The sequence below is a fragment of the Homo sapiens genome, chromosome 10 (genome assembly GCF_000001405.40).
Source record: "Homo sapiens chromosome 10, GRCh38.p14 Primary Assembly".
In the NCBI taxonomy this organism is placed as follows: domain Eukaryota; kingdom Metazoa; phylum Chordata; class Mammalia; order Primates; family Hominidae; genus Homo; species Homo sapiens.
The window spans coordinates 112,935,019-113,508,950 of NC_000010.11; the positions used below are offsets into that span (position 1 = coordinate 112,935,019).

Below are 573,932 nucleotides of genomic sequence, written 5' to 3' on the forward strand. Positions count from 1 at the left end.
TCCAGTGGATCTAAATGTGAAAGATAAAACAAAATTCTTCTAGAAGGCAACATATGGGAATATGTTTATGCCCTTGGGGTAGGTAATGATTTCTCACATAACACATATACTCACAAAAGCAATAACCATAAAGGTTACTAATATTAAAAACCTCTGGGCCAGGCGCAGTGGCTCATGCCTGTAATCCCAGAACTTTGTGAAGTTGAGGGGGGTGGATCACTTGAGGTCAGGAGTTCGAGACCAGCCTGGCCAACATGGTGAAACCCTGTCTCTACTAAAAATGCAAAAATTAGCTGGGCATGGTGGCCGTGCCTGTAGTCCCAGCTACTCGGGAGGCTAAGGATGGAGAATCACTTGAACCCGGGAGACAGAGGTTGCAGTGAGCTGAGATCGTGCCATTGCACTCTAGGCTAGGCGACAGAGTGAAACCCCGTCTCAAAAACAAACAAACAAAAAAACAAACCCAAAAAACTTCTGTTCATCAAAATGCACCATTATGAGAATGAGAAGGCAAGCAATAGAGAAGGTATTTATAAAACCTATGTCTGATAAAGGACTCATATGTAGACTATGTAAAGAATTCTTATAAATCAATAGGAAAGAGATGGACCACCTATTTTTTAAAATGGACGAAAGACTTGAACAGGCATTTCACTAAAGAGGATATCTAAATAGCCAATATGTGTGTGAAAAGATGCTCAACATCATTAGTTAACAAGGAAATGCAGATTAAAACCAATGATATACCACCGTACACTCACCATAAAAGGGGAAAAACTGACCATATCAAGTACAGCAATTGCATCTCTCTGTACATTCTTGTATAACTGGTTCAACAATTTTTGAAGAATTTTGGTACTATCTATTAAAGTGAGCTTATTGTCACATTCCAGATGTCACAATGCATTCGTATATGAACATGTGCAAGAATATTCATAGCAACCCTGTTTATCTTGGCTAAAACCAACCTAATGTTTAAGCTACAGAAGACAGGATAAGTACATTTATCTTCATTGTACATGCATTTGTGCATAAAAACACATATATGTACACACACGTATATTTACAATGTACAAGTAATAAATGTATATTCATTGTATGTTATAAATTTATATAAACATTGTACACAATGGAATACTATACAGTGAAGAAAAAGACTACTGCTACATTGTTGCATCTCACAGATAAAATGTTAAGTAAAAGAAGCTGGAATGTTTTGTGTTAGTAGAGATGGGGTTTCATCGTGTAGCACCACTGCACTCCAGACTGGGAGACAGAGCAAGGCTCTGAGGAAATTGACACTCTGAGACACACTTTGAGACTCTGTCTCAAAAAAAAAAAAAAAAAAAAAAGAAGCTGGAATCTGGAATCAAAAGAGCATGTACTGTATGATTCCATTTATACAATACACAAGAACAGGTCAAACTAATCTAGACTTATAAAAGTCAGAATAGGCCGGGTGCGGTGGCTCACGCCTGTAATCCCAGCACTTCGGGAGGCCAAGGCGAGCAGATTACCTGAGGTCAGGAGTTCAAGACCAGCCTGGCCAAGATGGTGAAACCCTATCTCTACTAAAAATACAAAACATTAGCTGGGCATGGTGGTGGGCACCTGTAATCCCAGCTACTCGGGAGGCTGAGGCAGGAGAATTGCTTGAACCCGGGAGGTGGAGGTTGCAGCGAGCTGAGATCGCACCATTGCGTTCCAGCCTGGGCAACAAGAGCGAAAGTCTGTCTCAAAAAAAAAAAAAAAAAAAAAAAAAGAGTCAAAATAATGGTTACTTTTTGGGTAGGACTGCCAGATATAAATACAGGCCACCCAGTTAAATTTGAATTTCAGAAAAACAGCAAATAATTTTTTAGTATAAATATGTTTCATGTAATATTTTTATTTGCTAAATCTGGCAACCTTATTTTGGGAGAATATCTATTTGGAGGGTATGCAAGGATTGTTTATGTGGTTCTGGTAATATTCTAGATGGTAAGTTGCATGGGCGTTTGCATTTGTAAACATTCATAAGGTGAATATTTTATTTATTTTTTTTTTTTGAGACGGAGTCTCGCTTTGTCACCCTGGCTGGAGTGCAGTGGCACGATCTCAGCCCACTGCAAGCTCCGCCTCCTGGGTCACGCCATTCTCCTGCCTCAGCCTCCGGAGTAGCTGGGACTACAGGCACTCACCACCATGCCCGGCTAATTTTTTTGTATTTTTAGTAGAGATGGGGTTTCACCGTGTTAGCCAGGATGGTCTCAATCTGCTGACCTCGTGATCTGCCCGTCTTGGCCTCCCAAAGTGCTGGCATTACAGGCATGAGCCACTGTGCCCTGCCGAATATTTAAAATTTTTGCAGTTTATGATATGAATGTTATACTCTAACAAAAATGTATTTTTATTATTATTATTATTATTATCATTATCATTATTATTTTGAGATGGAGTTTTGCTTTGTTGCCCAGGCTGGAGTGCAGTAGCGTGATCTCAGCTCACTGCAACGTCTGCCTCCTGGGTTCAAGTGATTCTCCTGTCTCAGCTTCCCGAGTAGCTGGGACCACAGGTGTGTGCCACCACGCCCAGCTAATTTTTGTATTTTTAGAAGAGACAAGGTTTCGTCATGTTGGCCAGGCTGGTCTCAAACTCCTGACCTCAAGTGATCCACTTGCCTCGGCCTCCCAAAGTGCTGAGATTACAGGCGTGAGCTCCCACACCTGGCCTAACAAAAATGTTTTTAAAATTAAAAGAGAGGTAGAGCAATATAGGAAGAGTCAAGAATCCTGGGTTCAAATCCCAGCTTTTACTGACTAGAGTGAGTTTGGTCAAGCTTTTCGAGGTCTCAGTTTTTTCATCTGTAAGATGGAAACAGTTTTAACAAGAGATACTTCTACTAACTCCATTTTATGTAAGAGAAAATGGAAGTGTGCCTTCTGCTTTGCTACTGGAAAGTGCTTCTTAAATTGTAAAAGATTCAACAAATCTAAGACGTTACGTATGATTATTTAGGACAGAAGATTTTAATACAAAGTCTAGGGATTATTTGCAAAAATTTAAATGTCAGTGCATTTTCCTGGTGAGACAGCCTAAATCTAGCTTTGGATTCTCAAAGGGGTTTCTGACAACCTTCCCTACAAGTTGAAAAGTTAGGGCCGGGCACGTTGGCTCACGCCTGTAATCCCAGCACTTTGGGAGGCCAAGGCGGGTGGATCACCTGATGTCAGGAGTTTGAAACCGGCCTGGCCAACACAGTGAAACCCAGTCTCTACTAAAAATACAAAAATTAGCTGGGTGTGGTAGCGTGCACCTGTAATCCCAGCTACTTGGGAGGCTGAGGTGAGAGAATCTCTTGAACCCGGGGTGGACGTTGCAGTGAGCTGAGATTGTGCCACTGCACTCCAACCTGGGCAACAAGAGCGAAACTCCATCCCTACATAAATACATAAATAAATAAAAGTTAGAAGACCCTTGGTCGGAAGAAGACCATCCATCCCAGAGTAAGCAGTAATAGCCTTGACTGGACTACTGTGACCTGGAGTTCCTTTCTTCCCCTTTGTCCTAGCCTTCCTTCTTTCCTTCCTTTTCATTGCAAAGCAGGCCGCATTGGGAAGCCACCATTCAGTTGCCTCCCTTTTGTAAGCAGGGTCTAGGGGTGGAGGATGGCAGGCCTTCCTCACCGGGAGCTATGCTCTTGCTTAATTAGTGTTTGCCAAGGGCTGCAGATTATTAAATTACTAGTCAATTGTGATGAAGCCTTGGGGGCTTTCGAAATCTATGTGCTGCCCTAACTGGATGGGAGGGACTTGCCTGAAGGGACAGGGAGAGGAGGGTGTTTGGAGTCGCTCTTTTGGTGGGGCTGCCCCTCCCAGTGGATAGCACCACAAAGAGATCCCAAAGGGTCTTTGCTGCTACTGTCCAGATTATCTTTGGGGCCTGAAAGCCACCATTAGGGATGTGTTTGATTTGAGTTTAGGCACCTTTCCTTTGTATAAAGCAGCTGTTCTTGAGAGGATTAACTGGGAGGGATAGGATAACAGTGATAAGAGCTAAGGTCTACTGGGCTCTCCCAAGGAGCCAGAACTATGCTAAATGCTGGTATTCCATCCCCATCTGGAGAGGGGAGGCAAGAAAGGGAAACTGCCCCATTGAAAGACGTAGAAATCAAGGCAACTCTACATGTTATTTCACTGAATCCTCGTAATAACACTCACATGTAGATATTCCAACCCTGTTTTACAGATAAGGGAAGAGAGTCAGAGTGATTTATGGAGGGGCCCAAGGTCACGCATCCACACAGGGCAAGATCCACACGATCCAAGATTTCAGTCCTGCTGCTGAGGCCAAGAGGCTCCCCCGAGCAGGGCATGGGTTCTCAACAGGACTGTGGGGGCTGGGGAGAGTCACAGTTGGAAAAAACTTCCCAGGCCATTCTAATACAGCCCCTGGTTGGCTGGGGGAGTTGGGATTGGGGAGAAGGGATTGTGGCATCCCCCTAACCAGTTAGAGAACTGATTTACTAAAGTGAATCTAAAGTATATCACATTTCTAAGGCGGGACACAGTGGCTCATGCCCATAATCCCAGCACTTTAGGAGGCTGAAGTGGGTGGATTACTTGAGGCCGGGAATTGGAGACCAGCCTGGCCAACATGGTGAAACTCTGTCTCTACTAAAAATACAAAAATTAGCCAGACATGGTGGTACACACCTGTCCCAGCTACTTGGGAGGCTGAGGCAGGAGAACTACTTGAACCCAGGAGGCAGAGGCTGCAGTGAACCAAGATCGCACCACTGCACTTCAGCTTGGGAGATGGAGCAAGACTCGGTGTCAAAAATAAATAAATAAATAAATAAATAAATAAATAAATAAATAAATAAATTGCGGTGGCTCACCCCTGTAATCCTAGCACTTTGGGAGGCCGAGGCGGGTGGATCACTTGGGGTCAGGAGTTCGTGACCAGCCTGGCCAACATGATGAAACCCCATCTCTACTAAAAATACAAAAATTAGGTGGGCATGGTGGCACGTGCCTGTAGTCCCAGCTACTCAGGAGGCTGAGGCAGGAGAATTGCTGGAATCCAGGAGGTAGAGGTTGCAGTGAGCTGAGACTGTGCCACTGCACTCCAGCCTGGGTGACAGAGGGAGACTTCGTCTTGAAAGAAAGGAAGGAAGGAAGGAAGGGGAAAGAAAGAAAGAGAAAGAGAATGAGAAAGAAAGAAAGAAAGAGGAAGGAAGGAAGGAGAAAGAAAGAAAGAGAAAGGAAGGAAGGAGAAAGAAAGAGAGAGAGAAAGAAAGAAAGAAAGAAAGAAAGAAAGAAAGAAAGAAAGAAAGAAAGAAAGAAAGAAAAAGAAAATAACATTTCTTCCAGAGAGGGGATTCCATGTAGAGCAGTGGTTCTCTAAGTGAGGATGATTTTATACTCTCCCTCCCCACCCACCATTCCTCCCCGCTCCCCTCCCCCCACAACCTGCTGGGGATGTGTGACAATTTCTGGAGACATCTGTTATGATCACAACCCCTGGGGGAGTGAGGAGGGTCTGGCAACTAGTGGGCAGAAACTAAGAGTGCTGTCCAATACCTAACACGCATAGGACAGCCCCTGACAACAAAAACTTATTCAGTCCAAAACATCAATAGCGCTAAGCTTGAGAAACCCTGGGGGAGAGTAAAGGGTGCTGTTTTGGGGTGGGGGGTGAGGAAGGGGCAAAGCTGGGGAGAGAGCTCTGGAGATCCCACAAAAAAGCCTAAGTAGGGGAGGAATGGATGGACAAATGTTAACTTCACAGCGTAGCCGGGTGTGAGTTTTGCTTTAAAGAAATCTATTTATATTTTGCCAAGATCCCCTTTATACTCCCAGGGTGTCACAGAAAATCGTGAGGATGAGTCTGTCATTGGGTTGACCAGAATCCAGGAGCAAAAAAAAGATCTGGACTGGGAGACAGGAAACCTGCATTCCAGTCCTGGTCTGGCCACTTACCAACTATGGGACACTGGGCCACCCTGGATCTCTTGGAGTCTCAGTTTCTTTTCCTGTAAAATGGGGGTAATTATATTTGTTCTCTCTACCTCACAAGGTGTTTTAAGCAGCAAGCAGGACAATCTATAAGAAACGGCTTTTGGAAGGACAATCCCTGTTAGGCTGTTCTTGTGCTGCGGTAAGGAGATACCTGAGACTGGGCAATTTATAAAGAAAAGGGGCTTACTTGGCTCAGAGTTCTTCAGGGTATACAGAAAGCGCAGCACTGACATTGCTGGGCTTCTGGAAAGGTTGCAGGGAGCTTTTGATGATCATGGCGGAAGGCAAAGGGGGAGCAGGGATGTCACATGGTGAAAGCAAGAGCAAGCGAAAGAGAGTGAATGGGAGGGGGGTGCCACACGCTTTTTAATGACCAGATCTCACTCACTATGATGAAGACAGCGCCAAGCCATTACAGCACCAAGCCATGAGGGATCAGCCCCCATGATCCAAACACCTCCCACCAGGCCCCATCTCCAGCACTGGGGATTACAATTCAACCTGAGACTTGGGAGGGGCAAATATCCAACTCTATCAATCTCCTTACAGGACAGAGGATGCTGCGGTTGTGAAATCTGTATGCAGGTCTCCAAGCACATTTGGATAAGTGGGATTAATCAGTTTTTTAAAGTTTTTTTACTTTTTTTTTTTTTTTTTTTTGAGACAGAGTCTTGCTCTGTCTCCCAGGCTAGAGTGCAGTGGTGCGATCTTGGCTCACCCCTACCTCTGCCTTCTATGCTTAAGTGATTCTCCTGCCTCACTCCTGAATAGCTGGGATTACAGGCACCTGTCACCATGCCCGGCTAATTTTTATAATTTTAGTAGAGAAAGGGTTTCACCATGTTGGCCAGGCTGGTCTCAAACTCCTGACCTCAAATGATCCACCTGCCTTGGCCTCCCAAAGTGCTCGGATTACAGGTGCGAAACACTGCACCTGGCCCATCATTTATTTTCAAACTGAAGGAGTGAAATTAAATATTTTGTCACTGGGTGCGATGGTTCACGCTTGGAATCCCGGTACTTTGGGAGGACAAGGCAGGTGAATCACGAGGTCAGCAGACCAAGACCATCCTGGCCAACGTGGTGAAACCCTGTCTCTACTAAAAATACAAAAATCAGCCTGGCGTGGTGTCGTGCGCCTGTAGTCCCAGCTTCTCAGGAGGCTGAGGCAGGAAAATCACTTGAACCCGGGAGGCGAAGGTTGCAATGAGCCAAGATCGTGCCATTGCACTCCAGCCTGGGCAACAGTGTGAGACTCTGTCTCAAAAATAAATAAATAAATAAAAATAAAAATAAATATTTTGTCATCCACATGCTTTGAAATTCAAGCATGACAGTAAAATTGACAGAGGTTTAAAATTATATATCAGGTGCAGTGTTAATGATGGCTACCTTAAAATTTCCCCAACTTGTGTGAGAGGTATGGATATAAGAGAAGAGGAAGAAAGTCAAAGCATTTATCTCTCAAAATAGAGCATTACTTTCATCCTGATGGCACAAATAATCCATGCCTAGTTGTGAAAAAATGATAATAATAAAAGACAACATAGGAAAGTATGAAAATGAAAGCAAAGGCTGGGTGCACTGGCTCACATCTGTAATCCCAGTGCTTTGGGAGGCTGAGGTGGGAGGATTGCTTGAGTCTAGGAGTTTGAGACCAGCTTAGGCAACATAGCGAGACTTTGTCTCTAAAAATAAAAAATATGGCCAGGAGCAGTGGCTCACGCCTGTAATCCCAGCACTTTGGGAGGCTGAGGCAGGCGGATCACCTGAGGTCAGGAGTTCGAGACCAGCCTGACCAACATGGTGAAACCCCGTCTCTAGTAAACATACAAAAAATTAGCCGGGCGTGATGGCGGGCGCCTGTAATCCCAGCTACTCATGAGGCTGAGGCAGGAGAATCGCTTGAACCCAGGAGGTGGAGGTTGTGATGAGCCTAGATAGCACCACCGCACTCCAGCCTTGTTGACAGAGTGAGACTCTGTCTCCAAAAATAAATAAATAAATAAATAAATAAACAAATAAATAAAAATTAAAAAGAAAAGTTAGTCGGTGTGGTGGTGCATGTCTGTAGACCTAACTACTTGGTAAGCTAAAATGGGAGGATTGCTTGGGTCCAGGAGTTCGAGGCTGTAGTGAGATAGAATTGTGCCACTGTACTGCAGCCTGGGTGACAGAGCAAGGACCTGTCTCAAAATAAGTAAATAAATAAACAAACAAACCAAACAGAAAATGAAAGTAAAAATTTTCCCAAATTCTATCATCTAGGGGGAAAAAGTGCTGTTGACATTTTGAAGCAAATGTCTCCAAATATTTTTACTTTTTAATATTTTTTTGAGACAGAGTCTTGCTCTGTTGCCCAGGCTGGAGTGCAGTGGCGCAATCTCAGCTCACTGCAACCTCTGCCTCCTGGGTTCAAGTGATTCTCTTGCCTCAGCCTCCCAGGGGGAGGCCACCATGCCCTGCTAATTTTTGTATTTTTTAGTAGAGACGGGGTTTCACCATGTTGGCCAGGCTGGTCTTGAACTCCTGACCTCAAGTGATCCGCCTACCTCGGCCTCCCAAAGTCAAATATTTTTAAAGAATAATTACATTAAAAAAAGAATTCTACAGTATATGCTTTTTTGTAACCAGCAATAATATAGCATGAACATCCAGAAGATAACGTTAGAAAGATGCTTCTTGTATAAAGGGGTGTGTGAGGTGCCTTCAAAGAAGAAAAGACAGAAAGACATTAACATCAGATCCTTCCCTAAGAAATGTTCTCTCTGGCTTCCAGATAGAGTTTGGGTGGGTGGCAGGGCCAGGAGGGTCTCACAGGCATATAGATGCCATCACTTATGGCCTTTAGCCCCTAATGCACATTGATTGGAAGGAGAATGGGAAGTGGTGGGGCCCAGGAGGCCTCTTCAGATTCTTCCTGGCCTAAGACTTGGGTTTCTTTAGAAGCATAGTCCTTTGCAGAATGAGAACAAGGAAACTGCATCCCTGTGCTGTCAACAGACCATCAGGAACCTTGGCCACCCTTAAAAAGCACAGGGAGGATTTCCAACAGTGTGTGAAGTCATTAGAAATTCAGTGTGTGGGGACACAGGCAAAGAGAAACACCACATCTCCATAGGTGGGGGTGCTGGGAGGGGCTCCCGTGTTTCTTATGGAGTTTGGGGGTTATTATAAGCCCTCACTCTCAGCATCCTGGAACCTTTAATAACGATTAATGCTCTCCTTCTTGCTCTAGGTATTTACAGCATGCCCTCAGGCTACCCAGAACCGGTGTTTGCTAAAGATGACAGTCCACTGGAAGACTCTCTTACTGTTGCTAAACCTTGTGCTGCATATTGTTGTCTATACTGAGACCCAAACTCACTCTGGATCCTGGAACTCATTCACTGAAACTTCTTCCCTTTCCTCATCCAAATGAGTGTTTTGTTAGGAAACGTAATCCATCCGTACTAATTTGGAATTTGCAGAAACATTTGGGATTTTGCAAGGGAGGAGAGTTGCTGATTCTAATCCAGTCTCAAGTGATTCCGTCAACATAGATTTAGTATTTTCTCAAGACAGTTTGGGGCTGATGCTGCTGTGGATTCCTAGTGAGGACCAAACCTGAAATCTTCACACTATGGACCTGAGAGTCTCCTTGGATATTTTACCTCCTCCCATCCCATATTGCTTCTGGCCAGATGCAGGTGTGTCAGCCCACACCTAGATGAATTTCAAGGGGGAACAATGGCATCATCCTCTCCTGAAGTTTCACCTGCTCTGTCGCTTGAACGCACGTAAGCCACCTTGTGAGACTGTTCAATACCGGGGGACATAGTATCTGCCTCATTTTAAGGTGCCCATGTTTTAGTGGAAGGTGCTTTGCTATCTGTGACATTTTTGAATACAGCAATGGATTTGAGTGGGCAAAGCTGCTCTGTAAGACAGGGTGGGGTCATTGAAGCCATTTTAAAAAGAGAAAACAAAAGAAAACCTCAGGCATTTTAATATGTTAAATACGCATCCAATTATTAATTCTAAAGACTTCTACAAATCAACCTAGATGAAACTTTTTTCACCTTTTTCCTGCCTCTTTTCCCCTTCTCAGAAACATTTAGACCTACCCTATGGCAATGACTATTGGGAAGTCTCTGCCCTGTATATCAGGGTAGCACAAATAATTCAGCACAAAGCAGCCCAGTTACTGTAGCTTGGCATTAGGATAAGTATATCTTAAGAAAGTTCTTATGCAGACTTGGCTTCAGGCAATAAAACGTCATAGACGTATAACTGTAGCGAGTGAAATTTCTAGGGAGCAAATTAGGCTGAAAACATCTTCTAGAGACAGCTAGAAAGGAATTGTACACCACCCCAAAATAAGGCAAGTTATGCAGTAAATGTTTCATTTATTGGCCTTCTTCCATTACTATTAGGGTTAAAAGACATCTTGTCAATAAGAAAAGTATATTTATGGAGGACTGATGTCTTTCAGAAAGCTGTTCCTGTCACAAATGCCTATAGCAGTGGTAATCGGCTTATGAAGGCAGGTGATGAAACCCTGTACAGATGCGTACATCTCCCCATTAACCCTTGGATCATCAGGTATTATTGTCACTTTATTACCTGGACCTGTTATTAGCTGAAGCAAGGTGATCAAGCCGGGCACTTCAGAAAAATGTCAGAACAGAAGAGTGTTCCTCAGGGTTTCAAGGGGAGAGAGTATGTGTCTCTCCAAGTCCCTTCACAGAGTCTTTGGGGGGATAGAGGATGCCTGTGAAGTGGGCGCTTTTGCCTAACCCTTCCTCTTGCTAAATTTGAAAACTCTTGGGTGTCCAATTTTTTAACGTTCCTATGTTGGCTAAGGGAGTAGCTTTCCTCAAGGTCCAAATAAGGAACCATCACCCACGCAGAACAAAAAGCAAACAGAAAATCTCACAGCGGAATCAGGACTTTGGCTTCTAAACATTTCCCCATTTTATAGCTTCCTTATGTTTTCAGAGTCTTTTTTTGGCTTCCTTTAGCACACTCCCGGCATAGATAAGTCCAACACAGTGGGGTAACAGATCATCCATCTTGGAGCCCAGATCTTTAAAGAAAAATCACACAGGAACACAAATACACACACCCACACATGTACATATCACTGTCAAGGGTAACTTAGCAGAATCTTGCCGAGTGACTGGGGGAGCTGAATATGGTTGTCAACATGTATTCCCCACTTCGGGTAAATCTGACAGACTAGCCTTGTTTTTCTCAAATTCCAGAGCCAAGCTTTCAATATGGTTTGTCTTCTTTGCTGGTGTGCGTGAATCTCTGAGCCATAACTGGGGCGTGTGGTGAAACGATGGAATCACGGACTTTTAAATATTAACAGGCAACTTAAAAAAGCCCATTCCAACCACCTCATCCACCAGGTGAGACAAGACGAAGGGGCCGTGGGTGACACAGCCTGTGGCAGGCCTATTTCTGCAGTCCCCTGTCAGGCACATTCCTGTATTTCAATGGGCACCTAACACTTCACCATATCTCCCACGTGGGGAACCAACACTTAAAAGGTGATTTGTGTAAACAGAAACCTCCTTTTCATGCTCATTGATAGGGATAAACAAGGAAGCACCTCTGGAAGAGGTAACACTACTCACTTAAGTTTTAAGGTATCAGCATGTATCCAAAGAGAAGGATTTAATCAAGGGAGGGCTGAAGGAGAGGAGAAAACAGAAGAGAAGCAGCAGAAGGGCAGTGGATGAAGAGGGCGAGGTCAAAGTCAGAGAGGCCTAGGGACAGCTACTTACAGTTCAGGACCTGGACTGGCGCCAGGAATGGACTCCAAGGGGTGAGGGCCCAGCTTCTCCCTGCCTTCCTCCCAAAATATGCAGAGACCTAACTGGATTCCAAGGGATGAGGGCACAGCTTCTCCCCCCTCCCACCCATTTCCCAACATGCAGAGCCCATGGTGGCAAAATCCCCTGGCTCAGGCTAAAGTCAGAACTGGTCTGGTTTCCTGTGTTTTTCAAATCTCTGCCATTTGGGCAGAACGCTTGGTCCTATAAACCAGGAGTCATCAGTATCCACAGAGAAGTTGCCTCAGCACTTGGACCCAAGTCAACTGTGTTTAAAATTTCACACCAAATCTATAAATTACACATTCACATTGTGGGCCAGCCTACCTTTTTTTTCAAATAGTATTCAAGGTATTTTTCTTTTTTTTTCTTTTCTTTTTTTTTTTTTTTTTGAGACGGAGTCTCGCTCTGTTGGCCAGGCTGGAGTGCAGTGGCGCCATCACGGCTCACTGCAAGCTCCGCCTCCCGGGTTCACGCCATTCTCCTGCCTCAGCCTTCCGAGTAGCTGGGACTACAGGCACCCGCCACCACGCCTGGTTAATTTTTTGTATTTTTAGTAGAGACGGTGTTTCACCGTGTTAGCCAGGATGGTCTCGATCTCCTGACCTCGTGATCCGCCCGCCTTGGCCTCCCAAAGTGCTGGGATTACAGGCATGAGCCACTGCGCCCGGCTATTCAAGGTATTTTTCAATACCTTGCTGCCTGGCTACTGCAGTGCCAATTCTGCCATTCCCCCCCGCTCCTCAATTCAGGCATCACCTGAGGGACTTGCAGAGCATCAGGGATCTGGCCCCTCTGAGATCTTGCTGGTCTACTCAAGCCTTTGTACAGCACCAGGCAACGAAATTAAATGTGGGACATGCACTATCACAGAATAACTTTTTAATTGCTTAATTAAATCAGAGATTTAAGGAAGGAGAGATTCAAAAGAGTTCCCTTTGAATGAGAAAAATAAGGATATGCCAAAATGGATAAAGTTACTAATCATGGGAACAAAGCCCTTAGTATTTACATATGATAAAAATGCAGGCCAGTATAGTAAAATCAGTAAGTACATTCTTTAAAATTTCAATTCAGTATATTCCTGAGATTTTATTATACAGGTAGTACTATAAAGAACATAGAAGACCTCATTATCCAACTTAATTCAGACCAGGGTTTGATTAAAAAAATAAAAAACAAAAAACTACCACACAGGACAAAGAAATTGCCATAAAATTGAGTTCCTATAAATGTGTTCCAGTTTAAGTAACTAAGTCCCTAAAATGAGCCTTAGTAAAGTCTACGCTGCATATAGACAGACTTAGGCACATCAAGTATACAGGTGACAATTAGCAAGTGTATAAAGCTATGGTCATTTCGCTAAATGTGTAAATCTAAAGGCAACCAAGTAAAAGACCTAAAAAAGGAAACTGTTAAGTCCATTTGTACATGGATTTAACAGTGAAGCATTTCATTCTTCATGTTTTCACTTGGTGTCTTGAAATAATCCCCTTTCTGTCTCCACTCTCCCTCTTAGACACTGCACCTGCCTTATTTATTTATGAAGTCTGAAGGTTAGTCCTACCTGCTGAGACTAATTAGCCCTGTGCTTTGTATCCTATGCAATCCTGTCTGATTAAATGTACACATTTGTTTTACTTCTTTTCAGGCTCCTTCTCACTCTACTTCTGATATTCTGATTAATATCAAAGTTGGGAGTTACAGTGATTCTCCTCTGCCTCCCCCCCAACCCATTTTTATTTTGCCTGCATCTTATTCTTTAGTGTGCAAATGTGGTTGTGATTTTTTTCCAGTGCAGGGGAATTCGTTGGCCTTGTCAATCTCGGTATCATTATTTTTAGTAGTCTTTCTGAGACTTTAGCCTATAAAACAGTTTTGCTGAAACCCCAAACTCTCTAAATATTACATGGCAAATTTGCTTTCTTTTGGAAACCTCGGTGCTGATGGGCCAGCTGAAGTGCAGGTGAGCTTTTTCAGGGAAGGGTGGGACAACAGTACATCCTGGACTCTAGACTAATACTACTCCTAAGAGGCAATTTGCTAAATCCTACTGATTTATTTTTTTCTTTTTTCTCTTTTTCATGTTGTAGTGTCCAGTCTACTTCTTACTGGGTATTTGCAAAAATGAATTTTCTTGCTCTATCACCCAGGAACATTGTGTTTTGGGAGCTGGGTCTTTCCTCTTTAACATAATTCCATTCCCCATTTTGTAGCAAATCAGTCTGCTCCTCCTCTAATACCTAAAAGTCAACAAATACCTGCCTCAAGCCCCAGGTTTCCCATCTTCTCCCGAAGGTCTTCTAGCATCGGTTTGGTTAGCAATTTCCTGCCAGAGCCACCTACATCTTGATTATTTTGGTCAGTCTTTCGGGGATTTCATTTCAGACCCCCTTCGAGAAACACTGTAGCCCAACTGATCCCAGGGGTTGGTGAACTTTCAGTTTTATTTTCCCTGACGGTGTTAACGCCCAAACTTTTCACCTCCTAAGTCAAAAAGGACTTTGACTCTAGCTCATTTCCTACTACCTCCAACGTCAGTTAAAAAAAAAAAAAAAAAAGCAAAACACCACTCTACATTTAAAAGAATCATATATTTTTCCTTAAGGATACTTTTAATGTTTCTGACATTTAGCATTTGTTTTTTGCATAAAAAGTCGTTTTGGCATATCCATCCTAGTGGGACTTAACATTTCATGAAATGATTCACTACTAATAAACAAAAAAGGGAGGAGGGAGGCCTCATGGGTTAATAGTTTCTTTCATTGTAGATGACCAGGAACTTTGACCAGCCCCTTCACTTCCCCAAGCTCTCTGAAAGTGGAGGGTTGATCTTTCCTTTTGACCACTTTTGTCGCATCCCGTCTAAGGGTGGCTGATTTCACTGCTGAATTAACCACCAAGCACCCCCCCACCCCCTCCCCCAGCCACCACTTTCTCAAATACTACCCTTCCTTTTCCCCCTCCCTTAAGACTTATTTCTAATATTTCTAAAGTGCACTGTTTTGGGCCTCTCCCCATCCCCGCCCCCCAAGTGGGCTTTCCTTCCGCCTTCCTCGGCTCGGATTCCTGACTTGGTCGCCACCCCCTTCTCCTCCTCTCCCACCCCGCATTGTCTTTCTGAAACCGCCCCCTCCCGGAGCAAGTCCCTGCACCCTCGCCCAGAATCCCGGGCTCGCACACACTCCGCGCAGGCCGCTCCCCCTGCACACTCCTCCCTCCGTCTCCCCCCGGCTTCCCCGCCCCTCTCTTCCTCCTTCTTTCCCTCCTCCCTCTCCCGGCGCCCGAAAGGATCATTGTTAGCCGCCCCCGCCCCGCCCACCCCGGCTGTTTATTTATGCACACGTCACTGGGCCGGCCCCGCCCTCCGGCATCTCATTAAGGCAGTGTGTTCCTCTCGCCCTGTCAATAATCTCCGCTCCCAGACTACTCCGTTCCTCCGGATTTCGATCCCCCTTTTTCTATCTGTCAATCAGCGCCGCCTTTGAACTGAAAAGCTCTCAGTCTAACTTCAACTCACTCAAATCCGAGCGGCACGAGCACCTCCTGTATCTTCGGCTTCCCCCCCCCTTTGCTCTTTATATCTGACTTCTTGTTGTTGTTGGTGTTTTTTTTTTTTTTACCCCCCTTTTTTATTTATTATTTTTTTGCACATTGATCGGATCCTTGGGAACGAGAGAAAAAAGAAACCCAAACTCACGCGTGCAGAAGATCTCCCCCCCCTTCCCCTCCCCTCCTCCCTCTTTTCCCCTCCCCAGGAGAAAAAGACCCCCAAGCAGAAAAAAGTTCACCTTGGACTCGTCTTTTTCTTGCAATATTTTTTGGGGGGGCAAAACTTTTTGGGGGTGATTTTTTTTGGCTTTTCTTCCTCCTTCATTTTTCTTCCAAAATTGCTGCTGGTGGGTGAAAAAAAAATGCCGCAGCTGAACGGCGGTGGAGGGGATGACCTAGGCGCCAACGACGAACTGATTTCCTTCAAAGACGAGGGCGAACAGGAGGAGAAGAGCTCCGAAAACTCCTCGGCAGAGAGGGATTTAGCTGATGTCAAATCGTCTCTAGTCAATGAATCAGAAACGAATCAAAACAGCTCCTCCGATTCCGAGGTAGGAAAAGCCCCTCGGGCTGGTGGGGTTTTTTATCTGTTTCCTGGGCTTGGCAAATGTTGCTGAAAGGGGAGAAATCGGGGCTGGGGGCGGCGGCGGGGCCCGGCGGGCGGCGTGTGCGTACGGTGCCACCATTGCAAAAACTTGTAACCCTGTTTTTTTCTACCCCCCCCTCGACCTCGCCGATTCTTTTTCTCCCCCTTCTCCCCCTTCTGCGTGGCGTTTGCCCCTCGCCCTCCCCACCTCCACCCCTCTGGGAAGGCGGAAAGACGGCCTCCGCCTCGCTCCGAAAGTTTCCGAGACAAATCCCGGGAAAGTTTGGAAGAAGGTGAGTACGCCCCGCGCGCCCCGCAGCCGCCCGGAGCCGCCCCCCGGGCCGGCCGCCCCGCGCGCCCCGGCCCCGCGCCCGGCTCGGCCTGGCCCTGCGCCGGCCCGGTCGGGGCGCCCGGCCCCTCGGGGCACTTTCTAAAAAGTTTCTCCTCACTCTCTCCCGCTCCGCGCGGCCGCCGCTGTCCCCTCGCCGCCCCGCCATGTTAGCGGCCAAGAGGCAAGATGGAGGGCTCTTTAAGGGGCCACCGTATCCCGGCTACCCCTTCATCATGATCCCCGACCTGACGAGCCCCTACCTCCCCAACGGATCGCTCTCGCCCACCGCCCGAACCGTAAGTGCCTCCGCGCCCGGCCCCCGCCCGCTGCCCGCCCGCCCGCGCCGCCCGCCGGGCCCCGCATGCGGCCCCTGCCCTGCCCCCTCCCCGCCTCCCCCTCCCCGCCTCCTCCCCTCCCTCCCTCCCCTCCCCCGCTCGTGGCCCAGGAGGCCCGAAACTCTCCAAACTTTTCTGCCTTTTGTGGACTGGATTTGTTTGCACTTCGCCACGTTCTTGCTTTCAGTTTGCTGCCTCGTGATGTTGGGGAGACCTCTCTGTCCAAGCAGGGCTTTGTTGGTGGGGAGGGGGGGGAATCCGAAGAACTTTCCTTTGCGTTCTGGTTCCCCCTCCCCCTTTGGTGGTGGTGTTTGTTTCTTCACCCTGGGAAGATGACTCTGTGGCTCTTCCTTTGCTCTCTCTCCCTCTCTCTCCTTCTCTTCCTTCCCTCTTCTGTGGCGTCTTGGGCTTTCCCCGGTTAACCCCTTGGCTGCCGCTGCGGGCCACGAGTGACTGACTGTGCTGCGCCCGATGCGCGGGGTAGAGAGTGGGTTTCCTCCAGGCATTGGACTTGAGAACTGGCTAGCGCGCAGAGCCCGGGGCCCTGGAGAGGCTCCTTGGCTTTCTCTTTTGGGCGACTATGTATTTAGCTTTCTAGTGGAGATTGCTGGCTCTCGGCCCTCCTTCCCCCTTCCCCTGGAAGGTCACACTTCCCAGATTGGTCCCACCGCAAACTTGGGGGCTCTGAGGCGTCCTTTTCTTTGGCAACCCGCAGGGCCGCGAGCGCCCTGGGCGCCGTGGCGGGCTCCGCTGCCCGGCGCACTGGCTGCGGGCTCTCCCGGGCCGCGCAGGGCAGCAGGGCTGAGTGGGGCGGGGAGGCCCCTGCGGCCCGGATTCTTGGTTTGTGTGCAGCCGGAATGGACTCCTCCAAGCGGACTTGTGTATTTCTAGGGAATTTTGGCGCCTTGGGATGTATGGCGGGGTCGGCGCTCGCCAGCTTCCGTGTAGGCCCGTCGTGGGCCCCAGGGGGGCCAGAGACCAGGGTGTGCGGGCTCAAGGAGGTGCGGGGGCCGAGGGAGGCTGGGGCGCCTCTCCTTCAAGGGAGTGGGCCGCCGATCGCCGGCCACCCAACTTTGGGGGCCCCAGGGCAGCGCGGGGTGCCGGGCTCGGGGGGCGCTTCCTGCAGGGTCGGTCCCGCGCCCAACCCTGACATTTGTTAATACGGCTCATCCCCTCCCCCACCGGCCTGTGCCCCCTGCCCTCACCCTGAACCCCCTCCTCCTCATCCCTCCCTCCCTCTTCTAAGAAGCCTGGATTACGAATCCCTGGACGCAAGACGCATTTGTGCCCGGCTTCCCGGTATTGTCATTTTACACCTTCTCCAGTTTGGTCCCCTACCCCTTATTTACACACACGACTTTTGTTTTTTCTTTTTCGGTAACTCTAGATAGCAATTTGAAATAATGCACCCACTGTTCAGCAGCCATGGATTCGGTGCTAATGGCCGAGGGCTTGCCGGACGGGAGTCGATCAGATCTACAAGTGTTTTTAAGCATTAAAATATTAACTATCAGGTTTGACTTGCTTTTTTGGGCCCTGGCAAAATGGCAAGGGCATGCTAGACCGGTCATTTTTTTTATGGCTAGGGAAGAGAAATAATTATTCCCCCCCTGCCCGGCGCCCAGACATGCTTGGGAAGCTGGGAGAGCGGTTCGGCTCAACCCCCTTCTCCAGGGCCAGTTCCACCAGGCTGCAGGGGCCGCGCTCTGGGCTTGCAGCTGTAGGGGAAGCACAGTTCGCTTACTTTGTATTTTTCTTGGGAGCTTGTGGGGCATCTTAAACGGGACCGTTCGGCTCAGAATCGCAGTGTTCGCCTACCAATAAACCGGACCAAGCAACATTCCAAAGAATCCCTGAGAATTTCTGCCTCTCCTCCCCTCCCCCTTCCGATGGAAACCTCCCTGGTATTATTTTAAAATCCACTTAACCATCTGAATATTGAGCTTTGATGGCGGGCTTGCTAGCTTTCTTGACTCTTTTTAAACTCGCTGTCTGATACTGGCAATCTTGCCATCCCTTCTCAAACTTGAGCAGTTGTGTTGTCTTGTAATTAGCAAACAGGGAAATTGCTAAAGGCAAATAAATGATTTCCCGGTGAGAAAAGGAAGGCTCCCAATGATCGGTCCCTTTTGTGGGCATTATAGGAATAGACGGCGTCTAGTTATTTTAATTGTGGACATAGCGGGTGGCCTGGTGCTGTGACATCAGATTGAGTCTCAGAACACATTTCTGAACTCAGTAGGCAGTTTTAGTACTTACATGTCAAACACCAGCAGACATCTTTGTGTACACTGCCCCTTCGTCCTTCCTCCCTGTTACCTGGGTTAGATTATGTGCTCCAAAATTAAAGTTATTTATTTAGGCTGGTCAGCAGAGCAGTGGAAATGAGGATGGTAGGCTGTTGTGTGTCATTCCTGACGTCTTCAATCAGAAGGCCAGCTTGCAATCCAGATTTGATACAGCTGCGGGAGGAATGGAGGAATGCATAGGCAAGATAGCGGGCTTCCCATACTCTTCTGAAATCCTTAGTGTTTTATAGGGTGTGTTTTTAATGGCAAGGTGTAAAGACAAATTTCGCTGTATGCTTTATTATTTTCCCTTTGCTCCTTGGTGGCGGTGATTTTTGCTACATTTTCTGTTACTTATGGTGTACCTGTAAGCAGCTGCATCCTTTAAAAAGCAAACTCTCTGGAACCCTGATTTCTGCTTTTTTATTTAAGAATGTAAAGAATTAGAGAGTATCATTAAATCGGCTTATGATGAATAATACATTATCTCAAGAATAATGCTTTAATTGCTGAAGACACCATAAAGCTTGATAGTAATAATTTTATTTTAAAATGACAAAGATTTCTGCATAATATTAATTTAGTCTTTGATTCAGTAATAGGAATGGCTTTTAAAAAGACAGATTCAGATACAAAACTGCATTAAGGAGAGGTCTAGTTAAGTAGATGGGAAGTGTTAGAACTGCAAATATTAGAACTGTGGTAACATTTGTATATTAAAGATAAGAATACTGTAACCTATTAAAGTTGATTGGAAAAAGTAGTTTTACATTTCTTTTTCCCTCCTGGCAAAGTGGAAATAGGAATATGGTGGTTGAAATTCCAGTTAGGTTTGAAATTTCTTTTTAAGGACTTGATTATTCGAGCCCTTGCATCTTCTCTTATCCAAAGTTATTTGCTTTTCAACCGAGCTCTTTGCTACTAGGTTGAACAGATAAATAAGCTGCATCTTGAATTCATTTTTGAACTTGGAATCCAGCATTTAAAGGAAACCGAGAGGGGCCTATTCATTGGGATTTTATTTAGCCGGGCAACTTCTCTTTCTGGCTTGTGAAAAATGGACGTTTTTTCCTCACTGAAACAACATAATCCTTTCTAATACAAAAGATTTAGACCTTGGAGTGTGAAGGGTTAATGGTGGTCCTTCCCAGTTGTCCTCCCACCCCCCCACCTCACCCCTGATTGTTTTGACAACACTTTTCAAAGTGTGACATTCCAAGCCCCTACATAACAATGTAATATTACTGTAATTACACAGGTCATTACATTTTAAATAGAGAACAATAAAATGCTTATCGCCCTGAAAAAGAACAGGTGTTCTTACCCTTCTTTGGTATTTATGCTAATTGTTTTTCATCTCCTTCAGAAATATTTATGGCGAACATGTTTAGATTTCAATCTCAATGCAACCGTATTAATTCCATGCTAATCTTTATAGGTTGGGGTTTAATGTCTGCAGTATGGATTATAGGCTCAACATTCACCCAATAAGTCATATTTTAATGATTATAAATTAAATATGCCAGCGCTTTCCACTTTGTTGATATTGAAACTTTCTGAAATCCCAGAAACAAACTCAGGCATTTGGGAGCCTAACGAGCTTATCTGGAAGACGTGTTTTTGGAAACTTTTGACTGTTTAAGGGAAGGAGCTTTGACTGATGCCCTCTGTGTCTGATTGAGAAAGAGTTTTTTGAGGAAAACAATCCTCGTTCTTGCTAGGAGTTCTTCACCTTGATTTTAATTTTACTGATAGGGATTTCATTTAGAGTCATTGCTGGAAGTTGGTCAGCTTTCTGTTTCTTAGCAAGCTGTGAAAAAGTTACCGGAAGGTTTCCAGGGGCTTGCAGATCAAGAATGCTGTTCTGTTTGCCGTGCTGGATCGCTGCAGTTCTGCACGCCATTGAAAAAAATATTTGCTTTAGAAAACTAGCATTTTAATAGTTGCACCAGAGGCTGTGCTTTTAAAGATTACAGTAGAAGTCTTTCCAGGTTTCGAATGCCTCCTTACATCCCACGAGGTGCCCCTGGCTGTGTGCAAAAAGTGCCTAGATTTCTCGGTGGAGAAATCCTGGTGCAACTTCTCTTACACACGTGCAGTGGGTAAACTAGAAGGTATCTAAGAGGATTTTACATTTTGTCAGATGTTTCACAACAGGCCCCCCTGAATCACATTAAAAATGCACTGTAGAGAAAGGACAGCTGCAAATTTTTGTGTGGACGCGTGTTTCTGGACCATGACTAAAACTCCGAGGACCTTTCCCCCAGCTGTCTGGAAGTTATGTGGAAGTTGGTTTATTGGCAGTTAAGTATGAGACAACCTGGATTTAGCAAATGCTCTCTCCTGCACAGGAAGTAGATGACATTATATTGGGGGAAGGGAGGAGATTTCAGGCAAGGAGTGATTTACCTTTTTTTTTTTTTTTTTTTTTTTAAATGCTGGAGTTGCCAAATAAATAAGCACTTTCCAGGGAAGTAAGTGTAAGCTTTTTAGTCTTGGTGAGTGGCATTAGATAATATCTTTGACTGCATTTATAATTCTTTTGAGGTGACACATTTTAAAGTTTGGAAAAGGAGGCTGAACCAAATTCTTGAGGGTCTTATTTTCAAAGGGGTGTGTGATGTGGGCATCTGAGTTTCTTCTGGGAGTGAATATTGGCAACTATGTAAGTAAATCTTCAACTCTGACTTATAATTGAGCACATTTGTGAAGGAAATGGTTAATTTTACAACCAAAGGCAAACTCGCACCTCGACAGGTCTGCTGAAAGAAATGTGCCCCAGTCTTTTTGCTGGCAAGCGCACCACCAGGTCATAAATCCACAGGCTTTATTTACAGCCCATAACACTTATGAATGTTAAGATATTTGACGCCACGTTGGCCTTATAATATTCAAGGTCCGCAGACATTGGCAGTAGCTCAGATTTCTCTCACTAATTATAAGCAATGAGATGGGGGGAGGTGGTGGTATCCTAATGCAAATGCTGCCCTCCCTTCTCCGCTGACCCCCACCTCTACAATCTTGAGTTTACTGAGACAGACGCCACCACTCCTTTGGCAGCTGACTTGTACGTTTCCTCTAGGCTATTGTTATACACATTTATAAAGAGCACTTTCAGGAATGGAAATTCAGTGGGGGCTCTGCACAGATGCCTTTTTCAAAAGCAAAGTTGCTCTAGGTGTTTGCATCTTTTCCCTTTTCTTTTCTCCCTTTTTCCTTTCTTTCTCTTTTCTTAATTCCCCCCAACACCCCCACCTTTTTTTTTTTTTTTTTTTTTTTTTTGAGATTACATTGCCTATATTGTGCATTTTCCCCAGGAATACTTAAAGAAACCTGGTATGGGAGACGGCTCTTTAATTTATATGATGTTCCCCTGAGTGGAAGGGAAAATGTACACATTACATAGTACACTAGTTAAACTAGTTAACGTGAGAGTTTTTAAAAAAGTGAGATGAGGTGAAGAGAGTTGACTAAAAGAATATAATAGGTGAGGGGAAAAAAAATCCAGGTTTACACTGGGGATGGGAGGGCTGCTTATTTGTGAAAAATGTACTGGTATCTGCGGGAGGAGGCACAGAAAAGTAGCCAGAGGAGACAGAATAAATGCCTAAGAAAGATAAGAAAAGTATAATACAAGAGAACAAAGATTTGGGTTTGGGGGAATTGAAATTGGAGATTGGAAGTTTCCTTATGGAGGGGCGTGGGAGTACCCTGGGCTGGGCTATTAAAAAGGGATATTGCTTTGCTCAGCAAAGATGGGCTGCGATCCCTTCATTACCCAGGGTGTTCTACCTAGCCACAGATGTGTTTCCTATCAGTTACTGTGTAAGCATCTGAGGGTGAGGCATTATCTGTGGTGGAGACTGGAGTGTGAGAGAGAAGGCCAGTTGTCCTGCTGATTTTAATTTATGTTGAAAAAGTGGGCTGTTCTGGTGTATTACAAACTGACTACGCGGTATAAGGAGGAAGTGAGATTCAAAGGTGTTTGCCAGGCCAGGAGAGATGATGGCTCTCATTTCTGACTGGATCCTTCCTTCCATCCAACCCAAACTTAAAGACCCAGGCCGAAAGGTTTTCTTTTCTAATCAATGGCATGCAGAAACTTACTAGCCCTCAGGGATAGATATGAATCCCTAAACAGCTCATTACAAAGAAGGGGCTGTGGGATCTTTGAACGGGTTATCAGCCGAGGTGTTCTTTGCTTTTCCCAAGATAGGTTTTTTCTCCTTAGGCACATCTGATTTCGGGCTAGTAATTCGACCTGTTATATTTTATTCTTTTTGTCATGCAGTAGCCCCAACCAGGTCGGTCTACGGAGGAAGGAATGGCCAGGAGTGGCATCAGCCCTGAAGGAGTTAAAATTGCTCCCTAAAGTTTGGCATCATGAAAATAAATTTGAGGCCTGGTAGGCATTAGCAGGGCACAGCACATTTACAGAGCTTAATTAGTACGCACTGTAATTGTTCATGGTCTGCCAGAAGAAGTAATGTTCAGGAAAAGTGGAGTCCCTCTCTTGCAGTCTTCAGCTTGAAACCGATAAATCACTTGCATATTTGTGTAGTGATTCAAATGGAGCTAAGACCTCTCCCATCCCAACATGTGGTAAATTGTAAAGTCAATGAATTGCAGATGTAGGCTACAGTGAGATTCTCTAAGAAAATGCAGAATGAATGGGAAAGAGTGACGCTATAAATATTTACTGAGAAGATAACTAGATTCCTTCGTGCTGGGCCAATTATGATGTACTAAAATATATTAGTAAAATGCTTAAAAAATTGAGAGGATTTGTGTGGGTCTTTGGGTGGGTTGGTTTGTTTTGGAAAGTGAAATAAAAGGCACTATGTTGTTGTCGTGTCAGTTTTATTAAGCCTGAATCACAATGGCATACCCAGGGAAGGACACATGAAACCCACATTAATGCAAATTAATTCGTTATGAGTTGCAGCACTGCGACTGCTAAGTGGAGTAATGATGGGGCATCATTTTAAGAGTTTTAGTGTAGCAACTTTTAATGAAAAATGCTGTGTTAGGAACATGTCTCAGCACTTCAGCCCACGTGTTTTTCTATATGCTAGAAATATGTTTTGTACAAGAGCAGGAAACTTGATTCACTTTATTTTTTCCCCCAGACAGTTTAAGAGCTTTAATTATGTTTTGACGTTGAAAGAAAATCATCTAGTTTTTCTCAAAAATCAACCCAGAAATGCCCATCACCATAAAGAAGTTCAAGCTCAACTTTTTTTTTTTGCGAGACTTTGCAGCACAAAGTGGAGAAACGATGAACATAGCATTTCCCCGCAGACCTACAGATAAAACTTTCTTGAAGCGACTTTTTCCCCTTTTTTTCTTCTTAGAGAATTTTGGTCTCAGGCAATGTTGCAAGTCAATACTTCTTTCCCCAAATGTGAGTAGGTGGATACGTATAGAAGCTGTAAAAGTTAATGATCGTTCTCTGACTCATAGCTGATGGTTTCAGGTTGAGGAAAAGAAAAATTAATGAGGGTAAATAGACATTTGATGGAACATTGAGACAGTAGGAGAGATTGTTCTTGTGTCTAAAGGCATGCATTTTGTTGCAGCAGAATTTCTGAGGCAGAATGCCAGGAAGTGAAAGGGGATGCTGTCGTTAAGTTATTGTTTAGGGATGGTACAAATGTTCAGTGTCTAGATCTCTGCAGGAATGTTTAAGCTCAAGTACCAGGCAATGCTGGTTTTGCCTTTTCTCTTGAAGTCAGAGGCCCCCCTTGGTACTTTTTATAAGGGCAGGCAGTCACCCAAAGTCTTGGTCAAAAGTTTATTTCCCATTAAATGTAAAAGGCTCTCAACACAGGACTGGGGGCAGTGGGGTAGGGGAAGCTGGGCTTATAATGGCCTGTGGTTGCTCAAATGACTAATGACCTAAGAAAAGGTCTTAGGTATACTAAAAAAAAGTATTTTGTTTCTTAAGGTAATTACATGGAAATTAGATTTCAAGTGGCTCATGGTAGCAGCTACAGGGTAGAGAGGAAAGTGGACCAAAAAAACTAACACCTCCTAGGAAATGATCTGTTTTTTTTTTTAATATAGATAAGAGAAAGCCAGGTGATTCATAAAACTGAAAATAAAGTAAATGTTCCACCTCTTCCCAATTTAGCAGGACGAATAGGCATCAAAAATTAATGTGCATCATGTTAGAAGTTAGCTTAGTGCTGGAAAAACCAACAGAGGATTTCAATTGTTTTAATTGTCTTTGAGGAGGAGATTCCTGTGGTTGAAAAAAGCTGTTTCCCATTCCATGTCTGGGTATCTCTGATGTTTTGCATATCAGAAACATCAAATTTAGAGCCCAGTAGTGATTAGAAATAAGATGAAGAATCTAGATATGATGATAATAAGGGAAGGGGTTAATCTTAAAATGTTGGTCTTTACATTGCTGAAGAATTTTGCAAGCCTGTGCTGAGAACTGCCGAGTCTTCACCGTTCTTCCTCTGGACAAGTGAGGGCTGAGGCATTTGTGGGTAGTAGAATGGGGGATGGGCTTGGTCACTGATTTTTGTTGAGAGCTTCATGGGAAGCAATGAAATGGAAAATACGCTGGAGTTCTCATCTGGTGACTCCCTGGGTACTCCAGGCAGGGAAGTGCCATTTTGAAGGTGTGAGGCACAGCCAGGTGAGAGCAGCCATGTTTGCCGGATGAGGAAATGATGTGGAGTGGTCTTGGAGCACTCCTGGTGACTGGTGCAGGACAGTCCCAAGAGATGAGGCAGATGGGAACCTGTTTTTTTTTTTTTGAGATGGAGTTTCGCTCTTGTTTTCCAGGCCGGAGTGCAGTGGTGCGATCTTGGCTCACTGTAGCCTCTGCCTTCCCGGCTCAAGCAATTCTCCTGCCTCAGCCTCCCGAGTAGCTGGGATTATAGGCGCACACCACCATGCTGGGCTAATTTTATTTTTGTATTTTTAGTGGAGATGGTGTTTCGCCATCTTGGCCAGGCTGGTCTGGAACTCCTGTCCTCAGATGATCCGGCCTCCTCGGCCTCCCAAAATGCTGGGATTACAGGCGCGAGCCATTGCGCCCAGCCTGGGAACCTGGTTTTTATTTTATTTTATTATTATTTTTTGAGACGGAGTTTTGCTCTTGTTGCCCAGGCTGGAGTGCAATGCCTAGATCTCGCTCACCGCAACCTCCCCCTCCCGGGTTCAAGCGATTCTCCTGCCTCAGCCTCCCTCATAGCTGGGATTACAGGAATGCGCCACCACGCCCGGCTAATTTTTGTATTTTTTAGTAGAGACGGGGTTTCACCATGTTGGTCAGGCTGGTCTCGAACTCCCGACCTCAGGTGACCCCCCCCCCCCCAACCTCGGCCTTCCAAAGCGCTGGGATTACAGGCGTGAGCCATCGTGCCCGGCCAGAACCTGGTTTTTAAACTCAGATGTGCCTTAGTCATCTTGTCCTGGACTTCGCAGTCTCACCTCATATTCCAAAGCACACAAATGGCCTACCATCTTTTATTCTTCCTTCTAGCTTCTGGAGAGAGAAATGATTGTTCCAGTTTAGAATGCCAGGAGTTTACTGGGTGTTTGTATTTTTTATCTGTGCCTTAAAAAAATTAGATTATAATGAACAAGACATCTTTATGTTTTACAGGGAAGGAAAAAGCAGTGAAAGTATGCATTTTCGAAAGAAAAGTGTGTTGGGAAAAGAGAGAGAGGGTGGAAACCCAAAGGAGAAATAAAAATTTTAAGTCCTTGTTGCAGTAGCTGGAGGAAGTGAGCTTGGAAATCTCTCCAGCGCAATGGTTGCTGGCTGGGAAGAAAGATCTGACTTAGACACAGAATAAGCTGCTTGTGCTGGGTGTGTTTGTGAGCTGGGTGAGGTTTTCTGTGTCGCTGGGCACGTGAGGGAAGTTACGTGGCTGGGGGGTGGGGTGGGGGGCATTAGAAGGGAGTATGGGTGTCTGTGGGCGCTCGCGTGTGCGTGTATGTGTGTGTGTGTGTGTGAGAGAGAGAGAGAGAAGGTAAAATTAACTTTGTCCTATATGTTGGTTTCTCTGCTAGAGTCTTAAGGAACTTGCAGCTGCATTTTTATTGTTTCAATTACAGCATTCTCTCTAGGATTGTTGGTGTTATTTGGGTGATGATGAAGGCAAGGATTAAGAACAGAACTGGACAAGTGAAAATTGAATTTGGATTAACCACAGTTTGATTAATTTATTCATAAGATTGTGACTATATGAATTTTTTTCAACAACATATCCTTAGTTATCAGGTGTCCACTCAATTTTAATTGACAATATAAGATTCCTATGGTAACCCTGTGTACAGATTGCCTAGGGGCTCTGCAGGGATTGTGGGAAGAGAAGCTTGGACAAGTTTCCATTAAGATCTGAATCAGGCGATTGGAAAAGAAGAGAATAAAACCAACTGAAAAGAGAGGGACAAGTTGTTAGTGTTGCCTACTCTGCTTTGAAGGAGAACCCTCCTCAGACAAGAGCTACTTTCTGGCCAAGAATTCCAGGCTCGCAGAGAAACCTGTCCCAGGCACAGAAGTTGTTTTAACATGATGCAGAATTGTCACAGTAATTAGTGCAATCTCCGTTTACTGACTGGCAGTTTTTACACAAAGGAGATAGGGACAAAGGGTGCAAAGTCATCTTTGTTTTTCAGCAGGTCACTTTACTTATTTATTTTTATTTTTTATTTTTGAGATGGAGTCTCACTCTTACCGCCTAGGCTGGAGTGCAGCGATAAGGTCTTGGCTCACTGCAACTTCTGCCTCCTGGGTCCAAGCAATTTTCCTGCCTCAGCCTCCTGAGTAGCTGGGACTATAGGCGCCCGCCACCACGCCTGGCTAATTTTTGTATTCTTGGTAGAGACGGGGTTTCACCATGTTGGCCAGGGTGGTCTCAAACCTCTGACCTCAGGTGATCTGCCCGCCTCAGCCCCCCAAAGTGCTGGGATTACAGGCGTGAGCCACTGCGCCCTGCCAGCGGTTCACTTCAGATACTGCTTCTGAGTATGTGTGGGGGGCTGTGTGTGGGGGACAGATCTTCTGTTGTTTTAGGGCAATGTGGTTCATTACTCTCCTTTGACAGGTATAGGGTTTTTTTCCCACCTACTTCATTGTGTCTCCTTTTAATTTTGATTAATATTCTGTTTGGGGCAAGCAGACTTACATTATATCTATATATAAATATATATGTAATGTTTTCTATTTGTTTATTTGGAACAGATAAAATGATCTCAGAGCCCACTGCATCCTAAAATGGATATTTATAGACTTAGCCCATGAACAACATGGATTTAGACTATTTTTTTTATGGGATTACTACCCTTGTGTTTATTTTGAGTTAGTTCAAAAGTTCTTATGTGATTTTTTCCACTTTTATTTATTTTTTAAAACTGTGTGGACTGAATTGTTTTTCTTCCAGGGAGCAAGATACAAATTATCTGGATCTGAAACTCGCAGCCTAAATTACACTTTGTGCTAGTAACACAGACGTGTTCTGGTAGTAGTAATAGCACAGGAGTAGTAACGGTAGTTTATTATAATACTACAGATCCATTTTTGGAAATGCAGTTGATTTGCCTGTTGCAAGGAGGGGAAATGGACATCAATTTCACAGGGTCATCTGATTCCTCATTAGTAGTTCCTATTTGGCAAATTAAAATGCATTTTCAGATAATTGTTGAGATCCTTCAGTGATTATTGTATTGTTTATAAAGTAAATCAGCAGATGGTGTTTGTTTTCCCAATTGATGGGATCCCAAGATTAGCAAGTATTACTTGGGAAGATGAGAATTGGGTGAACAATCTTGCTCTTCCTATTTCGGGATACCTGCTTCATTGATGGGTGGTCTCTAGGACTTCAGAGGGAAAGGCTGAGGATAGACTTAGACCTTGGGGAGGGTCTGAGCCAATCAGTGACTTACATTCACTCAGTTGCCATCTAATAGGTGGTCCTCCCTTAGAAAATTGGCGGCTTTCTGGCAGTGTTTGGCCCTCTCTTTGGGGAAGTGTGGATTACTAGAGTGCAGGCGACAGAGATGGCCTGGGATGGACAGCTTAGTCATCATGAAAGAATGTGTAAGGCATCGGGTGGCCCCTGAATTCTGTCTGACACATTTGTTTTCCCAGAAATAGAATTGCATTGGAGAGTTGGGGCCCAGTTATTAGAAATATGGGGATGGGGTGCTTGTACTTGTTGCAGTCTTGTGGCTTCTCATAATCTTTTCTCTCCTAATCCTTCCTCTTGCCTACATGTTGCAATTCTGATGACTTTTTGCAGCGCACAGTTCATTTTTCTTCAGCATCCCGCTCAGCACACTGGCTTCCTTTATGTCTTAATGGGCATCCGTCTTTCCTTTTCATGTCATTGATTCTCACTCGTGGCCCCCATCTTCCCTGTATGCTTATTGAATAGGTGCTTAAAAAACAAAAACAAAAACAAAAACAAAAAAACTTTACCTTAGATTGTTATGATCATCTTATCCATAGCAACAAATGAAAGTACACAGGTCTTGATTGAATGCCAAGGCTGCAGTTCAATCTAGGAAGGTTTGTCTGCTATTCATAAACTGCTTAAGATGTTTTCTTGTAGTTTGTGACATAAGCAGAACGCTTTGATTTGGTTTCTTTCTACAGCTCCATTTTCAGTCCGGCAGCACACATTACTCTGCGTACAAAACGATTGAACACCAGATTGCAGTTCAGGTAGGAAACGCAAGAGATTCTGAAGCTTGAATTGTCTATATGTAGGTCTCTTGTGTGTTTTATTCTCCGCCCCTTCCCCCAACTGAGATAATGATGATGATGATGATGATGATGATGGTGGTGGTGGTGGTGGTGATGGTGGTGGTGGTGGTGATGGTGGTGGTGGTGATGGTGGTGGTGGTGGTGGTGGGGGGGGGTTGAATCACTGGGGGAGAAGGGGAGCAAAGGAGAGAGAAGCAGGAGAAATGCTGCTGAAATGATTTAGAGATATGGAAAGAAAGAGAAGGCTGTGCTTATTGTTAAGAGTTTCTTGACCGGGCATAATGGGCACACAGACCCCAGCTTGACTACTGTTTTTCTTTGCTTAGGGAGGGATCTTGAATTGGGAGTAAAACGGGGTGGCACAATGTGAATGGGAAGGCTTAAGGGGAGAGGTGGGAGAGGAGGCCGTGCAACAGCCAGAGGGTTGTTTCTGGTGGATCAAAATCATGTTAAGTGGTGCTAAGAATATCTCTTTGGACCTGATCATCCTGAAATGTTGATTTCTCTTGGACCTGTCTATGTATGACACTAAATGTGCTGGAAGGGAAAGGCGACAGATCCCAGCTTCTGATGAGTGTCCTGTTTCCTGCTCACGTAGTACTTCCATTCTCTTAAATCCGAAGGCTAAACAAATCATGGACTAATATAGACTCGGAGCTGAACTGATGCCAGCAGAATGCAGTAGAGGAGGGAGAGCAGACTAATACGATTTTCGTCTGTCTGCCTGGCCTTGCTGGGATGGATGTACCTCATGGTGTAACTAATGGTACCAAAACTTCTTGAGTGTTCTGGCTTAACCCTTTGAAGGGATTCTCTTGAAACCGTTTGCTGTAGTGTTGAGGTCTAGCTGGAGAGCCTTCTTTTTTTGTGAGTTGATGTTGGTTTGTTAGATCATTTGTGTTATTCCATGACTTCTTTTCTGGGCAAGAGCCCTTGCAGATAACTTGTCTGTGTGTGTGTATATGTGTGTGTGTGTGTGTGTGTGTGTGTGTGTGTGTGTGTGTGTGTGTGGTCTTAGGTAGCTGCAGCCACAATGCATCTTTGTAGCTCTGTCATCTCAGTTCTGCATCTTCCTTGATAAGACTTCCAGATAGCTGTTTGCCCCAGGTAAACGGAATTATTCCGCCAGTGAAAAGCATGAGTCAGCAGACATTTTTATTTGGTGCATTCCTAGTGTTTCTGTACTCATTTTCAGGCCACAGCAACTTATTTTAAAAATATTTGAGGCTGGGTGAGGTGGCTCATGCCTGTAATCCCAGCACTTTGGGAGGCTGAGGCGGGCGGATCACTTGAGGTCAGGAGTTCGAGACCAGCCTGGCCAACATGGTGAAACCCCATCTCTACTAAAAAATGTAAAAGTTAGCTCAGTGTGGTGGTGGGTGCCTGTAATCCCAGTTAATCAGGAGGCTGAGGCAGGAGAATCACTTGAACCCGGGAGGCGGAGGTTGCGGTGAGCCGAGATCACGCCACTGCACTCCAGCCTGGGTGACAAGAGTGAGACTCTGTCTAAAATATATTTATATATATATATATATATATATATATTTTCTTTTCTTGATTACTTCTGCAGTTGTGCCGCCAACCTTCTTATGTGTGTCTTTTGGGGGAAAGTGTGACTCTTGATTTTACCCTTCTCCACTCCTAACTGTTTCCAAGACTGACATGTCTTTAACTTGAGGCTGCAATTGTTCTTTTTGGCATGCTGCCCATTTGTCCCTCCTTCTTCCTTTTGATGGACAGCATAGTAAGTCTTGCTCCCAGAAAGTGCTTTAGGTGCGGGACTTGGTTAGAGAACAAGCCCAAACCCTAACTCCTGGTGCCTGAGTGGATGTACAACTCTTGGTGAACGGGTGGATGTACCATGTCGAGGCCTCCTACATCTCGGGTAGTGCTGGAAAATCTTATTGCCTGGGGTGTGGGAATTGTTGAGGTTGAATAGGATAGTGATCCTTATCTTGGTGTGGAAAGGCTGGCTGGGGCCATGTCACTGGGAGACTAGCCCAGACCAGACCAGCTGTTGTATCTTTACACCCGTTGCTGAAGTGCCCCTTGTTAGGCCGAGCAGTTCGTCTTTCTCCAAACCACCTGGCACGGTGCAGGCCATGTGAAGCTCTTTCTCAGGAGGAAGATGGAGTAAATTACAGAGCTCATTGTTTTGGAGGACTGAAACCATTACTATTCCTCCATGAACAGGTAGTATTGTTCTCTGCTTCTATTTGCTAAGGCTTGATGCCCATGTGGGCAAACAGAGAGACATTTTATTAGAGACCCAGCACCATGCTTTTGCAGTGTTCATTCTCCCTCAGTCTCTGCTAGACCCGCACAAGGCCAAGCTAAATGGCATCTAGCTGTAATTTTAGTTTGATCCTCAAAGGATAAATGGAAAAAGCAAAACCAAAGAAGCAAAGGGAAAAGAAGGGGAAAGCTTAGACGAAATGAAATTGTTCCCAAAGTACATTGGGGAGCTCATAATCTTTTCGCTCTGGATGTGGCATAGAGCAGATATGTTCCTTTCGCTCCATTCTCCAACTTAAGACTAAATGCAGCGTGATTGTCGGGGCAGAATTATTGTCCCTGGAAACTTAAAACTGTTCAACCTTAATAAATACTAGATTTCAATAGAAGCTGAGCTTGTTGCTCTCCTAAGCTACATCCTAAAATAACCCAGAGTACTATGACCCTGTGCATCACATTAGACTCATACGACTCATACTCTTTTCCCTTCCCATCCCTCCTGTAATCTCAGGACTCAGCCAAGCTCACTGTTTATATGAATGGCCTTGGGTGATTCTATAGACACGTCACTTTCTTATAAAAGGTTTGGACACAATAGCAGTTGCTATGTTTAGATCTTTCCTACTTTTGACAGCCTCCTAGCTCCCCTTGGTTTTGAAAAGACAAGAGCAACTCAGATGGCCACGTTCTCCCAAAATGGATAACACAAATGAAACTAGAAAGAAAATTAAAAGTTTTTTTTTTTTTTTTGAGACGGAGTTTCGCTCTTTGTTGCCCAGGCTGGAGTGCAATGGCGCGATCTCGGCTCACCGCAACCTCCGCCTCCCAGGTTCAAGTGATTCTCCTGCCTCAGCCTCCCGAGTAGCTGGGATTACAGGCATGTGCCACCACGCCCGGCTATTTTTGTATTTTTAGTGGAGATGGGGTTTCTCCATGTTGGTCAGGCTGGTCTCGAACTCCCGACCTCAGGTGATCCTCCTGCCTCGGCCTCCCAAAGTGCTGGGATTACAGGCGTGAGCCACCGCTCCTGGCCAAAAATTAAAAGATCTTTTAGAAAAGACATTGTTTTAAAATTCTATTGACTTTTAAAATGTTTTATTGAAGTATAATATACATGTAACATAGTACACAGAACTTTAGTAGAGAGTAGAGAGGTGGATGAAGTTTTCCATATGTGAACGTCCATGAAACCATTACTCAGATCAATATATATAGAATGAGGTTGGGACACCTTTACTGTCAAGGGCCAGACACTAAATGTTTTGGGCTTTTTGAGCCGCTCAGTCTCTGTTGCAACTACATTTGATCCTTGAATGGCACAACATGAGTTTGAACCACATGGATCCACTTAGACATGGATTTTCTTCTGCCTCTGAGACAGCAAGACCAACCCCTTCTCTTCCTTCTCTTCCTCCTCTTCCTCCTCAGCCAACTCATCCCAAAGACGGCAAGGATGAAGACCTTTATGATGATCCACTTCCACTTAATGAATAGTAAATATGTTTTCTTTATGATTTTCCTAATAACATTTTCTTTAGCTTACACTATTGTAAGAATACAGCATATAATATATACATAAATTATATATTAATTGACTGTTTATGTTATCGGTCAGGCTTTCAGTCAACAGTAGGCTATTAGTTAAGTTTTTGGGGAGTCAAAAGGTATACTCGGGTTTTCTTTTTCATTTTTTTTGAAACGGATTCTCATTCTGTCGCCCAGGCTGGAGTGCAGTGGCGTGATCTCGGCTCACTGCAACCTCCGCCTCCCAGGATCAAGCAATTCTCCTACCTCAGCCTCGCTAGTAGCTGGGACTACGGGTACCTGCCACCACGTTCGGCTCATTTTTTTGTATTTTTAGTAGAGATGGGGTTTCACTGTGTTAGCCAGGATGGTCTCAATCTCCTGACCTCGTGATCCGGCCATTTGGCCTCCCAAAGTGCTGGGATTATAGGTGTGAGCCACTGGGCCTGACCTATACTCGGCTTTTCAGCTGTGTGGGGGTTCGGTGTCCCTGGCCTGGGGGTTCAGGGGTCAACTGTACTCAGCGCTTCTATTGTGGTTTGAAAGCAGTCAATGATAAACCCAAAGGAATATATATATATTCCTTGTTGTGTCTCAGTAAAACTTTATTTAGAAAAAAACAGGCAGTGGCTGTATTTGGTCCCAGAGGCTAACTTCTGATAAAGAGCTCCCCAGAAGTCTACCTTGTTTCCCCCTTTTTCCAGTTATTTGGCTTCTTCCTCTCTCCCCTGCCCCCACTGAAAAGTCTGTTAGTTTTATTTATCACTGTGGATTAGTTTTACCTGTTTTTTGACTTCATGTAAATGGAATCTTATAGAATGTACTGTTTCATGTCTGGCCACACTCAGCATATGTCTGTGAGTTTCATCCATGTTATTTTGGGTAGCAATGGTTTGCTCTTTTTCATGGCCAAGTAGTATTCCACTGATGAATATGCTTCAGTGCATGCATCCTTCCTACGTTGTTGGATATTTGGAGTGCTTCCAGTTTTTTTGCGATTATGAATAAAGTTCTAGTAACATTCTCCCACACATCTTTTGGGGAAACATATATTTCCATTTCTGTTTATACACCAAGAGTAGACTTGGAGGGGCATGGGGTAAATGTGTGTTTAGTCTTGCACTGACCTTCTGAGAGAGACTTGAGTGCTGGATTTGAGTATTGTCATTGCAACAGGGCCAGTAGTTGTTAGGTATGTGAGTGATACGTGTAGGGTGAGCAGTAAATTTATCTAGGTGTGATCAGAGGCCAATTGCCCAAGCTCCGGTGCAGGCCCCTTCATGCAGTGATTTGGCCTTTGGCCCCAGCTCCTAGGAACTCCTCCCACTGTCTCCATTAACCTGGGAGGAGGACTAGCAGGCTGAATTCCAGAGGTGGACCCACATTGCAGATGTGTGTAAACAGAGCTGTCTCCCAGGAATGCCCTGCAGGTGATTGTAGATAATGTTTAGGCATCTCTATTGCCTTCATGAAGAAAGCCCTTCCAACACTCCTACTCTCAGCATTATTCCAAACCTATGAGCACTGTTGTGATGAAGGTCGAGACCCACAGAAGATGTTTCCCTTGGTTTTTGGAAGGGCTACTTCTGAGCCAATTAAGCCTTTGTTTTAAGAGCGTTTTGGCCAAAGGTTAATGTTTTAACACCAAGTCAGATGTGATTTAGGAAAAACCTCCACATGCAGCAAAAACAAACTGTGTAAACCTTTCTTGGTTGTTATTCTTTTTAGATTTGAAGTGGTTTGTGTGTGTGTGTGTGTGTGCATGTGCGCGCTTGTGCGTCCACACAAAGACAACTAGGAGAGGATCCAGAAGAAATGGACCATTTTATTTGTTTACACAGCTGAGGAGTGGATACTGTGCAGTGGGGGTTACTTTCCCTCTTGTTCTTATGCTTGCAAGTTCCCATCTGAGCTTTACCAAAGCCTAACCTTCTGCTTGGTCTTAGAACTCCTCCACCATGAATCAGTAAGGCCACCAGGACCCTCCTCCAGGGCCTGGGTGCTTTTTGGAGCCAAGGAGAGAAGAATACTAACTGGAGAGTGTCCTTACCCCATGTTGGCCACTTATTCCTGGATGTGAACTGGATGTTCAGTCTTGTCCGTGTCTTAACATTGTTAAGATTCCTGGGGTGCGTTGACACAGAGTCTATGTCTGTGTCTGAGCAGACCCTTCATACTGTGATGAGCATGGCCAGAAATTAGTACCAGCGGACTGGCCCAGCATTGAAGAATGAGGTGGCAGTGTTTGCAGGGCGCTTGACTTTCTCCCACTTCAGGTTTTTGATGAGGGTCTCTTGTGTTCTGGGCCTTTCCTCTCACCCATCACAAGTTCCCTGGCCTTCTTGTTTTCATGAGGATTTGCTCTCTTGGCTGAGCAGCAGATCCAGGCTAAGTGAAGAACTCCTGGAAACAGGTTCAGCCCTTGGTGCAGTCACTTCCTCACGTTTCCTTTAGAGCTGTAGCAGACTTAGGCTGTGACATTTCATGTCCATTTTCCACAAAGGAATGAAGAATTAGAGAGAGATCATTTCACTAGAGTAGTTTGATAGAACCTGTGGATGGCAGGTAACTTGCTCAAGAGGTTCATTGACTTGCTATGGTGATGAGTTTTAACCTAATTAGCTAATTTAAGTCCATACCTCAGAAGAATGTTCATTCATGAAAAATATTTGCATCTAATGTGTGCCAGGCCACTGGAGAATTCATCAGTGAGCAAAACAGACAAAAATCCCTTGCTCTCACCAAGCTTAAATTCTAGTGATATTTTAATATTAATTTTTAATATTTAAATTCTAGTGATACTGACTTATAAACACCCCGTTCCCAAACTGAGTTAGGTTTCCAGTGTAGTCCAGGAGTTAGATTTTCCTTTTCTTTTATTTTTTTTGAGACAGAGCCTTACTCTGTTGTCCAGGCTGGAGTTTTTCCTCTGCCTTGCTCTGTTGTCCAGGCTGGAGGTTTTTCCTCCGCCTCCCAGGTTTCAAGCGATTCCCGTGCCTCAGCCTTTTGAGTAGCTGGGATTACAGGTGTGCACCACCACACCTGGCTAATTTTTGTATTTTTAGTAAAGACGGGGGTTTCACCATGTTGGCCAGGCTGGTCTTGAACTCCTGACCTCAGATGATCCTCCTGCCTTGGCCTCCCAAAGTGCTGGGATTACAGGTGTGAGCCACCACGCCCGGACAGGAGTTACTTTTTTTTTTTTGAGATGGAATCTTGCTCTGTCACCCAGTCTGGAATGCAGTGGCGTGATGTCGGCTCACTGCAACCTCCGCTTCCCGGGTTCAAGCAATTCTCCCGCCTCAGCCTCCTGAGTAGCTGGGACTACAGGTGTGTGCCACCACACCCAGCTAAGTTTTGTATTTTTAGTAGAGACGAGGTCTCACCATGTTGGCCAGGCTAGTCTCAAACTTCTGACCTCAGGTGATCCATCTGCTTTGGCCTCCCAAAGTGCTGGGATTACAGGTGTGAGCCACTGGGCCTGGCCGTCATTTTTTTCTTTCCTTTTTTTTTGAAGCGGAGTCTCGCTCTATTTCCCAGGCTGGTGTGCAGTGGTGCGATCTCGGCTCACTGCAACCTCTGCCTCCTGAGTTCAAGGGATTCTCCTGCTTTAGCCTCCCGCTGGCCGTCATTTTTAATCAGGGTTGTGATTTTCAACCTATTGAAGTTTGAGAATTGCTGCCTTAGAGTCTTCTGAAACCAATCAATTGATCATTTATTGGCTGTCCCAGTCATTTTCACTAGCCAAATAAAAAGTGAGGGCTGGCTAAGTACTACATTGGGATAATATTTTCTTATTTTGAATGAGAAATTGGACTGCCCTTATGTTCCAGTGAGTTTTTGAGGCCTTTATTTTCCCATTCTTATGTGAAGACAGCCAGATACTTTTGCAAAGCTTGAGAAAAAGCATTTGTTTATGGAAGAGTAGCTTGGACAATAAGGTGCTTAGACTTTGGGGTCAGAGGCAATAACAGTAGTTAGTAATAATAGCTGCTTATGCTTATTGAATTCTCTTGAGGGATCCAGTGTTAAATGCTTTTTGTGAATTATTATTACTATTTTGAGACAGGGTCTCACTCTGTCACCCAGGCTGGAGCACAGTGGTGTGATCATAGCTCACTGCAGCCTCGACCTCCCTGGACTAAGGTGATTCTCCCACCTCAGCCTCTTGAGTAGCTGGGACTACAGGTATGCATCACCACACCTGGCTAATTTTTGCATTTTTAGTGGAGATGGGGCTTCGCCATGTTGCCCAGGCTGGTCTCTAACTCCTGAGCTCAAGCTCTCCGCCTGCCTTAGCCTCCCAAAGTGCTGGGATTACAGGCGTGATCCACCGCGCCCAGCATATGTGAATTCTTTATTGATTCTTCATAACAACACAGAGGGAAATTTGAAAGGTGTAGTTACTGGTATTATCACCATTATCCTCATTTTGTAAATGAGGAAACAGATACCTGAGATATTTTGCCCAAGGCCAATTAGGATTCAAACCCAGACAGTGTGACTAGAGAGAGATTGTCCTACATAGGCTTATGGTAACTATTGCCTGCTCAAAGTAATGCTCACAGTGGTCTAGGGGTTCCCTTACAGCAGTGGCTACCAACCAGCCTTCTGGGCAACACACATAGAAATCACGTGGGACCTGGTAAAAAGTACAGAATCCTGGGTTCTACTCCTTGGAGATTCTCATTTAGGGATTAGGTCAGTGTTTCACAAGCTCAAGTATCACCTGGAGGGCACCCGGAGAGCAGACTGGGAATCCACCCCCAGGGTGTCAGGTTCTGTAAGCTTGGAACGGGTCCTGACATTTGCAAGCTTTTAATTAATGCTGTGTTCCTTCTCTGGGGATAGCTCTTGGAGAACCACCGGACTAGGGCAAGGGTTCCCAGCTTGGACTGTTAGGTTATACTCACTCAGGAAGCATTTCAAACAATATTCAGCCCAGGCCCTGCCCTAGACCAACCGAGTCAGCATCTCTGGGGGTTGTGGCCTGTGCATCCCTGGGTTGCAAAAGCTTCCCAGCTTTTAGTGAGCAGGCCAGGTTGAGGCATCTGGTCTAGGGGATCCTGGAATCTGCTACCACTTCCCCACACTGGATGATTCTAATGCACACAGTCACACTAGAGAACAACTATTGTAAGCCTTTTTTATTGTTTAATTTTAATTTTATTTATTTATTTTTGAGATGGAGTCTCACTCTGTTACCCAGGCTGGAGTACAGTGGTGCCATCTCGGCTCACTGCAACCTCTGCCTCCTGGGTTCAAGCTGTTCGCCTGCCTCAGCCTCCCAAGTATCTGAGATTACAGGTTCTTGCCACCACGCCCTGGCTAATTTTTGTATTTTTGGTAGATACGGCGTTTCACCATGTTGGCCAGGCTGGTCTTGAACCCTCACCTCAAGTAATCTGCCCGCCTTGGCCTCCCAAAGTACTGGGATTATAGGTGGGGGCCACTGCACCCTGCCAATTTTTAATTGTTTTGTAGAGACGGGTCTCACCTTGTTGCCCAGGCTGATACAGTCCATTTTAATAGGCAAGGAAACAGGTGCATGGAGGTGAATGGGTTGGTCCCAGTTCTTACCACTTGGTGGACACGGGACAAGACAAGAATCCAGGAGTCCAGTGCAGCTATCTTTCAACACGGCTTTCTTTCTATCTTTCCAGGAGAGGTTATCATCTTGTCTAAGCCAATAGCAATTGGATTACATTGGCCAGATAAAATAAAACAATCTAGTTTTACCGTTTTTACTTATATCATTTTAAAACTTATATCTGTTTTAATTATATCATTGTATTTGTACGAGTTGAGATATTTGTATCTGTTCATTCTCCACCATATTAGGGCACTTAGTTCGGAAGAGGGCTGGTGAGGATACCAAGACAATGTCTGGTAGTCTTTAACTGGAACTACCAGAAAGAAAAAAACAACTGTCGTATCAGCCATACGTGTGCCTCTTATGGGCCACGGCAGGTGGGCCTCGAGGTCTGACCTATGGCAGTCAGCTGCTGGTATTTTCTTTTTTTTTGTTTTTGTTTTTGAGATGAGTCTCGCTCTGTTGCCCAGGCTGGAGTGCAGTGGCGCGATCTCGGCTCACTGCCACTTCTGCCTCCTGAGTTCAAGCAATTCTCTGCCTCAGCCTCCCGAGTGGCTGGGATTACAGGTGCCTGCCACCATGCCTGGCTAATTTTTTTGTATTTTTAGTAGAGACGGGGTTTCACCATCTTGACCAGGCTGGTCTTGAACTCCTGACCTCATGATCCACCCACCTCGGCCTCCCAAAGTGCTGGGATTACAGGCATGAACCACCGCGCCCGGCTGTCTGCTGGTATTTTCTTAGCATAACTTCATTTTGTAAATTCTACTTTATAATATTATTTTATAAAGTCCCTGAAAATCATGGGATTGTTTAGCTGAGCACAGAAATTTCTAAATGGGTTGTGACCAACATTTACAGGCTTATCAGGCTTAGTAGTTAATTTGTTTCTTGAGTTTGATTTGGTTGCATGGTATCAAATCCTGATCAAACAGATAAGTGGTTGCTTCTTTTTTTTTCTTTTTCTTTTTTTTTTACTGGTTTGCCTTGAAATCTTAGCATCCACTTCAGTTAAACAGAAATGGCATTACCTGTTCCCGGGGGTTCCACCAAAACCACTGGTTGGATGGTAGTGTGTTTAATAGTTAATGAATACTACATTGAAATGTAAAAATAAAGTTTAAAAGTAGGTACGTGTACTATATTATCTCTATATTTATATGTTATAAAAAGAAACATTCACATCAAACATATGTGGAGTCTTTGAAGCATCTTCACAAAATCCTAGTGTTTTAAGGGGTGCAGCTAGGAAAATACTTGGTTATACCACATTCCACCCAGATTGAGGCTCGGTCTGGAAACTGGCATGTCTGTGTCTTTGGTTAGTAGTAGGGGCTGGATGAGATAGGATGACTTAATGCAGGACTTCTCAGCCTCAGCACTGTTGACATTTTGGGCTGGAGAATTCTTCGTTGCAGGGGACCATCCCGTGCATTGTAGGGTGTTTATTTTTAAATTTTATTTATTTTTATTTTTATTTGAGACAAGAGTCTCACTCTATTGCTTAGGCTGGAGTGCAGTGTTGCGATCTTGGATCACTGCAACTTCTGCCTCCTGGGTTCAAGGGATTCTCATACCTCAACCTCCCCAGTAGCTGGGATTATAGGCGTGCACCACCATGCTTGGCTAATTTTTGTATTTTCAGTAGAGATGAGGTTTCACCATGTTGGCCAGGCTGTTCTCAAACTCCTGACCTCAAGTGATCCGCCCGTCTCGGCCTCCCAAAGTGCTGGGATTACAGGCGTGAGCCGCCATGGTCGGCCTGTAGGGTGTTTATTTAGCACCATTCATTGACCTCTTCCCTCTTGATGCCACTGGCACCCAACAAAAATGTGACAACTGAAAATATCTCTAGACATTGCTGCATGTCCCCTGGGGATCAAAATCATCCCTTGGTTGAGAACCTCTGACTCAGTCTAATAGTTTAAAGCATGCATCCTACCATTGATATTATACTATATTACCTTTGCATTTTAAAGAAACAGGTACGAGTGGAGGTGAATAGTTCAGTTCCTGCTTCTGGAGTCAGGTATATCTATCTGGGTTTGAGTGTCGGCTCTGCTAAGCTTCAGTTTCCTAAATCTGTAAAATGGGGATAATGGCAGTACCTGTTTCTAGAGTTGGGAGATTAAACAAGGTAAGATATATAATGATCTGGGCAGTACGATGATACAGGGAAGCGTGCTTGATAAATGTAAGCTGCTATTTTTACCATTGAGGATTATGAAGTACTTGTTTGCACATTTAGAATATGCTTTATCCCAACATGCATTGTGTATTTTTTATTTCCTGTCAAGAGCATCACACATGATAAATTTGATAACTTGGACTATCTTTGCTGTGTAACAAAGATTTATGACTCCTATTCCTGTTGGTTGCTGTTTGCATTTCTCTTATGTCACTGAAAATTTTTTGCTGGGTCCTTGTTACATTTGACTAGAATATAAGCACTTCTGAAGGGCTAAGATTGTGTCTTACTCAGAGATTGTGTTTTACTCATATTTATATCCCTGTAGCACCATGCACTAATTTCCTGGGACATCGTAGGTGTACAACTAGGGGTGTGAATGTGTTTGAATATCTAATTGTGGGCAGAAAGGAAACAGTATATAAGTGAGATTGGGGTAGGTGTATATTAGAGGTAACAAAGTGTGCTTTTAGAATTTTTAAATAACAGCCCCTTTTATAATATGAAAGACCAAAAATAATTTGTTTTTGTGCTCAGCCAGGTAGTTTGAGATGAGTGTTCGACCACTTTGTCAACTTGGTGTTCTTTTCCACGTATCTTAGATTTTGATTCCAGCTCTCCATCAGTGCGTGAATTTGCACTGCTGTCTTAGAGACTATGGCATCATCCAAACAGTGGTAACTATGGTTGGACTGGTGTCTATTTCTATGACCATCTTCTGATTTTCAGAATGCTTAGAGGTTAGTTGGCTTTTAAAAGCAATATTACCTTTTTTTTTTTTTTTTAAATGTCAGGCAGCATTACCTGTCAGATCATAATATTTTCATACACTTTGACAATTGTCATTCATTCCTGCAGGGGACTTCAAAACAAATTTTAAACAAGATGTTTTCCTAATTGTGGATGGATGAGCCTGCACAGACAGATTCATTCTTTTCTCTTTCCAAACCTCGTGCCTCCCAGATTTTTGAGGTTGAGATGAAGCACCAGAATAAATAGCTTTGGTTGCAAACCAGAAATCTTCCAAGGCTTGAAAATGGATGTGTGTGATAGTAGCCCATTCTAGGGGTACTGGAAGATTCTTCTCACTAGGGCTTTGGTGAGGCTGCCCTGTAGGGAAGAAGTCTTGTGTCAACAGTTTTTAAGTTGATTCAGTAAGCATTGTTGATGATTGAAATTGAAGAATTGTGAAGACAATTCATCTTGAGGAACAGAGAGCATAGGGTGTGAGCCAGGCTGCTGGGAGCAGACATTGACATACGGGCCGTCATCAAACTAATTGTTGTTTGAATTACCTGTTATGATCCGATGACAAATCTGCCTTGCTCCTGCCACTGGAGCAGAAAATGTAGCTTGAACTGGCGTGATGTTAGCAAGTGTAAACTGTACTTCAACAAGATGGATAAACCCAATTATGGGGCAGACCTGTAGAGAGAAAATCCATTTAAATCTCATAATGTTAAGCAGAGCTGTGTTTAATTCATTTGGACCAATTTGGGAATGATGTATGAGTGTTGGTGAACATTAGTCAAAGAGGGGACCACTTGGGGGAAAGGGATGTGCCGATGCCGCAGGCCACTCGGGGGAGGCAGCTGGGGTGTCGTCTCAGCAGCCTGCACTAATGGCGGGGAAAGGCAGCAATGACCAAACGATGTACTGCCTGCTGTCGGGGAGCAGCGCTGTGTAAATAAACCAATAAGGAAAACATACGAAGCAGAAAGGAGAGGAGTTGTTTTTCCTAAATGCTATTGACAGCCCAAAACATAAAGGAAATTTGAGGTTCCCTTTCTCTATTTCTAAACCCTGAAACCCGTATGGGCTCTGCTAAGCCTTGTAACAGGAGGCCTAGAAAAAGCTCTTGCCAGAAAGCTTAATGATGATTTGAAAGAGAGAAAGAAAAAGGACAGCTAAATTTAAATTGATATCTTGGGGCATTTGATTCTCTATTGGAAAACAGTTAAGAGGGATTATTATTTTGAAATATATGTCTTATGCATATTTGAAATGGAGTCTAGAAGGTCTTGTCTATTTAAAAATCTCCCTCTCTATTTTTTAATAGCTACTAAGTGGTGACCCAGCTTTGCACATAGTGGGTGCTGAATGTATACTGATTAGGTGAATGAAAGCATTGAACTTGAGAGGCAGTTTTCAGAGCTAGATATTGGTGTTTTCTGTACCTCAAACTCATTAGGATGTATAAGGACCTCATATCCTAATTTCTCATAGTAGTCTTTTTTGGCTTTCATTCCCAGGAATTTTGTGATTTTTTTTTTTTTTGAGACGGAGTCTTGCTCTGTCACCCAGGCTAGAGTACAGTGGTGCGATCTCGGCTCAGTGCAAGCTCTGCCTCCTGGGTTCATGCGATTCTCCTGCCTCAGCCCTCCCGAGTAGCTGGGACTACAGGCACCTGCCACCACGCCTGGCTAATTTTTTTTTTTTTTTTTTTGTATTTTTAGTAGAGATGAGGTTTCACTGTGTTAGCCAGGATGGTCTCGATCTCCTGACCTTGTGATCCACCTGTCTTGGCCTCCCAAAGTGCTGGGATTATAGGTGTGAGCCACCGCGCCCGGCCAGATTTTGTGATTTTTATATAATAATATATGATTCCACTTCTTTTAAAATATACATATATATTTTTATTATACTTTAAGTTCTAGGGTACATGTGCACAACGTGCAGGTTTGTTACATATGTATACATGTGCCATGTTGGTGTGCTGCACCCATTAACTTGTCATTTACATTAGGTATATCTCCTAATGCTATGATTCCACTTTTTATCCCTACTCCTACATTGTTGGTTTTGCCAAGGATGTTCTTAGAAGACTCCAACCCTCTTTTATGTGGGGAGGAGGTGCTAAAGCCCCCTAGTGAGTTGGTATTGTTTTTTTTCTCTTTTGATTTGGGGGGTTTTCATCTTTCATGGAGTGGACTGGCCTTGGAGACTTCGCCTGTTGAAAGGAGAACTTAAAAGACTGGAGTGCATAAGGAGCTTGGCAATGGACCGCCAAGACATTCATGGTTGTGCACTCTTGCCTCAGTACCCATAAATCTAATGATTGGAAGTGCTGGGTGTAAGTGGAGGTTAAAGCCCTAGAATTTGTTTTCTGTAACTGGGGACAGTTCATTGTATGAGGTCATGGTGCACATTGAGTGCCCATTCCGGGCACATCTTTTATCCCAGAGTCAAATTCGTTAGGATTTTATACCACTTTCTGGCGTTCTCCAAGTTTCAGCTTAGTTGAAGAACCAGTAAAAGAATGACAATAGACTGGGTGCGGTGGCTCATGCCTGTAATTCCAGCACTTTGGGAAGCCGAGGCGGGCGGATCACTTGAGGTCAGGAGTTCGAGATCAGCCTGGCCAACCTGGTGAAATCCTGTCTCTACTAAAAATACAAAAAATTAGGTGGGTGTAGTGGCATGCACCTGTAATTCCGGCTACTGGGGAGCTGAGGCAGGAGAATTGCTTGAACTGGGAGGCGGAGGTTGCAGTGAGCAGAGATGGCGCCACTGTACTCCAGCCTAGGTGACGGAGCAAGACCCTGTCTCAAAAAAAAATAAAAAAAATAAAAAAAATAAACGAAGACCTCACAGTTATGTTTCAACACTATGAATTCTGAGAATCTGAATTTTCTGATCTAGTTACCAGTAGAATGTACGTAAAATACTTTGAGAAAATTTAAATTAGCATCTCCACCAAAAAGCCCCAGCACATTTAGCCCATGATTTGACCTGCCCAATGGGAGTCTTCCAAATCATTTAAGAACAAGTAAGTACTATTAATTAAATGAACTTGGAAGAAACATATCAGGATGTGCTTCCAAATCTGAAGGTATTTGTGCTGAAAGAATCATCTGTTGTGTTCCATGAGTTTTATGGGGGACTCTGTCTGGTTTGGCTCAAAAGCATTTGTCAGGTTTATACTCCTGAGGGTGGGGTATACACAGTGTGAACTGGGCAGGCAGTGAATAAGGGAATTTCTGGAGAACAGACCCTTAAGGAAAAGAAAGCCTCCGCTTTGCGGGTTAGAATGGCCAGTGTATGTTGGGGGCAAGTCTTTTCAGGGCCTTCTGTGGTTTTTGTCCTGGTGAGCTTACTGCTTTCTGATGTAATAGCAAAGCTGAAATCTTGCAGTAATGTGCAGAGAGGAATTTTTGTCCTTTGGATTAGCTTCTAAGATATAAATATATAGCAAAAGACCCAGGGCTACTTAATTTGATACAGAAATGAAATGGTGAGTTATCTAGATAAGGGCTTGATTGATTTATGAAATGTATCAGACTCAATTCAGGAGTGTTCCGGGAGTCACGAAGTTCGGAACTAGATTCTTACCCTTAAAATCAAAAACAAACCTCCCCTGCTTCCCTCCTCCTGGTCTTAAGTCACTAGTTTTTATTCTGGAATCCAGCGGCATTTGTTTCTTTTTTTTTTTTTTGAAACGGAGTCTCACTCTGTCGCCCAGCCTGGATGGAGTGCAGTGGCACGATCTTGGCTCACTGCAAGCTCCGCCTCCCGGGTTCATGCCGTTCTCCTACCTCAGCCTCCCAGTAGCTGGGACTACAGGCATCCACCACCACGCCCGGCTAATTTTTTGTATTTTTAGTAGAGACGGGGTTTCACAGTATTAGCCAGGATGGTCTCGATCTCTTGACCTCGTGATCCGCCCGCCTCAGCCTCCCAAAGTGCTGGGATTACAGGCGTGAGCCACCATTCCCGGCCAAAGCATTTGTTTCTTAATAATTGCTGAAGAAGCCAAGAGTTTCCTGTTAATTAAAAAGAGAAATCACTGAAGCAATGTATAAAGACACTTTTTTCTTGAAAGAGAACTTAAAGGAAGATTTGAAAGTGTCCCTAAGCTAAGAACATTCTTACCAAACCACCAGTATGTTTTAGGCAGCCTGCTTTGCTTTGTGTTTTCTTGTCACTTGTTGCTGTTGCTACATTTTCATAATGGTGAAAGCAGATGAGAAATGTCTCCTCACAGAAGATACGATTTGTGAAGCTGTTTCTCTCTGAAGAATTGGCACTCAGGGCTTGAATTTGAGCAAGTAAAGGGCATCAATAATGTGATGGGCCCCTTTCCTTGGAAGAGACCCGTCCTCAAAAAAAAAAAAATAAAGAAAGAAAAAAAGGGGAAAAGCTGTGTTTTGCTTGGGTGACTTTTCAGCTTGGTTAAATTTGCCAGTTTATCTCTATCAGAAAATAAATCCTAATACTCCTGACATGATTTTGTCATTTTAGGATCGTTTAGGAAAAGCATCAAGTTAGTTTTTGCTGATTGGGTTGGTACCTCCGCCATCCTTAACTGTTTATTTAATAGTCATAAATTGAGAGTTTGGTGTTTCCTACCACCACCCTCTTTGGAATTTTTGGTCAAGATCATCTCCAGCCACCAAGTTTGCATAGCAGTGAAAGGAGCCCGACAATGACTTAAATGTGACGGGAACCAATGATGTGACTTGTAAAAAGTACACAGAGAAAACCACATGCCACATGCAAAGCAGATATGGTTTTGATTTCGGCCTCAGTGGTTCTCTTATCGTTTCTTTCGCCCTGAGAGTGGATTTTTATCTTTCGATCTGACTTCTGTTTTGGTCATGGTTTGTGGTTTCCTTTTGCCATCACAGCTCTTACATTTGGCTGCATGGGAACCAAAGTGACCAGGACTCCTGGTCGGTGGAAGTCTCAGGCAAGGCAGCCCCAGCATGCCAGCCCCCAGGAATATTGAGACTGCTGTGGCTTCAGAATTATTGCTCCTGTCCTGCTAACTCACAGGCTCCCCACCTGGGGATTCTTATCCCTCTGTCTTTGCTTCTTATGTAATACGTCTGTGGACTATTTTGGAAACATCTAGATGAACTTGTGATCGATCTTCCCATTCTATGTATTTCTCCTGGTTCCCTGCTTTTCTATCATCTCCTTTGGGAGGGAATATTTTTCCTCATTAACTAGTTTCCAGGTCAAAATTTCTCCATGAAGTATGAACTTTTCTCTATCCCAGTATTTAATTTCCACCACTTTTTTTTTTAAAAAATAACATAAGGCTGAAACTTTTTAATTGGGCAGGTTACTTAATTGCTATGTGGCTCTATTTTCTCATCTGTGAAAAGCAGGTTTACTGAGAAGACTGGCCTATCACGGGGATTCATGTGAGGCTCTGTCACAGGGGCCTAGTCCAGTACCTGGCACATAAGAAAGGTTTATTGGGTTTATGACTATTCCCAGTGGGGTGTTTCTGGGCAAACTGGGATAGCTGATCACCCTAACACAGTTGTTATTAAAACTCTTGCCAAGCTTACAAGTGGTGATATATTGTGGCGCATATCTCTTTTTTTCCCCGCTTGCTTAGTACCTCATAGCGGAATCTGGACTTGAGTTATTTCTCCTGAATAAGAGTAGTCCAGAATACCCTTTATTTTTGTTTTCTTCTTTGAGATGGAGTCTCACTCTGTTGCCCAGACTGGAGTGCAGTGGTGCGATCTTGGCTCATTGCAGCCTCCATCCACCTCCCGGATTCAAACAATTCTCCTGCCTCAGCCTCCCGAGTAGCTGGGACTACAGGCACGCACTACCACGCCCGGCTAATTTTTGTATTTTTAGTAGAGACAGGGTTTTGCCATGTTGGCCTGGCTGCTCTTGAACTCCTGACCTCAAGTGATCTGCCCACCTTGGCCTCCCAAAGTGCTGGGATTACAGGTGTGAGCCACTGCCCCTGGCCCCAGAATACCCTTTGAAGAGAGTTAGGGTGAAAGAGTCCATGTTGTGATATCATTTGTCTCCCCATGGAGGGAAACCAAAAAGCCTGGGGGTGAGATGGGACTTATAATTATTATTTAGCTTCTGATGGGCATGAAATTAGTGACAGCAAGGCAGGAATTTGTGGCCTTTTGGTTGTAACGTCTGCTCTGTTTTTGTTTTTTGTTTTTTTGTTTTTTTTTTGTCAGATTTCTGTTGCTTAATACTTCATTAAAAAAATAAATTTAGGCCGGGCACGGTGGCTCATGCCTGTAATCCCAGCACTTTGGGAGGCCGAGGCGGGCAGATCATGAGGTCAGGAGATCGAAACCATCCTGGCTAACACGGTGAAACCCCGTCTCTACTAAAAATACAAAAAATTAGCAGGGCATGGTGGTGGGCGCCTGTAGTCCCAGCTACTCCGGAGGCTGAGGCAGGGGAATGGTGTAAGTAAACCTGGGAGGTGGAGCTTGCAGTGAGCCGAGATCGCGCCACTGCACTCCAGCCTGGGCGACAGAGCGAGACTCTGTCTCAAATAAATAAATAAATAAATTAATTAATTAAAAAGTCATCCTTTTCAGTTCTCAAATGGCAGAGGTCTGCATCCTGCCTTGCGAACCTATTAACACTCCTTTCTTTCTTTATGTGGGGTTTCCCTTGGGCCTCTGTGGTCAGGCTATTGTTTGTCTGAGTTTGTAATAAGCGTGTAACAGCCTCCAATTTGCCTCAAAGACAAGTGGTGTTAGTTGGTTACTAGGGACAGGAGACCTTTGGAAATTGTGATTGGAAGCTAACTGTTCCAGGGTCCCTGGGTGCCTGTGTCGTATGGGAGAAGGCACTGGTGTTTCACTGCAGGTGAGTCTGTGCACACAGCATAGGTCAGCTTGTTGGAACTTTCTTGTGTGTCTCTCCTGAGGAAGCAATCAGTTAGTGGCCACGAACCCAGGCCTGTTCACACATAAACTTAGATGACAGTGGTGCAGTAGGGAGCTTGTCCAGAATGATTTATTCTCAAGAGTGGTGAAGACATAACTTCGATTCTCCCAGTCGACTTGAAAACAACCGTTGTTTTCTTTACACCTTCTGATTCCAGAAGGTACAGTTTAAACCTCCCTCATTTGCAGCAGGCTGAATTAAAACACAGTGCTTTGGGATCTATTTATTGCTATCTGTCTTTAAGCTTTCAGAAGCCAAAATGAAAAGAGAAATCAGAAAGCAGTGTTGGTCAATAGACTTTCCCCCCGTACTTACCTCCTTTTGACTTGGGGAGCTGTAAAACAGTAGGTTATACCTTCCCACCCTTCCCCAGCCCCCTTCAGAAGACTTGTGTTTCAGCAGGCTTTGTGAATCAGAAAGCTATGTTTTTGTTTTTGTTTTTTTTTGGCATTTGCCAGAACTCTATAGCTGTTCAGTGGCCTTAGGCTGCGGAAGGCCTGTTTTCCTCCCCTCCTTTACTCTAATTTGTCCCGGGCATTCTGGCTGATGGCATGGCTTTTTAGCAAGAGCAGTGCCTTACCTCTTTAATTGGTTAGTTCCTCTAAGTGATGATTTATTCCCTACCTATCAGAAATGTCTTAATTTACTTAATTGCATAGCCCCCCACCCCTTTTAAGTCCCCTCCCTCTAAAAAAAAATTAATACCAACAATAAAACTATTTCCCCAGGCAGTGCATTGTGAGATGAGGCATTTTTCTCTGGGGAGAACCTTGTCTTTGTGTATGGCAGTGGGGAAGAATTAATTAAGGGAGAGGATGAAGCTTAGTAATTGAAGTTAGGGGCCCAGGAGCTCTGAACACTCCTAGGTCTGCTATTAAATTATCTGGCTGCAGATAGCTGGTTCTCTGGGTCTTGGTTTGCTCATCTGTGAAATGCCCCCACAGGATGGATGCAGTGGTAAGACCAATTAATTAGAAGCCATAAAAGTGTTGTTTTATCTGAAGTTAAGCATTTTTGTTGTGATAAGGAGGCGTTCTGGGATGATGGATAAAACGCTTTGGCACTGAAGTCAGACGTAGCTGGGGACTCAAGTCAGCAGTGTCCGTTTATTGCCTGTGGGACCGCCCTGAGCCTTAGTTTTATCTATAAAATGGGGATAAAACCTCTCTCCGAGGATTAAATGGGATAACATGTACAGCGCCACAGTGCTGACACAATGGCCCATGCTAAGGAAAGAGCAACGGTGATTACTTTATTGGAAAGGAAATGATACCTGTGATCCTGGCAGGCTCTAGCTGTTGCTGGGGTACTTTGGTTCCTTTCACTTCTAGGGAAGGCAAGTGGCTACTTTGTGGTTGGTTTTCTTGTCTTTTCAAACTTCCATCTCTTCTGGTTAAATTTCTTCTGCTTCTCAGAAGCTGTAAGAGATGAACCCTATTCTCCTTGTCAGATGGATATCAAAATAGGGCTTTCAAATGGACTTCAGGATCCTTCCATGGGAATTCATTTGCTACCCATTTTCACTCTTATTTTAGTGACCCCCTCCCCCAAGACATATAATATATAAACACATACATTGATTTTCTTTCTTTTTTCTTGTATTACTACAAGGATCAGTTTCTTCTGGCCTAAGTCCAGAAACAACATGCCTGTCTTTTTTCATTGTTGAGGAAAAACAGTCTGAAGGCACCATAATTCCTTAAATTGGATTTCAATTCTTGATCCCCTTATGTTCGGTAAACAGAGTGTTATATGAAACATCATTGTTTAGGAGCAAGAGGCTGGCAGCCTTGCTTTTTTTTGGGTGGAAGGGTCCTCGATTGGAGCCTCCTGGGGCGAGGCTGTGGGTGGGGTCCCCTAGAGGTGAATGCCCCCCCCTTCACTTGGGATGGAGGCATTAATCCCTTTCCAAAAAATGCTGGTAGAAGTTGGGAGGGCTGCCTGTTAGTGAGCAGAGTTTAGCTTGGAAAGAAGCCTGTAGTTTGTGTGTGTGTGTGTGTGTGTGTGTGTGTGTGCATTCTTGTTAACTCTATTAGTGCCATGGGCAGCCGCTACTTCACTTGAAAGCTTTGGAGTTTCTATATTCAAATCAAAGTCACCCAGAAGCAAAGATGAAGGGGACAGTGTGATCTTCAAAGACGAGGGAGTAAAGAAGTAGTGGGGAATATTTTCCTGGGTAATTCTGCACCCCCGCTCCCACCTTTACAGAAACACTAAGAGCCTTAGCCACTTCCTCTTTCTTGGTGGTTATGTGGGTACTCAGGCTCTGGTCAAGTCATTGGCTGTTTATGGAGCAGGAGACAGATGACTTGGGAAAGCAACATGAAAATGTCTTGGGTTGGTTTTGAGCTTGCATGGGGGGAGTGAGTCAGTAGATGTTTCTCGGGTTCTCTCTCTTCCTCTCTTGCCTTTCCTCCTTTCTTTGAGCTTGTTTCGCTCTGAGAGTACAGGCTTGGCACCCACTTACCCAAGAACTGATTAGTTCCTAAAAGAAGCAGTGAGTTGATTGCTTACAGAGATGATGTAAGCTTTGCTCTGGGGTACATCAACTTGGATTTCTCATGCTTTATCTTATAAAGCCTAAATTAACAGCTGGTTTGGTTTGAGTTCTCTGGGATCTGACTAAGGGATTAGAGTCCATTCTCAAGTGAGTCAATCTAGTTTAATTTATTTCAGGTCTATCAAAAAAGATCAATCAAAGCTCTTTTGAAAGTAAAGCTATAATCGGTCTGCACACTTATAAGTCACTGTTGTTGCACTTGGTGTTTCTCTCTGGTGGAAAAATGCTCAGGCTGTGGTTAAGAGGATGTATTAGAGCATTTTCTGTGTACCTCCCTTTCTTGCAGCCTCCACACCTCCCTGGGAAGATTTTGAGGAAGTGTCATGTTTGAGAACCCCACTTAAGTGGGAGCTGCACTCACCTCCGTCTCCTTTTTCTCTGGGCATACTGGATCCCTGTTTTGGAAGTTTCTAGTTCAGTATAATTTTAATACCTGGACCTGAACAAGTCCAGCCTGTTTTATGTCACTGTTTTTGCTCCTGGGCTTTTTCTTGCAGATATTGGTGGGTGAAGACATGCATTGAATTCTTTCCAGAATGTCTGCTGTGAAGAATTACTCATGTCATTTGCAAGGCTTAAGCTGAAGCATTCGCTGCTATGGTCGATCTAGGCTTTTGTGGGCACTGGAAACGACAACCCGAGTTGTTCATTTCTTTTGTTTCTATTTTAAAAATACTTACCGAGCATCTTCTGGTAGCTAAGAACTATTCGAGATACACTTGATGTGCCAAGAGAAACATCAAGATAAAGGAGGTAGTTAAGAGCTTGACTGTAGAGTTAGACCTGTCTTTGAATCCTAGCTTTGCTACTTTGTGACTTTATATGACCTGCAGCAAATAAATCTCAGTTTCCTTGTCTGTAAAATAGGCATAGTAAAACTGTCTCCCTCCAAGGATTGTTGTGATAATGAAATGAAATGATACTGTATCTTTTGCTTTTTAAATAAGCCACTTCTGGGGAGCTTCCAGGAAGCAGAAGTTTTTTTTTTTTTTTTTTCCCCCAAATGCATTCAAAATAAACAAATCTCCTTTTACTACCATAACGGTGTATGTGAATGTCCTGGCGGATGCTCTCAAGAGCGTCAACAATGTGGGAAAGAGAAGCAAACACCAGGTTCTTCTCAGGTGGAGCTCCAGAGTCGTCCAGTTTCTAAGTGTGATGATGAAGCATGGGTGCATTGACGAATTTGAAATTACCGATCATCACGAAGCAGGGAAGATTGTGATGAACCTCACAGGCAGGTTATCAAGTGTGAAGTGGTCAGCTGGAGATTTGATGTGCAGCTCAAAGATCTAAAAAGATGGCAGAATCATCTGCTCCTGTCCCAGCAGCTGGCCTGCATTGTGCTGACCTCAGCTGGCATCATGGACCACAAAGAGATGAGATGAAAACACACAGGAGGAAAAAGCCTGGGATTCTTTTTCTAGGGGTGTAATACACCCATGAAAAAATAAATAAATAAATAAATAAAAATAAAATAAAAATGCCTCAATGGGGGAAAAAAAACGCACCAGAGACAAATACTTATTTAGGATCTGTAATGTACCCATTGCCATACCTAGGCATCCTAGATACAGCAACATATCCCTGCCCTTTAGGAATGTACAGTTTACTGGGAAAAAGATAACACTTATCAGAGGAGGGTGTTTGGGACTGTGAATCCCGTGTGTGTGTGTGTTTTGAGACAGAGTCTTGCTCTTGTTGCCCAGGCTGGAGTACAGTGGCTCTCAGCTCACGGCAACCTCTGTCTCCTGGGTTCAAGCAATTCTCTTGCCTCAGCCTCCCGAGTAGCTGGGATTACAGGTGCCTGCCACCAGGCTGGGCTGATTTTTAGTATTTTTAGTAGTGATGGGGTTTTGCCATGTTGGCCAGGCTGGTCTCGAACTCCTGACCTCAGGTGATCCACCCGCCTTAGCCTCCCAAAGTGCTGGGATTACAGGCGTGAGCCACTGCACCTGGCCCGTGTGTTGTTTTGAGCTTCTGTCTTATGTACCACTTCCCTTGGCTCAAGGCGTCCTTTTTATCTTTCTTCCACTTGACTAAATGAGAATAGTGTGGGTCACTCTCTACCTGCCTCCCATCTGTGGTTCCTTTTGGAGATAGGCCGAGTGGGCCACTCACCCTTTAATTTTCTCTTAGTTTCCTTTCTGTACACCAGTTTGAACCTTAGTATTATCACTAATGCAAATATGAGCCTAGGCTCAATTTTTCCAGTTATGAAATGGGGCTGGCATTATTCCGTGATGTGCATGTTAAGAGAGGGGAAAGCTCACATTTTTGAGGTCCTCTTGTGGTTCTATCTTGTGTAGGAACTCACGCTTTGTTTATTCAGCAATCATTCCTCCAGAAATAACCTTAATAGCAACAAGAAAAAAGAATAGGTGTTTTTTGAGCTCTATCTGCCAGTTTCTCTATATATGGACATTATATATTGCAACATAACACTCACAATGCCTTTAAACATCATCCCCGTTATACAGATAAGAAAACAGAATTTCAAAGAAGGTAGGGGACTTGCCCAGGGATACATAGCTAGCAAGTGGCAGCGCTGGATTGAGTCTGGGCCTTGTCTGAGGCTCGGGTCCTGTCATGCTCTGCGGTTGCTATGTTGACATGCAAAGGGAGAGGCAGCTGCTGGGAGTCTAGGTGGGTTTCTCTTTGAGAATGCTAACGTGAACCCTCAAGGTGAATCAGAATCCTTTTGCAAGTGAATAATCAGATGTAGGTTCCTGTGTCTCCCTGTAAAATGAAAGCCTCTTTTTTCCAAGGTCCAGTATAGACCTGAAGCTGGGTTACTCTGGAATTTCCCTCTCTGGCTGGAGTGACTGAGGCCTTGCACGTGACATTGGTGAGGACTCGCAGCCTCAGGTCTGGCTTCCCTTAGCAACCCCCCTTTCCTGTCTCTGCCTCTGGAGTTCACCATTAAAAAAAAAAAAAGAAAAAAAGCCAAAACACTTTATAAAGTTACATGCTGGGTTTCTTCTATGTCCTAGAAACTGTCTTAATTCATCTTCCCCTTTACTCTTATATGAGCAGGAAGAAAAAAAAATTGCTAGTCAATGCTAATAATTATGGCATGTAATGTAATTGGAAGTGTTTCACTGACATGCTCATGAGAGTTTGCGGCTTCATCTTCAGGCTGGGATGTAGCACTAGACTTGCCTTGAGTGTCTGCACAAGCCTTTGATGCAGGTAGACCATATTATAAATAGGCGCGTTGCTATGGTGAGGATGGCAGTCCTTGCTTGCTGTGGGTAACCTTTTCTACCTTCTCGGACACTGTTTTAAAACACAGCAGCGTGATAGCATTTCATTTAATTTGGACCAAGGTGGGGTAGATGAAATGTTGAGATTTAGATCTAAAATGTTGTTGTGGTGTTTCAGGGGGTTCTGGCTCACCTAGTACTATGGAAGATTTTGCAGATTGGGCTTCCTCATGATTTATTTAGAAATAGATTTTCTAATAGATGGGGTGAGGGGAGGGTGGTGGGCAGAAGGCTGGGCTTTCTTCTCTTCCCCCTCCTCCTTTCATTGAGCGCTTCTGCGAATGTGTTGGCTTTGATGCCCCAGGAGCTCATACAGTGAAATGGAAGTTCAGGTTGGCACGTTGCAGAAATGATTATTCCTGGTAGTACGTTTCCCATTACTGTTAATAATATAAAGACAATTGCCTGCCTCTCAGGACTCCTGCACGTGGCTACAGTCATTTCTTCATGGAATTAGACACATAGCAGTGGGGACCAGGAGTGTTTTATTAGTGATTGTCCTCCTGCAAGTTTCCAGGGTATCTCAGCTTAGACACATGAATTATTTTTTCCTGTTGCTTGGAGGGTATACTTTTAATTATATTCATTCAATAACAGAGCAGTTCAGGTTTGTAAAATATTTTTTCTCCCCCAACCTTTTCCCCAGCATACATCCCCGTCCCGTAAGTTTCTGGGCAGAGACAATCTCAGGAACCTAAAGGTTGCTAAAAAATTAGCTAGTTGGCCAGGCGCATGACTCATGCCAGTAATCCCAGCACTTTGGGAGGCTGAGGTGGGTGGATCGCTTGAGCCCAGAAATTCGAGACCAGCCTAGACAACATGGCAAAACCCTGTCTCTACAAACAAAACAAAATCTAGCTGGGCATGGTGGTGCATGCCTGTAGTCCCAGCTACTGGGGAGGCTGAGGTGGGCGGGCGATTGAGCTCAGGAGGTCCAGGCTGCAGTGAGCCGTGATTGTGCCACTGCACTGCAGCCTGGATGACTGAGTGGGACCCTGTCTCAATAATAAATAAATAAATAAATAAAAAATAAAAAAAATTAGCTAGCCAAGCTGCTTATAGGTCTTTTACATGGCCAAGCCACTTTCTCACCTTTAAAATGGTAATAACGTTTCCGTACTCATCTCAATGGGTTTTGAGTGCCAAGACAGACCGTTTGATGGAAGCCCTCTGGGGAGAAAAATGCTACCCAAGACAGGCTTTTCAATTGGAGACTGATCCATTGGTGTTTTGGTCAGTTGGTGTTGAAATCCCTATTTTTCCAGCTCAGGACTGCCTCTCTCCCTGGAACTCTTCCCGAGGTGAGTTCTGCAGCCTTCCTTGGGAACTCTCAGCCTCTGGATCCCTTCTTGCCAGGTGGAGTGGACATGCCAAAGTTGTGGGCCAGACTCGGACTGCCTGGCTTGTCTCAGCACCTTTGGGGACCCACTTCCCCTCTCTGGGAACTGGGGAAGCTAACAGAGATCTTGCTAGGGGGGTGGAATCCTGTATCCATGTGAGGTTGTACCCCCAGGCTCCTGAGTGGTTTGAAAGTGGGGAACCCTGGCCGGGCGCGGTGGCTCATGCCTATAATCCCAGCACTTTGGGAGGCTGAGGCGGGCGGATCACAAGGTCAGGAGATCGAAACCATCCTGGCTAACACGATGAAACCCCGTCTCTATGTGCGTGGTGGCTGGCACCTGTAGTCCCAGCTGCTCGGGAGTCTGAGGCAGGAGAATGGCGTGAACCCGGGAGGCGGAGCTTGCAGTGAGCCGAGATCGCCCCACTGCACTCCAGCCTGGGCGACAGAGCGAGACTCCATCTCAAAAAAAAAAAGAAAGAAAAAAAAAGAAAGTGGGGAACCCCTCCCCCAGGATGAGAAGAGCCATGGGGTGAGTCTCTGCCACCGCCAAGGGGAGTCAGGCTCAGAGGCTGCTACAGGGACAGCCAGCTCTCTTTAGATGGTCCCCACCATCTAGTCAGGGCTTGTTACATATGGAGCAGAGACAGCGCAGGCTGCTGCTGTTTTCCTGGAGAAGGCCCCTGTCGGTCTGTTCAGCTGTAGCTGACCTTTCCTCCTTGTGCTTTTTGGGGAGGGAGCCTTGGAAGGAGTAGGGCACGTGGGGCACTCTGCTTCCCGGCCCCACACTGGCGAACCTATGGATTCTGCCTCTGATTCCTGAGGAAACATCACTGTGAAGGTGGAATGAGCCACATACAGAGGTGGCTGTTGGGGCCGGGGAGGGGTGAAACGCCCCCAGGGTGTACATTGCACCAAAAGCCAGGCTGCATATAGACCTCAGGATGGGCTGGCTTTTCTATTTATTTAGAAGTATTTCCAGAGGGTAACCTCATTGGCTACAAAGCATGTCTGAACAAGAGCTCCGTTGTTCATTCCCAGCCCTGTTACCCTGGCAGGATGCAGACTCCAGGCGGCCTGTTGGTCAGGCCTTGGACTCAGAGAGCAGTGAAGCCTGAGGAGGGGTGGGGGGCAGAGGCGTGAGTGGTCTAGGGCCTCAGTCCCTCCAGGACACCCCTTGCCAAGCGCAGAGAAAGCTCTGCCCATCCGTCCCCTCAGGCAGTGGGATTGGGCAACCTGGGAAGCAGTGAATGTGCGTCGGTAGCATAGATTCCATTCCGCACGCCACCCTCGCCTCCGCCCCCCAGCCCTGGGAGGGATGCATGCCCTCCGGGAGACACCCAGACCCGACAGAGAGGCCTTTGTTGGAGCTGGAGGTGAGAATCTGTGGGCGTTGGGATTCCTGGGTTCGAGTTCCAGCTCACTGCCAATTGCCCGAGTGCTGGGCGAACATTTCTGGAATCAAAAGGAGTGCAGCCTGCCCAGCAGGGCCTACGGGAGCCGGAGGCTGCAGGGTGCTAAGATTGCGTTATCTTTACCAAGTGCCCGGAGCTCCTGGGAGGGAAGAGAGAGTCCTAGGACTCAGGATAGGAGGTGGTTGGAGTTTCTCGAGGAAGACTCCATGCTTTGGTTCTGGCCCCTGGAAACCCCTCCTGAGGACTGGACCTCCAAGCAGACCCCCTCTGTGACTCCGGAATGCAGTGTTACTCTCTTATATTTTTCTTTCTTTTTTTTTTTTTGAGACGGAGTCTCACTCTGTCACCCAGGCTGGAGTGCAGTGGCACGATCTCGGCTCACTGCAACCTCCGCCCTCCGAGTTCAAGCGATTCTCCTGCCTCAGCCTCCCAAGTAGCTGGGATTACAGGTGCCTGACACCGCGCCTGGCTAATTTTTTGTATTTTTAGTAGAGATGGGGTTTTACCATCTTGGCCAGGCTGGTCTTGAACTCCTGACCTCATAATCCACCCGCCTCGGCCTCCGAAAGTGCTGGGATCACAGGCGTGAGCCACCGCACCCGGCCACTGTCTTGTATTTCTAACGTCCCCCTGACTTTTCTGATCATGTAATTCTTAACTTTCTCAAAACTGAGATTTGTCACGTGTCCTCTCCCCACTCCATTTTGTGAATCAGAGTCTTCCAGGGGCAGGACCTGGAGAATGGGTCTTTATTAACACACATGTGAAAATGCTTTTGCCAGCAAGGCGCGGTGGCTCATGCATGTAATCCCGGCACTTTGGGAGGCCGAGGCAGGCGGATCACTTGAGGTCAGCCTGGCCAACATGGTAAAACCCTGTCTCTACTAAAAATACAAAAATTAGCTGGGTGTGGTCGTGGGCACCTGTAGTCCCACCTACTCGAGAGGCTGAGGCATGAGAATCACTGGAACCCAGGAGGTAGAAGTTGCAGTGAGCCGAGATCACACCACTGGACTCCAGCTTGGGTGATAGAGTGAGACTCTGTCTCAAAAAAAGAAAAAAAAAAGAAAATGCTTTTGCCATGGGCTGTCTCCTGCTTCTGCTTTGCATTGGGCCTCTGTACCTAGGTTGCAAGATTCCTCAGGGTGCACCTGGGCTTATCGTTATCTGTAAGTTATCCCAGCAAGCACTTAAAACACAGTGTTGGACGATGAATCCCCTCTACAAGAGAGGGACAGGGCAAAAACGACACCTCTTGCCTCGCAAGCTGTCTTGGGCCAAACCTCAGGTCTATTCTTTCTTTTTTTTGAAAGTAGTGGCTGGGCACGGTGGCTTACGCCTGTAATCCTAGCACTTTGGGAGGCCAAGGCGGGCGGATCTTGAGGTCAGGAGTTCGAGACCAGCTTGGCCAACATGGTAAAACTCCATCTCTACTAAAAATACAAAAATTAGCTGGGCGTGGTGGCGCATGCCTGTAGACCCAGCTACTCAGGAGGCTGAGGCAGGAGAATCACTTGAACCTGAGAGGCAGAGGTTGCAGTTAGCTGAGACCATGCCATTGCACTCCAGCCTGGGCGGCAGAGCGAGACTCTGTCTCAAAAAAAAAAAAAAAGAAAGTAGCAGCTCTACTGAGATATTTAGAAACCATAAAATCCACCTATTTGAGGTGTACAATTGAGTGATTTTCTGTATAGTCACAGATCTGTGCAGTCATCCACACCCTCTAACTCCAGGACATTTTCCTCACCCCCGAGGAGAAACCTCCCTTACCCATTAGCAGTCACTCCTCATTTCCTCTCCCCCCAGCCCCTGGCAATCACTGTGGATTTGCCTGTTCTTGACATTTCATATAAATGGTATCATAAAATCTATGGGCTTTTGTGTCTGTCTGCTTTCACTTAGCATACGGTTCTCAAGGTTCATCCAGTATTGTAGCATCTATCAGTATGTCATTCCTTTTTATGGCCAAATAATATTTTATTGTATGGATAGACATTTTGTTTATTCATTTATCTGTTTTTGGTTATTATGAGTAACACTACTATGAACATTTTGCACAAATTTTTGTATTGACATGTTTTCATTTCTCCTGGGTATAGTCCTATGAGTGGAATTGCTGGGTCATATAATAAATAACTGTTTAACATTTTGGGGAGCTGCCAAACTTTTAAAACCTTGGGTTCTGTGATGTACCAGTTGTGTTAGGCAGCACAGCAAAATGTGACTTTTGATTGCCAGAAACAATATTTAAAAAGTGGTTATAAAAAGTGGTTTGGGAGGCTGAGGCAGGAGGATCACTTGAGCCCAGGAGTTTGAGACCAGCCTGGGCAACATAGTGAGACCCTGTTAAAAAAAAAGAAGGCCAGGCACAGTGGCTCATGCCTGTAATCCCAGCACTTTGGGAGACTGAGGCGAGCAGATCACCTAAGGTCAGGAGTTCCAGACCAGCCTGGCCAACATGGCGAAACCCCATCTCTACTAAAAATACAAAAATTAGCCAGGCCTGGTGGTGGGCGCCTGTAATCCCAGCTACTCAGGAGGCTTGAGGCAGGAGAATCGCTTGAACCTGGGAGACTGAGGTTGCAGTGAGCGGAGATCATGCCATTGCACTCCAGCCTGGGCAACAAGAGCGAAACTGTGTCTCAAAACAAATGAAAAGAAAAGGCTGTCATGTTAGATCCACCCTCCTCCTCAGGGGAACCCCTGGGCTGCTCTCTGGGTAGAGATGGGAACCCAGGCCTCGGGCCAGTGAGTGGAAGGAAACTTTGGGATGATTGACTTGGGACTGGGCTAGAGGTGAAGAATCTCCCAGTAGGCAAAGTTCGGCCTTACGTTTTTTTGTTTCAAGCAAACCACATCATTACCCACAGAGGCCATTGGTGAGATATTTGTAAGTCTCCTGACAGTGGCTGGAGTTCGTTGCTTGGTTGTTGTTTCTCTGTCTCAGCCCTGGAGATGGGAGTGACCACCTGCTCTCTCTGGACAGAGGCTGTCCACGTTCATGCAATTCCTTGGACACCGGTGGTGCAGCGGGAGGCGTAACTGGGAGTGGGAGACCCTGAACTGTGCCGGTTCTTGCAGAGTATCACTGTGACTTCAGGCGAGTCACCCCACATCAGGCAGCTCAGAACAAGGGATTGATCTAGAAGGACCTTTCACCTGGGCTATTCTGTGACTCAAATTATCTTCTCCTAAGCCCACTACTGCCTGGTGTGTTGGTTAAATTAGCCTAAAGGTCATTCCCTCGGAGAGGCCCTCTGGGAAACCTCCCTTTCCTGAGAGTCACTGCTTGCTGGCGCCTGCCCCTGGGGTTCCTTCAGAGTCGTGATCATGCCCTGGCCTCTTCCTTTATTTGGCAGTCCCTTCCCTTCCCCATCCCTGATGAGGGTAGGGAGCATCTGTCTGCAGCTTCATCTTCATTGTCTAGGGGCTCCAGAAATATCTGTGAGTAAATAAGTTATTTAATCTTTGCCTCAAATTTCCAGTGACTGTAGGGATATAGCTGTGAGCCTCTAGGAGCTGAGATTTTTTAAATTTCCCACTTAAACATTTATTTAAAAATTTTGTGCTCAGCATGGACTAAGGACTTTACATTCATTAACTCATTTACAGCTTGATCCTATGCGGTGGGCATTCATTTACAGAGGATCCCATTTTACAGGTGAGGAAGAGGCCAGCTAGGGGTGCAGCCTAGGTTAGTATTCTAGAGCTCATCAGGCTGTGTTGTCCCCAGTGAAAGAATAAGCAAAGAAGTGAATGTTGTGCATTGAGAAAAATGACTCTCGGAGGAGGATGAGCCTCTCGGATATGGCGACCGAAGTGATATGGGGCCCTTGTCAAGGGTCTCTATTATGGCATCAAGAAAAGATGCTGCTTTCGGTGATGCCCGAGGAGAGCCTCAATATTTTACATGGGAAACCTAAAAAAGGGGCCATGTTGTGGTCTCTGCACCTAAGATACTAAAGGAAATATTTTATGGAGAGATGCAACATGTCAGGCCTTGGAGGGAAACCCCAGGATCCAGATGGTTGCACTCTCAAACCAGGGCCCCCCTCACCTTGGCCTTCAGCATTTAGTGTTGGAACCAATAGCATAAGCTTTGGTCAGGACCTTTGATGGAAGCCACAGTGCTCATTAGTGACCACGGTTGACTACCTTCTCTCTCCTAAGCTGACTTCTGGAGGGCACCTGGGATTTCCGGCCAGTGATCAGTGCTGGTGAAGCCTGAAGGCCAATGTGTAGGTTTAGCTGTTCAGTCAGAACCCAAAAGGGGCCAAAGAGATGGTTTCCTTCAACCTCCACTGAGGGAAGTGAAAGTCATGGTTCGTTAAAAGGCTGAGCTGGGACCAGAGTCTAGGGTTCTAGAGGTGGGAATTTCTACAGCTTTGGGGGACCTTGCAAGGGCATTTGCTCTTCTGGGACTGCAGGGAGACTGTGCTTCTCAGAGATGTTAGCATTTGGCTTGGGGAGAGAGAGGAAAGGAGAGGTTCATGCTCCGCCATGATGGTGGAAAGTGATGTTGGTGTGGTGAGGAGCTGAGCTGAATTCTAAGTGGTTCCAGGGAATTAACAATGTTCCTGCCCAAGTGTCCTGTTCCCCCACAAACTAATGAGGCAGCAGGTGTCTGAAGAGAAACATTGCAGAATGTCTGCCAGGGGTTTTATGGTTAATTTTCCTCCATTATGAGGGTTGACTCAGCCTTGGGTATTAGATGTCTTTGAGAATCCAGGGTTCAAATACCACAGCTGGTAGAATGTTTCTCAACTTGGAGCCAATCTCCATCTACTGAAGGTACGCTGGTTTAGACAGACAACAGGGACATCAGCATTTTAAAAAGCGGTGGAAAAAGTTTGCTTGTCTTGATTGGAGCCATGACATTTTATTTTGAAATTTCAAATAACATGAAGGGAGGTTTGGAGCGGTTTTTGGTTTATCCAAAGGGCAGTGGATTGAAGGCTGAGAAACACCAGGCTGAATGGGAGAGGGGTTGGGGTCCCCCTGTGAGATAGTGAAACAATGGTAGTGCCATCCAATGATAGGCACTTTTCTGTCATTCAGAAGCAGAAAGGGGGCCAGAGGCCCATTGGCCTTACTGGGCAGTAAGCTGTAGAGCTGCTGCCTTTTCGTGAAAGGGTTGACACCAACCTTCTCCCCCAGGAAGAGTGACCAGGGACCTGAGGGGCATGGTCGAGCAGATGACAGCCTTTGTAAAACATCTCCCTGGTCTCATCAGCGATATTCGTCCTGCCTTCCTTCTGAGTAATTTCCATCTTAGGACTGGAGTCAGGTGGAGCAAGATTCCATGTTGGTTTCTGTTGGGCCTAGAGTGTCACACTGAGACCTAATTTCATACTTTATGAATTCTAGTACTGCTCTCGAAGGTAAGAGCCGTCCTCTTTGGCTGAAGGTTTTTGCCTGCAACCTTGCATTGTAATCCAGTGACACCTGACGTATCTGTAAATTTCTTCAAATTTCTAAGTGTATTACAACCCCGTGTGCAAAAGATGATTAATTAATTGCCTTGACAGTAAAACAAAAAACAAAAAAAAGGTGTGGGGGTATATGGTATCCCTGATTTACTATAGAAGATGCAGAGAGTGAAGGGAGATGAGGTGGGGAGGAGGGGCCCAGGTTCTGGTCCTACTTTTTTTTTTTTTTTTCTAAAGAGATGGAGTCTTACCATGTTGGCCAGTCTAGGCTTGAACTCCTGGCCTCAAGAGGTGCTCTCACCTCAGCCTCCCAAAGTGCTGGGATTATAGGCGTGAGCCACCGAGTTTAGCCCAGGTTCTGTTTCTTGCTTAGTCACTTTCTGTTTGAACAAAATTGGAATTTCCTTTTTGGATCTGTTTCTTTAATTGTAAATTGAATCGGACTAAAACCTTTCCAATTTTTTCACATGTGAAGACATACACAAAAGTTTTATTGGAGGGTTGCACATGTGAAAGAAAAAGGGAGAAAGCAGGATTGAGCAGGGGGAGCCGTCAGATGGTAATGCAGATGTGATGAGATCTCTGCCGGACCAAAGAGAAGATTCCTTTTTAAATGGTGACAAATTCATGGGCTTTCTCTGCCTCAAAACCTAGCACAGCTGTTATTTACTGAACAATTAGAGAGCTAAGCACTTTTTAGATACTATATAATTTAATTGCCGTATGAGGCACCCTTAGTTTTCAGACGAGAAACCACAGTTACAGGGAAGGCAAGTAACTTAGTCAATGTCAGATAACTAGGAAAAGGTTAGAGGGGCCCTGGACACAGGCCTGTGTGACTGAGAAGCTTGGGCACTTCACTGCTACATTTCATCTCTTCGCTATAAACATTTTAGCTTTTTGTGTTTGCTGACTGGCAACAATACATAGTGAAAGTTCTAATAATTTGTAATGCTTTTGCATGTCTTTGTATTTTTCTTGGTTATCACATCACATCAAATTAAGATACTGATCAGCAGTGTGAGAGGTTATTTTTCCATGTCCTCTTCATTAGTGTTAGCTTGTGGATGGATTTGAGGCTCTCTGTGCTTTCCCCCCAGCAAAGTGAATACCAGACTTTCCTATTAAAAAAAGTATTTTATTTTTCAGAGACAGGGTCTCATTCTGTCTCCCAGGCTGGAGTGCAGTGGCACAATCATAGCCCACTGCAGCCTCCAACTCTTGGGTTCAAATGATCCTCCTGCCTCAGCCTCTCTTAAGCAGTGCCTTTCCCCATTCTCATGGGACTTTCCAATCCATGAGATACTTTGCTGCAGGGAAGCCCTGTCTGTCCAGGCCTGTGTAATAGACGACTTCACATGGTCCTGTGTTGTTGTTTGCCTTCTGTGTGGCTAAGTTTCCATGACCTGGTGGCTTGGAAGCCCCATCCCTGATTTGTGGGAGAGGCAGGGAGGCACCTTGTAGCGCACTAGGCGTTGGGCCTGAACAAGTCTGTGTGCTTCCAATGTCTTTGTGGGGAGGTTTACGAGTCCTTCTTATTATATAATAGTATCTTGTCTTAGCTTGGTGCCTTTCTTCTCAGAAGCTTGAGGCACTCTGCAGATACCATCTCAATTTGCTTTCTGGGAGGAGGAGAGGAAGCTACCCAAAAGATGAAGTTCTCTGTGAGGGGCTTGAACACAGGTTGATAGCGTTGCTGGTTAGTTATTCTCATGGTGTGGATGAAAAATGGAATACGCTGAAATTTCAGTTACTCGTCACAAAAATAAGGCGTATGTAGAAAACATCCTGGGCTAAGGGTTTGCATGCTTCTAGAACTTCCTGTTACTTAATGGCTGTTGAGTATAAACCTCGGGAACAGTGGGGATCCTTGGAGACCCCAAATAACTTGTATTTGTGGTTACTCCTGTCTTGTCTATCAATACCCCTGTCTATATCGTGTTAGAACTAGGACACACAGACTGGATTCAGAAGCTGGCCTGGGGTTTAGGAGAACATGGGACCTAATCCTGGCCATCTCGATTTACCTCCTGGATCTTGTTTTCTCATCTGTAAAATGAATTGGGGTGTGGACTGTTTATGGCCTGTAGGATGCTAGCCCTGAGAATTTTCTCCAGATATTCTACGGTTAAGTAATTTTAGGGGACACTGTCTAAGCAGTTGCCTCTTGGAGAATGAAGATGTTCATTAGGATATTGAAGGCTCTGAGAAGTCCTAAAGTTAAAGAAAATCTGCAATGTTCTTTGTGGGACCGAATAATGCAACCTGGGAAATGAGGGATTAGATGACACTTGAGTAGCCTTCCAGATCTGAGACGAGTCTCACTCTGTTTGTTTACTCCATCTGTGATGGGTGTAGGCACCATCTTGGGGAGCAAGCTGTGATAGAGAGGGAACAATACCTTGTTAATGTTTGTCTAATTCACTACCCAGGTGCATGGTAGTGAATTAGACACTACTTTGTAGGTTCTGGAGGGAAGAAGAAAAGACGAGACCTGCCTGGACTGGGGCTTGAGACCACTGTCAAATACAAGTACAGTTGTACAACTGGTAGGGAGTGGGTCATAGTATGGCCGGTCTTTTTAAAGGTGAGGAATTCTTAGGCCCAGAAAGGCAAAGTGACAGATCCTGGATTTAACCAGCAGCCCAGATTTGAGGCCTAGCACATAGCAAAGCACCATAGCTATTCAATAGCTGCCAAGTGGGAGTTTGGATGATGGCTTTCCTGGACAGCGAAAGCAGTGATGTTTGCTTAGGATGGCCTTTGGCAGTGCTGCTGTTATCCTTACCACTGGCAAGCCATCTCACGGGCCCGGAGGGGAGGGCAAGGAATCCTAATTCTGTGAGAAGGCTCTGGGTACATGAGTGTGAGATATGGATACCCTAGGCTCTGCCCCTGAAGACAGTGGCATCGGATTTACTGCACTATTCCAGTCGGACAGGCACCTTAATTTTTCTCTTTCTGGGTGTTTGATATGGTTGGGTCCTATTTCTTCTCCTCCAAACCCCGCTAGGGCCATTCCCCCACCCTTCACTTCCCGGCCTTCCACTGCAGTCTCTAAGGATTCTGCTTCATCTTTATGTGTGAACAGGGTTTTGACAAACATGATTAACTGGGTATTTTTGGAAGGCTCAGGAGGAACGCAGAGTGCTCCGGAGGGCAGGCCTGGAGTCAGGAATGCTTCCTGCAACCTGTTCGTGCAGTGAGCGTGTCTTCCTCGCCCTGCCCTTGGCTGGGGAATGTGCTGGCTTGGAGGGCAGGAGAGTGACAGGCGGTTTGAGAACTCCGGGCTCTCCCGTCTTCGGATGGCTCCTGTGAAAGCAGGGCCTGAAACTTTTATCGTCACTGCTGCAGGTGAAAGACTTTCATTTGGCTGTAGTGGTCCAACAAAGAGTATTTTATTTATGTGTTTCCAAGCCCTTAAAAATTCTTTTAGGGCACATCAGTGGGGAGTTAATAGAAACTTTGAAATAAGAAAAATGCCTGCAGGGTAAGTAGAACCCCAGCCAGCCAGCTCCGAGTTCTGTGCTGTTAGCTGGTAGGTTGGTTCTCAGAGAAGTGGCTGGCTGGCTGGGTTACGGAGCCCACATCTCTAATGCCTTAGTGTTCAATCATTAAGTGGATTTTTTTTTTTCCCTTCTCTTCTTTTGGTTTGGAGGGAGGACTACTCTAAACTTTACTCAGGGCAGGGTAGCTCCTGAAAGGGCTCCCTAACCTTTCTGGTTTATGACACAAAGAAAGTTTGGAGGTACTGGGATAAGAGATGGCTTGGGTGACCCCCCTATCATGCCCCCTAACACATACACAGCAAACCAAACCAACTCACCCTTGATCATACTCGTTGTTTACACGAAGGGAATTTTTATTGTCTTGTGAGTGTTGAGTGATGATTAAACAGAAGAGATGTGACTCCAAGCCTGGCTTCACTAAGATAGTCTTGTTTGTTTCTTTTCCTCCAAAGTAATTTCCTAAAGAATTAAAAGCCCCTTTGAAACCCAGCACTACCTTGTCTCTGATTATCAGCATAGGCAGGAAGGGCTTTTAAGGTCTGAGCCCAGCTGTTTAGAGGCTACGAGACGTGAGGCAAATCCTGGTATCTCTCTTTGGGCCTCAGTTTCTTCATCTGTGAAATGGCACAGTACTACCCTCCACCAAGGATGATGATGAGAATTAAATGGGATGACAGGTTTCATCCCCAGCTCCTGTTCTTAGGAAGGAAAAACTGTGACTTATGAAGCCTGTAGGTTGTGTTCAGGTTTGTATGAGGCCTCGGACTTCATACAAAGGTATCAAAGTGGCAAACCCTGATCCAGATGTTTTCAGTTCAGTCAGCTGGTCCTTGAGCCTGTTGTGTGCCAGATATCCTGACCAAAGAAGCTAGATGGGAGCTGCTGTGTTGTTCCTTGGGGCTGCTGGATGCAAGTTGTTTAGGTCGGCGGTTTTCAAATGCTGGTGATTTTGCTCACCAGAGGACATTTGGCAATGTCTAGAGACATTTAGCATGGCCAGTCATTGGGAGGTACTCCTGGCATCTCGTGGGCAGAGGCTAAGGATGCTATTGAACATCCTGCAATGCCCAGGACAGCCCCCTGTGACAGGAGTCATCCAGCCCAACATGTCACTAGTGCTGCAGTGGAGAAGCCCTGGCTGTGTGTGGGGGTGTGTGTGTGTCCTCTTCTACATTTGATAAGGTAACTCACACTTGCTGCCCCCATGATCGCTGTGGGGGATGCTTATCTATGCCCCAGTCCTGGTGTTGGTTGATGGGAACATCAAGATTCAGGCAAGATGGAAAATAGCCCTTAGAACTAGCAGGAAAAGAATCTCCTTTCATTTGTCTAGAGGTTCTGTTAAAGTGCCTTTGCTTCTATTTTGAGACTTGTTCTTAAAAAAAATGCGGATATGAAAGAAAATAAAAACCACATTATCCCTCCACTTTTTCTTGGAGGAGGATGTGTTGAAGAAGTCAAAGTTCACCATCCCTTTAGATAGAATCATTTTGAACAATTTCATATGTCAATACATTTTGCTCATCTCTAAATTTCATTTTAGAGCCTGTGGTGTTCTGTGCATGGATATGTGTGCGTGTATGCACACAAAAATAAAAGGAAATATTTATTCTTATGAATAAGTATAGAAATAAATTAATTTTTGGAATCTCAAACTATCAGAGACTTATGTAATAACCAGAGGCAGGCCTGATTATGTATGGGCAAAGCATTTGTGAACAATGTCTCCATTGTATAACATACAAAACAAGCTTTTCTTCCACATTGGATATGCAAGTCGGCCTTCTCCAATAAGGGCCTGTCTCTTTCCAACTCCCCCCACCTCCCACCTTTGAGCAAACATTATTTATTGTGGCTGATGTGTGATCAGGTCTTGATTTGGGGCCTCTTTTTGATGCCTTCTCTTTGTGGGATCTCACCCACGTGCCCCTGGAGACCCTTTGGCTGCCAGGGCCTTTGTTTCCCAGCCACCCATGTGGTGCCAGTAGTGTCTGCTTTGTAGCGAGCTGTCCCCAGAGCCTCAGCATGGCTTGGGGATGGTCTCTGAGGTTGGGCTTGGATCCCTCCCACTTTTGGGCTCAGAAAGAATGACTGCCCTCTATTTCCCTGTCCCTGCCCTCTCTTATCCTGTTTCCCAGCCCGCATCATGTTATCTTTGCTTCTTGTAACTTACCAAACGATTTATGGGCAAGTAGGGGAGGTGAAGAGGGAACTCATCTATCAAGATAACCTACTTTGTGCCAACCACTGAGCATAGCAATTGTCCCTTCTCCAGCCCTCTGAGGACCGTGGATGGGATTCTCATGAAATGAAACAGGTGAGGAACTTTTCTTTTAGGGAACTTGCTTGAGGTCCCACAGGCAGCGAGTATCAATCAACGTCAGGATCTGAGCCCTGTTCTGTTCGGCTGAAAATATACTCCCTGAGATGGTGTAGGCCACCATGGCTTTCAGCAGGCTCTGTGCTTGGTGGAAGGAAGCTGGAAGCTGTGTACACACCCACGGGGAACAGGGACCATAGAGGAGCACCTTTTGAGTGCAGAACCTGGCGAAACATACACCTTTAGAGGGATTTTAGGTACCCTTGAGGCTGGGAGAATCAAGCAGAGCTAAGTTTCCCATTGGGGTGTCACAGACTGAAGAAACAGAGCCCTAGGTAGCACAGGGAAGTTGATTGCCCAGTATCAGTTAGTTTGGCTTTAATGACTGAGAAGAGATTCCACCAGTTCATTGAAGAGAGGGCGGACTTTTTATTGGAGGAAAGAAGAGTGCCTGTAAGTAGAGAAGTCTCCGGGGTGTAGTGCTGTTTGGGGCAGGAAGAACAGTGTGAGCCACTGTGGAGAGAAAGCCCAAAGAGTCTTGGCAGGGCAGGGAGTAGGATGGATTTGAAGCCAGAGGAAGTATGGGGTCTCTGTAGACTCCAGGCAAGCCATGTTAATATTTTAGGAAGCCGTGATGGAGCTGCAGATGGGTGTGGAAGTTAAAGTTTAACTGTTCATTCACCAGTCCTTCCCCTGGAGAATGTGCAGCACGTGGACAGTGGAACTTTAAGGTCCTTGGCTTGTATTTCACACCCAAGAGATGAATAGGTCCAGGTATGTCATAGACCAGACTAATGAAATAACAAATTTCTTTTCAAAAATTTTACTTTTTGTAGGAAAGCTTCTCTGTCTGGCATTTTTCTTCTCCCAGTTGTGACTCAATCTTAAACGTCTTCAGACAATTAGCATAAAATTTCCCACAGTGAATTGACGTATACTTTTGAGGGTTCCATTTCTTTTTTATTTTTTTTTTCTTTTGAGATGGAGTTTCTCGTCACCCAGGTTGGAGTGCAATGGTGCCATCTTGGCTCGCTGCAACCTCCGCCTCCCGGGTTCAAGCGATTCTCCTGCCTCAGCCTCCTGAGTAGCTGGGATGTCAGGCACCCGCCACCATGCCCGGCTAATTTTCGTGTGTTTTAGTAGAGATGGGGTTCCACCGTGTTGGCCAGGCTGGTCACAAACTCCCGACCTCAGGCAATCCGCCCGCCTCGGCCTCCCAAAGGCTGTGATTACAGGTGTGAGCCACTGTGCCCAGCCTAGGGTTCCATTTCTTAACCCCTCCTTCTGATGCCTCAGAAAGTCTTGCTCTGTAAGCCTCTTGTAGCTGCCTCGGTTCAGGGGAAGGGGGAGGCTTTTGTTTTAGGACCGTCCAGACCATAGACACATTTCCTGGCACCTAGCACGTGTTGGGTCAAACAGGAATGATGAATGCATGCATGAATGAGGTTCTTAGCGCTGAAGACGGTGTCATAGGTGGTCTACCACGCCGCCTGATCATTCCAATGGCCCATTATGAATGTGTGTGCTGCAGGGCCCTCCCACGATCCCGTCAGCACTGTGCATGTTGTGGGGAGGTGCTGGGAGAAAGACTGGGTCTCAGAAGATGGGTTAGAGGTGGGTCCTTCTCTGCTGCTGGCTAGCAGGGTAGCTGTGGAGGGGTGCCCCATCTTGCTGGTCTTAAATTTTCTCACTGTAGGCAGGGAGCATGACCTGGCTGAATTCTAAGTCCTTTTCTACTCTGAGGTTCATTGTGGGTGTGACCTGCTGGGCTCAGCTCTGGCTTTGGGAGACACCCTCTCCCCTTGATCTCGACAACCCCTTAGCAGAGCCCAGTGGCTCCTACAGTGCCCTGAGCTGCTTGCCCGAAGGATGCGGTTGTGGTTATCTCACCCCCTGCCACCCTGTTTGCGCAAGGGTTTGAGATTGTGTGGCCCCTCCTTGTACTTCGGGGTGAGGCTTGCTCCAGAAAGGTGGTCTGCAAAGGGGTTGGCTGGGGGGGAGGAGGAAGTCATTCTCCAAGTGTTTGTCCTCATCGTTATCCCAAATTGCTTGCCTGGAATAAGGAAGGAAAGAAAAAAAAATACTCTTGAGTGGTTTGGGCCAGGATTTTAGCTGATGGATCTGGTAGTTCCCTCTGTCAGATTTGTTTTCTTTGAACTGTCTGGGCCGGTCACAGTGTCATTGTTTAAATGTGGAATGTAGGTGTTCTGTGTTCTGGGAAATAAAAACCAAAACTGGTCCAGGGGATCCACAGAGGTAAGAAAAGAACATTCCAATAGGAATGTTTCAGAACCAGGAGGGGAGGAGAGAAAAACGGCTCTGTTGGTCTCCTAGAGGAAGAACTTGTTAGATTTGGGGAGAGTCAGGATAAATTTGACCCTAAGAGTCTCTGATTCCTTTTAGAGACTTTTCTTATAAGAAATAAAATGGAACTTGGGAGAGGCGGCAACTTGGGAAACAGCACATTCTGCCGTAATGAAAGTCGTCCCATAAGAATTTCTCTATCCCTTTAGCCAAATTTCTGTTTCTAAAAGGGGAAAAGGGGCTAGAGATAGGCTTGTTTGTTTTCTTAGTTGAATCTTACTTTTTGTATTTCCAGCCCATTCTGCAGGGTAAGAACAAGCACAGCCCGAGGGCTCACTCAGTGTGATGTTCTAGAGCCTGGCTCTGCCTCAATCCCTCACGCTGGAGGATCAGGCAGCAGGGGCCAGTGATGGATTTTTTTTTCTTCCTTTCCTCCCCTATTAATATTTACTGAGGTATAAATTACAGCAAAGTGCGCAGACCTAGGTATCTAGGACTGTGAGGTTTTCCTGTGTTACCTGTGTAACCACGACCCAGATCAAGATAAGGAACTTTTCTGGCATCTCAGAGGCTCTTCCTGCTCCCTTTCAGACTCCGTCTCCCAGAAGGAACTACTTCTGATTCCTATAGCCATAGACTGAATTTTCTTTTCCAACTTCATATGCATAGGATCATCATGGGTGTTTTAATTTTAATTTCATGTCTGCTTGCCACTCCCAAATGGAAATGTGTTGGCATCTCTGGATGTTTCTTCATAAGAAACATGCCCTGTGGGGCAAAGCCCAGGACAGGGCTGTGCTGCTGCTGGAAGTCCTGTGCAGCTGGCCAGCCTCTGCTCACCCCTCCGGCCACGCTGGCACTTTCAGCTTCTCCAGCCTCCTGCCCTTCCCACTTCCAGTCCTGCACCTGCTGTCCTCACTGATGCACCTGCCCTTTTCCTTCCGTCCTTTATGTGGCACACCCTTAAGGGAGACATCTTCCTGTCTGTGTTTTGCACCCTCTTAAAACTACATTCCTTTCCCTTCAGCATTGGCATCTCTGTCCTTGTGTATTACCTGGGATGACTATTCAGTTAACAAATGCTTTCTTCCTAGGCTGTGAGCCCAAGTTTGTTGGATGATTGGATGGGGGCACGTTGTGTGAGAGAAGGATCATGGGGTAGCATCTGGCTCTCTTAGAGGTGTGTGGGGGCGTGTGATGCCTGCCAAGGCGCTTTCGTTCTGGGGGGTTCTGTGTGTTTGAAGCACTTGGGTTGTGTGTCCCTGAGGCCTCCGTCACGGGCAACCTCATTCCTTCTCTAGCCTCCATCCCCTGCCCCCTGCCCACCCCAGGCCTCTGGAGCTGGCTCCCTTTCCTGCTCACTCTCTTTTGGCCAGGATTTTAACATATATCACAGGCTGGTAGGCTAAGAGCTTGGGACTTCCCCTCACCACACTCAAAGCCTTTGATCTTTTGCTTTGGAGGTAACATCAAAAGGAAGGCTGAGGAAGACAGCCAGGCTGTGAAGTTCAACGTTCAAGTTAATAGCTTGACTGAAGGTTGTGCTGCGTTGTGGCAGCATCACCGAGGCTGGAGTAAACAGAGTGATTCTGCCACATTTTCCTGGAAATGCACCCCAATATTGGAAGAGGGCTTCTTTTACATTCGGAATGAATTCAGGCTGTAGTCAGAGCTGCTTTTCCCTTTCCCCATTTTCCTTGGAAGTGTGAAAACTTGGGGGAGAAGATGTTTGTAGGAGGGCATGATGAGGGGTAGAGGAAGCCCAAAGAGAGGATCTGGGGAGGGGAAGCCCCATGGGATGAGACTCTGAAGTTATCCTTGCCCCGATTCCGGGACTTGCTATCTGCCTGCCTTTTGGCGTGGTGTCTCTGTGCCCCTGACTGTTCCTGATTTAGCGAGGTGTTTCTGAATTCTGATGGAATTCAAAGAAGCCTGGGCAGGCAGGCAGCTTGACTTGGGGCTTGGGGAAGCGTGCAGCCCAGACATAGCAGCGATGAGAGGGCCTCAGGGCTGAGGGCTGAGATGAGAATTTCATCACATGCAAAAGTGAAAGCGACCCATCGTCTTCTCCACTTGATCTCTTGCTGAGCTTTGCAGACACTTTGGTTGTTGTTTAATTTAACATTTTCTGCAATGCTCCTTTTTTCAGATTTTCATCCAAAGCTCTGTATGAGAGGTTTTCAAACCCATTTTGGCCCTGATTCTATTTGGCATACGATTCAACTCTGGGGATGGTCATCTTCCCCACACCTGCGTTGGGTACCTTTTTGGTGTATGCTCAGAGCATCCTTGGACATCTTCCTGGTCAGTGTCCAGCATCGTGAAGCTGCCCTTTAGCCTCTCAGTGCCCCCAGATACACCTGTCTCTCTGCGTAGCGGCACTCAGCGTCACCTTTCTGTGGGGTCTTGAGACCCTGATGATATCAGCACTATGCTGCCAGAATTCCCCTTGGATTCTTTAGTGTGGCTTCTCAAGCATCCCTTATCGCTATAACGCCTTCATGGTTTTTGGCATAACTGTATACTACCTGTGCTATTATTTATTTGATGCATTCAAACATTTGATTCATTTATTTAAACTCAGTCTCACTGTAATCCTTAATTAACACCTGTGAAATTATAGGTTTGATGTGCTACTTATTTATTTATTTTTTAATACACATTAGTATAATCCCGTAACGGCTAAAGTAACACTTTGTACTGCCTAAAACCATGCTTGGGAGCGCCACAGTTTGAGAAAGTGCTTAGCCTTCCTTTCCCTCCTTTAGTGACTTGTGGTTTGGGGCATCTGTTGACTCCTAGGGCTCCCTTGTTCATCTTTCTGTTCCTAAGCTCAGGGATTAGTTGCTCAACCCAGGTGTGGCCTCAAAATTCTGCTCATGGAATAGCCTCAGGCTTCTATAAATCTCATCTTTTTTGTTTTGTTTTGTTTTTGTTTTTGAGACTGAGTCTTGCTCTGTTGCCCAGGCTGGAGCACAGTGGCGCAATCCACTGTAACCATTGCGTTCTGGGTTCAAGCGATCCTCCCATCTCAGACTCCCAAGTAGCTGGGACTGTAGGCTGGTACCACCAGGCCCGACTAATTTTTAAATTTTTTGAAGAGATGGGGTCTCACTATATTGCCCATGCCGGAAGTCTAGTTTTATAGTGATGAGAATTCATCTGGGGTCCAAGGGGCCCTCCTGTGTTGCTTCCTGTGCTCCCCTCTAAATAAAGATACTCCTTCCAAGTTGTCCTGATTTTCAGGTCATCACCATTTTTTGAGCTGGATGGGGAAGTTGGCCTGGAGCAGCCTTCCCTGTCTCCGAGTTGCATTACCTCCTGAGAGGTCTCAGCAAATCACTGCCATCTCTTGATCAGAGTTGCTGGCAAGAGTCCTCTGTGGTTCTAGGTTTTCAGCCCTGGAGACTCTCGCCTGCATTCATTATACATGTCCTTTTGGTGCCTTGTTGAAAGGCATCTCCTGCCACCGAAGGGTGTGGGCTTCTGGAAATTCTCAGAAAACACAATATGCCAGCCTCCAGGGATGGGTCTCCAAAGCTTCAGGAACATATCCTGGGGTGTTGAGGAAACACCCACCTTAAAATGTTCCTCAAGGGGGAATGTTACTGCTTGCCCTAACCCTCTTGAGCTGATGCTCACATGACGTCCCTGAGATGGGCTTCTTTTTTGCCCGTACTTAAAGCTGTAAAGGGCCATTGTCAAATTTGTTTAGCTTCTCAATTCATGTTCCTTAGAGGATGGTAAATTAAAGTTAGCATTCCTGGACAGAGCCTTTCATACATTGAAGACAACCCGGTGAGTCTCAAGGGGAGAGGTAAGGGAGAGATGAAAGGTTTTCTCCAGGCCTGTTCGGCAGCATGGACTGTTCTTTTAGGTAATTAAGGGAGACCATAAAAGACAATTGTGTGAGTCCATTTACCTTTCACTTGGGGGTCTTAAGTCTTTGGTTGGGCTTCTTTAACCCTGTGTGTCACCCACGGGCTCCTATGGGTGCTGTTTTCATTGTTCCGTTATCTAGTTGGCTGGAACACACCTTTGGGGATTGGAGAATGGAGTTCTGGGGGCTTTGGGAACTTTGAGTTTTCCTGCAATGTCCTATAGAAGCTTGAGTCTGTGATTCCTGGGCAGGGCCTTCTCCTAGTTGAGTGAGATTGGTGGGGCAGGGCAGCCAGTTAGGGGGTCATGGGAGCAGGTGTGGAAAAGGTTATATGTCTTAGTAATTCTTTGTGACAATCACCCTCATTCATTGATATCTTCTTCCTATCATGTATTAGGGCAGTGGTTCCCCCAATGTGCTGCACATTAGGTTCACCTGGAGAGCTTTTATAAAAATGCCAATGCCCGGGGCCCACTTTGGGAGGAGCCAGGCATCAGTAATTTCAAAGGTCTCTAAATGATTTACAGTTTGGGAATCACCGTATGAGGATAGTAAGCTCTGAGTCCTATGCGTTCTGTGCCGAACACCCATGAAGCAGTCTTCCAAGCATTTTACCTGCATCATCTCAATTCTCACACTGTTAAGGAGATAGACAGTATCATCTCCATTTTGTAGACAAGACAACTGAATCTCAGAGAGGTTTAAGTCTCAGGACACCAAGGTCATTATTAATCAGGGGGACTGTGATTGCTCCCTTTATAAAATGTAGGAGATATTGTGGAGTACGGTTGAGAAACCATTGCAATAGTTTTCTTACTTTGTTAAGAAATTAGGCTGGGCGTGGTGGCTCAGGCCTATAATCCCAGCACATTGGGAATCCGAGGTGGACAGATCTCTTGAGCTCGGGAGTTCCAGACCAGCTTGGGCAACAGGGTGAAACCCCATCTCGACTAAAAATACAAAAATATTAGCCGGGCCTGGTGGTGTGCACCTGTAGTCTCAGCTACTTGAGAGGCTGAGGTGGGAGGATCACCTGAGTCCGGCTGCAGTGAGCTGGCATTGTGCCACTGTACTCCAGCCTGGGCAATGAGAGTGAGATCCTGTCTCAAAAAAAAGAAAAAAAAGGAAATTAGTGGTGGAAGGTGACTTTGCATCTGGGCGTATCTGCCTGCAGAGTTGGTGTCCTTACCTTGAAGAAACCCTGCTTTAGTTGGAGTATCCTTAATGGTTAGTGGCAGGAGGGGAGGAGTGGTTCCTGGGAGACTGGAACAAAATATGGTACCTGAATGCTTAAGGCTTGGCAGATGAGCAGTCATTTTCTTACACAGAGCTTAGGAAAGGGCATCCAGGTAGAGGAATCAGCATGAACAAAAGCACAGGGCCATAGAGTTCTCAGAAGGAAAGATGGGGTTAACCGGAGCCAAGCCAGAGATCTGGTGGTAGTGGGGGGTTTCCAAGCTAGAATGGTTGTGTGGTATTCTGTCCTCAGGGGCTTTGAACTCTGTGTGCTAATGAGGCCTCAAATTCTCTGGGGCTCTGGTTAAAATGTAGATTCTGATATCAGTTGGCTTGGGTGGGGCCTTGCATTTCTGTAAGCCCTTAGCAGTTGCACTGCTGCTACTACCGTGAGTATTGCTGTTGAGCATTACTACCTTGAGTATTGCTGTCAAGTGTTACTACCTTGAGTATTGCTGTTGAGTATTACTGTCGAATTTTACTACCTTGAGTGTTGCTGTTGAGTATTACTACCTTGAGTGTTGCTGTTGAATATTACTACTTTGAGTATTACTGTTGAGCATAACCACTTTGAGTATTGCTCTTGAGTATTACCACCTTGAGTATTGCTTTTGAGTGCTACTGCCTTGAGTATCGCTGTTGAGTATTGCTACCTTGAATATTACTGTTGAGTATTACCACCTTGAGTATTGCTCTTGAGTATTACCACCTTGAGTTTTGTTCTTGAGTATTGCTACCTTGAGTATTGCTGTTGAGCATTACTACCTTGAGTATTGCTGTTGAGCATTACTACCTTGAGTATTGCTGTTGAGCATTACTACCTCAAGGATTGCTCTTGAGCTTTACCGCCTCAAGTATTGCTCTTGAGCGTTACTGCCTCGAGTATTGCCGTTGAGTATTACTCCCTTGAGTATTGCCATTGAGTTTAGTCCTGTGAGTATTGCTGCTACTGCGCCTTGGCAATGGTTTTCAAACTTTGCAACACATCAGAATCACTTGGGAAACCTTTAAAATTCTAACGCCCAGGTCACATCCCATTCCAACTAGATCAGAACATCTGGGGAATGCGAGCCATGCACCAGTAGTTATAAAACCTGCCCAGGTGATTCCAAAGTGTGGGAACCTTTGAGAAGCACTGCTTTAGGGGTTGGAATAGTCCTGGCTGAATTTTAATCAGGGAAGACTGACTGCTCCGTTTATGAAACGTAGGAGAGTGGAGCAGGGTTGAGAAACCATCGGGATAGTGTTCTTACTTTGTTACGTGAGCAATATTTGTTGAGTCTCTGTGGTGGGTTCTAGGGGTTCAGAGGACAGCAGTGTGCTGCTAGGATGGTGGTCTGAACTAGTGGAAAGGCACTCAAAGGAAGAAAGACAGAATTCTAAGAGGAGAGGAATTTTAGGAAGGAGATACCCAGGACTTTTGAATTACAGGTAATTTGATCAGAACCCAAAACTGAAATGTCTCTGCTCTGTGATGAAAGGGTTTGCTGGCATTGAGTAAGGAGCTGCAGGAAGGCCTTTAACTTGTCTCCAGGTCTCTTAACAGCTTTGTCATTTACATACAAGCACCTGCCTGGCTAAACCATTCATTTCTGTAGCTTCCTTCTGGATCTGTCTAGGGAATATTTGCTTTGCATATTTTGGGGTTATCTTAAGTGTTTGAAGGAACCAAAATATTTTTCTTAAAAATAACACTCAAATGTAGTTCACATGATTAATTTTGACTGATTTGTGAGAATCAGTAAGTGCTGACTGACTGAGGCGCCCCACACATCCGGCTTCCTTCTGTTACTCTACGCGTGTTGCTGAAACTTAACGAACCCATGTGGGGTCTTCTCGCCTGGTGCAGTCCGGCCCAGTATTCATACTGAGGTTTGCAGTGGGAGAAAGGAAGGTATTTATTTGTAGGTCACCAAGCAGGGCAAATCCAGCAGCTCACGCTTAAGACCTGACCTCTCCCATGGTTTATAAGCAAGTGGTTTTTTTTTTTTTTTTTTTTTTCAGACTGAGTCTTGCTCTGTCACCCAGGCTGGAGTGCAGTGGCGTGATCTCAGCTCACTGCAACCTCCGCCTCCCAGGTTCAAGCGATTCTCCTGCCTCAGCCTCCTGAATAGCTGGGACTACAGGCGTGCGCCCCCACACCTGGCTAAGTTTTGTCTTTTTAGTAGAGATGGGGTTTCACCATGTTGCCCAGGCTAGTTTCCAGCTCCTGACCTCAAGTGATCCTCCTGCCTTGACCTCCCAGAGTGCTGGGATTACGGGCATGAGCCACAGTGCCTGGCCTGTAAGCAAGTGTTTTTAAAGAAAGGGGTAAATTTTAGGGAAACAGAAGTTCTAGGCAAAATGGTAAATTAATACAGGGAGGTAAGACATTGGTTTGGCCTAAAAAGATGGGATATTTTGAAGTGGGGGCTCATAGGTCATAAGTGGATTTAAAGATTTTTTTGGTTTGTAATTGGTTAAGGAAGATAAGCTTTGATTAAAGATTTGGGGTCAGCAGAAAGAAATGTTAGGTCTGGCTCGTGGGCATGTCTTTTTCTAGGCCCCTCCTTGGAAAGAACTTTAGAGCAAAGAAAGGCAGTTGGAGCTTAGTCCCCACTTTCTCCTGATCTGAGGTCTACGGACCACTGGATCCATTTGGTGGGGTCCATCTTTCTGAAAAACAAGTCAGGGACATGTATTGAGATGATATTATTGGTATTTATAGGGAACCAAACAACGCCCCATGACTCTTTTTTGGCTATTGTTTTAAGCCACTGTTTTTTTTTGTTTATTGAGTTGTTAACTTATTTTTTAAAGCTAGCTAGCTGCCTGGAATTTCTTTAGAAGGAACTGAAGTTTTTAAAAATTTTTATGTTGGGGGGTATTGCCCTGCAGGCCCCTAAAAGGGGTCCCTGCGCTGTCTCAAAACTTGGATGCAAAAAGAAGTTGAGTTAACACAGGAGGACAGGGGTAGACGCACCAAGGGCATGTGCCTCGAGTGCGTGGTCCTTATTAAGAAGGGTGGTTAGACAGGGAATGGGTTAGTTCCCAGGTCGGCATTCAGCTGAAACAGTGATGGTTAAAATTCTGAAAAATGTCCACGCTCTGCATTCTCTTCCTAACACCCAGGACCCAGTAACTATAAAGCCCCCTACCCTGGGGCATAGCAGGGGGCTTCAGGGACCCATGAGAAGGTCATCTGCTGCTAGTTACACTCCTTCTGGGACCTGATTTAGACAGTTTGGTGGTAGTTTTGCGAGGGTTAATTTCAGGGCCAAGGATGCTTCTAGAATGGAAATACCTTCTTGACATTGGGAGCTTTATTGGTTGATTATGTCAATGTGAGAATTCAGGAAGCCCAGTGCTAATCCTCCATCCTAAAAGGAGTAGATTGGCTGGGCGTGGTGGCGCATGCCTGTAATCCCAGCACTTTGGGAGGCCGAGGGGGCGCGGATCACCTGAGGTCAGGAGTTCAAGACCAACATGGCGAAACCCCGTCTCTACTAAAAATACATAAATTAGCCAGGTGTGGTGGTGGGCGCCTGTAATGCCACCTACTCGGGAGGCTGAGGCAGGGAGAATTGCTTGATCCCAGGAGGCGGAGGCTGCAGTGAGCCAAGATTGTGCCACTGCCCTCCAGCCTGGGCGACAGAGCGAGACTTCATCTCACAAAAACAAACAAACAAACAAACAAAAACTAAAAGGAGATTTCCTCCTTCTGTCCTTTATGGGAGACTTCAACCTTGGGAAAGTCTGGAATCCTTGGACATTAGAAATTCTGAAGTTTTGGCTGGCTGTAGTGGCTCATGCCTATAATCCCAGCACGCTGGGAGGCCGAGGCAGGTGGTCACTTAGGCCAGGAGTTTGAGACCAGCCTGGCCAACATGGTGAAACCCCATCTCTACTAAAAATACAAAAATTAGCTGGGCGTGGTAGCGGACGCCTGTAAGCCCAGCTACTTGGGAGGCTGAGGCAGGAGAATCTCCAGAACCTATGAGGTGGAGGTTGCAGTGAGCTGAGATCACACCATTGCACTCCAGCCTGGGCAACAGAACAAGATTCCGTTTCAAGAAAGCAGAAACTCTGAAATTTTTGCCTGTCCAGGCCACATCAATCCCATTCCTCTGCTGTCTCTGCAGGATTCTGTGAGGAATAATTAGTTAATGTTTGCAGAGCACTTTGAAATCCTCAGATGAAAGGCACCGGAGAAGCACAAAGTATTATTATTTATTATTAGCTTGCCCCAGAATGGAGGCGCATGAGGCCCTGGCAGCTCCCTGCCTCGTGCCAGGTGTGATCCTCCTGCTGGGCTTTTCCTGCCTGATGAGCTTTTTTTTTTTTTTTTTTTTTGAGATCAGGTTCAGCTCTGTCGCCCAGGCTGGAGTGCAGTGGCATGAAAACAGTTCACTGCACACAGCTCACTGCACTGCAGCCTCAAACACCTGGGCTCAAGCAATCCCCCTGCCTCAGCCTCCCAGGTAACTGGGACTATATACTACAGGCATGCGCCACCACTCCTGGCTAATTAAAAAAAATTTTTTTTTGTAGAGATGGGGGTCTCACTATGTTGCCCAGGCTGGTCTCAAACTCCTGGGCCTCAAAGATGCCAAAGGTTCACACCTTGGCCTCTCAAAGTGCTGAGATGACAGGCGTGAGCCACTGTGCCTGTGCTCAATTGATTTTCTTTATTAAAGAAACATGGAAGAAAGTGAAGGATGAGAATCAGTAACGTAACGTGTGCTTCAGATTGTGGACAAGTGATGTGAAGGAAACACATTGGTCCCACTGTGGTGACAGAGCAGGGGTTTCCTTACCTGGCAAGGTTGCGGCTGCCATTCCTTGGGGTCTGGGGTTAAGACCATCTGCCTGAGGGTAACGCAGTAATAAATCAGTACTAAAGGGCGTACTAAAGTACTGTATTGCTAGGCTAGGCCATGCTTGGTGTATTTTTTTTTTTTTTTAATTGAGACGGAGTCTTGCTTTGTTGCCCAGGCTGGAGTGCAGTGGTGTGATCTCGGCTCACTACAACCTCTGCTGCCCAGTTTCAAGTGATTCTCCTGCCTTAGCCTCCTGAGTAGCTGGGATTACAGGCACGTGCTACCATGCTTGGCTAGTTTTAAAATATTTTTAGTAGAGATTGGGTTTTGCCGTGTTGTCCAAGCTGGTCTCAAACTCCTGACCTCAAGGGATCAGCCCACCTCGGCCTCCCGAAGTGCTGGGATTACAGGCATGAGCCTGGCTGGTGTATTTGTTTTAAATTTAAAGTTTACTAAATTTAATGATATCTGGGGAATCAGCTTGCTTCCTGGGGATCTGGATGTACTTGAGGTGAGAGGGTGGGGATTCAGAATTATCCTTTCTATCGCAGCATGTTCTGGATTGATTCATGTAGGTCTCAAGTGTGTGTAATATTTCATTTCTTTGTGCAATTTTGGCATGCCGAGGCGGGCACCCTGAAGCTCCGGCAGAGCCTGGAGACAGAGTGGGGAGCTCTCCGCTCTTTCCCTTCCTTCATCCCAGCTGACTTCGACTGGAATTGAATTCATCAGCTGCTGGAGAGTTGTTTTATTTGCCCTGCTGGTGGAGAGGGAGGAAAGGAACATCATGGGGCCAGGCTTTTTTTTTTTAAAGGAAAGATTTGATTTACTTTCCCCCTTAGTAGCATGATGGGCACCTGCACCCGCCAGCTAATCAGAAGCCACTGTCCCCTGAATGCCTCCGCTGCCCACCAGATCCTGACAGCATCCCACGCGGGAGCACTCTCGTGTGCCCCTGGCAGCTTCTGCTGCCTGGCAGTTCTCTAAACTTGCTGGTGTCTCTCTGCCCGGAGGCTCAGAAACCCAGAGGACTGACCACTTCTTGAGGCTCATGTCCAGTTTGCAAAGAGCCCCCAGCAAGCAGAGAAGGGGATTTTTGTACCAGCGATATCTCTTCTCCACTCCTCAACACACTCCTTTCCACTCTGTCTCCTATAAACATGGAACAGCCAGGAATACTCAAATCCTAGCCTGTCATGAAGCCAAAAATTGATAGAGATCTACTGTCCAGAATGATTTCTTATAGTGACCCTGTGTTTAGTTGGTAAGACTTTCTTAAACCATGAGGGATTCTGGTCCCACAGGGCAGTAATATCTGGGGCAGAGCCTGAGACTTTTCTCATTGATTTCCTCTGTGAGCCAGGAGTGACTGCTCTGATGCAGGGTGCTGTGTGGTTGGTAGAAGCTGGCGTTATCCCATTTTACCCACGAGGAAACAAATGACCAGTGGTGGAGCGGGAGCTCAGCATCCCATGTGCCCACTTCCTCCTCGGGTGGACTTTTCACCTGCCCATGCCGTCTTCTTTGCAAACTTTACTGCAGTGACGGAGACATCTTTAAATACAAATTCTTGGGGGAACCCTGTGTTCCTTGGCTGGAGCCTGGCTGGGAAGGAGGAGGGAGCAGAGGGCTCTCTTGGGTGTGGCCTATTGCAGTTGAGCCAGGGAAAGGCTGGTCCACTGGAGACACCCTCTCTGGTCACCGCAGACTTCCTGCCCTCCATCCAGTGTCCTTCTACTTGCAGGATGTGTGCCCAGCAGAGAGAATCTCTGAAGCCATGTCATTATTGGGATAACATTCCTGTCCCAGTCACCTTATTTCTCAGAAAAAGGACAATGGGAAACAAGTTTTTATTGAATCCTATGCTGGGCCTATTAATGGGGTCTCTTACTTTTCATAGCAGCACTGCAAACAGAGTTACGTTTCTATTCATTTTATGGATTAGAAAGCTGAGATCCAGAGCGGGCAGATGTAAACCTGGGGTCTTTAAAATGCATCCTTTTTGCAAACAAATAAACTTAGTGTATTAAAAGGGCTGGAGAGAGCAGAGTAAGGTAACATTTGGGTGGTCAGCATGTAGTTCTGGGTCCCCACAGTGGAGATGGCACAGTGCTGGGTGCTGGGGGAACTATGGTCACTAAGAGACACTGAATAATTTAATGCATGCCCCTGATTCCATCACTGACTGTTGAGGTAACACATACATTTATATTGTCAGTGGTGGTGATGATTACATGAGCTGCGTAAAGCGTTTGACCAGTGCCTGCACATAACATAGTAGGTGCTCAATAAAGATCACCCACTCTTAAGAGGTGGGAGGAGGTGAAGTCATCTTTCTGGGGAGTGTTGCCCTGTTGTTCTCTGCTGCATTCTTTCTGTCCTTTGGGCTCCGAGAATGCTGGGTTGGGCAGTGTGAGTGGTCTTCTCAGGCCTCTGTGACATGTTGCTTTCATGAAAGGTTCCCCTCTAGCCAAAGACTGAGTGGTCCTTGCAGGCTTTCTCCTGAGTCCTTTTTTTTTTTTTTTTTTTTTTTTTAAAGACAGAGACTCTGTTGCCAGATTGGAGTGCAGTGACGCGGTCTCGGCTCACTGCAACCGCTGCCTCCCAGGTTCAAGCAATCTACAAAATGCATCTATAAAATGATGCATCAGCCTCCTGAGTATTTGGGATCACAGGTGCCCACTACCATGCCTGGGTATTTTTTTGTATTTTTAGTAGAGACAGGGTTTCACCCTGTTGACCAGTTTGGTCTCAAACTCCTGACCTCGAGTGATCCGCCTGTCTTGACCTCCCAAAGTGCTGGGATTACAGGCGTGAGCCACTGCACCTGGCCTCTCTCCTGAGTCCTTTTGTTTGTGCCTGCTTTGGGGATTCCCTCTGGCTGGGGTGGACTGCCGGGATCTGTTTGTCCAGTGTACATTTCCTGGTCACCTAGCACCGGCCAGCTGCGGTGCTGGGAGGAACAGGGCCTGGCTCTGGGAGGCAGCTGGGAGAGTCAGGAAGTGAAGAAAGTTCTTGTGGGTGTGATGGTGGAAACCCAAGCAGCGTCCAGAGGGAGCACAAGAGGGAGGGACAAATCTTGGGAGGGTCCCGGGCCAATGGGACCCAGTGTAAGAAATTGCACCTGTCCTGGCAGATAGAGAAGGTGGAAGCAGTGAATGGTAGAGCATCCTCACTCTTCTCTCTGCCAGCAAGCACCTTTGGGGAAGTCCTCACGGACAGGAATGTCGTGTGTCTTGGCTTGAGATGTCAAAGAAACATGTTGGACACACCATGGTGACAGAGCAGGAGTCTCTTAACCCCGGCGTGGTTGAGGCTGCCGTTCTGGTGGGATCTGGGGTCAGTCAGGGGTTAACAGTCGCTCCTGCTTGCCTGATTGACACAGTAATAAAGGCAGTGACACCAAACTAGGTCTCAGGAATGTGTCCTCGTTAGAAAGACTCACTAATGGTTGTGGGGGGGTGGCCCATGAGTCCTTCTGGGTGGTGGCGAGAAGTAGGGGACCCTTTGGGCTTTGCCCTTTTTGGTCATAGGACTTCACTCCACAGACATAATTGAACCGTTGGGTTTCTGCAGCCAAATTCAAATGTCACCAATCTTGGTCACCCCTTTCATCTCTTGGGTCCTCTGTAAGTTATAGCTATCTGATAGTTTACTGAAAAATAAACTGAAAATATGTTTTAAATTGTACTTTCGATTTAAAATAATGTTTAGAGACAAAAAAAAAGGGTCCAATCCACTTGGAGAAAAGCATTGTCAAAGGTGGTTGATTTTTTTCTTTTGCTGTTTTAAAGTGGTAAGTGGATGAGTGTTTTGGATATATTGATTTTTCAGGTGTGCAGGCGGTCACATGAACAGCTGACATTTTTTTTTTTTTCATGTGGACTTCAGCCAGTCTTGACACCTGCCCCTTAACGAAAAGTAAACCATCGCCTTGTTTGACAGTTTAAGTGCAGTGATACGGATGGAGGCAGGTTTACGTTATGTTAAAGGCTTGACAACCCAGAACCCCCCTGTTGGTTTCTTTGTTGTAACCTTTGAGCCGGTGGCCTGCTGAAATGTCACCTTTGCCCTTCTTTAAAAGCAGGAATAATAGGTGGTGAGTGGGTGGATGCCTCTTAAAATACTGGAAAGTGCTGTGGCCCGAGGGTAAGCTTTTTAGAAGTGAGTGTGTGTGTTGTGTTGTTTTAATTAATGAATCTTCTGGGCCTGAAGATAATGAGGTCAGTGAGGGCAGCCATGCTGCCTCACAGCTCACCTTAGGGTCCTTGTTGTCCAGAACGTGCCTGACCTACTGGAGGGGCCTGGGAATGCTTCTTTGATTGACGTGGGTAGGAAGACAGATGTGGCGGCCTCCATGCTGATGGGAGGCAGCTGGGAAGAAGGTCATGGGCACCATCTCAGGAGTGGCAGAGCCACCTCCCCCTCTCCTCACCCCGTGTGTCTGGATTCTTCCAGCTGTGTGGTCCTTCTTCCTGCCTGGAAATGAGCATCCTGCAGAGCTCGGCTCCTGTTCACACCCTCCTCCTAACCCCCTACTCTCCCTCTCCCTTTCATCCAGGGCTGGAGGACCAGATGGGCTTTACCTGATGGAGTGTGCTTTGCTGACATGGTGCAAAGAGCCAATTCCTGGTTGCAAAGAGGCAGCTGGGTGCAGAGGCGGGGTGCATTCCTGTAATAATAATAACTTGTGTTTTTATAATACTTTACAGTCTAAGTACTTTTCAAATACTTGACCTCATTTAGTTCTCACCACAGCCCTCTGAAGGGATATTACTATTACCTTCATTTTATAGATGCGTTAACCAGGGCTTGTTTTGGGAGGTAGAGGGGGTGTGAGGGGGACAGAGGGGAGGGAACCAGTGTTGAATGAATTCTGAGGCCCTGCCAAAGCAGCCAGCTAGCTAGGTGTTGTTTAATGGACTCTTTGCATCTACAGAATGAGGGAGGTGGGATGAGGGGAAATTATTTCACAATAACTGAAGGTCGGAGAGACTAACTCTCTGCTCATTGTCACACAGCAGTTGAGTGCCAGCTGGGATTTGTCACCCAGGTCACCTGACTCCTAAGCCCTGTGATCGTTCTCTTCTGTCTCTAGTATACCCAGCATAATGCCCGGCAAAGTGCTGGCATCAATAAATATTTGTCGAATGTTAAATGAGGCTTAAAGAGAACCATTCATGCTTGGCACAGGGGCACAGTGAGACAAACATGTTTCCTGCCCTCGTAACCTTCGCTTCCAAATTCTGTGACCTTGGGCGGGTTGCCTGAGCTCTTTTCCAGCTCAGTTTCCTGAAAACTCATCCGGAAAATGGGTAAAATATCAGAGTGCATTCTGTATGGTAAGACTGCAAATGTTAGATGATTCTGCTACTTATTATTGTTTTCTTTTTCTCACCACACACCTTCCCTTTTTATGTACACCTCCTAGGAAGTAAGTTTCTGATAACATACTGCATTGTTGGATAACAGCAACAAAAAGCACTTCCTGACATTATTGCCCAAATCACCAAATGAGGCAATTACCAACTTTGGAATAAGAATAGCAACGGTGGTAAGAGCTGACATTTCTTGAGCGCTTGCCATATGCTGGGTGTACTACTATAAGCTGCTGCCTGCAATTATGATTTGGGAACAACTCTGAAAGTAGTTACCTCCCATTTTATAGAAGAGTAAACTGAGGTTCAGAGAGGTTAAGTAACCCCCCCAGGGTCTCTCAGGAAGTAGTTGGTGGCCTGGGATTCAAACACCAGAATTGGTCTGACTTCCCACTCTTTAAACCACACTCAAAACTGAACTCTCCACGTGTGTGTGTTCTGGGCATTTTCGCATCTCCCTTGGCTTGTTGACAGCGTGGACTTTTGCTTTCCCATTCTCATAGAACATGGCCAGTGCAGGAGGAGGAAATCCACACTGGTCTTTGGACTGAACCAGAGGCTGGCGATGGTCCCGAAACAGGGTGCCAAGTGGCTGACCCTTGTTTTTATGCCTTGCGCTGGTAAGCTTGGGGCACCAGGAGTTCTTTGAATTTCTCTTTCTTGACTGTCCACGCCTTCTTTAGGCAATCTTTTAACAGGCTATGTTTTAAATCTTATTGACATCTCTGAAGAAAGAGGAGGAAAAAAAAATCAAGACATGGCCTTAGAGAAGTGACAGGTTTTCTTTGAGATTTTGTTTTCTGTTTTCCTTTTTATTTTGTGCACATTGCAAAACCTCTTTGGGATGATGATTTCGTGTGGTTTCTTGGTAGCCCTTGGGCAGCTGCTGCCAGGTTTCACCCAAATGCATTGTGACCCCCTGTTTCGTGGGACGGCTTTGCCTCCACATGGCTGATTGTGCTCTGTGTGTCCGCTGTGGGCAGAGTGTGATTGTAAGAATCAGAATTCTGCTGGGCTTGCAAGCATTTAAAAAATCTCTATAAGTTTGAGAACTGGTTGGAAGGGAGAGATGCAGCGACTTAGAACACCCGGCCTGCAGCTGAGCTTCCGTGTGCCTGGGAGGAGCCCATATGGAGAAACAGGAAAATTCCACTTCACCAGAAAGCTGGGGAAATGAGTGGGAGTAGGGGCCAGGCTGGTTAACTAGGAAGACTTTTGGTCACTCTGCTTTACTTAGCCTAAAGTGTTCATTTCCCCCTTAAGCGGTGGTTAATACGCGTATCTGCAGATTTACTTTTTGGATGATTTAAAATCTTGCAACATCTCAAGGGATTGTATCCTGATGATACTGATTATATTAATAACAAGATAATAGCTTATAATATAATAGCTAGCAATTACCAAGCACTTACCTTACACCAGGTACAATGCCAGGCATTTGATCCTTACACGAACTCTGAGAGATGGCTGTTTGTATTCCCATTTTACAGATGAGGGAAGCTGTGCTGAGAGAGGTGAGTTCATTTGCCCAAGCTCACCCACTTTGAGATGGTCTGCTTTTATATCCTCTTAGCCCAATTCTTTTGGATGTCAGCACTTGGCATGTATTAGGCACTGGATAAGTGTTTTGTTGAATGAACAAAATGATGGAACTTGGATTTGAACCCAGGTCTGAGCTGGCTTTGAGTCTTCAGAATAGTAGGTCCAATTAGTGGAGTGGGGGCTCAGTAGTCCAAAGGGAAAGGAGCAAGGAGACATTGTGGGGGCCGAGAAGAGGGCTTCTGGGGTGTTTCCTGGGCACATTGGCATTAAAGGCATAGTGTGAAGTGCCATTCAAGACCATGTGCTGGATTAGTGTTTTTCCTCTCCACTTGAGGTGCTTGCGATTGGCTTTGTGCCCCGGTGTCTGCAAAGTGAGTTGGGCTGAACTCAGGAAGACCTTTTGGTTGGGATGACTGTGTATTCACCTGCACCTGAGTAGGGACTGAGTTTCACTTGCCAGTTTTACCGCAGCAAGACCTCGTTAAGTTGGCTTCCTCTCATTTAGGCATTTGGGAAACTTTAGGCGGCTGGAGTTTAATTCTCAAGGCAAAGCCCCTTTTCAAGGGACATGAAGAAAGGCAGAGGGATATATTTAAAATACCTGAATGAACTGTTTCTTTTTCTTTTTATTTTTTGAGATGGAGTCTCCCTCTGTCACCCAAGCTGGAGTGCAGTGGCACGATCTCAGCTCACTGCAACCTTCACCTCCCAGGTTCAAGCGATTCTCCTGCCTCAGCCTCCCCAGTAGCTGGGACTGCAGGTGTGCACCACCACACCCAGCTAATTTTTCTATTGTTTTATTTTATTTTATTTATTTTTTAATTTTTTTTTTGAGACGGAGTCTCGCTCTGTTGCCCAGGCTGGAGTGCAATGGCGTGATCTCGGCTCACTGCAAGCTCCACCTCCCGGGTTCATGCCATTCTCCTGAATCAGCCTCCCAAGTAGCTGGGACTACAGGCACCTGCCACCACACCCGGCTCATTTTTTGTATTTTTAGTAGAGATGGGGTTTCACCATGTTGGCCAGGTCTCTTGACCTTGTGATCCGCCCGCCTCGGCCTCCCAAAGTGCTGGGATTACAGGCGTGAGCCACTGCGACTTGCATGTAGACAGTAATGGCAGGTCACTATCAGTGGGTCTGTTAATCAGGTGTCCAACCTGGTGCTGGGCTTGGTGGCTCATGCCTGTAATCCTAGCACTCTGGGAGGCCAAGGCGAGTGGATCATCTGAGGTCAGGAGTACAAGACCAGCCTGGCCAACATAGTAAAACCCCATCTCTACTAAAAATACAAAAATTAGCTAGGCATGGTGGGATGCATCTGTAGTCCCAGCTACTCAAGAAGATGAGGCAGGAGAATGGCTTGAACCTGGGAGGCGGAGATTGCAGTGAGCCAAGATCATGCCACTGCACTCCATCCAGCCTGGACAACAAAGCGAGACTCTCACAACAAAACAAAACAAACAAACAAACAAACAAAAAGTCACTTGCTTCTTTTTTTGCTTGCTTATGGACATAAACCCTGTAAACTATCTCATACATCATGGGAGTGAGTTTGCAGTGGGTAGACTGCTATTCACAAACTCATATACATCCTATGAAGGAGTACAGGTTAAATAACCATTATCCAAAATGCTTGGGGCTGAAAGTGTTTTGGATTTTTAATTTTTTTCAGATTTTGGAATATTCGCATATACATAATGAGATATCCTGGGGATGGGACCCAAATCTGAACAGGAAATTCATTTATGTTTTATATAAACCCTTTTTTTTTTTTTTTTTTTTGAGACAGAGTTTCACGCTTGTTCCCCAGGCTGGAATGCAGTGGTGTGATCTCGGCTCACTGCAACCTCTACCTCCCAGGTCGAAACGATTCTCCTGCCTCAGCCTCCTGAGTAGCTGAGATTACAGGGGCTTCCCACCACGCACAGCTAATTTTTGTATTTTTAGTAGAGATGAGGTTTCACCCTGTTAGCCAGGCTGGTCTCGAACTCCTGACCTCAAGTGATCCACCCGCTTTGGCCTCCCAAAGTGCTGGGATTACAATGTGAGCCACTGTGCATGGCCTTATATAAACCTTAGGTAATTTTATACAATATTTTAAATAATTTTTGTGCATGAAACAGAGTTTTGACTGCATTTTGACTGTGACTCCTCACTTGAGGTCAGGTGTAGACTTTTCCACTTGTGGTGTCAAATTTCAGATTTTGAAGCTTTATATAATGAGATAGGGTCTTGCTCTGTTGCCCAGGCTGAAGTACGGTGGCACAATCACAGCTCACTGCAACCATGACCTCCTGGGCTCAAGTGATCCTCCCATCTCAGCCACCTGAGTAGCTGGGACTACAGGCATGCACTGTGACTGGATTTTTTTTTTTTTTTTTTTTTTTGAGACGGAGTCTGGAATCTCAAGTCTCGCTCTGGTGCCCAGGCTGGAGTGCAAGTGGCGCGTTCTTGGCTCACTGCAATCTCCGCCTCCTGGGTTCAAGTGATTCTCCTGTCTCAGCCTCCTGAGTAGCTGGGATTATAGGCGTGTGCCACCACTTCTGGCTAATTTTTGTAGTTTTAGTAGGGTCGGAGTTTCACTGTGTTGGCCAGGTTGGTCTTGAACTCCTGAACTGAAGTGATCTGCCCACCTTGGCCTCCCAGAGTGATGGGATTATAGGCATGAGCCACCGTGCCCAGCCTTGGCTAATTTTTTATATTTTTTGTAGAGACAGGGTTTCGCTATGTTGCCCAGGTTGGTCTTGAATTCCTGGACTCAAGCAATCTGCCCACCTTGGCCTCGCAAAGTGCTGGGATTACAGGTGTGAGTCACCGCTCCTGGCCTGAAGCATTTTGGATTTTTGGGTTAGAGTTGCACAGCCTTTACTGTTATTATCCTGATGTTATTATCCACATTTTACAGGCAAGGATCTGGAGGCGTAGAGAGGTAAAATCATTTTTTCAAAGCCCCAGAAGTACTAAGCCGCAGATTCTGAATTTGAACTCAGGCATTCTGGGTCAGAATTAGTGAGGTTTTAAGTTAATTTTTTTTTTTTTTTTAGATAGAGTCTTGCTCTGTTACCCAGGGTGGAGTGACAGTGGTGCTATCTCGGCTCACTGCAACCTCTGCCTCCCGGGTTCAAGTGATTCTCCTGCCTCAGCTTCTAGAGTAGCTGGGACTACAGACATGTGCCACCACGCCTGGCTAATTTTTGTATTTTTATTAGAGATGGTGTTTCGCCACGTTGGCCAGGCTGGTCTTGAACTCCTGACCTCAGGTGATCTAACCACCTCGGCCTCCAGAAGTGCTGGGATTACAGGCGTGAGCCACTGCGCCTGGCCTACCCCCTGTCGCCCAGGCTGGAGTGCAAGTGGCACAGTCTCGGCTCACTGCAACCTCTGCCTCCCAGGTTCAAGCGATTCTCCTGCCTCAGCCTCCTGAGTAGCTGGGATTACAGATACCCACCACCATGCCTGGCTAATTTTTTTTTTTTAAGTATTTTTAGTAGAGACAGAGTTTCAACAAGTTGGTCAGGCTCCTCTTGAACTTCTGACCTCATGATCTGCCTGCCTCGGCCTCCCAAAGTGCTGGGATTACAGGCATGAGCCACCATGCCTGGCCTAAGTTTGGTTTTTAACCATGCTGCTTTTTCTAGACCCTTCTGTCAGCCAGCTCCACAATGGTGAATCAGGGAGTTAGGTCCGTCTGTAAGAGAGGGCCCAGGAGCTGGGTCAGATAGGTAAAGAGACATTCCTTAGTTCTTATCCTCTGCTACCAAGCCATTTCTTGGGATCAAGCCCTCTTTGGCCTGTGTCATTCCACCTCCATTAAGTTCAGCCTTCTTTCCTTCTTTCCACATCTTTCCACTGCTGTTGAAAACTTGAGACCTGAAATCCCATCTCCTGAATTCCTGGGAGCTCTAGAAGTGGAGATGGCCAGGTTCTGTGGTCAGAGCTGGTTGGGATTACAAATAAACCAAAGCCTGGGAAACTTTCTTGCTATTAATAGCGCAGACCTTTTGGGGAGGGAATACCCAAACTCGATGCTGTTGGAATTGATTTTGCCTGTCTAGATGACATACTAATGAGCTAAGTGGTTAGCTTCGGATCATTATTGCTCTTTCCCAAGCCAAGTTCTTTTAAAGACTAAAACCACAAAAGCAGAGAACGAGTTGGGTTAGAGAGGCATAGTGGCTGGGTCCAGAGAAGGGAGAGTGGTCAGCCCTGGCCTTAAACATGAGAAAATAAAGGTGGTCCTTGCTTTGGAATGAGTTAGTGGTGCTGACTAATTCAACTGGTTTTTCTTTTTCTTTTTGGAAGTGGAATTTGATTTGGTGTCTGGATTTTGATAGGGCCATTTATATTTCTTCAGCACTTTTTGGTTCTTGCAGAAAGTTACATTCCTAGTTCCTCAACTGCTTATTTCTTTTTGGTTTTTGAAGCAGGAATTTGATTTGGTGTCTGGGTTTTGATAGGGGTGTTTATGTTTCATCAATGTCTTTTGGTTCTTTCAGCGTTTCTCTCCTTGTCTGTCATGTGTCAGAGAGGGTGCCTGTCAACGATTCTCTCTCTCCAGGGAGAAAGTCTTTCTTAAAACAGCCCTAAGATCCTTATCTCCTCAAATCACCCACTTTGATGATAATATCCATTGTTCTCTTCTCTGCTTCTTGGCATATTCTAGTCAGTCTATGTATACAATTAAAAAAACAAAACAGCCCTCTGTGTCCAAAGTGCTTGGAATATCCCAGTGTTTCACAGGAGACTTTGGAAGTGGACAAAACTGTATTTCCTTCCCCAAATGAGGTTATTGTGCTCGAAATATCTCCTGGTAGTTTATTAAAGGAAACCGCAGGCAGGGGTAAGAGAGGCAGTTTCTACAGCCTGCAACCCTATTATCTTGCCTCTTCTTTTCGACCCTCCTTCCTCCCTCTCCTCTTCTCTCCCCCCCTCACCCTATTCAACCCAGCCCCACATGTCATGCCGTCCCCAGGAGGTAGCCCTGCAGCCCTGCTTCTCTGGGATGGTCTGTTCTTGCCACCCGTCCCATGGAACGTGAAGAAGGAATTTGGGGTGTGGACTTCCTTGAGTGACTAGGATTAGACCCGTCGGGTCTGCAGTCAGACGAGAAGCGTGTGGGCAAAGGGAACTATTGTGTGAGGCTTCTCTGGACAGAAAGCCTGCCTTCATCTTTTACTGTGCCTAATGGACAATTGAGACATTCAGCTTATGTCTGAAAGGAAAGTGGGCCGGGATGGTCTAGCAGACCTCCCAGATGAAGGCTTGTAGGAGGAGCAAATAGAGACAAGGATTACCAACAGGGGGAACAACTGGGGCAGAGTCCTGGGAGAGAATGTTTATTTCCTTGCTCTCTAGGAGGGATTTGGAAAGAGCCATAATCCTGGGTTAGGAGTAATTTGTTACAGCAAGATGATACTTGAGTGACAGGCTGCTTCTGGCTGAGGCAGCAAGACTTGCATGCAGGGGGGTCGTGGGGCCTCCAGAAGGTCAGCCTCCCGTAAATCTTCACCCTGGCTTTGGGGTTTGTTCCTCCCCAAGCAAAATTAACCAGAGGCACTGCTGACCTTTGGGCTTCCTGGGTGTAGCGTTACGAAGCATCTCCACATGTTTGTCACAGCTAGAATTTGACAATAAAAATTTGGACAGGGAGACCCTGCCAGAGCCACTGACCTCTTTCCAATGTGACAAGGGGAAAAAAAACAAAAGGAAAACGCAGCACGGGGTGCGGTTTCAGTTGAAGTTGGAGGACACGGAGCCCAGCCTGTCTCGCATTTGCTGTCTATGTAGACTCACTAAAGCAAGTTAATTCATTGCTCTTTGACCGCCAAGTCTTTCGTTGTCTTTTGTTGTTGTGGAATGGGGGAAAGAAATACAGAATGGGGAGGAGAACCTAATTAGAAAAATCAAGCCTTGAGAGCTCCCAGCCATGGAGAAAGAAAGGGATTTTTTAGAAGTTGTGATTTTAATATCTGCTGCAATCTGATGATTCATGGATTTAAAATAACCCTTCCAGGTCACCAGGACCCTGTTACTTGCTGGCTTTGTACCTCTCAAAGGTCATTTGTTGGCTTCGTCTCTTAACAATTTCCATGGTAGACCTAAAATTTCTGGCTGTGAAATCCCCTGTGTAGTGGGAAGAAGAAATAGCAAATCTTAGCTGCCTTGGACCTGATATAATTATTTGTCTTCATTTACATGGTTTATCCTTCAAGGTTGAATAAATGATGTGGGAGCTAGTCAAGGGGCTTTAGGTATGTGATTTCATGCCTACTTTTTTTTAGGTAGAGAAACTGAGGTCACAGGGTACTAGAGAATGGACTCTAAGATTCAGGTTTCTGAATTGCCTGTGGTTTTGTTGACTCAACTGCTCTTCTGTTGTTTTTTAGCCACATGCCTTGAAACAGTCCTCTTTCCCATGTTTCTTCATCAGCACCATTAACCCAAGGTATACTGTCCTCTCTTATCTTTCACAAGGTCTTGGAGTTCCCATGCCTTTGTAAGCATCCCTCCCCGAGATTCAGCACCAACCAAAATCACATTTGGAAAAATTGCTTGTTTCCCAAGAAGCTTTGGAGGATATGATTTTGTATAGAACGGGTTCACAGGTTTTCTGTTCATTCTTCTATGGTGGAGTGTGTGTGTATGTGACTCTGTCTTCTCTCCATTCCTCTTTTTTTTTTTTTTTTTTTGAGATGGAATTTCGCTTTTGTGGCCCAGGCTTGAGTGCAATGGCGTGATCTCGGCTCACTGCAACCTCCACCTCCTGGGTTCAAGCGATTCTCCTGTCTCAGCCTCGCAAGTAGCTAGGATTACAGGCATGCGCCACCACGTCCAGCTAATTTTTGTATTTTTAGTAGAGATGGAGTTTCATCACTTTGGTCAGTCTGGTCACACAAACTCCTGACCTCAGGTGATCCAACCGCCTCGGCCTCCCAAAGTGCTGGGATTACAGGTGTGAGCCACCGCGCCAAGCCTCCCCATCCCCTTTTATCTCTTAAATGAATGTGGTCACCATCAAAGATGGTGCCTGACTCTTTTTTGTTTTCAGTTCATCTTAAATTCACATATAATTCACACGTCATAAAATGTACCCATTTAAGGTGTACAGTTCAGTGGTTTTTTAGTCTATTTAGTATATTTACAAGATTGTACAAACATACCAGTATCTTAATATTTTTATCATCCCCAAAAGAAACACTGTAACCCTAGCAGCCAGTCTCTACCCGCCTTCCCCATAGCTCCTGGCAATCACTAATTTACTTCCTGTCTCTATGAATTTGCCTATTTTGGTTATTTCATATAAAAAGAATCATACACCATGAAACTTTCTTCATCTGCCTTGAAGTTAGCATATTTTCAAGGGCTACCATGTTGTGGCATGTGTCAGTACTCCATTTGTTTTTATTACTGAATAGTATTCCATTTTATGGCTGTACCGCATTTTAGTTATCCAGCTATCGGTTGAGACTTGGTGCATTCTTATCCCAGAACATACCATATTCAGCTCCCAGTGACACCCACATTCATTCCTGGGCTGCTCCTTGTCTTCCAGCTATTTTCCTGGTCTCCTGTTGCCTCTGCCTACTTCAGCATGCTGTAGAGACATGGGTAGTAACTAAAACATTCCAATTAACTGCATTGTACTTGGCCTTTTTATAAGAAGCAGTAATTAGAAAATATGGTGGCCACAAGATTGATATTAAAGTGAAAGATTGTAAATACTTTTCTGCCTGAAGGTAGATGGCCTCTGGCCTGCCTCTTAGTGGGAGGTTCTTCCAGGAGCTTGCAAGCATCCATTATTTGTTAGTCATCAGCTTAGCGGCCAAGGAGCATTAGCCTGTCTTGCTCTGTCTGCTGAAGACTCTGAGAGACATGGGAGGGCAAGGGCTGCTCCTTTTGAATTCTTCCAATGTCTTCATGTCCTTTAACCTCCTGGCTTAGGGACTTGTGTGCTGGTGGTGGAGCTGACATTTGTTTGGAATCCACAGCCCTTTGGGTGGGACTCAATCTTGGGGTTGCCTGAAGACTTTGAGATGGCTAGGTCTGGGCCTCTTTTGGTCACTATGGAACAAGACTGTCTCAGAGGCCAGAGTCTGTCTCACCAGCTCCCTGTCTTGGGACTGCACCATTGCAGGGTCTTTGCCCTCCCCTGGAGATTTCTCTTCCTGCCTGGGCACCCATTGGCCATTCTGCCCGTAAGCTCAGTAGGGTGTAGGCAAAAGAGTTCTGGCCTGGAAGTACCAAAGTCCTGCGTTCTGGTTTCAGTCCCTCATAACTGTGTATAACTAAGTCACTTAGTTTTCTGTGCCTCACTTTCTTCTGTTTTAAGATGGATTTGGAGATTATTGGCTTTGACCACCTAAAAAGGATGTAGTGACAATCAATTTAGAGGTCTAAAAGAGCCTTTGAGGAAGTAAAATGGAATCTTCAAATGGACTACATGCTGATTATTGACACTGCCCTAGCACTGATAGTTGATGTTGACTGATGGTCAGAATTGCTTGGCAAGTTGGAAAAAAGTACGTACAGATCCTGGGCCACTACCAAGTTTCATTTAACAGATCTGGAGTGCATCAGGAAAAAAGTCCCTCTAAACAAGCCAGCAAGGTTTGGATACTGTGCAACCTTTTTTTTTTTTTTTTTTTCCTTTTGAGATGGAGTCTGGCTCTGTTGCCCAAGCTGGAGTGCAGTTGCACAATCTTGGCTCACTATAACCTCTGCCTCCCAGGTTCAAGCAATTCTCCTGCTTTAGCCTCCCGAGTAGCTGGCATAACAGGCGCCTGCCACCACACCCAGCTAATTTTTATATTTTTTGGAGAGATGGGGTCTCACCATGTTGGCCAGGCTGGTCTCGAACTACTGACCTCAAAGTGATCCGCCCACCTCTGCCTCTTAAAGTGCTGGGATTACAGGCATGAGCCACTGTGTCTGGCCCTACTTACCTTCTTTGTGTTAATTCCTGCACCATTGATTAGCTTATTGTCCCATTGACTGTGTCTTTAGATGACTTCTCTGGGCCTCAGAATATCTAGTCCATAGCTGACACAGAGCATCTGTTTAATGGTAAATGCTGCAGGAATCCATGCATTGGAGTAGAAAGAGTTTTAGATCATGTTCCTCATTTCTTGCTACAGACTTAGGCAAAGCGTGGAGAAGAGGTTGTCCAATGAAGAAATGAAGTGACATGCCAGGTCAGTGGCAGAGCTAGGCCTGGAAAATAGGTTTCCAGACTCTTCCCTTTCTACCATACTTTTCCTGGGAGTACGCACTCGTAATTTGAAGAGCGACTTTTGGGAGAGGGTGGAAGGAAGGCCTGGGCCTCAGCCTAAGGGGCCCATTGGTTGTGAGAGGAGGGTCTGGTGAAATTCCATACCGATTGTCCGTGTGTGAGCTGCTGTACCATAGCCTCCCTGCAGAACCACTAACCTGTCAAATGCAGAAATAGTTCAGGGACAGAGCTGTTAAAGGATTGGCGGGTTAAAGAAAACAGTGAATCCCAAGTTTTGTTAATTGGATTTTTTTGTTTGTTAGTTATTTGTTTTGCTTCATTGTCTTCATCACACCAGGGGCCTCCTTAAATCTGGTGGAAAAATTTCCTTGGAAAACAATTCAGTGTTTGTCCATAGACTTGGGAGGGAGAGATGCTAGATGCTGGAAAGTCTTGCTTATTACTTTGGGGACACTGAGATGTTCCCTTCACCATGTACTTTGAGACACACATCCTGGTTGAGTTCAGGCAAGGATGCCTAACAGTTGATAAGAAAACTGGGAAAGATAGAAGGGATTTGTAAGGTAAGTCAGGGTGAGTGAAAACACATCCGGTATGCTGGAGACCTAGATGCTTGACTGCCACTCGCTCCTGTCACCTCAGTCAATCTGGGTCTTGCTCTGTTGGCCTTAGTTTCCTCCTTGCTAACAGGTTAGTTCCACCTTTCTGCCCATTTATTTTGTAGGGTTATTGTGGATGTCATTCTGAACTCTAAAATACCCTCTAAATATGAAGTGATATTAGTGCTCTTTACATTGTTATGATTAAAAATATTTATGAGAAAAAGGTTAACTGTAAGGATTTCATTGAAAATCTTATAACAACCAACTGATAGAGATAGAAGATAAGGCTATTAAATTGTTCACACAGATGCCTTGATATCCTACCTTTTTCCCCCTATATTCCTTTTATGTGAGAAATGAGATAGTGATTTAAGGGAAAAACTTAAAAGAGTTCCGACTATGTTGGTTTTTTTTCCCCCAAGTCAACCTTAATATCTTACTTAAATCTTTTTCTTTTTTATCTTTTCTTTTCTTTTTTTCTTTTCCCTCCCTCCCTCCTTTCCTCCTCCTCCTTCCCTTCCTCCTCCTCCTTCTGCTGCTTCTCTCTCTCTCTCTCGTTTCCTTTTCTTTTCTATTCTTCCTTTTTCTTTTGAGACCAGGTCTTGCTCTGTTGCTCAGGCTGGAGTGCAGTGGCACCTTCTTGGCTTATTGCAACCTCTGCCTCCTGGGCTCAAGTGATCCTCCCACCTCAGCCTCCCAAGTAGCTGGGACCACAGGCACGCGCCACCACACTCAGCTAATTTTTTTTTTTTGGTAGAGATGGGGTCTCCTAGGCTGGTCTTGAACTCCTGGACTCAAGCAATCTTCCTGCCTCAGCCTTCCAAAGTACTGGGATTACTGGCGTGGGCCACCATGCCTGGCTTGAAATTTTTCTATGGCTTTATTCTTTCTCCAAGTACAGAGTCTACCCAACCTTCTGAGATCTTTGGTTTTCTTTTCCTAGGTAACTATAGTACATACTTATTTATGTTAAACAACAGCAATCACACATTTCTTTTTCTATACAGTCATGCTTTATAGGCAAATAAAGCCTCCGTCTTAGGCTTTCTGGATTTTTTCAAAAGATGCAATTCCTGGAGTATGTTTTTACTTAGAGCAAAGCAGCCTAGTCTCCTATACCTTCTGCATCTGCAGAAAAGTTGGTTAAACAGACTTTGTAATGATGCCCCTTACAATTCTGAAGGGACTTGTGAAATAGTTTCACAGAGTTTCAGTGTTAGGTATATTTGATCAATGCTAACTTTTGGAAAACTTTGGTGCCTGTATGATTCAGAGGGTAGGGCAGAATATTAAATTAATCACAACTTCTTGTATTTTAACCATTCTGGGTAAATTGGGATTCCGTGACGCCCAGGCAAAATTATTTGTTTATAGAAGATGGGCTGAATTTTCCATCGTCCATTTCTGAGAAATGAGGTAGGTTTAGAAAGAGACAATCAGGCCTCTTCTTTAACAGAAATGTTTGTGTCTACTAGGTGTGTGTCACAATATGAGTTCCTGAAGAAATAAGTGTCCGCTATTGGGTTGTATACTTGTACTTCCTATTTTCTTATTTTGCACATTTTTCTGGTATTTCCCTTTCTATGGTGAGTGGCTTCTGATCGTCTTTCCTTTTGTAAAGTGTAATGATATGAGAATCATAATCGTGGTGCGGTCTTTTGTGTTGCATATTTGTAGGGGGTCAGTATGAATGGCCCGTGGTGAGGCTGCACTGAAAGATTAGGAGCAGCCACCTTGATGCGGAGGAGGCTTAGTGACTTTGGACATGATGGGCTATGGCTGGCTATACTCTCAGCTTTGGGCGCATAAGCAGAGTATTGATTTTGTATTTGGTTAAAACCAGAAGTACAACTTTCTGGCACCAGAGGATTAGGAAAATTTAACAGCGGAAAGCCATCATGAGGATAGTAACCAATTAATTCGATTTTTTTGGTCAGACATGGCTCCCACCTGTAATCCCAGCACTTTGGGAGGCTGAGGTGGGAGGGTCATCTGAGGTCAGGAGTTTGAGACCAGCCTGACCAACATGGTAAAACCCGATCTCTACTAAAAATACAAAAATTAGCCTGGCGTGGTGATACGCGCCTGTAATCCCAGCTACTCGGGAGGCTGAGGCAGGAGAATCACTTGAAGCTGGAAGGTAGAGGTTGCAGTGAGTCGAGCTTGCGTCACTGCACTCCAGCCTAGGCAACAGAGTAAGACTGTATCTCAAAAATACCATAATTCGTTTTGTCTTTTCTTTACTTTTTTCTTTCCTTTTCCTTCCCCTCTCCCCTCCCCTCCTTCCCTTTCCTCCCCTTTCCTTCCCTTTCCATCTCTTTCCTTCCTTTCTTTTCTCTCTTTCTCTCTTTCTTTCAACAGGGTCTCGCTCTGAACCTTTTCCAGTCAGAATTGCTCAGGGATTTTTAGACTTCCATTCTGGAAAAGAGGGGGTAGTTATTTTGGTGAGATTGTGGTCTTGTGGTTAGACCTTGTGATGGGGGCCTCAGCCAAAGGGTTCAGGATTTTTTTCCAAGCTTTTCCCTCACAACTTGAGTTAATCCGAAACGTTGCTATTAGGCCACCGGACATGCTTTTCTGCATGCCTGTGTTGGGCTGTTTGGATTGAAGGCCCAGCAAGGGAAGGCACCCTCGCCCATCTGACACAGGCAGGCCTCTACAATTTTATTCCCTAACCAGGGCATGACAAACTATGGCCCATAGACCAAAATTGGCTTGCCACGTGCTTTTTTCTGGCCAGTGAGTTAAGAATGACTTTTTATTATCATTATTATTAATATTTTTTGAGCCAGGTTCTCATTTTGTCACCCAGGCTGGAGTGCAGTGGTGCAATCACGGCTCCTGCAGCGTGAAACTCCTGGGCTCTAGCAATCCTCCTGCTAACTTTTTTTATTTTTGTACAGTCTTGCTGTTGTTGCCCAGGCTGGTCTGGAACTCCTGGCCTTAAGCAATCTTCCGGCCTTGGCCTTCCAAAATGTTGGGACTACAGGCCTGAGCCGCTGCATCCAGCACTTTTATTATTTTTAAATGGTTGAAACACATCAAGAGAGGAATAATATTTTCTGACACAGGAAAATGATATGAAATTCACATTTCAGTATCTGTAAATAAGCTTTTATTGGAGCACAGCCATGATACAAGACATATACTGACTGCCTGTGGCTGCTTTCGAGTTACAATGGCTGAGTCGAGTAGTTATGACAGAGATTGTGTGGGCCGCAAAGCCTAAGATATTTGCTGTCTGGCACTTTGCAGAAAAAGTTTGCCAACCCTGCCCTGAACAAATAAAGGGACAAATTCCACTTGCCCCGTCCATCTGTGGAGCAGAGTCACTGAAAGGAAATACTGGAAATACTGGAAGCCACTTGGTGTTTTATCAAGGATGTGAGGTTTCCTGGCAACTTTGTCGCCATATCATCATCATCATCACCATCATCATCATCATCATCATCATCATCATCATCATCATCATCATCATCTGCCCTTTAAGTTTTCTGCTTGTTTAGAAAAGAAATTTATACAGAGCCCCCAGTAGCAGCTGTAAGGGGGCAGGTTCTTGGAGCAGCCCATCCTCAACATTCTTGCTGCTGATGGAAGATTCTCAAGGATGAAGGCCCCTCTATGGGAGCAGGATCAGTCTGGCTTTAGTAGATGCCAATTTCTGCTAAGACTATTTCCTAAAGGAGCCTCTCCTCATTTGCCTTTTCTCCCTGTTTTCATTGGGGGAGGTGGAAGAGGAGAAAAATAATTAGAGATGCTCACCTTTTTCTTTTTGCTGGCAATTTAACAGTCTTTTCAGCTGCTTTGATTCCTTTCAGGCCATTGGTGTTGTATATATTTCAAGATTTGCTCACAGGTCCAAAGCTTAACTTAAGCTCCCTGAGACATATCATAAAATATGATTTGGGGAAAAACCCTAATGGGCCATGATCAGAACATTATTATTCAACAAAGGATGAAATGCTTAAGCCAAGATGGCCTTCTTTCTTTCTTTCTTTCTTTCTTTTTTTTTAATGAAAGTTGAGCAGACTCCCGTCCAACAGTTTTCAATGTAGGAATTCCCACAGCCCCATTTGATTGCAGTTTGTTGAAAAGTTTAATGTTTTTGTAGGCAATTCATAATTTCCACATTGAACAGCCTGAGAGGAAGAGAGCTGGAGCCCACTGTTGTTTTTGTAGTGGGATGGTGGGAACTTTTTTTTTCCCTCCCCCAAAAGGATATAAAACTAAGTCAGATGGTTGGGAAAACGTGGCACAGGGTTCCAGCCCTTTTGTAAATCTGAGATGCCCCCTCCTTTAGGTCTTCCTTTAGGACCCAACAGAATAGAAATTCCTGCTGCTTAATGTCTCCAGGAAGGAAAAAAATTTTCCTCTAGGCTGTAATAGTACCTAATTTCCTTTTTCTTCTCTTTATTTATTTATTTTCCCTATTAATAAGCACCAATTGTAGAAGATGAAGGAAGCTGGGAAACCCATCACTTTTGGAGAAGGTTAATAGCTTCCTTTAGAAAATCCTGACATAATACTTATTTCCCCAAAAGGCACTTCATCAGCCTGAATGCCAGTTAAGATTCAAGGAATGGGCTTGGATTTGTGTGTACCCAGCGGTTCTGTGGCATCAAGTTGCACTGGGAAGGAGAGTTTGGGGCTGTCACTGTGGAGTCCCTGCAAGTCAGCAGGACCAGGGCTGTCTTCCTGCACCATCTGGATTTGGTTAGCTCTCTCTGGGCAGTGGGGCCGAGTCTCATTTCCTCCAACAATAATGTTATATAGGCAATGATCCTGGGCTGCCCTAACATAATTGAAAATTATGTGTATTGTAGGCTTGGAGTGCTGAAATGTGGGCTCATAAAAATATGTGGTGCAGGTAGCCTATGGAGATTGGATGTGGCACACAATGAAGCTTTTATGTAAAGTAAGAATTATAAGTCTCCATGTTAATATTGTATTATGAGTATGACAGTTCTTGGGTGGGTCCTCAGGGCAGGTCTGTCACCTTCAACAAAGCCCGAGTTTCCTAATTCTACAGAGCTGGTATTTGGATGTAATCAAATCGGTTTTGCAGGTGGCCAAAGATGAAAACTTGTCCACCAATCCAGCTCTCCCCACTGAGGGATAGCATGGGATGTAGATGGGTTTGACTCCATTTGGCATTTTTGTTCACGGGTTTTTATGAGATGGAGAGGTGAGTGTTGGTGGGTGTCCATTTTGGTTGGCCTCAAGGAAATGACTCTATTGAGTGGTTTTGACCAATGCAGCTCATATAGTTATGTGGTAAGTGAGAATGGGAAGAAGTTGGGATGAGATGGGGCAGTTTAGATTCCCAGAGCCCTCTGGCCTGGGTTACAGATGGAGACTGGAAATATTTACTTTAGTGGTTCTCAACTTGAGATGATACTGCTCCCAGAGAAGGTATTTGGAAGTGATGAGATGGTAAGGATAACCAAGGGGGTTCCTGTTGGTATTTACTGTCTGGGGGCTTGGAGTCCTACAAGTCCTTCAGTGTTTGGGGCAGACTCCCCACCTAATACCCTGTCGCAGATAGGACAACTCATTCAGTACACAGATGAAAAAAACAGAGATCACTGAAGCAAGGGGAGTCGATGCAGGGTCTTGTGGCAAGATGCAGACACAACCGGACTAATAACTAGGTTGCTCACCACGGGAGGCCTCTAGGTGAAAGCTCTGAATTTGTAGCAGACACACCCACCTCGTATAGATCCTAGACGTCATGGGAAAATCGACTGTGTACTTTGGCAAGTAGTTCTTGGGCAATGATCTTCCAGCTTTAGGTATAACCAAATTTGGTTTGAATTTGCCAAGCAGTCGTATCTTCGAGGAACTCCGTCGGCTGGCTTGTGGATGGCTTTGGCACTTCTGTCTCTCGTGGGATTTGTGCAAACCCTTCTTTCTGTATTATCCTTTCCTGTCTTTTTTCTTTCTATTGAAATTGTTCTGACCATCAAGACCTAACTCTGTGCAGCCTTCCCCAGTCTATTGTCCCAGAAATTCTGTCATCTTTCTTGGCATTTCCTGAGTCCCTGAGTCTCTGTCACAGTGTCACCATGTTCTGTCTTGATTTACCTGTGTCTGTAAGGCTCCTCATGCTGGCAAAACTCCCCGAGAGCGGACATCTTTGTCTCTCCTAGTGCTTGTCACAGCCTGTACACAAAGCAAGTAGTACTCAGTGTTCATTGAGTAAAGTTTTCTATAGAATTAATATTAAAACCAGCCATTTATTTTGCTTGAGGAGGTCTCCGAAATGACCAAGGTGTCTCCTTATATCTTATATCCCCTCCAAGCATTCATTAACTGATGGATTAGTGAGTTGGCCTTGAGAAGCATAAAGGCTCGTCTCCATGTGCTTCTAAGCATTGTGTCTAAGTTCTGTTTGGTTTCCTGAGTGAAACTGTCTTAATGTTACCAACAGAAGTTAAATGCCTAAGAGTTTCTTATACATGGGCTGAGTACCTCTGTGACTGGGCAAGCCACCTCACCTCATTTTACCTTGTCTGCAAAATGAGGAACTGGGTCAACTCATCGTTCAAATCTCACTGAAAGCTAATTGATCGCTTTTGACAGAAGTAGCTCCCTTGGGCCGTATATTTATTTCCTAGCTTGGAGGAAGGTGGGGACAGACAGAATTGATGTACACCTTTATTTTTATCTCTATGGTAAACCTGTGCATACTAAAGCATTCCTCTGGTCTTTTGAGATGAGTGTATACATTGTGTCTGGCCCTGTGCATTTTTTACCAAGAAGTAAGTTTTGTTGAGTAAACTTGGGTTGTATGAAGAACTGCATGCTCACCGTACTCAAGTAGCTTTTGCTACCTAAAGGACAGCTGCTCATATGTACTTGACTTCCTTTAAAGTGAAGGATGATGACATTTGAAAAACGGAGGTTGAAAAGGAGCAGATTTGGAATTGATGGTTTCCTAGGACACTTCTGGCTTGAGATTTGTGTTTTACTTTCTTCCTTTGGAATAGCTCTATATTCTTTCCTCTCCCTCCCCACCTCTCCCACTCCCCTCCAGCCCCCACCAAGTTAAGGTAGTAGTAATGAAATCATTTTTTCTGAAGCTACCCTGTACTTTGAATGCAAAGACAAAAAATACAGTTGCTAGTAACATTAATCTTCTATATGTGTACTTACTGAACTTGAGCTCTGAGGAAGACCCTATTGGAATTGCATGCTTTTTTATTTTTTTAATGATTATTTGCATGCTTGTATGTTTTTCAGTTTCTGACCCATGTCACAGTTATTTCTTGGGCTAGTTGTTCTGCATTTACTTTCTGAATTCATTGTTTTTCATTTCACTTTTGTTTCCTCTCGCCAGTATCTCCAGATGAAATGGCCACTGCTTGATGTCCAGGCAGGGAGCCTCCAGAGTAGACAAGCCCTCAAGGATGCCCGGTCCCCATCACCGGCACACATTGTCGTAAGTAACCTCCCAGAGATGATGGCTTCCTTTATTGAGGGGGTGAAAAAGAAAATGCTTTTTTGATGATAACAGGCCTTATTTGTCATTTTTTTCTTTCTTTAAACACATTTTCTTTGGAAATATTGTTGGGTATAGTTTATATCTATAAGGTATTCATTTTCTGCTATTGGACCTTAATGATTGTAACCTACCTGGAAATTTTACAAACCTTTCCTCCACTCTTTTCCATGTATTTGGTTAAAATCTAGCCTTGTGGGCTCTAGTTTATAGGACACAATCACCATGGTATGGAGGAGACTAGAGGTGGTATCAAAGCAGTTATAAAAATACATTCAGGGCAGGTGAAGTGAAGAAGAGGGAATTAGAAAACTCAAAAGGGGGTCCTGGATTTGAAACTTGCCTATTATCCTCTCCCCCAATTTATCTTAATATTTGTTGGCAACATTCTACACTAACATTAGAAAAATTTCATCTGGGCTGGCTGACTTGTAAACCTAGAGTAGAAATGAACTTTGAAAGGCTAAAATGGAATTTAATCTATACATCCATGGCTTTGAAAGTATGTAGGTTTGATAGAGAAAGCATTTGTTTTTAGTACTAAGAGACTACAAGTGTGTGTCTACATATATTTTTAATGTATTTTCTTAGGGTTTTGTAGGCTCTAAGAGTGGAATTTATAAATTAACCTCTTGAGAAGATAGCTCAGCCTTATTTGAAGATTCCCTTCTATGTATTTATATCATGAGCTGGACTTCATACTTTTGAAATAATTAATGGAAGGCATATTTTTATAATGAATCCATCCATGACAGGTAGAATTATGCAAAGCATGAATCAATCATGGGTTTTTCATTTGAGTATCACAAAATGTTAATCATAAATACATTTTGCCTCTATATTGTAATTTCTAAAAATTGCAAAATAAGTTTCTTAAGTAGAAAAATCTTAAGATGCATTCTGCCATTTTGGGCTAACTGCCTCCTTATTTTGGAGCTTGCTGTAATTGAGCATGTGTTATTTAATGAGTTATACCTCTGTCATATGTGTGTGTTTATATCACAAAATAACTTATTTTTATAAAACCATATTTTGAGTCATCATTTGTGACAATGTCTTCTTTTCTCTGGTATAAATGAGGCATGTAGAAAGAAGATTGACATTTGCTAGAAGCTTCCCCTTTCCTCTAACTCCACAATAAAATGGATGCTCATAATTACATCTGCTCCTATAAGGTCAAGATTTCAGGGCTGGAAGTGACCTTAGATCATTTAGGCCCAACTTGCCCTCAGGAAAGGAAACTGAGGCCCAGAGATGCCTTAAGTGAATTGCCCAATGTCACACGCTGAGTCAGTGGCCAGAGCAAGGCTTGGATCCAGTTCTCTGCTCCCTTTCCAGAGCCTTGTGATGTCTTCTCTCCTACAGGAGGTGAAAATAACTGCTGTGGCTGGTTCTGTTTTGCTGACTGTAAATTGGGTCATGGTCAGGGACAGTGCATAGGTGTAAAGAAGTTGCTGGTTGGGGGTTCTAATGCAGGTTTCTCCAAAAGTGAATGCCCTGTTAAAAAAAAATTCTTAACAAATATACAGAGATTTTTTTTTTAAAAAAGTGTGACAGTTCTAGACACCTAGAGAGTAAAGTGAAGAAGCCTGTTTTCAGGTTTCCCGCCTCCCTGAATTTCCCAGCATGGTCCAGGCTTTGAAATTTATTTATCTGCTTTTGGCAATGGTTGATGGGAATTTCCCACATTTATTTTTTAGCTACAGAGAAAGGACATTATCTTTAAAATCTCTTCGTTGTTCTCTCTCTTTGAGTGAGGAGAGAAGATGTGAATCCTGGCAGTGGTTCAGAGTGGACACAGCCCCTGTGTTTGTGGCATAGGCTCTGTGGGCCCCATGCCAGGGAGCAGTACCCCCGTGTAAAGGAGTGGGGGTTTGTCCATTTGGATAGAGCAAAGATCCTCCACCTCAAATCCCACAAGAACAGTTGCCACAACCTGGGCCCTAAGCATCTCATTTTCCTATGTAGAAATTAATGATCTGGAGGAGATGGCAAAACATTCCTTCCAGAGCCTGTGTGGATTTTGGCCAGGGGTGCAGCAAGGGGGCTTAGGCACCTTTTTCCTCTGCTGTGTCTTAGCAGGCGTGTTGACCATAGCAACTCCCCTGGGGCATACACACCCTCTTGTAGATGGAGACCTTTGTCCAAAGCAGCCACAGCTGGCAACTGTCTACAATCTTTTGGGCTTTCTGCTGTGCTCAAGGGGATCTGGGAATGGCCATTGCCTAGAGGGGATGGGCTGGTGGAGGAAGGTGGGCTCTGGGAGCCGGGGAGAAGGGAAAAGCCATGAATTTGGACAAAAGGACAAATGTGGTTTACATTTGTGAAATACTTGAATGCTTGTCATGAATGGTGACTTTGGTTCTATGAGTCAGCCCTGTGATGGGGTATTTCTGCAGTCTTCACCTGACACCAGGGGTGAGAAGGAGGATTTCTGGGGAGGAGGAAAGAGTTGAGGGAGATAGGAAAGTAGAGTGGAAGAAAGGCCTTGCGTTGTTGACCTCTATCCACCTGGTCACCTATAGTTTTTGGGATTGAGGATGCATACACCTTGAGACTACAAATTTATGATTATATTTTTGCTGAACATAAGGCAATGTGCCAACCAAAACCAGCTGTTCTTTGGCTGGTACAGTGTGTCTTTGTTTGTAAAGGGTGCATTCTGAATGGTGGCTGATACATCATTTGGGTCTTTGTACAGTTAAACATTGGCCAGAGGGTCTGGTTCGTGTTTAGAGTCGCCGATGAAGGGCTAACTTTTCTCCAGACACTTGGGGCTCTTGTTCACACTTTGCTTTTCACTCTTTTAAGTAAGACATAGTCACATCACAGTGTTTCATCAGACATGTTTCAAAATAATTGTCTAAGGATTGCTTCTTAATTTCCCCGAAATTTGGAATTGTTGTAACTTTTGGGCCAAGCTATTTCATAATTATTTCTAATGTCTCGCTTGAAGAATAGGGATGTATTCAGTGTTGATTATTAATCATTCGAAACTACAACTTTACAGATTGCTAAGAAGAATAACTTCTTCCAGTACCCATATGGGGCAGAATCTTCACGTGGGAATTCAGAGCATTTTGTTGGACTATTTTAATCTGATTGGATTATTTTCATGTGGTATGTGGGTTACCACATTAGAAACGATTGATGTGTAGAATAAATGTTCTTAACAAGTGGAGGTCAACTTATCAAATGATATTTACATTAAGAATAGACTCCACAAATTTTAGTTCCTGTAGCTGATATAGCATCTCATTTGTTATATAATCCAGTGATTCCTAATCTGTGTTCAGAGGAGAGAGGAAATCGATTGCAACAGGGACGATGCCTTCATTGGCTGGCCCAAAACTGGGAGTTTATACAAGGCGTCAGTCTTTGCCTTCCTCCTCCCTGCCTTCCCTCTTCCTTCTTCCTTCCCCATACTCCCCAACAAATTCATGGACTTCTTAACAACTCAGAGACATTAGCCACAAGTTCCAAGACACCCCCACCCCCCAGCCTCCCCAGTCCTATTTTCGCATTCATATAACTAAACTCTTTTTCTTTCTTGGTGGAGTTTTGAAATTTATATTTTTAATTCTTTGCTCCCTTTTTTCCTCTTACAAAATGAGTGCCAAGCAGCTAAGTTGTGCTGAGTGGTAGAGTTTGAGTCAGTCTTGGCTGGTAAGCTGTGGGGTTAGGAGCCGCTCCCTGGATACCACCTCTGGTGTCTTTGCTATACAAAGACTTTCATTTAGCCTCCTTTGTATCCAGCAAAAAAAGATTCAGTACCCAAAATGGTGGTATTTTGGTATAGTATGTATCTTACAAAACGGCAAAAGACTTCAAAAGTTCCTACAATTTTATCTTGGGGGTTTCCTTTTGAAGTCGATGTAGAATTTTACCTTGGGGTGGATTTTTTGTACTTCTTGGTCTGGTGTGTTTTGTTGTGTAATGAGCATGGAGGTGTGGGATAAGAAAGCAGACTGAATCCCGAGGAACAAAGCCTGCCAGACTGTGGTGGTGTACTTTTCTTGTTGTTATTGCTTAAATGCTGCAAGAGAGTGGAAAACTCTTACGAAATAATGCACGATGGGTAGAACTTCAGAGAAAATCTCTGCCGTCTACCCTGTGCATTTTCGAGGAAGCTCAGAGGGCATGCTGAACCTTTGCTTTTTGTTTCTGAAGAGTTCAGGGGAACCTACCCATAATTAATTTTTTAAAACACTACCTAGAGAGCACCCTCTTGGTTATTAAACACATGCGCTGTTTCGATGGGATGTTTGACCTGGATTGTGGATGCTTGCTGGGACGTGGCATGTGTTGGGAGGCTCTGTGCTGCCTGCTGAGCACCAGCAAAGCCACAGTGGCCCCTACCTCTGTGGGAGGCCCTGTGCCAGGTGCCCTCAAAGAGTAGGGGGCCCATGAGGGTATGACCAGGGGGACCTGATTTCGGCTGAGAAGTTGGCGGGGATTACAGGCCTGGGCGGCTCCCTGAGGAAATTGCATTAAAAATGAGATCTGAAGGCTTGATTGGGGTTGGCCCAATGAAGGGATAGGAGAAGGGATGGGGAGTGGGCAGAAGGAAACACATGTGTGAAGGTCCTCAAGGGAAAAGTGCTTGGCTTGGACAGAGGCAGGAAATCAGGTAGGAGGCTAGAGGTCGGGCAGGGCTCCGGGAGAGTGACTTGGGGTGCAGCATATGGTGAGGATCTGACACTGGGGAGTCATTTGAGCAGGTTGGCTGTTTCTGTAGGAGCGTGTGTTAAGCTGCTGGCAGTGGGGATGGTGAAAATAGAGATGTGGAGGAAACAGCAGCGGAACTTGCTGACAGGTTAGATATTGGCATTGAGGGAGAAAGGAGAGTCAAAGGTAGGTAGATGGAGATGCTTCACTGAGTGGGGAGTATTGGAGGAGGAGCAGGTTTGGGGTGGAAGCGTTGTCCTTTTAGAGAGATTGTATTTGCCATTGATTGATTCATTCATTGTTTCTGCAAATATTTAGTGTGGGAAAAAGCATGCTAGACACCAAGAGAGAGTGGAGTCAATGAAGAACGATAACAGCAACAAAGACTGTAGCGCTTCCTATGCGAGGCTTGTTCCAGTTGCTTCAGAGGCTGTGTTACCCCTGTTCTAGAGAGGAGGAACTAGGCCCAGGGAGGTGGGGATTTGCCCAGTCGTGGGAGTCAGGATGTGAAACAAGGCACCCTGGCTCCAGAGCACACCGTCCTCTCAACCACTGCAGAGAAGCTGGGAAAGAGACAAATAAGTGGGTGCTTAGAGCACAATGTGTGTGGTGTGCCAAGAGCAGCTGGGAGCCCTGGGACCCCCAGGGAACCCCAGCCCCACCTGGGCATGGTGGGCATGGCTGGAGGAGGCCTGCTGGCTTTGCTGGAGAGTGGGACATGCATCAAGGTGGCCAGAGACTGGGCTTCTGGGTGTCGTGCTGTGACTGCTGCAAAGGGCTCATTGACATATGGTGGGGAGGGCCAGCGTATTTTCTGCGGGCAGGACATTTGGGGGATATGGGGTGTGACCCTGTACTATCTAAAATCTTTTACTTCTGGATTATCTCCACTTTCTCTACTGCATATATACTTTGTTTTTATTTATTTTATTCATTTATCTATGACTCAGCCAGACTCTCTAAAAGAGTTGACTTGTGTTTCCTAGCAGCCACTGAGTCAGAACTTTCCCATTTCGCAGTCAGGGCTGTGGTCAGGGTGTCTGTGTTGTCTAAGGATATAAAGCAAGCCTTCGGGCACTACCAAAACATTATTTTATAAGGAGAACTATGAGTACCTAATAGGAAGAACCAGGCAATCAGGTTATCTTTTGGTGAGGAAGAAGTGGTAGATGGGATCATTGGTGCTTTGAAGGGAGTGGGTGGTGTAGACTCCAAAGTGTACATGGGGCCATGATAGAGTCTATGTCAGATGTCCAAAGCTTCCTTCTCTCCTCCCAGAAACTCTGTCCTCTGGTGAAGAGTTTTGAAGTTTCCTGAGGTTTGGGTTCATGGTGTGGCAGGTGATACCATGGCAATAGAAAATATCCCATCAAGAAGGATTGTGTGACCTCAGTTGTAGCCCCTGCATGTTGGAATCACAACAATTTGCAGGGCCTTAAAATCAAATGCCATTTCACCAACTGCCCTCCCCCGTTTTTTTCAGCACTGTTTGGTAGCTATCTGTTTCCCCTGATATTCTTGGACACTTCCAGAGATGGGGGCTCTATCTCCTGGTGGTAGACTGTTTCTTTTTGGTACAATATGAACTCTTAAGAGAGTTCTACCTTTAGGGAGCTGCAGTCTCTCTCCTGGAAATGCTCAACTCCTTAATTCATGTTTTGCTGTTAAATTCTGCTAATGCCTCACCTTACATGTCTTGACAATTTGAAGGTAGCTATTGTATTCCCCGCAACCCCAAGTCTTCTCTTCAAAATGATTATTAATTGTAATTCAAATCATCAGTGACTGGTATCTTAGACTACTTAAGGATGGGAATTGCTAATTTTGTATTTAAAAGTTGTACCTCTAAAGTAAGTGAAATTTATTTTTAAACGTAGCTTTCTTCATTCATAAAGTTTATGTTCATTGTAGGCAGTTTGGAAAACAGCCCATAATCTCACCACTCGGAGATTACATTGTGAATAATTTGGTATATTTCCTTTTAGAAATATACCAAATTATCCTTTTTTCCTCTGAGTGTATGAATATTTATATTTGTTTTTAACATACTTGAGCTCATAGTGCTCAGTATTTCCAACGTTCTGTTTATTTAAGATGAAAATTGCTGTAGTTAATAAGCACTTCCCCATGTCATTAAAATGCTTAAGGATTTTTAATGACCACATAACAGTCCATAATATGATTAAACCCCAATTTACTGAATCAATGCCATATTGTTGGGTCTTTAGATTGTCTCCTTTTGTTTCTGCTACTGTGAATGATCCTGTGATGATCATCTTTGTGTGTAAATCTTTGTCCCCTCGCCCCCTCCCCTTTTATTATTTTCTTGGGATAGACCCCAGGACAAAAGGTAGAAAAGAACAAAGTGTTAAAAAATTTCTTGATACATAGCCACAGATTATTTTCCTGAAAGTTCTCAACATTTATAACTACGAGCAGTATGTAAGAGAGTTATGGTTGGAATGATTTTAATGTCTCTGGGGAATTTAACAACAAAAAAACTTTAGGCTTCTTTGGAGAGAGACATGCCCTTAACTCCACCCCGCCCTAGAACAGAGACCCAGCCCATCCAAGTCAGCCTCCCCAGGTCCTCCACCTTCAAAACAGGCAAACGAAATCATTTCTTGAATAATTGGTAGGCTTCAAGGTCAGATGTTTATTTTAGATAATTCACAGCATAAATTTATATGTTTTAGGTACCTTAGCCCCTGAATATACTCAGTTCATTTAGGACTATTTTAGAGGTCTTGAGTTTACTCTTATAACCTCACATTTTTTTGTGAATTTTTAGTTCTATTATCTTTGTTTTCATGGCATATTATTGGGCAAAGATACTATTTATTCGATGCTATGTGTGAGCTGGGTCAGGATTATGACCCTGAGTTATGTTTCTGGGAAAATGTACCCACTTGTCAAAGATGCCGTTGGCTCCTGTGATTAAGGTCAGCCCACAATGAATGTGGGGAGGGCTGGCAGCCTCTCAAATCAGCTCTTGACCATTTCTCAAGCTGGGGCCTGTTGTGCTTGGGGGAAGAGTCTTTGGCAGCTCAGCTCGGGGCTAGCGTTTCCTGACATTTGTTTCGCTGAATGTTAACAAGGTTACTGGAAAAAAGGGTTCTCTCCTAAAATAGGTTTAGGGAAGCACTGGGATATGCGAAGTGAATGAGTTTCTTTAGGGCAGGATCTTGACTCTGCAGGGGGCTTGGAGGCCTTCCCTAGAGTGGGGCTTCCTAACACTGCAGAGCTCTTCCCAGGACGAGGGGCAAGATTGGGACCTACTTTGGAAGGTTGTTTTTGTTTCGGCACCTGCTCTGTTTACGAAGCGTGGGAGCCTGTTTTAAATTAATGTGCGCCTACTTAGAGCTACACTCATGGTTTTGACTATGTTTATCTTTCCAGTAAATAAAACAAAATTGTTCATTTGGCACCCAGCCTGTCCTGCTTGTCATTTCTTGTCTTGCTGATTAACTCTATGGATGGGGCATGTTTCTCCAACCAGATTGTAAGTTTCTTGAAGCCAAGGAGCCCTGTGGTTGATTTCTTCACATGTGGCTCTCTCTCCTCCCACAATGGTGCTTCGTTAATTAAGCAGAAAACCCATCTCTGGTTAGGGACTGGAGTTGATTTCGTTTGGAATGAGTGTGACTTCATCATGACCTGAAAGTGTTCAGAACCATCTTGGTTAGCACAAGGGCGTGGACGTGTGTCTACTTTCTACCTGATGGGATAGCATGTTTAATTTGGGGTTATGACACTGAATGGTTTGCCAGTAACTTGCTAATCCAACCTTATACATTCCAGCTCACAGTGGAGCGTGTCTAATTGCCACAGCAGCATTTATGTGGAACGTGGTTGCACAAAAGCTCCAGAAAGTCAGGCTGAGGGCTCCTATCTCTCCTCAATCTTGGTTTACGATGTCTGTTTCTGAGGAATCCTGGGATGGGGCCACTGGCTCTTTAAGAGAGAGCCCGATTTGGAAATCTAGGACTTGATTGTTGATTATGGGCAATAGATACATTTTAAGAATGATGTTGTAGGCTGTATGAAGTCATTTGATGATTGTTTTGTTAATGGCTTGCAGGTCAGATTTTCATCTTTTTAAATTAATTATCATAGAAGGAGAAAACAACTGGATTTCAGAATTGTCCCTTGAGGTGTACTGGAAACTAAGGCGTGAGGGACTCATAGGGGTCTGGCTTGGAAAGTGTATTGCTATGTCCAGTTTACACATAAGGATGTGCAAATCCAGCAGGTTAGCTGAGCTGCCCAGGAATATCCAGGCAAGAATGACCATATTCTGATAATTACTCAGGCCTCTGCCTCATCTCCGCTGCCCCCCCGCCCCCTGACTCTCTTCTGAGTGCCAGATTCAGCCTCCATTTGAATGCCAAATAGACAGGAAATTAGCATGCCCAGAATCCACGTCTTTAGTGCACTCTCTCCCCAGCTCCAAACCTGTTACTGCTTGTGTTCAACATCTCAGTAAAGCTCAACAACATCGACCCATTACTTAGGCCTCAAACCTTGGGTGGCATCGTCGATTGCTCTTTTCTTTCATACCCCACATTCAACCCATCAGCCCATCCCACAGGCCCAAGTGTGTCCTCTCTACCTTCAAAGCGTGTGTGGCATCCACCGCTTATCACCACCTCTGCCATTACCACTGGAGTCCAGTGCCATCATCTCTCACTTGGATGTGGCCAGAGTGTCTTTGCTGGTCTCCTTCTTGCTTCCTACCTTTGTAACAGCCTATCATCTATCTCTGGTCTCCATAGCTCACTCCCATACTTTGAGAGGGCCTTTGAAAGCCTTAGACAGATCATATCACAGACCTCTATACTGAAAGTCGGGATAAATTTTATCTCTGGAAAGAGTCCCAAAGCAGCGATGAACAGATATTTTGTCCTGTCACTTGATGAAGAGGTGGGGCTTTGAGACCCAAGAGCTTAGAATGGAGAGCCTAGATGCCACTAAGCCCAGGCACTGGCCATGCTTCGAGTGGAGCTTTTGTGCTGGTGGAGGAGAGATGGCTGGGGGACACCTGTAGGCTGAGCAAGTCCCCGTTCATCAGACCCTGGCTCATCCAGCAGGGCGTGGCTGATGTTTTCAATGTTGTATCCTGAGTGGGACCCAGATGCTTCCCAACTGTGCCACATCTGAGCCCTGCATGCCATCTGTCCAGTTGCAGCCTGACTGCAATGTGAGGCTGCTGAAGAGCTCTGGATGGTGTGAAGCAATCTGTTTTCTAGCCCGAGCCTGCATAGCTGGTGGATCCTGGACCGTGATTAAGTGCATCACCTAGGCTTCAATGAGATGGAGTCACTGTGTGTCCAAACAGTGGGATAAAGGCTTTACTCTTTGTCTTCCTGCTCTGAGGGCACAAGCTGCTTGTTTCTCTCACAAGGACACCGTCTGTGTTGCTCAGGTGCTGGGGTGAAAAAAACAGCAAGCATTTGAAAAGGCTGAAGAAGGAAAGAAAGCTGAGAGCGGTACAGCCTTGGGGACTGAGCCATCCCATTGTCCCAGAGGTGGGGGTGTTATCAAGACCTGTTTTTGAGCCATACCTCTGACTCTTCCTGGAAAGTTAGACCCAACTCAAGAACACACTAAGAGAAGTGTTTCCCCCTAGCCCTTTCAGATTGAAAGGAGACGCCAACCTTGATGGGTGGAGGTAGAAAATAAAGTCCCAAAACAGTGTCTTGTAAGCGAAGGGGAACATGGCTGGGCAGAGGGCTTCTGGTGAAACTTTTGGGAGTATTCAGTTGGAACTCAGGAAAAAAAAATTGTTTTTTTGGAAAGAGGTAGCAGCCCCCTTCAGCCAAAGCTCATAAATGAAGGAATGTCTGAGACTCAGAATTACAGTGACCAAGGCAAGACATTGTCAAAGGCTGAATAAGTGAGTTTGACTGACAGAGGCCATCTCCATTTTTAGTATATGGCCAAGCATCTTTCCCACAGTCTTCCTTGAGCCCCTTCCCATCCCACTTCTGAAAAGCACTGAGTTGGCCATTATTATGCTTTTTTCTTAAATTATGAAGTTGTTTTCAGGTATTGAGAATAACACCCAGGTGCTGAACTCCCAGCATAAGAAATCAAACATTCAAAATGGAGTAAGGTTCTGAAGCTGACATCTGTCTCTACACATTTTTTTTTTTCTGATAATGGCATTTCCTATCTCCACCCTCACTCTTTTTGTTGTGGTGAACTACACTTCCCTTGTTCCACTCGGTTCTGTTGCACATGTGATTAGGCAAGGGGCAGATATGTGATATTTATTATGAGTCTTTTCCACGCAGAGAGGATCTAAATCTGGCTCTTTGCAATTGCCTTCATACATGTGCATACACACCACACACACACACACACACACACACACACACACACACACAGACACATACATATGCACACACCCCGACTCAATGGAGGACCCTCATTTGTAGAAGGGTAAAATGGGTGAGGCGGAAATGCCTGTATGGCACCATGGAGTTCTGTGTAGCCAGTTCTAATCCTGGGCTATTTGGTAAGGAATGAAGTTGGAGATAGTCTTCTGTCCCTTACAACCAAAGGAATTCTAACTAATAGTTTGCCAAGTTTTATGTTTATAATAAAAAATGACATGCTTTTTCTTTTGGATTTTTAATGCTTTTGAATTAAAAATGCTAGAACATGAACTGATTCTTCTATCGCTATTTAGATAGAGCCTTGCAAGAGCAGAGCACGCATGCTTTCTTTAAGAACAGGTTGGTTTGTGGTCGTCTGAGGACTGTTTTAAGGAGACTTATTATACACAATCATCCCCCACAAATGATTTCTAAAGAGAGGCTGGTATGAAAGAAGGAGTTTCCATGATTCTGTCCTGTGGTTCTGGGGAATTCTGAAAATGAACTTTAGATATTTTTGTGAAATTCTTATTTTCATATTTTTGGTATCTCAGAGTTTTCTTTTCTGGCTTCTGTTTAACATACTCTTCTTTGCCCTAAATCTCTCTTATTTTTGCTCCTTGGGACAACTGAAGAATCCTTAGATAATTAATAGTATGAAATACTGCCCTTTTAGTTGAAAAATGTCACAATAATGTAATAAGATAAATAAGGAGGTGTCGCTTTAACCTGTATCGTGTAGTCTCCTCTACTTACTAACACTTACTTGTATTACTAGAAGCATTATTTTTTAAATCATGGAAAATTGGTGGCAAGCTGAGCATACAGTTGTTTATTTCTGTTTGACTGATTATTACAACTTCATTATTTGATGAAGGTTCTGTACGTTTTCCTTTAAGACACATAGAAATTGTGAGAAGATCCTGCAGCCCCGAAAGGCTACAGTGTTGATCCAAGGACTCTGAGCCGAGTGCAGGGTTTGTACTTGGACCTGCAGGCTGGGTGGCGTCTGTGGGAGCAGTGTGTTGAGAGAGATTCTGAGGCTGTATGTGTCAGGGCCTCCAGGGGAAGGATGCATTGATGGATTAATTTCTGCCAAGGCTGAAAGAGGAGAGAGTAAGAGGCTGTAGAGGTGTCACAGCTGTCATTGCTGTTTTAGGCAGTCAAGCTTTTGGGAAAGTGTCAGAAATTGAGCCCCCTACTGGATCTATCGGAGCCCTGTCAAATGTCCATTTAGATGTCCTGGTGAACAAAAGTTCTCTGACTCACCATTTAAAAACTTGTTCCAAATGAAATTATGGGAGAAAGGAACATTTTTCATCCGAACCCAGAATGAGGATGTACCCAAGGAAAAGGACGTAGGCTCAGGAGCTGGACTGTGGCTCAGCTGGCCTGATGTATCCCACTTTGTTCCTCCCATGGCTGGGATGTCTCTTTGCTCTCCATGACCCATGTATCTTGAGGACATGACACATGGACCAAGCTTGAACTGCGGATTCATTTTTATGCATTCTACCTGTGAATGATTGCAGCGGATCTAGTCGTATTTCTGAGAGTTACTCAAACTGGACTTCAGCAGTGAACTCTACAGTTCTCTTTTCCTCCCACCTTTCTATTAGACATTGCATGATACAAAAATCAAGATATTTCTAAGAGGGTGATAACTTCAATGTTATCTAAACTTTTAATTTGGAAGAAGAGGGGTTCTTTGTTCTTTTTAAAAAGATACAAACGAACTTCTTTATCTGATTCTTTTTTTGGTGCAAACCCATGATGCCTTCTTCCTGATTCATCTGCTACACTGTGAGTTCAAGCCTGGCGTGGGACACAGGCACAGCTCTCATGCCAACGATCTCATGGTTAAGTTTTGGAACATAATTTGAAAAATGTAACCCATTGAGAGGCAGTAAGGACATACGGTGAGCTAGTGCGTGTTTGGACGTCTGTGTGGAATAAGTGAGTGGGTAGAGAGGACATTTGTCAAGGAGCGGGAGGGCGGGCCATTGGCTTGGGGGAAATGGGCTGAGACTCTAGGGGTGGCCAGCACCGCATACGGAGGCCAGCAGGGTTGGGCTTGGCTAAGTGCTGTGGTGTCTGGATGCCTATGTGAGTTTCCTCCAGAAGTTTTCAGTTGGCAAAGTAGAACCTGCTGGATATGTAGCAAGGGTGTGGATTGTCGGGATCCTGCTGGGCGCAGGCGTGTGATACCAGAGGTCAGAACAGAAGCTGAGGGATGAGGCTTTGGGAGCTTTTTGTCATGCACTGTCCTGGAGCCTCAGTTACTACAAAGTCTGCAAATGATAGACCGGAGCTTTGGTTCTGCCTGATGCTAGCTCCCCTGTTCCTGATTTTTCTTTTCAATATTAGACTTAATCCCAGAATTCACATGTTGAAAGAAAACTTAGAGGTCTAGTGACATAAAAGCCTCATTTTGATCGTTACAGAACTGATGCCTTGAGAAATGGAGAGAGAAGTACACGATCATGGTAATACTGGATGTTCACTGAGCACTCACTAGCTCCAGGCCTTTTCTAAGTAATTTATGAAGTTGTCAGGTTTAATCCTCACAACGCCCTTATGAATGAGCTATTGTTATTATCCCGATTTGGCAGATGAGGAAACTGAGGCTTGAGGGGAGGATGACGTACTCAAGGTCACACAGCTGGGAGGCGGCAAGCTGGAAGTTGAACCCAAGGAGTCTCACATCGGAGCCAGGACTCTCACCCTTCAGTGTTATGCTGCCTTAATCAGGCACACATACAGGCGGGGAGAGGCAGGTTTCCGGACACCAGACTAGGCTGGTGCCGGTCAGGCTACACCAGGGAACCTGGAGGCCTGTCATTCTTTTGTGATGCTGTTAGTTCCTGTTGAGGAAGTGAGGCTTTGTGGGTTCCCAGGAGGAAAAGGTATGAACTCATGGCAAAAGAAAGGAACCAAAAAAGGGAGATTTGCATCACAATGAGCCTTCTATTCATCCTAAATTATACCTCCTTTTATACCATGTGTGTCTGCAAACTTGTGGGTAAATCACAAATCTTTCTGGTAAGTTACAATGGATGGAAGGTTTTTGCATTTCTCTCAAATCACCAACCATTTAATGCTATGTGTAGTCACTCCCTAATCTATCTTTTGTATAAATTTGGATCTTTGAGTATTGGGGTTTTCCATGATGTTTGGCAGTTCCCCTTAGGGTGTCTATCTCAAAGTTTGTCACACTGACAAGCTTTGGGGAGAGAAGTTAGAGGTGGGCTTCCCTGTTTTTAGTGGCTGTGTCTGATTGTTCTGTCTGTTCTCCAGGACAGGAGAGATTGATTGCTTTCTAGCTTTTTTTAAAATTAAAACAACAACAACAAAAAAATACAGAAAGGTACAAAGGATAACAAACACATTCATGTACCTGCCACCTAAAATAACAATTACTAATCTTTTCACCCTCCTAGCCCATGATCTTCCCTCCCAGGCTGTTATTAATATGAAAACCGAGTTCAGGTTTTTATACTTTTCGACATCTATTTATATTAACGTATGTATTATAAATAATCTTAGTAGTTTTTAACTTTGACATAAGTGGCTTCACATTCCACATAACATTCTGCAGCATGTTTTCTTTTATTTTTATTTTTTTCTTTATTTTTAAATTTTTATTTTGCAGCATGCTTTTCTTATTCAACATTACATTTGAATTTTTTCAACATTGTACATTGAAATTTAGCTCATTCTTTTTAACTGCTCTGTAGTATTTATTGTATGCATATACTACAGCTTTCTATTTCTGTATTGATGGTTAATTAGGTTGCTTACAGTTTTTTAAGATTACAGATTCTGCTGTAATAACCATCCTTTGGGCAAGTGTATGTAGGTACCTATATATGAGTTTCTCTAGGATTCATACCAAAGTAGAGGAATTGGTAGGGCATTGGTTTGCTGGTTTTAATTTTAATTCACATGCTATTGTCAAGCTCTCCAGAACAACTGGATGAGTTGATTGGATCAATGAGTATTTCCATCACCAGCATATAAACTCTTTCCTCATAATCACACCAATGCTTGATCCTGTTGGACTTAAAATTTTTGCCAATTTGCTGGGTATGCAACGGCATCTTACCTAATTTGCCTTTATTTGATGACTCCTGAGGTTGAACATCTGGTCATATGTTTATTTTCTCCTCTGTGGCTTGCCTGGTTTAATGCCTTCTTCATTTTAAAGAATCAGATAGTTTTCTGTTATTGATTTATAGGAACTCTTTATATAAGTTGAAAACTTGATTATATGTGTTGGAAATACTTTTTCTAGGCTGTGATGTTTTAAAATATTGCTTTAGATGGGTTTTCATTTTTACCTTTTATTTTAGAGATGGAGTCTCACTGCATTGCCCAGGCTGGATTGCAGTGGCTATTCACAGGAAAGAGCATAGTATGTTACAGCCTCCACCTCCTGGTACCAAGAGGTCCTCCTGCCCCAGCCTCCTGAATAGGTGGGACCACAGGTGCACATCACTGTGCCTAGCTTTGGATGGGTTTTGAAAGAAAGAAGTTTTAAATTTTAATGCCCTCAAATTCATCTGTATTTTCCTCTGTGCTTTTATTTTGTACCCACTCTAAGTAGCTCCGAATTCTGCAGATAGTTGGTGCAGGAATTCTGATTTTGAGTGGACATCTGCTCTCTAACAGTCACATTGAAGGAAATTAGGTTTTTTTGGTAGGAATCTAAGCAAGGGGTTGATTTGTAAACTAGGCTTTAAATATGATTTTAAGCAACTCACTTAGAACAAGATACAAAAATTGTGGACTGGACCTATATCTGGAAAACTTGAAAGTGCTAGGGCAATAAATAATTCTTGGTCACATACAGCCGAGATCCTGGGCTCCTGACTCTGGGACAGAAGCTTTCTATATTTTATCTCATCAGTCTTTGCAACAGGCTCCTTGAAGCAATTTTATCCCCATTTTAGAGATAAGAAAACCAGAGCTTAAAGCAGTTAGATAATTTATGAAGTAAGTGGCAGAGCCAAGATTCAAATCCAGACCTTTCTGACCACAAAGCTCGTTGCTGAATACCGCGCCTCATTGCCTTCTTGCGAATTACTTGGGATTTGTTTGAATCCCAAAATCTTTATATGTTATTTTAAATTTGAATCTAATTGGAAGTGGGGCAGTGAGGGTAGAGGACAGAAAGAAGGGGAAGAGCTTGAGACTCAATAATAGAAACAAAAAACCCGTCTCCAGGAGGGCGGTTCAAAAGGAAGAATTCCATATTTCATGTAACTGAAACGTTAAAAGCCCAAATAATTGCATCATGCAAGTCTGATGCTGAGTAATCACCCTCCCCCATATTATTGGGGAGAGGGGGCAAGAAGTCTGGGAAGCTGTTTTTGCCTAAGGAATTACATTCCAGGGGACTCTGAGGATTTAGGTAACCACAAAAGCCATTTATTTCGAGTACACTGAGATTTCTACCACTTTGATCCCTAATCCATAGCATAATTAATAAATGAAATGTGCTGTAGCATGGGTTTTTTACAAAGTGTACTTTTAAAATGGCTTTTGGTCTGACATGATTCATTTGCCACTTGGAAAAGCGTCATCGCCTCAGATGGGCAGGCTGGGAGAGGCTGCCTGGTGGGTAGCTGAGGGCGGTTTCCTGGGGCACAGTTCCTGCCTTGGGCCTCTACAGAGCGGTCTCATCCAAACATCTCCCAGACTCTGCGTTTTCCAGGAAGCGTGCAGAAATAGGAGGCCAGTACTGAAATGCTATCTGCTCTGTGTATGTCAGAAGACCACAAACCACTTATAACAAATGAAGATCTTTTTATTTGTTCTTATCCCTTTATGTCACTTGAGGAAAGTTGCTGTGAGTAGGTGATGATCATTACAGTGATCACTGGTTGCCCAAACTGAGAAGCCAGACATTTGGCTTGGTTTCTCTCCCTTCCTCTTGTCTCTCCTACCCTGTAAACACATACTTGGTGATTACCCATGGGGAGACAAGACAGGCTGGGAATATATACTTCTGCAACTTCAGCCTCCTGGGTTCCAGCGATTCTCCTGCCTCAGTCTCCAGAAGAGCTCGGATTACAGGTGTGCACCACCAGGCCCAGCTAACTTTTTGTATTTTTAGTAAAGATGGGGTTTCATCATGTTGGCCAGGCTGGTCTCGAACTCCTGACCTCAGGTGATCTGCCCTTCTCGGCCTCCCGAAGTGGTGGGATTATAGGCGTGAGTCACCGAGCCTGGCCCCAGGCAATAATATACCAGTGGGCAAGAAAATATTCTTGCTCTCATGGGACTTCTGTTGGGGGTCAGGGTATAGGGAGGAAGGCATAGAGATGAAAACCAGTAAATAAGTAACAGGGGAAAACATTTTAAATACATTAATAACTAATAAAATAGAAATAAATCTGTTGGCTACTTAACAGGATGTGCCACATTCCAGATACATTACGTTAATCCTTATGATCTTTGGGGGCTAAGTATTAGTATTCCATTTTACGGATGAAGAGACTGAGGCTCAGAGGGAAGGGAGGTGGCTTTTCTCAGGTGGAAAGCCAGACCTTTTCAGTGGTCATTCAGTTCATAGCTAAGGTCTTATTTTCTGTGCTCTCTGTCGGCTGAAAATGGGCAAGGTAATTTCACATAGTGACAGGAGCCATGTCAGAGAAAGAGCAGGACAGTGGGACAGAGAGGGACCAGGCTGGGGGCTGTTTGAGATGGAGGGTCAGGAAGAACCAAACTAAGATGTGAACAGTGGGAGGTGTTGGAGCTGTGGTGCTTGCCTAGAAGGACCCTCATCGAGCAAATAGAAGCTTCTGGCAGGAAGAAGTTAATGTCTTGCGTGTGCCCTATGTAGGTTCATTAGGGCCTTTAAAGGGGGAAGAAGGTGGTGGCTATAAATGTTACAATCTTACCTTTGGCCCCTAGGGATTCTGTCTTTCAACCTTGGTTCAGTAACAACTTGTGACTGCCCAACAGGGCTTCCTTTCGGGAGAGAATGGCTTGTTACATTCAAATATGCCATGAAAGTATCACCATTTATTTCAGTGTCTGATGCCCCAGCTTGGGCAGCCTGAGCAGGCTCTGAATGGGTCTGAAGAGGCCCTTTAGAGTAGAGATGAAGAGGGGGTGGGGAATCCTCAATTCTAAACAAAGAGTCTGCAATGGGAAGATGGCCAAATGCTGTTTTTGGAGTGGGTGAGAGGGAAAAGAAAGGTATAGATGGTTCGTTGGAAAATGTGGTTTTATACCGGGTTTTGGTGTCAGGTCCCCGAGGGCAACATGGACTCCACACTGTGATCCTCCGGGCAGCTCATAGCCCCAGCCCCTTCCTTTTGCTTCCTGGTCAGTTTGTGAGAAGGAGGGGTTGTGTCTCCAATCTGAGCAATAAGGGGTCTGAGGGGGGTTGGATCCATGTGGCTTTCCTGTGTCTTGTTCCTTGTAAAAGTTCCAGGTTTTGGGTCGTGAGCTGTGTGTGTGTGTGTGCGTGTGTGTGCGCTGTACGTTAATATGGAGAGATGGGCTTGGGCCAGTGGGAAATAGAGAGACCCGCAAGCACAGAGTGACAGGGTTTGATAGTAAGCAGCAGGCCAGCGTTGCTGCTTTTATTCCTCGGTAAATCCTTGCACAATGCCATATGCTCTTGCATTCCGTAGCTGCTGCATAGGGTGTGATTTAGTTAATGCCCGCTCTGCAAACAGGAAACGGTGCTCACTGCTGTGTATGCTTTTCATGGAGATAAAGTGTCAGGAGCAAGACCCCAAACCTGCGAAATCACTAATGCAACCGCCCCCCATGCCCCAAAAGGTGGGAGTGGGGGATAAAAAGAGTAGGAAAGTGGTGTGGGGAGGGGAAGCTTTAGGGCCATAACTCAGACAATTTGTCAGGCAGTGGCATCGGTTGGGAGGAAAATATTGATGTACACTTTTTGTTTTTGAACCTGAAGTTTGGGTTTTTTCGGATGCATTGGAGGACTTTTAAATGTTTTCGGAGTGCCAGAGTTTGGACTGTTAGGTCACCGTAGGTACCGGCTTGCATATCATTTCAGAGGAATATTTTCAAAACTCCATAAAAACATGCGGCTTTCAAGGCTGGACCACTTGTTCAGGTCCTCCTCCCACCCCCCACCCTTTTTGGCAAAACCATGCAAACATTGGTATTCAAAAATATTTTGTTACTTTTCTTGGCAAAGTGTTCCAAGAAGGAATTGCAACACAGTCTCAGAGTTAGGAGGCAACTTTCTGGGGAAAAGGCGGGGGTTGGGGAGGTTTGGAGTTTGAATCAAAAACAGACACCGAAGCTTTAATAAAATAAATGAAGCGGAGCCCTTTCAGCTCACGGTGGACTGTGTTGGTGCGCGGGTCAGGCTTTAACGTGCCTAGTGGAAATTGACAGTCTGAGAACTGGGACATAAACAAAAATGTCAGTCCCTGGGAGTCTTGTTCACTGGACAATGTCTCAATTGTTCCTTTGGTTTTCAAGGCAGCAGGGAGAGTGGAATATTAACTGTTTACTGCCCAAAGCTGGCTCGGAAATTGCTTGGAGAAGGGGAGAAAAAAGACAGAAAATCACATTTTTTATTTAGAAACTATTAAACATGTCAGTAAGAGATAGGAAAAGAGCAGATTGTTTTCTCCTTAATTATCTGCCATTCACTTCCATATTTCTGCATACCATTTTTGGGGTGTGTGTGTGTGAAGGAACAGCAGGGTGTTTCTTTTTAAATTTGAATGTTAGCCTTGCATATTGTCAGTTTTTAAAGCTTGCTGGCATGTAGATTATCCGCCCCCGGTGGATATGACAGTGGGCTTTAGGAAAGGAAGTGTGATTTCTGATAACATTTACATCTTAGCTGTTCAGCGGATACCCTGTTAGTGTTTGTTCTTCAGAATGCTCAGATAGAACAAAAATCAAGTGGTTGGAATTTTAAAAAACAAAATGTATTTGGCTCTCCATAAAAATGCATTTAGTGATAAAGGGGGGCAGCAAGTAACTATGTCTGAGAGAAGGAATTGCAGGCACAGAGGAGATCCAGAATTCTGTTCACACTTGAATTTACTTGATTCGAGAAACAAACAGCAAAGCCTGGTGTATTGGCCTTTATCTGGGCAAAGTTCAAAACTCAACTGGTAATTATGTCCTTAGAAGCCTTAAAAGGACTGTGTTGTTACAAAAGCAGTGACTGAGCTTACTTCTTCAGGACCGAATGCACTCGAGTTGTTTGTTAGATAAACTTGTTTTAATAAATGGGGGGGTCAGGGGAGAGGTTTCTGTTCTTGGAAGATTCCCTGATAAGTAGCTTTCTTCTCTTGGAGAACTTCAGGCTTTCTCTCCAAGCGAGGGGTTTGCAGGCAGCTAAAGTCAGCTTCGGCTTCTGCTTCCTGTCAGTCAGGAAGTCACTTCCTTAACCCAAATTACAAGCTAGAGCACAACTCCCCAGCCATACCGAAAAGAGCAGGTTTTTCCCAGAAGACTGTGTTTCTAGATGCGGAAGTGTAAATTGGTACGCTGTGTGATCATGGAATGCCCAAAATACATAGGGAACAGTGTTGTTGGAAAGAGGCGCTGTGTCCCCAAGGAGAAGACGCCGCCCAGAATGGCTGGATCGCCTGTTGTGGCTGAGTGCGAGGCAGCTGTGGCTGGCTGCTGTGTGACGATGACCTAGTAGCCACCCATGTGGAGTCCTGGCTGCCTCAGAACCCTATCACATCTAGGCAAAATCTTGCATTTTTTATCTGGGAGGCCTGAGGACTTCAGGGCTGGTGGATAGTAAGCTCCTTGGTTATCTCACAGATACAAGAGGTCTTGGGAATCCACGATCAAACTTGATGTGTGCGTTTACCCTCCTCCCTTTGAATCTGTTATTCAAATATTTAAGCCTCCAACCTTGTGGCCCCTACCTGCACCACCCCTCACCCCCCCGACAAAAATCAAGCTCTTGACCTCATGGCTTCTTTCAGTGACCCTTGGGGGACAGGGTTTCCCAAGGCTGGTTGCCAGCTGGCATGGTCCCCCGTTGGTGAAGTGGAGACCTGTGTTTTTTTGGTCATTTTGCAAAGAGCTTATGGATGACAGCAGTTCTCTGTGCCTCGCTGGGACAGAGTGTATTCTGAGGTCCAGCGTCTGCATGGAGATCTGCCTATCCTTCACTTGGGGTGCTCAGTAGATAACGCGGCCACTTTCCTATACATTTCCTTAATTTAAGGGAACAGCGTAAACTCAGCCCAGGTGGATTAATCTCTCCAGTGACTTTTGAAACTTCAATTTCCAATTTCCCTCTTATGTCTAGGTGTGAGTGAGGATACGTGTAGTAATTGTCGCAGGTATTAGTGAGAAAGGGTGCAGATCACACAAATATTTCACACGTTATTAGTTGGACCAGACTTTGGAGGCAAGGGAGGGCCGTGTCACCTAGGAAATTTGCTCTTCCGTGGAGATGAAAGGGCAGTGAATTAAGTGCCTGCTTTTTCTCCCTTTTTCCCTCTGACGGTTATTGATCCTCCCCTGGAACTGTACAGTTCACGTTCTGATCTTTTTCTTGACAAAGGGAATTCCCAGTTTGTTCGCTGGCGAACGCACTAGCAGGTGAGGAGTTAAAAGTTGGCAACGCCTGCCCTCTCGAGAGTGTCAGGATTTTTAGTCTCTTCCTTGAGAGCTAGAAGATGTTTCTAAAAGAATCTCTTTGGTGACTTAGAAGTGGAGAGAGCTTTAGAAGCATGGCACAAATAAAAGGAAAGAGGCAAACACCGTCATTCTACATCTGTTTATTTTGTTATTAACAAAAGGCAAGGCGATTTTCATTAAAGTTTTGCTGGGGTTGGGGTTGAGGGTGTAGAGAGCAAAAGTGTGAGTTGTACACCATGACTGGAATCGCTTGGACATACTCTTCAGCAGACATCGTGTGACTGTGGAAGAAATGAGTTTCATGAAGATGACTGATAGAAGGAAGCCACTGAACCAGTCCTCTATCACCTCTTCCAAGGCTAAAGTTTGGAGCCACTTGCAGAAGGCTCTCCTCAAACCCCTGTGTTCTTTGCCTACCCCTGCTGTTGCCACATCATCTTGGAGAGCTGGCTGCTTCCCTCCTCAACTAGAAGTTCCTAGTGCCTGCTTAGTTCTTGTCTCTTGCTTCCCAAGTGCTCACAAAATACATCCATGTTCGCTACGAGGAAATGGACCACATAAGGTTTCCGTGAAAACCTTAGCCCTTAGGTCTAACACAGTAGGAACAGAAGTTAATGTTTTCCTGACGTAGAAGTTTCTCTTGCTGCTTCTGGTCACATTTCTTTCTTGTGTGGTTCTTCTATGGCTACTGCACTTTTTTTTTTTTCTTACTGTCTCCCCCTTCCCCCACACACCACCTTTTGGGGATAGGGTGGCAGGTGAGAATATAAACAGATAATGGTTAAGAGATAGTTTAGTCTTTCTAGGCCAGATTATTTAGTTTTTGCCATCTAGGTAAAATTCGGTCCAATTAAGCGTCCATTAAGTGTTTTAATATAAGCTGGAGAAGGAGTTGAACCTGGAGGTCAGGGCTCTGTGGTCTATTACAGTCCCCCTGGGGTCTCTAGCCCAAGGGAGACTCCAGGGTCTTAATAAATGACTGGGGGTTTCATTTTGAGGCCTTTACTACCAAAGACTGAATAATACATTGGGCATGATGGTTTTGTCCTAAACATTAACAGCCACAAAAGGTAGAGAGTGTGTCTGTTTATAGATACACATGTATCATGAATAATTAGTTGGGGACTGTGCATCAGGTCTCTCATTTTACATTCGAGGAAGCAATGCACGGAATGAATTCTGGACCTGCGAACTCTGAATTTCAATTCTCTGTCTCCTACTTTTACTGGAGTGCTTGCAAACAGTACAGTGTTTTTGTTGTGAAGTTATACCGTGCCTGTAATCTCTCTGCGGGTGGCCCTCCTAAGCCCTACTTCAAGAAATAGCTCTAAGCTCATGACACCCGCCCCACCCGATGCCTACATATGTCTTATATCCTTGGAGTAGTGTTTGGGGTTGCAAATTTGACTTTAGGGAGACATACTCTCTGATGATAGGCTAATGCTTATATTTACTGATAAACTTCCTTTTTGACGGTCATGGGCTTCGGGGGCCACCCAACCAAACTGTGTGGCTGCTTTTATGTTGGGCCAAAAGACAGGCTCCTTGTGTCCTCCCAGTTTCTTAAACAATGAAGTCATGGCATTTTACAGTGCTGGTGAATGGATTGAGATTGTGGTGGCCCTGGAATGTGGCACTGCTCTGGCTGGAGGGAAGATGAGAGTGAGGGATGGAGAGGAGAGGAGAGCGGGAGATGGGAACCTGGTGGACACAGGAGGGAGTGTGAGTTCTGAGGGCCAAAGGAAACTTGACACCGGATGGGACATTAATCTGATTCTGTTATCTGAGGCTGTCACCAGTCCTCCCTGTCCTCCTGGCATGCTTCTGTTGAAACCCCCACACCCGGGTGATTCCTTGCCTCTCCCAAGGAGCCGGAGGGTGGAGAAAGCAACAAGAAAAAGGAGCCAAGAAAAGAGCAATGAAAGAGTTCTTTAGGAAAAGGGGAAGGTCCCGAGAGATCTGGTAAATGTTAAACTGAAGGGCCAGGCATGAGGAAGAGTAGGCAGTAGGAGAAGAGTGTATGTGTGTGTGCACATGGATGTGGCGTGTGTGTGTGTGTGTGTGTGTGTGTGTGTTTCGTTGGATGGATGGATGATGTGTCGTCATCCAAGCAGATTCAAGGAGGTTCCTAAAAGGCAGTGAGGTTCCTGAAATAGACAAGTCTAGGGAACTCCTGCGAGGAAGGGGAGGCGTTTATTGGTATTTGGAGAGATTGTTAAGAGCTTGCTGGAGTCAGGTGGAGTCCCTGCCATTTTGCCTCTCATCTCCTGAAGAAGGACTGTTTCTTTTGGGATATGTAACAGGCTTCCAATCAGGCATCACAATTTTCTTGCTTGAGGTGTTTATTCTTTCACTCAAGCTAGCCGGAAGGAGCCTAATACCTGTCAGGAACTGCCTCCTCTGGGAGAGGGAGGGGCCAGGCCCAAATGGTGGCTGCAGAGGTATTTACCAGCTGGTTCCGTGCTCTGCAGAAGGTTGGTGAACATGTAAATGCGGGTAGTAGGCTCACATCTGCTTCTGTTTTTCCTTTTTCTGTAGGCCAGGCTGAAAGCTTAATAAATTGTACGAAACCCAAGTAAGCATGGATGTTAAAGAACATTAAATAAATTATATAAGTATGCCTACCTGTAACACTTTTATAAGGCAAATGCACATGGGTTATTTTGCCATAAACGTGCACATGGACCAAGATTTATTCTAAAGCCCTCTTGTTTCAGCCTTGCTGCTGGTGAAGGTACTACTGTTCATCAGCTTTTCCCTTTTTTACCTGGCATGCACTGTAGCTGGTCTTGGAAAATGCGATAATGATGCCATAAGTACCCTTGTGCAAAAGTTGTTTTTTGTTCCAAAACATTGCCAGTTCACGGCATATAAAACTACCACGGATGCTTCAGCCGGGTTTCTTTTTCTCCAAATAAGGCAAGCATTAATGAAGCAGCTGAGGGCTTGGGAAAATATTTTGTCATTCCCAAAATGAAATTTCTTCCCCTCTCTAGGCCTGCCCATTGATTTTTCAGCTGAAGCACAAGTGTCTAGCCAGACTTGGTGAACAGTAGGCCTTGCACCTAAACTTGTCAATTGCCATTGTCACCTCTAATGACCATTGATATAAATAATGCTCAGCCTTCATATTTCCATGCATATTCACCCAGAGACCAGAAGGCTTTGTGTAGAGGATGGTGGGATCATCCCATTCCATAGGGAAAAAAGGGCCAGGTTCCCTGACTCCACCTGTCATTGAATTACAAGCTGGGAAGCTGGGCCAGGCAGAGCTCCAGTTGCCAGACACTGTGGCCGCTCTGGTACCAGCTACTCCTAGTACCCAGTGCAGGCAAGGTGTTTAGTGTGGCCTATGAGGATGTTGTTTACCAGGCAGCAACCTCATGAATAGGCAAAAGGCCTGTTTTGAATGCCTCCTGTTTAGAAGTCTGAAATGTCACATCCAGACAGTTTGGAAACATTTTAGGTGGAGTCAAGGGCAGAGACCAGAAGACATTCATAGATCTGCAGTTGCAGATGGAGACTTTGTTCCAGCTACCCATGGTGTGAGTATACCTTACGGGTGCTATTTGGAATAGGACCTTATTTTTGTTCAGTATATTGGACAAAGTAATTCCTGCTTCCAAACTCACACAGTATTTATGTGGCCCCGGCTGTCTGGCTTATCCACCTGCAGCTGTGGAATTACTTATGAAGCGCTTAATATGCAGCCTCGGTTTCTTTATCTGTTAAGAATCGGGATAACTGGGGCTTCTGAAGGGGTAGGGTCATGTAGCCTGGTGGTTAGGACCTCTGGCTTTAGAGATGGACAGGTTTTGGTTTGGGCTCTGGCTCAGCTGCCTCCTTGCTTTATCAGCTTGAGAAGTTAATAATCTCCAAGTTTCCTTATCTGTAAAGTAAGGAAAATAATAACTACCTCCCTCATAGGTTGTAGTTAGGAAAAAGATGTTGTGAGGCTCAGGTGGTCTGAGGGATATAGAATTGCTTCTCAAACATGATATGTTGCTTTGCCCAATGCTTAGGAGGGAGTTGCGGTTAATAGTTGAAGTGTTCTGCAAGTAAGTCTTTTGGATCAGTATAAGGCTGTGATAATTCTTATTATTTGGTTTGTGTCCGTGCATGAAAGCAGAAAGCAGCCAGAGGAGTCCATGATTCAAGGAGCATGAGAATTACTGTTTGCAACACCATGTTTTCTGAATTCCAGTATACCATCAGTTGTAAGATATGCTTAAGGTTGGACGCGGTGGCTCATGCCTGTAATCCCAGCACTTTGGGAGGCCGAGGAGGGCGGATCACTTGAGATCAGGAGTACGAGACCAGCCTGGCTAACATGGTGAAACCCTGTCTCTACTAAAAATAAAAAAAATTTAGCTGGGCTTGGTGGTGCATGCCTGTAATCCCAGCTACTGGGGAGGCTGAGGCAGGAGAATTGCTTGAACCTGGAAGGCAGAGGTTGCACTGAGCTGAGATTGCGCCATTGCACTCTAGCTTGGGCAACAAGAGCAAAAGTCCGTCTCAAAAAAAAAAAAAAGTTATGCTTTTAATCTAAAAGCAAATTTTCAGGGAGAAAAAGAGCACGGCTCTCTTAACTGTATCTACTTACCATATGCATCTGAATTTCAGATGCGTAAAAATGTAGAAACAATGCGAGTCTTCAAATGGAGGAAATAATGCCTGTGTGCTTATATAATTTGAATAAAAGCTGTGCTGTTTGGAGCCCTAAACTTCAAATGGATGACATGTTAAAAGCTTCCAAACCCACTTTTGATCAAAAATGGGTGGAACCTATGTGGACCAGATTTTTCAGCTGTGCTGAAAGAGTAACAGCAAACCAGAGTCATTGGGCGTGGTTGTGCCAACGATCAGCTCTTAGAAGACCATACCAATCACATTTTACAGGATTCTATTCATGAAGATTCTGCATATCTGTTTCCATGTTGTTTCTGACCATTAAGGAGAGTTGCCGGTATTGACAGATGAGGAGGCTGGGCTGCCCTGCAGCTTGCTTCTCCATAAGCACACCATCAAAAACATGTCCACATTCCAGTCTCACCTTAGCCCATCTCCTCATTGGGAGGAGTTAGGCTGCAGCATGAATGGGAACAATGAATATGGAGGTTTCTTCAGAAGGCGATATTAGAGCATTTAATATACTGCTGTTCTTGTGTATTCTATTGGAAAGAATGGGCAACTGCACATTAACCTTACTGTAAGTGTGATGCATTTGAACATACAGTTAAGAATAGCTCAAAGAATATGCATTTCTGCTGTGAGTGGTTTTGAATAAATCAACATAATAGCCCATGGTTATTAACATATTATGTGAATTGGACAATGATATATACTTTGAGGACCTTGAACTAAATCCACCAGCTAAGAGCAACCCGTAGGAGGGGCTCCAGAAGGACCGGAGTTCTGGGTGTTGAGGTTGTCATACAAAGAAATGAACAGCAGACAACTGGCAGAAGAATTTTCTGGTAATACTCAACCCAAAGTCAATTTTCAAATGCTTGGACTGCAGCACAGAATTGACTAATGTCAGATTAATTGAATTTGGACTTCTAAATGTGGGTCAGTTTGGGTTGGAAGTGATTTTATTATCCAGAAACTTCTGTGTACCCCTCTTCCCCCACAAGAAATATTCAGCCATAATTTTCCCCTGTTGCTGAGCTTCTCTTGCAAAGTTTCTGAGAAGCAGTGAATCTTTCTGTTAGATTTCATAAGAAGTAGTGCTAGGCTTTTGATATAATTACGTTTAGATTTCAAGGAAACTTTCAGTGTGTTGAAAAATAAATTCTAAGGCATAAAGGGGAAGGAGTCCTCGGCTGAGACCCAGACAGCCCGAGTCCTTAGCCCAGTTAGAAACTTGCCATGTGACCTTGAGCAAGTCTTGGCATGCTCTGCCTCATGGTTGAACATTTTTTTTTTTTAAGTGGGGAGGGTTATATATGACCTTCTTTTTGTCCCTTTAGCTCGGACACTTAGAGGTTTAGTGATCTGTGGGTTTTGTTTGTTTGTATTTTTGGTGGGAGGGGGCTAGAGTACAAAATGGAAAAGAAGATAAGTAGACAGGGGCTCATAATCTTTGAGAACCAGGATTTTCCTTAAATTGCTCTCTTTTGAATCTCCTGGTACCCTTTAAAAAACCTCTTTACCTGGGTGCGAGTCTTCTTCCGTGACACTTAATATAACTTTATGGACCTCAGTTAGACTCTGATGTCCTTTTCAAAACAGTGTTGTTTTTTAAAGTATGAAGTGCTTATTAAACCCGCTTAGGAGATGCAGTCCTAGGAGGCCATTGATCACACGTGAAAACACTCTAGATATAACTCTCCTTTCAAAAAAGTGGCTAATGAAGTATATACCACCTTCCTATTTTGAATAAAGTGCTATGACTGGACAAAATAGAACAACTTTTTGGACAAAAAGGCTGCTGGAGCCGCTGCCGTCTCTATTCTTGCACTGCTTGCTGTTGACAGCCCATGTGTGAGGACACTTTGTTAGTGACATTTAGCCAGTGATTGGCCCATCCAAAAGGCGGTTACCCAGAAGCCCTCGTGAGCAAGCCAGGATGCTGGGAGAGGGATGGGAGGTGGCCTTTTGGAAACAAGGGGACATGGCTGGGTTCTTGTAAGTCATGTGGAGAGTATGATACACCTCTACCCTGCCATGCCATGGCAGCTGGGCCTCGCAGAGATGGACACCAGAATTCACAGCACCAGAGTTCAAACACTAAACACGGGCAGCTGGACATTGGCCTTGGGAGGCCCAGACGTGGAGCACTGTCCTGGACCTCAGGCTGTTTCAGGGACCTCTGTGGCAGGAATTGACTACCCTTCTCTTTCAGGCTCAGCCATGATGTGCTTGGCTGTTCCCTTGGGCTCTCTCTTCTGGAAGCTCGTCCCGTCCGCAGGCCCCCTTGCTGTACTTGTACCTTCATTCTCCATCTCTCAGCTTCTGCGCACTCTGAACTTTGGCCATTCGCATGCTGCCAGACCCCTTCCAACTCTTGGACTCCTCCTTACATCCCTTTACCGTTGGCTCCCAATTCTTTTTTTTTTTTTAATTTCCCAATTAAAACAACAACCACCACCAAGAACAAGAGTTAGGCCCTGCCTACCCTTCTTTGGATGGGGTGTTTGTGCCAAGTAGCATCACCAACTGCTGTTCATCCTTGACATGGGTGTCCTGGGGTCAGGTGTTTCCTCTGGCCCAGTTAGCAGGGAGGAATGTCATATGGTTTAGAAAGGAGGGCCCAGGGCTGGCCGTCTCTTGGAGGGGCCCGGGATGGGGTACGCCCCCTTGGAAGGGGATGGTGGTTGCGGTGGGCGCTGTAAATGTTGTGTCCAGCTCAGAGGGTGCAACAGTGTCTGTAACTCATATTCTTTTTTTTTTTTTTTAGACAGAGTCTCGCTCCTACACCCAGGCTGGAGTGCCGTGGTGCAATCTCAGCTCACTGCAACCTAACCTCCTGGGTTCAAGCAATTCTCCTGCCTCAGCCTCCTGAGTAGCTGAGATTACAGGTGCTCAACCACCACGCCTGGCTAATTTTTGTATTTTTAGTAGAGACAGGGTTTCACCATGTTGGCCAGGCTGGTCTCGAACTCCTGACCTCAAGTGATCCGCCCACCTCTACCTCTCAAAGTGCTGGGATTACAGGCGTGAGCTGCCGTGCCCAGCCAGTATCTATAACTGAAGGCTGTTTATTTCTGCTTGCCTAACCCGTCCAGGAGGATGTGCTGGGGCCATCTGAACAACCATTGACATTCAGACATTATTTAGAAATGGAATTGGGAAGTGTTTAAAAGGCATAGACTAGTCTGGCCTTCTGCCCATTCAGAGACTGTGTATGTAGTCAGTGTACAGTGTATTCATTGAGGGCCCCTCGCTGGATGTTTCAGCCACTCCCTCACAGGTTCTCGTGTCTGCTTGGTACAGTTGAGATCTGCAAGAGCTGATTCATCGGCCTGATTGAGATTCCTTTGTAAAACCAGATATTCAAGAATACTAGTGGCAAGAATGCTTTGGTGAGCGTAAGATAGCGGCTCCCACTGGATCACATGGCTGGTCGGTGTCAGGGAGATCACTGTGGGAGGTAGCAGGAGTCAGTCTTTAAAAAAATTATTGGGCCGGGCATGGTGGCTCACACCTGTAATCTCAGCACTTTGGGAGGCCAAGGCGGGTGGATCATGAGGTCAGGAGATCAAGACCAGCCTGGCCAACATGGTGAAACCCCGTCTCTATTAAAAATACAAAAATCAGCTGAGTGTGGTGGCAAGTGCCTGTAATCCCAGCTACTCGGGAGGCTGAGGCAGGAGAATCCCTTGAACCAGTGAGTCGGAGGTTGCAGTGAGCCGAGATGGTGCCACTGCACTCCAGCCTGGCGACAGAGTGAGACTCCGTCTTAAAAAAAAAAAAATTTATATATATATATATATATATGAATTAATTAATTTAATGTTGCATTAACGAGTGGTATAAGGTTCTTAGCCCTTTGTCTGGTATCTGCTGGGTGTTCAGTATTCATTTCCTCGCTTTCCCTGCATATTTTGAGCTAATAAATGTTTGGGGACACCACTTTCCTGTAGAATCTCATGTAATCCCAAACAGATCCTAGCTGCTTGCTATGGCCCATCTGCGGGACCCGCGTCAAGGCTTTCCCATAAAGGAGAGCCCTGCGGGAATCATCATGTGCCAGGCACTGTGCTAGGCTCTTTAGGTGCATCTTGAAACTTAATCCTCGTGACATTTTGGAGTAGATACTATCATCCCCACAGAAGGTACTGAAGTCTCAAGCACATTAATAGCTTACCTAAATATTGCTAAGGGTCTTCCAGATGATCTTTAGGAAATTTTCAGCCAGGGGAGAGTGAAAGCTCTATTTGCTATAGTTAAAGCAAGGAACCCTCCTTCTTAAAAAATTATACAGTTATTGAGATATAATTCACATACCTTACAATTCATCCATTTAAAGCATGCAATTCAGTGGTTGTAGTAGATTCAGGAGTTGTGCGAGCATCGTCACAGTCAATTTTAGAACATTTTCATCACCTTCCACAAAACCCCCGTGTCTCCTAGTAGCCACTCCCCATTTTCCCTAAGTCCCACAGTCCTAGGCAACAACTAATATATTTTCTGCATCTATGGATTTGCCTATTCTGGACATTTCATATAGATGAAATCATAGGCCCGTGGTCTTTTGTAACTGACTTCTTTCACTTAGCAAATGGAAGGGTTTTTGATGGAATCTTAGCTCAGATGTCGCCCTAGGCTTGGCCTTCTGGAACTCACTGTTCTCTTGCTTCCTTCCACCCTGCCTCCCTACCCGCTTTGCTACAAGAAGACAGAATGTAGAAACCCCCAGTTGACTTTTTGAGTAGAAATGAGCCATGTTCTATTTAGTGGTAGAATGTTTGCTGGGTTAGCCCAGGACTTCAGATGGAGTGCTTCCTCCTTTTTAATACCTTGTGACTGCTGTGTTGGCAAGCAGAGGGTTAAATGCTGCAGGAGGACATGGGAGAGTTTTTGCTTTGAGGGTCCACTGGAGCAAGAGAAGCTTGAGAGTCTGTCTCTGAGATCCCAGAACAGACATGAAGATATGGTACCGATTCCCTTGGTGCTAAAAGGAACTCCAGGGGAATTTCAGGAAACCCCTCCTTTTCTCGTCTTTATTCTCACCCCGTCCCCCCGCCACCTCTCTCCCCAAGTTCACACTCAGGAGGGAGGAATCTTTTACCTTTTCCGTTCTGGGCAGCAGCTGTAGGGAATGTTATCAGTGTTGGGACTGGGCACGGGACCAAGCCTTCCTGGTGCCTGGACTGCAACCAAGCTGAGAGCTGACATGGCAGGGCGAGTTGTGTGTGAGTTGGCTGCCCCTAGGCTCATAGGCCTAGCACAATAGAGACCCTGTCAATGGAGGGACACTATCAGGCAGGTCACTATCAATGTGACAGACACTATCAGGCAGGTCACATTGGTGCAGATCCTTGGAGGACTCCCCCCCACCCCCCATGAGTGGATTCCTCCAGGTCAGGGGCTGGCTGGGACTGTGGATGCTGGAGTAAGTGGAATTGTGGGTGCACTCTGCTTCAGCAGTACTCTCCAAGGAGAATGATTGTTTTAATAAATTACTGTTTTAATAAGGGAGGTGGAAGAGCTTTTTAATCACTTGCTTTTTAAAAATTTTTAATTTTATTTTAATTAATTAATTAGTTTATTTATTTTTTGAGACGGAGTCTTGCTCTGTCGCCCAGGCTGGAGTGCAGTGGCACGATCTCGGCTCACTGCACCTCTGCCTCCTGGATTCACACCATTCTCCTGCCTCAGCCTCCAGAGTAGCTGGGACTACAGGCACCCGCCACCACGCCCGACTAATTTTTTGTATTTTTAGCAGAGACGGGGTTTCACCGTGTTAGCCAGGATGGTGTAGATCTCCTGACCTTGTGATCCTCCCGCCTCAGCCTTCCAAAGGGAGGGATTACTGGCGTGAGTCACCGCGCCTGGCCTTTATTTTTTATTTCTTTTGAGATGGAGTTTTGCTCTGTCACCCAGGCTGGAGTACGGTGGTGGGATCTCGCCTCACTGCAACTTGCGCCTCCCGGGTTCAAGCGATTCTCCAGCCTCAGCCTCCTGAGTAGCTGGGATTACAGGCGTGTGCCACCGCCTCCAGCTAATTTTTGTATTTTTAGTAGAGACCGGGCTTCACCATGTTGGCCAGGCTGGTCTCGAACTCCTGACCTCAGGTGAGCGTCCTGCCTTGGCCTCCCAAAGTGCTGGGATTACAGGCGTGAGCCACTACACCCAGCCAATCAGTTGCTTTTAAACTACTTAAATAAAAAGAGCCAACCCAAAATCTTGTGCATGCTTGGGAAACTGGCAGTGGAATATGAGAAGTTTTTATTTGTGGTGCACACAGGTGACTCGGGCTGTTGTGTATTGGTTCTTGCCTCGATCTGTAGCAAGCAATCTGTTGTTTCTTGCCTGCCTTTTGGGAAGAAATGAAAAAAGAAGCAGCACGAGTCTCCATACATCATGATTGTGATGGCACTGGGCCTGAGACCTTTTCTGCTGTCCAGGTAAAAATGTGAAGACCATGGTTTTGAGGTTTCTTAATAAATTCAGGTGTTAAGTGCCAAGTGATGCTCCCAGCCCCTGAGCTAGAGCAACTATGCTGTTCATGTCCCCAGGAATGGAAGTGGACCCTAGTTAGGTGCTGGTGGCCAGCCATGTGTACCTAGGGCAGGGCCAGGTCGTGTGTGTGTGTGTGTGTGTGTGTGTGTGTGAGAGAGAGAGAGAGAGAGAGACAGAGAGAGAGATAGAGAGAAACATAAAGGTGATCGGCACTCAGACATCCTGTGTGGTCCACCTCACTTCTCAAGCAGGTGTCTTTCCAGTCTACAACTCGTTGACCACAGGTGGAATTCATAAGCTCTGTTCCCTGTCCTGCTTGGGTCCTCCAGAGAAAGAAATGTTGAATTATCATCTTGGTGATGGTCAACTCTGAAAGCCTAAATTTTCATGATCACCAAAGTGTTTGGATTTAAAAGGGTGGCTCACTCCGTAATTCCGGCACTTTGGGAGGCTGAGGCAGAAGGATCACTTGAGCCCAGAAGTTTCAGACTAGGCTGGGCAACAAAGCAAGACCCGGTCTCTACCAAAAAAAAAAAAAAAAAAAAAAAAAAAAAATCAAAAAAATTAGCTGGGGGTGGTGGTGTGCTCCTATAGCTCCAGCTACTCAGGAGGCTGAGGCGGGAGGATCGCTTGAGCCCAGGGGTTTGCGGCTGCAGTGAGCTGTGATTGCACCACTGCACTCCAGCCTGGGCGACTGTGAGACCCCGTCTTTAAGAAAAAAAAAAAAACAAAGGTCACAAGACATTCTTGGCTCCGCCCTGCAGAGCTGCTTCCCGATCTCCTTTTTTATTTGCTTCCCAACCTGCGGGCCTCAGTGTGACTCACCACACCGGACTGCCTGGCCCTGCTGCCTGCCGCCCATCCTTGCGGCCTGGACGACTCCATGTGCGAGTTGCTGGCGCAGCGTCCAGAAAACAGACCACACCCCAGGAATGATGATACGTTATAGCATTTCTCTGCTCTGTAAGAGAGGCACCAGGGTCGTGTGCTGGGTCTGGGGTTTGTCCATTCCACATCCGGTGCTGCTGTTGACTCTGGTGTCGGCCGCTGGTGAGCTGGCTGTAGCTGGTCACCTCTGGGTGGTTTCTGGGGCGGTCGCAGGCTGACTAACACACCAAAGGTCAGCCAGGGTGTTGAAGCTGGCACCTTTCTTCCTGGAGCACAGACGTCATCTTGGATCTTTTAGATACTTGGACTTACTTTATGCAGAACATTCTGGATTTGTGAATTAGATGGACTCTTTATTATTTTGTATTTGGATTATTTCTTTAAAGAGATCAGAGATAAAAATATCATTGTTTTGCCAGTTTGCTACCACCAGCCCACACCCCTCTTCCCGTTGTCCAAAAAGGGGGTGGTTAGAGTTTTCTTGAGTGACTGGGCTATTATGATTAGCAGATTACTAAAGCTGTGTGATTTTAACAAGACGTAAACACATATGGGAACCCCTCCTTCCATATCTTGCTAATGTCAATTAGCAACATATTAATCTTGCTAATGTCAATCCTGTCACTTCATACATTTATAAATATTAGGGACATTTAAAAGAGTTGTCGGACTGTGCGGGACCTTGGCACACTGCTGACGGCTGCACACTCATCACTGCGGGGCTCATCACACATTGACACCAGCACCATATTTTGCTGGGTTTCCTGATCTCGGTTGAGTATTTGGATTTGAATGGGATGGTTTTAATGTTGCTACTGACTACTACAGTGATCCAAATAAACTTTAAAGCTGGGGCCTCCACGCCATAGGCAGATTTTCATACCAGTTGCCTTTACCTCAGTAGTTTTCAGCTGGGGCAATTTTGTTCCCCAGGAGACATCTGGATACAGTGTTGGTTGTAACAGCTGGGCAGGGGGTACTTCTGTCATCATCTCATGGGCACAGGGCAGGGATGCTGCTAGGGCAACCCCTCACCCTCCCAAAGAATTATCAAAAACATCAACAGTGCCAAAGCTGAGAAGCTCAGCTTTAATGTGTTCATTGAGCAACTAAAGAATAGACTCAGATATAGGAAAGTATTTATTTATTTATTTATTTAGAGACAGGGTCTGGCTCTGTTGTCCAGATCATAACTCACTGTAACCTTGATCTCCTGGGCTGAAGCAATCTTCTCACCTTAGTCTCCCAAAGCATGCTGGGATTACAGGTATAAGCCACAGTGCCCAGCCTGAAAAGAATACTTTAAATGGGCGGGGTAATGGTGGCTTATGCCTGTAATCCCAGCACTTTGGGAGGCAGAGGCGGGCAGATCACCTGAGGTCAGGAGTTCGAGACCAGCCTGGCCAACATGGTGAAACCCTATCTCTACTAAAAATACAAAAATTAGCCGGGAGTGGTGATGGGCACCTGTAATCCGAGCTCTCCTGGAGGCTGAGGCAGGAGAATCGCTTGAACCTGGGAGGTGGAGTTTACAGTGAGCTGAGATCGTGCCATTGCACTCCAGCCTGGGCGACAAGAGCGAAACTCTGTGTCCAAAAAAAAAAGAAAAAAGAAAAAAAGAGTATCTTTAAATGAATGGCAACCCAATTTGCAAATGTATTTTTTTTAATGTTGCCAATTACTTTATGTGTTTAAAAAATATCTTTCTGGTTTACTAGGGTATTCTTCAAAAAAAGAGAAAAGATTAAAGCTGCACAGACATGATGATGTAAAAGCTAGTAGCTTCTCAAGCTGTGAAAGGTCTGTGGTGCAGAGAATAGCTCCCTGTGAGCTGAATTTTGTTTGCTGTGGTGCAGCATGGGTTTAGATCCTACCTGGTTAGTGAAAGAGATAATGTGAAGTCATTGCATTTGCATTTGTCAAAATCCTAGTTTTCCACTTACCTAATAGTTTTTTGTTTGTTTGTTTGTTTCATTTTGTTTTTAAAGACAGGATCTTACAGCCGGGGCCTGTAATCCTAGCACTCTGGGAGGCTGAGGCGAGTTGATCACCTGAGGTCAGGAGTTCGAGACACACCTGGCCAACATGGTGAAACCCTGTCTCTACTAAAAATACAAAAATTAGCCAGGCGTGGTGGCACGTGCCTGTAATCCCAGCTACTGGGGAGGCTGAGGCAGGAGAATCACTTAAACCCAGGAGGCGAAGGTTGTAGTGAGCCGAAATCACGCCACTGCACTCCAGCGTAGGCAACAGAGCAAGACTCCATCTCAAAAAAAAAAAAAAAAAAAAAAGACAGGATCTTGCTCTGTCACCCAGGCTGGGATATACTGACTTGATCATAGCTCACTGCAACCTTTAGCTCCTGGACTCAAGCAATCCTCCAGCATCAGCCTCCTGAGCAGCTGGGACTATAGGTGTGAATTACCATGCCTGGCTAACTTTTTTATTTTTTGTAGAGACAGGGTCTTACCCTATTGCCTAGGCTGGTTTCGAACTCCTGGCCTCAAGTGATCCTTTTGCCTTTGCCTCCCAAAGTGCTGGGATTACATGCGTGAAACACCACACCTGAACTAGTCTTTTTGTTGTTGTTGTTAAAGTGAGAGACCCAGACCAAAATCATCTTTCTTCTCCCAAAATGCTAATTATTATTTGTTTTAAGTTATAGCTCCAGATTACCTTGTAGGATTATTCACATTTTCTTTCTAAATGCTGTTCTTGAAAGGAACCATCTATTGACAGTACATCAGAAATTCTATGGTTCCTTTATGACATTTCTGGGGAAGTAAATGAAAGGTGTAAATTAAGAAAAGCAAGTGTTTGCGGTTCCCACTTTAACCTTGTGTTATGTTAAGTGGCTTTGTTGAAGAGGGCTGTCACTGTTCTTGAAAACTTGGGAAAATCCATAGCAAGCTGTGCCATTAGTTGCCTTTGGGAGCACAGGATGTTTGATGTGAAAATTATATGGACACATCTAATTGGGTGTATTTTCACCCCACCAGATATCAAGTAAAGAGGTGACTCTTCCCCCTCCCCTGCATTTTTAGCTAAATTGTTTAACCTGAATTTCATGCTATTAAGAATTACATTTCAGTAATCCACCTGCCATTTTTCAATGCCTTTTGTTTAGTAGCATGTCTGTATGATCCACCTACAGAACATTTCTAGACATCTGGCAAGAGCTAGTTATCATCCCTTCCTGATTTGGGGTGCTAAGACCTGTGGTCCCCTTCTTCCACCGTAATTTACATTCTTCCCTGAGTCCTGCAGGAACTCAGCCAGGCAGTGGAAAGAAAACAGAAGCTCTGTGGACCTCTGCTTACTGTAAAATGGGAATAATAATTCTTATCCTGCCTGTTTCCCAGAGTTGTATATTCTTTTCCAATAAAATGTACTCAAAATTAAAATACAAAGCAGTTACACAGAGATAAGATAGTGGTAATTATGCCAATTTAAACTCCAGAATTAAAAAATAAGTTTAGTCACATACCATGCAGTTCACCCATTTAAAGTATATAATTCAGTGGTTTTTTGTATATTTGCAGAACTATGCAACCAATATCGCCATTGTAGAACATTTTCCTCACCCCCTAAAAGAAACTGTACCCATTAGCTCTCACTCCCCATTTCCCCCACTCTGCCTTCTCCCCCATGCCCAAGGCAACTGTCAATCTACTTTCTGTTTCTATGGATTTGCCTGTTCTGGCATTAGATATATACATGAAGTCATAAAATTTGTGGTCCTTTGTGACTGCTTCTTTCGCTTAACTTAAATGTTTTCAAGGTTCGTCCATGTTGCTGCATGTATCAGGACATAATTTCTTTCTTTTCTTTTCTTCTTTTTTTTTTTTTTTTGAGATAGAGTCTTGCTGTGTCGCCCAGGCTGGAGTGCAGTGGCATATCTCGGCTCACTGCAACCTCTGCCTCCCAGGTTCAGGCGATTCACCTGCCTTGGCCTCCTGTGTAGCAGGCCCATGCCACCACGCCTGGCTTGCTTATTTATTTATTTATTTATTTATTTATTTATTTATTTATTTATTTATTGTATTTTTAGTAGAGATGGGGTTTCACCATGTTGGCTAGGCTGGTGTAGAACTCCTGACCTCAAGTGATCTGCCCTCCTTGGCCTCCCAAAGTGCTGGGATTACAGGCATGAGCCACTGTGCCTGGCCAGGACTTTATTCCTTTTATGGCTGAATAATATTTCATTATATGGATATCCCATATTTTGTTGACCCATTCATCAGTTGATGGCAAGCTTCAGAATTAAAAAAAAAAATTAAGCTAGTTCATATTTGCTTTAATTTTCCAAATGATCCCTTTCCTTTTATTGCAAGTTAAGTGTTCCTATGGTAATGACTGTTATGGGGCAAAGATGATCAAGTCTATGAGCGGTCCACACAGTTCAACAAATATGTACCTCAGCACACTACCTGGAACCAGACATTGGGTAAAGATAACTTTAGAATTCATGGTCCCCCTGAGACACTAAAGACTTTTTAATGAATGCAATTAGTAACTTTCTACTTACTGTTACTCTTTTTATTTTATTTTTTGAGCAGGATCTCACTGTGTTGCCCAGGCTGAAGTGCAATGGCCCAATCACAGCTCACTGCGGCCTTGACCTCCTGGGATCAAGTGATGGCTGAGACTACAGTCATGTGCCACCACATCCAGCTCTTTAAAAAATTTTTTTTGCAGAGATGGGGTCTCACTATAGGCTGGTCTTGAATTCCTGGCCTCAAGGGATCTTCCTCCCTCAGCCTCTCAAAGTGCTGGGATTACAGGCATGAGCCACCACACACACCCAGTTTGTTGCTCTTTCTGTAGGTTGGCTAAGGATTAAGATGTTATCTCCGGTGGCTGAAACATGCCTCTGATAGGTGCTATCTCCCTTGTCTTCATTTTCACGCTGGTGGTAATCCTGGAAGCCGCAGGGATCAGTCAGATGGCAACAGCAGATTCTTTTTTTGTTTTTTTTTTTTCTGAGATGGAATTTTGCTCTGTCACCCAGGCTGGAGTGCAGTGGTGTGATTTCATCTCACTGCAACCTCCGCCTCCTGGGTTCAAGTGATTCTCCTGCCTCAGCCTCCCGAGTAGCTGGGATTACAGGTGCCTGCCACAATGCCTGGCTAATTTTTGTATTTTTAATAGAGACGGGGGTTTCACCATGTTGGCCAGGCTGGTCTCAAACTCCTGACCTTAAGTGATCCACCCATCCTGGCCTCCCAAAGTGCTGGGATTACAGGCGTGAGCCAGTGCGCTGGGCCAGCCACAGCAGATTCTGACAGGTGATGCCCTTGCCAGCCTGGGGAGCCTTTTGGTTTTGGGTTTGGTTTTTAAATTTGTTACTGTTTTGGTGGTTGTTTTTACCTGTTGTAAATATTAAGAAGCCTAGGCATGATGATGCTCTGAAGACAGGAAAATTTGTTTTGTCCCGATTTGCCACACGGACTCCTGCCTGCATCTGCGTTGATGTGGCCACACGGAGAGCTGCTCTGCTCAGGAGATCCAGCCCGGGCCAGCAGCTTTATAATCAGTTCTGATCGCCACCCTGCAGGGCTGTTTTTGGCATTTTAATGTCCCTTAAGTACTTTCAGAAGAAAGTTTTCAAGGAAAACCTGAATTTTTTCTTTATTGGCTGCACATGTTAGACATATGAAGATGTGTTTCACTTTACAAAGTGGGGGGAACCCTCAACAATCTTTAAGAGATCCCTAAAAACTGAGGGTTGTTTCAGAACCATCTAAATCCAAGAACGTTGGACCTGTTATACTTATTCTGGCAGATGGACCCATCCCTTTTTTTTTCTGAGACAGAGTCTCGCTCCATCGCCCAGGCTGGAGTGCAATGGTGTAATCTCGGCTCACTGCAACCTCTGCCTCTCGGGTACAAGCGATTTTCGTGCCTCAGTTACCCAAGTAGCTGGGATTACAGGTGTGTGCCACCATGCCCGGCTAATTTTTGTATTTTTAGTAGAGATGGAGTTTCACCATGTTGGCCAGGCTGGTCTTGAAATCCTGACCTCAGGTGAACCACCCCCCTCCGCCTCCCAAAGTGCTGGGATTACAAGTGTGAGCACTGTGCCTGATCGCCATCCTTTTATTGGTGAGAAGAAAAGGGAGCAAGATGAGGTTGACCCCTGCATCTTATGTGTGTACTGTCTCTGCCTCTGTACACACACACATGCACCACAGACACACCACACACACACAGCCCACATACACAGCCCACATACATGCACACACAATTTAGGGTTTTCCCCCTTCTCACAAAAATCCTCTTTAACGTGATTTTTACTAATAAAGTTATAAATGTCTGGGGTTAGAAGACAGCCAAAGTTTTGGGTGGCGCAAGAGATAATTCATCCCAGACTCCACACCCCTTATGCCATGAAAACTTCACCTCTCCGTTTCAAGCTGAGAAACCCCACATACACTGCAGATACATTACAAGGCAGCTACCACATCACCAAAGGCCAAGCAGAAGGCATTGTGGATGCCCTGGGTATATACTCTCTGACACAGAGGTGACTGCCTAAGCAGTCAGATTTGCGACAGTGTGATCCTTTTTGGAATTCATATACTGGGGCAAGTATTGGAACCAAGGTTGCCAGCGAATGGGGCTGGCAAGTCTTTTTTCAAGTTTCCTTGTGTGTTCCCATTCTGAACAAGGTGGTGTCAAGTTGATCCTGCCTGTGGGAATGCATTGTTCTTGAATATTTATATCTTTGTATGCTCCCATTGGGATTTCTCCTTTCATAATATCTGAAAAGAACTTGTTTTCATTAAAGCCATTTCAATTTCGTACATTTTTATGCAATAATTTAGTGTTTATGGTGTCTCTTAACCAACATGGCTTGTTTTCATAAGCACCCGAGAAGGTTTAAATAACATTTTCTCATAAATTAGCCCTCGTTTGCACACTTATTCAGTTATTGCATCATGAAGACCCTCTGGAGTTTGATGTTGTCAGGAAACATATTAGCAGAAAATAGTGTGTTATTATCTAATGCTGATAATTGGTTAGTGGAAATGAGAAAAGAGGATATGTAATTGGGGTTCCTGTGGCTAACAAGATGTGAATTATGAAAGCATTTCCAGGAGAAATTCCAGGGGTGTTCCAGGAACCTGTTATTTACATTTTAAAACATTTGATTCCCATTGAAAGGGGAGGAGGGCGCTGTTTACCAACACTGCTTTCTTTTTCAGAGCAAATCCATCTAAATTTCCTGAGTGGTAGCTAGATCTCCTAATACACCTAGCCCCTATGTTGTTTTGACTTTGCAGTCCCATTTTAGGCTGCTAACGTTCTTTTTGTAAGAGATATGTTGGCTTTTAAAGAGAGGATTACCTAGTACACATCACAAGTCCTGATCAGACCCTCTTCTCCCTCTTGGCCCCGTGATTCTGCCCAGTAATGTTTACAGCACACAACACGCACCAATACTACTTCCCAAAGGCTGCTTGGGAGAAGGAGCGTACCTTTAGCAAGAATCTCAGTATAAGCACAGTATAATGCTTTCTTCATTAGCTAGATTCACAAAGCTTTCTGCAGCCTGTGCTGCTTGAACCCGAGCTTCTGCTTAATGTTCTTCCATAGCCAGTCATTGCTGAGTAAGGTGGATGGGCTTCTGTGTTATGCTTAAACAAGTGAAATCAACTCCTGTTCTCTCAAAGTCATTGATGAGCATGGTTTTTCATGCTTGCTCGCTATTGACTTGTCTGGAAAGATTATACTGTTAAGGACAGAGACTCTGTCAGTTGCATATGGAAATAATGGATATAAAGATTGCAAGGAGAGTTCATTTTCCACCTGCTTGAGGTCACATTGAACCTCATCCCTGTTGCGGAAAACAAATGGGAGTGATAGCTGGTGCCAGTTAGTGTATGGATGTCCTCGAAATTAGATGTGCCTTCAAAAAGACTTGATTTAATGTTAGCCAGGTCTGTTTGAACTTCATTATTACTATTATTATTTTGAGATGGAGTGTCGCTCTGTTGCCCAGGCTGCGCCCAGGCTGGAGTGCAGTGGCATGATCTCGGCTCACTGCAACCTCTGCCTCCCAGGTTCAAGCAATTCTCCTGCCTCAGCCTCCTGAGTATGTGGGATTACAGGTGCCTGCCACCACGTCTGGCTAATTTTTGTATTTTTAGTAGACACAGGGTTTCACCATGTTGGCCAGGCTGGTCTCGAACTCTTGACCTCAAGTGGTCTGCCTGCCTTGACCTCCCAAAGTGCTGGGATTATAGGTGTGAGCCACTACCATTTTTTTTTTTTTTTTGCGTGCCTTGGTTAATATCTCAAGTTCAGATAATGTTAAGGTTAACCACTTCATCTTATTACCTTTCATCCCAGTAAAGCCTTGACCTTCACATATAAAACTAATTTAGTGTCAATACAGTTAAAAAGTGTCTCCTTTATTCAGAATTACCCATATAATGTCTTTTTTTAATAACTTTATTCCAAACTTGAAAAAAATTATCTTTACCCATTTTTCCCTGTACTGTTTATGATACAACAATTAAAAAAATCTTATTTCCAATTTCTCAATATTTGATAGGTACACTTTCCCCCCCACAGGAAAAAAGAAACAGTTGACAAAACTTTGTTTTAACCAGCAAACACCTTTTGAAATGGTGCTGCAAATTCCTATTCATGATGCCATATTTCTAAAACACTTTTTCTTGGTCATGTTGAACTTTTATTCAGTAAAAGAAATCTTCATTCTGCTTGTGTGTGTGTGTGTGTGTGTGCACGTGCACACGCACATGCATGTGGCCTTTTCTCCTTGAATGTGACTTATTTTAATAAATTTACCCTCTTATTATATAATGGCCATGTCCAGAAATCGGGGTGCATCGCTTCTGTACGTAGAGAGTCAAGGTCCTAACAAACCCGCCCCTCTGTGTTCTGCTAGCCATACAGAAGTGGAGTGTGTTGGAGGTGGACACAACCCTTAGAAGTCATCCAGCAGCCAGCATCCTCATATGCTGTGTCAAGCTGAGCCCCAGAAATTCAGAGAGTACAGCTAGTCAGTGGGAGGGTGGCAGTGGCAGTGACACTGAGGCCCCATGCTCTGTCTGTGCGAGGTTAAGGAGGGGTGAGCAGTGCTTTGTAAAGGTATGTGAAAAAGTGGTCTCTTTCTATGCTCATTCTGTTTTGCCTTCTGTTTGGAGCCTTGTCTTTTTCTCAGGTGAGGTCTTTGAGGGCTGAGGTAGACTTCATTTCTGCATGCCTTGAGTGCAGAGATGGTGATTACATTCCAACTCGTGCCAACTTTGAGCAGAGTGGCTGTGTGCTATGGAGGTAGTAAGGGAAGAGGGAGGTGCCATGTGTGACCTGGACACTTGCCATTCGTGACTCTAGGACACTGCCCTCCACATATACTGATAGACACACACACACACACACACACACACACACACACGTGCAAGTGTGGGCCCATACTCACACCTTGCCACTCACACCTTGCCACTCACACATGCTCACATTAAAAAAAAATAATAATGAGAAAAAAGGATTGCATACATCTGCCATGTGAGTGATGATATCCCGGTCTGGGGAGGAACTGGGCTTGTCTTTACGATAAAAATGGTAGCTTATCTGGAGCCCTGATGGCAGTTTCTTTGCCTTTGCAGTAAGTTGACAGTGTATTTCAGATGTAATTAGTTCCCATCAAAGTTACCTCATCTTCAGAGGTGAGAATTATCGATGGTGCATAAAGCTGGATCAGTGTGACCTGTAAAGACCTTACCTGTCTCCAAGGTTACGCGTGTGTACGTGGGGTTGGCTGGTTTGGATGGTTGCTCTTTGTTTTTTGGCATCCTTGTGTGTGAATACATGATAAGAAATATGAGGATGTTACCTTCTCACCAATTTTTAAAAATTGTCAGTTCAGTACTTTGCTTTTTTAGTGGAATGGCCCTTAGCAATATCCTTCTTTTAAATGGATTTCTTATTGTTCCAAAGATGTGGCATTTCCAAAAGAAAATTCTTCCATTTATGCATAGAACCTTGAACTCTAGTCTTTAAAAATCTAGGCTTTAGTTTCAGCTCTTTTTTAGCTGTGTGGTCCTGGACAGGCCCTTTTACATCTAGACTTGGAGATTTAAAGAAAATCATAAAGAATTAAATGAGATGATTTCTAAGACTCATTTCATTTTAAAACTCTGATCTTTCAGAGACGCACAAATCCATTCCCTCTTGCTGTGGAGGAGAAAATACATGAAAATCTGAATCCATATGCATTTGTCAGGGTTCTCCAGAGACATAAAACCAATAGGATGTATGTGTTTATATAGAGAGATTTGTAATAAGGAACTGGCTCACCCAGTCATGGAATTCCATAATCTGCATCATCAAGTGTCATGGTCTGTAGCTGGGAAGCTGGAGACCCAGGAGAGTCCATGGTGCAGCTCTAGTCTGAGTCTAAAGGCTGGAGGACTGGTAGAACTGATGGTGTAATTCCTTTTCAAAGGCCGGTGGGCTGGAGCCCAGAGATGCTGCTTTAGCTCAAGCCCGAAGGCAGTTACTCAGGAGGATGCCGGCTGGTTTGGAGGAAGATCAGCCTTGTATTCTGTTCAGGCCTTCAGCTGATGGGCTGAGGCCTGCTCACATCAAGGAGGACCATCCGCCTTACTCAGTGAATGTTAAACTTATCTAAAAATATCCTCAGAGAAACATCCAGAATAGTGTATAACCAAATATCCGGGCACCTTGTGACTTAGTCAAACTGACACATAAGGCCAGGCATGGTGGCTCACACCTGTAGTAATCCCAGCACTTTGGGAGGCCGAGGTGGGCGGATCACTTGAGACCAGGAGTTGGATACCAGCCTGGCCAACATGGTGAAACCCGGTCTCTACCAAAAAAAATACAAACATTAGCCGGGAGTGGTGTTGTGCACCTGTATTCCCAGCTACTCGGGAGGCTGTCACAAGAATCGCTTGAACCCGGGAGGCGGAGGTTGCAGTGAGCTGAGATTGCACCCCTGCACTCCAGCCTGGGTGACAAAGTGAGACTCTGTCTCAAGCCACCCCCCCCCAAAAAAAAAAAACAAAAAACCCTGACACATAAAATTAATCACCACCAGAGTTTTCTGAGGCAAAGAGGAGTAAAGCTGTTGCCTTTTTCTTCTTGCCTGTGAGGTTGGTTGAGATTCTTCTAACAGCCAACAGGTGTTGGCCAATGTTACTCTGATTGACACCTTTCTTTTTTTTTATTCAGGTTTCCCTCTGTCACCCAGGCTGGAGTGCGGGGGCACAATCATGGCTCACTGCAGCCTTGATCTTCCAGGCTTAACCAAACCTTTCACCTTGGCCTTCTGAGTAGCTACAGGCCTGCACCACCACATCTGGCTATTTTTTTTTTTTTTTTAATTTTTAGTAGAGACGAGGTCTTGCTATGTTGCCCAGTCTAGTCTTGAACTCTTGAGCTCAAGCAGTCCTCCAGCCTTGGCCTCTGACAGTGCTGGGATTATAGGTGTAAGCCACCACACCCAGCCCTGAGTGACATTATTTCATACAAAATTCTCATCTCTGGAGGCCTTTGTATTTTTAGGGGTTTTGTTTTTCAAATGCTTTTTACCTCTTTCTATACTTGTTCATTTTTAAATGTTTCCTGGCAGAGCAATTAGTATTTTCTGGCTTACTAGGTGCTATTCGATTGCATTAGCGTTTGAATATTACCCAGCTAGTTGTGGAGTGGGGCAGTAAGCTCATAAAGAAGCAAGATAATGGAATACACAAATATTACTACGACTTTATGGGTGGCATACCTTGATTCTTGATCCACGTGGCTGTGTTCAGATCTGGTTAGCACACATTGACATCAGGGGCTGAGCCACCAGTGAGAGTCAAACCCAGCAGCCCTGTCAGTCTACCTTCTCTCTTGACTTGATCCAGCCTCATAACTTCACTTTCCGCAGGAGAAACACACCTCTTGAGGTCCTCTGTCACAAATAGGCAGTGTTTCTGGAGAAAGCCAGGAGGCAGATTTTAGTGCTGTTCAGCATCTGTGGTCTCTACTTTCTGGATCTGGTGCATTATGGAGACCATGAAATGACATGAAATAGCTCAGTGCTGCCAGTGGCGGTGACAGGGACACTAGAGGTGAAGGAGGGCCCTTGGGGCAATTCCAGCAGGTGGGTGGTGGCTGAAGGTCCTTGTCTTCTTTCTGCAGAGACTGGCCACCTGCTTCATTCTTTCAAGAAGCACCAAATCCCTACTTCAGTACTTTGCCCACTCGTCATGTCAGGAGCATGAAACTCACGAGGCCTTCATTTACTTTTATCCTGTAACACCTTCAATTTTTCCCACATCCTCCCTTGATTCGTGGATGGACAACTATGGAGGCCAATCTGGCTGAGGTGAGGACTGCTTGAGTCTAAATTCCTCTCTCCTCAAACCCAATTCAAACTGGCCTGAGCAAAATGAATGTATTGATCCATAACTGAAAAGTCCAGAATGATCAGGCATCAGGCATGGTTGCATCCAGGGGCCCATGTATTAGAACCATCTCCTTCCAGTTCTGGGCTCTGCTTGCCTCCCAGTTGGTTTTACTGCACAGAGGCTTATTCAAGTCCAGAGAGATCTTATCTTTCCCTACAAGTCTGTGACCTTGATTCTGAACCTGCATCTATGGGAAGGGCTTGCAGTGTCTGAGTGAGCTTGGACTGTGTAAACTTTCCCACTTCTGAAGCTGGGGGTGGGGTTCACTCCACTAAGCTACATGGCTCTAGAGTCAGGGGGTTGCCCCCTAAGTAACTGGCAGTATTGTTACCAGAAAAATCATGAATGGACACTGAGCAGAAAACTCAGCAGATGTTTATTTCCTGGTCTTTAGGATTTGTTGAAGAGTTTTTTATTTGTTTGTTTTTTAAGAAAGACTCAAAAGGAAAAAAAAAAAAAAACTATAGTTATTTTCTCATGATATAAAAAGATTCTGTAGTTGTATATACATTTGAACTTTTTGTAAGACATCTCCTACCCCCCTAAAATTGGAAGTCATTTATTAAGACTTTGTATTCTGTAAGAGGATTGGAAATGAATAATTAAGAACATTAAAGAGGAAAGCAGGGGGTGGTGGGAAAGTGTGGTCTTGAGGGGGTAATAAACCTCCTACAGGCCACACACACACAAGAAAAAAAAAAGGGCAATAAGTGTAGCCCAGTAACATAAGGTGGGGAATAAGGTTAGGGGTAAGGTTAATTCTACAAGTTCAAAGCCAGTAGCCCCTGATGCGCTGTTGGACGTGAACTATAAATTTGGCTCTGAGGTTCCCAGGCATGGAAGAATATCTAGATCTGTACAGAGAGGTTGTGTGTGTGTTTAACATTTCCATAATGTACAATTTCCTCTAAGAGTAAAGGCCATGAGGAAATGCCCGTGGAAGATAAAGGAGACCATGTGGTCTGTGGCAACCATGGATACATTTCTTTCCCAACGCATTCTCTGAGGCACTTTGGTAACTCTGCCTCTTTGCTCTCAGCATTGTGTTAGAAAATAAAGCCAGCAGACAAGGATTAAACCCTCATGTTGCTGGGTTCCTTCTAGAAACAATTGGAGGGCTAACCAAGTCACCTTTGGTGGAAGGCAGTAAGGTGAGTCATTGCTGTGGCTGGACTGAATAGGATAGCCTTAGCTGTAAAATTGGGCTGATCTTTCAAATGGACTCATGCTTGCCGAATGACTCACGCTCCTGTTTACAAATCAGCTCTGTGAAGAAATGCAGAGTGGGAGGCTCTGCTTGCCAGACGGAGACCTTAGACCTCCAGGGGTGGAGAACGGAGTACTTCCTCTGGTGCTCGGCTTCCCTTCCTGGGGGCAGATCTCTCAGCTTCTGGTTGGTGGCTCTCAAAATCCAGACACAAGGTCAGCTGCAGCCAGCGTGGGCCCTGGAGTAGCTCCAGTTATGGGGCAGCAATGGCCCCCTCTCATTTTGAGAGCTCACTTTGCCTGTGGATGGTTTTAATCCATCTGGATAAACTTGAGGCCCATGGGAATACCATATACTATGGTAACCATGTACACTGCTCTAAAGATGTGGCTGCTGTTGTATAACTTTTTCCTTTATTTTTGTCAATTTCCTATTTTCCAGAGTCTTGCATACCCACTATGTCTACTGTGATAGTGAACGTAAAAACATACAAGATGTTGGTGTTATCCTCAATCTCTTATTCTTAATCCTGAACAAATTACATGAAAAAATCGTTCATGGAGTTTTTCTTCATATAAAACTTTTTACAATGAACATAAAGGGCATAGCTATTTCTTTTTTTTTAAAAAGAAACGTAGAATATTATTTCTTGGTTGTGAAATCGCCCTTCTTGGACCCCAAGTTGTTTTTTACAGCCCTAAATTCTCTTGTTTATAGAGCCTGTTTATAGAGCCATAGACAGGCCAATGGGTCTCTACAGCAGGCACCTGCATGAGTTGACTGGGACCTGAGCTATATTCCCCCTCTGCCATTTACTAGCAGTGTGACCTTGGGCATGCTCCTTACAGTCTCTGAGTCAGTTTCCTCCTCTGTGAAATGGGCATGATACTACCTACCTCATAAGGTAGGGGTGAGGATTAATGGAGTAAGAGGCACACTCCTGTCCAGGGCCCCAGACAGAGTAGGCCGTCAGTAAACTGTAGCAGCTATTGTGATAGGGTTTGAAATTCAAATTAACGCATATTTCTTGAGCACCCAAGGTGTGTGCTGCTGGATCTTTCAAGGGGTCCAGAATTGGTAGTATAGTTGCTTTTCTCAAAAGACTGTCGCCTGGCAGAGGAAAAGGTGTTAAGGTATGAGTGAAGACAGATCAGCCAGACATGGTGCCGCTTGCCTGAGATCTCAACACTTTGGGAGGCCGAGATAGGAGGATTGCCTGAGCCCAGGAGTTCAAGACCAGCCTGAGCAACATAGCAAGATTCTGCCTCCACAAAAAAATAAAATAAAAATAAAAAGATTAGCTGAGTGTGGTGGCGTGCACCTGTAGTCCTAACTGTTTGGGAGGCTGAGACAGGAGGATTGCTTGAGCCCAGGAGTTTAAGTCCAGTCCGGGCAACATAGCAAGACCCCATCTCTTAGAAAAAAAAAAAAAAGATCAGCTCCCCAAACAGCTGAAGTATTAAGTGGAACCATATGTAATTGTATTTTTGTAGGACAGAAATATCAGCAATTTCACATAACTAATAGATTCAGTAAGGTAAGTTGAGAGAGAAAATGCTAGCTAACTGGTTCTTGAGAGGCTCAGAGGAAGGGGAGGCCATGCCCATTAGGAGAATGGTGGGTAGGGGTGGGAATACACAACAGGAAGGCTGCCTGGAGGAGGTTGCATTTCAGATGTTCCTAGAAGGGACCCTGAGCTGGATGGCAGGGAAATAGGAGAGTTCTGATTTGTGCTGGGAACTGTAATCCCTCTATCATGGAGCTTCTATAGAAATGTGGGTTAGGGCAGAAAGGAAGGCTGGGGGCTGTGTGTGCCTTGGTGACGTGTCCCCCTCGCTCCCGAGCCTTACTCTGTTCCCCTTTCTTCCTGGCAGCAGAGCCCCCTCCCTTGCTGCACTCAGGGACATGACTGTCAGCACTTCTACCCCCCCTCAGACTTCACTGTCAGCACTCAAGTCTTCAGGGACATGAAAAGGAGCCACTCCTTACAAAAAGTTGGGGAGCCCTGGTGTATTGAGGTAGGTCTCGGAGCAGAATCACGGTATGAGATGAGCTAGCTCTAAAATGAAGCCGCCCACCCAAAGTTTACCTCTCTCTAGGGCAGGGCCCATCCACTGCGATCCCTGAATTCTTGTTGGGTCACTGTCATTTTGGGTGCCATGATGTCTGGGTGTGCTGACCGCTGATAGGGATATCATAGCCATAAAAACGCCTGTTTACAAGGAGAGGGTGGAGGGTGGTGCTCGCATGACTCCAGGATGCCTGGCTCCCAGTGAAGGCCCTCGTGATCCAGTGCCACACGTAACTTCTGTGAAAATGAGGAGCACAACATTATCCCATTAAACTTGGCCCCAGGAAGTGTCTCTTGGGACTCTTCACAGTTCACAATGGAGGAGAAGTTACCACCTCAACTTTGCCTTCGTTACTAGTAATTTAGAACTTAAAGATTTTCTTTTAAAATTCAGGGTGCTGGAAAATGCCCACTTTGCCTCGACAATACCTACCTGAGGCAGCCGTGAATGGCTTTACTCGCAGATGTTGCTCTCCAAGGACAGGAAGCATTGTTAATTTCCTTTAAATAATTCAATACAGTGTCAATACCCCACACTGCTCAGTGCTTGGGAGTAACAGTTCTCTTCAAATTAATAGTCCTGAAGAAAAAATAACACCTAGAACATGCTTTTATCTTCAGAAAAGCAAAAGTCAATGCAGATGAAAAATTTTCAAGGAACTCTTAGGTTTAAACAGCAAATGATTTAGTACTAGTGTTAGCTTTTAAAAAAAGAAAAGTGAATATTTATGAACCAAATAATAAAGCCTCTGTCTTTAAAAACATTTATTGTATACCTATTGGGTGCTGTGCTATGTGTTACAGCCACAGGGACAGAAAGCAGTGCCTCCAGCAGGCAGAGACCTGGAGTAATACATATGTACATAAGTCTTGCTGTTGGAGAGACAAAATGTGGAATAAGTCATCTTTAAAAGTTTGTTCTGGCGTAGGAAGTGATGAATAGCCACATAAGACAACTAGAAACTGTAAAAATACATAAAGAAAATGTAAATACCTATACTCTTATTACCTATTGATAATCTCTCTCTCTTTTTTGAGATAGAGTCTCGCTCTGTTGCCCAGGCCAGAGTGCAGTGGCGCAATCTCAGCTCACTGCAACTTCTGCCTCCGGTTTCAAGCGATTCGCCTGCCTCAGCCTCCCGAGTAGCTGGACTACAGGTGCGCGCCACCAAGCCCAGCTAATTTTTTGTATTTTTAGTAAAGACAGGGTTTCACCCTGTTAGCCAGGATGGTCTCGATCTCCTGACCTCGTGATCCGCCCGCCTCGGCCTCCCAAACTGCTGGGATTACAGGCATGAACAACCATGCCTGGTCTTTTTTATTTTTTATTTTGAGACGGAGTCTTGCTCTGTCTTCCAGGCTGGAGTGTGTGATCTTGGCTCACTGTGACCTCCGCCTGCCAGCTTCAAGAAATTCTCCTGCCTCAGCCTCCCGAGTAGCTGGGATTACAGGCACCTGTTACCATACCCGGCTAATTTTTGTATTTTTAATAGAGACAGGGTTTTGCCATGTTGGTCAGACTGTTCTTGAACTCCTGACCTCAGGTGATCTGCATGACTTGGCCTCCCAAAGTGCTAGGATTACAGGCGTGAGCCACCGTGTCTGGCCGATAATCTCTTAATATTTGGATACATTTCCACATTTCTAGTCATTCATATGCACAGACCTTAAAAGCGTTTCGCAAAATTGGTATTATACCTCATACGGTTTTGCAATTTCTTTCTACTTTTAATTCTAGGAACACTTTTTGACACTATAACATGTGCCTAATTCTCTTTAGTAACTTCATGTACTAAAGTGGAAATCCTCTGGTCCACCTATTCCCTGTTAGCCAGATGTGCATAAAACTGAAGATGTGGCTGGGTGCAGTGGCTCACGCCTGTAATCCCAGCACTTTGGAAGGCTGAGGCGGGCAGATCACGATATCAGGAGTTCAAGACCAGTGAAACCCCGTCTCTACTAAAAATACAAAAATTAGCCAGGCGTGGTGGCGCGTGCCCGTACTCCCAGCTACTCAGGAGGCTGAGGCAGGAGAATCGCTTGAACTCAGAAGGAAGACAGAGGTTTCAGTGAGCTGAGATCACACCACTGCACTCCAGCCTGGGCAACAGAGTGAGACTCCATCTCAAAATGTTTCTGGAGTCTTTCGGACTTTTCGCTGTCTTGCATGCTTGCCTCTGATCTTGCATGTTCTTGGGCCACGCCTATGTCTTGATTACCTGGAGCTGCTGTCTGTGTGTTTAAGGAGCATTCCCTTTAACTGGCCTGGGTCTGATAGAGCAGGGAGGCCCCCTTTTCTCTGCATTAGCCATGGCCTGGTAGAAGATCTTTTTCAGTAGCCTCTCACTGGTTCAGCTTTTAATAAGCATAGCTGTTCATTCTGGCTATTTATGATAAGATGATATGAATATAGCTATTCTCCCATCAGAGCCTGGCACATGGTAACTCATTAATCTTTGGTTGGCGGCAGGAGGTAGATAAAGGAACCAGGCACCCATTTTAAGTATGAGGAAAATGAAACAGAAAGACTGGGTTTCTTCCTTATAACTCAAGGTCTACAGGAGCTGATTAGATCCCTGGCGCCAGTGACTGAGCATTTCTCAGCCTTGTCCTCAGAACCCAGAAGCATCTCCCAGGGACGTGCCAAAATGCCACGTTTCCAGGATGTCATCTAAATCTGTAAACTGTGAATAGGTGAGGTACAAAGATGCCACTTATGGGCTGTGCCAACTTGGGCAAGTTACCCGACTGATCTGTGCTTCAATTTCTCCATCAGTGATAAAGGTTCACATACAGGCTGTATGTAAAGCGGGAGCTTGATGAGAGAGCTGGTGGGCTCAGACTGGTGCAGGCAATTGGCAAGATTCTTGAGGAATCACAACCTGATGGTGTGTCTGTGTGATGGGCCAGTCGCTGCTGGAGTAGCTCAGTTATGTGTTCCATGTAGGTTTCCATGGAAATTCACATGTAACATTCCTAGTACCTACTTCAAGAATTTTGGTGGTGGCTGGGTGTGGTGGGTCATGCCTGTAATCCCAGCACTTCAGAAGGCCGAGGTGGGCAGATCACGAAGTCAGGAGTTCGACATGGTGAAACCCCGTCTCTACTAAAAATACAAAAATTAACCAGGCGTGGTGGCACATGCCTGTAATCCCAGCTACTTGGGAGGCTGAGGCAGGAGAATTGCTTGAATCTGGGGGACGGAGGTTGCAGTGAGCCAAGATAGCACCACTGCTGTCCAGCCTGGGCAACAGAGCCAAGACTCCCTCGGCTGGGGGGGTTGGTGGGGGCAGGGTAAGAATTTTGGTGATCTCTGAAAATCCGGATCCCACAGCATGGGTGTGATAGAAATGGCTCTGCAGAGTGTGATGGGAACCTCTTGTGACTGGTCGTCAGAACTAAGTTTGAGTCCAACACTCACTTTTTTGGCAAGGTGCTTCCCCGCTCCGTGATGCAATTCTTGCATCTGCAAAACAGGCGGTGGTCATGGGATATTCCCGCAGTCTGCTCCACTGGGTACCTACAGAGATCCCTTGACATTTAACACAGGCTTCCTGTGATCCAGGAACTACTGTACGAACTACTGTAACTACCTCCTATATTAACTTTTCCAAACCTTGATAGCAACCTTATGAGGGAGGTGGTGTGATTATTCCCATTTTGCAATTAAGGTAACTGAGCCAGAGAGAGAGAAAGCAATATCCATAAGATCACACAGCTGAAGGGTGAGAGCTATAAAAATTGCTGGGAATGAAGGGCCATGGTTCTTGGCCATGGTTCTTGGCCATGGTTCAGAGCTGTGATACCAACCATCTTCCACTTGTTCAGGGAGAAGGTGTTTGATCCTTTTCTTCACTCAGCTGCCTTAGGAGTTGGGAGGAAATTTTGTTTCAGGATACCTAAGTTCTTACAAGTCTCAACAATTGTACTTTCTGTTCCATCTACATTTCAAATTCATTGTCCCTTCTCTTTCTTTCCATGTAATTCAGCCAGATTCGAACCCTTTAGATCCCTTCCTCTAGGGAATTAAGGTTGGTAGACCAGCTGAGTAAATGTGACTCAGAAAGTCAATATCCACCTGGGCAGGGATGAGTCATTTCTTTCTAGTTAGCTATTCATGTACATTTTAAAGCTCGCCACACAAAGTCATTACATTGAGGCTATTAACATGTTTAATAGTGACAATAATAGGGTGTGACCCATGGCATATAACCGCATTCAGATAAGAAGAAAGAGTTTTCTTTTTTCTTCTTCCTGTAATTGCTCAGTCAATACCATTTTCACGGAAATACTTGCAAACAAACTTTTAAAAAGTTCATTGTCCAAAGCCTTCCCTGATTCCTTGTTTCCTTCCTCTTCAGGGGTTCTATAAACTTTTCCTGATCAGTGGCCGGGGATTAGCGAGATGGTGCACTCTGTCCTGATTTTGTGGTTGACCTACCCTTTTGCTGGTGTTGAGCCTGTTTTTATTGCATTTTTTGGGGTGTGTGTGCGCGTGCACGCGCATGTGTGTTTTTTCAGGAGGGGGCACATTATTGCTGCTACTTGCTTATTAACCTCTCAATCTAGAAATTTCAGGGAAGAAGAGACTTCCGCTAAATTTGCCAAGCTAGACACATAAACAGGGAGTTAGCCATTTTGGTGAGAGGAAATGAAACTTTTCTTGGGTTTATTAGACCACATCCTATGTGGCTTATTTTATGTCTGATTTCTAAAAAGCATGTCATCACGGTCAAAGTTTTATTTTTGCTTGTTAGTCATTTGAAACAAATATAGATATTGCTTCATTTCCTGGGTACTGTATTTTTCAGTACGTGGTATGTATGGAAAATTTGGGTTTACACAATGAAGTGCACTAGAAGGGAAGTATTTGCTAATTTAGAACTCTCTACATTATAACTTTGGATTAGCAAGCATTCGGCTAACTAAACATTTTCATTTATCTCCTACCCCTGATTATATAAAGAAGCAGATGAGACAACCAAAGAAATACCCCTCCAAGACAAAGTGAATATTTTGAAATACTTCCTCTCAGTCTTTTAAAAAATGTGATTTAAAAATCGTAGGTGGGATCATACTATACATGCACTTGTTTTCTGTTTATTTTACATCTCTCTATACTAGAAACACTTTCCTATATATGCCACAAAAACTGTGAAAGTACTAATGATTATCCCTCCTGTCCCTTAATATGCTTAGCTATTGCCCCAATGAACTCAGACTGTTTCCAAAGTTCCGCTGTTGGCCGGGCACTGTGGCTCATGCCTGAAATCCCAACACTTTGAGAGGCTGAGGCAGGTGGATCACTTGAGGCCAGGAGTTTGAGACCAGCCTGGCCAACATGGCAAAACACTGTCTCTACTAAAAAATACAAAAATTAGCTGGGTACGTGGTCCCAGCTACTCGGGAGGCTGAGACAGGAGAATCGCTTGAACCTGGGAGGCAGAGATTGCAGTAAGCTGAGATTGCACCTTTGCATTCCAGCCTGGGTGACAGAGCAAGACTCCATCTCAAAAAATAAAAACAAAAAACAAAAAACCAAAAAACAAAGTTCCACTATAAATAGTGCAACTGCATCTCATGTGGCAGAGGGTGGAAGTTGCAAATAGTGAAGAGAGAGTGATTCTGGGACATTCCATAATGCCCCCTTGATGTATGTGACCCATCATTGCTTCGCATGTATAGCCCCGGATTGTTCTGTGTGAGTGGGCCGGCAAATTCAACTCCTCCTCACCCCCTCTCTACCCCAGTTCATGCTCACTGGGTAGGATGGGAGGTGGGACTGCCAGATTATTTTTATTTTTTCCTTTCCCACATTGTCTATCTGCCAATATTTTTTTGTTGAAGTCTTTTAGGCTAAATGAGCGGACAAATTTTCTCTGCTGATCAACCGCCGTGGTAGCATCAGTGGGCACTGCAGTGCCTCCCTGGGAATTTTTAATGCCTCAGTGAGGTCATATTCCCAGTGTAGAGGGAACATGACGTAGTCCCACTCTACTTATCAGATGCAGAGCTTGCTACCAGGAAAACAGACGCGGAGAAGCCGGGATCATTTCTGGCCCCATTTCCCTCATTGTTCACCATTCCTTGGACTGCAAAGAGATGTCATTGTAAACGCTATCCTTTTCATTTTGTATACTAAGCAGGAAGCCCAGGCACTCTCTGTGGAGGTCTTCCAAGGAGCTCATCCATGCAGAAGATAGGAGTGTTCCTGCACCCTGCATCCTAGCCTCAGTGAGCCCACTTGACACCCCCCAGGGTGCTGCAAGCTGTGCCCATGTCTCTCCACGTTAGTGGCTACCTCCCTTTTCCCCTTTCGTCGTGAGTCACGTATTTTCTTTGTGTCTCGTGTGACAAAGGTCACTCGTAGAGAAGATTTGGGCCTTTGGTGTGTGACATGTCATCCCCACAGTTGATTGTTTTGGCTCCTCCCCTTTTGTAATGCTGTGAGGTGACAGGTCAGTTTTTAATGGGCTAGTCTGCGTCAAGGGAGAGTATAAATTAGCCTTAAGACTTTGTATTCCATATAGGGTTTCCCATATGAGAATATGCAGTTAGCACTTAGGGAGAGGGGTAGACGCTGCAGGGGTGGTTTTGACTTATCTGCCTATCAGTCAGCGTCTCTGTTGACGTACCTGTTTCTCAGATAGCAATCCCTTTTATGACGTCAGCAAGGTAGATGTTTGGAATTTGGAAATGGAGAGGAACCATATTTCAGCCCAGACTCTGGAACTTAATTTACTCATTTTTATTAAGGGCAGTGATTATTAGGCAAGCAGCTAATAGCAGATCTGAGTTCTTATTCTTCCTTATAAGGCCTGTCCTATGGACCTTATTGGAAAGGTATTTATTGCATCAGCTGCTGCTGGTTTAGTCAGGAGCACCATCATCTTTCACCTTTTACTTCACACCCATCCAGTGTTCTCTGTCACGTCTCTGAAAGGCCATTTCAAACCGGTTTGCATTAAGAAAAATCAGTAGTTTCTTTTTTTTTTAGTTTGGTGGAAGCGCCATAGGAGGCCAGATTTGCTTTTCCTGGTCAATGTCTGGCCTCTTCTGTGGGGGCCAAAAATGAAAGAGGAGCAGCCACACCCTTTTAGATTCTGGCCATGTCACAGCACACTTACAGCCAGCTTCAGAGGCCAGTGCAGCAGGGAGAAAAGCTCTTGGCTGGGAAGATCTAAATTAGAGGCCTGTTTGTGCTCAGAGTGAAAGTTTCTGTTTTGGAAAAGCCAGCTCCCTCCAGAGGGGAGGGTGGGGATGGGAAAGCAACGAAGACACCAGAGAAAGAAGAAATAAGAGGGGGACGTGAGGAGGCATGTAGTGACTGACTGCAGGACATGGGACCCCCCTGCTCGGCTTCTGCTCCTACCCCACCGGTCACTGGGTCAGACAAGCTTAGCCTGAGCCCCGCGTCACCATCCCTGTCCTAGTGGTAGCCTCTTGCTGTTTAGAAAAACAGAGTTGGGGGAGATGACAGTAGCTTGCCTGTGATCTACACACAGGGCAGGTTGGGAGGGGTCCTGCACACTCTGTCACGTAGTGCTCATCCCAGCTCCTGCCTGCTAGGTTTGTGGCAATATTTGTGGTAAGCCTTGTGGTTCGCCAGGGGCCAGGGTGACAGATGAGAAGTCCACTTGTTCCTGAGAAATGAGCTCCACTAGAAAGTAGGAGCAGCTTGTAACCAACCAGGGGGAAGTCCTGTGTGTAGGTTGTCACAACTCTCTCTCAGGACAAATTTCTTTCCTCTTGCCAGTTGTAGAAGAACCCATGAGGAGGCCGGGCACGGTGGCTCACGCCTATAATCCCAGCACTTTGGGAAGCCAAGGCGGGTGAATCACCTGAGGTCAGGAGTTCGAGACCAGCCTGGCCAACATGGTAAAACCCCATCTCTACTGAAAATACAAAAATTAGCCAGACATGGTGGCAGGCACCTGTAATCCCAGCTCCTCGGGAGGCCGAGGCAGAAGAATCACCTGAACCTGGGAGGTGGAAGTTGCAGTGAGCCAAGACTGCACCACTGCAGGGTGACAGAGTAAGACTCTTGTCTCGGAAAAAAAAAAAAAAAAAAAAAAAAAAAACAACCATGAGAAAGATATATGGAGGTGAGAGGGAAAGGTGTACCCTGGAGGGATTTCTTATGGCATCTTTTACTGGCTTCAGAAACACAGGTCATGGCCAGACGCAGTGGCTCACACCTGTAATCCTAGCACTTTGGGAGGCTGAGGCAGGCGGATCGCCTGAGGTCAGGAGTCAGAGACCAGCCTGGCCAACATGGTGAAACCCTGTCTTTGCTAAAAACAGAAAAATTAGCCAGGCGTGGTAGTGCGCTTGTAATTCCAGCTACTCGGGAGGCTGAGGCAGGAGAATCGCTTGAACCTGGGAGGTGGAGGTTGCAGTGAGCCAAGATAATGCCACTACACTCCAGCCTGGGTGACAGAGTGAGACTCTGTCTCAAAAAAAAAAAAAAAAAAAAAAAAGAAGAAGAAGAAGAAACACATGTCGTACCTGAAGGGAAGGTAGGTCCTTTCCCTGCCCTTCTTCCCCATTTCCTTGGTAGGGGCAGCAGTGTCTGGCACAGGCTCCTGACCCTTGTGATGTAATGATATGTTGGGGATGTTTGTTTCTTCTTGGACCTTTCCTGTTTGGGACAGCAAAATCTACAAGATCCAGGTCTCCGTTGGGGCTTTCCGCACTGGGATCTTCCTTGGTCAGGTCACTTGCAGCTGTTTTTCAAATCTACACTCAATGGCATGCAATTCTGTGCCCTGATTTAACGTATGAGGGTCAAGTGTGAGACGTGGGATTTTTATTTAAAAAATTGTATTTTAGGCCGGGCTCGGTGGCTCACGCCTGTAATCCCAGCACTTTGGGAGGCCGAGGCAGATGGATCACAAGGTCAGGAGTTCGAGACCATCCTGGCCAATGTGGTGAAACCCCCGTCTCTACTAAAAATACAAAAATTAGCCAGGCATGGTGGCGGGAGCCTGTAGTCCCAGCTACTCAGGAGGCTGAGGCAGGAGAATCGCTTGAACCTGGGAGGCAGTGGTTGCAGTGAGCTGAGATCGCGCCACTGCACTCCAGCCTGGGCAACAAAGTGAGACTCTGTCTCAAAACAAAACAAAAAACAAAAAAAATGTATTTTAAAATATATTATGATCATTGACTTTTTCTTTTGGTCTCCTGTTCTACGAATTGTAATATAAATTCGTATTATTGCCACCACGTAGGACACAGAACAGCTCCATCGCCCTGTACATGTCCTGTTGCTGCCTTTGTGTAGTCACTGGAGATGTGGGTTTTATTTTTATTATTTTCTCCATTTGATAGATAGTGCCGACTTGATTCACTTCATCCATTCCAGGGCCAATTTTTCACTGTTGATTGTCAGGGGCTCTGCTCTGCTGTTTCTCCAGCCCTCTCCAGTGAAAGAGATGTAACTGCAGTGCCATAGTTGTCAGCTTGTTAGTTATTGGCAAGTCTTGGTTGGATTTTCTATTCTTCATTGTGGGCTGTCCTTGCCTGTACACCTAGCATGCTCTGGAACCCTTTGTGGATTTATGAGAATTCAAGCTAATTCCAACAGTGGCCAAAGAAAAAAATAGCCAGGGAAATATGTTATTGCTAACCATATAGGCCTCAGAGTGAAAACGGCTTTTGGAGTATTCTGCTTTGAATTATTTATTTTAGTCTTTCTCAGATGTCAGGACAGATTTTTAAGATTTGGGCATAATGTTTAAAATGAAGATGGTATGTCTGTAGATTTTATTGACCCAACTTGGTCCCCCCAGGCTGTCCTCACCTGCCCCACGACTTAGATGAAACCAGGAATGGCAAGAGGAGAGCATCCAAGCCGCCTGCACCAGCCCTCAGTGCATCCCCACCCAGGCTCTGGAACAAGCTGCTACATGCACGGGAAGACCAGAGCTGCCGTCTTCCTGGCTGTTGTTCAGAGCTTATGCTTTCTTAGGGAAAAGTACAATGTAGGGCTATGTGTGTGGTGGGGATCTTCTGTGTGTGCTTGTCCTCCCCCTGGGAAATGATGAGAGGTGACCCCCGAGCTCCCAGCTCAGTGTCACACTCGAGTGAACAGTAGATGATGCTTCTGCCGTGCGTTTTGCTGGGGAAGGTAACAGCCATCGCACACATGTAAATTCTTGTGTAATCCAATTCCTGTCTTTGTAATTACTTGGAGACTTGCCATCGCAGCCAATTGAGAAGTGGGAGCAGTGACCCTGGGCAGAAAGCAGAAATTGGAGAGGAGGGGAGGGGCGGGGAGGTGGCATCCAGAACACAGTTGTAGCTCTCCTGGCTTTACAGCATCTAAAATCACTTCAGGATCAGGAAAAAGCAAAAACATTATAACTGCCCTCCACGCAAGTACCCCAGCTTTTCTGTCCCAAGTTCCCACTCCCTCTACCTCTCTCTTAGCAGGCTGGAGGAATTCTCAGCAAGCGTGATAGAGTCAGGTCATCCGTGACTTAGCTGAGAGGAAGGACTTTTACTGATAAGAAACTCCCATTGTCTGGCAACAGGTTTCTGTAGAGGAATGTCTTCCAGGTGGGAGAAGAATGGCTTTCATTTTTAACAACCACACACTATAAACAAAGCATCCCGAGAGCACGGGTACCTAGCAGAAGAAGAACGAAGTAGCCAGGAAACAAGTTGCTTTTCAGCATCCCCACTGAAATGATAGGGTACTTTAGAAAGCGGGTGGTGGCATTCTTTCCACAAGTACAGCAAGTGTCACTGTGGGGTCTTAATTCTCTCGAATCTGCCTTTAGAAGGCAGAAGGCAGAATGATCAGCTCTGCTCTGAATGTGTTTGCCATTTGATTGACGTCGGAAACATGATGTCACTTCTGCAAACACCCACGTGAGAAGGTGTATTTTTTTTTTTTCTTATTTGGGTGACAGATTGCATGTTAGGGCACTAAAAGATGAAAGCACTAAATACTTGCTTTAGAAAAACACAGTGGAAGATTCTCTCATCCTCCCCGCTGAAAATTTATGGGCTTAGAATTCCATGAACCAAAATGACTGTCTTCAGTTAAACTTATTGCGACCCTCTGGGCATGATTAACAAATCAGGTGGAAAGGGAAGGTGGAGGAGTATACGGGATTCTTTTTTCATGTTGTGTGGAATAGGGCACTTTAGTTGAAATTGAGGTTCAAGTTAGCAAAAAGAAATTCCATCCTTCGGCTGGGCGTGGTGGCTCACGCCTGTAATCCCAGCATTTTGGGAGGCTGACGCAGGTGGATCACCTGAGGTCGGGAGTTCGAGACCAGCCTGACCAACATGGAGAAACCTCATTTCCACTAAAAATATAAAATTAGGCAGGCGTGGTGGCGTTTGCCTGTAATCCCAGCTACTCGGGAGGCTGAGGCAGGAGAATTGCTTGAACCAGGGAGGAGGAGGTTGTGGTGAGCTGAGATCGCGCCATTGCACTCCAGGCTGAGTGACAAGAGCGAAACTCCGTCTCAAGGGGGGAAAAAATCCATCCTTCTTCAATGTGTATCTTATCCTTCTCAGTGTTTAATAGGACGTTCTACTCAATGGATTGGTTTCCTCCCTATAAAAAGGAGCATTTTGTTATTCCCTCTTTCAGATTTAATGATAAAGTCATAATTCCTGCAAGCCTTTTGAGGAGGATATATCTTATCTCATAAGATAGCTGGGCACAGTTGTTCAGGCCTATATTGTCAGGGCTTTGGGAGGCCTCAAGGATCGCTTGAAGGCAGGAGTTTGAGACCAGCTTGGGCAACATAGCAAGACCCCATCTCTACAAAAAATTAAAAAGTTATCCAGGCATGGTGGTGCATACCTGTAGTCCCAGCTACTTGGGAGGCCGAGGCAAGAGAATTTCTTGAGTCTAGGAGTTCGAGGCTGCAGTGAGCTCTAATTGAGCCACTGCACTCCAGCTTGGGTGGCAGAACGAAACCTTGCCTCTTAAAAAAAGAAGAGAGGGGCTGGGCGCGGTGGCTCACGCCTGTAATCCCAGCACTTTGGGAGGTTGAGGTGGGCGGATCACAAGGTCAGGAGATCGAGATCATCCTGGCTAACACAGTGAAACTCTGTCTCTACTAAAAAATACAAAAAATTAGCTGGGCATGGTGGCGGCCGCCTGTAGTCCCAGCTACTTGGGAGGCTGAGGCAGGAGAATGGCGTGAACCCAGGACGGGGAGCTTGCAGTGAGCCGAGATTGTGCCACTGCACTCCAGCCTGGGCGACAGAGCGAGACTCCGTCTCAAAAAAAAAAAAAAAGAGAGGTGTGGTGGCTCATGCCTATAATCCCAGCACTTTGGGAGGCCAAGGCGGGTGGATTGCCTGAGCTCAGGAGTTTGAGACCAGCCTGGGCAACATAGTGAAACCCCATCTCTACTAAAATACAAAAAATTAGCCGGGCGTGGTGGTGTACGCCTGTAGTCCCAGCTACTCGGGAGGCAGGAGGCGGAGGTTGCAGTGAGCCAAGATTGCACCACTGCACTCCAGCCTGGGTGACAGAGCGTGACTCCATCAAAAAAAAAAAAAAAAAAAAAAAAAAAAAAAGTGAGAAAGAATGTGGTTTTGGTACTCAGTGTCTAGGACGTCTGTTTAATGGGATGGTTAGGAGCGTGTGCTCTGTACTCTGAGCTCAAACCTTGGCTTTGCCTCTGACCAGCTGAATGACCATGTGCAACTCACTGTTTATGCCTAAGTTTTCACATCATAAAACCAGGACATTATTTTGCCTATCTTTACTTATTAGTAGATTTGAATGAATTACAGTATATAAGGCAAGTGACATACATGGAAACTGGCAAACATCTGTTTTTTGTTGTTGTTGTTTGTTTGTTTTTTTTTTTTTTTGAGACAGAGTCTCGCTCTGTCGCCGAGGCTGGAGTGCATTGGTGCAATCTCTGCTCACTGCAACCTCCACCTCCTGGGTTCAAGTGATTCTCCTGCCTCAGCCTCCCGAGTAGCTAGGATTACACGTGCCCACCATCATGCCCAGCTAATTTTTTGTATTTTTAGTAGAGATGGGGTTTCACCGTGTTGGCCAGGGTGGTCTTGAACTCCCGACCTCAGGTGATCTGTCTTCCTCGGCCCCTCTAAGTACTGGGATTACAGGCATGAGCACCTGGCCATATCTGTATTTTTTAATTCACTTCTTTGATTTGGGAGGAAAGAAACCTGAACCCTCTTCTTAGTGGGAGTGGGATAGGCTTTAATGTTAATACTATGCATCATGTATTAAAAATCCACTATCCTTCTGGCACTGGATTAAGCTTTTCATAAGTATTATTGTTTCACCCTTACAGCTGCCACAGAAGAGAAAAACCAATATTATTTAAAGTTTATGTATAAATAAGCTAGTCGCTAACATGTACTCAGCACTTACTGTATACCAGGCTCTGCCTTAAGTGGTTTTCATATATTAACTCATTTAATCTGCTCAATTTGTGGGAACCATTTTTTCTCATTTTATAGAGAGGAAACTGGTGCAGACTTTTTTTTTCTTTTTAATAATTTGTCCTTGGTTCCACTGAAAGTAATTGTTAGGACTGGGATTTGAAGGCTGGGTCTTCAAATGTTGTCCAAACGAGGCTGCCCACCTCCCCATCAATGACAACCTTCTGTCCTGTAATGTGGAAGTGGGCCCAGCTGTATGAGAAGCTCAGAGCACACAGATGCTGTCCAGATATGCTGGCTTCTGATCCTTGCAGAGAAAAAATCTTTATTACCGGAAGTTGTGGCTTCTGAGCCTCTCTGCAATTGGCAACATAGATTTTTGTTTTGTTTTGTTTTGTGTGTGTGGTTTTGTTTTTTAAATAATTAGAAACAGTTCTACAATTGTTACCACCCACAGTAAAAAATTGCTTGGATCCCGCGAAGTAAGAAAGAAAAAAAAATAGGCCATTTGGTAGAATGATTAACAGGGGGCTTTAAAGAGGAAAGTCTGCTTTGGAGGGTGAGCTTTGGATGTACAGATGCTGGGACCCTCGTGTTTTTCAAGTCCCCCATTTGCCTGCATTGAGAATCAAATGTGAATGGTGGTTGCCAGTGATAGGAGGGGTTACAATGCGTGAGATGGCTCTGGGAGGAAACTCACATTTTTTCGTACTTATTAATGGTATGTCTTTTGTGCGAGTGGGTGTGAGTACTGAGAGCATCAAGTGTATATTTGCACAGTGTGTGGTCCTTGCTGCTGTGTTCCACTCCCCATGATGGTGGGCTACACTAGGAGGAGAAGCAAGCCTTAGCACAGCTTGACAGTTTCCATTATATGGACAGAGTCACTGAGGCAGGAGCAAGCCAGGCCTTTTTCCAGGTCAAGGGAGCTGGGTCAGTGTAGCTGGGACTCTTGGTTTCTTAGCACTGTGCTCTGACTATCAAAGCTACGCCCCCACTTTTGTGGGAATAAAATCGGTGCCCTTGCATATAAGTTGTTCGCTTCACTCCCAGCCCCCTCCTGAGAATTAGGATGGGCCAGGATCTGAGTTCAGTGCCTTTGGTCCAGTAAGATGTGCTATTCATTGGCGATCCTTCCCCCATAGTTTCAAGACTGTAAGTGGTCACATGGGCAAAGAGATGATTTCCTAATCCTCGTGGGAGCTTGAAGGATTTGCCTTTGTTAAAGGAGGAACATCACGCTGGAGGGGTGTCTGTCTATGTGTCCCACTTAAACCACACTGCTTTTGACTTCTCCTCTGTGATGATTCCCAGGCAGCCTCCTCTTGCCATCCTGACTTGTTTAAATTTATGGGTTGTTGGCAAGCAATTTTTTGATGCTATTCTTCTCATAGCCAGAGGCCAAGATCCCTTGTGGAGCAGTGCCTGAATTTAATAGATGTCATCTGGACACCAGGGAGGGGCATTGAGAAGCACTGGGGGAAAAGTCTTAGAAGTGAGATTTTACCCCTAACGCCGTCTCCCAGCCTCTTATTTATCCTTTTCAGGGCAATGCAGCCTGTGATTTTTTTGGTGGTACCATAGTGTCATATACCATACTCTACAATTCTAGGACAAAGGACACAGTGTCCTAATGGTCTTGCAGATGGCCTAAAATACATATGGTAAGCCACTTATTTAATTTGATCTCAAATATCTCAGCATTACTGAGCTCTACACCTGGATGTTTACAAAGCCTGAAGATCTGTACCCACTGCTGTAACATCAGGTGACACTCAAGGAACACAATTCTACTCTTCTGGCTGTCTGGGGTCTTGGGTCCCAGGCTAGGGTCTAAGGCAGACAAGACAGTACCATCCCATTAGCTTGGTACATGAGGCTTAAACAGTTCCTCGAAGTCATGGGGTGAAGGAGGGCACAGTTAACTCAGCCCCCGCTTATTCAAATATCAGATTGCTGGCTGATAGTCTCCCTCCCTGCAATGTTGGCAGGAAGCAGAAAAGAAGGGAAGATTGTGACAATAACTGTTGCAAAGGCCATTAACTTGACTTTGTGGGACAGACATGTAGGTCTCTCTTTACTGCTTCTGGACACAAATTATGGGAAAGCCTGCACAATAGGTCTCATTAACTTCCAGAGTGACATGACAGGGACTCCAGCTTTTGGGACAGCTTGAGTCCATTTAGTAAAATGTTATTGAGGACTTCTGTGCCAGGCAGGGTTCTGGTGTTGGGGACAAGGGTGTGAGTGAGAGGACTGAGTTGTTGCCTTTAGGAAGTGTACCGTCTAGCCAGGAGTAACGGCTTGAGTCGAAGTCGGCTCCCATTGGGCCTCTTAGGGAGTCCCAGTTTGCTCTGAGGCCTGCTCCTCTCTGGGAAGAAATCACCTTGAGAGCTTCTGGGATTTGGAACTCCCTGCATGGTTGGATCCCTTCCATCTTCATGTGAATTGTCTTGGTAATGAGGCTGCCCAGGAAAGCCATAACACAGGGACATTTGGTGGGCAGGTCCACTTTCGAAGTTCTGGGAGTTACCGTGGCTATTGTTCTGACTGCAGTCTAGATGCTCCCAGGCCCATTTCTCTCCTTTTTCACTCTTTAGTTCTGCCTGGTGACCAGGGAGGTGCCCCGCACCTCACCTGTCTAGTGGGGTTTCCCACCACACTTCCAATTCTTGCTCATTCAACATCAAGTCTTTGCTCTGCCTTTCTTCGAATCACGAAGATCCTGTCTGCCAGAAGCATCCCGTCCAGGTTCCAGGCAGACGACAGTCTCTGAGCATTCCAGGGTCTTACAGTTTAGAAAGAGGAGAGAGCAAGAGAATCTTAAAAGCACCATAAGCTGGAGCTGTTTAGAATAGAGCAAACGGCCCTTGGGGCTCTGGCAATTGATGTTTGTAATTAGTATCCTGATTTATTAAGAAGAGTTTGTTGTCTCCAGGATTAAAACAAAACAAAACAAAAAAATAGATTCTTTAGGGAGATTAATTGGGACTGTCCTGTGGGTAAGGAGATAGTAAGAAGATAGCAGTAAGTGGAATGTTACCTAACAGGTAAGGTGCAAATGGGCTCTGAGGTACTCCCTTGAACCTGGGCTTCTGACACAAGAAAAGTAAAATAACTCAGGTCAGGGAAATGGACCTGAGTGCACTGAGAATATTAATGCAAACAGACCCCAACCAGAGTAATGTGTTCACTGTGGTTGGGGTGGGTGGGTTTGTAGAATCTGTTACAGAATCTTGGAATTGTGAGAGCAGACTGATAACTCTAACCTGACCACTCTTCAAATCCTCTCTTGAACAGTGAGGAAGCAGAGGCTCAGAGAAAGAAGACTGCTGTAAGATCAAGCAATCGTGTGTAGCCAGACAGTGGGAGAATCAAGACTAGAATCCAGATCTCTTGGTTTTCCTCTTTCCCCTCGGCCACCTCCGATTCAAGGGAGAGTTTAATTTTGTGAACCATTCCTGTTAAGTGCCATTAATTTCAAGGTCTTTCTGGATTAGTGTGTGAAATTCAGTGTGTTCAGTATGAATTCACTTATTTTCCACTTGAAATCCTGATTTTTCTCGGATGCCCCGGGTGTTGATATGATGATCAGGAGGCTCGTGATGGTGATGAGGATGGATTAATATAATCATCTCTGCTAAAGGTTAACGAGAAAGCAGTGAGCTGGAATTGATACATAAAAAACACTGAAAACTTTTCAAGCAGTGAATGTGCTTTAGCGATACATAGACAATCAGATCTTACCATTTATGTGTGTATTTTGAATGATGAATGAATAACTAGTCTTTCCCAGAGGACTGGTATTTGGGAATCTTTTTATAAAGTGTTGCTTTCTGGGCTTTCATTAAAAGCTCAAACATAGAAATGTATGAAAATGATCCTTTGAAAACAAGTTTGGCACCAACACTATGTGAGAAAACTTGAAAAGTATATAGGTTGTGGATCACCAGTTCTCGAACTCAGGACCACCCTGACTGAGTTGACCATGATCAGAATGGATGCAAGAGTTCACTGGTTTTATAATTTTTGCGAAGAGCTGTCTTCTGCCCTTAGCACTCCCATGTCCTGTAACCAGGAAACAAGCCGGTGCCCTGGGTTGAGTTCAGCAAGTTTGTTTTGACTTGCAGCCCATCATGGGAGTGAAACTCTCATTATGTAATGTTAAACTGGGCCTGGAATGTCAGCAGAGCTTGGCCTGCCAAAGCTTGAAGGGTTGGTTGGGAATGGACTATGTTTAGTATGACTAATCCAGCTCGGCTGGGTACTGGGTGGGTGGGTGGCTCTCTGAGGAGGGAGGTATGACTTGGGCTATTTCAAATCTTAGCACTTTGTATAAACTCTGTAGTCCCTCCCCTCACCCCCTTCCCCTCCCACAAAAGAAGTTAAGCCTTACTGACCAACCAGTACAGTCAGGGGCTGTTGACTGATACCCAAGCCTTGATGTACACATTTGTGGTCAAGACATCAAGTTGCGGCCGGGCGTGGTGGCTCATGCCTATAATCTCAGCACTCTGGGAGGCCGAGGCGGGTGGATCACGAGGTCAGGAAATCGAGACCATCCTGGCTAACACAGTGAAACCCTGTCTCCACTAAAAATACAAAAAATTAGCCGGGCGTGGTGGCGAGTACCTGTAGTCCCAGCTACTTGGGAGGCTGAGGCAGGAGAATGGCGTGAACCCGGGAGGCGGAGCTTACAGCGAGCTTGCAGTGAGCCGAGATCGCACCAGTGCACTCCAGCCTGGGCGACCGAGCGAGACTCCGTCTAAAAAAAAAAAAAAAAAAAAAAAACAACAAAAAAATCAAGGTACATCACTTGCAATTAGGGAAATAATGCTTTTGGGTCCTGTGAAATAATGGTGTTTCTTAAAGCAGCCTATATTGGTCAAGCGTTGCTGGCAGGGGCACTTAGTAATTAAAGCAATTACACAAAGTAAACATTAGGTTCCTTAATAAAAATAGCAGTGAACCCTAGTAAAAACTGAATGTAAGGAAAGAGGTGGGCTATTTTCCTAATAAAGATTCCAAAGTATAATTTAGGGTCTGTCGGCTGACCTTCTTGGTCTTCCTTTGAGAGCCTCCAGCCCCCTTTGCCCCCATACTTCCCCACCAAGCTTCCTCTTGGCTCTTCTTAGGGGACAAAAGAATCCCGTTTTTATGCAAATGTTTTTAGCTGGAGGTAGAATAATCAGGAACCATGTTTGCACAGTGATCCTTAAACACAATGTGGACCCCCCCACCCCACCAGGCAAAGGTTGCATTTTGGTGAGGATGACAGAGCCCCCAGCCTCTGCTCCGCCTGAGGTGAAGTGGGGAATCGCTTTTGTCCCTTCCCTGATGAATGGGTGTAAAGTGTTCACTGAACCTGGAAACACCTCCTTTTGTGTCCGGTGCTCTCCTAACACAGGCCGTTAAACTTGGGGCAATCGCTCATGGTGGGGGATTGAATGGGGCCATTGTGGGGGGGAGGGGTGCACACTGAAGCCATTGTGGGCATAGAGATGCCATTGTTTTCTCAGTATTAAGAAAAGGAGTAGGACTCTAGGGACCTCCAGGCATCAGTGTGGCCGACCACTGCACTGACTGCTTTTCTAGGTTTGCATTATCCCTGAGGAACCCCCTAGCCTGAGAGGTTGGGCAAGGTCAGCCTAGGCTGGCAGCACCGCGGGGCGCCCCCTGCAGTATGGACGTGGTATTCCCTTTCCGGCCTCTGCAGGGCCAGGGCGCTCCATTTCTTCCCAGGACTGCCTGCCCTGGTCGTGGCCGTCATTTCTGCAGGGAGGTTGCTGTTTTCCTCCAGGCATCGGAGTTAAAAAGCATTTGTTCAAAAATCACTTCTTCCACTTTAGGAATAACATATTCTCCCATTCCCTGCCGGTGACTTTTTCATTTAATTTTCGTTTTGCCATATGGTCTTTCAGAGGCACTCTGATCTTAATTATAGTATTCAGCCTTTGTTTATTTAAAAATCAGAAGGCAGATAGGCTATTGAGGGTTTATCTGTACTAATTGTACCACCATACCTGCCAACTGTCCCCTTAACCACTACAATCCCTGCCGACAGTGTGTATACACAAACACACGCGCGTGCACACATGGGCCACATAACGTAATGTGTTGATCAGAAAGGAGCGTATTTCCAGCTTTAGAATTGCCGCACTGGCATTTTCCATCATGAACCCCTGCCATGTAGTGTTGACTTGAAGGGGATTTAGCCATGGGATTGGGAAGAGCAGGGAGTTAGGGTCAGAAGACCTGAGCTCAAATCCTGATTCTGCCACTTACGGTGTTATCTTGGGGAAACAATTTTATTCCTGGAGTCTCAGTTTTACCATCTATAAAATAGGGATAGTGCTATCAATGTCCCAGTAAGGGTGTGGGATTTATTTTTTAATTTTTATTTGTTTATTTATTTTTTTGAGACAGGACAGGCTCTGGCTCTGTCGCCCAGGCTGGAGTGCAGTGGTGCAATCAAGGCTCACAGCAACCTCCCCTCCTGGGTTCAAGTAATTCTTTTGCCTCAGCCTCCCAAGTAGCTGGGATTACAGGCTCCTGCCACCACGCCCAGCTAATTTTTGTGTTTTTAGTAGAAGCAGGGTTTCTCCACGTTGGCTAGGCTGGTCTCGAACTCCTGACCGCAGGTCAACCACCTGCCCCAGCCTCCCAAACTGCTGGGATTACAGGCATGAGCCACTGTGCTGGCTGGGTGTGGGATTTAAGTGAGATATTATGAAAGGCTGGTGGATGTGTTAAGCATCCTGACATCTGGTGTTCAAGAGTTAGAAAGTGAAGCCCCATACAGCTTTTATAATCAACAGGCTTAGATGCAATGGCCTCAGTTGTTTTTTGAAACATAATGTGCATATGGTTCATTTTGCTGTTTTACCTGCCTCTTTGATAACTTAAATATTCTAATTAAATCATGGCTTATATCAGAATGTATAATATTTTATAGATCTTTTAAAAAGTGACTTGTTTGAAGATTATAACATCATTTCATACAGAAAATAGCTTTGCTATGCTTACATTTTGAAAACACCTGTTGAAGCCTCTAAAGAAACATGTTTATAAAATGTTAAACACGTCAGTTATATTTTTGGTTTAAAACAAGCATGATAATTCTTGACTTCTTCCTCTGAATTTGGGAAGCTCTTCTGTTAGAGAAATCAATTTTTTTCCTCCCTGATGCCTGAATAAAGATGCATTTTAAAAAATATTATCTTTGTAGATAATAATGAACTTTTAGTTGTTATACTAGGTTCTAATAACTTTTTCATCAGGCCATCACAGTCTGAATAATTGTAAAAAAGTCAATTGTAGAAACTGTTTAAAGAATTTCCAATTCTAACATTTTCTTTGAAATGTTTGAGATTGTCTACTGGGGTTTTTTTTTTTTTTTTTTTTTACGAATTTTTTTCCTAAAAGATTTTTCAGAAGCAGTGTTTTCACATGTAAATATCTGCAACAAACAGCACTTAACCAGTCCTTAATTGGTTCTATATATTTATACGTGAGACACAGCAATAAACATGTAGTATACACATGTCTTTGGTAAAGGAAGCTCTTCTTCTCACAAGCCTGGCTGCCCCAAAATTATAGTGAAGGACAATGTCGATTCTAATTGCTGGCTTTTGACCCCTACATCTATATATTTTACCTAATTTATAGTTGGAAAAGGAGCTAAAAATGTTAAAAGGGTTCATGCCAGTAGTTTGAGTTGTTGTAGTTTATAAAGCCCTAAAATTAAGTATGGAAGTACAAGAAAGCCTATGCTATGTACTGGGTCAAAGAGAAGAAATCCAAATTAATATTAATTGGTATTCATGAGCAATCCCTGAGTGCCCGTAATGTTTCTGTCCCAATCATAGACTAATCTGGCCAATTGTATGGGTCAGACAAAATAGCCAACAGCTCTGAGTTTAGATTGGTATGAAAAAAGGGGATCTGACTGTTAACACCATATTCCCCAAGTCTGTAATGTTCTCTGACCTCCAGTGCAAATAGCTGTTCATCTTTAGATGATTTGACAGCATAATTTAGCATTTGGGATTCCTTTTTTTTTTTTTTTCTAAGTGGTGATTAAAAACTTGTGCTTCTTCTCTAGCATATAAATCAAGCTTTTCAGTTATATTTTCCGGGGCATAGAATAATTGAAGTGAATTGAACATTGGGCTGGATGGTCATAGAACTGGTTTCTGTTAGAGGTTAACTGACTTTGAGGAAATTATACCATCAAGGTACTCTGGGGTGTATCTGTCAGCTTTTTGACAGTTGTAAATAATTATCTCCCTCTCTAGATTATTAATTCCCTGAGGGCAGGACTTTGATTCACTGATATATCTATCTATCCCTAGTGCCTAGAACAGAGCCAGGCATGAAATAGGCACTGAATCAGTATTTATTGAATCAGTGAATGAATCTCCAAGTGCACCTAAGGGAAGGATACCAGGAAGAGTCTACTGTGTTTATGGAAACAGCAGCAATAATTCCTCCTCCTCATTTTCATTTGCTGAAATTACTAACCAACTGGGTGCGGTGGCTCACGGCTGTAATCTCAGTCCTTTCAGAGGCCAAAGCAGGAGGATCACTTGAGCCCAGGAGTTTGAGACCAGCCTGGGCAGCATGGTGAAACCTCATTTCTACAGAAAATGCAAAAATTAGCCAGGCGTGGTGGCATGTGCCCATCACCTCAGCCACTCGGGAGGCTGAGATGGGAGGATCACCTGAGTCCAGGAGGTGGAGGCTGTAATGAGCTGTGATCACGCCACTGCACTCCAGCCTGGGCAACTGAGTGACACCTTTTCTTTAAATAAATAAAATAAATAAATAAATAAAATTATTAACCAGCTAATCTCAAATCAATTCTTCTAAATCCTCTGAGCTTGTTTGTTTTTCTGTCTGTAAAATGGGGCTGTTTTCATGTGAGACTTAGATTATGAGAAATAGTCACGCCTAAACTTCCTTGAGGAGATGCTAGACAAAAACAAGATGGTTTTGAAAAAAATAACACCACCGTCCAGACTGTACTAAGATGCCTGGTTGCATTTGAAACCAGTTTCACAGTCTGCTTTGGGCAGGTGATTGCGACATGCTTTCCATCTGTGCCTAATGGGAGTATACTCCCAGCTCCACATGGCAGCAGGAACATTGGCAGGGCTCTTCTGGAGAGAGGAGAGAGCCAATAGGCGTTGCTATGGTGGAGGCATGACATAATTCAATTTTACTTTATTATTCACTGGATGTGCCCATTGTATGTTAGCCTCTGGGTATGTTTACAAGGAGCTTAGGAAAGAGGTAGAGGCTGTGTTGTCTGTAGAGGCTGTGCTGTCAGCAGAAGGGGCCAGGCATGTTCACACACACACACATGCACACATGCGTGCACACGCACACTTCTCTTCCCTGGCATGCAGCACCAATCTTGGGGCAGAGGTGAAATCACCACCCGGCTAGCGACTGGCAAGGCTCAGAAGGACTTGCTTTCCTAAAATCTCCTCCCCTGGTCTCATAATTCCCTGTAGCAGCTTGGGGCTTGGGTGTGTGCACACCTAATTTCTCTGAGAACACATACGTGTTGTAAAGGGCACAGCAATTTCCCGTGCTTACTTAATAGTGTTTAAATCAACTTACTGGATTTGGGTGCCTTTCCTTGCCAACATTCCTAAACTTCATGTGAACAGCAAAAGTTCAAAGTCCACCAAAACATCATTTATTTGTTAATGAAAACCAAGCAATTTCAGAATGGGATCGTACTGTCCTGTACTGTCACCTTCTCTCTGATGTTATGGAGGCATGTTGTCTTTCTCCAGAGGCAAGCAATATTGTGTTTTAAGCTTATGAGGCAATCATGGGAGGCGAGTTTGGCCAGTGTTTCTGTGTATTCAGATCCTCCTCCTTTTAAAAAGAATAAAATAAAAGGTAGAAGGCTTTTCCCTGATTATGCTTTTCTGGTGGGTTTCTATTTGTCATTGCGGTTTATAAAATGGCTTCTTCTCCTCTGCTTCCAATTCATTTGTTAATATTAACTCTTGGTTGTAGCAGAGAGTCACCGTTATCTGAAAAGCAAATTCCCTTATTTTTGTCATATTGATGTAGTAGCAGTAGTTAATTAGGGACCTCATGAGTGACAGGAGTTTTTGGGTTCTATAACCAAAAACCCAAACACTGGCCAACCCGGTCTGCCTTGTCAAGTCGGTGAAATCCTGACAGCTTGCAGTTTCTTCAGCCTCTCTCCCTGCACTTCAGTACAGGAGCAGCCCAGTAATAGTCCCGATCGCTAATAAGAGCACAAACACCCGTAAGCAGGTGAATTGGAAATATTGTCATTTTGACTACATCAACAACTTATAACTTACCAAAGCAACTTGATGTCCTTACTTAATTCTTCCCCCGCACCTCCCCACCAGTGCTTGATTAACAAACTGGTCAGTGGCTATTTAGACATGAATCACAGGGCATAGGACATCCTCATAGGATGAGCTGCCTGGGCTGGACACACTGGCCAGGTTGATGACTTCTCTTGAAAGGGGGGTTCTGTGTTGCTCGCACCTTCACCTAGAAGGAGATGTGAGGCATTTCTTAGAACAGTGTTCACCCCCTTTAGAATTTGTGACCCTTTGTCCTTGTTAGTCTTGATGGCTTCCAGTTCTCCAAGCCCCAAAGAACTGTGTGGTTTCTCTTATTTCTGCAGCATTTAAAGAAATTAAATTAGTTTTCCTGGGCTCCTCACCATCTAATTTGTTTCCCATTAGAGATAAATAATGACGTTTGGGGCATCATAAACCCAAGGATTTCCATGTTAGTTTTCCAAGGACCTTTTTTTAAGAGAGAGGGGAATAAGAATATTTGGGTCAGATGTTTTAAGATGTTAAATATAAAAATCAGCCTTTTAAGAATCAAATGCAAAGCCAGTCACTTAGCCTTGAATTTCCCACTGTGATTCCACTTTTCAAAACCCAGGATGACCATCATGATGGGTTTCGTTGGACTATCAGTTGTTACAGGTCAAATCATAGTCTCATGATTGTTAAAATCTTAATAAGGCCCCCTCTAATCCTGTGAGTTTTCAGAAGGAAATCCCTGTGAACAATCCTGGAATTGCTTTGCCTGGTAACATCTTATTTACTGACAATATCCCCAGCTGAGCTCTCTTGGTTAATATGTTTGCTCTGGCACTGTAGTTCCTTTTTAATCAGAAATGCTTATCAGTAGGTTGCATGGTTGGGGAAAATGGCATTTATTTTGTAGCATTTTCCCAAGGAATATTGGATGAATATTCCTTTAGTACTAAATATATAATGGTCTTTGTCTTAAGAACTTATTAGCACTGAGATTTCTGTGTTGGAATTTTCTTTATTGATACCGGTTTGTAGGTTCTGGAGAGTCCAACTGATATTTTTTTGCATCTCGATCAGAAGCTCTGACTTTTTGGTCCTTAGCAGAGAATACATCCCTTGATATCTTGGAGGCGCCCTTAGTGGAGTCAATGGTGTGTGGGCTTAAGGAGAAGTCAGGGCATTAGCAGGTCTGTATTTTCCTCCAGCGTGGAGTTTTGTCATTTCTAATGATGACAATCTATCAGTCCACATGGTTCAAAATGAAGATAAATTGAATTAATATATGTGAGTTAACTGACTCATTGATATAATTATACTGTGAGGATTTCTTTAGTGTAACCTAACACATTTAGTAGTGTTAATTGTAATGGCTTTGCACGGGAGCACTTAATTTCCTAAGCAAACAGAATAATTTATTAATTCTCAAAAAGCGATTTCAAGGCCTAGACTGAGAGAGAAAGAGTATGTGTTTTACTGTAGTCTCAGTTTGCTTTGGCTTATCAGATTGAAAATTGCTAAGAATTTTTTTCCAGATTCCAACTTGTTATTGCTACATTTCCATGTGTGCCCAATTCAATAGCGTATTGAAATGAAAGTAGGAAATAGGTACCGTCCAGTAAATCTTAATTAAGTTATTGAAAATTGAAGAGCACTGAATAATAAAGCAGTTCTAATTGCAGTTAAAACTGTATTGGCAGCAGATATGCTTGAACAGGGATGATAAAACAGCTGAGGAAGAGCGTTGGATGGCAGAATCGAAAAAGGGTAATACACAGATTAAATGCAAAACTCAAATGTTTTGTGAAATGTAGGCAAGCTGTGTAAACCTATTTTTTGCTGGAAAGCATGTTTTCTGTCATGTCAGAAATGATCACAGGAATCCTTTTAATATTCATTTAAATAGTTTTTAATTGGCTTCAGAGAGTTTAAAGTTCAGCATGAAGGTGAGATCTAAGCTTACTAATTAGATCGAATGCAGTTTGACTTAAAGAGCAGACTTGATAATTAAAGAATTTCATACCAAATATACATTTTGAAAACATTTCTTTTCACATCCTTGAGGTAAAATGAGTTTTCCTGAATTTTTTCCCTTCTTTTCAAATAGAAATTTCTCTTACAGAAAGATGATCAAATCTTGTATCGCTTGTTAGAAAATGACAAACCTCTCATTTGTTTGTCATTTAGCCAACATCCTGTGTTCAGGTTATTCTAATTTTTTTTCCCATCCAAGTAGAATTTTGAATTGCACGGAACGTTGTGATGAACACAAGTTGTTGTGTCTTGTGTTTTTCCCCCCACCAAGTTGTTTGATGCTGTTGAAATGGAAGGCTGAAGTAGAAGGGGCACTTAAGCAGTGAAGGGTTTTTCTTTGTAAATAATAGATCAAGAGCACTGGATCTGTATCTAATGGAGCTGTGTGCGGCCTCCATTTCAAGGACAGCGCGCGGTTTTAAAAACCACAACTACCGACCATCCCGTCCACAACCTGTGGTCAGTTTTGTGAATGTGTGTGCGTGTGTCTCTGCTTGCCTCCTCTAATTCCTTAGCACCCTTCCCCCTTAAACAGGCTGCTGTCACGTCATATTTGATTTCATAAAGTTAAAAATAGAAACCTCAAACAATATGAAGATGTGTATCGATATAGCTCCTTACCTGTCTTCTAATATTATGGAATGATTTGAGGAACTTCAATCCTATTTTACTCAATGTGTGAATGAGCCTATTTGACTATGGTAGGCTTTCTAAGAAAAGGTAGATGTATGTAGCTGACAACAATGCAGAAATGTTTGTCTTAGGAGCAGAAAAACTGGATTGGTTATGTATAGTTTATCATGATAATCTGATGAAAAATTAAATTTATCATTTTCTCCCTCTTTTCCCTTCCCCTTCCCCTTTTGTAGGTTATAAATATGTTCTTATATTTGCCAGTTTGAACTTGTGTTTGAAAATCATAGATTTGATACTCTCAAGTATTGTGGTGTTATTGCATACAATTCCTAAAAGCACAATAGGACTTTGTTCCCTCTGAATTTGAATTAGTTATATTTTATCACTTATAATCTAAATTAGACCTAATTAATATTTTCCCTTGTAGTGTAATAGTGCAAACATTGCCAGTATCTTAAAATATGTAGTCTCTGTTAAAAGCATATTTGAAAACAGAAAAATAAACATTATATGTTAAATATCAAGTAGGAGTCTATGTAAATAAAATAGAAATGAAAGTACAGATTAAGCCTGGGGATCCTTTGCTTATTTGTGAAATCGTTGTTTATAAGATTACAAGGTAGTTACTGTAAATTGAAACATTTCTTTTTTTGCTGCTTCCCCCCCGCCCGCCCCAAGTGCATCCTACACATTTGGGCCTATTTTTTAAAAAGGGTTAAATAGTCTTTCCTTATAAAATAGATCCATAGATAATCTAGGTAAATAGATTTTAAATCATACATTTTAATATTTTTTATTACATACAAAAATAAATGTTGAAAGCTAATGTTCCTAACACACTGCTTTCTTGAAAGAAAATCATTAATCTTCTCAAATGCAAGTGTAAAGTTGATCCATTTTAGCTTTCTTGTCCATAAATTGTTGATTATTGGTTTTGAAGGAAAACGCAGTATGAGTGTGGTTTGAATTTTAACACTGAAATCATAGATGTACAACATGTTCATTGCAGTCAAATCACAAGCAGAGAGAACCCATTTGAAACAATATTTAAAACATTCCTGTCGGGGCATTATTTAATGGGAATGATAAGTTTCAGATTTTAGGTTTTAGAAAGTTGAGGTTGGCTGTACATCAAATCTACGATTTAACTGCTTTGAAAGAACGCCTTTGCTTGTCTTCAGGGGGAAACAAATAACTTAGGGGACATCAGTTCATTCTCTAACAGTCTTTCATCCCTAAGTATAACAAATTGTTTCTTTTATTAATGTGGTACTCGCACTATGGAAGCAGTTCTTTGGGGAAAATAATCAGGAAGATATGCTTTGCTTCTCCTAGATGCTACAACCTGAAATATGTTGCTACCTTCCTTGAAGGGATTTTCTCTCTCTCTCTCTCTCTCTCTCTCTCTCTCTCTCTCTCTCTCTCTCTCTCTCTCTCTCTCTCTCTCCCTCTCTCTCTCTCTCTCTCTCTCTTCTCCCCCCAACAAATATAGCTAACGTAATAGAAATTACAGAACAGGATACAATGAGATTTCTTTCCCTTCTCTCACAGCACGTTTTGGTTGGCTAGGAGAAGGCAAGGTATTGGAATATGATTATCCCTATTTAAGGAAAAAAAGAATGATATAATTTGTCATCTTACCAGTTCTCGGCATTCTTTGTGGTGCGCGCTTAGTCAATGCCGGGAAACGGCGGTCTGACAGCTAATAGATATCTCTGCCCTCAATTGTTTAGACATTTTTTGTCTTTTGTGACATTGAAGAAAAGACAAGGAAGGGAATGGAAGCAACTAAAAAATGTCAAAAGATCAAAAAATCAATGGGCCGCAGGAATGCAATCTGTTTACCGGGGTGTAGCTGCTGTTTCTGCTCCGCCACAAGTCCGAGGCGGTTGTCTGGGGCAGGCACCGAAGTTGCGTCGCCTCCCTCCCTGGGAGCTGTGATACGGCACACAAAGCGGGCACATTAGCTTGCTCGCCCCCACCCCCCGCCCCCATAAATAAATAATAAAATAAATATAAGCTTTTCTCTTAAGACTGCAAAAACCAAGTTTTTTTTGGTGCTGTGTTTTTCGGTCCATTTCCAACCATTTCCAGGACTCGCTGGGCTCAGCCCAGCAGACGGGGTCGAGAATTTACTGGTGGTGTTTTAATTTTCTGGCCAGGGGAGAACCCTTGATGTTTTTTATTATTTATTTGTTTGATTTTGGAGAGAAAAAGTCAATTAAAAGCAAATGGGTGATAATTAGGTGAAGCACATTGGGCAGATGAATAATGGTTTTGTCTCTGGCTTGGACTATTTGGACGAGGCTTATATGTCTGTCTTGAGGTGATCAGTGGGAAGAGGGGAAATTTTACTGGAAACTTGTTTCTTAAAGAAGAGAAAGGGGTATGTGGATAGTAAGACTTATTTAGTTTTGTAGGGAGGGACAGAGTGTTGGTTTTTCTCCATAAAAACATTTGGGTTTTGAATGACAGACTTTGTTGCCTTTTCTTTTTCATTTTTTAAAGTTTTCAACCAACTGGTCATCTGGGGGGTGTGTGTGTGTGTGTGTGTGTGTGTGTGTGTGTTTGTTCACCTACACATTTGCCTGGAGTATAGTGAGAACCCAGGAAAATGGATAGGCCCTACCAGGAGAGGCTGCAATCTGTTGGGGAAGTTTTTTTTTTGTTTTTTTTTGTTTTTTTTTTTTTGTTTTTTTTATTTTATTTTATTCCCAAGCCTTGGTTGCTATTTGATAGTAAGTGTGGTCCAGGCTGCATATTTTATAAACTTTCTATTAAAGTTGTGGCATGTTATCATAAAACTCAATTGCGATACTTTGTATTACGCTCTGGGATTGAGAGATAGACATAGGATTAAAAAAACAATTTCTAGGCATTTCTAGATGATAAATTTAATTTTCTTTGCTATTTGGAGGTCTTCTTTGAAAATGCAATTGTAATGAACGCATTCAGAACTGGAGAATAGATTTACCCTTGGCTTCAAATAGTCGACGTTATCAGGCGCTGTCATTCGTTCCTTCCTATTTTCGGGCTGCTAATTGATGTTTTTGATGTCAGCAAGAAAATTGAAGAAAATGTCATGTGTGAACCAGTGCGGAAGTTAATAAGATTGACTTCGTTGACAGAATTTACAATGAGAGCAGAGACCGCATAATGGGACCGCTGCGAATTCGTGTGCTCTCTTTGGAGTCAAAATTGACACCTCACGCTAGGCCAGTGGTCGATAGGAGAGATGGAACATTTGGGAAAGTTCCTAATCTCATTTTTCCCCCCTTACCTTTTGGTCTCCGATGGTGATTTAGTTTCACCGGCAGCTGTTTATCCAGGGGGCTATTGCTGCGGACCACGCCAGGCCCTTAGTTCAGACTCCTGGTGCCACCAACAATGCTTATTTTTTATGCTGTTTTGAGTTTGAAAGCAAAAGAGTCTTAAAAAGGTTAGATTAAGATGTGTCTTAAGGAAAGATATACTAATATCGGTCAGGGTCATTGCAGATGCTTAGGTTATGTGCAATAAAGCCGAAACACAAATCCCTCCCTGAATAAAGAAACCATGTTGGCACTAAGATCAGTCCTTGAACATAACAGAAGGTTATAACTTGCAAGCAAAAAATAATAAAGTTCTTGGCCACATGTCTCCACCCCCAAAAGAAACATTTTAGCCATGGTGTCCCTTAAGGTGTTTTTTTTTTTAAAAAAACTTATCGAAGGTTTCAATATAATAGACTAATTTTCCAGTTATGTGGCAAAGTTTATTGGATTTGTGTGTATAATTATGGATTGGATTAGTTGAGTTTGGTTCAGTGCATCTGATTATCTTCTGGCCTTTAGGGAAATGCGCTAAAACCCTAATATGTCCACTACCCCCAAGCGGTCTCTTTTTGAAGGCGCCGCACAAAATGTGGTCTCTACCAGCGCTTGGCCTCCAAGGATCTTCAGTGAGAGACATTATTCTTGGAATATCCAATTAATTCCACGGGCAGTGATCAGTTAGCGCTTCTTCTTCCTTTCTCGCCATTTGAAATGCTAACACAATGAATATTTTCTCATTGGTCTGTGTCCCTCGGCTAAGCTGTTGCCGCGGGCTGAGAATTTCATCGACTGATGAGACCAGAGGCTCCGCCAATAAAAGGTTACAGTACGTGATTTGCATGCCAAGTGGGGTTTGGTTTCATGAACTTAAAAGTTCTTTAACTTTTATTTGACTCTTTTTCTTTTGTTCAAAGTAGATTGAGGGGTAGTATATTTGTGAGTGTTTAAAGTATGAAAATTACCAGGGACAGGAGGTCACAACTGTATTTTGGACCATCCTCACACAGACGGAGAAGATGGCCTTTGTGTTAGTGGCTTTTATGGAGAGCAACCACATCAACTTTCTAAGATCAGGTCAATGGGAAGCAGTTTTTCAGATGTTGCGATTTAGTGTTGGGTCCTTCAGTAGCTTGACATTTTGGGGATTGGTACTGGTAGAGTATCTTGTAGTACTAATAATCAAATACAGCATCATTTGAAATGACAAGGGAGCCATTGAGTAGGACATTAGGAGGAGGAAGGACTATTCTTTGGAGTGGTTGGTAATCAGAGTCTTGGGTACTGAGAAAATCATACCTTCTAGAGGAGTGTTCAGAGGCAGAATGTCTTCTGTTTTCAAGGGGACGTAGGAGGGTGTTATGAAATACTGAGTTGCACCGAGCACAAGAAAATTTACAACAAACTAACAGCACCAGTGTCACAGGAGGATACCGATAGCGGAGTAGATTGTGGTGGATTAGATTATGGCCTACAAACCCTGAGTTTCAGAACAGTTTCTCAACCAGACAAAGCCTCAGGAAGTATGAGGCCAAGAGCAGTTACACATGCATTAAATTGGCTAAATGCTTGGCTCAGAAAAATAATGTCTGATGGTGTCACCTGCATCTCTTTCATCTTCCAGACTCTTCCAAACTTGGATTTTATTAAATCAGGATGCTTCTTGTTGATTTAAAGGCATGATAGATGTCTTCTAATCTAAGGAGTATTGTAGACAAAAGCAAAGAGGGAGTATGGTCAAATGAAGGTACTTCTATCCCTTCGCAAAATGGGGGGAAAAGGGATTGAGGCAAAAGGAAGAGTCAGCCTTCAAACCACTGTAATCTTAGAGGAAGGGTAATATGATTGGAGACTTGACATGTTTCAACTGAATGAAAAATCATGATACCTTTACCAAAATTGTTAGCAAAAGGGAACTGGCAGGGATAGGAATGGAGAGAGCCTTGCCCCTCTTCTCGCTCTCCCGCCCTCTTCCTTCCTTCCTCTCCTAGCTGTCTGTGAGGAGCAAAGCAGGTGGCTCCCTGTGGCTGACTTTTCATGACAACATGCCATTAGAAATTGCCGTCCTGTTGATCAATCCTCTCGACATGACAGATTTGCCGCAAGGCCTGGCTCTTTGAGCGCCAGCACTGTGGCTTTTCCCTCCTTTTTTCCTGCACTAATTGGTGAAAGTTTTTTTACTGTGCTAGTGGCAGAGGAAATTCTTTTGAACGTTGTCACAATCAAGTGTTGACTTCTTTAGAATTGCAAGTAGGTTAAGTGAGTATCAACATTGGGGGGTGAATGGGAGGAGGGAAAACACTAACACAAAGTTACTACTACCTAAATTTTATGATTAGAGTAGTGTTGGAAAGCAAACTAATTGGATTTACCCCCCTTCTCTCAATATATATATTGTGGGGGGAAATGCACACGTACGCACTTGCACACGCACACATACACACAACACACACACACGTGCACGCACACATACACACAACACACACACACACACACACAAATGAAGGCAAGTATTTATTAAAATCACAGCCCTTTAAAACTTCCATTATGTTTTGTCATGGGGGTGCTGAGGCAGCCCTGACATTTGCAATGGGGAAAACACGTTGCCATATTGATTGAAGAAAATACGTCCATTAGTTTCTTCCTGTAATACACGGATTCGGAACAACAGTAACACAATCATTACATAACACACTGTAAATCAAAGGAATATATGAAGCTTCTATTAGTCGAGCACATTTTACTCTGAACTTAGTGACATTCTTCTGTCCAAAATCAGCATACAAAGAATCAAACCTCTTGGCAAAGGATATGTCCTTAGACATTGATTCTTCTCCTGAAGTATCAAGATACACTTCTGCTTAAATTCTGACATTCTAGTTTATACATAAGATTATTTTTTAACCTAGAACATAACAACCTTTCTTAAATGATTTAAATCCAAACTTCTCTATGAAACTGAGAGTTAATAGGGTTTATCTTTCTATTTAGACAGAATTTGAATTGGAAACCTATTTTTAATATTCTATGATTCAAAATGTTTACTGAAGGAATTTGTAAAATTAATCTTTGCTTAAACATATATTCCTTGATGATTAAAAAACTTGTTAGATTAAAAGCATTGTTTAGCCAGATTGAGACAGAATATGTGTATTTACATTTTTCATGTCACAGAATCTGTGTAGTACATTCTCATTCTTATCTATATACCATTTCAGATAATTCCAAGTTGGTAAGAAAGTAACAGAGAGTATGAAACCCTGCAACTTAACCGTGGGTTTGTGACTATCAGGAAGAAATTGTATGCAGGAATAAAGATTTTGTACTGGCCCATCATCTAAAAATAGCAACCACATGTAAAAAAGAGGCTACTTCTATTTAGCAGTAGGTATTTACTAGGAAAGGAGAATTATAGCAATAAAAGTTACTAAGATTATTAGCGGAATTTCTAGTAAATTGCTTTAGTTTTAGGTACAAAATGGAAAGAAGATGGGAAAGTGTGGTCCGGAATTACCTGGGCCCGGTATCCCTCCTTGGCCATCACAATTGCTGCAACCGTTATAGGGAAGAGAAGTGTAGAAACCAGAAACCCCTATTGAAAGAAGCATCAATTCATATAATTAATTTTGCCATTATAAAAATCATTTGTAAAATTTGCATTATTAACATTATCAAGTCACTAGTTGGTAAGACATCAGACATGACGAGAGTGAAGGGCAGCTTAGGGAGAACTGGGCTTTAAACCCTCAGTAGATCGGAGTTAGGATCAAAGGCGCTTGCTTTATGTGGCTGTGCTAGACTTTGAAGTCATGACTGCACCTACAGCACTCATTTCATCAAGTTCACTGGTGTCTTAATAGCAGATCAATAAGTTTCAAAGTCGGAGAGTTAATTTGATACTAGTGCTGATGCGGTCGTGCTGGGGAAGCCGAGAGAGAGGCAGAGAAAGCTGCCTATTAACAACTCCGGTTCAGAGCGCACAAAGATGCAGATTAAGGATATATCCATGGCCCTGAAAAGACAGGCTCTGGCCAGGAATGGGGAAGCTCTGGATTGATAAAGCAAAGGCTCTTTACTTTAGACATCTCAGGTTATTTGGAAGTCAGTCTATGCTTGAAAAATCTTTAGTCGGATACACATAAGTATGTGTGTTTACACATGTCTGAGTTTTGGTCTAGATAAACAGGTGATGGGGGAAACGTCTGCACATGCCTTTCTAAAATAAAGGAACATATCTGCATAAGGACTATTGTAGGTTATGGGATGATGTGGGGGAAAAGGTAGGAAAACTGTGATTTTTGAAGGGAGCATTGAATGTGTGCTTTCATCATAGGGATTACGTTGATTTTTTTTAAAGTGGCATTGGGAATATATCCTTAAGTGAATCATATCTAGGCAATAATAATTTGACACAAGTCCATTTTGATCCATTTTTTAAAAAAGGAGTGCTAGAGGAGAAGTCTTAGCCCCAAATTCCTTTCCTTCTTTGTAGCGTACCTTGACGTGCGTGTGAACAAATGGGATTCTTTATTGCTTTCTTGTATTCTTATCTCATCCTCTTAACCGATTTTGTCTCAAGTCTTCCCACTTAGAAAGTGATATATTTTTAGGACCTATTCCAAAAACTTGTTGGATATAAAGAGCACTGAAAGAGAGAAGAAGAAAAGTTGGGGCAAGATAGGATGTTTGTATGTATGTTTGAGATTTTTCTTTGTTTTCAGCGATTTTACTGGGGTCCTTCTGACGGGATAGGCATAAACATTATGGGGTGTGTGGCAGAGATGACATCAGTGGCTATGGCAGGAGGGGATTTGGAAAGGCTCTTTTTTTGGGCAAAAGGGGAGGGTGTAAAGATACAGAGTTCAAAGATGCAAATCACGAGAAAGTAGAAACCTTAAAAAAAATTTTTTTTATGAGAACTTTGCCATCTGTATATACAGCACAGGCTTCCCAGCATCGAAGGTCAGATTCACACCCTTTTCGAACAAAACTCTAATTTAGAATGTTCATCTAAGGGTTGATAATGGTATTAGAAGGCCAGTAGGGTGGTCAGTGGGTGTTGTAGATTAGCTCAGTGGCCATTACAGCTTTACCTAGACCCCCACGATTCATTGGGTAGATTAACCATCACATCTGTCATTTTATCCCTTTTACCACATTTAAAATACGAAAAGGGGGGTGGAAATATCATCTCGAAGACAACTTATATGGAGCAAGCCAATGAAGCCTGCTATTCCTAAAACATCTAAGAAATCGCCGTATATATCTATGTATGCATATATGTATAATATAGTTATAAGTGATATAACTCTGCAGGACATAGATATAGATGTTGAGATGATTTGGGTGAATTCAAATATGTTGGTTATGCCAGGTAAGCTGCAAATTTTTAAGCTTAATTCCTTTTAATTAGTCTTCTGCCTATGTTGTAGAGAAAGTTCTGTGTTTTAATGATCTCGTAAAACGTTTTCTGCTACTGGGCTGATTGCGCAGTTCGTTAAGCTTCTGTTAGTTTAATTTCTGATAAAACTTCCATTTCAACTTTGCGGCACCCTAAATGAGACCATCTTGGCTCCGAAGGAGTCTAGCGGGCACTCTTTCCGAATGGCGATTTGGGATCTGCTGCATGTATCAGAGGCTTTCGTTGAGTTGTGTTGTTTCCTGTGTGTTTATGACAGAAAGATGTCATCGTTAAAGGAAACTTAAGAGTTTCTGTAAATGTAATGGTTCATCCTGAATAAAGTGAGAGAGACAGTGCTTGGAATCTGGGGAATAAGGGTGGAAAGAGCTGAGCTGATGAAGGTGTTTCTTGTCAAATTTGTATAGGAATTATTTACTGTGCTGTCTTTCCTGAGCCGCTACAGTAAAAGTGAAGACATGGAAAATTATCCCAGATGGGACGAATCGCTCGTTCTCTGTTCTTTTTTTAAAAAGAAAAGATTTCAGAAAAAAAAAAAAGTCGTCTTTTTCTTTAGAACAGTATGAATAAAATCTGGACAGCTGTCGAAAAAGATATGCCGTCTGCATTTTTTTTTAATTTCTAGCCACCACCATAACTAAATAGCTTGAATAGTACCTCTTTTCTTTTTTTTCCCCTTCATACATAATGATCTCTACTTCATTAAAAGCGTATTAATCTGGTTCCCAGTCTCTTGGGAGACACCTTAAGATGATGATATTGTGGGTTTTTTCCCCCCGAATTGTTTAAAAAAAAATTCTAGCAGATTTGGTCCCTGTCAGTCAGAAATAATTGTGTTCTTAATCTTGTCCCTGATGGATGACTCGGAGTTCAGCAACGGGCCGGCTCCAATGACAAATACAATATTAATATTCATTAACTGCTTTGACAATGCTAATTTTGATGCAGTAGTAAAGGGCCTTCCAAAGTTACCGGCCAAAGCATCAGAGCTGCGCAAGGTGGCAAGATAATTTGTGCTGGTTTGCTGAGCTGAAGGCTTTTAAAGTCTATAGCAAAAAGCTAGGTACCACAAACAAAAAAGAGAAAGGGAAAAAAGTTCTGAAGCATTGGAAGGCAGGGCTGCGGAAATAATACGATCACAGTCCGCTAAAAAATTTGACACCTCTGATGCAGTTTCTTTGAGTGAAATTTCTACAAAGTTGCAACAAAAAAGCATAGCATGGTAAGTCAGCACATTCTTGATTTTGTTTAATCTTTTTGATCTTTTCAATTATCGCTATTTGAAGATCAATAGTCATTTTTTCCTACTATGCTTAGAAGACGCGCAGCGGTGGTTTAATATGTGTTAGGACCATTTGCTTTAAAGGAACACATCCACAAGTTTCGGTAGGTTTTGTTTTTTTTTTAAGTTAGTCATGAAAAATGTTATACAGTAAATTGTTCTGAATTCTTTTACATATGGGTGTTTTTAATGATCTATATTGGTTTTTGTATCCCCCCACCTCCAAAAAAAAGAATTCAGCAAGATAATTAAGCTCTGGATGTTGCCAAGAATTTTGAGAGTACTTTCAGTTGGCAGAAAACTTTGGAGTGAAGTGGTCCCTCCAAGTTTATCTAAATTCAGCGAGTTTCCTCCCCTGCCTTCTCTGAATGGCATCAGATAGCTATTAAAGCGTAATTTCACTGGAGAACTGCAAAGCATTACTTTCACCAACTTAGGTGAAGTTCTTTGGACTATTGAAATTGCCTTTATGTTTGCTAAGTCGGCAAACAAAATATCAGGCTTTGTTCTTTTGATTGAATGCCGGGGTTTGGGGGAAAAAAAGAAGAGTAAGAAAGCCCTGCCTTTTTTTTTTAAACGCCCCCTCCCTTTTGTGGGGGGGTGGGTTGTTGTGGAATCGGGGGAGATCCCAGTTATTGTGCTCTTCCCTATCAAGCGAGATAATTCTGTGAATGGAACTGTGCGTGAGCATCTTGTCTGGCGGCGCTGCTGGTGTGTGCTGCTCCCCTGTGCCGCGGGTGCGCGGCGGCGGCGCGGGCTGCAGGGCGGGTGCTGCCCTCCAGTGGAGCCCGCGGCCGGCGCGGGCCCTGGGCAGCATCTGGGCGCAGGCAGCATGCCCGCGAGCCGGCAGCGGGAAGGACAGCGCCGCAACCCTCTCTAGATGGTAAGCGCGGCCGGCGGCGGGCGGGCGGGCAGGGGTGCGCGGTGGCCGGCCCGCTGCATCCCGCGCGCCTGCCCTGCTGCGTCCACGGCTGTCCAGTCCGCATGCATGCTCTCAGCCTTTGCCATGTTCGCTGTCACTTTGCGGTAACTTTCAGGTTGATGTACCTTGACTGGTAAGCTGCCGGGGTGGATGCAGTAGATTTATTTTTTTTAGCCTCTCTTTAAAACAAAACAAAACAAAACAAAAAAAACGAAAAAGAGAAATTGACTATACCTCCCCCCACCCCGAATTTCAGCTTGTGACTATAAAAACATGCTTTTTTATTATTATTAACTTGGACGTGAATACGGAGGGGTTTCGGGTTTTTTTTTTTTTTCTGTCCACCAAGTTAAAGACACCAATGCTCCACCCTCCTCGCTCCCCTCCTCCCCATCCCCAAATATTTTCGTAAAGAATCAGCATTTTGCTACTTTTCGTCCATCCATTCCTCCAAGACCCATTTCCCCTTCCTCCCTTCTTGAACCTCTTTATTTAAAACAAAACAAAAGTTTGCTGATGCTGCAGATGCGGACCGTGGAATGTAAATGAGCAGTTCCTCCCACCTCCTTACTTCATTCCTCCTGCACATGATTGTAATTTCATGCTGAAAGGAAAGGAAGCTTTCGTTTTTGTTTTGTTGTTGTTGTTTTGTTTTGTTTTGGGGAAGTGTTTTTTTGTTGTTGCTGTCTTTTTTTTTAAACCCTACAGAACTTTGCAGCACTTGATCACCTTTTGATTTTTTTGTGGGAATGTTCTAAGCGTGGTGTACTTCTGACAAACTGGGGGCACCCTGGGGATGAATTTAGAGTAGTGCGATGGGATGGCAAATATCCGGAAAGAGTTTCTGAGGAGCAGTTTTTAGTTTGAAGAAATTCAAGAAATTTCCCTTTACTTTTTAAGGAAGAGGGGGTCTGTCTAGCATGAGTTAGCTTATGTTGCTGCGTCCTTTTTTTTTTTTTTTTTTTTTCCATTTTTCGGTCTTTTGAGAAAGCTAGAAAATAAATTCTTAGTCAAAGTTGCCCATCCTGTTTGCCGCACTTTATAAGTTATTGTTGCTGAATGATTGGGAGCTGTCCATCAGCGGCAGAGAACTTGCAGTTTACTTAAGAAATTGCGTGTGTGACAAAAGCAGCTGCCAGGAGTGTGGTGGTCCGCGTGAATAGAGGGAGAGAAGGCAATTAGGGGGCTGTGTGGTTGGGGCTTTTTACTTGTCAAAGTGGAGGCTCATTGCTTTTGTTACCACCATGTAAAGGGAATGGCAGGGTTTTGTTTTGGTATTAAGGGCCTTAAAGATTGCTGCCTGACACTTACACAGGAAGGCCAGATAAGTCCAGAAAGAGAGGCCACGGAGCAGTATTTTAAAAAAGAAGAAAAGAAGAAATGAAGAATTCCCACTTTTTTGTTATTTTTAAGCCTGCCCAGCCCTTGTTTTTGTTGATTTTTTTGGTGGGGAGCGGCGAGGGTGATTAACTTGTCCCGTGTCTTAACAGATTGTTTAAAGACCTACATCGTGAAAACAGTCTTGTGGGCTTGGAGATAAACAGATGGGCAATCAGTTCAGTAAATTAAAAACATCTCTACCTTAGGTGTCCTGCCGCCAGAAGAAACCAAATCTTTGCCACTGGTCTTGCTTCAAGCCACACAAGTCCAGGATCCCATGTGGCAGCAGGGGTGTTTTCTTACCTGCATGCAAATCGGAGTTGTGTGTTTGCTTTTGAAGAGGGTGAAATGGCTTAACACTTGGGGTGGGAAAAGACCGGAAAAGCGTTCTGGATGAGTTTTGTCCCCTGCAACTTTTTCTGTCTGTAATCCCTCCATGAGCAGCCACCCTCCCACACTCCCCTCCTTCATGTAAAAGAGGACGATTTCTGGCCTGTGATGTCTGAGTGTCTCAACTCAAGTTAAGTTAAAACCACACAAATGTACCCGGCCCTGGATCCCATAAGAGCCCCAGGAAAAGTAAGTCGGGTTTGTGGAATTCAGCTCTAGCCTTTGCATCCCTCTGCCGTTTCCCTTCCTTCTCTCTCTCTCTCTTTCTTTCTCTCTCTGTGTTCCTGGGGAAAGCTCACAAAACTCAACAGTCAAAAAAGCGAGTTAGCATTCTGACTATTGGAATACTAGCGAGCCCAGGAAGCTTCGTTTCTTCTGCTTCCAGGGAGGTCAGTTGAAAATCTTTCAGGCACATTCTGTTACTCTGGAAGGAAGAGAGGGTGTATACAGGGCAGGCAAGGCCCTGCAAAGTGTCACTTCCGTGTCACTGTGACAAGAAAATATCCTTTCCTCCTCCCTCCCCTCTCCCATCGCAGCCCTCTCCCTAAGAAATTTGTTTTGAGGGATTTGACAATCTTGCAGATAAAGTGCCTGCCTCCTGCACTCGGTTGATCATTTTCCCTCATGGCTGACCGTAATTTCTTTGCTACTCTTAGCGGCAGCTCTGTCCCTGCTGCCCAAGGTAACGGGTGAGGGAGGGGACTTTGCTGAGGTGCCCTGAGCTGGCTGGGGAACATGGACCTTCCCCCTTCCTTCACGGATTCTGTAGTGGCAAAGATTAGAAAGTAGAAGGAGTTTTTAAAATTTTTTTTAAAAAATTAAATCTGCAACCAGCTGAACTCTAGATTATTAGTGGACTTTTTTGTTTTTTATTTTTAAGATTTTTTTAGGGATGTGTGTACAGGGGGAAGGATTAACAAGATAATTCTAGGCAATATGAGCGACAACTTTGAGCATTTTGAGCCTACTCGGCCAGGAATCTGGAGCCATTTCGATCTTTTTAGATGCTTTTTTTCAGTTCTTTAAGTGAAAGGTTTAAAGGGAGGGGAAGCTGGGAGGAAAAAGAAAAGTGAGAAAAGCAGAAAGGGAGGAGGAAGAAAAACTGGCCCAGTCCCATCTCGAAGGTACAGAGAAAGTTTTTTTAGAGGTGGAGAGAGGGAAAACCAAGGCTGTTATGTACCCTAGGGACACAATTTTAGTGGGAATGGAAGATTTGAGTGGTAAGGGAGGCGCAGTGGCCTCCGGGGTCTCTCTGTTCCAGCAGTTGGGCGGTTGGCACCTCAATTTGAATTGCTGGGTGAGTAGTGGGGTGTGTGGTGTGTGTATGGGGGGATGTGTGTATGTTCGTGTCCATGCTTATGGTATTGACCATTAAACCTATGCTTTTTCCCCCCCCTTAATTTAGATCATGGGAAGGAAAAAACAAAACAAGAATAAATGGTCAACTCAAGCTATGCCCTTTCTTTGAGTCCTTTTCACAGCAGTTTTTTGGGGAGGGGGAGAAAGGGTTAAAAAAAGATGGGGAGGAGAGAAGTCTCACTTTCATCACAGTCCTTACACTTCTATGGTAAGGCAGACCCTGTTCCCAAAGTACGGGTGAGCTGGAATCTGGGAAGGGGTGGTACGGTTTGGAATTTCTTCTAACAAATAATTGTTTTCTTCACCCACCAGGGTGGGCTCCATCAGAAAAGAGAGAAGGAAAAATGACATTGCCTCATAGAGGAGCATACTTTAAAAGCTTGAAAGTTTTGAGTGATAAGGCTTTAACAGTAGCAGGGCTGTGTAAACTGTGTATTTTGGTTTCATATTTAATGCTAACTTTCTGTTGCTCCGTCTTTAGTTGTCAATCTCCAGATTTAGATGCTGGCTTTTTAGGGCTATGGTCTTGCTTGTGGTGTGTTTTGTAAACTTAATATAAAATGTGTTTTGGAAACCCGAGCAAGAGCCTGATGACAGCTCATTGTGCTGTTAATGATTAGGGAGAAGGCCCTTTTGCAATATGAATTTGGGATTTAGGATCCATTATACTCTCTTCAACTGTGTGGTGATATCTTTTTAAAAAATTATTATTATTATTATTATTATTATTTTTGAGACGGAGTTTCGCTCTTATTACCCAGGCTGGAGTGCAGTGGCGAGATCTCGGCTCACTGCAACCTCCACCTCCCGGGTTCAAGCAATTCCCCTGCCTCAGCTTCCTGAGTAGCTGGTATTACAGGCACCCGCCACCATGCCCAGATAATTTTTGTATTTTTAGTAGAGACGGGGTTTCATCACGTTGGCCAGGCTAGTCTTGAACTCCTGACCTCAGGTGATCCGCCCGTCTCGGTCTCCCAAAGTGCTGGGATTACAGGCGTGAGCCACCGTGCCCGGCCGGAGTGATTATCTTTTGCCACAAGCTGTAAGAGGATTCTCTTGAATTTGGAGGCAATTCCTTAATTACTTTTATTATTTGTGATGTTATTGTATGACCAAACAGAAATAATCTGCAGTGGTCGATAAGCTCTTCCATCCAATTTTGGGGTGAGAAGGAATGAAATATACCATAGACTTATGTTCATATTTTCAACATCATGAATTAAATTCTGTGTGTCAAATTAAAACACAAGATCATAGATAGTTCTCTCGTTGAGCGTAAAATAATGATGGGTGTAAATCTTGGTTTTCCTTTCTAGCTGTGTGCAACTCTTTGGTTCAATCTAGGATTGTGTAAACTGTCAGGAATGGTGGTGAAGAGAGTGGAGGCTGTGTTGCAAATGTGTATGTTGTGTTACTGCAAATATCACACCCAGTACAGTCTCCCATGTTGAGGTTCTAGACCCTAGTTTACTCAAATTACCTGCGTTACTTAATAGTGGTCCTGTTGGCTTTGATGAGAGTAAACCACTATTCTTGATGTCTTAGGAGAAGGGAGTTCCTTTGAAAACGTAAATTCCCGACTCCAGTGATACAGGTATTATGATCTCTGTATTGTCACAACAGGCTGCTGCATCGGCATTTTCTGGAAGCAGCAGAGCCTGAAACCTTGTATTCTTAGGGAAACCTCCCCTTTGTGGTTTGGGGTTGTTGGGGACCTGGCTGAGCTGTGTAATAGAATTCTTTCCTTCTGCAATATTTTGGAATGTGATGAAATCCTGACATGCCCTCCAGATTACGTAGTTCTGCACACATTTGAGGATTTTTGAAAAAATTCAACTTTGCCTGGGTCACTCCCTCGTTACCTTAAACTTGCAACACATCAGCTGGAGATCAGAGGGAGCAGCAATTGTGTTTGCCCTCCTTGTCCCATGGTGACTCTGTGTCATTTTCACGCGTGTTATTTATTCTGGCTGTAGATGCCCATTAAAGGATGCCCATGTTTGGGATACTAACAAGGCAGGATAGAACGGAACAATGCAGTTCTGCCTTTGTGTTCGTCTTCCTTTCTGTCGGTCTTTGCTGAATCACAGGGTTTGAGCATTTGTGTTTGTTGAGCCACATGAGTGGAAACATTTATTCTTCCTCTTGGCTTACCTCCTCTTTTTCTAGGGAGAAGATTTACCTGATCAGTGAAGGAAACAGCTGTTTCTTGAGCTTTTCTCAGACTCCATGGAGTAGGCATGATTTTCAAATGCAGGCTGAGATTCGAAAGTTAGGCACAGGGTATACAAGAAAAACAAAAGACCTTTTTATGCAGCTGTTCCTTGTAAATAAATTAGAAAGTTGGTGTCAGATTTTGTTCACTACTTCTTTCTTTAATTCCCCAGGATGTAATAACCATTATGCTCTTAAAATTTACTCTAAATCAAAATTGGTGATTTCCTTTCCATTATATTTAGGAATCCCTAGATTTGGGGTTGTTGTATTTGGTGGCGAGGGGGTGGTCTGGAAATCATTATTATTTGTTAAAAGTTGTTTTGAATTTGAGCTTTTGGATTTCTTCATTTGGGATAGGTTCGATTTATTTCTGGCTCGATTTTGAAGATCTGCTCTCCTAGAAACAGCTGTACTCTCTTACCCAATTCCCAAACATTCTCTGTGAACTCGGGCACTTAACAAGATTGATTATGTTAACGCTAATCATTTAATACCCAAGTAGTAGAGAAATATTTGGCAGGAGGGTGGAGGTTGCAAATTCCTGGGAAATTACTTAGGGGTGAAGTGGCTGGTTCTTCATCCCTGAGACCTGGCAGAGGATTAGGACAGAGGGCCCCGTTGTGCCTGTCGCACTCCCTCACTGACCTCCAGGTTGAGAATTTTGTGACGCTGCCGGAGGGAGGCAGAGGCAGGCAGGAAGAAAACCCTGGAAACTCGCTGATCAGGGGCGAGCCTGGACCGGGTGGGCTAAGATGTAAGCTTGCAAGTGTTTTAAAGGTTGGCTGGGGGAGGCACAATGGGATGTTTTCTTTTTAATTGCAAAATAAATGAGAATGAGGGGAAATAAATTATGTTTAATGAACTTAACTGGAAGTAATTGTTCAAGAGCCTGTGAATGCACAGCTTTACTGGGTCGGCCCTTGGCTGCGGTTTTCACAAAGCCAAGCAGCTGGTGCACATCTTTATTTTCCAGGTTCGAATGTTCCTTTATTCCTCCATCTCAACACCTTCTTTATTTTCCAGGTACGAATGTTCCTCTATTCCTCCATCTTAACACCTTCTTTATTTTCCAGGTTCGAATGTTCCTCTATTCCTCCATCCCAACACCTCCAGCCCACCCACCACCTCTCACCCCCCAGCCCTTCCATCCTCCTTTTGAGGATAGAGAAAAGGTCTTTAAGAAGAGCTGAGCTTGGTCCTCTAGACCCTTCATGTTTGGCAGTCTGTTTGGTGTGTTACCAGCTGGGTGGTTATAGTATAGAAAGGGCCACCCCAAGAAAGGCCAAGGACTTGAAGTGATCGAGTTAGTTCTAGGTATTTGCATGTGTGTGAGAGAATTTGGATGAAAACTGACTGCACGTTTCTCCTCTCCCTGCTTGCTCTGTTCAGTCATTTCCCAGCAAGAAGAATTTTAATGCCTGTGTGAATCCATGAGAAACTATGAGTCGGCAAAATTTCACAGACGGCAGGGAGAATCATCTCTCTTCCTCTTCTTGCTGTCTAAATGGATTTGATTCCAGAGAGGGAGAGGGAGAGAAATAAAAGCCAGCTATTGATAATTTACAATACAAATAAGCAGCACCCTTCCTAGGAGGCTCTCAGGGATTGGAGACGCTCTAACTCTGCAGCCTGCGGGGGTAGGTTCTGCAGCAGCCCGGCCAGAGGATGCAGGCTGTGTACTGCGGCTGGCAGGGTGGGCTTTGCTTTTCTGCATCTCACAGGCAGATCTCTTTTCTCTTACCACCTTGTTTCTCCAAGTAAAACTCGAACCCTGTGAAACCTTCTGTCTTTTATTTATTATTTCCAACAGGCAGTGCTGTAGCTATCGATAGAAGTCTTGTCCAGGGAAACAATCCACCATTAGCTGGGAGCAAGGCCTTAGACAGAAAGGAGCAACATTCAACTAAGGAAGACCCCGGCCACGGTGATGCATGGGTCCTGGCTAGCTGCGAGGGGAGAGGGGCACGGGCCAGGGTAAAATGCTCTGAGGAAGCCCACCCATTTGGGGCCACGGGAGGAAGTCATGACTGCTGTTTTTATTCTGTGTATATATAAGAGGTTTGCAGGATGCAAAAGCAAGTGTTGGCCTGCTGGGTTGGGATGGGACTGTCCATGCAGGCCTAGGCCTAGGTTGCACTGGCTGTGTCTCCTGTGGCCATCCCACCAGCAGAAATAGTTGCTAACTGCTGGGGTCATAGGCTGTTGGGGACAGGGGGGTTACCTTAACTGACTGTTCACCACCCTCACAGGCTGGAAAAACAGGACTAGTTGAGTTGCCAAAGGGTAGTTGATGGATAAGAAACAGCCCTTCCTTCATTGTGTTCCCAGCCTGTCCTCTTCCCCAACTTACCACATCTTCAGTGATGTGAAACTTTTATTAACGTTTTAGCGGTTGCCATTGGTCTTGCTGCAGCCATAGTAAACGGCATCTGGAAAAATGCATAGAGGTGGACTATAAACCAATTTTTAAATGTAAACCTGGAGTGAATGGTGTCCCTTCCTGATGCTGATTTCAGCCCCTGGGAGGGCTGGTAAGTGAAGACCCCCAAAGACCTTCCATGCCCACCCTGAGGAGGGGAAAAGGCTGACAAATGCTCCTCTGTTGCTTTAGTTTTATTGTGCAGAGCTCCTAAAGGCACTTTCTGGCCCCATTTTGCTTCTGCAGAAAGAGGCAGCAATAGGGGCGTATTGAAGAGGAGGGCCAAGGGAGACACCAGGGCCAGCAATGGCTCTATTTGTTTTCAGTGTCTGTTGATTAATAGGTTGCGGAGGTGAATGGCAAGCTTTCATTCCCTCTAGGTTGCCCACAGTTATAGAGCCTTGTGGGGTCGGGGTGAGAGGGGGACTAAGCAGAGGGATCTTAGAAGTGCCTTAATCAGTCTTTCACTTGCCAAGTTCCAAATGAGGAACAGCGTCTGGATGGGTGTGTGGGCGCTTGGCGATGAGGGTGGCATGGCCAAGTTGCAGAGCGCTATGCTTAAGGGTTCTTGAAAGGTCAAAGGTCAGCCACAGGGGCGCCTCCCCCTCCCCATTCCCCCCCACTGTAGTCGATGAATACGATGAATACTTTGGGTGGAAGGGCTTTGTGTGCCTTGAGGGCTGTTAAAGGACCTTTTCTTTATGATTTAACTATTCAATGCTCAAAACCCATGGAGCCTAAGGAACCAGACAGAGGAAAGCTTGGCTTTGCCAAAGAGCGTTTTCTCCAGGTAGAAAGCATAAAGCCCTGAATGATTTAAAGTCAGATGAGGATTTTGGTTCCTTTTAAATAGATATTGTTTACTTCATTTAATGGTTCGGCTTTTTAGTAGACTTTTTCTTTAGTTTCTTGTCAGCCCAGAACTGACGACATAAAGTGTTTTTATCATCTGAATCCTGCTGGGCCGAGATACTGCATGTTTGTATTTGAGAAGCAGAAACATCCTATTAAATGTCTTTACCCCTTCCATCCCCAGTCTTCCCATAATCAGCCAAATGTGTAAAAATCCCTGCTAAAAATATTCAATGCCCTGTGGCATTGTGGCTAAGGCAGGGAACACTGAGCTCCACCTAATTTGGGGTTTAGGGGCAATATTTGCTGAAAATGGTCTAGGATGCAGTGATTGGTAGGTGGGAGTTTGAGGACAGATCCCACCGAGAGTCCTGAAGCAGCTGTATCCAATAGGAAGGTTGGCCCAGGCTGATCTCATTGGGTGCATCTCCCTAGATGAACACAGCAATTAACCCCATCCCAGTAATGCCAGTTTCTGCAGACTGGGAGAGTGTAGAAGTGGGGTGGTGGAGGCAGGCAGGTGAGGCTGCAAAGCTTAGAAACACCACTCTCTCAAGGCATGTAACCTGGAAAAAAAATATCTTTACCTACCGCGTGGAACTGATAACAAATGCCGACTACTTCATAGGCTCGTTGTGAGGATTTCCTAGAATAAAGCATGTGATGCACTCAGCACAGAGGCACACAGACACAGAGCCCAAGGCACCATTAAACGGCGGCCACCCTGAGCTGTGCTGGTGTGGATGGTAGTGCTTCAGGGGTAGCAGCTGGTCAGTCCCCATCCTACCTTCATTTCGTCTAGAAAAGGTGTTCTAAGCTGATGGTGGTGGTGTGACTTCGGCAGCTGTGGTATAACCGTCTCGAAATTATGTGAGTTATTCATATATGAGTGTTTGCTGTTTTTGTGGCTCGGAGAATCCGTTGTCATCATGTTTTCAGAGTTCAGTACAGCAACGCAGGCTCTTCACACAGCTCTCCTTGACCATCACTACCATGAACTTGAACATTGGTTCGCTGTCACTGGCTGTAATGATTTTGTATCCCCATGTAGTTTTGAAGATGTATTTAGGTGAAATAGTTCCCGAAAGGAACCTGGCCTTACGTTGAGCTGTTTCCCTTGCACATTGGGCTCTGTTTATAAAGAGATAAAAGGGGGAGGGAATAAGTACTGCAGGCTAATGAGCCCACCAGCACTCCAACTACCCCATGGATAGTTGCTGCTAATTTAGTTGCCATGAATACATTTCTGGAAGGTTGTCTATGTTGCAACCAAGTTACTTTTCATATCTAAATTTTCTTAGGGTGGTGCAGTTTTGAACACAATTCTTAAAGACCTCGTTAGAGAAGTGGGAGGTGTTCAAAGAGAAGGAGAACCATCCAAGGGGCATCTTTCTGTTTGGATTCTTTTGTGTTTCATTTATGACAGCTCTTACTTAAAGGCCCTTGCCCTGATCTGGAAGGGACCATGATCATCTCCACCTGCCTTTTTTTTTTTCTTTAACTTTCAGCTCCTCTGTGGCAATCTCATTTATTGGCATAGTAAAGTGATGACTTTTCTCACAAGAGATATTAAAATATATGGATTAATTAAATACCGCATTTTGAAGAAGGGTATGTGCCTGAGGAGAGTGCCACTAATCATCTAGAATGATCTTGCCCCATAAACAAACATCCTTACCTTTGAAATCAGGAGTGGAATCATGGCTGTGTATCCCCCCTGCTCCGTGAATTAAATCAGAAGAGGCTAGAGGGATAGTGAACTGTGTCATCATTAGTATTTATCAGATTGCATTTTCAAAGCATCTTTGTATTGCACGTTTAGCTTGTGCCTGTCACTGTGCTAAATACTTTACGTGCAAGTTCTCATTCAGTTTTCACAACTCTGCGAGGTAGACACGATTCTCATCCAGAGTTGACAGAGACAGAAAGGAAGTCTTGAGGGAGGTCGAACAGCCAACCTGGTGAGGAAGAATGAAAACTCGGGTCTTCCTTGAATTCAGTTCTTGAATCACTGTGTGCAATGCCAGTTGCCCCTAAAACCCTTTTAAAGGCACAGTTGTAATTGAGATAGTGTCTGCAAGGGTATTGAACTGGATGGTCCAGAAGGACCACTAAGCTCTGTTCTGTGATTCTAAGGAGACTACATTTAAAGAGCGCCAACATTTACTTGAAGTTAATCTGTGATTGGCTTTGTCTTTCCCTTTGAATGCTTGCAGTTGCAATTTGGTGGTTCTTCTGCAGTTTAGGAGAATGTGCTCTCCATTCCGCAGACTGGGCACTTGGGAGGACATAAAGTTCTAGAAGACATAGTCCTTGTCCCTAAGGGACTTAGGTATAGTGGGACCAAGAAGGGTGCACACACACCCCCAGCAATGGGCATCGTGTGATGTAGGAAGAAAGGGTTCTGGGGTCTGAGGCCGGAGAGACATAGGCATTTGTAAGAAGAAAATCCCTCCATCATAGAGGATTCCAGGTAGAGGCAGGTTGGCTGGAGTGGCAATTAGTCCCTGGTTTTGGCAGGTATGACCACAGAGTTCTCCTCTCTTGCAAGGGAACCCATGAGCTTGGACAGAGAGGAAGTTCTGTTCTTTCACAGGGACCTGCCTGGCATGCAGTTGAGGTCAGAGGGAGTAAGGCTAGTCCTAGTACAGGTCCCATTTTTTCCCCCTAAAGCCAGGCAGTACCTAAAACTTCCAGTTCCCTGCCACCCCCTCCACCCCACCCCCACCCCCATGGTATAGTTTTGACTGAACAGGAAAAAACTAGTTGGCTAGGCTCAGGTGTGCAAAATAATACTGGGAGAGGTGTTAGTAGCCAGAACACAGGGCTCCACCTTTTGTTGGAATCGCCTTCATATGTATATCTAAGAAGATGGAGACTTAATTTTTAAATCTCACACTCAGTTAACTCCATTATTGCCCAAACGCTATCTTCCTCTTTTGTTGTAAAGTAGAGAAAGAGGGTTTTCCCCACATCTCCCCTTAGTCCTGCTTAGAAGATGGCTGTGGGATTTGTGCTTCTTTACTGTAGACAGATCATGTCATCTGGACAGCTTCTTCCTAACAATAAAAATAATATTAATAATAAACCACTGTAATAGATAATAAATAACAAACTTATCATGTGCTAGGTTCTGTGCTAAGCCTTTTCCTGGGTTCCTTAAGAACTAGGATTTGATTCATGATCAGAACCCATGGCTCTTTGCCTCTGTGCTTGCCTGTGTGCGTGTGGTCCTCATGGCGGAACACAAGAACCACCCACAACACCCAGCAAGCAGGCCCAGGATGCTTGGGTCCTGAGCCCAGACCCACTGTGAATGAATTAGGGCCTACTGAGAGATTTCCTAGGATTGGGGAATCTGAATGAGTGAAAAGCATCCCGGGAGATGCTTGACTAGGGGCTGACTGCTGCTGGTTCTGATGCCCACCACTAGCCCTTTCTCTTCCCATGTGATCCTTCTCCTGGCTGATGGTGGTCCTGCTCCCGTGGCACTTGATCAGTCCTTCCACCCCTTAGTAATCATCTTCCCTTCTCTGGGCTATGGGTGGTTCTCCCCACTGGCCCTGGTGTTTTTCCACACTCACTTTAAACTGTCTGGAGCTGGTCTGCTTTCTTTCATGTCAGCGGGTATGTATCTTTCCAACCAAAGAGAAAACTTCTGGAAGGCAGCAACAGTCATTTGCCCTGCCTCCTAACAGTCTCCACTTTGTCCGTGTCTGTCTCTTTCCCTCCCTTCCTCTCCTTTTCCCTTTTCCTTCTCCACCTCAGCACACAGTGGGAGCTTCCTTGTTCCTTATTTCTCAAGTTGTCCTGAGCAAATCTTCCTCTTAAGGAATCCTTAGTGCCTGTCCTTGAGGTGCCCAGCACTGGCTGTGGGCAGCAGCCCTTCACCCTGGCCATGGCCTGCCCCGCCCTTCATGGCTGCCCCTTTTATGGAAGTGTTGCTGGTTTCCAAAGCTCCATCTGCTTTGGTGGCTTTTAGCTTACTTGCTTTGATGCAAAATTGGTAGCACATAACACAAAGCTCCTGTAAGCAACCTGCTAGCCCCTTTCTCCAAGAGTCCAGTTATACATAGGAATTGGTAAACCAGGCTGTTGGAAACGTTGACTTCTTTTTCTGTAGTTTTTTTCTGGGGCATCTAGAGAGAATGCCTTATTTTTCTTTCCACACATAACCACAAAAAAGTTAAAAGCACTTTTTAAAAGACACTTTCCCCTCAATTACCTGTGGTAAGAAATGCTGTTCTTATATTACATTCCTTCCTCACCCATTTAAAAAAAAAAAAAAAAAAAGGACAAGAAGAGAAATAGTAAAGAGAACTAACTGCTTAGTGATCCCTCAGCTCAACAGGCACTAGTGGGCAGCACTAGGACCTTCCTTCTTTTCTTTTAATGCAATTCCTTTTCCTTGATGTTAATGCAAGTTGTGCCTTCCTAAAAGTAATAAAAGGAAATGAAGACACGTTCTGAAATGAAACTTGACTCTAATCCATTCATCATCTAATACTTGCCTCTTTATCTTCGCTGGTACCTAATCTGGTTAAATGTCCCTGTTGTAGGATTTTAGCGAAAATCCTCTATGGGGAATAGGGTTTTTTGCAATTGGATTACTCTCAGTAAATGGCCCAGTAGTTCGCTTGTTTCAGCTTAATTTTTTCTTTGTGATCTTCCTGGGCTAAGTTATAGCACAGAGTAGTGGAGTGGGGAGGGGTGGACTGAGCGGGAGGTGGGGGAAAGAGGAGGAGAATAATTTGGGAAAGCCTGGGCATGGCAACTAGAAACATTTTTAAAATGCTTTTCTTCCCCCCACCCTGCCCTCTGCTTCTCTCCACTGACCCACCCTTCCCAAACACAAAAATGCCTGTACTTTGTTTTTTAGAACTGCCCATTTCTAAAATGCATACCTTTTATTAGCCCAATTCGTCATCATCCAGTTAATGTATTAGCGTTCCCGGATGACTTTCTAATGAAATTCCTAATGAATCAGGGCTGCTGTAATCTGCATAAAATATGCAGGTGCTTGTCAGGCAGTTTAGAGCTTTCTGGTAAAGTTCACACTCCCACCCAAACCGTGAGTGGGGTTTTGCATCCATGCTGTCTGTGAAGGATTGTAGCATGCCCGCTGTTTCTAAGGGCAGGGAGGGGATAGGAGCTGTCGGGGGGTGGCTAAGGAGGCTGGCTGGGTGGGATTTGGGCCCTGCCAGTTTCTTGTAAGTGGTGGTTTTCCTAGATGGTCCCCTGTGCAGCCTGCGTGCCTCCTGGAGGTGGGGCCTTGGGGTAGGAGGTCCCCACAACATGTGGAAACGCAGTAGGCATGGGAGATTGAAGTCTCCACTTCTGACTCACCTGCTAATGGGAAAAGTGCAGACTCTTGGGCTCCATAATGGGGTAGGGGTTGAGAAGGTATTTTAAAAGCCAGGCTTAGTGGGGAAATAAAAACTAAAGCAGACCCACCCAGAGAGCTGTCTTACAACTATCTATTATTTTCACATGGACTGGGGGGAGTATGGGATGGGCAGAGTTGAGTGCATCTTAGAAAATCCAGGTGAGAGGCTGTGGCCAAGGGAACCCACGGGCCCGGTGCTCTGAAGCCCTGGGCTGCTGGAACCGGCTTGACGGTGTCTTTCTCTGTTCTCCTCCCCACAGTCTAACAAAGTGCCAGTGGTGCAGCACCCTCACCATGTCCACCCCCTCACGCCTCTTATCACGTACAGCAATGAACACTTCACGCCGGGAAACCCACCTCCACACTTACCAGCCGACGTAGACCCCAAAACAGGTAGGCTGTGGGCTACGGAGCCAAGGTAGAGTGCTGGTCCTGGGGTTCTGGGGGAACCTTTGAGGCCTCCACAGGAACCCCAGGGGTGGAGCAGTAGGGGACTTTGGGGGAACGGTGGTGGGGGGGCCCCTGTTGCTTTTCTGGGTGTTGAAAAGGAAGCTCTTTGGGGTGGTTGAGGCCTGGTGTGGCAGTGGTTTTCCACTCCCTTTGGAGAAGTTCATTTGCAGTGTTAAAGATCTCTTTATGGCTTCCAGTACCCCTGAAGGGGCTGTCTTGGGAACCTGGCTATGAGTCCTCAGTATGTTTCAGGAGTGGCTTTTAACTCTAAGAGCCTCAGGCAGACATGGATGCAGGAATCATATTGAAGGCATTTCTTGGGTTCCTCCTCAGCTTCCTGGGAAGATGAGACAGCATGGCTTTCCAAGCCTCGGCTCCCTCACTGGCTAAGAGGCTCCAGTCACTACTTGACAATGACTTGTTGGTATAGCCTCAAAAAGCCACATCACTGGATTCTGCATTTTCTTTGCTAATTTATTTAGGTTCTTTTTCCCCTACAATATTCTAGGTATTGTTGAACCCATTTTACAGATATGAATACTGAAGTCCAGGCAGGTTGCTTCATTTCTTCGTAGAACAACCAATGGGTGTCTGAGAAAAGTTGCCATGCTTTTCAACGTCTTTTTGTTGTTGTTGTTGTTGTTGTTTTTAAACAGAGTCTTGCTCTGTCATCCAGGCTGGAGTGCCGTGGCACAATTTTGGCTCCCTGCAACCTCTGCCTCCCAGTTTTAAACAATTCTCCTGCCTGAGCCTCCCAAGTAGCTGGGACTACAGGCATGTGCCACCATACCCGGCTAATTTTTGTATTTTTAGGAGAGACAGGTTTTCACCATGCTGGCCAGGCTGGTCTCGAACTCCTGACCACCTCGGCCTCCCAAAGTGCTGGGATTACAGGCATGAGCCACCACACCCAGCCCAGCATCCCCTTTTTATCCCAGTTGTTCATTGACTGCTTTTTTCCCAAAGGGGAGAGGGAGGGAAGGTGGGGTTACTTGTAGCTCTCCTCCAACAAGATCTAAATCAGGCAGGCAGCCCCAGCAGCCTGGTGGGGTGGTCTTGGGAGAACAGGTAAGGTTAGTGTGTGTCTTTCAGGCTACCCAGTGTGTTGGTAGGATTTCCCCTTCCTAGCTCAGTAATTGGAAGGATGGGTTTAAAGTGGTGATTGCACATCACTTTGTTAGAGGGGATTGGTAGTGTTGGGGTAGGTAGGCTGCCTGGTTAGGCGGCCTTCACTGCCCCTGAACGAAGCCACACATGAGCTGGGTTTTACTGGTCTCTGAGCCCCTTTGTGCTGGTGCAGGACTGAGCCTGGCGCTTGGATGCCTGGTGGCCTCCTCCAGCCGGCCCCAGGCTCCACCAGTGAATGGCAGCGTCAACGTCTCATTTAAATAATGGTAGTACAGGGAATAGCTTTTAAATGGTTATCGTAAAACATATGATTAACGTCTGTGGACTGTTTACTTTTCCTCTGCGAACATTCTTTCAAGTGTGCAAATGGCTCGATGTAGGGTCCAAGCCCAGCTAATCTGTTTGGTTTTTGTAATAGAGAGAAAGCAATGTCTGCATGAAAATGTCACCCAGGGAGACTTAATTTACAGATTAAAAGCTTCCTGAATGAATTTTTTAAAAAATGAAGTCGTTTTCGTCCACGAACATGCAGCCCGTTCCCTCCATTACTCTGTTTTAATTCTGTGGTATTGTGCCTTTTGCCTCCCACTTCAATGGCATACATCAATTCCTCTCTGTCAGAGTGGACTACAGGATGTGCTCCTGTGGAACTGGCAGATGTGCGGTGGCACGTACTTGCAGAATCCGCTCATGTGTGCCTTGTGAAGCTCTTAGCCCCTGCGACGCACGCGGTGCCCATTCAGCAGGTGGGCTTAATCCCCACAGACGACTCTGTCCTCTAGCGGATGAAGTTCCAGAATGGAGTACACAAGCCTCCAACACCTCCTTGTCTGTTCAGCTCTGACTCTGCCTTAGATAAGATGCCAGATGGCATTTGATCAGTTTCTCCAGCTCATCCAAATAGAGGCAGAGACATTTTAGAGGAGTCACCATTTTTGAAAAAAGGCAAGGGTAGTAACTTTTCAAATGCCACAGCTCAAAAAGTGTGTTAGAAATCAGAGGAGTAGCTCTTGTGCAGGTAAGGCATGAAACTCCGCAGGGTGAAGGGCCAGAGTTGTAAGAGCAACAGGGATTACCATTGCTTCATTCTCCACCAGGTGCTGAGCCTTTTTGATGTTGTTTCTTTTAAACTTGAAACAATCACACCAGTCACATGAGGCACAAATACCCAAGATGGCATATCTTGAGTCTACTCAGTATACCAGTCCATTTAGAAGGAGATAAACTAATTTTTCAAACTGAGGCTGAGGGAAAATGAGATGAAACCTACCAACAACTCAGGATTTATAATCATGAATGAACCTTGTGCTAGGATTCCAGAAGAGATGCGTCTCTTCCTCCTTTCCCTGTTCCCATCCCCTAATGGATTGCTCTTTCCTTCTCTCCCTCCTTTGTACCTAAAATGCTGCTTCTTCCCTCAGGAATCCCACGGCCTCCGCACCCTCCAGATATATCCCCGTATTACCCACTATCGCCTGGCACCGTAGGACAAATCCCCCATCCGCTAGGATGGTTAGTACCACAGTAAGGAGTTCCATTTTTTAATTTCCTTTTTGTTTCTTACATGGGCATGTTTATTATTTATTCTGTGTGTGTGTCTGTGTGTGTGTGTGTGTGTGTGTGTGTGTGTGTGTGTATGTGTGTGTGTTAGAAGCCAGGGTTGGGGAGGGGGCTGCGGGAGGGCACAGAAAAGGTGTTGCTGAGGTGTCCTGTGGGAATACAGGCAAATCCACAGCCATTCAGGTGGCTTATGTTACTGGCACTTAGCATTCCGCGACCATGGTCCCCAGAGGCTCTGTGGACAGAGGTGCCCTGCAGTTCCTTTGGGAATTGCAGAAGACTACTGGAACTTCCACCCAATGAAGCTGGTCATGACCCTTCTGCTGTTGGCTGCCCAAACTGCAGTCATGTCATTGGGTTGAGGCTGTCGAGTCCTCCATTTTAGGTGTTACATATTTTGGGGCACAGAAGCAGGAACAAGAACGGCCTTGTTTTGAAATCCAGGGTTGGGATTAGGGCATGTTCTTGTATGATTCCAGGACCCCCCACCTCATCCTGAACATTACTCCCAAGGTTGACAACAACAGTGGAAAGTTTTGTCTGTTGAGAAGCTCCATGGGACTGAATCAGCATCTCTCTGAGAGTCTTTGCACGTTGAATGTTTTACCTAACTGTGAACGGTGGGAATGGGGCATTTGGAACCGTCACTGCAGCATGTGGGGCCTTCGTAAGCATCAATCCTAGCTCCTGGCAGTGCCCAGATTATTTGACTAACTTTTGCAACTTAAAAAAACTGTGTTTTAAATTCAGAGTAGAAAGGCCTTTGATGCATTAGCATACTGTGGCAGGTTGTGTGTATGTATATTTTTGCATGAGCATGTGTGTAATATGTGTTTCGTGATTGTTTCTGTGGATGTATTTCTCCTTACCAGTGATCTGTACTCTGAACAACACAGGACAATACATTGAATGCTAAAAGGAATAAATCCTGGTAAAACTCAGGTTTGAGTCTTAGGGAAGATGGCCTTTCAAAGCCTTAAGGAAGATAAAATTTTGGAGTGGCTTACCCCACAATTCTACCCGTATTTCTCTAGTTAGATAGATTCTATGCTGTTTTTTTTTTTTTTAATAAAAAACAGATTGCATTATGTAGTAGCTGTACCAAATACCAACCCTGGGTATAGTTTCTGTTTCTCTGTCTCTTCTTATTTTTATTGGGACGGTAGACATGAACATGAGCTTGTGACCCATTTCTTCTAAATAGATGGGGCCAACCCTCGAATAGTTCTCAGTGATCATTTGCCCCATTCGGCTGATGGGGAGATATTTGAAGGCTAGATAAAAAGGAATAGCCAACTCAGACAACCCTCTGTCAGAAAAAGTTGTGTGTCTTTCATGAGGATGCTATTTTGCATGTTGCTGTATTTTTTAATTATTGTAATGAGGTGTGATTGTCTATTGGTTACCCACAATTCTTCTTGGGGACTCTCCCCCCGGTAACTCTTGTCAACACTTGTTAATTTGACAAAAGGCTACAAATTAAGCTCTGTTAATTTAATGTTTTCTCACCGAGATCTAAATACCGAAAGAGGCCCAAAGCGCAACTGAAGTCCTTTGATTCACTGTACTTTATTTTGGTATAAATTTACATTCATTATTGTTTTCCTTTGGATGTGTAGCCCTCAATTAGTGTGATGGCTCCATTAAAGCAAGCGAGACTTCGCCTTTAATTATTACAACAAAACACCTAGTTTCAGCTTGGGGAGAGGGTCTCTATTGACATAAGCAGAGGTTATAAAATTTAATTAGCCATTCCTATCAGATTTATGGCATTCAAATTGTTCTGTGTTTCTTCCCTTTGATCCTTCCTGTACAATCCCCAAGATTTTTGTTCTGATCAAATGAGAATAAAGCTTACTGTGCAGAGAGAACTTTTCCCTTTTCTTCTTTTTCTTGTCCCCACCCCCACCCTTGTTTCAAGTCTCTTACTTTGTACCCCTTCTTTGTAGGCAAGGTCAACCAGTGTACCCAATCACGACAGGAGGATTCAGACACCCCTACCCCACAGCTCTGACCGTCAATGCTTCCATGTCCAGGTGAGTTCCAAGAACCGGGGCCTTCATCCAAGGCCATGTGTGACTTCTCAAGAAGTTCTCTAGATGGCCACCAAGCCACCCAGGGACCACAGCTACATGTAGTTCTATTAGTGTAAAGCCAATGTGGCATTAGGCTGTACTCCCAGAAAATCCTGAAAAATTGCCCTGAAATTCCAAGGTAAATGATGTCTTTCTGGGTAAAATTTTTGAGTCACTCAGTTGAACAATGTATTTTAATGAATTAAGAAGGTAAGGGAGAAACAGGACAGAAGCTTTTAAAAATGCCATTTCTCTGTTGTCCTGTCCTCAGCAAGAAAGGTAGCGGTGAAGGTAGTTTTATTATTATACCAAGAAGAGTTCGAAAAAAGATTACTGGTGTTCTCAAAGCTCAGACTCTGATTGCAAGTCAACAAGAAAGCATCCGCCTCCTCCCCTCGAAGGTAGCACTGTCCAATAGAAATATAGTGTGAGCCACAGAGGGAATTTTAAATTTCGTAGTAGCCGTGTTTTTAAAAAAGTTTTTGTTTTTTTTTTTTTAAAAAAAAGATAAAGTTATTTTTAATGACATGTTTTTATTCAATGCAATATAGCCAAAATATTATCATTTTAACATGCTATTCCTGGACAACAACTATTAATAAGATGTTATGTTCTTTTTTGTGCTGAGCTTTGGTACAAAATCTGATGTGTATCTTATACGCACAGCACTTCTCAGTTTAGACTGGCCACATTTCAAATATTCAATAGCCACACGTGGCTGGTGCATATCATAGTGGTCTGTGCAGCTCTAAGTCTTTGAAAGTTAAAAAAAAACATGTGTGTGTGTGCTGTACATTCATATATATTTATATTTCAGCGTAGAAACATATTTACAAGATACATTCCTATCCCCATGTTCTTCTTTTCCTCCCTCTGATTAATTCTGGCTAATTTTTCAGTGACTGCTAGTTTATTTACAAACTGGTTGGCAGCAGTATGTTTTAGTCGCTAATTGTTTCTAATGATAGTTTTATTTTCTGTTCATCTGATTTTCAGTCAAGTTAATTAAATCGGTGGAGGTTTAGACTTTGCTGATGGTCTGAAATCACCAACCCATTCTGATGATGGCACATAATGAAATTAGCATGCGTTACATGGCAGGGGTGCTGTCCCCAGCTTCTTTCCCCAGTCCCTGTGGCCAACATGGGAAGCCAAGACCAGAGAAGGGCCTGGAAAGACAGGTCAAGATGCTGCTTTTCCTACTTACAAAACAGTAACTTTAGCAGTGATAGAGAGTTACATTCATTAAGAAAAACAAACCGTGGCATATCTAGCATCGGTAACTATGCCGTGGATATCATAGTTGAAGAGATCCATTTTCTACCTGCGATATATCATCAAAATTTCAAAATCCATGCCAGTATTAGTTAGGTAGGAAAACGCTCGTGTGTTCTCTGGCCTAGAGAGAAGAGGAGGCGTAACACTTATTAAATAGTGTCATCACAGCCTCGCAAAGCATGGGAATGAGTAGGGGGTCTCCCAGGTGGAGAGCACCCAGGGACCACGGCTACATGTCATTCTATTAGTGTAGCAGCTTATACTCCACAGCTCATCTTCCCACCTTCCCAGCATTTGTATATTACACCTGGTTATTTTTCATGTTTGTTTATTTGGTGCGTTCTGGAGGTTAACAGTGGTAAAGTAATTGTAGGATAGGGATTGGGGTTAAGCTGATCGATTGAATTATCATTAGGAGGTTAGTCGATGAATTATAGGTGGGCATGGGGGTGGAGGAAAGGCAGGGAACGTCAGGAAGAAAGGTTAGGGCCTCAAGGTGCGGGGAGAGGCGGCCGACTCCCCAGGTAGGCCAAATGAAAGATAGCTAGTTAAAAAGCATATACAGCAAATTAAATACATTATTGTGATAATGGGGCGACAGAAGTATAGGTCTATTATACTTATGGCAGTTATAGCAAATGTAGGCAGCTTGCCCTGTTCCAGAACACCCTTTGATATTCATTCTATTCAGCAGTGGGGCCAGGACTTCTCAGAATTAAGTGATGGGTCATTATACTTTAAACACCATGGAGAAGCCTAGATTGGCAATTAAACAGCTCTTGCTGACACTCACTTGTGCCACCCTGTGACCCCCTTTAGATTGAGATGTTGGAGCTCCGGGCCCTCAGCCTGCTAAATTGGTGCAAGGCTCTTCTCCTGACGAGAGCCGGCTCTGAAATCTGCCGGCTTCAAAGGGAGCGAGATCATGTATAAACCATAATGTGGGTGCACCGTGGCTCACAAAAAATAAGGCAGGAAGAGATGAAATGTTACAAGTGCAAGGGGGAAAATGAGAGAATAATGACAAACCTAATGCAACTCAAAGCAGGATTGTTGCACAGGAAAATGCATCCTACTGCTTGTGCATAAAATCAAGGCCGGCAGATGACATCCGGTTAACAGAAACGTGTCAACAGTGAAGTAAAGTGAGAGTGAGTAAGAGAGAAGCCCCTGAGACAGCCAGAAACAAAAATTAGTTGTTCTTAACAAGTTAAGGTTCATCATTATATTCTGGCTTGGAGCCATGAAAGCAGACGGGGGTATATAATGAGCTGCTTAGAATTTTTAGGGTGTTTATTGCATTTCATGAAATAGTAGTCTGCAGAAAGGAATTTCTTAAGCGAAGGTATGTGTATACAGCCCACATCCATGTTCACACATGGTCTCTTTCTTTGCTGAACATTTTTCAGATATGGGAATATACGCGTAGGTATGGGAACTTAGAAATGTGCCTTCTTCATGGCTGCATTAGAAGTTTGTCTGCACCCCAAAATGTACTCAGATTGTGGTGCCTTCCCGTGGTATTTGGTGTATGTACACACACGTACACACACACACTCACACATGCAGTGTTTTTCTCTCTCCCCCTCCCTCTCCCTCTCACGTCTGTACACATATTCTCATTCTGCAGGAAGGGAACATATGTATTTGAGGAATGTCAGGCCTTCAAAATTCACAGTAAAAGCTGCCACCCACCACTTCACCCAAGGGCTTCCAAGAACACATGTTCTTAACTTCTGTTTCCTCTGAGGCCTTCGAGCAGTGGGAAGGAACAGGGTGTCACTTGGAGCCCAAGTGTCTCCCAAGGGGTTTTGCTTTTTTTGTTTTTCACATTATTTTGAGAGGAAGGGGATGAAGATGAAGGTTGTTAGCATGTTTGTTTCCTTACATTTTCCTTCTCTCTCTCTTTTTTTGATACATTCGAAGGACTTGTATTGTTGTTATTTTTAAAATCATGTCATGCAGTCTTCACTACTGGCTTAAATTTGTAAAGGCAGTGGCAGGAAAGGCCACGTCAGCGTGGGATTTTTGAGTGAAATGTCTACTGTGGCTTGGGCCTTCTTCAAGAATCAGCATTAACTTTCCTTCCTCTGTTGATCTGTGTAGATTCAGTTAGTACTTTAATCATTTTATTATTTTTCAAATTAATGTTTGTTACCTTATTTTGGCTGAATGGAAACTATCTCTAGCCCGCTTCTGGAAAAAACTTTGTAAATACATACAGAATCATTTTGGAAGAATTGTCGTGATCGATCCTCATTAGGCCCTCTAGTTCCCACCAGAATTGGCTTTGTAAAGAGCAGATTGTTATTCCTTGGATGGTACATTGGACTGCTTTGGTTTGGACTTATTAAGAAAGCAACAGTTGCCATGATCTTCATCTGAACAGCTTCCCATCTGCTCACTTGAATCACCTTGCCAGGTTGGAGCAGGAGGCTGCCATATTGTTTACTTTTGGGATTCTGCCCTTTCTGTCCCTCACTATTTTTTCTATAGTAGGATATGTTGCTTGAAGAGGGGTGAGTCTTCCAACCCAGTACAAATCATGGTGACACCACGCAAAATTGAAAATGAGAAAGGTGTTTGATCCAGTTGTCAGTCTGCAGATGGGCCAAGAGTAGGTTGAGATTAGCTCTTTCTGTCCTGGCTAATGTACTTGGTTGGGAAATGCCAATTCAGGTCCTAAAATGTGCCTTAGAGAACTGTCCAAAAAATGAGCAGCATGAGAGGAGAAAACACAAACTGTATCTTTCATTTATAATTTTGATAATCATTTAGAAGACTTCTTAATGATGCCTAGACAACATATGAAGTAAAAGTGATATAGGAATCCTAAATTTTAGAGGAGAAAGGGCATACAAATCAGAATCAAAGGTTTATTGTGTGTGTGTGCACCTTTCCTTTCCTTTTTTTTTTTGCATCTTTCCATAAAGGGATAGAAACTTATTTAAAATGTCCATGACTTATGATATGAACCAAATAGGAACTATTTGAATTTTCCCTGTCTTCCTGCCTCACTCTCTCCCATTCCTGTCAAATGATGGGACACAGCACAAAAGAAAAATAAAAATTGTATTGCACTTCATCAACAGGATGAGGCCTAATGAGGCTTGCACAGCATTGTCAAAAATGTATGTATATTTCAACCACGTTAATATTTTATTTAGCTGTCAATATACAACAAAAGATTTCACCTTTCATTTTAGAGCTGATTAGGACTTAGGAAATTGTCTTCTTAGATGCCACTAATAATGCCTCAAAAAACAAGTGGACGTGCGATTTCTGGCAGGTAGTCCAAGCCCACTTTTCCGCCCAAGTACGTCAGTTGAATTTGTCTTTTGCTAAAGATGTTAAAAATCATAATGTCTTATGTCAGTAGCAATAATGAATTGGCTTTAATGACATTATGAGAATCATTATGTTTAATTTATCGCTAATTAATGCTGACAGGTTTCATATGCCTTGGGTTGCTTTCATGTGAGTGTTACGTGCTGTTTTTTTTTTTCTTTTTAATTGTGTGTACACATCCCTCCTCATTCATTCATTTTGATTCTGACGATTTACACAGCTTTCTGTCTTCTAGGTTCCCTCCCCATATGGTCCCACCACATCATACGCTACACACGACGGGCATTCCGCATCCGGCCATAGTCACACCAACAGTCAAACAGGAATCGTCCCAGAGTGATGTCGGCTCACTCCATAGTTCGTAAGTGTTGCTGTTTTTCTCACCTTCTTCGTAGCCGCAGTGTTCTGCAAGCCTGTTGCAGCTGCTGGGTGGTGGCTTTCTGCCTAAGGTTGGCCTCGTTTGGTTTGACTGCAGCCAATACCCAGCCTGTGTGGGCTCTTCACTCCCTTACAAAGAGAGAGAGAGTGCACAGTGGCAGAATCTCACTGTACCACCGTGGGTTAGAACAGAACTGTTTTTTGTGTGTGTACTTGGATACACTGGGATTTGCAACCACTTCCCTGCCCCCTAACCGCATCATTGAACATTTAGAGCTTTGTTCTGCAAGCAGGAGAAAACCCTGCCGAGGTGAAGACAGCAACCATGTGCTTTCCCCTCTGGCTTGGGAAAATTGTATATTTGTGAAACTTGAGGAAGTGATTGCAAAATCCCTCTCTTCCCCCAACCCCTCCCCAAGCTATTTTTGTTCCATTTTCCGGGGTGCAGAAGAACTAAAAGCATGCTTTTTAATCCAAAACTGCTAGGCTTGGGGGTTATGAGACAAGGAGATACGTTCCCTGCCATGGAGGAAGTTGGACCACGACCTTGTTTATTGGGTTGCGTCTGTTTTGTCTATCTCCAGAAAGCATCAGGACTCCAAAAAGGAAGAAGAAAAGAAGAAGCCCCACATAAAGAAACCTCTTAATGCATTCATGTTGTATATGAAGGAAATGAGAGCAAAGGTCGTAGCTGAGTGCACGTTGAAAGAAAGCGCGGCCATCAACCAGATCCTTGGGCGGAGGGTAGGTGACGCCCTTCTCAGGGAGAAGCGGGGGGCGGGTGGTGAGGGACCAGAGTGCAGCAGGTCAGGTGGCAGAATGTCTCTGTCCCCATTTCTTTGGAGAATTCTTGCCCTTCAGCCACATTCTGAATCCTTGAATGGCCTTCACTGAGTCAGGACTAGTTATTCTGCACTCAGCGTTCAGAACAGCCACAGCCATGCTCTTCCCCTACCCGAGCGAGTGAGCAAATGACAGAATGACATAGATAACAAATCAAGTTTTGTCTAAACATTCCTGTTAGTGCCAGGACCCAGCCGACGGTCAGTATGTACAGATTATACCATTTCTGGACGGACTCACCCAAAAAGGCAGCATTATTTATCCCCTGACCTTGGCGTAATGTGTGATGTTCTTTCATGCTTTTCTCTTTGTTCATGTCTTTCTCATCTGTACCCCACGTCCCCTCCAGTGGCATGCACTGTCCAGAGAAGAGCAAGCGAAATACTACGAGCTGGCCCGGAAGGAGCGACAGCTTCATATGCAACTGTACCCCGGCTGGTCCGCGCGGGATAACTATGTAGGTGGATCATTTTCGTTAGGATTGGAGTCTGTAGAGCTGTGTTGTGCGTCTATACGGACAAAGAGAACAGGACCTGCCACTTGACTAGGGTGGGCCTCAGGACCATCCAATCTGCCCGCTTTGGGGACTGGTAGCATCTTCCTGGATCGCTAAACTGCAGGGAGGGGCTTCCCGTGTGGATGGTTGGATCAGCTCACAGTCATTCTTCAGGGTGGAGAGAGGAGGCTGCAGTCCCAGTGTTCCAGCTCAGGACCAATGAGGTTGATTTGGTGCTTGTCTCCTTTCTAGAGGAGGCAAGGCTCTTAGGATACACCCAAAGGACCTTATGTTCCGGATTAGGTTCCGCAGGCTCCTCAGCAGTGATCAGTGGTGTGGCCTTCTAGGGAAGACCAGTGGGTAGGTGTGGAGGAACAGAATTTAATTCCTCCCAGGCCTTTCAGCAGGCCCTTTACCGTTAAGAAGGAAAAACAAAACTATTCCTTTGTGCCATGGTGCAGTAGAAGTTAGAAGCCTATTTCATCCTGAGAGGAGCATGATGGGAATATCCCTGAAAGCAGCCAGAGGAAGTCAGCCTTTGGCAGGATGCATGAACCGACTCTGGCCCCAGCAAGGGCAGGGAAAGTGTGCTATGCGGTGTGTGTGTTCCTGGGCTCTGTGTTGGCTACAGGATCTGCCTAGTCCTCTCTTGGGTTGTAGGAAACACCATGGGATGATTGTTTTTACTAATTGCAGTGGTTGTGACCCCACGATTCCTCTCCTCCCATGAGCACGCTGTCTTCCGGAGACTTCTGTCACTTCTCACCATTGCTGGTTATCCTCCATTTTGCCCAGTAACTCCGCTTTCCTCTCTCGAGGGATGAAATGCCTCTTGTTTTGCCTGATACTTTATTTCATGACATTTGGTTCCGTGAAGGGATTTCACCATCCACTCTTAGGGGAACACCAAAACTTGTCTTAAGGCCGGCACAGGCCTCTCATCCCCTTCCTGTCGATGTCTTGGAGCCATGGATGGTTACTTTTCCAGTTACTTTTGACTCTCCCACTGGCATCATCCGCGGTGAAGCAGCTTGACGTATAGGGGTCGAGGTCGTTAAATTATTACTGAATTGAGTGAAACATATCATGGCCTTTGAGGCTTCTGTGGCAGGGGCTGGGGACACACAGCTCTTAACTGCCTTGGCCTGGAAGTGTCATGGGTCACTTACTCCCATCACCCATTGGCCAGAGCTAGTCATGTGACCCAACCTAACTGCAGGAGATGCTGGGAAATGTGCAGTTACTGTGCACAAGTTATTACAGGGATTCAGAGTTAAGTCGGATATCTTTACTCCCTCAGAACTTAGCATCCGCCAGGAAATCGCAAACATCTGCCGGCCTATGTGATCCTGAGGAAGAGCTGCTTCTGCCTGCTCTGATGAGTAATTTCAGGCCTCCTTCCTCTTTCTTCTCATACTTTTAAACCCGTGCTTGCCATGTAGATGAGGGAACAGGGAGGTGCCCCTGGCCATCTTTCTCGAGGCCCTGCCCCCTTAGCTGGCAGCGCTAGACTGTGCTCCTCCTGGGAGTTGAATCAGGAAGGAGTGCTGGCACCTCTGGGATGGCGCGTGTGCTCTGCTGAGAGCCCTTGTCGCCGACAGATGGGCTTGCACGGGGTCTCCACTGCTTGGGACCTTTCTGTTTGTCCCCAGCATGTGTGCAGTGGGGAGGCCTTTCTTCTGGAGCTGAAAGGAAGAGGATGAGAAAGTGAATGCTCTCCCACAGGCTTGCTGTTCACCCCCACCTGACCCTGAGGTGGAGATTTCCAGTAGCAGGCAGGCTCCATAGCCTCCACGTACACAACCATATCATTTCAGGACAGCTGCTCTCCTGGTTTCGGGTCAGAAGTTCTTAGAGTTCATCTTGAGCTTCTACCTGCTACAGACCCAATTCTTTGAGTAATCTAGAATGATACCACAGAGCGGAATTCAGCTTCTCTATAGAGATCATATCCCCAATAGACATTTTGGGTCATAGTAGGGCCTTCATGTACAGCTGTGCAGGGCGTGCACTGCACAACTCTAGAGTATGTCATTTACACTGGGGTCTATGTGAATGGTGCCCCCTGGAGTTGTGCAGGGTGAAATCTCTACAAAGGTACAAGGCAGACTGTGATAGCTTCAAAAGAATACCGTGTTTGACTTGCCTGGGAGTCGTTTAGAGAAAGTATTGCTCGAGGCTTTTTGTGACATACTTTCTCGGTTTCAGAAGGGCTGTTAGGCACTCGAAATGACTTTAGCTCAGTTTTAAATTTGGAAGATGGTTTGGTATAATAAGGGAACTCCTGAGACGATTTGAGGTTTAGAGATCTGGATTTAGGGCTCTAGGAACTTTATCTCTTGTAAGAGGTACTTAGATTCCTATTACAATGGCTCATTACACATGGGTGTGAACACACACACTCACACTCACGCCTTCCTTTTATGCGCTAGGGAACACTGGGACTAAGAACCGCAGCACTGAAGCTTTTATGGATTTGAATGTGGTAGCAACTTAACTAGTATTTTTTTTTTTTTTTTTTAACTAACTTGACGTGGGAGTTTCCATATATTACTTTGGTCATTGTAAACTCCAAAAGCTTCTTCTGGAAAATATTTCCTGAGATCTTCTCATGGCTCTTTCACATTCCTGCTTTTCCAGCCAACTGGTAACGGAAGCCTTTATATCTTTACCTTAGGACAACAGAATTGAGTGAAACAGTCACGTTTGGATTGTCAGACTTGGTACCTTCTTTAGAGCCCAAGAGAAAACATCTTGAGTCCCATAGTAATATGTAACCCCTGGGATTATATTTGACATTATTTCCTTTTTAACCCTCTACACTGGGTAAAGGATAGAGGTCCCATGCCATTTGCTCACCTGAGTTTCTTTTCTTCTACCCATATCGTAGGCCCTTTCTTTCTTCTGTTACATTTAAAGGGGTAGTAGCGTGGCCACTTCCCTGGAGATGCATCTTCCTCTTCACTAAGTGTAGGGTTTATCCACTTTCTCATGTCTTCTTTTTATTAAAACACAATCCCTGTCCTCCAGAAGTCTCTAGTCTAAATGACAACTTCTTCAGTAGTCAACATCTCCGTGCTATATCCTAAAGGCACAGCTTCTTTGTGTGTAGAGGAATTTTCAGATGCCTTCACAGTATATTGCAAGGAATTGGAAACGGGGATGCTTTTTCACACATGGCTGAGAAGCCCTTGGGTATGTGGATGCTGATACTCCTTGAAGTTAAAACATTTCTGTGCCCAGTTTTTATGAATACTTCAGGCTCCTAAATGAACCGAAACTAGGCCCGCCTGCCTGTTCCAGGATAGCCAGGTGGCACTTTGCCCCTCACGTGGGAGAGGCGCGGGCATGGAGATGGTCCATTGCAGGCCCATGAGATGCCAGCTTCATGATAAAGCACATGAGGTCCTTTTAAAAGAAATTGTACATGAAGGAACATAGCGCGTTTCAACAAGATCCCCGAACAGAAGGCCAAAACAAAGCTCCCAAGTTGCACAGGCCCCTTCCCCTCACAGAAAAGATAGGCCATTTCTACAACAGATGGCCCTCAGCCCTGGGTGGAGCCTAAGCTTGGTGGCATCACCACCTTGAGGTTTTCCTGACAGAACCTAACGTGTTCTCGAGTTTCTTTCTTTCTTTTTTTTTTTTTTTTTTGAGACTGAGTCTTGTTCTGTCACCAGGGTGGAGTGCAGTAGCACGATCTCAGCTCACTGCAACCTCTGCCTCCCAGGTTCAAGTGATCCTCCTGTCTCAGCCTCCCCAGTAGCTGGGACTACAGATATGTGCCACCACGCCCAGCTAATTTTTTGTATTTTTAGTAGAGATGGGGTTTCACCATGTTGGCCAGGATGGTCTCGATCTCTTGACCTTGTGATCTGCCCGCCTTGGCCTCCCAAAGTGCTGGGATTACAGGCGTGAGCCACCGCACCTGGACCTCAAGTTTCTTTCTGCCTATCATTGTCTTTTTCTCTTCCGAGTTGACATCAACATACTGTGAGAAGCTTTAGGCAAAGGCAACTTTTAGCTGTTCTGAAACATATAGCAGTGTAAGACCATTTCATTTCAATGTATGCCAGGCAGCTACTTCATCTGGTAGGGCTATGAGGGGAGGGAGAACTAGTCCAATCCGGAATGAGGCAGTCGCCTCTCCTGAATTCCCCCCAGTCCCATTCCACATTTGCAACCTCGAGCAGATGGATCAGGTTGGAGAATATGAAAGACTCCATGCAGTTCATCCCCTAAAGCCCTCACTAAAAGAGCTTCCTTGGAGGGCTGGGCATTAAACTTGTAGGCAGCAGAGCCTTGTGGTTGAGGGCTTTGGAGCCAAGACCACCTGAGTTCTCTCCTGGCCCCACCACTTGCTAGATGTGTGACCCTGGCAAAGTTACCTAACTCGTCAGTTTTCTCCTCTGTGAAACTGGAATGGTGGTAATACCTGTTGAAGAGGATTGTTGTGATGATTAAAATGAGTCCATCTGCGTAGCACACCTAGAATCATGCCTGGCACCTGGCATATGCTCAACACATGTGACCCATTCATGGGAGGAGTGGTATCATCCTCATTATGTCAGCTAGAAGAGAATTGAGGGAACATCTTCTTTCTTACAGATGTCCACTCAGCAGGTTTTTTTTGTTTGTTTTTTGTTTTTTTGTTTTTAAACAGAGTTTTGCTCTTGTTGCCCAGGCTGGCATGCAGTAGCATGATCTCGGCTCACTGCAACCTCCGCCTTCTGGGTTCAGGCGATTCTCCTGCCTCGGCCTCCCGAGTAGCTGGGGCTACAGGCATGCACCACCATGCCCGGCTAATTTTGCATTTTTAGTAGAGACGGGGTTTCGCCACGTTGGCCAGGCTGGTCTTGAACTCCTGACTTCAGGTGATCCTCCCACCTCCGCCCCTCAGAGTGCCAGGATTATAGGCGTCAGCCACTGCTCCCAGCCCACTCAGCAGTTGTGAAAGGAGCCCAGATGATTCCTCGTTCTATTTCACCCTTTTCCCCTGCATCTTTAACAGCAAACTCTAAGAGAAGCCTCTGCTAAAGCTTTCATTCTCTTGATTCAGAGTGGGACCCTTTGGCCTTCATAAGTAAGAACTGTGAGCAGGTCAGGCAGGGCAGCCCTTGAAGCTGGTGCGGCCATGACCACCTTCATGTGCTCCTCAAAGATGGGCTCTCAGACTGCTTGCAACGCCATCATCCCACTCCTCTCTGAATCTTCCTCGTGCCGTCCCCCATTCCCTTTTATGGATCAAATGCTGTGGGTCAGGTTTGACAATGGACATAGGTACATGAGAAATGAGAGCTTCCCTTCACCACCCGCCAATCCCTTCTCTGCTCCCAAGAAGCGTGTGTCCCTCCAGCTGGGGTACAATGCAAGGGCATTTGGCTTGAAGCGGGGTTGGAGGTTGGACAAATACCGGGGGTTTGTGTGGATGGAGATGGCAGTATGGTCACTTCCTCCTGCCTTCTCCTTCCAGGTGCGCCCAGACACTCTTCTCACATCTGTTTCTTGCAGTAATTCCCTGTGTTTCATCTCTTCATCTAGGGAAAGAAGAAGAAGAGGAAAAGGGACAAGCAGCCGGGAGAGACCAATGGTAAGTGACAATCATCAGGTTAGAGGAAGGAGCTGTAGCCTGAGGACCACCCTTTTATGTTAGGTTTCCATCTGGGGGAGGCAGGAGAAATTCAAGGCCAGGACATTGTGGGGGAACCCTTCTTAGCTAGCCTTTTTGTTTATGCATTTTAATTAATTGCTTCATGACTGCCCTTTTAAAGCTAGTAACATCCATTGTTGCATGAAAAGCACATTGTAATTCTAGTGGAATGTGTTTTAAAATAACTGCAGAGCCTATAACTGGAGAGCAAGCGGTAGGCATGCCTATGCCGGGATTTATACAGTCTGCTTATTTTGTGTGTGCCTGAGAAGGGATGAGGAGGGGGCGGGGCTTAGGGGAGTAGGAGGGGGTGTGTGTGAGTGTTTGATATTAACTGGGCTGTTCCTGAATGTTCTGATGCATGCCTTTACAGTGGTAAATTACACCCATTTTAAATTAAGGAGGTTTGTCATTCTCTAGAAGAAATTAGAAATACTGCATAGGCAATCTCAGAGGTCCCTTGGAGAAGGCCAGGCTTTTACAAACAAACAAAACAAAAATTTTGAAGGCTTTGTATAATTTGTTCTTTTTTTTCAGAACACAGCGAATGTTTCCTAAATCCTTGCCTTTCACTTCCTCCGATTACAGGTGCTAATGTCATTTTGAGTCATTAAAATAGTTGATAAACTGTTTTTTAATTTTTCTTGCCATTATAGTTTTATTAACATTTAAACACGTATGACATTTGAACATTCTTTAAAATGACCATCAACACGGTTTCGTATGTTTCAGTAGATTTTTTTTTTCAGTTGCTTCTGTTTTTTTTTTTTAATTTAACCTTTGTTTTGTTTATTTATTTTTCCCATAACAGTTGTTTAAGCAGTGATGACAGTGATTTAGAGTTGAACTAACTGTGCAAATTGAATATGCAGTATTTCTTTAAAAGAGACTGGTTAAAAAAAAAAATGGAAGGAATTCAGTAATAAACCTCCTTAATCTAATGGCATTTTTTTCATTGCTCCCACTAAGTTTTCTCACGCAAGCATGCATCCGCAGTATGATTATTTTTTCCTTTGCTTTTTTTTATTTTAGTTTTTTCTTTCTTTTGCTTTTCTGCTCATAATTTGCAAGTCCACTAGCATTTTACTGACTGTGCCTGCTTAAATGCTGCTATGAGCTTCTAACTAACTCCTAACAGCTCATTCACACAGCCTGTTTACCTTTATCTTTTCCTCTCTTAATAATTAATGAAAATAGATTTAAAAAAAAGACGAACGTTCCAAAAGCTGCAATATCCCAGTACCACAACCCTTTTCTTTCTTTATTTCTTTCTATTTTGTTTCGTTTTGTTCTGTTTTTATTTGTAATTTTTTTCTTTTTTTAAACTATTGTATTCTGAGAAGAAAAAAGCATGTTACAAACTTAATTCCCTCCTTCGCTTTATTTTCTTCTTTAAGAAAAAAAATTGAGAGAAAAAAGGGAAAGCAGAACTAAAAGAGGAAAAATATTTAAGAGTTATTCCATGTCTAACTTCCCTTTGTCAGCTCGAACCAAATCTGAGAGACAGTCCTTAAAGAAGGGATACTGCAGCTTTATTTGCAACAGCTAATTTCAAAAGTTGAATAAGAATGTGACTTTTACTTTTTTTTTTTTAATTAAAGAAAGTTAAAAAACGAAAGTCAATATTTTGCAATTAGTAACCAGGTCATTGATTTATTCCCTTTTTTATTTTTATTTTTTTCTTATTTGTATCTTTCTCTTCCCCCCCCCCCCCCCTCTTTCTCTCTCTCTCTCTCTCCCTTTCTCCCACGTTCTCCTCCTCTGCTCGCTTCTCTCTTGAACTCATTCAGACCTGAGCGCTCCTAAGAAATGCCGAGCGCGCTTTGGCCTTGATCAACAGAATAACTGGTGCGGCCCTTGCAGGTGTGTATAGTTTTCCAGATTCGCTGTGCTGGTTTGCAGCTGGTCTATTCGATCCTCTCCCCCTTCTCTGGCCTGTTGCTTTGTAGCTCTGTGTGTGGATCTCAGGAGACACAGGGGAGTGGGACACTGCCAAGTGTATGGGTTCTATGAGGGATGTGCTTGTTCTCCTGCTGCTGCCAGCCAAAATGCCACTGTAAAACAGCATCACTCGTGCCTCCTCGGGTCAGCGACAGCAAACCTTAGCGCGCCCCCTCCCAGGGAATGTTACCTGCCAACCCCCATCCCTTCCTTGTGACAGCCCAGGATCGGAATCCTGGCCTAGGTAGAAGCAAATGACATCACCTTCTCCCCTCCTCTTCTCTCTCTCTTTTTATTTATTTATTTTTTCATTGTTGTTTTTTGGTTTCTGGTTGTTGTTTTGTGTGTGTGTGTTTTATTGTTTTATTTTATTATTTTTTTTCTTTTGGCTCATAGAAGTCCTTTCCTTTCATGTCCTTGGTGAGGGAAGATTATCAAATAGAACCAAGGTGATAGAGAAGAAAAGGAAGCTGTAGCTGAGATTTCACATCCAACTGAGCACGACCCACCATTGTGTTGTATTTTTTGTGTTTACCTTATGCTAACAGATGCAAATACTCCAAAGAAGTGTCGGGCACTGTTCGGGCTTGACCGACAGACTTTATGGTGCAAACCGTGCAGGTATATTACCACTGCGAGGCCTTTGGGAAAATCAAAGCATTCTGTCCTTCCGGTACCTTAGCGTGATAATTTATTTTGACCTCGTTCCCCATCTACTTCCCCTCTGGCATCAATGACTAATGATCCTCATTCTTCAAAATTTCCTTGCTAATTTTATGCCATTTCCTCTCCCCACTTTCTCTTTCTCTCTTTTCCCCCTGCTCTCATGAACAATATCCCTGGTGGCAGGACTGAGACCACAGCCTTAACAAACAAGGAGGGGCACTTATCTTTTTGCTTTGAAAGCCAGCATCCTGGAGCTGGTCCGGCCCTATGAATGCCTTGGTGGCCCGGGTACTGAGCACAGAGAGCCACCATTTCCAAAGGTTTGAATGAGTTAACACTTGGCAGCAATTGCATTCCCGTGCACTTAGAGTCGAGACACATGGAGAAGGGTTCTGGGGTAGGCTTCTTCTTTCCCTTTTTTCTTTTTCCTTTTTGGTTGTTTTATGTTTAAAAACCACATGTCTGTACGGAGGAGCTTGGTTAGCTGACATTGTTTTACAGTGCTGAAAAAGAAGCGTGGCATTGAACGGCATGCACCAGCTAAAGGGCTGCAAGCAGTGAGTCATGCAGTCTCAGACTGCAGCGTCCCTAGGCCTGCAGAATTAACAAAATATATGTGTGTATATATGTAGCATTGGTTCCAAAAGGAATCAGAACAGCCCAGAAGTGTCCAAATTAAGCACCCATGTTCCACCTGCAGGTCTCCATCCAGCCTGCATTCTCAGGGAAAGTGTAGGTACTTCCTTCTTGGTGGAGGGATACCGACTAGCTCCTGTCTCATTTCCTTTCTTTAATGACCACCTTTGGTTAAATGTGTTGTTTCTTTGTTCTGATACAAGCAGTCTTTGAATTTGGAATATTACAATGGTAGGTATTTCAACACCCTAAACACGCTTCCCTGTTTGTAGTGCCTCCCTCGTCACGTGTCCCTCCCCTTCATGACTTTGCCATGTGCTCCGTGTTTAGACGTTAGATCAGATGTGCATCCCATTACGTGCATGCCCACGAGTCTCCTGTGTCTCTTCCCCCCTTCTCTGATGCCAATACGAGAGATCGGTGAAGTGCCTCGTGTTGACCCCAGCACACATTAGAGGAGAGAGGGCCTGAGAGTATTCCCTGAGAGGGAGCCACACAGACAGCCCTCTGCCTGTGGAATGAGGGATTTGGGGGCGAGTTGAACACCCGGCAGGAGAGGAACTCCCCAGGCATTCTGTGAGATGGTAGTGTTCACAGCGCTGACAGATGTCCCTTTGACACAGTCCTGGGGTCTTCTCTGCACAACAGAAAGGAGTTTTGTGACAAAGTTGATGGAGGAGGTTAGGTATTTAATTAGGACTAGCCAGGGAGGGCAGGGACTCTGTTAAGCAGTGAATTTGTCAAAATTTTACTTGTACCAGGTGGGAAGATAACTAGCTGTGGAAGCCTGTTCTGAGATGCCCTGCCATGGCCAATGACTGGTTAACCACAAGGGTCACTAAAAGAGAGGGTTTCTCATGATCTGTAGAAATGTACAACTGACACTATTGTGTGCTCCTCACAATAAGGCCGGTTCAGGTACCTAGTTTGTTTATTTTATTAATGGGGTGGGTGGTGGTTTATGAATCCTTTTTTTGTTTTGGAAGCAGTTGCTGCAAGTCAGACTTTTTTTTTTCTTGAAGTTATTCCTAACATTGACCCAAACATGCATCCCCCATTTGGGCATAGCTTTAGCTTACACCTTGCTTACAGCCTGGGTGTATCTTCAGAGACCAGAATTTTATTGATATATAAAAAAAAAATCTGCCAACCGAAAACCTTTGTAGCTGCTTCCTGTTTGAGCAGCATGGTTTTCTAAAATGCATCTTGGAGGGGCTGTCAATAGGGCAGCATTTCTGCTGCAGACGCTGAGCCCCTGGTCCTAGGTGCCAGAGTTCCCCAGGTCCCTGTCTCCACCTGGTTTTCTTTCCAGTCTCAGCAGTGTTCAGACTTTCCCAGCAGATATTTTTCTTTGTTGGTGACTTTTCCATACCATGGAATGATTAGCAAATGCATTTCTGCTGTCTTTGAAGGATGCTATTCCAAAACAGGATCAGGAAGAACCCTTAGTTTCCTTTCAGAATAAACAAGAAGCTAGAAAGGGGTTTCTAAGAGGCCACTCCTCTGAATCGAGATGAAGCCTAGGTTGGGGGTGCTAAGAGTATGGGTTACCTTCCCCCTTTTACTCAACTTTTCCTTTTAACGTGGCTATGGCCACCCCTGGCTTAATGCTAAAACTCATAGGACAAAATGTACTTAAAAAAAAAAAAAAAGGAAAAAAAGAAAAGCAGTTGCCAACCGAGGCATTTTCTGACTCGTCAGAAATGTGTGTGCGTGCCAGCTGCCCTGTGCTCAGCCACCTTAGGAGACCCATTGCTCTGTCGCCATAGTCTTCATGTCCCGTGTTCCAGATACCCCTCTCATTCCTATGATCTGGAAACTTCCACGTCATGAGGGTGGGAGGGGTGAGGAAGGTACCAGAATGCTCCTAGCCAATCAGGGCTTCTAGCTTGCCACACAAGGTTTCTAGTTTCATTTGACATTTGTGGACATTTTAACAAGATTCTGTTTTGAGCCCACCAAGTTGCTTTTCCCATCTTTTCACTCTGCCCTAATATAGCATGGAATGCTGCTTGGTGCTGTTCCCTTGTCTTCCTGGTTGTTCTCCCTGCTTCTTTCTTTCTCCCTTTCCTTTCCTCTCTCTGTTTTTCTCTGTTGCTTTCTCAGTTTTGCTTATGCCCTCCCCCTCCCCACCTCCTTTCCTTCTCCCATTTTTAAAATGCATGGACATCTTAGTTTTTTGAGCATGTTTTGATCTGCAGGCTAAGGTGGTTTAAAACTCTGAGAGGCTTAATTATTTATCTTGGTTTCTGGGATGGAAGCAGAACCCATAGTCTATTTACTCTCTCCCAGGGAGAAAAAGGAACCTTGCCAAATTGAGGGTGAGAGGGGGTGGTGCTTGCTCCCCTAGAGTTCCTTCTGACCCAGAAGGAACAGACAGACCCTGAGGCCACTAGCCCCCATGAATCTCAGCCTCTGGGAGGCAGGGAGGACTGAGCATGCTCCCTTACACCCCTCCCCTCCTTCCCTGCCTTCCTGCCATCTTGCTGAGTCCAAACCCCAAGCACAGAGGGGCATGATCAGACAGCTCTGGGGCACAGACTGAGAGGAGGAACTCAGCACACCCTTCCTTTCCAAGGCCAGTGACATTGTCTGACAGTGGTTGCCTTCAAGCAGGCAGCATCTTGGTTGCTTCCAGCGGCAGAAAGCTGGCCAGTGCTTACACACGTGTTTCCAGTTGGAGTGTTATCAGCCATGGTTCTGACAATATTCTAGGGTCCTTAGATGAGCACACTTCCTGTATCTGCATTATTTTTATAGCATTAGTGGGGTTGATCCCCAGGCTCACCTTTCCTTACCAAATACCATCCCATCAGACTGGGATTAATGGGAGGAGAAGCTTTGAAGTCACATGCTCAATTTCTTGAGTTGATTTTCCCCGACCTCATCCTTTGATGCTAAGCAAGAAGGGCTCTGAAATTCTCATTCCTATTTCTTACATGAATGAGTAGTGAAGAGGGGAGATGCTGGTTTTGGTGCAGGGCAAAATTAGTCTTTCTGGTTTAAACACGAATCACGATAACCCAAACCCAGGAAGGTCCATGCTGCGATTCCCTGGCACTTCTTCTTTGTAGTCACTTCGGTGACCGGCTTGTGCTGCACCCTCCATTGACTAGCCTTGGCATATTGACAAGAGCAGGATGCCCCTCCATCCATCCCATCCTCACCATCTCTCCTTCCAACCTTCTCACTACGGGGTGGGGGAGGGGAAAGCCCCAAATCTTAAAAAAAAAAAAAAAATCAAGTTTGAATCTTAATTTAATCCACAACCTGCAGGCCATACAACCAGTTATTCTCGTTCCTTTGAATCATTTTCTGTTTTTCTTATTCTTCCCCCTCCCCCACCTTTGTTTATCCTCTTCTACCTGTTTTTGGTGGTTTCTTTTTTTTGTTTCGTTTTTTGTTTTTTGTTTTTGTTTTAAGTTTATTTTGTTTTATTTTTGTTTCCCTTCCTCCCTTCTCACCTGATTCTGACCTCTCTTGATTTGGTGTGGTTCTTAACAGACAAGCCCGAAAGCTCTCTGGGCGCCAGCAGCCTCATGGTGGTGGTGTGTTAAAACCTTTAAGCCTCTTGCTAGCGCTGCCTTCAGCTATGTGGGCTCAACAGTGAGCATTTTGAGAGTTTCATATTGATACGAGGCGGCTGGGGAAGGAGCTCTGTCTTTCTCTTTTAAACACACACACACTCACACTCACACACTCACACACACACATCACTGGGGGATGGGGGTGGTAGTGGTGGGAATGGGAGTGAAGGGCCGAGGAAACTTGATGGGAAAGTGAGGGACTGTCTAAGCCAAAAGAGCTTTTCAGTTCTTCTCAATTTGGACAAAGCCACTTTTTGGCAAATAGATGCCACCATCTGCAGGTGGCCGCCTCCATGCTGCTCTCGTATATAATTTGGGCATGGTGGGGCATGGGTGTTTAGTAGGGGTTGGGGGAAGCAAGTAGAGAGTTCAGACTCTTAAATAAGTTGTTTGCCAGAGCAGGCTTAGATCTGGGCACTGTGAAGTAAGCGACCCACCCTGGGGGGGCGCCACTGTAATTGTCCTCGGACCACTGGGCGTGCCACCTCTGTGGGACATCCCTTAGGTGACCTCAGCTTGGGTGTGAGCATTAGGTAACTCTCTCCCTTGGCATCTGTGCCCTCTATTCACAGATAACTCTCTCCCCTGTTTCTAGGAGAAAAAAAAAGTGCGTTCGCTACATACAAGGTGAAGGCAGCTGCCTCAGCCCACCCTCTTCAGATGGAAGCTTACTAGATTCGCCTCCCCCCTCCCCGAACCTGCTAGGCTCCCCTCCCCGAGACGCCAAGTCACAGACTGAGCAGACCCAGCCTCTGTCGCTGTCCCTGAAGCCCGACCCCCTGGCCCACCTGTCCATGATGCCTCCGCCACCCGCCCTCCTGCTCGCTGAGGCCACCCACAAGGCCTCCGCCCTCTGTCCCAACGGGGCCCTGGACCTGCCCCCAGCCGCTTTGCAGCCTGCCGCCCCCTCCTCATCAATTGCACAGCCGTCGACTTCTTCCTTACATTCCCACAGCTCCCTGGCCGGGACCCAGCCCCAGCCGCTGTCGCTCGTCACCAAGTCTTTAGAATAGCTTTAGCGTCGTGAACCCCGCTGCTTTGTTTATGGTTTTGTTTCACTTTTCTTAATTTGCCCCCCACCCCCACCTTGAAAGGTTTTGTTTTGTACTCTCTTAATTTTGTGCCATGTGGCTACATTAGTTGATGTTTATCGAGTTCATTGGTCAATATTTGACCCATTCTTATTTCAATTTCTCCTTTTAAATATGTAGATGAGAGAAGAACCTCATGATTCTACCAAAATTTTTATCAACAGCTGTTTAAAGTCTTTGTAGCGTTTAAAAAATATATATATATACATAACTGTTATGTAGTTCGGATAGCTTAGTTTTAAAAGACTGATTAAAAAACAAAAAGAAAAAAAAAGCAATTTTGAAGCAGCCCTCCAGAAGGAGTTGGTTCTGTATTATTTGTATTAAATACGAGCTTGCGAACCAATCATTTTACATCTGGTTTTTAAACCGTAAGGGCACCATGAATGCAGTGCCGTTACTTTTTTTTTTTTTTTCTGTGTGAAACAACTCTTATTGTGATGTTACTTGTTATTGTTTAAATGTACAGAAACAAAGGGTAAAAATGTGTTAATATACCTTGTTCCATGGTGTTGTTCTTTTGGGGGGAGGGGACGCTACTCAACACTTAATAGAATCACAACGCTGTTGGGCCAGTAGTATTTATTGCTTTAGAGATTGCTTGTCGTACCTGTATGTCGTCCCTTTTTAAATATGTTTTCCTTTTTCTTGAAACTGTATAAAGTTTTTTTCCCCCTTAGCATAAGCATCTTATATATAACAACTCATTTGTACAAGGTTTTTAAGTTTATATATAAAATGTGTATATATATTTTTGTTTCCCCTTTTTGACTTTTTTTTTTCTGTATGAAACCCAGATGTCACCAAATGGACATTAATAGTTGCATTAAGGATCAGTAGCATTAACAAAAGTTGCTTTAAAAGCCATTATGTAAAACAAGACTTGAAAATGAGTGAGGGAATTTTAGCGACACTGTCTGAGCAGCAGTGGGAACCATCTTCGTTTCCCCTTTGAACTCCCAGTGGGATGCCCTACCCTGCGCCCTTAGGACCCGGACTGACCGTGTACAAAACTTTACGTGCCAAAATTCTCAGTGAATTTAGCTTTCTCCCTCTTTTTGATGCTGTAATTTTTGTTCATCATGTTTTGCTGTGATGTTACATAGGTAGATTTGTATGTAGTTTTAATGTCACCTATAACAAAATGTGTTTGGTAGCAGATTGTCCAGAAAGCATTTTAAATGAAGAGGTATAAACCCTTAAGGGCCAAAATTCTGTATATTAGATTACTCTTAAACGAAAAACCAGCTGCCGCTTTTATGTACACATATTACATACGAGTAGGCAGCAGACTTTAAAAATAAAAAAAACCTAGGCATGTTGATGTTGCAAAATGCTGTATAAAGCTGAAACCTGTTCATTCAGTGCCATTGTAGTTGACATGAAGCGATTGTAAAACTGTCTCCGATTTTTCTCTGGTTTATTAAAATGCTAACTATAACATTTTTTGTGAATACTTTGAATGTTTCCTAACAGTTGTGATGTTACTGTTCCGTTTTATGCTCTTATTCCAAGTTCATTTTTAATGGTTTGGAAGCCATTTTTGTAATGAATAAATGTTCATGCTGTACAGTATCTGTAGCATGCCGTTCTGGATTAATAAAAGCAACTTAGTATGTGCAGATAAAGGCTGGTCACTTGTTTCTGTGATTTGGATTTTTATCTCTAGGGAAACTGGACCTACCGTAATCAAGAAAAACATATTCCCACGTTGGAACTTGACCATACAGTTAGTGTGTAGGTGATGACTTAGATACCAGAACGTGGTCTTGGACTCTTTTGAGGGGTTGATCCCCTCCCCTCCATCCTCGTGGCCCATTTGGTGTATCTGGTTTGCATAATGTGTCATTTGCAATGGAGATGATCAGTATCAAAGGGGATCCCTGGTGTGTGTCTTCTGTAGTATTTCACCGTGCCATTCCCAGTAGTTTGTTGCTGAAAGCAAAGCACAGTTACAGAGCAAATGTCACTTTTTTGGGGGCTATAAACCAGTTTCTCTGAAATATCCTACTCATCCTCTCACAGTAGCAAGCAGAAAGAATTTAATTCTGGTGAATGAGACTTAGTCCACCAAGAGTGCACTTAAGAAACCACATCCTTAGCAGTTAAGGATCATGGGTGTGAAAGCATCCTAACCTCCAAGAGTTGCATCCTGGGAGAGATGCAAGGGTATCAAACTGCCCTTTCTCTAGCAGTGAGCGATTATTGAGTAAGCAGCTTTTTAGAAAATTGGATTAAGGTGATGCACTGAAAGGTGTGTGTGGAAGGGCCTTGCTGTATGTGGGATCCAAGTGTTCTGGCTGTACCCTGGTAAGAGCCCAAGTTCATCACCATCACTGAGCAGGGGCCATGATACAGATCTTCCCTAAGGTTTCCCCTGGATTTCATTTCTCTTGCTGACTAGATGGATGGATGGACACATTGTTCCATTTATCTAGGACATTTATACCTTCAAAGGATGACGATTTCAATGGGCATGGAACTGTTCGTGTTGCCGTTGTGGTTTCTTAAGGTGACCACAGTATCGCATCAAGGACTTAAGAGCCCCTCGGAAACTGCTTTGCTCAAGCAAGTTTTTCTTCTGTAAAATCTCGGCATTTTGTTTTTGCTTTGCTTTGTATTCCCAGGGAGGAGTGTTTCTGGTTGTCCTTCCTCATTTTATTTTGCACACTGGGCCGAGTGACCTTTGAAAACACAAATAAGAACAGTATCTGTTATTCGTGGCAGTGTGCCAAGCTGTTTATGTGCATTTTCTCATTTAATCCTAACACTACCACCTAAGGCAGACATTCTTCTCCTCCGCCACCCTCTGCTTCATTTTCTGAAAATGGATTTAGAAACTGAGGGTTTTAGGTGCCTTGTCTAAGGCCACACAGGAGGTGGTGGGGCTGGGATTTAAATTCAGATCTGACTCCGGGCCCCTGCTCTTAAATAAAGACAGCCCTTCCCCTCCAAAACAGAAGTGAGGGAACAGTCCTTTCAGAGGATTTCCTTGATTCCCCCACCTCCTCTGCCTCACACACTCGCTCACTCCCTTTCCTCTCTGGCTGTACTACAGAGTTAAGCTTACCTAAAAGCATTTTTGCTCTTCCTGCCTGGAAAACAACCCCTCATGCTTCAGGTCTTGACGAAGACGTCCCTTTGTTGGGGGAATTGGTCCGGAGCCCCTGAGGGTTGCCTGTCTCCCTCCTGTGTGGTCTTTCAGGCCTCTGTCTTCTAGTCTCCTTTGAAAGTGGCTGTCGTCTGCTTAGGTCATTCCAGCCTCACCGTGTTTCTCAACCTCAGCACTCGTGACATTTTGGGCCAGATAATTGTTAGTTGTGGGGGTCTGACCTCTGCACTGTAGGATGTTATCAACACCCCTGGCCTCCACCCACTAGATAACCTGTCAGCGCTTGCCCCACCGCCAGTCATGACAGCCAGAAACGTCTCCAGACATCGCCAGATGTCCCCTGGGGGGCAAAATCACCCTCAGTTGAAAACCATTTCTCTAGAGAGCCCTCCAGGATGACAGGATTGTGGCTTTCGTGCCACTGCTGTATGCTAGGGTCTTGGTTTAGTGCGGGGCACACAGTGGGGTGCTTGATATACATTTTTTGAAGGAAAGAAGGAATGAGGTTGGCCAACTCAACACTCGTATTGTAGGAAGCAGCAAAATGGAAACTTTCCATGAGCCTTCCAAATTTTGTGTTCTCACAACTTTCAGGGTGGTGGTGACCTTAATCCTTTCGGCCATGCTGGGATGTAACCCACTGCCCTTGTTACAAAGGCCAGAAAAAGGGCAGGGGGGTCAGTCCCTCTGCTGTCAGCCAGCCCGAGTGCCGATCTCTATAAAAATCAAAATGGGGGTCACCAAGTCACACGCTTGCCTGCCTTACAACACCTGGTTGGTACTTGGAGGATCCTTCCACCCAAGATGGAACTTCCTTTCCCCCAGGCCTGTGTTCTCAGCAGCCCAAGCTCTAGTCTTCCAAATGCCCAGCCAAGTCTTTGCCCTTCGGCACTTCCTCTCTCTGTCTGATTTCTTCTTACCTCAAGAGTTTCTTTTCAAACTCAGCATCTTCTAATTTCATCTGTAAGAGTGGATCTGCGGGTTTTTTTGTTACTAAGAGACCCTGAAACAACGTCTGGGAAACGATAACTCTCACTTTCCCAGCCACATCACTTTCGGCCTCTTACGGGGCTTAGCCAAAGATGTTTGCATATTAGTAGGGCGTATGTTTCCTGTGGCTGCCGTAATGAATCGCCACAAATGTGGTGGTTTAAAACAACAGAAATTTGCTCTTGCACAGCCTTGCAAACCAGAAGTCTGAAATCAAAGTGGTGGCAGGGCCGAGCTTCCTCCAAGGCTCTGGAGGCTAATCTGTTCCGTGTCTGTTTCAGCTTCCAGTGGCTGCCTGTAATCCTTGGCACTCCGTGGATTGAAGCCACATCACTCCAATCTCTGCTTCCATCTTCACATCGCTTTCTCCTCTTGTCTGTCCCCAGACACCTTCTGCCTCTCTCTTACAAGGATACATGTTTTTGTATTTTGGGCCTACCTAGATACTCCTGGATAAATATCCCTTCTCTTCAGATCTTTCACTTAATCACATATTTTGCTATATAAAGCAATACATGTTTTAACAGGATTTGCATATGGACATATATTTTGGGGGGGCCACCATTCAGCCCACTACAGAATCATTCTCCAACTGCTGAGTCTCAGCACAGAACCCTTCAGAATGGGCAGTTGTTCGTTCCACTATTGGTGGTGGTCTTGGATAGGCCCATGTGGAAAGCAATTTTTACAGTACATGGCATTTCATTTCAGATATTAAAAGGTTCGTTGTTTTTTTTTTTTCCTGATGATGTGGATTCACATAGGGTCAGAGAGCCTTGGACCTGGATGCAGGATTTCGAGAAAGTAAGTAGCTTGGAGCAGTGGAGTGAATCTGAGCTTGGAGGATCCCACATCTGACTCTCTCGCCGTGTGTCCTTGGGTAATTCCTTCATCTCTCTGAGTCTTTGTTTCTTCACCTAACAAGTGATGATACTGGTGTTCATCTGGACAGATTTGTATGAGGGCTAAGATGCAAAGTTGCTAGACTAGTAGGTCATAGTGTTTATTATTAATATAAAAGCCAAAGGCCAGTCTTCTATTTGTTTTCATTATTTCTTTTTTTTTTTTTTTTTTTTTTTGAGACGGAGTCTCATTCTGTCACCCAGGCTGGAGAGTGCATGGAGTGCAGTGGCACAATCTTGGCTCACTGTAATCTTCTCCTTCCAAGTTCAAATGATTCTCCTGCCTCAGCCTCCTGAGTAGCTAGGACTACAGGCGTGTGCTACCACGCCCGGCCAATTTTTGTATTTTTAGTAGAGACGGGGTTTCACCACGTTGGCCGGGCTGGTCTTGAACTCCTGACCTCAGGTGATCTGCCCACCTCGGCCTCCCAAAGTGCTGGGATTATTGTTTTCATTATTTCTCTTTGGGATTCTGCTGGTTAGTCCAGCTCTTCACACCCAAGTAAGAGAATCACAAAGATCTAGATGCAGAAGACACATCTACATGACCCAGGGACAGACATTGTGACTCATCCACACTCATTCATTTTACCTGCAACTTAATGGCCTTAGGAAAATGACTTCTAGTCTCTGGGGAGCCACAGCCCTGTCTGGGTTGCTTTTTGTGATATAGAAATGCGGCATAGAAACGTGTTTTCAATTAAAGCCCTTTGCAAAGAAATTGAGGAGTAGCCTAAAAGCCTCTCGTGAACGGTGCCTGAGGCAAATGTTGCAAACCAGAGCTGGGAATCACGAATGAACAGGGCCACAGATTGGGTTTTCGAAAGGATTCCTATCTGAGGTTGGCTTCTTTGTCTCCCATTCCATATCTGGTTCCGCACTCCCAGGCACCTGGCCATCGGAGAGGCCTGCCGTGAACTCTGGCCTGTGTCCGATGGGCAACACTGGTGAGTTCTGGCTCTGAAGCTGGGTTTTTAAAAGCTAGTACCTCGTGGATACACTTGATGGGAGATGTAAGCACTTTCATTCATTCAGTGACTATTTCTTGGGCACCTGCTTACACCAGGGACTGTTCTAGGAACTGGCATGTAAGTCTGGGTGAAGCCAGCTTGGTCTCCAGTTTTCCTGGGTTTATTTCTGCACCATCTTATAGGCTGGAGTTTTTAAGGAAAGGGAACACCAACATTCCTGAGGCCTGGACAAGCCGCTCACCTAGAAAGACATTTTATGTAAGGATAATAACAATAGAAATTGCTAAAAACTCGACTTGCATTTCTCTTTTAATACTCATGGGGATGGAAATTGCTTTTATGTTCATTTTACAGATGTAGAAAGTGACACTAAGAGGAGTTAAGTTGCTTCCCCAAAAACACATATCTGGGAAGCAAAGAGCTTAAGATTTGAACCCAGGCAGCCTGACTTAGGAGCCTGCATAGCTAAATACCATGTTATATTTCTTATTATAAAGATGGCTCATCGGGGTAACTAGGGAGAGGTGGAGGGTAGAGCCAATTTGATCCACGGCCTTGTGAGAGGGTATTGCTATGGGACCACCAGGCATTCTTTCTCCCTGTCAGTGCACAGAAGTTTTCTTACTCTGGTATCTGTGCATGTAATAATAATAACAACAGTTGATAATTATATAAATCAAGCATTTTGGACCCAGCACTAAAAGCTATATGATCCTGGAACTGGAAGAAAATTAGAAGTATATATTCTAATTTGTATATACATATTATATAGTGTTTTTCAGATTGTGGCTTGCAATGTATCCATAGGTCAGGAGATAGATTTTGTGGAATAAGACCAATATTTTTAAAAAATAAGATTGAATGGGCCGGGTGCAGTGGCTCATGTCTATAATCCCAGCACTTTGGGAGGCCAAGCTGAGTGGATCACTTGAGGTCAGGAGTTGAAGACCAGCCTGGCCAACATGGTAAAACCCCATATCTACTAAAAATGTAAAAATTTAGCTGGGCATTGTGGCGAATGCCTGTAGTCCCAGCTACTTGGGAGCCTGAGGCACAAGAATCGCTTGAATCTGGAAGGTGGAGGTTGCAGTGAGCCGAGATCACAACACTGCACTCCAGCCTGGGCAACATCGCAAGACTCCATCTCCAAAAAAAAAAAAAAAAGAAAGATGGAATGAAATAGAAAATATGGAAGACAGAATATATTGCTGTATGTGTGTACTGTATTTTGTAAAATCTTTCTTACTGTGGTTAGGGTAAGAAAGTTTAGAAGCCAAGTCTGAACATTAATATTAGCTATCATATATTGAATATAATAGTTTCAATATATAAAATGCAGTATGCACGGTGTATAAAATTCAGTTAATGGACTAAAGTTTATTGATGGGCATTTATTAAGTGTTACACCAGTATTTCCCAAAACGGGCTCTATGGGGCACTTAAACCCCATGACGTCTTCTTGGGCAAATCTGTTTGGGTAACATCTCATACTTTGCCTCCTCTTAGAGTTTCAGAATGCTCATTCATTTATAAGCCTTTATGAAAGTCTGCCAAAAAGGACCCTCTTTCACTTTACCTATCATGTTTCCCAAATGTAATTGACCATAGAAAACTTTTTTGAGAGGGTAATACTTATTAATTTCCTTCTGAATTAATGTTCCTTGGAGTGCATCTTCAGAAATATAATGCTTTACATGTATATTAGATGTCTTAATTCTCTTAACAACAATATGTTGTAGTATTATTCCCAATTTTCAGGTTATAAAACTGGGGTGTAAGTTAAATAGCTGCCATTTATTAAATACTAATTATATGCCAAGTGTATTTGTCAGCTATTTCTGCAATAATGCTGTTAATACATGATCTCAAAACTCAGTTGCTTACAAGAGCAAGCATTTCTTCTCTTGCCATTTGGTCTGTGAATCGGCTGTGACTCTCATGCGATTAGCTGAGCTTGGTACCAGGCTAAGTTGGGTTCAGGTCTGTTGAACACGTGTCTTTTTCAGAGACTAGTGGCTACCCAGGGCATGTCCCTATAGTTACGGCAGAAACATATGCGTTTTCTTAAGGACTCAGTTTGAAACTGGCACATGGTCAATTCCAACCACATTCCATTGGCCAAAACATGGCCCAGCTGCACATCAATAGGTTGGAAAAATATACTCTGCCGATATTTAAAGGAACAATACAATCAAATGGCAAAGGACATGGTTGTATAATTCTAGTATAGGGAAGAATAACTGGGCACAAAAATAATACAATTTGCCAAGGATGGCATGAATCACTTATTAGCTCCTTTAATTTGTATAAGAATTGGTTGAGGTAGGTATAGTTATTGCCCCCCTTTTATACACAAGTAAACTGAGGCTGAGAGATTTCAACCTTCTTGCACTGGCAAGAGCCTCCAATGGAATGTTGAATAGGAGTGGTGATAACGGCTTCCTTGACTTTTTTCTGAACTCAGAGAAAAATCATTCATTGTTTTTCCATTAAGTATAGTGTTAGCTGTATGTTTTTGTAGATACATTTTACCAAGTTAGGAAAATTCCTTTTTCCAGGATCTTGGCTCACTATAACCTCTGCCTCCTGGGTTCAAGGAATTCTCCTGCCTCAGCCTCCCAAGTAGCTGGGCTTACAGGTGCCTGCCACCACACCCAGCTAATTTTTGTATTTTTAGTAGAGATGGAGTTTCACCATGTTGGCCAGGCTGGTCTCGAACTCCTGACCTCAAGTGATCTGCCTGCTTCAGCCTCCCAAAGTGCTGGGATTACAGGCGTGAGCCACTGCGTCCAGCCTGAAAAATTCTTTTCTAGCTTTAGTTTGCTGAAAGTATCTACCATCAGCTGATCTTAAAAGTGAAAAAGGCAAGCCACGGTCTAGAAGAAAATGTTTGTAATACATTCATCTGACAAAGGACTAATACCGAGAGATAAAAAGCATTCCTAAAAATCAAAAGAAAAGATCGCTCAACCAATTAAAAATGGGCAAAAAGCAAAGCAAAACTGAAAAACAGAACTAGGTAATTCACAAAAGGGAATTACCAAAACATATCCAAATGGGATATGTTTTACCTTAGTAGATGAACACAGCAGCTTCATTCATAATGGCCAAAAACTGGACATGAGCTGCCTGCCCATTAGTGGTAGAAAGGATGAATAAATTGTGGTTGTCGTACAATAGATGAGTAGTTCTCATCCAGTGCCCTCAGGATTCCTCTGGATTTTTCTCATAGATTATATATGCTCCATTCTGCTGAAATGATGAAGCTGATATTGGATGAATAAGGGAAACAAAAGGCCTCTAGGTTGTGTGTGTCACATAGAACCAGTAACTAAACACGGGAGCTATGACTGCCATGTGGTCTATCAAGTGGGGCCCAAGCAGGAAGGCACCATGGCTAAGTCATGAAACAAGCCTTTTGAAAAAAAAGATTTAATGCCCCGTATTCACTTGATTTATGGAATTATGAAGGATTCAGGTTAAGCAATGTTAACTTCCTCTGGATTCTAAAGGTAGTGCTGGTTGCTTCTTAAAATAAAACCAAACAAGCTATGTGGTGCCCACCCCTCACCCACATTCCTGTTAGCTTTATGAGACCAACTATGGCAAGAAATTCTCAGTGAAAAATGTAGATGCAATGGGGCTTCTGGAATGGCCTCTAAGAATAAATAATAATAAAACAGATTAAATTCCTATTAATAACTGTTTCAGATAACACTCTGCTAGAAATTGCCCTTGTGTCTATTTGCTTTACAGGGTGCAAGGGTTGACGGGAGGGTAGAAATAAAGAATCTTGGGCATGTTACTGAGATTCGAGCTTGTTTCTGGTGTCAGGATATGGAGGGAACTCACACAGGTTCTGGGGCTCCTTGTTTAGTCCCCCTCCCCCGGGGCCTCAGAATGCCCAAGGAGGAGGTGCGGATACATCTAAGTCTTATCTTGCTGAGTAGAAATTCCAGGAGGCCTTTGTAGAAAAAAGCATGTGCTCTCAATAGAATCTGACCGCCTAGTCCTTAAGAGCTGGAAAGAAGGACCAGAGGAAACTGAAGCCCAGAGAGGGGGTCCCGGGAGTGTCTTGCCTGAAGCCACACAGCTGGGTGCTGGCTGGATCTCGGCTAGATGCCATGATTCCTTGTAATCTAGATCAGGGATCTTTCTCATAACTACCTGTTGCTTCAAATTCTCTACTGGCTCGCTTTGATGTGGGGAATGCTAACCCTGCTGCCAGCTGTAAGACTTGTTCCCGATCCTGGGTGATTTTCAGGTTTGGAGATGCCAATGCAAAATGAAGGGCTTGAGTGTGAAGCTCCTGGAAATCCAGCCACCACCTGCTAGCGGTGCCTCCGATGTGCCAGGCACCATACGTGGCTCCCAGGCATCTGCGGCAGCATGCATTATTTTATTTGTTCTTCACCCAAATACTGTGATGTAAGTCTTCCTACTCCCGTTGTCAGGGGAAGCAGTGAAGTGACGTGTTCAGGATGGGTCAGCCAAAAAGTGGCAGATCTGGGATTAAAATTAGGCGTGTGACTACAGAGTTGTTTTTTTTCCCCACTTACCCTATGAATAAGAATCTTAAGAAGAAACTGAGTCCCCAACATTTCTCGGAATCTTGGGAAACTCCATAAGGGTTAGGCTAGACAGGGACATTTGTCTGCTTGGTAGAAACAGAGCTGTCCCACTGGGAACCTAATGTCCTGTGGCTTCCACATCCTGGGTTCCGGGGCTGTGTGGAGGAAGATGCAAGTGGCCAGCCACCAGGCTAAGGGGGCCTGGCTGCTTCTCCTTCCCCTGGTCCCAGGAACTGTGGCCTCACCCAGCAGCCCAGCTGTAGTGGGCAATGGGGCAAGATCACCACCCAGGCCAGCATTGGTGCAAACTGCGATGGCTGACCCCTAAGGCCAGGTGGGTGCAGGATGGACGTCCATAATTACCAGGGCCCCATATTTGGGGGTTCCTGTTGGCAGCCCCCTGAGGTAATGCTTAGAAGACTCTCTTGGTGCCTCAAGGCCAGTGTAGGGCATTGGAGGTGGAGGCTCGGCCTTTGGAGTGGACAGCCTGGCCCTCTGCAAGGCTGTCTCTGTTTTCCTCAGGAAGGGGCTCTGCCCACCACACGGCATCCTCCCACCCGGCCCTCCCCTCCGCCCCCTCCACCTTATATAATGGCACATTATACAACATCGCAAAGCAGGTGGTATTTTTAAAGACAGCAAGTGAGCATTTTTTTTGGCCTAAATTTGGGAATGAAACAGATGGATTTTTAAGACTCTAGGCTTTTCCTATGAATAGTAACCGTTGTTCTCCTCTGCTTTTAAACACCAGTTTCAAGACCACCTCCAGCAACCAATCAGCACTCTGTTATTTAATTATAACAAAATTCTTAGCCCTGTCTGCTGCTGCTCGGACAAGTGGGGGGCACTGGATCAATTTCTGGAGCCAGACAGACTTGCCAACAACAATTTTCCTTTTCCCAAGGGGCCTCGGAGGCCTGGAGTGGGTCCCAGGTTCCTCCTCTCCAGCCTGCTCAATGTGGGCTCCCTGACAGCGAGTTTGAAAGGGTTATAGAGAGGCAGATAAAGGCCGCGCTTGTTGCAGCCTTCCCTGACAGGGCCGACCCCCACGCCAGTGAGCTCATGCCTGCCTCATTATGGCTGGTGCCAGATTTTTTCCATTAACAGGTAATTGAGTAGAAACTAAAATAAGCGAAGTTTGTTTCATCCCTTGGATTTTCTTGCTGGGATTTGAAAGAAAAACACTTTAGCATCGTTAGTGGAGGAGTGTCCTTGAAAACGTATTTATGTTTTCCAAGTGATTTGTCGCTTGGTAGGTGTAATTAGCCTGTCCCCGGCCTCTCCCTTCTTGTTTTTATTCTTTAAGGGCCACAGTGTTCAGCGAATAGGAGCTGGTTTCCTGGGCCCTTCGCTGTCAGACACCCTGTTTTAAGAGTGGATAGGTTAGGTATGCTCGCCGTAGATAACTAGCTTTTCTCTGCTCGCTCTTTCGCTCAAGTGCACACGCACCTGGAGAATCAGCAGGGGCCTGTGGGTCCCGCAGCCTCAGGTGCTACCTTTGAGGCCCTGCTCGCCTCTCCTGGATGGTGCCTGCCTCCCTCCACCTTTGCACCAGGTAGATGGCTGAGGGGCAGAGGGGCTTTCTCTCACTGTATCTCTCTGCAGCTATCTTCCTGTGTGCCCAGTCCCAGGTTTTAATTTCACAGCTTCTTCTTCCAGGAGCAGATGCTGAGGACTGACGGCGCCTGTCTCAGCTCTGGCTTGTGTTCCATTTCATGGAGATTCCCCGTCACTGCCCAGCCTCAAATTCCCCATGAAGTCCGGAGCTTCAGATGAATTTGTGAGAAAGAGGGAGAGAAGGAGGGAGATGGGGCAGGCGTGGGGGCATGGTCTCCACACTTGGGAGTTTTCATTTCACCTGGAGCACCCGAGCATCTTGTTTCCATCGTGAACCCCACTGAGATTCTGGTAAGTGCTCATGACTGTCACCCCAAAGAAAATGTAGATTCTTGGACACAAACAGCATGCCGCATATGTTTTCCGTCATTTCATGAGCTCCAGGGTAAGAATTACTGCACTAGCCATGCAGGGCAAATGAATCAATGTCATTAAAGCAAGTTGTTTCCCCCCCGACCCCCCACCCTCAGAATGCTCCACTCTTTCACACACCTGATAGAGAGGTCTTTCTAAGGGAAAGAAGCCTCCAGAAATTTGCGACTTTCTGGTGAACAAAAACTTAGTTCATCTGACTGCATTCATTTAGTATGAAACCCATGATAATTATTGTTACTGAATATTCATATGTCCCTGCTTTGTGCCCCACAGGGTGCCTTTACAACGAGGATAAGATCCTTGCTGGCCTAAAGAGAACATTCCAGTAGTGGGGCTTACGGACAGACAATAAGGATCACACAAAAGGGCCTAGATTTCAGTAAATGCCTCAGGGAGGTAAACACCTGAGCAGTAACCTCCAGGGGTCAAGGAAGGCCTCTCAAGGAGATGCTATCTTACCTGAGGCCTGAAACATGAGTTTTCTCTCTCTGCTCAAAGTTAGGGTCCTGAAGCCATCCCCCTTAGACCCTCACATCACAGTGCTCAGGCCTTTAAACACGTCTCATTGGATCCTCATGGCCTCCAAAGCTTTGGTAGAGACCCCATTTCACAGATGTGGATACTGAGGCCTGGAGCCACCTGTCTGAGGCATGGGAGTAAGGAACCAGAACTGGAGCTGGGCCTCTCAGATCCCCAAGCCTCTGTTCTTCCTTTTTTAAAAAAATAGCTCTACGGAAGTATAATTTAGATACCAGAAAACTCATTTGTTTGAAGCGTACAATTCAATGACTTTTAGGAAATTTACAGAGTTGTGCAACCATCACCACAATTCAAGTTTAGAACATTTTCATCACCCCAAAACCTCCGTTTTGCTCAGCTGTAGTCACTCCCTGTTCCCACGCCCAGCCCCAGGCAGCTGCTAATCTACTTCCCTCCTCTGCGGATTTGGCTTTTTGCACATTGCATGTACATGGAATCATACGACACATGGTCTTTTGTGTCTGGCTTCTTTTACTCAGCACAGTGTCTCAAACATTTTTTCATTATCATCCACTCCTCCCCCAAGGAGAAAAATTAAATGTAATTTAAATTCTCCTTAAAGACAGAAATTAAATACCAAGAAACATGAGTTTGTCCGGTAGGCTTGAGCTTTGGAGGGCTACAAACCACTGTAGTATCTAAGGAGATATATATATATATATATATATATATACACACACATATATATATATATATATTTTTATATATATAAATATATTTTGGTCTCTAAGAACCAATTTTGTCCCCCTTAGGGGAAAAAACCATCTCCCTTGAGAATATTTTTGAGGTTCATTCACTTGTAGTGTGTATCATCAGTAGTGCTGTCCTTTTGGTGGTTGTAGAGTGTTTCATTGTGTGGATCTGCTGTGTTTTGTTTATGCATTCACCAGCTAACGGACCTTACTTTGGCTATTAAACACCTGGCCCTTTAAACACCATGCTGAAGCATGCAGCCCACTCCCCATTTTAGGAAGAGCTCTTGGGCACCTCAGCACCACTCCTGGGGAATGGGATCATCCTCAGTGCAGTGTCCTCATCTGTAAATGGGAGGTGATCATCCCTAGGCTGCAGGGCTGCAGGGACGATGATCTGAAATAGTATCTGCTTGGTGTCGCTTAGTAGATGACCACAGCTCAGTTCAAGTTCAAGGCCTTCTGTACCTCCTGCCCCTTTCCATGGGAGAAGGTGCCCCCTTTGAAATTTGCCCCACTCAGCTTCCATCCATGTCTCCATGGATTATGTAGTGTCTGACTTTATTATTTTCCCCTTTTTTTCTGGTGTTATTCAGATCAATCCCAACATGGCTTCTTAACAGGAATCTCAAATATTTCTCTCCTTTGGTGCTTGTCTTCTGGTCTTCGTGATTGGCACATTTCCAGGGACCAGTTGATTTTATCTGCTGCTAAAACACGGGACCTCTTGTGGGGTAGGGGTGCATGTTGATGCTGCAGTCAAAAGAGCACTGGACAGAGTCCAGAGACTGTGCTTCAGACCCAGCAGGGCTGAGTGGCCTGGGCCGAACCCCAGAGGTATTTTGAATTAACTTCTCCTTTCTGTAAAAGGCATCCTCTTTACATACTCTGGCCTCACAAAATTATAAACAGCAAATGAGAAATCAGCTTGGGAAGTGCCTTAACCTGGCAAGGCCCACGGGTAAAGAAAGAAGCTGCTGGAGTCCCATCGGGGGGTCCTGCCCAGTGATGCTTTCCTGTCTGCTACGGGGGACCGGGGGTGTTGGTGGGGTGTGCTTATGGCGCCCCTGCGCAGCTCCCTGGCCTGCCACAGTGCCCAGGGCTTTGGCTCCTGCTGCTTCCCTGTAAGATGTGAAATAACTCAAAGCAGATATTGAGCCCAGTGTGTCAGGGCAGGAGAGAAACTTCAGAGCTGGCCAGAGGGAGCCTTGCCCTGAAGGGAGTGTCCTCCTGGGAGGGCCTGGGGATGCCCAGTCGGGGGAGGGGCAGCAGGCAGTTCCCTTGCACACTGTAGTTTTCATCCCACTCCAGCCTCCCCCTCCTCACCCCCCTGCCATTTTTCTATTTCTTTATTTCTTTTCTTTAATTTTTTTTTTTTTTTTTTGATACAAGAGTCTCACTCTGTCACCCAGGCTGGAGTCCAGTGGCACAATTTCGGCTCACTGCAACCTCCATAACCTGGGTTCAAGCAATTCTCCTAACCCAGCCCCCCGAGTAGCTGGGACTACAGGCACGCACCATCACATCTGGCTAATTTTTGTATTTTTAGTAGAGACAGGGTTTCACCATGTTGGCCAGGCTGGTCTCGAACTCCTGACCTCAAGTGATCCACCTGCTTTGGTCTCCCAAACCATTTTTGTATTTCCATTGATCAGACCTGCATGGTAGGGAACCAGCTGGATTTGTGATCTGAGCATAGGGGTTAGGAGAGGGAACTCTGGATTCAGACTGCCTGAGTTTGAATTTCAGATGAGTAGCTTTTTGGCTTGGACCAAGTTAAGGAACTTCTCAAAGTCTTGGTGTTCTCTGCTGTAAGAGGGGACAAAGGCACCACCTACTTCTAGGAGGCTCAGATGAGGCCACAGTGCTTAGGCCCGAGGTTAACACTTCAGCCTGATGAGCTATTATTACTATTTCTGTTGCCTTGAGTTCTCTGGGGCAGGAGAGAAGAGGACCCTGATCAAGAGCAGCCTTCTGGGAGGGAGGAGGCAGTTGCCTGCATGATGTGTTTTGGAAAACCACCAGACTCAAATTTGCAGATCACTCCCCTGGCCTGAGATCCCCTGCAAGATTCATTCAGTGTGGCCCTGAAGGCCTTTCAGCCTCTCTGCACCCCTGTTCAAAGGCAGTTGTCCCATGGGAGGATAGCTGCAGCCTTTTCAGCCTTCACAGCTGAGTCCCAGAGACAGGGGCCCTAAGAGAATACAGGTGGGTGCAAAGGGAGATAGGGTCCCCACATCCAGGACCTCATCCCTCCTGGCCCCAATCCCTGAGCCCAGCATGGCCTTCAGGATCAACTATTTGGCCCTGAATTATTCTCATTAAAGGCAGATATTGGAGCAGATTGTTCATCAAGGGTCTTGGAGTTGAAAATGATATTTTTTCCTAATAAGATATTTTTGTTTAGAGAAAGAGAGGAAAAAATAGGTTGAATGAATGAACACAGTCACACATGCATGAATATCGGGTCAAGCAGCTCAGAGTCTGTCTAAGCTTCGTACTTGCATATAGTTTGTCTTCAGAGCAACATGCCATTCCATTTCTTCTTCCTTTGTCACCATGGTGACTTGTTGCAGAGGGAAAGTGGCTTGGTCCAGTGACCGAGGAGCTGGCCCAGATCACCCTCCAACTAGTGTACCAGTAAGTATTTAACAACTAGCACTTAGGGGAAAAAGTTCTGATTTGTGGCATTTGCCAGTTTCTGTGGTGTAAATACTCCACTGTGGCTCTCTGTGTGACATTACAGTACGTGCAGTTGGGAAGAGATGCTCAGAAACACACTATCCTCCAGTATCTCTGCCAGTATAGACACAGTAATCGTATAAAACCTCGGGCATAGAGAATAGTAAAGTTATTACGGAGAGATGAGTTTTGAATATTCCTTTTGCTGTATTTATTTGTTAAGTTTATATAAGTTAATTTTAATTTTTAAATTTTTATTTATTTATTTTTGAGACACAGTTTCATTCTGTTGCCCAGGTTGGAGTACAGTGGCACAACCTCCGCCTCCTGGGTTCAAGTGATTCTCCTGCCTCAGCCTCCCAGGTAGCTGGGATTACATGCGCGTGCCACCACGCCCAACTAATTTTTGCATTATTAGTAGAGATGGGGTTTCACCATGTTGGCCAGGCTGGTCTCGAACTCCTGACATCAAGTGATCACCCGCCTCAGCCTCCCAAAGTACTGGGATTATAGGTGTGAGGCACCACTGCACCCGGCCTCATAAGTTAACTTTTTTAAAGCTGGCTTGCAAAAAAATTACTGAAAAGTTAGCCATCAGCTCTCAAAAGCCAGTATGCGCTGGATCTGGCATGCTACTGCCCCCAACTCTTGGGCTTGTGGGAGCCCGTGGAGACTCTGCAGAGGAGCTCTAGAGCCTTCCCTTTGCCAGTCTCTGGAACGTTCCATTTAGAGGACAGCCCCTCTGCATGTCCCGCCAGGATGACTGCCCTTGTTGACAGTCCTGAGTCTGCAGGATAAATGGAGCTTAGCTCACCTACGAACGCAGCCTTTGCCATGAACTGCTTCCTCCAAAAATGTGGCGGCTTGTCCTATCTGAGTCTGGACTTCTTCAGAAAGAAGACTCAAAGATACTCACTTTTCAGCCTATTCACGACGTGAGGAAATTTTAGCAACCCTCACAAAGGGAGATTCATGTGAAAGGAAAAGTGCTCAGAGGTCCAAAGAAATCAGACTGGGAATCCCACTTTTTTTCAGGGATATTGAAGAGAAGTTCCAGGGGCCAACTCTATTCTCCTGACGTCCCGTCAGGAGAGCAGGGCATTGTGGGTAACCCTCTTGCAGACAAGAAGCAAGGTCAGGGCCCAGGCCCCATGCAGGCTTCGGGCCGGCCTTGCTCCTTGTGCACAGTGCTGGGCCTGGCCATGAGAGATGCCGGCGGGGAGCCCAGGCTTTCAGGAACCTCTCCCCCTGCCTCACCCATGACTCCCCAGGCTTCTGCCGCCCATTGGAGCATTATCCTGGAAGAAAGCCACGCGGGCTGAATGAGCGGCATCTGCTTTCTGAAGGAGCCGCTCTGCTGCCCCGGAGGCTGCCTGGCTCCTGGCCCTGGATCATTGTGGAAGGACAAAGCTGACACACACAACAATCCCACGACAATCTCCTCTGGGCCCTTTCTTCTTTATTATTGTTATGATTACCTTTCAAACACTCCAGCTCCTTGGGCTCGTTATCTCTGGTGAGGCCTTTGGCCAAAGTGTGTGGGGGCCACCTCTCCCTCCTTTGCACCCCCTCACCCTCATGGGCCCGGCTTCACTGCTGTCTCTTTGACAAAATACATAAAACTGATACTGATCGGTTAACATACATGACATCTTTAAACTTTAATCCATTTTCCCTCTCTCAACGCGGCGGGCCGGCCTCTGTAGAGGTGTCTGTCCATTGTTCCCTGTCAAAGCCTTCTTGAGTGGGTTTCCCACTGAGACACTTTTGTGTGAGTCAAATCAAGATGATAGGTAGCGGAGAAGAAAAAGCAGAGACGAGAAGGTTAGCCCCTCATTTTAGACTTTAAGAAAAATCTGCCAGCAGGTGCCAGTCGGAGTGGGTAACGCACATGAAAGGCCAAGTCCAAGCTGGGTCGCCTGTGTCACAAGAGGAGTTTTTCAGGGAGAAGCACACAAAACACACATTGTCGTGGTCGCACACAGAGACATAAATTTAGGAACATGCTCACCCTTCGCCTGAACATAGTTAGCTCTGATAATGAGGAACAATGAGCCGGAATGAAGTCTCCTGGATCGAGTAGCAAGAACATTGACACTTGCTTATGCTCCCATAAAAGTGGCTTCCCTCCTCTTCCTCCTGCCATCCCTCCCCCAGGGCCAAATGACCCTCCACCACACACTGCTCTCCTTCCACACCTTTGCTTGGTGGAAGCATAGAAAGGACACGGAGCCAACAGGAGGCAGAGGACCTCTGTGGCTTTCCTGGCTCTTCCATATTGGAGAAGAATCCATTTTGGCATCTGAAGTCCGTGTAGGGGAAAGTTCAATATAGGATGCGTGTTGCCTGATGGACAAGGTGTGCAAATATGGATTCTCAAGATGGCAGTGGAAAATTGAGACAGGAGAAGGGGAGGCAGAAAGGTGAACTAGCCAAACAGAAGGCTCTGGAATCAGGCTGCCTGGCTTCAATCTGGTTCTACTACTTCTGCTACATTTAGCTGTGGGGTCATGGTGAATTGTTTCATTCCTAAGTGCCTCCCTTTCGTCTTCTGTTAGATGGGCTAGTACCAGCTCACAGACTTGGCAGCAAGATGAAATGTCTATCAACCACAAAGCACATAGAAAGTACTCAGTATGTGTTGACTGCTATTGAACCAATTCCCTGAGATAAAAAAGAAAGCAGTTGATAAGACTGTGACGACCTAAAACTGTAGGTCCTGTGATTCTCATTTAATTTTCTCGTTCATTCTTGAGATGGTGAAATGATACCCTTCTCACAGAGGGAAACCAGGGTCTAGGAAGAGTGAATGACGTATCCAAGGTGACACAGCAAATAGTGACAGGTGAAGGAATGTGACCAGGTCCCCCAACTTCAGGGGATCTGGCCCTGCAATTCTCAAGCATGGCAGAGTCAGTGGCCTGAGTATTAGAGTAAGGATGACTGTATTTTCAGACAACTTAGAAATATTGGTAGCAACAGGGGTTAAAAGAAAAATGATTTGAAAACTTCAGTTAATTAAAAAAAAAAGAAGCCAATTCCTCAGAACCTACCGTTTTCTACATCCTGGTGAGTCCAGATCTCTCGGTAATTGAGGCTCAGACCAGATGGTCTCCAGGGCAACCGGTATCGTTGTTCAGCACAGCGGTTAAAAAGCTGGGTCAAGAGTCAATCTTGATTCTGCCGTTGGACAAGTTACATCTCCTTGAACAGCTGACTTTTTTTAACGATTACAAAAATTAAGGTTTAATATGCATATAGAAATAGTCACCCTTTTTGGTGTACAGTTCTGCAAGTTTTGATGAACATATATAATGGCGGAAACATCATCACAATAAAAATATATAGGCCAAGTGCAGTGGTTCATGCCGGTAATCCCAACATTTTGGGAGGCCAAGGCAGGAGAATCCCTTGAGCCCGAGAGTTCGAGACCAGCCTGGGCAACATAGGGAAACCCTATCTCTACATAAAATTAATAAATAAGATAAAATTAGCTGGGCATGGTGATTCCAGCTACTTGGGAGGCTGCAGTAGGAGGATCACTTGAACCTGGGAGGTGAGCCATGATTTTGCCACAGCACTCCAGCCTGGGAGATATACATATACACAAACACACACACACACACACACACACTATATATATACACACACATATACATATTTATACATATACATATATATACATATATACACATACACATGTATATGTGTGTATGTGTATATATGTATATATATCTATACACATAAATATGAGTGTGTGTGTGTATGTGTGTATGCATATATACATATATAGAGAGAGAAAACATTCCCCAAAACCTCCTAAAATTCATTTCTGCCCTACCTCCAGCCCCTGGCAGCCATTGATCTGTTTTCAGACCTTATAGTTTTTCTTCACAAGGGTGTCATATAAATAGTCTTACAGTATGTGGTCTTTTGATTCTGTTTTCTTTTACTTAGCCTAATGCATTTGAGATTGCCCACATTTTTATGTATCAGTAGTGTGTTCCTTTTTATTGTTGAGTAATATTCTGTGGTGTTGAAGAACTAGTTTGTTTACCCATTCCTCAATTGAAGGACATTTGGGTTATTTTCAGTTTGGGGTGATTATGAATACAGCTACTGTAAGTATTTACATATGGGCTTCATTCCATTTAGATGAATACCTTGGAGTGGGCTTGATGGATTTTACCATCTGTGTCTGTTTGACTTTCTAAGAAACTGCCAAATTGTTTTTCAAAGTGGCTGTACCACTGTGTGTTCCCACCAGCAGTGTAAGAGAGTTCCAGTTGCTCTGTATCCTCATCAGCATTTAACATTATCCATTTTTAAAATTTTAGCCATTCTAATAGGATGTGAAACTTGGCTTTTAATCTATACAATGGGGACTGTAATTTCGTCTTCATGATATTCTTAGGCAAGGCAGCTGACATGTCCGTGTAAAGCACCGAGCATGGTGCCTGGTGTGCAAGGAAGGTTTGCCACATGCGAGCTGCATTATTTATTGTTCTGTCTAAGCCCAACATTCTTGCATGTGATAGATATTGTACATTATCCTTCTCCAAGTCCCCTTTTCTGCATGAAAACATTAGTGTGTATTGGTCCAGAATGCTACAGAGCTCTGTGAAGAGACCACTTTGTGTGTCTGTTTTAAAATCAGGCTCTGTTTTGTCTCCCTGGCTCTCTGCAAAGAGACGGAGCAATGGCTGCTGGCATCGGGCCAGGCCAGTCCCAGAGAGCTCTGAAGCCAGGCTTTGGTGAGCAGGCCGTCCGGGCAAGCCCTCCTGCCACAGCCTGAAGCCTGGGGGTTTTTCTTGGCCTCCTCCCACCCCTGCTGCTGGGCTTTCTTGCTGGCCTGCCCTGCCAGCACTGAGCTCCCAGCCAGAGGCACAGGGGCACTATACACACGGTTCCCTATTAAACACAGATCACCAAAAAAAAAAAAAAGCAAAACAGTGAAATGAATCAATCTCTGGGGGAGTTGGCCTTGGAGGTCTCGTGGAGGGAAACAAACCATACAAATGCTCCTTTCAAAGCCCAGCTGAGCTGTTGGCCTCGTCACAGTGGTCACTGCTGGAGGCTGGAGATGGTGACATTTATTCTCCCTTCCTGACAGCAGCCCCACAGAGCCGCGTTAATGTTCCAGGTAGCTCTGATACTCAGCAGCAGCCCAAGTTTCCAGGACTTTGGGCATTCTGGCAGCAAGCCCAAAGATATGACATGACAGGCTTAAATAATCCAGGCAGCGAACCTGAAGAAATATGGGGTGGACCCAAAGACATCAGGAGGCTGGCCCAGGCACGAGGCAGTGGGTCTAGGTAATGCAAATGGCAGGCTTAAAGAGAACAGGCTGCGGGCCCAAAGATACCAGACAGCGAATGTGCCTAAGGAAGCCAGGCAGTGAGCCTAAAGAAGTCCAGTGTCAGGAACAAAGAATGCAGGTGACAGGTCCAAAGTAGGGTTACATGGCACTGCTTCTATGGCACTTTTGCACAAATTAGAAAAAGTTGCCCCCTCTGAGCAAACATAGCTCTGCAAGTGCCCTGTTTTGATGGGCAGAACATTCCTGTAGTAGGACACATCATGTTTAACCCATGAGACAGCCATGGGTCCAAGGCCCTTACCTTCCCTGTCACTACCCTGGGTTTCTTTCCAAGTAGATTTTCACGGCCATCAGATGCACCTTACCTATGAGTTAAGCTCTGAGCAGGCCCTCCATGGATCACTGGGATTCTCTTTCAGAGACCATCATTTCATGGTCTCTGGGGGAAGAAGGCCTAACAGGAGGAAAGCTTGAGCTCCATGGGAAGGAGAGGCTGAGCCTGAAGTTCTAGTAGCACAGGGAGTGCTGTCAGCGAGAGAGCACCATTTCCAGCCTCCTTATTTGTCCCAGGAAGAACTGAGAACCAGGGATGGAAAAGACCTGGCAAGGACCACACCATCCCTTGCTGCCAGGTTGCTGAGGGAGACTGGGAGGGGCTGTTCGATTGGTCAGGGGGTTGGATGTGGTGCTACCGAGAACTGCTGATCTGAGGGCCAGCAAGCTACCTTTACCATTCAGGAAGATACAGGTGGATCTGGGAGGTTTTGGAGTAGGCGGCAGGGAAGCAAAACTACAAAAGAAAGACAAATTGACAACTTGAACCTCCCTTGCTTTGGCTCCTGGAACCTACGCTTTCTTAGTTTTCCTCCCACTTCTCTTGCTGTTCCTTCTCCGTCTCTTGGCTGGCTGCCTCCTCCTTTTGTAAACTTCCCAATATTGGAGTGCTGGGAGCTCTGTCCTGAACGATTTCCTCTACCTACACATTCTCTCTCTCCAGGCAATCTCATCTAGACCCATAGTGGTAAATGTCACCTCTTAGTCAATTTGGGCTGCTATAACAAATTACCATAGCCTGGGGGGCTTAAACAACAAATCTTTATTTCTCACAGTTCTGGAGGCTGACAGGTCCAAGATCAAGGTGCTAGCAGATTTGTGTCTGGTGAGGGCCCTCTTCCTGGTTTGCAAATGGTAATCTTGTATCCTAACATGGCAGAGAGCAGAGAGAGAAAACAAAAGACTTCTCATGACCTTCATAAGGGCATCAATCTCTCTCATGAGGGCTCCACCCTCATGACCATAATTAGGTCCCAAGGTCCTCACCTCCAAATATCACATTGAGGGTTGGAGTTTCAATGTATAAATTTTGGGAGGGAAACAAACATTAAACCCACAGCATTCTGCCTACACATTTTCTCTCTCCAGGTAATCTAAGTCAGACCCCTAACATTAAATGTTACCTAAGGTAGATGATCCCCAGATATGTGTACCCAATCCTGTTCTCCCCTAGAATTTCAGCCTGTGTATCCCACTGTGAAGTGACATTTTCCTTTAGAGATCTAACAGACAAATAGAAATTAACAGGGCCGAATAAATTGGATAATCTGTTTCAAGGCTTCTCTACTCTCCTCCTTACCTCATTGTAAAAGGCACTCCCATCCACTCAGTTCCTTGATTCCTCCTTCTCTCACCCTCATGTCCTCATATCTAATCCATTAGCACTTTCTATCAATTCTACCTTCTGAATGTGAGCATGTTCCAACAATTTTTCCTCCAGCATGGATCAATGTACTTCTTTCTCTTCATCATCACTGTGACCATTGTAGTTGAAGCCAACGTCACGTCCTGCTTAGACTGGTACAATAGCATCCTATCTCCTGTCTCCACTTCTGTGCTTGTTCCAAACCCTCCATTCCATTTCTACATGGTGGTCAGGCTAATTTTTTGAAAACATGATGTATATCACATAGCTTCTAGCTTAAAACCCTCCCATGGACTTCCATCTCACTAAAAGAGGACCTCCTTATTATGGTCCACAAGGCTCTACACAAACTGGCCCTTTCCTACTTCACCAGCCTTGTCTGGCACATTGCATTCAATCACATTAACCTTTCTCCTTTTCTAACCTCCCCATTAGAAGGCCCTTGTACCAGCTGTCCCTCTCCTGGCATGCTCTTCCCATTCAACTCACAAAACTGGCTCCATTTTTTTTTTTTGAGATGGTGTCTCACTCTGTCACCCAGGCTGGAGTGCAGTGGCACCATCTCGGCTCACTGCAAGCTCTGCCTCCCAGGTTCATGCCATTGTCCTGCTTCAGCCTCCCTAGTAGCTGGGACTACTAGCCTGCTACCACGCCCAGCTAATTTTTGTATTTTTAGTAGAGACGGGGTTTCACCATATTGGCCAGGCTGGTCTCGAACTCTTGACCTTGTGATCCGCCCGCCTCGGCCTCCCGAAGTGCTGAGATTACAGGCGTGAGCCACTGCATCCAGCCTTTTTTTTTTTTTTTTTTTTTTTTTTTAACATTTCCTTTCAGTCCTATCCCTAGAGAGGCCTTCTCCATCTATCCAGTCTAAAATGTCCACGTGGTCAAGCTCTATTACATTAGCCTATTTTAATTTTCTGTATAGCACTCATTCCTCTCTTGTTCTCATCATCTGTTATTTGCTGTCCTTTCCTGCTAGAATGCAAGCTCCCTGAAAACCAAGAACTTGTCTTTTTCCCCACCGTATGCCCAGCACTAGGCAGAGTGCCTGGCCTGTTGAAGGTGCTCAACAAGTATTTGTTTCATGGGCGAATAATTGAATGAATCAACACTCGGCTCGTAGACAGAGGGCCTGGGTCTACCATCCTTTAGCTTTGTGTCCCTGAGAAATATCTACTTATGGATTCAATCAGTACACATTTTCCAAGCCCCTATTCTAAGGAGGCTGATGGTTAAGAAGCAGTCTCTGCTGTCAGGGCACTCATGATCCTGATGAGAGACCATTTTCTAATCATGGACCCAGGGCACTGGAAGAACCCAGCAGAGGGGCCCCTCTTCCAGCCCAGAGGAAGGGATACCTAAGTTGAGACCCAAAAGATGAGGTGGGACAAGAGTGGTCCAGGAAGCAGCACAGCAGGTGCAAAGGCCTGGAGATTAGAGAGAGGAAGCATGGTCTATTTCAGGAATGGAGAATAATTGTCAATGGCTGGAGCCATACAGCAGAAAGAAGGAAAGAAAGAAGAGAGGGATGGAGATAAGGAAGGGCGAAGGGAGAAGGCAAAGCAGATGGAGAAAATGTGAACCTTGTGTTCAAGAACCTTCTATTTGGAAACAGGGAGGGGGCAGAGGTCTTGAGCCTGTCAATGGCCTTCTCTTGTCCTAGTCCTCAGGTCTTGGTCACATGACCAGTTCCCTTTTGGCTGTCCCGTATGCCCAGTGATGGCAACAGGGGATATTCAGGGTGGTCTCAGGCTACTGTATTATGACCCCTCCCCACCCTAGACAGCTTTTTACAGTTCAATAGAGTCTTTGAGTCTTCACTATAACCTCCATTTACAGGTGAGGAAACCAAGTCCCAGAGCCAGAGGGACTTGCTTGGAGCTGCAGAGCTGGGACAAGAACTGGTTCTTTGTTTCTTAGCTGGAGTTTTCTACACTGTACCACATCCCCTTCTCTCTTGAGATGTGTCTTCCAGGGCAAATTTTTTGCTACCATCTAGGGAGCATGTTCTGGAGGTCCTGAAATACCTGAACTGGCACCTTCTAGGAGGCCTACTGTCACATTCCCTCTGGTCCAAAGAGCCTTCTGTAAGCCATTGGTGCCACTGATGCTTCCAGGCCAGGCTGACAGCATCTGTTCTGACTTAAAGTATTTATTTGGAGAGTCGACTGTAGTTGAGCTGCATGTTTCTTGGCAGAGCTGGGCTGGAACGGACTTGGCCTGGCATGGTGGCTGGCTCCATGAGTTGATGCCTGGGCTGGGGAGGGTTTTATTTACACTGAGAGGGTCTCATCAGTCCTAGATGAGGTGACTGCCCCATTTCCCCCTGAGTCCCTGGTGAACGGTGTTATATTCATGACATACTATGAAGGGATGTGAGATGAAGGGAATCATGGAGGGGCAGTTTCACTTCTAGTTCTTTCCAAATCAGTGTATATCACTGGGCAAATTTCTCTGCTTCTCTGGCCTCCTGTGTCCTATGGAGACAATGCTGCCTGTTTCAGAGTCCCTGAGAAATATCAGTGAGGCTGGAGAAATGAAAACTGCTGCCAACCAGAGGGAGTTACAGTGAGGGGTCAAGAGGTGTTGGGTGGGGCAGCCTGGTTTTCCATGGTCCTTGCCTTGGTTTCCTGAACCCACCCACTGAAAGCTGAATCAGGAAGAAGAATGGGTAGCTGTCACTATCCTCAGCCATAAGAATCCCTGTGTGAGACTTTAATATTGATAACAATTTTAATGGCTAATATTGTTAGGCGCCATGGTGCCAGGCACTATGGTTTGCAAGTGTTATCTTGTGTAACCCACCTAAACCAGCCCCAGGGTCAGGATATTATTCATGAGTTCCAGACATGGAAATGGGGCTCACAGATGTTTAGGAATATAACCTAGGCTTTTAAGTGGCAAATTTGGGCTTTGAACTTAGGTCTGTCTTATTCTAAAGCCTGTGTTTTTAACAGTATCTACAAAAACAAGTTTACCAGATTTTATTGTGCTTTATTGAATGTGGGATAAGTATTCCCCAACCTGAGGATCCATTATTGACAGAATGCAGAGTGCCAGGGGAGGATAATGAAGAAGGAAGGACAGGCGAGTAATGGAAACACCGACTTCAGCTCCATAATGGGAATGGATCTGTGAACTGGAAGCAACAGCTGCAATTGGGAGGGGTGGGGTCCCAGCTTGGCCATTTTTCTGTTGGATAGCAATTGGCTTAACCTGGTTAAGAGCTTTGACTTTGAAGTCAAACATTTCTGCATTCAAATCCATGTTCTGCTGCTAGGTGACAGGCAACTTACTTCACTAATCTGTGCCTCACGTTCCTCCATTATGAAATGAAGATGACAATTCCTACCTTATCAATATTTCCTATTGTTGTAAGGAATAAAATAAGCTAAAAGAAAGCCCATGGGAGAAGGTGATGCTAACTCCAAATAATGAATTCCTAACACTGGTTAAACAGCCCTTCCCCTCTTGACCATTCTTGAAACACATACAAATACGCCCATGCCTCAGACCAAAGGTGAAGATGATTCCTCCTCAATTTTTCCAGTGTGGCTAGAGCCATGCTATATTTCTGTGGGACAATACCTGTAATATGTCTGTATCAGCCCTTCAACATGGTGACACCATTGGACTTCCCATATGGGTTAATAAAACCAACTAAGAATTTATTTATTGGAAGCATCCATTTATTGTTTAGGGTGAAGGTGATTAAAAGGGACACTAGGTTGAAGAGAGACTTTGGGAAAGAGCCATAAATCTTACTTTGAGTAGATGAAGACTCTCAAAGAAAGAACTTTGAGATTTGGGTTTGGAAACATGCAACATGAAGGAAAAGGGTTGGAAGGGTTGTGTGGAGGGAAGACTCAGAGGGGCCAGGCTGCCGATCTCAGGCACCTACAGGAGTGGAGGTGAAGGGCTCAGGCCATTCTTGACGCTCTTGGGGATGGAAGAGCCACAGCCAAGAAGGTGTTTCCTCTCTTAGAGCCTGTCTTAGTCTATTTATGCTGCCGTAACAAAATACCACAGACTAACTTATAAAGGACAGAAATATGTTTTCTCACAGTTCTGAAGTCCAAGATCAAGGTGCTGGCAGGTTCAGTTGTCTTCTGAGGGTTGCTCTGTGCTTCCAAGGAGGAATACCATATCCTCCTGTGGCAAAAAGTGGAAGGGCAAGAAGGGCGAACTTCCTCCATTAAGCGCTTTTATAAAGTCCACCTAATTCTACTCATGTGGGTGGAGCCCTCATGACTCAATCACCTCCCAAAGGCCACACCTCTCAATACTGTCGCATAGGGGATTAAGATTCAACGTGAATTTTGAAGAAGACAAAGAGACTGAAACGAAAGCAGGGCCATATGATAGTGGAGTGGCTTGCTTCAGGAGGGGCTGAGCTGAGGGGACTCTCTCTCTAGTTTTTTTTGAAAATGTATCCACTCATTGGATGTCTTATAACCCTGACAGTCATGTGAAAGAGAAAACAGAGGAGGGTGCTACTGGGGCTACTGTCTGGATAGTTCTGGCTTCTGGACCAAGGTTACACCAAATGATCTTTTAAATAGGCATCCATGTGAGTTATCATCCTGCTCCCTCAAAGATGTAAAATGCTGTTTATTAAGACAAAGATCTCTGTGCAAGGAGAATAGCTGAAGAACTCATGTTGGCAAACTCAAAGCTTTAGGGAGGTGGGCTATTGACTTGAGCCCAGGGAAACCAGTGTTGACCTCCAGGCATCTTAAGGGCAGGGATCTGGCCGTGGTACTACCTAGTATTCAATGTTCCCAGTGTCTAGCAGAATGCCTGGCACACAGTAGGCGCTCAGTATATATTCACTGAATGAATAAAGTTATATTATTGTACAAACATTTTACGGATATGTAGATACTTTAAAGGCAAAATTGGAAATATGTTGTAGGTATTGTTTTGTAAATTAATATTTTCACTTAGCAAAATAGCTTGAAAAACATCTAGGCCATTACATTTTATTTTTTTCTGAAAACAACATCTAATGACTGCATAGCTTCCATCAAATGATTATATCATAACCTAATTAGCAAAGCTTATATATTTTTGGACACTGAGGTAGTTTCCAGTTTTTTTTTACATTATCAATAATATTGTGATGAACAATCTTTTATTTAAATCTATGAATGCGCTTTTAATTATTTCTTTAAGATCAATTCCTAGAATTGGCATTACCAGTGTAAAGGGAATAGGCACTTACAGTTATGTTACATTCTGCTAAATTGTTCTTCAGAAAGACTGCCTCAATTAAACAGCCATAAATGAGAGCAGCCATTTTCACTCTCAATGTCTAGATACTATCATTTTAATTTTTAAAACTGTGCCAATTTGTTAGATAATAGAATGTTCTTGCTTTCAAATCTATGTATATTTACAAAAAATTTTTTTTCTACTGAACCTAAAGTTTTCTTTCTGTAACTTCCACCCATTAGTTCAATTCCACACAGAATCAATTTCTTATTTCAAGAGAGCTATCATGTCCCTTAAAAAAAAATCGAGTCCTTTTAAATGATACTCTTTTTTCCTGGCTAAACATTTTCACTGTTGAAAAGTGGATCCCCAGCTATTGTGATTTTCCAGATCTTTCATCATCCTGTTATCTTCTGGAGTTGATTCAATTGTGTGTGTCCTTCTTGGAGTATGGTTGGTGCTCAGAATTCAGTGTTAAACTGTGCTGGCATGCGCAGCATAGACCAAGACCATCACCTCTTCTGCCACAGACCCCTCTTCTCTAGTGGGTAGCCTAAGAGTGTGTTGACTTTATTTTCTGGAGTTTATTCATTTTAAAATTAAACATAAATATATTTTCTTAGAAAATATTGAAATATCTAGAGCAATGTATTAAAGTTCTCATCAACTTTTTTCTTATTCCCAATTCTATTCCCCTCCCTAGAGCCCATTTCTCCTCATTAGCGTATGTAACCATGTATTTATGCTTTTTTAAAAACAGCAACCTATATTTCATTTAACGTTATTTCTTGGAATTTTTCATGTCAGTACATATATTTTTTACATGGCTACGTGGTATTTCTCAGTTTGGATGTACCATTATTCATCTATTCATCAACTTCCTATTTATTGACATTTAAGTTGTTACCAATTTTTTTTTCTTTTTTTGTTTTTTTTTTTTAGAGACAGGATCTCATTCTGTCATCCAGACTGGAATACAGCAATTTATCATATTTCACTGTATCCTTGAACTCCTGGGCTCAAGGGATCCTCTCACCTCAGCCTCCCAAAATGCTGGGATTACAGGTGTAAGCCACCATGCCCAGCCCAAACTTTTATTTTTACTACCACAGATCATAAAACAGTGAATACTCCTGGGATACATGCAAGTATTTCCTTATCATAAATTTCCAGAAGTAGCTATTTAGGCCAAAAAATATCTGAATTTAAAATTGTTGATAATTATTGCCAAATTGCCTTTCAAAAAGACATTAATAACATAGGAGTGCCCATTTAATTGCATTTATATTGGCACAAATGTAACTAACCTTTAATTTTTATCAAACTGATGGGCTAAAATCAATACATTAATAGTTTAATATTACTAGTGAAGTTGACTACCTTTTAAAAAATATGTTTTCCTTTAACCATTTATATTTCTGCTGTGAAGTTTTTGCTCAGATTGAAACATTTCTAATGGCATTTCTTTTTTTCTTTAGCTGTTTTTAAATTCACATTCTTAATATCTTCCAAATTCTTCCCTCCCCCTTCTTTTCTCAGATATATCTCTCCTAGAGTCCTCCATGAGCTATTTATCTCTGTGAGTTTGAAGCATAACTGTTATTCTGGCACTTACACTGATTGCCCTATTTGATTAGTTATACTCTTTCCTGGATTCTATATTCTCTTCTTTCTTATTATTCTCTTGTTTTGTTAGAACATGACCTCAAGTAACTTTCAAAGAAGGAATGCAAGTGAGGTAAAAATTATAAGTCCTCGTATGTCTGAAAATGCCTTTATCCTACCCTTTACCCAGATTTGCTGGGTACAAAATTATATGAAGAAAATAATATCAAAGGCACTTTCTCATTTTCCTCTGGTATCCCATGTGCTGCTGAGAAATATGACCTCGATCTGATTCTGCCTCCACTGTAGGCAAACTTTTGATCTTCTCAGATTACTTTAAGGATCTGTTCTTTATTCTTAATTTTCTGAAATTTTATGTTCATTTGTCATAGTGTTATTTTTAATTCATTGTACTCTTATAATCTTGTGTACCTCAATTTTTGTAAATTCCCCTATATTATTTGATAACTTTTTCCTTCCATTTTCTCCATTCTTTCTGTAATTCCTTTTAGTCTAAGGTTAAAAAGAGAATTTTTTTCATTTAAGTCTATTATCTTATCTCTTATATTTATAATAAATAAATAATTTTCTTTTTGTTTTATTTTCTGTCTGAATTTCTCATTTTTAAGCTCCCAGTCTTGTTGATATTTTAATATCAACAATTATAGTTTTACTTTCTAGGAGATCTTTCTTACCGGGTATTTTCCTTTCCTCATTTTTTTTTTTTTTTTTTTTTTGTGCTTGTGAGTGCAGGGGCTTCTTGAAACACTGTGAAAAAATAACTTTTCTTCTGTATCCTGCATTAACACATTTGCCTTAGATTTTTTTTTCTGTTATTTATTTTGTCCTTTTCTCTCCCTTTAATGTTTTCCTCAAATATTGATAAACATTTAATTTTCTGACAAACATGGTGATCCCAGCACTTTGGGAAGCTGAGGTAGGTGGATCACTTTAGTTCAGGAGTTTGAGACCAACCTGGGCAACATGGTGAAACCCTGTCTCTACAAAAAAAAAAAAAAAGAAAAAAGAAAAATTAGCCAGGTGTGGTGGCATGCACCTGTGGTGTCGGCTACTCAGGAGGCTGATGTGGGAGGATTGCTTGAGGATGGGAGGCAGTGAATGCAGTGAGCTGTGATTGCATAACTGCTCTCCAGCCTGGGCAACAGGGTGAGATCCTGTCTCAAAAAATAGATAATAATAATTTTCACTTCATATTTAAAAATGAACTACTAAGAAAATGTAATAGAAGCCACTTTGCTAAATATTGCTGATTGGTACTTAGCCTCATTCCTGCCCTTCCACACACTCTTCTGTTTCTTACGGGGCTAGAAGCCTGAAAACTAAATTTCTCAAGTTTTCCTGCTAGCTGGACTCTGGTTAAGTTCTGCTAACAGGAAACACTTGTGAGACATTGAATGGTGGAAGTTAAGCAGAATTATTCTACCTTGACTCCATCAAGAGTGGGCACACAGGCAACTATGTACTCCAGCAGTTGACATTCAGTGGATGTGGCTCCTTTTCAGAGGTAGTAATGTCTAGCAGCATCAGTGCCAAAAGCTCTTAACAGCATTAGCAGCAGTGGAATGAAGGTGACTCCCACCATATAGCAGCAATGGCAGCTCCAGCAGCTCAGGGAAGAGGTAAGGTGGGGTGTTGGTGTAGGTTTGTGAATTCTAGGGATGACCAATGTCCTAATCTCTGGGCGACACCTTCTTTCTCTTTGAGTTCTCTAGCCCTTTTAACAGTATTGTAACCATTGAAGTCCTGTTATTGAATCTCACTTTGCTTGAACTCTTAGAATTATTTCTGTTTTCCTGATTGGGTACTGAAAGATACAGATATCACCTACAATACCAATAAAATGTCTATCAATCTATCTAATCTCTATCATCTACATCTATTCTATCTATCTACATAGTACTGGAAAAAATCTAACAAAGGTTAACAAGAAATTTAAGAAGAAAAAATAAATTGTATCCAGAGATATTAAAGTCCAAATAAATGGAGATATATATCATATTTGTGGCTAGAAAGGCTCACTATTGTACAAATGATATTTCTTCCCAAGTTGATCTATATGCTCAATACAAATTCGATAAAAATCCAAGCAGGGCTTTTTTTTTTTTCCTGAGGAACTTGGCAATCTTGTTCTAAAATTTATATGAGAAAATAAAAGGCCAAGACTAGCTACAATGTTCCTGAAGAAGAAGGGGGCATAATTTGCTTTGCCAGATATTTACACTTTTTAAAAAGCCATAGTACTTAAGACAGTATTGCTGTAGAGATAGGCAAACTGACTAAGGGCAAGCTAGCCCAGAAACACCCATGAATATATGAACACTTCACAAACTTGCATTCCTGGGGGAAAAAAAACAAATTGCTAACATTTTGTTAAAGATTTTTGTATCTTTTTTCATGAGGGATATTGGTTTGAAATTGCGTTTTTTTTTTTTCTTAAAGTGCTTGTCAAGTATCAAGGTAATATCGACCTCATAAAATTAATTGGGAGGTGTTCCCTTCTCCTCTATTGACTGAACAACTCTGTGTGAGGTCAATATTGTTTCTTCTCTAAATGTCTGATAGGCTTCATTCTAAAACAATCTGGGCCTAGAGAGGCATTTTTGTTTTGTTTTTGTGGGAAAAACTTTTGCTTTTGTTTTCTTAATGCATTAAATTTATTTTATAGATGTGGGACTATTCAGATTTTCTAGGGCCACCAGATAATGATGTCAACAAGATGGTGTAATAGGCAGCCCCAGCCTCATTTTCCCCATGGAAACTGAGATTTATCCAACATTCATGAGCAAATTTCTCTATGAGAGCTCAAAAATCCATTTTGGAGGTTCTAGCATGACGATGGAGCACAGAAATTAGAAAAGATGCACTGAAAAGGCCAAGAACAGTTTCACTTTTACCTGTATCACCCCTTTCCCAAGCAAGCACAGCACAGCAAGAGATCCCTTCAGTCCACAAGTTCTCCCATCGGGGAAAACAAGTAAAGTGAGTGTCTGATTTCCACAGCCTTTTTTGGTGCTACCTGAGAAGCTTGCTTCAGTTGTGCCTCAGCCAGAAAGATCACTGAGGAGATCAGTGTGGCTAGATTTCTTTGGGGTAGCTAGTAACAATAAAAAAAGGGCAGGGACTCTCAGCAACCAGCATATGAATCTCAAGAGCTTGCCTGTGGTCCCTGGTAGCAGGGTTTCCCACAGACCAAAACAGGAGGTCTGCCAATCTGAGACCCTGCCAGCAAGCCCAGCCACTGACTCCTCCAGCTGGCCTGCCTAGAATCTCTGACCAGGCTGACTAGTGACGGGCATTCCCTGCTGAAGCCAGTCTGTAAAGACTGGGAGAGGTGACTGCTTCTTCAAATGGGCAGAAAGCAATGCAAGGCTTTCTTGTATGACATCACCAAAAGAACAAAATAAAACTTCAGTGACTAATCCTAAAGAAATGGAGATCTATAAACTGCTTAAAAAAGAATCAGAATAATTGTCTTGAAGAAGTTCAGTGTGCTACAAGAGAATACAGATAGTGAACTAAATGAAATTAGGAAAACTATACATGGACAAAATGAGAAATCAACAACAAAAACAGAAACCATAAAAAAGAACTAAACAGAAATTCTGGAGCCGAAGAATGCAGTGAATGAACTGAAAACTTCAATAGGGATTTTCAACAGTAGAATTGATCAAACAGAAGAAAGAATCAGTGAACTTTGAGATGGGACATTTGAAATTATTCAGAGGAACAAAAAGAGGAATGAAAAAGTAAGGAAAACCCATGTAACTTGTGGGACACCATTAAGTGAGTCAATATACACATTATCTGAGTTCTAGAAAGAGAAGAGAAAGGGCCAGAAATATTATAATATTACTTAAAGAAATAACGGCTGAGGCCAGGTGCAGTGGCTCATGCCTGTAATCCCAACACTTTGGGAGGCCGAGGTGGGCGGATCACAAGGTCAGGAGATCAAGACCATCCTGGCTAACACGGTGAAACCCCGTCTCTACTAAAAATACAAAAAATTAGCCGAGCGTGGTGGCAGGTGTCTGTAGTCCCAGCTACTCTGGAGGCTGATGCCATTCAGGAGAATGGCATGAACCTGGGAGGCAGAGCTTGCAGTGAGCTGAGATGGCGCCACTGCACTCCAGCCTGGGTGACAGAGCAAGACTCCATCTCAAAAAAAAAAAAAAAAAAAAAAAACGAAAAAAGAAAGGAAATAACGGCTGAAAACTTTCCAAATCTGGGAAAGAAAATGGACATCCAGATTCAAGAATCACAAACGACCTCAAATAAGTTTTATAATACAGGTAATAATATAATAATATAATATAAATAATAAAGTTTATACTGAGACACATTGCAATTAAATTGTCAAAATTTGAGGAGCGGGAACAAGACGGCTGAATAGAGGGCTCTTCTGAACATCCCTCTCCAGGAACATCAAATTTGACAACTATCTACACAAAGGGAGCATCTTCATAGAAACCAAAAATCAGATAAGCACTCACAATGCCTGGTTTTGACTTCATTTCACTTAAAGAGGCACTAAAGAGGGTAGGAAAGAGTCTTGAATTGATTATTCTATGCATCCCACAGTAGTCAAGTGGTGTGGAGAGGGAGTCTGTGCACTCTTGAGAGAGCGTGCAGTGATTGTGAGGTTTTGCATTGAATTCAGTGATGTCCTGTCACAGCGGAAAGTAGAACTGGGATGAACTCAGCTGATGCCTGCCTATGGAGGGAGTATAGAGACCAGCCCTAGCCCTAGCCAGAGGGGAATTACCCTTCTTAGTGGTTGGAGCTTGGTTTCCAGCAAGCCTCACCACTGTGAGCTGTAGTGCTCTGAGGCCCTTAGTGAACTTAAGGGACATTCTAGGCCACAAAACCTGCAACTCCTAGGCAAGTCCTAGTGCTAAGCTGGGCTCAGAGCCAGTGGACATGAGGTCTTGTGACCTACTGAGACACCAGTCAGGGTGACTAAGGAAGCGCTTGCCCTACCCCATCCTGAACCCCAGGCAGCACAGCTCATGGTTCCAAAGGAGACCCCTTCCTTCTGCTTGAGAAGAGAGGGAAGAGTAAAAAGGACTTTGTCTTGCATCTTGGATACCAGCTCAGCCACAGCAGGACAGGGCACTGGTAAGGGTCATAAGACTCCCATGCCAGGTTCTAGCTTCTGGATGACGTTTCTAGACACATCCTGGGCCAGAAGGGAACACACTCTCTCGAAGGGAAGGACACAGTATAGGCAGGACCCATCAGCTACTAACTAAAGAGCTCTTGGGCCCTGAAGAACTAGCAGTGATACCCAGGTTGTACTGCAGGCCTTGGGTGAGACTCAGAGATGTACTGGCCTCAGGTAAGAACCAGCATATTCCCAGATGTGGTAGCTGTTGGGAAAGGCTCTTCTGCTTGAGAAAAGCAGAGGGAAAAGTAAAGGGCACTTTGCTTGTACCTTAGGTAACAGCTTGGCCACAGTGGGATAGAGCACCAAGTGGGCTCTTGGGGTCCTTGATGCTAGGCCTTGGCTCTTGGATAGCATTTCTAGACCTGCCCTGGGCCAGAAGGGAGCCCATTGCCATGAATGGTGAATTCCAGGCCTGGCAGCCTTCACCACAAGCTGACTGGAGAGATCTTGGGCCTTAAGTGAACATTGATGTTAGCCTGGCAGTACTCCTCCTGGGCCTTGTGGTAGTGGTGGCCATGGGATAAGGCTCTTCTGCCTGTGGAAATGGGAGGGAAGAATGGGAAGGACTCTGTGATGTGGTTGAGTGCTAGCTTAGCCACAGTAGAATAGAACACCAGGTAGATTTCTAAGATTTTTGACTCCAGTCCCCGGCCCCTAGATGGCATCTCTAGACTTGCCTGGGGCCTGGGAGATCTCACTGCCCTGAAGGGAAAGCAGTGCTGTGCTTGCTTTGCCACCTGCTGATTGCAGAGCCCTAAGGCCTTGAGTGAACACAGGCCGTAGCATAGCAGTGGTTACAGCAGGCCCCAGGTGAGGCCCAGTGCTGTTCTGGCTTCGGGTCTGACCCAGCTCAGTCCCAGCGGTGGTGGCCACAGGTGTGCTTATGTCACCTGACCCCCAGCTCCAGTCAGTTCAGCACACACACACAACACACACACACACACACACACACACACACACAGAGAGAGAGAGAGAGAGAGAGAGAGACTCCGTTTGTTTGGGAGAAAGGAAGGGCAGAGAACAAGAGTTTCTGCCGGTAATCCAGAGAATTCTTCCGGATCTTATCCAAGACCACGAAGGCAGTACCTCTACCACAGTGTTAGTGCACTGGGGAATGCTCTAATGCAGATATGGCTTAGATCACAACCCAAGTCCTTTTGAATACCTGGAAAGCCTTCCTGGAAAGGAACGCAGGTACAAACAAGCCCAGACATCAAAGAATACAATAAATACCTAACTCTTCAATGCTCAGACACCAACGAACTTCCACAAACATCAAGACCATCCAGGTCTTGTCCTCACCAAATGAACTAAATGAACTAAATAAGCACCGGGGACCAATCCTGGAGAAACAGAGATATGTGACCTTTCAGACAGATAATACAAAATAGCCGTTTTGAGGAAACTCAAAGAAATTCAAGATATCACAGGGAAAGAATTCAGAATTCTATCAGATAAATTTAACAAAAAGATTAAAATAATTTAAAAGAAGCAGGAATCCTGGAGTTAAAAATACAATTTACATACTGAAGAATGCATGAGAGTCTCTTAATAGCAGAATTGATCAAGCAGAAGAAAGAATTAGCTTGAAGACAAGCTAGTTGAAAACACACAGTCAGAGGAGACAAAATAAAAAAGAATAGAAAAAGAATGAAGCCTACAAAATCTAGAAAATCAAAGGGGCAAATCTTTGGCCTTATTGGCCTTAAAGAGCAGGTAGAAAAAGAGATAGGTGTAGAAGTTAACAGATAACTTCCCAAACCTAGAGAAAGATACCAACTTCCAAGTACAAGAATCTTATAGAATACTGAACAGATTTAACTCAAAGAAGGCATTTAATAATCAAACTCCCAAAGGTCAAAGATAAAGAAAGGATCTTAAAAGCAGCAAGAAAAGAGAAACAAATAACATAAAATGGAGCTCCAATATGTCTGGCAGCAGACTTTTCAGTGGAAACCTTACAGGCCAGGAGAGAGTGGCATGACGTATTTAAAGTGCTGAAGGGGAAAAAATTCTACCCTAGAATAGTATATCTGGTAAAAATATCCTTTAAACATGAAGAAGAAATAAAGACTTTCCCAGACAAGCAAAAGCTGAGGGATTTCATAAACACTAGACCCACCCTGTAAGAAATGCTAAAGGGAGTACTTCAATCAGAAACTAGAGGATGTTAATGAGCAATAAGAAATCATCTGAAGGTACAAAACTTCCTGGTGGTACTAAGTACACAGGAAAACATAGACTATTATAACACTGTAACACTATCATTACGCTGTAAAACTGTAAACATAGACTATTATAACACTGTGTAAACTACCCTTATCTTCAGTAGAAACACTAAATGATGAACCAACCAAAAATAACTACAAAAACTTTTTGAGACATAGACAGTACAATAAGATATAAATAGAAACAGCAAAAAGTTAAAAAGCGGGGGAAGAAGTTAAGTCATGAAGTTTTCATTAATTTTCTTTTTGCTTATTAGCTTATTTGTTTATGCAAGCAGTATTATTATCAGCTAAAATAATGGGTTATAAGATAACCCAAGCCTCATGATAATCACAAATAAAAACATACAATGGATACACAAAAATAAAAATAAATTAAATCATACCACCACAGAAAATCATCTTCACTAAAAAGAAGACAGGAAGGAAGGAAAGAAGGAAGAGAAGGCCACAAAACAACCAGAAAACAAAGAACAAAATGACAGGAATAAGTCATTACTTATCAATAGTAACATTGAATGGAAATGGACTAAACTCTCCAATAAAATACATAGAGTGGCTGAATGGGTAAAAAAAGAACCAAGACCCAATGACCTGTGGCCTACAAGAAACACACTTCACACATAAAGACACACATAGTCTGAAAATAGAGGGATGGAAAAAAGATATTCTATGCCAATGGAAACCAAAAAAGAGCAGGAGTAGCGATACTTATATCAGACAAAATAGATTTTAAGATAAAAACTGTAAGAGACAAAGAAGGTTACTATATAATGATAAAGGGGTCAATTTAGCAAGAGAATATAACAATCTTAAATATATATGCACCCAACACTGGAGCACCCTGATATATAAGGCAAATATTTTTAGAGCTAAAGAGAGAGAAAGACCCTAATACAATAATAGCTGGAAATTTCAATACACCACTTTCAGTACTAGACAGATCTTCAAGAGAGAAAATCAATAAAGAAACATCAGAGTTAATCTGCACTATAGAACAAATGGACCTAATAGATACTTCCAGAACATTTCATTCAATGGCTGCAAACTACACACTCTTTTCCTCAGCATATGGATTATTCTCAAGGATAGACCATGTTAGGTCACAAAGCAAATCTGAAAACATTCAAAAAGTTGAAATAATATCAAGCATCTTCTCTGGCCACAATGGAATAAAACTAGAAATCAATAACAGGAACATTGGTATCTATACAAACACATGGAAATTAAACAATGTGCTCCTGAATGACCAGTGGGTCAATGAAGTGATTAAGAAGACAATTGGAAAATTTCTTGAAACATATGATAATGGAAACACAACACATCAAAACCTATGGGATACAGCAAAAGCAGTGCTAAGAGGGAAGTGTATAGCTTTAAGCACCTACATCAAAAAAGAAGAAAAACTTCAAATAAATAACCTGATGATGCATCTTGAAGAGCTAGAAAAGAAAGATAAAATCAAACCCAAAATTAGTGGAAGAAGAAAAAAAAGATCTGAGCAGAAATCAATGAAATTGAAATGAAGAAAACAATACATTTATCTTTTTTTTTGAAAAGAGAAACATAATTGACAAATCTTTAGCCAGACCATGAAAAAAATAAGACCCAATAAATAAAATTAGTGATTAAAAAGGAGACATTACAACCAATACTGTAGAAATTTAAAGGATCATTAGTGGCTACTTTGAGCAACAATATGCCAATAAATTGGAAAACCTAGAAGAATGGGATAAATTTCTAGATACATCCAACCTTACCAAGATTGACCTATAAAGAAACCCAAAACCTGAACAGTGCAATAACAAGTAATGAGATCAAAGCCATAATAAAGTCTCCTAACAAAGAAAAGCCCAGGTCCCAGTGGCTTCACTGCTGAATTCTACCAAACGTTTAAAGAACCAAAGCAAAAATGGACAAATAGAATCATGGCGAGTTAAAATCCTTTTGCACAGCAAAGGAAACAATCCACGAAGTAAAGCAACTACCCACAGAATGGGAGAAAATATTTGCAAACTACCTATCTGGTAAGGGATTCATAACCACAATATATAAGGAGCTCAAACAGCTCTGTAGGAAAAAAATTAATAATCTGATTTAAAAATGGGCAAAAGATCAGAATAAACATTTCTCAAAAGAAGACATACAAATGGCAAACAGATATATAAAAAGGTGATCTTATGTTTGGAAAAACCTAGATTCTACCAAAAAAACTATTCGAACTGATAAACAAATTTAGTAAAGCTGGAGGATACAAAATCAACATACAAAAATTAGTAAAATATATATGCCAGCAGCGAACAATCAGAAAAAGAAGTCAAGTAAGTAATCCCATTTACAATAGCTACAAATAAAATAAAATACCTATAAATAACCGAAGAAGTGAAATATATTTACAATGAAACTATGAAACACTGATGCAAGAAATTGAAGAGGACGCACACAAAAAATGGAAAGATATCCAATGTTCATGGATTGGAAGAATCAATATTGTTAAAAAGTCCATACTACCTAAGCAATCTACAGATTTAATGCAATTCCTATCAGAATATCAGTGACATTCTTCACAGAAATGGAAAAAGTAAGGGTAAAATTTACGTGGAAACAGAATAGTCAAAGCTATCCCAAGCACAAAGAACAAAACTGGACAGCTCACATTACCTGACTTCAAATTATACTACAGAGTTATGGTAACCAAAACAGCATGATACTGGAATAAAAAGAGACACATAGACCAATGGAACAAAACAGAGAACCTAGAAATAAGTCCATACATCTACAGTGAACTAATTTTTGACAAAGATGCCAACAACATACATTGGAGAAAGGATAATCTCTTCAATACATGGTCCTGGGAAAACTGGATATCCATAGGCAGAAGAATGAAACTAGATCCCTATCTCTCATTATATAAAAAAGTTGAACCAAAATGGATTAAAGAGTTAAATCTAAGACCTCAAACTGTGAAACCACTAAAAACATTGGGGAGACTCTCCAGGACATTGGAATGAGCAAAGATTTCTTAATACCCCACAAGCACAGGGAACCAAAGCAAAAATGGACAAATAGAATCATGGCAAGTTAAAAACCTTTTGCACAGCAAAGGAAACAATCCACAAAGTAAAGCAACTACCCACAGAATGGGAGAAAATATTTGCAAACTACCCAGCTGGTAAGGGATTCATAACCACAATATATAAGGAGCTCAAACAGCTCTGTAGGAAAAAAATTAATAATCTGATTTAAAAATGGGCAAAAGATCAGAATAAACATTTCTCAAAAGAAGGCATACAAATGGCAAACAGATATATAAAAAGGTGCTCAACATCATTGATCATCAGAGAAATGCAAATCAAAACTACAATGAATATCATTTTGCCCCACTTACAATGGCTTTTATTCAAAAGACAGGCTGTAAGAAATGCTGGCGAGGATGTGGAGAAAAGGGAACCCTTGTACACTGTTGGTAGGAATGTAAATTAGTACAAACTTTATGGAGAACAGTTTGGAGGTGAAATAACTAAAAATAGAGGTACCATACCATCCAGCAATCCCATTCCTAGGTATATAGTTAAAAGAAAGGAAATCAGTATATCAAAGAGATATCTACACTCCTCTGTTTATTGCAGCACTATTCATAATAGCCAAGTTTTGGAAGCAACCTAACTGTCCATTAACAGATGAATGGATAAAAATTATGGTACATATATTCAATAGAGTATTGTTCAGCCATTAAAAAGAATGAGATTGAACTGGAGGTCATTATATTAAGTGAAATAAGACAGGAACAGAAAGACAATTTTTGCATGTTCTCACATATTTTTGGGGGCTAAAAAATGAAAAACAATTTAATTCATGGGAATAGAAAGTAGAAGAATAGTTACCAGGGGCTGGGAAGTATAGTGTGTGTTGGGGATTATGGGGTAGAGTGGGGATGGTTAATAGGTAGAAAAAATAGTTAGAAAGAATGAATAAGACCTAGTATTTGCTAGCACAACAGGGTGACTAAGGTGAAAAATAATTTAATTGTACATCTTAAAATAACTAAAAGAGCATAATTAGATTATTTGTAACATAAAGGAGAAATGCTTGAGGGGATGGATACCCCATTTATCCTGATGTGATTATTATACATTGCATGCCTGTATCAAAATATCTCATGTAATCCATAAGTATATACACTTACTATGTACTGACAAAAATTAAAAACATTTAAAAAATTGTCAAAAGTAAAAGACAAATAATTTTGAAGGCAGCAAGAGAAAAGCAACATATTACCTTCAGGGAATCCCACCCATAATACTATCAGCATATTTTTTCAGCAGAAACTTTGCGGGACAGTAAAGAGTGGGATGATATATTCAAAAGCTGAAAGAAATAAACTGCCAACCAAGAATACTAAACCCAGCAAAACTATTATCTACAAATGAAGAAGAGATAAAGACTTTCCCAGACAAACAAAACTGAAGGTTTTCACTACTAGACCTGCCTTATAAGAAGTACTTAAGGGAGTTTCTCAAACTGAAACTAAAGGATACTAAATAGCAACATAAAAGCATATGATAATGTAAATCTTAGTGGTAAAGGTAAATACATAGACAAAAACAAAATAATGTAATACTGTGACAATGATGCATAATTTACTTTTCATCTTTGTGGAAATGTTAAAAGACAAATATATTAAGAATAATTATGATCACAAAAATGTGTTAGTGGATACACAATACAAAAAGAGGTAAATTTTGACATCAATAACATGAAGTGTGTTTGTAGAGGAGGGAAAATATAGTTTTTATATGTGATTTGAGTTAGGTTGTTATTAACTTAAACCGTTTTAACTATAAGAAGTTTTAGGTAACCCTCATGAAAAACACAAGGAACAAAACCTATAGTAGGTACAGATAAGATAAAGAGAAACGAATCAAAGTGTATCACTACAAAAATCTTCAAATTACAAAGGAGGATAGCAAGAGAGGAAGAGTGGAACAAAAGAACAACAAAACAGACATAAAACAACTAACAAAATGGCAATGATAAGTGTTTACATATTGATAATTACTTTAAATGTTAATGAATTAAACTCATCAGTCAAAAGATATAAAGTGGCTGAATAAATCAATAAGGTCAACAATATGCTGTCTACAAGAGGCTCACTTTAGATTTAAGTACACACATAGGCTGAAAGCAAAGGGATGAAAAAATAACATTTAATGCAAATGGTAACCAATAGAGTGCAGGGATGGTGACATTTAGACAAAGTGGACTTTATGTTAAAAACTACAAAAAAGATAAAGATCATTACATAATAAAATTGTCAATTCAACAGGAAGATATACAAATTAAAAATATGTATGCACCCAACATCAGAGCATGCACGTATATGGAGCAAACACTGACAAATTTAAAGGAAAAAATATGCAGCAGTACAAGAATAGCAGGAGACTTTAATACTCCACTTTTAATAATGGATAGATGATCCAGACAGAAGATCAGTGAGGACATAGTAGACTTAAATAACACTGTAGACCAAATGGACTTAACAGACGTATACAGAATGCTCTATACAGCAGCAAAAGAATATACATTGTTCTCAAGCACACATGAAACATTCACCAGGATAGATCACATGCTAGGTCACAAAACAAGTCTTAAAAGTCTTAAGAAAATGGAAATCACTTCAAGTATCTTTTCTGACCACAGTGGAATGAAACTAGAAACCAATAACAAAAGAAAAACAAGAAAATTCACAAATACATGGGAATTAAACAACATATTATTGAACTATTGGGTCAAAGAAGAAATCAAAAGGGATGTTAGAAAATAACCTCAAGACAAATGAAATTACAGCATAGCTAAATTCATGGGACACAGCAGAAGCAGTACTAAGAGGGAAGTACTGATAAATGCTTAAATTATAAAAGAAGAAAGATATCAACTACACAATCTAACTTTACCTTTGTGGGAAGAAGAAACTAAGTCCAAAGTTAGCTGAAGGAAGAGATAATAAAGATTAGATAGAAATAAATAAAATGGAGAACAGAAAACAATCAACAGAAGTAAGAATTGGTTTTTTGAGAAGATAACAAATCCTTAACTAAGAAAAAAATGAGAGAAGACTCAAATAAATAAAATCAGAAAGAAAAGAAGAGACATTACAATTGATGCAACAGAGGTTAAAAAGACCATAAGGGACTATAAGAACAATTATATACCACCATGCTAGCCTAGAAGTAATGAATATCCTAAAAACCTACAACCTCACAAGACTGAATGAAGAAGAAATACCCTAAATAGATTAATATCAATAACAAATAAGGAAATTGAATCAGTAATAAAAAAAATCTCCCAAGAAATACAAGCCCAGGACCAGATGGCTTAACAGATGAATTCTACCAAACATCTAAAAATTGATACAAATTCTTCTTAATCTCTTCCAGAAAATAAAACAGTAGAGGATACTTCCAAACTCATTTTATGGGGCCAGCATCACCCTGATACCAAAGTCAGAGAATGAGACCGCAAGAAAACTGCAGGTCAGTATCCCTGATGAATATGAATGTAAAAATCCCCAACAAAATATTAGCAAACCAAATTCAACAGTACCTTAAAAAGATCCTACACCACGACCAAGTGGAATTTATCCCTGGAATGCAAGAATGATTCAATACATGCAAATCAATTAACATGATACTATGTGATTCATTAACAGAATGAAGAATAAAAATATTAGATTTTCTATTTCTTCTTGTGTCTATTTTGATAAATTTTTAAAAGAAATTTTTATATTTTATCTAAGTTTTCAAAAAATTTGTGCACAGTATTTGGTAAAATTTCTTTATTATTCTCTTAATGTCCATAGAATCTGCAGTGATATTCCCCTTTTCATTCCTGCTATTAGTAATATGTATTATTTCTCTTTTTTTCCTGCTCAGTACAGCTAGAAAGATACTAATTTTGTTGAGCTTTTAAATGGTCAAATTTTGTTAATTTTGTCTATTGTTTCTCTGTTATTTTATTGTTTTCTGCCCACATATTTATTATTTTTCTTCCTTCTACTTACTTTGGATTTACTTTGATTTTTTTTTCCTAGCTTCTTAAAATAGAAATCAGGTCACTGATTTTAGACCTTTCCCTTCCTTCCTCCCTCCCTCCCTTCCTTCCTTCTTCCTTCCCTCCCTCCCTTCTTTCTCTTTTTCTCCTCTCCTCTCCTCTCCTCTCCCCTCCTCTCCCCTCCCCTCCCCTCCCCTCTCCCCTCCCCTCCCCTCTCCCCTCCCCTCCCCTCCCCTCTCCCATCCCCTCCTCTCTCTTCCTTCCTTCTTCCCTCCCTCCCTTCTTTCTCTTTTTCTCCTCTCCTCTCCCCTCCTCTCCCCTCCCCTCCCTTCTCCCCTCCCCTCCTCTCCTCTCCCCTCCCCTCCCCTCCCCTCCTCTCCTCTCCCCTCCCCTCCCCTCCTCTCATCTCCCCTCCCCTCCCCTCCCCTCCTCTCCTTTCCCCTCCTCTCCTCTTTTCTTTTTCTTATAGGATCTCACTCTGTCACCCAGGCTTGGGTACAGTGGCATAATTATAGTTCACTGTAGTCTCAAACTCTTAGGCTCAAGATAGCCTCCTGTCTTGGTCTCCTGAGTGGCTGGGACTGCAGTCATGTATCACCATGCCCAGCTAACTTATTATTTTATTATTATTATTATTTTTGTAGAGACTGAGTTTTGCTACATTGACCAGGTTGGTCTTGAACCTCTGGCTCAAGCAATTCTCTTGCCTTGGCCTCCCACAGCACTGGGATTACAGGCATGAGCCACCATGTCCAGGCTTTTTTTTTTTCTTTTTCTAAAATAAGCATGTAATGCCATAAATTTTCCTCTAAGCACTTGTCATAGGCTGAATAATGACTTCTCCAACTGTTTTCACATCCTAATCCCAGGAATTTGTGCATATCTTATATGGCAAAAGAAACTTTGAGCATGTAATTAAATTAAGGATTTTGAAATGAGGATATTATCCTGGATTATCAAGGTGGGCTTCATGTAATTACAATGATCCTTATAAGAAGGAAGCATGAAGAGTCAGAGCCAGAGTCAGAGCAGAATGAATTGTGATGAAGCAGAGACTGGAGTGATACACTTTGAAAATGGAGGAAGGGGCCACAAGCCGAGATATACAGGCTTCCACTGAAAGTGGAAAAAGGCAAGAGAATTGATTCTTTCTTCAGAGCTTCTTGAAGGAAGCAGTCCTGCTGACACCTTGACTTCAGTGCAGTGCAACTGATTTCAGAATTCTGATCTCTAGAACTGTAAAAGCACAAATTAGTGAGGGTGTGTGTTTTAAAAGCAACCCAGTGCTATGGTTTGAATGTGTTCCTCACAAAGCATGTGTTGGAAACTTAATCACCAATGCAACAGTGTCAGAAGGTGGGTCCTAATAAGAGGTGATTAGGCCACGGGAGAATTGCCATTAATGTGGATTAATGTTATTATGAGAGTGGGTTCATTATAAAAGGATTAATTTGGCCCCCTCTTGTTTCTCTCACACCCTCTCTTTGCCTTTCCACCATGGGATAATGCAGTAAGAAGGCCCTTGCAGATCCAGTCCCTCAATCTTGGACTTGCCAGCCTCCAGAACCGTGAGTCAATACATTTCTATTTATTATAAATTACTCAGTCCACGGTATTCTGTTATAGCAACACAAAATGGAACTAAGGTACTCAGTTTGTGGTAATTTGTTACAGTAGCAAAAGGAAACTAGTACAATACTGCTTTAGTGACAGCCCACATTTTTGCACATGTAAATTTATTATCAGTTCAAAATATTTTCTAATTTCCTTTTGTGTGTTTTGTTTTTTCTGATACCAGATGTGTGTATTTTCCCAGCAGCAATCAATTCTTCAATTCTCTGACACCAAATAAGTGTCCAAGAATACACTTTAATTCTATACTGACACTAACTATACTAACTAACCAGGGTTAGTCCAGACCTCACAGATCAAGGGCTCAGTTCTACAAGATTGCCCTCACTTCAGATGCTAGCCAAAAATGGGGTCCCCAAGCTGCCCACACTTCTCTTCATGAGAATTTGTAGTCACAGATTCAGTGGTTCCCATGACTCATGCCTCAGGTTTGATAATTTGCTAGAACTCACAGAATTTAGGAAAGTGCTTTATTATATTTACCAGTTTATGATAAAGAATAGAACTCAAGAGCAACTAAATGGAAGAAATGCATACAGCAAGGCACAGGATGGGGATGGGAGAAACATAGAACTTTGTTTCTAAACCTTATCATTTAGGGGTTTATATGGAAGCCTCTTACATAGACTCCATTGATTGAATCATTGGCCATAGGTAATTTAACTCAACTTCCAGCTCCTCTTCCCTCTCTGGAGGTTGGGGAATAGGGCTGAAAGTTCTAACTCTAATCATGTGGTTCATTTTTCTGTTGACCGGCTCTCATCTAGAAGCTGTCTAGGGCTCGCCCTCCATGATTCACCTCATTAGCTTACAAAAGACTGTAAATTCCAACTGTTACAGGAGCTCTGTGCCATGAACTGGGAACAATGACCAAATATCTACTTGTTTTATTATATCATATCTTTGATCCGTTAAGTTTTTAGAAGTATGTTATTTAATTTCTAAGTATTTTCGAATTTTACTGGATCTCTTTGGTTTTTGATTTCCAATTCTATTGTCATCAGACAGTACATTCTGTATGATTTCAATCCTTTAATTTTATTGAAACTTGTTTTAACTCCAGCATATGGTCTATTGTGGTGAACAGGTCATGTGCTCTTAAAAATGATGTGTGTTCTGCTGTTGCTGGGCATAGTGTTCTTTGAATGTCAATTAGGCTAATGTGGTTGACGCTGTTACTCAGAAATTTATGTCTCGTTACCTATCTAGTTTTTCTATCAATGATAAATAAAATGGCAGAGAGAAAGCTATGTTAAATCTCCAACCAGGATTGTAAATTTGACTGTGTAAATCTATTTTGCTTTATAGATTTTTGAAGCTCTGTTATCAGAAAAATCTATACTTATTGTTTTGTCTTCCTGATATGTTGCTGCTTTTCACATTGGGAAATCCCCTTTATCTGTGATAAATTTTGTGTTCTTGATGTCTATTTTATCTCATGATAACATAATAACTCTAGGCTTCTTATGCCTGATATTTGCATAATCCATCTTTTTCTATCTATTTTCTTTCAACTACCTGGGTCTTTAGATTTAAAGTGTGTCTCTTACTGACTGCATATAGTTGGGCCTTGCTTTGTTATTATTTTCATGATCTTGTCTTTTAATTAGAGTGTCTTTTAATTAGATCTTGTCTTTTAATTAGTCCATTTACATTTAATATAATTTATTATATGACTGAATTTTGTTTTACCATTTTTCTACTCGTTTACTCATCTGTTTTTTTGTTTCTCTGTTGCTCATTTCTGGCCTTCTTTTGGATTTATTGAATATTTTAAGAATTCCATGTTATTCTTATTATTATATATTTGAATTAGTTTTGTTTTAAGAGGTAGCTATAAGGATTACAACATATTTCCCTATCTTTTCCCAATTGCCTTTCAGATTGTACCACTTCACACAAAACTTAAGAATTTTGTAAATGCATAGGTCTGTTAAGCCTCCATGCGTTACATTATAGTTGTGGCCATAGTTCGGTTTGTTTGACCCCTCCAAATCTCATGTTGAAATTTGATCTCCAGTGTTGGAGATGGGTCCTAATGGGAGGATTTTGGGTCATGGGGGCAGATCCCTCATGAATGGTTCAGTGCCATCTCGTGGTAATGTGTGAGAGTTCTTGTTCTTTTAGTTCCCAAGAGAGATAGTTGTTTAAAACAGTCTGGCACCAACCTCTTTGCTCTCTTGCTTTCTCTCTTACCATGTGATGTCTATACACACCAGCCTCATCTTTCCCTTCTGCCATGAGCGGTAGCAGATTGGGGCTTTCATTAGAAGTAGATATTGGTGCCCCCCAACCCCCACAATGCTTCTTATCCAGTCTGCAGATCGATGGGCCAAATAAACCTCTTTTCTTTATAAATTACCGAGACTCAGGTATTTCTTATAGAAACAGAAACAGACTAAGACAGTTGTCATATGTATTACATTTACTTGTGTTATAACTTCCACAATACATGTTTTATTTTTTGCTTAAAACAGGTGCATATACTTTAAAGAAATTAAGAAAAATAGTTTTTCATGTTACCCAATATTTACTCCTTCTGACGCTCTTCATCCTTTCCTGAAGTTCCAAATTTCCCTTTACCCTCAGAATTTCCTTTAGCATTTCTCATAGCTCAACTGCTGGTAATGAGTTGTTTTAGTTTCTGTTTATCAGAAGATGTGTTTATTTTACCTTCATTCTTGAAAGGTATTTTTCTGGATATAGAATTCTGGTTGACAGTTGCCTCTTTTCTGTACTTTAAAGATATCTTCCCACTGTCTTTTGGCCTCCACATTTTCTGCTGTCTGGAGTAATCTGTATTATTTCTTTCTGTTTGATGTGTCACTGAAGTCAGGCTGCTTTCAATTTTTCTTTATCTTTGTTTCCCATTAGTTTGACTGTAAGGTGCCCTTGTGATTTTTCTTTGTATTTATTCCTCCTGAAATTTGCTGAGCTTGTAGGTGTAAACTTAACATTTATCACCACATTTGGAAAAAAACCTGGCCATTATTACTGCACATTTTTCTCCTGCCCCATTCTTTCTACCTGCTCCTTCTGAGAATTCAATCAAGTGATATTACGTATTTGACAGTGTCCTGCAGATCTCTGTATCTCTGTTCACTTAACGATCTTTTTGTTCTTCTGATTCCATCATTTTTTTGCTCTATTTTCAGGGCAACTGACTATTCCTTTTGTCATATTCAATCTGATGTTAATCCCATTTTAAGAAACTAGTTTTTTTTAGTTATACTATTTCTCCTTGATTCTTTTTTTTATAGTTCTATTCCTCAGCTGAGATTTCTTGCTTTTGTTTATTCATATGAGGATATTTTCCATTATGCTTTTGGGCATAGTTACAAAAGCTGCTTTAAAGTCCTTGTTTGATAATTTTTATATTGGGTTCATCTTGCAAAGGCCTTTCTTGATTGCCTTTTCTTTTGGATATGAACTCCATTTTCCTGTTTCTTCACATGTCTAGCAATTTTGTGTGTGTCCTGGACATTTTAAACGATACATTTTAAAGACTTTGAATGTTGTTATAACCTTCTGAAGTACATGGACATTTTTTGCTTTAGCAGACCTTTAACTTGATTAACTCTAACTTCAAACTCTAGGTCCCCTGTGGTTGTTGGCTTAGCTGGACTTCTTGGAGTCTTCCTCATGCTACCATAATTCAAGTTAGTCAGCATAGCTTATTTATAGACTTGAGGCTCCTCTTCTCTGGCTGTTTTATTTCTCAGATTTTTCTTCTCATTCTTTAGCTTCTGTGGACAAATTCTGTCCCGTGGATCTTCGAGCTAGTGAAACTAGGGGTTTCAATCCAAGTTTCAGTTGCTCTACCTCTCACTGCCTTCAGGTGGAGAGCTATAACAATGGAAAACTCACCCATTGTTGCTTCTTTTTTCCAGGTGTTGATTCTCTTTCAGTTTCTGCCCGCTTTTGGTTCCTCTCCACTTCCTTCAGAAAATTGTTTTATATATTTTGTTGGGCTTACATGTGGTATCTGAAGGAGTTTATACCAATGTGAACTACTCATTACCAGAGACCCTCCCCATATACTTTTCACACACATAATTTATCCTTTTCTCTGTTAATGTCTAGTTAGTACACACACAGAAACACACACACACACACACACACACACACACACACACACACAATCTTAGCTTGCTTTTATTAATTGATTTTATATATATTTTATTAATCTTATATTTTATATTAATCTTATCTTTTATTAATCTTATGTATGTATCTTTTGTTCATCTTAGCTTGCTTTTATTAATTGCTTATATATAAAATCTTAGCTTGCTTTTATTAATTAACCGTAGCTTGCTTTTATTGTCCTGCCTCCCCATCCCATCATGTTTTCATGTTGGCATGATTTGAGATTTTTCCAAATATGATTAATTTTTATACATTTCATTATGCACAATAGTTATTTGTATTTAACCATATATTAAACAACACCATGTTTTGAATTCCTCATATACTCCTTGCTTATTTATTTATTTTTTTTTTGAGATGGGGTATCGCTCTGTTCCCAGGCTGGAGAGCAGTGGTGCAATCATGGCTGCTTACTGCAGCCTCAAACTCCTGGGCTCAAGTGATCCTCCTGCCTCAGCCTCCTGAGTAACTGGGACTACAGGCACGTGCCGCCATACCTGGCTAATGTTATTTTTATTTTTTATCTTTTAGAGACAGAGTCTTGCTATGTTGCCCAGGCTATTCTTGAAATCCTGGTCTCAAGCAATCCTCCTGCCTCAGCCTCCTGAGTAGCTGTGATTACAGGTGTGAGCCACCATGCCTGGCTCCTTGCTCATGTTGCTTTTGTTTCTGCTGAAATGATTATTTCAGAGACTAAGAGAATATAAATGTGATAACGTTTATGACTTTCTAAATGTCAGACAAAATATTTATTTTGTCCTCCCAGGTGAATGTAATTTGAGTAGATATGAGACTGTAGGTAAAAAATTATTTTCTCTCAGAAATGTAAGATATTGCTTTGTTTTTTCTATCAGTATGTTATTTTCAAGTCTGATTCCATTTTTTCTTGTTTTTTGGTAGATAATTTTTTTTCATACCTGAAAGCTTCTAGGATTTTTCATTCTATCCTCAGTTTTATGAAGTTTTGTATGATGTGTTTAGTTTAAAGTCATCTTATTTTTCTACAAACTTAGTGGGTCCTATCAATATGCAAGATCAGCTCTACAAATTTTATTTCTATTAAAATACAATTTATTTTGTATTGTGCATAATGAATATTAAAATACAATTTATTTTCACTGCTGTCCTTTCATTCTTTCCATCTAAAAATTCTATTAGATAAAATCTGGAACAACAATCCTACTAGATGAAATCAGCAAAAGCAGCAACCTGTTTTCTGTCCTATTTTGAGCTCATAATCATTTTACACTGGATTCTGCACAAATATCTCCTCTCAGTTTTCTAAGTGATTAACTTGCTCTTCATCTCTTTCACATTGTTTTTTGGTCTACATATTAATTATTTTTGTGGCCAAAATTTTGATTCCCAATATTTCTATTTTTTTTTTTTTTTGCAAATTTTAATTATACAAATTCTAAAATGTTTTTCTTTTGCCTTAGTTTTAGTTCTTGTGTTTGAGATTGGCACCTCTCAAACATCTGACAATCCTTAACTGTCTCTTTTCCTTTATATTCAAGACTCTATGTGCACCTGCCTATTCTTTTAAAATGTGACTTGGGCATGGGATTTGGGAGACAGCACTCTGCTAATGCCTTATCTCAGCATTGAAATAAAGAAGCTGTGTTGTAAACTTGAATTATGTCTTTGACATAAAACTTAAAAGACCTTGAAAGTAGACATGTGAAATACTACGGTACAAATGGATTCTAGAAAGTATGTGTCTTTGAAAATATCTGAAAACATTGTCTTATACTCATGTTGGGAAAACGGCACGGAAATGAAGTTCCCTGAAACTGGGATAGTCAAAGACCAGGATGGACTTTCAGGAAGAAAAGCTCTGGCACTTGGCCAATGGCCTTTCTTATTTAGGATACTCTCATATCCAATTTGTATATGACATTGAATTCCCCAACCCAGGAATGTAGCAGGCTTCATTGGCATAATTGAGCAGAGCTGAGCATAGTTAACGGGGATCTGAGGATGCAATCGTCTCCACTTTCTGCCCTGGCATTATCCTTGTCTCTCAAGACCTAAGAGACAATGGGAATGAAATGGATGTTATGGCTGAGCATTGCAAATTGTGGTCCTATCTGAACGGCATTATTTCTGTTGGCCCAGTTTCTCAGAGCATACTGCTGGGCCTACTTTCTGTGCTCACTTATTCTGCTGGGACTGCAGACCCTTAAGAGTACAAAAAGAACATAGGCAGTATTAGGAGCGTGAAAAGCCATTCACCACATTGATGCTTCTCTCTTGTAATACAGTGTTTCCCCCAGGATAGCATCTAATTGCTATTTGAACGAACCCACTGTCTTTACCTCACCAGCCTTGCCCAGTAGGCCATTGCAAACATTTATTATTCTTTGAGTGGCAAAGCTCTTTCCATCTGTCTCTTCTGAATTTTTTTTTTTTGAACTTCTACTTCTGCCTCCACTCCTGTCATTGACGTAATATCAAAAGTAGCAGCAACATGCAATTGATATTATCTACTCTGCTAAAGAGCTTGTGTACCTCACTAACATCTCCTTCAATGTCTTTTTTGAAGTTAGAGAGATGGAGGATTTTTTTCTTAACTTTTAAGGAACTTGTACAATTTTCTCAGGAAATCAGCATGAGAGAAAATATTTGCTAACATCTGACTTCCCTTCAATGAAACCCACCTACTCTGGAAAAACTGCCGGAATAACACATTTCCAGAAGGTTCTTTTTGGAGACAAAATGATTGTCTTATTTCCTTGACTATTTCTTAATGCACTCAGAGGAAAGGAAGAACAATGTCAAGAATGTATTTTGATGATTCAAAGAAAGAGCCGAGGCAAGAGCAAGGGCGTCTTGAGAAATAATATTTCCACCTTATCAAGCTAGTTACCATTATACGGCATAACCGTGATAGGCCAGGCTCTGTACTACAGCATCGAAGAACCTCATAATAATCCTACAAAGTAGGTCTTATTGTCATCATTTTGTTTTTATAGCTGAGGAATCTAAGGCCACACAGGTAGACAGAGGTAATAACAACGATGGTGGCTACCGCATACCGGGCATTCACAACATGCCTCACATCTGCTTAGCTCTGTTTGTGGGGATTTTACTGAATCCTTACGACTAGTCATGTGGTGGTAGCCAATGTTACCCAGAGCTTTCTGACTCTGATACCCTATGTTTACCATTTTCCCATGATTGCATTGACAATGATTAAGTCCTTGTGCATGAGCTTTCTTCATTGCCTCATTCCCACAGACTCCCTCCATCTTTCTCACACTCCAGTGCACTGAGGGGCTGAGTGCACTGAAATGAAAGGCCCTGTCATTTCAGAGGGCCTTGCTGTCCATTGCCTCACTAAGTCAGAGGGGTTGCTCAAATATCAATCCCTAGCTCTTGGTTTTTTATGATTGATTGATTGATTTGAGATGGAGTTTGCTCAAATATCAATCCCTAGCTCTTGGTTTTTTATGACTGACTGATTGATTGATTGATTGATTGATTTGAGATGGAGTCACCGAGGCTGGAGTGGAGTGGCATGATTTCAGCTCATTGTAACCTCCACCTCCCAGGTTCAAGGGATTCTCCTGCCTCAGCCTCCTAAGTAGCTAGGATTACAGGCATCTACTACCACGACCAGTTAATTACTGTATTTTTAGTAGAGACGGGGTTTCACCATATTGGCCAGGCTGGTCTCGAAATCCTGATCTCAGGTGATCCGCCCACCTTGGCCTCCCAATGTGTTGGGATTATAGGCGTGAGCCACCGCGCTCGGCCAGCTCTTGGTTTTCTAAAATCCCCCAATGTCCATCATGGTGGCTACCTCCTTCTCTCAGGGCAGGACACATGATCCTTGCTGGCCAATTGGAGTCTCCCTTCTCCTTTGTCTCCGTGACTAGTTCAGGGATGGGCATATGACTGCACGTTAATCAGAATCCACTCAGGACTTTTCTTTAAAGCCAACAGGAGAATGATTTTTTCCCCCTAGAGTTTTACAGGTTGGGTCAATGTGGATACAGGGCGGGTAGTTACCATCTTCCTTGCCACATAGAGAAAGTCTGTCTGCAGATTAAAATCAAAACACAGAGAAAGGCAGAGCTAAAAGATGGAGAAAGAGGCAAAGATTTAATGGTATCTTTTAAGCTTTTGGCTCCAGCTGTCTCTAAAAACAGTTCTACCCATGGACTTTCTAGTTATGACAGAAAGTGAAGCCTCCCTTCTTACTCAGGCTGGTTTGATTAGCCTTTCTGTCACTTGCAACCAGTAAACTGGTTCTCTGTGTGCGTGAATCCTTGATTTTTAGTGTTTGCCAATTACTGCGGTGTAATTAGTGCCCACCATGGCAGATTTCAAGCTGCTAAGATTTAACAACCAGTTTGCAAATTTCTAAATATGTAACAATTGGCTGTTGAAAGCAGGTAGCAGCCAGCTCCAATACCATTTCCCACGGGGACACTGACATGAGAGAAGTGGTCATTGGACACTTGACTGGCCTGTTTTTGCCCTTCTGGATGCCAGAAAGTTCTCAGACCTCCACAGATACTCCTGGGTGAGGAGGGAGAAATGCTTAATAACCCCAACTGGCACACTTTCAGTTCAAGGAATTAAAAGGCCTATGATTGCATTTTTCAAAGCATGGTTTGTGGCTGTCTCCCTCATCAGGACTACCTGCTAGCCCAGAGTCTTCCTGAGGATGCCTGTGTATCATGTGTCCCTGTTGATAGATGCACTCCATAATCGGAGCATTGCCATTCTCTGTGGTTTGGTGCGTGTGTTGCGTGCTTAAAGAGGGATGGAGCATTGCTTCATCTTGCCTGTGACTTGAATATAGGTCTTAAAGGGACCTCTGCCTTTCTCGAGGTCCAGGATTCAGGGGAGAAAAGGGCCAAGGAAGATGCAAGGAGAATGTGGAGGACTTTTCGTAGATTAATTAGTCTTCTCTCTCCTCTCATGCCCCACCCTCAACCTTGACCTCTGCTGCCTGGTGTTTTCCTCCTGGCTTGCTTTTCTTTAACCTGAGGCTCAGTTTCCACATCTATGAAATGGGGATAGAAATACTTAGCTCATAGGGTTATGGAAAGGACAGCATCACATCCAGCACCTAGCACCCTGCAGGCACTCATTGCCCATTATTTTGCCCTTACCTGCCCTTTTGCTGTCACTTTGACTTGCTGACAGAGCCCCAGTGGGCCTAAGACCTGGGATGGGCTTTTCAGTCCATATCCAGGTGTCTAGGAGATGCACTTCCTGAGGTGTTATTTCTGGGTTCTTTTGTAGCGACGTCATCTTAGTGACCTACTTCCTGAGGCGGTTTCCTTGGGTGCCACAGATGGTGAGGAAGGAGAATTGCGGCTGACAGAGCCAGGGATGGTCCCAGCACCCTCTCCCTCCTAACTGCAGCAGGATCCCACTTTCACCAGGGCCGTGACTCACCCTGGATTAATTGCACTGCAATTATCCTGGGGAGCCTGAGTTTCCTCTTGATGTCTCCTGTCTGGTTTCCTTTTGACCTGCACAGCTGTCTAATAGAGATGGCTTTTGCGATTTCTTAGTTAATGTGGTTCATTATTTCTAGCTCTGCCTTCTGCCTTCAGTGGCTGGAGGTTTTTCCAAATCTGAATTGGAGACTTTCATGAGTTGTGTCTTCAATCAGGGCTTGATGCTGCCTGCATTGTCTGTGGGAGAAATTTCATTTGCAAACCAGAAGTTCACAGAGCATGTCGCGGTGTGGCTTCACAAGTCGGCGTTTTCATCTTCCCTGCCTCTCTCCCGAGTCACCTCCACGTGCCTCGACTGAGAAAGAAAAAGTCCCTCTCTCCCAGACTTCCGCAAGAGCCACATAGAGCAGTAGGCAGGAATTTGTTTGCTTCTTAGCCATGCTAATTATCTGCAGAGGGCTGCAGAACGAGCGATGTCTGTTCTCTCGGCATCTTGCCTCACGCTGGGTCATGCCACAGAGACCCAGACATCTGGAGCCCCAGAAGCTTCTGATGTCAAATGTCTTTAGGAAATTACAAAAATCAAACCAACTCACCTAAAACTTTCTATTCCCCACAGAACTTGGCACAACCTTGCATAGCTTGGGGAAGTTTCTGTGGCTCACACTGATCCTTTATATGCGGAAGCCAAAGATAGTCCTGAGCAGTAAGAAGTTTCTTCAGTAACTACTTCGCAGGGTCAACCAGCCAGTTTTTTATGGAATATCGAACACCTTTAATTCTCTATCAGGAGCGGAGGTCATTTAGAAGGAGGGTGAAAACTTCTATTATCTGGAGGCTTATGATCATGGTCCAGCGTGAGAACCGGCCTCAAGCTAGAGAAAGAGAACCTCCTCGGGGAGTAAGGGCAAGTGACAGTGGGGACCCGAGGACCCAAGGAGGGAGGACCCCCGATGCTGCAACCTGAGAGGGGGAGGCCACACATTTCCACACAAGAGCCAAGATGTGTTTGAGAGGAGACAAGGAAGAGGTGGATGAAGCCTGCAGAGAGAAATAGGAAGAGTGTCAATGATAAGAAGCAGTTACAGGGGCTGTTGAGGGATTAGATTTGATGATAGTAAGCAAAGGACTGACTCCCAAAGAGGAGAGGTAGAAGTTAGCGAAGAAGTAGGAGATGTGGGATTGCTCTGTGGTAAGAAACACAGAAACCCTTGCACGTCTCAGCAGTGTTGGACATACTGACTTAACCCCCTCTAGACTCTGCTATGTGTCAGGGCTCAAGGTTGGGGGGTGTTGTGGTACAATAGTCAGAACCAATTTATCTGAGGATATCTGTGTGCCATCCTCAAAGAGTTAAACTCTCAGCTACCCAGGAAATTCCTGTGATCTAGAACAATCCATTTTCAAATGAGGATAAATAGTTAAGCTTTACTTCTGAAGACATGATTCTCATCTTCAAGGAGCTCCCATTCAATTAAAGAGATAAGCACTAATAAAGACTACGAAATTTCTTATTAGGGATAATAATTGAACACCTACTACATGTTCAGTCCTGTGTTGGATGCTTTATTTACAGTATCAATAATTTTCAGAAAACTTCAAAAGGTGGGTATTGAGTTGGCTGTGGGGGTTCAGAGAAGGAAGTGATTATAGATGGATGGATAGTCTCAAAGGATTTCCTTATGGGGAAGGAACTTGAGTGGGATCTGAGGATGAAGAAGACTTGGAAAATGGTGGGCATATTTGGAGGTTCATGGTAACTCTTAAATTGTCCTTCCATACACCGGTTCTCCTCCAAAGTGGGAAGAAATGTATTCCACTCTCCACTGTGTTTTTCAGCCACCATCTAACTGGGTGATTTCTGTGAGTCCTTCCTATACACATCAGTTAACTGCATTTCTCTGGCGTGGTGAGGGAAAAGGAAATGATAAGGGCTGCAGAAATGTTCCTGTTGGCAAGGCATCAGGAAGCAGGAAGAGAACATCCTTGCACTTGGGGATCTTTGAGTCTTCAGAGTCGTGGATTGAGGTCCAAGTTGATGACAACTCTTGGAAAACCCTCGTACTAGAGATTAGGGTGAGATGGCTGGCCATGTTGGTCTCAGTCTATGACATCCAACACTTCTAGCCCAAGACTTAGGAGGTGAAGGGAATGAGTCATGACTGTACATCTACTACTTACGTTTTCAAGATGAGGATGTCCTTTGTTTCTACGGACAGACACCCTCTAGGAACCCTTGAATTTCATCTTTGTATTCTGCAGTCAATATCGCCAAGTGTCTCTTGAACTTGCTAACAAGAAGAGACCAGAGGTGAGTTGACACTGCCGTTCTCTTCTTTTCTGAAGAAATAAATAAATAGAAGTTATTCGAGCTACGTCTCTTCAGCCTAGTTCCCTGCAGGACAAGATGCACTGAGATGCCTAGGATGGTTAATATAGATGTTTAGACTCTCCAGGCAATGACCCTTTTAGCCATAGAGCCTGAGTGTGGCCAACTCAGGTGGAAAACACTCATAGGGCGCACTCAGCTGTGTGCTGGACTGAGTGAGGAGGCAATCATGATTTGGAGTCCTTGCTCCCAGGCCCTGCAGAGTCGAGAGGGAGGGGTAAAGATGTACACAATAGCTCAAATACAAAGCACGTGCCATGGTAGGGGGCTCAAATGAAGAGACAGTTATATCCAATTGGTATAAGTCAGTGGTTGGGGGCATGAAGTACAGCATCAAAACAGGCTTTGAAGAAAGAGTAAACTTTGAGGTGACATTTGGACGATGGTAGGATTTTTATTGTTTATTTGCTCACTTATTTTTTTAAAGAAATGATATCTTGCTATGTTGCTTAGGCCAGCCTCGAACTCCTGGGGTCAGTGATCCTCCCAACTCAGTCTCTGAAGCAGCTGGGACTACAGGCATGTGCCATTGCACCTGGCTATTCACTGTTTTATTTCTGATACTTTTAAATAATAAAAACAATACAGTTCATTATAGCAAATATAAGAAGCATAAAGAAGAAAATTAAAATACTCATAATCCCAGCACCCAGAGAGAAAACACAAGTAACATTTTGATGTATTCTTCCAGATTTTTATTGATGTGTGTGTACACACACACACACACACACACACATATGCACATACATCTGCACACATACACATATATATTTCACAAAATTGGGCTTATACTGAATAAATACTTTTGAAGTCTACTCACTTAGCAGAATAATGGGTTTTCACATATCATTAAATATTCTTCAAAGACATGATTTATAAAGTTATGCATGATTGTCCAGTAAGTTAACTATTTTCCAATACGACATTCAATTTGTTTCTATTTTCTCATAATAATGAATAATAATGAATAATGTTTTGCTTAGCTTTCTTATACATAAAGCAAATAGAAAAGCTTTTTCTCTACAGAGATCGGAGTGCAGGTGGAGGTGGTGGGTAGAGGCCACTCCAGAAAGAGAACTCAGGGTGAGTGAGTGGGTGGGGACAGAAGGCACAGGGGGTGTGGGAAAAGCAAGCTGTGCTATCTGGCTGGAGAGTTGGTGCTTTTAGGGGAGCAGTGGGACAAAAACAGAGGCTGAGGCAGCTTGTAGAGGAGTGGGACTGGCTGAGTGAGAAGCACAGTATCACCTTTACTGAGAGGCAATGGGGAACCACTGATGGGCTTTGAACAGGTTAAGGACAGAATTAGAGAAGTGTTTAAGGCGGTGAATCTGAAAGTGGTGTGAGGGTGGAGTGGAGGAAGGAAGAGGGGGAGAAACTGGAGATGGGAGATGTGTTAGGACCCCTTAGTAGTGTCAAGGCAAGAGGTGGTGAGTGCCTGAACCCTGGCAAGGGCAGCCAGGATGGAAAGGAGGGGTGGTTGGAGGCCATGACTCTAAGACAGAAACTGGTTAGGAATGTGGCCTATGAAGACAGAGGCATCAATAACCTTCTGACTCTGAGCCTTAATAAGTGGGAGAATGGAGAAGGCATAAAGAAATTGAGGCCCAGAAAACACAGTGACGTGTGCAAACTCGTGACCGAGTTAGTTAGAGGTTAAACCAGGCTGGAAGCGAGGTGCCCAGTCTTCCGGTCAGGAAATCATGAACGGCAGATGTTAGAGTTCTCGTGTTAGATGCTAGATGCGGCACATCCTGGAGGATTAGATGTAGTGGATCCTGGAGCCTACGTCTGAAAGCGTATCAACCCAAGGAAAACTCCTGTCAGCTGTGACTCTGGTCCTTAATGTTTATTGGAACATGGGCTGAGCACTGCCCGTGGATTAAGCAAAAGGGGCAAAAATAACAATAATAATAATAATAATAATAATTCAACTTCTAACTTAGTTCTTCAGTAGGCCAGGTCAAATGAGCAGTCATGAAAGAGAAAAAGAGACAAAAAAAGAGAGTCTTGCTCGCCATTTCAAAGGAAGGGCCAGCAATGTGTGTTTTTGCATGGAAAACCTTCTTTGGCTCTCCAGCCAGAGCTGATCACTGATCCTTGGCGGCATCTCCTCTCGAGAGACGCTGGGTTAATGGAGCACATGAGGCCGTCCTGGAAGGCAGTGAACGGTTTTTTCCATTGGGTGAACATCTCATCATACATGTACGCATAGTTCCTTTTTATCTCACACTTAAATTGTGGTTTCCCTCCCATGATTGGTTTTTGCCACATCAAACAGTTTTCAACAGTTTCAAAAATCAAGACCGGTGTATAATAACAAAAATAAAACTAAGAAAAAGGAAAATAAAAAAACCCCTCACCTGATCTCTCCAGCATTTCACTGCTGCTTTGGAAATTGAGAGCTGTGCGTGGGATATTGGCAGCTAACAACCATGGAAGTAAAAAATGATTTTTGATCTCAAGGCCTAATATTATTCATATTTTTTCATAGCCTCAAACAATGTCTTCAGATAATTCAGGTACAGGCAAGCCAGAAACAAAACAACATCATAAAGGCATTATTACATACAGACACTTTCAGCTATGCTACACGCCTCACAGTGTCTTTGAACCCCGTATGTGAGAGAACCATCTCACACTCCAGGGAATACTCTTGGAGCTGTTTTTACTTCAACGAAGGGTAGCGAAACAAAATTCTTTGGCTTTAGATATGTGTTTGGCATTGGCTCTGTAGAGTTCTGCCTCTTCTTCTGTCTTTACCATCCATCAGGTCTATTTGAGAGGCCATGGGACGGGCTGAGATGTGCCCAGCTGTGCTCCCACCTGCGGTGCAGGGTCCTTAACCTTGGGTCCTGGAAGTTTGGGCCAGCCCTCCAAGTGGGTGGGGGTTATGGAACTGAGAACGGAAAGGCTTTCATCAAGAAGAATTTGGCAAGGGAGCCTTTCCCAGCCCTTGTTCCTCCCCAGATAACGCTGGCCAGCAGCATCAAATTGGATAAGGGCTGCAGACTGGGGTATGCTTAGAAAGGACAGAAGAAGCAGGGAAAGGGAGAGGGAATTGTTCTCTTGGGAAGTCTTTCCCTCCTTTTTGAAACTATCTGCTCTCTGGTTTGAAAGTGCCAATAGCATCTCAGCCAAGGAATGAGTCTTCCTCTCCTCCTTGCCTCTTGTTTCCCTGTTAGCATTCTTCACCTAGAGAAGGGTCTTAGTGTCTTTACCAGCTTCGAATTCATCTATGTTCTTAAGCTAGTTCTCCCAGCTGCCAGAACCTGGGGGGTGACGCCTGTCCTCACTTTTCACAGCATCAGCAACTGTGCCACTCATTTGGAACCTATTGTATACTTCCTACAGTTGTTAGATTTAGATGGCTGGTGGGGTGGTATACACCCTGTTCTTTAAGTTGCCAGTCGCAGATGCTAAATTTGTTATCTCTTCTCTTCTCATTTCTCCACAGCATTTAAGTTTCTGGTGCAGGGTAGACATTTAGTTAATGTTTGCAGATCATCTGATCATTCTTCCATCTCACAGAGAAAGTAAGGATTAGCTGGGCACAGTGGCTCACGCCTATAATCTCAGCACGTTGGGAGGCCAAGGCAGGTGGATCACTTGAGATCAGGAGTTCAAGTCCAGCCTGGCCAATGTGGCAAAACTCTGTCTCTACTAAAAATACAAAAAAAAATTATCTGGGCATGGTGGCAAGTGCCTGTAGTCCCAGCTACTCGGGAGGCTGAGGCAGGAGAATCGCTTGAACCCGGGAGGCAGAGGTTGCAGTGAGCCAAGGTCACGCCACTGCACTCCAGCCTGGATGACAGAGCAAGACTCTGTCTTTAAATAAATAAATAAATAAATAAATAAATAAATAAATAAATATATAAAAGAAAAAGTAAGGACTGAACTCAACAGTGTGAGTTCAGGTAGGCAAAATCGAAGGCATGAAATCCCAGGAGTTTCCACCCTCCAGTGTTGTAGGAATTTCTGAGGACTTAACAGGACACAGCTTCTTTAGCTGACTTGTTTATCAAGGTCAGGGCAATGCTATCTCCACCGAGAAGACTTGTGTTCTGTTGTGTCCCAAACCCAAAGAATTTACTCTGTGCCATTCAAAAGATAGTTGGCCCACACCATCTTGTATTCTAGATTTGCTTGCTAGTCTTGCTTTCTTTAGTAAGCTCCAGGGAGACAAGGGCTGATTCTCACATGTCATTTACAAGTTCGTCCCACCATTATTCCTTGTGTATCAGACATGGCTCTATCATGTCATATGCCGGTAATCACAGTGGGTCGAATGAATTGACCTGATCTGCTTTTGTCTCGGAGAAGCTTGCCAGGGTTTTGTGAAAAGAGAAAATGATTCATCTAGAAAGTGTCCACAAACCCTTGAAAAAGCAAGAGAAACAAATGCTTGTGGTTTCCACCATTTCTGCCCCTTGTTTTATTTATTTATTTAGAGACGGACTCTCTGTCGCCCAGGCTGGAGTGCACTGGTGCATCTTGGCTCACTGCAATCTCCACCTCCCAGGTTCAAGCGATTCTCCAGCCTCAGTCTCCCGAGTAGCTGGGACTACAGGCATGCACCATCATGTCCGGCTAATTTTTGTATTTTTAGTAGAGATGGGCTTTCAGCATGTTGGCCAGGCTGGTCTTGAACTCCTGACCTCAGGTGATCCACCTGCCTCTGCTTCCCAAAGTGCTGTGATTACAGGCGTGAGCCACCGCACCTGGCCTGCCCTTTCTTTTTCTCCATGTTGGCTCCCCTGTTCTCCCCCAACATGAGTGCTTAGCATTTCACCAGCTTTTCTTCCCAGGCAACATTTTCCCCTTCCCTGGACTTAGTGTGTGTTGAGCTAGAACATTCACTCACTGGAATCTAATTTCAGTCCTGCGAAGGTTAATTTATCGTTTTTCAGGCTGTGTACTCATTTAAAGCAAAATTACCCAGCTACTAGTCTTCTTGATAGCAATTACGTCCAACGAAAGCAAACTACTGAGCTTCATGTATTGGTAATGGCCTTTCTTTATGTATTTTTCCTTAGGGATAAAGTTGAATGGGGAAATTAGTCACATTAAGCTGGAAAAATAGTGAACAAAATACATATTTTATATTTTTGAAAAATATCCTCCTGCTACCAATTAAGGTCTTTATTAGAAACAGGTATTTTCACATTATGGGGGTTGTCTTTATATTAAACGGAGCAAACCCAAATGAATAGTTACTTAAGAGGATCTTTTTAATAAATACTCAAGTCCATTTTAATATCTAATAATAGTGGCTGCCTCAAGTATTCAAATTTTAGCATAACCAGCAGGAAAACTGTTTGATGTTTTAATTATGTCCCTGAAAATGCTGAATGGGTTATAAAAAGCAATTTGAAGAAAATAAAAGAAGGGATTTTTAAAAATTATTAGTGTTTCAGGGAAAAAGACATTTTCCACATCCCATTAAAAACCTTTCTGCATTGTAAAAATACTATCTGCTGATAAACTGGGCCAAATAAGCAAAAAGGATTTGAATCTGTTGCAAGTGTTCACATTTGGGGGAAAAAAAAAATCTGAAAAACTGAAGGAAAAAAAAAGACCTCAGAGGAACCATATCCCAAGGAGTGGAGGGCTATGGAAATTGAGCATGCCTTGAAAGAAAGGAAGAAAATCTTTTAATTATGTTTAAAATTAGCCAGAACCTTGTACTTGTCCCAGAGAGATTCCTGGGAGGGTTGGAACATTTCTGATGAACGGGCTGATGTAATCACTTCAAAAACCCCACCTGGAAGTCTGGACTTGGGAGGAGGCTGTGGGGACATTCCGGGGCTAGATCCTGCTGCCCCCAGGTCATCCTTCTGGGCAGGAATCAGGAAAGCTATCCCTGAGGAGAGGGAAGCAATGAGAAAAGGAGCCGTTTCCAAGGAATGGAACCAGATGTCCAAGCTACAGGGCTGCGAATGGGGCTCAGCAGAGGACAGGCACACATGAAACGGGGAGTGGGAAGGCTGGATTCTGGGTTAACTCTTTCTCCTCTCAGTAGGGGGGGGCCTGGCCCCCAGATGACAGGAAAGCCACCTTCCTCATGGCCAGATACAAGGTACCATGAAGAACTCAGGGAGGTAATTCTACCCAAGAAAATGGGTCCTTTCCCTGCGTTAGCTGCCTGGTGGTGGTCCAGGCAGAGAACTCCACCTGGGCTGCAAATTAGAATTCCCTGGAGGGATTCAAATCACTTTCTTCTTTTTTTAAACAATAACTTCGTCCAAGCTGCACTCCTGACCAAATAACCTAGCATCTTGGAGGTGGAGCCCAGGCATCAATATTTTTAAAAAACTCCCCAGATAGGACGGGCAAGGTGGCTTGCGCTTGTAATCCCAGCACTTTGGGAGGCCCAAGTGGGTGGATCACTTGAGGTCAAGAGTTCGAGTCTAGCCTGGCCAACATGGTGAAACCCTGTCTCTACTAAAAATACAAAAATTAGCCAGGCGTGGTGGCAGGTGCCTGTGGTCCCAGCTACTCGGGAGGCTGAGACAGGAGAATCGCTTGAATCCGGGAGGCAGACTTTGCAGTGAGTGGAGATCATACCACTGCACTCCAGCCTGGGCAACACAGTGAGACCCTGTCTCAAACAAAAACAAAAAACAAAAACGACTCCCCAGATGATGTGCAGCCAAGTTATAAAACCAGTGTCGATGTGTCCCACATTCGAGAATCACTAGGGGGGCTTGTAAACTGCAGATCCTGATCCAGCAGGTCTGGGGCAGGGCTTGAGCTTCTGCCTTTCTGCACAAGCTTTCACATTATGCTGATATTGCTCGGTGGACCATGCTTTGAGTAGTAAGACACTGCAGTTTTCTGCTTTTTGTGCTTCTTCGGATTTCTGCCTTTTAGACTAAATGATATATATATTAAATGATTAGGAGCTTAATGGTTCTCTTTAGAATAGGGCCTACTAGTAAAGTGATTTGTATTTACAGTGCAGGGACAGTTTGGTCTTAGGAGACATTTTATTCCATTTAGCTAGGTCATTATTGAATCAGGTACCCACCTGGCTTGTCACTGGGTAGCAAGAAATGCTACCATAGCTGGGCATGATGGCTCACACCTGTAATCCCAGTACTTTGGAAAACCAAGGCAGGCAGATTGCTTGAGTCCAGGAGTTTGAGAGCAGCCTGGGCAACATGATGAAACCCTGTCTCTACAAAAAATACAAAAAATGAGCTGGGTGTGGTGGTGTGTGCCTGTAGTCCCAGCTACTGGAGAGGCTGAGGTGGGAGCATGGCTTGAACCCAGGAGGTTGAGGCCACAGTGAGCCAAGATCACACCACTGCACTCTAGCCTGGGAGACAGAGTGAGATCCTATTTCAAAAAAAATCCCCCCAAACAAAAAACAAAACAAAACAAAGAAATGCTATCGTACTTGGCTTCAAAGATCTTGGTTTTGCCCATGGTGTCTTCTTTTAAGTATATTTTTGTTGTGCTCTTCTGTTCGGAAAAGCAGCCTGTTTGTTTTATTTACTTATGAACACATAATGATAACGTCCCTACTATGTGCAGGCACTGTGTTGGGAGTGAGGAAAGACTAGCTGAATAAGACTCAAACTTGAGCGTCACGCCTCAGCAGGCCTTGCACTTTCAAGTAGCATAATCGCGTTGCTGATAAGCTCAGCTCCAATTATATCTCATTGTATTGTTCTCATTTCTACCCAGAAATCTGAAATGTTTACCTGCTTAAAACCCCTAAACATTTGGCTACTGGACCACGTGTACCCTGGAGATAAGATGGAACCAACAATGCTGAGTTCCTATTATGTGCCTGACACCGTAAGAGATTTATAGGATGCTGTTCCTTTTGAGTTTTGCAGTAGCCCTGTGGGGTCAGTATCATACCCATTTTACAGATGAAGAAATATGGAACAGATAAGAAACTTGCTCAAAGTCATGTGGCTACTAAGTGGGCAGAATTAGCATTTAAGCACCATTATACCTTTTTTTTTTTCCATTATAGTCCGTTGTCTTCCTGAAAAGAATAATTGAAAGTTGAAAGAAGGTAAATGCTAGAAGTTACTTGGGAAATAATTGTTGCAGCAATGATTACAACCCTCTTTTTTTTGTTTTTTTTTTTTTTTGTTTTTTTGCTGATGAGGTAATGGAGATGCAGTCTTAATAAATATTTTTTGAATGAACAAAGAAATGAGTGAATGAATTAAAGAAAGTCAAAGGTTAAACTTGTCTACTCCTACCTTTAAATAGAGCAGACATTACCCTTCCTAAATCCTCAGCTTTGTGAGCCTTCTAGATCATGAGAAACTCAAGATTTACTTTATTTAAATAGTAATTATTGTTATGTCAATTATCATTGATAATGTTCCAGAACTATACTTTCTATGTGCCCAGTTTAGTACCACTTTATATATAGCATTTAACTTAATCTTTAGTATAATCTTTACAGATGAAAAAAACGATGTTTAGAGACATCGTTTAAACTCACCCAGTGGCCCAGCTAGTAAATATAGCAAGATTCAAGCTCAAGGCTTGGATTTCAAAGACCAAGCTCTTCCCACTTCACCACACTGCTCAGTGGGAAGCTTCCTTGGTGGCCTGTAAGAGTTTTCCGCTTTAAGGCATTTGAATTCTCTAGCTGGTGCTGTTGGAGTCCCCACACATATCCCCTTGACCCTGAGTGAGGTCTCCAGCAGACAGCTCCCAGATACTCCAATGGCTCCTGACTGTACTTGGCCAGATCACAGGGCAAGCCAAAAGTGCCAGGGAATGAATGCCCCAGAAGGACCCTCTCAATCAATGATGGATAGGAATTGGTGGATAACTACTGCAGCTTCCTTGTCCCTTTAACAGACAATTCAGAAGCGACCTCCACAGTCTCTCAGGTCTGTTGTGAGACTGAGCCCAGCTGCCTGCAAATGTAGCCTGATCATTAGTCCATTAGCGCCCTCTTTATGGTTTCACTTTCTTTCTCCCTCTAGTGCTTTCTTGGCTCAACTCTCAAATAAACAACTTATACCTAGGTTCTGCTTTTGGGGAAACTCAAACTAAGAAAGGTACTGCCTTCTTCTCAATGCTCAGAACTTAGGGAGCTCCGCCATGATGCGGGTGGCCCAAGAATAAAAAATGGCTACAATTGAGTATCTTTTTCTGTTTTTGTCTTTTTTGATACAGGGTCTTGCTCTGTCACCCAGGCTGGAATGCAGTGGCACAGTCATGGCTCACTGCAGCCTCAAACTCCCGGGCTCAAGTGATTCCCCTGCCTCAACCTCCCTAGTAACTGGAACTACAGACACACACCACCATGCTCTGCTAATTTTTAAAACTTTTTTTTTTTTTTTTTTGTAAAGACAGGGTTTCTGTATGTTGCCCAGGCTGATCTCAAACTCCTGGACTCCAGTGATCCTCCTACCTTGGGCCCCAGAGTGCTAGGATTACAGGTGTGAGCCACTGCACCCAGGCCAAGTATCTTCTTTAATGAAAGAAAAATTTTCCTTCTTTCACCTTGCTCCTTCAGAGGGAAGACTGCCTGGTGTGAAGAGTTGGTATTTAGGTGGTCATATACTTTTGAAATGGTGAATGGAGTTCCCAAGGTCACATGACTTCTGCTGAAGTGGGGATTCCCTAGAGAATTTCAGCAGAGGGTGAGGCAAGGGTACCTGGCTGCCTCTGCTCCTGGTGCCAACCATATGCCGTGGACTTCACAGCCCAGGCAGGCAGGTATAGGCCTGCACCTGCTGTAGTGCTCTTGAAGGCTTGAGTGGGGAGTGGGGATGCTCAGAAGGACCCATGAGTGAACAGGACCATGTCACCTTCTGGAGCTTGCCAAGAAAGCCCTTTATGTCAACTGGGGGCTGGGGCGGGGAACAGCAGGACAAAGCAGAAAGATAACTAACAGGGAGTTGAGCGATCTGGACTGAAACACTAGCTCTACCATGATTCTTTCAGTCAACCCATGATTAGTAAGTGTCTGCTGTATGCAGGCTGGTGTGATATTTAAAACATTTAGCTGTCACTATCTGAGCACTGTGCCACACATTAACTCTTTGATTACTGGATTATGGGGAGTCCAAAAGGTCCAGAGGAGGGTATGGGTTAGCTGGGGTACCATGGAGCACTGGGAAGGTTTGGGGCAGTGGTTAATTGCCAATGGATACAGAAACATTTCAATATCTTAACAACTGTCCCAGTCATACAGCCATGTAATGACTGAAAACATACCTGGTAATATGGTTTGGCTGTGTCCCCACAAAAATTTCATCTTGAATTGTAGCTCCCACAATTCCCATGTGTCATGGGAGTGACCCGGTAGAAGGTAATTGAATCATGGGGGTGGGTCTTTCTCATGCTGTTCTTGTGACAGTGAATAAGTCTCATGAGATCTGATGGTTTTTTTTTTTTTGAGATGGAGTATCGCTCTTTTGCCCAGGCTGGAGCGCAGTGGCATGGAAATCTGATGGTTTTATAAAGATCTGATGGTTTTACATGCTCTCTGTTGCCTACACCATGTAAGATGTGCCTTTTGCCTCTTCTGCCATGACTGTGAGGCCTCCCCAGCCATGTGGAACTGTGAGTCAATTAACTCCTCTCTTTGTCTCTTTTTTTTTTTTTTAAATAAGTTACCCAGTCTTAGGTATGTGTTATTAGCAGCAAGAGAACAGACTAATATACCTGGTACCTGGAACTATGCTAGGCACTGGGAAATAATCGTGAAACCAAGCCAATTTCATCCTTGTTGCCTAGGGAAACAGACTCTGTTCACCCCTTCACACTAATAAGCATATGATTCTACACCAGATGAAAGTTCTCCAGGAAAGAAGCTTTGCTCCGAAAGCATTAAGCACAGGAGCTTCACCCGGTGCTGGGGCCAGAGAAGACTTCCTTGAAGAACACAAACCAAAATCTATAAGCGAATCGAGTGAGCAGCAGGATGAGAACTTTCCAGAGAGGGAACAGCAATCTTGAAAAAGTCTGGGGGTGGAAGGGAACATGTTGTATTTGAAGGTTGGACAGGTGGTCAGTGTGGCTTGAACAAGGAGAATGGGGGTGGGGAGTGGACCAAGATGACTTTGGAGGCTCACACAGGAGCCAGGCCAGGCAGCACCTGCTGGACATCAGGATTTGGGCTTTATTGCTAGGGTCCTTGAAGAGTTTTAAATGGGGAACACAGTGAAGTGGTGAAGCAGAGGCCGTGACAGCCTGCTCTAGCGGGTGGCCCAGGAAATGCAGAGGACATAGGAGGGGCAGATTGGGGATAGATTGGATGGGGTGCTGGTGGTGATGGTGCCTCTCAAGGGTGTGTCCTTGGTTTCCAGTTCCTTTAACAAGAGGGATGGTGGGTGGTGCCCTTCCCGAGCACTGGGACACTGAAGCAGGATTAGCTCTGTGTCTGTGCCACTTCCTCTCTGGGGCTGAGTTTCCTCATTTATATACAGAGAGATGGACCTTATGGCCTCCAAAAGGCCATTGTCCATATTCCTACACAAGAACAATTAAAGCTGCAGTAAAGGCTATCAAGGCTGGGTGCGATGGTTCACGTCTGTAATCCCAGCCCTTCGGGAGGCTGAGGTGGGTGGATCACTTGAGGTCAGGAGTTTGTGGCCAGCCTGGCCAACATGGTAAAACCCCGTCTCTACCAGAAATACAAAAAGTAGCCGGGTGTGGTGGCACGCCTGTAATCCCAGCTACTCCAGAGGCTGAGGCAGGAGAATCGCTAGAACCTAGGAGGTGGAGTTTGCAGTGAGCCGAGATCATGCCACTGCACTTAGCTTGGGTGACAGAGTGAGACTCCATCTTAAAACAAAACAAACAAGAAAACGGCTACCAAAAGATGTAGTTTTAGGTTATGGTTATCTAAATATTAGAATATAAAAATCTTAGATCTCTTTGTCCTGTCTCATCCCTGGAGTCAGATACAATAGAGATAGGCATCTTAAGTGATATTTTTTATTTTCTCCAGTGAACTCCCGCTTCTGTGAGAGAAAGGGGTGGAATCCCACAGCCTGACATGAGCTGATCATGTGACCCCGTAGGGTCGCGGACCCTCTCTGGTTCTCAGTGTCCTTGTTTCTAAGGGGAGGGTTTTGGACCAGGATGACCCTGGGGTCCTCTGCGGTGCCTGCATTCTATGACATGCCGTTCATGGTATTATCCCGTGACAGTGCTCATTTGAGCATTCTAGGGGCCTCGTAGACTTCTAGGAAGGGTCGGACCGTTTCACCTGGCAGGCTGGGAGATCACTCAGGATGCTTTGCTATCAGGTACACCAGAAAGGGGAGGGCTACCTTAGGCCTGGGTCAGAGCATGTTTGTGGGAGGCTGGCTGGGAAGCTTACTTGTCCTTGGGTTTTGAGGGAATACCTGCCAGGTCTTTGGAGAATTTGAGAAAGGAAGCTCAGTCCAGGCTGACTGTAAGGAGGAAGGGGAGTCAGGTCCAGACTCTCAGAAACCCAGATATCCTTTGTCCTCACTAGGGAGGGACTTTTATTTTTTAAACCAAAGCCTGGCTTCTGCAGCAATGTCTCGGAAGATGTGCTGTGGCAAGGCCGAGGTGGGGCCTCTCCCCCTTCTCTTCTTGTTATTTAGTGTACAAATCCATTAGCATTGCTTTTTCTTGAGCATCCAAGATGTTACAGCCTATCACTCAAGTCATTCACATGGCCTTTCAGCCTTTCTTTAGAAGACAATTGTGTCTTCAGTCAAAGACCTCTTGACAAGAGAAAATGGAAACCTGGGAGGGCATAATGCAGCCAAGTGCTTGCTGTACACCTGCAGAATGTGACTCCGTGTGCCATTACTTCCCAAATTGTTGTGCTGAAAGATTTCTCTTGTTTACATCTCTTTATGGCCCAGCATTTAACCTTGGGGCTCCGAAGACTGTCTCTCCTCCCTGCATCTTACATTGGCAATTATTTCCTTCGTGGCCTTCATTTTATGTAATTATCTTGGGGCAGTCATCATGCAAGCATTTACTTAGCTTCACTGCGGGGCGGAGACTTCTGCCTCAAATTCCCTCCACTCTGGGAACTTGCTTTAGGTCATTTACTGATTCTAATCTTTTGGGCTTTTTTCGGGGGCTGTGCCCCCAAAAATGAAATGGAGAAAGTCTATGTCTAAAACCCTAACAAAAAGGAAGGTATTAAAAATGACAGTGATTCATGATCTCATATCAGAGTGCCCATGTCGATAAAATGGACACGGACATGTTAGAAAAAGTCATAGTGGTTGACATGGTGATGATGCATTGGTGGTTTCCAGCCAGTGAGGGTAAGTTGTTTGTAAAAAATCAAGTTTATGATGGAAAATTTCGAATTGTATATAAAAATAGGATATTTCTGGTAGGAATGTAAAATGGCACAGCTACTTTGGAAAATAGTTTGGCAGTTTCTCTCTTTTTTTTTTTTTTTTTGAGACGGAGTTTTGCTCTGTCACCCAGGCTGGAGTGCCATGGCGCGATCTCAGCTCACTGCAAGCTCCGCCTCCTGGGTTCACACCATTCTCCTGCCTCAGCCTACCGAGTAGCTGGGACTACAGGCGCCCGACACCATGCCCAGCTAATTTTTTGTATTTTTAGTAAAGACAGCGTTTCACTGTGTTAGCCAGGACGGTCTCAATTTCCTGACCTCATGATCCCCCCGCCTCGGCCTCCCAAAGTGCTGGGATTGCAGGCAATTTCTTAAAGGGTTAAACATGGAGTTACCATATGATCCAGCAATTTCATTCCTAGATGTATGATTGTAGATTTCCAAGAGAAATGAAAATATGTCCACACAAAAACTTGTGCACAAGTTCAGAGCAGCATTATTCATAATAGCTTCAAAGCAGAAATAACCTAAATGTTTATCAGTGGATAAATTGAGAAATAAAATGTGGTATATCCATATTATAGATAATTATATGGCAATAAAAAGAAATGTGTTGATACATGCTACAATATGGTTATACCTTGAAAGCATGATACTAAGTGAAAGAAGCTAGTCACAAAGGACCATAAATTGCAGGATTCCATTTCTGTGAAACGTTCAAGATAGGCAAATACATAGAGACAGAAAGTAGAAGAGTGATTTCCTAGGGCTGGCGGAGGAGGTAGGGTGGAATTGGGAGGTTATGGCTAAGGGGCATTTCTCTTTCAGGTAATGAAAATGTTATGAAATCGGCAGTGATAATGGATGCACAACTCTGAATGTACTAAAAGTCTTTGAGTTGTATATTTTAAATGAATGAGTTGTATGGTAAATTGTACCTCAATAAAACTTTGAAAAAAAAGGAATAAAAATGGAATAGTACGGTGAAGCCTGTGTACCCATTTCCCAGCTTCAATAATTACCAGCTTGGAGCCGATCTTGTGCCATCTGTTTTCACCCTTTTCCTCTCAGACATTAACATCCCATCTGTAAGTATTTCAGTATGGACCTCTAAAAGATAAAGGATCTTTAAAAATTATAACCTCGAAACCATTATCACACCTAAAAATTTAACAGTAATTTCTTAATATCATCAAATATCCAGTGTCCAAATTTCCACCTGTCTTATCTGTTTTGTTGTTGTTTTTGTTGTTGTTGAGACGGGGTCTCACTCTGTTTCCCAAGCTGGAGTGTTGCGGGGCGATTTTGGCTCACTGCAAACTCTGCCTTCTGGGTTCAAGCAATTCTCCTCCCTCAGCCTTCCCAGTAGGTGGGATTACAGGTGTGTGCCACCACCCCCAGCTAATTTTTGTATTTTTAGTGGAAATGGGGTTTCACCATGTTGGCCAGGCTTGTCTCGAACTCCTGACCTCAAGTGATCCACCGACTTCGGCCTCCCAAAGTGCTGGGATTACAGGCATGAGCCACCGTGCCTGGCCCCACCTGTTTTTTCTTTTTTTTACAGTTGTTTGAACCAGGACTCAAAAAGTCTACACATTGCAAATGGTTGAAATGTTCCTAAGTATCTTGTAATTTATAGAGTCTCATTCTTATTTCTCCTCCCTTACAATTAATCTATTCCAAAAACAAAGTCATTCGTCCCATGGAGCTCCCCACAGTCTGAACTTTGTTGGTTTAATCCCCATGGTGAAGTTTGACATGCTCCTCTATCCTCCAAATCTCTTATAAATTAATCATTCCACCTGGGGGCCTGGATCAGATTCCTAGGTGGTTTTGTGTCCTTTCACCAGGAGGTACAATATGTCTGGTAGTCTCTCTCTGAGACATCTACTGGGATAGTAAGATTTTTTAAAAAAGAGTACAAAACAGATATGATTCCTTCCCCATATGCTAATTGCAGCTGCTGCTTTATCTTACTTCCCTGTACTCATCAGAAACTTGTCCCATCCTGAGACAGGGAGTCCTGTGCTTTAAGAGAGGAGCACAGGGGGCTGGGAGGCACTTCCCTAGAGCTTCCCCAAACCACACTGCCTTACCCCAACGCATGGTGAGAGGAAACCAGACTGCAGAGTGCAGGGGTCGGAATGGCAGAGACTGCCCGGCTCTCTCCCCTTTCACCTAACGCCTGGGCTGCTGGCCCATTTGCTTCTTCAAGCACATCACCTGCTTACACACCTCCGCACTTTTACTGGTGCTGTTCTCTGCTTTGTTCATTTATTCACCAAATATTTATTGAACACCTACTGTGTGCCCAGTACCATGCAAGGAACTAATGACAGAATAAACAAGAGACTGTCTCTTGAACCCTTGAGAAGTTCCCACTCTGGTGAGGGTTATAATTATGAAATTCCTCCCGACGCAGCTCAACTGTTACCTCCTTGTGTGAGGTCTTCTCCTTCCTCCCTCCCACTCCTCCTGCAGAACTGACCATTTTCTTTGTGTGTGCCCTCTGCCCCAGATGCTGATCTAGTGCTCATTACACAGAGAAAGAGTCAGGAGCATGGGTATTTATGTTGTCTGCATGACTATGGACTCCACTAGGAAGAATCTATATCCTATTAATTGTTGCATTTTATTTCTATAACTTACTAGCTGTGTGATCTGGGGCAAGTTACTTAATTTCTCTGACCTCAGTTGCCTTATCTGTAATACGGGGCTAACTCCAGGACCTACCTCCAAGGAATGTATCGAAGATTGAGAGGATTTTGCACGCACAGCTTTTAGCTACCTTTGTTGTCATCTTTGAGTTTAATGCATTCCTTGGCACTCACTAAGTATTTGTTGAATTACTGATCAATGAACAGATAGGATGTAATCTTTACTTTTAAGCAATTAATAAACGAGTAAATAAGATATATGTGAAAAAATAGTTAACAAGGTAATGAGGTATGGTAAAAGGACTTTGGGTCAGTAGATAGAAAAGTGAAAGATGCTAAGCTTCAACAGTTGTCCCCTAGAGAAGTAGTTCTCAACCGAGGGTGATTGTGTTCTTTCCAGAAAATATTTGGTGTTGTCTGGGGAGATTTTGTTTGCCATAGTTTGGGGAGGTGCTAGTGGCAGCTGGTGAGTAGAGAGAGCTACTGCTAAACATACTACAATGCACAGGACAGCGCCTTCTGCACCTCCTGCTCCAACCAAAGAATTATCTAGGCCAAAATGTCAATAGTTCTGGAGTTGGGAAACACTGTTCTAGAGCCTTCCTATGCAAAGTACAGTTCAAAGTCCAGCAGCATCAGCATCACCTGAGAGTTTGTTGGAAATGCAGAATCCCGAGCTGCAGCCCAGACCTACTGAATCTGCACTTTAGCCAGATCACTATGTGATGTGTGTGCACACTGAAGTTTGGGAAGCAGTGCTCTGGAATAGTGCTTCTCAACCTTGAATGCTTATTGGAATTACTGGGGTGGGAGGGAGCTGGTCATGGTGTTAAAACTCCTAATGCCCAGGCCACACACCATACTGGTGAAATAAAAATCCCTGGGGTAGAATCTAGGCATAAATAATTTTCAAATCTCCCCAAGTGATTCCAATAGGCAGCCAGGGTTGAGAGTCACTGATCTGAGCCCACAGATCAGTCTGATTGGGTGGAGAGACTTGTGAATAGATCACAGGGCATGGTAGTAGCCTTCTCTGGAAGACAGAGCCCGGAGGGAAGATATTAACAGGGACCAGTTTGTTGAGAGCTGTGGTCACCCAGAGGACCCACCAAGAGAGTTTGACCTTGGGCCAGTCATTCCCCACCCCTACCCCTGATTAAATCTCCAGGGTTGTCTCAGTTTCACTGTATGTAAGAAGATCTTCCAGGGGCATTCCACCTCAAACCTTCTGAGTAGCATATAGCATGGCTTAATAAGGGTTTGATAAGCAAATTAACAAATAAATGATCTATACTAAGGAAGAAACAAATGGTATAGACGACAGATGCTCTGGGAGATACAGAGCAAGGAGTCACTCATCAGTGAGAGCTTTGTAGAAAAAATAGGATTTTAGCAGGGCTCTGGGGCCAACCCACCAACAGAGGAAGAACACACATCTGTTTCCTTTTGTTTCTGTTTTGGGAAGGGGCCTACTTAGGCTCAGTGTCTCCAAGGAGATGCATCAATCCTATACTTGCCCCAGTCGTATTTATAATTAACACAGGTCTGTATTTCAGCACAGCTGTAGATCATTAGCAACCATTTTTAAAGCTCAGCAGGTAGGGGCTTCTCCCCCTTATGGAGTCAGAGGAAAAAAGTTCCAGAACTTTCCACAGCTTCTGCCTCCTGGTGCTCTCCATGGAGTAAGAGCCCGGTTCTTTCTCTACCCCCTGCACATTAAAGCCCTTCACTTCTTAAAACAGATGATGGTTTTAAACGCCAGAATAAAGGGTTGGAAATGGGCTTAACCTCATCAAACACTTCCATATCTGATCTCACCTTCCTAGCTGCCGATCACGGGCAACATGAAAGGGTTCCATTTGCAGGCTGATTTTCAGCGTGTTTTTCTGCCTCAAAGTTTTGCCTGTAATGGCATGTGGAGGAGCAGGATGGAAATGTGGTAGGTGCTTGGTGGGAGATGGCCCTGCTTCTAGGATCTGGGGAGCTAGAGAGGTGAAAAATGTCACCTGGGCCTGGGTGGAGGATTTTTGCCAGCTTCTTTGGGAAAGCTATACTCTGCAATGAGCTGAGTTGGAGGAAGATGTTTTCTTTTATTGGAGACCCACTATCTAAAACTCCTTTTTATATTTGGGGAATTCTCCACCCCAAGAGTCTTGGAGGAGAGGAGAAGTGGAAAGGGCAGTACCCACTTTCTCAGCCCTTCTGGTAGTGAGGTCTTGGGCACATGACCTGGTTTCAGTTCATCAGACTCACCTGTCTAGGGAAAACCCATTGAAAACTATAGGGTACTGTTGCAAAGTAATAGCTGCTCCACCACTCCATCCCTTCCTTTCCCTCTTTCCTCTCCATTCCCCAGGGTAGCCATAGTGTTGGTTTTCACCTCCAGGTGTCACCTGGAGCTGGTCTTCCATTGCTTGTATCAGGGGATCCAGTCTGGCACAAGACCCAGAGACATCAAGATCTTAAGGCGAGGCAAGGCTTGAATTGCGATTTGGAAATCAGAAGCCCTGCTCGGCAGAGATAGTAGAGGCACGTCCCAGGCAGCGCTGGGATGAGGGTGAGGAGAGCAATGATGAAGTGTGACTTTTATCCCATAAGCAATGGGAAGCCATTGGAAGGTTTTAAGTGGGAGGGGTTTGTGAGTGTGGATGTGAGATTTTATGATCAAATCTGAATTTTTAGAACATCACTGGTTTCTGTAGGAGAATGGATACGTGGAAGCAGGAGGGCCAGGGCAGTCACTTAAGTGAACAATGAGGTCTCTGGACCAGTGTGGCAGCCCCCACCTCTCCTGGGTGCCTTCCTTCAGAGTTTGTATCCAGACCCTTTGTTCAGACTCTCAGTTCCCGCTGACACTCCAGGGCATGCATTTATCAGAGATGGAAGCCCTAACCCAGAGGCTGGGCCCTGGGAGAGGATTTGAGCCCTTGGCCGGTTGGTGGGGGAGACTTTGTGGATGAAGGCCCAGTCTAACTTGGTATTGCAGGAACAAATTAACAAATATAGCATCTGGCAAAATATTGTACTTGGAGAATTCTAAGGTCATACCCTGAGAGGTGCTTTGAGTGTCTTTGAGCCTGGATGTCCCTGGGAGGCTTGGCTCTCCCATGCCACATCCCACAAGTAATTGCTAAGTGTGAACGTGTCTGATGACAGAAGCCTCACTTTTCCCCCAGACTTCAATTTCATCTTGGGAAATTCCCATGGAATTTCTCCTTTCTCTGCTACTCTCCTGTGCTTGTCCTCACTGTGTACCCTACCCCTCGTGTAGGTCTATCTGTGGATCTGGGGGCTAAGCCTTTTTGGTGGTGGGGGCTGGCCTCCCTTAGGGTCCCTGGGTCCTGGGATAGAGAAAAGCCAACCCCACTGTTGGGTGAGATGTAGTCACCTGCTGCCAGGTCTAGGAGGAGGTCAAGTTGCTGGGCATTGTTCTCTGCTTCCGAGTGGACCTGCCCATGGTACTCAGCCCCTCTTCTTCCAGGAGAAAGGACCAGCCAGAATGAATCTGAAACAGAGAAGAGGGTGGCTGGAAGTGACCTTGGGCTGGAACCTCCCCCATGGGAAGCCATCAGCCCATCAAATCACCTTTCTTTTGGGCTCAGGCTTTGATCTCCTCCCAAATCCAGGTCAAAGCGAGGCCTTGGGCATCTTTTCCGGAAAGCTGTCACCAATGCACCTTTCTCTGTGTCCCCAGGCCTCTGGCCAGCACTGGGTCCTCCTGGGCCCTCCCGCTCCTACAGCATGACAGGGAGCTGCCCGCTGGCACACGGGCCAAGCAATTAAGAAACTGTATTTTTCTCCTCCTCGCTTCCCTAATTGTTATTTTTGTCCCTGCTTTCAAACCATCCCCGGTTTTTATTTCATCTTGCCCCAGTGCGGTGCGCCTGGCAGAAAAAGCCAGCCCACTCAGTGGGAGGCAATTTTCCCAGCGTGTCCGGCGATAATTCCAACACGACCGCTTTGTACATATAATTATAAAACCAGGGGCCACCAAAGTGCACCTATAGAGCAGAGTCTTGACTGTTCTTGGTTCTGTTTTAATTATTAAGCCTTAAAGCAAAAACTAGGTTTCAAAGAAAACTTTCTGTACAGCCCTCAATAGAGTTAAAGGAGGAACATTTTAAGCTGATGAGCTGACACTTGTAGAAGCAAATATATTAAATAAATCATGATTCGTTTTGGGGGCAAAGTCTGACTTACATCAACTCTGGAAAAAATGGATCTTAATGAGTGACAGTTGGGTGTTTTCTGTCACTTCCTGAGGTAATGGCCGCAAGCTGACATTGCTCAGTGGGTGTCTCATACTTCTGAACAAAAGTTTTTTGGAGTGAGATAGACAAGGTAGAAATCCCAAGGTGACTAGGAGGAATGTCTAATGAGTGGAAAGACATATTTACTGGCAGTCTGTATGTAAGCTGTGACAGTTGACAGGACTTGATTGTAACAAATATAGTTGATGAAGAAAAGGCTGACAGAGAGGGGGCCGTCGTTGGGGGAGAGAGTCAAAAGCCCTGCCTTGGCTGAACCCTGTTAATGGTAAGTTGGATACAAAGCTCAGTCATGAAAGGGAGCTGGGATCTGGCACTGATGTCTAAACACAGAAATGTGCTGAGCTTGCAGGAGGTCGTAAGAGGTTCAGACTTGTTGACCTTTTTGCCCATGACTTTAGAAGCTGGTGTTTCTGGTAGCATCTGGGGCCAGAAGATGACCCCCGCTCTAGGAACGTAGGTGACCTTGGGGCCCAGGATATCCATGTCTGGGGCATGGACAGGGCCTTTGTCCTTAATTCATGGAAGGCTCACCTGGGTAGCTATCATGACCAAGAGTCACTGGGCTCTGGCCAGTTGACCCCAGTGGGCACCCGTAAGGCACACTCGAGGTGGGAGGGAGATTGGACAAGAAAACATTTCTGGAATCTTCCATTCTTGTGTGTTCCTGACCCCCTTCATTCTACTACTCTCGTCAACCTCCCCCCTGCTCAATTTCTCCTCTGCCCCCCACTTCCACCCTCTCCCCAGCACAAAAGGAGTGATTGGCCTGGAAAAGGCAGAGCTGACTGGCATATTAAATCATGACACTTTGTAACTGACTGGTCAGGGCTTCAACAATCGGCTTGCCAATGAGCTCTGCACTTCTTCCCCCAGGCAAATGTCACACTGAAACTAAACAGGATCTTTTTTTCATCCTACATGCTGTTTTCTATGCCACATATTATTTTATAGTTGAAAATAGGCTAACTCTTTAAAATGCACAGAGCCTGCTGTACTTTTATCATGGGCTTATTTTGGAGGAGAGGCTGACTGAGGAGGGGTGAGGGGTAGTGGAAAGAATGTGTCGACTGGTGATGAGAGTTTGACCAACATCTTGACCTTGCCTTGTTTGAATGAATGAATGAATAAATGAAGGTAAAGAAATAGACATTTTTAAAGATGGAAAGAGAGATGGATGGAAGTGATTAGAGCATGGGAGGCTAATGAGCCGTCCACATCAGAAGTTGAATTCTTTTGCTGTGCGTCCTCATCAGCACCTTGACTTGTCATAATCACCATCTTTCCTATTTTGATTGGCCAGGGCAAGTATTCCTTACCTCTGTGTTGATTTTATATCTGCTCTGTGATTTGGAAAATGGGATCCATTTCTGTTAATTCCTCAGATCTCAAGTAAAGTATCCATTTCCTGACTTTGATATTGCTCCAATTAGAAAACCCTTAGCAGTAGTCTTGGCTAACACGACCCCACTTTCTCCAGGTTGGTTCATGTGAACTCCACTCACTGCCTTGGAAGGAGAGCTTGGGTAAGACTAGCTAAATGGAGCCCTTCACTGGCCATGAGGTGTCGCCCAGCTCAGTGTCAAGGACACTGGTTGACTGCAGCTCAGTGGGTCACTACTTCCCACAACTCCCAGTGATGCCTGAAAATGTTCCCTACATGGCTCAGCCACTTGGGGTGGTAGAGGAATAAGGGATTGTGACTTACCCAGAAGTTAGGGCTTCTTATTAACAGGGCAGCCATTTGTAGAATGAGATTTGGGGATGAGGGGGAGGTGTGGATTGAGTAGAGAGGGCCTTGTAGCTCGGGAAAGAGGATGCATTTGGTTTGAGATGAGGCAGTTATGATTTGGGAAGGAATGGAAGGCAGTGGTTTCTCTCTTCTACCCCAGAAGCATAGGTCTATTATTATATAGTTTTACTTTTTTTCCCTTGAGCAAGTAACTTTTTCTTTCTGAGCTTCAATGTCCTCATCTATAGAATAAAGTCATTCATTAGTCTAGATGAACTTGGATGTGACTTCTGGCTCAAAATCTTTCGGATTTCATTACCCACCATAGCATGAAGGTTAACAATGAGAAGAGAGAACAGAAGATGAGCTTTTCATTAAACTCTCAGAGGTCATACCTGTATGTCCAGGGCTCTCTGAGAGAAGGACGGTTTGGGACTCCTAAGCTATGAGACCTGGCCTCAAACATTTTTAAGGATGAGCTCCCAACATTGTCCAACCAGAGTCAAGACTGCCTGGGTATGGCTCCCCAGAGCAAATGGCCCTCCGGACTGATGTGTTTCCTTTGCTTATGGATGGTGCCAGGCAGGCCTGAGAGACCCCTGGTGAGAAGGCTTGAAGGGGAGTTGCCTTCTGGAGCTGTGGGTGGAGTCTCCAGGATGGGGCATGACCCACTTTCCTGCTGTAGAAAATACCTCAATACTGCTCCACGTAAGAGGCAGATAACTCTGGGAGGGCCTGGCCAACTGGGTTCAGTCTTATCTGGTTTAACAATGGAAGGGGAAGACTTTTCTCAAAGCTTCTCCGGCTCCTGGATATTTTTCCATTCCTTGCAAAAATTGTTTTCGTGTGCGGATCCCCAGCCCACTCTTCCAAATTCACCACGCATCATCTCCAGTGCTGGGGCAGGCTTGAGTTCTGACTTCACCTTGGCTGAGAACCAGCTGTGCAGAGAAGTCGTGGAACCTTCCCTAGATCTCAGCTTTCTCTGTGTAAAATGAAGGAAATGAACAAATTCAGTCATATTTTAACTTTTAGTGGTCACTTTTAAAAAGTGACTTTCCATCCCCAAATAAACCCTCTCCTAGAACCCCAGTACATGTATCAGACAAACTTGTAGTTTGATTGAAGATCTGATTGAAATGGGGCTGGGACCCCATCAGTGACTCCAGGGTGTGCCTCTGCAGCCCCCGTAGCTCACAATGGGGATATCACAGGTCTGGACAGCCAAGGCCCCTCTTGGCCCGCCCCTCCCACCGCATCTGAGCTCCTGTCGCCATCTGCCTGAACTCATTCTGAGTGAAAGAGAGTTCATGGGATCAGCAGGCAGAAAGCGATTTTCCAGGGGGCTGAGGAGTCTGCAGTGGGCTGGAGCACAGGGGGGTTTTTCATTCCTTGAAGCCTTAAATTATTGACTGGGGAAGGAACCACATTTGTGCTTTAATTCCAGATAAGCACATTCTAGCCATTCCGGCTGCATGATGGTTTCCCCTTCCAGCACCCCCATCCTGATGTGTGGAGAAGGAATAGCACCTGCTAGAATTAACTCTTCCATCTCCAGGCCTTCAGTTTTTTTCAGGAAGAGGCAGCAGAGAGGAAGAGCCAGACAAGAGGCTCTAGTCTTCTGAAAACCCTCAACACTGGGGAAAGCACCCCTTGTTTTGGAAGGCAGAGATGTCACCAACACAATTCATCTAGGTGCAACATCTAGGGAACGCCGGAGGTTGGAAGAATTCTAGGAAGAGTTGCCCTCCATAAACAATCTGATTCCTCTTTGGAAATATTGGTGGCTGTGACTATGGGAGTAAGTTGGCTCAAAAACATGAGGCCTCACTCGGTTCCTTCCATTGAATGAGAGGGACTCCAGCAAGTGGCTTTAATGATATTGCAGAGAACTAAACCGCGCTGAATGCTTACCAAGGACTTACAATGAAGCCTCATGCGAAGAGCTTCACAGGGTTTATCTCACTCAGTGCTCACAGCAACTCTGCGAGATGCGTCTTTTCCTGTCTCATTTTCAGAGGAGGACACCAAGACCTGAGAAGGCTAAGAAAACTGCTCATGATCACATCTATAGTTAGAAATGGAGCCAAAACTCAAATTGGGGCTTTGCAACTCTCTGGCAATCCCATCTACTATCCTGAGTCGACTGTCATGTCTTCAATTCAACCACAGGCCAAGGAGATGGGCTGTGATGGATTTCTGTCCTGCTGGGACACTTGCTAGCTGTGCCAGCCTGGGGACAATAATTCCTGCCACATGGGGTTGTTCTAAGGACATGTGAGACACTGAGCACCCACCTGCAGTGCACACTAGTTCCCTGAAAATAACGGAGCTGGACACTGGGGTTACTGACAATGCATCAGGCATGCGTGGCTCAAGTGTTCCATACACATCATTTCATGTAAAACTCACAATGATTCTATGAGTTACTCATTTTATCTCCATTTTCCTGATGAGAAAAGCAGCACAGAGAGGTTAAGAAATTTACCTGAAATCACACAGCCAGCAGCAGAAGTAGATATGAAAGTGGGCAGTCTGCCTGCAGAGCCTGCCCCCAAAACACCGTGTTCTATTGCTTTCTCCTTTTTCATTAATCATCTCAACACATATTTAGGGGATGTTTATTATGTCCAGCACTGTGCTGGGCACTGAGGCAACAATGGTGAACAAAAACATAAACGTGGTTTCTGCTCCCTTAGAACTTATATTCCAGAGAGAGAGACAGACAGTAATCAAATATGTGTAAATATATAATAAATGTAGAATTGCAACTGAAGAAAGATTTATGGACAAGTGCTGTGATGCTCTAAGAGCCTATGATAGGGGACTTAGTTAGGGAGGACAGGAAGGACTTCCTGGAGGAAGTGGCAATTTATCAGTGGTGAGGAGGAGTCTGGGCGTGTAGGAGCATTCCATGCAGAGAGAGCTAGACTTCCGAGGGCCTCTGGCGGGAGGGAGCTTGGGAAGGTGTGCAGAGCATAGTGAGGGGAACAGGAGGCAGGGTTTGCAGGGCCCTGTGCAAAATGAAAATGTGGGCTCTTAAAAAAATTATTAAGAATCTCAGGACAATAAGAGCAGGAACCTTCAGAGTGTGTGTGTTCTTGGGGGTCTTGTTGGTTGCACAGGTCACATGTCCTATGAAGCCAGTCCAGGTAGAGAAAAGGCTGGGGAGGGAGTTGGGCAGATCATAGAGCCCCCAAGTCCACCTCCAGGATTCCCAGTCAGTATTCTGAGAGCAATGGAAGCCACCGAAGACCTCACCTGTGGGTGGGACCTGCTCAGCTCTGTCTCTAGAGGGACCCTCTGGCTGCTGGGTAGGAAAGTGTTTGCAGGGGACTGGGTGGGCGAACTCATAGCAAGCAGGAAAAGAGCCAAGTACCTGGGGAAGTTCTCCACCTCCCCAGGCCTGGCCTGGTTTTCTCCTCCACGGGAAAGGAGAGTGCCGCCCACTCCCTTGATGACCAGAATGCGTGGGCAGAGATCTGGGCCGTGGAGCCTTTTCATGGCCGACGTGCACGGACCTGGCACAAAAGCTCCCCGATCATTTCCTACTGACCTCCCAAAGGCTGATAGATGAGCGTGACTCCCACCAACGTCCAAAGCCAAGGGCATGGGGGCAGCTTGTGAGTGGGAGTTTTGAAGAGCTCTTTTTTTAAAAGAAGGACCCCAGAGCTGAGGACATTGAGAACTGAACCCCTGAGCCTTTCGCCTTCGTGTTCAATTTCAATGCGAGATGGCTGCCCCTGTGCATATATATATATATATATATATATATATATATATATATATATATACATGATAAAGCAAAACCAACCAGAAATGTCTCTTCTCTGAGCCACAGAGAACTTTTCTGAACACCAAAATCAATGGCTTTTCCCCCCATCCTGGTGTGTTGTATGCAGACAGACATTTTACTGTGACAATTATAATAGCTCAGTTGGAAATTACCGTCTGGTTAGGCAGCTGAACCCATGCCTGGATCCAGCTTCAAACGCAGGTATCAGGGGCAAATTAGCACCGACATCAAGTTTTGGATTTTGTAAAAAGTGCTAGGTTGGGAGAAGAGTAGTGTAATTGTTCCCGTAGCTGAGGGTGAAGGTTAATACCTGGGGCCTTGGCTACCTGTGTCCGGGGCTCTCTTATACCTCACGGTGCACTCTTTGTAGACTGCCAAGCACACTGAAGCTCATTATATTTTCAATCTTCATTGAATTCTTCCAGAACACCCATCCTGTCTTTGATTGCTATCAAGAAGGAACAGCCATGATTCCCAGAGTATCAGAGACCCGTCCTTTCCCTTCCGCATGCTCCCCTCACTCAGAGGGAGGCCTCTGTCTCTGCCCAGGGGTCTCTGGGACTCGATGGCCGAAGACTCTGTTGTCTTTGGGGACCTCTCTGTTTAGGTTAATTACACAGATGACAAGGCATTGATGCCTCCTCTCCGGGATGGTTGGCAAACTTGACTAGACTCAAAACGAACCTCTTTGATTCCATCTGCAAAATTAGATCAGATTTGATAAAGTAAAGATGTACCCTTTGAAGTATTCCCCATCAACATAAGTGCTAAGAACACTTGAGTGAAGGAATTTGAGCAGTTTTGAAAGCAGCAGCATAGCAACTTCAATGAGGATTGCAGCTAAGGGCATGCCCAGAAGGCACAGGACTAACTGCATCTATCCTGCAGGCAATAAGCAATTGCTAAAGATTCCAGACTTCTCAAAGTTCAGAGTTCAACGTGGAAAAACTTTGTTGAACTTGTGATAGGCTGGGCTCTGTGGTTTGCATTCTGTTTTCAGAGGCTTTTAGGGTCCCAGCAGTTTTTCTGTTTCTGAGCTGTGTCTCCGCACCACAGGAACAAGGCTGTTTCTTTCTCTTTAACTACCATGCCGAGGTATGAATTAAACTCTCAGCTGCTTTCCTGGGGTATGGTCCCTCCAGAGCTACAGGGCAGGACATCAGCAGGTGAAAAGTGACTGTTTATCCAAATGAAAGGCAAAAGATCTGTGTCAAAGCCCAACTCTGTCACCACCTAGCTGTGTGCCCCTGATGGAGTCCTTTAGTGTGCCCGAGTCTCAGCTTCCTCATCTCTCCAATGTCCCACGACAGCTACAAGTTACTGAGTCCCTTCTACGTGTCAATCAAATCCCTAACTTGCAATCGAACTATGCCCAAATGCGGTTATTGGGCCCCTTCTCCACACTGGAGCCCACACTTGGTGCTGGGGAGGAGATGCTAAATTAATCGCTGCATGGTCCCTCTAGGTCTAGCAGGGCACAGAGAGACCTAAACTAAGGCTATAATAGAAAGTGTCGACTGTGGCGACAGGTGCACGTATAAAGTGCCATGGGAACTCAGAGGAAGGAGCAATTAGCTCTGCCGGAAGGAGCCAAGGAGAGGCGCGGAGGTGAGAGGTGAGGATTTGATCTGATGAGCCAATGAACAAGAAAGCATTTTGCAATTTGTGGAGAGTTATAAAAGGAAAGCTTTTATTCTGATATTAGGTAACATGAAACAGCTTGCAATTTGGGTTATTTTCTCTTAGCTTGGAATGGATTGATGGTAACTTGGGAAACTCTTTAGCTTCAAAGGTATACAAGGATGCTGTGAGGGTTTGAATCCAATAATCAATGCTAAGGGGAAATATTTTTATTAAAAAAATTAAAGTGTGTGAGCATTAGGCCAGTGGGAGGGTTATCAGACCTGAAATGCTACTGTTTTGGGTAGTTTAGATACCCAAACGTGGGTGGGGCCCTTGTGCTGTGACCCTGAGGTCTTCACCTGTCTTGAAGGGAGCTGGAGGTTCAGATGTTGGTTCATACTGTTGGGAAATCCAGGAAGGCCCAATAAATACAGTCGTGTTTGTTTGTTTTTCTCTGGTTCCATATTGAATAACAGCAGTGAGAGTGGGCATCCTCGCCTTTTTCCCGGTCTTGAAGGGAAAGCACTCAGTCTTTCACTATTAAGTGTGGTGTTAGCCCAGCTGTGGGTGTTTTGTAGATGCTATTTATCAAGTTGAGGAAGTCTCCCTCTATTCCTAGTTTGCTGATAAATTTTTATCATGAATGGGTGTAGGCTTGTGTCAAATGCTTTTCCCACATGAATTGATATGATCATGTGGTTTTTCTTCTTTTATCTGTTGATATAGTGGATTATATTGATTGATTTTTGAGCGTTGAACCAGCCTAGCATACCTGGGATAAATCCCACTTGGTCACAGTATATAATTCTTTTTACATACTGCTGGATTCAACTTGCTAATACTTTGTTGAGGGGTTTTGTGTGTAAGTTTATGAGAGATACTGGTTTGTGGTTTTATTTGTACTATGTCTATCTGTTTTTGGTATCAGGGTAATATTAGCCTCATAAACTGAGTTGCTTTCTGGAAATGCTTTCTGGAAGAGATTGGGTAAAACTGGTGTTAATACACTATTTTTTAAAGGCAAGTCTGTTATCTTCAGTAAATCTATATGCAACCCAGAAGTACCTCTTGGTTAGTATGGCAGGAAAGATGGCTTAGTAGCATACTCTGAAACCAGAGCAAACCACAGACCAGAGTCCAGCCCCCTCTAGAAATTGTTTAAATCTAACCTCACCTTACCATGATTTAAACATTTTGTGCACCTCCCTTTACAGGTCCTCCTTAATTTTGGATTTTTTCTTTATTGTGCATTTCCCTTTACAGGTCATCAGTTTGCATCTTTGTGTGTTCATTCAGCGCATCTGGAGCACCAGGTACTTAGCTAGCTAGACATGAGGGGCCTGGTATGACGTGCTGCAAACCAGCCAGCCTGCCTCCCTCCCTTCCCCCTCCCTCCCGTCCTTCTTTTTTCCCTTGCCCCAGGTAGAGAGTCGAGTTTAGCAGCCTACCCAGTGCAGGGCGCACATCCCCTGAGGTCCAGGAGCTGCACTGCCCGATCCCCAGTCTTTACCTGCGTTCCTCCTGGCTGTTAGCATGCTACTTATGCTCACACGTTTGATAGCACATTAGCTTCCTGCTGCTGCACTAACAAATGACCACAAACGGGATGGCTCTAAACAACACAGCTTTATTATCCTCCAGTTCTGGAAGCCAGATGTCTGAAAGGAGTCACACTGGGCGAAATAATTTGTTGGAAAATGATTAGAGCCTGTGCTTCTTCTGCAGGCTCTGAAGGAGAACCTGTTTTCTTGCCTCTTTCAGTTTTTAAAGGCTGACCATATTCTCTGGCTCTTGGCCACCTTCCATCTTCAAAGCCAGGAATGGATGGTCTATATCATTCTTTTAAAAACAATTTACTTTTTTTTTTTTTTTTTTTTTTTTTTTTTAGAAGAGACATGTTCTCACTCTGTTGCCCGGGCTGGAGTGCAGTGGCATAGTCATATCTCATTGCAGCCTTGAACTCCTGGACTAAAATGATCCTCCTTCCGAGCCTCCTGAGTATCTGGGACTACAGGCATACACCACCATGCCTAACTTTTTTATTTTGTAGAAATAGGGTCTCATTTTGTTGCTGAGGCTGATCTTGCACTCCTGGCCTCAGGCAGTCCTCCCACCTTGGCCTCTCAAAGTGCTGAGATTACACGTGTGAGCCACCTACCTGGCCTCTGCAATCACTCCTACATTCTGTATCTCTCTCTTGCCTCTTTTTTTCACTAATAACGACCTGGTGATTATTACACTGGGCTCACCCGAATTCTCCAGGATAGTCCCTCCATCTCAAGGCCAGCTGATGAGCAATCTTAATTCCCTCTGCAACTTTTGTTCTATTTGCCATCTAATCTGACAGGCTCACAGGTTCTCGGGATTGGATGTGGACATCTTCATGGGCTATTACTTATAGAGATATATACATTGGATACATGTACACCATTAGAAGATACACAATATTGTTTTGACTGTGCAAGTGTTCTTTATTTACATGAATGGAAAGGGGCTATAGATCTCTTTCTGACTCGTACTTTTTCATCCAAACCAGTATTTTAAAGTTCTATTCATGTTTACGTGTGCATGGGACATTGCCCCTGACTTCAACATTGTATTCCATACAAGACCTCCTCCATAATCTTCTTATTCAATTCCAATTGGTAGACATCTGGATTGCTTCCAACTCCTCTCTGTTATAGACAATGCTGTGTTGAATACTTCATGCCCATCCCCTCGCGGATCTGGTTGGATTTTCTTACGTGTCGCTCATGCCCATCCCCTTGCGGATCTGGTTGGATTTCCTTACGTATCACTAGGTGATGTTAGGGTGCCGCCCACGTGGCTGCCCTTGTCTACACTCCCAGCAGCAGTGTGTGGGAGTTCCTGTTCCTCTGTGTACTTTGGGCCTGTTTTTGCTTTGGGGTACCAGCCCCCACCATTTCCTAGTTGAGAAGCAGCCTGAAAGAGAAAACAATATTAACTGAGCACCTACTCTGTGACCTACTAGGTGATCCTTTGTTGGAAGCTTCATATACTTTATCGTGTTTCATTTAAAGACAATCCTATATGGTTAATACCATCAAACCCATTTTGGAGACTGAAAAACTAAAGCCAAGAGGGATCAAGTTCTTTGCTCAAGGTCTCATGTTTAGTAAGTGGTAAATCTAGAGTAAAATCCAAGCTGGGATAAATGTCCACTCTTAGTACTCCCATTACACCCTGGGCACACCTGGTTCTTCACAGATATAATAACTCTAAGTTAAATTCTTTGTATGGCAGAGATGGTTGGAGCATGGGCTTTGGAACCAGACCTCAGTTCAAATCCTGGCTCCAGCACTCACTGGCTACATGATTTGGGGTAAGGAACCTAAGTACTTTAAGTCTTGGTTTTCTCATTTGGAGATGGGGACAATGTCCTTCGATTATGTTTGCAAAGCACTTCACAGTGTGCTGTGCCTAGAAGGGCTACATAACTGCTAGGTATTCCTACAGTATCATATCTGTGTCTCCCCACCCACCCCAGACTCAAAGCTCCTCAAGGGTAAAGATTGGGCTTCATTCATCTCTGTGCCGGCTTCAGAGCAACAAGTTCAGTGCTGTCGATTCAATAACCGTTGGTTGAAATACTCAGCTCCAAACCTCACTCTAAATAGAACTGACAATTTTTAGTCTTTGGGGTGAAAATCTTGGATCCCCAGGATGCCTATCAGGGTAGGGGAGAAGAGGGTCTTTGACTCGCATTTCTTTAGTGATCTTGGCTAAACCTTCTTCATAATATCTGTTCATGCTGGTCACGCCCTCTCTCTCCTGCCTAACTGGTCTTTTAAATCCCACTTTTGCTCCCTCTTGGGAATCAATGTGCGATTCCCCTCTGCGTTGTGGAGACTTCTCTCTTTGGGGGAGGGGCCGTCACATTGCCATCAGCACTGCATTCCCTCCTCCGCAGGAAGAAGGTTCTGCACAACTCAAGACTTTGCTGTCAATTAGGCAATTCTGAACCTGTGCGATTTCCTTGAGTGCTTAATAAAAATTGGGTGATTAGTGAACCTCAGGCAGCACTTTCTTAAATAGTCATTAAACAATCATTACAGATGGAAACAGCCACAACCGGCCGCTGTGAGGGAGTGTGTGGCTCCCTACAACATAATCCTTTTTCAAGTCAGAATGAATGTGTAATCAAAGCACAAAAGGGAACAGTTTCAAAGTTCTGAGCTTTCTCAGACAAACCTATCATACATCCAACCGGCCTAAATTGGTGCCCAAAAATGTTCAATGAGAATTGACACACGGTGTAGTGCTCTAAGTAATTCATCACTTAAGTCAGTTTGGGCTTTTTTTTTTTTTTTTTTTTCTCTCTCTCCTTTTAGGGATATCTTCACACCCTTTCAAGTTTGAGAAGTTGTAATTGAGACAGGTATGCCTTGATATTTGAAATAAGTCCTCAAGAGGGTTTCTGAAGGCTACTGGGGTTCCAAAGCTAGACCTAACATTTAGAGCTGTGTGACCTTGCAGAAGTTAATTATTCATCCTGCGCCTCAGTTTCTCCATGGTTAAAACACAGATGATAGCAATGCCTGCTCCATAATAAGCATTTATTAACTGTTAGTGGAATTACCCCCTATTTTTTGATGTGAGTTCTCCCAGAGCAGAAAGGGGGTCATTTAATGGTGAAGACCTCCCTGCTCAAAGATACCATCTCTCCTCCATACTCCACCAGTTATCAAACTTTACTGTGCGTAAGAATCAAAGAGACTTGTTTAAAATATAGACTTGGGCTGGGAACGGTGGCTCATGCCTGTAATTCCAGCACTTTGGGAGGCAGAGGCACAAGCAGTCCTTCAGCTCAGGAGTTCAAGACCAGCCTGAGCAACATAGTGAGACCCCCATCTCTACAAAAAATAAGAAATAACAGATACAATGCTGACCCCTGGAGCCCACCAGGAGAGATTCTGATTCAGATAGGAGTAGGGGTTCAGAAACCTACAGTTTTTAACCAGCACCCAGGTAATTCTAATACAGATGGTTCAAATGCCACACTTTGAAAAGAGATGGATTAGTGTTATTTAAAAGACAGGGAGATAGGGCTATAGTCATATATATGTTAATGTGGATAATTCAATCAGATTGCTTTCTTGTCAATGCTTTAACCAGCTGCTCTTGAGGGAATAGTATTTTTTTGATAGCTTGGAAGGAGAGAGGAGCAACTTTGATCATAAAATATACTTGGAGAGGATGAACCCTCGATGCTACACCTTGGATAGCCAGAGGTATCAGCCTGCCAAAGAGTGGTAATGGTAGAGGAAGAAGTCTGAAGACAAACATGGCTAACTTATCTCTAAGATGTGCTTTGTGGCAAAGATGGCCCTTTATGGTACTGAAAATTGTTTCGAGTCCTTTTGGTTAGTAATGACTGTTTTATATCAATTAGAGCTCTCTCTAATCTTGTTTTGTGGTTTTTCAGACATATAGTGTGATTTCTTTCTTTCTTTCTCTTTCTTTCTTTCTTTCTTTCTTTCTTCTTTCTTTCTTTCTTTCTCTTTCTCTCTCTCTCTTCTCATCTTTCCCTTCCTTCCTTCTTTCTTTCTCTCTCTCTTTCTCTCTCTTTTCTCTCTTCTCTCTCTTCTCTTCTTTCCCTTCCTTCCTCCCTCCCTCCCTCCCTCCCTCTCTCTCTCCCTTCCTTCCTTCCTTCTTTCCTTCCTTCCTTCTTCCTTCCTTCCTTCTTCCTTCCTTCCTTCCTTCCTTCCTTTCTTTCTTTCTTTCTTTCTTTCTTTCTTTCTTTCTTTCTTTCTCTTTCTTTCTTTCTTTCTCTCTCTCTCTTCTTTCTTTCTTTCCTTCTTTCTTTCTTTCTTTCTTTCTTTCTTTCTTTCTTTCTTTCTTTCTTTCTTTCTTTCTTTCTTTCTTTCTTTTCTTTTCTTTCTTTTTCTCAGAGTCTTTCTCTGTCACCCAGGCAGGAGTGCAGTTGCGCTCCAGCCTGCAGTGATCTGGGTTCACTGCAACCTCTGCCTCTTGGGTTCAAGTGATTCTCCTGCCTCAGCATCCTGAGTAGCTGGGACTACAGGCGTGTGCTACCACAACTGGCTAATTTTTGTATTTTTAGTAGAAATGGGATTTCACCATATTGACCAGGTTAGTTTTGACCTCAAGTGATCTGCCTGCCTTGACCTCCCAAAGTGCTGGGATTATAGACATGAGCCACTGTGCCCGGCCAATATAGTGTGATTTCTTAAGAAAAGACGCTGTTCTGGTTTACTTATTATGGTCTTTCTTCCTGTAGGCATTATGTTCTTAGTATGAGGGCTGGAATTCCTAGGATTTCTCTGGCTTTGGATGTTAAATAATTTAGAAGTACAATGTGAGGCTATTCACAGGAAAGCTGTGCCTTGGTTGATATCCTGGCAAGATTCCCTGTGGAAGTGATGGCAGGGACGTGGGCAGGGTGAGTCCAGGCCACCTAGGTTTAGAAGCATATCAGCCCCAAATGTCAGACATGCAAATCTATGTATTTCCTCACAGGCGAAGAGTGTGAAGAATATTTCATTTTACCTGGAAAATCACACAGTGCAATGTACACATGATACAACTAAGTTCATATGTTGGATGGGGTTAGCTGATAGCAGTGTATAGATTAAACAAGATCTGGTACTTGAGAACAATTTAGTCTGAAAGCTGAGAGTAAGGGTTGAGGTGTTAGATCAGTAAAAAGAGAAGATGCTCTTTACTCCACTGACCCTCTATGTTTATAGCTGAAGAATTGATTTCATTTCCTTAAACTTTTCATTTCTGGCTATAAAAGTGATACATGTTCAATGCTGAGCATATGGAAAAATGTGGGTATTTTAGCTTTCTAATATTTGTTCTTAGCAACACACAAACATACACACATAGATTTTATAAAACTGCAATATTACTGTAGGAGCTATTCTGTAGTCTGACTTCTTTTTATTTACAATTATCATATGGAAAAAGTTTCCTATTTTATTTTATTTTTTTGAGACACAGTTTCACTCTGTCACCCAGGCTGGATGGAGTGCAGTGGCACGATCTGGACTCACTCCAACCTCCGCCTCCTGGGTTCAAGCGATTCTCCTGCCTCAGCCTCCTGAATAGCTGGGATTACAGGCATGTGCCACCACACCAAGCTAATTTTTGTATTTTTAGTAGAGACAGGGTTTCACCATGTTGGCCAGGCTGGTCTGGAACTCCTGACCTCAGGTGATCCACCTGCCTCGGACTGGTGTTACAGGTGTTACAAGTGCTGGGATTACAGGCATGAGCCACTGTGCCTGGCCAAAAGTTTCCTGTTTTAATAGTTAATTTTAATTCTCTATTATCAATGGCTTTATTGCACTGTATCTTTTTATTAAGCAAATCTCTCTCATTAGGCATTTAGATTATTTTTGTTTTTTCTACTATACAGACTTGCTGTGATGAAAATTCATATATGTGGATCTTTGTACACATCTCTGATTATGTCCTTGGGGTAAAATTCTTAGAATTGCTTTGTCAAGGGGCATGCACATTTTTAAGGCCTTTGGCATGTATTTGTCACATTGCCATTCAGAAAGGTCATTTCAGTTTTCATTTCTACCAACAGTTAGGAAAGTACCCATTTCCCAGCCTCTACCAACTGAGTATTGCTAATGATTTCTTTTAAAATATCTCGAAATATCTTGTCTTCTTTAGACAACTCCTATAACTACCATATCATTTTCCCCCCCAATCTCTAAATGGTTGTCAGCTATAGTTTGAATAAAATTATGCATTGTGCCAATTTTCTGAGATGTGGACATGGCAGCTTATGTGGCAACTGCTAACGTTCCTGACCTCAAGGGATGAACATTTAGAGTAGCAATCACCCTGTCCCCTCCCCAGCGAAGAATCAGACCAAACCCATCTTCTCCTGGTTCACCTGGAACACTAATCAGATTAAGCCATCCCTAACTGGGGTGGGAAGCATTATGTACAGAGGGATGAACGTTCATTTAGACAGTGCCAAAAATAACTCTTGCATCTGTAAACACAGGGACAGACGGATGATCAGATGGAGTTTCAAGTGCGGTCTCACAAGAGTTGTGTAGTTTGCTCCTCTTCACAGAAACTCACACGTTTCCTAAAGTCCAGATTTTGGAATTTGCTTGGAAAAGGGATATTTGTGGCACCATATGTTTCTCCCAGCCCGACTGCCTTGAAATCTAACCCCTCTGGGTTTATGACTCTTGGATCCCACGGCGACCTCAGTGCCAATGGGCTGTGAAACGGGATTAACGCTCAGGCCAGGCTTTCCCTGGGTCGGCATGGACCCTTGGATACAGAGGCTGCCTTTCCAAGAAAGCCTTGCCATCCTTTTCTGAGTGCAGTCCGGAATGGCATATGAAAGCACAGAGGCTCCCCCGCTCCCATCTGAGTCAGAAACGCAGGAAGGCTGTGCGTCCTCTTGCTTGGATTTATTCCTGGCACCCGGGTTGTTCAGATTTGTAACCTGAAAGGTCAGGAGGGGAGAGGGAAGTGAGACAGAGAGGGGCGGGAGATGGGTTCTGTCTCAAGTGAAAAAGCAGTTAGAGGACACCTCAGCTGGGAGTCAGGAGGCTTGAGTTCTAGTTCTGCCACCACAGCTATGGGACCTCAGGCAAGCCATGGAACCCCCAGGGCCTTGTTGTTGTCACTGTTGGCCAAGGTAAGAGTCCTTACAGCTTTGACTTTCTAAGCATGAAAAGGGGGGACGAAGGAAGATGGAGGCAGGATGAAATGAGACCTTTTAGAGCAGCACTTCTCTACTTTTTTCGTGTCTTGATGCACATAAAAATAATTCTAAGAACTGCCAGGCTGGGTTAATTGGAGGAGGCTTCTCTGAGCTGGAGGCACTACCTCGGGGGCTCTGGCTGCCTTGAAGGCTGCGAACATTGTGTCTCGGGCACACCAAGGGGATGCTCTGCTTCAGAGGACTGAGTCCTCAAACATCATGGCGCACATCTCCAACTACGTTCCCAACAAATGGAAACGATACTATACCGGGGAATAAGTGTCAGGTAAACCCACAGCATTCTGACTTTGCTCGGAATGGCTTTAGTGACGTTTTGAGAAATATCAGATTCTCTTCTCAGACTTTGTTTTCATTGTCCTGCTTCCTGCTGCGGTCTCCATGCTTATTCTTTCTATTGGTGGGGAAGGGTGGCCAGGAAATAGGGTCCCTAGGGAAAGGAGGGAAACAGGGCTGCCAGGGAGGAGGGAGCCCACAGTCCAAGAATCCTCATAATTTCACTGGATTTTGTAGCCAGAGAACACCCAAATCATCTCTGTGTCTCCAATTCTGAGGGCAGCTGGGAGATGTCCAGCTCTTGAAGTCCTAGGTGGGAGTGAAGGGATCACGCATTCCACTTGGGTTCCTGCCTGTCTTTTAGGCTTTTCCTATTTTGCAGTATCAACCCTTTTAATGTGCCTTGTTTATTTTTCCCATACACCCTAAGAAATGGTGAGGTAACTGGGCTAAGATAATTGCTGAACACCTGCAGACGCAGGCCCTGTGCCGTGAGCACGGCTGAGCGAATGTAGGACTCATGACCGCACGGATCAGCTGGCTGTCCCCTCCCCCACCTCCTAAACACCTGCAGAGGCCTGTCACTTGGGACAGGAGGGCCTATTAGGGTTCTTGTAATTGAGATGGGGTGAGGGAGTTTACAATGGCTCCAGAGTGGGGGAGAGAGAAAGACGGCTTAGATGACAGGAAACTGTCTCCTCAGCTTCGTGGAATAGATTGAACAAGGTGGCCTGGGTAATAACGGGGTTAGCTAATCTAGATAGTAATAAGGGTAGGAGAGTCCGTCATCATAATCACAGCTAATGGATTCCAGATGGAGGGATCTAATTGTTCTCATTAGCATGGTTGCACACACACGCATCTCCACGCACACACACGCTCACACTCTGAGAGGCCAATTCTGCCCATGTACCCGACTTTGCTAAGTACTGTCGGATAAGAATAGCCCAACCTGCAGAGCTTGACGGAGAGCGTTGTCAGTTACATCTTTTCCCATGTCCCCTTCCACAACATCCATGCATACGTAATGGTTTCATTAACCTTGCGACTTCTGCAGATGAGTTGAAAACCCAGGCTTACACGGCCAATTAATTGGCAGTGCATTTTGCACAGAGCATGGAGGTACCTTTCTCTCCCACTAAATACTGCCTGACTTTTCGGCTGTATTTCATACGTGCTAATGTAATGTTGCTGAAAGGAAATATGGCCCAAAGCAGGAAACTCCCTGCCACCCCACCGGGATGCAGCTGTTCATTTGGTTTGGGTTGTTAATTCAAACCACTCCCAGGTGCCTATTTCATATTATCTCTTGTTTAGAACAAAATAAAATGAAACTGTCAAAGCCTTTCTGCCTCGCTCGGTCCTGGGCTCAATAGTCCCATAAAGGGACCTGTGCAAGGAAGCAACTGCTAAAACTTGCTTTTCCTCAGCAAGACATTTGGGTCTCAGTTTTTCTCTGGGTCCTCCAGGTGAGACCCCAACCTGGAGCCGATAGACCTTCTCATGGAAAGGTCTTCATGGTCGTCCTGCTCCGGACCTGCATTCCTACTTCTGGGCCTTTGCTCCTGACCTGCCTTGCCAGGGGCACTGTTTCTTTCCCATTTCAAACTCATCTCGCAAAGCCTCCTCTCTGAATCTTCCACTGAGACCTCTGATTTTCTGGTTTGGACTTATAGTAAGTGCTCAATAAATGCTAGCCATTATTAATGTTCCTACTTCATGAAGCAAGTCAGTTGTTCAGTGCTCATAAAATATTTAATAAAGAACTCTCAAGTGGATTTGCCTATGATTTGTGTATATCCCGGTATGCTATTTATAGCCATGCACTCGCTTTTTTATATGGTGAATGCCTCCCTAAGGTGGACTTTTATGTTCTTTGTCATCTGCCCTTGGCCACTCTGCCAGTGGGCCAGAAGCATGCACCGAGAGAGGCCCAGAACCAGAGGAGGGGAAGAGAAACTGAGGCTGGGGAATCTTTGCCTGGAGCCTGGGAATCCTCCTGGAGAGGAGGGTGTATGGCTTTTAAATCCTAGGCTGTTAAAATCTTCAAGACTCTTTGCTTTCTATCCAAAGTGATCTCTTGTTTTCAGCAGCACAAGGAGAATGGCTCTTTGGGGTGACTTTGTTTTCACAGCAGAATTTCTGAGGCTCAGTTATATGGCATCAGGGTCTGTGAGTGGCTGTCACCCCCCCCCCCTTAGTGAGAAAAGGTGTCTTCCTGACTGAACCAGAGCCTTGACCTCAGCACCTAGTCTGCTCGAGGCCTCTGATGATGGGCGGTGACAGGGCTTGACTTTGTGTCCCCACCGGAATCTCATCTCGAATTGTAATCCCCATAATCCCCACATGTTGAGGGAGGGCCTTAGTGGGAGGTGATTGGATCATGGGGGTGGTTTCCTCCAGGCTGTTCTCATGATAGTGAGTGAGTTCTCATGAGATCTGATGGTTTTACAGGTGTTTGACAGTTCCTCCTTCTCTCTCTGTGTGTGTCTCTCTCACTGTCTCTCTCACTCGCTCTCTCTCTGTCTCTCACTGTCTCTCTCTCTCCTGCTGCCTAGTGAAGGTACTTGCTACTTCTTCTGCCATCACTGTAAGTTTCCTGAGGCTTCCCCTGCCATGTGGAACTGTAAGTCAATTAAACCTCTTTCCTTTATAAATTACCCAGTCTTGGGTATTTCTTTATAGCAGTGTGAGAATGAACTAATACAAGAGGTCTTCACATCTTCCCTGCATGGCCCTGGTGAGTTGTGGTCAGCTGTTGTATAGCAGGAGGGAGGTGGGCTCAGTCCCCTTCCTTGGTGCTTTCTGAAAAGGTTGCCCAAAAGAATCCTGCTTTCACTCGCCACATGATGCCCTGGTTTTTTTTTTTTTTGTCTCTCTCTCTCTCTCTGAATTCCCTTGACTTCCTTTATGTAAGAGCCAGCAAGCAAGGGGACAAGGAGGCCAAATTGGCTATACCTTGTGTTACTCAATCAGGAAATTTCTGGAAAACAGCATTTCAGTAAATGGGATCTTGAAATGCTAAGTGTGATACCTTTTTGTTATTGTTGTTTTTGCATAATCCTTAGAAGGATCTGACCACCATAGACTGAGGTCTGTGCTGTTCTGAAACCACTCAGAACCAAAGAGTGGCTGGGCTTGGTGGCTTACACCTGTAATCCCAGCACTTTTGGGAGGCTGAGATGGGAGGATCGCTTGAGCCCAGGAGTTTGAGACCAGCCTGGAAAACATAGGAAGACCCCCATCTCTACAAAATTAAAAAAAAAATTAGTTGGGCATAGTGGTGTGTGCCTGTAGTCCCAGCTACTTGGGAGGCTGAGGTGGGAGGATTGCTTGAGCTTAGGAGTTTGAGGTTACAGTGAGCTATGATTGTACCACTGCAATCCAGCCTGGGTGACAGAGTGGGACCCTGTCTCTTAAAAAAAAAATACAAAGAACATTCATGATCCAGAGAAGGAAGCCTTGCACCTTGTGTTAGAGAGCACATTTTGTATTTTGAGCTGCTTTTTCTATAGCCTGGGGCCTGATTGATTTTGGGTTCAGCCTAACATCTTGGCCTGGGGTCTTGTGGAGAGTTGAGGGACTTAAACAATTCAGATCCGAAGCCCTTGTGTGTGTGTGTGTGTGTATGTGTGTTTAGCACTGACCTTCCATCTGTTGACAATCAAATACTGAACCTATTAAGAGCGGCAGGTCCCCAAGCAGGGAGGAAGGAAGGAATTTCCCATAATCTCTGGAGACAAAGGGCCTTTTGACTGCACCTGGGGGTGAATGGGGACCAGCCCGGGTCAGACGGAGCTGGGGATCAGATGAGCGGGAGAGCAGCAGGTGGGGGTGTGTGCACGCACCTAGCTGAGTTCTGATTTGCCACATGAAGGGGAGTTGGGAGAAGGAGAACATAATAGAGACTGATTAGTCCTGAGAGACTCCAGAATCAGACACATGGGCCCCTGCCTGGTCTCCCTGAGCCCCCTGTATTTTCTCTTTCCCATCGTCTGTGCCTGTCTCTTTGCCTTTCTCTCCCACTAGCCTTTCAGTTTCTTGAGAGCAGGGGCTGTGTCTCCTCATGTTTGAATGGCCCAGCATATAGCAAACACTCAGCAAGCATTCATGGAGTAAGTACAGAGACCCAGAAAGAGGAGTGCTCAGAATAGGACCACAACTCACGCCCACAGAGCCTTTGCATGAATTAGAAAAATGTCACCCTTACAGGCAGACACAGCTCAGTGGGCATACATAGTTTGGTAAGCGAAGAACCCCTCTCTTGGCCAAGTGTACTGTACAAGGTACGTTCTGAACAAGTACACACAGTGGTCATCCCTATGGCGTAGGTATCAGGGATGATGTCTCAGGACCCAGCCTTAGGGACACTTTAGGCTGTGCTGTGCTGATGGGTGCTGGTCTCTCAGGGAGGCAGGAGATGGCTAAAGGCAACATCCTACCCCAGGTAACAACGCCCCCAACCTTAAGATCCGCATACGGGCATTCGCCTCCGACAGCCTTGTCCAGTCTCCTCTTCCAGGGCCCTCTCTCTGCCCTGTCCGTTTATATTATTCTCTGGCTGTTCTCCTTCTGCATTGGACATTTGGTCCCCACTGGGGCTTATTTTGGCACATCTTTAGTAGAGAGTTTACAGTAATCTTTTGGTTCATCCAGACCTCAGTTGAAATCCTGGTTCTGCCCCTAACCCACTGTGAGCTCCTGGGAAGATGTTTTAATTCTCCAAAGAAGTCATCTCAGCTGCACAATGGGGACATGTTGAGGTTATGTGGTGATGCCTCTGCAGGGCTCAGTATGTGTTGGACAGAGAAGCCGCTTCCTGAAAGCTCCGTGAGTCTGTACCAGAGATGGTGGCCCTGAAACCCACTTTGAGGGGTTCCTGCTTTACCATTTCTTTAGATTCCATTTCTTGGGGGTGGCCTCTACAGGGAGCCTTCTGGAATGCAATTCCTAGAGTGCTTCCTGAGAACTCCAGGGTGAACTGCCCTAGACAGATCTCTCTGGAGAATGGGGGAAGGGTGCTGCCAAACTTCAGCAGGTTCCTGGGACTGATGTGACCTCAGGAGTGGCTAGAGGCCCTGGCTATGACGGGTCCCCTCCCACAGGCCTTCCACCCACCCCAACTGTCTCTCCCTTGTATTAGGAAGACTGGGGTCGCTGACTTTATCAACGGAAGTGAGCTGAAATTGCAGTGAAGATTCTGCCTCTACATAAGGAAAATCTCGACAGTCATGCAGAGCCAGAAATGTCCTTAGAAAGTGTCTAGTCCTTCCCCCTTTGCTTTGCAAATCAGAAAACAGGACCCGGGAGGTTAAGAAATTTGTTTAAGGCTCAGTACCCCTTCTGCTATATCCCAGGGCCTCCCTTAACTGTGAGATTGTTTACACTCTAAACTTGCCCTGCCATGGGATTGTGTTATAAAAATTGTTGAAAATGTGATAGCAACCCATGTTTAAGTTTCTGAGGGGTTGCAGGAAGGCCTTGCCCAATCCCGCCCCTCCCCTTCATGACCACATTCGTCTCCCACTCTTCTCCCTGCAGACCATCTCTGATCGTCACACACACAGGCACCACTTTCATTCTTGTTTGCAGGTGCTTGTTTCAGATGGCTTGGGGCTAGAACCCAGGGAAGCAAAGGGAGCCAGCGTTAGCTGGGGGCCCACTGTGTGATGGATATTATGGTAGATTCTTCACACATATAAATGTCCTCATTTAATCCTCCCAAGCACCTTAAGGTCAGCTGAGAATTGTTATAATGGATGGTTATTGATTTAATGATTAAATGAATGGAAGGATGACTTACTGTTAATTATATAATACTTATTATTTTGCTTGGCCCATATCATCTGCATTGCTCTGAAGGATTCTCATCCTTTTGCTCCTTTTCCTCCTGTTTTCTTATCCCTGTGGTACCTATTCTGAACGAACCATAAGCCTGTGGATCTAGTGAGAGAAACACATTCGTATCTCTGTTGATTTGTTGATTTGAAGAACCCAAACCTCAGAGTATAAGAAGAAGATTTGGTGTATTTCTCAACTCACAAATCCTGCAATCCTAGCATATAAACAATAATCTGTATATTCTTAGCTTTCCAGAGAGACAGTGGGACAGGTCAAAGGAGTGAGTGATTCTTCTTCCTTCTTCATGGATGTTACATTTCCATCAAGTGGGTGATAGAAAATTACCCTATACAGAGTAGAATAACATACTGTGTCTGGGTAAGGATGTGTTTCTATTTCTATTTCTTTTTTTTTTTTTGAGACAGAGTACAACTCTGTCACCCAGGCTGGAGTGCAGTGGTGCAATCTCAGCTCACTGCAACCTCTGCCTCCCGAGTTCAAGCGATCCTCCTCCCTCAGCCTCCTGAGTAGCTGGGACTACAGGTGCGTGCCACCACGCCTGGCTAATTTTTGTATTTTTAGTAGAGATAGGGTTTCACCATGTTGGCCAGGCTGGTCTTGAACACATGACCTCAGGTGATCCACCTGCTTCGGCCTCCCAAAGTGCTGGGATTACAAGCCTGAGTCACTGTGCCTGGCCTGTGTTTCAATTTCTATTTTGGCCAGCTATTTGTATGATTTATACTGACCCTTCCTGTTTCAGTTTATTCAGCTATAAAATGAGGCTATACTTTCTGCTTAGTTGGCTTCAAGGTTGTGATTTTCAAAAGATTTTGCCTTGTTTCAGCTGATTTTGTATGGTATGCTGGGAAAAGGTGCATAGGAGAAGGATGAGTTGATAGACTTCAGTTCTAGTCTGAAATCAACTTCATACTTGATCTTCCATTCTTGACTCCAGAAGGTTCCCTGTAAAGTCCACCGTTCAAGATGGATCTGCCATTTCTCCACTTGCAAAATGGAAATAAGAATGATCTCTATTACACTATCTTTGTATGTGATTGTAGATACTGAAATGAATTGTTAGAAACAAAAGTGCTTGAGAATGATAAAGTGCTACCCGTGCCAAGCGAGGGCTAATAATGATAATGCCAGTTGCTCATTCTGCAAAAGTTTCTTTAGCTTGTGGATGACTCATTTGAAAATGGAAATTATGTGGTTCTGTTTATTTGCTTCATATTTTGTGATTTAGTTCTCAATTTGGCACACAGGCAGACAGTTTAGGAGGATCCAACTATTTTCAACAAATACTGTTATTATTTCCTAAAGCCTCGGTCTCTGGGCAGTTTGAAATGTTGGTCCAAGTTCACCTATAGGCAAGGGGTATTTGTTGAGCCTCAGAGGGAAGAGAAGCTTTTTTCCAAGGTGGGACTGGGGTGCAGCAAGGGAAAGCAGAGACAGACAAGAAGAGGAAGAAGGTGCCAAGAATTAGAGCTTGTCCATGGAGGCAAGCCAGAGATGAATTAATCATGACATGCTGAAAAAAAAACAAAAAAAACAAAAAAAAAAACCAAAAAAAAAAACCCAACAAAAACCCCCACAGCAAACAAATGATCCTGGCTTTCATTTACCAGTCAATCAAATGGCAAAGAAACCTTATGCCTCTGTGATGAGGAAACCAGATCTTTCATCCAGTTGGGTCTGCTGTGAGTCAAGGGGAAGAGACAGTGTAATGACCAGGCTTGACCATGACCATTTGGCTTGCAGCAATCATCAGAGCCTTGGACTGCAGTGAGAAAGACCCAAGGATGAGCAGGGAGCCACACGCACTGCCTCATGCTCTGTGCAATGTAAACAGTGGTACATCTGGGCACCTCATGTTCTTATACCTTGGAGTGGAGTAGAAACCAGCCTGTGCAAAGATGAGCCAAGCCTGGGGAGTGATTTGGAAGAAGCAGCAGATGATGAAAATGTTTAGATAGGGCAGTGTCTCCTCCAGAAAGGGGGCGCAGGGTTGCATATTTCCATAGACCTGAGGGTTGCAATCTTTCTAAAGCAGCCTGCTCTGGCTTCATTCACTCTCTGGCAATGGGGAGTGAAAATGGGGAAGAAATCTGAGTAGTGTTGGTGGTGGTGGTGATGGTGGCAGTATCCATAGAAGCTGTGTGGGGAGTTTATTGACCAAGGCAGACGAAGTGTGATAGTAGTTACTGTTCCTGTCTGCCAAGCACACATGCATTCTCCTTCCCTCTCTCTAGTAGCACAAACTGCCTTCCATGTAGCTGGGTCTACATCAGTCCCAACACTGCCTTTTCCTGGCCATATGATTGGCTAAGGAATTAGCATATGTCCCAACCAGGGCCAATTGGAGTCCTTCCCTGAGATCGATATATGGATGCTGGGAGAAAAAAACTGGCCTGCCTTCTGGTGAGAGAGTTAAGCTTTGAAGCTGTAGTTTTGGAGTTTCTGGTGGTGAGCTTTCTCACTTCATGGAGAAGGCCTGTCCACTGCAGGAAAGAATAAGATCATCATTCAGAGTAGCCGAGCTGAGAGATAAAGAGCCTGATGACATCATTTCAATCCCTGGATCCAATCATGATAGAGGCTAGATGTGTCCCTACTTTCCCAGTTAAATGAAACCCAAAAGTCTTTCTGTTTGTATAAGCATATTTGAGCTGGGTTTCTGTCACCTGAACCTAGACAGTCTGGAGGAGGACAGTGTGGAGGCAGGGTCAGGGGAAGGCAGGATTGAGCAGGAGAGAAGTCAAAGGGAAGGAAGCATGAGTAGTAGCCTTCTGTAGGAAGCTGGGAGCTCACTCTGGTTTTCTGAGGCTTCATGAAGCCTGAGCTCTGAGAAAGGACGCTCACTGTAGAAAGACACCTCTGCTTTTGTTGAGGAATCAGTCCCTGGCTCCTGGAATGTGGATATCTACATATATTCAGGTTCTGTACCTCCGTCCCCTGCCAGGCCACTCCTTGGCCAACCAAAAAAACCCATGAGGAATGTCATTAGTTAAGATGCTGAGGTTAGGCAGGTGAGCTTGAGAGTCAGACAGACTTTGATTTCTAACCTCAGTCCTTACCAGCAGAATGGCCTTGGACAGATGACTTAAGCTCTCTACCACAGTTTCCTTGTCTCTCAAAAGAGGCTGATAGTTAGAGCCATCTCAAAGGATTGTTGTGAGAATCCAGTCAGCCAATGGATGCCCAGAGCTTTGCACCATGGGAAACACCCAATGGTAATGGCTATTCAATTCCCATGAATGGGGGAATGTATGAGGTGGATTATGAGACCCCCAGCAATTCAGTGCATGAAGGCGATAATATGGAAGAACCCCATTAGTATACTGTTAAGATTTTTTTGAGTGATAAAATTTTCGAAAAAAGTTTACTTAATTTTTTTTTTTAAAAAAGGAAGTTGGAAGGCATATACTCCAAATAATGGAAATCAGGGACAAAAAGAGATACTTATATGCCCACATTCATAACAGCTTCATTCACAATAGCTAAAAGGTAGGAGCAACCCATGTGTTCATCAGTAGATGAGTGGATAGGTGACATGTGGCCTATAAAATAAATAATGTTCAGCCTTAAAAAGGAAGGAAATTCTGACACATGCTACCACCTGGGTGAACCCTGAAGACGTTATGCCAAGTGAAATAAGCCAGTCACAAAAGGACACATATTATGTGATTTCACAGAAAGCAGAATGATGGTTTCCAGTGGCTGAGGGGAAGGGAGAAGGGGGAGTTATCATTTAATGGCTATAGAGTTCCAGTTTAGAAGGTTAAAATGAGTTCTGTGGATGGATGATGGTGATGGCTGCATAAGTGTGAGGGACTGTACTTAATGCCATGGAACTGTATCCTAAAAAATGGTTAAGATGGTATTTTACTATAATTTAAAAAATAAAAGAAGACATTAGAGCCATATGCATAGTCAGAATGCATTTTTATTTTAATGAAAGTATTAGGTTGGTGCAAAAGTAATTGCAGTTTTTGCCATTACGTTCAAATACATACATTTTGTATAAGTATGGTGGGCAGAGGAAAGAAGGAGGAATGGACTGCATGCCAAATTGTTTACACTGCCTCTATGTGGGATTGGGGGACTGGAGGGAGAGGTGTCACTTTAGATACCTTAGTATTGTCTACAAATTATTACAATGATCAAATATTCTTGCCATTTCAATGACTAATATTAGATTATAATCATTTGCATCGAACTTTTACACTTCGAAAGTGCCTTTGTGGCGTATAAAATGGTGCGGCCATTTGGAAAACAGCTTGGCAGTTCTTCAAATGGTTGAACATAGGCTTCACATACAATCCAGCAGTTTCTCTCCTAGATATACACTGAAGAAAGCTGAAAACATCTGTCTACACACAAATGTGCACATGAATGTTCATAATAGCATTATTCATAATAACCAAAAGTGCAAAGAGCTCAAATGTCCATCAACTGAATGACAAATGAACGGATAAACAAAATGTGGCATGTCCATATGATGGAATATTATTCAGCACTAAAAAGGGATGATACACTGACATGCTACAACATGGATGAAACTTGAAAACAATGTGCCAAGTGAGAGAGGCCAGACACAAAAAGACCACATATTGTAGGATTTCGTTTATAAGAAATGTCCAGACGAGGCAAATCTATGGAGATAGAAATTAGATTAGGGGTTGCCAGCGGTTGGGGAAACTGGAGGACAGAAAAAGCCAATGGGTGTGAATTTTTTTTAATTGCAGTAATGACAATGTCCTAAAATTGATGGAGGTGATGGAAGCATAACTCTGTGATTCTACCAAAGCTATTGAATTGTACACTTTCAATGGGTGAATTGTACAGTATGTGAATTATATCTCAACAAAGCAGTTATAAAAACAAAACAAAATCACAAAATCTCTTTATAAGTCATACAATTGGTTACTTATACCAAGCTTAGGAGGCCAAAATTAAATGAAGAAATACACCTAAAGAGGCTTCAGATCTCTGGAGAAGGTTAAGTATGACAAAGCCTTGGCCTGGACTGGCATACTTTTTCATAATCCCCACCAGTAAAAATACCCCACGAAAGACAAGGTCAAAAGTCTCTGAGGGAGACAGCAACCCAAATGTTATGTTCCTCAGCGAAAAAATCAACAAACTGGTACATCCACACAACAGAACACTACTCAGCGATCCAAAGAAACACGTGACTCACACACGTGGCAACCTGGGCGATCTCAAATGCATCCTGCCGACAGAAAGAAGCCAGTTTAGAAGTCTAGATGCCACATGACTTCATTTATAGGACATCCTGGAAAGGGCAAAACCATAGGGATGGACCACAGATCAGTGGTGGCCAGGGGGTTGTGGGGTGAGGGGAGGGTTTGATTTTCAAAGGGGAACAAAGGAACATTTTGGAATGACAATTTCTATATCTTGACTCTGGTGGTGGTTACATAACTGTATGCAATTATCCAAACTCATAGCACTGTATGCTAACAATAGTAAGTTTTACTGTTTGTGGATTTTAACTTAAAAATGAGGGAAAAGGGGCCAGGCGCGGTGGCTCACGCCTGTAATCCCAGCACTTTGGGAGGCCGAGGCGGGTGGATCATGAGGTCAGGAGATCGAGACCATCCTGGCTAACAAGGTGAAACCCCGTCTCTACTGAAAATACAAAAAATTAGCCGGGCGCGGTGGCAGGCGCCTGTAGTCCCAGCTACTCGGGAGGCTGAGGCAGGAGAATGGCGTGAACCCGGGAAGCGGAGCTTGCAGTGAGCCGAGATTGCGCCACTGCAGTCCGCAGTCCGGCCTGGGCGACAGAGCGAGACTCCGTCTCAAAAAAAAAAAAAAAAAATGAGGGAAAAGGACATGAAAAGCACACTTGGATGTTCAGCTCTGTGGACAGGCACTGAGAAGAGGTATCTGGTCAAAAAATGGGGGCTGTCTGCAGGATGCTGTGACACTCAGGTGACCCATAGGTCAGCTGGGGCTTCCCTGTGCCTTGGAGCTCCAGCCTGTAAATCCCCAGGGCTTTCGCAGCTATGTCTGCTCCTTCCCAAGGCTGTTTGCGCTCGTGGTCCCTTGGCCTCTAGCATCTGCTCACACCGTGGGCTTTTTGCCCAGCAACACCCTGTACTGACCTCTTCACTGGTTTCCCTGAAATCCAGGCACAACAGGCACTGAGAGCTTGTCTGGCTTCCCAGAAGCTAGGGATGGACGCCACAAAAAAGGGCAGCTCATACCATCCTTGTCTTCCTTTCTTTCCATTTCTGTTCCCCATTCCCTTCTCTTGGTTTGCTCCTGGGAACTCCAAATCCTTTGCCCTTTTTTATACGGAGCATTTAAGCTTTTCCCAGCTCTTCTTCCCCAGAGATGTGCTCCAAGCTGATCAGGTCCTCTGCAGAACCAGAGGACTTCTTTTCATTAAAGATCTCTTTACTATTATAAATTGCATCGCATTTTTTCCTATTATACTTGATAGTTGGGACCTGCCTAGTGCTCCTCAGCCTGGATGAGCAGCCCCATGCATTTCTGAGTTCCAGTCCTTCCAAAAGCCTTCAGAAAGCACCCAGCCCCAGTCCAGGCCTCTGCTCGCTGATGAGGTTGCTTTGCCATGTGCCATCTCTCTCCTGTGCAGCTACAACTGTCACTCCCAGATGCACTGAAAGGTCCCCACACTGGCTCTGTGACACTGCAGTTTCTCTCCTGCCTTCCAAATTCATTACAGCAATTTGCAGTTGGTATTTCCTCTTGTCCTTGCTTTTCTTTTTGCTCGCATCCCCCTTTCACTTCCTCCATTTGTCATCTCTGTCAGAAGACAGGCCCTGATTGTTCCAGGTCCATAGCTTCAGCCGAAGCAACTGCAGCCAGCCCCCATTACTGGGCTAATTAACTGCCGGGCTGCCTGAATTCCAAGGTCCTTCCAGGGAAGGGCTTGCCTGCTCCCCAAAGAGGCCACTCCGTCTGGCACTCTGGGAGCGCCGCTGCAGCACCCCAGCCCGGCTCCAGAAGTCTGGGCCTTCTTCCCGTTCCGAGAGCCCTTTCCCCTCATCTCTCAGAGAGTAAGCGTGAAACAATTTCCTCTTTTCACAGGGGCTCGGTGGCAGGCAGATTAATGAATGCGAGCCCAGCACAGAGGCCAGCCTGCCAAAACCGTCTGCAATGCATTCGGTTGTCCCCACGGCGGGCTGCAGGAGGGACAGTCAGAGGTGACAAAAGACACAGAGCTGCGCAGTCAAGTTCCCAGCAGCGGCTGCTGCTCCAATGTGACCTCAAATTCCACTGCAGAAATGATCTTCCATCTCCAGCTCCTCCAATGCCCAAGTCCAACACCCCCTCCCTGAAAGCCTCCACTCCGGAGAAGCCAGCTCTGAGCTCCTTGCTTGATGTTTTGTGAATAAAGGGCCAGCAACAGCCGGTGGCCCCTGCCATAAACACCCAGTGTCTAGCATGCTCCCATTAAGGCTTTGGCGTGGGGCTTCCATGGAGGGGCACAGAGATTATGAGGCCCTCTGGTTCGCAGGCTCTCCACCAGGCCCTCTGCTGCCTGCCTCTGTTATAAAACTGCAGGGCATGGGCGAGACTAGTTGGGTATTTTTAAGAGGCTGTTTTTTTCCTTTCCTTCAGTGCAGTTTTTAACAAACTAGTGTATAGAACTCACTCCTCAAAATGGGAAACAGATGGTCCTAGTGTGGACCTTGGGGATATTTGCTTTGGAAACGCCCAGCATGACAGAGTCTGTGAAAGAATTCTCAGCAGCTGGGTCCCGCTGGGCCCAGCCAAGTGTTCAGGGAGCCTGTTGCTCCCTGAAAAGGTGGTTGCCAGCCCTGGAGTTTCCCTGGAGGGCTTTGCAGCCATGACTGTGACAGCAGGAGCAGACGGTGATCTTGTGAGTTACTCCCTGCCCCCTGATGGAGTGGAATTGTTACTTTCCGTTTGTGGGTCAGTATCCCTTCCCCCAAGGCTGGTTGATAACCGAAGTTAATCATATCTTGGCTTCTTCATGGCAGAATTCTCCAGCCTGTTGGGAGGGGTGCTCTTCTGTATAGGCCCCTGTGTCTGAGCTGCCCAGTTTAGATGCTCGGCTCCCGAAGGACAGATAGCTAAGGCCCAGCTAGTACCATGGCTAGGTATTTTTAAGAGGAAGTGGGATGAATTTACAAAGCCCAGAAACATTTTGGTCACACAGTCACACACACACACACACACACACACACTTACACACATATACACACATGTAGACACACTCCAACATACACACATACCTCACAGATATTTTTGTTTTATCTTTGCCATATTCATGCTCCTTACATAACATGTGTTTTGACTTTTTAGGACTGGGACTGTTTCAGTTAGGAAAATAGCCAGGCTTCCAGATTGTCTCATTTAATGTTTCTAATTTTAAATTATCCTTTCATCTGATATCGATATTACTACATCAAGTCTATTTTTATTTGCATTTGGTTGGCTTATCTGTTGTTATTCTTTTTTTTTAATTTCATGTCATTTTGTTTCCAGGTTGAATTGTGGGTAGCATACAGCGGGATTGTAAAAATCTGAAAGTTTTAGACTTTTTATAAAAGAATTTTATCCATTCACATTTATTGTGATTATAGATATGTTTAGACTTATTTCTGAGATTTTATTTCTTGTTTTCTACTGGCTGTGAGATGTCTGTTGTTTTTTGTGTATTTGGATAGAGTTTTTGTGTTTTGGTTAAACTCTTTTTTTTCTCTAGTTTGGAATTTATACATGCTATTTCTCATGTTCTCAGAGTAAGAATGGCACTGGGCTGGGAGGTAAGAGACAGGCTCTATTTGCAACTTGGTCATTAACTATGTGACTTTTGGGTAAGTTACTTTCCCTCTTTGGGCTTCAGGTACCACTACCATAATGAGATAGTTGGATTAAATGATTTTGAAGGCCTTACCTAATCACATTGATGATTTGGTGGTTTAGAGAAGTCTAGAGGATAGAGGAAGTTTTGGTCTGTCCAGGGAATGTGAACTTTCAAAATTGGAGGGAACATTTCCACCACCACTCTTCAGTGAGGTATTATATCTGGTTGTCAGATGAACTCAAACTTGAGCTTTATTGGCATGGTTCATCTTTTCAGGCAACAATTGGGCTTAGCTCATCCCTCATTTGGGATGATCATAAGTGGGATATTTGTAACTTAGCAGTACCTATGTAAAAGTTTTCACTCCTAGACATGCTCACCAAATATACTCCCCTAAATTTCCAAGCCCCCTTGCAGTTAGGTAGATCAGGTAATTAAGCCTTGCCAATGGACTATGAGCCAAAGTGATTTCACATTGTGGAAAGTGTTTCACTTTTGGGTTAAAGCATTTAAGAACTAGTATCTGACCCTTAGTACTCTCTTCTCTGATGAAGTTACTGGTAACGGGTCCTAATCCAGACCCCAAGAGAGGGTTCTTGGAAAGAATTTGGGGTGAATCCATAGAGTAAAGTGAAAGTGAGTTTATTAAAAAAGTAGAGGAACAAAAGAGTGGCTACTCCATAGACAAAGCTGCCCCAAGGGCTACTGGTTGCTCATTTTTATGCTTATTTCTTGATTATATGCTAAACAAAGGGTGGATTATTCCTGCCACCCCTTTTTAGACCATATAGGGTAACTTCCTGAGTTTGTCATGGCATTTGTAAACTGTCATGGCACTGGTGGGAGTGTAGTGGTGAGGACAACCAGAGGTCACTCTCGTCACCATCTTGGTTTTGGTAGGTTTTAGCTGGCTTCTTTACTGCAAGCTGTTTTATCAGCAGGGTCTTTATGACCTGTATCTTGTGCCCATCTCCTATCTTATCCTGTGACTTAAAATGCATTAACTATCTGGGAATACAGCCCAGTGGGTCTCAGCCTTATTTTAACCAGCCTCTATACAAGATGGAGTTGCTCTGGTTTAAATGCCTCTGACAAAGTGACCAAGGAGATATACAGATGACATAGCTCTATCAGCCTGGGTCTCTGAGTCACTGTGTGGACCATAGTTCTTTCTCTTTGATTTCCTTTGGACATACAATATTAACAAGAAACAAATTTATATTAAGCCACTGGGATTTTTTTTTTTAACAACAGTGTAACCTAGTCCATTCTAATATATGCTATAAATACTCTTAGGGCATTATTAAGTATGTGCAATGATGTAGTTTGGCTGTGTCCCCACCCAAATCTCATCTTGAATTGTAGCTCCCATAATCCCCATGTGTCATGAAGGGGACTCAGTGGGAGGCAGTTGAATCATGAGGACAGGTTTTTCACATCCTGTTCTCATGATAGTGAATAAGTCTCACGAGATCTAATGGTTTTATAAAGGGCAGTTCCCCTGCACACATTCTCTTGCCTGCCACCATATAAGATGTGCCTTTGCTCCTCCTTCGCCTTGTGCCCTGATTGCGAGGCCTCCCCAACCATGTGGAACTGTGTATCAATTAAGCCTCTTTCCTTTATAAATTACCCAGTCTTGGGCATGTCTTTGTTAGCAGCATGAGAACAGACTAATACATGCAAGTTCTGTCTTTCAACTTGCCTGTCAACTTGGATAAAAAGTGGATGGCTAACCAATTTAACTCATTCCTCTGACCCTAGCACTGGTAGCTTCAGCTGCCAGAACCCAATCACAAATTTGTAAAATCTCCCACCTCAGAAGTATTCTCAACATTAGCTCAAAGGCACTTATTTTCTGGTCTCTCATTGTTTACAAAATCTTGACTCGCCCTTTATGGTACCTGTCCTCTCAGTTCCTCAAACATGCTGAGCTCCTTCCTGCCTCAGGACATTTGTGAAAGCTGTTCCCTGGGCCTAGAATGCTCTGTCTATACTTTTTCACCTGGATAATGCCTAATCCTTTTTTAAGTTTTATCTTCCTCAGGAAAGTTTCTTTCTTCTTTTTTTTTTTTTAATGACCTCCCCAAGCTAGGTTATATGCTCCCACAGCATCCTGTGTTTCACGGCACACGCAGGGCACAATCACAATTTTCATTAAACAATTAAACAATGAGTCGTGTAATCATTTGCTTAATGTCTATCTCCACATTGGACTCTAAACTCCAAGAATCAGGAACAATGTTCATCCAGGGCCTAGCACAATACCTGGTATACAGTGGGTGCTTAACACATAAGGCATAATGAATGATGATGATTTGATATTGAGATGAATGAATGAATGGTCAGTCCTCAGGATTTAGAGAAAGTTTCCACAAACTTTAGTGTGCATTAGTCAGAATCATCTAGCAGGCTTTTTTTTTTGTTTGTTTAAACAAACAAACAAAAAAAAACAACTTTACTTATTTTTAAATTGAAGCAAAACATATACAACATAAAATCTTTTATTTGAACTGTTTTTAAGTGTGCAGTTCAGTGGCATTAAGTACATTTGCATGATTATGCAATCATCACTACCATCTATCCACCGAGCATTTTTCTTCTTGCAAAAATGAAGTTCCATCTGCATTAAACAATAACAACCCATTCCTTTCCCTACTCTACCTGCTCAGTTCCTGGCAACCACCATTCTACTTTCCATCTCTATGTATTTGCCTTCTCCTAGAGGGCTCTTTAAAACACAGATCGCTGGGCCCGACTCCCAAAGTTGCTGATATAGTACATCTGGTATGGGGCCTGGGAATTTGTATTTCTAACAATTTCCCCAGTGATGCTGATACTGTAAATCCAGGACCACCCTTTGCAAACTCTGCTCTGCAGGATCCTTAGGTTGCTACCTCCTACTAAGTTTTCATCACATATCCTGCACACGTTAAGAGTTCAGAAAATGTTGGTGACAGATGAGTTGATTACACTCAGCTGTCCCTGGAAGAACAAGTGAGTTGTTTTGGCTAAGGCATAGGATCATAACTCTGCTCATTATATTCAGCTGGGGAGATTTTTTAAAAATACAAATGCCTGGGCCCCACTGTAGACAAATGAAATACAGTTTCAGGGAGTGGGACTTGGGTATCAGTATTTGTTGAAATTTTCCAAATGATTCTACTGTGAAGCCAGGGTTGAGAATCACTGGGTTACAGGAAGGAAGTGAAGGGAGGAGGATCTGAAGAGGCAGATGGGAATCATAAAGAAAAACACCCGCAGAGATAGCACCCTTTGGTTTTTGTAGAAATGCCTTTGTGACTTCAGCATGGAAATGATTCTTTGCCAAGAATCATTGGTTTTTGTACTCAGAAGGTGGGTCTCCCCTCCAGGGAGTCCCTAGAGAAAACAATTCTCTACGGATAGGTTATGCTCTTCTCAGAGATTTGGATTAACAGGAAAAGATTCTCATACAGGAGCTGACCTCTTCCTAGCCAACTTCCCCTCGGGCTATTATTTCTGGACATCACCTCATATTTCCATGAGTGTACAAAGTTATCTTCAGGTATATATCACAGTTTTCTTTTATGCCTGCTCTAATTCACAGCCATCATTTTGGAGTTTTCTCAGTAGTTTTGAAATATGTGTCTTCTCTATATTCGTTGGTTTAAAGTAGGAGAACCCTTGGTTAACATGCAACATAACAACTAAATTAAACCCAGTGAAGGCTTCATTCTGCAAAGGAATCTGCTTATCAAGTTTTTCTCCTCTGGATAACTGAATCTTGGCAGCAATAGTATAGGCCACTGCCACTCAGAGTATGGTCCACAGACCAGTGCCAACCAAGAGCTGTTACCATTCTGCAATGAGACCAAATATTTAGAAACATCTGTGGTAATCTGACAATGATGTGACATTCAAGTGGGTTCTTAGCAGACTTCCCTCGGTGAACAGGGAATTGACCAGCCCGGGTATTTTTGACCTGGGTGGTGAGTTGCAGGGGCGGGGTGAGTTTTGGATGGGTGCTACATAGTAGGGATGCGTGTTGGTCTGTGATCCCAGTCAACTGCTCTTTTTCATTTGTGTGTTCTAACAGGAATGTGTGGTTTTTTTGTTGTGAATTTCTTTTGTGTTTCTCCAATGACTACTAAATTTGAGCTCCTTTGCTTATGTTTATTGGCCTTTTGTGTATCCTATTTAAGTGCCTGTTCCACTGCCTTGCCCATTTTTCTATTGAGTTTTAATCTTTTTCTTATTGGAGAGTAGGATTTAGTTTAATATTCTAGATATAATTCTCTTGTTGGATATGTGGTCATTGGAAATTTTTTTTTTTTTGAGACGGAGTCTCGCTCTGTCGCCCAGGCTGGAGTGAAGTGGCGCTATCTCGGCTCACTGCAGGCTCCGCCCCTCCGGGGTTCACGCCATTCTCCTGCCTCAGCCTCCCGAGTAGCTGGGACTACAGGCGCCTGCCACCTCGCCCGGCTAATTTTTTGTATTTTTAGTAGAGACGGGGTTTCACCGTGTTAGCCAGGATGGTCTCTATCTCCTGACCTCGTGATCCGCCCGCCTCGGCCACCCAAAGTGCTGGGATTACAGGCGTGAGTCACCGCTCCCGGCCTGGAAATTTTTAAAAAATGTCCTTACCCCAGACAGGTTGAGAAGCAAGATCACTGTGGGTTAACCCTGAGGTTCTATCCATGACAATACCTTGTGAATTTATTTTTGAAGATCAGAGTAAGGAGTTCAAAATTGGCTCTCGAGCTCCTCGGTCAGGACTCTGAAAGTTGCAAGTATCATATGCCCAATTCAAAATAGTTCAAGCAAGCAAGAAAGTATATCAGCTGACAGAACTGGGATAGATTCAGATATGTGTAGGTCTAGGTGTTCAAGGTTGTCTCTCTCTGTCTCCCTCTCCCTCTCCACAGTCTCTTGCTCTGCATCTTCTGTGCTGGCTTTATTCTCTGGCAAACTCTCTCTGTCTCTGTTGGAGAGAATGGCCCGCAAAACTCCAGACTTACATGATTATTGCTTGTCTCAGCTTGAGAGACACCCTCTGTCTTCCAGTGTCTGTATACATGCCCCCAAAGGACTTTGATAGGCCATGCTTGGGCCATAAGTTCACCAAGGGAACAGTCTGAGTCATGAGTTATCCCATACCAGGGGACACAGAATCCTGAGCCTAAGATTTTCAACCAGAAAGTGTGTGGACTTAAGGAGGGTCAGTTCTCAAAGAGAAGGGATGCAGCGTGGACCCACAAATAATAACTGTCCACGACCTCCACTATAAAGGCAAAGGGCAATCTTGGGAACTGTTGAAGCAAGGCTTAGCAGTGTGTGTTTATGTGGTAGTAGGGGAGGAGGGAGGTATAATGTGGCCAGTGTGGTGCTGGAGAAAGATTAATTTGGCATTACTGGGTTGGTAGGGAGTACTGAGGGACTAATGACAATGAGAACCATTAGGTGAATATACATTTAAATATGGCTACTTCTTTTCATGATTATCTCATTCCTTTATTCCTTCACTTACTCATGCAACCAATATTTGTTGAGTACCAGTCCTATTGCTAGACTTCCCTACTTGATGATATTACTTTGATAAATAAGACAGATGTAGTCCCTGACCTTATGGAGCTAAGAGTTCCGTCATTAAGTATCTAAAAAGGGTTTTTTCCTAAAAAGATAATGTAGCCATCTTCTGTGACAGGACACTGAGCAAAACCAGCGGGCTGGATCATGCTAAGAATTCAGAGGTCAGCAGTTATTATCATGAATGGTAACTCCCACCAGAGGCTGAGATAAACCCTGTTAATAAGCATGGGATTTATTTCTGAGCTTCCTGGCAGCTAAGGCAAAAAGGAAAATCTGGTGAATTATTTCATTCTTATTGTCTGATGCCAATTCATTGTGGAAAGAAAAGCATTTCCCTGGGTCTAAGTACTTGGAGGAATTTATTGTGAGACCATATACAAAATATTTTGAGTAACACCATAAAATCATATCCCCTAACCGGACAAAATGACAGGGGCCTCATGCAAGTATTTCAAACAGCATTTCTAGTCTACCCCCCTCAGTTTCTCCCCAAATCAGTCTCAAACAACATGGAATCAGACTGACATCACATTCCTGGGCAGGAACTGCTCTTAGAGAAGCCTTTTCTAACTTCTTCAAATAGAGATTTGATTTTTCCTTTTGTTGCTTCTATAGCCTGTCTATATACCTATGATTCCACTCATATATCCACATGACTTTGAATTGACAAATTTTTTCTCCTCATCTTCCCTTCCCACTAAATTTCAGTTACTTAAGGTAGATCCCATGTCTTCTTCAAGTCTGTGTTCCTAGGATCTACCATATTATCCAGCTTAAGTGTGATGGGAATGGCTGGAAGGAAGGAGGCAGAGAGAGGGAAAAAGGAAGAGAGAGGAGGAGGGCATCTCTTCAAGGAGAGAGAAGAAAGAGAAGTCGATCAAGAAGGTCCCAAGTCTAGGCTGAAAGAGGCCAATCTGATTCAATCCAGTGAAGGCAGGGAGTCACATAAGGGAACTGCAGGAAGGCTATTCATGGAAGCGAGGAGCCAATGAGAAGAATAAATTAAAGATTGCTCCATTTTAAGAAGACTTTAAGAACTTAGCATGTTCAAAGAAAAAAATCAATGCTTAATGGAAATTGCCTTTAATCAGTTATGATGAAGAGATGAGGAAGTTAGTATTTTGTGTGCAAACTCTTTCTATTGCCCCACCAAGAGCCCATGGTGGGTCCCTGGAGTTGCTGCTCAGGAACAGGAAAGGCCAGGGCCCAGGGCATGGCTATCCCATTCTTGTTATCAGTGGGCTTGGCAGGGCGTTTTAGGATGGAGGCAATGTGCGCCATGGCCTTTGGTATAGCTGGGGCCATTTTAAGTCTTCTGTTAGCCCTGGGCACGTCCTCATTTTGGTTGGCCCACTTCATATCCTGTCAAAAATATTAAAGGGACCCATAACATAGCAAAATTTATTTTTGGTTCTAAAAATCTTCAAAGGATTTTTATAATTTTGCTTTTGAAAATATATGGCTTGAAGTCACTCATTTATTTTGTAATTAGCCGTGGGTTCTCAGGTTTTGCAGCTCATTGTACGTGGCAAAGCAAGAAAATCTAACCTTCAGATTGCCTTTAAGTGCTGTAAAATTTTAATGCATACTAAATTTAACGAGTAATGACATTCATGTATATGAATTCAGCATTTACTTATTTTTAGTTTGCACTTTGCTTCTAGTATTTTGATATTTCAGATCCCAAGCACCTTTGTAAGCCCTTGCAAAGTTTGCAGGCCCCGGGCACAGTGCCTAGAGCAATTTGTGGGTAAAATGGCCTCACATACTAAGGGCTGGCACATGTCAGGCTGGACAAACCTCTCTTTAGATGTCGGGGATTTGATGTTGAAAGAAGGACACAGTTATTTCCCTGCTGAATTCAAGGCCTCATTAAAAGGGGTGGCGAGGGTATTTTTTAGCTAACTGTTTTATTATAAAAGAGTTCTGCTTTGGGGACAACAGTCCTGACAGCGTAGACCAGAGTTTATGTCCTGGCTGTCCTCCCAGTAACTCAGTAACATGCAGGAGTCACTTGAACTCTCAGAGACTTAGTTTTCCTATCTATGACATGGAGCCCATATATCCATCTGTCCTTACTCCTAGGGTTGTTTTGAGGATCAAATGAGATAATCTACAAGAAAACTCTTTATTGAAAAACACCAGACATCACAATCATGTAAGAGAGCTTAGAACAGTCATTCTCAATGCTGGATGTGCTTTGGAACCATCCCAGGGGTTTTGAGAAAGATCTGAAGTCTGGGCCAGTCTGGAGGCCAATTAAGTCACATTTGCAGGGGAGTCAACACATGGTGGTGTCTTTTCTTAAGGGCAACTTCTTCTGGTGATTCTAATGTGCAGCTGACGTCAGGGACAGAGGTGCCCCTAGAGGACATCTGTGTCCACTGCTGGGAATGGTGAGTAGGTCAGCCTGGCTTCCAGGTTCAACAGCAGCTGTCCTTTAGCCCTGTCCTGTGGCAGGCTTCTGGTTCGTTCGGCTTATCCGGCCTCTTGGCAATTGATTCTGTGAGTTTGGCAAAAAATGGTTTGGGCTCTCCTGGCATGCGGCCAGGCTGTGCCTCCCAGGCTTGCAGTTGCACCGGCTGTGTAGGCAAGTTTGGGCCAATGGACAATGAGCAGGAGTGATGTGACTCCTTCCTGGGCTTACCCAATGTATTAGTTCCTGGGGCTGCCATAACAAATCACCACAAACCGGGTGGCTTAAAACAACGGAAATTTATGCTCTCACAGTTCTGGAGGCTACAAGTCTAGAAATCAAGATGTTGGCAGGGTCATGGTCCCTCTGAAGGCTCTGAGTAGGACCCTTCCTTGCCCCTTCCAGCTGCTGGTGGCTCATTCCTTGGCTTGTGGCAGCATTACTCTCATCTCTGCCTCCATCTCCACATGACCTCCCCCAGTTTCTCCTCTTCTGTCTGTATTTTTCTTCTTCTTACCAGGACACTTGTCACTGGATTTATAAAAGGCCCACCCAGTTACTCCACAGTAATCTCATCTTGAGATCCTTAATTATATCTGCAAAGACTTTCTTTCTAAACAAGGTCACATTTGCTGGTACTGGGGTTAGGACTTGAGCATATATTTTCAGTGGGGGTGGGGGGAAACCACAATTCAACCCATGACATCCCCAGATGACTTGACTTAGAGGTGGATGTTCCATCATCATCTTTTCAAGCACTTTCTCCAATTCTCTTACTTCTCATCACTGTACTCACTGCCCATGGGAAGGAGAATGTTAAATACGCTACTAGGGTTGGACTAAATTAATATTCACACAGGGATGCAGTGAGGATGAAGATGTAGTTTATATCCTAATATCAGAGCTGGATGCCTGGCTTATGAGCAACCCACACTCTCATTGGAGGTGAGTGAGTCTAGCATTGATTGACCTCTGCCAGACTGGCACGATCTTGGGCATTATTTCCTTTGGCTGTCAAAACAACCAGCAAGACGGTTGCTGCTATCACCACTTGTACATGAGAAAATCGAAGATAAGTTTGCCCAGCAGATCCTAAGATGATCTGAGTGTGAGTTTATTTGGGTAGTGACTCCAGGAAGAACTGATGAGGGGGTCGAGAAGTGAGACTGGAACCGGAAGGAAGCCTAAACCAAGTGTGCTATGAGCAGGACAGTGTTGCAGCCAGCTGGGGTTCAGTCCCATTGGGGACCTCTGGGCATCAGGTAGAGCCCACCTCAGAGGGGTGAAGAAGCTGGACCATTTATCTACCAATGTCCACCTGATACAGATGTAGAGCTATTTCCAGAAGTGTTAACTCCCTGGCTCCTCCAGCCTGCATTACTAAGAGGCAGAACAAACTCTGGTGGCCAGAGAGACTGTCAGACCAAGATTTTGTAATAGAAAGCTACTGGTGCCAAGGGAAACAGGCAGGGGCTGAGGGGCTCAGGGCGGGACACCGATGCCATCTGCCGCAGAACTAAAGAGCTTTTGCTCTTGGTGCCATGCTACAGTGCCTTGTACCAACCAGGGGCTCTACTGTCTGCCCACTGCCTGTCCCGTCGTCAGTTCTCATGCTGAAGTCCCATGCTGTTTGCAAGACTTCCTGAAGCCCAAAGACTTGGAGATCAAGTCCAGAAGATTCTTTTCTTAGATGCTTCTGCAGTGTGTGTTTTGTGTGACGGGTTCCGTGTGACCCAGTGACATGCATCATACTTGAAATATTTCCACTGCTGACAAAATAAATCAGCTCTGCCCACTGTAGCGCCCAGCTTATTAGGGGAAAATGGAATAGGGGCATTAAATATTAAGGCTGCATATTTTCCTCTCCCTTGGCACCTTCTATGCCGCTGATCACTGCCCAGCCAGCGCAGCTTTCTGTCTTTTTTCTTCTGAGGATGATTGGGGACAGGCGGGACCTTGACAAGGCAGTGAGGGGCAGATGTGTGCAATGGCACGCCAACCGGCTTCTAGGTCCCTGCTTGGGAACATCCCTGCTTGGCACCCGATGCCAAGGACTACAGCACTATCAGATTTCATGCTCATAGAAAGCTTCCTGCTCCACATGTGCAGCTTGGAAGCATTCACAGTAGAGACAGTGAAGTTTCTCGAAGGAAAGTGGTTTCAGGAGAGGCGAGTTGGAGAAAACAAACCTCAGCGAAGCAGTTGATAAATCCTGAACTAAGAAACAGATGAGATCACTGGCTTTGCTTCTTGCTTTATTAATTTTCAGCAAACATGCAATAAAGGCACCCTCACTTCTAAGCCCAGGCTAGTGAGGATGTGTGTGGACAGGCAGCTTTTAGGCCCCAGAAAGAAATTCCTCCAGAGATGTTGGTGTTTCATTCGGCTAATCTGTGGAAACCTCTGGACAAAAATAAAAAATAAATCCCTAAGAGGGATTCTCTTTCAGAATGCTGGGAAGTTCGATCTCTTAGTTGTTTTTTAATTAATTTTTTATTATACAAGTAATGCATTAATCCAATTTTGTAAAAATTAAATCATTTCTCATAAGGCTAGAGCAGCCTCTCCAGCCTCATGTCCTGATGCCCTCGCGCTGCCTGAGAAGTGGGTGCTGGGGGGTTGACTGCAATATGATCACGATGAGGTGTGCTTAGGTTTTCACGTTTGTTTTTTCTTTGTTCCTGATGCCCCTTCTGAAAAACACTTCTGTCATTTTCAGGTGAGATCTATTGTGGTTTGGTCTCCTCTCTCTCGTCACCAGACATCCTTCCTCCTTCCCCCATGACACCGACATGGGGGCGGGATGAATTTCTTCCGATGACCATTTTTATCCACTGCATCTGAGCTCAGGAGACTTGGGGGGCTCTCTGCATCCTTTGGCATCAGGGCGGATCTTCTCCACCTAGCTTTCAATACTTGTCACAATCTGTCCCTCTCTGTTCCTCTCTGGTCCCCTTGCCTCCTGCCCCTGGCCCTCTTGTATCTGGTCCCTCTGGGGCAGTGCACACACCCCTCGTGTGGCCCGGTCCCGGGCCTTTGCTCCTGCTGCTCGTCTCTCACCTCCCCACTGTGGGTCATGCTGTTGTTTCAAGACGAGGCATCCTCTGAAAGGATTCTTTGTGTGTGTGCTGGCCTTTCTTCCTGGAACTCATCTCCAGTTATCATTAGGGGCTTGGGGACTTTAATCTCTCTGGTGGCTATATTTGTTCATATTCTCTCTTCAGTCACAGAGACTCTTTTAGGTCAGAGTCAATTGTCATCATCATCATCATCATCATCGCCGTTGTTGAGGCCTGCTGTGTTCCAGTCTTTGGGTACGTCCCTTCCATCATCTCACTTCATCCCATTCCTGTTTATGGCTAAGGATCTGTGACTGGGAGAGGCTATGTCCCTTGTGAAAAAAGTCCCATAGCTAATACAAGTCAAAGGCAGGATTCAACCTTAGGGCTGCCTCCCAAGCACATGAATGATAAGAATAAAGGTTTGATATGAACCTGATGGTGCATGTCCCCTAATTTTGCTTAATCAGTGGCCCTGGTCCTGGATATCCCATATTTGTATCTATGCAGGGTGCTTAAAGGGCAAGCCTTGGAATTTGTGGTCCCCTCTGCTTGCCCTTTGCTCAGGTGCTTGGAGAGCTAAGATCTGAAGGGGGTTGGGGGAGGGCTGCCTATCAGGTGGGCTTAGGCCTCCAGGGACCCCAGCGAAGCTGTCAGCAATTTAGGTTAAATGAGCGTCCAAAGGCCAGCACTGCGGAAAGATCATGGGAAGACATTATCCACGGTTGTTTACAAGTGAGACTGAGAAACTCCTTAGTGGCTTTCTTGAGGAGGGAAGACATGTCCCTTCAGGGAAAATTAGGCAAATCGTGTGCCTGTTTGGGCCATGCAGGCCCCAGTCCTCACGGGGAAATTAACTTGTCACTGGCTTGGCTGTCACTTGTGCTCTTCTCATGGCCTCCTGTGTTTCGGCATCATTGCAGCCGCAGGGAGCACGTGTGCATGAATCCTCATGCCTGGCACCTGCATCTGGGGAGAGGAACTTCATTTAGGGCATGCCACAGTCTGGCTGGGATGTTCTGGTGATTCACTGTACTCCCACAAAGGATAATAACAGATAACCTGTCCCCTTGTCTGCACCTGCCGAAGCCTCCTTTAGCCCTTAGGGCCCAAAAGTTCTCCCCTGTTGAGCTGCTCTCTGTCATAGTCTACCTCTCCCAATCAGAATGAAGGGCTGTGAGACTGTGAGAATCCCTGGTTCCAAGAGCATGAGCAGATGGTGCATGAAACAGTGGCTCAGTGGTCAAGCAAGTGTGAAAAATGCTCTTATGAGTATCTTGCTGCAGGACTTCTCAGAGCCTTCAATGTGCTAGAGGGGGCTGACATCATGTCCCCCAAATCTTTGATCATGGGACCCTTTTTCAAGTTCAGTATCCACTTCCAGATGGTGGTGGTCCATTCCTCACACCATAAAAGACTGATGTGGAGAAAAAAGTGAGAATTTTAGAGTTCAGTAGAGCTGGGGAAGAAAGTCTTCCTCACCTCAACTGCTGCATGTCCCTGGGCCTTTTGGGCCTCATTTCCTCATCTTGAAGCACGGAGAACAGAATGTCCTCAAGCAGTTGTTGAGAAGATTAAATGAGATACAGTTCTTGGAGCATTATTCTTAACCAACCCCAACATTGTAACCTGTGACATTGTACTCCTTGCTAATGGGACTTTATCAGACTGACTGGGATGAGAGCTATTTTTGTATGAATTTGTTTCCTTTCCCACAAGATCATGAGCTACTTGAGGGCAAGGGCTGTATCTTAGCTCAGCAAGGTGCCTGCCTCCTAGAAGGTGTTTGATATACAGTAATTACATTCCTATTGAATCTTGCCACTTTTTTGATGTTGTGGAATTGCAAGAGTCTGTGGATCTCTTGGGAAATTTTCAGGGTTTGGCAAAGCTTATGCAGAAATAATTGACCGAGGAGGAGTAAGTGGATCCTCTATTTCTTTTAAATCCATTCAAACCTTGTTGTGCATAGATAATTTTAAAAACTTTTTTCTCTATAAAAATAATCATTGCTCATTGTAGAAAGTTTAGAAAATGTGGAAAAGCATAGAGAAGAAAATTAAATCGCATAATCCCAACTACTGCTATTACTTTAAATATGCATCTTTTCAGTCTATTTCATTGACTTTGTGTGTATATATAAATATGTATAATATATATTTAATGAGAATGGATTGTTTTGTTCCAATTGTATAACCTGCTCTGTTCACTTAACAATACTTAGGAAATATATGTACACATCTTCAGATATTCTTCTGTATCATTTTAAATGGTTGTCACTGTCTGGCATTCTGCTATTGGACATCAAATGATTTATTTAAACAATCCCTTATTTTGGTGGTTGCTGTTCTTCTGTACTACAAACCATGAAACAATGAACATTCATTTGGAAAATCTTTGAAAACATCCTTGATTATGTATTTAAGATAAAATTTTAGAAGTAAAATTGTTGAATCACAAATTAATAGTAGAATAGTGGAATTCTTAACCAAGGAACATTTGGTATTTGCCAAGTGTTATTCTAGACAAGAGGTTGGTAAAGTACAGCCTGCAGGTCAAATGTAGCCCACTTCATGTTCTTCAAATAAAGTTTTATTGGAACACAGCCATGCCCAATCATTTGCATATAATTTGTGGTTGCTTTTTGCTCCAAAATGGCAAAGCTGAGTGGTTACAGTGAAGACTGTATATCCTGCAACACTTAAAGTATTTACTAACTGGTATTTTACAGAAAATGTTTGCTGTTCTAGATAATGACACTGTTCTCAGGCAAAAGCTTATGGCCAGCGTGGTAGCTCACGCCTGTAATCCCAGCACTTTGGGAGGCCGAGGCGGGAGGATCATTTGAGGTCAGTAGTTTGAGACCAACCTGACCAACATGGTGAAACTCCATCTCTACTAAAAATAGTAAAAATTAGCCAGGCGTGGTGGTGAACGCCTGTAATCTCAGCTACTCAAGAGGCTTAGGCAGGAGAATCATTTGAATCTGGGAGGTGGAGCTTGCAGTGCGCCGAGATTGTGCCACTGCACTCCACTCCAGCCTGAGCAACAGAGTGAGACTCTGTCAAAAAACAAACAAACAAACAAACAAACAAACAAAACTTGAACTTTTGCTAAGAAAGAAAGAGCAAAAATACTGATGAGGTCACTGGTGACCCTTCTAGCATGACCTCCTAGGTGTTAAATTCTTTGCTGACTTTTTAGTCCTTACCCACTTACTCTTTTGTGTATTTCAAACAAAACACCATTTCCTCATTATGAAACTTTTGCCTATACTGTCTTCAGCAACATTCTTCCCCAGGTCCTTGCAGAGTTTCCTTATTAGTTTGCAATAGAGTCCAGTGGCTAAGAACTTGTACTGTGGAGACAGATTGGCCTGGCTTGAAATCCCAGCTCCTTTGTTTCCTAGTCTTTGGCCTTCAGCACCAGTTTCATTCTCTGAAAAATGAGTGGAATCAACACCTATTTGACAAGTTCCTAGCTCTGCACCCAGCACATACTATGTGCTCAATAAAGGATGGCTTTGTGTCTCCGTTACCTTTCCCAGCATCTCTCCTGTACTAGTCTATTCTCACACTGATATAAAGATACTACCCGAGACTGAATAATTTAGGAAAGAAAGAGGTTTAATTGACTCACAGTTCCACATGGCTGGGGAGGCCTTAGGAAACTTACAATCATGATAGAAGGGGAAACAGGCACCTTCTCCACAAGGCAACAGGAGAGAGGAATGAGTGAAGGAAAAATTTGCCAAACACTTATAAAACCACCAGTTCTCATGAGAACTCACTCACTATCAGTAGAACAGCATGGAGGAAACCACCCCATGATCCAATCACTTCCCACCAGGTTCCTCCTCAACACCTGGGGATTATGTGAGTTACAATTCAAGATAAGATTTGGATGGGGACACAAAGCCTAACCATATCATCTTCCCTGCCTGCTTTCCCTTGAAATGATGGTGTTCCCAGGGCTCTCTTTTCTTTCTATTCTGGCTTCCCTTTGGTTGAAAATTACGCTCAACTGTGGCTGAGTCCTCTCTGCCCTTTTTGGGTTTTACCCATCTCTGCATATTAAACATTTGTAAGTTTTAGATCATTACATGGTGGCCAATAATACCCCAGTCTAGAAACTCAGGTACAGTTTTGTCCAAAGCTATCAAAAGACTTTTAAAATAATTATTAACCTTCCACCTTGTAAAAATCTAAACTTACAATAAAACTTGTGTTTGATTTATATAAAAATTTCTGTCTCAACTTATTCTCCCCACACCTGCTCTCAAGCCATCTCCCACACTCCCCACCAGAGGTATATATAGATAGATAGATAATTTCTGATAATTTCATAGGACTTAAATTCAACAGGAAAAACATGAGTCCAATTTTTTCTGGCCAAAGGATGCTTCCAGAAGGTTTGAAGGCATATCATTCTCATCTTCCAAATCACAGATCATCCTCCAAAGAATTTAACTGCAATCAACTGTTGAGTTTTAAAATGTTGTCTGATTTTCCTGAAAAGAAACAAGAAACAAAATGCAAGCACACACACATATTTTAGGAGAGCTGGCGCTTCTTACTGTGAGCCACTTATCATGATCCAAAAGGTTTACTCAGAGGCATAATTAATTGGAACTTATTTCAGTGGAAGTTATTTCCCTTCATCTCATTACAGAAACAAAAGAAGATTACAGGCCAGGGGATCCATGAGGTTTCAAGAGAGGCTATTGATGAATGAAGTTGGAAGGAGTTGATACACGGTCAGAGATGGTTAACATCCAGAAATTCTTACAAAGAAATGGCAATTCTCTTCCATTAATCCTGTCTTGCCTCTTTGATCTTGAATGATACCATGGCTGCAAGTTAAGTGCAAAACGACCCTGGTGTTAAAGGCCTTCAAAGATCTTGCCCTGGAGAAAGATTCTTCAAGAATTTGGAAGATTAAAAATAACAAAAATGATAATAATTATTTTAAAAAAAGCAGTCAAACCAACAAAACAAAAGTCAGAAAAATGTGAACAAGTAGAGGATCCTTTAGGAAGGTTTTATATAGCTGCTGAATTGTAAATCTGCCATCTGTGCTTGTTATGACAAGGACACTTACGTTAACTTATCACCCCAGCAATTGTGACCCAACATTTACAGGCCCAACATGATTCATTTCCCTGGGGATATGGATCATGTTGGGCCTGTAAATATTGGGTCACAATTTTTTTTTAAGATAAAGTAATTAAATTAAGGAGAAAGTTGGGGGAAGATACCGTTTGGAGGGCACTTGAAAGATTTCTTATTAGATGACCTACTGATTTTTCTTTTGTCCTTTTCATTTTTCCTAACGTTCTAAAGAGCCTCTCCAGGGCTCTCAGAAAGAACTTTAGTAAGGAAGCATTGTGGAAGGTTAAGAGCTCCAATATTTGTGGCAACTATTTGAGATGCCAAAAATTAGAAGGGGCTCAGAGCACCTCTACTCTCACTTTGTATCATCTTCTGACCCAACAGACTGAGCCCCCAAATGTTTCAATATTCTTTTAGCTCTGGAGGTGGCTTAAAGCCATAAAACATTCTTTTAATTCTGGAAATGGGAGAAGAGGAACAAGTATGGCTGTGGAGTGAAGATATTGTCACCCGGCACAGCTGGTGGTCAAGCTCCATGCTCAAAATTGTCCAATTAAAGAAATGAAAAAATGTAAGCTCTGTCAGGAAAAAATGCAAATAAGGTGGCTCGGGGTTAAGATTTTGAGTGGCTTGGTGATTAAAATTATGCTCTTGTTTACTGGAGGAAATGGAGTTTTTAAAAAAAATCTATATACAGTTGGGTGAATTAGGCAACCATCCATTATGTAATAGGGTAACAACATAATCCACCCTAACGGCTGTGAGGCCAGCCAAAGCCATGGCAAAGTTGAGGGACTTGGGCTTTTTCACTTTTCCTGCTTTAGCTCTTGGAAAAGCAAGTGTTTCAGGGAGTTCAGTCTTTCTCTCTCTGTTCAGAGTGTGATGTCTAATGGTGCTTTCCCTCAAATTTGAGTTCTCGTTTTTAGTACAGAAGGAAAACTTCCTCTGAAACAGCACCTATCATTTTTGTCCTCACTAGAGGGATTTCATTCCCTGGTTTTGTATCTGGACATCATCCAATGTGATTCGTTAGGACAGAGGACAGGGAGCATCTACCATGGTTTGTGCAAATTGAGGCATTTGAAGCCACTGGACCATTTTAGAAGTCATTTCATTGAGACAGAAGGGATAACTCCCCTTCGTCTTCCAGGCACTTCCAGACTGATGAAGGTATCCCGAAAACAAAATAGAGTCAGCTGCTTTCTGTTCTGTGGAGGTTGCATTGAGGTGGGCTTCCTCCTCACACTGGCCTTTCTGTTGCCCCAGCTGGTGGGAGAGTGGGTAGAGCTGTAGAGGCTTGGGCAGGGCTGGGAGTGTGTGTGTGCGCGGGTCTGTGTGTACAGGCCTGCATGTGCCTGCACTGTGCGTGTTCCAAAGGCTATTTATAGTGGACACTACAGTGCACTTCCCATGTCTAGCTTCAGGGTCAAGGTGCTCATTCACCCAGCTACTGATGATGTTGGTTGTGGGAGGTTCACAGCCAGGAATTGCCCTCAGCCAAAGAGAGCTGCCTGGCTCAGGTATATGTCCTGTCCCTGGGGCATCATGTACGCAATGACTGGTCCATGCAGGGGCACAAGGCCTCAGTCCCCCACCTGGATTCGAGACAACATTGAGAGCCCTCCCAGCTCCAGAGCTCCCTATAAGATCAGTAGAGGCCTCTGCTGTGACTGTATCACAGCTCAACTTCTCCCTCTGCCCGGTCCTGCTTCCCCCGCACCCCTCCCATTGTGGATCCTGGAAGTGTTCCCCATTATACCTCCTGCAAGCCAATCTGTCTCAGTCTGTTTGTTGTCCAGGGAACCTGTCCACTGACCACATGTCTGCTCCTCTTTAAGTGGATGGTAAATAAGAATTGGCCAATGCATTGCTGGTCTGCTGCTGCGTGATCACAGTGGCAGCTGGATTCCACAAAGTCACCAGGTGTTTCTGGAGACAGTGTTAGTCTCAGGACCCCTGCTATGGCCAACTGTGGGGGTGCAACTTTAGGGACTTGGGGATGTTGGAATGTTTCCTCTCATGTGGCCTGTCATCCTGACTCAAATTCCACCTTTTCGCTACACATTTCTTTTTACCTGAGGACTTTTGGGTTTTCCAAAGTTTTCTGTTGCAAATGTCTGGAAGTCACAGTGTGTTTCTGTGGAGACAGCACATGTTCAAGCCCCAGCTCTGCCGCTTACCAGCTGTGTGATCTTGGAGTTGACCAAGCGTCTTTCTGGGCCTCAGAGTTCTCATATGGGAGGTAGGGCTCTGGGGATGTGTCTGCCCACCTTACAGAGCAGTTGTGAGGTCCAACAATTCTGCGTGGGACACCAGTAAGGGCACTGGGGGAAGTCCAGGTTGGGCAGGAGAATAACGCCTTAACACATCAGTTTGTGTCTTAGTGGGACTTTATCCATCAGCCCCAGCCAGGCCCTGCCAGAGAGGAGCTCAGAAGAGAACTGAAGGAGGGGACCTAGGCGGAAGCTCTGGTTTTGAGGCCATGCAGAGTGGAGTTTAAATCTCATTTCTACCAATGATTTGGGAAGACTACTTAGCCTCTTTGTGCTTCAGCTTCATTATCTACATATTAGTATAACTGCAATCATAGGGTTGTTTATGAAGAGTAAATGAAGGAATTTGGACAAAGTATCTAAAGCATACTTTAGGAACTCACTAGCTTTCACTAGTGGCAGAGTGGAGTAAACTCCCAGCTTGATCAATTACCAGCTGAGTGACTTCAAGTGAAATATTGAATAACCCTGGGCCTCAGTTTACTTGTCTGTAAAATGGAATGATACCACCTACTTTATGTGGTAGTTTTTGAGGCTAATGTAGACAAAGAACCTGGTAGTAACAGCTCTTATTTTTATTTTATGAGACAGAATCTCGCTGTGTCACCCAGGCTGGAGTGCAGTGGTGCGATCTCGGCTCACTGCAACCTCCGCCCCCAGGGTTCAAGCAATTCTCCTGCCTCAGCCTCCCCAGTAGCTGGGATTACAGGCATGTGCCACCACACCTGGCTAATTTTTTGTATTTTTAGTAGAGATGGGGTTTCACTGCGTTAGCCAGGATGGTCTCAATCTCCTGACCTCATGATCCGCCCGCCTTGGCCTCCCAAAGTGCTGGGATTACAGGTGTGAGCCACCGCGACCTGCCAGCTCTTATTATTGTTATTATTTCTAAGGAGGTTTATTTTTTATTGAGGATCCCAGATCAATAGCTGCAACACAATGATCCAATGGAGAAGTTACGTGGATTATTCGCTATGGTGAGCCCCAGAATGAATGGGTCCCAGCATTCTCGCTGAGGATGGAAAGTTCCCAAGTGATTTCTCTTGCCAAATTATTTGTTTCCTAGAAGGGAAATAATACATGGAACTTGGCCACCCTGGGCTCAAGTCTCACTGTTTTCTGGGAATCACCTGATGTCAGGATTTGCAACATGAATACCTGGGCCAGGACAGGGAGCTCTGCCAGGCCACAGACAAAGGCTCCTTTGGTCCCTGGGGTGGCTTTAGCCACTGCTTGGCCAGTTGTCTGCCAGTTGACTCTCGGGTGTCATGTGACCACCCCTACTCAGAGATCTTCAGATAGACTTGAGTCGTTTGTGGGCATTTTGTCACATCCACAACCTTGTGAGGGTATAGAAAAAGTACATTTTCACCACAGAATACCCAGATGGACCCCATTCATACCAAAGAAATTTGCCTTATGCCAAGGGAGAAAGCAGGTGTTGTGGTACAGAAAGAGCACTGGGCTGGGAGTCCACCTGACATGTTATGACAGGCCTTGGCCCCCTCTGCTAATGGGCCCAGGGACTGTGGTTGTAGGGAAAAGAAACTCATACAATTTAGTCTGAGTGAAAAAACAGGGGCATTATTATCAGCACTCAGGGGCATTTCCTGGGACCTCTTTGCAGGAAGTCCACCTGGCCTCACAGCAAGTGGGAAGACACCATCTCTCTCTGACATCCCATAGGTGGCTGTGTCTGCAGCTCCCCGGACACTTGCTCAGCTCTCCTCCCTGCAGACCAACTGTCCTTGCCAGGCCTACTTTCTGTGCCTTACTTTGGCCACCACTGGCTTTGGCTGACTGTGACACTGACTCCACACTCAACACTCGAGGCTTTTCACAACTCACTGATGCAGCCGAGACCAACAATCCCCTTGTTTAAATAGTGAGGAGAGAGAATTTGACTGGCTTAACTCGAGTCACGTGTTTGCTTCTGGTCCAATCAGCTGTGAGCTGGGGCAGTGGGTCCCATTATGCCGTGGGTTGCTCCTCCTGGAGCTATGGACCAAGTAGGCTCTCCTGCAAGGGGATGCAGGTGGCAGAGAGAGAACGAACATTTGGAAAAATTGTTTCAGCTTTCTGGGCTTTATTTTCCTCTACTGAAAATAATCATCATTATTATGTTGGTCATTAAGTGGCCAATTAAATCATTTTGCATATGGAACCCAGCTGACCTTTCCCTTACCACAGCCCACCCCACTTCTGCACCTGTTCAGTCATCTGTGGCCACATACTAATAATCCTAACTCCATTTCACAGGATAAACGGAGTCCATTCTTTTTATTCTTTCCTTCTTTTCTTTTCCTCATTGCAGTAAGAATGCTTAACATGAGATCTATCCTCTTAAATTAGTAAGTATACAGTATATTATTGGTGATCATAGGTTCAGTGTTGTACAGCAGATCTCTGTAGCTTATTCATCTTGCAGTATTCGTCTTTCTGTAATTGGCTTCATTAACTTAGCATAATTTTTTCAAGCTTCATCCATGTTGTCCATATTGCAGAATTTCCTTATTTTCTAAAGGCTGAATAGTATTTCATTGTATGTTTATACCACATTTTCCAATTTCAATTATTTGAATAAATACCCAGAAGTGAGATTGCTGGATCATATTGTAGTTCTAGTTTTAATTTTTTGAGAAAGCGCTATACTGTTTTTCTTTTTTTTTTTTGAGACGGAGTCTCTGTCGCCCAGGCTGGAGTGCATGGCGCGATCTCGGGTCACTGCAACCTCCGCCACCCAAGTTCAAGCAATTCTCCTGCCTCAGCCTCCTAAGTAGCTGGGACTACAGGCGCTTGCCACCACGCCTGGCAAATTTTTTGTATTTTTAGTAGGGATGGGGTTTCACCTTGTTGGCCAGGATGGTCTCGACCTCCTGAACTCGTGATCCACCTGCCTCAGCCTCCCAAAGTGCTGGGATTACAGGTGTGAGCCACCAAGCCCAGCCTGAGAAACCGCTATACTGTTTTTCAGAGTGGCTATATCATTTTGCATTCCCACCAATGGTGTGCAAAGATTTCAATTTCTCCACTTCTTTGCTAACACTTGTCTTTTGTTTTTTGGTAATAGCCATCCTAACAGATGTGAGGTGATATCTCATTGTGGCTTTCATTTGCATTTCTCTGATAACTATTGATGTTGAGCATTTTTTCATATACCCGTTGGCCATTTTGTATGTCTTCTTTGGAGAAATGTCTATTCAAGTTCTTAACCCATTTTAAATTGAGTTATCAGGGTGTTTTTTTTTTTTTTTTTTTGTACTACTGAGTTGTAAGGGTTCCTTATATGTCTTAGAGATTAACCTCTTATCAGACATATGATTTGCAAATATTTTCTCCCATTCCATAGATTGCTTTTTCACATTGTTGATTGTTTTCTTTGCTGTGCAGAAGCTTTTTAGTTTGACATCGTCCCACTTGTTTACTTTTGGTTTTGTTGCCTGCATTTTTGGTGTCATATTCATTATAGGAAGTGCATTCTTCAAGAAAGTTCTCTTCTCTAGGGCATTTCTGGGACTCCTGAGGAATGTGTACAGGTTTCTTAAGTGGTGGCGTGTCATCCCCTGCAGGCCACTTGCTCTGCATTCTTGCCCCACTCGAGCTCAGCTGGACATCTCCAGCATCCTGTTTTCCAGGCTGCAGACGCATATCTTTATCCCTAATATGGATGTGAGCTCCTTCCTTCAGGGCCCGAAGCACAGCTGAAATATGATGGAAATGGTATAACTTTACTATTTGGGGATAATGGAATTTAACTAGAAGAATAAGGTTTGCCCTGTGTAGCTTCTATGGGGCTTTCATAGGCTAGAGGACCCTGAAGAGACCTTCAGAACATTTCTGCTGATGAGTCCCAGCCACTCTCAGAGAGAGGAAGAGCTCCATCCCTGAGTCCCAAGTCCACCTCATCTCATTCACCAGGAATCGTCCCATTTCCCAGGAAGCCTGCCAATGGGCTTCCATTTTCTTTCCTCTGAAGGGAATGTCCCCTCCGCTGCCCCAACCAGGCTGCTGTCTGACCCCACAACCTCTACCAAGTGGTCACACTTGTCATTGCCCCTCTCCCAAATCTGGCTTCTTCAACTAAAGTAGCCTGCAGGAGTAACTCAATTGCCCGGACCTGGTTTTGGGGGCCAAGCCTGGACCAGGGTCCTTTCATCATCTGCCAACATTCAGAAAAGAGAAGATGGGGCCTGCATCTCCCTCCTGGTACGGGCAGGTCTTGGCAGCAGATCACCTGTGAGCTCATTCTTGGTCAAAAATACAAATGAAACTTCCAAGAATAAACAGTGATCTTCAGACATAGGACACTGAAATCCCATGTTTTACAGAAAATGAATTTCTGACTTTAGATTTCATCTGAGGAGTCTCCGATTGACATTTGTTAATGATATGCATTAGAATGAGAACTGGTCCTACCAGCACTACCAGGAGGGCCCAGTGACATGGCCCCTCCTGAACAAAGGGAGTATCTGCTCAAAGGTAAATTCATTTGTTTTTTCTTTATGGACTAAAGAGATTATCTGACATTCCCCAAATGGCGATTTTCCACCTTCAATATTTAAAGCCGCAGTCTCTTCCAGGTGCCCCGCTACAATAAATTATGTTCTTTGATCCTCCCAACAACTTTGTAAGGTAAGGTATGATTTTCTTCCTCTTGGAAATAAGGAAACTGAAGCTCAGGGGCATGTGATAATTAGCCTAAGGCTAGTAAATTGCAGGGTAGGATTCAAACCCAGGTTGGACTCAGTCCTTTGGCCTACATCAGGCTTGTCCCATGGCTCTTCCAGGTTACAGTTCTGAGGTCCTTATGATACTGGGCAGCTCTGATGCTAGTGTGTGGGAAGGCAGGAGGTAACTCTCCAAAGGGAACTTCTAAGGAAGGACCAGCTGTGTCATGTGCAGGGCCCACTGAAGGATGGCAGTGTGGGGCCCTTATTCAAAAGTTTCTAAGAATTCAAGGGCCGGGCGCCGTGGCTCATGCCTGTAATCTCAGCACTTTGTGAGGCCGAGACAGGCAGATCACTTGAGGCCAGGCATTTCACCAACATGGTGAAACCCCGTCTCTACCAAAAATAGAAAAATTAGCTGGGTGTAATGGCGCATGCCTGTAATCCCAGCTACTGGGGAGGCTGAGGCATAAGAATCGTTTGAACCCAGGAGGTGGAGGCTGCAGTGAGCCGAGATTGTGCCACTGCACTCCAGCCTGAGTGACAGGACGAGACTCTGTCTCCAAAAAAAAAAAAAAAAAAAAAAAAGAGAATTCAAGACCCCAACAGCATAGCTTTAAACAAAGCACAGGGCCCTTGTGAGCCCTGGGCCCCATGCAGGTGGCATGCCTGTGGAGCTGGGGAGCAGGATGAGTCACCTTGCTCCTGCAAGGAGTGCGGGCTGCAGGGTGATCTGGCACTGTGGGAAATGGGGCAGTTTTCTAGTGAGTCTTCTCCGCCTGCTCCCTGTCAGGTGACATGATTGTCAGAAAGAGCAAGAGACTGAAGTGTCGAGTGTACCAGATAATTTTTGCAGTTTAGCTGCTTTTATTCCTTCCCTATTGTTGTTGTTTTGAATAATCTGTGTGGCTTTTGAAGAAATTGCTCAAACCGGTTTGAGCCTTAATAAGATATGAAAAAATTGGAGGCAAAGGGTTCCTGGTGATAAAAGCACAGCTTTCATGTGGCGCTGCAGGCGCCGGGAGCGGAGAAGCCGGGTACGGCGCACTCATCAGAGGCAGGTGGGCGGCCAGAGTGCTGTGCGCAGTGGGACTTGGCACTAAACAGCAGAATGACAATTGGAAACATAAAAGCCAAGGCAGAAAGTGAGAAGGAAATAGAGAAAAACAAACCCCCAACTCAACTACAGCCACCTGAATGAGGAGGAAGGTGAGGGAGGAAGGCCGCCGGTAAGGATCATAAGTGGTGAGCAGCCCCTGCTGGCAGGTGAGGTCTCTGGTGGTTCCCCCCAGGACAGAGGTATTTGGGCACCTGGCTGGGACTCCCCAAAAGGCAGTTTGCTAGAGAGGGACTAATGTGAACTGACACCTCCAAAATTCCCAGGTCATTGTTGTCTAACCAGCTCCTCTGAAAGCCAATCTCTGGCTTGGCGCTTCATCAAAGGTCCGTGACCATCCTATGTGCAGCTTGGAGCTGGCCTTGGGGATACAGTGGCTAATAGTCAGGTGAGGTCCCTGTCCTCCTGGGATTCTCAGTCTGGGGGAGGAGCTGCACAAATGGGCAGACAGGTAGACTTGCAGGGGAGGTGCTGAGGGGTGTATGCAGAAGAGCCATCTCACCCAGAGATGACCTCTCCCTGGGAAAGCAACATGTGACATTTCCATCCAACAGGAAATCTGAAGGATAAGTAGAATTTATCCATGAGTTGGAGATGGTGAGGGTGAGGAGGGGATTCCTGGCTATGGGGAAAACATGGGCAAAGGCCAGGAAGCAAGAAATGGGATGTTGCATTGGAGTGATGGAAAAACCTTTTAGTCAGCAAACATTAATTGAGTGGCTACTATGTGCTGCAATGCTAGTGAGCCATCCCTTATGCTTGACTGTGCCACTCCCAGTCACTTGCTTTTCCACTTTGAGACCCTTGCCTGCTTCCCTGTTTTCTCTATTCTTTCCATCCCACAACATCAATTGGTCCCCTCCCTTGAATTTATTCCATGTATTAGCAGAATACAAATTTAATTGCTATTTCAGAGACCAAAATACCATTGACTCAAATAAGAAAGAGGGAAGTTAATTGTGCTGTCACAAGACTCCCCCAGAATAAGCAGCGTTAAATTAGCCTAAAGCTGTCTCCTTACATATTCTAAGTTCAGCCTAAAGGTTTCTCTGCGCACAGTGAACTGTAACCTAACTGGATGTCTAAACAGACTGTAACCTGCTCTTGTGCCAATCACCAAGTTTTGGCCAATCAAACTTGGACAACTGTTACAAACCATGTTCAAATAAGGCAAATGTGGAACTGTAAACAATCCAGCTGTTTCTATACCTCACTTCCGTTTTCTGAACATCACTTTCTCTTTTTTTTCCTCTCTGAAACTATTCTGGTTTAGGGGGCTGCCCAACTTGTGAATCATTCTTTGCTTGATTAAACTCTGTTAAATGTAGTTTGTCTAATTTCTTTCTCTCTTTCTTTCTTTCTTTTTTGAGACGGGATCTTGCTCTGTTGCCCAGGCTGGAGTTCAGTGGTGCAATCATAGCTCACTGCAATGTCCGCCTCCCAGGCTCAAGTCATCCTCCCACCTCAGCCTCCTGAGTAGCTGGGACCATAAGTATGTCCCACTGTGTTTGGCTAATATTTGTATTTTCGGTAGAGATGGGGTTTTGCCATGTTGCCCAAGCTGGTCTAGAACTCCTGAGCTCAGGTGATCCGCCTGCCTTGGCCTCCCAAAGTGCTGGAATTACAGACGTGAGCCACCATGCCCGGCCCAGGTTTTTCTCTTAACAGCAGTTGGTTGTTGAGGTGACTCCACAGAGGTGAGGACCCAGGATCTTCCCATCTTGTTCACAATTCAGAAAGTGTCCTTGAATACATGCTTTAAAATGGCTCTCCACTACGTTGGCTTTTCCTGAGACAAGACAGAAAGAGACAGAGCAGTGCACACTCATTTCCTTTGCAGCTATGTCCCGGAAGTTCTGGGCATCATTTCTGTTCACATCCCCTTGGCTAGAGCTTAGTCATGTGACCAGGCCAGATGCAGGGAAATCTGGGAAATTATTCCCCGTGGCTCCCATGCCCAGTGAAAACTCCAAGGTTCTCTGTCCATAGAGCAAAGAGAGAAATGGATATTGGGGTAACTAGAAGTTTCTATCCTATTCCATTTCTGATTTGTGATCTCAGAAATCTGTCTTCACACTAATCCCGCCATTATGACTCTCTTGGCGCCCCCGCCTGTCATGTGAACAGAAGACAGGCCAAGAACATCAACACTCGAAAGTCAAGTATCATCCTGAGCTCAGGCTAAAACTCACAAAGGTCAAGTCAAGGGGTAAAGCATTTATGGAGGTGTTTTAGGTCAATAAAATTCCTCTTCTCAGGTTAGGGCAAGTGAAACCTATTCACTTTATTTAAAAGAGCTTTGTTGATTAAATGCCAAGTCAGTCCTGTTTGGACCTTAAAAGCTCTCAGTTCAGACCGTGAAGGCCAAGGGCTTGCCCGTAAGCCCTTAATCAGGGCCCAGACTGAATTCCTTAGGCTTTATTCCTTTGCAGGGCAGAGAGGGAAAAAAGTGGTGGATTGACAAGGAAAACTGGCTGGTGGTGAATGTGTTCCCCTGCAAGAAGCCCTTGGGAGCGTGAGAGGTAGGCCATCCCTAAGTAGATGGATTCACCCAGGCGCAGAATCCAGATAATCCCATAAAACACTTCTTGTTTTTGTGACTAATCCAACTGTCATACTCTGTTTCCAGGTGCTCAAGCTTTCAAAAAGTGTTGCTGAGTCTTGATGTTCACTTTCTGGTTTGTCCAGAATTCATTTTTCATCTCAACCCTATCTCCAAGCTGCTTTCTTATGTATCAGACAATAACATGCTAAGTAAGGAGAAATCAGGAAGGCAGCAAGGCTGTCCCGTACACTCAGTGTTTGTAATTTGGGTCTTATCTGCTGTTTGGGATTGTGCGTGTTTCCCAGTTCCCTGCCTTTCATCATACTCAGTGGCATGATGGTTATTTGTGTACATGTCTCTCTCTCACAAGAGGAGGAGTGATTCTGAGGAATAAGGCTCCATCCTAGTTTGTGTGGTCTTTCCAGAATCCAGATTGGTGCCGGCACGTGGCAAGCATTGAATCAATGATTATTGAATTGCTGACTTCATTCAGACAACCAAGATTGACCGTGGCGCTTTTCAGTTAATCCACTTTGCCATTGTCAGCATTAAGTTATCAGAATGCCATATTTTTGTTGCATTTGCATGTTTTCTAGATGCAACCCCATCCATTCCCTCCTCCTAACTTCCCTGCAGAGTCTATTGCTATTTTTAAAAATGGAAGGAGTGTTTATCAGAGGTTGGAGAGAGTCTACTCATTATAAAAATTAATAATATGGGAAAATTGTTTGGCAATTTCTTATCAACTAAGCATATGTTTGTCTTAATCCCCAGTAGTTACACTCTTGGACATTTTTCTCAGAGAAATACAAACCTATTTTCAAAACCTATTTTCAGACAAAAACCTTATATGAATATTCATAACAGCTTTATTCGTAATAGCCTAGAACTGGAAACAATCCAAATGTCCTTCAATGGACGAATGGTTGAAAGAAACTCTCATGTATCCATACGCTGGAACTCCACTCAGTAATAAAAAGGAACAAAGTTTTGAGACATGCAATATACTAGTTTACTAGTGCTGTCATAACAAAGTACCACAAATGAAGCGGCCTAAGTGACAGAAATTTGTTTCACTGTTTGGGAAGTTAAAAGTTCGAGATCAAAGTGTCCGGAGCACGTGAGGTCATGCTGTCTGTGAAGGCACTAGGGAAGGCTTCTGGTAGTTCCTTGGCTGGGGCAGTGTAACTCCAGTCTTTGTATAGTGTTCTCTCTGTGAGGTGTCTGTGTCCAAATCTCTCTTTTATAAAACACCAGCCATATTGGATTAGGAGCCCACTCTACTCCAGTCTGACCTCATCTTAGCTAATTATATTTGTTATGACTCTTTTTCCAAATAAGTTCACATTCTGAGCTACTGGGAGTTGAGACTTCAACATCTGAATTTTGGGTGGGACATAATTCAACCCATAATATGCAACAACGTGGATAAGGGCGTTATGCTGAGTGAAAAAAAAGCCAATTCCAAAAGGTTTCATATTATACAATTCCATTTATGTAACATACACCATTTGGTGGTTGCCGGGGGCAGAGACAGGAATGGGAGGATGAATATGTAAAGGGTCACAAGAGGGAGTTTACTTGGAGTGAAGAAATTGTTGTGTATCCTATTTGGTGGTGGTTATGCAAATCTATATGAAGGATCGAATTGCATTGAACTAGCAAACACACACACACACACGCACACGCAAAAACTGATGAAAGCTGAACAAGGTCTGTAGTCTAGTCAACAGTACTGCACTATGTGAATTTTCCAGTTTTGATATTGTGCAAGAGTCAGAAATGATGTCACAGCAGGAGGAATCTGAATGAAGGACTGAAGGGACTATTCTATGTGCTGTTTGCATCTTCCTGTGAGTGTAATCCCCTCAAAATTCAAAGTCAAACAAAATGAATGATAAAACTATGTTGACAGCCGGGATGGAGGAAATGAAAGACTGGGAGTGTGGGTAGGATTAAACAGTTTCTCCTGATAGGGTCACCATCCTCAAAAGGATCGTTGCCCCCTAAATTCCCTGGCATTTGCAGTCATGCCACCTTGCTCCTCTACGAGCAGTAGAGAGATGTGTGTATGGGTGAGACAGGCAGCACTGGGCAGAAAGGTCAGAGCACAAATACTTACCTGTTTGCCTCTAGACTTCTACCTTGAACTTGATTTCCCAGATTTTCAGATTTGCTCTATCTTGCTGGACTTGCTCCATGCTCTGCCACTTGGATGAAATGAACTGCCTCAAAGTTGGCTTTGCCATCTTTCATCCTTGGTTCAGGTGATCCAGGTTCTGGGCTGGCTCTGTCTGCTGCATGCATTTAGACAAGTCGCTTCTCCTGTCTTTGCCTCAGTTTCCTCAACTGTCCAATGGGGGTAAATCATCCTTATCTAATCTTCAACTCTGGAATATCCTAAAGCTTTAATTATAATTGCTGGAAGTTTTCATGCAAATCAAGTTCCATTATAATGACTTCATAATAATAATGTGGTAGTGATTTAATTATTAAGCATCTCCTACATACTAAGCACAAACATTACTTCTTAATGCTCATAAAAATCATGCAAGGTAAGTGTCACGGACAACCTGGGGGTAATACCAAGCACATTCCATGCCTGCTTAGGAAATTGCCCGCCCTGAAGGGGCCAACATTCCCTGTTTGACCTAAAAGCTAAAGGAATCTTTGTTTGAGTCTTGATCCAGGAGACCGGGAGCTTTGTTTACTTTCAAGGGTCCACATCACCCTTTTACACAAGATCCCTGGGGCAGGGGCATGACTGAGTCAGCTTGACAGGCTCATGAGAGCTGATTGTACACATCTCTTCCCAACCCTGGGCTCAGTGACATCACATTCCGGCTTGAAATTGGCCACAGTGGGAGTATTTGCGCCATGGAAATCAGCAAATGCTACAAATCAGAGCTGTGTTTGTTTCCTCCGAAAGCCAGTTTTCCAGCCTGGGATGATCCATTGCAAATGGGATTTCTGGTGGTATATTAAGATGTCCCCAAGTTCCCAAGGTGGATGGGAGGGTTTGGCCACCAACATAAAATACTGATTATGAACATACTTGAGAAACCAACTCCACAGATTACTAGCTGTGTTACCATGGGCAATATACTTACCCTCTCAAGATCTCAGTTTCCTCCCCTGTAAAATGAGAATATTGACAGAGTCTGCTTCCAACCCCTAAAGCACTTTTCACAATGAGGGCCCCAGTAAATATTAGCTTTTATTGAACTGTTGGTTACTTCTATTTTTATTATAAGGTTCCTGGTCTCTATAAGCAGGCAGCTTTTAAGCTGTTGTCCACACCACTTTTCTAAAAAATAATTTGAATATAACATTGAGAGGACAGATTCTGGAAATTTCCACCTGGGTTCAAATCCTTACCCTGCTACTTATTCACTGAATGACTCTGAGCAAGTGACTTAGCTACTCTATGGGCCAATTTCCTCACACGTAGGCTGGTGATTATAATAATACCTACCATTTAGGGTTGTCCCAAGGATAAAGCGAGTCAGTGTGTATAAATCACAGATATCAGTGTCTCACTCGTAGCATTATGTAAGTGTTTGCTGTTATTATTCTGAAAGTTAGTGCACTGGGTTGAATAGTATCTCTCAAGAATTCATATCCTTTCTGGAACCTCACAATGTGGTTCCAAGTAAGGACTTGGAAAGACGGATGTATGTAGTAGATGTGTAGTAGGTGTAATTAGTTAAGATGGCATACGGGAGTAGGGTGAGCCCTTGATCCATTATGACCCGTGTCTTATAAGAGGAGAATGGACACAGAGACAGACACACACATACATAGGGCAGATGATGTAGACAAAGAGAAAATGCAACGTGACGTCAGAGGCAGAGATTGGTGTGATTCAGCTGCAAGCTAGGGATGCCAAGAATTACTGGCAACAGCAAGGAGCTAGGAAGAGGTAAGGAGGGAGTCTCTCTAGAGCTCTCAGAGAGAATGACCCTGCCAGCACTGTGATGTTGGACTCTAGACCCTAGAACTGTGAGACTCACTTTTGTTGTCTTAAGGAAATGAATACAATGAAGTGGTACAACCATAGCTCATTGCAGCCTCCAACTTCTGAGCTCAAGCAGTCCTGCCTCAGCTTCCCAGGTAGCAGAGAGGTTTGAAGGAGGCTGAAACACCCTTATCCACTGCCATCCTTTTGAGCCCCACTGCTTGTGTTTTTTGATGTCCTTTCTGCTTTTGCTCTGGAGGCTCTTTCCCCAGGCTCGGGCCCCCGCAGCAGTGCCCTCCACTGCTTTGAATTCCTCACTTTCTGCAGCTACAAAACAGAGCTTGGTGTGTGTGTCCTGCTGGAAGCTCACTCAGGTTTCACGACACTCCTGTGTATCCCTGTGGACCACCCTAGGAGGTCTCACCTGGAAAGATGATAAACATATATACCACCTTGAACGACAAATCTGAGTTTGTAAGTGGCCTAAAGCGTTCACTTATTTTGCACATACCTCTCACCGTCTGAGATGCTGCCTTTCTTTGCCAAAAAATATATTTTGCTGACTTCTTTCTTTTTAATGGTTGAAGGCAAAGCTTTTATAAGCCGTATTCCCACATGCCACCTACTGATGCCTTACCCATAGCATGGTGGCATCATGTGCTCACCAGCACTTATGGAAAAGAAGTGCATGTTCCCAGTACTGGTCTGAACTTTTATTTACATCATCTCATTTAAACTTCCCAGTGACCCTGAGAAGTCATTATTATTATCTTCATTTTACAGAATAGGGAACTGAGACCCAGGAAGATTATGTGACTTAGCCAGGGTCACACAGCCAGAGTCAGGGTTGGGATTTTATTTGATCCCCTTCTGCCTGACTCGGGTGTAAATGGATTTGCCACTATACCAGTGTTTGCTAAAGTGTGGCCTAATGTGTGGAATATCTGTCCTATGCATGTACCATTAAAAGGGGTTTTGTGATAAAAAAAAAAATGCTTGAGAACAGTTGTAGATTATAGCTCCCTCCTTAGGAATGCCAAATAAAATACAAACACCAGGTTAAATTAGAAATTTCAGATACATAACAAATGGTTTGTGAGTGTAAGTGTGTACCATACAATTCAAATTGAGCAGTGTCCTCCCCCACCCTCCTACATCTGGCAGCTCTATTCCTGGATATTTACAGACGTATGTTTGTAGATTAAAGCTTTCAAGAAATGCTGTGGTAAACAAACCTGTTTGATTTTGTTTAACAAGACATTGTTCAAGTCTATTTGGAAAAGCTTCTTTGGGATGCAGTTTGGGAAATACTGCACTGTATACGTGACTGCCTCCCCATCAGTCTATCCGTTTAGCTTTTGAAGTGAAATAAATCCAGTTAGCCAGGCCTGGTGGTGTGCACTTGTAGTCCCAGCTACTCGGGAGCCTGAGGCGGGAGGATCACTTAAGCCTGGGAGATGGAGGATGCAGTGAACTATTAATATGATCATGCTACTGCACTCCAGCCTGGGTGACAGAGTGAGACCCTGCCTCTAAAAAAAAAAAAAGAAAAGAAAAGAAAAAGTGAAATATGTCCATGATGGATGAATTTTTTTTTTCACTCCCAAGGAATTCCAACTGCCACCTTGCCACCTTGCCACCTTGACTGGTACTTTATGAGTGTAGGACAACTACCTAATCATTTCTAATCCTGTCCCCTCCAGTTTCACACATGCTGCCAAAGAAATCTTCCTAAAATTACCCTTGATTCATGCCAGCTTTCTGCTCAAAACCCTAACAGGATCCCCTGTTCCCCTCTAGTAGGAAGCTTGGACCTACTCTTTGAGAGTCTGGATAATTTGGCTTTGGCCAACTATCCCCACTCTCCATCTCCTCCTCCCTCTGCGCCTATAGACTGCTCACCCCCATTCCCAAGGCTTTGACACTTTTACCTTAGAAACTTTATTTGTGCCCTCCTCTGGCCTGGAAAGCCCTGACCTTCATTCTTCAGACAAAGGCCTGGCTCCTGCCGGTTCTTGCCACCAACTGAAATCTCTTCCCGTCTCAACCCAACCAGCTCATAGCCTGGCCCTTTCATTTTGCCCTTGTGTTAGTTACATTAAAATTTTGTCTTGCTACGTACGTGTTGTTTCATTAGCTATATATGTTTTTTATTATGATCAGAAAAATTCTGTTATCTATTATATTTAACATTTTATGGTTTTTGGTGGCTTTTCCTTTTTCCATTTTAAAGCTTGGGTGGGTTTTCCTTTTTGATGTTCTTTTTTTAGAAAGATAATTTATTGAAGTGGAATTCACCTAACATAAAAGTACCCATTTTAAGGTGAATTTAATACCTTCACAATATGATGCCACCACCATCTTGATCTAGTTCCAAAACATTCCCATCACTCCAAAGTAAAACCCCTTATCCATTAAGCAGTTTCTTTATGTAACCCCCAAGCCCTTAGCCCATGGCAGCCACCAATCTGTACTCTGTCTCTGTGGTTTATCTATTCTGAATATTTCATATAAATAGAATCACAAATATGTGACCTTTTGCATGTGGCTTCTTTTGTTTAGCATAATGTTTGCAAGGTTCATCCATTGTAGCATATATCAGTGCTTCCTTTCTTTTTAAGGCCAAGTAATATTCCACTGCATGTAAGGACCACAGTTTCTGTACACATTCATCTATCGATGGACATTTGGGGTTTCCACCTTATCGATATTGTGGACATTCCTGTGCATTACTTCGCTTGACTTACTTTCCACAAGAATTTCTCTAAAGGAATGCTACTAATGGGGAAAATGGAATCTCAGAGACTCAAAGTAACTGCCCATTGGATTGTTTGGGGAATGGGGAGGAAATAGATGGCTCCCTCAAATGCTGGTAGTAATGCCGAAGTTGGGAGCAGGGGTGAGGAAGGCAGTGAGGGATGGGGAGGTACCCAGAGCTTGCATCAGCAGGAAGCCACCACTACCCCTGGGCCTGCAGGGATGAAGGGAAGTCGCTGTGCTGCTGGGATCCGGAGAGTGATATGGGACAGGGCTGCCTGGCAGGAGCCAAGGCCTTCAGAAAAGAAACACACCAGCTAGAATCTACAGCCTAGGGGAAGGGAGCTGGGGGAGCAAATACCAGGATCTCCCTTTCTTCCAACCCTCCAGCCTCCTGCCAATGCCTCCTATTGGCGGAAGCCGAGTGGAAGCCGGAGGGTGGGGGAGCCAGGCTTCTGGGCATAGAGTGAGTGCAGGAGGATGGAGAGTGAATCTGGAGGGCAAACTGAGCCTGTCTGGGATAGCCTTTGTCACACATGTCACACAGCCAGAATCAGGACTGAAAGGGGGATCTCTGACTCCAGATCCCATGCTCTTCCCAGTCCCAGAGGCACCTGCCAAATGACACAGCTCAGACTTTCTACTGCTGGGGCCTTTATTTCCCTATCCTTCTGAAGGAGAGATCCCAGGGAGGCTGGCATTTGCAAAGGTGCAGGACCTGGTTATTTGGCCTTCTCTTCTCACCTCCCCCCACCTCCTCCCACAGGGGCCGCTCAGGGAGTTGGACCTCCAGCACTTTCCCCGCTTTGCTGTGTAACCCGCATCTGCACACCAAGTGCGGCAGACCAGTGGGCCCCTGGGGGCTGGGGGCTTTTCTTCTTTCTCCCTTGTTCCTGTTCATTTTGGAGCCGTAAGAGAGCCATGGAGAGAAAGAACTGAGAAAATCAAGGGCTGAGAGACTGTTGTGAAAAGAGTCCGTGGAGACAATACAGTGAGTGCTTAGTGAGGTCCTGAATGCAGGGCTTATGGGGCTGTGCTGAGCCCTCAAATAGGCCTTTTGTGCTCCTTTCTATTGACTGTTACTAAACCCTTCAATGGGCTCCCATTGTGCTTGGAATAAAATCCAAACTCCCCACCCAGGCCCACAGCGCTCCAGCCTCATCTTATACGCTGGCCTTTCTCTTCTCCCCACTTGCCTTCCTGCAGCTCCTGGGCACACCCAGAAGTCTCCCACTTCTGGAACTTTGTACCTGCTGGCTCATCCTCTGCCCGGGCTGCAGCTTCTTGCATTCTCCCCAGGGATGGCACCTTTTTCTGCTTCAGGTCTTGCATGAAACATCACCCCCTTAGAAAGGCCAAGTTTTCTCTTTTGGTACCTCTGTATTGTGCCTGTCTCGCCCTCTAAGCTGTCAGCTCCATGATGACACGGAGCTCGTTGGCCTTGTTTACTGCTTTATCCTCAGTCTCTAGCAGAACCCAGCATAAAGCAAGCACTTGAAATGTGCTTGCTGAATCAGTAAATGCAGGTTATGCTTCACGGCAGAAGTAGAGAGTGGTGAACTTTTTTTTTTTTTTTTTTTTTTTTTAACCACTCAGCTGTTTAGATTTGACTTCTCCTTTTGGATTTCTGGTCTCAGATAACGTACAAAAACATCTCTGATCACTTGACTTGGGTGTTGCATGCTGTCTTTCGTTGGCAGAGGTTCTGGATTTTCGTCTATGGTTTCCTCTGTAGTTGTTATGATACAGAAATATATTCATTGCTTCAGAGCTGTAGTAGTGAGACTGTTCATCACAGGTCTCCGTAGGTTTGAGTTCTGGCTACTAAATAGCCACGGAGTCTTGTAAATAGATCTTTCTTCCCTCCATTCTGCTCCCCTTCTTCTCTTCCTGCCTCCCTCTCTTCCCATGACACATGGCAGGTGTTAAAAAGGTATTTGATTATTTTGATTAAATGATGTGATATTGACCTTCATCTACTAAGAAAGAGTATCTTGCTGGCACCTGTTGATAACTTGTAGTTATTGAACATGAGTGGCTAACCTGGTTCTGATTCTTATCTCTCAACTCAGTTCATCGTATTGTTAGGATCTGAAATCTCTTCTATATTAACCTTTTATTGTTTGACAGAGACCTAAGATTTTTATAATGTTCAAGGATGGTTGTGGGTACACTATTAGATGCCATCATGGGATGCCATCATGGGGTGCCTGGAAAAGGTAGATCAACATTTTGTACCAGTTGTGCCACTTCCAAGTTGAGAGGCTGAAGGCAATCTCTTCACCTCTTGGTCTTCAGTTGTCTTGGTTTTCTTATCTGTACATGAAAATATATAAAGGCTGTAGGTTTCTAAAGTCCCTTCCAAGGCCAAGGTTTTATCATTCTATCTCGCCTCTTACCTTCCTTTCTGTAGTAGCTCTGCTTTCTTAATCTAATCAAGAAAGGTTCAAATAAAGGGAGCCACTGTCAAGATGCCTAAGGAGAAATCAAACCACGTGGACAGATTAGGGCCCAGGAAGCAGCTCACCTCCACCCATAAGTGCACTTCCTTCAGTTTCTTCTCTTCTTTTCTACTTTCTCCTACCCCTTGTTTGCTTTCTTCTTCTTTTAAAACTCTAAACAGTGAAGGGAGAAATATTCTAGGTGCTCAAAACTCAACACACTCATCTTGCAGTTTAGCCGTGCACAATGGAGAAATCCTCTTGTCCTCAATGAAGTGCAGCTATTGTGATCTTCTATAAAGGAAACAATCGTCACTGTTCACATGGGTCCAGTTGTTTATATGTAATTCATTCAGCGTTGCGTTTGGCATACAAGACTTCTTTAAACCTCGCAGCCCAGGATCCATTTAGTTTTAGAAATTAAGCCAAATTCCTTTTTTCCTTAAGTGCCTTTTCTTATTCCTGGATAAAATCAATAGACCATGAAATATCTGTATTGAAAAATGATATGACCAAACTCTCTCCGAGAATTCAGGGGTTAAAATGTGGTTTGAGGCTTAAAGGCCCATTAAGGTACTATTGGATTATGGTAAAATCCTTCTGAATGTGAACTTTCCTACATTTTGATTTAGAAATGTAATTCAGCTCCAGGTCCTCAAAATCCAGATGCTAAATATTGCTTTTAGTATACATTAGTGCTGAGGAAGGCAGTGGCATGATGCCTTGAAAATATGATTCATTTGGCCTCTACTTTTAATGACCTTGAAAGAGGATCATTTTCCCACTTGGCACTGAGAGAAAATGATAACCCAATTATCAACGAGGGAGTGTTATTAAATTAATATATGCCTCAGGTAAGGTATGCATGAATTTTCTTAGAAATCTACCATCTTGATTTGGAAATATGCATCATAAAATGTTGTCTAAGAAACTCTATGTCATGAAGTTGACAACCCACATTTCACAGATGAGAAAACCGGGACCCCAAGAGGGAAATGACTTGTCCAAGGTCACAGAGTAGCAATGCTTTGATCAAACTGGGGAAACTGACATTCAGTGAGCATGACGTTTAGGACTTTGCAGTGCTCAGAAAGACTTAGCTCAGAATTTTTTTTTTTTTTTTTTTGAGCCATAAAGACTGTGTTATAATAAGACAGGAGAGATTATACAGATTGAGGCTCAGCTCTGTCACTTACAGCCCTGGGTCATTAGCAAACCCCTAATTTTCTAAGCTTTAATTTCCTCATCTCCAAAATGGGATTCATGGAGATAACAGAGACGATGGGTAGTGGTGAGGACATAGTGCAACAGCACAGGAAAGCTTAGCTTCATATACAGCAGGGTGTTTGATGAAGCCGTGGAATCATTGTAAAGGGGCTTCTCAGCCACACCTTTACTAATTCAGAAATACAGATTTCATAAGTACAGTCAATAACCCCAGAGAAAAATTCAGATTCTATATTGCCATATATATTGCCAGTAGTCTGTGTCGAATTTTTAAGGATTGAAAAATGACATGTGGGGTTGCCCTATATGGGGAGTTCATAGTAAAATCCTCTAGAAAGCATCTCTAAACTGGGCCAACACTGATGATCGTAATAGCCATATGCACATGTAATAGAAATTAAAGAGTTTTTGAATATAAATGCCTGGCACTCAGAAAGCAACTAACAAATGTCTGTTGAATTAAATTACATTGAACAAGGCAGTAGGGAGGTCTTGCCACCAGATTTAACAGAAACCAGGAAACAGACACTCCATTTAAGCCTTCTAATCCCATAAAGCAGGGGTGACAAATACCACTTTCATATTCCATGCCCAGGGCAGACATGACTAATCCATCCCAGCACTCATAGCTCCCAACCTTATATTCATTTGTATGTGTGTCTCTCCCATTAGGCCATAGGCCCTTAGAGAGAGCTGACTGAGTTCTCTTTCTTCTTTACCTCTGGCAAGCTTCACAAAGAATGCAAATGCTTACTAGATGGATAAGCTCAGAGGAGTTTAAGAGGTTGCCCAAGGCCACCCAGGAAGTAAGTCTGATCTGCGGCTACACTTCCTTCTCCGGCGGGGAGAACTGGAGTGTACTGGTGTCATGGAATAATATTGTGAGGTACTGATGGAAGCCTTGTGAAAAGCATAAACTGAAGCATAATTTACATGTGGTAAATGCAGAGCTTTTAACTGTACAGTTGTATGAATCTTGACATATGAATATACCCACATAACCACCCGCGAGTCAAGATACCTTTCATTCTAGAAAGTTCTTTTGTGCTCCTTTCCAGTCAATTCCTCTCCAGAGACAACCTGTTCTAAAACTTCATAACATTGAATCCTAAAGTGTGTACTCTTTTGTGTCTGGCTTCCACTCATCATAACGTTTTGGAAGTTCATCTGTGTTGTGGGTCCATTCGTAGTTTCTTCCTTTAAACTGCTGAGTGCTATGTTATTGTGTGAATACATCACACGTTGCTTGTTGCTTATCCATTCACCCAGGGGCATATGTGTTACTTCCAGTTTAGTCTGAAATGGCTCCCAGTGGTCCACTCCTGCAGATGTTTGTATCCTTGTGTAATCTCCTCCCTTTGTGTGTGCCACACCCACTGCCTTGCTTCTAACAAGGAGAATACTGGAGAAAGGGATGAGATGTCAGCTCTGAGATTAGGTGTTGTAGGGCTGTGACTTCTGCTCTCTCACTTATTTTTACTTTCCCACTCACCTATTGTGATGAAAACAGCCACGGTATTGTAAGCCAGAGTTGCGTGTGGCAGGGAACTGAGGAAGACACATAACCAGCAGCCAGGGAAGAACTGAGGCCCTCAGACTGACAGCCTGCGAGGAACGGAGCACTGTTGTAGCCACATGAGTGAGTTTAGAAGCAGATCCCTTTCCAGTGGAGCTTTGAGATGACGGCTTCCCTGACCAGCATGGTAATTGCAGCCTTGTGAGAAACCCTGAGCAAGAGGACCCAGCTAAGCAGAAACTGTGAGACAATACATATGGTTGTTCAAGGGACTAAGTTTTGGAGAAATTTGTTATGCAGCAGTGGATAACTAATACAGGGTTATTTAAATAATACTGTGGAAATTCTTGAACAGATGTTTTTATGGGCATTTGTTACATATGTTTAATAAATATCTTATAATCCCTTTTAACTCCATCGTTATCACCACCCACCTGATCCATTCAAACTGAGCTATGAGGCACTCATTGCCCGGGGGGAGGGTTGTCAGAGTGGCACAAAGGCATTGCATTTTGTACTTTGAGTTTTTGTGAGTTTACAAAGCTGAGGTCAGGGAGAGTAAGAAGATCCAAGAGACTAGCTTGTCTCATCTAGAAGAGGTACTAATTCCCTGGGTTAGGTAAAGATGGTGAGCATGAGGGGAGAAGCTAGAGCCTGTTGGGACTCCAATAAGTGTCCTTGTCCTCTGCTGCTCTTCCCCTGTGGAGCTTCAGTGATAGACCCTCTGGATACACTTGGAGATCTGGAACAGAGGGGACTCATTCCTCCCATCCATCCATTCCTTGCTGGGTCCTAGGAGAGCTCTGGGTCCCAGATTATCCCTGTGCTTGGGTGGGTACCATGGGCAGTGGCAACCATGTTGGTGAGGCCTGTTGAGTCACAGAAGGCTTGAGACAGCTCCAGTGAATTTTCCACAGCCCCAGGGAGAACAATTATAGTGACCAACATTTACCTTTGCTGGAGACTTCCTGAATGGGAGCAGGGGCAGATACTGTTGACCAGGGACCTACAGGACTGAGACTGCATAGAAGATGCTGAAGAAGACAGATGATTGCCAAGAGTTAGATCCCCCTCCCTACCATCCCTGGAACTTGGATGCAACCCTGAAGAAGATAGGATAAAAAAATGCTGAAGTCAATGAACTCACCTACATTTAGTAAGATTAGTTTCCTTCTGTCGTTTTTGCCTGAGGAGCTTGACAGAAATTAAACTGAATTTCATACAATTAAAGAAAATGACTTTTTCTTTTACATTTGAGTTTTTGTGGCACATGGGTGTCGTATCTGCTACCCTGGCACTGTTCAAGCTTATAGCAGCATTGCTGAAATCAACGTGGTAGGAGAAGGCACTAGAGGCTGGGCGCCATGGCTCACGCCTGTAATCCCAGCACTTTGGGAGGCGAAGGCAGGTGGATCACGAGGTGAGGAGTTCAAGACCAGCCTGGCCAAGATGGTGAAACCCTGTCTCTACTAAAAATACAAAAATTAGCCGGGTGTGGTGGTGCACACCTGTAATTCCAGCTACTCGGGAGGCTGAGGCAGAAGAATCGCTTGAACCTGGGAGGTGGAGGTTGCAGTGAGCTGAGATTGCACCACTGTACTCCAGCCTGGGTGACAGAGTGAGACTCCATCTCAAAAAAAAAAAAAAAAAAAAAAGGCACTAGAACGGGGAGTTGGAGAGGCCATCCAGTCAACTGCCTTCTCTTCATGCTCCAGTGATTTATCTTTGGAAAACTTGACCCTGTCTGAGTTTATCAGCAACTACTTCTTGGTGCAGCCACTGGAGATTCCCAAGTCGTCATCCTCACTGAGAGGCATAGCAAAATATCTTTCGTTTGGAGTACCTTGTATGCCCTTACAATCTGTCAGTATGTCAAGGAGACCTGCATTATAGGGCTAGACATAGTTCCTTTATTCAATGAGGCCCCTGATCTCAACATTCACAGAAAATGGGTCTGGGATGTGGTCTCAGGATCTCAGATCACTTCAATGTGCAAGATGCCAATAAAAAAAAATTAAAATGTAGAACCCCCAGTGTATCCCAATAGAATGAAAAGTACCAATGCTTTGAAATCACACAAATTTGGCTTTTAATAACTGTGTGGAAGATCCTTAAGTTTTATTTTCCCTCTGATATAGATATAATCCTTCAAATGGACTTGGCATGAGATTAAAATAAGAAGAAAGAAAGATTAATGGTTAAAAACACAGGCTCTGGAATCAACATCTGGGAGTATATACTCTGCCTACCACATATGTGTTTCTTTGGGCAAATGACTCAACCTCTGTCTTCTATTTCCTTTGAAAAGGGACATTAATAATATCTATCTTATAGGATTGTATTGGGGTTTGGAGATGTATGAACACATCAAATCTTTGTTCCTTGATGAAGTTTGACACTAATTGAGAAAAGGACACAGGAGTCAGGTAGATGGAGATGAAAACACCACCTTTAGGACTTTCATAAGCGAGGCTGGAGGATGTGCTTGGGTTCATGGCAAGCCAGCAACGGTGAGCTGTGGAACGCCGAAACCATATGGAGACAGACTATCTTCTCAGACAAGGCAAGTGGAGATTCAAAGCACACTGCCACTTAGTGGTCCCAGAAGGAGCAGAGCCTGCTGCAGTTAAACTTAAGGAGTAGAAGGACAGAGCTGAATGGAGACTCTCTGCAAGCAGGTCCATCCCAAAGAGAAGCAGAGAAAGGGACAATGCCACATATACTCTGTTCCTCTCCCCAAATCCTTCATCAATTAAGCCATTCTTCCTGTCTTGGAGGGTACAAGGAGGGGAGGAGGGCCAAGAGTGGTGTGTCAAACCAAGGGCTTTCCCCCTGTATTAGACTGTTTTCACACTGCTGATAAAGACATACCCGAGACTGGGTAATTTATAAAGAAAAAGACGTTTAATGGACTCACAGTTCCATGTGGCTAGGGAGGCCCCACAATCATGGTGGAAGGTGAAAGGCACGTCTTACATGGTGGCAGACAAGAGAGAATGAGAGCCAAGTGAAAGGGGTTTCCCCTTATAAAGCCACCAGATCTCATGAGACTTATTCAGTACCACAAGAACAGTATGGGGGAACTGCCCCCATGTTTCAATTATCCACCGCCTGGTTCCTCCCACAACATGTGGGAATTATGGGAGCTACAGTTCAAGATGAGATTTGGGTGGGGACACAGCCAAACCATATTACCCCCAAAACACAAGGCGGAAATTATGGTTTCCCTAATAGACCATGGACATTAAATCAAATGCTCACCTGAGAGGAGTTTAGCATGGTACAGAGTGCTTGGCAGATACACTGCAAATCTTAGCTCCCTGCCTGAACATTCATACTCTAGAATTCTTACAAAAGGATTCAAAAAATACTACTACTCAGAAATAAATTAAGAACTTGATATATTGCTGGGTCCACCAGTGTCTCATCTGTTTTTCTTTCTGCACTTCGTCATCTAGAAGAAAAGGGAAAGCACATTTTTTGAGGAGCTGGACTCCCAGTGGGCTTGAGGACTCTCTGCAGCATGTCAAGCAGATATTGACTTTTGAGCCGCACTAGTGTAGCACGATCAATGTACACCGTTCCTGGCCCCTGGCTTTTTCCCTTGCAGAGCTGGCTCAGCTGTTAGCCACGGGGCTTCGCAGGGCACCAAGTCATACTATTCTCCACCGCACAACAATGTCAGTGCCATTGCCGACAGCACGGAGAGCTGTACTAACAGAGCAGAGAGAAGCCCCGTGGGGGTCAAGGAGGGCCACAGCTTCTTCTCCAGCTGGGCCTTTGCCAAGAGCCTCTTCTGGGCTCCTTTTCTTCTGTGGATCGTACTTCTCACTGGCATCCTGCAGCCACCCCTACTTGTGTTCAAGTCTGGAGAAATAGCAGGGAAGGTGATGCCCTGAGACATCTGCCTCTGAGGAGCCTCGTGTGTGTGTGTGTGTGTGTGCATACGTGTGTGTGCATGTGTGCCCATGTGTGTGCATACCCCTGTGTGCATGTGTGCATACGTGTGTGTGCATGTGTGCCCATGTGTGTGCACACGTGTGCCCATGTGTGTGTCTGTGTGCCTGCGTGTGTGCCCATGTGTGTGCATGTGTGCCTGTGCACTCCTGTGTTAACTTGCTGCTGGCTGCCTGACTGGGTCCCTTTCTAATCTATCAAGGCCAACAGCACAGTAGGGAAGAACAACAGGAGCTCAGGAGCCAGATCGTCAAAAGTCAAACTTAATCGCTTACTCTCCTTATAGCCTGGAACAAGTGACTCCTTAAGCCTCAATTTCCTCATCTATAAAATAGGAATGATAGCACCTGTCTCTGCAGTGTCTATAATACATAGAGAGCATTTTAGAGGGTGAGGAGGAGGGAGAGGATCAGGAATAATAACTAATTGGTACTAAGCTTAATACCTGGGTGATGAAATAATCTGTAGCACAAACCCCCATGACACAAGTTGACCTATGTGACAAACCTGCACTTGTACCCCTGAACTTAAAATAAAAGTTTAAAAAGGAAAGTAAAAAATAAGTATGCATTAAATATGCTGTTGGGTTTTAAAAAATTAGTCTCCTGTCTCAAAAAAAAAATTTAATACTTGGCACACGGTACCAATCAATAAAGTTTAGCTTTCTTGTTGTACCATTAATATTGTCATTTCATAATGAATTTGAAATATTTTACAAAAAGTATGCACAGGAAATCATGTATTTGAACAAAAATCACCATTGAAAGAGAAATGGGAATAAGAATAAGACATGTGTATTATGGCAGGTACAGTTTAGCACAGAGAGGGTAGCTGTGGTGGGAGGAAGCAAAGAAATAGGGTTTTAAAAAGCAGAGTATAAGATTATATATAGTTGTCATAATAAGTTGTCAGTTTGGTTCTGAGCTTCCTGGCAGCCAAATCAAAAAGAGAAACCACTCAGATCATGAGAGATATAACCTTAACCAAAATTTAAAAAATTAAAAAGATCTAGCTCATATACTTTATTTCCTGAAGGATCAGATCACAAAGTTAACAGCATAGGATTCTGGATGGATCAACATTGCCTTTTGGCTTTGTTATGTGTGTGTGTGTGGGGGGGGGGGGTGGGTGGCAATAAATAGCTGTTTGCTCAACTAAATTTGTTCATAAATCATCAGGGTATTACCTATTATTCTGAAAGTCATTTCATTTTGATTAAGTTATATGCTTCACATTTAAAGGTTACAAGTTCCTATGTCCTGTAGCCTGTTTTGCTTCTGATCTTGAAACAGTTTGTAAAGGGAAGTTACTCTCCTTGGCTTTGAAAGTGAAGCTCTCCAGATAAGTGCATTTATCCTACTCTCACTGAAGGTGAGAGACCTCCCAAAGTCATTTATGGCAGTACTGGCCCCTTCTGTTCAGCCCCAAGTTAGTCCTATGAGGTTTGTGCCTCCCCTTGCCTTCTGAACTTGGGTCTGTTTCCCATGAGCAGCTCTTGGGTTCTCTCAAGTCAGCACTGGTGCTTGGCCTCCCTGTCTCCACTCATGGCTCCTCCTTCAGGGCTTGGATTGGAGTGATCCTGGTTCTGCCATGGTCAGTCTCAGAATGGGAATTCTCAGCCCTGCATTGGGATGCCACCCTCTGAGTCATCGAGGGCAAAGGCACTGAGCCAAATGGAAAATAAGATGTCAGAAATCCATACTGATCCTGGGAGTAACTCTAGGAAGAGAGTTGTGGTGGACGCCTTCTCACAGTGGCTCTGAATGCTCCCGTTTCCACTGTGTATCTGTAGCAATCATAACCAAGCACTGGTTATTTGCAGCTCACAGATTGCAAGGGTTACCATGGTTCTGATAACAGGCCTGCCCTTGCTCCAGTTGAGTTGAGTGCATGTGTGATCAGAAGCTGTTTGTGCCCTAGAATTCATTACCATGTTTGCACTGAAGCCAGGCCCACCGTTGGCTGCTCTTAGCCAATGAGACACAACAGGGATGCTAAGGCCAGTGTGCTCGTGGGGAATGCAGGACTTCTCTGATGGGTAATTTTGGCTGGAGGACTCCCCAGTGGCCTTGCCAAACTTTCCTTAAGCTACAAAGCAATCCAGGATGCTACTGCCCAAACTTCGTTCAGCTGGAACACCTACATGTGGCCTCTCCAAGTGGCCCGGGCTTCCATACAGCATAGTAGGCTCCCACAATAAACATCTTGAGAGAGAACCAGGCAGACACTGTATCCGCTGATATGACCTAGTCTTGGAAGCCACACAGCATCACTCCACACATACTATTCATTGCAAGCAAGTCACTAGAGCCTGCCCATATTCAGGGGGAGGAGAACTAGACTCTACTTCCTCATGGGGGATGTCTCCAAGAATGTGTGGACATGTTTGAACTCACACAGGGAGTGTCGTTTGCGTTTTTCAGAAGTCTTCTGGTTCAAACTTGTGGGGTGGGGATGGGCTTTCTTAGGTTCAATATTCGTATGCGGAGATTCTTTTATAAGGGGTGTGGAGGTACAATGAAATCTGAGTAGCTTCGAGGTCGTCACAGATTGTCTTGTTACTAGCTTGCTTGTCTCTTGCATGCTGTTAACGGGTTAGTTTTCCTGACACTCAGAACAACAGCCACACGGTTAGTTGGTGGAAGACGTAGGACTTGAACAATTGTCCCCTCACTCTCATTCTGGGTCTCTTTCCATAGCACTGGGATGAACTGAATTCTATGCTTCTCCCATCATTTCAGCTTTCCAGAAAACCCGACTAATGAGAAAACCAGGGACCAGATGCCTGCCTGCTCTAGGCATTGAGACTGATCATGTCAAATGCCACTGAATTTTCCTCTTCACTGTTAAACCTGGAAGTTTCTTACTGCCAACCATGTATGTATGTATTTAAAAAAACTCACAGCTGGTCCTTTGTTGCTGTCTGTTTTCATTGTGCCTTTCTTCTCCTCCAAGTCGCACATGAAGATGTTTTTCAAAAAAGCAAGTTAAGAAAGTGAAATTAAATCACTGACATCTGCCACTCAATCTCACTCAACGGCCTTGTTCCCTGCATTCTTGTGGGCAGAATTTAGGACTTTGTTATTATTAGTTCTTACTATTTCTCCTTTTGGGAGGATGGGCGGGAGGCCAGTAACGAAAAGGAATATAGACAACTCAGTGATTCCGGTACAAGTTTCACTTCCTGAGAGTGGTGGTAACTATTTTGATTTTTTACTTGGTGAAATAAAAACAAGGGAATTACTAAAGCGAAACACATTGATGAAATAAAGACTCTGTATTACTTTATAAAAGTAAAGGAAAACTCTGAGGACAGAATTCTTTATCAATAAAATGAAACAGAGTTAACAGTTATATTTTTACACCTTCTCTTAAAAGACAACATCTTGACAAACCGGGTGTGAAATAACATTTAATTTCACAACCGGGGGCACTTGAATTCCATTTTTGTGGCAGTGCTATTGTTAGACAATCAAAGGCCGAGTCTTGGAACATGTGTGGATGTCATTCCAGGGTAAGAGAAGAGAAAATTGTTATTGTTTTTTAGTTAAGAAAATAACTTACATTATGTAAATTATGCTAAGTAGGCAACTTACACTAAGTAGGCAACAACTGCTACACACAAGCTAATAGCACATCTCCGGAAAAGCTGGTGATTAGGATTTGGGAGGCTTATACTGTTTTCAGTATGGATACCAGGCTGGTGCTGAGCTATCTGTTGTCTGGGATACGTATTCCTTTTCACCATTAGAATTTTCGTATGCTATTGCGTATGTGGTTGCATCTGTACAAGGAAGGTCACTACCGTTCTTTCACTGGGTTCTCGGAGTCGTCCTGTGATATTCTAGATCAAGTTCTTGCTAATTCAAGCCCACGTTTCCGGTCACACCAGTGTTCTGGTGCCTCCACACTGTTCCTCTGGGCTGAGATCTCAGGTATCAGGAGATGCTGTTTAAAAATACAAAGCAGAACCTGGGGGAGGGGGGGCGTTTAGTATGTCTCTTTTCTCCAAGCTCCACAGGTGGTTCTGGGCCACTCTCTAGGTTAAGAACTCTGAGTGGACATTGGTGGAAAGATGAAGAAAGAAATAGACTTGGAGAGTCTCAGCATCTTCAGAGGTCATGAAGTCCATTCCCCTCATTTTCCTCCAGAGAGGTTGAGTGAGTTTCCATGGGAAACACAGCAGATAGGTGGCAGATCTGAGGCCAGAACCCAGGTTCACAGGCCTCTGGACCTGGCCTCATCCCTGTGCCAGGTCTGTGTTTGTAGCTAGAATCTTGTTGGGCCAGTTCTGTTGTGCTGAGGCCTGGGGTGGGAAGGAAGGCTGGGCTACCCTAGGCTTGTAGGCAGAAAGTGGGAGAAGAAACACGAAGAAATGAAAGAAACCAGAGAATCCCACTGTCTCACACAGTTTCTTATCCCCGGGATGAGTTAGAAACAGCAAGTTACTGACACTCAAGTCAGAACTGAAAAGTTGTGGCGATTGCTTGGAGATTCTGTCTCGAGATTTATTATTCTGTAAGATGGTGAGCGGCTGCCTGGGCTGCTGGTCTGAGCCCTGGGCTCATGGAAACGCCTAAGGAAGAGGGAAGCTTTTAGAGTAAAGCCTTGTCTTTGGAAAACATAAAAATGAGCAGCCGACCACCCTGGGGGCCTCGGTTTGCTTCCCTTCTCATGAAAGGTTGTCCTTTCTCGCTGTGTACGACAGCAGATCGGCCTTTCCAGCCAGTTCCATGTGCTTTGTTTTAAAGGTTTAAAAACAGAATTATAAGGCCTTGTAAAGCTGTGATGAGACATGGCTCTACCTTGTACATTCACATCGTGTAAAAGAAAGGGAGGCTGTGTTGAGTTGTGTCTGAACGTACAAAGTAACTGCCTAAAATGAGCTTTAAATGCCCTGTGGATGAAGCTCACACTCTGACGCATGACATTCAAGGCTTGTTTTGGGAAACCTCTGCAGACTCTCAGCCACAGCTTCCTCCACAGCCTCTGTTCTGATGTGCCCAGCTTGGCTGACTTCCTCATGTCATAGGGCCTTCACTTGCCTGGAGGTCCCCCTGCTAGGATGCCTGCCTCCTGCGCACTTCAGTGGCTTAACTCCTATCTATTCTTCAGGACTCAATTTAGGGCCATCTCCCCTAGAAGGCTTCTCTGACAATGCCCTTCCTCCATCTAGGGATGAAAAGGACAAGGGGGAATCCAGAAATTCCCAGACTTGTAAGGTTAAAGGATGTATCTCTAGCCAGTAAAACATTTTCAGATGAAGACACAGCCCTAGAACAAACACCGAAAGAAGAGCTTGGTCATCATCCATTGGTTGTGAACTCTGATTAGTTCCAACTTTCCCCCTTTAAATCCTTGCATTTGCACAATTATTTCAAGTTAAAGAATCCTAAGGTGGACCTGCCAAGGCGCAATAAGTTCAAAGCACCTGTAATTAAATCTATAGAAAGAGGGGTCTGGGAAAAAAAAATGTGTGGGTGTTGCTATTGGCCCATGGAGCTTCCTGAAGTCAAACTGATTAAAAAACAGTAACAAAAACCAAAGTTTCTGAGAGCTCTGTATTGCACAAAGTGCTGCCAGCCTGGAATAAAAGACGCTGATTATTTCAAGACAAAAAACAACCTTTGGGCCTCCAGTTTTTATGGGCTTGAAGAAGCTGAGAAAGCTGCCCAGCCACCAAGACAGGCATATTCTCCAGTGTAAGATCATGGGAAAGGAAGGGCTTCCCAGCGTGTAATCAACCATCAGGAGCCAGGGAGAACCATGATGGGGGAACTACTCCTGGCAAGCATAATACAGGTGCAGTCACGAAGCATTCCTGACCCTCAGTGTGGGGCCTCTCAATGATTGCTGACAGTGATTTCAGAATTGCAGCGAACTACTGTATTAGGGTACTCCAAAGAAACAGAACCAACAGGATACGTTTGTTTGTTTGTTTGTTTACAGGAACTAGCTTACAAGATTGCAGAGTTGGCAAATCTAACGTTGGGCAGGGTAGGCTGTCTGGCTGAAGACCCAGGGAAGAGCTGCGTTTCAAGTCCAAAGGCAGCCTGCTGGCCGCATTTCTTCCTGGCTTGGGTAAAGTCAGTATGTGTGCAAGTAAGGCTTTAACCTGATTAGATGAGGCCCACCCATATTATGAAAGATAATCTACTTTGCCCAAAGGACACCAATTTAAATATTAATCTCTCCCAAAAAATACCTTCACAGAAATGTCCAGAATAGTGTTTGGCCAAACAGATCTAGGCACTGTGCCCCAGCCACACTGATGCATCAAATAAACCATCACAGCCACTGAGCACTGCATGTCTCCCATTGTTCCCTTTCTGACTGGAGGTGTTTGTTGCAGCTATTTTGTCCTTGAATTGTGTGTGGGTGGGGAGGGAGTGTTAATAACTTGTCTTTAGTTCATAGGTCTCCAAAATAAGAGGAGTCACATCCAAATTTGGTATATCATGGGATTGTTGGCTTTAAGCCTGATGCTGTGATTGGATGAGACTTTTGGAGTGTTTTTGAAAGGGGAGGTAAACATCATTTTTTGGTAGGAGGAAGGTCAATATTTGTGACCAAGAGGGCAGACTGGTAGATCAGATGATGGTACCCAACTTTATTCACTCTCTCCCACTCTTTACATTGTACATTTCTGTCTCATTGTCCTTGGTCTTGGCCACTGGACTTGTTTTGGCCAATGAATGTGAGCAGAAGTGACTGTGCATTAGTTCTATGCAGAGCCTTTTGAAGGCATCACACGTTTCCACTTGTCTTCTCCAGCATTTGCTCTTTTCTATGAGGATATGAGGCTTCTTCAGCCTAGGAAGGAGAAGAGAAATGAGAGGACACAAGTTGCTGAGCCAAGCTAATCTCAGCAAAGCCCAGCTGAAAGCCACAGCTAATCAACAGCCCTCACTGTTCCTGAGCAAGAAATAAATGTCATTGAAATCATGGAGATAGTGGGGATGTTTGTTACTATACCAAAATCTGTCACATACAATCAACATAGCCTTCTAATCCAAATAATCCAGGGCAGGTGAACAAATGCCTCCTTTCCAAATGGGAAGGTTTTAAATTAGAATTACACAGTTACTCTCCTGGTCCCTTGCCCTATTTTGTCCGTATTGAAAGAACAGGCTGGGCACAGTGGCTCACACCTGTAATCCCAGCACTTTGGGAGGCTGAGGCAGGAGGATTTCTTGAGCCCAGGAGTTGGAGACCAGCCTGAGCAACATAGGGAGATCCCCCCACCCCACGCCATCTCTTCAAATAATAAAAATATGAGCCAGAAGTGGTGGCATGCACCTGCGATCTCAGCTACTTGGGAGGCTGAGGTGGGAGGATTGCTTGTGTCCTGGAGGTGGAGGCTACAGTGAGCCGTGATTGTGCCACTGCACTCCAGCCTGGGTGACAGAGCAAGCCTCTGTCTGAAAACAAAAAAATAGACAAGAGATATTTTAAAAGCATATTAAGGGCCTAGATATTCTTCTTACAGAATTTTGGGTGCCATCTTGAACTCTGAAAATTCAACACGGATGGCTCAAGGCTGTTGGTGTTGAGGAATGGATGCAGTCCGTGGTCACCAAGCTGCTAAGGACTCTCCAAGCAGTACCTTGAATGAATTTCCCAAATGAAATGAATGTTGTTAAAGCATTAGGTGACTCAGAAAGACCTGTGTGGAGAAGGTCTTCTCTATTTTCTGTTAGGCTTACTGACTCCTCTTTCAGTTAGTGTTTGGGCTTAATAAAAAAGAAAAGAATTTGGGGTTTCTTATCTTAACAGCATCAACAAATTCCAAAAGGCATCTTCAATTAAAAATAATAAGAAAGCACAACCTTTGCCTAAATCACTTGGGTAACTTGTTTTCTGGAAATGATAGACAGTCTTAAATCCCATTCATTTTTTCCTATTCTTTTTCCCAGTTCTTTGCTTAGTTTGGACTTGGAAACTAAACTAGTCATTTTCGATTCTGGTTCCCAAGCCCAGTTCCTCCATAATTGAGCTTAAGTTTCCCAGCTCTGTGGGAGGATATAAAATTATTTCTGCTATTATAACTTGGGTTGAGTTTTTTCTTTTTTAATAAGAACATTCATTCTGAGTAATAAAAGACTCCAATTCAGTAAATGCAAGCAGTGACCTTGCATGAACAGTCATGATGCTGGATCTTATACAACTGATCTGGATATTTTAAGAGCAGGGCAGGCCAATGAGTTTTCATGTAAAAGGTTAGAGAACTAGGTTAGAGGAAAAAAAGTCTCCGTCTCATCACTGTGACTCATCCTCCCCCCGGGACTGGCAGAATGACTCAGGCTTTCAAGTAGGTGACAATGCTTATAGAAAAATGTGACCTAGCGGTTTTCATCAGGACTTCTCAGTTGGCTGGTTGTCACCCTTTTGATTGTCCTGAGTCCCTGAGGAAATCTGGGTATTTTGGGAGGGTATTTTGGGCCTTTTCACAGAAAGGTCCAAAGGACCCTGCTGACAGTTCACAAGAAACCCTCTGAATGTCTAGATTCCAACCTTGACACTCACAAAGGCTGAAGTAAAAAGAGTTGAAGGAAATTTCTGATTAAGCCACCAGGGGAAATCAAACCCCAAGGCTGTATTTCCAAGCCCACAAGGCCTGCTTGGAAAAGCACCTTACTCATGTCCAGAATCAGAGTCAGTCTTAAGCTGAGGTCGGCTGGCTCCAAGCACACAGCCAGATTTCCAGGCCCATGGCTGTAGCCTTTGTCTCTGTTCCATCTGTCTGGAAACAGGAGCCATTGATTTGCAGAAAGGGGCCACCAGGAGGCTGGGGTTTAGTATCAGCTTTTCCTGGGCCAGCTGGGTCACTTCAGGCTGATTTCTTTTTTGGTTTATGTTTTTCATCAGCTGAATGGGGATGATCCTATCAGCCTCCTTTGTTGAGTTACAGTCAGAATCAGTAAGATAATGTGCTTGGAGCCTTTGGAATGCCATGGAACACAAAGGCACTGAGAATTTCAGCTATTATGTTATCGATGAGAGGCCCTGCTGTTAGGCCTGCTGATGGCTTTCAGGCAATTTCTGTGTCTACACAAGCATGCTCAAAGAGTTTACAGATGGAAGAAAACAAAACTGGAATTAGATTTGGTAGACACACACATGCCCACAGTATGTTCCCTGAAAAAGACAATTTGGACATACTCAAGGTGACACACTCCTTGCCCTGTAGTTGAGGCTGGGATGCTTTCTCAGTCTCTATCACCCGCTCCTCTTCCTCTTCTGCCTTACAGATGGCAGAGCCAATGTCTCAGTCCTCTCTTGCTCTCTCTCATTTCAGCTGCAGGCTTCTCTTGTCACCTCTCCGAGGATGAATTTCGGCTCCCTCTCTCACTGGCCAGGTATAATGAAAATGTTGCTCAAATCAAACTGGGCCTTGTTTCATGACACTTAAAGCTGGTTTGGCACATTCAGAAGGAGGAAAGTTTTGAATCCAAAGACCTCAAAGAGTAAAATATTGCAGATGAGTTTATTTTTTATTTTTTTATTATTTTTTTATTAAGGGGCAGCAAGGGGCACCTACATTAAATCTCTATAAAAATGTTCCTTGCTCTTTATAAAAAACCCACCCTTGCTCCACTGGCTGCTCCCTAAGTTGACCAAGCTCTTTCTCTCTTACTGCTGTCCATTCACCCAGCTCCTTTATGTAAACCAACTTATTTTCCTGTGTCTTCTCCTATTTACATACCTACTTCTTATCTAGGTAAAGAAATGGTGCCAGCAGAGGGGATCCCTGTGGTGGGCATGGACTGAGGTTTGGGAATGTTGGGAGAAGATCATTTCATTTGACTAGGCATACATAACCCTAGGTCACCTCTACTCTCCTCTCTACCTCCTAGCAGGGGAGGGACTTGGTGGCAGTGTGAGTTCTAATTTGATCTGTGAATCATGACACTGAGATGATGAGCCCTAGGCTGAGAGTATGACATGGGTGGGGGTCAGTCAATTTTGCTTGTCCCAGGACCACAGCCTGCACCCTCCCACCTTCCTCTCCCCCTTATGGGACTCTGCTATTCTGTAAATCAGCCATAGCAAGGGTGCCAAGGACCAGTGGACACATGCATCTGGTGCTCAAAGTAAGACCCAGGTGCTGCTCCTCTTTGTCAATCAGCACAAACCCCCACAATAATTGTACTTGACATTGGGTGATACCTTCCAATTGGATACAGTTTAGAATTTTCAAAGCATTTTTATAGGCATAGTTTCTTTGATTCTCCAACAGCTTCCTGAAGTAGTCACATCTTTCAATCATTCAACAAATACTTGCTGAAAGCTCTGTTGAGGGTGATTGAGAGGTTCCTGGGACATGGGGCTTTCAATTTTAAAACGAGGTCAGTCCCAGGCAAACCATGACAAGTTGCTCACCCTTCTGCCATTCTAGGTGCAGGACCCCCAAAGCTGAACAGGACACAAGTGGTCCCAGCACACATAGCAGCTGCACACTGATTATTTCCATGCATTTTATTTTCTGCTGCGTATTGAACTGAGCTGTCACAATCTGAAATTCTGAAAATGTTAAGTCTTGATCTCTATTCTTCAGGTTTCTGATTCATTCATTAGGCCCAGAGCTAGTTTCTGGGTAGGAAAAGACAGAAAGGTGAATGAAGTATTCTCTTGGCTTTTAAAGAGCGTATGGTCTGGTGGGAGTGAGAAGATTTAGGAAAACAATTACCAGCTGGAGCTTCTGGGGTCTATGTCTTTAAGGTACCCCACTTCTCTCCCTTTTTGCCTCCTCTTTTGATGTCTCTGCTGCCTCCTGCACATCCTGTCCATGCACTCTCAACTTCCTTCTCTGACGGTTCTTCCTCCCATGGTGACCTACTCCACTTCAATGTCTTCAATCATTACCTCTATATGGATGCCATCAATTAGAATTGGGATTAATATAACTAAACAGATTGAATGCCAATTATGTACATTCACTGAGAAACACTCTGATCTCAAATAGGCATCCCAGGAAATTCCACCTGGGAGGGGATAATATGGTGACCAAGAGATAAGAGTTTCTGTCCAGTTGTCAGGAATGTCATTTAATTGCTTTTCTGGGACAGATGAGCTTGGAATGAGTTTGGGCAGCAGAAGCCAGATTCCGTTGAGTCACAGGCTTCCTCTAAAAGTCAGCCACTCTTCCTATACATTTCAGAACAACCAGGGACCTTGCTAATTGAATAGTGTCCCATTATGTGACCAGATCATGCATTTCCAGGAAGGACAAAATAATCCAATTTGTGTTGAAATGTCAGCCCAAGCTGCAGATACTCTTTTGGTATGAGCTGTTGCATTTTCTTTGGCTATTGTCAACAGTGTTATTGCTTAAGTTGGAAAGCTATCTGAGGCATTTAGCGTGGATGCTCATCTGCTTGAAGAAGTACCACTCTCAGCTCATTGCTTTTCTGAGTCATGCTTTCTGGTTTTCCCTGGCATAGTTGGCTGGGAGTATTGAGGGGGTAGATTAATCTCTCCCTGAACTAGATGGAAAGCCTCACAGAAAGAGTGATCTTTGTCACTTCTTATTTAGAGTGTGGTTGTCATCCCCTAAAATGCTGTGTCTGGTTGTTTGGACTCTTTATTCATTCATTCTCCCATGAACATCTATACAGTGGTTACTAAGTTCCAAGCATCCCCTGGGTACTGAGAAGACAGCAGAGAACAGAACAGTCTGAGAAGGTGGCATCTGACCTGAGAGCCATGTGATACAAGTGGGCAGACATGCAAAGGTCTGGGTGAAGAACCTTCTAGCCACAGCGACGGCAAGTACAGGCACCCTTAAGAGGGAAGGAACTTAGTTTGTTTGAGGATCAAAAGGAAGAACAAAGTAAGCCTGGGGGTGGGGGATGTGATGATGAGGACAAGAGAGGGAGACAGGAACCAGATGACACTGGGCCTTCGGATTCCAAATGCAATGACAAGGAAGGCACTGGAAGTTTTCTAAGTAGGAAAATGAAGAGACTGATCTGATTTTTTTTTTTTTTTGAGATGGAGTTTTGCTCTTGTTACCCAGGCTGGAGTGCAATGGTGCGATCTCGGCTCACTGCAACCTCCACCTCCCAGATTCAAGTGATTCTCCTGCCTCAGCCTCCTGAGTAGCTGGGACTACAGGCACACGCCATCATGCCCAGCTAATTTTTTGTATATATATATATATATACACACACATACACACACACAAATATATATATATATATATATATATATATATATATATATATACACAAATATATATATATATTTTTTTTTTTTTTTTTTTTAGCAGAGATGGGATTTCTCCATGTTGGTCAGGCTAGTCTCGAACTTCTAACCTCAGGTAATCTGCCCACCTTGGCCTCCCAAAGTGCTGGGATTGCAGGTGTGAGCTACTGCACCCGGCCTGACTGATCTGATTTTTAAAGAATCACTGTGGCTGCCTTATAGAAAAATGGGTTTTAAGGAAGCAAAATAGACTAATCAAGAAAAATACTGCAAATTCTAGGGGAAAATGATAGTGGACAAGGGTGGTGGCAGCAGAATAGGAGAAAAATTGATAGATTCAGAGTATATTTGGGAGGTGACATTTGCTCATGGGTGGGTTTATTTTTGGGTGGGCGGGTGGGTGGAAGGAGAAGAAGAATTCAGAATAAGACATAGGCTTTGGCTTGAGCAAAAGGCTTGAGAAAAAAGATAGCGTTGCCATTGACAGAGATATAGAGGACCATATGGAAATCTCATGTGTGGATCACATGTCTCCAGGTGCTGTTGCCATTCTTCAGTAAAATGCTTTTCCTGGGCCAATGATACATGATCCTTTTGGTTTCATGTATGTCTTAGTCTGTTTTGTGCTGCTATAACAGAATACCTGAGACTGGGAAATTTACAGTGAATGGAATTTATTGGCTCATGGTTCTGAGGGCTGGGAAGTCCAATATGAAGGTGCCAGCATCTGGCAAGGGCCTTCTTGCTGCATCATCCCAGGGCAGAAAGCAAAGAGTGAGAGAGAGAGCAAGAGGGGGCTCACCCTTTTATAATGACACTAATCCCACTCATGAGGGTGGAGTCCTTATGGCCCAGTCACCTCCTACAGGTCCCACCTCTTAATAACATATTTAGCATCTACTACATACAAAATAAACAGAAAATTGCCCAAGATTTCACTTTTCAAGTGCTGTTTCATTTTCATAATCACTGACAATAACAACAGTGATGATAACCAGTCCTTTTTTTTTTTAATTTTTGAGATAGAATATTACTCTGTCACCCAGACTGGAATGCAGTGGCATGATCATGGCTCACTGCAGCCTCGACCTCCCAGGCTCAAGCTGTCCTCCTGCCTAAGCCCCCAAGTAGCTGGGACTACAGGCATTTACCACCAGTCTTGGCTATTTTTTTGTATTTTTTGTGGAGAGGAGTTTTGCTATGTTGCTCAGGCTGGTCTCAAACTCTTGAACTCAAGTGATCTGCCTGCCTTGGCCTCCCAAAATACTGAGATTACAGGTGTGAGTCACTGTGCCTAGCTGACAGCCAGTCTTTAGTGAGTGTTTGCTAAGTGCCAGGCATGGTTCTAAGTGTTTTACATATATTATTTAATTTAGTGTTCACATAACCTTGGAGGTAAAATGGGTATTTTACTGTACTTTTAAATGAAGAAGCTGAGGCTTAGAGGGTAAAATAACTACTCAAGGTCACACAGCAAGGAAGTAGCAAAGCCTAGATTTAAACCGAAGTCCTTTGATCTCTGGCCTGTGCCCCTAAGCCCCTAGTTCCCTAGTTCCTCTTGAGGCATTGGCTAAGATGTTACTCCAGCCTCAGAGCTGGGCCAGGTGTGCCAGCACAGAGCTGGATGAAGCACCTACCCACAGGTAGCCAGGTACACCTACACCTGGTGATAATGCTCAGCCTCCCATGAACTGAACATGCTACGAGTGCTGCAGGGACAAGGAGAAATCATTATGGACTCAGGCTGCTGAGAAGGCCTCCTGTTGGAAATGGGGTTGTACCTCCTACTCCATGAGATAATTTGGAAATAATCTGGAGGCATTTTTGTTTGACACAGTCACTGACATTCATTCACGGTACAGGAGGAGAATAAAGTGTCAGGAATAATAAAGATTCAGGCATGCACACATGAACTATCCCACCAAAAATGCCAAGAAGGCCATTGAGACCACGGGCAACTAGATGAGTCTCTGAACTCTAGACACTGAATGGGAAGCACTTCTCTTAGAAGAAGCCAGAAAATATTGATGGTTGTTGACTGTGCTCATGAAGCCCTGATTTAGGATTTGGATTGAAAATCTACATTTGCAACTTCAGAGATCTTATAAAACCTTGGATAAACCATTTGGATGTCTGTTGGGGCTGAGATTTTTTTCCCTTCCCTTCATTTTTTGTTTTTTCTGGTGGGGAGCAGTAAGACAAGTACTTAACTGGGAAGCTACAGCTGGCATTGCTGGTATTACAATCCACTTGAGAGCCCTTAATGAAGAATATCTGATTATATAAGGAAACTAGAATCTGTTTTCTTTTCATTTAATTTGACGTTTTAATGATGCTGCCGGTTATTTGAAATATTCTATTTCAATATATGCTTTATTTATTATACTTTTACCCTGAGGCATGCTGGCAGAGGGTGACATATTTAAAAGTCTGCCCTCAAATAATAAATTTCCACTGGAAACTGGAGCAGAAAAGTTTTATATTAGAAATGCTTTAGAATCTTTTTAAAAAATCAGTCCAAACTGGATTCCAGAGATAAACATAAGGTGACTTTTAATTTTTTGCAAAAAAAAAATTAACTCAATTTTTGATTTTAAAAATATACTAAAATCCAACTAGAAACAGAATAATGTTTTGCGTCAGATAAACAGAGACACTGGATTTTAGTTCTAGTTGTTAGTAAGCAGAAAATTAACAAATTGTATCTTTGAAGGCAGTAGCAAAACTGGTTTTATCTTCCTTCTTCTCCCTACTTTTATTTCAAATCAATAAGGACTATTTGTACACTTGCCTACCTCTTTATACACTGTCTCCTAGTCTGAGTTGCAAGCCCCCTAATCACAGAGACTTTATCTATTTGTTTTTTCTCTCCTATATTCTCAGCACTCAAATAGACCCTGGCACACAATAGTTGCTCAATAAATGTCTGCTCAGTGTGGTGGGCAAAAGAATGGCTCCCCAAAATATTCACATCTTAATCCCTGGAAATTGTGAATATTTATGTTACATGGCAAAGGGGAAATAAGATTCCGGAAGGAGTTAAATTTGCTAATCAACTGACTTTCAAATAGGCAGGTTATCTAGTTGGGTCCAATGTAATCACAAGGGTCCCTAAGAGTGGAAGAGGTGGGGGCATTAGAGAAAGTTAGAGTGATGGGATGTGAGAACGCACACAGCACTTCCAGCTGGCTTTGAAGACAGAAAAAGGCCATCCCCAGCAAGGAATGTGGGTGGCCTCTAGAAGGCAGAAAAGGCCAGGAAATGGATCCTCTCTTAGAACTCCCAGAAAAAAACCCATAGCGCTGTTTACACCTTGATTTTAGCCTAGTGAGATCATGTTAAACTACTTTCCTATGTAAGTGTAAGATAATAAATTTGTGTGGTTTAAAGCAACTGAGTTTGTGGTAAACTGTGCCAGCAGCACACCTGGTGAAGGAATCCCTGTCCCACCTGTTATTCACCTGTGTGATAAGCATTTATTGAAAGATCTTCTATTCATCTCCAGGTTCCATGGCAGGCACTGGGCTGATCAATGCTCTTTCCCATCCCAGGGCCTTTGCTCCTACCCTTTCCTCTGTCTGGAACTCCACTTCCATTTCCTAGCTTAACCATCTCCTCCAGACTAGGGAACGTATTTAAGTCCTCTCACTTTCAGAAACTACTCCTTGGAAGCACTTACACCAATTGTGATATTTGCCCCTTTCCTGTAAAAGAGAATATGGACACAGAAAATTATATATAAAATATAGCTTTGTGAATTATTTTAAGGTGAAAACATTGACACAACTACTCGGGTCAAGAAGTAGAATTTTGCCAGTCAACCCCGAAGGACTCTGTAGGAGACTTTTAGCCTCCCACTAAAAGTCACAACTCTCTGACTCTCACGTTGTTTTCTTGCTTGTTTCATTATCTTCCTCTTTCCTCATTTTATTACCTGAGTGTGCATCCCTAGATCCCCTAATTTAGTTTTCTCTCTTTTAGAATGTATTTTAAGTTTGTGTCAATCTACAGATTCCTCCTCTGTCTCCTTTTTCCTTCCTTGCAATTTATTTGTGAAAAAGAGATTGTCCTTGCAGTGGAGTTTCCAACAGTCTAGTTTTTGCCGATCACAACCCCTAGGTGTAATTTAACATGTTCCTCTATCCCTCATGTCTCTTATAAATTGGCTCTAAAGTTGGCTCTAAAGGTTTGATTGGATTAAGGTTCAGTTTTTATTTTTATCTTTTGGCAAGACTGCTTCATAGAAGGTGGTGTGTTCCTCCATCCGGAGGCTTATAATCTGGTTGTCTTTCTCTTTGATGTTAGCAGTTGTTAATCTCAACTTCTAGATCGATTCATTCATTATAAGGATGGCAAACTGGTGACATTCTAATTTATTTTCTTTCTTTGTTTATTAGCTAGGACATTTCTAAAAAGAGATACTTTCTGTCAACTTCTGTTTAGTTACTCAAGGATACCGTTTGTTTTAGAAAGCCAGGATAAACGCTTGATTCTTCCTCTTTATTCATCATGCATCAAATTAATGATTAGATTCCCTAACTTCCTGTGATTGTTTAACGTCTTCCTCTTCTGTAACATGTACCCCTCAACCCTCACAAGAGCAGGACCTGAGTTGATCCTAGAGCCATATACAGGCCTGTGACGTATTAGACACTTGTTTGTATTTATGGAATGAATGGGTGAGTGAGTGGAGTAAATTCTCTGTTCTTTCCTTTGTCTTCCATTTCCTGGCCCCTCAATTTATCGTACATTCTCCTTTAGCTCCATGTAGCTAAACCATGGATTAAAATGATTTGGATCGAAAACATAAAATTAGCAAGGAAATACCCTCAGAGGCATGAAAAGTAGCTGCTCTACAGTGGCTCTGACACAAAAATACTAATTCAAAACATTTAATGTGGATACCTTGTAAGAGACCCAGATGGGTTTTTAAACAACATCTACTTAAATTTTTGCTAGTCTTCTAAGTGATGCACCTTAGGGGTCTTTCTAATGAGATCCCTAAGAAGATATAGCATTAGTATGACTAAGAATTAACTAATAATATGGAGTCTGCTTTTTGAATGGTTCAAAGTGATTCCACATTGGCTCTTTCTTTTGTCCTTGAAAATACCCCTGTGAGGGGCCCAGGCTATGAAGTATGCAGGGAGGGACAAGAATGACTATTAGCTGTTTAAAACAGGCCTAGGGAGGGTAAGAGACTCACCAGTGCCTCATGGGGGATACACTTAGGGCTAGATATTTGTCTATATAGTGGGTTATGTTCTAAGTAATGCTGGAATTTGGAACTAGAATGAGCCTTAGAGATTATCTAATAGCATCATATGTATGTTACATATTGTCACAATAATGCTGTCTGACAAACAGCCACAAAAGTTTAGTGGCACACAGTAACAAGCATTTATTGCTCCTGTGTTTGGGGTCAGCAGCACTGCTGATCTTGGCTGAACTCACTCATGTATCTGGGGCTCACTTGGCTGACAAAGGCTGACCTTGGCTGGGGAGACCAGGGTGACTCAGCTTTGCTCCATGTGTCTCTCATTCCCCAGGATGCTGGGTTAGCGAGAAAGTGGAAACCCCAGAGCCTCTTGAGGCCTCCACTTAGAACTGGCAGATTGTTGTTCTGGCTGCTGCATTCTGATAACTAAAGCAAGTCGTAAGACCAGCCCAGATTCAGGGAGTGGCAAAATGGCCTCTATCTCTTTAGTGAGAGAAATTGTAAGGTCACCTGACAAAGAACATGGGTTCAGGGAGGGGTGAGAAATTGGCCCCTAAATGAAATTAGTCAAGCACCCCATTATCTCATTTTAGAGAGGAGCAAACTCAGTTTCCCAGGAGAGCCAGCGACTGGTCCATGTTCACTCAGCAGAATGGGGACTAGAGCCCAAGACTCTCGTCTTTCACTCTGGGGGCCTTTCCATCTACCCCAAAGGCTGCAACTAAAGGCAAAGGCATAGGAATTGGCATTCATTTTCCTGTTCAGCAAATAATTCCTAATGTGCACCACTGTGCTGTGTACTAAGAAATGGGAGCTCATTAACAGCTGAGTGTGAATTTTAGTGAAATGATTACTTCTCCCATTTACCCAAAGGTTTGCTTCGAATAATAGAATTCCAGGCAGGTGGAGGAACAGGTTCCCCACCTGTCCTTCCTTGGTATCCTAGAAGCCATGCTATAGGAAGCCACCCATTCCACTGAGACAAGAGACTCCTCCTGATGTCTAGAATATAAGTCCCTCATTTTTCTGCTTTGAATGGGAAGGTCATCTTAGTGTCTCTAGAATGGGAGCCCTTCCCTTATCGTCCAACAGGTGGTTTCGGCAAAGGTGGGTTTTTGTAGCAGGGCTCCCCCCTGACTCAAGGAGAAAATAACACAGTCATTTTTGGGGTCTGTTTAGTCTCAAAGGGAAATGACTTACTAATTAGGGTAAGAGACTTTACAAAAATATGTTTTTGATTCCACTGATGGTCAGTTACAAGCGATAACACTGTTAAATGTAGTGCCTAATAAATCTGGGAAAACTACCCAATAAATGTAAGTAATAACAATGATTAACAATAAATTAAATGCAGAGAACCAGGAATGTACCACATTATTTTTAACTAGTTTGGACCATCGGGTTCTGATTATTCAGTTTGTCCTGTACACCTGGAGTTTATTAGAGTGTAATACAAACTAAACGGTCCCTCAGAGAGGCCATTGAAAGGACTTAGTATAAAACAATATACAAGTTTAATAGTGGTAACTGACCTTTCTTTCTTTTACAAAAACATATCTTTGTAACTTGAGCCCCGAGGAAATGTAATGCTTTTTACCTAATCCTGATTGTTAATTTTCCTTTTATTTAATTTAGAAGGTTTCATCTGTTTCATGAGATAGGAAGACACAATTTATATTCAGTAATTCTTCCTGCTCTGGAAAGAGATCCAAAATGGCTAAATATTTCTTTCCTTCTGCTGTGTCTATTACAAGAAGAGGGAAGAACAGACATGCAGTGCATTCACTATTAATGGCAGCTGGTTAAAACCCACATTTTTAAAAATAGCCAGATGAAATGGGTACATGTGTTTATAATCAAGGTACATTTGACTAATTTTCCCTAAACCTTTAAATATGACTCATTCTCAAATACCAGAAAATTGGGCTCTTTCTCATTTGAGGACAGAGAAGGCAGGCTCTCTGATGGGGGAAGCTTTTCCATCATTTCCCCAAATGCCTATCTTTCTGATGCTATCTAATAGGACTACCGTATTTCAATGACAGACTCCTCCAGTTTTAATGACATCTCTGTGGGTAGATACCTTTCTCATGTGGACATTGTTCTAATGTTTTCAGTGTTTTCCAGAAGGGTGCTTTCGGTGCCGCTGTACCTAGGGTTTCTTACTTCCTCCATCCCATACTCTTATCCCCAGACTAAATGTATTTTCCACAAAGGGAATCTTAACAAGGGTCAACTCTTGTAAATGTCTGAAACCTGAGGTGCCCCCAACAAAGCTGAGGTCTGGCAAACAGTCCATAAAACCCTGCCTTAAAATAATTAAATGAAATGGTTACCAGGGAGGGCAAGAATGGCATTGCCCAAAGCGTCAACAGAGTGTGAGACTGTTTTCTTTAGCCCGCTAATCAATAGGGCTGGCCTGAGGCCTCCCGGACCCCTTCGGTAGAGCCCCAAACTATATCTCACAAGCTGACTGTCAACCTTCATTTCATAATCAAAACCATTTTTGTTCAGAAGCTGGTCTTTATCTCAAAAGATTGAGAGAGTTCAACTTACATTTAGAAGAGGAATTCTGCTCCAAAGGGAGGGTAGCTTAACTTTCTAAACAGAAGGCTCGGGTCAAAGCAAAAGGTGGATTGATTTCTCTATCTGCTCTAGAGAAGTTGTACTCCATGGGCAAAGAGGGGAGGTTTGAGTTCTTGGAGGAGCATCAGGTAATTCACCCTGGCTCTCCCCTTGGCTGGGTAGGGGTGGGGAGGAGGGGAAGGGAGGGGAGAGACATGGAGTTTCTAGATGCTTTGAGAATCTTCCCTGGGAGAAGGTAACTAATTATCCCACAGCGGAACTGGGAAGACCTCTCTTCTCTCCTAAATTGTTTAATAACATGACAACTACTCTTCCCTTGGGATGTTTTGGGTGCCAAACACTGTGCTAGGGGCTGACACTCATCTACACATTTAATCTTCATGCTGACTCTATGGGATACATGCTATTAACCCCTCCACTTGACATCCCAGTGTTTCCCCACCTTGTTTGGGGGCCAGCTAGAGGATAGGCAGTTGTGGTGACCATGAACCTGCACTACTCTGATCTCCTGCTGCGAGGAGCATAAGCGACTGGTGCTCCAGCTGCTGTCTCTCCAGACCCACCACCAAGTTTGTGCTGAGGCCGTGGTTCCTGTGAGCTGCTCCCAGTCAGTGACTGAGTGTGGGGACACGCAGAGGCTCATTTCTGAATGATCTAAGACTCTTCAATAGGCAACTTTGGCTTGAGGCCTCCCTGTCAGCCTGGCCAACCCTTTTTTGAGCTGGCCAACTGCCTGAGGCTTCCTACCCAGTCTTCCTTCCTCCCTCCTTTCCAGGGTTCAGATCTGCATTGCTGTCTGAAGGCTCCCCTGCCTTCTCCAGAGCCCTCCCTTTCTTCTTCCCGGTCCTTTCCTCAATAATCATGTCTAGTCCTGTCTTAGAAGTCTGCTTCTCAGAGGATCCAAAATCACACCAGTCAACATAACAACAGCTATCACCCTGAGTAATGGTGGGCTCTAGACTTTGCTTTTCAATTGTTCTAGGTCCTGTGACAGCTTGGCCAGGCAGTCTGAGTGTCAGAGGAGGAGGCAGTGACTCCCTTTCCCAGCTAGAAATCTCTGTAGGGAGGTCACAGTCTGCTCCCTGGTTCCGATGTTTTTGGCCTTCTCAGGCACCTGTGGTTGCTTGGCCTCCCCTCCCCTCCATTGCTCTCAGCCTTGCTCTTGCCTTCACCTTTCTCCAGATGGGGCCCAGCTGCCTTGCCGCGTTCCCACGTTGGAGGCCTAGCAGGACTCTGGCTGCACTCTGTTCTTCCCTGGATGAAAATTCTCCTCAGTCCTCCAAAGTCTGACTAGAATCTCTCCCTCCCTTCTCAGATTGGGAGAGGGCCATAGTTCTAAGGACAGGATTGGGAGCTGCATTGAGTAGGTTTGAAGTCCAGCTCTATGACTTAACTGCTGTGTGATCTTGGCGAGTTACTTAACTTCTCTGAGCCTCAGTTTCTTTACTTGTAAGATAAGGATAGTAGTATTATCTAATTTGTGCTGTTCTTGTAAGGATTAAATGAGTTATTTAATGCAAAGCCCTTAGCTCAGAGCCTAGCACATATAAGGACTCAATACATGGTAGTATTTCTTGTGGTTAGAACTATTACATTATTATCTAACTAGCACCTCTCTAGGGATCAAAGATAGGAGTCCAGACCACTTTTCCCACTAGTTTTAAAGCTTAATTTTCTTCTAAGAAACCAGAGGGATTGCTTACTGAACCAGATGTCAACAGGGATCTCCACATTTCAGTTGAAATATTCTGCCATGAAATTTGGGGTTTTAGGAGGTAACACCATTACAGTCCTGGGGAAACCTTGGCAGTTTGAATGTGACCTTTCATTTTTGTTGTTGTGCGACTCCTCTGAAAGAAAGACTGCAGAGGAGAGAATGAGCTCCATGTTTAATAGCTTGCTTCTGGGAAGAACTTGAAACATCTTTGTGGTCCTCCAAAGAAGACTAAAATGGTGCTCCTAGTCCTTCCTTCTGCCTGCATTTTGGAGATGAAAGCCAGGTTTTTTAAAACAAAGATGAGTATTTATTAAAGACAGTTATTTTCACTCACCAGCTTTTGGGGGAATTGCACTCATTCCTTTAGAAATTTGCTAAGTTTCCCAGGCAAAGAGGGTGTGTCCTTGCCAAGAAGACACGGAACGCTCTTTAGCCCTGGTGGTTGCTCCCTATTGTCTCAGACAAAGTACGGTTTCATGTTGTAACCATTATTTCATGTACCTTACAGCCAATAAAATAATCACAGAGATGATTTGGTCTCAGTGCTTAAGTCATAAAGCCTCTCTGCCATCAGAGATGGAGGTTTAATTGTGAGTGACGTTGGATGAGAACCTGGTTCTGGGCTGTATCGGAGTTATCCAGCTGTTCTTTCATCACACATCCAGAAAGCCAGTCATACTTTTCTCCAGCTCATCTGTGCATTCTTGATCCTGCCTCTAACATTTTATTTCGAATTCCCCTGATAGCCTCAGTGAAAGTTCCCAGCAGAGATTGATTGCAGGGCATGACCCAAATTTGTAACTGGCCACAAAACGCTGTAAAACAAAGTTCACCGAATACCTTCCAGCTGATTGTAAGTGATTTTTGAAAATGATCTGGTTGTGTTTTTCTTCTTTTTTCCACATAAAATGTCTGAAAAGAGGGACTTTTTGCCAAGCTCTGATTTTTGTAACATCATCTATAAAGCCTGACAATACGGACCGCATGGAACTAACTGCAGGTGGTGGCAGCAGCCCGGCCTCGCTAGTGGAGTTTTGTTTGATGGGACATGACTATTTAACAGAATGAGAGCAGAGGGTAGGTGTCCTGGTAAGGGAGGATGAAGATCTGGGTAACAGCAACTCTTGGGAAATTCCTTAGTGTTCCTAGTGGGTCTTTTCTTCATTTGTAAAATGAAGAAGAGCATTAGTCAAGCTCTGTCTTTGCAGAACCCCAAATCTTTCCTGAAAATGGAATAAGAGAGGTTACTCCAGAGATGCAAAATATAATTAAGTTACTTGAGAGAAGCTTCTCAATTTTAAGCTTTTGCTCACACATGTCTCATACTTTTGACACCTGCTACTAGCTAAAAATGAATAAGCATCAAGTACGCTAAAGAAAAAATTAAGAACTGTGGTCTTAAAGAAAGAATTTACCTTCTCTGGTGTCCTGAATACATGTAATTTGGTCATATTTTTATCAATAAAATAGTTCCTGGTTCATACCATGGAATGAAATGCATCAGAAAGTATTTGCTGTAGACTCAGGCATGTCTGGGCCTGCTGGGAGGCCAGTGGATTGTTCCCTCTCAGTGGATTGTTCTATCTCCGTGAGGAAGTGAGGAGCTGCCTGGTTAAGAGCTTGTCCTAGTGAGAGCCATGAATTAGGACCAATGGAGCAGTGCTGGGGTAGGAGGGGGGTTCTCTCATTTAGACAGCCTTTTCATTTTGCCCCCAAGCCTTATCCCTGTGTCCCCAGACATGGGACCTCTGTGGATGCTAACAGAGAAGGCACTGATCACACAAGACATCAGTGGCCTTGGTGCTAATGGCTTCAGTAGCCTCAGGAGAATGGGTCATTGGTACCATTGGTATCACCCTTAGCATCAGTGGCATTGGTACAGACTCTGGCTGTGTTCAGTGGGCTGGGGCATTGACACTGATACCCTCGCATCAAATACCATCAAGATCCATGATACCATCCCAGGACCATGAGTACTGGAAGTTACACTGAGCATCCCATGGGAGCCAGCAGTAGTGTTGATTTCATAGGGCCACGGGCAGCAGGGCAGCCTGAGAGATATGTGAGCCACCCGTTGTGATGTGGCCTGGGCTGGGAGCACAGAGAAGCCATCAGTCATTTCATCCTTTTGGCAAAAGGGAGCCATTGAGAGTTTTTGAAGGAGGGACTCTTGGTCAGAATTGGACTTCAGGATGATGCTCTGGCTTGGTAGGGGGCAGGTTGAACAGAGGGGCAAGGGAAGATAAAGGCAGGGAGACCAATTAGGGGGCTACTTACAATAGTCCACTTCAGAGATTCATACTAAGGGCCTGAGCAAGGCTGAGCCTTAAGGGGGTCATAGCAAAACTGGGGCAGGCACCACATCCAGCTGAAGGGATGTCTTACCGATCCCCAAGGGGCATCTTGACATCAAGTGAGTTTGGGACTCCTGCTCCCTGGGTTTGTGCCACACATCTGGTGACACAAGCCAGAACCAACTGGACAGGCATTAAAGAACCTAGTGAACCCACTGCTACAAACCCAAGCCATTGTCCTCACCTCAGTGCCAAGCTGCCTGCTCTTTGGGGCTGCTTTAGATTAAAAGGGATAAAAGATGGGGCAGAAATGGCCTGTAATCCATGGGCAGTAGAGTGCTCTGGTCTCCTGGGGAAACAGTGGGATCTTCTTTGGGTGTATGAGGTGCCAGAACCAGGATGGCAACGAGGGATCTAGCTCCTGTGCAAACATTGCCTTCCCTTCAACTGGAAGTAATCAAGAGCTAGGCTTAGCTTGAGCTGCTTTTCCTAGAGCTATGCATGTAAATGTTGACACAATCCCAAATGATCCCATTTCTTTATTTTCCCTTTTATATTGGGACAAAGGATTATTTTTCTGGCATCCAGAGGATGAAAAATGAGGATAAAAAAATGGAAGCCTATTGTTTAGTAGAAAGAGACCTGGGCAGATAGGGAGCCAGGAGCCCTGAGCCCTGTTCCTGGCCCTGCTCGTGACTCACTGCATTGACTTAGACATTTATTTGCTCATTTGTACAATGAGAAGTTTGGACTTGGTGATTATGAAGGCCTCTTCCAGGCTACATGCTCTGAGTTTTAGCTTCATGAGAAGCAGATCCCCTGCTTCTGGTTAAGGAGAAATGTCTTGACCATTTCTGGTCTCTTTAGTGAGAAAATATGAGTAGAGGTTGAGAGCTCAGGCTTTGGGTTTGGAACTTGACTCTACAACAAACAAGTTGGGGCCTTGGGCAAGTTCTTTAACCTGTCTGAGCTTCAGGGTCCTCTTCTGTAAAATTGGCCCCAAATACATACTTTGGGGTTAAGATAAGGTTTCCATAGATAATGCTTTGAACACAGGGCATGGCATACATGAAGCCCACAATGAATGATGGTGGCTGGCGTTGGTGTTGTTGTTGAAAGGACTAAATGTGGGACAAGGCATCCTGATGCCTGACGCGGGATCCGGAGGGGGTTACTGACACCTCCTGTGTCTACACCTTTCCCTGTGAAGTTGGGTCTTCATCTGCCAGACAGTCTCCTTTGTCCTCTGCAAGTTGAGGCTCACCAAGGGGAGAACTGCAGAGTTCTCAGGCAGGAAAAATATACCACTTTCTTTTTATGTTAAAGATCCAGTCAATGGGCAATGCATAATATCAGAAAATACAGACAAGTAAAAGTCCAGACATGAAGAAAGCATATTTCCACGGTGGTAGGCCAAACAATGCCTCCTTCCCCCATTCCCAGAAGATATCCATTTCCTAATCCCCAGAACCTGTGAATATGTTACCTTATATGGTAAAAGGGACTCTAAAAACATGATTAAGTTAATGATCTCGAGATAGGGAGATTATCCAGGATTACCTTGTGGGCTGAATGTAATCACAGGGGTGCATATAAGAGGGAGCCAGGAGGGTCAGTGTCAGAGAAAGTGAGGTGATGATGGAAGCAGAGGGAGAGATGGGTGTGTGATGACAGAGCAGAGGTCAGAGTGATTTGGAGCTGTGAGCCAAGGAATGCAGGTGGTCTTTAGAAGGTAGAAAACATAAGAAAATGGAGTCTCCCCTGGAACTTCCAGAAGAGGCCCAGTGAAACTTTTTTCAGACTTCTGACTTTCGGAACCAGAAGATAAATTTGTGTTGTTTTAAGCCACCAAGTTTGCAGTCATTTGTTATATCAGTAATAGGAAACTAATACATGCTCCTCCCCCAAACTAATACATGCTCCTCTCCAGTTTGGAGATTCCTCAAAAAGCTAAAAATGGAGCTACCATATGATCCAGCAATCCCACTTCTGTGAATATACTTAAAGGAAATCACTATAGTCAAGAGATATCTGCACTCCCATGTTTCTTGCAGCACTGTTCACAATAGTCAGTATTTGGAAGCCACCTAAGTGTCCATCAACAAATGAATGGTTAAAGAAAATGTGGGACATATACACAATAAAGTACTATTCAACCGTAGAAAATAATGAGATCCTGTCATTTCAACAACATGGATGAAACTGGAGATCATCACATTAAGTGAAATAAGCCAGGCCCAGAAAGACAAACATCACATGTTATTTGTGGGATCTAAAAACCAAAACGATTGAACTCGTGGATATAAAGAGTAGAAGGATGGTTACCAGAGGCTGGGAAGGGTAGTGGGGAGGTGGGTGGGTGGAGGGGGGCGAGGGAGCAGGTATGGTTAATGGGTACAAAATAATAATTAGAAAGAATGACCACACAACAGGGTAACAACTTATCATTAATAATAATTGTATATTTAAAAATAATTAGGAGTGTAATTGGATTGTTTGTAACACAAAAGATAAATGCTTGCAGGGGTGGATACCCCATTCTCCATGATGTGATTATTTCACATTGTATGCCTGTATCAAAACATCTCATGTACCCCACAAATATATACACCTACTATGTATCCACAAAAATCAAAAATAAAAAAAACTGCCCCCAGCTGATCCCCAAGTGTCCATTACAGGTGCTTGTGCAAACAGCTATATAAAGAAGTATTGCACATTGCATTTAGTTGTTATGGCCTTCGAATCTTTTTAATCTAATACCCTGCTTTTTGATGTCACTGACTTGTTGAAGAGGGCAGGCCAGAGGTCCTGTAGGATGTCCTCCAATCAAGATTTGTCTAGTTGACTCCTTGTGGTATTATTAAGCTTGTTCCTCTATCCCCTGTGTTTCTTGTAAGCTGGATACCATATCTAAAGTCTTGATAGATTCAATTACACACTTTGAGCTAAAAGACAGCATAAGTGATGCTATATACTTAATGTTGCATCACATAATTTCTAGTTGACCTACCAGACTATTTGCTTTTCTAAAGACTGTCCTTAGGACCAAAACACCAGGTGTTATGTGAGGTTCAGAGGTATCAGGAGAATGAGTGACTCACTTTGATTTGGGGTGACCCAAGTCCTATTAAGAAATACAGCCTACAGAAACCACTACATTCAAGGCAACTGGTTTGCCAGCCTAATGGAGCAGAGTCACAACTCAACTCCAAGGGAGGGCAAACAACAGGAAGAAAACTTGCAGACCACATTCAGGCTCATAAATTACTGTGAATGAGCTTGAAGAAAACAAGCAGGTTCAATTTCAGCAGACCTTTCCCAACTGGGTGTACCAACATCTGACTGTTTAGACATCATTAAAATACATTGCACCCAATATGTTTACCCACAGTCATCTCTATTACCTGGGCAGGTCATTCATCAGCTTGTCAATTTAAATGGATTTCTATATGTAAGTGACTCCCTAATGTGCTGAGAACTTTTGAGGGGAAATTGTAGTACCAGCATATTAGAAAAATGCAAACTATGCAAAGTCTTGTTTGAGGGAGCATCCCTATTCAAATCAAATGAGGGACAATGATATTTTCTGTCCGAACTCCTATTTCTGTTTTAAGCTATTGTCATTATTATTACTAACAACAATAATAAAAGCATCATAAGGGGTTTATAGACAAAACTTCTTTAGGTGAAAATTGTGAAATTAACATTAATTTCTTGGCCTATGGTTGAACTATTGCATTTTAAATGTGTGTGTGTGTGTGTGTGTGTTTTCCCTGCATCCTATCCAAACATTTCTCTCACATAATTAAATGTGTTGATGACATCACAGAAACTGAGCCAATCTTTTGGTTTATATCACTTTCAGGAGATTTTAACTCTAATTCGAGTTTTCCAAAGTCTGACCAAATCTGAGGTGCTCTCAGCAGGAATATAGTATTTCGAGGGCTCATTGTAATGCGTAATGAGAAACTCTTTGTGTGCAGTGTGCCTGCTCTCTCTCTCTCTCTCTCTCTCTCTCTGCCTTTCTCTCTTTCCTCAGCCCCAAAGCCTAAAATTTAGATGGGTCTTAGTCAGAAACTTGTAGCATAAAAAAGCATGCTTTTGGCAGAGTCCACGAAACAATAATGCTATGTATTTTACCATTGGGGAAAAAAGACAGAAGGAGGAAACTTTGGAAATTAAAGATATAAGCAGAATGAAATTAACCAAAGAATGCTGGATAGATTTTTTTTTAAAACAAACTTTCTAAAAAACACTGGGAGACAGCATAATCTTCAAATCACAGCACTGCTCTTTAGCATGAATTAAAGATGTGGTGAGTCTATGAATGGACATGGCTTGCTTAATGAGAACACCAGATGCCCACATTTAGGAAATGTAAAGAAAGCGAAACCCTTGTAAAATTTTATATATTATCCCTTTCACCAAAATATGAAAAACAGATTAGAGGGAGAAAGGAAAATTTCTTCTATAAATACATTTGCAGAAACACTGGACCAAAGGAGACGCTTGTTTAAATACAACGTTCAAGAGAGAAAAATCGTCAAATAAACAAGAATCCTCACTTTCAACAGGGCAGCTCAAACATTTTGGGTCGCCAGGCTCTAAAGCAGGATTGCCTTCCACCCTTCCCTTGGAGAGTGCCTTTCTGAACTCAATCTTCTTTGGCAATCACAAATGTTAGGAATAATAAATAAAAGAAGCTGTAGATCTGGAGCCTTCTTGCAAAGACATGCAGACATTATAAAGACATTTTAATCAAGTGTCTATTGAAATCTATAGGTTTACGTTTGGCCTAGGTCTTTGAATTACTTGTTGCTTTTCTTAGCATGCTTTTTTCCTTCCTTCTCCTTTCAATGCAGCTTGGATCCTTGCAGCTCTCAAATCATAGACAATTTGCCATTTGCAGGGTTGTCATTGAACTATGGAGAAAAACACACCCTCAGGCTAGAGACCCCTCTCTGAAAGGTCTGGCTGAAAATCTGAGCCTGTGGAGCATGTTCCTGCTACCTTCAGCAACAAGGACTCTAACTGCATAAGGGGAGAAAACACCTTTAATTCATGCTCGATGGTTTTAAGAAAATTAATGCTCTCTGTTCTTGGAAAAAACAAAATAGCACAACATACTGTTTCCCTTAGTCCCTTAGACTCAGTGATGTTGTTCTTAAGATTCACAAAAGAATTTGAACCTGAAACATCCGGTAGGAAAGTCAGTAGGCTAAAGTGGATGGAGAAGTTCAGGTCTGGGCACCTGGTATTTTGCATTTAGTCACTTTTACTAGTTGTATTGTCTTGGGCAAGCCATTTGATTACCCAGAGCTTCTGTCTTCTCATGAGTAAATGGGGATGAGAAGCCTGTCCCTTTAAACCTGTCCTCCTGTGGAGTGCTGTCTGGGTCCTGGGGAAATCTTCCAGAGCCCTCTATTCCTATTCCTGGCTTGTTCCTCACTGACTTCTGAGTTGGTCCCCTCTAAACCCAACCAGGAACTCAACTTTGGGACCCAGCCAGGGTCCAGGCTGGGCCCTTTGGAAAGGCGTCCTCTTAGGCTCTCCTGTACCTTGGCACTTGGCTTTCCCTTCAGCTCCGTTTGGCTCTCATCCTGCCTCTCAGCCTCTCCAATTACATCATGTTGGAACCATCCACACAGCTGGCACTAGTACCTCCTTCCCACCCCTATTCTGCTACTTGGCAAATTCTAGCCCTCTGGGAAGGTAACTTAGTAACTTTAGCTAGCATTCATAGTACTGGGTCCTTACGAAGCGCTTTAAGTGTGTTACCTCACTTAATCTCATAAAGCCCTGGGAGGCAGATATTATTATCTCTCCTTCACAGAGGAAGCTGGCATAGAGAGGTTACCCAATCTTCCCAAGGTCCCAGAGCTTGTGAGGGGTGGAACTAGGACTTGACCGTAGATCAGCGGTCAGCAAAGGGTCAGACAGTAAGCATGTTAGGCTTGGTGGGCTGATTGGTCTCTGTCATAGGAACTCAACTCTGCCACTGTGGCGCAGAAACAGTGCCACACAATATGTAAACAAATGGGCAGGGCTATGTCTCAATCAAACTTTGTTTATAGGCATTGCAATTTGAATTTCATATAATGTGCATGGGTCACAACATATGACTACTCTCTTGATTTTCTAAAATCACTTAAGATTATAAAAACCATTCTCAGCTCCCAGGTCACACAAACATAGGTGGTGTACTGGATTTGGCCCATGGGCCATAGTTTGCCAATTCCTGACCTAGGCTGTCATTTCTAGAGCTCATGGCCTTCACTGCCAAGTATTATCATCCCCTTTTACAGATGAGGAAACCGAGCTCAAGCAGAGATAGTAAGGAGAGGGTGATCCAAACGCAGGCATTTGGACTCCAGGGTCTGGAGTTTACCTCCAAATAATGGCAAGAGAATGAGGGGTTGCTCTACCTGCTTTTTTGAAGAAAAATGAGATCATGAAGATCCGATGAGATCATGCACCTGACACGCATAAAAAATGCACGTGATAGTTTTTTTAAATGTATAAAAGCTCTTATAAACTGTACAATATAAGCAACTGAGATTAGGCTAGCTTCTAAAAACAAATCTCCTAGTGGAAAGTGTGTTAATAGTTTTTATTTATTTTACAAACATTTATTTAGTACCTAGTTTATGCCGAGTATACTGGGCTCTAGTAGCTATGAAGATGGTGGGTAAGAGAACTTAGTTTAGTGGGAGAAGAGGGACATTCTTGTAGATGACTAGGACCCAGATGGTTAACTGCTACCAGGAATGGGGTGCTGGTGATAGACCCACAGTTGGGGACACAAGGGAAGGTGCACTGAGGGGTGCCATGCATGGATGCTGGGAGTTTCGAGGTAAAGGGAGAAAAGACTTTCAGGCCGAGGGAGGATCCTGTGCAAAGGCACGGAGGCATGAAAGATCAACGTGGCTGTAGTGTAAGAGGTCAGGGACGGAGGCATGAAAGATCAGCGTGGCTGTAGTGTAAGAGGTCAGGGTATGAGTGGTAGAAATGAGGGTAGGAGGAAGGTAAGGTGGCTGAACAAGGAACTTATGGTCAATGCTAAGGCCCTAGACCTGATCCCTTGGGAGCCAGGATGTGTACTGGGAGTACTCAAAACTAGGAGGTATACTAAGGAGAGCCCAATGCCATAAAATAAAGATGAGGCTGCTTTCCCTGAGCATTCATTTTAATTAAAGATTAGATTGAAATAGTTGTTTTTAAGTGAAAGTAAACAAGAATATATTGAATATAATGCAAAGTCCCTATTAAAATTAGCTATAAAGGGAGGCCGAGGTGGGCAGATCACGAGGTCAGGAGATCGAGACCATCCTGGCTAACACGGTGAAATCCCATCTCCACTAAAAATATGAAAAATTAGCCAGGCGTGGTAGCAGGTGCCTGTAGTCCCAGCTACTCAGGAGGCTGAGGCAGGAAAATGGTGTGAACCTGGGAGGCGGAGCTTGTAGTGAGCCAAGATCGCTCCACTGCACTCCAGCCTGGGTGACAGAGCAAGACTCCGTCTCAAAAAATAAAAATAAAAATAAAAATAAATAAAATTAGATATGAAGCATGAGATTTCAAATAGATTCAAAATAGACCACTTTAGGTCCCACCCCACACCTCCACAACCTTCCTGTTAGAGAGGATAAGGTGGAAAGTCCTGAGAGGCAAGTGTTGGGGGATCAGAAGACACTGAAAGTTAACAGGATAGTGACATAATTGGATTTGTGTTGTAGGGTTATAATGCTTGTGGTGGCTAGGAGGAAAACTGGGAAGGGAGATATCATGGGCTTGGAGATCAGTTAGGAAGCTCCCAGAAACTCGGGAAGGAGCGGGACTGAATAGCCTATTATAGGAGGAGTTTGATTTTGTCACTAAGTGTACGTTCTTGTTCCATCAAGAAACAATGAAAAGAGAAAGAATTTGCTTGGGAGTCAAAAGACCAAGATTCGAACCCCTGATTTTGACTGGCTGTGTGACCTGGGGTAATGCACTCAGTCTCTCTGAACTTCATTTTATCTTCCCAATGAGAAGAACTATACCTCTCTTGCCTACTTCTGAGAGCCTTTGTTCGGATCGTCTAAGATAATATCTATGAGAGCTCTTCGTAAAGGGCTTGAACATCACTGGTGAGTTTCTAGGTAACAAAAGGCCAGAGCTCTTTCTGCTTGGTGACCTCTCCAAGAAAAGGCAATTGCTATTTTTTCCCCCTTCTTCAGCTGTTGGAGTTGCGGATCAATTGCAACCAGGCTAAACAAAAAAAGGTAGTCATACATGATCAGCAAAATGGTCCAAATGATGTCATCCATCAAGATAGACATCGCAATTTGCCAACTATTTTCTCGTAAATCAAACCATTGTCCCTCAAGGAAGAGGGGCAGGGCTGGAGGAGCCAGCATGGCAGCCCTTATCAGCAGACCAGACGCAGGGAAGCGCTCCCTTAAGGATACAGTAATTATTTTCACTTGATGGGAAATAAAGAGGGGCACCATGGGAGGGAGCGCTGGAGAGTGTCTGCCTCACTTCATTACTACTCCCCAGGCATAGGACACAACATATGCTTTTCATTGGGAAGCCAATAATTTTGAATCGTGGGACAGGTGAAAACTTAAATGACATTTGCAAACCTTGATTTATTTCTCTGCTTAACTCTGGAACATGCTTTAGACTCAGCTCTATAAGTTTCCATAGATTAGTGGTCAATGTCAAGTATTTTCAATGACATACTCAAGCGTTTCCTGTCCCTATCAGTTAATTAAATATTTTCAGTACTAATCTCTTCTTATTGAAATGGTTTCCCTTCTTTTGGTTATGGGTTTGGAAAACAACGATATGAAGCATGTGCTTTATTGAAAACAAAATAACAAAAATAAAAAAGAATACTTTTTCCCCCACGTGCTATTTTACTCGCTGGAAATCTCATTAAAAGTTATTTATGAGCTGTTAGGGATCCCATAAGGATTACACCTAATTCAGTCTGTAAAGCTTTTGAGTTTCTTTTACATGAAGGACCTCCTTCCCCATTATTCTACTTTCGTTTGCACCCAAATAAATACTGGAGATTAACTTTTTGGCAGAAGAGGGTCCTCAGTCCCTAACCTCACATCACCCAGGCAAAGTTTAGACCTTCCTCCCCTTTCTGCTGGACCCACTCTGATATGACCAGGGTAAGAGGTCAAACTTGTGGCAATGGATAAATTATCATTTTTATTATTTTAAATGTTTACTGAAGATAGAGGGGCCGTAGGTATCATTTACCTCCCTGGGATTTGTAATCTTTGCGATTAGCCATGTAGTTAGTCCTAATTGACTATCTGATTTTCTTCTACACCTCCTCCCCCAATTCCCTCTGAAATAAGAAAACTGAATTTTATCAGAATGAGTAATTTCACAGTTCCTTTATAGGGCCTGTATGCCTGTTATTTGCTGTTTCTTAGAACTTGTTCTCAGGTAGCAAAGACTGAACTGCTAATGTAAGTGACTTTTGTCCTTCTAGTCTCTTTAATAAAATATTCCCCATACAAATGTGTTTAATTTCCAAAGTATCTGCTTTGTATTCATATTTCCAAAACACGGAGAAGAATGTAGTCACTCAAGTAGCCAAATATTCAAAATTAGATTTTGGCAGTTAGAAAATTGGCATAAACATTTAGAAGTAGCCGGGTGCGGTGGCTCACGCGTGTAATCCCAGCACTTTGGGAGGCCGAGACGGGCGGATCACGAGGTCAGGAGATCGAGACCATCCTGGCTAACACGGTGAAACCTCGTCTCTACTAAAAATACAAAAAAATTAGCAGGGTGTGGTAGAGGGCGCCTGTAGAGGCTGAGGCAGGAGAATGGCGTGAACCTGGGAGGCGGAGCTTGCAGTGAGCTGAGATCGCGCCACTTGCACTCCAGCCTGGGCGACAGAGCAAGACTCCGCCTAAAAAAAAAAAAAAAAAAAAAAAATTAGAAGTAATAAGGACATCGTTACCGTTAACTATCAGATGCCTGATATACTCATGGAACTATTCCCTATTGTTATGATTACCAGTGTGCCTGCTCTCTTTTCTACGAAAAAACCTGGGCCTGTGGATTGCTCATTCCTCTCCAGCTGTCTGCATATTCTTCATATGCCAGCTCATCTCTCCAACGGAAACACAAGGCACCAGCAATACCATGTCCACGCTAAACCAGCAAGACACATTGAGTATAAGCCTGGACTATCATGCTGGCCACCATGAGGATAGGCAGCAGTGGTGTCTTCACGGCCTATAAAATCTTTCCATCTTGGATCTCAAAGCATTTACAACTATGAGACTGAAACCCCTGCCTCTACCTCTCCATTTGGGCAAGAGTTGGTGCTACCGAAAGAAGACGAATGGCTGCATATTTTAGGAAAGCGTATGTTTTTTCCTTAATCTCAACCATCTGGAGATTTTTAACATTCCATATTCTTTACAGAATTCTACATAAGAGGTCAGTTTAATTTTTTAAGAGTTGTTTAAACATCCCAAGTAACACTGTAAGCCCCCAAACAAGAAACGGCTCTCGGGCTAGACCAGGGAAAAGCACATGGATTGTTCGTGTTTAGTCTAGTACGGTGGATCTCCTCCTTGGCTGCACCTGAAAGAAAGTGACGGCTGAGTCTCACTGACCTGTCTTCCCCATCCCAGCGTCGTTGTTTGGTTTTGTCTCATTTTGTCTTTAGGATCTACAGATGAGGCTAATGTGGCAGCAGGGCTCAAGAACCACCAGATGAGAACTATCTGTGTTTGATGATAAGGGCAGGCTTGGATGTTACCCTCTCAGTATTCTCAGTGCTCTTCCCTGCTAGAATTAGAAACAGAGGCTGGGAGCAGAGGCTCACACCTGTATCCCAGTGCTTTGGGAGAGTGAGGCAGGAGGATTGCTTGAGGACAGGTGTTCAAGTCCAGCTGGGGCAACATAGCCAGACTTCCATCTCTACAAAAAATTTTTAAAAATTAGCCTGTATTCCCAGCTACTTGGCAGGGTGAGGCAGGAGAATTGCTTGAGCCTGGGAGTTTCGGGCTACAGTGAGCTGTGATCGTACTGCTGCACTGCAGCCTGGGCAACAGAGCAAGATCCCAGCTCTCAAAAAAAAAGTAACAGAAGAAACCTACGGACTCTGACTCAGAGTTGTTGCTCATTCAGCCCTGGTCATGGATTGAACAGTGTCCCCTGCCTCTCCTGAGAAAAAAAGAGTCCTCTTCTCCAGTACCTGTGAATGTGGCCTTATTTGGAAATAGGGTTCTCGCAGTTGATCAAGCTAAGATGAGGTCATTAGGGTGGGCCCTAATCCAAAGTAATTGTGTTCTTATAATAAGGACAAATTATCTGTGTTACAGTTCGTTTTGAATTTGTCTAGCAGGTTTTCTGGTTTTTACCAGAACTTAATCCTGATACCCCTCAAAAAGGGGCACATTTTGACACAGAGACAGACACGCATACTGGGAAAATGCTGTATGAAGCTGAAGGCAGAGATTGGGGTGATGCTTCTGCAAATGAAGAAACCCCAAAGATTGCCACCAAACCACCAGAAGCTAAGAGGGAGGCATGGAACAGATTCTCCCTCACAGCCCTCAGAAGGAACCACCCTGCCGACACCTTGACTTCGGACTTTTAAACTCCAGAACAGTGAGACTGTAAGTTTCGGTGTTTAAACCACCCGGTTTGTGTACTTTGTTATGGCAGCCCCAGGAAACTGATACACCTGGTGATTCAATTCACTGCACTTTCAAGGCCCAGGCAGTTGAAGCCTAGGAGATGAGGCCTCACCCTTGACCATATGCAGTCCACCTTAAAGAGTGGCAAAGTGAGGACTGCAAGCTGGTGGTGGCATTTGATCTGAGCTTTGGAGGAGGAGTGTTTTTTTGATGAGTGAAGGGAAGCAAAGATATGGAAGTAAAGGTATTGCAAAGGGAGGGGCTACCTCTGCAGCAAGTCAGGGGGTCTGATGGAAGGCAAGAAGAGCAGCCACTGCCTTGGAATCAGCAACAAATCTTGTACCCTGAGACTGTGTGTGTGTGCATGTGTACGTGTGTGTTGTGTGTGTTGTGTATTTTGTGTGTGTGTGTGTGTGCATAACACAGATTACTTCAACTTGGGAACTTGTCTGACCGATCCAATTTCTCTTCCACAGACTCAAACTCACTGCTCCAAGCACTATCCTAAGTCACTTGGCCCCCAAGTGTGTGTGTGTGTTGGGGGTTGGGAGTTGGGCCAAATTGAAAATAACAAAAATAATGTGAACACCCATAGAAAGCATATTCTGAATGAAGCACTCTGTTAAATCACATTTGCTCCTACGATGACCCAGTGGATCTTGGAGGCTATTCTTATCCCCATTTAACAGATGAGAAAAAGATAAAGCTCTAAAAATGGAGTCAGAGCTCCATGGTTCGATCCTACGTGTTTACCGCTACGCTGTATCGCTCCCTAGCTTATGCCTGGGGATTACTCCTGGGGAGGGGTGTGTGAAGGGAGATGGAGAGATGAAGACTGACTTAAACCAAATGCACACCTTTGCTTGACTGATGCAGAGATACGGGGGTTAGAGCAACCTGGGAGGCTCCATGCCTGTGTGGGCGCACAGCTGCCTGCTGACTGTTTCCAGTCCCCCTTCTGACGGTTCCCCATAGGCTGGAGAAATCCACTCAAAGCAGGGTGTGCTCTCCGATGGAAATCCAGCCTTGTTCTTCCACTCAAGTACTATAGGGGAAAGCAGAGAAGGGAAGGGAAAGACACATAGAAAGTTTCAGCATATGAGTAGCATTTGCAATGTAATCTATGTGTTCTGAGCCAAGTTACTGTACACACTCTGGGGAGAATTAAAAATAAATGACGAAACATTTTGAAACATGGCTTATACCTAATTAATCATGGAACTTAAGGAACAAAGAATGCATTTCTTCAAAATTTTCAGCATTTTCTCTATTAAGTGGAGGAGGTGGGGGAGGGGAGGGAAAATCTCCATGCCCTGTAATGGATACACTGTGCACTTCATTTGGGGGAAAGAATCTCTTAATCTTCTTTGGCCTCCTGCAACCTCTGAATCCTTACATCTTTAATACTTCATGTTGAGCATTTTCATATTAAAGGAACTGAAAGTTTCCAGATCATGAAATATTCCTTAGCTTTTTGTCTCTTGATCCCTTAGCCTAAACAATACCGGTTTTGGAGATTATGAGATCACCAGGCATTTCTTAAGTACCCATGATATTGTGCCCTGGGATTCCCGTGTCCTTTTTCTATGCCGCCGCCACCCAGAGACATCTGTGGGCACGTCCCGCTTTGAAGGCAAAGCTTTTGTACTATGTCCATGTTACTCCACATGCCCTCCGACTCAGGAGCCTTGATTTCCTCATTTGTAAAATGGGGATAATAATAGATAGCTCATTGATTTAATGTGAATGTTAAATAAAATAATGACACAAAAGAACTTAGCCTAGTGCCTAGAACATAACCACTCAATAATGGAGTGTGTGACTGAATTTTCCGAATTCGTTTTTCATTCTCTTCCTATCCATGGATTTGACTGAGTCCCATCTTGCAAGGCCATCCAAGGCACTTCTTTAGAGCCCTGTCTCACCAGTAACAGAGGTGGGAGTCAAAGATGACTTTGCACTTAGTAGCCAATGTCTTCACTGCTCCTATGGGAAGCCAGAGTTTTACTCTTTCCCCTGAATTTTCCCACAGTCATTCCATGAGCTAGTTATGGACACAACTTAAGGGGAACTGGAGATGTGTGTGTGTGTTCATTCCAAACAGTGTCACTGATTGACAGCATGGCTTTGGATAAGCTGATCAGGTTGCTTTGATGCAGATTCTCCACCCCCACCCCACACCTTTGTTGAAAAAGAACCAAAAAATAATACATACTGTATTAAATTATTAAAGGGGTTGTAAGTAAAACCTGAAGCCTGAACTCCTTCCTTCCCCAGTCCCATGTAAAGATTGAGAAGGAAGAAGATACTGGAGTCTGGGGTTCAGTGGTAGGACTCAAGTGCCAATGGAGGTGGTGCCAGGGGCAGCATCATAACTGGATTGTGCCCAAGGTCTGGTGTCAGCTATGTTCTTTGCCCTCTAACCTCCCTTGGTTCCAGCTCATTTTTCATCTCAGCTCTCCAGCATTTCTTCAGACTCTGTAAGCTGCCCACATCTTCCCTATATATTCCTTTTCTGCTTAACTGTCACTGTTACTTTGCTTGCAAACAAAAACCTAGACTGAGAAAAAAAAAATAAGATCTTCTCAGCACCTACTGTGAGCCAACTACTTTGCAGGTTGAGGAACTGAGACACGGAGAGTTAAGGTGACGTGCCTAGGTCACCAAACCTGTTAGAGGTGGTACTGTGATCTGAACCCCCATCTGTCTACATTTCCATTGGGTTTTCTCAGCAAAAAGATACTCTTGAAAAGTAAACCTCCAGTCCATAACCACCCACATCTGCATTGAACTTGCCTCATAGCTAGGGCCTTTGGAGGGTTATAGTTGCGACCCAGACACATTTTCTTCCCCCACTCCCGCCTTAACTTGGTGATTGGCTGTTGTAAATTGCATCGAAAGTGATACGCCTTTCAGTGCTGAGAACCATCATGGGTCTGTGCCTATGATGTAAGGGGGAAAGGGATCCAAACAGTCGAGCAACATGAGTTTGTGTCTTTTGTAACAACTGTGCATTGCTTGTGTGTGCTGCTAATTATTCCTGATTCACATGCCCTCAGTTGATGCTTTTGGAAATTAAATGGGCATGCCTTGTATGGTGTGGAGAGAGAGGCTTGCTCATTTTCTCTCCTTTCACACACTGCCCTTATGCCTGCTGTTGCTCCAACAAGTGGCATCATCCTTAGTTCCTGACATCCCAACATGGGCAGTCAGATGTTGCTGTCTGCTTTCAGAATTACAAACCCACCCACTTGTACTTCTTTGCAGGAGTGAGGTAGCTTGCCAAAGAACGGGAAGTCACCAGAGTGAACATCGTGGAGCCATTGACACCATGTTCTGTTTCTTAACCAAGGAGGAGGCTAGCCACTCTCTGGGCACCTAACTTGCAACAGCTCCCCTGGAGATAGACCCACATAAAACCATTTTATTCTTGACATCACTCCAGCATTTCTGCAGAGCATCAGTCTGGACAGAACTTGGTATTCTTGCTTCTTTTCCACTGACTTTTTAAGAAGCCAGTTATTGAAGATCCAGGGTAATAAAAGCAGCTTGAACTTCATTACCCTCTCTCCAGCATTAGATACTGAAGGCCACGGTGAGTGATACTGTGTATAAAATACGAAGCAGAGAATTAAATGCAACTTGATGGTACATGTTGTACCTTAATGAAAACAAAGGCTCAGGAACACTATTTGTGAACGTGTTACCCAATAAAGTGTTAGCAATGGAGCTCATAAAGCTGCCAGCCAGATTTAACCATTGTGTGGAGCTCTGTTCAGTTGGGCTGGGCAGAGAGAGTGAGGTCTGTTCCCTTTATCACAGTCACTGGAGGTTTTTATTTAAAACACATGGAAGAAAGACACTTGGGTTTGGCACCAAAATGTCTTGTGGTAAAGGAAAAAAAATTAGAAATATCCAAAAGTACTTAAAAAAAAACTAGGGGGAAAAAAAAACATATGTGAAGAAATTAAGATGGGCTGACATAGGGTGCCGCGTTAGCCGTTTAAAGTGATGGCGAAAGCAGAGAGCAACGGGCTTTCTCCACGGCAGCTGATAGACACGAGCAATTGAGCAGTTCATACCCTCTCTGTTGTCCCTGTCACAAGATTTGTAGGTCATTCTCAGCCAGCCATGGGGGCTAAAGGGCACAGGTTGCGACCTGCTGATTTACCAAAGTATGATCAACTCACACAAATTATAGGCGTAAGAGAGGCCTGACAACTTCAATATGATGCGCAATGAGCACAATTATTTGTGACATGTGAAACCAGTGTGAGACCGTAATTCTGTCACTGCATGACAAGGCATTATTAGCCGGGGCAGGCAGCGGCTTGAACCAGGAGCAGCTGGAGGAGAGGCAGGGAAAGAGAGAGGGCTCCATAGGGGAAGGCCCGTGACGGGCTTTCTCTCCCAGAGTGGCAAATAGCAATGGCCCCTTTGTGGAATGTGGAGCCGCTCAGGAGGATGAAGTCGCCCTATTGCTATCTGGTCTGTTGGATAATAAAGGAGCGTTTGGTGGGAAGGGCAGAGGGGAAAGCACACCCTGTGGGCCTGGGGCTGTGCACAACCAAGGTGTCTTCGTTGAAATCGGGCGTGGTATTTTTCATGAGGCCAACTGAGGTGTTGTTTCTAGTGGGCCAGATGAGGTGGAGTCAGGAGGACAGGGAAGGACAGAGTTTCTCTTGCTGAGCAAATGCCTCTGCTCCACCAGGCTTCCCTCCTGTCACGTCCTGCCTGGAACGTGCAGTCTGACTGCTGAGTGCAGGAGGAGGCAGAACTCAGGTCCCCTGGGTTTTCCCCTGTCCTTAGAGATCTTGCTCCCTGTACCATAGTGGCTGGGCAGCTCAAGGAAAGTGCAGGTATACACTTCCCTTCTGGTGATGGCCATAGATGTTTCTGCCTAAGGGTATAGGACAGGTGGGTGGCTGTTCCCAGCAACTGGACCCAAGTAAGGCAGAGCTTCCTCAGGCTGAGCATGGAAGTCATGGGACAGCTGGGCTGCCAACGAAGCTTTCTGCAAAGGGAGAATCTGGCCCGTGTTCTGCAGGGTCTCCTGCGGAGGGTAGCAGCTACATTTTGGGCCTTCCTGGCTCAGTGACTTTAAGCCTTGTGTTGAGTAGTGGATGGCCCTGTGACATGCCTTCATACGGTCAATCAGTGTTCCCTGAGCACCTACTGGGCATCAACCACTGCCCAAACCACAGAGGATCTGAATGCGAAATGCCTCTGTCTGCCTATGAGAGCTCTCTGTCAATGAGGGAAGATAAGACAAAAACAAATAATTAGAATACGTTATGTGAACAGGTGCATGCATAGGAGTCATGGCTGTACAGGGAAGGCATGGCTGACTTTCTCATATCATTCAAGTGTCTATTCAAATACCCCGTGCAGAAAGGGCCATTTTGACCACACCATCTAAAATAGGTCTTCTCCCTCTCAGCCTTTACCTCCCTACTCTTCTTCACTTTCATTGAATTTCTGAAGGCCTGAACCAAGAGCATGTAAACCAAGCATAATTAGCAGCACATACAAATAATACAGGGTGGCTACACAGAGACTGTTGTCAGCAGAAGTCAGTACTTGACATTATATTATTTTTTTTGATTATTTATTATTCCTCTTATTGCAACGTAAGCTTCAAGAGGGTGGGGACTTTGCCCTGCTCCCCTCAGAATCCCAATTGCCTCTGCAGTGGTGTCCATAAAGTACTTGCTCAATAAACATGTGTTGAATACAGGAATGGCAAACTTTGTTTTAGGTGTTCTTGCTTTTACATACATTGACCCGTTAAATCTTCCCAGCAACCTGAGGCAAGTCGGTTATCTATTGTTGCATAACAAATCATCCCAGAGACTAAGGCTTAAAATAACAGTATTTATTATTTCTTACAATTCTGTGGTTTGGCTGGGATTCAGCTGGGCCAGTTCTTCTGCTGGTCTTGCTTAGGGTCTTTCATGAGGCTGCATTTAGTTTAGAGTTTGGTCAAGCCTTGATGTTCAAATGGTCATTCATCCTCAGGGCATCTGATCATTCATTAGTCTAGGCTGGACTTCCTTAAAGCCTGGGCTCCAAGGGAGAAGAAGCAGAAGCTTAAGGCCTGGGCTCAGAAGTCTGAGAATGTCACTTCCTCCCCATTCTATTGGCCTGAACAAGTCCTGAGGCCAGCCCACATTTAAGGAGAGGGTAATAAGTAGACTCCTCCAAAATTAAAGCAAGGAGTGGTGTTCATGAAGAGAGATGGGGAATTATTGGCAGCTGTACCTGGAGACTGTCTACTATACACTTGATCTTAGTCAAAGGGCCAAGAAGCAATAGGACTCTCTACTATATTATAATTAACCTTGCTTCACAGTGGAGAAACTAAGACTTCAAGGGATAAAGAAAAGTGCCCAAGAGCACAGAAGAAACGAGTGGCAGAACTAGGATGTCAATTTCAGAACAGTCTAATTCCAAATTCAATGTTCTTTGCTTACTGATGACTGTTCTTAATAGCTCTTCTTGAATCTCACATGGTAGACTGATAGCCCCCATGGCCACCCCTCTGCTTTTTTACTTTCTTAGCATAGTGGCCAGCGTTTAGGGAAGGATAGAATATTACAGACCCAGAATTTCTTCCAGCCTCCACAACTAATTAACTGTATAAGTTTCTGAACCATTCTGAGTGTTTCTTCCTTTTCTGTGAAATGGGATAGTAAAGATACCTGCCACACAAGATTTGGGGGAGGCTTTAATGAGACAATATAAGTAAGGTACTCTGTACAATGCAGGCACCTGAGTTTTAAGGTGCCACATGTGTCTCCAGCTGAACCCAAAACGAGCCTTCACAGACGAGTTTTGTAATTATATCGGGTCATTGAGCACACACCCACATTTAATTTTAATCCAAAGATATGCTCTGATATCAGCAAGACTGCTTCTAAGGAACTGGCTTGGTCTAGGATATGGTCATCACACTCACTGCTGTGAGACTCTGTCTAGTTGTCCTGACTTCCTGTACCTATAGAGAATGTTTCACCAAAAAAGGGGATGAACAGAAATATATGTAGCTCTGATGGTGGGATTTAAGATAGGTATAAATCTAAGTATCAGAAAGCTAGAGGGATAAAATGAATAAATATCCCCTGAGGACAACTTGTGCCTCATCCTGGGTGCCCGGGATTAGTCAAGACTCTTTTGGTTATTAGAGATGACATGCCAACACTGATTCCAGCCAGCTTAAGCAAAAGGGGGGAATTAATGGTCGGGCATGGCTGGACTCAGGGGCTTATACAGCGTTGTCAGAAATCACTCATCACCATTGCTCAGTTCTGCTTCTCTAGTGCCCTCTGTTGTAGCCAGGCTTTTTCCTGGGCAGCCTTTGATTTGCCTCTAGTTCTATGACCCAAATAGTAGCTTCCTTCTCTTCCTATTTCACATATATACACCGAATTATAATTGGCTGAGGTTGAGTCAGATGTGCTTCTTGACCAATCACAGAGTCCTAGAAAGTGGAATCTGTTTGGCTAGCCTATGTCAGGACTCACAAAGTAGAATCTAATTGCCTAGTTTGTGTCAGGGCTCGCAAAGTGAAATCTAATTGACTTGGCTGTCAGGGCCCCCTCCGTGGCCCAGGGGCAGGACTTCCGTGATTAGTCCCCCTGTGGATGAAGGGACAGCTCTGCCGAGGAAGTGGGGGGTACACTTAGCAAGTTGTCTTGAAGGCAGTTCCAATGTAGCTAAGCTCTAGATTTACCAACATCTCTGGGAAAAGACATTTGTAAGTGTGAACACAGTCCATGTAGCTGCTCCTCCGTGGTTTGGGTGAAGGGCATTTTCCTATTGATAATCCCTTTGTGCCCCACTTGCTATGTTTATTTATGGATATTTATTTTCCTACCAGTTGAAGGAAGTACTAAAAATAGGGGTATAACCATCAACCAAAGTTCCCAGCTTCTAATTTAACAGCCAAATGTCACAACATTTATTTTGCATCCCCTGGATTAACCAGCTCACTTAGTAAGCCAACGTTTGTGAAAAAGATTATATTTCTTTTATTTGTTCCCAAATGTTGCCATTGTATACAAAAATGAGACAGTGTTCCTTTTGGGGAGAAGTTTCTACTTTGGGTTTAAACCAAACAAAATAATATTTAAGGCAACATTAAATAAATTATTTATCATGTTGGTCAACGTTTTGGGGAATATAGCTTAGATAAACATATTTTTAAGGTCAGCCACTCTAAGGGCTGGGTTTTATAAAAACAACCTCTGAGGAGCTTTAATAAATCTTTTAAAAAGAAAAAAAAAGTCAAGCACTTGTTTTCATTGCTGAATCATTTCTATTGCTAAATAATGGCCATTCAAGAGGTAAGCTTCGCCAGGAGGTCCTGATAGCCACACTGAGAAACTCACATATTATGAAAAATCTGGGTGATGGCAGGCATTGTTGGCCATGCTTAGATTTCTGTTAAAGCAACCCAGTCCTTTGGTTGCATTTTAAATCAGATCAATGGACAGAGCTATCTGATTTGGGTCATAAAACTGTCAAATGAAGATAAATTCATTCCTAGTCAATGGGAGACTTCAGAGTAGAAGTAGAATATATGTAAGTAAGAAATAATGTATTTCTATTCCCTCAAAATAAACAGGATTACCAGATTCATTGAGTGCATTTAATTCACCTCCTGGGTCTTCCATCTCTTCAAATTACAGCCAAAGGCATCTTTTGGACTCATTTCAATAGAAGTGGTATTCCTAATGGTATTCCTCAGTCAAAGAGGGGTATGGGGAGGAAAGAAAGTTTGGATTAGAAGAAATGGAAATGGAAGGAGAGGGCCAAAGAGACCAGTAAGAAAGGGAGAGCACCAGGAGGAGAGGAGAGGCAGAAACAGGACATGGAGAAAACCCACCTTCGCAGGGACTGGGGAGAGACCAGCTTTGAGGCACTGCTCACTGTGGCTCTGGTTTCATTTTTGGAGTGGTTAGTAATCTGCCTGAAACTTGATGGGCTCACATGACCAGTTCTTATCTATGCAAAGAGGCAGTTTCCCTGGTTCTGGTCCCAGTTCCCCATGGTTTTGAAAGGAGAGCTGGGGTGGGGAATGAGCCCAGAGATTCTGAGTCTTGTCTCTTCCAAGGGTGGAGCCTGCAGCAGAATTTCATGGTTTCAAAAAAGAAGATTATTTCTGTTTATAAGTGAGAAGGAATGTCACTAAGGAGTTGAAGAAGTTGAGGTTTCATTACCATAAATTGCCTTAGGGCTTGAATGTTCAGGAGAAGAGAGCCTGACTAACCACATCTGGGGCTTGAGGTTTTTTTGAACTGGTAATAAAAATAATCTCTGCAAAATATTTTGAAAATATTTGATAAACACAAGACTGAGGCTGCTGCCTACATACATGAATTTTTTTTAAAAAAATGTTTGAATTCAGATTAGCAACCTGTTAGCAACCAGCCAGTACTTGGGTTATACACAAAAGGGAATGTAGAAATGCAGGTTTCAGAGCAATGTGATACTGAGTCCAAATCCCAGCTCTGTCATTTATTAGTGGTATAACCATGGACATTCTACTTCACTTCTTTGTGCCTCAGTGTTGTCGTCCATAAAATGGAAATAAGTGCTCTTTCAAAGAGTATCCATGGGAAATGAACAAGGCAAATTGTATGGAAATTATATTATAACAGAAAATTATATAAACTATATAAATTATAATAGAGAACAAAAATGGCACTAATACTTCTGTTCTCCCCATCTACTTACTTTCCTTTGATGTTGCAGATACCTCATTAAGAGGTAGAGTCGATGTCCCCATCTCTCGAATCTTGGTTAACTATGTGATTTGCGGCATTAGCAAATGCAAAGCAAGCAGAGATTTGAAAATTGCTTGTCCATTTGAACTTTCTCTCTCTTGCTGGGCTTGGAACACTGAGTTGTATGCAGATGAGCCTCAACTAGCCTACTGGAGGATGATAGCCAAGTCCCCTGCTGATACCCTGTCACCTACCAGTTATGTAGAGAGGCCATTCCAGATCACCCAGCCACTGGCCCACCTATCAACTGACTACTGTGGCATGAGAGGGACCAGCAACAGAGATTAGCTTAACCAGCTTAGAGCAAAGACCACCCAGCCAACACACAGCATTGAGAGCTAAATTTAAAAGTAATTGTTTTAAGCCACAAAGTTGTGGGGTGGTTTGCTATACAGCAAAAGTAAATTCATCAGGTGGCATCCACCCTGTTATCCCCCTTGTTGATTGGATCAACCAGTCATTTAAATAGGATTTTAAACTCATTTTTGTTCAAAGTGATTTTTTTTTTTCTGTAGAGACAGCCTAGGGGATGGCAAGCCTTCTAGTAGCTATTTTGTACAGTCATGTGGCTTAAAATAAGTTGCAAAAGACAAGGAGATTTAAGACATCAATAATTTTTTTCTGAAACTATTTTAAAGTTGTTCCTTCCATCATATTTAAAAAGTTTAGCATCGACATTCTCAAAGCTGGAATAATGTGCAAAGTGAATACCATGTGCTAAAGCTCACTGAGGTTCGATCGTAAGATCAGTTGAAATAGAAAGTAGCTCTGAAACAGTTCTGGAATCCTTAACCCAGGGAACCAACTGGAACTAAAGGAAATGAAATGGAACTAAAAGGGATGAAACTGAATAGGAGGAAGGCCAGTGCCTGGGAGCTCATCTGCATTCTCTGGTGGGAGAAGCAAGCTTTGCCAACTTCCCAACTGTAGAGGAGATAAAAGAGTTTATGGACCAAAGCAAAATGAAGGCTTATCCAGATAATTTAGGCCAACAGCACACCCCCACCTGAATTCACCAGTGAACTGCAGACAAAGTGTGTCTGACGGCTTGTGTTATCTGGATGGCTGTCTTGTTCTTCCACTGTCCTTTGAGTATGTCTGCCCTTTTGCATTCTGATTTCCTTTTATTGTCCACATTGTTTTAATCCAGGTTGCTGTTCTATGAGATTTTCGTGGTAGGGTGCTTGGGTAAGTTCTGGAAGCAAACTTTTGGCCTGAAGAGTACAAAGCATTTATTTATTTATTTATTATGTATTTATTATTCAATTGTTAAGTGCTAGAGACTTTGCTAGGCTTTAAGGATGCAACAGAACCAAAAGAGACAAAATAGCTAGTCTTGCAGCTTAAGTCTGGTGGGGAAAAAGGTTTATAACAAAGTAGGTATAATAATGTGAGAAGTGCTGTGATTGGGGAAGTACAAGGAATTGTTGGAGAATGTAGGATGAGCACCTAACAATGACTTGGTTTAAGTGGCCAAGAAGCACATCACAAAGGAAGTGGTTCCTAAGATGAAAGACAAAGAACAAGTAGCAGGTAATGTGAAGAGGTAAAGGAGAGAGTATTATGAAGCCTAGCCTGAGAGGGTATTGGGGAACTGCAATATTGATATGGCCAAATGCTTGAATGAGCATCAAGTTGTCAGTGGAAACACAGTACCACTGACTGGAAGAATGGTAAACACCAAAACCATGGCCAAATCATGGACATGACCTGCTTGTTAATTCCATCCCAGAATCATGGTTAATTTCAGGTAGTGCGCTGATTGATGCTTTTGACAGTTGCACTCTGTGGCCAGAGAAGATGCAGTGGGAACATGTTAGTAGATTGTTAGTTTTCTGAATGAGGATCATCAAGTCAACGTAAGTACACATCCCTGAAGGTTAAGGCAGACCCTGTAGCACCCTCCTCCTACTTCTCTCCAATTAATATTCAAAAGTAGGGTGAGGCCCAGAATTCAAAGAAATATGACTGTCATGAAGTGGGACTCCAAGAGATTTAAATTTTAAAATTCCTTGTAAAAAATGTAGGCTACTGACCAGAAGCACAGGTTCCCGGTGTGAAGCACAGGTGAAAAGACCCCTGCATTAGTTACTGGTCCTGTATAGCAAATCATCTCAAAACTCAGTAGCTTAAAACAGCAAACATATATTATCTTACAGTTTCTATGGGTCAGGAATCTGGCTGCAGCTTAGCTAGACATCTCTGGGATTGTGGCCTCTCATGAAGTTGGAGTCAAAGTGTCAGCCAGGGCTGCACTCTCATCTGAAGGGCTGACTGGGGAGGATCTGCTTCTAAGCTCACTCATGGGGTTGTCGACTGGATTCAGTTTCTCCTGGCCCTTGGATTGAATGCCTCCATTTCTTGCTGGGTATCAGACAGAAGCCTCTCTCAGTTTTAGCCACGTGGATCTCTCCATAGGGCACCTGATAACCTGGCAACTGGCTTCTCTTAGGGCTAGCTTTGCAGTGACAAAAAGCACCCAAGATGGAAGCCACGGTCTTTTTATAACTGCATTTTAAGAGTGAAATCTCGTCACTTCTGCTCTATTCTATTTGTTAGGGACAAGTCAGTAAATTCAGTCCACACTCAAGAAGAGAGATTTACACAAAGGGCATGAATACCAGGAGGCTGGGATCATTGGACGCCATCTTAGAGGTTGCCTATGACATTCTCCAAACAAAGCAATGATTGTGTATGTTCTTCCTTTTGAATATGCCAGAGTGTTTTATCCTAAATGGGTCTCAGGATTAGAGGGAACCAGAAAGGTCATCTAATTCAATTCACATTTAATAATATGTCCCATACTCTCTGTGCCAACTCAGCTTGAAGGCCTCCATAGAGTTCTCCCTGGTTAGGAAAGTCTTCCTTGTTGCAAGCTGAAATGTGGCCAAAGGGCCCTGTGCTTTGCTTGATCAAAAATTTCCATATCCCTCCCCTTTCTCCCAAAGACAATGAGGTATTTAACTAGAAACACATTTTGTTTCTTTGTTCATATGTCTACTTTCTCTTTTTGCTTCTCCTTCTACTAATTTTAGGAGATTGATTTTCTATCCTATCCTGATACAGTCTCTTATTAGTTCTAATTGTTTGTGGATTCTTTTGGAGTTTTTAATGTGGGCAATCATAAAATCATAACATCTGGAAATTACAATTTGTCTCTTCTATTCCATTCCATGGACCTCACTTCTTTTTCTTGTCTTTGGCATAAGCCAGGATCTCCAGAGCTGTGTTGAGTAGAAGTGGACATCTTTGTCTACTTTGTAACTTTCCTCTAACTTCTTACCGTCTTAGTAACAGACTCTTTGCTCATGAAAGACCCAACTATCACTTCCTTTAGGATTGCTAATGAAAGGAATCAAGAAATTTTTTAGCCCGTTCAGGCTGCTATAACAAAATACCACAAACTGGGTAGATTTTAAACAACAGAAATTTATTTGTCAGAGTTCTGGAGGCTAGAAAATCCAGGATAAAGGTGTTGGCAGATTCAGTATCTGGTGAGGACCTGTGTTCTGGGTCAGAGATGACACCTAGCTGTGACTTCACGTGGTGGAAGGGGCAAAGGGCCTCGCTCCAGCCTCTTTTATAAGGGTGCTAATCCCATTCATGAGGGCTCCACCCTCATGACCTAATCACCTCCCCAAGGCCCTGCCTCCTAACACCATCACATTGTGGGTTAGTATTTCAATATATAAATTTGTGGGAGATGGGGAACATAAATATTCAGTCCATTGTAAAAAGGCTGGAAACTTAGTCGTGTTTTGTTTTTTTTGGACACCCATGGAACATGGAACATTATCTTCATTCAATTCAAGCTTGAGCTCCTTTTCTATGCCATGTGCTGTCCAGGTGCCGGGTTGGGGGCTCTTGAAAAAGAGTTCGCAGTCTTCCCAGGAGAGGTGATGACACAACCTCATCATCTTCATTATCGCAGGAAGCGTGGGCAAGACCCAGGGGCGTAGGAAGGTGGGAGAAGCTATGTCTTCAAGGAGAGTCAGAGAAAGCTTCCCAAGAAGGTGCCCTTTGAGGTGGCTCCTGCAGCGGGAGGTGGAAGCCTTGATTCTCTTTCAGGGGTTCTTTGGCTGATCAGCTCTTTTTTCCTCGCCCACTTGGAATTGCTACTGCATCCAGTGTGACTTAGGTCTATGAAGTCCTGCAAAAAAAACCACAAGCCAATCCAGGTCTCCTTTCCTTTTCTTTCTTTCTTGTGTGTGCATGTGTATGTGTGTGCGTGTGTGTGTGATAAAATGAGGTGGGAAGTGTGGACACATATGAAACCTCATTAAATGGTGGGTATCGAATGGAGAAACATCTCCTTTTCATTTATATTTAATATGTCCATGGGCTATTGTCACACAAGATCTTCCAGTCGAACCTTCTGGATAAGTTAAGTCTTGGGCAAAGTTGATTTGACTTTTTTCACACAGCCAGTAAAAAGCTTAACACAAAGGTATGTGGGAAGAAAGAGACATGAGATGTGGTGCTGGTGGATCTCATCCCAAGATGGGCACCCAGTCATCCTCTATTTTCTTTATATTGCCTCAGAGCAAATGGTAGCAACTGATGTTTATTAAACACTTACTTGGTGCCAGATGCTGTCCTACACGTTTTATATGTGTTACTCATTCTTCAAATAACCCTTTGAGGTAGGTGCTATTATCAGCTCCATTGTGAAGTTAAGGATGAGGGAAGGGGAGGGGGTTTGAACCCAGGTGCCGTAATTCCAAAAAGGTAGGTGCCCCAAGTACTGCACCAGAACACTGTTGGATAGGCCACAATGCCTGTGGCTGGTTTCATGGGCTTTTGATGGGCTTGCCAAGATCTTGTTTCCCCAGTGGGATGTTGGCATGCCACACCTGCAGACTATGAATTGTGTGTAGCTCCCATGTTCCCCTGAGGCTACGCTTATGTGACTATCTAGGTAGAGTTGACTCAACTTGGTCTTTCCTCCATCTACTGAAGAGCACAGGAAGTTTCTCCCTCTGACTGTGGTTCTTTCTGAAACCGTCCTTGGCTCTCATGCAAAACCAAGAAAAAGAAATTCATTTTCATTATTGGGAAGAGAGTCATCCACTCTCACCTCCTTCCCAGGGAGTCCTTGTAAAAGTCATCCACCCTCACTGGACAGGGCAGAAATGGCTCCTCTCCTCCATCTCTGCTGGAGTTTTTCCTGCCCTCTTCTCCATTGGGCCATGCTGAGTATCTGGACCCTACCTGACATGCAGAGTAGAGTAGTCCCCTAGGATTTTCATCTGACCTTCCCCAGAGGTGCTGTTCCTCCCTCTGCTCCATCTCCAATCACACATATCAGGCCTGCCTGGCCCATGTCCTCCCAGTCCCCAGAGCACGCCCCTCGGGATGGGCAGGCCTGGAGGGCTGCACTCCCTCCTCTTTACAATGCAAAATTAACATTTGCCTTTTAAGCCACGAGAACTTTCTTCCCAGGTTTACTTTTGAATGAAATGTAGTTAGGGCTTAATTATTTGCCCATTTCACATCACTGATCCTGCTTTACAACTGCTACAGCAACCAGAAAGGTGGGCTGGAGTTGGGAGTGAGATGAGATTGTACAATTTGGAAAGAGTTCCGATATGTTTAGAAACCACTGACAGAGAACAACTGTTTCTACCCAGGAAATTCAACTCTCTGCCAGGAAAGTAGAACAGAACAGTGGATATATGGAAGGGAGAGTGAGATAAAGCAAGGAGGACTGCAATTAACATTCAAATGAACGTTGGACGAAGCCATACTGAAAACTTTGGCATCTGGTAGATTTCAAGCTCAAAGATTAAAATCTCTAAGTTAGGAGAGCAATTTCTGGTTTTCCAACGAGTACCTCTAGGTAATAATTTTCAGGGAAAGGTAGCTTATAACACTGAACGTAATATTAACATCGCAGGCTGCTTGCCCAAACTTATTTTATTTTCATTTGCATTATTGGCTTGAAAACTCCCCTGAGTCCCCGATCCATATCATGTTGGCACATGTTCTCGCAGAAACTGAAATGCTGAGCCAGCATTTTACTCTCACTGTTTTACTTGACTTGGGAGAGGCCCAAGGAAATCTAGGTTGCTACAGGAAGAGTGATAAAACTCTCAGCCCTACTACTCAACAGATTATGCCCCCAGGGGGCATGTGGTGGGCTGGATACTTTTCAGCTGAAACCCAAGAGCAATGTTTGTTCAAAAGTCTCCATGATATATCTATATTTATTTATGTTTTGCAAGAGAATTGCGGGGAGGAGTCAGTTATAATCATGTACCAATTTGGATAATTGCTGATGGGGTCCCTCTACTAGTGATAGAGATATCTATGGGTATAATATTTTTCAACCACATTTACAGTTGTGATTTATTTTCATTCTCACCAGATGGTAAACCAGGTAAGCAATCTTGCATGCCTATTTCACGCAGGTGGAAACCAAGGGACTTGCCCTTAAGTGGCAGAACTAGATGGGGAAGGACAAGACAGGGTTCTGAACTCTCTGACCTTCACTTCTATATTCAATTCTACTTCCTTCTTACTCTGAATATCCTATACCAGGAAAGAAAAAGCCATCTGTGTGATCTCCCAAGGAAAGATCCCAATCAGTATCAGCCGTTCTAGTCTATTGCCCTCCAACAAGGCTGGAACGTATGAGAAAAGCTTCCCTCTCTGAATTCACTCCAGCCCAGAAGGGCGCCTTAGAGCCTCCTGAGAGGCAGCCACCATGTACTGCTTTACAACAGAACATGGCCAAGGAGTGTCCACCGGACCCCAGAATCCTCTAGGCAGACCCAACCTCTAGCTCATTCCTCACTGCAGGAGACATTTAATTTCTGGTTACATGCAGGACCTTGAATTATTATTATTTTTTTAATGGGAAATTATCTTCTTCCTCCATCTGCCATGATGTGAAATTTTGGCAAGAGTGTAAGGTCTGGTACCCACTTTCCACATGGAACCTGAGGGGTTGGGCTCCTTCCTCTGGCTACTCTTTCATGCAAGCAGGCCAGGCAGAAGGGTGATCAGTTTCTCTCTCCTGGTGCCTTGAATCTCGACTGCACCAGCCTGTGTTATCTACTGTGTTTCCTGCTTCCCGCTTCAGGCTTCCTACTTCCTAATCCTCTGGCTGGCTTCATGGAAGAGGGAGGTGGTGTTGGAACCTGGAGGATGGAAGGCTTTCTGGGTGGTTGGAATGGCCTGAATAGAGGTATGGAGTTGGTTCGGAGTACCATCTATGTATTGGAAAGGAGTAGGAGATAAAGTTGATGCATCAGATTGGTATCTGTGTTTGAAAGGTCTCAAATGGAAAGTCAAGGGTTTGGAAAGAACAGCACGGGGAGGATGAGCACCTGCACAGTCAACCCTGTAGGGGACGACTGTATCCTATTCCATTCCTCTCGCCCCCTGAGACACTTCCCAGCACACTTTCCTCCTTGGTGAGCTCTGAGAACCAGGTTGAGGCTCCTTAGATGACCACTGCATTTCTGGTTAAAAGAATAGACTAGACCTTCCCATTTCCACAATGGGAGGCCAGGGAAACCTTTGCAATTACTGTTGAATATGGTCACCCGATGAGCTCTCTACATTAGCACTATCTATTCTCTTTCCACCCTCAAAAGCTGGTGACCAGCTCCTGCTAATTCTACCCTGCAAATATTGCTCATAATTGTTATCCCTCCCTAAGGCATGAACTCGATCAGCCCTCATCATATCGTTCTTGGAGTGGTGTCCTAGGCATCTAATTGACTTTCTGGTGACAGCTGTACTGCGTCTCCCATAATGTACTCAAGATCCATCCATTGCAATCCACCACAGAGATTGCTCTAGACCTCAATCCCATGACACATGCAATATCCTTCATGTCTGACCACTGTGTTTGAGATAAATCTGGCCTCCTGAATTTGGCATGGAAAACCTGTTGTGATTTCATGACCTGAGATCACTCCTGTTTCCCTATTCTTTCTTCTTCACAATGTCTCCCTGTCTTCTATGCTCTCTGCCTTTGCAGTTGCACGTTTCCATGATTTCACACATGTTGTTTATTCTCCCTGTAATGCCCCCTTTCAGTCTTAGGTTATACCTAAAAACATGGTCTTATCTTGCCAGACTCTGGTTAAATGTCATGGTGGGCACAATGCTTAGCATATAATCGTTGCTCATTGTCTAATTGGATCTCTGCAAAACCTTTCTGACCTCCCTTTGTCCCCAGTAACTCCTTTCTTTGGGTTTCTGGAGTTCTTTGCATGGATATGCCCCTACTATAGCATGTCTTATATTGTCTTATAACCTCCGATTCCCTCATTACACAGTAGGTTACCTGAATGTATAGGTGTAGTGTGTGTGCGGGCATGCATGTATGCACATGTGTGTGTGTGTGCATACATCCCCCCGCCCCCCACCTTGCATCCCTTCCTCTGTCCTAATAGCATTTTCTTCCAGGAATTCTCACTCCTTCTGAAGAACCCTCTGCAGGCATTTTATCTTACTGCCCAGTAGAGCCAAGCAATGGTGGACCTAAGTTTGGCTAGCTGGGCCCTCGCCTCTGAATCCTGACTGAATGGCAGAATGAACAAATGGTTGGTGCTCCTTCTTTACAGTAGCAATGCCCAGATGAGAAGATCAAGGGGTTCCTGCCACAGAGACCTTATATCTGGTTCCTATCCATCCCTAGCTGGGTTCTGTGGCTTTCCTCTCCCCCACTGTGTACCTCAAATCCTTCCAGTAGATTCATTTTTTTTGTTGCTAAGTTCATCAGTGTTCGTTTCTGTTGCTTGCAACCAAAACGGCTACTAATGTGATGGGATGAAGAAGTTAGGGTATCTTCTCTGAGATTCTGAATCTCTGTGATTGCTGGTAATGCAAGGATAGGAAAATTCTTTCTTTCTTGAACAAGAAACAGAAATCCATTCTAACTGGCTCAAGGAAATGGGGGTGGGGTGGAGGGGGTGTAAAGATACAGAGTCTTCATGGGAATCTAGAAAAAGTTGAACTATTAGGTTTGAAGTAGGAAAGGAATGAAGGGCCTCCTCTCTCTCTCTCCACTCCTGCTTCCCATTCTTTTCTGTGCCATTACTGATGTTCTGTTCTATTATCTCTCTCTCTATTGGAGATTCTGTTTCATGCAAGCCCATGTAGAGGTGCTGTCAGTGCCTTGCACAAATGCCGTCAACACTCATCACTTCTGGGCACAATAGTTCATGGCTTAACTGCCAATACTTGTGACTCTTTGCTGAGGGCTTTCTTACAGGGCAGGCCAGTAGTGCTAGGGAACTAACACCCCTTCAAGCAGTTCTCGACCAACAACTGATAGCAGTTAAAGGATAAATACCCCAACTCCCTCACCCCTTGGCCAAGATAACTCTGAAGCACATGTTCTGCTTTGACTCTCAGAGTTCCCCAGCAAGGCTACCCCACAGTGAAAATGTGTTTCATTGGCTCCTACCCTGTCCTGTCCCACTTTCCCATTTCCTAATCAGTATTTTCTGGGACCACCTCCCAAATAGACTCAAGGTTCTACTTCCGTGGGAATACACTAAAATAGACCATTATGCCCCTAGCCTGGTATTGACATAACCATGCAACTCTAGCACCCATAGCTCACTAGCAGTTTCATTCTGTCTCACTTTGTTCATATCCCCAACAGAAAGATTGGCTAAGCACATCTCTTTAAGTCATGCTCAGAGGGGGCCATGGATGGTCACCCCAGGTCAAATGACCACACCGGTCCATCTTAACCAAGAGGAGAGGGTCATAAGGACAGCTGCTCAGGTATGGGTAGGTAGGCACCTTGAGACTCAACTGGGCTACTCACCTTTCAGGGAACAATCACACAGGTGGTTGCATGGGAAACTCAAAAGGAAAGACTGTTTATTGGACATCAAATTATTATTTTCAAACAATACTTTGATAGTTTAAGTACAGAAGACTAAGAAACACATGGATTAAATTGCCATTGAAATACACACTCGCGTTTGAAAACCAGCAGAATATGTGCTTGGTAAGGGATTTTTTTCTCCTTTTCTTTTTGCCAAGCCACCAGATTATTTGGATAATAACTCAGGAATTTTTCACAGCTCTGGAGGTTTTACTCCTACACCCTCCATCCCTTTGCTTCAGTTTTCCCTCACACAGAGTTAATTAATAAAAGCAACATTTATCAAGGACATCAAGTCATTCTGTATGTGTGTCATAGGGTGTTGCGGGTGGCTGTGATAATCTGCAAGACGGATCCATTTCAGGGAGATCTGAAAGACTCTAACACTCATTGCACACCTACTGTGTGTTGGGCACATTGTGCTGAGCATTTAATATGATCATTTAAGCCCTGGGAGGCCCCTACCAGGTGGGCGCTGTCACTGTTCTTCATTTACAGATTAGAAATTGATATTTAGGGTTAGAGGTATATTTCCCAGGTATGGACAGCTAGTAAGTGGCAGAACTTACATTTGAACTCTCTCCTTCTGTCTTCAGAAACCACTGAGTGAGGGCAGGGCATGGTGGCTCATCCCTGTAATCCCAGCACTTGGGGAAGCTGAGGTGGGACAATTGCTTGAGGCCAGGAGTTCAAGACCAACCTGGCCAACATAGTGAGATCTCATCTCTCTCTAAAAAAGAAATCAGTGGGTGATCCTACCCTCTCTGTGTGTAGAGATTCATGCAACCTCCCCATTGGAAAGGGATTCTAGTACCACCCCTTCATTTTACAAAGGAGAACACTGAGGCCCAGAGAGTTCAAGCTAGATTATTTTACTTGGGAGCCTGGTTTAGACAGACAAGTTGTTAGTCAGGAGGATTCATCTGGTTGCTTCTCCAGGTGTTAAATGTTTGACAGATGCAAAGGAGAATCCACCGGTTATAGCTGTAACATCCAGCACTCAGGCCTAACCCTGCACACTCAGATGGAATTATTTCTGTAGGACTTGTGATCATAAGGACAAGATTTGTTTATCACCACACTGGTGAGAATATTGGGGGTTCCAGATGTGGCTCTCTACCAAAGGGCCACTGGATGGCCCACCAGCCCCCAAATATCTCTCCCAACTCCTGACTTGTGCTCCAATATTTCCAACAACAGTCCTTCCTTTGTGGTACTTCATGGTACTATGTGGTGTCTCCAGGTAGCCCAAGACCTAGTGAAAATGTGTTGCAAAGGAAGGAGAAGAGTGTAAACTCTTAAAGTGAATCAACTTGGTGGATTTACTAGCCTAAGAGCTGACAGTCCAGTGGGAGAGAGATGTACTTTTTTTTCCCGGCCAAGAAGGTAGGATGAGAAGACCACTGACTTGACTGCTATCACCTGGCCAGAACCAGAGCCACACAGAGACATGTCATCATCAAGGTTCTGCTGGTGGAAAGGAAGAGAAACCCATTCAAACTAACTTAAGCCAAAAATGGAGGCCTTTTCTAAGGACTTGGGGGTTTCTTATGCAACCCAAGGGAAGGAAGTGCTGCTGAGCCCCCAGAACCAGAAAGACATCAGGTACTAGGGTGGCCCCTCTCTCCACCTTCCCCTGGCCCAGGCTGGCATGTCTCTTGCCCTTGCTTCTCTCTGGGGTTCTGCGACAAATTTGGCAGAAGTTGGTCACTCCATTGCATCCAGGATGATTCTAGTTTGAGAGCCTAATGATAGTCAATACATCCTAATTCCAAATTCCTGGGAGTGAAAATATAATTGATTCAGCTTGAGTTTCTGTAAACTCTTGATCCAATTCACTGCAGTCAGGATGGCTCAGCAGTGTAGATTGGCTCTGGTGGCTAGAAGGGATTGGTGTGACCTGAGAAGAAATCCCCAAAGCTATGATACCTTGAAGAATGTTGCAGAGACTGCTAGTTGTTCCCTGGTATCTCTTTTCCCTTCTTTGATAGCAATAGAACCCTTTGACTTTTAGCTAAATACATGGTCTCCCAAAATGATGACTGTATTTCCTAGCTCTCCTTGCAGTTAGGTAAGGCCCTGTGCCTTAGCCCTGGCTAATGGATTCACACATAAGTGGTAGGTACTACTTCTAGAGAGGGGTCCTTATGAGAGGGATCATACCGCCTCCCTCCCTTTGCTAGAATGTGAACACAGTATAGAGAGAGGAAGCAGCCATCCTGAACCATGCAATGGAAGCCTTGAGTGGGGCATGGCAGAGCAAAAGTACTGACAGAGTCTGAGATCCTGTGGATTGTGGGCCACTATTTCAGCCCTAAACTGCTCAAGCAGACTTCCCTGTGACCGAAAAATAAATGTCTGTCTTGTTTATGCCATTGTTATTTTGGGTTTTCTATTATTCTCAGCCAAACAAATCCTTTATACTAGGGGACATATGGAGAAGCAAACCTGGGGATACTCTCTCCTTTACCATTTTATGGCTATAGTGCATGGCTATAGTACACACATGCACGTGTGCATGTGTGCATATACACATACAAACACACCAGACACCATACAGCAAGGATGGAGGGAACATTTCTTTCACCTGCATGGCCCCTAAGCTACATCTTCTGTCTTACCTTTGCAATAAGGCCTATGGCTTTTGCATCTTCCTCCTTGTGGGTATTTGAAGGTCATTGAGATATTCAAGGGGAGATATTCAGGATTTCTGAGGGGGTGGTATTTCCTGCTAATGGACAGATTCTTTCTCCTGCTAATGACAGAAGAGCTTCTGGAGAGCATCGGGACCCTTTGTTCTTTGTTTTCAAGGAGACAAGTTATTATTTCTTTCCTCTGAAGAAGCTTCTCCTACCATGGGTGAAATATCACAAATAATTAGGCCAAATAGCAATGCAAGTCCCACTAGAAATAATGCATCCATTATTTCATTTTATCCTTGTCGTTAGAGCTTCTGCCTGATTTAAGTTGGTATAAAGATAGCTGTGGGTATTCCCTGCCTGAGAACTCTAATCATTCTCTTTATTGAATATTTACCATTTCTTATTTGATTCTTCTTCTCTTGATCCATTGTTTCACAATTTAAAAGTTCTGCTGCTATTTTGATCTCATATAAAATCTCTATAGTGCCACTAATGCCTTGTTGCTGGGCTTCCCTTAAGTCTTGGGGAGGCATCTGACAGCCAGATTGAAAGGCTCATGTGTTGTGGTGACTGGGTGCTTTTAATGGTGTTAATGAAGAAGTGGCTCCCTACAGAGTCACCCAGTGGTCTGAGTGAGTTAAACAAGCTACTTAGATACCCGGGACAGAGGACAAGCAGGAGGACCATAAAGACCAGTGTCAACCAATATTTGTATTTGCTGATGAGCTGAATGAAGTGCACATGATTTTTAAGATAAATATTCTGTTACCATTAGAGACAAGATGATGATTAAATTCTGGAGAAGGAAATAGCATCAAAGGTATACAAGATCTAGCCTTGGTTTATGCTTCAATTCTAAACTTTGAGTTGTTGCTTCTAAGTAAATCGTCGTGATGATTTAGGAGACCTTTATCAACCCATACAGGAGTGTTACATGAGTCCCCACTATGTGCCAGATGTCATGAATCACATAGAAATATAAGATGCATTTCCTGCCTCTGGAGGCCCCCTATTCCAGTCTCAATAAAGAAGCAATATAATAAGGACATATCAGCTGTGTTTATAAATAGTGAGACTAACTCCACAAACCAAGACATCAATTACCTATGTTGGGAAGCCAGTTTAAAGTGATGTGAGAGAGTGGAGACGAGGAGCATGGTCAAGAACTTCTTAGAGGTGTTAGATCTCATACAAAATCATCTGGGTAAATTCCAAGTGAGTATAATAAGTGAGATAATTAATATGATATGCTATGATACAATAAGATGGGGTAGTGGTCTGGAGTCAGAAATACCAGGGATCCAATTGCAGCTTCTCTGCACATTAGCTATGCCTATGACCTTGACCAAGTTACTGCTCTTCTGAGCCCCAGTATCTTCATACGAAATAGGATAATAATAACAGTAGAACCTACATCACAGGATTTTGTGAGGATTAAATGAGATTATACACATATAGGGCTTGACTTATAGTAATGCCATTGGATCATAGCTTTGTTCTACAACAATGTCAGTAAGAGTAAGCCTAAAGCTAAAGGTTGTAACAAATGTTCATTTGATTAATCAACAATTCACTCAATTGCTACTTATTGAGTATCTACTTTGGGCCATGTTCTGGGGATGTAATGATGAGTCATAAAGGATGAGGGCTCTGCTCTCACTAAGCTTACAGCATGAACGGAGAGACATACATCAGTGAACAATGGCACTATTGCATCCATGAGAATTAATGGAGAGAAATACTTCAAAGAAAAGAACTACAGTTTAGTGACAGCTGACCAAAATGGAGGGTCTAGAGAAGGCTTCCCAGGAGAAGTGAGGATTGAGATGAAGTCTGAAGAAGGAGTGCGAGTTTCTAAGAGCAGAGGACAGGAGAGTACCAGTTGCAAAGACAGACAGAGAGAAGAGGAGGTGCCAAAGGAAGGTGCGGTCAAGAGATGGGGAGGGAGCAAAGGAGAATCAAAGCTGGGGATGGAGGAGGGGTGTCCAAGGAGTAGTCAAGGCCAGAGATCAACAGAGCAAGAGTTGAAGCTAGGGTTGGGGGTGGCGGGGAGGAGATGCACAAATCATGTGGGTCCTGGAACCCATGTTAGGGAGGTTGGTCTTTACCCTTGCAGTAGGAAGTGACACATCTGAATTGAGCTTCAAGAAGATCATCTGAAGGCATCCCTCAAAGGACGTCCCATCTCCTCCGCATAGCATATCATCCGAATAACTTAGTTGGAAGCAAATTACACTGAATTATGTGAAAGCTGCCTCCCTTGCTTATGTCTTGTGTTCCCACAGAGAACACAAACTCTCCAGGGGACAGAAACATGGCTCCGTGTGACTTGTACAGAATCCTGACAACACTAGGTGCTTAGATTGGCTATGTGCCCAAGTGTAAGACAAGCCTGAATATAAGGCAATGTCTCGTTTTCCAAAGAGAAAGCCAACTGGAATATATAAGCTTTTATAAAATAGTAAAATCCCTACTTTAATACTAAATGCATCGATTTATTTGCATATAGCACATATTATATAAAATAATATAAACATTTAGAAATAGAGATTCCCTAATCTTAAAAAAAAGTTTAGGTCATGAAATAATTATATTCACACTCTTCCCGGGCACCTTGGTCATTTGCCTTCGTTGTCACCGAAACCATTTTTGAATCATAACTCAGTTCTCCATCCCACATCATCTTCACTTCTAAATTGTTCAAGACACAGCACTTTGAATGATGTAAGATGCTGTCACTGAGAATTTTATTTGTGGCCCCAAGAGATTTTTTCTGTTTGTCCTATGGGTGGATATTTATGAACTCCACAAGGTCACCATTTATAATATGCTTTTTTAAGAAAGGCAAAGTTTAAAAGACTTGCTTAAAATACTTCCCATGTATTTAATGATGAAGTCATATCCTCAGAAATAACAACCGAATCTGCATGAAATATTTTGCCTCTTTTTTCCCCCCTGATATTATCAGATGATGTCTGTAAGTTTCCCCAACTTATTTCCCCCAACAACTATCATCCATTGAGATCTCTCTGGACTAATGTCGTTCCCCAAACACTTCCTTGGTGCTCAGAATAAAGTAATTGAGAAAGCATCAGGAGCGAGAAACTTTGTAAAAACTTATATACTATAGAACAGCTTTTGGGGAAAAACTTTGCCTTACAATCAAACTTATATAGCAAGTGTTTATCAAATGAATATATTTGCTTACTTCCCCTTTGATCATGACTTAAGGGACACCACAGGATGACATGGAGACTTTTGCTGGGAGAAATATTGTGTAACTTTTAAGAATCTATTTTATTTACCTTAAGCCAGTGGTTCTCAAAGGAGGGTAATTTTTGTCTCCCAGGAAACATTTGGCAGTGTCTGGAGGCATTTTTATTCATCACAACTAGGAGAAGGAATGCCTTTGGTATCTAATGGGTGGAAGCCAGGGATGTTGCTAAACATCCTATAATGCACAGGGAAGCCCCCCAACAACAAACTTATCAGGTCCTCAATGTGAATAGTGGCAAGATTGAGAACTCCTGGCCTAAAGTGAGTCAAAGACAATTGGCTTGAACTGAGTCAAGAGCAACGGTGGCACACCAGGGCTTTTCTACCTCCCGACATCCCTCATGAGATGAGAAGGTAGTCTCAAAGTCCTGAGTTTTTCCCTCTTCCTTGAGGCTGAGTTATTGAAAACAATCCTTCTGCTCTGCCATCCACTTTTCCTCCGCCTCTCATCCCAAGCCCCAAGTCCCTCTGTATACAGATGAATGGATGAATGAATAGCTGAATGAATGAATTCCATATGAAGGATGCCAGGGTACCCAGTCTGGCTTTGTTTGCTCAGAGAGCGTTGGTTCTCAAGGGGTAAGAGTAGCTCTTGGTCCTTACCAGGTGCTTCCTAGATCTTCTGAGACAGAGCCATAAGATTCAGATGGTTCTAGAAGTGGAGCAAGTGTCAAAATGAAGCATGTTGGATTAAATTGAGTTGGTAAGAGCATAAGCCCTGGAGCCAGGGGGGCAAATCTTTTCTTTCACTCAGTAGCTGGGTATCCATGGGCAAGGTCCGACGTCTCTTCATTTGTAAGATGAAGAAGATAATGGTACCTACCCCACATGGGTGGTGTGAGCACTTCTTGAGATTATGTAAGTAAAGTGTTTGAAACAGGCCTGGCATGTGACGAGTACTTATTAGTGTCCACCATTAGAATCACAGTGTTAAGCTTTTGGAGGTCATGGACCACTTTGAGAAGGTAATCAAAGCTGAACCTCTCCCCCTAAAATAGATGTGCATATGTACACAAAGTTGAGAAATCAACTTTTGTGAACCTCTACTATGAAAGATCACCACAGAATTCACAATACTCTTGGGACTTTCTGGTGTATTCCAATTAATGGGATTCTCCTTTCTCTGAAATTCTTCACAGCAAACTGACAATGCCACACAAGATAGTCTCCAACTTTATTCTATCTCATGTTGCTCATGAATAGTTTATACTTACAGTTTGTGTGTTGGTCTTCACAATCAGACCATAAATTCCTTGGAGACCAGGACTGGATGTGATGCTTCACCATCCTTTATAGTAATGGGACAGTGTATGGGTCTATGGTTCTAGGTCAAGCTGGCTACATTAGTTTCACCTGGGGAAGATTTCTGGGTCTCACTGCTGGAAGTACCTGGGAATGTATTTCTTAAAGTTCCCTAGTTTGTGGTGTTCTCAGCCAGTTTGGAGAACCCTTTTTGTTGCAGCGAGTAATCACAAGGAAATTTCTAGTTGATTATGGAGACAATAGCATATCCCACTAGATACCAGGTGCTGTGTCTGGTGCTTTCCAAGTATAGATTCCTGAAAGCTTAACAGCCCATTGAAGTATGTAGACAGTATCATCCTAGTTTTAGCATATGAAGAAACTGAGGCACAGAGAGGTTGAGTAACTGGAAGTAACAGAGCTGATGGAGTTCAACTTCTCTGACTCCAGTGCTCATGCCCTGAAGCCACCCACGCTGCCTCCATACTGGCGGATTATGAGATAATGCATTGCCTGGTCAATAACTCTCCTATTCACTGGGGTGGTTGCATTGTGAAATACACCCCATGTCTTGGGATCCCTCGAAATCTTTGGTCATTAAGGGGTTTGAATTTCTCTGTTCAAAGATTTGCCTGACTGCAGGCCTTAAGGTACAATGTGAACAGAAAAGGTGAGAGCACTTGGGGGAAGGATCATGATCACAGAGTCAACCTCCTCTGACAGGTGAGCCAAGGAGACCACCCACAAATCCCTTTGCAGGGATCACTTTACTATTTTGCTATTTCGGTTGCTGTTAACTGACAATCAAGCAAAGGCTGCTCAGCCAATGCTTCGAACTGGCTGGGAGATAGTCAAATAGTCATTTTAAGCACGTTATTCTAGACCTCTCAGAGTCCCAAGAAACCTATCCTGATGCCATAAGAAAATATGTAGTCCTGTATACTTTGTCCCTCCCCTCCTCGTAGTGATAAATACACAACCTGCAGCAGTGAAAGTTGGAATGCTTCCCTCCACGTGGAGCTGCATCAGCTGCAGGTGGGGCTGGTGCCTGATCCCAAGCTGGCTTGTGTTAGCCTGTGGCCATGTCCTCGCCCATGACTATGAACCGTAGGGGAGTGGGGGGCTGGATCAGTCATTGGTCTTCAGTTCACCCCCTTTTCATTTTAACGTCTGTCTCAGACCATTTGAACACATGTTTAGGAAAAATTGCCTCTCCCTTTCCAAACTGATCCTGATGGATACTGATGTTTTTATGATTATTAATAAAATCTTCAAGACAGAATTTTATGGGCACACAGAGACTCTAAAAAGTCATTCTTTGACTTGAAAAATTGTATATGGTAAGGATGCTGGAGGAAATTTTTAATAAGAATGTTCAAGTGGAAAGTCAGGGTGCAAAAGACAGAATTGTAAGAATCTGCTGCGGTTCCTTTCACCATTGAATTTGCTTCCTGCAAAGGCCTTCACGGTATGTGTTTCCTCAAGATAGCACACCCCCAGGAAGTGTCTTCGATGTGAGTAATGGTTTCAGTTTCGGTGGGCAGCCAGAAGTCTCTTTGGGAAAATATGTCGTTAAATATTCTTTGGTTTGTTTTTTATGATCGGCTTTGCTTTCTGCCCCCTTCCTCTGTCCTTCCCTCCCTTACTTCAATTCTGTCAACATCCTCTTTGAAGTTTCATGGATCTGTTCACCGAAATTGGGTAAAATCAAAGAGACTTAAAAAGAAACCCCAATTCCTTTTTAACCTCCAAGTGAGAATGGGTTGAAAAATGAGACACACTCGAGGGGCATGATGAGTTAAACACTGATGTGTCTCATCCTCAGAGAACAGGAAGGGCAGATCACCCGACATCTGGTTAGAAGTCAGCTTCATAATTCATGCAGATATTGTGAAGAAAATTCCTCAGTGAAGCCTGGAAAAATTTAGCTTTGCTCAATGCAAGGGAATAAATCAGCATTGTTTCCGCGTGCAGCCCTTGTTTTAGAAAGCAAGGGTAGCTGTAAGCAATACTGAGTCCCACCTGTGAATGTCCTCTTTCTCTGCCACCCCTACCTCCTCCACCTTCTCCTTTCCTCCTAGTTTTGGGAGTCCTGTAAAATCCTGTATTTACACTGGGATACTGGAAAACTTGGTCATTACCAGCACATAATGACAGGTTGGTTAATTAATGGTGTGCATTCAAAAATGGGAGTAGGACAAACAAGACAGCTAATTTTGATAATGAACAGATTCGAAGCAACCAGATGACAGTGTTCTCTGTATATAGTTCCACACCAGCCATGTTTTTGTTTGGATTCTGTGTTAATTTTAGAAACTGTAAAACACAACATGCCAAATTGGTTGATTGAAATAGTGCTACTTCCCAGAGGCTAACAATCTGTTGTCTCTTGCAAGAGGCAAGAGGTTGCAGCATAAGTGCTTACTTGGTTATAGGCAAGAGCCTCCACGCAAACCGGGGAATTGAGACAGTTGTCCAGGAAATTCAGTGCCTCAGTTAACTGGCTGCTTTGAGTATTTTGATTCTGCTTGATGCCTGTCTGCGTATTCCTTCATTCATTTGTTTATGCTGCCATTCATTACATATTGGTTCAACTCTCTTTGCCAGTATAGACCCAGATTATATTTTGATCGGGAACATTGTCTTTTTAGTCAAAGTTACAAAGAGTATTTTCCCTAAAGACCAGTCAAGGAAGCTGGCCATTTCAAGTAATCTACAAATATTTATTCCTGAAGGAATACTAACTTTTTAGGGACCTTTTAAACCCAACAAAATCTAGTTGCTGGGTTTAAAATGAATAGAAGGAAGGACGGAAGGAAAGAGAGAAGGAAGGAAAGAAGGGAGATGGATTGGTTTGTGATTTTTAATTCAGACAAACTTTGAAGAAACACCCTTTCTTTAAATAATAAATACTGGCTGCTAATTTGTTGAATTTTAAATAATATGATAAAATGGTACTTAAGGAAGCTATACACAACAAAGATAAACATTTTTGCTCTCATGGGATCTCTATTTAAAAGTAGAAAAGATTGTTTTAACAGAGCGTCATATAATAGCAAATATGGTAGCTGGCTTATTAGAAAGTCATAAATGTTTATGTTTGACTCACATTTTGTAAAATGTTGTCACTGAGCGTGGTTATATATGGCAGTTTCTTGTAGTCCGTCTCACTAAAATTAACTGTTCACTAGTAAAAGGTTCACAATACTGGGTATAACTTAATGAGAATTAAAACAAGCTCCTCTTTTCAGCAGAGCTTTTGCTTGAGAGAAAAGTCCCCCCAGAATATCAGGGAGATACTTCAGATAAACATTCAGAATCACCTCCTGGCTAAGCATGTGAGCCAGGAAAAAAAGAAAAAAAAAAAAAAAAAAAAGAAAAAACTCAGTCAAGACCCCCATGGCAAGTGGAAAGGATTTGAAATAGCTCATAATTTGGGCTTTGAGCTATTCTGCAGGGTTGTTAGCTGTTTGGTATGATTCGTTTTATCCAAGAGCAGTTCCGGATTGTCAGGCATCCTCTCTTATTGCAAAGATAAATAAATAGAAATTCAGACATTCGGGGAGAATTTGACTTTTATTTCCTTCTTCCTCATTAGAGCCTATTTGGACCCTCACCCCCACCCCCACCCCCCTTTTAAGCCTTTCCGTTTCATGATAACTCTTTCAAGAAGAGAAACAAGCATAAAACAAACAACAGTTAGAAAGAAGCAACCACCTTGTTGGGGATTCCTGTGAATGTATTTAGAAATGAAACACTTCTTGCTTTTGCTTTAATAAGCATTTAGGAGGCTCTACTATCGGGCCATGAGTAATGAGAAAGAGGTATGGTTTTGATTTACTACTGTAGTTTAAATAGACTTAGAATCCAGTGAAATTGTTTTGTTCTAATTCTATCCATTTTTTTCTCAGTTCACCAACTTCTCAAAGAAAGACTTTCCCCAAGTAGCCGGCATTTTCCCAGTATGATAAGGCAAGCAGCGAGAAAGTTTTGTTGTTGTCTTTGTCTTGCTTTTCCCCACTTCAAGCCTCTGAGGCCCCATGGAAATCCTTGGAGTACACTTGGTTGAGTATGGACCATTCTAAATGAAATACAAATCAAAAGCATCCTTTCACTGGCCCCTTTAGGTTCTTAAGCAGAAGAATGTTCTGATCACTGAAGCCATTTCAAGACCTGAAATTAGAAAGTAATAAAAAATATCACACTCTCCCTGGTGGGTAGGACATATAATTGGTTCCCCAGCAGGACTTCAGCTCCAAGTGAGAAATGCGTAGCCTGTGGATCCTTGCTTTCAGAAGAACCACATGCAAACACTACCAAATAAGTAAAAAATAAGCAAAGGGAAACAGGAAAACCAGAGACAAATTCAGAAATAAATAGCCAAGGGCTAGAAAGAATAAAGAAAAAAAAAAAGCATTAACCCCAGATGTCTTTAAACACAAAAATTTGTGCACAAAACACCAGACGAGACGGTAAGTTTATGTGTTTAGATCAGCTTGGACAAACACCGCTGTTCAGGACTGCAGTTATTTTTTTGGATTCCATTCTGGCTGCAAGATGTTCTTGGGGAGAAAATGGACTGTGCTCACACAATCCTAACTGTTTGGGATTTGACTTAAAAAACTGGCCAGGGCCTTGATTTGCAGCTCACTCTTGGCCTAAGCCCGGCGTTCCAGCCGGTTGGGTTTTGTTGCTCGTGGAGTTTGGAAGCCGAACAGTTGGGGTGTGCTGCGATGGACAGGGCCACTGAGCACACAGAGCCTGGTGCTATGCTGCCACCTTCTGTCTAATGTGTCATAGCAAGAGGTGGCTGAGCTCTGGACTGCCTAGAAAACTCGGTGACTTTCTGCCTTTGAGAGTCAGGTCCTCTATAATCTGCACATTCCGGAGCAGCAGTGCCCTCTCTTCCTGTACACCTGTGGGTTCAAGGCCTTGGGGGCTGGCCCTTTGATAGCTTCTTCCAGAACCCACGCCAGTCTGTTTGTTTGCCTCTCTTCCTCATTCCCTCCCTCTCTCCCTGCCAGATCTTGAAGTTTCCGTAGGTAGAAGGGTCTGGAAAAACGAGGTTGAAGGCAAAGACAGGGCTTTTCGTTTTCAAACGTCAGCACACTCTTGTCTAAATTACTGCCAAAGACAAATGGGATGAAGTGGAGGAAAGGAAAAGTGAGATTGAATAGCAGGAAAAAAGCCCTGACAGCAAGATCTATTGCCCTGTGGAGAGGTGTCCCCAGGGGTGAGCTATTGGTTGAGATATTTAAAACTTGAGTGGACAAAACATTAGACCCTTCACCACAGGGAACAATTCTACAGCAGCCCCTGGGACCTGACCCTCGTGAGCGCAGAGGTCCTTCCCAACTCTAATTTTTTATGATTTCTCAATTGACTTCCCATTCTATAAAAAGTATTCTGTTGCTGCTCAGAAACCCAACTGCTTTGACATTCTGTTTGAGGTCGGGATGGTTTCAATCTACTTTCAGTTGTGTGCAGCATTGAAAATGCCCCTATACCTACTTTTTTTGAGCCAAAGAAATGTAAATTCATATAATTAAGCCTAGAAATATGTATTTGAGGAATGACATAGGGGACACTGCCCTTGACAACTGGCCAAGACATGACTCGCCAAGCACCCGGGGATTTGCTGTACAGCCTTTGACAAATGCTTACCCTTTCTGAGTCACCAGTTTTCATTGGGTTGTCTCACTGGTCAGGATGAGAATATCTGATGCCAGTTGGGAACATTTTGGAAGGACTGTGGTGGTGAAAGAAATAGCTTAGTTCTGCACCTGATTGCCAATCACTCCTTGTTGTGAGGATTGTACACTTCTCAGCTTGCAGGCCTGGATCAGGGGAGACAAAAGGAGGGAGAGAGGTGAGATGTCGGATGTGCGGTCATGGTCTTTGCTTGCAGGTTCTCCCTCCCTGGGGTGACTGGGTTCAGCCATCCAGCTGATTATTTTTAGGCTCTTGTTAATTGCCAGGCATGGAGCTAGGAGCTTGTGTGTCAGAGTGGAAGTGAACAAAAACAGTGGAGAACAAATGGAGTCCTCAGGGATACCTATCTCAGTGGCTTCGAACTGTTCTTAGGGTAAAGTTTAAAATCCCACATTCTGCAAAGCATCAGGTGATCTGGCCCTTCCTGCTTCTTTGATCTCTCCTTGGACCTTTCTCCAGCAGGCTGAGTTCCCTCAATTTTCCTTGGTGAGCTCTGTTTCTTCTCATCTCAGTGCCTGCCTGGGTGCTCAGCCCAGACACTCCTGGTCTTGCCACCCCTTTCACCTGGTCAGTGCTGCTTCTCATCTTTCAGTTCCCAGCTGTAAGGTCTCTTGCCCAGAGACGCCTTCCCAGACCTCTGGGCTGGGGTTCAGTTTCTCCAGCATGTGCCCCTCTGGGCCTTGTCTCATCTCTATCCAAGCACATGCCATTAAGGGTGAGTGCAGGACTGGAGGTTTACTATGGATCTCCTTGCCAGCCCATGCTCCGTGTGACAGGCAACTCGCTTGTCTTGTCTTTGCCTCGCAGGGCCTCCCACAGGGCCTTGTTCAAAGTATAGCTGTTGAGTGGATGAACAAATGAAAGGCTGAATGAATGAAGTGCTATAACATTGGTAGGCACTGTTGCAGAGGTTGAGATAAGGAATTGCACCCGGAAGGGCTTCCTGTAGGAAAAGTTAAGAGTTTCTCTGTTAAGAAAGGTCTGGGGGCAGTTTCTACTGGTTACCCTCCTCACCCCATCCCCACCAGCCTAGGAATGGGGTCAGTTTAAAATTTCTCATTGTAAAATAATACATAGCTGTAGTAAGAAATTCAAACATTACTGAAATGTATAAGCACTAAAAGTCACCATCCTTGCCCCTACAGACATCCTACCCTTTTGGGGATAACCATTACTTCCCTTCCTCCCTCCCAGATGTTTTCTTTATACCTTTTCCTCAGTTGTGGAATTATTTTAAAGTGTTTTATTCTGCCCCAAAAGGTGTATGACAATGTCCTAGAGGGCCTGACTCATTATTTTACTCAACTGGGGATTTGGGGAAAGTCTGGAAAAGTTTGCAGGCCAGAGTTTATTTCCTAGGAGCCAATTTCCCAGCCCTGGGACACAGGGGTTTTGGTCTGGAGAGACCTTTTTCAGTAAGTACAGTGACTATTGATTTCTGCCACAAAGAAGATTGATATGCCAGGAAATCTTAATAGTATGGAAAATATGAATAGTTTGAATGCATTTATGCTCAATAATTCTCAAGTTTAGGGATCGCTTTAATTACACACACACACACACACACACACACACACACACACACACACACACACACAAACCCTGGAGCACAGATGTTGGTCTTCTTTATGATGAGCAGGATAGGGTGAAAGGGGAAGAGTTAGTGATGAGAGCTGATGTTGGTGAGGGCCCTTCATCGGGCTAAGTGCTCTCTCTATATGTATCATTTTATTCAAGTTCCCTGACAACCTTGTGAACTGGGCCCTGCTATTGTCATTCCCAGTTTACAGATGAGGGAACTGAGAGTCAGAGAATTGAAGTATCTTACTCACGGTCAGCAAAACAAGTGAGGGTCGGAGCTAGGACTTCCACCCAGGCCAACTGGCATGAGAGCCTGCAGGCTTAACTACAAAGCAGTTTTGGCACCTGCCTAAGTTTAAGACTGCGGGATGGGATATGGAATCAGAAGACCTAGCTGTATTCCCTCTTAGCTATAGGAGCTAAAATATTCTCATTTCTCAGAATGTCAGTCTCAACCCTTATAAATGAGGATGATAATTGCCATCCCACAGGGTAATTGGAGCTACTAAATGGAAGTTTTTGGTCAACTCCAGCACACTGTTCCATTTTTATGAATGCCTCTTAGGTGGCCGGGAGTTCAAGACCAGCCTGGCCAACATGGTGAGAGCCCGTCTCTACTAAAAATACAAAAATTAGTCAGGCATGGTGGCACATGCCTGTAATCCCAGCTTCTTGGGAGGCTGAGGCATGAGAATTGCTTGGATGCTTGAACCCGGGAGGCAGAGGTTGCAGTGAGCCGAGATTATGCCACTGGACTCCAGCCTGGATGACAGCAAGACTCTGTCTCCAAAAAATAAATAAATAAATAAATAAATAAATAAATAAATAGAAAAGAAAGAAAGAATGCCTCTTAGCTAATTTCACAGTGGCACTTCTCAAGATGGCTAAGATTGGTAGGAACCCTTGAGTAGAACAATTCTAAACGACAGGAATCTCCCATGTCAAAAAAGGGGTGGCTGGAGAGTAATGGCTGTCCTTCTTTTTTTTTTTTTTTTTTTGAGACAGAGTCTTGCTCTGTCACCCAGGCTGGAGTGCAGTGGCACGATTTCGGCTCACTGCAAGCTCCTCCTCCTGGGTTCACACCATTCTCCTGCCTCAGCCTCCCGAGTAGCTGGGACTACAGGGGCCCGCCACCACACCTGACTAACTTTTTAAAATATTTTTAGTAGAGACGGGGTTTCACCGTGTTAGCCAGGATGGTCTCAATCTCCTGACCTCGTGATCCACCCACCTCGGCCTCCCAAAGTGCTGGGATTACAGGTGTGAGAGTAATGGCTGTCCTTCTAACCACACCGTCCACTCCCGGTCTCTTTCTCATTCCCGTCTCCAGCTGCATGGTCATTAGTGATGTAGCTTTGTGTCCATGGCAGTCTTTATGATGACTGCTTTCTTTTTTTACAATTATTTTATTGTCTTTGTGAAGCGATTCGTGCCTCCTGTGAACAGTCAAATAACACAGAAAAGTAAAAATAACCATATTTTAAAATACTCACCTCAGTGCTTTCAAGACACTTCATTTTTTGGTTCTTGGCATGTGGGTTATAGACTGTATTACTCAGAATAGATTTTAAAAATAGCATACAAATACCGTCCTTCCCCGAAATCACGGTGAGGAAGGACTTGTTGTGAGATGTTAGTAGGCAGAGTAAATAAGCAAAGAAAATCCTCTTGAATGAATCAGGTGGGTCTCCCCACCTGCTGCTTTGGGTTATTCGAGTTTCAACACTATGCAAGGGGAAAACTGACCTTGGTTTATAGCATGCCTTGTGAAATGTCTATTTTTTTTTCTTTAAAAAACCAAACACTGGCAGAGAATGTAAATGTGCCTTCTCTCCCTCTCCATGGCCTCTTTCCTCTAGCAAACACGTGAAATCTCACACATATTCACGTGCATGGGGGCCGACTGTCTGATTCAAGATGACAAGGCTGTTCTCCATGTGTCTGTCAAAGAAGCCAAACTCCAAAAGGCAAACAAGACCAGATGGGAAACCACAGGACCAGCCCCCTGCCTTTGCAGTGTGTTGTCACCTCACTTGGGTGGACAGCCGGTGCAGAGATGAAGAGGGTCTACCCTGTTTCTGAGTTGCATTTAGCAAATAGGATGGCTTTCTACTCCTAACTCATAGGGCATCACCAGCCCACGGCTTTCCTTAGCTTGACCACCTACAAGCCACTGGCTGGGTCCCTCCACGGCTTACCAGCTTTACCTTCCCTGCTGCAGAACAGATTCTAGAAAAGAACTCAGGTCCACTGTGCGAGAAACAGAACAGGCCAGCTGCAGTTGTTTATTGTGGATTCCTGGACTGCCTTCCTGGCTTAAGTCTGTGAGGCGAGGGGAGATCATGGAGTTCTTCCTCGCTTTGGCTGTTTCAATATCTGCATAGATGCTTTCTTCTAGTGAACAAACAGACATAATAGTAGCAAAACTCAGAATATCTTCAGTGCTTTATAGTCTGCCAAGCACTTTCACATTTGTGAACTTCTGTGACCCTCTCAGCCACTGTAAGAGGAGCAAAGAAGGTGTTATCCCTATTTCACAGGAGGATACCGGGACTCAGAAAGGTCAGGTGATTTGCCTGTGTACTGATGGGGCTAGGACTTCCTACTCTCCACCCCCTTCCCTTAAACATGTCTCGAGAGCTCCCAATAATCCAACATTCTCGGAGCAGAAGATGAACTTGGAGGAATGACCTGAAGCCACCTGCTGCTAGGGCCCCTGACTCCCTCATGCCCACTTTCCCCTTTGGGCTCCGTTTTCAGTCCCCTCTTGGGATCTGTGTGGGAACAGTGTGCCCAACACCTGGTATAGCTGCATGGCCTCCTTCTCCTCCCCACATGGTGGCTTGTCACAGTCTGGGCAGAAAGTTGACAGTGACTGGCGGCTGATGTGTCTCTTTGAGGACTACCAGGGAGCAGGCAGGCTGGCATTTTTGGGGGGCTGTCCCAGGTAATATTTTTCAGACTTGTTTTTGAAAAACCAAAGTCTGGCTAGTGTCTTGCTATTCCAGAAGGGGTGGCTCTGGGTAGCATCAAAAGAGGTGATCCTGAATTGTCCCAGGGTAGAAACAATTGCTGAGAAGTGAAACCTGGTTTTTGACTTGTAGGAATTTGAAGAAGTAATGCACAGGAGTTGCATTGGCCTTTAGTTCCAGCAGTCGGGGCCGATCAAAGACCCCAGTGTGTGTGATGACTCTGGCCACTCATTTCTACTTGGACTTGCTCCAGGACCACACACAGGTGCATAACATCTTTTCACAAAGGCCAGCCACTTGGTTTTTATTTGCATAAAATTCCACCAACCCATCCAGGATACGCCTTATTTAAGCAGTCTTCGGTTTGGAATTCTAAAGAATCTCACCCTCTTTTCCTGCAGCAGGCTTCTCTCCTGCCCCCTTCCCAGGCATTGCTGTCTGCTTATATCAGAAGTGGTCAGATAAGGACCAGAGGGTAGTTGGGTGGAGCAGCAGCAAACCCCCTGGTATACATTGTTTTCTTGTTGGCTGAATATGAAAAAATTGCTTATATATTAATAATAGTAATAATGCACCAAGCACTATGCAAAGAACTTTGTAAACATGATCTCATTTAATTTTCAGACCAATCAATTAGGTATAAACACATTAGTATTCCCATTCTACACAGGAGAAAAATTAAGGCTTATGGAAGTTAGTTAGCTTGCCCCAAATCATACATTGGCAGCTTGAGAGCGGCATCTAGAACAATCTCACTCCAGAACCCTGCACTTTGAGTCACTGCCCACATAGACTATTGAGTTTCAAGTTCTAGATGCAACCTGGAAATAATACTTATATTTTGGCCTTATCTGTATTTCTGCAAGTAAAATTTTACTAACAAGCCCCCTCAGGGACAGAACCTAGAAAGCTGGGCCTTTTCCCCTGCCGATTCTAGAGTTAGTCTATTCTGTAGTCAGTAACTCAGCCACTTTGAGGGTGCAGCCTGTCCTATATGAGGGCTCCACTGTAAAAAAGTAAAAGCTCTCAAGTACAGAAATCCTTCTTCTGAACCAAGTGTTGCCAGATAAAATACTGATGCCCAGTTAAAATTTGCATTTCATGTAAACATTGAATAAACTTTTAGGATAAGTATCTCCCATGCAATATTTGGGCTATATGCATCCTTAAAAAGTATTTATTGTTCATCTGAAACACAAATTTAATTTGGTGTCTTTTTTTTTTTTTTTCTAAATCCCTGTGGAACTCAAAACAAATATATCTGAACCAATCAAAAAACTGTAATGTGGGTCTGGTATCCAAGTGCATCTCAGAGACATGGTTAATATGGTTATAATAATAATAATAATGACAGTTAAGCACTGGAACGTTGGGATTTCTGTGAAGCTTCTATGGTTTATGTGGGATCGATGACAGACATTCGAATTAGAATTGGCACAGAAAATCTGGGACAGATGGTTACTGTATAGATAGGAGGTGACTTTTGACTTGATTAGAGTGATTCTCAATCCTGGCTACATACCAGAATCACCTAGGGAGTTTTAAAAAGTACTGATGCCTGGGCCCCATGACATGCTGATAGTAAAATATTCTCACATTCCAAGGCTTCCCAAATGGTGTAGGTGAAACAGTGGTACAGGAGTTCAGAAGAGGGGATGCTGTACAACTGGAATGGTCCCATTGGCTTCCATGGAAGAATAGGGGACCCAATAGGCTGAAGGATGGAGAAAGTTTTTATAGGCAGAGAGGAGCAAGGAGACTATGCCAGGTGAAGGAATGGCTTGGAGAAGAGGGTTTGAAAGAAAAAAGTGTGAGCCAGGTACAGAGGACAGACCAGTCAAATTAAAGTGGCACATCTAACTAGGAGCAAATTTGTTTAAATTAAACTTATTGTTTCTGTGTAAAAAATAATAGGCCAGGCACGGTGGCTCATGCCCGTAATTCTAGCACTTTGGGAGGTCAAGACAGGTGGATCACCTGAGGTCATGAGTTACAGACTAGCCTGGCCAGCAGGGTAAAGCCCTGTCTCTATTGAAAATACAAAAATTAGCTGGGCGTGGTGGTGGGTGCCTGTAATCCCAGCTATTCGGGAGGCTGAGGCAGGAGAATCACTTGAACCTGGGAGGTAGAGGTTGCAGTGAGCCGAGATCATGCCATTGCACTCCAGCTTGGGCAATAAGAGTGAAGCTCTGTCTCAAAAAAAAAAAAAAAAGAAATTAATAATACATTAATAATACATGAAGTTGTGGCATTTTATAAAATGCAATAAAACAAGATAGAGAAAATACCATTGCCTGTCAATCCATCGTTGAATGGAAATCACTTATGAATTCGGGCTACTTTTCTATGTCCTTTTGGACATTGATGAGAACACACCATACCACAATCGTGTACCCTACATTTTTAAACACTCGATCACAGGCATTTCTCCCTGCCATTAGAAATTCTTCATGAATGTTTATGCTGGCCTCACTGGTCACCATGTTATCCATGTAGCGTAAGTCTCTCAACCTTTCTCTCACAGTTAGACATTCTAGTTGTGTGCAGTTTTTTACATATTTGGATGTTGATTTGAGATTTACAAGAAGTGAGTGGGAGAGACTGAATATAGGACTTTCCCTAGTAGCCCATGGTCTAAAAGAATTTGGAGGGACTTGCTTCAGACCGTGCCTTCTTAAGTCCCAGAGAAGAACTTTGAAGTCTTTACCATCCAAACCAGGCTTCAGATTCCTCAAAGTCAAAATGGCGCCCATCTTGGGGTACTCTAAGCAATGTGTGATGCTTTCCCTCCCCAGCCCGAAATCACAATTCCTAACAAATAGAGGTGCTACTCACTCTCAGTACAGACCTCTGTCTGGCCAAGAAAGTACTGTTGTGACCTAGGATTTTTTTTAACACCCAATTAAATTTGTGTAATTGGATAGAACTGCAACTTCTTTGCCTCCAGCTGATTCATAATCTGTTTCACACCCGAGTGTTGTTTTTCTTGATTTTTAGTATTTTTCCCAGAGTAGTGGAGATGGGGTACAAGGAGAGAGCCCTTTCCTACTTTTTGATGTATCGATTATTTTTCTACCATTTTTAAGAAGGTACAGGTGGTTGGCCTATCATTAATTTTTCTTGGGCCAGGACTCTATTTGAACCCAAGTTTTCAGCACCCGACTATTTCTGGAGACTGCTATTTAAAATGTCTAGGCATATGGAAACAGTCCAATTAGGAAGAAACAGTTGGTCAAGCTGGAGACTCAGCTCACGTGCCAGCTATGAACAAAATGGAATTTTGTCTGAAACTCACTAGGTGCAATTCCCAAGGCTGTGGGAATGACAAGTAGATCATGCTACTGTGTTACATTCTGTGGGTTGGAAAATAAACTTAATTGAGGGGTACCAAAGAAGCTTGAAGTGCCCTCTTAATATTTAATGATTTTTATCAGAGCTCCATAGTTGAATACGAAGTAAATAGGGAGGGGTATTTTTGGCCTCCATCAGGTTGTATTATCTAGACCTCTTTTCTCCCTTGGGACAACACCCCTGTCTCGCTTGCTGAAGCTGTGCATATTCCTGACCTGAGCTGACAGTCATTCACTCTGTAGAAGACTCGTATGTTGATGAATGCTTCTCAAACTTGAACATGCGCTGGAATCACCTGGAAGGCATGTTAAACTCCAGATCGCAGAAGCCCACTTCTGATTCAGTAGGTTCTGGGGTGACAGGGTCCAAGACTATGCAGCTCTAACAAGTTCCCAGGTGATGCTGTTGCTGCTAATCAGGGGACCCATTTTGAGAATGACAGTGTTAGACTTCAAAGGTGCTTCCTTTAGAAACATCTAGTCTGAGTATTAAAAATTCACCTTCCGCCTCTTCCTTCTCATCAGTCCTGCTACTTTTTCCTCATGGGTCCAGACTAGCCTCAACGTTCTCCTGATACAGTGGTTTAGAACCTTGCTACGTATGTGCTCCATGGACCAGCAGCACTGGCATCATCTGAGAGTTTGATAGACATGTTTGGAATCACAAACCCTGCTCCAGGACTATTGAATTATAATCTGTGATATGATTTGGCTGTGTCCCCTCCCAAATCTCATTTTGAATTGTAGCTCCCATAATCCCCACATGTTGTGGGAGGGACCCAGTGGGAGGCAATTGAATCATGGGGGCACATCTTTCCTGTGTTGTTCTCCTGGTAGTGAATAAGCCTCATGAGATCTGATGGTTTTATAAAGGGGAGTTTCCCTACATAGGCTCTCTCATTCTCTCTTGTCTGCCACCATGTAAGATGTGCCTTTCACCTTCCACCATGATTGTGAGGCCTCCCCTGCCACATTGAACTGTGAGTCCAGTCCATTAAACCTCTCTTTCTTTCTAAATTACCCAGTCTTGGGTATGTCTTTATCAGCAGCGTGAAAATGGACTAATACAATCTGCATTGAAGAAGATCCTGGAGGATCTCTATACACAATACAGTTTGAGAAGTGTGGGGCTAGGCACCCAGAGTTACACTGGAGTTGAAGTCTATTTGCTTACTGTAACCCAACCACTTCATTGTGGAGCTGAGGAAACAAGAGCCCACAGAAATAAAATTATTCACCCACTTTCAAGTAGCTGACTCTCCTTGGTTTTGCTAGCGTGACAACTTAAGATGTTAGCTAATAACCTTAAAAAAGCAACACAAATCCCCTACCTCACCTCCTCTAATAATATCATTGCATTTTTAAATGGTCTCAGAAATGGAAAAGTCTGAACTCGAAGGGCAGGTGCTCTAATGATTAAATGGCAGGCAGAAGAGTCAAGACAAATAGCACTTTCACCAAATGGATGCTGACACACAGCCACTAGAAACTGCTAGTAATGCAGCCAACTGATCTCCCCCTACTAATTCCTGGCTGGAATATGGGCTATAGGACCCAAGCCTTGATACTACTCATGCAGATGCTCTGCTCTACACAGAACAGGGCAATCAGGCCTGCACTCACTACCCTCATAGTCCTAGAGAGACACCGGCACTCTTTCTCTCAAAAACATTCCACAAAGCCAGCATCACAGGCAGGTTCGAATAGAAAAGACTATTGCTTTAGAATGTAGCAAATGTAAAATGTACATTTGTACAGCATTGTGCACTCAAAGATGAGAAGGAAAAGGCCAGACATGGGCTTGAATGTAGGGCTGGAAAGGCCCACAGTGATGCATCAATCCACAGGTCCTCAGTCCTGGCCAGTGGAGCCACTGGTCACTTTGGGGGCATAGGATACAGAAGGGAGGATGGGCTAATAGACCAGGGTGGGAGCAAACCTCAGGCAGGGATAGAAGATGGAAGGGGTGTCCAGTGCTAGGAGAGGGTGCGCATGTTCACCATGGATTTATGTGCCAAGTAGGCCAGAGTTAATCTGTCCCACCACCATCCCAACTCTTAGAGAAACAGAGAGACCGATTCTTAACTTTATTTTTATTATGGGGTCCTTAGAGAGTCTAGTTAAGGCTATGCAATCTCTCTTACCAGATGTAAGTGACATTTGCATTGTTTGCATCTGTGCATACAATTTCAGGTGTTTCATAGCCCTAGAAGCATGAATCTCTAGGGGATCCAAGGATCCCACATGAAAAATTCTTGATCAGTGACCTAAGTCAGTGCCTGTCTAAGTCAATGCTGGCCCTTCAAGTCCAGACTTTTCCATTTCTAAGACCTGTTTAAAAATGCAATGATATTACTAGAGCGGTGGGTTTGTGTTTCATTTTTAAGGTTATTAGGCCTGACTCACATGGCTGGTCAGTGGTGGAAAGAGTACCAGGCCTCCTAACTCTGTACAGGGCTCTTTAGACGACCCCAGAGAAAGACACGTAAGGTGATCCAAATTTGGGAGCTGAACCTACCTGAACTGAAGGAAGCCTTGAAATAGTATCTTTTTTTGATTTTCTAAGTGCCTTTTTGGAAGTCAAATGAAAAGCCAAGGTCTTAATTGACGTATTTCATCTACCAATACATATTAAGCACCTACTATGTAAAAGACTGTTCTAAACACGAAATAAAGCAGACAACCAGTCAGATACTGGCCCTCCCTTTGGGATGTCTATGGTCTAGCTGGGCAGACAGAAAAGGAACAAGTACTAATTATTATAAGTTGCTGCTAAATGAGCATTATAAAGGTTATCTTGAGCTCGTTTGGAGAAACTGTGCTAAATAAATGATTAACTTTAATACTATAAATAATGTTAAACCCTTGTGTTTATGAATAATTAAAGGTGCTTCCATTATAGAAACTCAGAGCTCAGGGCACCTCCTGTTCCTTCTCAGAGCGGCCGTCCTGGCTTGCAGCTGCAACTCCACCATCTCCCTGTGGGTTTTCCCTCAGTGCACGTGGGCTGGTGCCTGTCTCGCCTGTGGGAGAGATGTGGGTGAGCCGTTTGGAGCCAAAGTCAGACTCTCCGATCAGAGTACTCAGTAAATATTTACAGTATTTCCTTCTCACATCAAATGCCGGGGATAATCAGAAAAACTAATGAACTCAGGCTGACCCCTGTTGCGCTATAATAAATATTTATGTGGTGCATTTTGGGAGGCTGGCCATGGGACTGTGAGGAAGTGGCTGTGGCACTTTCTTCTAAAGAAGTCATCAACATCGCTCTATTTCCAAACATCCAGAACAAAGTCAGGGGAGAGTGAAACATCCCACTGGGGGATGATGAATGCTTGAGCCCTCTTGTATCCCGGAGATTGGCAGCACGCTGTTGGCAGGTCGGTAGTGAATTAGTGGGAGCCTGTGCTTTCTGGCAAGGCTGCTGAGTCCATCGGAGTTGGGAGATCAGGTGAATGGAACTGCATATTTTGGGCCACTCAAGTTTGCTGTAAATGCTGTTGCCTTTTACAGTATTTAAGTTCCAAGTGTACGAGAAGGCTATTGGGGGGCCCACTTCCTGAATTGGTGACCAGACTAGAGTGTGAGGCAATGACTTGGTAGGCTATGATGATAAAGAAAGATTCATAACCCCAAACTTGAGTTGGGAGGCACTGCTGAGTTATGCTTAGAAAAGGGTCCAAAAGCTTCCAAGGAATTTTGCTTCTTTTAAAAAATATCCAGGTGAGAGAATATGGCTCTGTGCTAAGTTGGGTGTCTGAGAGCTTTGGTGATCATTACATAGAGGTGTTGGAATCTGCCGGGCATTGCTTGCTTTTCTCTCTGTTTGCCACTTGGCCCAGTTGTGTTAAGCTGCTCCAGGACTCCCAGGGTATCTGGGGGAGCTGGCTGAGGTCTCCGCAACTTGTCTTTTTACTACCACCGAGGAAGAAACTAATGTCAGCATGCTTGCCAGATGCAGACGGAGTTCTGTGCTCACATATGGCATCTCGTCTCATATCTGGGAAGGAAATGTTGAAATAACCTAGGAAGGATACATCTGGAATGGAGTAGAAATGCTATCTCCTGCAACATCTCTTCTCAAGATTCTCTTTTCTAGGAAAGGTGGCCCAGAAGATCAGAATTCAGACCCTATGCTGGCCAAGATTGGGTCCAAATCAACACAGGTGGGGCAGGAAAAGGGACAAGGAGAGGCATGCAGATTGTGAACTCCCCCCAGGCAGAAACTCAGTTTGGATGATTCATATTTATATCCCTTCTTCCCTCCCAGGATCAAGACAGGTGGTAATTTCTTACCAGTAGGTAAAAAAATTCAATCATTTCTCCATCCTGATATACATGTGTGGCTTTGGTTGTATATACAAGTATACCCAACCGGTTTGGTCATTTGCACTCACTCAGTTAATTAACACATTTGAGAGAAAAGTTGTTTTTAATAAAAAGTTGAAAAAGGCTTTTGACTTTTGGGGGATTGAACAAACCCACAAAATTAGTCAAAAGGATTGAACCAATTTAAAGATAGAATCAGCCATTCCTACCTAGCTCCAAACATAAGTAGGTGGCAGATGTTGGCACACACACCTAGCCATGGCTTGGGGTGAAGAAATCACCACTTGGCCAAGATGCCTCCATGCTTCCTGCACTCCTCAGACTCCTCCAGATGTGGCTCTGCCATCTGGGAAAAGTCATCTTCCTGCCAATGTCTTGGAAACTTTAAGCTAATGGCCCGTTGCATTGTAACTGTGCATTTGGGGTTTGCTTTCCAGCTTTTTCCTGGGTGGCTTGAGGAAGTTCATGCATTAAAGGACAATGCTTGGCCAAATAAAGGGAACTGAGCTATCTCATGGAAGTGGAAAGAAGAGTCATTGCTTTGAGGGACTTGGCTAAGTAGATTTTTGGATTTGGGCAATGACCTGGGCTGGACATTTTTAGCAGCAGAAGCCAAAAAGGAAATGCCCTGGGCGACATGGTGTCTGCCCTCTCCTAGCAGAGAACATACCCATTCATTAGCATCATCTGGTTGGGGGTGGACATGGAGAAGTCTGCAGGCACAGGGAGAATCAGGAGTAACAGTCTGTAACTCGGTGGATTGTGATGTAATTTTCCATTATCACATGAAAAGCCAGAGGATGATTTCATTCCACTTTTGTCTCCTAAACAATTTTGACTTCCTGTTTAACACTAAGTTAGCACTTCTCTGTGGCCAAGCTGTGACGTTTGTTGAGGACTTGTCCCCATGATTTTCTGGTTTTGGGATCCCCACGTCTATCCACCCACTTGGTCAAATCTGTGAAGTTTCATGGTCCTCTGAGATATGTCCCAGGCAAGGTGGGTGACGGATATCTCTAGCAGGAGGGAGCAAGAGGGACTGATCACTTGATTTCTTCATCTATACAATGGAGATGATTTTTCTTGCCTCTTGGAATGGTTATAAGTATGCAATGAGGCCATATTTGTGAATCATGAGTACCTCCTGCAACTCCAGTGCAGAGGAGGTGCTCAGAGAATTCCAGCATCTTTCCTCTGTGGCAGAGCAGGACCTTGCACACAATCACAGGATTGAGAGCCCTGGAGGAGGGTGGAGTTCCACAAGGCTCTGGTTGGCAGGGGTGGCCTTTTGCCCATCTCTTGCCGCAGTCTCCTGTAGATAGAAAGACCCAGGACTGTGCTTCTTAACTCTCTTTTTGGGACGTGATCTATTTGAGAATCAAATAAAATCCATGGTCCCTTTTCCTACAAAAATGAACATGTAAGTAGGAATGACGGCAACTTTTATGGAGTACTGACCCTGTGCCAGGCCTTATGCTGAATGTTTCCATGGATTATCTAACCTCTGAACAAGCCTCAAAGGCAGATACTATTTATTCTCGCCAAATGCAAATACTGAGGCATAGAAAGTTAAGTAACTCAGCCACAGCTATACTTTGTGCATTCGTTTCCTAGGGTTGCCATAAGGAAGCATAGCTGGTGCCCTGAACAACAGAAATGTATTCTTTCATGGTTCTGGGGGCTGGATCTGAACTAGAGCTCAAAGTGTGGGCAGGGCCGTACTCTCTTAAGGTAGAGTCTGTGCCATGCCTTTCTTCTGGCTGCTGGTGTTGCTGGCCATGCTTGGCAGTCTTTGGCTTGCAGCTGAATAACTCCAGTCTCTGCCTCTATGCTCACATCTTTCTCTATGTCTGTCTGTGTCTCTTCTTCCTCTTTTTTTAAAAGGACGCCAGTCATGTTGGGCTAGGGATCCCACCCTAATGACCTCATTTTAACTAATTACATCTGCAAGGACCCAATTTGCAAATAAGGTCACATTCTGTGGTATTGGGGGCTAGGACTTCACCATATCTTTTTGGAGGACACAATCAACCCATACCACTTACTAAGTAGTAAAGTCAGGGTTGAACCTGGGTACCCTTGCTTCTGAGCCTGATTCTTTAAACCCTATGTTGAATTACTTCCCTAAAAACACACAGATGCACTCACGCCAAAACATGGCGTATGTCAAGGGGTTCTGGACCCCCTCCCCAAAGCCTACCATGGACATTGGATGGTTACAGTGACCTTCCCTTCCCATCCAGAAAACTTGGCTCAGGAGGCTAGACTCAGGGACAGGTACCTGGAAGGCCAAGGATAGGAGGCCAGGGCAGAAGAGGGAGGGCAGGGGGAAGTGCCCTCCCAGCACCTGGCTCAGGAGGCAGGGGTCTGAAGCCCTCCACCTGGTGAGTGGCCCAGAGTGTGCCCTGGACTTGTGGGCACCATCCTCAGAGGAACAAACAGAAACCAGGATAGAATTTCCTCACCACCACGATTTTTAAAGCACCTATTTCGTTTCCCAGCACAGTGCTGGGAAGCAGGGATCCTAAGGGGTCCTAAATTTAGAAACCATTTTGGCCCTCCAAAAATTTAGGACCTGTTAGTATAAAAGTCAAGAGATGCTGTGAATCAGAAACTTGGTGAGTGGGCAACAGCCAAGCAGACAAACACAGCCAAATCCAGCAGAAATAGAGAGCCCCAGGAATCAAAGAAGGGGATTAGGAACATACAGAAGGAAGTGAGAATTCAGGACAGCCGTCAGGGCAGCGAGCGCCGAATGCTCCAGCAAGGTCAGGACGACGCCTGGAATCCAGGCCGTTCTTCTCACTGATCTCGGGCCTGCCCGGCCCTTTCATGCCTCTGTGCTGTCGTCCATGCTGTGCCTTCAGCATAAAATGGCCCCTGGGCCTCCTCTGTGTCAAGCAAGCTCCCCTTCATCCTTGAAATTTCCTAGAGATTGAGCTTCAGTGCCACATTCTTTGCAGGTTTGGCTGCTCCTAGCTCTATCCCCTCCACCCTTTGTTCTGTTATCACTGGGGGCCTCATGTCCCCGTTTATGGCCTGCCTCACCCGGTAGACAATGGGACCTTGAAAGCAGAACATCACCTTCTTCACCCTTTGATCTCCAGAGCACAGGATAGCACCTGTCTCCTAGTTAGACAATCTGTGTCTTTGTCTGTCTGGGCTGCTAAAGCAAAATACCTTAGAGTGGGTAATTGAAAAACAACAGAAATATATTGCTCACAGTTCTGGGGGCTGGGAAGTCCAAGATCAAGGTGCTGGCAGATTCAGAATCTGTTAAGGGCCCTCCTTCTCCTAGATGGGCCTTCTTGCTGCATCCTCAGGTGGTGAAAGGGTGAGAGGTGAAGGAGTGCCCTCAGGCCTCTTTTATAAGGGCACTAATCCCATTCATCTGGGCTCATTGAGAGGCCCCCCCCCCCCATCTTAATACCACATTGGAGATTAGGTTTCAACATAGAATTTTGGTAGGGGCATACATGTTTAGACCATAACAGTCAGTATGTGGGGAGGTTTGTTGACTGGATATATGAAGGCCTTGTAATAGGCCCAAGCTCACAGGTAAGAGTGAGGAATTGGGCATACCTGTTTGAAAGGAATGGCTGGCGAGACATAGGAAGACAGGTGGGTGTGTCTTCATCTGATGTCTCTTTAATCAATGGCTTCATGATGAAGGCTTGGAGGCGCATGTCCCAGGTTTAAAACCTGGCTTCTAAACATCTGTGTGTCCTTGGGCAAGTGACTTGACCTCCCTGATCCTCAATTTTCTCACTTGTAAAATGGCAATATTAACTACACTACCTACTTGGCAGGGGTGTGTGTGGAGGGTGTATGTGAGAGTGAGATGAACTCATGTAACATGTTCAGCACAGTACCAGACACAGAGATAAACATTCAATAAATAGTTACTGTTGTGAATAATATTGTTGTCACTGTGATAAGAATGATTCAAGTCGAACGCACCTAAACAGCTATGATCCTAGGTTAGCTTAATAAGAAACATTTAACCCAGCCCCTTTTGTTGGGCACAGCTCTCAACAACAGCTACAAAAATCCTTTCAAGATTGGCAAGAATGTTCTTTCAAATGATGCAGGCTCTTGACACAATGTATATTTTCAAGACCCAAAAGTTTCCTGAAAAATTACATGTTCAGGGGTCTATTACCCTTTCAACAATAGTTCACGAATCCTGAAAGTGCAGTGTTTGATCCTTTCTCCTCAGTAAGACTGAGATGAGGAAATCATATTCATTGTCAGAGTCAGCTGTGAAATCCTCAGACGGCAGAGGGAGGAAGGGGCTCTGCAGGAGGGCGAGCCCCCTGGTGTGAGATGAAAAAGGAGCAGGAAAGGACAGGCACTCACCCAAACTCCTCACCAAGAGACTCCTGGAACTTTCCTTCTGCACATTCAAAATGTCTCTTTTCCTTTCAAATACAGGTATGTATTTCTGAGCTGTGAGCATTCTGAGACCATTCTGAAGTGACCTGGCACAAAGTTGTAGCTCTGGGCTCTGGTTCTTATCCCATCACCAGTTCACTGTGTGCCTTTCGACAAGTTACTTAACCTCTCTGAGCCTGGTTTCCTTAATCTACAAAAGGTGTACTGGACTTATGGATGAAGGCACTTTCCAGCTTTGGCCTTCGTTGATGTTTATGTCTAGGAGGTAGCTTTTCTCTCCACCGGTGGTGTGAAATTGCTGTTCACATTGACAAGGTCAGCCAGAGCTGGGTTCAGGTCTCAGCATAATCTCCTAACCAGCCAAGGGACTTGGGGCATGTCTCTTATGATCACTAACCTTCAGTTTCCTCTTCTGCAAAATGACAGAAACCTTACCTGCCTGGCTGGGCTCTGGGGAAGACTAAATGAAGTATCTTGTGTTTCTAGCCCAGACTCTGGCACTAGCCAGGCCTTGGAGAAGTTCGGTTTCTCTTTTTTCCTAACACCCATCTTCCCTGACTTCCTTTCTCATATAGTTGTTCTGCCACTTCCTCCCCATTTCCACAAAGCCCAGACCAGGAAAGTGAAAGTCAGGGTTACCATCCTTCTCCTATGAATCAATGGACCAGCCCTGTTTTCCACTCCCCTGCCCAAAATTGTGGCTAAGCGCCCTTTCCAAATTCATGAGCATTCCTCTGATGATGATGATGATGATGTAAGCAACATCTATTGCATGTGGCAGGCTCCAAGCTGAGTGCTTTGGGGACATTCTTTCACTTCTCATACATGAGGATGGTATTATAACCATTTAACAGATGAGGAAACTGATGCCTAGGAATGATTAATTGGTAACTTCCCCCATCAGTAGGAAAATAGTCAACATCTTGGGTGGGATCCCAATCTCTTGATGGCCTAGGTGTTTATCCCTACTGCCCTGATAATGAACCTCCTGCTTCTCAAAACCCTGAACATTAGAGTGGGCTTAAGTCAAAGCCTTTAGCCAGGTAGGAAGGAACAGGATGTGCAAGCATGGTGGGCCAGGGAGGACGGCAGCCAGCAGTGATGGTGTCACTGGGTTGGGAGTGAGGCTGAAGCCTGGTGGCCCCCTCCCCCACACCTTCTACCTACTTTGGCTCTGTGGCTGTCACAGTGTGAAAAATGATCTCCCAGTGACATTGACAGGCCAGACTCTGATTGGCCGTTAGCCTCAACTGTGCCAAAGCTCATGCACAGAGCTGGGAGCTGGGAGCTGGGAGAAGCGAGGCATGAGGCTTGGAATTACCCAATGGCCGACTGTGACCCTGGGAGCTTAGCTTATTCCCCTGCATCTTTCTGCCTGAGAAAGGGTGAAGGGGAATCTAGTTTCCAGGATGGGAGCTGTCACTCTCATTTGTGTGTGTTTGTTTGGTTTTTTTTGAGACAGAGTTTTGCTCTGGTTGCCCAGGCTGGAGTGCAATGGTGCAATCTTGGCTCACTGCAACCTCTGCCTCCCGAGTTCAAGTGATTCTCCTGCCTCAGTCTCCCGAGTAGCTGGGATTACAGGCACCCGCCACCACGCCCGGCTCATTTTGTATTTTTAGTAGACATGGGGTTTCACCATGTTGGCCAGGCTGGTCTCGAGCTCCTGACCTCAAGTGATCCACCCGCCTCAGCCTCCCAAAGTGCTGGGATTACAGGCATGAGCCGTGTGTTTGTATTTGCTGCCAGGAACTCCTAAGCTGCAATGTGAGGAGGATCTGGGAGTGGTGTGGCTCCTCTCTGGCTGAATGAGTGGAAAAGAGGAAATGGGGAGTGGTGCTTATGAACCTGGGGCTGGAGAGCAAGTTGCTTCCAGTTGTGAGCAGAGCTAGCCAAGGCCCTGGGCTAGTCTTTCTGCTTCAGGTGTACATGTCAGCCTGGGCCCTGCCAGGAATTCTGCACTTTCTTTCTTTCTTTTTTTTTCTTTTTTTTTTTTTTTTTTTTTTTTTTTGAGACAGGGTCTCACTCTGTCACCAGGCTGGAGTGCAGTGGCACGATCTTGGCTCAGTGCAACCTCCGCCTCCCAGGTTCAAGCGATTCTTCTGCCTCAGCCTCCTGAGTAGCTGGGACTACAGGCATGCACCACCACGCCCAGCTAATTTTTGTATTTTTAGTAGAGACGGGGTTTCACCATGTTGGCCAGGATGGTCTCAATCTCTTGACCTCATGATCGGCCTGCCTCAGCCTCCCAAAGTGCTGGGATTACAAGCATGAGCCACCGTGCCCGGCCCTGGGATTCTGTGCTTTCTACCTGCATGGTTGGCTTGCCTTCCAAGGCTTAAGGCAAGATTTTTCCATTCCAGCCCCAGTTCTTCCCCATCAGAGGATGCTAGGGTGGGTATCTAGGCCAGGAGAACTTAGAGGTTGTTAGTTTTACCTGGGTTGGAAGCCTAGGGCTACAAAGTCAGCTGTGTGACCTGAGCAAGACACTGAAGTACTATAGGCTTCAGTTGCCTCATCTGTGCAGTTGGCATAAAAATAGGCCCCACCTTTTAGGTTAATTGTGTACAAGATGTGGAATGTAAAGCACATATCACTAGCTTGACACATGGTAGGTGCTCATTTAATATCATTCTTATTGGTAGCAGAACTTGCACAATCTCTTAGACATGTCTTTGGGTCATAACATTAAATTCATAACATTAAATTCAACTTTGCAACCTTGCAGTAATCTACTTGCCCACACTCCCAAATCCAACAAGGTGCCCTCTCAGACAAACAGAGGTCTACCAATGACCATGACTGAACTTTATCCAGCCCTGAGTCCCAGGCAGAACAATAATCACATTTATTATTTGTGAACTTATTTAATCTTCAGTATAACCCTGTGAAGCAAGTACTATGTTGTCTTCATCATCCCCAGTTTTATAGGATGAAGGGATGTGCTCAAGTGAACATGGCTACTAGGAGGAAGTCAAAGCCAGGATTTGAAAGCAGATTTCCCTGAGTCACTAGGTGTTGCTGCCTCTCCCATCACAGCTGTGCAAACTCCAGCCACTTCTCAGCCCCTCTACTCCATCATCTGGTAAAGGAGAGGGCTGAAGATTTCAGAACGGTGGCGAGGGGAAGTTTTGTCCAAAGTCAACCTCCAGGATATTGGACACAGATATCGTCAGTCTCTGCAGAGGTGGCTTAACTTCTTCCTTAGCCTACAAGACAAAGCACATGTGCTTAACATTCCCTGTGATCACCTTGAAGCCAACACAAATGCCAAATTCTCAGTTCAGTGTAATAGAAGGAAAATGTACAGTCTCTGTACTAGGTTGAATCAAATCCTCCCAAAATAGATGTCAAGTCTTAACACTTGACACTTCTGAATGTGACCTTATTTGGACACAGGGTCTTTGCAGATAAAATCAAGTTAAGATGAGGGCATACTGGATTGGGGTGGCACTAATCAAATGGCTGTTGTCTTTATAAGAAGAGGAAAATTTGGACAAAGACAGAGACACACAGGGAAGACAGACATGTGAAGATAACAGGCAGAGATCGGAGTGATGCGTCTATGAGCCCGGGAAGGCCAAGGATTTCTGGCAACCACGGGAATCCCAGAAGTAGCAAGGGAAGATCCTTCCCAAAAGCCTTCAGGGGGAATGTGCCCTACCCACATCATGGCTGCAGACATCTAGCTCCCAGAATTGGGAGAGGGTACAATGCTGCTGTTTCAAACCACCTAATTTGTGGTAATTTGTCACTGTAGCTCTAGGAAACTGGTACAATCTCCTAGAAGGGGAATGCTTGCATCATCCTAGAAACCATTTCATCTAAATGTATCTGACAGATGGAGAAACTGAGGCTCAGACTTGTGCACCAGCCAGGGTGCATAACTCAGGGCAGAGCAGTAGTCACACCGTGGCAGATAGGACAGGTGGCTGGCGGGTGTTCTCAAATCCTCAGTGAACGGCTAGTCCTCAGTGTCACCAAACACAGTAGTGCTTCTGTGCAGTGTGGGGCTGGGGGCTCCATGACACCAGGCCTCCAGCCTCTCTGTCTCAGTCTTTGGCATGAGTGCTGTGGGCTCTCTGGGAGTGGGCCCCCTTCTCTGGAAGATGCCACGGGGCTCTAACAAAAGCTGTGCTCTGCACCCCTCTCAGCACTGCATGCGCTCCCCGAGGCAGATTGAGACCTGTGCAGTCTGTGGGTGGTCAAAGCAGGTTTTGAATGTCAAACAGACTTTATGGGCTCCGTTCTTCGTGCTGTGGAGAGGCCCCCTGGCTGGGGTGGGATCGTTTATAATGTGGTTATGTATTTGAAAGGCTTCCATATGAAAAGATGCTGGGACAATGGCATCGACTTGGCGTTCTCTCTCCTAAGTTGAAATATTGAATATACCTGAAGACTTAGTTAACGATCTTTGGGGAGAAGGCATTAGAATCTTGAAGAGGTTTTCTGATGCACCAAAGACAATGTCAATACTGTCTGAGGCCGCCTCCTCTCCAACCCCCTCCCTGCCTGGGGACTGCAGGGGAGGGATCCTGGCTGATGATTCTGCCTAGCGGTGCTACCTGGGAGTCAGACAGTGCTGGCAGATTACGACGCTACAAGAAGCCTCTAGAACCAAGCCCACTACCCTATTTAGGGAAATGCACTTTGCAGCTCTAATTGTCTGAATATTGGAGAGGTGGGATTTGGCCACACAGATAGTTGCCTCATTTGTTTAATTTGTAGGGATAAGTCCAACTCCTTCCTGATGACAACACAGTGTCCAGCATCTTTTTTGGGGTAGGGATGTGTTTACCTTCCCCTCTTATTCATTTGCCTGTAATTATTCATCTGTATATTATTCAATGTTCATTTTTCATCCATGTGCCTGAGTGGATCATGTGGAAAATTCATTGTGAGTAGTTGAAATCTTTGCCTTTTCATTAGATTTTACCATATTTTCACACTTCTAAGTTTTGTTTTCTTCTTAGAAAACTCTATTGAAATATGAAATCGCTGTTTTCCTCTTAATAACGATTACAGTCAATTCAATGATTGACCATAAGATGAGAGATGTTATTTTAGGTTTAGATTGCTGTGTGAGACCTGTCATCAGAGTCAACTGTGCTGAGCTTCCAGAAGCTTCTTTCCTGGCCTTGAGAGAATCTGAGGAGCAGAGGTGGGTGCTGGCACCCTGACCAGCTTTATCCCTCTCTTTTGTATATTTTACTCTTAAAAAAAAGGTAGCTGCTGTTGCTTTGAATAGGGGAGAAATACTTGCTTCTCCTGCAGACAACAGCTGGGGGGAAACTTGTGGAAACAGACTCACGTAGGACTAGGATGCTGCTATCCATGGTCCACTCAGCAAAGATAATCAATCACTTTGACTGAATAGATTAGATTCTTCAGGAAAACAAGTATTTTGAACTAGGGCCTGGACTTTCCCCATTAATTGACCGGTTAGTTGCCTGAACTGATTTTTCCACCTACATACAGGTAGATTAGCCTCTCAGTTCCCTGGAGGAACTCAGATCAGGAAGTTTCAAGATGGAAGTTCCCATAAGAGATTTCTCCAGATCTCTCCCTCCTTCACCTGCCCCCTGCCCTCACCACAAGGCAGCAACCTTACAGAAACGGCCCCCTTGGCCCCTTCCCATGGAGGAGCACGAAGATGCTCCAGGGCAGAACTTGTTCTGCCCTGTGAACCCAGGGTTCCATCCAGCCTCCCTGCCCCCACCTCCAATGTATGCGCTGGATAAAAACGATGAGCCACCTCCTTCCCACCACTGCCCCCAAACAGAAGTCTAACCAAGCCTATGCCCATGATATAGAAATTCTTGCCTCACCCTGGGGTTCATAGCATGTCCTTGTGTCAGGTCATGCAGTCGGTTTTCTAAGGCAGATGAGAATTCTGAGGGTACTCACATGCCAAAGGAGAATACAAGAAGCACCATCCCTCTCCCCAGCACTGACCAAATTCACCCCACAGGCCCTTGGCACAGCTGACTACCCAGACGCCACCGGCTTGGCTTCCTTTTCCAGGGGCGTCCCCATGAGCTCCATGTGGGGCTGTATCCCCACCTGCTCTGCCCTCCTTTTCTTCTGAACATCTCCCCAACCTCCCCACCTCTGACATCACTCCCCATCCTGGAGTTGCCTGTCCTCAGCCAAGAGCCGGCAACATGACATTTCTCCCTCCCAGGATGCTTCCAAATCCCTTCAGAGGCATCTCTGTCAGGGGGTTCCGAGGCGAGTGTCGCCTCTCAATTGCTGAAGAATATATTAAACATTCCTGATAGCGACGCTTTACTCTTAAATACAAAACCAGCCCTTTTCAAAGGCCCCCTGAAGGGCCAAGAACATGCCCTGACTATAGGGAAGGAAACATTTTATCCAGGCAATTCTTAAGCAGAGAAACACCCAATTGATTCGGCCACTGAAGTGTGAAATCATTTACACAGCGCGCCGGCAGGGCAGCCACACTGTGCGGAGGCTTCCCGGCCGAGCTTGGGCCCAGCTGGCCCTTGGTAATCATGGCCTCTGCTCTGGCTGGGCCAGCACTGCTGTGGTCAAGGCCAAAGCTGAGGCACAGACTTAGTTCATTAGTGTGCCCATGGCTGGTGGGGAAGGGCACCCAACAGCCTCATGCCTGCAAATTAATTGTATGCCAGCGGCTTTGCAGAAGCATCCCTGTTGGGATGTGGCACATGGCATGGAGTCAGTAAGTGTTGAATCTTATCACTAGCCTCATATTCATTAATATTACACTAAATCTGGCCAGGAAGCCCTTTATGTGAAGGGGGCCAGAAGCCAAAATGAACTGCTTGCATCCTGCTCGTTGTCAGGAAGGGACGGTGCAGGGAAGTCAGCATTGCAATGAATGCTTTTGAGTAATGTCTACCCTGGAGTTTTTTCATGGAGATTCAAATCAGCTTTGTGGAAAATGGGCTCTCGTGGCCAACAGGGCAACATGTCACCAGAGGTGTCCAAGCAGAGGCTCGGGACACTCATTTCTGTCCTTGGAGGAGGAATCTTAGCATGGCAAGAGGCATCTGAGTCCCCTCACCCCCAGCAAACCCTTGCATATTGTATCGGTGCATTAACGAGAGGCCATTTGTCTTTTGTCAATTTACTCCTTCTACAATTTTATATTGAGTGCTTACTAGGTGCTCTGCTAGGTACCAGGAAACTATCCAAAATTTAAAATGTGAACAAAAGAGATCACACACAAAAAATGAAACAGGATGACATGAAAGAAGAGTGTGTCTGCTGTAAATGGAGTGGTTAGGGAAGAGCTCTCCTAGGAGGTGACATTGGGTCTGAGACAATGCGAAGGAGCCAACTATGCAGAGAACAAGATTCTAGGCAGACGGAACCATAAATACCAGTACCATGAGCCCAGGCATAGTTCCATGTAGTGGCTGAATCCTGTAACCAAGGGGAGCAGGCAATGAGATAAGACTGTACCTGGAGATGGGGCCCAGGCTGTGCAAAGCCTTGTGGGCCAGGACAAAAGGAGATGAGGTTTTATTCTAAGAGCAACAGGACGCCACTGGAGTGTTTTATGTAGAGATGACTTGACATCATTGGATTGACGCAGGGTAAGCATCTTCCAGAACAGTACCTCTTTTTGTCATTGTGTCTTTCAAATGCTGAGAAAATGTTTTGCATGGGTAGACCAAGGGAAGAAACAACTCTGCTAGTGAGTCCATAGAAGTAGATGCAGAGACCAAAATCCTGTTTTACAATGCACTGGGCTTTGAAATGCCTTGAAAATATTCCCAGCCGATTCCTGACTCTTTAGGGCTGCTTTCAGCTCACTTGAGCTGTAATGAAGGTGGCCCTTATCAGCCTGAGCTTGAGCTGCCTTAATTAGACCAGATTCTCTATCTTTAAATTGGTCTTACATCAAAGCGAGAGTTATAATTGCAGGTGAGTTGCATTGTTATGTAGAATACAGCTGCCAGCAGGTTGTGTTAGGATTATTGAAAAGCAATTTGCAGGGAGGTCTGTGGGGGAAAGGTAGTTCACCTCACTAAGCCTAAAAAAAAAAAAAGAGCAATAGATAGCTGGAGGTCTTGGAAAAACATGTTTAACAAGAGGTATTATTCAGTATTTTACCAGCTCTATTTTGCATGCACATCTGGCTTAAGCCACTCCTGGCTCGGAAACACTGGGCTGTTAAGTTCCACGTTGTTAGAGGTCATTACTGGTCTGCATTTGATATGGCTGAGGGATTGGTTTGCAGGGGTCAAAATAGGTTATCAGGAGAGCTCAGGCAGCTGGAGGCAATTCTGAGGCTTTTCACCAATTCCCTACTCTTAAGTTTTGGAACTGGGAGATTTTAGACTTACAAGGTACTCGTGGAAGACACTTGTCTAGGCTGATTCCATAACTTGGCTACTGTGGATAGTGCCGCAATGAAAATGGGAGGGCAAACATCTCTTCGACATGCTGATTTCAAATATTCTGGTTAAATACCTGTAAGTGGGATGGGACAACATGGATGGTGTGTTAGTCCGTTCTCACGCTGCTAATAAACACATGCCCAAGACTGGGTAATTTATAAAGGAAAGAGGCTTAATTGACTCACAGTTCTGCATGGCTTGGGAGGCCTCAGGAAACTTACAATCACGGTGGAAGGGGAAGCAAACACGTCCTTTTTCACATGATGGCAGGAAGGAGAAGTGCAGAGCTAAGGGGGAAAAGCCCGCTTATCAAACCATCAGATCTCATGAGAACTCACTCACTATCATGAGAACAGCATGGGGGATTCAATTATCTCCATCTGGTCCCACCCTTGACACACGAGGGTTATTACAATTCAAGGTGAGGTTTGGGTGGAGGCACAGAGCCAAACCATATCAGATGGGACTGGAGGACATTATGCTAAATGAAGTAAACAGGACACAGAAAGACAAATGCTGCATGTTCTCACTTGTATGTGTAATCTTAAAAAAAAAAAATGAACTCGAAGAAGCAGAGAGTGGAAAGATGGTTACCAGAGGCTGGGGGTGGGTGGGGAGAATTGGGAGATGATGTTCAAAGAGTACAAAGCCTTAATTAGAAAGGAGAAATAAGCTTTTTTCCCTTTGAGATATATTGCAAAGTATGATGAATATAATAATGTATTGTACATTTCAAAATCACTAAGAGAGTAAATTTCAAATGTTCTTAGTACAAAAAAAGATAAGTATTTGAGATGATGGATCTATTAGTTTATTGAATTTTTCCAGATTATATTCATAAATCATAACATCACTTTGTACTCAATATATATGACCATAATTTGTCAATGTATAATTAAAAAATTAAAAAAAGACATTTGTCTTGATTTCTTTGTTTTGAAGGACGATTGTTTTCGTGTGACCAGTTACAAAGTCTCATAGGAGAATCTTTTCTTGTCAGTGGAGGGAGATTGCCATTCAAGCCCTGTGGAAAATGTGGACATGTTCCTAGGTTTAGGGAATTGAGGGGATTAGTGAATGGCTTAGTCATAAAAGAAAATGTTTCACAACTTAGAAAAGACTGCTCAAGTGAAAGGACTCTTCCAATTCCAAAGCACAACTTTTTTTTTTTTTGATATCCAAATACTGCCTTTGTTAAATGAGATCTTTTTTTTATTATTACTGTACTTTAAGTTCTAGGGTACATGTGCACAACGTGCAGGCTTGTTACATATGTATACATGTGCCATGTTGGTGTGCTGCACCCATTAACTCTTCATTTACATTAGGTATATCTCCTAATGCTATCTCTCCCCCCTCCCCCCACCGCACAACAGGCCCCAGTGTGTGATGTTCCCCTTCCTGTGTCCAAGTGTTCTCATTGTTCAGTTCCCACCTATAAGTGAGAACATGCGGTGTTTGGTTTTTTGTCTTTGTGATAGTTTGCTGAGAGTGATGGTTTCCAACTTCATCTATGTCCCTACAAAGGATGTGAACTCATCATTTTTTATGGCTGCATAGTATTCCATGGTGTATATGTGCCACATTTTCTTAATCCAGTCTATCACTGATGGACATTTGGGTTGGTTTCAAGTCTTTGCTATTGTGAATAGTGCCTCAATGAACATACATGTGCATGTGTCTTTATAGCAGCATGATTTATAATCCTTTGGGTATATACCCAGTAATGGGATAGTTGGATCAAATGGTATTTCTAGTTCTAGATCCTTGAGAAATCGCCATACTGTCTTCCACAATGGTTGAACTAGTTTACAGTCCCACCAACAGTGTAAAAGTGTTCCTATTTCTCTACGTCCTCTCCAGCACCTGTCGTTTCCTGACTTTTTAATGATTGCCATTCTAACTAGTGTGAGATGGTATCTCATTGTGGTTTTGATTTGCATTTCTCTGATGGTCAGTGATGATGAGCATTTTTTCATGTGTCTGTTGGCTGCATAAATGTCTTCTTTTGAGAAGTGTCTGTTCGTATCCTTCGCCCACTTTTTGATGGGGTTGTTTGATTTTTTTCTAGTAAATTTGTTTGAGTTCTTTGTAGATTCTGGATATTAGCCCTTTGTCAGATGAGTAGATTGCAAAAATTTTCCCCCATTCTATAGGTTGCCTGTTCACTCTGATGGTAGTTTCTTTTGCTGTGCAGAAGCTCTTTACTTTAATTAGATCCCATTTGTCAATTTTGGCTATTGTTGCCATTGCTTTTGGTGTTTTAGACATGAAGTCCTTGCCCATGCCTATGTCCTGAATGGTATTGCCTAGGTTTTCTTCTAGGGTTTTTATAGATTTAGGTCTAACATTTAAGTCTTTAATCAATCTTGAATTAATTTTTGTGTAAGGTGTAAGGAAGGGATCCAGTTTCAGCTTTCTACATATGGCTAGCCAGTTTTCCCAGCACCATTTATTAAACAGGGAATCCTTTCCCCATTTCTTGTTTTTGTCAGGTTTGTCAAAGATCAGATGGTTGTAGATGTGTGGTATTATTTCTGAGGGCTCTGCTCTGTTCCATTGGTCTATATCTCTGTTTTGGTACCAGTACCATGCTGTTTTGGTTACTGTAGCCTTGTAGTATAGTTTGAAGTCAGGTAGCATGATGCCTCCAGCTTTGTTCTTTTGGCTTAGGATTGTCTTGGCAATGTGGGCTCTTTTTTAGTTCCATATGAACTTTAAAGTAGTTTTTTCCAATTCTGCGAAGAAAGTCATTGGTAGCTTGGTGGGGATGGCATTGAATCTATAAATTCCCTTGGGCAGTATGGCCATTTTCACGAATTGATTCTTCATTTCCGGATGGAAAATGCACCATTAAGGGAGAACCGTGTCCCTTCATTAACTACTGGTGCATAGTTCTTTGCATATTACTTATGATGACCAAGAAGAGAGTGTAGGAACTAGTCAAAGAATAGATTTCTGGGAGTTTGTCTTAATTTGTTGTTGAATAAGAGAAGCAAACTAATTGTTCCTGTCACTCAACCTGATTTGATACAGTCTCTGCTAAATTAGAAGCTATGTATCAGATCTCCCAGAAAATATTCAGAGATGCATAATAAGAAACCTTAATGAAGATATATGGATGCATTTCCCCACCCCTTTCCCACGTCATGGTTTTTAGAGCCATTTGCAAGCTTGAAATATAATAGTTTCTCCCAGCAAACTCTGACCATTGGCGACACTGATAAAGTTGTGTTGTCTACAACTGTGTCTACAGCCCACTCAAACAAATAATCACTTCAGTGAGCTGGAGGGTGGGGACAGCCATCCATCAAAGGTTTGGAAACACTCCATTGTGTAGCTGAATTTTTCACTTTTCAACTGTTTGTTCTGGTGGTGAACAATCTTGGCCTCTGGGGAAGTAGGTGACCTCTTGCCTCTTAAGTTGAGCTAATTTCCCCAGGCAGGAAGGCAGCTTCATCTCTACAGGGTTTAGGCTTGGGGAAGGTGAGGTCAAGTTAGTCACCAAGGACAGGGAATCCAGGCCTTCACTCCAAACCACATTCACTTTTCTGATCAAACTGGCTCATATGATTCCAATTATTTTTCCATCCTCTCCAAGGGCAGTGGGCCATGGGGTAGGCTGATGACCTGTGAAATTTCAATTTTAAAAAATGAAACTGATTTGGATTTATTAAAAAGTCAGCCCATTTCTCTGGTTCTGTGTAGATGTACAGAGGACAGAAAAGGCTGCCAAAAAACTGGGTCCCCTTCGAAGACCAGCAACCCCCCAGCCCCCAGCTTTGGCAGCCACCTCGGGTCAAATTTCTATGCCCAGGACACATGGAGAACTCTCCTATGACTTGATAGAGGAGCAGCCTGAATCCCCAGAGCCATACATGCACTCATGACCACATCAGCAGTATAACCTGGGTGAAGTTGTGTGAGGCTGAGCCACTGCAGACATCCTAGAAGACGTGGGTTTGTCAGAGCAGAAGAGACTTAGGTCAGGACCCACTGTGCTCTGACCTCCACCTCTTGCTTCTTTCCTTCCCCCGTTTCAGGCTGATATTACTGAATGTGGTGTCTGCAGGAACTGGGAGTCTGTTCTGGACTTCTTGGTGAGTGCGTAGGCTGGGCAGGGAGAAAGCATCTGAATATGCTGCTGTTCCACTTGGAACTTTCCCCTTCCTCCTCTCAGACTCCCGTATTGACTCATCTGTGACACAATCTGCATGCTCTTTGTCTTATTGGCTTCACCCTTCCCTTAGAAAGCTGCTCAGTTGTTGGAGTGTGATAAACTCAGTGTATAGATACATGCCCCAACATGGATAGATCTTCAGAACATGATCCTGAGCTTAGTAAAAACAAAATAAATAAAAATAAAATACACAGGATAAGACACTATGAAAAGTACACACACGTGAAGCAGCAATATTTATGAAACAAAAAGATCACCTTAAATGCATTAGAAGAGCTGCCTATGGGAGGAGAGGAATGGAAATGGGCTATAGAAATACAAAGAAGAAATAAAACAAACGAACGACTGAATCATTCCACCAGTGATGATAATGTACCATGAGCTGAAGAGTATGATTAGCTCAACCTCCTGTCCTAAGCAGAAAGTGATGAAAAGTGATGCCATGTTGACCATCTTCTAATGATAAACATGAGGTTGAGGATCGAAGTGATGCCATGGTGCCAAGATTACCAGCTCAGCCTGGATCATTCCATGCTCATGGGCTGCATATCCAGGCACAAAGGAGCTCACCAGGGGAAGCCAGGAGACATGCTCCCTAGCCCAACAACTTCCAGAGGAAAATGATCAATTCAGAGGGGACTGTTTCTCCTTTCCCGACCACAGACCCTTCACTGCCACCTTGCAGTGTGAGTTGTTATGGGGCTGGGAGCAGTCTGAGCTTCAGTTTCACCATCTGTAAAATGGGAGCAATGCTAGTACCTCTTTCGTAAGGCTGTGGTGAGGAGTGAATGTGTGAATGTGTGACCTGCTCTCAGCATACTGCATGGATTTTTTTTTTTTTTTTTTAAGACAGAGTCTTACTCTGTCACCCAGGCTGGAGTGCAGTGGCACGATCTCGGCTCACAGCAACCTCCACCTCCCAAGATCAAGTGATTCTCCTGTCTCAGCCTCCCAGGTAGCTGGGATTACAGGCGAGTGCAACCATGCCCAGCTAATTTTTGTATTTTTAGTAGAGATAGGGTTTCACCATGTTGGCCAGGCTGGTCTTGAACTCTTGACCTCAAATGATCCACCTGCCTCGGCCTCCCAAGGTGCTGGCCTCTGCATGGCTCTCAGTAAATGCTCACCATCATCATGCTCTTGATAATATTTGCTAATAATAGCAACAATAGTGATAATCATAATGATGATAGTAATAAATCTTGCCACAGGGAGCATTTTTGGCTTCCTTATGTAAGCCTTGCTCAGAAGCTCCAGTTTTCTAGTTATTCTGAAGACTGTGGTGTCCAGCCAGACAACATGAAATTGATGAAATCAAGGAAGCCCTCTGAGATTCTGGAAGATGGAATATTCTTTGTCTTCTCTCCAGTCTGCAGAGAATCCTAAAGGGCTGGCCACAGCAAAGGAACTCCTGGCAGCCACATCAGACACCAGGGTGAGCCATCTGAGTCCAGAATCTCAGCAAGAAGGAGGAGCTAGGAGAGAGAAAGAGGAACCATGTGCAAAGTTAAGAATGAGTAAAGAGGCCAGGCGCGGTGGCTCACACCTGTAATCCCAGCACTTTGCGAGGCTGAGGTGGGTGGATCACAAGGTCAAGAGATTGAGACCATCCTGGCCAACATGGTGAAACCCCATCTCCACTAAAAATACAAAAAATTAGCCGGGCGTGGTGGTGGGCACCTGTGGTCCCAGCTACTCGGGAGGCTGAGGCAGGAGAATCACTTGAACCTGGGAGGTGAGGTTGCAGTGAGCCGAGATTGCGCCACTGCACTCCAGCGTGGCAACAGAGTGACACTCCGTCTGAAAACAAAAAAAAAAAGAAAAGAATGAGTAAAGAATAGCTGGTGACCCAGACTGTATGCTCATCCCTAATGGTACATACAATTCTCTTAGAGTCTTCATTGTACAAAGCACTTTAATACTTCTTATCTCATTCGAGCCTCTTGACTCTCTTCTGAGGGCGTACAGAACTCTCCCTTTACAGATGGGAAAACTGAGGCCCAGTGTGTTCCAAGGCCAGGAAGAACATTAGTTGTAGATCTGGGCCTAGAACTCAGGCATTCTGATTCCCAATCCAGAGTATTGTATGGTAATAATGGTCATAATGATAATGACAGTTACTACTCACAAGTGTCTACGTGAGCCAGGCACTTTTTAAGAGGGTTTGTGTTTTATTTAATCCTTATAACAGACCTATGATATGAATGTGCTTACTGTCCTCATTTCATGAATAAAACAGCTAGGGCTCAGAGAGGCTAAGTAACCTACCTAAGGCTGCACAGCCCAGAAGCGATGGAGGAAGGGCATGAACCGGGATGTACATCACTCCTCTTGCCACCTTTTATTGCTATGCTACTACCTTGAGGAGTAATTTCTACTGCCTGGGTCTTCTCAAGGCAAAGAGCTTCCACAGACCCAAGGATGGGTTCATGCCCACCCCTTAATCTAAGTTTAAGAAACAAAATATTGTGTCTGAGGGCCATGGAGGAAGAGGTGGCTGTAGTTTCTGCAGCTAAGGGCTCTACCGTCTGAACTTGGAGACCTGACTAACCAGAGATCTCTATGCTGCACAAAGAAGTCATTCTGAGGTGGGCTGGCATTCTAGGGAAGTTTTTGGGGTGCCAGGACCTCACTTAGTGTTCCATGCCTCTTTGGTTGACTATCTAAGGTTCACTGGAGTTCAGCATGTCACCAAGACCTCCCTCCCCTATGGTCTAACCTTCATAAAGACTACACTTCAGACTGTGGATTCATCATAGGAGCTGGTGTAAAATGGCAGGATTGGGTCTAGAAGAGCCTCACTCTGAAGGTAAAGGCAAATCTCTGTCAAGAGAAGTCAGGATTGAGTCAAGTATATCTTGACTCTGCACTTAATACTCATCCATTTCTTAAATTTGCTTTTCTTTTCCTCCATTATCCTGTTACCCCCAGCTTGGAAATGCATAGAGATGACAGAGCTGCAGTCATTATTGAACTAAGATGAGAACTAGATGTCCACACCTAAGAACACAATTTGTCCAAAAGGACCTGGGAGATGGCAGGGGGTGACCACAGAGGGTTACTCTCCTTGCTATATCTGTGTCCCTACCCCCAAGTCATGCTTTTATTTTTCATCTGCTCATTGCTGGAAAGTCTTTGTGAAAGAAAGAAGGAATATGGGCTAGGACCAATGATGGATAAGATTTGGAACACCAGGAAGACTGGGAAGGGTGCTGATGGGGAGAGTGTATGATGCCTGTGGAAGTAAGAGGTGGCGAAGGGCAAGGTGTGATGGGCTTAGGGTGGGCACCAAGTTTGGCTGGAGGGGTAATGGCTCATGGAAAGGGAGAGGCAGAGAAGAGCCAGAAGGAGGCTTTGAATGCCAGGAAGTACGTTAGACTTTTGACTTTCTTTGCATTCCCCAGAGCATGTGCACTAGAACTCTGGTTTAGCAGCATGCAGAAAGAAGTTCTGGGGGGCGGGGGGAGAAAAGTCTGCTCAAATAACTTTTAGAAACACTATGTTAAATTAAGTTAAATTAAATGGGTTTCTTTATTGCAGCATTTGTCACAACCTTTATTATAAAAATGTACCATGTGACTCTTCATTGGGGGAGGGTAACTTATACAGCATTTCTCAAATTTATTCTACCAATAAGCCCATTTTTTTCAAGGTAAAGTCTATGGGATTTGTTAAATGGGTCACTCTGGAAAATGCTTTTCCATATGAAATGGATTGTGGAGTGATTGGGAGAGAGAACCAGAGAGAAGGTAATTTCACTCTTGGTTTACCATGATGCCTACACAAGCCTCCACCCTCCTCAACCCCAATACCATACCCACCTTTCACCCAGAGATATTAAGGTCTGAGTTCTATGCTTAGTTTTACCAACTTCAGAAACATCTCTGCTCTGTAAATGGCAGTAGAAGCCTAAGCCTTGACTTGTGAGTCTTTGCAGGATGCAGGGTACTGACTCTCATTTCAGTTTTGAAATTATTTCACCAACCAGTCAATGGTTTCAAAACCCTTTGGAGTCATGAATCCGTTTGAAAATTTACTGAAAGCTATAAGCCGTGTTGTGAGGGGGAAGCTCATAGATTCATAATGTACATAAAATATTAAGGGCTGAGGCCCATCCGTGGACTATGTGCATGCAGTGTAGTCCACACATTTGTCCATCTGTTCCTCTGTTGGTTGCCACCATTTTCCCTTGTTCTGGTTTCACTTGGATGCTAAATGGGCAGCCCAATTGGCCCAATAACAAAATTGGCTCTGTGGTCTATACATCATCTCTTTGCCTGGGGATTATCCAAACTTGCCTGCCTGAAGCCATTTCCTAGGGTGGTAGTGAGGATAAGCACATGGAGAATTCTGAACTTGTTTTTAATTTAACAACTTTGCTTTCATTTATAGAGAATGGAAAAATGGAGCAGAGATGCCCAAGAGACTTCTGTGCTTCACCTATTTCTAAAATTGGAGAGGGTGGGGACTGAATGGAGGAGAAGTTTAGTGTGGAGTCTTCCCTGGACATGTTTTCTAAATGCTTTTCCTCAAGATTACTTTGAGGATAAAGTCAAGCAACATATTGTTTCTAAATATATTGTTTCTTGGAGAAAGAAGACACACCTAGTAGCAATTCTCCCTGTTCCTCACTTTACTTTCCCTTTTTCTGAATCTGATAGTTTTTATCATTCCTTTATTTTTAACCTCCTTGTGTCATTTTCCTTCATCTATCTCTTTGAAGTACCATAAAGTCATTTTGGGATATTTTAAAAATTCAGTCTGGAAGTCTTTATCCTTTAATATGATGGATTTGATCCATTCACATTTATTGTGTTCACTCAGCTGCTTGGATTTATCCAAACTATTTTTTGTTTGTTTGGTTTTTGACTTGTCAAATCTTTCTGTCTTCTCAATCTGTTTTGTATTGAGCATAGGTGATGAGAGAACACATTGTGTTGTCTTTTAATCTTATATAAAAACTACATATGGGTGCTTCCCTGACTTCCTTAGGAAATCAGGAAATTTTATTCCTTTGTGTCCTGAGTCTCCCAATCTTTATTTTTCCCTGAGGCTTAGAGATCAAGTATAGGAAGGACAAAACTGCGTACTGAGCCAAGAAGAGAATGGAATGTTGCTCCCCTAGTCTTTCTGCCCACATAGAAATGGGGGAAAGGGTAAGGGATGAGATCAGAGAGAACAACAAGCAGAGAAGGTGGAAACAAATGGCTTAAAGATCCACTAGACAGAGCGAGATAAAGCTTCACAATCTCAACCATAGAATTTTATTTACCCAGTTAGGGACCCTGCTTGGGTGGGAGAGGGATTTCAGCCTTTTGAGTCTTGAGAAATGGCAATAAGAGAAGTGGCTTTCTTTCTGCCCCTTCCCTAACTATCAGAGCTTTTCTCTCCCATGACTGTGGCTAATGACCCGGCACTTGGAATGCACCCCACGGCTTCCAGATGTCAGCAATTGCTTTTGGTTTCCAGGAGACTAAACCAGCCCATAGCTCTACCAGCTTCTTCAATGGTTGGTCCAATAGGCCAGTGGCCACACATTTGCCCTAAATTTGGCTGAGCTCTGGGAAGAAGTGACCAGAATTGTGCTGAACAGATTGTGCATGTATGTGTGGCCCAGCCGAAAGCTCATAACTCACGCCCCAAGAGACACAACCCATAACAAGCAGCTGTAAATTGTTCCATCCTTGTGCCTTCAGGGAGAGGTCAAGAGTTCTCACACAGTTCTTTTAATGGAGGAGGAAGAGTCCAGTTCCCTAGTGCTCCCTCCAGCCTGGAAGAGCTATGCACACATAGACAAATACTTCAGTGGAAGGATGAGCCACAGAGGCCTACAGCAGATCCAGGGAGCCAAGGTCACCAAGCTTGCTCACGTAGAAGAGAACCAGGTCGAGCCAGTCAGCCTGGGATCCATGGCAGACTTTATGCTTTGTTCAGATGGAAACTGCGCTTTGCTCTAGGGTGCCTGGCTAAGACTGCCTGCTGCAAGCTGGCTTGGCCAAGACACAGAACACATACATACAGGCTGGGCTGGGGAAGCCTCACAGTCTGCACACATTGGCTGTGGTTGGGCCATCCAGAGGCCAGGGCCCTGGATGCAGTTCAATTCAAATGGCATCTATTCAAGACAGGGATCTCTGCTAGGGTGAGCGTTGGGAACCCAGCAGTTTCAAGACACAGCCCCTAGCCCACCTCACCTTCAGAGCATAACACGGTGTTGGGGAAGTGAGACTCACACATGGACATCAGAAAACAACAGGAGAGCACAGACCAAGAGAACAGCCCGGAAGAGTGTTCTGTGGGCTGTGAAAGTCTAGGAAGGCACAGGGAGTGATTAGGAGGCCAGGCCTGGGCTCCTTTCAGATCTGGGCTTGAGTCTGTAGTCTGTTTCTGTTTATAGATATTATGGCCTTCGTTAAGGCATTTTCTTCACCTGTAAACCTATCTTATAGGATTTTGTGAATATTAAATAAGGTAATATCTGTGAAGTGCTTAGCACTGGGCAAGACAAATAATAAGTGCTCAATAAACAAATGAAAGCTATTTTATTCTTAGAAGAAGTGATTAACTTCAAGACCTCTGAGGCATCTAAGGGAGCAGAGAAAGAAAACATTTAAGGAAAGAGGAACAAAGGGCATGAATATAAGTTGATAAAAGGGTCTAAGCCCATAGTGTTTTTTTGATAGAGAGCAGTGGCAGGGAGTTTTCATGCATTCAATAAATATTGATTAAGTTACTATTGGCCAGGCAGCGTGGAATACAATGGTGAAGTAGGCAGAAGTAATCCCTGTTCTCACTGGCCGTGTGGAGGAAGAATTGGGGGAGGGTGTTGAAATATTCTGTCTAATCTAATACAATATTTAAGTCAAAGCTGAGAGCTTTGATATGGAGAGGACACACAGTGGGCCTAATGTTTGCCATTATGTATTTTTGAAAAATCTTGTCTTCAGAACTCCATTCCTAGAAATTCAATTATGCAGAATGTTATACAGAATTAACCAATATCATGGGACTTTCCGGAGCTCCTGAAAAGTCAAAAAACCCTCAACATTACTCACCACCTAAGGTAGGGGGCATGGAATCTGCAGAGTGGTGAACAGTCAAGTGGACTACCCTCTCCCCGCCCACCAATGTTGGTCTGTTCCTTTTCTATTGAGTCATAACAGTGCTGTTTTGTGATTTGACCACAGTCTAGGGGTAATCTCATCCTTCTACTCAATGGTAGGTTCAGGAATGTTATTCAATTGAAGACAGTGCAATGCAATATGGGAAGAGGTTGCCTGGAGGCTTTTGAGAAAGTCTGTCCTTCTTGTCAATAAAGGGCTTTCAGAGAGTATCATTCTATGCTATCTCTTGACAGACATAACAAGACACCTCACTCTGACTGTTACCAGCCCTATTACAATCACGAGGGAAGCTGCCTTAGGAGGACACCTACTCCATGGATGCCAGAGTGAGATATGGGAGAAACATGGGTCCCTGGTGATCTAGTTGATCCTCCAGAGACAACTGTAATCCCAGATACCTCTGGACTTTCTGCACTTGGGGTATATGATACATTCCTTAGTGTTTAAGCCAGTGTGAATAGAGTTTTCTATTATTTGTAGTTTAGCACATCCTCATGGACACAATTGATAAAACAGAACCAGGGAGTTTGTAAATGGTTATACCTCCAGCTGCCTTCATCAGGGCTTTGGACACCCCCAGAGGAAACATAGCCCAACTTCTGCTCACCTGACTGCCTACAACATGCTCTGAGGAACACTCATTCTTGTGTGAATAGAGTCTTTCTAGAAACAACTTGTGGTGATATCAACCTTTTGGATTTAGTCAGATTTAATCATAGCAAGCACTTTTCTAGACCTTGCTATGCATCAGGGACTCGTCTGAGCCATTTACATTCTTCATTTAATCTTCTCAACAACTCTGTGAGGCAGGTCCTACCATTATCTACATTTTATACTGAGACACTAACTTGTCCAAAGACACACAACAAGTAGGTGGCTGAAGCTAGATTCAAATTCAGTTGGTTTGGCTAGAGTCTGTGCCACTAGCTGTCTTGCTACTCATTTGCAGTGGGTTATGGTCCACAGATAATAAGTGTATAAGGAAAGAGGCAGAAATGTGCAAGTAAAATAGAACTCACTTGAAATTATAAAATGGGAAAAACACACCTTTAGGATTTCATCAATCTCCAGGGAAGATATTGCTTTGGAGAACAAAGAGTATTAGTTGTCAGGCAGTTGACTGTGCTTGTTTGGCCATTACCTCATCTCTCCATCATTTCTCTATGATTGTCTCTCTTTTCATCTCTTCATCTATGTTAAGGACAAGTGAAACAACAATCCACTGTATTAGACAAATTCTGCAGCCTCTGACCACATTACTTGTGTAAGAATTCCGTATTTTCATCTACCACACAGGCAAAAAGAAAGCTCTGATATGTAAAAAAGCCCCGTGTGAGCCTTCCACTTCTCTTCCAAATGGCTCGGGCTCCCCCCACTTTTTTAATTTTGCAAAATGTTTGTGTTGCATCTCCAATTTCCCATGGAGTACGGGCCGGCCAGTTCGTGGAACAAAGACTTGTGGGGATGGGATGCCTGGCCTGGCCTGGCCGCCATGGTGGGCTGCAGGTGCTGGGGAAGGCTGGCCAATGGAAGAGACTTCTTGGAATAAGCCTGACAAGTTGCTGCTGGCCCAAACCTAGGGCCTCATCTTCCTCCAGCTTGGCCCCAGGTCACCAAAAGGAAATGTAGTTAATTTTCAAATCCCTCCCGGAGCCAAAGAGAATTCCAAAAAAACAGCCATAAACACTGAAAGAGTCTTGTCTGATTTAGGAAAACATTCCACTGGACTTAAAATGAAATATCCTGTGACTAATCTCATGTAAGACTGGGAATGGGTCTAACTGTTCGGTGTGGTGGTCAGCGAGGAGACTCCGGAGAGAGACCATGTCCCTCCCCCATACCACTCCAGGGAAGGCAATAAATCAGCCAGGACTGAGTTTTCAAACAAGGATTGCGAAGGGTTTGCTGTTTGATCCTCAAGACTCCCCTTTTCTCCATTTGTCATTGATTTCCCATGAAGAGAGTTTGTGCAACTGAGTCCCCCATGCAATCCTGGCACTTTGCAAGCCAGTAAATAAAATCCAAATGTTAATTCTTATGAGCACAGCGTTCCCTGCCAAGAAATGAATAATGCGCTGTGAAAGAAACAGCATCCTGCATCCTTGGACGAGGGAACAAGAAGCGGCGGGACAGAGTTGGGGAACAGGGAGTTAGGAGGGAGGTAAAACCTGAAAGAGAAATGCAAAGGGAAGAGGAAGAAGGAACTAAACCACCTTTTAAGGCATTTGTCTGTCTCCTCAACTTGAGCATAAGCTCCTTGTGGCCAGGCCAGGCAATAACAATAACTAAGGACTTTTGGGTCCCAGGTGACTGCCCTGGATAGAGTATTTTCCATATATGTTCACTTGATCATCACAGTGATCGATGAAATAGGTTCTGCTCTTGTCTCCATTTACGAGTGAAGAAACTGAGGCCCAGAGAAGTTAAGCAACTTGTCCTACATAACAGAAAAGGGATGAGGCCCATGTGGGACACCAGATCCTAGGCTCAGTCCCACTGTGCTCTCCTGACACAGCGGGGAGGTGAGGTGTGGGCAGCGTGATCATCTGTCCCAGTCTGCCTGGTCCTGAGGGAGCAGAGCTTCTGCTAAAGCCAAGAATGTCCCTGACAAACTGGGACTAGCTGGTCACCCTCGGTGTGGGTGGATTAACACTGAGTAACCTTTGTAGGTGTTTATGACAAAGTGGTTTCTCAGAAAAGCAGGCACTGGTGCCTGTAGTTCAGTGTCTATTAGGTGAACTGGCAAATTGGTCTAGTGAAGGCAAGCCTATTTCTTGCCCATAGGGCAACCCCAAAATACCCTCCTCATAAATGACAAATGAAGAAAGAAACAGAAATATGGCGCATGCTACTGTTGTGTAACAAGACCAAAAGTTTCCCCTCAAACAATCTTCCAGGCAAAGAGGGAAGGAAATCAACTTACATTCCAGTTCTGGAGTGTCTGTAAGTAAATGATGATTTCTGTTTATTATTTATTTAGCCAGCAGGTCATTTTAAAGGCACAGAGGGGCTCTTTCTGCTTCCCACTGGACCCATGGAAGGCAGGAGAAGGCATTCCTGAACAGGGACCCTGTTCCCATTGCTGGCCTGACACCTCTCACTTGTGAGTTATGCTACAGTTGAGCCTCTTGAGGAGTAAAGTGGATCTTGGAGTCCATCCAATAATAATAGTTTCTACAACAAACAAAGGCGTGCATGTGTAAACAGTGTTTTCATTTTTGTTATCTGACCGGAGCTTCTGGAGACCCTGTGAAACAGGGCAGATGAAATGAGTTCCACGTTCCATGCTCCATGATGCGGGTCTGAGGTTGGAAAAGTGACGCGATTTCTGGAAGATGACACAGTGAGGGAGCGTGGAGCTAGAGGGCAAACCCATGCCTTTTGGCTCCACATTCTACACGCTTTTCATGCCACCCTACTATTACGGTGTCAGGAGAGTATAACTATCTCAACACCATAAAGAGCTTATGCACGCTCCTTGAAGTAAAGGACTGTGTCTTGTACACCTTTGAATTTCATCTTTCAGTTCCTTTCCCTGATCACAGGGCTTGGCACATAGTAGGTAATCATTTACCCGCCATGAGGCAAACGGGGTATAATATTTTTTTTTGACATGAGGCAGAAAAATATCTGAACTACAACATCAGCCAGTTGGAAGTTTAAATCTTAGCTTAGCTGTCTACCAGTGTAACTCCAGGCAAGTTACTTAACCTCTCTGAGCCAACAAACCCTTCCCAGGCAGAAGTGCAGGTAGAAAAACCCTTAGCACTATTGCGAGAGCTGGTGCTTACAGCTGGGAGGCCAAAGAGGCAGCTATTGTTGTTTTCCAGGCCCAGGATTCTGGGCACTTGGTTATGCTCAGCCTGGTGATGGAAGTGTTACGACCCAGGGCACCAGGATCTGATGTCTGGAGGCGAGTGACTGGCCCAGATGCTTGCTGACCCCCTGTCATGTTTAACTCACCTTGCCGGCCAAAATAAGAGGGAATGCATTTGACTCAGCCAATGCATTTACAGTGCCACTGGTGACCCCTTCTGTACGTGCCTGGGGCCAAGCTACAGGTGATAATTAGCTCTCAGAAAACGGAAGGACATTAACTCCAGCATCTTGAGTCCATTCCAATTGAGATAATTAAATAAAGTGCCCACAGGTGGATCCAGTTAATGAGGCATGGACTGGGCTTCTGCGGAGCCATCCAGGCAGCAGGCAGGGAGCTGGGGCAGGAGCTGAGTGTGGAGGACGGAGACTAAATGCTGCAGGAAGCACAGAGTGCTTCTCCCTTCTCAACCCTCAGTTTGTCCCTGCCCTCGATTTCCCAGGCCTATGGTTGTCCTTAAGAGCAATGTGCTGGGGCCAGGGACTTTGCTCCAGGCTGGGCTCTGCCTTTAGTTTAATGCATAATCTTGGGCAGGTCTTTTCACTATCCCCAGCTCAGTTTCCTCAGTGATGAAAAGAAGGAAGCAGTTGGGCCGGGCGTGGTGGCTCACACCTGTAATCCCAGCACTTTGGGAGGCCGAGGTGGGCAGATCACCTGAGGTCAGGAGTTCAAGACCAGCCTGGCCAACATAGCAAAACCCCTCTCTACTAAAAAATACAAAAATTAGCTGGGCATGGTGGCAGGCACCTGTAATCCCAGCTACTCAGGAGGCTGAGGCAGGAGAATTGCTTGAACCCAGGAGGAGGAGGGCGGAGGTTACAGTGAGCCGAGATTGCACCATTGCACTCCAGCCTGGGAGACAGAGCAAGACTCCGGAAAAAAAAAAAAAAAAAAAAAAAAAAAGGAAGCAGTTGAAGACACAGCTCACAAAACTGAAAGAAGAGGTTGGAGACAACTGGATTCAGTCTCATTCTCTCCTCCTTCCCTCTCTGTCACCTCTAGTTTCTGCTTCTCTCTTTCTGGCCTCCTTCTCTCTGCCTATAAATAGGCTGTCTCCTCCTTCTGCAGCCTTCAGCAACTCTATATTCACAGCCATTCAGTGAGAAGACATGAGACAGAGTAACACTTCCTCCCAGTTTCAAATTCTAAAATCCTTGGGGAGGACAATGGTTGGCCCAGCTTGGATTATAGGTTCAGCTTGTGGACCAATCATTGTGGCTGGGAGAGGACAGGAACTCGCATTCATCCAGAGACAGATCTATTGATAGATCACCAGAAGAGGGGGATAAATTAATCATAAGCTGCAAAGCCACCCTAACTGATATCTGCTATGGTGACAAAAGTGTCATGCATATTGACTCTTCTTTCCTCTAAGAAACAGAAGCAGTTTGTGTTCCTTGCGCATGTGTGTGTGTGTGTGTTTGTGCACGCGTGCATCTGTGTATGTGTATTGGTCATCTGGAACAGGAATATATATTTTTCTCATAGAAACAATCCTATAAGTGGTAGTTATTCTTCCAGATCTAAGAAGAACTTAATTGGATGACTGTGGGCAAGTTGCCAGCTCTCTTTGAGCATCAGTTTCTGCATCTGTAAAATGTTAATAATAATAGCACTAGCCCATGGGTTGTTGAGGTAATTAAATAATTTAGGTAGACTCAGTCCTTAGCACACCTCCTGGGCATTAGTAAGAATTCAATTAATGGTAGCCATTATTATTACAAAGTGAAATGCTGTACATATGTACTTCTTTAAAAATAGTGGAAAATTCACTTATAATGAAACTAAAGAGACCAACAAGACTTCTGGCCAAAATACTTGTTTTTCTTATCTCAAGCATTGGTGGGTGAGGAAAGGCAGATTTAATTAAAGAATGGACAGAAGCATCTGAAACAAATCTCGGGGCACTTTCAGGGACGTTAAACAGTGGATGTGCTTCTTATGGCTCATTTTGCTGATATCTCTCTTTTTCCTTTCCTGTCATTAACATTTGCTTCCTAGTGGTGTTAGAGACTTTCTAGGAGAAATAGGACAGAGAGGAAAAGAAAAGAAACAAGAAGAAAGAGACTAAAATAAAGGTTATCTTGATGTGCCTGGGAAAGAAGTGACACAACCAGGGCTGCAGAATAGAGTTCCTTACTGTCTGGACCTGTAGACAAAGAACTGGACAAGATGAAATCACCTGTTCCATGGGGTGGAAGACAGAGCAGAGCAGGGCCTGGAATGGGCATCATTTGCCTGAAGAGGATGGGAGGGGAGGAAGTGGCGAAGGAGACCAAGAACACATCTGTGAGTTCTTCAAGAACTCAAGAACAGTGCATGCATCTCAAGGAGGAAGCAGGGGGCATGTGTAACTGTGCCTTTCTTTGGGCGTTATGTTTGAGTTCCCTTCTTTGACCCGATGAGCGCTCTATTCTGCAATTATACCTTGCTGGGTGAGTTCTTCCTTCCTGAGACCCATAGCACTTGGTACCATGCTGAGCCCCCATTAGACAATCTATAGCCCTTGGAGGCAGTGAGTATTTACAAACCAAGGTTGCTCAGCTCCTAACACTTCTCCCTGTGGACCAGTCAAGGTGCTCCTAATACTGACGCTACAGCAGGTCTCAGTCGATTCAGTAGAAAGGAAAGGGAATTTTCTTTGAGTTGCTTTTGTCATTCATTCATTCAACAAACATTTCCTAAGGGCCTGCTGTCTATAAGGCTGTGGTGAGTACTGAAAACATATCAATGAACAAGACAGGCAAAATCCTCACTCTCCTGTGGTCTACATTCTGTTGGAGAGAGAGATGAGAGACCACTAACTGTTCGTAATTTGTGGTAAATGCTACCAATCAAATTACAGGAGAATATATAAGGGGTACTTGATATAACTTAAGAAGTTAACATCTTGGTCCCCATTTCAAAATCAAGATTCACATTCATTTTAGAACTTTAGATATTTTTATAGTCATAAAGGAAGTATAGTCTCATTATGGAAAACCTGGAAAATATAGAAAGTGTAAAGATACAAAAATCTTCCATAAACCACTGTTAAAACCACACTTATTTTATGCCTACTTGCAATGATATTGCATACAGTTTTGTAGCCTGCTTTTTCACTTCATATTACATGGTGAACTGCTTCTCCAGTCATAAAAATTTAATTTAAAACATCATTTTGAATAACCATATCATATGCCATTATATAGATGTACCATAAATTATTTAATCTTTCCCTATTGTTGAGCATTTGGTGTGTTTCTATCTACTACTACAAATAATGCTTCAATGTCTCTCCTTTTTCCCAAGTTTGTGTTTGAGGTTCTGTTGGTTTCTTAGGATAGTTTCCTAGTCAGTCAGTCCACAAATATTCATTGAGCAATTATTATGTGCTAAGCAAATTTCCTTTTGCTTTTCTAGTCTGATCCTTCTGGTGCTCTACAGAGGACTTGACTATGCAACCCTTGACTTTGTTCCCCTGATTGGATGTGCCTGTTTACCCCCATCTTGTCTTGACCTCAGTTGTACCTCTGGGCGCAGTACCTGAGAGCCTCCCTGCCTTATTTATCTTTCTCTCAGCATCATGTCTGTTTTGCTCCTTTGTCCTTCATCTCTTGCCACCCAATCCCTCTAGGACTGTGTTCCATGCCTCGCACCCAGACTTTCTCTGTCATACCTATTCCTTTGGGGACTGGAGACTGTGGTGGAAAGGGTCCCCAGAAATTGAACTAAGATCTATTTTGTGTATGTATGCATATGGGTTGAGGGGGAGGAGGGATGGGGAGAAGAGAAGCAAATAATCCCAAATTGTCAGCATATGGCAAGCTAGCAAACAGAAGTCCAGGTAGAGAAAACCAGAAACTGACTTGACAGCTTCTTGACCATTTCTTTGGATGGATTGAAGAAGGACTTGGGTTTCAGGACATGTCACTGACCTGTCCCATTGACTGTTCCTAATGGGTGTACTTGGAAACCTCAAGAAAATTCCAAGAATACTGCAGTAGATTGATTGTTTCAACAGCCCTAACTCATGCTCTCCTTTAACCTAGGCCCTTTGCCCTGTAGCTGTATCATCCTTCTCACCCTGATTCTAACTTAGCCATGAGACTGCTTGCCCATAGGATGACAGCAAATGTGATGCATGTAGAGGCTTGAAAAAGTGCATACCTATTTCTACCAACTCTCTCACATAATCGGGCTTGATCTCCATCATGATTCCCATAATGCCATAAGAACATACCCCGGCTAGCCTACTGGAGGGTTGTAAGAACCACAAAGAGCCAAGACCGTCCTAGACAAGCCAGTGTCCCACAAATCTGTCAGCTGACTATAGACACATGAGCAAACCCAGATAAGATCAGTCAAGGCTGGCCTTAGTTCACAGAACTGACCCATAGATTTGTGATGAAAAACAAAAAAAAACCATACATGAAGTTTTGGGGCTGTTTGTTACTCAGCAATAACAAACTGATAGGGTCACTGTATTGGAGAGAAGAGAAAAGGAGGATAACAGGGGAAGAAAAGACAGGGCAGAAGGAAGAGCAGCAGGTCAAAGCACCCAGAAAAGCCCAAGCTCTGGATTCACATTCAGCAAAGTCATATAGAAGCTCAATTGTGCAAGAGGGTTGGCAGAAATAGGCATACACTTTTTCAAGCGTCTACTTGCATCACTCCTATGGCTGAGCCTGCTCTTTGATCTCCAGGCTACCCCTTTCACTGTTGGAATAATCCCTTCTGAGTCTCCTGTTGAGCACTTCCAGGAAGCAGAGTTGCAGACTTTTGAGAAGCAGATGTCCGCTCATCCTAATTCTGAGAAAAGTCCCAGAACTACATAACCATCAAGAGAGAGCACTGGAATCTACACCTGGGAACACTGGGGCCTGCCCAGCAGCAGTCAGATTTCCATTTGTCCTCATCTATACTTTTGTCTTCTTCCTGTTCATGTGTCGGCCCCCTGAGCATGGGTTTCACTGCTCACCCCTCACCTGGAGCAGCCTGCAAGAATTTATCCCATTCTGAAGTCATTATAGCCCCCCAAAGGTGGGCAGCACAAGGTTGGGGAGGCAGGTGGTCACTGAGCTGGATTAATCCACCTCCAGCACAAACATATCCCTATTCCTACCCTATTTGCCTTGTACTTGTGTCACGGGTGCACATGGGGCTGCGAAAGGCATCCTTGGGGTTATCTGAAGCACACAGACAGCACTCACTCAGTGCAAATAAATGGCTATCCTTCCTTTCTAGTTTCCTTTTTCTCCAAGTTTGCTTCCAAACTAGAGAAATGCAAGTCGCCCTCCACTTTTCCCTTAATATTACATGGTGGTTTCAATCTCATTATTATTGCATTATATGTAGCACATCTGTTACTGGTCAGGAGCCAACAATTTAATTCTATTAGATACATCTATACAGCGAAGTGATAATCTACACCAGGTTTGTGGAACAAGCACTTAATACTTGGCAGCGAGCAGCTAACGACTTGATACACAAGCGAGAGAATGTAGGAGGCCCCTCGTAGCTGAGGGTCGAAGGCGGCCAGAGCGCTCAGCCACATTCTTCCCCAGGCCGGCATCCCAGTGTGGGAAAGGAGTCAGTCAACGTATTGTTCCAACATCTGCAAGATATTGATGGAGAACGGGGGAGGTTAGGAGGGGCGGGAGAGGGGAAACGTTTACCTAACCAAATGCTAACTCTTCCAAGGGGATTCATGTCAGCACAGGCTAAATGATGTGAGAGCTTCAGGCACATGTGGTAGTATTTACCCCCCAAGAAATGGACACAGATTCGTGTCTTGTTCAGTAACTCTAGCACCTTAGATGTGCCTTCTGCAGTTGCCCGAGTTCTTATTTGAGTTTCCTGGCTCCATCTCTGCATAAGAGAGAATGGGTTTGCTCTCGGCACTAAGGAGCCAAAATGGGCGCCATGTGCAGGGACCTTTGGCCAGGGCTCTGACCCCACAGAAACACAGGCTGGGTTGGTTCCCAAACACCCCATCTCATGCAGGACCAGTAAACAGCCACTCCTGCTGCCTTGTGCTTCAACTGACCACTTTTTGTCAGTTTCTCCTTCTGCACTTTGACCCAGAGAGCTGGAAGGATGAGGAAGGAAAGATAACAGGATCATAGCTGTGTCTTCCTTCCCGTCTATCCAGGAGGAAGGGTCATTTTAAAATCAAAAGTTGACAAAGGGAGGTGGGAAGGTGAGAAGAAGTCATGTCTCATATTTTATTGATTCTAGGTGAGATGTCAGCAATTTTAAGATGCCCTATTATTTTATATACCACTAATAAAAAAATGTTGACTTTTCAACCATGATATGCCATCAGTTAAAAGATAATCCCAATTTTAGAGATGCTAGAATGTGCATCTTGGGATGCCCAACCTCGGGGATCTCCCGTGACTGGCAATTTATGAGTTGTGTGATGGTGGACAAATTATTTAACCTCTTGGTGCCTCAATTTCTTCATCTGTGAATGGGAATAGTAAAAGGAACCCATCTCATTTAGTAGGTGCAAGGATTAAATAGTAAAGTATGTAAAGGCTTAAAAGATTAAAAGAAAGCCTCTGTAAGTGTTTCCTTATGATATAGCCTTGAACATGTTGCTTAATATCTCTGAGCCTCAGTTTCCTCAGCTACAGTATTGCAGATAGCAATACTGTTCTATTTATTTTCCTTTAATGTAGACTAATGTCTGGACCTGCACCAACCAGGAGGGTGTGTGGACAAATGGAAGCTGGTTAAAGGGAAGAGTCCATTGTGATTGGTGGGCTCCCATGCCAGCAAGCCAAATCATCCCTTTCCAGTCCTCCTCCCAGCTGTCCAGGCTACAGCTGAGGGCTCTTCCTGGCTGACCCTACTAACCATACCAGCCTTCCCTCCTTTCCAGAAGCTTTGGGGCAATTCTGGGCCCTGTGGTTATGGAAAGCACTTAGACAATACCCTCCAGGACCTGTTTTGTCATTGGCCACCTGTCTTTGTTGACATGAACTGCAATTCACTTTCCATCCCAAATATGGTAGATTTATGCGTTTTGTTTCTGGGGTGCTTTAGGAATCATTTGCCAATGATTTTCCATATCGACTGTCATGTTTCATTTTCACAATGGCCCTGTAAGGAAGGTAGGGTAAGTATTATGATTACCGCTAGCTAAATGAGGAGACTGAGGCCCAGAGAACTCAAGTGACAGCCCCAGCTCACATAAAACGGGTTCACTGAGAGCTATGTCATAGTTGCATATATTTATGAGGGTAGATTGGACTTCTGGTCACCCGTATTCAGTGCCTGTTGACATCAGATTTGGCCATATAACTTCATTGGTCAGTGAAATGTGAGCTCTGTGAAAGAAAAAGCTCTAAGAGCTATGTGTAATTTGCCATGTGTTTTTCCTTTGGCCAGAAAGTTGGCAAAGTTCCAGATAGAGGCTGCTTTGTCAACTGGGCCCCACAGTGAGGACAATGTGGAATGGAGTTACAGTTGGCCCCCAGGGGATGTGTAGCATAAGCAAGAAGTAAAGCTTTGTCATTGTAAGCCATTTAGATTATGGGCTTGTTTGCTACCACAGCAAAACCTCTCCTATCCTAACTGATACAGTACGTTTGCTGAAACATACCCTCCACTCACAAGACCTGTACCCTGTGCTCTCCCTCCATGAGACATTTGCTCTCTTAGAAGGTAGTTCAAGTGGCCAAATAATAGTGACCTCTGCTTCATATTTTAGTGCACATCCCTCTCCTTCATAAAGCCCGATTTGCTCTTTATGAGCACAAAATCAAATGATTCTGACCATGGACTGAAGCCACATAGTGGTCAATGATGTCAGAACCTTAATATGCAAACATGCTAATAATTTCTCTTCTCCTTTCTTCCCATCTGAATTCCAATGTGATGGTGGACAAATTATTTAACATCTTGGTGCCTCAATTTCTTCAACTGTGAGTGGGAATAGTAAATGGAACCGTTTGAATTCTGCCTTTCCATTGTTCAAAGAATGTTCTCTGTCTGGTCACCACAGGGTAGAGCTACCATCCTGTTAATCTTTAATCTCCATGTGGACACATGATAAGGGATGGAAGAAAATGTTCTAGGCTAACGAATCTCATGGAACTTGGAGGCCCTCACCTCACTCTATCTGGAATGCAGTGGGGGCTCTTGATACACATATGTTGGATAAATGATGATTAATGAGTAGAAAGTCCTGCCAGCTTTGGAAGCCATTTCAGAGGAATTTTGAAGCTAGAGAATTATTGTGCGGTAGAGTCAGAAAGCTTTAATTGTCTCAGCTAAATTTCTACAGTCTTTATGAAGGCCAGGTAACCTACTATAAAGGCCAGGATTCCCCCCACCTCAGTTTCTCCATGGAGAAAATAATGGAAAAGAAACCAACAGGAGTTCGAAGGGACATAGGATGATATGATGCAAACAACCCAGATGCCACAGTCAAGAGACTCAAGTTTGAGTTTTGTTTCTGCCCATCGACTGTGTGCTGCTAGGCTAACCCCTTGGCTTCTCCAAGCCTCAGTTTTCCCACATGTGTAACAAGTGGATTGGGCTAAATGATTTATAATGCTCCTTTTAGTTTTAACCATGTATGCCTATTGTTATAAGTTGAATTGTGCCTCCCCCCACCAATTCATATACTGAAATCCTAATACCAAGTATCTCAGAATATGACCTTGTTTGGAGATAGGATATTTACAGAGGTAATCAAGTTGAAGTGAGGTTATCAGGATGGACCTTAACCCAACATGACTGGTGTGCTTATAAAAAAAAAATGGAAAATTTGGACACAGAGATACATGTATCACATACAGAGAGAATGCATATGAATGTGAAGACAGCCACTTACAAGCCAAGAAGAGGGGCCCGGAATGGATCCTTCCCTCTCAGCCTTCGGAAGGAACTGACCTTGCCAAAACCTTGGCTTCAGACTGAGCTTCCAGAAGTATTCATTTCTGTCATTTAAGTCACACACCTTGTGGCATTTTGTTATTGCAGGCCTAGCAAACTAATACACCTCTCAATTTCTTCAGGCCATGGAGGTAGTAATAAATGGGCTAGGCTTTAGGTCAGGATGAGAAGAAATTTGGTAAATAAAAAGTGAAGCAGGAAAGGAAGATGCATTCCAGGCAAGGAAGGAGCATCAGCAAGCTCCAAGGTGGGCCCCCACCTTGTGTGTTTGAGGACATTGACACAGCTCTTGTGTAGGGCTGGAGAGGCTGGGCGAAGGTAGATTATAAAGCTAGATCATGGGAGAGCTTGTTCTTCATTAATAGGCTGACATTAAATACCTTGATTTTTCAACAGTCTGGAACTATTACAAGTTTCTGAGGAAGGATTCTCTGGTGGATGTGGGGTTCGTAAATGGTCAAAATTTAATCAGGACCAAGTCTGGTTGAGCAAGGGAAATCACCAAGTTGGGACAATAAATAATAAAGTAATGAATAGTTTTTCTAGAGTGGTTAGTTTTGTGGAGTAAATCAATCTCCCTCTGGCTACACAGTTGAGCATATTGCTTCCTGAAGAAGCTATTATGTTGGTCAAACTTCTGACACTCTCATCACTGAGCAGTGACACCTTCATCACCCATCCCTCCACCCCCAAAGAAGTGACTCACTCCATCTTGGCATGGCTGGAGGCACCCAAATGGATTCATTTCTCCCAGATCTGGGCATCAGCCTCATTCCTGAGACAGTCAGCCCAAGTCAGGCAGAAAGAATACTGCTGTGTCTGACCGGCCAGAAGGTGCATCTGCCATGAATTGTATTGCCTTAGACCTGCCACACGGGACCCCAGCCTTGACCTGACTGCACTGTGGTCATCCCATCTATCCCAAGTCCTTCCTGGGTTTCCATTCAAGTTTTCCCACCACTCTGGATTTGGGGCACTGAATATTAGCCTAGTGCCTTGAGCCTTGATGACCTCCCAGCCTTAGCTTCTGGCTAGGGTCTCCCTTCAGACAGTGTGGGCCTCATGTTTGGAGAAGCATGGTAACATAGCCCACTCCCCAGATCCAATTCTTGTAGTCACTGATTCCATCCAGTCTGGGTTCACTCTGCCAGTTTGTATCATATAAAATTGGACTATGGGTTGCCCTTCTGCCAGGCAGTCAACAGCCTTCCAGCCAGGTCAATTTCCTGTCGGCTGCCGCCATCCTGGACCGCCAGGGACCCTGAACAGCTCACATAAAGCTCCCTTCCACACGGTATAACCACGATCTTTCATGTCCACACTGACTCACTCCTGATCCTCAAATGCATATGGAGAGCTAAACGCCTGGGTTTGAAGGTACCTGGGGACCTGTAGATAAATGATGGCACTCAGAAGCCAGGGGCTCATGTTACCCCAGAGCTGCCCACAACTGGCTTTCCTCACCCTAAGTGCCTTGGCAGCAGTGTCTTTTTCAGCTCTGCATCTCTGGCTTAGTGGGGAGCCAGTCCAGAGCTCTGGAACAAAGGACATGAGATCCAAATCCGATTCCAAGCGAGTGAGTGACAAGCAGCTAATTTCCAAAGCTGTGTGGTGGACATTTTTTCTTCCTTCAACCCTCTGGGAGAGAAAATGATGCAAATGAGATACCCCAAGGGAGAGTAGCTTGTTGTAACTTATGATTAATCTTGAAAAACCACGAGTTAAGTATTCCAGTCCTGGAGTTAACCTAAAATAAGGAACGTGATACCACTCACTGACATGCTCACTGGCTCCCCTGCTCCTAGAATCCTAGATGCATTTGCCCCATGCAGCTCTCTTGCTGCTTAAGCCAGTGGAGGGCACCTTTGTTGGGATCAGCTAGGAAATGAGCAGCCTTAGAGTCTGTCTTGAGGAAAAACTCCTCTAACCAGAAGAATAGCCCAATGAATTGTTACAGATTTTTCTTTTTCAAGTACTTGATCTCACTGTTCTTCATGACAGCATGATGTTGGGAGCCATCTCATCCTCTCCTGAGTCCAATAAAAAGGCTTCTGAAAGAATGCTGAGCCATGGCTCACTATGGGTAGAAATGGTAATGGTAAATGGCACCTGGGGGAGAAAGCACTGGCCATCCCACCTCTTCAAAAGTAGGGCATCTATATGACCTGAAGAGGGCTCTCTGCCGGGTGACCACCTCTTTACCGTGAGCAAATCATTTTACCCCTCTAGGCTTCGGTTCTTCACCTCAACAATGGGACTGGTATTGTTCATCTTACCTCCAAAATTTCTTGAAAAACAAAGCCACTGTGGCAATAATATAGTCTGTGCCTCAGTTCCTTCTCTTGGGGTTTTTATGAAAATTAAATGAGCTAATGCATGCAGAGTGCTTAAAGTCGTGCCTGGCACACAGAAAGTGCTGTATAAATGTTGGCCATTATTTTTATTGGCTTTTAATAAAGCCACACTAAAGATGATGAAAAGTAGAAAGTGTGGCTCCAATAAAAGCATGAATTACCTCCCTATTATTGCAGCTTTTAAGATATTTTCCTGAGTAGGCAATTGGGCAAGAGGGTTCTTCAGCCCAACTGCGACTGGTTGAATGCTCACATGCCTAGGTCACCCTACAAGGGAAGTGGAATCTTTGGACAGGTCCATTTTGAGCCAGGGGGATTTTCAACATGGACCTCTTGATGATGAGCCATCAAAATGTAAGAACATTTTTTAAATTAACAAGTAATGAAGACAAGAGTTAGCCTTGTGCCTTCCTCCCTCCTTGAGCCTAATCTTGTTTTCGAAATGGACCCTCTTGGAGTCCACGAAGGAGTGTTGCTATTTCCCACATTTCCTGTTAATGATATATTTAGGGTTTTGTTTTTCTTTAAAAGTTTGAGCATTTGTTGTCTAATTTGCATCAGACTATCTTAGGTCAAAGTGGTGAAGTCAAATATGTGTATTCTTTCATAGACCACCCAGTCTTCTCAAACAGTGCGTCTTTTTTGGAGCCTAGGCGGCTTTGCCAGCGGTAACCAAAGACAGTATTAGACCCAGTCATGTCCTAAAGGGAAGGAGGCAGCCTCACTGGCCACAAGCACAAGAAAGCCTAAGTTGGGGTACTGGGGTGTCCAGGATTGGAAGGCATTTACATTAATTGGCCACCATTTACAGCTTCATTCCCAGCCCTGATTTTAATTAGCTGCTTCCGGATTGAATCTCCCAAATGTTCTGCCTCCATCCTTGTTTAATCCTGCAGTCTGATGGGCCCTGACTTATGCACATCAATACTGTTTACAAACATGAAAGCTGCCCAGCAGTGTTTGAACTTTAGGTGCCATCATTGGTTATCGATAAGGAAAGGCAGCCCTGCAGGGGGTGCATCAATACTACCAGGTCAATATTCCACATACAGGCAAGATCCAGGCCTTTCTGCATGGTCAGGGGGAGGAGGTGGCTGTGGGCTGGGTATCTGACTCACATTTCTTTGCCCTGTATAATAAGCATCTTTTTCCCATTCTGAGTCACTCACGGATCCCTAGGGGTTGATCCAGTTACTTAAGAAGCTTCCAGTTGGGCAAGAGGACAAAGCCACCATTTTGGAAGAATATATATATTTTTTTCCAGTGGACACATAGGGCCATGGTTCTCCTAGGGTGCTAGACTTGGAGTCAGTTTTCTGCAAGGCTCCTACACTAACAAGCTATAAGATTTGGAGCAAGTCATATCCTCTCTTGGCCTCACTGTTTAAATCTAGAAAATATCAGTTTCAATGGTTAAATGTGGTAACATATGCAAAAGTGTTTTTATAAACTGAGAAGGATCAAGTGTGTTGTGCAATGGGAAGTGCATGGTCTATGAAGCCAGACATAGGTTTAAACCCCAGTTCTTGTAGTTACTGGCTGGCTATCCTTTAGTAGTTTGCATGTTCTCTCTAATCCTCAATTTACCTGCATGTTAAATGGGCTTAATTATGGTACAAACTTGGAAGGCTGTTTGAGGATTAGATGGATTAAACATCAAAGAATGTATCTTAGTGCCTGGACCTAAGAAACACTTAATACATTTTAACTGTTTCTCCATTATTAGGGCTATTTTTATTGAATTATCATCATTATGATTACAATTCCAAGGTCTGTTCACTTAGCCAAGTGACCTTGGAGAGGTTACTTTCCTTTCTCAGCCCTGGTCCCCTCAGCAGTCAAATATAGAATTAAATGGAAATATTGTAAAATAGATGGGGAGGCATATTTTATGCACTCAATGCATGTTAGTTCTCTTCCCCTAATTTTTGTTGTCTTTCTTTCCTCTTGTGGAGAGACAGATCCTTCGTTTCTTCTTGCAGCATTCTTTATAAATCTGAAGGAAGCATGCTTAGCCCCTTCATTTCAAGTCAGGATTGAAAGATCTACCCCAGTTGAGAAGAGCAAGCTTTCTGCGCCCTGGCACCAGGTCGACTTCCCTCAGGAGTTGCCTCTGCTGGGCAGTTTCCACAAGGCCCCTCTGAGTTTTTTGTTTTTGTCTTGTTGACTCTTAAACATCTCTTCCTCTCCCTCTCTGTATTCCAGAAAGTATTTGTGGGGAGCAGCTTAGTCGATTCAGGACTTCATTCTCAAAAGTTCCCATATAGGACTCCAACTTCCAAGGGGGTGAGACCCACAGCCCATGTACTGTGCAACTGGGAAATTATGTGTTTCTGTGATTTCTGCAGTCAGAAGCCCCCAAGCCACATTTATCCATTTACAGTTTGCTGATATTCTGAGATGCCTCAGGTTTTCACTGAGTTTATTAAATTGCTGGGTGGCTTGGAATTAGCACCTCCCCCAACTGCACTGACTCTCGTAAACCAATAGCTAAAAATCTGCCTTCCAGAAGGGTGACCAACTCATCCAGACTTGTCTGGGAGTTTCTGCCCTTGTGCACTGAAAGTCCATGTCCTGGAAGTCCCCTCAGTCCTGGGCAAGCTAGGACAGTTGGCCACCCTACCTTTTGGCGCAGTCAAATTATCTTCCCTTTCAGTGGATGATGCAACAAAAGAAAATGGAAATTGTGAGGTTTCTCTACCGAAAAGGAATGGGGACACCCAAAGAGACCCTGGGCTCCCTGTTCTGAGGACTGGGACTTAAATAGCCTCTCCTCCCTCAGAGAGCAGGAGGCAGCTCCTTCCTACAAGGGATTCTGTAGAAAGCACTAGACAATATGAATGGTGTGATGGGGTGAACAGTTTGACTTCTTATAGAGTATGAGAATCCCTTTTCTTCCACCCCTCACCTCTCCTTTGGGTCTCACATGAGACCCCGGGGGGCAGAGCAGTACCCATCATAAATCCAAAGAGAATGTTGGTGTCTCTTTATTTTATTTTATTTTATTTATTTATTTATTTATTTTTGAGATGGAGTCTCGCTCTGTCGCCCAGGCTGGAGTCCAGTGGCACGAGCTCGGCTCACTGCAACCTCCATCTCCCAGGTTCAAGAGATTCTCTTGCATCAGCCTCCCGAGTAGCTGGAATTACAGGCACCTGCCACCACACCCAGCTAATTTTTGTATTTTTTAGTAGAGACGGGATTTCACTGTGTTGGCCAGGCTGTTCTCGAACTCCTGACCTCAGGTGATCCAACCGCCTCGGCCTCCCAAAGTGGATTACAGGCGTGAGCCACCGTGTCCAGCTGTCTTTGGGTTTAAGAGTCATAAATACTACAGTTTCTTAGAGAAACAGCATATGCCATTCTACTAAATATGAAAAAAAGAAAAAGAAACTCTTGAGAATAAGTTAAATATAAGCAAGGCACCCACAACACTGATGCCAAGTTCCTGGTGTAACTGATGCTCCTGTGGACGTTAGCTTTTAAATGAATGAGCAAGCGGGCAAAGGACGTACAGTAGCTAATGGTTCCCGAGTACTCGGTGCATACCAGGCTCTGTGCTGACCACTCACAGGCCTCGTCTCATTTGCTCCCAGCAACCACCTAGGAGGCAGCTACTGTTATTAGAGGGATGTCACAGATTAAAACACGAGTTTCACAGATGTTGAAGTAACTGATCTAAGGTTGTGCAACAAGTGAGTGGCCAGACAAGACTTGGACCCTGGTCATCAGGAGACAGAGCCACGCTTTTGCCCACTGTGGGGCACTGTCTGCCTGTCTTGTCTTCCCTGGCACGGCATAATCAACCTCACCAACTGTCCCACAGATTTTTACCATGTTCTCCTGAAAATTACTTCAAAGGTGCTTTGCTCAGAATGACCCCAAGCAGACACTGCTATTAATGACAGCTGGGGCGCACACACATGCATGCATGTGCACACACATGTGCGCGTGCACACATACACACACGCCACTGCTAATGAACACAAAGAGACTCAAGTAGAATTGTTATTAAACCTGCAGCTTTGCTTTTAGCCTTGAGCTTGCCAGGCACTTGTCTCAGTGACTTCTGGCCAGAAGTTGGGCGAGGCAGTCTAAATTTGGAGTGATCATAGAAGGTGGTGATGAAGGTGCTGGAGCTTGGAAGGCAGGGCCATGAGGGAGGCAGAAGGCTCTGTGTGGGTTGTGGCTCCTGCCCATAACTCCTCAAGGCTTCGGGAAAGGTAGAACCATTGAGTGCAGGCCTTGGGAACAGTGAAGGGGCCAAAGACAGCTCGCATCCCCAGAAGCAGATGTGCAGGACTGGGTGAGGTGGAAGCTGGGAACCAGAAGCCAGGAGGTGGGCTCTGGACTCCAAGGCTAAGCTGGGAGGGAAAACTGTGGAACTGGGAGAAGAAGTCAAGTTCACCTAAATGCATCAGGGGAAGACTGCTCCAAGTAGTGTCTGGGTCATGCATATTCTTGCAGTCCCTGAGCTTCTAGCCACATATTTTCAAAGGCCCAGACTCTTCTAGCTCAGGGCTCTGAGCGGAAGGAGAGCTGAAGCTGGAACAGCTAAACCCTAAAGAGTCTAAATGTCACTGCTGGAAACTCAGGAGCTGAAAAGAATATGATTCTGCCTCAAAGGCCCTTTGAGTTCCTCCCCTTTCTCTCTCCACTACCTCAGTTTCCCTCCTTGCCCCTTCCCATCCCTCCTCCCTCTCCCCCAGCCAAAGAACATCAGCCAGTTTATTTGGGGCTTGCCAGCTCTCAGAACGGGTGTGACCCAGAGGTATGAAGCTGGAAGATACAACTTCCTCAATGTTCTCCTCTAACTGGAAGTGAGAACTGGGGGAAGACGCTCCCAGTGGTGTGTGGTTGAGTGTTGGAAGGTACTTCTTGGGGACACTCACTTGCAGCTCTAACTTGCTAGATTCCTCCATGAGCTGGAAGTGCCTTTATTTACCTTTAAGGCAGATTCTTCCTCAGTGGCACAGGGTAGACTGCCCTGTGATTTCATACTTGTGACTGGGGCCTGTTCTATGAAATTCTGGGAAAAGTTTTCATCAACTTTTCCACCAACAAGTCAGAGCAGGGTCTGGCTGACTGTTACCGCCTCTTTCTCCAAAAGGGAGGGAACGTGTCATTTTGAAAACATGATCTTCACAAGGTAACGCATTAGGCTGCAAATCTGGACTTTTTTCTCCCCCTCCCCATCTACCTTTTTTTCCCTTGCTAATTGGCAGAAAATTAATGAACAAGGTACTGATGGAGCAGATGCTTCTTGTGGAAAAAGGCAGAATTGGAGTTTTTCTTACCTTCCTTTTTTTTTTTTTTTTTGAACACATCAAGAAGGTAGTAACATGTGGCAGGTCAGAAATTAAGAGAAGGTAACAGTACAGACTGTAAAGAACACAAAGGAGTTGGGGATGTGTGTTTGTGTGTGTGTGTGTGTAAGTGTGTGTGTGTGTTTTCTCTTTTGTTTCAACTTCCTTGCATCTTTTTTTTTTTTTTTTTTTTTTTAGCTCATATTCGGCTGCAGCTCATAATTAGCAGCTAGGCCTCTGGGACCTAATTAACCAATTTAATTAACAAAAAAAGCACACAAGTCACCCTGACATTTGTCAGCCATTAGGAGGGATGTCAGACTGGCAGTTTCAGCTGACACATTAATGGTGATTAGCTCATTTGTGACTCACTTTTACTCCAGGATCCTCCTAGAGAGGCAGCCTCTGAGCCACACTGCCCAGAGCTGTGGGGTCAGGAGCTTGACCTTCAAAGGTCAATAGAAAGCCCCCTCCTAGCTCTCCTATTGGGTCAAGGGGCCCCATCCAAACCTTTGTGAAGATGTGTCTATACTGCTCCCAAGTTTCCGCTGAAGTCCCTTTGGAAAAGCCCAACACTCTTGGCTATTTCTCCAGGGAATGAGAATTCAGCAAAGCCTTCTTTATAAGGGAAGAAGCTTTTTAAATTTTATTATCATTGTTATATTTGGCCTGTTGGTTCCCATATTTACTTCCTGCACTTGGCAGGGTTGCTGTAGTCAGCTCCACCAGGCGGTTTCTTCATTCAGGCACTGCCTTTGTTCTTGGAGTTGATTAATTCCACTATCTTATATGATGCAGACAGGTATTTATATAGTGCCTTGACTATCTTTGCCTCTGATCTCTCTTAATTTAACTCCACTTTCCCAGAAGCCTCAATTTACTAATAAGCCAGGAATCCTGTGTAAATAAAAAAAAGCTCAGGTGCATAGGTTGACAGATAAAGGGAAAGGTGGTGAGGTCCTAAAATGCCAGAGCCCTGGTAATATGTCTCCCAGTGTCTTCCTCCCCTTTGCCTTAGTCAGTCCCCAAGGAAGTTTCCAAGGGCCTGGTTTGCTGGCCTGAGGAAATATAAGCACCAAGCATCATTTAGAGGTTGTGCTTGGCTGCATGTAACAGAAAGCTCAAGAACAACTCACTTAAACACATGGGAATTTATTGTTCTCACCTGACGAGGTCTCAAGGCAGGCAGGCAGGACTGGGACTGGTACAGCTGCTCCATGACTTCATAATACCTCCAGCTCCCTCTGTCCTTCTTTCCCACTGGCCTTAGCATGTACGGGATTTCTCTCTGTGGTTGCAAGATGGCAGTTCTTATGCTTCCAGGTATCATGATTGCATTCCAGGAAGGAAGAAGAGGGCTTAGAAAAAGAAAAGACCTTTGTGAAATCTGCTTTAAAAACAAAATCGAGGAAATAACAGCTTTCCAGGAAGACTTACCCAGCAAATACCCATTTTCATTGACCAGAACTATGTCATGTGGCTATCCCAACTACAAAGGATGCTAGAAATTGGGTTATTCTTGGATGAATACATTGTGGTCATGAACAAAACTGGGATTCTCTTGGTAAGGAAGAAGGGAAGGACAGCTATAGGCCAACTAGCAACGTGTGCCGCATCCATGGATTGAGTTCCTACTGGGGAAACATATTTCCTTGTAAGAACCCTGCGGGGAAGCGGTGATGATATTCATGTCTGCCAGATGAGACAAGGGGTGCCTAGTGAGGTTAAATCATTTGCCTAAGGTCACACTGCTGGTTAATAGTTGGAGTTCAGACAGACCAGACCTGAAGCTTGGGTTTTTCTCTGCCTACACCACGGTGCACTAGTCATGGGTTCTCAAATACTCAATCTGTAGCCACATAGTGGGAGTCCTGATGACCAAGATTTTGTCCAGCTGAAAAACAGGATGGGAAACTCAGAAGACACTCTTGCCCTTCCAGTGTGCCTCTGTTGCTTGCCTGGTTCCAAGCCACATGTTAATAACACCCATATGGGTTTCATTTCCTCCAGAGCTTGCCCAAGTAAGCCTCCAAAGCAACCTGGCTTGCCATCCTCTGCCTCCTCCTGCCAGCCCCTAACCCCTGCTCACAGGTGGAGTTGACCCATTCAAACTGGAGACACCCTGGGCTGTGCAATTAGGCTGGAGAAGACAGACCCCATTTCAAAAGGTGACTCCCTACCATTTTGAAATAGGACTTCATTAATTGCATTCCCCTATTGATTCATTACCATGAAACAGCCTGGAGTGCTTGCCTGTAGCCTAACCTTTCTCAACAGAGGGAGCCAGACGTTCTTTGCAGGTAATCTACAGGGCCCAACAGCAAATATCTGGAATCGGGACTATTCATGCATGAACAATATAGCAGCTCCTTATTGTTACACGCATTGTTCTCTGACAAAGAGCAACGGGCAGGTTAAATCTATTTTAGCTGAGAAGGCTCTACAGAAATCCTTGCTACCGAGCATTTGATACTGATCACAGAGTCACATCAGGGAACAGCAGCTGAAAGGAGAAAGTCATTTTTATTTCTGAACTTTAGAGGAGACAACCTCTCCTCCGCGCTGGCTCCCCAGGACCTAGGCCTCTAGGTGGGAGTGAGGATTTTGTTTTGTTTTGTTTTTTAATGCCACTCAATGAGAATGAGTTTCTTAAGGGAATCGGGGGCTGGACGGTTAGGGGGAAAAAGGTATTACACAATGTCGCATTCAGGCAACATATGTGAACTCTGGATTCATTCAATTTTAAAAACGTGTTCTCAGGGGAATCAAGTCTGTGAGCTGTGAATTATAACGAAGGGCGTGGCAGCCTCAGGGTTGGTGGTGCCTAAATGGTACCATTTGGAACAGCAGAAAAACAGGAACTTGATTCTGCCTTGGATTTGCCTCTGCTCAGCCGGGCAGTGGAAATGCCACTTGCTCAATTCACCCTCCTTCTCCAAAGGGTGAGCCCATTGAGACTGAGACTTCTGTAAGGCCCAACATGCATGAGGGCTGGGAAGAGATGGGCAGGGTGAGATATGGATGGAAGAAAAATTATTTAATCCAATCCTTATATTACAGCAGCAGAGACAGGACCAGGGCGAGGGTGTGCCTTGCCCTTCTAGTGAGTGCTGAGATTAGAAGCCAACCCACAACTATTCATCCTCCATGGTAATTTTCAGTAAGAAGCATGGTGTTGAACTGGGCCAGGAGGATGGCAACAATTTAGCTCGGGGGCTGGTGGGAAGGACAGTATATCCAAATCATTTAACAACCAGTCCAGGGTGGGCACCACTAGATCGGGCAAAGGCATCAAGCAAGCATAATGGACACTAACCACAAATGCCATTTGTGCCCCCAAGTGGGTCCTGATGCTGACTCTCAGGCCTCTCTAGACCTCAGTGAAACCATCATGGAACAGCCCTGGGATAGAGCCATGTGAAGGAAGGAGCAGCTGACAGTCACCCAGTCACTGACTGATGTGTCAGGAAAGTAGGTGATTCCATTAGTTGGTTGAAATTGTTTATTCTACAAATATCTAGAAAGGTGCATGAAATAAACAAAGACCAACCAAGTGAGGGAAGCAAAGCCTATTTATTCAGAGCTTGCTATAGCAAGGGAGTCAGCCACCACCCTTTGCAAAGACTCAAGGGCAGGCCAGGGGAGTGGGAAAGCTTTATAGAGAGAAAAGGGAAGCCTCAGGTGTGTGCAGATTTGAGGCTGTTGGTTTTGGGGAGCTGTGTGTGGGATAACTAGAAAGGGGGCATCCTATCTGATTGGTTGGGGTGCATATTTGGCTTTCTCTGGTTGGTCCTTAAGTTGGAAGTGGAGACAAAAATTAGGGAAGTGTCAGTTATTAATCAAGTCCCATCTATTTGAGGCAGATTGTTACAGGGGTTGCTGTTTAGCTTCCTGGATTGTCACTAGAGAGAGCAAACTGGCTTCCCATAAATCCGACTTACAGCAGACTGGCTTCCTGGGTTGTTTGTTGTAGATAGGAGGTTGCTGCAGGTTGTGGGTCAAAGTTCTATTTTTATACATGGTCTGAACATTTTCTGTTTGTATATTCAGTCTCTTAGTCCCCGGATTGTCTCTAGCTTGGTTCAATTATTTCTCCCCCACCATTCTTCTCCTTGGGAAAAATAAAAATCATTATGTATATAGATTCACTCTGAGGTACCTTCTTCATAACCACAACCCACTTCTCCAGGATTTCAGCCTGAGTGTTTCCAAATGAAAAGTTTCTCTGAAACTTAAAGTTGAAACTGGCTGCTTTGTTAGCCATCCAAGGCAAGAGATATACTGGGGGTCTCACATCTGCCTTCCTTCTTCTGCCCCAGCTTTCCACACAACCAAGCAGGATCCCAGTCAAGTCCAGGGCAATATCATGTTGCTTTTGGCTAAGTGCTGCACTTCCATGGTCTAGGCTCTGATGCTAGATGCTGGCACTCCCACTCTGTGATAACATGTGCATGTTTAGTTCTGTACAATTTTATCACGTGTGTAGGTCCTGTATCTACCACCACACTCAAGACACAAAACAAACAAGCAAAACAACAACAAGATACAAAACAATTCCCTCCCACAAAGGTAAAGATTCCTACTCTTGCCCTTTTATAGCTACCCTCACCTCCCTCTCACCCCCACCTCACCTCCTATCCCAGACCTCTGGCAACCTCTAATCTGTTCTCCATGTCTATAACTTTGTCATTTCAAGAATGTTATGCAAGTGAATTCATGTAATATGTAACCTTTGGGATTGGCTTTTTTCACTTGGTGTAATTCTCTAGAGATTCATCCAGGTTGTTTTGTGTAGCAACAGTTCCTTTTCTTAGGTGAGTAGCACACCATGGTATGGATGGACCACGGTTTGTTTAACCATTCACCCACTGAAGGGTATCTGGGTTGCTTCTAGGTTTGGGGTGTTCTAAATAAAGCTACTATGATCATTCATGCACAGTTTTCTCTGTGAACACAAGTTTTCGTTTCTGTGGAGTAAATGCCCCAGAGCATAATAGCTGGGTCATATGGCACTTGCATGGTTAGTTTTGTTTGTTTGTTCGTTTTTGAGACAGAATCTCGCTGTGTCACCCAGGCTGGAGTGCAGTGGTGCAGTCTCGGCTCGCTGCAACCTCCACCTCCCGGGTTCAAGTGATTCTTGTGCCTCAGCCTCCCAAGTAGCTAGGACTACAGACACATGCCACCATGCCCAGCTAATTATTTTGTATTTTTAGCAGAGACAGAGTTTCACAATGATGGCCAGGCTGGTCTTGAACTCCTGGCCTCAAGTGATCTGCCTGCCTCAGCCTCCCAAAGTGCTGAGATTAAAGATGTGAGCCATGGTGCCTGGCCACATGGTTAGTTTTATAAGAAACTGCCAAATAGTTTTCCAGAGTAGACATTCCCACCAGCAATGAATGAATGATCCAGATTCCCACCAGCAATGAATGAATGATCCAGTTCCCCACATCCTCTCCAGCATTTAGTATTGTCCCCACTTTTAATTTTAGCCATTCTGGTAAATGTTAGTGATTTCTCATTGTGATTTAATTTGCATTCTTCTAATGGTTAAAGATATTGAACATTTTTTCATGTGTTTGTTTGCCATCTGTATATCCTCTTTGCTGAAACGTCTATTTCTTTTGTCCATTTTCTACTTAGATTGTATGGTTTATTTTTTGTTGGGATTTGAGAGTTCTTTTCAAAAAATATACTCTAGATACCAATCCTTTTCAGATATGTGTTTTGGGCATATTTTCTTTTAAATTTGTTTTTAAAGGCTTTCATAGGTTTGCTTGTACCTCTGCTACAAACTCTGTTTTTCTAAGATCTTAAATTCTTCAACCTTAAATTTTTCAGCCATAAGCATTTTGGGGAAGGTAATGTGTGAGTTGGAGAAAGACCATCACCTATCCACACAAAAAGCCAACCTGTAAATAGTGGCTGAGTCAAATGAGCAGGCAATGTGCCTCATCTTTCTTAAGCTGCAACATCAGCACCAGCTGTTTTAATGGACTCTTTGAAAAATGAGGTTTTTTTCCCTTCCCAAAAACACACTGGCATGCAATTCAATTCATTCACTGCTCATTTAAACAGGCTAGATACATTCTTGCCATGTCCAAGAAAGTCTATATATCCCAACTCTCCCAGCTATCACCATCCCAGGATACAAACTTGGTCATGATTACTTTTAAGGGCAACATTAGAAAGCACAAGACCTCATTATCTTGACTGCTGGAAACGAGCCCCTCTTAAAGAAATTACCATGCGATTATGCAAGCCCCTGAAGAATCCTTGCATGTTTGGTATTACTTCATGCCCATGCATTCGTGAAATGTATCCCAAGTGCCAGATGCTGTACTAGGTGATTGAATCTAATGGCAGACACAGCTGGCAGGACCCCTACACTCATGGAGCAGATAATCCAGTGGCCACAGTCCAGTTTGTCAGCTGTGATCCTCAAGCCCTCTTTCTTCTCTCTTCTGGTTTCCACTTATTCATACCTCAAAAATGCTCTTGAAGAAACCTTACAGTGGCCACATGAGAATAAATAGTCTTGTCCAGTCCAAGGGTTCTGACACCAGATGTGCCCACAGTTCCCAATCCTCAGATGCTAGGACGTCTCTGGGTTCTGTGCAGCGGTGTGGGAAGGTTCCCTCCCCATCAAGGTGTAGTACATGGTCATCTGTGCTCAGATGTGGCCCTGCTTGTGCCCAGAGCCTCACAGAGCCCGAGATCCTGTGCTCTCTCACACTTTGTCTTGAAAACTCATGTATTTATGGACCTTGCTGCTCTAATCATGGAAAGTTAAAACTCTTACAGGAAGGCTGCCAGACTGGATCAGACACTGTACTCTCCTTCCATCTTCCTCTTTCCGTTGAAACAATAGCCCATTATACTTAGAAACCTAGTTTTTAGAAACCCGAGTAAAGTCCAGTTGCTTCTAGTAATGTCCAACTGAATCAAAAAACAGTAGGCAGAAAAGGTGATTGAATATTTTTGGAAAGGTGTTTAAAGTTTGGGTGGACGGGGTTGAACAGGAAAGGTGCAAAATTGTCTTTAGTCCAAGGAAGGCACAAAAATGAAAAGATTAAAAATAAAAGGGGGTCTCCCATGACAAAGACGGACTTTGTAAGGAAAAATGAGAATTAGGCAAGGTGCAAGGTAGGAAAAGACCAACAAGCATTTATGGAGCGTTCTTAAAGATCACCCTCCACCTCGAGATGGCAGGTTTAGCCACATTCTCCCAGTGAGTAAGGGCGTTGTCACTGTAATTTAGACCATACAAATGATGTCAACTTGAAAGCCCTCCGGAAACTTCTCTGCAGGTTTTATCTAATATGTTTTTACCTAATTCGTTTCCTATAAAGGCTACAGATATATTGTGTTTGCCTTCTAAGGTTGTTGAGAACTAGAACAAGTGTGACAATTGGAGAAAGTACAGTCAGGAAAAGCCGATCTCTTTCACGGAAGGGACTCTGTTTCATTCCTCTTTATCTCCCCATTACTTTTCAGTTTGACACAAATTAGGTACTCATAAATGTTCTTTGAATGAACAAATTAACTTGCTTGTTTCAGGTCATAAAGTGAGTCATTGCCTGGGACAGCTTTCCTCTACTATGTTCCCAGATACAACAGAGAGTTACAAGTATTTGAGGCAAATAGGAGTCTGTGATCAAATGAGATTTGGTCTTAGGGAGCCACAGTGCACGTTAACATAATAAAGGCTCCAAGAAGTCCTGCAATAAAAAGCCCATGTAACTTTTTCTAACTCTGCACTTCTGAAAACTTTTTCTGACCATGGAACCCCTTTATTTCATAGAACAAAAGCTTCAGCATCTTGCAGAACCAGTGTTCCTCAGAACACGTTCAGGAGCTTGAGTTAATGAGGCAAAGAAGAATGGCAGAGAGCTCAGCAAAAACAAAAGGAGAGAGAGATGTTTCCTGGGATACATGGGAGTGATAACTGCAGGCACTTTGGTAGTGCCAGAACACAACCTATCAAGTGGGAAGGGATGAACAAAGAGGTTTGAGAGTGTGTGATGGGGCTATTCCTGCAGAGCACACTGGCCTGCCATGCCATGGAGCTTAGGTTTAACCAACTAGACCCTTTGGAGTCCTGGCTCTCTGCACAGTGCCGTAGAATGATGGGGTCACATTTGAGGTCTAGGCAGGCTGTTCTGGTGGTTGGGTGGAGAGTGGGTTAGAAGAGGACATACAGGATGACCAATTAGGTGGTTGCCTTGGTGTTTGGGTAGAAGATGGACTCTGATCAGCAGGCAGTGCATGGTTTCTCTTACATCTTAAATTTCTCATAGCATGATTTCTCTTACATCTACAGCGTAAAACAATCGTGATTGATATTACGTGTCAAATAAATTTCCAATAAAATTTTCATTGTAATCTCAGCACCCAATTTACTGATCTATTTTGGGAATGCTTCTACATTACACAGGATGCTTTTAGGTCTAAGAGACAGAAACTCAACTCAAACTTGTATACACACCAAAAGAAATATATTAACTCACATAATTGGGAAAGTCCATATAGTCAGACTTAGAAGATGTCACCGGGATTCTCTGTCCTACCTTCTCTTCTGCCTGCTTTCCTCTGGGCTGGCTTCAGTCTCAGGTGGCTCTCCCCATGTGGGGGCAACTTGGCCACCAGCACTTCCAGGCTGAGGGGCAAACAGTTTAGCTGCCTCCACAGAAAGTACATTGTCCACCAGTTCCAGCAAAACCTCAGGATTGATTTTCTCTGGGTCTGGCTGAAGATACATACCCACCTCTGAAACAATCACTTCTCCAGGGTGTGAAGTCCATGTATGGATCTTCCCTGGGCTTCACACCCTGGAGGAGTGACTGTTTCAGAGGATGGGTGTCACATGCCCATCCCCAGAGATGGTGAATGGAGTTGGACTAATTCAGACCAGAAAACGGAGAGTAAGGAAGGGGTGGCCCCCAAAGGAAAACTCAGGATGCTATTATGAGAAGAGGTGGGAATGGATGCTGGGCCGGCAGAAACATCAGATGTCCACTACAAGTTACCGAACATGTCTTGAGGGGAAAATAAGTTAGCTGTTTGAGTCATACTTGATACCCCATTGACCCAAACCCTCCAACCTCAAATATTCTGGCAATATATTTTTTTCTTTATTAGAGAACCACTTCAACCAATGCTCTGCCAGGATGTCCTAAAAACCAAGGTGGCAAGAAGAGCGCAGGAGCACCTTGCATGCGGAGCTGAGCTGAGACCCCACCTTCTTCAGCTCAGCAGGGTTGGTGGATGTTACTGTTGTCCTGCTTGAGTAGAGAAAGCTCTTTGGAGACATTAGTATTTCCCTCTCCTGTGACCTAAAAAGGGCCTTCCCTCAGGGGTCTCACTGGGGTTAACTTCACCCCTGATTGGCTTGAGACAATGAGACCTTCCTCAAGCTCAGATGAGCTGGGAACAGTGCTGGAATGGGGTCCAAGCCCTCAGGGACCCCCTGTCCCACAGATTAGCAATCCACCCACCCAAGTCAGCTCACCTAGGGGAAGTTGAGCATGGGCTGGTCAGAAGCAAACAGCATCATAAAAGCTGGTAGAATAGCCATTTCATAGTTTTCTAGCATCCTAGTTTGTTCACACACGGAGCTGACAGATGGCCCATTTGGACTGAATTGGGCATTGGCCCAATTCAACAAACATTTACGTGCCTTTTTTTTTTTTTTTTTTTTTTTTGGCTTGGGGACAAGCTAAGTAGTAACATTCTAGTCGATTTCATCAAACCAGTTAACACAGCTTTGTGCTGTGAGGAGACTTCAGGCTTTGGAGTCAGACTGACCTGGGTTTAAGCCCAGTTCCATCACATATTTGCTGTGTGGCCTTTGGCCTTCATTTCCTCATCTGTAAAATGGGGATGCTAATACAAGGGCCTCTGTCTCAGGGCTGCCATGAGGGTTACACGAGGTGACGTATATCAGGACCCATAGCCCCACCATAGAAGACACTCAGCCAAGGCAGTGGCCTCGTTTCCTTCCTCCCTCAGCTGACTCTCTGCTGACTTGACTCACCAGATGGTTGGACAAGTCCTTTTCCTGCTATATCGAGATGGGCACTGACTGTATCTTGAATGGTCTTAGATAGCATCTGATAGCACTGATACTCAGTTGAGTTAACTCTCTGAACAACTCCTTCGGGTAGTAGAAAGAGGAAGGAGTTATTAGATGAAAATTGGCCATCATTTAGCCAAACACACATCTTGAAAGGCAGCCTGGGGCTTTAATTATGACTCCAAATGCGGGTTCAAGCCTGTATATTTAGCTTTGATCATTGTGGCATCTAGATCCAATAATCATAGCAGACACCAGGTACTCAGCTAAATACTTAACACTGTTTCCATACTTCATTAATGCCCACCACAGTCCTGTGGTGATACCGATAATATTATTCCTTTTTACAGATGAGGACGTGAGACTCTGAGAGGTTAAGTCAAGGCTGCCACATCAGTTGCATGCGTAGTCCATGTGACTAGTACCCCCTGGCACTGTGGGTGCATAACAGTAACGAAAATAGCAGGCAGCACTCATTTGGAATCCGCAATATGCCACACATTCTCACATGTATTAATTCTTTAATCCTCTTGCAAAACTCAGAGACCACACACCAAGGTCAACAGCTAATAAGTGACGAATCTTTTAGAGTCTCCTCCATAACACCCTACACTTTTCCTACATAGCACTTTAAAAGAAAATAATTTCAACTTTTATTTTAGACTCAGGAGGTACATGTGCAGGTTTTTTACATGGGTATTTTGCACGATGCTGAGGTGTGGGGTACGATTGATCCCATTACCCAGGTAATGAGGATAGTACCCAGTAGTTACTTTTTCAGCCCTTGGTCCCTTCCGTCCCTGCTCCTCTAGTCCCCAGTGTCTATTATTGTCATCTTTACATCCAGGGGTACTCAATGTTTAGCTCCCACTTATAAGTGAGAACCCTACACAGCACTTCTTGATTAATCTTGATTAATTCTACCCCCTCCCATTAGATGCAAGCTCCCTGACAGCAGAATAGTCATTCTTGTGTCCCCAGGACCTGGCAGAACACTAGGCTCATAGAAGGTGCTGAATAAATCTTTATTGAAAAACGAATGAATGAATGAGGTGTGTAAGTCAGATACCAGGAAGAGTTTTCACGGCAAAAAAAAAAAAAAAAAAAGCTGTCCTTTATTTCACACCAAATGATGGGAGCATATGTGCGGGGTGGCAGTGGGGTGGGAGCCTGAATGCTGGCATTGGTGCCCGGCCATGCCCCATCGATGAAGTCCTCTGGGGCACACAGACTGAGGCTGGCAGGGACGAACTTTCTAAAGCACCACAAAGTTCCTTGGCCCCCACACAACGTCTGGCCCCAAAGCCTTCATTTCTCAGATAAACAAAGACAATCCAGCCCAACTTCCAACCTGGCCACCGGCCAACAGGCACTTGGGTTCAAGACTGATTTTGTTGAAACAGCTGAATGTGCACCAGGCAGACCCGGCCCTTCTGCTCTGGATCCCTTCTCTCTGTCTCTGGCTGAAGACGAGAGCATCCTGGGGTCGGGACTCTTAATCCTCCTAACCTAAGGGAGGATGTGCGCCTGACACAGGGCCAAGGCCCCCCGACACCCTGATGCGCGGCCCCGGGCCCATCTGGAATGTTCAGAAATGCTGCCATCTTGTGGCGCCTGCAGGCCGGAGCAAGGCACCTTCCGGCTGATCTTGAAGTTGATTCCTAGAAGATGTTGCTCCAAATAAGCACACACAGACTGTGTGCATTTGCATTGCCACATGCTAAGCCGCCTATACCACCCACTCACTGCTACCCCAGGTGTGTTATCTGCTTTGGGCCAGCCTGAGGTAAAACTGTCAACACTGAAAATCATTACCTTTGGCACCTCCCAGCTCTCCGGAAGTTATCTGGTCTGTAGACAACAAGTCCCTGAGGGAAGTGGGTGGGGCACAGGGCAGGTAAGTTTTGACAGAAAAGGAAACTGGGCACAAAGTCTAAGGTGCTACAACAACAACAACAACAACAACAACAACAACAAAAAGATGGGCCCTACAGGAGCCTGCTGAGCACAGAGTTACTGAGTTGAGCTGTTGGAATCACAGTGGTAAGGGGCCCTCCCCGCTGGTGCAACAAGACACAACAGAGTGTAGTTATTGTGCACTTGGACCCTCGGGTTAGCTAACCTGAGTTTGAGTCCCCATTCCACCACTTGGTAGCTTTGTGACCCTGGTGAAGTTGCTTAACCTCTCTGTGCCTCCATGTTTTCAACTATAGAATGAGGGAAATAAGTTGTAATTACCACAAAGGATAGTTTTAAGGATTCAGTGATATTTGTAAAATATTTATATAGTGTTGGTGCATTATAATTGTTAAATAAAAATTAAATCAAATGTTGTGTAGATTTGGAAGCAGGATTAATTTATCCCGTACCTATTTTATTCAGCACCCTTGCCCAGTGCTAGGTGTCAGAGGTGCAGAAATGGAGTTCCAATTGTGGCATATATACAGTTACTAGGGAGCAGAGGTGAAGGCAGGCTGAGGTTTAAGCAACTACCTTATTATTCCCCAGCTGTGAAGCCCTGGCAAATGTCCGTTCCCCATCCTGAGTCTGTTTCCCCATCTTTGTGTTACTGGTGGAGGATGTCCAGGTTCTTGTTGTTTTGAACAAAGAATTGGACAAAATGCACAAACGAAAGAATGAAGCACCAAAGCAGATTTATTCAAAGGAAAGTACACTCCACAGAGTGTACTCTACAGAGTGGGAGCGGGCTTCAGCAAGTGGCTCAAGAGTGCTGGTTACAGAACTTTCTGGGGTTTTAATACCCTCTAGAGGATTCTCATTGGCTACTTGATTTACACCCTGTGTAAATGAAGTGGTGGCCCGTGACCAGTCTGATTGGTCATGGAAGGTGAAGTTACATCCAACGCAAATGAAATTACAAAGTTACATCCTATGCAAATGTCTGATTGATTGTGGGAGGGGACCAGAGACTGAAGTGAAGTTACAAAGTTTCACCTGTATGCAAATGAAGACTAGGCCCGCAACAGGACTTTCCATTTTTTCATCTATGACATAGAAAGCAGGGAGTGCAAAGGGAGTAGCCTCTGATCGTTTTGTTACTTGAACATGGAAAGTTGGGGTTTTCCTTTCAATTCAGTTCCAGGAAGTCAGTGCAAATCAGCCTTAGGTTCCCTGCCCCCACACCCCATTCTCCTGTCTCATTTGAAATGAGGGTATTGGACTATGACAGTGTTTCTTCATCCTGGCTCCTCATTCAAATCACCTAGGGGGCTTTTAAAAACTATCAACACTGGGCCTTACACTTTCCCACTCTGACACTGATAATATTTAGTCAACAAATATTATGTGAGAATCCAGGCTGGGAACAGTTTCTGCTAGGCACTGGGCTCCCTCTGGGGTAGAGTTAGAGGATGTCATCCTGTCCTTGAAATAGTCTCAGCCCATGGAGAAGTGCAAGTATGCAGGCAACTTACTGAACACAAGTGGAGACTGAGGCATGTCATGAAAGAAATCTATACCAGGACTCAGAAGGGAAGGCAGAGGCAAGAGATGGCTCTTCCACCTTGGAGGTGGGGTTGAAACTGTTGCAGGTAGCACCTGAGTTAGCCAGAAAAAAATAAGGGCAGAGGGGACAGTTTCTCCCAAGACTTCCTAGCCCATCCACATGAGAAAATCAAATTGAGCCTTTATTACCACACATTTTTAATAAAGGAAAGAGATAGATAACAAAGAAGGAAGTAGAAACTCGCACAGTCTGCCATCCCAGCATCCATCCTGGGTCCCAAGGCAGGGTGCTCTTCTGGTCGAGGGGTTCAGTCCCAGGAGGGTTACAGCAGATGCTGGATGCGGTATTAGTGACCTCTCCCGGACCACAGTCCCATGCCTGCTGGGACCCTATTTCTCCAAAGCAAAAAGCCAAAGGACTGAAAGTGCACAGGTCACTTCTGCCCACAATCATTGGTGAGAACTAACTAAACACAGCCAGCTCCTGGCACACCAGTTAAGCAAGCGGCCTCTGCAGCTCAGCACATACTTGGGACATATGCTTCCCGCTTATAGCTCTTGCAGTTCAACAACACAATTCATGCTTCCTCTTTCCCCATCTCCCAGGTGAGAACATCACAAATAGAACTTTCAAGAATGCAGTCTATGGGGATGAGGAAAGGCTTTGTAGAGGAGGTAGCGTGAAGGGTGGTGGGGCCCAAAGGACCAATGTATAGGCTGTATGCTGTTTGCCGAATTTCTCAGCTCTTTGCCATCCATGCTAGGCTTGTATTTCCTTTGTTGTCCCTGTGTAGCCTTGTGGTTAGTTCTGACCAATGCGTGTGGGCAGACGTGACCTGTGTCACTTTTGGGCCAGAGCACTAGACCCTCCAAAGCCCTCTCATTCTCTCTGATACAGTGACTATATTGTTTGAAATGATAGCTGCTCTGCCACTCTAGGCCCCTCCGTGATTACGATGAACAGAACCCCCTGCCAACCATGATGAACTTGGAGGATGGGCAAAGAGATAAATCATGTTATTTTAAGTCACTGTGTTTGGGGGCTGTTTGTTACTATAGCATAGCTTAGCCCATTCTGACTGATACAATGGTCATGATTTAGATGAATGACTGGCTATCAGAGAAGAAGATGTGATTTTGAACCAGTCACGTTTCTTCTCTGGTCTTCACTTTTCTCTTGACATGGTGACATCGTCCTGGAAGGCTGAGCCTACACTCAGAAAGGAGGGAAAAGAAAGAGTCGCATGCAACTTTTATACAATAGGTCCACATAGACCTCTGTGTGTCTTTTCACACTAACCTGAGGAAATGGAAGAGCAGGTGAACTTTCCACTTGTTGAGGTTGGAGAAGGATGACTCCTCTGCGTTCCTGGTTTCCCACTTCATCCCCACCCCACTACGCTTTCATGCCTGGCACCAATTGTACATGTTCAAGCAATAGTTTCCATCTCCGGATGTTCATCAGAAAGGTGGGTAGAGCTATTTTTATTTCACCTTTTTACAAACTAAAAATTTATTTACACATTTTAAGACAAATTCAGGGCTCTGCCACAGTCTGAGTTTAGATTCACTCAAGAGTCCATAGTCTACAATGACAGCCTTGTACAGAGAAAACTGACACTTACCACAATGGCCCTGCATTGGGGTAAAGTCCTAAAATGTCTTCAGAAAATGAAAGAAAGATACAATTGTATGTGAAATATCTTTAGTGATTGAAGGAATCTTAGAAATCATCTAGTTCAACACTTTCAGGTTACAAATGAGAAGAAATGAAACCCAGAAAGAGAAAGGAAATGACTTACTTCCTCAGAGTGCTTGGGAGGTAGGTCCTCTGTCTTCTGGGACAGAGGGAAGAGGCTTGCCAGGTGCCCACTGACTCAGGTCCAGGACAGTGGCACACGTTTGTATGTTGTTGTTAAACTGACTTTACCAGTCCCCATGGGCTGGCGAGGCTTAGAGCGTTTTGGGTGATAAAACAGGAATACGTCCCCGTTTTATTGATTAAGGCACCAAAGCTCACAGAGAGTTCAATGCCACGGCCAAAGTGTTAGGGCTAATCAAAGGCAGAGCTGGGGCCAGGCTGTGTTCATTTCCTACGTGGCTGTAACAAATTACCACTGACTTAGTGGCTGAACACAACATACATTTCGTATCTTCCAAGAGCCAGACCCGGGTCTCACTGGGCTAGTCAGGATGCCAGCAGGGCTGTGTTCCTTCCAGAGGCTGCCGGCTAAAAACCATTCCCTTGCCTTCTCAATCTTCTAGCAGCCACCCGCATTCCTTGGCTCATGGCTTCCTTCTTCCATCTTCAAAACCAACTATGTTGCTTCTCTTGGACAGCTCTTCTGTGGTCACATCTCTCTCTAACTGCAGTCAGGAAAGGGTCTCCCCTTTTAAGGACTCGTGTGATTAGAGTGTGATCACCAGATAATCCAGGGTAATCTCACCATGTTATGGTCCTTAACCTTAAGCACACCTACAAAGTCCCTTGTGCCACGTTAAGGTAACATATGAACAGGTTCCAGGGAATTAGTCAGGCACATCTTTGAGGGCTCCCAATTTAGAGCCCTGGGCCATACACCAGGCTGTGCACCTGCCCTCCTTCCCTCCATGCCCTCCCGGATTCCCTTCAAACACAGGGAGTGACTTCACCTCGGGCTACATCTGCTTCCAAACTGCTCAGCACGGTTCTCACCCAAACCCACCATTTGATTCAGAAATTACATGCAGGACTAATTGTTGCTTGAGGCTCCTTATGAAATGGGGATCATTTATAACAAAAAAAAAAAAACCCAGCACAAGGCTTCAAGGTATGAAATAAATTGTTCCAGGAGGAGACAACACACACACAACCACAAACATATCATTTGAGCCCAATACTACACCTCCTACCCAGAAAAGCAAAGGCCTCCTATTGTTAAAAGGACAGTGAAGGTACGTCTTCTTATTTTATTTTTTTAACCCAATAATAAAATGGAGGCAGGAAGATGAAGCAGAGATGTTCCAGATGTTCCAGGTGCTGAGAACAGGGCTGGTTGTGCCCTGAGAAATCACAGCAAGCTCTCCTCTCTCTGGATGTCAGCTTCCGCTTGTTTTGAAGGAGGAGAGAGGTTACCTGCAGACTCCTCTCGTGGTAAGAGCCATAATGTAGTTTTCTCATTATTAAAATGCTTGCCTGCTCCCAGGGCCCCTGGGAGGCCTAAATGAGGAACCAAACGAGAGGCTCTTAGCACGGGGCCCAGCGCTAATAAGAGCCAGTCAATGGCAGCTCCTGCTGGGATGATGATGATGATATTTAACTCGCCTTCCCCTCGCTGCATGCTCTGTATTCTTCACCTTATTGAATTCTTACAGCAACCCTATGAAGTGGGCATTCTTCTTACTCACATTTTCTGCATGAGGACCTGGAGGCCCAGAGCTTGAGTAAGATTCCACAGCTTTTCAGAGGCAGAGCTGGGAGACAAACCAAAGCCTGCTGAGCCGGGAATCTCTGCTGGAACCCTCAGTGTACCTCTCTGAGATGTTGACAGCACCCCCTACAGCTCTGAACACTTTTGGAGCATAGCAGGTGCTTGAACAAATCATCAATTGGCCATTTTGTCAGCAGGAAGAGAATTCAAGAAGAACACTAGTGATTATTCTTTTGAAGAGTTTGAAGAAAATCCAGATAAAAGAAGAAGAGTTTAACCAAATTGGCTAAAGATACATAGGCCTTTGAAAAACAGGGATTTTTAAAATGAGAAATGTTTGTCAATTTTCCATCAACAAACACTGGATTATTACCAGATTAACATTCAGTGATAATCTACAGTTGAAGAATGCGACCCAGCACCCACCTAGTTTACCCTGGCTGTCAGGTAAAGTTGGGATTCAAGTCCAACAATCTTTGTTGAAAGAATTCTTTTATCTCTTCGTGTATTTGACTTATCACTCTTGCTTTGTGGTTTTTTTTTTCTAACTTTATATGATCTATTTCCTTCTTTTTTCATTGTCTTTTCTTTTCTTTTTTTTTTCCTCTATCAGCCACTTCAAACATTTTGGCAAGTGTATGTGATCCAATGGGTGGGGAATTCTTAGCTTACATCTGAACAGCCTTTACCCAGGGAGACAGGCATGTGGGGACCCATCCAAGGACTGTGGATCCCCAGGAGAAGTCTATTTGAGGCACAGAAGAACCTGCTGGGAAAGGCAGAAGGGACCAATTTTGGAAAAAATGAGGCTCCTCCAAGTGCAGGCTGTCACTCAAGCTAGCCTCCAAATTCACCTACCAAAGCTGAACCTGTGTCCTTGGAAGAATCTTGATAGGGTTTGGCTGTGTCCCCACCCAAATCTCATCTTGAATTGTAGTTCCCATAATCCCCACATGTATGGGAGGAATCTGGTGGGAGGTAATTGAATCATGGGGGCAGTTACCTTCATGTTGTTCTTGTGATAATGAGTAGTTCTTACAAGACCTCATGGTTTTTTAAGGGGCTTTTCCCCCTTTTGCTCAGTCTTCTCCTTCCTGATGCCATGTGAAAGAGGATGTGTTTGCTTCCTTTTCCACCATGATTGTTAAGTTTTCTGAGGCCTCCCAAGCCATGCTGAACTGTGAGTCAATTAAACCTCTTTCCTTTATACATTACCCAGTCTCGGGTATATCTTTATTAGCAGCGTAAAAAATGGACAAATACAATCTGGAACAAAAGAGGGGGAAAACAGAAAGAGCAGAACATCTTGTTTCTGACAAGATGTCAAACAGACAGAGGCTGCTGGTTCCTCCCCTGACCCAGCCCTGCAGATGCCATGGAGGCAAGAGGAAGGTGAATGGAACTGAACATGCCTTTGCAGACTGTGAGGAGCCCTGAGGACACAGAAGGCTGGGCCCCCAGCCTGAGGAATGGGGGCACCTAAGTGGAAGAGGTCAGGCCCCAAGGTCTGGAAGTGCTTTTTCATTTTGTTCTTTCCTCTTTCTCACATTGGCCAGGGAAGTTGGCTCCTTTCTTTTTCTTCTCTGGGAGCAGCAGGAGACCATCAGGTGACTCTAGCCTAGCAGGGTGGGGCACCAGCTCCCCTGAGAATGGAAGCATCTCCAGCTAAAATCATACTCTGTGGTTTATCCTGCCCTGTCCGGATTCCCTGTTTTCCCTCTCCTGAGAGCTCTTCTCCAATAAATCACTTAAACAAGGATGCTCACCTCAGGTTCTGCTTCTAAAGGATTTGACATAGTGTGGGAAATGGAAATGCATAAAGTGACAGAAATTAGCTGAACGTAACAGTCATATTAAATAGGTTAAATTCACTGATCAAAACAAAACAGAGATTTCCAGGTTGGACCGAAAATAAAAACCATGCAAATGAATAAAAACAAAGGCCCAGAAACATGTGCAACATAATTAGTGGGTGTTTATAAAACTTTGCATTTAACACAGAACATACATCATTTTTGAGCACACATGAAACATACAAAAAATTGGCATAGATTTGCCATAAACGAAGCCTCAATAAATTCTAAAGAATTAAGATTAATGTCTTAATCATGTTGGGGAAAATGAGAAACCAATATCAAATTATTAGTTTTTAAAAATTATGTCTGTTAGGTATCTAAAATGTATACTATTTAATAATTCTTGTGTCAAAGAGGAAATCATAAAGGTAGTTCTAAAATACTTAAAGCTAAGAGAAAATGAAAACACTATATATCAAAATTTTCGCAGTGGATGAAAGAAGACACATTATGTCTTTAAGTACATTTGCAAAAAACTAAAATTACTAAAAACAAATATCTAAGCTTTCAAATCTAAACTGTTTAAAATTGCAAAAAAAAAATTGAAAGAAATAATGAAAATAAGGATAGAAACCAATGAAACAGAGAACAATAAAACAAAAGACGGGACTAACAAGACCATAAGCTGCTATTTTGAAAAGATTAAAAAGAAGCAGCAAACTTCCGGCAAACTTGATTTTTTAATTAAAATTTTGATTGAGAGAATTGCAGATTCACAGGCAATTAATTGTAAGAAATAATACAGAGAGATCCTATGCATTCTACCCACTTTTCCCCAATGCTAACATTTTGCAAAACTGCAGTGCAATATCTTAACAAGGACATTGACATTGATACAATACACTTATTTTATTCAGAATTTCCCAGTTTTACTTGTACACATTTGTGTGTTATGCTTGGTTCTATGCAGTTTTATTACATTTAGATTCATGTATTCACCCTCCCACTCAAGATACCAAGCAATTCTTTCACCGTAAAGATCTCTCACGAAAGATTGATTTTTTAAAAAGGGAGAGAATATATAAATAAATAGATACATAAGGAAAACAAAAATGTCTAGATGCAGTAAGAGACTAGAGACTATATGAACAACTATATACCAAAATATTTGAAAACTTAGGCAAAACAAATAAAATGCCAGAAAAATTAAAAAGCCAAAATTGGAATAAGAAAAATAGAAGCATTTAATAAAAATAACTAATAAAGTAATAGGCACAGTGATCAAATAACTCTCCATTCTAGGTCCCAGTATCAGTTTTAGATGTAAGCTCTATTAAATTGTTAAGTAAGAGATAATTCCTACCTTACACAAGCTGTGTCAGAAAGCAGAAAGAGGAAAAGCTGTCTAATATATTTTATGACAGAAATATGCCTCGATTGAAAAAGTAGATAAGAACAGAAAAATACAATATCCTAGAGAAACATTAGCCAACAAGATCCAATCATGTAACTAAAATAATAATGACAAAGTAGAGTATATTTCACAGTATAAAGATGGCTTAACCTCAGAAAAGCTCTTAATGTAACTCACTAGATTAATGTACTGAAGAAAATGTCCTAAGAATAATTATATGGTTATCTCAATAGATCCAGAATATGTTTTTAATAAAATCTGACACCTAATTATGATTTTTGTTAATTCAGAAAAAAAGTAATTTAAAAAATCTTTCCTTAACTTGATAAATGTTTGGTGCCAGAACTTGGACAAAAGTTAAACTTAATGAAAAAAATTCAAATATGTTCCATTAAGATTGCCAACAAGATAAAGATACATGCTGTCATTTTACTAAATAGTACCAAGTATCCTGTTTAATGCTACAACATAAAAAAAGGAAAAAAACAGAAATTGAAAGAATAAGAAGAAAAACTACCCTTATTCGCAGGTGATAATGCACATTTCCACAGTGAACCCAACAGAATCAATAGAAAAACTCAAAAGAATTACAAATTTGACAAGATTGTTGGATGCAAGAGTAATTTATATACCTTAATGAAAAAAGTCATCTCTGACTTCCACGTATGGTCATGTTGAAGTAACTGGGACTGGACTTACTGTGCTATGATAAACATCTAGAAAACAGGATAAAGTATTTGAAACAGCTGTTTTCAGGCATCGAATAACAGGCAGCACAGGACTGTGATCTCTGAAAAAAGACAAACAAATGAGGTAAGTTCCATAGTCCCTGGCCTTCTGCCTGGAGGAGCATTCTGGAACAGACCACAGGGAGGGGGACCCCAACCAGCACAAGGCTGCCTCGCTGAGTGGGAAACAGATCAGAGTTTGATGAGACTGAGGAGACTGGGATTTGTGGGGGCAGAGAACCCAAGAGGAGGGAGGTACATAAAGAAATAATTCCATGAGTTTCTGCTGACTACTAAAATGTGCACATGTAAAATAAAACTCCATGAATCCAGGCAAAGAATGTTGGGGACCTGTAAGGCAATCAATTTCTGGAGTTCATATATGGTGTGGAGACACTTGAGTTCTCACCAGCTAAAGAAGAGAGTCGGTGAACACCGGAAATTTTCAGTAGAGTAGCTAAAAGAGTCAGACCTTAACAAGAAAACTAGACTAGCCCAGAGGAGAGTTTACTCTAACCCTACTCCAACAAAAGCTTAAACACAAGCCTCAAAAGAACCAAGCTGATCTGTAAGTACCTAAACTGCTTGTTTCCCAGAACAAACCCAACTTTCTGGAAGAAAAACAACAAAATCCAGCGCCTAACAATATAAAATTCTCAATGTCCAGCATTCAATAAAAATTAGTTAAAATGTCAAAAAGCAGAAAAATATAACCCATAGCTGAGAAGGAAAATAAAAGTCAAAAGAAACAAACATGAAAATGACAGAGTTGATGGAATTAGCAATCAGGGGCTTTAAAGCAGCTCAAGAATTTAAAGGAAGATATAAACACAATGATGAGAAAAATGAAAGATATATATTTTTTAAACCCAAAGGAATATCTAGAGATTAAATAATACGGTATATAAATGAAAAAAGAATACTGGGTGAGATTAACAGTAAATTAAAAACAGCAAAAATTCTTTTGCTATGAAGACATAGCAATAGAAATTATTCAAAATGAAGCACAGGGAAAAAAGACTAATTAAAAATGAATATAACTTCTGTAGGACACTATCAAATAGCTTAATATCCAATGGTTCTGATCTTTTGGGACAACATCAAAGAATCCAACATACACAAGATTGTAGTTTTAGAAAGAGGAGTCTGAGAGTGAGGAGGACATAAAAAGTGTTTGAAAAAACAATAGCCAAAATGATACAATTTTTGGTAAAACTCAGAGATCCAAGAAAGTAAAAGGTTTATAAGCAGGATAGTTACAGTGAAAACTACAACAAGGTACATCATAATCAAATTGCTGAAAAACAATGATAAAGATAAAATATTTAAAACAGCCAAAAAACCCCAAATTATATAAGGATTATATTTCCCAATCATTTTTTTTGTTTATTGCCCTCTCCCCAGGAGATTTTATTTTATTTTTTATTTTTTTTTTAGATGGAGTCTCACTCTGTCATCCAGGCTGGAGTGCAGTGGCATGATCTCAGCTCACTGCAACCTCCACCTCCTGGGTTCAAGCGATTCTCCTGCCTCAGTCTCCCAAGTAGCTGGGACTACAGGCGCCCGCCACCATGCTCGGCTAATTTTTTGTATTTTTAGTAGAGATGGGATTTCACCATGTTAGCCAGGATGGTCTCCATCTCCTGACCACGTGATCTGCCTGCCTCGGCCCCCCAAAGTGTTGGGATTACAGGCGTGAGCCACGGCACCTGGCCCCCAGGAGCCTTTAAAAATACATTTGACCCCTAATTGTACCTTTCCATGAAATGTTAATACCATGGTTATATTGTGTATCTATTTATATACTGTATGTTTATCTGTGTTTTGTACACTAAAAGGTAATTGTTTTGTCCCCTCCCCAAGAACCAATTTCCCTGTCCCTTAGGGCAATATTACCTAATTTGAGAATGCTTATGTGTAGAGGAACAAAGAATAGCTGCAGATTTCTCCTCAGAATATATGGAACCCAAAAGATAATAAAACATAAAATTCTATGTTCGGCAAAATTAATGTAAAAGTAAGACTGTTTTAGACAAATGCAAGTTGAAAGAATAAATTGCCTACAGATCTGCACTTCCAGAAACTTGTATCTACATTTAAAAAAAGAAGAGTACCAGAAATAGTAAATATATGAGTAAGTGTAAAATAATTTGTCTAATTTAAAAAACTTATTTACAAGATAATTGACTTTTTTTATTTTTTTTTTTTGAGAGGGGGTCTCACTCTGTCACCCAGACTGGAGTGCAATGGCACTATCTCAGTTCACTGCAGCCTCAACCTCCCAGGCTCATGCAATCCTCCTGTGTCAGCCTCCCAAGTAGCTGGGACTACAGGCATGCACCACCACACTCAGCTAAATTTTTTATTTCTGGTGGAGGCAGGGTTTTGCCATGTTGCCCAGGCTGGTCTCAAACTCCTGAGCTCAAGCAATCCACCTACCTTGGCCTTCCAAAGTGCTGGGATTATAGGTGTGAACCACCGCACCCGGCCAAGATAATTGACTTTTAAAATCAAACTAATAATTATTTATCAAGCAATTTATAACATGTAGAAGTAGAATGTATTACGAAAATAGTGCACAGGATGGGATTGGAGAAATTGAAGTACACTCTTGTAAGGTTTTTATATGCAAAGTGGGATAATATTGTTCGAAGACAGATGGCAACAGGTTAAATGTGTATATAGTAAACTCTAGAGTAACCACAAAAGAATAAAACAAAGAGTTATAGTTAATAAGCTATTAGTAGAGATAAAATGTAGTGTGAAATAATACTTGATTGGTCTGAAAGAAGGCAGGAAAAGAGAAAAAAGAAATAAATAATAAATGGGAGAAAAAGAAAAGAAATTACAAAGTGGTATATTTAAACTCAATCATTGTCAATTATATTAAATGTAAATTATGTAAACACTGCAATTAAAAAGCAAAGATTGTCAGACTGAACCCAATTATTTCTTGTTTCAAGGCAAATAAGGAAATATTTTTAACTTTATGAAAATGTAAACAGAACAAGCTAAAATTTATAGAATGCAGCTAAAGCAGTGTTTAGAGGGAGATTTGTAACCTTAAGTGCTCCTGTTAGAAAAGAATAAATTTCTAAAATCAGTGATCTAAACTTCCATTATAAGAAACTAGGACAGGAAGTACGAGTAAACTTAAATTTTGTAGAAGAAAGAAAATAATAAAAATAAAAATGGAAACTCATGAAATAGACAAAAACAGAAAAAAATCAATAAAATCAAAACTGTTTTCTTGAAAATATCAATAAAACTGATAAGACTTTAACCAGACTGGTGAAGGAAAAAGAGAGAAGACAGGAATAACTAGTATTAGAAATGGACAAGGAGACACTATCATAGATACTACTGACATTAAAAAGGATAATAAGGGAATATTATGAGCAACATTATGCTAATTTAACTTAACAACCTATATAAAATGAAAAAATTACCTAAAAGACCCAAATTATGAAAAAAATAAACTCAAGAAGAAATAAGAAGCACAAGTTGCCTTAAATCAATTTTTAAAATAAGTTTGTCATTAAAAATCTTCCCACAAAGAAAAATCCCAGCTTAGACGGTTTCACAGGTGAAGTCTAACAAATATTTAAGGAAGAAACAACTTCAATCTTAAATAAATTCTTTCAGAAAAGAGAGTAAGAGAGAACACTTTCCAGTTCATGCGGTGAGACTGGCATTACCTGAGTATGAAAACAAAGCAAAGACATTATAAGAAAAGAAAATCACCGGGTGCAGTGGCTTACGCCTGTAATTCCAGCACTTTGGGAGGCTGTGGCGGGCTGATCACCTGAGGTCAGGAGTTCAAGACCAGCCTGACTAAAATGGAGAAACGCCGTCTCTACTGAAAATGCAAAATTAGCTGGGCGTGGTGGCACATGTCTGTAATCCCAGCTACTCGAGAGGGTAAGGCAGAAGAATCGCTTAAACCCGAGAGGCGGAGATTGCAGTGAGCCAAGATCGTGCCATTGCACTCCAGCCTAGGCAACAAGAGTGAAACTCCATCTCAAAGGAAAAAAAAGAAAATCATGCACCAATATCCTCCCCAAACACAGTGCAAAAGTGCTTAACAAAATGTTAGTAATTCTATTTTAACAATGTGTAAAATGGATAAATATACTGTTTCCAAGTGTGATTTATTCCAGGAATTCAAGATAGTTTAATATTCAAAAATCAATAAAACATCATGGTGAAACTCTATTTCTACTAAAAATACAAAATTAGCTTGGCGTGGTGGTATGTGCCTATAATCCCAGCTGCTTGGGAGGCTGAGGCAGGAGAATTGCTTGAACCCAAGAGGCAGAGGTTGCAGTTAGTCAAGATCATGCCACTGCACTCCAGCCTGGGAGACAGAGCAAGACTCCATCTCAAAAAAAAAAAAAAAAAAAAAAATCAATAAACATAGTTCATCTTAGGATAAAGTAGAAATCTCATATGATTATCTCAGTAGATATAGAAAAGGCATTTGATAAAATTTAATACTCATTCATGATAATGAATATCAACAGACTAGAAATAGGAACTTTTTAAAAGTGATAAAGTTCTTCTACGAAGAAACCTACCGCTAACATCATATTAATAGTGAGAGATTAAAACTTCTTCCTTAAGATTGAAAACAAACGAAGGTAAACATCTCTCACCATGTCTGTTCAGTACTGTAATGGTGGTCCTAGGCAGTGCAATAAGACAAGAAATGTTTAAAATAAGAGGCCTACAGATTGGAAAGGAAGCAGTGAGACTGTTTGGAAATGACATAATTATATAAAAAATCCTGAGAATTCTCTAAACGAGCAACTGAAATTAATGTACCAATTTAACAATATTTTGTAATACAAGGTCAATATACAGTAATGAATTGTATTTCCACATACTACCAAAGAAAAATTAGAAAATAAAATTCTAGAAAAGGCAATTCTAATCTATAGTGACAGAAAGTAAATCGGGGATTCCTTGGGTGCGTGGAAGGAATAGAATTGACTACAAAGGGGCATAAGGGTATATTTTGGGGTGATGGAAATGTTCTGTATTTTTATTGTAGTGGTGATCATGTAGGTATATATGTTTATCAAAACTCATTAAATCCTACAATTAAAATGAGTATATCTTACTTTTTATAAATTTTTGTTTTGATAAAGATGATGTTCAAAAAAGTAAAAAAAAAAAAAAGGGAGAGTTTCCACTATATTAGCAATAACCTACTAGAAAAATATAATAGAACTCAAGTTATAATTCCTAATAGCCCACCCCCATCCCCACCTCAGGAGTATCTAGAAATTAACCTAAAAATATACAAGATCTTTACAGAGAAAAATCCGGATAAAATAAGACCTAAATAAGTAGAACCCCAGTACATGGTTTTATTTTATTCTATTTTATTTTATTTCATTTTATTTTATTTTATTTTATTTTTTCTGAGATGGAGTTTTGCTCTTGTTGCCCAGGCTAGAGTGCAATGACACAATCTCAGCTCACTGCAACCTCTGCCTCCCAGGTTCAAGCGATTCTCCTGCCTTAGCCTTCCAAGTAGCTGGAATTATAGGTATGAGCCACCACGCCCGGCTAATTTTTTGTGTTTAGTAGAAACGGGGTTTCACCACGTTGGTCAGGCTGGTCTCGAACTCCTGACCTCAGGTGATCCACCCACCTCGGTTTCCCAGAGTGCTGGGATTACAGGCATGAGCCACCGCGCCCGGCCAAACTCAGTACATGTTTATGTACATGTTGAGATGTCAGTTCCCCCTACATTAATTCTTTAAATTGTACTCAATTCTAATAAAATTTCATCTTTCTGGATCTTTAGAAAAATAAAGCTATATAAACAGCTAAGATAATTTTGAAAAATAAAAGAGCAAAGAAAGAAAACTTTGCCGTGTTCCATATCTAGACATTACAAAGGTGGTAATAAAGATAGTGGGATACTAGTGCAGGAACAGACAAATAGACAACTGGGATAAAGAAAAGAACTCTGAAAGAGATTCATAGTCTGTGGTAAGGAGGCACCAGTATTCAGTGGAGGAAAAAAAAAAAATGAATTATTTAGTAGTGCTGTTGGGGTAACCGGCTCACGGGATGAAGCTGAATAAAGTTGTAGCTCTAATTCAAACCACATTCAAAAATGACTCAGGAAAGACCGAAATGTGAAAGAAAATGTTATGAATTCAATAGAAGAATGTAAAAAAGACTATCTTTTTGACCTAAGGGTGATAAGGATTTCTTTAATAAGACACCAAAAGCATAAATCACATGACAAAAATTGGTGAACTTGACTACATCAAAATTAAATATATCTGTTCAAACGTGGCCACTAGAGCCGTGGTTAACGAACGTGTTGCTGCAGATGGGGAGGAGGTAATGAACGCTGTCTAACCTAACAAAGGAATAGGCCCTAGAATATAAGATACTGCAAATTAACAAGACAAAGACAGGAAATCTAATGGAGGGAAATGAGCATTTGCTGGAAGAGGAAACTAGATGGCTAATGAGTTTATGAAGAACTGATTAACTTCATCAGTAATTAAAATAGCAATGAGATGACATTGGGAAACATTAGAAAAGTTAGAAAAAAAAGATCAGGTGTCAGGGAGGATGTGGGGAAGCAGGAGCCTTCCTAGCAGCCAGCACTATGCACAATTCTCCAAAAATACAAGGACCCCATGTCCTTTGGAGATAGACAAGGGTCTACAGCCATGCTACCATCAGTGAGCTCAGGATTGCTAGCTGGCCCCTTGGGCAAGAGTGGCACAGAACTGTTTCAAGTAAAGCAAGGTGGAGCTGTACATGAACTACCAGGTAATCTCCAGGGCTGCCTGGATGTAGGCCAACAAGAGAGACCATGGTGGCATTCAGATCCTGGGGCTCATCCGGAGGAGATCTGGGGACATTCAAGAGGAGGGTGTAGCATGCACTAGCTTTCCACTTAGGAATGCACACAATGGGGGAAATACAGAAGGGTCATGGGACGTTGGGAACATGAACACCCACGCCCTGCTTCTCAGTCTTCCAAGGAGGGAAAGAAGCAGGCAGATATGAGATCCTCAGTTCTGACTCTTCTGGTACTTCCAACATGCCTTGGGACCCTCTGTAGGGGCCATTCCTGCCTCAGAATCCTCATCCATGCTGTGGGAGTGGCCCTGCCCCTATCCACCTCAGAGGCCAGGTTACATAAATATGACGGCCTGTAATTTCAAAATCCAAGTAGCGGGTTGGATCATTAGGAGGAGTTTGCTGGGCTGCTTTGAGGTTTGACCTATTTATTTTTCACCAGGAGCTTTTTTGGAAACATTCTTTGTTAAGGTTTTTCCTTCCCTCTTCCTTTCTTCCCTCTGACTTTGACGTCAACACAAAAGCCAGCGTGGGCAGAATTTGGGCGTTCGGGGACACTGCAGAGCAGTGAGTCTGTTCCTGGCCCCTCCCAGACTCTGGTCTCTGCAAGAGTCCCATTGAACCCCAAGGACAAAGGACAAGGCTTCTCATCCTTTGTCCCCTAGATCTCTCACTTTCTAGTCTCCTCTACCCAGCAGCCCAGGTCTGGGGGTACCAAGCAGAGGCCTCAGGGCCCCACGTTTGCCCTAAGCCATCTAGGTCCAAGGTGTAGTCACACTTCTCCAATCTATTACTCCATAAAGAATTTCAGCTCTGTAAAGTGTGCCCCAACAGAACATTCAAGAGGCGGAATGGGTTTGTCCATGGGAGACTCTGGCTACCATCTTCACATCCCCTAAAAATTTCCCCACCTGGCTGACAGATGTCTCAGAATTTGTCATTAGAACTAAAGTCAAAGAGGAAAAACTTCAGCCCTGACAGTATCTCATTAAGCCTTATCAGCTATTTACACCTCAGTGTGAATGTGATGCCTGGAGCTTTCCTGAGAGGAGAGTGTGAGAAGATTGTAGAGCCCTCCAGAACCCTGCTGTGTTAGTCCATTTTGTGTTGCTATAAAGGAATACCTGAGGCTGAGGCTGAGTAATTTATTAAAAGAGGTTTATTTGGCTCACAGTTCTGCAGGCTCTACAAGCATGGTGCCAGCATCTGCTCAGCTTTTGGAGAGGCCTCAGGAAGCTCATGGTAGAAGGCAAAGAGGGGGCAGGCGTGTCACATGGCAAGAGACGGAGCGAGAGAGAGAGAGAGTGGAGGTGTCACACTCTTTTAAACAACCAGATCTCACATGAACTCATTAGCGTTCACAGGATGGCACCAAGCCATTCATGAGGGACCTACCCCCAAGACCCAAACACCTCCTGCCAGGTTCTACCTCCACCATTGGGGATCACATTTCAACATGAGATTTGGAGGGGATAAACATCCCAACTATAACACCTGCCAAGTAAGATGGGGACATCTAAGGAGGAAGGGGACACAGATAGGGCAGTTGAGGCTGCCACAGACAAATCTCACCCACCCTGACTGGTCCTGCTTGGGACTGGCCTGAGCAAAGCCTACCAAGCCCCCAGGATGCTGGCCTGTCCTCTGCCAGGCTCTGTGGCCCCTGCTGGCACTGGGGTGTCAGACCCACTTGACTCTCCCGATCTCACCTTTCCACTCCCTCACTCTTTCACCATCTCTCTGCATAAATCTCTCCTCCTTTTCATTGCCTCCTCAACTTTTTTTTTTGAGACAGGGTCTCACTCAGTCGCCCAAACTGGAGTGCAGTGGTGCTATCTCAGTTCACCACAACCTCCACCTCCCAGGCTCAAGCAATTCTCCTGCCTCAGCCTCCCAAGTAGTTGAGATTACAGGCACATGCCACCACGCTAGGCTAGTTTTTGCATTTTTAGTGGAGACAGGGTTTCATCCTGTTGGCCAGGCTGGTCTTGAGCCCAGACTACTGGCCTCAGATGATCATCCGCCTAGGCCTGCCAAAATGCTGGGATTATAGGCATGAGCCACTGGGCCTGGCCTCTTTCACATTTTCTTTCATGCTGCTTTCATTCTCTTCTGCCTCCTCTATCTCACTTTTTTTTTTAAACCATGCTCAGTCTGCTAGAAAAATGGTGTTTCTCCATCTACTCAAGCCATTTTGATAGCTTTCAACAGGGAAACATTTTATTCTATGTGGATGCTACACATTCGATAAGCATGCACTCCTTTTCTCACCTTTTTCCTTCTATACTTCTCTTCTCTGTGAACCTCTTCTCTCCTTCTCTTTCTACATCTTCTTTTCAGCTGCCTGAACATCTCAATTGTACCATGTTGGCAGATCCTCACTCGTCTGATATTTTATATTAGGTGCATCTGCTTTAACTATTCCACTTAAAAATTAAACCCATCTGCCCCAAACTGAAAACAGCCTCTCCCTGACCAGGGACAATAAATATTGATGACTTGAGGCATGATTAGCTTTTATGATGTTTGATGACAACTGGTATCAGTTACAGAACTTACATCATTTAATAAAAAAAAAAAAAAGCCCTAGTAGGGATGTTGCATGTCAACAGACATTATTAGATGTCAAAAGAAATACATGTTCTTCAAGAGCCTAAAATCTAAACAATGTGAGGGGCTGGGGAGGGGTTCAGAGGGGGAAGTTTGGACAACTTTTATGTGAAGTTAGGAGTATCGTTTCTTTTTGTGTCCACCCTAATTTGTCCAGTTGAGTTTTCTAGAGCCCTACTACAGCCACCACCAAAGACTTCTTCAAGAAATTCTCTTCCTTGATACGATTTGGAAAGCTGAGCTTATTTGATGTCCCTCTCCTCCAACAGGAGACCTCTCAGATGCCTCCATTTGGGAGAAAACTGAATATGTCAAAGGGCACCAGATCTGGGAACCAAAGGGGAGATGAGAACACTTGCGCCCTCTTTATTTTTGTTGTCAGTATGAAATCAGGACTGTCTGGCTCTGTCTGAGGTTTAAAGCAAATAAACCAAGATCTGGTACGTGAGCCTACTGTGCTTCCATTTATACCCCAATGCGTTAAGTATAAATAGCATTATTAAGAAGGTGGCTGCCAACATTTCTCTTTACAGCACATTCAATCTTTAATAAAAAGATGGGTGGAAATATTTTACTGCTATTTCAACTGTATTTATGTGCTTTAGGGAGCTGGATTCTGACTACCTACTCTACTTCCGGAGACTCATTTGGGTATATTTAGAAAGATCTTAAATTCCTGTGGTCTTGAGAGTGGTTTGGTGAATTAAACCCCTAGAGACTAGAGACTTTTTTCTTTTGGAACAGGGTTTTACTCTGTGTTCCAGGCTGGAGTGCAGTGACAGTAACACAGCTTACTGCAGCCTTGACCTCCAGGGCTCAAGCAGTCCTCCCAGCTCAGCCCCGCAAGTAGCTGAGACTACAGGTGCACACCACCACACCCGGCTAATTTTTGTGTGTGTGTATTTTTGGTAGAGACAGGGTTTCACTATGTTGCCCAGGGAGGCCTCGAACTCCTGAGCTCAAGTGATCCACCCACCTTGGCCTCCCAAAGTGCTGGGATTACAGATGTGAGCCACCTTGCCCAGCTTAAGACTTTTGTCGTTGTAAAGGGTAATATGGCTACTTCAAGTTCCTAACTGACCCCTCTCCCATCCCCAGTAGTTTATGCTACGGGAGAATCAGACTCCTCTTCAATCACTGCAGCTGTGGTCTCCCAAGGAACGTTCTGGAAAAAGAGAACAGAACTGCAATGGAATGCAGAGATTTCTGCTGCTTGATCCTGCATTTGTAAAACAGGGTTACTATTAATATCTATCTTATGGGGTCTTTGTGGAGGTCACAGAAACATTGTTTGTGGAAGTGGTTTGAAAATGGAAAAGGGCTAGGAGTTCTCTCTGCTGGGGAAGCAGCACGTCACTGGGAGATCACTGGGCTGAGGTTGCTACTTAATAGCTGGGGACTTTGGACAAGTCTTTTACACTCTCAGAGCCTCAATTTTACCATCTGGGAAGTGGAAATGATAATACCTCTTAGGCCTCTGGTGCAGATGCAAAGTGTCTGCAACTGTTTAGCAAACAATGAAGTGCCGCATTCTTTCATTCAGAAATGCCTTGCAACATTGACTGTGTGCCAGGCAAGCTGCTAGGAGCTGGGGATGGAGAGAGAAATTATCAGAAGAGCAGTTCTGACCTTGATGACACCACTCAGCAGCTCTGGCTTCAGAACCTGGAGGCACCACCAGGCTATAGAGAAATTTCAGCAGTGGTGGAGGGAGGTGGGAAGAGGAAGTTTCAAGGAAAGGTGTGAAAGAGCAACTGGGTTTCCATTGTCCAGGCCATGCAGTGTGGAGAGTGGGGACGCTGAGGAGCTGGGAGTCTGTCCTTTATTTGATGAGTGGTCTGAGGCCAATGGAGGCACAGGAATGGTGCTGAAGGGAAGGAATGATGCTGGGCTTGGATCAAGTAGGGACACAGAGGCTGGAATGATGTGTTGCAAGACCTGGGATGAGAAGAATGGTGAGAAAAATGCAAGGTTTATTAGGATTTTTATAGATATTGTGGTTGTGTTCATGTTTACATGATTTGCACTGTTTTTGTGCAGTTAAGGCTGGAATGAAATGGGAATGCTTGGAAGGTCCTGAGTCCAGGTCCAGACAGGCCCTCTTCACTCCGGCCTGTTATCCGAATGATCTTAGCCACCAGAGGGAGAGGGCTGGGAGGGCAGACATTGGCAGGATTCTCTCAGGAATGACTTTCCTGTGATTTGTCCAGCAATTCCTCCCTGCAGCCAAACCAGAAATACCACTGAACCTGAGGTATTTGGCATGGGTGATGCATTCTGAATCCTTGAAGGGCAAATAGCTGTAAAATAAAAATGGTTCCCTTAAAAGTTCACTGACTTAGTCCTTGGAGCATGTGTACAGAGGACGGGTCCAATAAGGCTCTCACTTTTTCCAAAGGAGCGTCCCCAAGCTAATTAAGAGCAAGTGCAAACAGATGGGAAAGGCATATTTCCTAATAGAAATAGGCTCTTCACCACAAACCACCATCGAATTAATAATAAAAAAAAATCCCCATCTCCCCCTTAGTCCTTCTTTTGGAAATTGTCCCTTCAAGTGAGGTGGGCATGCTGGTTGTTTTACTCCAAGGAATTTAAGAGAATCAACATGTTTTCGTTTCCTGGTTGCATCTGCGGTTGAATTGCTTAAAATATTTCACTTCTTAAGGTAACCTCGGTTTGTTATGGTAGATTTTTTTGTTTTTTGTTTTTTGGGTTTTTTCCTTGGAACTTTAAAAAAAAAAAAAAAGACAGAGAAGACCAGCTCCAGGAAAAGAAAAAGAAAAAGAAAAAAAAAACCCAAAAAAATACAACTTCTAGTTGTCAGAATCGGAATGCTTATCAGTTATGCTGGGAGACAATGAAAACATCAAAAAGCACATACAAGCCATAAAAAATTCAGGTCCTCTGAAGCAATGTGGGACACGCTTGGTTGTGCTCCTCATTTGCATGCCAGTACCCACAGTGCTTTGCAAGCTCCTAGATCTTTCGGAGCAGCCCCAGTGTCTGAGCTCTAGGGAACAAAGTGAAAGGTTGGAGCGTGCTTCTGGGGAGAGAGGGACGTTTGTGTCTGCACAGAAAAGCAAGGCGGGTGTGGGTGAGAGAACTTCTCCCCCCGTGGTGATTAGCAGCCAGCCTTTGAGGGCTTAATCACAGGCTTGAGAGCTGTACCTGGCCTTTTGTCTTATCGTTCTGTTGCTTTTTTGCCTTCCTCTTCTTCCCTTTCCCCAGAATGCTGCAACGGTGAAGGTAGACTGTGCAGGGAAGAGGAGAAGGATGCCAATCTTTAGAAGTCCTGGTTGTGCTGCTATATCCCTTGCCTGGAATTGGAGATTTGTGTGCAGTGTGTATCTTCTGGTGCTGGTCCTCACCTCAAAGCACCTTGGCCTTTACATCTGTTCCCATGGACAGTCCATGTTTGGTCAATGTGAAGAACTTAGAGGTGCCATCGTGCCTTCGGCTGGGGGCAGGGGTTCCCCTTAACCTTGCCAGTGGGGCAGCCTCTGACCTCACTCTTCCCACCCACACACATTGCCTTTCCCTCCAAACCTTGCTCTTCAAAGAGTCCAGCCGAGCCATTGTCTGGATGGTCCAAATTCTCGAGGTGGCTTGGGGATACAGGACTCAAACTAAGAGCTGGGGGAGGAGAGAAGTAAATTTGGCTCCTGACCGGGCCCCCTCAGCCTTCTGGGTGTATCACATACCACCCTCATTTCTCCTGCCCTTTCCAAGCCTGTCCTGTGGGGTCAGGAGATACAGAAGGGTTGGTGACTATTATACAACTTGATTTTAACAAGACCAACTGTTCTGGGGCATTACAAAATACATAAAAAATAAAAGTAAAGCTCAATCTTTGAGGTTGCTACCTGGAAAGTTTTTCTCTGGGTTTGTACTTTGATTTTTGAGCTGTGCTTTTCTCAATGCTGCAAAGGAGTTCTTAGGCTAGATTAATTTAGCAGTAGGAAGATCTGGGCAGAAGAGTTAATGTGTATACGTGTCAGCTCTCAACCTACCCCCTGAAACTCCCAGCTTCAGAGGTAAGATAAAAGTCTGCCCCTACCCACAATTTAGAAGCAGGCTGCCCTGCAAGCCGGATCCAGTCAACAGATTTGTTTGCTTCAGCCTGTACACACTGTTGTACAGTGTGTTGAATCAGTTTCCAACATTTTTTGAATCAGGGGCTTTATAGCATTTCTTAAGACATCTGAAGATCTGGCCACACAGGCCGACATTTCTCATAGGAACCACCAGCCTGGGTTGCATAGATAGAGCCCCCTAAGTGGTAGGGGGTTGGGGGAGGTTGAATCTTCTCCTGCTGGGCCTGCAATCTCTGGTCCACCACAGTCCCAAAGGCCTTTGGTCTTAGACTGCCCACTCCACTTCCAGATGTTCCTATCCCGCTCTTGCAGGTCTCTGCACGCTCAGCCTTGGCTGGGCTCATAGACAATCCCTGAGTTTTTCCACTTTGTTATCCATAGCATTGGTATAAGGGTGTCCAAACCCTCAGCTGTGACAACTTTTCATAGTGGGGATAGAGAGGAGGCAAGACTGAGGGCCCTGACTCACAAGCCCTCCCAGCTTTTCTGTCCCAAATAAAGCAAATGCATTTTTTCACCTGCTAGAGCCCGAGGGGTTCTCTCTGCCCCCACCCACCTCCTCCTGGAATACATATTTCCTTTCCTCTGATACCTAAAGTATTCTGGGGTGAGGAGTAGTTTGCAAGATTTGGATTTTTAAAAATTCTTTCCCAGATTTGTTGTGTCTAATTTGGGCTGCAAGCGGTTTTTGGTGTCAATGACTAACCACTGTTTGGTCTGCACAGCCATTTCTGTTGAACTTGGATAGCGCTGAAAGCCCAGTTTCCCCCAAATAAAGTCTAAATACATTTACACATTTATTCCCACATGCATCTTTGTGTTTCTGCCTGTCTCCTCACACCTCACACATGTGTGTGGATGGGAACGTCCTGGAGAGAAAAGGGGCAGGTAACTTAAGCTTCTACTGTGAACTTCAGAAGAGAAAAAACATCAGCAAGTTGACCCAGTTGGATGGTAAGAGATAAAGATGCTTCCAAGAAAAGGTGTTAGAATGAGAGTTTGGATTGGAATTTGGTTGTTTCCTTGTGATCTAACAGACAAATAATATCACTAGACAGAAAAATGGGACATAAAATAGAGAGTTTAGGAAAATATGTGAAAAAGGTCACTATCAAAATTACCCCTCTCCCCAAATCCAGCTGGGATTCTTTATCAAAATCAGAGCTTTCAGTAGGTTTAATATTCACCAGTTTCTGAGACAGTTATAACAACAGGTGATGCCGGGCTTTAATAACACGGATGATGACAGTTACCATTTACATATTGACTCCTTTAATCCTTACAACAACTCCATAAAAGTGATATCTCATATACCCATTTTACAGGCAGGAAAACTGACGCTTAACATGATTAAGTAATTTGACCAAAGCCCGAGAGGTGGAAAGGGATAGAGCTGGCATTTAAACCCATGCTGCCCTCCAGCATATCCTGGGCTGGGACAGCAGAATGGGTACCCTCCTTGCCAGCTGGCTGGAGTAAGAATCTGACAGACAGCCCACCTTGGTCATGACTGGCTTGGGGACTGGCACAGTGGAGAGCCCGAGGGAGACAAATGGCATATTTGGCCCACAATTCCACTGCTAAAAGTGACCCTCAGGGATGTGCCATGAGAGTCACTGCCATGAGAGGACCAGTGGCTCCTCTCCTCTCTGATGAAAACTTGGACCTTTGGAGATTAGCCCCACTCTAGGCTATTTGATAGAATGGGCCACAGCCTGGGCAATTCAGGTGAGTTTTGTTGTTGTTGTTGTTTAATAAGACACGGTCTCACTCTGTCACCCAGGCTGGAGTGTAATGGCACGATCTCAGCTCACTGCAGCCTCAACCTCCCAGGCTCAAACAATCCCCCCACCTCAGCCTCCTGAGTAGCTGGGACTGCAGGTGCCTGCTACTAAGCCTGGCTAATTTTTGCGTTTTTTGTAAAGACAGAGTTTCACCATGTTGCCCAGGCTGGTCTCAAACTCCTGGGCTGAAGCAATCTGCCCTCCTCAGCCTCCCAAAGTGCTGGGATTATAGACATGAGCCACTGAGCCTGGCCTCAGGGTGATTTTTTCAGCCTAAATACCTGTGGCCAAGCCATGGGACACTGAAAGTGCTCACTGCCTGAGGGTGCTGGGGTCTGACTAAGCTGATGCAGCCATGCCTGAAGCAAGGCCCAGATGGACAGAAGGTCAGAACGGAGAGAAGCCACGTCTTCCTCTGTGTCTTATCTGGAGACGGTTGGGAGGGTGGAACGGGGAGGCTGAACTCTGAAGCATATGACTGGGGACCATCAGTGACTACGAAGTTGGGGCTAGGTGACTATGTAGTGACTGTCAGATGTTGGCAGCTGCTTAAACAAGCTGAGCTGGGCTGAAGGCTCAGCTTTTATATACCCCTTCCCATAGACATTGAGCACCTAAGGGGGGAGGCATTGTACCGGGGACCGTGGGAGAGACCAAGATGGACAGGCGGGTTCTCTCTCTAGCCACTTACACAATTCCTCTTTGGGGAGCCAGCTCTAGAAGAAACTCAAACTTCAGTGAGTGACAGCAAGTCATTCTAATTGGGAAATGTGCACCCAGGGTCAGGGATCATGTGTATTCATCTTTCCCATGCCCCATGTGAATCACAGAGCTGGGCCTTTAGTGGGAGTTAAGTAAATGTTTGTGGATCAATGACTGCTTCAGTCAATAATTGAATTTTTAGGGGCTTTTGGAAGGACTTGTGGGAGAGGAGGAAATTGAGTGTATGTTGTATCTGTTAAAATTAAACTTGGTGCTAGTAACAGACATCTGAATTAACAGTTGCAATAAATAATTAGAGGTTTATTTTTCTACCATATAACAGTGTCTGGAGGTTAAGAATCTATGGCAGTATGGCATCTTCACGTCCATCAGGGACCCAGCCTTCTTTTATCTTTCTGCTCTTTGGTCTTAAACTCATGAATTCCAACCCCAAGATTGCCTGACGGTAACAAGATAACTACTGGAACTCCATTGATTACATCCATGTTTTAGGTAGGAAGAAGGAGAATGGGGAGAAAGACAGCCTTTCTAGAAGGCTCCATTGACCTCCACCAACATTTCATTGGCCACTTCTAATTTCGAGGGATATTAGGAAATATATTCTCTTGTCTGGGCACATTCTCAATCTGAGTAAAATCTTGCTTCTGTTAGGAAGAAGGGAAGAATAAATCGTGGGTAAAAAACTGCAGGCTCTGCTTTGCAAGATTGGGTCTTCTTTATGGAGAAGGAGAAGGAAAGGTATTCAGCAACACAACACTTGTTTCACTCCTGTCCTCTGAGATGCACAGGTTTGGGACATTCTTTATTGTGACCTGATAATGTGGCAAATATAAGGCATCGGAGCCTGGGGCACTTAATTAGTTCCTTGACTATTCAAATCCTCCTGCCAAGGGCTTGGTTAATTGCATGGACTTCTCCTTCATTATTTTCAGCTGTTTAAAGTGCCTCTAAGAACACTCATCCTCTATTTTGTGTAATGAAGCCTCTGGTGAAAAATGGAGTCTGACAGGTATGTGGACAGAAATGCCCTGCAGGGGCAGGCAGAACTGGCTGTGTTAGCCGGCAGGTAGATGGACAAATAGATGGATAAAGTCTTTGGTAAACATGGAGCATTACTCAACAGCAAATTTACCACCTCTTGCTGACTCAAACCAGCTCTTGCAGAATACTTAATGACTTCTGCTAAACAAAACACTAGAGTTTCTCACTTTTTAAAAAGTCTACAAAAATGAAAGCTACTGTGTAAAATGAGTGCCAAATTTCCACTCATATGTTTGTTCAGCTTTCTTTGCTTTTCTCCCAAACCATAACGAAATAGACGCTATCAATTTTCCCAAGATGGCAACCTAACAGCTAGCCAGGTGTTCTCAGATAAGAAGGGCTCCCTTGACACAAAGAGTTTAACGGGGTTGGGATATTTTCCAGTTTTCTTTTCCGAGGGCTAGGGAAGCTGGATTGAGGTTTCTGAAGAGGAGAGGCAGGATGGTGAAATGGGAGCCCGTGGGCTGCTTCTGCCTGTTGTTCCTCTTGACAAACTTGCTGAAGGGGTGGATCCCCCCCTGCTGAAACCACCAGCTTCTACTGGGTGTGCTGGAAATTATCAATCCTTGAAGGAGGTGAAATTATCCTAAACCCCAAACCTCACCAATATTCCAGTCCCTGGAGAAAGGCCTACTGAAAGGAGAATGAATTATTTATGTCATCCATACTAGTAAGTTTTACAAACATCTTCCTTTCCAGTTTCACTATAAACTCCATACCAATAGGAAAATGTCATTATTACTCCCTGTTCTAGCCCTTTGCCCAGAACATAAGCAGTGCTCAGTTTGCTTCTTGGTTATGTAGGTAATAGCATTTAGTTTCTTTCTGGAACAGCGTCCAACTTGGCTTCTCCCTTACCTTTTGTTGTACTTTGACATATTTTCTCCTAGACATTTTCTTTGTGTTGTTTTTTTTTTTCAGTGACTGATGCTCTACTGGATATGAAATCGTGTATGCTTTGTCAAGTAGCATTTTAGGATAGTATGTTCCCATTTGTGTTAGTATAGGCTAAGCTGCTGTAACAAAGAGGCCACAAAACACAGAGGTTTAAATAAAATAGAATGTATTTCTCTCCATACGACAATCTTAGGATAGTCCAGGGCAGGTAGGCAATTCCGTTCCACAAGGTCATAAGGAGAACAGGCTAGAGGAGCAGCCCTCTCTTCCTTAACATGTAATTTCTGAATTTTGGTCCCAGTGAGTCCTGTACTTTTCATCATTTCCGAGCCAGAGAGAAGAGGGAAAAAGAATAGAAGACAGGCAAATTTCTCATAAAAATAAAATCCAGAAGGCACACATTTCACTTCTGCTAACATCTCATTGGCCAAAACTTAGAACCTGGCTATAGTTACCTGCAAAGGAGGCTGGAAATGCAGTCTCTAGCTAAGCAATCATATGTCAGAAATTGGCATTTCCAAATACCCAGTGGATATTCATCAGGATATACAAATGAGAAGTTGGAATTCCTGGGAATTCTTAGAAATTTCTGAAATAATAAGTTATCCTTTTAAAAAAAAAACTTTTATTTTAGGTTCAGGGATACATGTATAGGTTTGTTATAAAGATAAACTCGTGTTATTCTGAAAAGACTTCCATTTGCAGACATCGCTGCTGCCCAGAACTCCCTGCCACCAGCCATGGCCAACCCCACTGTGTTCTTCAACATTGCAATTGATAGTGAGTCCTTGGGCTGCATCTCCTTCAAGCTATTTGCAGACAAAGTTCTAAAGATGGAAGAAAATTTTTGTGCTCTGAACACTGGAGAGAAAGTATTTGGTGATAAATGTCCCTGCTTTTACAGAATTATTCCGGGGTGTGTGTCAGGGTGGTGACTTCACACACCATAATGGCACTGGTGGCAAGTCCCTCTACAGCAAGGAATTTGATGATGAGAACTTCATCCTAAGCATACAGCTCCTGGCGTCTTGTCCACGGCAAATGCTGGACCCACCACAAATGGTTCCCAGTTTTTCTTCTGTACTGCCAAGACAGAGGATGGATGACAGCATGTGGTCTTTGGCAAGGTGAAAGATGGCATGAGTATTGTGGAAGCCCTGGAACGCTCTGGGTCCAGGAATGGTAAGACCAGCAAGAAGATCACAGCTGCTGACTGTGGACAACTCTAATAAATTTGATTGTTTTATCTGAACCACCAGATCGTTCCTTCTATAGCTCAGGAAAGCATGCTTCCACCCCATTTGCTCACAGCATCCTATAATCTTTGCACAGTCCTTTGGGTTCCATATTTTCCTTATCCTCTTCCATGTCTAGCTGGATCGCAGAGTTAAGTTTATAATTACAAAATGAAAACTAAGTAACAAGAAGAAAATAAAAGACTTCCAGCAATTTTTATACTCTTTAGTCATTACTGTGGATATCTAAAAGAAATTGGTTTAATAAATAAGAAATATTACATTTAGCAAATTTATAAACAACTATAGCCTGAGATAAAAAAAAAATCAAACATTAGAAAATACCAGTGAACATTTTTGGGTAATATTCAAAGAATGTGACATTCAGATCTCCTAGCAAGGTTAAAGCACTACACAGAATCACACATTGAAATTGCCAATTAAGGGCGTATTTTGCTTCCCAAATTTGTTATTTCCTAGAACATCACTAGCAGGATTTGAATAAAGTATACATACATATAAACCTAATACTGCTTATTTTATTTCCAAGAATGACTTGCCATTAGCATCAGTCAGGGCCAAGAACACACACTTAGAACAGGACAATGGCTACAAGCAAGATTGACTGATCAGCTCTTGACCTATGTGCTCTCCTATGTGCTATATGCTCTTCCACCTGCCAGCCTTTCCTGCTCTTGCTTTTCATTTGACATTGATGGATTCAAACCAGTGATGTCTTTATGTTGATCATTAAGCCTTGATTCCTGCAGGATAATTACAATACTTTTTCCCAATTTCTTGACTGATTTTTCTTTCGAGATTTGGAGAAACATAAAAAATTCTCAAGAAATACTGGGAAGGAATTCCAGCGTGGAAACACTAGTCAGGGTGTATGTATGAAGCAAAGGGAGGAGGTTCTATTACTAAAAGACAGGAGAAAATGGGCACTCAGAGTCATCTCTGCTCAGGACTAGCTAACAATTTATAGGCTCAATGTGAAATGTAAATGTGGAGGACTCTTGTTATAAAACTATTCAGAATTTCAAGGTGGCAGCCATGGAGCATTAAACCAAGTGTAGGGCCCTTGTAAGTGTGGAGCCCTGTATGACTGTGTAGGACCCACACCCATGAACCTGGCCCTGTCTCTGCTACATTGTGTCATTTAGAAATCTGAATTGATGTCCGTTTTAGTGGCTGCATAATATTTCATTGTGCAGATTTACCATAATTTCTATAACAATTGCTGTATTCTTGGATATTTTTATGGCATTGAATGAAGCAATCTTTTCAACAGCCCTCAGGAGCTGCAGACCACTGTTGCACGTGGGCTGTTACCCACAGGGTTTGAGTATGAGCTAAGGCAAGAGAAGCAGAAACCAGGACCAGATGGGAACTCCCAGGAAGAAGGCAGCATGGTCATGAGCAACATCAAAGACATCAAAGATAAATCAAGCCAAGACAGGGTCAGAATACATCAGTAAGGGAAGAATGGCAGACAAGGCAAATGTGGGCCTGTCCTTAGAGGTGGGGCCTCCAATAAGCTTCCCAAGGAATCTTGCTCAACCAAGGGCAGTTGTTGCCTTTTGCTTGGGGCAACCTGGTTCTTCCCAGTGTATCTTTGAGCTGATCTCTCCGAATTTCAAAGAGCCCATGCCTGCTCAGGCCATCTCTATTCATGTTGGATGACTGTCTCTCTTATAAACTCTGGGCAGACTACGAATCAGTCCTTAGGGGCTAGGAGAGGAGAGGAGAGGATATGCTGGATGATCACTTTCTGCAAGTCTCCAGAACCTCCTGTTGACTTCTGTGTGATGGTCAACCTGAGACGTCTTGTTCAGTGCAAATGAATGTGTTCTTTTTGGCTGACACATTTAGTAGGAACAAATGAATGTGAAAGAGTAGGAGATGCTATAAGGTAGGGAGGAGAAAAGCATAGGGAACAGTTGTCTCTGGGTCCGAGACATCTCTGACACTATAATTTATAACCCAAATGATCTCAGTCAATGCGCTTAGCTTTTCTGTGCCTCATATGTAAAGTGGGAGCAATGTCCCATTTATCTGAGGGGTCAACACACCTTTGCTGTAAAGGGCCACATAGTAAAATAAATATTTTGCACTTTTCAGGGCCTAGAGCTTTTGTCACAACTACTCAACTCTGCCATTGTAGAGTAAAAGCAGCTATAGACAATATGTAAATAAATTGTGGTGGTTATGTTCCAATAAAACTATATTTACAAAAACAGGTAGCTGACAATGGTTTGCCAAATCCTAGCCTGTTTCATAGAACTCTTGTGAGAATTAAATGAGGTACGTGTGTCAAACGCTACTGCAGGCCCTCCAGGATAAGAGTCATTGTCATGAGGAGTAGGACAGACAGAGAAGAGCAGGTGGGAGAGTTGCTCACAGCCTCACAGGCTTTCAGGACTGGCCCCCCGTCATTTGCTAACAATGCCTCTTTTGACGATGTCCAAAGGGTCTTCCTCATCCACTTTTTCTTCCTAGGAGCCAAAGTACCAAAAGGAGGAATTTTGAGGCTCTATTAAACAGTTATAATGAAACATTTATCTTCTATATTAGTCATTCTGTGTAATTATTTCTGAGGATGAATTCTTTCCAAGATATATTTACAGACACATGGCTGCAACCATGAGACACACCACTGAGAATTTTCCAGCTCTTCTTTTCCATGCTCTATGTTCTTTTTTATTCTTCCATTCATTTTTAAAACATTTTATTGTGGTAAGAACGCTTTACATGAGATCTACATTCTTAACAGATATTTAAGTGTACAATATAGTATTGTTATCTCTAGGCACAGTGTTGTAGAGCATATCTTTAGAACTTATTCATCTTGCATAACTGAAATTTTATTCTTGTTAAATACCAACTCTTTTCCTCTCTCCCCCTAGTGCCTGGCAACCACAATTCTATTCTTTGCTTCCATGAGTTCAACTATTTTAGACACCTCTGTATGTTCTTAAAAAAAAATCTCTCCTTTTCAATATTGTCAGCTAAGTCCTCCCAGGGGAACACTTGGGGAGAAGTTATCTCCAGCCTGAGACCCCCTTGGTAAGCTGCAAAAAGTTGGAGGTCACTCAGAGTAATGGTGTCTAAGCAGAACTTGATTTCTGCATTTTTTTTTTCATCATAGAATCTCCTAAAGAGCATTTTAAGATGGAGAATCTGGTCTTGGGTAGGACCTAGGAAACTGTCATTATTTAAAATGCCCCAGGACTGTATAGTCCTAGCTACTTGGGAAGCTGAAGTGGGAGGATCATTTGAACCCAGGAGTTACAGGCTGCAGTGAGCTATGGTCGTATCACTACGCTCTAGCCTGGGCGACACAGCGAAACCCTATCTCACAAATAAATAAATTAATAGTCCCCAGGTGATTCCGTGGCCCAGCCAAGTATCTTCTTAGTTCTAGGCCAGCCTCCTCCACTTAACCTCTCTGTAATAGTTCCCAAACTCCACTCTTCAAAACTCCTAGCCCCACAGTTGCCTGCATTGCCTCCTCTTTTCTTTGTCTGCTTGCTTTGTTAGCCAGAAGGCAGAGAGCACGAAGGCATGTTAGTACCTGCAGTGATGGCTCTGCACTCCAAGAAGGAAATGAGTTCTCATCGGCTTGGCCAGCTGGGAATGCTGGAACTGGTATTCTCAGCCTGTGGACTCAAGAGAGCACTGGGCCAGGAGGGTTTCAGTGTTTCCAAGTCAATGCCAAAGGCACGTACACCGGTGGATGGGAAAGACATTGATTTTTCTTGAGATAATACCTCAAGTGTATTTGTTCAGTGTCTTTCAGAAACAAAGCCTTGTCTGATTTATTTTTATTGTTTTTTTGTTTGTTCCGAGAAGACAAAGCTTGTCTGACTAAAGCAAACCTCAGTGTTTTACTGTTCAGTAGCTCCTGGGAGTCAGGTTGTTCACATCCCTCTGTTAAGTGCATTGATGCTTCAACAGATACTTAGTGAGCACCTACTGTGTGTCATTGTGGGCTATAGATAGCTTTGGGAGAGTCAAAAGACCCGGTGGTTTCTGAGATGGCAGCCTGGCTCCTGGAGCCTGCAGTTCCCCATGGAGGGGCCTCTTAGTTCTAATCCCAGTCCTGCACAAAGAAACCAATCCCAGACAAAAGTATTTTAAGAGCACTTGGACAAAATGCTCAGCAAAACAGGTTTGTTGTCTGGCCTTGATGTCTCACTTCCTGTACCTAATTCTTGCCTTAGTTCCAGCAAGCATTTATTAAGTGCCTGCCACATAACACTGTGCTAAGTGCTTCCCACCTGCTGGCTGATTTGATTGATCCTCCCACAATCATAGCGGGTGATATGGTTTGGATTTGTGTCCCCACCCAAATCTCATGTTGAATTGTAATCCCTATTGTGAGAGAAGGGGACTAGTGGGAGGTGATTGGATTATTGGGGCAGATTTCTCCCTTGGGACTGTTCTCATGTTCATGAGTGAGTTCTCAAGAGATCTGGTTGTTTAAAAGTGTGTAGCATGTCCTTGTTTGCTCTCTTCCTCCTGCTCCAGCCATATAAGACGTGCCAGCTTCCCCTTTGCCTTCTGCCATGATTGTAAGTTTCCTGAAGCCTCCCCAGCCTCCTGTACAGCCTGTGGAACCATGAGCCAATTAAACCTCTTTTCTTTATAAATTACCCAGTTTCATGTATTTATTTACAGCAGTGCAAGAATGGACTAATACAGCAGGTATGATACCCATAAGACAGATGGGGAAATTGAAGCTTGAGAGACGATTTGCCTGACAACAAAGCTAGTCCTCCCAACTCCTGTGCTAAACAGACTCCCATAGCTTCTGTAACTACCCAGCTTCTACCATAGCTTCTGTCACTACCCAGTTAATTGTGCTCCCAGGTCAGATCTCGTCTTCTCCTTTAAGCCCTCAACCCTGGCCTTTAAAAATCAAGTATCCTGTCACCATGATGCTTTGGTGGGGAAATAGTGCATTCATTATTCCAAAAGAACAGGCCTTGTGACTAGAAAACCACTCCTTTCCCTCCAGGTCATTATTCTTTCTGGGGAATCACTAAATCCTGCTACGCCCCTGCTTCTCAAAGTATAGTCTCTGCACTAGCAGCAGCAGCAGCACCTATGAACTTATTAGAAATAAGTAAATTTTGGGGCCCCACCCTGGACCTACTGAATCAGAATCTCTCAGGATAGGCTCAGGAATTGTGTTTTAATAAGTTCTCCAGGTGGCACTGATGCATGCTGAAGTTTGAGAACCACTGGCCTAGATGGGATGCCTCAGGTACTTCAATAATAGCACAGTAGTGTGCACTTACCACAGACTGCTGGCTCTATAAGATATCCTGACAAGGGACAACAAAGACAGTGAGGGTGGCACTTCTGTGTTCAACAATGTGTGAACATTGCATATTCTGCTTCCCCCTTGGAAATTCTTAAAGATATTGGCATACTTAAGACCAGAAAGAGTCTTGCAATAGGAAGAGCTGCTTAACTTTACTCAATCACTATCTCCTAAATTGAGTTTTAATTTTAATTATGGAGTTTTTCTACTTTTTTATAATTTCAACTTTTCAGGGGATACATGTGCAGGTTTGTTACACAGGTATACTGCATGGTGCTGAGGTTTGAGGTACAAATGATCCTGTCACCCAGGTACTGGGCATAGTACCCAATATGTAGTTTTTCAACCCTCACCCTCTAGTAACCCCCAATGTCTGTGTTCCCATCTTTATGTCCATGTGTACCCAATGTTTAGCTCCCACTTGTGAGAACATGTGGTATTTGATTTTCTGTTTCTGCATTAATTTGCTTAGAATAATGGCTTCCAGCTGCATCTATATTGCTGCAAAGGACATGATTTCATTCTTTTTTATGGTTGTGTAGTATTTCGTGGTGTGTATGTACCAGATTTTCTTTATCTAGTCCACCATTGATCAGCACCTGGGTCAATTACATGTCTTTGCTATTGTGAATAATACTGCAATGAACATTCAAGTTCAAGTGTCTTTTTGATAGAACAATGTATTATCCTTTGGATATAAACCCAGTAATAGGATGCTAGGTTAAATAGTAGTTCTGAGTTCTTTGAGAAATCTCCGAACTGCTTTCCACAGCGGCTAAACTAATTTACATTCCCACGCACAGTGTGTAAGTGTTCCCTTTTCTTCGAAGCCTTGCCAGTAGCTGTTATTTTTTGACTTTTAAATAATAGCCATTCTGATGGGTATGAGACAGTATATGCCATTGTGGTTTTGATTTGCCTTTCACTGATGATCAGTGATGCTGAGGATTTTTTCAAATGTCTGTTGCCCACTTGTGTGTCTTCTTTTGAGGAGAGTCTGTTTATGTCCTTTGCCCACTTTTTAATGGGATTATTTTTTGCTTGTTGAATTGTTTATTTATAGATTCTGGATGTTAGACCTTTGTTGGATGCATAGTTTGAGAACGTTCCCTCCCATTCTGTGGGTTGTCTGTTTACTCTGTTGATAGTTTCTTTTGCTGTGCAGAAGCTCTTTAGTTTAATTAGGTCCCACTTGTCAATTTTTGGTTTTGTTGCAATTGCTTTTGAGGACTTAGCCATAAATTATTTGCCAAGGCTGACGTCATGAATCTTTTCTTTTACAAAATACCTGTTGATATCCCAAGCAACTAGTAATGTCTAGCACACTTTGAAGTGTTGATCACTATGATCCTCAACTGTAGATGACCCTATAGCTTGAGCATATTTAATCAGAATTAAATTCCAATAGCCATATCAAAAATTGAGAACATCATACAGAATTGTTTTAAAAAGTCACTTTTGGATCCATACAGAACCCTGTGTTGCACAATTCCATGGGACAGCCCTGTGAACAGGGTCCCCCGGAGTTGGGCAACCCTGAAGTATGGGCCTATCATCAAATATTGGATTAATGAAAGGCAAAGGAACTAAAATGTTTCCATCTATCAGAAATAATTTAGAATCCAGGGGCATAGGGGAGTCTAAGGAGAGGGTTTCCAAGATATTTAACTCTCTTAACTTCATGGAAAATATTTCAGGATGAACTTTGCCAATTATAACTAAGCCAATAAATACAATTACATTAAATGTAGTCATATTCCTGCTCCTTTGAGCCTAGCTAATTTTACATTATAAAAGCATTTGATGAGAACACTTTGTATTTAGGTAACATCTTTCATCCCCAAGTCTCCAGGATCTACTTGAGAGATGATTGGCAAGTAAATTCCCCAATGCAGAGGTCCCTCCTCTGGTGGAATGGTGAGTCTCTAATAGAAGAAGGAAATTTGCTGACACTGGAGTCACTGGCTAACTATTGAAGATGGTATCAAAGCTAATCAGCAGACAGAAGAGCCAGTCTGGAGGACATGACTGTGGGCTTTATATTTCTGTGAATTAATTTAAGAAAAATAAAAGGAATAGTTATTTCTTGTTCTCTTTGTGGTGCTCTAAGAATTTCACATTTAATCATGAGATGCCTGCTACCTCCAGGCCCCACTCATGCCTAAGAAGTGCCCCAAATTACTTTGCATTAGATGCTGGTTCCAAGTTCAGCAGGGAACCAGAAATGTTAGATGCACATAAAAGTTGGGCATAGGGAGGAGGTGAGAAGGGCCAGCTTTGAGTTCCCTTCTACTTGGCAGGTGTCTTCTTTTTCTCTTATTTTCAAACAAAGTTTATTATTTCCTCCTCTATGAGAAGAATATATTCTTATTATAGAAAATTTGGCAAAAATAGAAATGCAAGAAGCAAAGAAACTCCCATGATCCAAAGAGAATCACTATTAACAATTTGATGTATTTCCCTCCAGTCTTTTTTCTATGCATTTTAAAAAACAGGATTACAGTCACACTGTATGTACAATCCTGATTCCAAGGTATTGTGGTACAACCTAGGCATATGCCCATGTTTCTTTTCAAACTCCACATTAACAAATGACACCATATACTCTTGAAGGCAAGGACGGGGTCAGCTCTTACTCATCATAGTGACACGAGGACCTAGTACAGACCTTGGCACACAGTAAATGTTGTTGAACAAAATAAAAATGAAGAGTAGGTCATGAAGTGGATATACCAGAATTTATGTAACCTGGCTTCCAATGCAGACATGAAAGTGCCTCCAATTGTTTGCTGTGTTAGGCAATGCTTAAATTTTGTTGTGCTTATTTTCTTTTTCTATGTTGAGATTATTACCTAGAGCAGATACTGTCAGCATCTAGCTGTTTTCCCTCAACCTTTCTGAGGGGCACCTGCAGACAGTCCATGGGCAGTCTGCTGGCTTCCTGTGTCACCTGTCTGAGTTTGTTCTCTGTCGGTTGAAGCATACTTGGTCTATGGACATGTGGAATAGCCTGAATGTGCTCATGTTAATGTCCCTGAGCAACCCTCAGCCAATGGGAGTGGGAGTTACTGGGTAAACATTCCAGCTTCCTTGCTTCTCAGGGTGACAACTGTAAGGTGTGTTCTACACAGTCTGTCAAGTGGTTCTAGAAAGATGGAAGCCCCAACTAGTCACAGTGTCCAACTCATTAGCGTGTCCATATATTGGCTTTCCTCTCATCCTTGCTTTCCACATTCTCCATTCCCTCATCATGCTTCCTGGGATCACCTCCCAAAGAAACTGCTTGCACCAAACCTTTGTCTCAGGCTCTACTTCAGGGGACCCCCAGCTAAATATTATTAACGTTGGATAGAGTCTCAGAAGCAGAATTACTAAGTTAAACCAGATGGATTCCTTAAAGATTCGGGACACATATAGATTGGCAAGTAATTTCCATATGGGGGTTTTCAGAGCTCTTTTACTAATCTCTGATTATACTCAAAGAATCTAGACCCTGAACTAGACCCTCAGGAAGAGGAGGAAAAGAAGTCAAAGCACTTACCTGCCAGGTCTGCACTGTAGGATTGTTAAGCAGTTTCGTTTGAGTTTGTTCTTTTGTTGTTCACTTTTCTCTGTTGTTTGCCTTGCTTCATTTTCTCCTGTGTTCCTGGACAGAGGCCAGTGGTTATAGAATGTTCCCTTTTGTCTCTACAAATGGAAAAAGGGGGAATTGACTGCAGCAGAGAAAAGAATCTGGGAGGAAGGATGAGTGAAACGTTGCTTTGGAATATTTCAGCCTTGGGTCTCTGTAACAACCAGTTTGGTATTTTCAAGGAAAATGAAAGAAATAGACTGTGCTATAAACAGGTTTTTGTCATCATTAAACCCTTGCAATCTATGAAGAGTATGCACTGTTGTGTTCCAAAATAAAGCTGCATGTTTGGGGATTGTCATAGTGACCTAGAAATCACAGTTTCTCCAGGGAGACATAGGAATGAAGTTTCCTAACAGCTTTACCGCTAAAGCCATGGCTGCACACAGAAAAAGGACTGAGCCTGTTTTTCCAGAAATGAGAGACAAATTACCCTTTTTCCTAAGGTTGCCTGGACATTCCAAGAAAGCCTGGTCAATCTTTGCTGGATGGACATGGAAAATAGACGGTTGAGCACTTACCTTTTGTGTCCAGGTACACAAAATCCTTATCTATCCAGTTTTTGCACATTACATGTGATGGAGATTTTTTCTTTTGTTTTTGTTGTTTACAGAATGAAGAGAAGGATGCCTTGGTCAAGGTCAGCTTAAAGTCAGTTGTTAACTTAGACGTGCCCTTCCTCCAACCAGAAAATGGAAAATGTCAGATGCCTCCCAATTGTCCTGAGTCCGTGCATCCTTTCTAAAACTTCCCCAAGCTCTTCCCCACTCTTGAAAATTCTAGCTTACTCATACATCCATTTTTTGGGGGAAGGGAATCACACCACACCCACAAACTGGATGCTTGGCTGCCTGCAGGAACAACTCCAGCAGAGTTCTAGGTTGGGCTGATGTGGGAGCACCCCATGTTGTGGTGGAGGAGCTTATGTGGCAGAGACGGCTTCATGTTTACCAAACTTGACTTCTTTTTCCTTCTAGGATGCACAGCTAGACAATGCATCCCAGCCGCCATCACTGTTCCGTGGACCACGTGATTGGCAGAGGGAAGATCTATGTCATTTCCAGCCCTGGCTCTGTCTTCTCCACCCCTTCACACTCTGTCTTTCCACCACTCTTACAAGTGGCTGTGCAGCACTCCCAGGCCGCATGGGATGAGGGAAAATGATGGCAAAAGACTGGTCCTTAAGTCATGGCACAGGAGTGACCCACATAAGAGAACTCCTGGCCAGAGACATCAACACGAGACATCACATGACTGAGAAATAGTCTTTCATCATGTGAAGGCATTGACTTTTGGAGTTATTTGTTATTGCAATGAATCTACTCTGACTCATACATATTGCAAGTATCTGTTGCCTCTTGGCGTGTGTATGAGTTCGCCTACATGGCAGAGTCAATTCTGCTGTCTGTCCCACCAAGCTCACCAAAGCTATTTGCATGAAGGATCCTTCAGTCACAAAACAGTGAGAAGGGCATGTGAACAGCATGCAATCAAAGCATGTTCTCAATATCATGAGTGCACAGGAGTGGAAGTGTTCAGTTCAACTGTGACCACAGGGATGAGAGGCCACATGGCATGAGGAGGGTAGTGACTCCAATCAGATGTGCAACCCATAGAACCCCAGACTAACTTTTGGACTATCTTTGCACTTAAGGAAGCATCAGCCTGGCATCCATTAGCAACCCAGAAGCAGTTGGAATCTGTATTGCAGTCCCATCATAATGCAAAGCAAAATTTACAATTCTTTTCCCCTTCTTCTGAGATATAGTGCACACCCTCGGCTGCTTCCCAAGCCTCTCTTCTCCTCTATGCCAAACCCACCCCCTTAAACCTCTCCCTAAACCCATTCCAAGCTGTTATTCTAAACTTCTCCACCTCTTCCTGCCTTTTCCCGACTACTCTTTTGTCCCAGTAAATAACTCTCCACCTTCTCCTCTGCAAATCAAGCCGGACTTTCTGGCCTGCCTGGACTTAACATTTCCTGTTACGACTCATAGGCTCAATTCGTGAGTCGATCATAGACCCAGAAAGGTCCAAAAATGAAAACAGATTCTTCTTAGGGGTGTGTTGAGGGAGTGGCTATAAATATTTACACATTATTATCATTACTTTTTTTGGATCACAGATTGTCAACTCCACTGCTTGTGAGTTAGGCAATCTTGGGTAAATTCTTCACCATCCCTTAGCCTCAATCTCCTGCCTTGTAAAATGGGGTTTATTGACCTTCTCAGGATTGTGGTGGGGAGTAAATGAGATGTGGTATGTGAACGTAGTTTGCATATACCCAGCAGTAAGCAATGTTTTTTCTGCCCTTTCTGAACTCGTGGCTCCTTTGCTTTATGTGAGCAGAGTTGGAGGTGCAGGCCTAGCCCAACGACATAAAGGAAGGTAAACTGAGATGCCAGTCGTCAGCAGCACCCGGTTTTGATACCAGCTCCTCTGGATCTCACTCTTGAGTTCCCTGGTCAACTTTCAAGTGACCTTGAAGGGAGAACTGCATTTCCCGTGCCTCCAGCAGAGTGTTTCCACCACAAGGGAAACATGCCCACCCCTTGTCCCCCAGGGTGGGTTGCGAAGGTTAATGAATTGGTATTTGTGAAGTGCTTTGAGATCTGTGGATGAAAGGCCCTATGAAGTCAAAAGCGTTGGGATGATTATTAAATTGCCTTGCCTGAGGTCAGACAGCGCAGGACTAGGGGAGCTAGAAAGGGAAGACTCGTTTCCTTTCTTCCATTCCCCTGCTGGAACAACTAAGACCGTAACCTGTTCTTGTTAAGATGGGCTGTCCCTCTGTGGGTGGATGTCCTCGGGCCTCACATCCTGTCTCTTTTATTCCCAGCACCCTGGTTAGGACCAGGCTCTGGCTCCTCACCAGCCTGCTCATTGGAATGCCAGACAGCTCCCTCGCTCTTGGGGAGAGCTCTGGTTTGCTGGGTTTTTAGAAGCTCAGGGAAACTGTCGTGTGAGAGACAGACATTTTCACTTGACCGTGAGACCCTTCTTGAGAAAGAAGGGGCAGTTTCTCCTGTGCCAGCTGGACACCAAAACAAAGGAGGAGCTTTGCTGTGGCTGAATTTGGGGGGTTGCATTCTGCACCAACCAGCTCTTTTCTAAACCCCATTTTCTTTTCTCTGTCTCTCTCTCTCTCTCTCTTTTGCTTTCTCCATTCAACCAGCTTGGCAGTTGCAATATTTGTTTTCCAAACATTTCCTCCATACCTTTGTTTTTTCCTTCTCCCACATTGGCTGTTGTATAGACACCTCATTGCTATTCAGACACCTGTCACTTTCAGATGTCAGTGTGGCTGTTGCCACACTGATTAGTTAAGATGAAGAAAAAAATGCAGTGGCATATAAATAAAAACTTAGAGACTGTCACATTGTTTAAAAAGGGCCCACCTCCCAATGCCAGATCTCGGCAGAGCAGCGTCCTTCTCTTTCCTAGGTAACCCAGCTAAGGGGACCACTTATAATGTCTTGTTTTTAGTGATTAAGTGGTTAATGATTTAATGAACTAAAAAAAAATCTCATTTGTTGCTTCCCTTGGACTTGGAAAAAACCTCAAAGAGCTGATTTTCTGTGTACCTCAGTCCAATATTGCTACCTGCTGGGATACGAACACAGTCTCTAAATAAATTGCTAGTGGCCTTAGGCGGGTGGAAGAGTCTCCCTTTGATCCTGCTCGAGCGGATGAAGTCAAATGTTCAATCAATCAATCACGTTCATAACTTGCAGCTACAATCGAGCTGACAACAGCCTATTATTTATTTTTAAAATCATATATTTCATTATTGCAAAACACACAGGCTCTCACGAGGGGGAAAAGACTAAATTATTGATAAGCCATATAGATGACGGAGTTTGTTGTTTCTGACACGCTTGTCACTAACTATTGTCAGGAAGGATTTACTAAGATGTAGAGTCAGGAAAGTTGGCGAGGGATGTACGTCGTGCCAAAGCAGAGATGAGGAGAGGAAACTCTAATGGCCTCTCTCTCTCTTATTGAATTCTTGTAGGTAAAAGGCAGCTGAAGGCAGAACAGGTTTCTATTGCAAAGCAACACTTGAAAAGCCCCCAATTTGATTGCTACAGAGCAGGAGATTTGGTTCTCAAAATAGCCATGCGTTTGGGAAATGAATTTTTGCTGGTGTCTGTGCATTCCTGGAAATAACAATCGTAGCTCTCCAGCATTCCCACATGGGCCAGGGCCAGGCATATTTATTCAATATTGTGTGTTGGGGCGGGGGCGGGGGAGGCGATGTGCAAACGCAGCCTGAAGAAGCTGGCGTGGGGGAGGCCAGCTTTGGTTTCCTCTTGTTTTCGGAGGTGGGAGAAGATGCTCTCCTGCCGTACCTCCGCCAGGCCCCTGAGCTGGCAGGGCGTCTGCAATGGAGGTGTCTTCCCTACAGACCTGCGATTGAACTTCTCTAATGGGTTTAGGGGAAGGAAAAGCAGTCAGAAAACTGCTGACCACTCCTTTCCGTGTGCTTCTCTCTTTTCTGTTTTCTGGGTCACTAGCTGGGGAGGTCGTGGCAAGCTGAGATCTTAAAGCTGCCATTGACCCCCTTGTCTGAACAGTGATGAGTTGGACTGAAAACTCTCCCAGACGCCGCATTGTCACCTGGTTGTCACCTCCACCATAAGAAGGGGGTTGCTCCTGGATTTGCTGGAAGAAAAAGCCCCCTGGTCTAAAGGAACAGGAGATGTTTTGTTAAGGGAACTTAAATGTGCACACAGACAGATCCAATCCTAGAGAACAAGTACCATTAAAATGGAACAAAAACAGCCATGGAACTAAAGATTCCTAACTTCCCCTCCCTCCCCGCCCCCACTGGTACTTCCTGAACTCAAGTACAATGTAAGTAAAATCGAAGCTCCTTTGGAAGTTCAGTGAAAATTTGACTTGCACTCCTAAATTATTCGCTAATTACAAGATGATCTCCCAGTTGCTGGGGTGGGGAGAGACAGTGCTACGTGTATACTCTAGAACTAAAGGTTTCTCAAGGCCAAAGGGCCCTTCAGAATTAATTTTTCCCCCCATTTCATAGATGAGAAAACTAAAAGTCAGAGAAATTGGAATCAGACATCCAGTTAGCAGCAGATAGGGGACCAGACCCGGGGCCTCCAACCCCTTCCCTGAGGTGGAGTCGGACACCATTAACAGAGCTTAGATCAGAAAAGAGGCAATTTGATTCCTTATAGAGTGCTCTGTCTCCCACGTTCTGCTGCCTGCTGGTGGAGTATTCCAGCATGCATTCGTCTGGTTTTAACATACTAACTTCATTCAGAACCCAACCAGAACTCTCACTCAATCACATGTGCTTTCGCAATGCTGACCCCCGACAATGAGTAGGCAAGGGTATTACAGGATTAGGATTTGGAAATAACTTCTGAATCCATAAGAAGACAACTGAACCCCTCTTCTGGGAGTCGGGGGCCCTTGCTCCCAGCTCTGTACTACCACTTCTCTGGTGTGATGGGCTTGGCGGAAGCTGCCCCTTCTGGGCTTCTGTCCAGGAGGTGAGGAGTGGTCGTGACAAAGTCCTTGACCACATTTCAGCCAGGCTCCTCGCCCTCTGCTCAAATATGCATCCACCTCAGCCCCAGTCCTTGCTGGGCCTGCACATCCCAGTTTTAGAGAAAACCCTGCTGAGTTGGTTTAGAGAAAATCTCCCACCCTTGATATCTGTTCATCATAGGCTGGCTTCAGCAAGAATCCTCTTAGTCCATTTAGCAAGAATCTCTCCCAACATTGGATGAATCCCCTTAGCAATTTTCCATCCACTGACTCCACACCTCCACCCCACAAACCTACTCCCTGACTATCAATCTCCACTGGCTCTGTTGCTGTTGTATTCGGTATGGCTCTCATTCCATGCTGAGGTCTCTTTTCCCCTACCCCAACAGGGTTCTGAATAAAATTCATTTTTACCACTTGAATTACTGTCCAGTTCTGATTCTCTTTGACAATCTACACATCCTTCAAGTCAACTTCTAAGTCCAAAATTCTGCATAAAATTCTATATAAAATCCTATTCAGTGATATTTTCCATTCAATTTATTTATTTATTTATTTTTTATTTTTTATTTTTTTTTTTTTTTGAGACGGAGTCTCGCTCTGTCGCCCAGGCCGGACTGCGGACTGCAGTGGCGCAATCTCGGCTCACTGCAAGCTCCGCTTCCCGGGTTCACGCCATTCTCCTGCCTCAGCCTCCCGAGTAGCTGGGACTACAGGCGCCCGCCACTGCGCCCGGCTAATTTTTTGTATTTTTAGTAGAGACGGGGTTTCACCTTGTTAGCCAGGATGGTCTCGATCTCCTGACCTCATGATCCACCCGCCTCGGCCTCCCAAAGAGCTGGGATTACAGGCGTGAGCCACCGCGCCCGGCCTCAATTTATTTTTTGAACATTTTGCCACCTAGGATGGCACGTATGGAAACTGAGTTGACCAAAGCCATTGATGCACCGGAATAAACCATTTCTTACCATCTTCATGATACAGTAGAAATAAATCTTCACAGAAACCAAAAAACAAAGCAAAACAACGACAACAACAAAAACATGGCTTCACTGGAACAAAGAGAGCTGTTGAACTTGGGTGTGGCATGGAATCTGTCTGCACCTCAGTTTCCTCATCTGTTCAATGGGGAAACTGATTTCTTTTCTCCACACCCAGTTGGGGCAGATTGCCATGAGGATCTAAACCCAATGCATAAGTGAGGGGAGGGAAAAAAAGAAGCTTAAAGTGCACCACAGAGGTAGAGCAGGAGCATTATTGGGTGGTGGGAATTTGCTCTAGATGAGAGAGAGCCTGCTGCAAATATAGGATTACATTTTTAATTACCTTCAGATGCCGACCTATGTAAACAGGCCTGTTATGCCTCTTTGGGAGGGGATAGGAGAAACGGATGGGATGGGACTCATTAACTTGCTGGCAATGCTTTTTTTGTGGCAGTTTTAAGGAAAACCTTTAGGAGAGGGAAAAACAGCCGCCTCTGTTCACAGCTGCAATGGCAAAGAGATGCAAAAGAGCCGGTCCTTCTTCCTCTTTCCATCCTTTTCTGTTTTCTGTTCTGGGAGGTGCATTTGTCCACTTACAGCACTTGGCAACTTCTCTTTGGCAATGTTCATAAACGTTGCAGTGCAGGCATTTCCTGTGTGTGGTTTTTTTCCTTTTGAAGCTTGTTTGCTGCACCCTTTGGTGAGAGTTGCACCTCAAGGAGGGCTGGAGTACCTGTATAGTGCTGGATTGTGCAATGCCAGACGGATGGCTTTTTTTTACCCCTGGCAAGATAAGACTCTATGAAGTATGATTTTGTTAATAGTCTCTCTCCCAGTCCTGGTCCTCTTGGGAGCCTCCCATGATTGGTCAGTTGGATGATTATAATGGGCACTAATTATACCTGGAAGCTAAGGTATAGCAGGCCTCACTTACAAAGCCCTTGGTGATAAGGATTTTGGTAAATACAATGAGACGAAAACGACTTAATCTTTCTAAAAGGACAAAAGAATTACTTCTTGAAAAATGAGCAACTTAAGAAAACGGTTAAACAGAGGAAAGAGAAATGAAACAGAAATGCTTCCAGCTTTTTACCGATGAGGAGAGAAGAGGCAAATTTGGATTAACCCTGTGTGGACTGCCGTGGACTCAGTTGAGAGCAGTCATCATCTCGTCCTGGATGGATACTAAGAATGTTCTGATGACACAGTGACTCCCAATAAAGGGAATTCTCAAGTGTGAAAGCCAAATACAGCCCTTCTTTCTAGACCCTAAATATGTACATTGAAGCCAAGAAATAGCCCCAACCTACGCCCAGATACAAAGGCCCTTAGTAAGGCTTTTCTTCCTTCTGAATGATTCATGAGCAGCTATGCCCCAGACCGTGAGGCTGATCTTTAGCCTGTAGCTCTTCCCCCTAGAATTTATCAACCACGAGTGTTCAGCAAGGCCAGGATGACTGTAGGAGAGCACGCAGAAGAGGGAGCTTGTGCACAGAGAGGCAACGAAGGCCACATGAGTTCCAGAAGGAACTTCCTGGAAGGAGGGGTTCTGAGCATAGGGAGCAGAAGGAAGCCATACAGCTAAGGGAGAATTGAGACTTGCTATTTCCAGAGGAGAGCTGATGCCAGTGTTCCACACACCTGTGTGGACTTTCCATTGATTTCTTTCCAGCAGCTGGCTTGCTTCTTCATGATTTTGGAATGACCCAATTAGGCAGGGCTGTGGTAGCTTAGTACCGCGCTGCTCATTGGAGCATCTGGCCACATGGACCAGGACACCCCCAGGCCTAATCTCCAATAGACTCTCTGCACACCTAGATGTTTTACATCCAGGAAGAAAACAATTTTGTGGCAGACAAGTTCATTTGGTTCAATCGCTGAGCCAGTGAGTCCAGGAGCCCAAGTTCAATGTTCTTAGACTTGTCCACAGGCCTCATTTGGTCCAACCCTGCCACTTCACTGGCCTTGATTCCTACGGTTCTACCATCTGTTCACTCTGATCCAGCCACTGGCCTTCTTGCTGTTCTGCACACAAGCCTTGCTCCTGCCCCAAGACCTTCCCACTTACTCTTCTCACTACCTGGAACACTCATCCCCCAGAGAGCTTCATAGCTCCCCACTCACTTCCTTCAGGTCTCTGCTCAAAGGCATGTTCATTGTCAAGCTGTCCCTGAGCATCCTGTACAAAATGCAACAGCCTCCTCTCCCCAAGGCCTCACTCCCTCCTCCCGACCCCCTAGAGATTTTTCTGCAAAGTGTTTATCACTATGTAAACATTCTGTTCCCATTCTGTTCACTTGTTTATGTGTTTATTGTCTACCTTCTCCACTAAATGAAGCTTCATGAGAGAGAAGACTTTGTTTTGTTCATGCAACAGTACCAGAACTCAGCACAGTGCTTGGTCTGTAGCTGGTGTCAAAAAAAAAAAAAAAAAAAAAAGTTTGGGCCAGGCGTGGTGGCTCACTTCTGTAATCCCAGCACTTTGGGAGGCTGAGGCAGGCAGATCACCTGAGGTCAGGAGTTCATGACCAGCCTGGCCGACATGGTGAAACCCCATCTCTACTAAAAAATACAAAAATTAGCCAGGCGTGGTGGCAGGCACTTATAATCCCAGGTACTCGGAAGGTTGAGGCAGAATTGCTTGAACCCATGAGGCGGAGGTTGCAGTGAGCCAAGACCGCTCCATTGCACTCCTGCCTGGGCAACAAGAGTGAAACTCTGTCTCAAAAAAAAAAAAAAAGTTTATTTAACTGAATTTGAACAAAAATCCCCACACATACCAGTTTAGCTGGAACTCTTCTCAGACCACATTCTAAGGCAGCTTCTGAAGACATGTGCTCTTGGGGGATATTTAAGGGGACCAGCCCTTTCTTTGCTATAACTGAAACACGAATATGGCCCACGTATCGTACTGAAAGGATGTGATTATAAACTAAAAGTAGATGTGGATGACAGAGACCTTGCCCTCTAGCAGCTGGCTGAGTAGAACCTTCAAAGTTGCCTTGTGTGGGTCCTTCTCACTTTTGATCTATTTTAGCAGAAAGTGGTATCCAGACTTTTTGCCAGAATATCGATCATTTCACTAGATTCTACTAGTCTAAGTTGTCAGAGAAGGAAAAGGGATATTGTTATGTTGTTCAACAGAAATAGACTAAAATAGGCAGCCTCAGTTCCTGTCTTCCCCTTTGCAGTGAATAGTAGCAGTACCCCCCAGCCACACTCTGGGCTTCCAACTCAGGCTCACTGGGATAGATTGTGTTACTCACAATACTTTCTCTCCTCCTGCTCTTTCATTGTTCACTATGAGTTCCCATACCATTGATGTTATACTTGGCTGTGGGACTTGCTTTGGCCATATAATAGGGACAGAAGTGACAGTGTGCCAGCTCTGACCCTAGGCCTTCAGAAGAAGCAATTTTTTTTTCTACCTTCCCTTCTTGAGGTTCTAACACCCAACATGAGAAGAGCCTGAAGAGCCATCAAATCAAGAATGAAAGCCCCAAAGAGGAGACCTGAATCTAGTGCACAGCTTGAAGCAGAACTGCCCCAGCCAACCCACAAAACCATGAGTGAAAAAAGCACATTTGTTGTTGAGATTTTGTATTGTTTGTTACTCAGCATTGTTGCAGTAATAGCTGACTAATGCACTCATTAAGAGCTTTCTAGTGGTCAAGACTGTCCAAGATTTCACTATACATCTCTCCACCCTTTTCTTCCAAGTGACTAGCCTTGAAAGGGACAGGTACCAAAGGTATCTCTGTCAAATGCACTTTTGATACAGTTACCAATGTTAGATAAAGAAAAAGGCATTACCTAAGACTAACTGGAGTAACTGGAAGGTACAAGGCAAACAAAGAAAGGTAAAGCATAGATTATGCAGGAGATGATTGAGATAATGACTGATACATTTTGACTTTTCAGCTGTCATTACTGAGATAGATTGGCTTTGCTTGCCTTTTGTCCTATATTTCAAAAGCAAGTCTCTAAATTATTGACTACTTTGGTGAACTCAAACACTCTCTAATTAATGATCTAAGTTTTCCTGGATAAAGAAAAAAAGGCTTCATCAGAATAAAAGCTTCCATCATGTGACTATTTTCTTATTTAATCCTCATCTTGTTCGAACAACAAGGCTTTGGGTTGTCCTTGCCACCGAGCAGCAGGAACTCTGTAAGGGAGGGAGGGAGTGGGACAGATTTGCTGGAAGATAAATTGGGATCATGACTTCCTTTCAGATTTTAGAAGATTCTCTTGGGCACTTTTACACAGACACAGAGTGGTGCTCACTTCTAAAATAAGACCCCAGAATCTCATCTGCTTCTGCTGGAGGACAATGCCAACCTTCTCCATGGCTGAACATTGTAACACACGTGACCCTTCCATTTTCTGGCTCCATCCGGCAATAATACTAACATCGGTTGAGTGTCTACTAAGTGCTGGGTGCATGATGAGCATGTCATGTGCCGTACCTCATTTGCAATAGCCCTGTATAAGAGGTACCATTATTGAATTCATCTTACTCATGAGAGAGCAGATACAGAAACGTTAAGCCCCCCAAGATCACACAGCTGGTGAGTCAGGGAGCCGGATTTAGACTCAGGCAGTCTGCTTCTGAGTTGGTGCTCTGAACCACTGGGTACCAGAAGCTTCCCTCTGAGTTTCTGACAAAAAGTATCATCTACAGCCCCTGGCTCCTTTCCAGCTACCAAAAGGCCAGCTGAGCTCCAAAGGATGCATGGTCCCTTCATTCATTCATTCCTTCATTTACACACACACACACACACATACGCACGCAATCTGTGCTTGGGTTAAGGAAATGCCTTGGATCATCGGAAAAGCATGGACCTTGGTTTTTCCTGGTTGTTTTACTGAACTGCACTTGGGGCAGGTGGGCCATCAACATTCACTGAGGATGCTGTAGCTGAAGATAAAGTAGCTGTATCATTTTGTCACTTGGTATTGTAAATATGTCACTGGGGCTTTGTCCTTGATGTAACCCAGTGACTACTGCATGAGGATTCATGGGAGAAAGTGATTTCAGGTGTAATATCCAACCAATAGGTATGGATGCACCTTATGGACACCTGTAGTCTTTGCCACTTCACATCAACTCTCAGGAACTTAGAGACAAATGTCTTTCCCACCTCTAGCACATGGCGAGAGTGCCACAGCCCCAAATTTGTGAGTTAACCGCTCTCTCCAGTCACAGAGAAGTCTTCTAGCTTTAGTTTTCATTGCCTTCCTTTTTTGACCTGTTTTTAATTGTTCTTGCTATATTATTTAGGAATACATGTATGATTTGTGTAATGGTATGCTTCTCCAGCTTAGGGCATAGGCATAGATATGGTATCATCTCTTCTATTTTTTTCAGTTCATTATTTGAACACCATCCACTTGCTACTAGCAGAATGTCCATCTTGACGGCTTCCTCATTCCTGAATCCTTAGCATTTAAATGAAGAAGTGAGCATTTTTAATCCTTCCTCTAAATGCTGAATAAACAGAGAATTGCGGTGGCTGAGTGGTATGCTGAGTTGTTGTTGTGGCCACTGCCATGGGGTGTCCCTGCTGGTCCTCCACAGAAAACTGCTGTGTTCAAGATCCCTGCCAGGATCTCGGCGTGTTCCACCAAGGACCTCATGTTTGTTCTTTTAATTCACTATCATGAATTGCCAATTCATCCTCAAAGCATGACAAAAGCCAGGGTACCAGCCATCAGCACACACCATGCTGGGCCAGTCTCCCTACCCCAGCAAAACTCCTGGGACCTTGGGATGAGCCTGGGTCATGAGCTCAGGATGACATTCCCTTTTCTGATCTCTACGACCAAGAAATTCTTTTACAGAGCCCCTTGCTTTCTTTCTTGCTGGAGAACTTTGGCCAGGTCTTCGAATCTCAGGGAGCAATGTGTAAGGTTCTAATACCATCCTTCCCAGAGGGTCCTGAGCTCCTAATGCAAATGAGTGTTCCCCATTTCAGAGGTATCATCCCGCTGAGGGCCAGTGGAGCTCTCCAGCATCAGTGCCTGGCTGACCTCACACACCTTGCATGTGGTCCTGAACTTTGAGTCATCTGGCCTTGTGCAACTTGGCTGCCAATAGCTACATTTAGCACTATTCACTCACTTATCCATTGGTGACTATTTGGTAAGTGCCTACTACGTGTGTATGTGTCAGGGCTGAGGATGCAGCCTCTGGTGGGAATGGCCCCCAGCCCTTAAATAGCCCCCAGCCCTTAAGAAGCTTACAATCTAGTGGGAGAATACAGGCAATGAGGTATTAAAAAATAAAGCATTTACAAACATTGATAAGTGTGAGGATGAGTAGAAGAAATGATTAGGGGCTCCATTCTGGGTCATTGGTTAGCCCAATGCAGAGTTCCCAGAAGCTGAAAAGCTCAGTAGAAGTGGAAAGCAGGAAGAACTTGCAGAGGTTTCTGCCACACAAGGTGAGTCTGTTTCCAAAAGAATAACCAGGGGTACTTCCATATAGAATGAGCCAGAAGCCTTTAATGAGGTTTATTCTTATTACCTTTGAAACAAAAGTTAAAGAAGTAATAACTGTATAGCTCAAAGTGGCCTCGGAGACCTTGTAGTCCAACACCATCTTTTCTTTGGGAGAGGGTGATAACCAGCATCTAGAGAAGGGAAATAACCAGGTCAAAGTCACACAGAAAGTGATGGGAGAATTAATCTTAACTTCCACACCAGAAGAAGGCCAGGTCTTCCATTATTACAAAACCTTGGGCCTCAAAAGAAGAGAAGAGTCTTCCATGAGACTTTACCATGAAGAAAGCAAAGTGATCAACTTCCCCTCTTTGTGTGGATGACCCTCTTAATCTTTTAACTCTAAGGTAATAAGCATGAATACAAAAAACTAAGTTGCTATTTGATGACAGTATCATGCTTTCAGACCAGTTCTAAGATCACTTACCTTCAGATTGCTTGTAAAGTAAATAGAGGTTGAGTATCCCTTACCCAAAATCCTTGGGACCAGAAATGTTCTTTTTGAACATTTTCAGATTTTGAAGTATTTGCATTATACTTATTGATTGAGTATCCCCTAATCCTAAAATCTAAAGTGCAAAATGCTCCAATAAGCATTTTCTTTGAGTATCAAGTCAGAGCTCAAAAAGTTTCAAATTTTTTTTAGAATTTTGGATTTTGGACTTTTGGATTAGGGATACTCAACCTGTAGTAAATGTCCTTATGGCTATGACATTATTGGTTGGATTTCTTTTACATGCAGCCGTAAGCATTCCTAACGGATAAAGGTTCTTTTAGGGATACTTGTCCTATTAAGCTCTTAATACATTAACTGTTACCAGGACAGTAGGAACACTGTACAGATTTGATCAATAAATAGGTAAATATTTTTTTCAGATAAAATTCACGTAACAGTAAATTCATCATTTTACCCATTTTAAAATGTACAATTCTGTTGTTTTTAGTACATTCACAATGCTGTACATCCATTACCACTACGTAATTGCAGAACATTTTCATCATTCCAAAAAGAAACCCAAATCCATTAAGCAGTCACATCCTATTTCCCCACACCCAACCCAGCCCTTGGCAGCCACTAATTTCCCTGTCCTTTATAGGCTTGCCTATTCTGGACATTGCATATAAATGGAATCATGTAATATGTGACCTTTTGTGTCTGGCTTTTTACAATTAGCATAATGTTTCCAAAGTTTATCCATGATGTCACATCTACTCAACTTACAATAATTTGGCGTATGATTTTTCACTTTACAATGGTGGGAAAGTGATATGCATTCAGTAGAAACTGTACATCAAGGTAAGGTAGGCTAAGCTGTAATATTCTGTAGGTTAGGTATATTAAATGCCTTTTGGACTTAAGATATTTTCATTTATGATGAGTTTATCAGGAGGTAGCTCTACCATAAGTCGAGAAGCATCTGTGTCTGTCCTTTTTAGGGCTGAAGAATCTATTGTATGGACATATCGGATCAGGTTGAGTCATTCATCAGTTGATGGGCATATGGGTTGTTTCCACTTTGGGGGCTATTAAAATGGAGGCTGCTATGAGCCCTTGTGTACAAGTTTTTGTTTGAACATATGTTTTCAATGATCTTGGGAATCTAGGAATGTAATTGCTGGGTTGTATAGCAATGCTATGTTTAATTTTTTTGAGGAACAGCCAAGCTATTTTCTGCAGCAGTTGCATTATCTTACAATCCTAACAACAATGTATGAAGGTTCCAATTGCTTCACATCCTCACCAACACTTGTTATTTCCCTTTTTAAATTTTAGCCATCCTAGTGGGTGTGAAGTGGTATCTCATTGTAGTTTTGATTGGCCTTTCCCTATGTCTAATGATGTTGAACGTTGTTCTCAAGTGCAATATGGACATTTGCATATTTTCTTTGGAGAGATGTCAATTCTAGTCATTTGCTGAATTTTAAATTGGGTTGTCTTTTTCTAATTGAGTTTTAGGGGATCTTTTTATATTCTGGATATTAAATCCAATATATGATTTGCCAGTGTTTTGTCTCATTCTGTTTTTTGTTTTTTCACTTTCTTAATATTTTCTTTTGGTGCATGGAAGTTTTTAATTTTGATGAAGTTCATCCAATTTTCTATTTTTTTCTTTTGTGACTTGTACTTCTGATGTCACATTTAAGAAATCCAAGGTCATGAGGTTTTATACCTATGTTTTCTTCTGAGAGTTTTATAATTTTAACTTTTATATGTAGGTCTTTGATCCATTTTGAGTTACTACAAATTAATTCTTTTTCATGTGGATATTCATTTGCCTCAGTGCCATTTGTCTTTGATTTGTTTTGCTTTGTTTTCTTTGAAACAAGGTCTTGCTCTGTTGCCTAGGCTGGAAGGTAGTGGTGTGACACTGCAGCCTCAACCTCCTGGGCTCAAGCAGTCCTCCCACTTTGGCCTCCCAAAGTGCTGAGATTACAGATGTGAGCCACTGTACCCAAGCCCATTTGTTGAAAAGACTATTCTTCCCCATTGAATAGTCTTGGCACCTTTGTTGAAAATCAATTCACCAGAGATGTATGGGTATAATTCTGGACTCTCAATCCCATCCCATTTATCCATGGGGCTAGCATTACACCCATACCTCACTGTTTTCATGACTATAGCTCTGTAGTAAGTTTTGAAATCAGAAAATACGAGGTTTTCCTCCCAGTATTGTTTTAGCTATTTTGTGTCCCTTAAAATTCCACATAAATTTTAAGATCAGCTTGTTTATTTCTGCAAAGAAAAAAATCTCACTGGAATTTTGATAGGTGCTATGATCTGAATGTTTCTGTCCTCTCCTTCATCCACCCTCTACCCCACCTCCCCTGCAGTTCATTTATTGAAATTCTAACCTCCAAATGATGGTAGTCAGAGATGGAGCCTTTGGGAGCTGATTAGGCCATGAAGCCTCTGTCCTCATGACTGGTATTAGTGCTCTTAAAAAAGATAACTCCCAGAGCTAGCTCTTCCTTTCCACTGAGGACACCGCAAGAAGGCTCCATCTATGAGCCAGAAAGTGAGCCCTCACCAGACATTGAATGTGCCTTGATTTTGGACTTCCCAGTCTCCAGAATTGTGAGAAATAAATTTCTGTTGTTTATTAGTGACCCAGTTTATGGTATTTTGTTATAGCAGCTCAGATGAACTAAGAAAATGGGCATTGCATTAAATCTGTAGATTGGTTTGAGTAGTATTTCCATGTTAACAATATTGTCTTCCAATCTATGAAAACAGGATGTCTTTCCATTTATTTAGGCATTTTTAATTTCTTTAAACAATGCTTTATAGTTTTAGTGTACAAGTCTTAGGTTTCCTTAATTAAATTTATTCCTAAGTATCTCATTCTTTTTGATATTATTGTAAATGGAATTATTTTCTTAATTTTATTTCCAGATTGTTCATTGCTAGAGTATAGAAATACTACTGATTTTGTATATCAGTGCAAAAGTAATTGTGGTTTTTCCATTGTTGAAATTTGCCCTTTGATACTGGAATACTATTCTTAAATAAATGTGATTATGTTATACATCATTTTAATGCACATTTCTCACTTTATGTTTTTGCTAATGACTTATTACTTGCTATTTATTTTATATTTATTTTAGACTATGGAAATGATATTAGACAAAAAACAAATCTGAGTGATCTTATTTGAGTTCAAAATGGGTCTTAAAGCAGCAGAGACAACTCACAACATCAATGACGCATTCGGCCCAGGAACTGCTAACAAATGTACCGTGCAGTAGTGGTTCAAGAAGTTTTGCAAAGGAGAGGAGAACCTTGAAGATGAGAAGTGTAGTGGCCAGTCATTAGAAGTTGACAACGACCAATTGAGGGTAATCTTCGAAGCTGATCCTCTTACA

At 43.9% G+C, this 573,932-nt stretch overlaps 1 protein-coding gene, 3 long non-coding RNA genes, 1 other non-coding gene and 3 pseudogenes across 22 annotated transcripts, besides 37 other annotated features; 6 read left to right on the plus strand and 2 right to left on the minus strand.

Moving 5' to 3' along the window:
* TCF7L2 (transcription factor 7 like 2) lies at nucleotides 15,229–232,660 on the plus strand. 17 transcript variants are annotated; one of them, NM_001367943.1, is made up of 15 exons: nucleotides 15,229–15,927; nucleotides 16,189–16,255; nucleotides 16,465–16,589; nucleotides 29,538–29,606; nucleotides 105,007–105,108; nucleotides 206,166–206,298; nucleotides 208,905–209,007; nucleotides 210,993–211,079; nucleotides 215,980–216,105; nucleotides 216,707–216,866; nucleotides 217,315–217,422; nucleotides 223,003–223,051; nucleotides 223,649–223,699; nucleotides 224,902–224,974; nucleotides 230,537–232,660. In NM_001367943.1, exons 1-15 carry the CDS (start codon nucleotides 15,739–15,741, stop codon nucleotides 230,952–230,954), a joined length of 1,860 nt encoding a protein of 619 aa, NP_001354872.1. In that variant the 5' UTR covers nucleotides 15,229–15,738; the 3' UTR covers nucleotides 230,955–232,660. The 17 variants fall into 17 exon arrangements, with proteins under 17 accessions (NP_001354872.1, NP_001185454.1, NP_001185457.1 ...); NM_001198525.2 differs by lacking the exon at nucleotides 29,538–29,606 and adding an exon at nucleotides 225,601–225,673 and having other exon boundaries at nucleotides 215,965–216,105; NM_001198528.2 differs by lacking the exon at nucleotides 29,538–29,606 and adding an exon at nucleotides 226,561–226,585.
* Nucleotides 15,611–17,324, minus strand: LOC124902502 (uncharacterized). The gene is made up of 2 exons (XR_007062291.1): nucleotides 16,760–17,324; nucleotides 15,611–15,989 (listed from the first exon to the last, which is right to left on the minus strand). It is a non-coding gene; the product is annotated as an uncharacterized LOC124902502 (long non-coding RNA).
* Nucleotides 22,482–23,116: an enhancer, noted in NCBI's record as "H3K27ac hESC enhancer chr10:114717259-114717893 (GRCh37/hg19 assembly coordinates)". NCBI's record gives its function as "activates a minimal SCP1, AML or CMV promoter by ChIP-STARR-seq in naive H9 embryonic stem cells {active_cell/tissue: H9 hESC(naive)}" and the evidence as "EXISTENCE:reporter gene assay evidence [ECO:0000049][PMID:30033119]".
* Nucleotides 27,804–28,304: an enhancer, noted in NCBI's record as "H3K4me1 hESC enhancer chr10:114722581-114723081 (GRCh37/hg19 assembly coordinates)". NCBI's record gives its function as "activates a minimal SCP1, AML or CMV promoter by ChIP-STARR-seq in primed H9 embryonic stem cells {active_cell/tissue: H9 hESC(primed)}" and the evidence as "EXISTENCE:reporter gene assay evidence [ECO:0000049][PMID:30033119]".
* Nucleotides 28,812–29,106: an enhancer, noted in NCBI's record as "tiled region #3715; HepG2 Activating DNase matched - State 14:Gen5', and K562 Activating DNase unmatched - State 9:DNaseU". NCBI's record gives its function as "activates a minimal TATA promoter and a strong SV40 promoter by Sharpr-MPRA in HepG2 and K562 cells {active_cell/tissue: HepG2 | K562}" and the evidence as "EXISTENCE:reporter gene assay evidence [ECO:0000049][PMID:27701403]".
* Nucleotides 30,092–30,386: a silencer, noted in NCBI's record as "tiled region #6419; HepG2 Repressive non-DNase unmatched - State 17:Gen3'". NCBI's record gives its function as "represses a minimal TATA promoter and a strong SV40 promoter by Sharpr-MPRA in HepG2 cells {active_cell/tissue: HepG2}" and the evidence as "EXISTENCE:reporter gene assay evidence [ECO:0000049][PMID:27701403]".
* Nucleotides 46,729–46,778: a silencer, noted in NCBI's record as "silent region_2835". NCBI's record gives its function as "represses an Ori minimal core promoter by ATAC-STARR-seq in GM12878 lymphoblastoid cells {active_cell/tissue: GM12878}" and the evidence as "EXISTENCE:reporter gene assay evidence [ECO:0000049][PMID:35858748]".
* On the plus strand, nucleotides 52,464–52,846 carry RPS15AP30 (ribosomal protein S15a pseudogene 30; annotated as a pseudogene).
* Nucleotides 62,927–63,879: an enhancer, noted in NCBI's record as "VISTA enhancer hs1980". NCBI's record gives its function as "enhancer in: pancreas[3/4]" and the evidence as "EXISTENCE:transgenic organism evidence [ECO:0001131][PMID:17130149]".
* Nucleotides 71,313–72,033: an enhancer, noted in NCBI's record as "H3K4me1 hESC enhancer chr10:114766090-114766810 (GRCh37/hg19 assembly coordinates)". NCBI's record gives its function as "activates a minimal SCP1, AML or CMV promoter by ChIP-STARR-seq in naive H9 embryonic stem cells {active_cell/tissue: H9 hESC(naive)}" and the evidence as "EXISTENCE:reporter gene assay evidence [ECO:0000049][PMID:30033119]".
* Nucleotides 72,034–72,754: an enhancer, noted in NCBI's record as "NANOG-H3K4me1 hESC enhancer chr10:114766811-114767531 (GRCh37/hg19 assembly coordinates)". NCBI's record gives its function as "activates a minimal SCP1, AML or CMV promoter by ChIP-STARR-seq in naive H9 embryonic stem cells {active_cell/tissue: H9 hESC(naive)}" and the evidence as "EXISTENCE:reporter gene assay evidence [ECO:0000049][PMID:30033119]".
* Nucleotides 72,252–72,546: a silencer, noted in NCBI's record as "tiled region #2632; K562 Repressive non-DNase unmatched - State 24:Quies". NCBI's record gives its function as "represses a minimal TATA promoter and a strong SV40 promoter by Sharpr-MPRA in K562 cells {active_cell/tissue: K562}" and the evidence as "EXISTENCE:reporter gene assay evidence [ECO:0000049][PMID:27701403]".
* Nucleotides 85,248–85,785: an enhancer, noted in NCBI's record as "NANOG-H3K4me1 hESC enhancer chr10:114780025-114780562 (GRCh37/hg19 assembly coordinates)". NCBI's record gives its function as "activates a minimal SCP1, AML or CMV promoter by ChIP-STARR-seq in primed H9 embryonic stem cells {active_cell/tissue: H9 hESC(primed)}" and the evidence as "EXISTENCE:reporter gene assay evidence [ECO:0000049][PMID:30033119]".
* Nucleotides 109,037–110,035: an enhancer, noted in NCBI's record as "H3K27ac-H3K4me1 hESC enhancer chr10:114803814-114804812 (GRCh37/hg19 assembly coordinates)". NCBI's record gives its function as "activates a minimal SCP1, AML or CMV promoter by ChIP-STARR-seq in primed H9 embryonic stem cells {active_cell/tissue: H9 hESC(primed)}" and the evidence as "EXISTENCE:reporter gene assay evidence [ECO:0000049][PMID:30033119]".
* SNORA87 (small nucleolar RNA, H/ACA box 87) lies at nucleotides 110,337–110,558 on the plus strand. Its single transcript, NR_132769.1, has one exon. It is a non-coding gene; the product is annotated as a small nucleolar RNA, H/ACA box 87 (small nucleolar RNA).
* Nucleotides 117,949–118,927: an enhancer, noted in NCBI's record as "OCT4-NANOG-H3K27ac-H3K4me1 hESC enhancer chr10:114812726-114813704 (GRCh37/hg19 assembly coordinates)". NCBI's record gives its function as "activates a minimal SCP1, AML or CMV promoter by ChIP-STARR-seq in primed H9 embryonic stem cells {active_cell/tissue: H9 hESC(primed)}" and the evidence as "EXISTENCE:reporter gene assay evidence [ECO:0000049][PMID:30033119]".
* Nucleotides 117,949–119,906: a biological region, named in NCBI's record as "OCT4-NANOG-H3K27ac-H3K4me1 hESC enhancers GRCh37_chr10:114812726-114813704 and GRCh37_chr10:114813705-114814683".
* Nucleotides 118,892–119,186: a silencer, noted in NCBI's record as "identical tiled regions #1227 and #6337; K562 Repressive non-DNase unmatched - State 22:ReprW". NCBI's record gives its function as "represses a minimal TATA promoter and a strong SV40 promoter by Sharpr-MPRA in K562 cells {active_cell/tissue: K562}" and the evidence as "EXISTENCE:reporter gene assay evidence [ECO:0000049][PMID:27701403]".
* Nucleotides 118,928–119,906: an enhancer, noted in NCBI's record as "OCT4-NANOG-H3K27ac-H3K4me1 hESC enhancer chr10:114813705-114814683 (GRCh37/hg19 assembly coordinates)". NCBI's record gives its function as "activates a minimal SCP1, AML or CMV promoter by ChIP-STARR-seq in primed H9 embryonic stem cells {active_cell/tissue: H9 hESC(primed)}" and the evidence as "EXISTENCE:reporter gene assay evidence [ECO:0000049][PMID:30033119]".
* Nucleotides 121,834–122,333: an enhancer, noted in NCBI's record as "H3K4me1 hESC enhancer chr10:114816611-114817110 (GRCh37/hg19 assembly coordinates)". NCBI's record gives its function as "activates a minimal SCP1, AML or CMV promoter by ChIP-STARR-seq in primed H9 embryonic stem cells {active_cell/tissue: H9 hESC(primed)}" and the evidence as "EXISTENCE:reporter gene assay evidence [ECO:0000049][PMID:30033119]".
* Nucleotides 123,125–123,753: an enhancer, noted in NCBI's record as "H3K27ac-H3K4me1 hESC enhancer chr10:114817902-114818530 (GRCh37/hg19 assembly coordinates)". NCBI's record gives its function as "activates a minimal SCP1, AML or CMV promoter by ChIP-STARR-seq in naive H9 embryonic stem cells {active_cell/tissue: H9 hESC(naive)}" and the evidence as "EXISTENCE:reporter gene assay evidence [ECO:0000049][PMID:30033119]".
* Nucleotides 139,152–139,921: an enhancer, noted in NCBI's record as "H3K27ac-H3K4me1 hESC enhancer chr10:114833929-114834698 (GRCh37/hg19 assembly coordinates)". NCBI's record gives its function as "activates a minimal SCP1, AML or CMV promoter by ChIP-STARR-seq in primed H9 embryonic stem cells {active_cell/tissue: H9 hESC(primed)}" and the evidence as "EXISTENCE:reporter gene assay evidence [ECO:0000049][PMID:30033119]".
* Nucleotides 141,232–141,825: an enhancer, noted in NCBI's record as "NANOG-H3K4me1 hESC enhancer chr10:114836009-114836602 (GRCh37/hg19 assembly coordinates)". NCBI's record gives its function as "activates a minimal SCP1, AML or CMV promoter by ChIP-STARR-seq in primed H9 embryonic stem cells {active_cell/tissue: H9 hESC(primed)}" and the evidence as "EXISTENCE:reporter gene assay evidence [ECO:0000049][PMID:30033119]".
* Nucleotides 143,656–144,157: an enhancer, noted in NCBI's record as "H3K4me1 hESC enhancer chr10:114838433-114838934 (GRCh37/hg19 assembly coordinates)". NCBI's record gives its function as "activates a minimal SCP1, AML or CMV promoter by ChIP-STARR-seq in naive H9 embryonic stem cells {active_cell/tissue: H9 hESC(naive)}" and the evidence as "EXISTENCE:reporter gene assay evidence [ECO:0000049][PMID:30033119]".
* Nucleotides 151,669–152,221: an enhancer, noted in NCBI's record as "H3K27ac hESC enhancer chr10:114846446-114846998 (GRCh37/hg19 assembly coordinates)". NCBI's record gives its function as "activates a minimal SCP1, AML or CMV promoter by ChIP-STARR-seq in naive H9 embryonic stem cells {active_cell/tissue: H9 hESC(naive)}" and the evidence as "EXISTENCE:reporter gene assay evidence [ECO:0000049][PMID:30033119]".
* Nucleotides 165,697–165,863: a silencer, noted in NCBI's record as "fragment chr10:114860474-114860640 (GRCh37/hg19 assembly coordinates)". NCBI's record gives its function as "represses an EF-1alpha promoter that drives an FKBP-Casp9 reporter gene in an ReSE screen in HepG2 liver carcinoma cells {active_cell/tissue: HepG2}" and the evidence as "EXISTENCE:reporter gene assay evidence [ECO:0000049][PMID:32094911]".
* Nucleotides 191,655–191,774: a silencer, noted in NCBI's record as "silent region_2836". NCBI's record gives its function as "represses an Ori minimal core promoter by ATAC-STARR-seq in GM12878 lymphoblastoid cells {active_cell/tissue: GM12878}" and the evidence as "EXISTENCE:reporter gene assay evidence [ECO:0000049][PMID:35858748]".
* Nucleotides 200,025–200,613: an enhancer, noted in NCBI's record as "OCT4-NANOG hESC enhancer chr10:114894802-114895390 (GRCh37/hg19 assembly coordinates)". NCBI's record gives its function as "activates a minimal SCP1, AML or CMV promoter by ChIP-STARR-seq in naive H9 embryonic stem cells {active_cell/tissue: H9 hESC(naive)}" and the evidence as "EXISTENCE:reporter gene assay evidence [ECO:0000049][PMID:30033119]".
* Nucleotides 240,957–241,125: a silencer, noted in NCBI's record as "fragment chr10:114935734-114935902 (GRCh37/hg19 assembly coordinates)". NCBI's record gives its function as "represses an EF-1alpha promoter that drives an FKBP-Casp9 reporter gene in an ReSE screen in K562 erythroleukemia cells {active_cell/tissue: K562}" and the evidence as "EXISTENCE:reporter gene assay evidence [ECO:0000049][PMID:32094911]".
* Nucleotides 248,262–248,763: an enhancer, noted in NCBI's record as "H3K4me1 hESC enhancer chr10:114943039-114943540 (GRCh37/hg19 assembly coordinates)". NCBI's record gives its function as "activates a minimal SCP1, AML or CMV promoter by ChIP-STARR-seq in primed H9 embryonic stem cells {active_cell/tissue: H9 hESC(primed)}" and the evidence as "EXISTENCE:reporter gene assay evidence [ECO:0000049][PMID:30033119]".
* Nucleotides 318,110–318,611: an enhancer, noted in NCBI's record as "NANOG hESC enhancer chr10:115012887-115013388 (GRCh37/hg19 assembly coordinates)". NCBI's record gives its function as "activates a minimal SCP1, AML or CMV promoter by ChIP-STARR-seq in naive H9 embryonic stem cells {active_cell/tissue: H9 hESC(naive)}" and the evidence as "EXISTENCE:reporter gene assay evidence [ECO:0000049][PMID:30033119]".
* Nucleotides 365,829–366,008: an enhancer, noted in NCBI's record as "active region_4069". NCBI's record gives its function as "activates an Ori minimal core promoter by ATAC-STARR-seq in GM12878 lymphoblastoid cells {active_cell/tissue: GM12878}" and the evidence as "EXISTENCE:reporter gene assay evidence [ECO:0000049][PMID:35858748]".
* On the plus strand, nucleotides 366,224–385,953 carry LOC105378490 (uncharacterized). Its single transcript, XR_946329.2, has 2 exons — nucleotides 366,224–371,110; nucleotides 385,786–385,953. It is a non-coding gene; the product is annotated as an uncharacterized LOC105378490 (long non-coding RNA).
* Nucleotides 417,423–418,622: an enhancer, noted in NCBI's record as "CDK7 strongly-dependent group 2 enhancer chr10:115112200-115113399 (GRCh37/hg19 assembly coordinates)". NCBI's record gives its function as "activates an origin of replication core promoter dependent on BRD2, BRD4, P300/CBP, MED14 and CDK7 cofactors, with strong dependence on CDK7, by STARR-seq in HCT116 cells {active_cell/tissue: HCT116}" and the evidence as "EXISTENCE:reporter gene assay evidence [ECO:0000049][PMID:35650434]".
* RNU7-165P (RNA, U7 small nuclear 165 pseudogene) lies at nucleotides 418,407–418,466 on the plus strand (annotated as a pseudogene).
* Nucleotides 423,372–424,136: an enhancer, noted in NCBI's record as "H3K27ac hESC enhancer chr10:115118149-115118913 (GRCh37/hg19 assembly coordinates)". NCBI's record gives its function as "activates a minimal SCP1, AML or CMV promoter by ChIP-STARR-seq in naive H9 embryonic stem cells {active_cell/tissue: H9 hESC(naive)}" and the evidence as "EXISTENCE:reporter gene assay evidence [ECO:0000049][PMID:30033119]".
* Nucleotides 446,435–447,634: an enhancer, noted in NCBI's record as "P300/CBP strongly-dependent group 1 enhancer chr10:115141212-115142411 (GRCh37/hg19 assembly coordinates)". NCBI's record gives its function as "activates an origin of replication core promoter dependent on BRD2, BRD4, P300/CBP, MED14 and CDK7 cofactors, with strong dependence on P300/CBP, by STARR-seq in HCT116 cells {active_cell/tissue: HCT116}" and the evidence as "EXISTENCE:reporter gene assay evidence [ECO:0000049][PMID:35650434]".
* Nucleotides 450,292–450,401: a silencer, noted in NCBI's record as "silent region_2837". NCBI's record gives its function as "represses an Ori minimal core promoter by ATAC-STARR-seq in GM12878 lymphoblastoid cells {active_cell/tissue: GM12878}" and the evidence as "EXISTENCE:reporter gene assay evidence [ECO:0000049][PMID:35858748]".
* Nucleotides 466,258–466,758: an enhancer, noted in NCBI's record as "H3K4me1 hESC enhancer chr10:115161035-115161535 (GRCh37/hg19 assembly coordinates)". NCBI's record gives its function as "activates a minimal SCP1, AML or CMV promoter by ChIP-STARR-seq in primed H9 embryonic stem cells {active_cell/tissue: H9 hESC(primed)}" and the evidence as "EXISTENCE:reporter gene assay evidence [ECO:0000049][PMID:30033119]".
* Nucleotides 468,752–469,046: a silencer, noted in NCBI's record as "tiled region #9752; K562 Repressive non-DNase unmatched - State 24:Quies". NCBI's record gives its function as "represses a minimal TATA promoter and a strong SV40 promoter by Sharpr-MPRA in K562 cells {active_cell/tissue: K562}" and the evidence as "EXISTENCE:reporter gene assay evidence [ECO:0000049][PMID:27701403]".
* Nucleotides 519,021–519,521: an enhancer, noted in NCBI's record as "H3K4me1 hESC enhancer chr10:115213798-115214298 (GRCh37/hg19 assembly coordinates)". NCBI's record gives its function as "activates a minimal SCP1, AML or CMV promoter by ChIP-STARR-seq in primed H9 embryonic stem cells {active_cell/tissue: H9 hESC(primed)}" and the evidence as "EXISTENCE:reporter gene assay evidence [ECO:0000049][PMID:30033119]".
* Nucleotides 519,492–519,786: an enhancer, noted in NCBI's record as "tiled region #1511; K562 Activating non-DNase unmatched - State 13:Ctcf". NCBI's record gives its function as "activates a minimal TATA promoter and a strong SV40 promoter by Sharpr-MPRA in K562 cells {active_cell/tissue: K562}" and the evidence as "EXISTENCE:reporter gene assay evidence [ECO:0000049][PMID:27701403]".
* Nucleotides 547,475–557,311, minus strand: LOC107984270 (uncharacterized). 2 transcript variants are annotated; one of them, XR_001747591.2, is made up of 2 exons: nucleotides 556,975–557,311; nucleotides 547,475–550,599 (listed from the first exon to the last, which is right to left on the minus strand). It is a non-coding gene; the product is annotated as an uncharacterized LOC107984270 (long non-coding RNA). The 2 variants fall into 2 exon arrangements; XR_001747592.2 differs by lacking the exon at nucleotides 556,975–557,311 and adding an exon at nucleotides 551,679–552,492.
* On the plus strand, nucleotides 547,598–548,095 carry PPIAP39 (peptidylprolyl isomerase A pseudogene 39; annotated as a pseudogene).
* Nucleotides 556,659–557,858: an enhancer, noted in NCBI's record as "CDK7 strongly-dependent group 2 enhancer chr10:115251436-115252635 (GRCh37/hg19 assembly coordinates)". NCBI's record gives its function as "activates an origin of replication core promoter dependent on BRD2, BRD4, P300/CBP, MED14 and CDK7 cofactors, with strong dependence on CDK7, by STARR-seq in HCT116 cells {active_cell/tissue: HCT116}" and the evidence as "EXISTENCE:reporter gene assay evidence [ECO:0000049][PMID:35650434]".

Bases quoted from the DNA above. Each gene is read 5' to 3' on its own strand.
- TCF7L2 (NM_001367943.1), top strand. From the start codon at position 15,739: ATGCCGCAGCTGAACGGCGGTGGAGGGGATGACCTAGGCGCCAACGAC. The intron at 209,008-210,992 runs GTAAGGAGTTCC...CCTTCTTTGTAG, and splicing joins CTAGGATGGTTAGTACCACA to GCAAGGTCAACCAGTGTACC. The intron at 217,423-223,002 runs GTAGGTGGATCA...CTCTTCATCTAG, and splicing joins GGTCCGCGCGGGATAACTAT to GGAAAGAAGAAGAAGAGGAA.